The sequence below is a fragment of the Canis lupus genome, chromosome 18 (genome assembly GCF_003254725.2).
Source record: "Canis lupus dingo isolate Sandy chromosome 18, ASM325472v2, whole genome shotgun sequence".
Taxonomy (NCBI): Eukaryota; Metazoa; Chordata; class Mammalia; order Carnivora; family Canidae; genus Canis; species Canis lupus.
Window position 1 is genome coordinate 12,042,411 of NC_064260.1, and position 457,694 is coordinate 12,500,104.

The window sequence follows — 457,694 nt, forward strand, 5'->3', positions numbered from 1 at the left end:
GAATGTTTGTCATCACTTGCCATCAGGGAAATACAGATCAAAACCACAATGAGATGCCACCCCACACCTGTTAGGATGGTATATATGTATGTGTTTGTAGGTTGCAGAGAAACTGGAGCCCTCGTTCTCTATTGATAGGAGAGCAAAGTGGTGCAGCTGCTATGGAAAACCGCATGAGGGTTCCTCAAAAAATTAAAAATAAAACTACCAAAAATATATAGAACTACCACATTATCCAGGAATCCTACTTCTAGGTATATATCCAAAATAATCAAAAACATGATCTTAATATTGACATTCACATGTTCATTGCAGCACTAATTACCATAACTAGTATATGAGAATAATCTAAATCTCTATTGACAGATGAATGAAGAAAATGTGCTATATACATATAATAGAATACGATTTAGCCTTTAAAAAGAAGGAAATTCTAGGGCACCTGGGTGGCTCAGTGGTTGAGTATCTGCCTTTGGCTTGGGCCCTAACCCCAAGGATCCTGGGATCGAGTCTTGCATCAGGTTCCCACAGGGAGGCTGCTTCTCCCTCTGCCTGTGTCTCTGCCTCTCTCTCTCTCTCTCTCTGTCTCTCATGAAGAAATAAAATTTTTTAAAAAAGAAGGAAATTCTATAAAATGTGACAACATGGATGGACCTTGAGGAGATTATGTTAAGTGAAATAAGCCAAACACAGAAAAGAAGAACTGCATGATTCCACTTTCACGATGTATCTAAAATAGTCATATTCATAAAATCAAAGATGGGAATAGTGGTTACCAGGGGCTGGGGAAGGGAGGAAACCATAAGTATTCATCAATAGACAAAGTATCGGTTAAGCAAGATGAATATGCTCTAGAGATCTGCTTTATGACATTGTACCTACAGTCAACAATCAAGTATTATACCCTTAAAAATTGTTAAGAGGATAGAGCACAGTGTTCAGGGTTCTTATCACACTAAAGGAAAAGAATACTAAATAATCAAAGTTTGCGAGTATCTTCATTAACATTAGAGTTTAGAAATTAGGATGGAAAGTTAATCGTACAAGAACATCATTCTTCTTTTTTTAAAGATTTTATTTGTTCATTTGAGAGAGAGAACAAGCAGAGGAGCAGAAGGAGAGGGAGAAGCAGACTCCCCGCTAAGCAAGGAGCCAAACTCAGGACTCGATCCCAGGAGCCAAAGGCAAGCATTCAACTGACTGAGCCACCCAGGTGCCCCACAGAACATCATTCTCGTTCATTCCAGATGCTCTCTGGAGTGGAATGGAAAGGAGAGAGCCCCAGCCAATATGCTGGGAATTACATGTAACTCTGGCTAAAAGCTTAAGTGCATCACTGTAGCAAACACGGTCAGATTACATGCCGAGAGGGGAATGCCAAAACCAGTGAAAACTTGGGCTTATTATCAATTTCATCCCTGGAGAGATCTGCATTGTCTTAGCATCAGAAAACAAGGTACATGGCCTGCACTTGTCCTGCGGTTGCATTGCAAAATGTATATGTTGACATGACACCTTTTCAGAGTTTATTGCCAAAATACTTAGAGTCAAGTTTTTGGCCGTCTAAATATGCATTAGGGCCGTGTATGCATTTTGTATGTAATTCCACTCCTGGACCCTACACCCTCTTTCCCCATATCCACGTTCCTCCCCAATTACATTGTTCAGTCTGGTATGCGTTTATATAAGCCACCCTAAATTCTCTCTGAAAGGCAGGATAAAAACAAACACTAAGATTTGTTTGAAGGTTACGATTTTTATTGTTATTGTGCATAACCATATGTTTTTCACCTTGAGGTGAGTGTTTAACTTAAGATAACTGGAACTGAGTTTTCCTCCAAGGAATATCTTCCCTTTTATTCCTCCCAGGAAGCTGTGCCACATGGTTCTGTCAGTGTGAACTTACACGCATTATCTTCTCAAAGTTCTAAGAAAAGAAAGAACATACTCGATAAGATACATTACAAAGCTAATTTTAAAGCAGTTATGAGTTTCCATTTTGCATACAAATCCCCCGACATGTGGTAGGATTGCCAAGCTTAGGGGAGATGGTCTCTTTTCTTTACAGATAACACTGCCTGATTCAGCAAGTAAGCAATCAGCAAGGATTTATGGCTCAATAAGTTAATGAACAAATTCTTTTGACCGAGTTAAAAATATTAACTGTGAGTAACTGCAGCTTTCTACCCAATCCTTTCAAGGATTTGGAATTGCTAATCGAGCCAAAGGTGGGGAATAAAATTGGAAGGAACTGAGAAAGACAACAGGACTGAGTGTGCAGCTCATTATGAAACATGATGGAGAGACTAGAGTGGGAGGGCAGGAAGGATGATGGGAATTACTGGGGAGGGGGCTGCAGGGCCCAGGGGGACTCTGAGGACAGAGGTGCCCAACGAAGAGTTTTAGGAACTTCTTGGTGCTGTGTTATATTTTGTTTGAAAAAAATTCCTTTATCCAGTAGCTCTTCAAGAAACTTTAGGAAAACCCTACTTACGTTTAATAAGGATTTTGATGTTGGCATTGCATGCATTTTCTTTGAAATGTGTTGTAAAAAAGCCAAATTATGGCAAGAGCCCAAATATCCATCAACTGATGAATGGACAAAGAAGTAGTATATATACACAATGGAAAATACTCGACCATAAAAAAGAATGAAATCTTGCCATTTGCGATGACATGGATGGAACTAGAGAGCATTATGCTAAGCAAAATAAGTCAAAGAATGACAAATACCATATGACGTCACTCATTTGTGGAATTTAAGAAACAAAACAGGGACGGTGGCTCAGCAGTTGAATGACTGCCTTCAGCCCAGGGCATGATCCCGGTGTCCCGGAGTCCCACATCAGGCTCCCTGCATGGAGCCTGCTTCTCAACCTCTGCCTATGTTTCTGCTTCTCTCTCTCTTCATCTCTCATGAATAAAAAAAAAAAAAAAAAAAAAAAACAGATGAACATGGGGGGAAAAAAGAGAGAGAGAGGCAAACCACAAAACAGACTCAATCATAGAGAACAAACCAAGAGTTGCTGCTGGGGAGGTAAGCCAGAGGATGGGTTAGATGAGTGATGCGGATTAAGTGGGCACTTGTGATGAGCACTGGGTATTATACATAAGTGATGAATCCCTAAACTCTACTCCTGAAGCCATTATCACATGTATGTTAACTAACTGGAATTTAAATAAAAACCTGAAGAAAAAAATATTTATATATATACATATGCTCTCTACCCAATCCCTAAAAAAATAAACAAAAATAAGTGTTGTAAGACAAGCTTTATTTTGCATCGTTTTAGGAGAGGTTTTGGAGAACTTTATTGTGAAAGATCTTTGTGCTTTCCTGAGGAACAATTCTTCTTTATTTTATTTTTAAAATATTTTTATTGTGGTAAAATATCTATAACATAAAATTTACCACTTGAGCTATTTTCAAGGGCACAAATCAGTGGCCTTAGTTATGTTCACATTGTTTGCACCACCACAGTCTATTTCCAAACATTTTCATCACCCTAAAAGGAAACTATACTTATTAAGTTCTAGTCAACTTTGTGTCCCTTTGAAGGTACCTATCTAAGGTGTCTCTTAAAAGTGAAATCATACAACATTTGTCCTTTTCTGTCTGGCTTATTTCACTTAACATGAAGTTTTTGAGGTTCATCCATGTTGTAGCATACTATCAATAACTTCATTCCCTTTTACATCTAAATAATATTCCACTACAGGTGTATACCACTATTTGCTTATCCATCCTTCTGTTGATGGACATTTGGGTTGTTTCCACCCTTTGGCTATTGTGAATAATGCTGCTGTCGAAAATTGGTGTACAAGTGTTTGTATCCCTGTTTTCAATTTTCTTGGATATATACCTAAGAGGGGGAATTGCTGGGTCTGGTGTAATTCTATGTTTAACTTTTTGAGGAACTGCCATACTGTCATCTGCACCAGCTCCCCGATTTTATATTCCCACCATAATTCTATCCCATCGGTCTATCCTTATGCCACAACCACACTGTTTTGACTACTGTCACTTTGTAATAAGCTTTGAATTCAGGAAGCGGGAGTGCTCCAACTTTGTTGTTTTTCAAGATTGTCGAGCTCTTTCGAATCCTTCGAAATTTCATATGAATTTTAGGATGGTCTTCCCATCTCTGTAAAAAACACTGATGGAATTTTTTAGGTCTTGCAATGAATCTGTAGATCACTTTGGGTAGCATTATAATCTTCCCAATATTAAGTTTTCCAAGTCAGGAACACGGGGTGTCTTTCCACTTATTTATGTCTTCTTTAGTTCCTTTCAGCATTATTTCATATCTTTCAGTATAAAAATATTGCACTTGTACACTACTAAATTTATCCCTAAGGCTTTAATTACTTTTGATGCTGTGGTAAATTGAATTGCTTCTTTAATTTCCTTTTGGGATTTTTTCATTGTTAGTACACAGAAACATAATTTTTTTTCCTTTTTTTTTTTATGATAGTCACAGAGAGAGAGAGAGAGAGAGAGAGAGAGGCAGAGACACAGGCAGAGGGAGAAGCAGGCTCCATGCACCAGGAGCCTGACGTGGGACTCGATCCCAGGTCTCCAGGATCGCGCCCTGGGCCAAAGGCAGGCACCAAACCGCTGCGCCACCCAGGGATCCCCATTCTTTTTTTTTTTAACTGGAGTTCAATTTGCCAACATATAGCCCTCCCGAGCATTAAGTGGTCTATTGTAAGTGTCAGTCACAATCTTTGGCCTCAGACAGCTATGGGGCTTTTGATCATCATATACCGTTTTTAATCAACGTCTAACACTTTTCTTCCCTGAGTGGTTCCCAGGTTTGGTGAAACAGAGATGAGTGCCTTGTGTCATCCTTCAGGTAGCCTCCAGATAGAACAGAAAAACACAGTAATTTGTAAATATTATCTGCTCTCTTCTCTCTGGAGCCAGGAACATGGGTCACACACTGGAAACAGGCTGTGATCTTCAAGACTATCACCATGCTGGGGAAGTGGTAGGGTAAGTAAAAATGTCACAAAACTTTCATATCATTTTTAAGTTGCCTTTTTTGTTAATTCAGCACACACTTGGTTGATGTAAACTTTTGATCATTTTCCAGAGTTCTGACAGTTTCTGTTGTTTTTTCAAGGTTCCTTTGGAATGTTGGGAGCTTGGATCTGCCTATGTCACCATTTTGCTGACATTCACCATTACTCCAATGGAACCCTCTTGACTTCCCTGCTCTCAGGGTGAAACTTAACTCTCAAATTAGATGCCTCCTTCCTAACATGACCAGAACAGAACTCATAGTATTTCCTTCCAACCTACTTCTTCCTTCTGGGTTCCTTGTCTGGAAATCGTTGGGTCATTTCCTTAGTTACTCAAGCCAGGAAGCTTTATCTTTTCCCACTTATTTGGTAGAGTGGCAGTTAGTCCTGTGGATGTGAGGTAGCTTTCTAAGAATTCTCTCATCATTCCACTTCTCACTAACTCACCATTTCTGTATTAGTTAAGGTTCCTGTAATCTTTCATTTTTATTTCAATGTCTCCAGCCTGGAGAGTTTGCAACTCATTTTCCTTCTCCATCTCCTATATGCATCTGCTCAAAGCACTCTGTGCTTACCCCTAGGAACCTAAAACACATGTTAATTCTCTATCTCCTGCCTTTAGAGTTCTAGAGTTTTAGGACAAGAAACAGTCTTGCAAAAATGGTCAGCATATAGCAAGAGCTGAATAAATGATTCTTAAATGTCTGAAACAGACCAACAATACCTTAAAGTGATATGACAAAGTATAGTAGATATAGCATAGTAGTCTTAGTAGGAAACCAGCAATGTGGGCAACTCGGGTGGCTCAGTGGTTTAGCGCCCCCTTCGGCCCAGGGTGTGATACTGGAGACCCTGGATTGAGTCCCACGTCAGGCTTCCTGCATGGGGTCTGCTTCTCCCTGTGCCTGTGTCTCTGCCTCTCTTTCTCTCTCTCTCTCTCTCTCTCTCTCTCTCTCTCTGTCATGAATAAATAAATAAAATCTTTTAAGAAAAGGAAACCAGTAATGTGTCCTTATATATAAGCATCAAGCATATATGTATATGATCATTTAAAAACTTTTAAAAGGACTTCTCTTTCTTGCTTCCTTATCCCTGATTTTGAAAATCCTATTTTTCCAGATTGATTTCATTCCTTACCTTCTCCAGCTCCTAACCATCAAACATATACCTATCAGTTCAGCACTTTATACACTAATTTGAAATCCCCTAGATTATTCATAATGCTCCCCATCAAAGAAAGGAAGGATACACAGATGCTAGCATAGATCTACTCCATATTGCTAACTGGTGGTATAAACAGAATGTAGTTCCACTCACTTCCCTCCCCACTAGTCATGCATCACTGACATGATTAATAATGTACTGTCTCATAATGATTATAATTACATCTTGCCTCTTTAAGTTTTGTGTTCCTCTTTGATTTGCACTTTTCTGAAGGTAACAACCACCATTCGGCCATTTTTGTATTCATCAAGAACCTACAGTTCAAGCAGACACAAAATACGTACTTTCCCAACATAAATGTTTATTGGTTTTGCACTCATGCTTTGGTCTATAATTGAGTGAGACTTATGAAATGAGCTGCACTATGCCCAAATTTATCTTTATTTTATGCACCTAATATTTTGGCACAATGTTCTTATACCTGGAGAAATCATAGCCTAAGTGACAATATTAAGGGAACAAGGTACTCTTGTCTCCTCTGGGAACCTGGTTGGATGTAGAGTGGTTTCCCCATTTAATATTGCTTTCTCATTATTCTCTGGATACTGATTCTCAGTTTGGTTCATCCAGGTGGGGACAACACTCCACATGTGAAGAGGCTCTATTCCAGTCAGCCATATACCATACAGGTGCACATTTGTGAGCCTGATCTTTGAAAATAAGGAAGGAAAGTAGGTTTGATGGGAAAAGTCATCTAGCTTATGCTCTGTCTCCCACATTGCCCAGGACAGAAAAGTTTCCAAACTTTCTATCAACAGTTAAGTAAACTCAATCCATATACATATTATGTAGCTTCAAGGCTGCTATGGAACAGCACAGAGTGTCTGGCAGGAAATAAAGTTAGATTCACAGATATAGATATAGGGAAAGTTCTGGCCTTTCTGGGACAGTCTTGTCCTGGGCTCAGGCTTAGCCACAGTAATAAGCAAAGAAAAGAAAACAACAATTAAACAGGCACTATACTTTAGTTTCCCTCATGATTCTCAGGAATGAAGTCTTCAAACATTCTACTAATGGTCTCCATTGCTTCATAGATAGTAGATGATCCGTGGACAGCATTTTTCAAAGTACTTCTTCCAAAATGGGCTCGGATAGAGTCTGGGGACAGTAGTTTTGCCTCATCTGGGTCTATGGGACCCATCAATCGTCTCCAGTCCGAAACAGCATTCCACTTAGTCAGAACCATGACCAAAGATGGACCCCTGCAAATAATAATAATTTCAGAAGATTTGGGCTATTTACACCAATAGAGATTACATATCCAGCTAAAGACAGAATGCCATGCTTTGTTTTTATTCTTTGTCCTTATCAATGTGATTTTGTGCTTTCTTTTTGTTTTTCCACTTCTCCCCCTTCCAGCAGGTTGTTGTGCTAGAAGAGTGCTGTAGTTAATTCTAAAGACATATGCCAATCACTATTCCAAGTATTTTCAACTTATCAATTATGTTACCCTCACAACAAACCAAGAGATAGATACTATTATTATCTCCACTTTACAGATAAGGCTACTGAGGCACATATTAAATATGCTGACAGATATGCATATGCAGGGATCTAAAAGCAGAGATTTGAAACCAGATCATCTCTATATCAATGTGAAGACCTAAAGAAATGAAGGGAGGAAGAAAGGAAGGAAGGAGAGGAAGAGAGAAGAAGATAGGGAAGGAAGGAAATAGAAAAGAAATTAACCCCAAATATTAATTGGATGCCTTTCAATGAATGAAGTTAGATGGAATGTTTCAATTACATTTTGTTTTTTTCAGTTTCTATAGTGAATGTTTACTACTTTTATAATGTAGAGAACTATATATCAGAAACTTACTCAGACAACATTTGCAATACATCCTGATAAAAGTCTCTTCCTTTTATCTTTGAATAAATTTTTTCTGCTTCTTCTTCATTTAGGACTACTTCCTTCATCTGTGTTATTTCAAATCCAGTCTCTCTAATAAGTTTCAAGATCTCCTCTAGGGAAAACAGATATGGTAATCTTGTAGCAGGTCTTTACTCTTGTTTCAGATTCAAGTAGATTGAAATAACTAAGGAAAATAATCATTTTACTTGCGTACTGTGGCTCGAAAAGCTAGAACTGGGCAGCCCGGGTGGCTCAGCAGTTTAGTGCCCAGGGTGTGATCCTGGAAACCTGAGATCAAATCTCATGTCAGGCTCCCTGCATGGAGCCTGCTTCTCCCTCTGCCTGTGTCTCTGCCTCTCTTTCTCTGTCTCTCATGAATAAATAAATAAAATCTTAAAAAAAAAAAAAAAAAAAAAGCTAAAACTATGCTAAGTGAAATTGAAATGAAAAGCACCAGGGGATCCCTGGGTGGCGCAGCGGTTTAGCGCCTGCCTTTGGCCCGGGGCGCGATCCTGGAGACCCGGGATCGAATCCCACGTCAGGCTCCCGGTGCATGGAGCCTGCTTCTCCCTCTGCTTGTGTCTCTGCCTCTCTCTCTCTCTGTGTGTGACTATCATGAATAAAAAAAAAAAAAAAAAAAGCACCAGATTGACATTCAGAACAATGTTAATATGTGAATGCAGATGTTCAGTCTCTGAGACACAGCTTTCTAGACCCCACCGGAAACATCTCATAAACCATAAGGAAGCTTCTGGGCTGAAAGTGAAGGCATGTTTTCATCTCCATGCTGCAAATGTCAAGAAGTCCTTGCTAGATATGGATTGAAGGGGAGAGCCAATCTGGATGCTTCTCCCTTAAGTAGCAAGGCAATATTTGAGGGGATTAAATAAAGTACATCTTGTCAAAATCTCACCAACAGCCTACACTTTAAAGGCTATATTCAGTGAACCAAATGAGGGATTAGGAGCTTTCTGGTATAACAGTCTTTTCTTTGGTCCAGATCAATAGTGCTTAGAAGTGTTGTGCTGCCATCCTAGCCCCAAAAGGTAGAGCATAAGCATAACCCATAGAAAGCCTGAAGAAGGCTGGACTTCTCTTCCTATAAAGGGGGCAGCCCAGGATCTGTCCTACAAGAGGTGCTGTGAGAACAAATGTGCATGGAACATTAAATGCTTCTTCCAGATCTTGTCTGCTCAGGGGGCCTGGCCTAGAAACATAGCTTGAAAAGGTGGTCATTATTATAAAGAGCAATGTAAAAGGTTCCCAGAACCACAGGGAAGTAAACTATTAACTCTCTGGGAAGTTTAGAGATGACTTCCAGAAAAAGGCCAACCTCTGCGTTTGGTACAGAAAAAATAAGATATGATCACCAAGCAGAAAAGTAGAGAAAGACCGTTGTAGGCACAGTGCAAAATTTCTAAGAACAACAATAATAATATTAATGAAAACACTATGCATTAAAATCTATGGGGTAATCAGAAGAAATTAAAGCAGGAATTGAGCAAAATACACAACTTCAAAAATTTATATTGACAAAAATAAAAGAATGAAATAAATGAATTAAATGTCCAATTTAAAAAGCTAGAAGAACATTTTAAAAACCTACTAGAGGGGCACCTGGGTGGCTCAGTGGTTGAGCATCTGTCTTTGGCTCAGGTCGTGATCTCGGGGTACTGGGATCAAATCCCGCATCAGGCTCCCCATGGGGAGCCTGCTTCTCCCTCTGCCTATGTCTCTGCCTCTCTCTCTCTCTGTGTCTCTCATGAATAAATAAATAAAATCTTTTTTTAATTAAATAAATAAATAAATAAACTACTAGAGAATTGAAGGCAAAATTTTTAAAAATACAGAAAGTAATGAGTTTGAAAACAGAAAATAAAACATAAATCAAATATGTTTTTTTGAAAAACAACAAATGAAGAAATGTCAGGGTGGAAATAACCATTGAAAATGAGTAAATTAAACATGATAATAAGAGACCATGAACTCTATGTAGATGAAATGGATAATATCCTAAGAATACACAACTTAGCAAGATTAACTCTAATTTACTATAGTGGAGGTAAAAAGTTTAAATAGATCAATTTTCATAGAAGAAGCAGAGAAAGTAGTCAAAGAATTGTCCTACCAAAAAATAAAAATAAAAAAGCAACAGGCCCAGATGTTTTCATAGGAAGGCTCTACTAAATCTTCAAATACCAATCCCACTTCTGCTTAAACTCCTCCGAGCACCACAAATGAAGACATGTGCATTCTTTATGAAGTATTACATTGTTATCTAAACCTTGCACCAAAAATGAAAAGGACAGACCAATTTCATTATCTTAATTTTTTAAAATCCCAAATAAAATACAAGCAAATAGAATCCAAAAGCACATTTTAAAAAATACCTCATGACTAAGTGAAGTTTATACAAGAACGGGAGAATTGGTGAATATTAAACATATCATTAGTATGATCTTTCCTATTAATATATCTATGGAAATATTTCTTTTGATTTTTTGAATTTTTAGTGTCAAGAGTTTTATAAAATGTGAAGTGAGTCATTATTTTATTTATGTCTTTATTACTATGGACAAATGTTTCATTTATGTGAAAATCCAGAATGCAGTGGAAGAAATTTTGTAACACTGAGAACTTTCAGAGTCAATATTCATTTTTCATTTCCTGGTGTATTATATCCATTCAAATATATAACACAAACTTGTTTTAATCAACATTAGATCTTTATTTGTACAGCTGGATATCATTGAAATAAAGATATGAAATACTTTTGACTGAGTTCTTTTTTTAAAAAATAAATAAATAAATAATATATCTATGGAGAAAAACATTGTCACCTCCATCAACTCTGAAAAGAACTTCAACAAAACTCAATTTCATTTTGATTATAAGAGAGACAGAGAGAAGGAAGAAGGGAAGGAGGGTGAGAGAACAATAATGACAAAAGTTCATTGTTAAATCTATATTGAGCCATGTGGGCGTTCATTGCCTTATTCTTCTAACTTTTCCATAGTTTAAAATCTTTCACAAAACCTGAAGGAAATGTACACAACAATTTTTATTTCTAAATATTTACCTCTTTGTTCATGTGTTACGTGAGGCTTAATCAGTGCTAAAGTATCTTGAGAAGGAAAGAAATACTGTATTTCCTTTTCGGCTTCTTCTAATGAGTCACTTCCATACAACTGGTTGATAGGCAAATCTTCCATTGCAAATCGCACGCATAAACTTTGAAAAAGAAGTCAAGAGCTGTTAGAGCATAACATACTGTAGTATAAACTACTGCAACAGAACACTATATAAATTGTCCAAAAGTCATCAAGCAACTCATTCTTGATCGAGCCATTATGCAAAAGGTATTAACTATAGAGCAGCTTGGAGCACACTACTTCCTTACAAGGAGGGAATGGTCGTTAGGAAGAAAGAACCATGAAATAATCATGATGTGACCACTGACAGATAACTCTGAAAGAAGGAAAGGTGCCTTGGTGCAGGCAACAAGCAGCCTGTAGAACCCTGTTCACACTGCTTGCTAGCTATGTGTCACCGGGCAATTACTTCATTTCTCTATGCTTTTAATCGTCTCAAATATCAATAAGATAATGAAACTGCTCTGGAAGGAGATTTTGAGAATCAGATGATATATTTGAAATATATGGTGCATATTAAGCTCTCAATAAATATTCCTTTCCTGCCCTTCATCACTAAATGTCATTAAGCACTAGAGATGGTATTGGACTCTATGCCAAAGCCTCCAAATTACACTGAATCCAGGAGGCACTGCTATGGAATCCTCCAGCAGAGCAAATGCAGTGATAAAAGAGGAATATGCAGGATGGCTTCATGTAAAGAAGCAGGAATGAGGTTGATGGTACTAGACATGTTCAGTTAGGCAGGTTTCTTTTTAGAAATTTTATTTATTTGTTTGTTTGTTTATTTGTTTATTTATTTAGAGTGTGTGTGTGTGTGTGTGTGAGAGAGAGAGAGAGAGAGAGAGAGAGAAGGGGGAGGGACAGAGGGAAAGGGAGAGATAACCCCAAGCACACTCCATGTTGAGTGCAGAGCCCCACACAAGGCTCAAAACCAGGACCCTGAGATCATGATCTCCAAACACACAGGAGTTGGACACTCAACTGGCTGCACCACCCAGTGCCCCTGGGTCAGGCAGTTTATCCTGGTTCTGCTTCCTCTGCAATAGATGAATGCATATACCTAAATCAATTGCTGTTCCTTGATGTTTTTTTTTTTTCAGTTGCCCTTTTTCCTGTCTCGTTATCTACATATATTTCAGTAGAGGATTACTCTCTGCTCATTTCATTTTCTACCCTTTACACATAGTCCTGAACTGCCAACACACAAAATTCAGTCATAGTGAATAACATCCTTTCCTATTAATAAACTGACTTCACTTGGCTTCTGTCCTTACACCGTCTTCTTACCTCTTTGCTTTTGGCGATGCATTCAAATTTCCTTTTTTTGCTTTATCCAATTTGACCTTCCCACTTGACCTTTGGCAGTTCTCACATCCCTGATTTGAAGTCCCTTGGAGCCCAATACCCTTGGAGCCTGTGATTACCAGGAGTGGAGGATTTGCACAATGAATGATGAAAAGAGCCTATGGTATCACCAAGCAGCCCCTCTGTGGCGCTATTGGACATAATTATTGGGGAAAGTATGTATGTGAGGGGAAGGATGGGATAGAGGGAGTAGGTGATGAATGAGGGGTTGCTGTGCTTCTCCCTTCTGCAAAGTGACCATATTTCGGATTAAGCAACGCAGTGCAGAATCTGATACCCGAGTGCAGGGAAGGGGAGCTTCCCTCACAGCTCTGCTGAGTTATTTCAAAAGCAACCCTAAAGAACTGAGTAGAGCTAAGGAAACTAGAAAGGGAGGAACCAATAAAAAAAAATAACAGTCAAGACTAGCTGTGAACTTGTACTAACATAGGGATCATAAAGGCCCTGGTTGGAATCCTCACTGTAATAGTGAGGTAGAGAGGGGCAGTCACTGAGTGCCTTCACCTGGAGAAAATGTGTCTGTACTGCTATCTTCACATTTGAAACCATAATTCTAGAACAGTATGGCTATAAGCATAGGCCTTGTGTCAACAGGAATTCCCATCTCTCAGATGGCATGCCTTGCATTCTATGCTACACTTCATTAAGAGGTTCCATGGCATGCGGCTCATACTACTCACAGACTGTCCAACCTCTCTTATCCTTTATAATAATTGTAGGGCTAAGTAAAGGGTAAAATATGTCCATGCAGAACAAATCAGATTCCAGATTATTCTACCCCAAAGAAAACATTTCAGTGTTTCTATGTGATACTTCATTAGTACTGCTATTTATTATACCCACATGTATGTCAAGCTTGCTGTATCCAATAGAGCATCTCTGTTCTTGCCCATTTGAAGGGAGGGCTTTTCTTCTCCTGAATCAATTCCTACCAAGGCTAAGAGATGGCCTTGTGGCTGGGCACCCACCAGTAACTTCCCAGCCCCACACCAAGCATCCCACAACCTTCTTCTGCAAAGCCTTGGCCTTACTCAGCTGCCACTGGGCTGGACCTCTGGTCATAATTAGGAAAAGTAGTTTTCCTAAGAGCCTCCCTTAGACTAGAGCTGTGGTTCCTGTATCTGCATCCAAAAAGAAATTAAAATGTCAACTGTGAAAAAAGTTTGGGATCTGTGATATGAATCCTACCTCTCTGGCAGATGTTCCTTGGCTTTTTCAACACTACTTGGCCCAATTAAGTTTTTCCAGTGTTGTAAACCACAGTCTCTTAATAAAACAAGGGCTAGAGATGGACCACTGTTAGAACAACAAGAACAACAACAAAAAGTTATGACTCAGTAGCTAAATCCATATACATAATATAAGTAGATTTGTTAAATAGACTAAAAATATGTCAAGATCATCCTTTTATCAAGATGAGGGATGCCTGGGCAGCTCATCAGTTGAACATCTGCCTTCCGCCCAGGGTGTGATCCTGGAGACCCGGGATCAAGTCCCACATCGGGCTCCCTGCATGGAGCCCACTCCTCCCTCTGCCTCTGTCTCTGCCTCTTTCTCTCTGTGTCTCTCATGAATAAATAGATAAAATCTTAAAAAAAAAAAAAAAAAAAAGAGTCTAAGGTGAATTTCCACTGGTATTCTCTCAAGAGTACACCGAACATCTTACAAAAGGATGATTCCAGATTCCAGCTAACTTATATACCCTTGGTGTCACGGCTATTTCACTTATTCTTCTAGAAATAACTTCTGACAGAGTTCTAGTATCTCATTCTTTTCCTAGGACTAGTGATCTTCAGGATTACCAAAACCCCTGAGAGTCAGTATGTTCTCTGCTTGCATTTAATGCTATACACCTTCGATTTCTGGCATTAGACTTGATGGACTCCAGTAACTTCACCGGGGCCTTGCTATTGCTCCAGTAACATTCCAGGAGGATGAGAGAAGATGGGCAGTTGAGCAGAGAATTGAGATAGGAGTGAGATTGGCAAAGAAGTAGATTCAGCATATGTTTACAGAACTGAGAGGTGCAGCAACACGACCAGGGCAGGGTCAAAAGAAGATTTAAATGATTCAAGACTAAATCAGACTGTGTCTTCAAAGCCCGAAATCAACTTTACCTGGTCATTTGTTCTATAACATTTTCAAAATAATCCTCATTTTCATATTCTCTGCACAGTGTTTGTGCTTCTTCTTCTGATAATATAATTTGTCTTTGCATCAGTATTTTAAAGCCCTCATCTTCAATAATCTTCAAAACATGCTCTAAATAAAAAGTCACATAAAAAGTGTTAAATCAATAGGTTATTGGCTATACATACCATAGAGAATGTTTTATTATGAAGGCATATAATAGCACTTCATCCTCATTTGAAATTTAGACGTTTGCAAAAATAGCTTACTAGATTTTAAGGTGAGTAATATTATTAACATACAAATTATGATTTATAATTCTCTTTCCAATTTTCCATTACACAAGAATCATACACATGCAAGGTGTATAAAACTGGAAAACATTACAACTGAAATAAAATATTCACTGGATGGGCTGAATGTCAACAAGGAAATCACAGAATTCCGTTTTACAGCTAACACAATTGAAATGATCCAATTGAACTGCATACAGCCCAGGTGGCTCAGCGGTTTAGCGCTGCCTTCAGCCCAGGGCCTGATCCTGGAGACCCGGGATCGAGTCCCACGTCGGGCTCCCTGCATGGAGCCTGCTTCTCCCTCTGCCTGTGTCTCTGCCTCTGTGTGTGTGTGTGTGTCTCTCATGAATAAATAAATAAAATATTTAAAAATAAATAAATAAATAAACAATAAAATAAATAATAAAATAATAAAATAAATAAAAGTGGCCAAAGCCTTGGGAATCTGGGAAACTATGTCAAAATATCTAACACTTATATTTTTGGAATCCCAGACAGAGTGGAGAAAGAGTTGGCACAGGAGGAATAAAGAAATAATGGTGGGAAATTCCTCAAATCTGGTGAAGGATATTAATTTATGGATTCAAGAAGCTCAAGGAACCGCAAACTCAAAGATAAACTTAAAGCAAAGTATACTCAGGGATGCCTGGGTAGCAGAGTTGGTTGAGTGTCTGACTCTCGTTTTCCAGCTCAGGTGGTGATCTTCGTCCTGGGATAAAGCCCTGCATCAGGCTCCATGCACAAGGTAGAGTCTGCTTGAGATTCTCTCTCCCTCTGCCTCTGCCCCTCCCACTCATGCTTGCTCTCTCTCTCTCTCTCTCTCTCTCTCTCCAATAAATACAATAAATCTTAATAAAAAAAAAAAAGGATACTGGGGCACCTGGGTGGCTCAGTCAGATATGCATCTCCCTTTGGCTCAGACATGATCCCAGGGTCCTGGGATGGAGCCCCACACTGGGCTCCCTGCTCATCAAGGTGTCTGCTTCTCTCTCTCCCTCTGCCCCTCCCCCTGCTCGTGTTCTCTATCTCTCTCTCTCAAATAAAATCTTAAAAAAAAAAAAAGATACTCATAGAAACAAAATTGCACAAAACCAAAGGTAAGAAAAAAACCTTGAAAGCAACCCCCTCAAATAAATAAACAAATAGGAAGGTACATGACATACAAGGGGAAAAAGGCTTTAAATGACTCTGGATTTTTAATGAGATACTAATAAATCCAGAAGGCAGTGGCACAACATTTTTAGAGTATTAAAGGAAAAAGTGGCAAACCAGAATTCTCTATCAGTACAATATCCTTCACGAATGAAAATAAAGACATTATTTTTTTCTTAAAGATTTTATTTATTTATTCATGAGAGACACAGAGAGAGAGGCAGAGACACAGGCAGAGGGAGAAGCAGGCTCCCTGCGGGGAGCCTGATGTGGGACTCGATCCTGGGACCCCGGGATCATGCCCTGGGCTGAAGACAGGCGCTCAACCACTGAGCCACCCAGGAGGCCGTAAAGACATTATTTGATGAAAGGAAAATAACTGAGTTTGTTGCCAGCAGATCTGCTCTTTTAAAAAGTATAAAAGGGGACGCCTCTTAAGTTTTTAAAAAATTCATCACTGTTGAAAAGCAAAAAATTACAATATGGTTTGGTGGAGCACTTGATACATGTACCTGTATTAGACATGGTGACTACAATAGGTAGGGAAAAGGGGAAAGGATGTGTGGGGCTATAAGGTGAAGTGGTAAAATATTAACCTGAAAGAGTTTTAAGTTAGGCATATAGGGCAGCCCTGGTGGCTCAGCAGTTTAGTGCCACCTTCAGCCCAGGGCGAGATCCTGGAGTCCCCATCAGGCTCCCCTGCATGGAGCCTGCTTCTCCCTCTGTGTCTCCGCCTCTCTCTCTGTGTCTCTCATGAATAAATAAATAAAATCTTAAAAAAAAAAAAAGTTAGGCATATATATTTTAACCCATAGCACACCACTAAAAGAAATGGACAAAAAAAAAAAAAGAAATGGACAAAATACATATAATTAAGAAGTCAACAGAGGGGCACCTGGATGGCTTGGTGTTGAGTGTCTGCCTTCAGCCCAGGTGGTGATCCTGGGGTCCTGGGATCGAGTCCTACATCAGGCTCCCTGCAGGGAGCCTGCTTCTCCCTCTGCCTATGTCTCTGCCTCTCTCTGTGTCTCTCACAAATAAATAAATAAAACCTTAAAAAAATTCCTTAGAAGAAAACTTCAGGCCCAGGTAGTTTCACTGGTAAATTCTAATAAATATTTCAGAAAGATGTAATATGAATTTTACACTACCTCTTCAGGGAAATAAGAGTGACTACTTCTCATCTCATTTTATAAGGCCTGCATTGCCCTGACACCAAAACCAGAGAAAGACATTACAACGAAAAGAATACAACAAATATTTCTGATGATTATAGACACAAAAGGCAACAAAATATTAAAAAATCAAACCCAGCTATATGTAAATATACAACCAAATGTAGCTTATCTGAAGGATGGTCCAATACTCAAAAATCAAAGAAATTGCCATATTATCAAACTCAAGCCTATAAAATATAATCGTATCAGTAGATACAGAAAAAAAAAGATGAGAAAATACAATATCTATTCATGATTTTTAAAAAACTTAAAAAACACCTTCCCAAACTAGAAATAGGTGGACATTTTTAAAAGTAGGTAAGGGTTGGGACGCCTGGGTGGCTCAGCGGTTGAGAGTTTGTCTTTGGCTCAGGTCGTGATCCCAGGTCTGGGGATCGAGTCCCCTATTGGGCTCCCTGTAAGGAGCCTGCTTCTCCCTCTGCCTGTGTCTCTGCCTCTCTGTGTCTCTCATGAATAAATAAACAAAATCTTTTAAAAAATTAAAATTAAAAAAAATAAAAGTAGATAAAGGTCTATAGTGCTAATATTGTACTTACTGGTAAAAGACTGAATGCTTTTGCTGTGAGGTCAAGAACAAAGTAACCATGTCACCTCTCCTAATCAGCATCATACAGGAAGTTCTAACTAGTTCAGTAAGGCAAGCAGAAGAAATAAAATCCATACCAATTTGAAAGAAAGAGGTAAAACTGAATTAAGGTTCAATTAAGATGATATTATTGTCTTATCACCAGCTCTCATCCTGGCATTTCGTCCTGCAAGGGTGCATCAGACAACGTCTGGAGATATTTCTGGTCTCACACTGAGGGTGGGGAGGATGCTACTGGCATAGTGGGTAGAGGCCAAGAATGTTATGAACATTTTGCAATGTGCATAATACTGCCTCTTTTTTGAGGGGGAGGGGGCACAAGGGAAACGGAGAGAAAGAATTGTAAGCACACAGCCCATCACGGAGCTCGATCTCAAAACCCTGAGATCATGCTCTAAGTCGAAATCAAGAGTCAGTTGCTTAACTGACTGCGCCACCCAGGCACCCCAGATACAGCCTCTTTCAACACAGAATTACCTAGTCCCAAATGTAAGTAGGTCTGAAGTTGAGAAACTCCGGTCTGCATAAAAATCCCAAGGAAACTACACCAAACCTTTTAGAACGAAGTGTGTTCAGCATGTCAAAGAATATAAGGTCAAAAAAAAAAAAAAAAAAAAAAAAAACAAAGTATATAAGGTCAATATACAAATATCGATTGCATTTCCATATACTAACTATAAAAAAGAATCAATAATACAAATTTAAGGTCTGTATTCTTGTTCCGTCACTGTCTGCCATGTGAATATGGGCAAAGGTTAAGAATAACTAGCACCCTCTAGGTGCCAGGCACTTTATTTATGTTTTTTCTCATTTTTTTTTTTAAGTAAGCTCTATTTCCTAACATGGGGCTCAAACTCACGACCCCAAGATCAAGAGTCACACACTCCACCACTGACTGAGCCAGCCAGGCGCCCTTCATTTTAATCTTCTGAAATAGGTGTTTTTTTCCTCTAATGTTAAATTTTAAAATAACAACTTTTAATGTAATTATACTAGAGTTTATTTATATTTATTCCTTACCTCTCTTTTCTTGAAAGAGCCTCGGTCGAAGGAATGCCAGGGTCTTCTCTAATTTGAGGTTTTTCATATTTTTAAAATCAGGAAATAAGATATCAATGAAATGATTAGTATCAGTTAGATTCTCTTCAATATCACAAAACTGAGATACATGTTGTCTTTCCAGATATTCCTGTAAACTGTAGAAATCCAATATATAATTTAAGATTATCATACACTGGAACTTGATAACCATGTCCGAAAATTGAAAGTGGTAACAAGTTCACAAATATTTTGTGGTTCAATAAAACAAATAACAACTGAATGTCATGTAAAGATAAGTTGTATCTTTCTATCAAATCTAAGAGTTATGTTTTAATTCAACTTTTTGTTGAACCAATCCAAGGATCAACTACGTGAAAGCATGTGTGTTTGACTTCATGAGAGGATAATGAAGATCAACATAAAATACGGCTAAAAAATGTTTTCTTAATAAAATGTTTAATTAAAAAAATAAATAATAAAATGTTTAATTAATTAATTATTTTTTAAAAGTGTTTTTCTTGGGATGCCTGGGTGACTCAGTCGGCTAAGCGTCTGACTCTTGATTCCTGCTCAGGTCATGATCCCAGAGTTCGGAGATCGAGCCCCATGTCAGGCTCCTGGCTGGGTGTGGAGCCTACTTAAGATTCTCTCTCCTCCCTTTGTCCCTCCCTCTCTCTCTTTAAAAAAAAAACAAAAACAAAAAAAACAAAAAAAACTTCCTTTTTTTTTTTTATGTAAAGTTTTCCTGGTAGTTTCTACTTTTCCTTTTAAGGTTGTTTTTGAGTCAAGTGTTATGTAAGAGTATATGATATATTCTCAAATACATAAGATAGTTTGGTTACCTCTTTATTGCTTATTTCCAATTTTATTAGATCATAATCATCAAATGCACATGATGACATCTTAATTTTTAAAAATGCATTAAGGTTTTCTTTGCAAAATAATGTATTGTGGGATTTAAGGCTATGTATATCTATACTGTATATATAATTATACCAGGGCACTTTTAGACTACTGTACCTTCTTCATAAATGTTGCTTTTGACATCATATCCTCCTTTATTAAATTTAGCACTTTTAAAAGATTTATTTAGTCTGCCTTTGGCTCAGGGTCATGATCCCGGGGTCCTGGGATCGAGTCCCACATCGGGCTCCATGCAGGGAGCCTGCTTCTCCCTCTGCCTGTGTCTCTGCCTCTCTCCCTGTGTCTCTCATGAATAAATAAATAAAACCTTTTAAAAAAAAATTTAGGACAGTTTACACTGATATAAAACTATTGTCTCATAAATAGTTCATATTCAAATTTTACCAATCTTACAATACTGTCCCATTAATATTAAATTCTTAAATCCTGGAGCATACATTGCCTGTAACTGTCCTATCTCTCTGGTCTCCTTTAATCTCTAACAATGCCTCAGCCTTTTCATCTTTCATGATACTGACATTTTTAAAGAGTCCAAGTTAGCTGTTTTGTAGACTGTTCTTCATTTAGGATGTTTTTTTTTAAAGATTTTATTTATTTATTCATGATAGACCAGAGAGAGAGAGACAGAGAGACAGAGACAGAGACACAGGCAGAGGGAGAAGCAGGCTCCATGCAGGGAGCCCCATGCAGGACTCGATCCCAGGACCCCAGGATCACGCCCTGGGCCGAAGGCAAGCACTAAACCACTGAGCCACCCAGGGATTCCCCCATTTAAGATGGTTTCAAACTATTGGGTGGACCAGTAGTTTCCTATTACTTAATAGGATTTGGATCTTTGGCAGGAATATTATATAAGTGATGCTGTGTCCTTCATACACCACAATATGATGTACATGATGTAAGTTTTTCCCATTGTCGATGGTATTAATGTGGTTAACGTGGTATCTTCCTGGGGCACCCGGGTGGCTCAGTGGTTGAGTGTCTCTGCCTTTGGCTCAGGGCGTGATCCTGGGGTCCTGGAATGGAGTCCTGCATGGGTCTCCCCACAGGGAGCCTGCTTCTCCCTCTGCCTGTGTCTCTGCCTCTCTCTGTGGGTCTCTTATGAGTAAATAGATAAAATCTTTAAAAACTAAGAGTAAAAAAATAATAAAGTGGTATCTTCCTGTATTCTCCACTGAAGACTATTTCCATTGTGTAAATAATAATATATCTATGAGGACACTATTTATTTTTCCATGCAATGGTTGTAGTACCCATTGATAATTCTTGTCTGCATCGATTATTACTATAATGGTTTTTAATGTAGCTTTTTTTTTAACCTTAACCTTGTAATCTCTGTATTTAATGAGATAACCTTTTCATATTTAGTATAATAGCCATAAACTTAACTACCTTCCTTCCATCTTACTTTACATATACTATTTACTCTAAATTGTACTTTCTTGGGTGCCTGAGGGGCTCAGTCTGTTAAGTGTCTGCCTTCAGCTCAGGTCATGATCCCAGGGCCCTGGGATTGAGCCTCACATCTGGCTCCCTGCTCAGCGGGGAGCCTGCTTCTCCCTCTGTACCTCCCTCCTGCTCATGATTTCTCTCTCTCTTTCATGCTTTCTTTCTCTCAAATAAACAAATCTTTAAAAAATAATAAATTACAGTTTCTTCTTTTTTTTCTTTCCCTTATTTGGCTGGTCTGAGCAAGTTGCTATCCGTTCCGAGTTTTTCCCTTGTGAATATAGAGGTTCCCTTTTACTTATCCACTACACTGATGTTCACCCTTTTACCTTCTTCCGTAAGCAAACATATATGTTCCAAATTTTTCATACATTCTGACACACTATATTTCTCTAACATCCATCCCCACTTCTGTAAACTTGAAAAAGAACCCGAAAAATACTGTGTTCCTTCTTCATGTCAGCTTCCCTTTCTCCTCTCTGAGGAGAACATTTTCTCCCTTATATCAAAGTGCTCTTTCCATTTTTTGTTTAAGTCTTCCCTCAAACATTTTTCAAGTGATATATCCCCAAGAATGCCCTGAGCATCTCCCTTTGCTTCTCCAGGTAAAGGATATCCTGGTTTCATTAAGATGGGGTGGGGTGGGGTGCTGTTTCTCTCAGTGATCTGATGGCAAGTCCCATGTCGCTCAGAGATTTTTCCCTTTTAACAAACTTGGTCTCCAGTTGCTGCCAAATATGCAGTTGGTGGAAGGGGACCACCTAAAGTGCAAGTCACTGGGGGAAGCACTGTCTCTAACAAATTTTAAACCAATTTTAAGCTAAAAGCTGGGCTGTTTTTCTTAGCATCACCATGCACCAGCGATTCTAAACAATGTTCGTGGTAAATCACTCCTCCTTGAAAAAAAATCTTTTGTCTACATTCTAAATAATTCCTGTGGTGAGTGTTAAATTTTAACAATATACGTGTAGGCTTCAGGTTCGCTTATTTTTATTACTTATCTTTAATAAACAGTGTACTCTAGCTGGTACTCTGCATGTAAGAATCAATTCTAAAGGGGATCCCTGGGTGGTGTAGTGGTTTGGCGCCTGCCTTTGGCCCAGGGCGTGATCCTGGAGACCCGGGATCGAATCCCACATCGGGCTCCCAGTGCATGGAGCCTGCTTCTCCCTCTGCCTGTGTCTCTGCCTCTCTCTCTCTCTCTCTGTGTGACTATCATAAATAAAATAAAAAAAAAAAAAGAATCAATTCTAAAATAACAAAGATATTGGCGAGAACACAATATCTTCTGGAATTTTCTGTGAAACAGGAATTTTATGTATCTCCATTTAACATACAATAAAGATCCTTTTTTTTTTTTTTTCATGTTACAAAAACAACAAGCTTTAAGATTTATTTTTGTAATTTTTTTTTTTACAGAGAAAAACGACACACCCCTTGGGGGGAAGGTGAGGGATTAAGACAGGCCCTGGGTAAAAATGATCACAACAGGGCAGCCCCAGTGTTGCAGCGGTTTAGTGCCACCTGCAGCCTGGGGTGTGATCCTGGAGACCCGGGATCGAGTCCCACATTGGGCTCCCTGCATGGGGCCTGCTTCTCCCTCTGCCTGTGTCTCTGCCTCTCTCTTGCTCTCTCTGAATGAATAAATAAATAAATCTTTAAAAAAAAAATGATCATGACAGCACCTGGAGTTGCTAGGCCTGCCTAGGAGAGACACGGGCACTTCCACACCAGCACAGGGGACAGCAACCATCTGAGGCTCAGCAGACCAGTTCACACACCACGCAAAGATCCAAGTCATAAAAATCTTCCAGCTCATCATGAAATAGGTCCCCCTGGTCTTCAGAGTCTGTCCGGTTGTCGTCCCCACCTGTAGCCAAAAGCATAAGCAACATCTCACCCAGCTCAAAGGTGACAACCTCCTCTCCTTCATTGTCAGAGGGGTTGCTGTTCTCTCCTTCCTCAATGAGCTCCCAGAAGTGGTTCCTTCGTTGGGCCCAGTGCCTGCTTGATGTTCCCTTAGTCTCTGCGGCTCCTCTCTACAGCCATCAGGGTATGCATGCTTGTAAAAATAGTTGCCTCCAAATGGGCAGCTCCCATGATTTCAACAAAATACCTGCACTCCTTTATGCTCATTGCCTCCTTGTATCTCTGATTGAGTTTCTGCTTCTCTTCTTTCTCCTCCACCCAGTACTCACTTGGAATGACAGTTAAATGGGATCCGGCATTGGGGGCAGGACTTTATGATCTCGCTCTCCAATTGCTTAGCACTCCTCCACTTGCGAATACACTTGAGACAGTAAGTGGGGTTGCAGTTGGTGACAATCCCAAAGTGACACTCACTGGGGTTGGCTTTCTCATAGACCACCTCCATGCAGATCCCACACACCACGTCCTTGCTGTGCTGGACAGCAGATGAGAGCTCCACGTCCTTCCCGTGGGCCTCACTGCAAGATCTTCTATGTTGTGATCTCTGGGCAGCATCCATCAGATGGAGGACCCGCAGCCCACACCGGTCACATGAGTCTCCGTGGAGATACACACGGTTCTCCCTGTACGGGCACTCTCCCCCTGCAGCAGAGGGCCACAGCTGCTTCTTTGTTCCTGTTGCTGTCTGCTCTTTCTCTAATTCTTCCTTGGTTGCTGAGCCCTGTGGGGGTGCTCCTGTCCAGGAAGGGGCAGGACAGCCACAGTAAGGCTGCCAGGCACAAGCTCAATGGCATTCACCCAGTCTTCTGAGCCTGCGCCGACAGTTGCAGAGTTTGAATTTCTGGACTTGGCTTCGCCCATATTCATTTCAACAACTGGTCCAGCTGCCAATGAGAGACTTGAGGAAGGAGCAAGGGATGATTTTGCAGTTAGATCCGCAGCAGGCACTTCTTCCTGTTTCACTGGCTTGCCGTGTTCATCTCTGCAGCGGTCTCCGTAAATACAGCATCCTCGCTGAAAACGCCTGCACGCTACCCCATAAGGACAGTCAGAGGGGTCATGCGAATAGCGACAGTTATCTCCTTCCTACAAACCCCAGGCATGAAATACCTTAGCTCGTAGCTTTTCTTCTTGCTTTTGGTATGGGTTGAAGTGATGGACTCAGAGTGGATGGCCAAGAAAGAATTCTTGAGATGGCTTCGGTTCAAAAAAAGGTGGTTTTATCAGAACAAAGGGCCTGGGTTCCTGGGCTGAAAGGGCTGTCAGTAAAGACCAATTTTCAGGATGTCATTGAGAAATCTTCAAATCTTAAGGCTTACAAACAAAATTTGCTCTTTATTCCTGTGGTAGACTAATATATACATATTAGCATATAGTAATATATACTATACGAATATATACTAATACATGCTATATAAACATGTACTATTCATATATTTATGGAGTTTTTTCCTTTCTAAGAAAACACATTAATATAATTGAGCAGTATTAACCTGTTGCTTGTTTCTTTTTTGGTATTACAATACTCTATTTTTTTTTGCTTATATGTTCATATAGACACAAAATTTCCTAAAGGATAATTTTCACTATTTATGTTTTTTATTTATTTATTTTATGTTTTTTTTTCTGGCCATTATTATTTGTCTTGCTCAATAATTAGTACTAAACATAATATTATCATATAGAGGAGAGGGGTACTAAGAAAATTATCTACTTGGGTTTCTTTCTTTTTCTTTTTTTTTTTTTTTCTACTTGGGGTTTCAAACATACTGAGCACATCACTGTCTGTTCTTTCTTTTTTCAATGGCATATAGTGGTGTTGTTGTTGTTTTTCCCCCAGGATATTCTGTATCTGTATTTTTCTGCATTGGTCGAGGCTGGGCCACTAAGCCCTTTCAACTAGATGTATGTATTTCCTCATTTCAGGGAATCTTGTTCTCTATTCTTTGTTGAATTCTAGCTTGTTCATCTGAATGGATGTATGTAATTTCTTCTCTGTATGTAATTTCTCTTACTAGCACGATGGTTTCCTCAGTATATTCTCGACATCGCTTAAAGTCTTGCTTTCATAACATCTGTCTCATTTTATTTCTGTACTTTGAGCTATTTCTTTCATCTGATTTGCCAAGTTATTAATTCGAGTCTCAAATAACTATCACACTCTCCAATTCTTCTGAATTTACAGTTCAGATCACAATTTATTTTATAGTTCAAATTTGAAAATCTCTTTTTATGTAGCACTTGAATCTCAAGCATTATTATTACTACTACTACTACTATTTTATTTAAAGATTTTTCCAGCCCTAGCAGTTCTTTTTCACTAGATTTATGTTTTGACTTTTGTGTTGATCTTCCTTTCTTTGACCACTAGGCTCCCTTAGTTGTACAGTCATTTTTCTTGGTTGATCTACTGGGGCTCGCATCTGGGTTTTGGAACATTAGGTGTTAGAAACCCTAGAACTGGAAGGCAAAAATGGCCTCTAGGCTACAAGGAAGCAGGCTATCATTCCCCTGTGGGAACAAATGATAAGAGCCCTTATAGATCTGGTCCTCAAAGGCAGGCAATTTTGGTAATCCTGCTCAACTCCATGTTGGGCTTTTGTGGGGGTCAGGAAGGCCCAGTGAAGTCCAGTATGAACCTGGCCCTGGGGAGTCACAAGTCTATGTTTGTTCTTCCCAAGACCAACGGCTGTCCCCAGGTTCTTGTCTCCTGTGACTGAGCTCAGGCACTCCCCAAGGTGTCTGTGGAGAAAGCACCACACCACCTTCCCCTTGTCTCTAGTTCTGGACCACCAGAACTCTGGTCTCACCTATGTCCAGATGCTTATTAGCACAGGTTCCCTTTGATTCTAGAGAGGCAGAAAAGAGTAGACAGTAAAGGTATAGAATTCAGACTGCTCTGATCCCAGAAATCTTTTTAAGGATTATTTTAGGAATTGTACCTATTATCTACAATTTAAATGAGAGTTTTACAAAAGAAAAACTTACTCTCTATAGCTATGACATGTGTAGAGATAAAGAGATTACCAAGAATAGAAGAGACACTTTGTATGGACAGAGAAATACACGAGATTATAGGAGGTAGGAACTAACATCTTCACTTAGTCATAAAGATTTGGAACAGAAAAGGAGTTTAGAGGTCATTTCATTTCCTGCCATCTTTGTATTCCCAGGGCTTGGCACATAGTAGAACTTTAATAAATACTAGATAAATGGAAGGATACATAACAGAGTGAATGAATGAGTGAGTAATTAGTTACTGCCATTAACTAATTCTATGACTCTGGATAACGTAGCTAATAGAACCACACCTTCCTCTTCTATAGAATGACTGGAAAGCAAAGGTAAACGACTCTGACCTTTGAGTTCTTAACACACAGGCTGATAAAGGAGACAGACATGCAAACAGATAACATGGTATGGGCTGAGCAGGGAGCCTGTCTCTCCCTCTCCCTCTGCCCTTCCCCCCACTTGTGATCTCTATTTCTCTCTCAAATAAGTAAAATCATTTTTTAAATGTGTACTCTTAGATTTTGAGATATTTGGATATTACACTTCATTGCCTACTATACAACATATAATTGTAAGTTTCCTGGTTTCGAGCTACCTGTCGTGCTTCTTTTTTACTGGAGTCCTGACCTCCTCATGGTGATCCTCATCTGCTTCTTTAGCTTCCATCTCAGGATCGGGTTCAGTTTCCTTCAGGTCAGGCTGTTCTTCATCTCCTTGAGATATAACTAGAATATGGCTTACTCCACTTGTCATAAAAAGGACAAAATCTTGAAAGTCAGGCTACAAAATAAGATGATAAACTGCTTACTTCTGAAATGGATAGACGAAAAAGACAGCCACTCCCCAACTCAAGCAATGTCACTCCCTTCCCAATCACTAGGCAATGGAGTGTTATCTCTGTAAGCCCCCTCTTTTTTTTTAAGATTGTATTTGTTTATTCATGAGAGGCAAAGAGAGAGGCAGAGACGCCAGCAGAGGGAGAAGCAGGCCCCATGTAGGAAGCCCGATGTGAGATTCGATCCCGGGACCCCATGATCACACCCCGAGCCGAAGCAGACGCTCAACTGCTGAGCCCCCTAGGTGTCCCATGTAAGCCCCCTCTTAACAAACACATCTTTGAAGGATGGAAGTTCACAAATAACAGGGATTGATCTTAAAGATGGTCTAATTACCATTCTCAAGCTTCAGGATGCTTCCAAATCATCAGATGGGCTTGCTAAAACACGATTTGGAGGGCAGCCCGGGTGGCTCAGTGGTTTAGTGTCACCTTCAGCCCAGGGCATGATTCTGGAGGCCTGGTTTCGAGTCCCACATCGGGCTCCCTGCATGGAGCCTGCTTCTCCCTCTGCCTGTGTCTCTGCCTCTCTCTCTCTCTCTCTCTTTCTGTGTGTGTGCATGTGTCTCTCATGAATAAATAAATAAGATCTTAAAAAAAAAACACACACACACAATTTGGAAAGCCCAATCTGAGTTCATAACTCAGTCGGTTGAGGATGGTCTTTGAAATCGGATTGTCTCAAAAGTTCCCACGTGATGCTGAGGCAGCTGGTCCAACCTTTCCCTGGGGCCAGGAGAGGTGGTTTGGAGCATCACAGCCAGGTGACAAAGTGCTATCTACTAGAACTTTCTCTGATTACAAACACATTCTTCTGTGCTCTCCAATACGTGTAGCCACATGCAGCTACTGAGCACTTGAAATGTGGCCAGTGCAACCTGAGACTCTGAATTTCTTAATTGATTCGATTTTCATTAATTTAAATTCAAATGGCCACATGTGGCTGATGGCCACTAGGCTGAACAGCACATTTCCAGAAGCAATGTCCTCTAACCCCCAAGCCACTGCACTTTCCAATACACAGCACTGCCTTTCTTAAACTCCCCTGGGGCAAAAGAGAAAATAGCCTAAGACTTAGGCCTTTAGGTAGTGAAAGGATTAAGGCTTCCCTGTGAGGTTTATGACAAGGAGCCTTCAACCTGGGATAAAAATCTCTAGGAAAGGACTGGATGCTCATTTCAAACAGGTCTTCACTCCAACAAAGTATAATCGGACCATCTGCTGTTGCTCAGCTGCCACTGTTTCTACCAAAGACTTCTCCGTCATTGGCTTCCTTGGCCTTACCATAATATGGACACCAATGGGGACAATGGGATGTCATTTGGATGGTCAGACTTATTCAGTTGCTTTACTAAAATAAGAGGTCAAAACTTAGAGGAATCCACAGTATCTGAAAACACAGTGGCTTTTTTTGTTTGTTTGCTTTTGACTTTCTTACCTCCTCCGCTTTGCGACTATAGAACTCCCTTGCTTGTTGTTCTGTGAGCACTCTCTTGTCCTCAATTTCCAAGACGTACCCTGCCTCGATAATCTTCATGTAGAGAGTAAGGTCAGATCCAGATGCACCACAGGACAACATGTAAAACAAGTCAAGGACATTTGTTCCTTGCGTCTAAAAAACCACCTGGATTTGAACGCATTTCAGCTGAAGACCTCAAAAAAGGATCCATAGGGCAGTAGGTTTGAAGAGGCTCAAAAATACATAAACAGAGAAGGCCCTTTGCATGCCTCCTGGTATGTAAGTTTGCAAGGCTTGAACCAGAGACTCCACAGAATTTCTGTTATTTAAATGACTTACCCCAAAATGTGGGGCAAGTCATTTAAATAATAACTAATTAATAATTTAAACTAAATAATTACCTAAATTCCAAGGGAAGAATCATGTTTTCTTGAATCATTCGTAAAAACATAAATCTATAAGCACTTTTAACCATCTACTTCAAAATTGGTTTGACATTATTTTTTAAAAGGCTTTTCAATCAATTGAATTTAAATTAAAAATTAATTACATTTAAGTGTAAAAATTAAATTTAAAAAATAAAAAATAGGGACACCTGAGTGGCTCAGTGGTCAGGTGTCTGCCTTCGGCTCAGGGAGCGCTCCTGGGGTCCTGGGATTGAGTCCCACATCGTGCTCCCTGCATGGAGCCTGCTTCTCCCTCTGTCTGTGTCTTTGTGTCTCTCATGAATAAATAAATAAAATCTTTTTAAAAAAATAAAATGAAATAAAATAAAAAATAGAAGTCTTTCCTTTGTTAAGGCTATAACTCATAATCTAGTATATTTTACACTTTATAGGAAAATCAAAAACAAAACAAAACTATCCAAATTACGGGGAAATATCGAATTTGAGATTTTGCCAAGCTTTGTCTTAAAAAAAAACTTTAATGACAAATTCAGTTTGCATGTCACTCAAGTATAGTAAAATGTAAGAGTTTTGAAGCAAATATGACAAGTCTAATGAGGTATTAAACGAAATAGAAGTATAATCTGGGTTCAAAGCAACCCAGTAATTACATTGTTTGGTGGGAGTATCTAGCACCAGGTACCTTCTGCTTCTATTATGAAAGTAAATACCTTACTGGTTCCCTTGGTCTTTTGATATGGAAAAGCAGTACTTAAATCTCTCTGAACCCTCACCTAACCGATAGTCCAATTTGAATAATTTCTAAATACTCAGATCATGTCTTTGTTACCTTGCTTAGGGCCTGACAGCAGAAAGTAAAATCCAAGCAATATTTAAACTTGGTAACTTTTCCATTACTATAATTGAAAAATGTAGTGTGTCCTTTTTTTTTTCCATTCAAAACATTCTCTAGTTTTTTTGTCCTGTTTTTTTTTTTTATATGTAGCCCTTTACCATATTCCAGAGAGGTGAAGTATTTAGGAATATTCATAATTTACATCTCTGACATGTTATTTACTATATCAAAACAAAACCAAAAAAAAAAAAAAAATGGTGATGAACTCATAATTCAAAGTAATGCCACAACTAAAAGAACTAAAAAAACCATATAATTTTGAAAATCTTTAATGTCCTAGCCATTTAAACCTACTTGAATAAGGAAGAGTAAAACCATGTAAATATGTGATATTACTTTTTTAAACTTTATGAAGTATAAGTAATTTATGTATGGAGGATGGGGGTACAGTTTGATGCCGCCCCCCTTTCATACACATCAAAATCTGGAAGAAAAGTGCTATCTTTAGAGAGTAATATTATTAAATCAGTGAACAAATGAAAGAGACCATACAACCCAAGATCACGGATCTTTGACTTTCAGTGATAATGCTGCAGTAGCTAAAGAAAGAGGGCATAATGGGAAGTTCATCAAGAGAAGACCAACCCCTTGAGGTAGCTCCTCCTCAGTGACCTCCTCTATTCCCCAAACAAAATTCTTTCGAATTTCAATTTACTGTTGCTATGTTAACACAAAGTCATTGTTATGGAGTTAGCAAAGTACAGCCTGCAGTCAACATCAGGCCCACCACTTGTGTTTGAAAATAAAGCTTTACTGGGGCACGGCCACATCCATTGTTTACCTACTACCAATGGGTGCTTTCTCAAAGTAATGGCAGAGGTAAGCAGTGGTGTTAGAGATCATCTGCCCCACAAACATGAAAATAGTTACTCTCTGGCCCTTTATATGAAAAGTGCGCTGACCTATGAATTAGAACTCAGTTTTCCTCTTAAAAAAAACTTATTTGGGGGCAGTCTGGGTGGCTCTAGTGCCACCTTCAGCTCAGGGCATGATCCTGGAGACCTAGGATTGAGTCCCTCATCGGGTTCCCAGCATGGAGCTTCCTTCTCCCTCTGCCTCTCTCTGTGTGTCTCTCATGAATAAATTAATAGAATCTTAAAAAAAAAAAAAAAAAAAGTAAAAATAAAAAAACTTATTTTAGCTCTAAGGCAAAACAATAAATGCTTCCTTATTCTATTTTGCATCTAAGAAAGACCATACATTTATGACAACATCAAAAAAATAAAACAAGCCAATGTGAGCTTATAACAAGTCTATGTTGATAAAAACTAAACAGGAAGAACATTTGTTATCATCCAATATAAGAACTGTAATTTTTATCACTATTTATATTAGATGCTGGTAGAGCAAGATGTTTGAGGGATGCCTGAGTGGTTCAACGGTAAAGCATCTGCCTTTGGCCCAGAACGTGATCCTGGGGTCCTGGGATCAAATCCCGCATCAGGCTCCCTGCATGGAGCCTGCTTCTCCTCCCTCTTCCTGTGTCTCTGCCTCTCTGTGTCTCTCATGAATAAATGCATAATATCTTTAAAATAAAATAAAGATGCTTGAGGGATGCCTGAGTGCCTCAGTGGTTGAGCATCTGCCTTTGGCTTAGATGTGATCCCGGAGTCCCAAGATCAAGTCCCACATCGGGCTTCCTGCATGAGCCTGCTTCTCCCTCTACTTGTGTCTCTGCCTCTCTCTCCGTGTGTTTCTCATGAATAAATAAATAAAATCTTTAAAAAAAAAAAAAAAGATGCTTGAGTAGATCTAACCTTTGTTAAGACAAAACATTCAAAGCCTTCGGAGGTACCTAGCACCAGAAATTTGTTATGTTCTATTTCACTCTAAATGATAAGCTTGTCTCCAAATTGACAGTTTAGAAGTTGTTACATTGCAATTAGTTTAAAGTATTTTTGGGAAATATCACTTACTTTTTTTTTAATCTCTAGAGATTTTCTAGTCATCACAGCATCAGGTTTGATAATAACAATAATGTATAGTTGTTCTAGGAAAAAAATAGGAGAATTTCATTTTCCTGGTACAAAGTCTAGATAATGAAGGATTTGCCAATAATAAATGTAAATTATTAATATTTAGTGAATTTTTGTCCATTGAAAGCTTTGTTCTTATTATGACGTTCCAACTACCAAGGAGTTTCTACTTAGAATCAAAGTGCAGTTCCTATATGTGCATGCAGGAGAAATATTCACAAGAATTGGTGGTCCACAGGCAAAAATAAATAAATAAATAAAAATGAGAAAACCTGTTAGGTGGCACTAGTTATTTTAATATAATTCACATGCATTAAAATCACACCCTTGATCAGTATCACTGATCAGTGGAGTTTCGATACAAGCAAACATTACAGACTGATTAATTTTATCATCTAGAGATTTATCCACATTTATCCACACATTCTCATGATGAGCTTTTAGTGCACAATAGCTCACTGAGCACACTGTTGGTCTCTGCTCCCTCCAAAGCGTGAATGCACACTCACACACCTGTACAGACAATCCAGGAGGGAAATTGTTAACTGTAAAGTAAACTGGCCTGTGGGTCATGGAAGAAGAAATTACTTTCACAAGGTTCTGGAAGATGATGAAGGATAAAATAAGAGGAGGCTGCTGTCTAGGGAGTCATAGGGGATAGGAGCCTCTGGGCCCGAGAAACCTCTAAGGGTTGTGCCCACAGAGACCAAAGGAAAGGCAACGGGAGCAAAAAAGTTTTCTTGTTAACAGCTAAGTCTAATATTATCCTACTAGGCCCTTACCAGTAACGTTGAGGTCACCACTACCTTTTTGCTCTTACATGTAGTGCTATAATTAACATCCAAGTACACAAATTCCTTGCCATTACTCTGAAGGAAATTTACTCACCAGCACTTTCAGAGTGTGCTTCCCCAGCATCTTCCACATCTGAGTCTACAAACACAATTTCACGATACTGTGTAAGAGAAATGCAAATAGAAGTTATGTCTTAATATGACAGGAAAGGTTTTTAGAAATGTTTCTAATAAATACTTACAATCCAAAGGATAGAGGGTAAAGTGGGAATCTGCCTACATTTATCTAATACTCCTTTTTCCTGTCTTCCTACTGAAATAAAAAGAGAAATCTTTAGAATGATTGAGGTGGGAAGACTATCAGAAATAATACATATGGGAAATGGTTAAAAACCAAAAACCTTAAAACTTAAGAAGGGTACAAGGAATAAAATAAGAAAGAAGCAGAAATTAATAAGTAAGAAAGCAATAAATTAGGGACACCTCAGTGGCTCAGTGAGTTGAGCATCCAACTCTTGGTTTGGGCTCAGGTCATGATCTCAGGGTCAACAGCATAGAGACCTGCATCAGGCTCCATGCTCAGCAAGAGTCTGCTTGAGTCCCTCTCCTTTGCTCTTCCCCTGATTGCTCTCTTTCTCTCTCTCTCTCTCAAATAAATAGAAATAGAAAGAAAGAAAGAAAGAAAGAAAGAAAGAAAGAAAGAAAGAAAGAAAGAAAGAAGAAAGAAAGAAAGAAAGAAAAAGGGAGCAATAGATACATAATTATGTTAAAGATCAAAAGGACATTTGATGAGTTTCAAGATCTTAGAAAACTAAAAACAGAAAAATACCTTCTTAACTTCTAAAAAATCATCTTGCTCAAAACAATAACCAATTTTCTACTTTAGAGTAAAATATTAGGAAGGATGGGGATGAGGGTTCCTTAATTTTTTGAGAAGCCCTTAAAAAGCTTCTTTTTTAACTATCTGAAAGGTTTATATATTTGCATATATACATTTTCTTGGCAAGAGAATGCATAATTTCAGAGTCTCAAAGAAAAGATCCCAGAATGTATGGAAATGACTATCCAGGAAGCTCATTCTTATTATAATCAAGAATAAGATAATTATACCAGCTATAACTTTAAATTGAACTGACTTTATATTTGCTGGACATGTGCCAGCCAATAGGGCAGCAACTAACCACATAAGGCCATTTCCAGTTCTTGAAAATGAAGTTAGTCCAAATTAAGATGTGCTGTGATAGCTACATAGCACATTCTAAAGACTTAGTATGAAAAAATGATGCGGAATACCTTGTTTTTTATATTGAGTACATATTTAAATGAGAATCTTTTTAACATATAGGATTTAATTTTTTTCACTTTTTTCTAAAAAAGAGGAAAAGAAACCATAAAAGACTCTTAACAATAGAGAACAACTGACGGTTGATGGAGGGTGATGGGTGAGGGATGGGCTAGATGGGGTGTGGGCATTAAGGAGGGTACTTGTGATGAGCACTGGGTGTTGTATGTAAGTGATGAATCACTGAATTCTTCTCTTGAAACCAATATTACACTATATGTTAGCTAACTAGAATTTAAATAAAAATTTGAAAAGAGGGGATATCCCTGGGTGGCTCAGCAGTTTAGTGCCTGCCTTTGGCTCAGGGATTCTGGAGTCCCCAGATCGAGTCCCACATTAGGTTTCCTGCATGGAGCCTGCTTCTCCTTCTGCCTGTGTCTCTGCCTCTCTCAGTCTGTGTCTCTCATGAATAAATAAATAAAATCTTTTAAAAATTTTTTGAAAAGACAAAAATAATAATTTCACCTTTTTCCTCTTTGTTGTTTTTTGATGTGACTAGTAGAATATTTTAAATTATGTATGTGACTCACAACATAACCTTTTTTTTTTATCGTAATACAGGACTGTGCTAGACCAAATAGATAAGAAAGCTAAATAATAGAAGCATTCAACAAAATGGTAGACTATAAACATATTAACACATTTTGTGCTTTCACACTGTTATTAATTAAAACAGGATATCATTCTGTAAGAACAATCAGACCGACAACAATATAACCACAGAATAGAGCACACATAGAGAAAGGCACATAGAACATAGCAATTAAGACTATGTGTTAATGGGCAGCCCGGGTGGCTCAGTGGTCTAGCGCCGCCTTCGGCCCAGGGTATGATCCTGGAGACCCAGGATCAAGTCCTGCGTCGGGCTCCCTGTATGGAGCCTGCTTCTCCCTCTGCCTGTGTCTCTGCCCCTCTCTCTCTCTCTGTGTCTCTCATGAATGAATAAATAAATAAATAAAATCTTAAAAAAAAAAAAAAAGACTGTGTTTAGACGTCATTCTGTCTGACATCAAACAATTCTGGTTTCAACACCGGCTAGCTAGCTGCTTCTGCAGAAATGACTTCATGCTTTTAAGTGCTGTCTTAGCATTTGTAACTATCTCATAAGATTTCTTGAGGCTCCCATTCAAGATGGCAACATAAAAGGCTCCTGAACTTAACTTACCTCCTCCCATAAACACATCAAACGTACAGCTCTATACAAAAAAGTTTTCTCCGAAAGAAATCCAGAAAAAGGCTCAGCAACTACATGTCAGGCAAATGAGGAAAAAAAAAAAAAAAAAACACCTATATTGAAATGCATAGGAGAGTAGGAGGGTTTGAGACACAACTTGACCATAAACTTCACCCCCACCACCGGGACACACAATTGGGAGGGAACAGCCAGCATGTCCCTGAGGACACGTGCCAAAAAAACATATAATATGCCAAATTTTAAGACTTCCAATTGAGAGAAAGATCCCTCAAATACCTAGCTCTGAAAGCCAGAAGGTCCCCCAAATCCCTAGCTCTGAAGGCCAGCAGAGGCTAGAGGAAACCAACAGTTCCTACCAGGCTGGTAAGGACTGGCTGTGGCTATCCTATCAGTGCTCAGAGCACAGGCAGCTCACGGACATGCCCAGTTTTTCTCTGGAAGAAGCTTACTTGAAACTCTTAAAGTGGTAGCCTGTGAGTCAAGCTCCCAAATTAACACAGATCTAGGGGTTGACTGCAGTCCTCTCCAGAGACCAGGGAGGTTGGCAGGTGCCATCTCTGTACTTTCCTACTCCAGGTGGTAGATGTCCACGTGAAGATGGCTTGAGCACATCTCATGCCCCACCCTGGATTTTGTGGCTGCTCCCAAAGGACACATCCCTGGATGGCCTGACTATGGCGGCCAGCAGAGACAGCGTTGGTGGGTTCAGTGTACCCAGCTATGTTTGGATAAACCATCCAAACAGAAAATCAGTATGAAAACACAACTTAAACCATATGTTAGGCCAGATGGACTTAACATTTACAAAACATTCTATCTAAAAGCAGTAGAATACACATTCTTCCCAAGTGCATGTGGAACATGCTCCAGGAAAGATCATATGTTAGGCCATATCAAGCATCTTTTCCCACAACAATAGTATGAAACCAAGAAATCCATTACAAGAAGAAAACTGAAAAATTCACAAATCTGTGAAGATTAAACATGCTACCAAACAACCAGTGGTCAAAGAAGAAATCAAAAGAGAAATCTTAAAATACCTGAGACAAATGAAAATGGAAATACAACATACCAAAACTAAAAGGGAAGTTTATAATGATAAATGCCTACATTAAGGAAAAAAGGTCACAAATTATATCCTAACTTTTCACTTTAATAAGCTAGTAAAAGAGAACTGATGAAGCCAAAATTAGTAGATGAAGGCAATAACAGATCAGAGGAGAAATAAATAAAATAGATACTACCTAGACAATAGAAAAATCAATGAAACTGAAAGCTAGTTAAGCTAGTTTCATTAAAAAAATAAAATGACAATTATTTAGCTAGACTCTCAAGAAAAATGACAGAGGACTCAATAAAATTAGAAATGCAAGAGGGAACATTATTACAAATACTACATGAATACAAAGAATCTTAGGAGACTATTATGACCACCTATGAAATCACTATCTCAGAAAGTTACATGCAAGGGCACCTGGGTGCTCAGCTGGTTGAGCATCTGGCTCTTGATTTCAAATCAGCTCATGATCTCAGGGTCGCGGGATAGAGCCCCGTGTTGGGCTCTAGGCTGCAGAGCATGAAGACTGCCTGGGACTCTCTCTCTCTCTTTCTCTCTCTCTCCCCCTTCTCTCCCTCTCTCTCTCTCAAAAAAAAAAAAAAGTTATGTCCATGCCCATGTTAACTGCACTATTCACAATAGTCAAGACATGCAGACAACCTAAATGTCTATCAATGGAAGAAAGGATAAAGACAATGTGATACACACACACACACACACACACACACACACACACCATGGAATATTATTCATACCAAAAAAAAAAGAAATCCTACCATTTAGGACAACATAGATGGACCTTGAGGGCAATATAATTAAATGAAATCAGTCAGACAGAGAAAGACAAATACTATATGATCTCACTTATACATTGAATCTAAAGAAACTAAACTTATAAATACAGAGAACAGAATGGTGGTTACCAGAGGTGGAGGGTGGGAAGTGGGGAAATTGGATAAAGGTGCCCAAAAGGCACAAACTACCAGTTATAAGATAGATAAGTTCCAAGGGTACAATATACAGCATGGTGACTCTACGTGACACTATTGTATGGTATACTTGAAAGTTGCCAAGAGAGTAGACCTTGAAAGTCCTCATCACAACAAAAAAATTGTAACTACAGGAGGTGACAGATGTTAAACTTAATGAGGTGATCATTTCATGATATGTACAGATATCAAATCATTGTTATACACTTTCACTTCATACAATGTTAATTTGTCAGTTATATATCAATAAAACTAGGAAGGAAAAAGATTTTTATCAAAATTAAATGCAGATATCTGGTGGAAAGTCTTAACAAAGAGCAATTCCTCAATAATTCCTGGTTATTATAGTTTTCACCAACAAGTGGGGGTAGTGGTGTGAGAGACACAGATAGAAAGAAGGGAAAGGAGAAGATTCCCTGACAAATAAGAAAACTTGAAAAGTAAAGAAAAATGTCTTTAGATGAGAAAAATCACTATTATAAACGTAAATTCCCCATATCTGTCATTTGTCCATCTTCCATCAAAATGTTCATTTTTTTCTTAATGCTCATAAAGTACTTTGTGTGTGCTGTGGATATTAGCACATTGACACAGAGTATAAGCATTTTTCCCAGATTGCAGCTTTCCTTTTACGTTTTAGGATGCACTTCAAAGTTTTAAATAAATCTATCAATTTTTCCTTTTTTGATATCTCTGTTTTGTGTTATGTTTACAATGCCTTCCTCAACTTATGACAATACAGACATTTGCCAGTATTTTCTTCTAATACGTTTATGCTTTGTTTCTTTGTATTCGGCTCTTTAATTCACCTGAAATTTATATATAAAATATGAGAAGATGATACAAATTTCTTATACAAATAGTTAACCCAATATTCCTAGGCCTGTTTATCAAAGGTTTTATCCTTTCCTGATTTAAACTGATATTATATTTTTTTATTAGCAAATGCTCAATACAAGCTTGAACTTCCCTTTATTTATATTTTTCAATATTTCTCAGCTGGCCTCTACATATCATTTTAAAATTCATGCTTGTTGTTCTTGTTGGTTTAATGCGCATGGATGTATTGTGTGTCGATGTATTGTGTGTGCTCATGTGCACCTGTGCATATGCTCGTGTGGGAGGTCTTGCGTGTGCATTTCAATGAACACCGGTAGCTCTTCTTTATCATACCTCCACATGCTTTGTAGTTTATTTCTCAATTTTTAAGTAGTTCATCTATCATTACACAGATGATACATTTCACAGGCAGGATCTTATTCTAAGTACTCCACCAAAGAGTACTCTTGTTTCCTTTTGTCAGTCAATCTTGATCTCCTTTCCATATCAGTTAAGTACAGAGCTAGAACATACTAAATAATATCCTGCTGTATGGATTTGTATAATTTATGACCAAAATTACAGACATTTTATGGAACCTGTTTGGCATTGCTCGACATTTAAATGGATTCCAAATTTTTAATAACAGACAACCCTGCTATAAATGCCCTTTTCTGTATTTGTCTTATTATCTTTGTAGGGAAAATTATTGCAGTGTAATTGCTAAGTCACAGGATACATGCATTTTTTAAGGCTTTTGATTCTCCTTGCCAAAATACTTCCCAGAAAGTCTGTACCACTTATACACCAAGATGCTTGGGGAAATTCCTTAGGAAAGCAACAGAAAAGATGTAATGCATTTTTTTAAGAATAAAATAATAAAGTATTACCTGAGGACGAACCATTTCACCTGCTGCAATTTTCTTCTCCTCATTTATCAAGTTAGTAATTTTTTTATTAACAAGTGGTGCATTTGCACCATTGATCCTTGCGATAATTTTGCCATTCTATAAAGGAAAGGAAACCATGAAGGAAACTTCCATTTTCAGGATAAGTCCAAAATTCCACTTAACAAAGTCACCCCCACTCTGTCCCACCCTCTCCCAATCCTTTTTTAGCTATTGTAATTAGCCATTTTAAAATAAAGTATTAATGATGTGAAAGTATGCCTTGATTCGAAAAACCCAGCTCTTGGAGTTTTATCTCCACATTGTCTGTCCTACAACCAAAGGCAAGGCATTCCTGCATTACGTTCAGTGATTCTTTTACAGGCCTCCCAACACTACGTTCCCTAATTATTCTTCATACTATGCCTCCTTTCGCTCATCTTTCAACATAGATTTTCAAAAAACCTGTTTATTGGCACAGTACCAGGCATGATGGTACAGAACAACAGTCCCAGTATGTGGTCTAATTCAATTCTAAAAAAGGAGGGGAAAAAAAGCCCACAGGCAAACATATGTAATATAACAACCATGACAAGTACCACCAAGTACAAAGCACTGGGAGCATCTACAAGAATCTGTCCTGGTCAAAGAGATCAGCAAAATGCTCTGCATCACTTGCCATCAGGGAAATACAAATCAAAACCACAATGAGATACCACCTCACACCAGTGAGAATGGGGAAAATTAACAAGGCAGGAAACAACAAATGTTGGAGAGGATGCGGAGAAAAGGGAACCCTCTTACACTGTTGGTGGGAATGTGAACTGGTGCAGCCACTCTGGAAAACTGTGTGGAGGTTCCTCAAACAGTTAAAAATAGACCTGCCCTACGACCCAGCAATTGCACTGCTGGGGATTTACCCCAAAGATACAGATGCAATGAAACGCCGGGACACCTGCACCCCGATGTTTATAGCAGCAATGGCCACGATAGCCAAACTGTGGAAGGAGCCTCGGTGTCCAACGAAAGATGAATGGATAAAGAAGATGTGGTTTATGTATACAATGGAATATTACTCAGCTATTAGAAATGACAAATACCCACCATTTGCTTCAACGTGGATGGAACTGGAGGGTATTATGCTGAGTGAAGTAAGTCAGTCGGAGAAGGACAAACATTATATATTCTCATTCATTTGGGGAATATAAATAATAGTGAAAGGGAATATAAGGGAAGGGAGAAGAAATGTGTGGGAAATATCAGAAAGGGAGACAGAACGTAAAGACTGCTAACTCTGGGAAACGAACTAGGGGTGGTAGAAGGGGAGGAGGGCGGGGGGTGGGAGTGAATGGGTGACGGGCACTGGGGGTTATTCTGTATGTTAGTAAATTGAACACCAATAAAAAATAAATTAAAAAAAAAAGAGATCAGCAAAGTTGTTTATCAATATCATCAAGGGATTCTTGGGTTAAAATATGTATAATGGGGGACCCCTGGGTGGCTCAGCATTTGAGTGTCTGCCTTCGGCTCAGGGCGTGATCCCAGAGTCCCAGGATCGGGTCCCACATTGGGCTCTCTGCATGGAGCCTGTTTCTCCTCCCTCTTCCCATGTCTCTGCCTCTCTCTGTGTGTCTCTCATGAATAAATAAATGAAATCTTGAAAAAATACTTATGTATGATGGGTAAGAGATAACTAGGCAAAATGGAGAAGAAAGAGCATTCTAGGCAAAAGGAGTAGAGATGCAAAGGTCCTGAAGCCAGAAGGTGACGTGGCAAATAAGAAGACCAGCCAAGAAAGTGAGGGGATGCTTGGTATGAGATGAAGCCTAACAGTGAGGGGAGCCAGACATTGCAGAGCCTTGTGGGTCATGGAACAACACAGCCTTCCTTTAACCTAAGTGCAGTGGGAGGCCTTAGGCATGTTTAAGCAGAGTCAGTGACCACAATTTGAACTGTTATTTGTAAAGATCATTTCACCTACCATGTTTAGAAGGAGTTAGAAGGGAGCAAAAGATGTTTGTATACATATTAGGGGCTATTCTAGAGGTGATGATGAGAGAGATGGTTGCTCAATCAGGCACTGGTGATGGACATGGAAAGAATGGAAAGACATAGATGAGTGTGAGGAGACTTGAATGGTGAAATTGACAGGTCCAAGGAATGGATTGGGTGTGATGTCACTAAGCTGAGTTTTCTGTTTCTGTCAACAAAGTGGATAAATTAAGATGTCAATCACCCAATGAGGTGACACTTAGAAGACCACATTTCCTTGGGATTGGGAGTCTGCAATTCGAACAGTCCCTTGTGAGATGTCCTTCAGACAACATGGAGGGGAAGTCAAAGCACTGTTTGGATACACAACTATGGAGCTCAAAGTATAGAAAATGGCTGAACTTGAGTTCTTGATATATGAGTGGTAACAACTCAAACTGTATATGGAGGAAATTTTTCAAGGAGGGTATACAGCATGATAAGATCAATATTTAATGGCTGGATAAAGAAACGTAAACCTGCAAAGGAGACGGAGCGGAGTAATATCTACATAGGCAAAAGGAAACCCAAGTAACAAAGCCAAAAGAAGCCCATGTTTCAAAAAAGGAGGGCATGGCTACCCTACATTCAATACATTTGAGAGGTACAGCATAATGAGCCTAAAAGTGGCCAGATAGTTAACAATCGGATACACTAGCAACAGCAAATCTGCTTGAATAATCAGACAGAAGGCGGATTGAATGGGTTGAGGAATTAATGGAGTGTGAAAAAAAAATTGAGTAAAAATAAATATGCAAACTCTTCTGAGAAATTTAGTGGTAAGATAAAGAAGAGAGATGGGTGATAGCTGGAGAGGGGTGTAGCATCAAATAAAGTATTATTTTTTAATTGGAAAAAATTAATTATATTCAAAGGGCAATGAGAAGGATCCAGTTGAGAAAGGTTTAAATAAATACTGACACTCTGGTTCCCATTTGCTGCTAAAAGGGACCTTACAACCATTCTGGGGACTTTCAAGGGAATGTCTTTGAAAAAGCTCTTCCTGCTGGAATATTCCTGCTGGAATAAACTTGCTAGAATGAATTTATCAGGTAAGCGTGCTAAGCAATACAAAAAGCCCTTGTGGGAATATCTGTATAAACATGTGATGACTTGGTGAGGGTTTTGTGGGCACAGACTGAGATTCTTAGAGGAATGAGTATGGCTATGGAGGAATGAGTGATAACAAACTCTGAGGCATGACCGCACCAGCAACTGGCTGAGGTGCACTGGAGAAAAGGTCATTAGCAGCAGAGGTCAGGAATTGAGAGGCCAGGTTGTGGGTGGATGGCCAATGTGGATACCGAAGTCCCAAGAGGGATGGCAGGACAGGGGTTTGAAACAGGTTTGAGCTGCAGGCTCAAAGTTCTCAGTCATAGACAAGAACTGATTTGAAGATCAGTAAATGACAGGGGTGAGGTGGGGGGAGAGAAGGAGGTTTTAGCCAATTACCTAAGTTGGCATGGAAAAGACCTCTAATTAGCAAGGGAAAGAAAGTCATTGAAGTAAGAAGTAAAGGGAATATCAACTCTATTCCTGGGCTCAAGACAGGTAATCTGATAAAACAGTCACACTCTGGGCTGCAAAGAAGTGTGTCCTAAGTAAGGAGACAGATTTAAGGAAAGTCAAGGAAATAGAGTGGAGGTTCAGAGCCATAATGAAAAATCTTAGAAAGTATGCTGATTGCTTATCTCAATTCCAGATGTCACACAGTGAAAGTGTTTGCAAGATGTCAGGAAACTGGAGACCTGGGTTAGGAAAAGAATATTCTGAACATTACAGGGAACCTGGGTGGCTCAGTTGGTTAAGCATCCAACTCTTTTGACTTTGGCTCAGGTCAAGATCTCAGGATCCTGGGATGGAGCCCAGCATTGGGCTCCACACTTAGTGGGGAGTCCTCTTGTCCCTCTGCCCTTCTCCCAGTTCGTGCTCACTCTCTCTCAAATAAATAAATAAAATCTTATTTAAAAACACAAAGGAATATTGTGAGCATTGAAGGATGAACTATGCAGGGCTGGGAGGAAACTATCAAGAAAAAAAATTAAATATTGCATCCTTCTCCCAGTGCTCGCTTCGGCAGCACATATACTAAAATTGCATCCTTCTCCCATACATAAAAAGCTACTACTGACAAGTTGGTGAATGTGCTTCCTGTCTTCTTTCTACACATTTGTACATACAGAGATAAGAGAACATATTTATTACATAATAGTGGTCAGACAGATATGTCCTCATAGTAGTACACGTGAATCCTTGGAACCAATTCTTTGCTACTGGGTATCTAAGAAATTTCAATATTTCACTCCTGTAAACAACAATTCCTCAAACAATCTCTGGTTATTTCCTCAGGAAAGGTAAATGCCATCTTATTTGTCTTTCCCACCCCACCCCCATTAACTCAGCTTGTCTAACCTCCCCAACTCACTACATGCTCCTAGAGGTCAGGTTACAAAATATATTAATAGACAAGCAAAGATTAGGCAACTATAATCAGAAAATAGTTCCATGGTAATTTTACAATGCTACTTGCTATTTAACTGTAAATTGGAATCTGATCATATATTTGAGATGATAAATCTTATACTTACAACACTAAAGAGAAAAACAGGTTCGCATTTATCTCTAAATGGCTGTAAAGTCACAATGTTGTCAGCTTCTGCCTGAAAAAACATATAAACATTTCATATAATAATAAACGAAACCATATCCAAGTTATGAGATACACAATGCTAAAAAAAACACAGACATACAAAATTTTTATTATGTTTACTACAGCATTTTCTGAATGTTATAGTTGTCCTAAGGATCAAATTGCATCATTTGGCCGCAGTCTGACTTCTCATCACTCACCTTTGTGGTACCCAACCTGCAGCTAACCTTGCCTACATCCAGTTTGCACATCACTCCCTCCTTACCTGCTCTTGCTCTTCCTTTACAAGCCAGGTCAAGTATCCCTCCTCCAAGAATCTTGTCTTGCTCCCTCCTGCTGCAAATCCTCTCCCACTCCACACAAAACTTTACTGCCCTTCCCTCAGAGGCTCCATTGTCCCTTTCAGTATCGTACCACCATCCTATGGGCCTATCTCACTTCTTTTTTTTTCTTTTTTTTTTTTAAGTAGGTTCCACACCCAGCATGGAGCCCAACACGGGGCTTGAACTCACAACCCGGAAATCAAGACCTGATCTGAGATCAAGAGTCGGACATTTAACCGACTGAGACACCCAGGCACCCCCCATCTCACTTCTTTTGATCAGAATTATGATGTTTCATATAATCCTTTGCATGTCACTTTCCTTGGGCATCCATCATGGGGCCATACTTAAAAAGGAGCTTACTTTCTCCAAATTTTTATTTAAGAGAAAGTAAGCTCTTGGGCAGCCCGGGTGGCTCAGCAGTTTAGCGCCGCCTTCAGCCCAGGACCTGATCCTGGAGACCCGGGATCGAGTCCCACCCACATCAGGCTCCCTGCATAGACCCTGCTTCTCCACTCTGCCTGTGTCTCTGCCTCTGTGTGTGTGTGTGTGTCTCATTAATAAATAAGTAAAATCTTTAAAAAGAGAGAGAGAGAGAGAAAGTAAGCTCTTTAAGAAAAAATGGTGGTATTGCCTCTCCCAGAACATACACACAGAAGAGCCAGCAGACACTCTTTCTGTCCCCCACCCATCAGCATAGGTACAGAGACATCTGCTGAGGGCAGCTAACATGGACCCTGGCTCTTCTCTGGGCTTTGCCCCAAACCCTCAGCTCCTGCACCCTGGTGCACCTTTCCTTCAGTGTCAGACCTGTATCAATTCCAGTGTGGCAAGACCCTCACCCAGAGCAATTTCCCATCACAACAGGTCCCTAAGGTTTGGAGTTTTATTTTTTTGTTTAAGGTTTTATTTATTTATTCATGACAGACAGAGGGGGAGAGAGAGAGAGAGAGAGAGAGAGAGAGAGAGGAAGAAGCAGGCTCCATGCAGGGAGCCCGACGTGGGACTTGATCCCGGGACTCCAGGACCATGCCCTGGGCCAAAGGCAGATGGCTCAACCACTGAGCCACCCAGCGATCCCCAGGTTTGGAGTTTTAAAATTCAGCCAGCCTGGGTAGGATAGAGCCCAAAGTGCATTATGCTGGTCCAGGCAGGCAAACAACCGGACGGACCCAGACTGTGTAAGCAATGATCTGAAAAATACCTAGGATGCCTGAGGAGGGGAAATTATTCGCTCTTCTGGGAAGGGTCCCCTGACAACAGTGAGCATGAACTCCCCTCTGCAGGGATAAAAGAGCTGGTTGGCTCCCCTATCCTCAGCATAACCTGACATCGGTAAACAGCACAGTGCCAGCACTGGCTGCCTACATTACAGTAATCGATGGTAGCCACTTTAACACCCTGCTTACATCAATGGACAGATAATCTAAGCAGAAAATCAACAAGGAAACAATGGCTTTGAATGACACACTGGACCAGATGTACTTCACTGATGTAGTCAGAACATTTCATCCTAAAGCAGCAGAACATTTCATCCTAAAGCACATTCCTTTCAAGTGCACATGGGACATTCTCCAGAATAGATCACATACTAGGTCACAAATCAGCCCTCAACAAGTACAGAACGATAGAGATCATAGCATGCATATTTTCTGACCACCACGATGAAACTTGAAGTTACAAGAAAAAATTTGGAAAGACCACAAGTACATGGACGTTAAAGAAGGGGTTAACCAGGAAATTCAGGAGGAAATTTTAAAAAACACATGGAAGCAAATGAAAATGAAAACACAATGGTCCGAAACCTTTGGGATGCAGCAAAAGAGGTCATAAGAGGAAATGTATAGGACTATAGACTACCTCAACAAGCAAGAAAAATCTCAAATCACAGTCTAACCTTACACCTGAAGGAGCTAGAAAAAGAACAGCAAATGAAGCCTGAAGTCAGCAGACGAAGGGAAATAATAAAGATTAGAGCAGAAATAAACAATATAGAAACAAAAAACCAGTAGAACAGATCAACAAAACCAGGAGCTGGTTCTTTGAAAAAATTAATAAAGTTGATAATCCCCTAGCCAAATTCATCAAAAAGAAAAAAGGACTCAAATAAATAAAATCATGAATGAGAGAGGAGAAATCAGAACCAACACTATAGAAATATAAACAATCATAAAAGAATATGATGAAAAAGTATATGCCAACAAATTGGGCAATCTAGAAGAAATGGATAAATTCCTAGAAACATATAAACTAACAAAACTGAAATAGGAAGAAATAGAAAATTTGAACAGATCCATAACTAGCAAAGAAATTGAATCAATAATCAAAAATCTCCCAACAAACAAAAAAGTACAGTTGTCTTCACAGGGGAGTTCTACCAAACATTTAAAGAGTTTATACCAAAAAAAATACATAAATAAAGAGTTCATACCTATTCTTCTCAAACCATTCCAAAAAACAGAAATGAAAACTTCCAAACTCATTCTCTGAAGCCAGCATTACCCTGATTCCAAAACCAGACAAAGACCCCACTAAAAAAAGATTTTGGGACGTCTGCATGGCTCAGTGGTAGAGCGTCCCAGGGCGTGACCCCGGGGGTCCTGGGATGGAGTCCTGCATCTGGCTCCCCACAGGGAGCCTGCTTCTCCCTCTGCCTGTGGCTTTGCCTCTCTCTGTGTGTCTCTCATGAATAAATAAATAAAATATTTTAAAAGGCAAAGGGGATTAGAGGCCAATATCCCTGATGAACATGTATGCAAATATTCTCAACAAAATACTAGCAAACTGAATCTAACAGCACATTAAAAGAATCATTTACCAAAAAAAAAAAAAAAAAAAAAAAAAGAATCATTTACCACAATCAAGGGGTTGATTGAACCCTTGAATAAAGGGATTTAATCCTGGGTTGCATGCCTGGTTCAATATTCACAAATCAATCAATGTGATATATTAATATTAATAAAAGAAAGGATAAGAACCATATGATCCTCTCAACAGATGCAGAAAAAGCATTTGACAAAGTACAGCATCCATTCTTGATAAAAATGCTCAATAAAGCAGGGATAAAGACTTATCAAAATCATAAAAGCCATAAACAAAAAATTAAAATGTCTATATTACACACTACACTTTTAAGGCAATCTCTATCAAAATACCACCAGCATTTTTCATGGATCTAGAACAATTCTAAAAATTGTATGGAATCACAATAGAAGACCCCAAATAGCCAAAACAATCTTGAAAAAAGAAAAGCAAAGCTGAAGGCATTAAGACAGTGTGGTACTGGCACAAAACAGACACATAGGTCAATAGAACAGAATAGAGAACCCAGAAATGGATTCACAACTATATGGGCAACTAATCTTCAACAAAACAGGAAAGAATATCTGATGGAAAAAAGACAATCTCTTCAACAAATGGTGTTGGGAAAACTGGACAGCAACATGCAGAAGAATGAAACTGTACCACTTTCTTACACCACACACAAAAATAAATTCAGAATGGATGAAAGATTTAAATGTGAGACAGGAAACCATCAAAATCCTAGAGAAAAACACAGGCAGCAACTTCATTGTCATTGGCTGTAGCAACTTCCTATGAGATACATCTCCAGAGGCAAGAGAAATGAAAGCAAAAATGATTATGACTTCATCAAGATAAAAAGCTTCTGCATAGTGAAGGAAATAATCAACAACTAAAAGGCAACCTACGGAATGGGAGAAGATATTTGCAAATCACATATCTGATAAAGGGTTAGTATCCAAAATCTACAAAGAATTTATCAAATTCAACACCCAAAAAACATATAATCTTGTTAAGAAATGGACAGAAGACGTGAATAGACATTTTTCCAAAGAAGACATACAGATAAATGACACATGAAAAGATGTTCAACATCACTCATCATCAGGAAAATACACATTAAAACTACAATGAGATATCACCTCATACTTGTCAGAACAGCTAGGACTAGGAAACGACAGATGTTGACGAGGATGTTGAGAAAGGGGAACCCTCCGTACGGAGGTTCCTGAAAAGTTAAAACTAGAACTACCCTACAATCCAGCAATTTCACTACTAGGTATTTACCCAAAGGATACAAAAATACTGATCTGAAGGTATACATACACCCTGATGTTTACAGCAGTAGTATCAACAGTAGCTAAATTCTGGAAAGAATCAAATGTCCATCATCTGATAAATAGATAAAGAAGTTATCTCTGTGGGAGATGGGCAAGATGGGTGACAGGTAATGAGGAGGCCACTCAGGAAGAGCACTGCGTGTTGTATGTACATGATGACTCACTAAACCCTACACCTGAAACTAGTATTACACTGTATGTTAGCTAACTAGAATTTAAATGAAAACTTGGGAGGAAAAAACAAATTCAAGTTGTCCTACATTGATTATAAACAATTATATATTTAATAATAGTGTGTTCCTCTATATTAACATATCATCCCTTGGGCCGGCTGTCAGGAGACCATTTGGTAGGGTCTTCTCTCCAAGATGGGTTTTGCAACCTAAGGCGATTGTTTACAAACTGGGATTTCTGGAGGTTCTTCAATTACTGGGAAGAAGCCAAGAGAGGGTCCCTCAGCCCTGTTAGTCAGAGGAGCTGTGTTGTAATCTACATATGAAAACATGCAATGGAAAAAAAAAAAAGAAAACATGCAATGAGTTGAGGTTTCATGTTTGCTGCGGGGGACTATGCATTTTAGGTGTAAAGAGTAAAGATATGAAATCAGTTATGTGCTTCTGCACCTTAGGTCTAGGGTGGTTTGGACTTGTTTCTGTCCAGTAGAAATAGAATGTGGCCACACATATATTTTTAAATTCTCTAGTAACCACACTTAAAGACGAAAGAAAAACAAGGAAGAATAATGTAAAAATGTATTTTACTTAATCCAAATTATGATCACTTCAACATGTACTCAGTGCAGAAATATTAATATTTCATTTTCCTTTTTCCATACTAAGTCTCCAAAATCTTGTGTGTATTTTCCATATAGAGTACATCACAATTTGCATGCTAAATTTGAATCAGAAATCATTGATTGGTAATTCGATTTCATAAAATGTATAGTCAAAAAAAGTCAATGTGCATGCCGAAGTTGTCCCACACAACTTAAGAAGTTCTATAATTTCTGAATTGATTATCAGTTTTTTAATTTAAATTCAAATTAATTGACAGGCACTGAGGGGGGCACTTGACGGGATGAGCACTGGGTGTTATTCTGTATGTTGGCAAATTGAACACCAATACAATAAATTTATTATTATAAATAAATAAATAAATAAATAAATAAATTCAAATTAATTAAAATTAAACATTCAGTTCCTCAGTCACACTAGCCACATTTTCAAGTGCTCAAAAGCCACTTGTGTCGAGTGGCCATCATATTAGACAACAAAACTCTATGCAGCTGATAACCCGATGTGGGACAAATTGAATAATCAATACAGTAAGTTTAATTGTAATATTTTAATTCCTCGGCACATCTGGGTGATAAGTGAGGGGAAAATCACTACTGCTGGAAAATCAGTAACTGGGTTAAGTGCCCAGAGACCTTCCCAACACAAACCAGAGCAGCACCTGCAGCCCTTATTCTAAAAGACACACACTGAACACACAATCAGATGAAAAGAAACAGGTCAATAGACACACATCGTATGTATCCTTTCTGGTGTTCGCAACCATGGTAAACAACTTTAACACTACAGGAACTGGGATAAAAATCATCATTCTCAGATCCACTAGAACTAAATTATACAGTAAAACTGCCAAGTAAATATGGTCTTTTTCTGAAGAGTTGGCAGGCTGTTTAAGACCATCCTTAAAGGGGATCCCTGGGTGGCTCAGCGGTTTGGCCCCTGCCTTCAGCCCAACGTGTGGTCCTGGGGTCCCAGGATTGAGTCCCACGTTGGGCTCCCTGTCTGGAGCCTGCTTCTCCCTCTGCCTGTGTCTTTGCCTCTCTCTCTCTGTTTCTCATGAATGAATAAATTTTTTAAAATCTTAAAAAAAATAGAAGACCATCCTTAAAGACAATACTTAAACATTTGGAAGTATCAAAAAAAATAACTGTTTAATGGAAACGAAATCCTTACTACAACAAAATGCAGAAGTTCATCTTCGTTCAGCTCATTTTTCAGCTTTCTGAATAAAGGTTGCATTGCTTTGCAAGGTCCACACCAGGCTTGGTAAACATCGATCACTAGAAGATGATAATGTTTAGGAAAAAACACAGTCAAAAGAATCTAGAATAGCAGCTTATCCCGATACTAGGGCGGGGACACTGATGGAGCGGGTTTTTACACTGTTAGTGGGGGAGATGCGCTCTGTGTTGGGGTGTCCCGGGGTGCCCTGGGCCCAACTCCAAACTGCTGGACAACCAGGTGAGCCTCAGTACCTGTTAGGCCTTTGTTCTGCAACATCTCATCCCACAGGCTCTGACTATTCACGACTGCCTACAAGAAGGCCCGCACTGCACAGGGGTGTTTAAGGACCAACGCCCCCAAGTAAAGACTGTTGATAGGTCATGCTCACCTGTAGCTGGATCTCTCGCTTTTTGCCTGCCATTTAGCCACTAGGACATGAAAAAAGGAAGAAAAGCAGAAAACGTTTGCGAGAAAATGTAAATGATGTTAATCCCTAGGCATTCAAGCAGTGTCTTCAAGTCCTGTAGAAATTTTCCCTGGGGGCTCCATGCAGGGAGCCGGACGGGGGACTCGATTCCAGGACTCTGGGATCACGCCCTGAGTTGAAGGCAGGTACTAAACCGCTGAGCTACCAGGGCATCCCGAATTAATGCATTATTTTTATTTTTATTTATTTATTCACGCGAGACACAGAGAGAGAGAGAGGCAGACACACAGGCAGAGGGAGAGGCAGGCTCCACGCAGGGAGCCCGACGTGGGACTCGATCCCGGGTCTCCAGGGTCACGCCGTGGGCTGAAGGCGGCGCTAAACCGCTGAGCCGCCCGGGCCGCCCCGGGGTTCCTATTTTCTTTGTTCGGGACGTGCTAACCGCCTATGGCCGCGCTCACGGGCGCCCGAGGTCCCATTCTTACAAGACCCTAGTGCGTCCCTGGGCACAGCATGCAGCACGCGCAGCGCGAAATCAGCTGAACCCCAGACCGCCCGCCCCGCGGGGACAGGGGCGCTCGGCGTGGGTGCGCCCGCGCGTGACAGCGGACCCAGCGCAAGACCGAGGAGCGGTTCGCGACCCGGCAGCCACATGCAGCGGGGGTGCCGAGGCTCCAGCAAGCCCGGGGGCAGCAGGTCCTCCTCTAAGCTACCCGGGACCAGAAGGCACAGCCGCGAGCATCCAAACCAGCCCCCTGGACCAGGCCCGTGGCCTTGGTGCGCTCGCTGCAACCGCGGCGACTACCTGGGCGCCCAGCAGGTGCCTGCCCAGCGGTGGAGGCGGGACCACGACGCGGGACCCGCCGGAGCGGGAGGGGGCGGGGCCAACGTCTGCGGCCGTCCCTCCGGCGCCGCGGGGGCGGGGCCTCCAGGCTCCCCGGCCCCAGTGCGCAGGCCCAGAAGCTCGAGGAGCCTCGGGCCTGGGAATCCACAGCCCCGGCGCCTGCGCAGTCCCGGCCGGCGCCCGCGGGCTTGCTCGCGGCTCCCCGGCCCCAGTGCGCAGGCCCAGAAGCGCGAGGAGCCCCGGGCCTGGGAACCGACAGTCCCGGCGCCTGCGCAGTGCGGCCGGCGGGGCTTGCTCGCCGCTCCCCGGGGCTCCGCGCCCGCACCGCCCGCCCACCTACAGCCGCAGGTGGGTGCGCCTCGGGCTGGGGGGGCTCGCGGAAGCCCGGCGTAGCCTGCCCGCAGCCTCTGCCCCGACCCGCCTCCTCCTCCTCCTCCTCCTCCTCCTCTTTGCCTTCTTCTCCTCCTGTTATTTAGAAATAACAATTCTAAGAGCTCGCGCACGCCCTTCCCTGAGCTTCCGCCACGGTCGGCATCGTTCAGGACCACAGTCCAGGGATCCTCGGAGCCGGGACCCTAAGGTTACGGAACTACTCTGGAGGCCTCGTCCCAGCTTCCTTTTCCCCTGAACGTCCTTTTTCTGGCCGAGGACCCAACGCAGAGTCCCTGCCCTATTGCACTCAGCTGTCAGGTCTCGGTCTCCTCCAACCTGCGAGTTTCTTCACACCTTCTTTCCTGGTCTTTTATAACGTCGGCGTGCAAGTCTTTTTTATTTCATGATGTAGAATTTCATTTGTAGAATTTATATCAGGAATATTTTTTTAGGGCAGCCGCGGGTGGCTCAGCGGTTTAGCGCCTGCCTTCAGCTCAGGGCGTGACCCCGGGGTCTCGGGATCGAGTCCCGCGTCGGGCTCTTTGCATGGAGCCTGCTTCTCCCTCTGCCTGTCTCTCCCTCCCTCTCTCTCCCCACCCCCCCCCTCGGATAAATAAATCTTAAAAAAAAAAAAAAAAAAGGAATATTTTTTAGGGCAGCCTGGGTGGCTCAGCGGTTGAGCGTCTACTTTGGGCTCAGGTGGTAATACTGGGGTCCTGGGACTAGGTCCCGCATGGGGATCCACGGGATCCTCCTGCTTCTCCCTCTGCCTGTGTCTCTGCCTCTCTCTGTGTGACTCTCATGTATAAATAAAGAAAATCTTTAAATATATATATATATGTATATATATATACACATATAAAGTAACTTTTTCCTAAAAAAAAAAAAAAGATTTTTATTTGAGAGAGAGACCTGGGGGGTGGGCCAAGGAGAAAGAGGCTCTCCCCTGAGCAGGGAGCCCACCTCCGGCTCCACTCCAGGACCTGGGGATCATTACATCAGCCCAAGGCAGACAGACAGACTCGTGTTTATTTGTTTGTTTGTTTGTTTTTCTTAAATTTTTATTTATTCGTGAGAGACACAGAGAGAGGGGGAGGGCAGAGACACAGGCAGAGGGAGAAGCAGACTCCTCGCAGGGAGCCCGACGCGGGATTCGATCCCGGGACCCCAGGGGACCCCAGGGTCACGCCTGGGGGCCGAAGCAGACGCTAAACCGCTGAGCCAGCCAGAGATGTAACTCTTAACAGACTGAGCCACCCAGGCTCAGTAACTTTTTCTTAAAGCATATTCTTTTTTTTGGCATATGAATTCTGTCCTTTACACATAACATCTTTTTCAACTTGCTCTATTTTCTCTTAGTCTTAGGATACAATTTGCTGGGTCAGCTGGCTATCCTTGGTGATCTTTTTTCTTTTCCTATTGTCACTTTTGACTATGAGCTCATGTTTTGGAGGGATCAGTTTTCCTGTGAGCCCCTGTGCCAGGGCTGTAGAAGCATACCTGCTTCCCATATGCCTTTGCTTGGCCCCAACAGTATTTAGGGTACCAGATACGTTGAATATTCATTAATTTTTTAGCTTGTATTTCCTATCTTACTTAGCTGAAAATCTAAATCCACTACTAAGGATAGCACAATTCTGGAACCTGAATTTCTTATCAGTGATTTTTTTATTTAAATAGAACTCCTAAGGGTCGGTTTGCCCAGGTGGTTCAGTTGGTTAAGTGCCTGCCTTCTGCCCAGGTCAGGATCCTGGGATCCAGCCCCATATCAGTCTCCCTGCTCAGTGGGGGGATCTGCTTCTCTCTCTTCCTTTGCCCTTCCCTACCACTCACTCTCTCTCTCTATCATGTGCACTCTCTCTCTCTCTCAAATAAATACATAAAATCTTTTTTAAAAACTAAAATAATGAATTCCCATGGATGGCCAGCATCCTTGCTCCTGCCACTAAGCCCGTGGAGGGGGGAGGTGGATATAATCCCATTTCAGAAATGAGCCAGCCCATCTTTATTTCCAGCAGCATACAGGTAGTTGCAGCTAACTTTGAATATGGAAGTTGAAACCTGGACACTGAGGCCCTAGTGTGTGGACACCTATTAAGGCTTGTTCTACATTCTTTTTTTTTTTTTAAGATTTTATTTATTTATTCATGAGAGAGAGAGGCAAAGATATAGGCAGAGGGAAAAGCAGGCTCCGTGCAGGGAGCCTGATGTGGGACTGGATCCCAGGACCCCGGGATCACACCCTGAGCAAAGGCAGATACCCAACCACTGAGCCACCCAGACATCACTTGTTCTCCATTCTAACACTCCAAAATGAATCCTCGTTTCAAGTGTGCTCACCTCTACGAATTCAGATTTGCCTTTTGTCTTTTCTTTCCTGTATATTTCTTTCTCTTAGTTTTCAACTAAATTAAAAATTGTTGTATTTTTAATTGCATTATTTTATTCAGTATTTCTACGTGTTTAGCCCTACACCAGACAACTTTCTGCACTAGCTTGCTCAATCATGTTGGCTGGAAATTAATCTGCTGACTTTTCATCTCATGCCTCCCCTGTGAATTTATGATTTTTAACTTCACTTAAAAATACTTTGCCCAAGTTTTCTTACTTTCTGCAGTAAATAATTATCAGAGATGATGCTTGTGAGCCATCCTTAGCCACTGCCACTCCAGTGGCCTTACTTATTTTTCCCACTGCCCCCATAATGAGGTTCTCTCTTTTTTTTTTATATTTTATTTATTCATTTATTCATGAGAGACACAGAGGGCGGGGGGCAGAGACACAGGCAGAGGGAGAAGCAGGCTCCATGCAGGAAGCCTGATGCAGGACTCGAACCCAGGTCTCCAGGATCACACCCTGGGCTGAAGGCAGCACTAAACTGCTGAGCCACCCAAGCTGCCCACAGATTTCATTTTAAACGAACTATTTCTTTCTTTTTTTTTTTTTTTTGGTTCACATTGGCAGCTTCCTTTTTTTAATATATAAATTTATTTTTTATTGGTGTTCAATTTGTCAGCATATAGACTAACACCCAGTGCTCATCCCGTCAAGTGCCCCCCTCAGTGCCTAAACGGAACTATTTCTGTGCGGAAATAAAGCTGCTCTGTCTGGGATCAGCCTCTGAAAATCTGAGTGGTGCCTCGAGCTGGCACCCCCCCCGAGGGGGTTTCCAGCTCGGATTGGGAGCCCACTTCAAGGACATGGACCCCTCTTGAGTTGCTGTTCATCTTGCAATAAGCTTGTTTGGTCTTCTTGTTGAGGAGAATCAAGAAGGCACTTCTAGAATCAAAACCTCCTGACCCCATGAGGGCTAGAAGCCTGTGCTCAAGCCAGCGAGGAGGACTCAGTCAACCCCAACCTGGTTTTAGTCCTAACTACATTGTTGTTTTAGGTTTCGTGTTGAAAAACCAAATGGTGTTTTTTTTTTTTTTATCAGATTTCATTTTATTTATTTTTTAAAGATTTTATTTATTTATTCATGGGGGGGCAGAGAGATAGGCAGAGAGGCAGAGGGAGAAGCAGACTCCATGCAGGGAGCCCGACATGGGACTTGATCCTGCGTCACAGGATCACACCCTGTTCCCCAGTGGGAATCCCCCCAATGCGGTACTAGATCCCAGGACCCTTGGATCTCAACCCAAACCCAAGGCAGATGCTCAACCACTGAGCCACCCAGGTGTTCCACCCCCCACCCCCCCACCCCCATAATGAAGTTCCTTCTGTTAACCTTGGAGTGAGACTGGCTCTATTTTTATAGACAGGGTGAGTGGCTGGCTTAATCTGGGAAATTTTTTTGTGTTCACTTTTACTGGGGAAGAATTCTCTAATAACATACAAAACTCTTATTTTTTTTAATTCAAGCAATCTGGTCCAGGTAGACTATAAAGTAGTCTGTAATTAGGTAGACTGTAAAGAAAATAAATAGTTTAAGGACTTACTTTAATTCATCACTTTAGCTAGTGATAGAGTCAAACTAGTCTATCTAGGATAAATTTATGCAACTTTTAATTTATTTATCCTGTCTTTTTTTAGATAAAAAATTCCAGATTCTGAATTCCAATTTTAAATGTCATCTAGTAATAGTGAAGCATACATTCTCTTTTCCCATGACAAAATTAAGAATCTGAGAATAATGAAAACTCAGTATTAAAAACTCAGATTGAAAGAACCTATTATTACTATAACCGACTGGGAACTGCAAGATTGGTAGGTCTGGATTGGGAAACTCATTCTGTGCAGCCTTTAAATCCGAACTAATCTGCTTTCTTAAAATTAATCAGGATGAGTCTTTGAATATCCCTTCTTCCGCCTGGCTCAAAGACTCAGAGAGTCTCAATAAACCACAATGGTTACTATTCCTCTGCAGTTCAGGCACTGATTTTTTTTTTTTTTTTTTTTTTTTTTTTTATGATAGTCACAGAGAGAGAGAGAGAGAGGCAGAGACACAGGCAGAGGGAGAAGCAGGCTCCATGCACCGGGAGCCCGACGTGGGATTCGATCCCGGGTCTCCAGGATCGCGCCCTGGGCCAAAGGCAGGCGCCAAACCACTGGGCCACCCAGGGATCCCCAGGCACTGATTTTTAAGGCAATTGCAATTTTATTTTCCACACATCATATTTCTTGCTATAGTCACTTAAAGTTATGTTTCTTAAGTAAGACAAGGAAGGAAAGGCAGGTTAGGAGAGTGGAAGAACTAGCTAGTGGCATCTGAGTCATAATGAGTGGTGGTGTGCTGGTAAATGTTAACAAGCTCTCTTGGAAATGATCACAAATTATTATACATTTTACGCCATAAATAAAAATAATGTGTAGCAACAAGTAACAAATAATTACAAAGTATACAATACTCTATTGAAAATTCCACACAGCCAATAGATTTTTACAAAATGTTTTCACTGATTTTTGCCAGACTCACATTCATGGCCAATTTATAGTTGCAATTCATTCACAACTTGCCAGACACAAAATATGAGTGAATGCTTGGCCACTTTTGCCATTAAAATCATGTTAAATAGGGTTGCCTGGGTGGCTCAGCAGTTGAGCATCTGCCTTTGGTTCAGGGCATGATCCTGGGGTCCAGGATCGAGTCCGGGTTGGAGTCCCACATTGGGCTCCCTGCATGGAGCCTGCTTCTCCCTCTGCTTATGTCTCTGCCTCTCTCTGTGTCTCTCATGAATAAATATAATCTTTTTTTTTTTTTAAATCATGTTAAATAGAGAAGCATGTCAAAATACCAGGTTTTTTTTTTTTTAAGATTTTAATTTTTACTCATGAGAGATATATAGAGAGAGGCAGAGACATAGGCAAAGGGAGAAGCAGGCTCCATGCAGGGGCCTGATGCAGGACTCCATCCTGGATTCCGGGGTCACCTCCTGAACCGAAGGCAGATGCTCAACCACTGAGCCACCCAGGTGTCCCTAAATACCAGTTTTCATGCACTTTTATCTCTGTATCATAAAGTGTTTTGAGAAGTAGTAATCTTCCCACCGTTCTAAACTATCACACTATTCTTGAACAAATAATGTTGGTTATGTTTTAAAATATATCTGTTAGATAGCAAAATACTGATGAGCACGTGTTTTCAAATTTGAAACACTTTCCTTTTGCAAAATGAAAAAAAGCTTTCCTATGAGATAACCAGTGAAAGTCTATATGGAAAAAAATTTTTTCTTTTTTTTTTTAATTTTTATTTATTTATGATAGTCAGAGAGAGAGAGAGAGAGGCAGAGGGAGAAGCAGGCTCCATGCACCGGGAGCCCGACATGGGATTCGATCCCCGGTCTCCAGGATCACACCCTGGGCCAAAGGCAGGCGCTAAACCCCTGCACTACCCAGGGATCCCTTCATAGGTACCCTCTATGCTGCAAAAGGCACTGCAAAGATTGTACCCTTTTATGATCATCATTCTTTTGTTATTTTTCTTTTTTTTTTTTTTAAGGTTTTATTTATTCATAGAGATGCAGAGAGAGAGAGTAGCAGAGACACAGACAGAGAGAGAAGCAGGCTCCATGCAGAGAGCCCGACGTGGGACTTGATCCCAGGTCTCCAGGATCACACCCCCGGCTGCAGGTGGCGCTAAACCGCTCTGCCACCGGGGCTGCCCTCTTTTGTTATTTTTCAATGAAATTAACAGCTTGGGTAATAATGTGACAGGTATAAAATGGCCTAATCTCAGCTGGTCTGGATTGACAACACACTTGTGTCCCAAGCCACTTGGAGCACCATGGTAACTCTTGGCCAATACTATGGAATATATTAAGTAAAGATAAATGATACTATGGAATATATTCCATATGGAATACTATGGAATATATTAAGTAAAGATAAATTCTGCAACTATACGTCCATGAGTTGTTTTAAAGATTTTATTTATTTATTCATTAGAGACACAGAGAGAGGCAGAGACACAGGCAGAGGGAGAAGCAGGCTCCCCGCAGGGTGCCTGATGCAGGACTCAATCTCAAGACCCCAGGATCACGACCTGAGCCAGAGACAGACGCTCAAACCCTGAGCCACCCAGGCATCCCTGTGAGTTGTTTTAGAGTGGGCATATGAGCCTGCCACCATCATTCAGGAATAATAATCAGATTTAGGATTTGTTGAAGCTCAGGAGTGAAGGGTGAAAGGGGAATCAAGGGCCACACATAGCTGGAATGTGCCCATGTGTGACCATCTCTCTATAAGAAATACTCAGCAGAACTTGAGCTTCTCTATGCCTTTGCATCTATGTGGGTGGTTGGAACCTAGAGATAAAGCATGTACTTTGCAACACAGAAATGAGAAGACAAAGAAGCCACTGAGGACACTGCTGATAACGAATATACAAATATTAACAAAGCATTATATCTTTAGTTTTCAGATGAGAAAATAAATGCAATTAGCAATACCTAACTTTTTCTCCTGGAACTATATACATTTTTTTGCATACCTCAAGGAAGGTGTGCATAACACATTAGAGACTACTGGATAGAAAATCAAGATATCCACAAAATATCTGGGCAGGAGCTAGAGATGTGCAGACAACTGGCATATTGAGAATATTGGAAGGACGCCGGGGTGGCTTAGCAGTTGAGTGTCTGCCTTTGGCTCAGGACATGATCCTGGGGTCCTGGGATCAAGTCCCGCATCAGACTCCTTGCAGGGAGGCTAGGCTGCTTCTCCTTCTGCCTGTGTCTCTGCCTCTCTCTGTGTGTCTCTCGTAAATAAATAAATTAAATATTTTTAAAAAAAGAAAAAGGACATTGGAGTAGAATTAAAGGTCCAGGAAAGTATGGCATTTGAGAAAGTGAAGCCCCAAAGGGGTACACTAGGAACATTAACATATAGGAAAAGAAAAGGGAAGCTAAAGAAGGAAATTGAGAAAGCATAGCTAAAATGGTAGAAAAACCAAAGGCAGGTGCTATCATAGAAATCAAAGGATGAGACAAGGTAAAGCCAACATTTGTCTATATTGTGAAATTCTATAAAGTGGTCAAATAAAACAAAATGGTCAAATTAAATGCTGCTCACTATGACTGAACAACAAAGAAGTCAATGTGGATGACAGTGTTTTCAGTGGAGTGGTCTGGGGAAAATCACTTGAAGAGAGAATGTCAAGTCAGAAAGTGGAGGCCCAGAGAACCAACAGCTCTTTGCAGAAACTTAAGGATGAAGTGAAGGGACAGTCGCCAAAGGAATGTGGGTGGTGGAGGGCTGGTTTCTTTTCAATAAAATGGAAGTTTACTACACTGTATTTATTTATTTTTTTTTTTTTAATTTTTTTTATTTATTTATGATAGTCACAGAGAGAGAGAGAGAGGCAGAGACATAGGCAGAGGGAGAAGCAGGCTCCATGCACCAGGAGCCCGATGTGGGATTTGATCCCGGGTCTCCAGGATCGCGCCCTGGGCCAAAGGCAGGCGCCAAACCACTGCGCCACCCAGGGATCCCTACACTGTATTTAAATGGTGATTTTTAAACATCAGGACAGCAGGGGGCACCTGGGTGGCTCAGTCAGGTAAGCACCTGCCTTTGGCTCAGGTCACGATCCTGGGATCCAGGGATCCAGTCCCGCATCAGGCTCCCTATTCCGGAGGGAGTCTGCATCTCCCTCTCCCTCTGCCCCTACTGTGGCTCATGTGCGCACACTCTCTGTCAGATAAATAAAATCTTTGAAAATGAATTTTAAAAATAAGTAAAATTCAGAAGAGCAAAGGTTGAAGAAGTAGTAGCCCTTGAAGAGGTGGGAGGGCACAGAGAAAGGGAACAAGCCTCAGATGGGAGGAGCTGAAGAGCTGCATTCCTTCCAGCTTGGCCTAAAGAAATATTACAATGTTTCTATATCCTGTTCTCTAGTTTATAAATTTATTCAATATCTTATGTTTTCAGTGACTTTTCTGGTGTGTTTCTTTTTTTAAAAAAAATTTATTTACTTATTTGAGAGAGAGAGAAAAATAATGAGCAGAGGGAAGAGCAGAGGGAGAGGGAGAAGCAGGCTCCCCTCGGGTTAGGGAGCCCAAGGCGGGCCTCAATCCCAGGACTCTGGGATCATGACCTGAGCTGAAGGTGGACGCTTAAGCCACTGAGCCACCCAGGTACCCCCACAAATTATTTCTATTTCAAGTATCCTGAAGTTTCCCTGGTGTCTAAAACCATTACCATTCAAAAGTCTCTAACTGTAACCTATAGTTTTACCCAATCTGTCCCCTACCCCCAAGATGGACATTTCCTGCTCATCTGCTTGTACTCACTGACCTTTGTCACACATTGTTTGTTCCTTAAGATCTTCTTTCCAGCTTAGCTCTTAACTCAAGGCACAGGAAAAACAAAATCCCCTCGAGCAAAACCAACAGCTCTGACAAGACATCCAGCCCGTCCAGCCTGTCCACCCTTCCAGACCAGTCAGAGCTGAACTCCTGACTCAGGCCTGCATAGAAGGACGGGAGAGTGACCTCTGGAAAGCCCCACAACTACCTTTACCTCATTATAATGCTAAAATACATAACATGCGGGAGATCCCACAGCTCAGTAATGCTTGTGGCTTTATGGGAAAACTGTGAAACTTCCCCACATTGAAAATGGGAAGATTTACAACAGATGGATGACTTAAAAAGGTTTCAATTCTAAAACAAACAAACAAACAAAAAACTCAGAAAACCAGTGTGACAATTGGAGTAAATGTGATTAGGGAAGTGAAGCCAGAGATAAGGATGCAGTTTTAGAATATAGGTGAGGTTTGGTGGGGTGAGATCTGGAGCCAAGGACCAAGAAAGAATTGTTTGTTTTTTTAATTTTATTTATTCATGAGAGACAGAGAGGCAGAAACACAAGCAGGCTCCATGCAAGGAGCCCGACGTGGGACTCGATCCCGGGTCTCCAGGGTCACACCCTGGGATGAAGGCAGGCGCTGAACCGCTCAGCCACCCAGGGATCCCTCCAAGAAAGAATTCTTGAGGCATCTTTGGTGCAAAATAGTGGTTTGATTTTTTTTTTTTTATGAATCTCCAGTAGGGAATATAGATATTTGTAGCTTGAAAAAGGTTTCTAAATGGAAATATGGAACATAATCATTGCCGTACAGAGAGTAATTAAAATCTCTGGATAAAATATCATGACTAGAGGAAAACAAATAGAAGATGTGAACTAGGATTAATCCTGGGGCAGGCCAATACTTTCATTAAAAGCTTTTTTTTTTTTTTTTTTTTTTTTTTTAGGTGTCTGGTGGCTGCCTTCAGCTCAGGGTGTGATCCCGGAGTTCTGGGATCGAGTTCCACACTGGACTCCCCATGGGGAGCCTGCTTCTCCCTCCGCCTATGTCTCTGGCCCCCTCTCTCTGTGTGTCTCTCATGAATAATAAAATATTTTTTTAAAAACTTTTTTTAATTCATAAGTGATACATGTTTGTTGGGAAAATAAAGGTTCCACTATTCACTATTCTCGGGAGGCCCCGAGGTCAGGAAGAGCTGCTGCCCTGGGGATTGTGAGGAGTGACCGATTACATACTTGGGAGTTGGGGGAGAAGGAAGACGGAGGTTTTCAAAAGAACTTTCTTATGCTGAAGAGGACCTTTGAGATACTACAGGCCTTGTCATTGTCAAGTTAAGGGTGTTTTCCCCTTTAGCAAGGTATTTACTTTAACAGAGTTGGAAGGCACCTGGGTGGCTCAGTGGTTGAACGGCTGCCTTTGCTTCAGGGCGTGATCCCAGGGTCCTGAGGTCGAGTCCCACGTCTGGCTCCGCACAGGGATCCTGCTTCTCCCTCTGCCTATCTCTGCCTCTCTCCGTGTGTCTCTCATGAATAAATAAATAAAATATTTAAAAGAACTCATGGACGTATAATTGCAGAATATCATTTATCTTTACTTAATATATTCCATAGTGTTGGCCAAGAGTTACCATGGAGGGAGGAGCATTACATTCTGTCCACTTCAAGTATCTACCAATGGGCTGCAGGTTATAATTGTATCTACATTTCCTTTTGGAAGCTAAGTTACTGATAAAAATTGCTTTTTTTCTTTTAGATTACCAAGACATTTGTAAATTGAGGGAGACTTATGTCTTGCAGGACTGTGATTTCTATAAGTTAACTATTTGTTTTTCCTTTCCTTACCTTCAGGGCAGCCAGGAGTTAATGAGGAATGTCACACATATCCCACCTTGGGGGGGCGGGAGTTGTGGGGTGTCAACTTCTCCTTTTTCCTCAGCTAGCCTTCTGTTTCCTCATCAATAATAAGCTAGAAATCTATCGTAGCAATCCAGGAGCGCTAGGCTACGGGCCCAAATGAAGGCAGAGACCACAGGCAAGGGGCAAAAAAAGACTTGTGAGATATTTGAGGGGGAGTATCAATAGGACTTTGGGAAGTAGCCCTTTCCAGGGGTGAGCGAGGAGGAGGAGAAGCTGCTGAAAGCTCTAAAGTGTCAGATTTGGCTGAGTGAATGATGCCTTTTCACATGAGAAGTATCAGAACTGGAGGGAAGACCATGAGTTCAGGGATTTGAGGATGACAAAGTAGAAGGAGAAGACTAATCAGTGCCACCGAGGGCTAGCTGAGGACAAAGCACAAGCTGATAGCCCACAAATGACCCCCCCCCCCCCAGGATAGGATATGGGTGACATTCCTCAGGAAGTTTCCAACTGTCTTAATATCTTGCTAGAGGGACAAGCAATCTTTGACTTGACAATGGCAAGGCCTCCACTATCTCATTGGTAAGTCCTTTTAAAAGGACTTTAGCATATGAAAGTCCTTTTGAAACCTCCCTTTTCCTTGTCACCCCTGAGTCTGCAGGTATATAACCAGCCACCCCTCCCAATCCCTGGGACAGCAGCTCATCCTGCCCAGGGGTCGTGTTCTCAGGCCTTAATCAAACCACCATTTTGCACCATAGACATTTCAAGAATTCTATCTCGGTGGGCAGCTCCAAACCTCACCTATATTCCAAAACCTCATCAATATTGACCATTGAGTCAGGATTATTATGATCCACAGAATTAGTGAATCCCCAGGGAACAATCCACAGGGAAATGGGGAGGAGGCGGTGAGTCCTCTGGGTGCTTTCAAGGCCAGTTTACCTTTCCATCTGGCACCTGATTTTATTACTGTCAACATCTCTGCCTCTGCTCCCCCTTCATTATTCGTTTGAATCTGTTGATATTCGTGAAATCTTTTCTTTCATGAGAAGGGGAGGAGGACGTCTTGAAGTGGGCGAGCTAGACTCTTGTCTCATGGAGTCGAAGAATGAATCTCACAGACAAAGGTGAGTAAGTAAAGGGAGAGAAGTTTATTAAGTGGGGATACAGAGAAGGCTCTCGGGGTGAGAGGGTCCCGACAGGTTGCCACTGGGGGCTGGGAGTGGCAGTCTTCTACTGGGAGCTGACTGGGAAGCTCGTGGCCCTGAGATTCTGGTGTTGTCTTGGTTTGAGCAAGGACTTTTGATAACAGCCTTAATGACTGACTTCTTTGTGGTCTGGTTATTTTCCGTGGTTACATTGTAGCCACCAAAGAAAAATATTCTCTAACATCAGGAACCAGGTGGTCTGCTCTACTCCCTTATCTCTGGTTTCCTTACATCTCAGCATTTTGGGGATTTCTCTGAGCCAGACCACATAGCCCCCTGTCTATCTCTCCCTACCTAGACTTGCCTGTCCCTTACTCAGTTGGAGTCAGGGTAGCCCAAGAAAATGAGAAGGGAAGGTTACCCTCCCACTCTGCCCTAAAGAATGGATTCAAGTTAATCAGCTTCCTTTTTTTTAAAGATTATTTATTTATTTATTCATGAGAGACACAGAGAAAGACATAGGCAGAGGGAGAAGTAGGCTCCCCATGTGGCCCAACATGGGACTTGATCCCAGGACCCCGGGATCATGACCTGAGCTCAACCACTGAGCCACCCAGATGTCCCATCTTCCAGCTTCTTTGCAGGAAAGAGAGTGCAACTTAGATGGAGAAACTGAAGAGGCATTAATGAAAGGACACCCTCCAGAGCTGTGAGCAGATATGAGGAAGCCAACAAGGGATACTGATGTAAGTAGACACTAGTAGCACCAAGCCCAGCCCTGAAGGGACTAAGGAAAGAAAAGACCTTGGAACTCCCCATCGAAGGCAGGGAGAGCAGAGCCATGCAGCTGGAGCCTAGAAGGACTACAGGCCATGCTGGAACTGTGATGACCAAGTAGGGAAGGGGCAGAGAATAAATGCTTCATCCTCACACCTCCCTCTGGATGGATCTTCTGCTGGTAACTCCCAGTGGTCAAATCCAACCAGGAGCCCAATAAAAAGAAAACCCAAAGCATGGCACATCAGGGCCCATTTCCTGGTGCTCAGAGCAGGGCAAGGTAGAGAACAGCAAATGGAACAACATATAGGGTTAGACAAAAAAAAAATCAGAAACATATAGGGAAGTTTATCCAGAGACTTAAAAGATTCTAGACATGGAATGAAAGCCGGAGCTAACAGAAGTCTGAAAGACAGTTTTAGACACTCTGGGCCTAGTCAGAAATGCTTTGCAGGTCAGCCAAGGACGTGTGGCTGGATTTGGAGAGGGGACCATTCATTCTGTCCAGCCCTGGCCCTGGAGCCCAGCAGAGCTCTCGTGTTTCAATGGCTGTAAACCCTGGAAGATTCAGAGGATCTGGGGCATGGACACTGGAAGGCTTGTGCCACTTTGTGGGGAGACGACTTTGCCACAACCAGGAGCATGAGCAAGAGAGGAAGGACAGGGCGGATCCATGTGGTGGTGCAGCTGGTGGTCCTGTGTGTAGATTTGCAAGAGGAAGGCTTCCTGGCCCTCAGGTCTGTGGGCTGGAGCAATAATAATAAGTTGCTTAATAAAAATATGACATGACATTTTTCTATAACCAAACGCTGATGGTATCTGGGGTATCTTGCGTCACACATATATTAGTCAAGGTTCTCCATAGAAATGGAACCAATATGTATGGAGAGAGAGAGAGATACTGTACTTGCTGTGCACTGCTATTTGCAACTTCTGCAATACCAATTAATTTTATATAGGCTCTCTGAAGTAGGTTCTATTATTCCCATTTCACATATGAGGAAAGTGAATTTCAGAGAGATACAAGGCCAGTCTCATAAAAAAAAGGGTCCTCAGGTACATGTCTAGATAATCTCTGAATGATCCCCATCTGTGCTAATATATTAGCTAATATATTAACCATGAGCCACGTGTGGCTACTGAAATGTAGCCACTCAGAATTAGGATGTGCTACAAACAAATACCAGATTTTGAAAACCTCAATATGAATAAAAGAATGCAAAGAATCTCATTTTTTTTTTTTTTTAAGATTTTATTCATCTGTTTGACAGACACAGTGAACACAAGCAGGGAGAGCAGTAGGCAGAGGCAGGAGAAGCAGGCTTCCCACTGAGCAGGGAGCCCGACTCTGGGCCCTATCCCAGGACCCCAGAACCATGACCTGAGCCAAAGGCAGACGCTCAACTGACTGAGCCAGCTAGGCACCCCTCAATAATAATTTTTTCATTAATAATTTTTATATATTTCTTTAAACTATAATATTTTGGATACAATGGGTTACATAAAGCTTGTTATTAAATTCAATTTCACCTTTTTATTTTTTTAATATGACAACTAGAAAATTTTAAATGACATGTAGCTCATGTTTGTGACTTGTGTGTTATATTTCTATTAGGCAGCACTGATCTGCCCAAATTTCATTTGTGGTGAGTCACTAATTGTTCCAAGTTGCATAACAAGTTGCCCCCCCAAATCCAGTGGTTTAACACAATCATTTCACTATATCTCTCAATTGTATGGATCAAGAATTCAGGCAGGATTGGGTGGGCAATTTCTCTGCACCAGGTGACGTAGACTGGGATCACTTGGTGGTATCCACATGGCAACTGGATGGTCTGATGAACCCAAGCAGCTTCCTTCACATGCATGGTGCTAGGCTGGAAAGCTGGGCTTCTCTGGGCTCATCTTCCCCCTCATCTCCAGTTGTTCATTGCAGACATCTCCAGGTGTTCTCCCCAGCAAGGAAGTCAGACTTCTTCCATGACAGTACAGGCTCCAAGAGGAGGTGTTCCAAGGGACAGGAAATGGAGGTTTCCAGTCTCATAAGGCCCACTCCTGGACATTAGTAGTGTCATTTTTCCTGTGTTCTGTTGGTTGGAGCAGTTACAGATTCCACTCACAGTGAAGCGTAAGGGATATAGATGCCATCTCACGTCAAAGAATTTGTGTCCATTTTTAATCTATCAAGTTAATCTGGAGCAGTGATTCTTACACTTTAGCCCACATCAGTAGCACCTAGAAAGCTTGTTGAAACAAGGCTTATCATTAGGTTCCACATCCAGAATTTCTGAATCAATAGGTCTCAGGTGGAGTTCAAGAATTTGCATTTTAATAAGATCCCAGATGCTGCTCCTGCTGGTGGTGGTCTAGGAACCACACTCGGAGTACCAGTAATCCATACATCAATATGACTAACAAAGAGTAATTCTTTGGTTTTTTTGTTTGTTTGTTTTTGTTTTTGTTTTTGTTTTACAAAGAGTAATTCTTACCCACTCCCCACTTTGCAATCTTTTTTTGTTAAGATGTTTATTTATTTATTCATGAGAGACACAGAGAGAGGCAGAGACACAGGCAGGGGGAGAAGCAGACTCCCTACGGGAAGCCCAATGCCGGAATGGGAATCGATCCCAGGACACCAGGCTCACACCCTGAGCTGAAGGCAGACTCAACCACTGAGCTACCCAGTTGCCCCTCCCCTTTACGATCATCACTGTAAACCACCCCAGGGCATTTCCATGTAATATCAGGTATTCCTACTCCTTTTCTTCAGGGATAGAAGCAAAGCTTATACAATACCATACACAATTCTTATTGACTCGGAGAACTGGCAAGGATGTGCTTGTTACCATGAACAGCTGGCACAGGCAGGAACTAGCAAGTGGATTATAAATCTCAGACACAAGTGCCTTATGTGGCATCATTCCCCTGGTGTAAATAACCCCCTTACTGAGTTTGTCATCTCCTACTGCATAACACTCTGAAACTTAGTAGGTTAAGACAATAGACATTTATTATCTCATAGTTTCATATCAGATTAGCAGAACGATACTGGCTAATGGTCTCTCAGTGAAGCCCATTCAATGTTAGCCAGGGCTGCAATCACCTCAACACTCAAATAGGAGAGGATTGGCTTCTGAGCTTGCTCCATGTCTACTGGCAGGTCTCAGAAGTTCCGCTTCCAAGCTCACTCACATAGGCTTAGAAGGCCTTGTTTCTTTGCCACTTGTGCTGTTCCACGTCATGGCAAATGGTTTCCTCCAGAGTGAAGCAATCCAAGAGACAGCAAGAAAGAAAGAGCGCCCAACATGGAAGCCATAATCTTTTTATAACCTGACCCTGGAGGTGATATCTCATTGCTCTGCCCTATTTCATTTATAAGAAGTCAATAGTCAGTGAAAGAGGAGTTACACAGGGGCAAGAATATTAGCAGGGCTCATTGGAGGCCTTCTTAGCTCTGCTACCTGTGATATTCTTAGCTCTGCGGCCCATGGCCCCCAACAAAGTGGTAAGCTGATTACTGACTATATCCTAAAGTTACACAATCAATCACAATTTTTTTTAAATTTTATTTATTTATTCATGAGAGACACACAGAGAGAGGCAGAGACACAGGCAGAGAGAGAAACAGGCTCCATGCAGGGAGCCTGTTTTGGGACTCGATCCTGGGACTCCAGGATTATGCCCCAGGCCGAAGGCAGGTGCTAAACCGCTGAGCCACCCAGGGATCTCCCAATCAATCACAGTCTTAAAGTTATATAGGACATACCATATCCCCTTAAAAGATGATTACATTAAAAAAAAAAAAAGGTGATTACATGTAATTTAAGTGCACTGCTATTTATCCTGTTCAGTGACAGCAGGCTTATAAAATGGTTCTTCTATAGTATTTTAAAGTATTATGAATAATTATAGAATTATTATGACAAGTTCTTTTTTTAAGATTTTATTTATTTATTCATGAGAGACAGGGAGAGAGAGAGAGGCAGAGACACAGGCAGAGGGAGAAGCAGACTCCCTGCATGGAGCCCGATGTGGGACTCGATCCCAGGACCCCGGGATCACGCCTTGGGCCAAAGGCAGAAACTAAACCACTGAGCCACCCAGGGATCCCCTATGACAAGTTCTTATAAGCAAAAATAGAAATAAGCATCCATTTAGTTACTGACTTAATAATTACATAAAGCGTGAGATTAACATTGACCAATAGCATCTAAGCCTTTAAAATATATTTTTGGGATGCCTGGGTGGCTCAGCGGTCCAGCCTCTACCTTTGGCTCAGGTCATGATCCCGGGGTCCTGGGATCGAGTCCCACAGTGGGCTCCCTGCATGGAGCCTGCTTCCCCTTCTTCCTATGTCTCTGCCTTTCTCTATGTCTCTTATGAATGAATAAATAAAATCTTTTTTAAAAAAACCCACCTTATTTGTATATGAATCAACACTTTGAATCTATTTTAAAAGTCTTTGCAAAAAAGTGTCACTGGATTAGGAAAACAAGTAATGTTATCCTGAGGATCACATGCCGGACACTATGACCCTATCTGACACATGTTGCTGTCTTATTTCAGGTATACTAAAACCCTCTAACACAGGACACTGGGGCCCAGAGATTATAAATACTTATCCATGATTCTATAGTTACTAAAAGTTACTAAAAACCTTTGAATCCACATGTCTAGATGATTCCCAACCCTTTTTAGTATTAACTATGCTGCCTTGTTAACCAGTAAGGGTTTGGTTATTTGATTCATTGCATTTAATATTAAAGGTAGCATTATTGGGGGATCCCTGGGTGGCTCAGTGGTTTAGCGCCTGCCTTTGGCCCAGGGCGTGATCCTGGAGTCCCGGGGTCGAGTCCTGCGTCGGGATCCCGGCATGGAGCCTGCTTCTCCCTCCTCCTGTGTCTCTGCCTCTCTCTCTCTCTCTCTCTCTCTCTGTCTATCATAAATAAATAAATAAATATTTTAAAAAATAAATAAAGGTAGCATTATTATAAGCAAAGCATAAGGGCATGTCAATTCCTATGTCAGGCAAGCATCAGTTAACACAATAAAAATAACCAAGACAACTAACTTAGATTCTACTTATCTCAATCCAAGTTGGTTGCCTTGGTTATTTTATTTTATTTTATTGTTTTAGTCTAGCTGATACCAGAGTTGATTGTAATCATGTAACACTACTTGGTCATAGAGGGTGCCTTTTTTTTTTTTTTTTTTTGAGGGTGCCTTGAATAAGCTTAAGAACAGTCCCACACTCTGAAAAGTCTGGATTCTAATACAGCCTGCCAGCATGTTTCAAATGTTTCCAATTTCTTTTCCTGTGTAATGGATCCATGTCTCGAAACATCAGTCTATGAGGCATTCTCTATTTCCTCCATACCTACTATGTCTTAGAATCAAACCATATTAATGTTCCATTAATTGTGAAAGGGTTTCCTCCCAAGAGTTAAGTCTATTGACCTTCTAAGCTAGTTCTCTTCTCCAAATACCACAGCCAGCAGCCCTACCTTCACTGGCTCTCATTTCAAGAGACATGTATCTCAATTTGAGCATAAGTTGAATAAGTTAAGGCTTCTAGAGTCCATATCTTCAGATTCTCTGGACCTTGAAGAATAGATACTTTGGAGATAGAGGGAAGAACATTCTAAGATCAAAGCTTAGCAAGAACAAATGCAAAAAGAACAGCCTGGATTGTTGTATGAAAGATAGTAGCTGTGCTTAGCAGAATTAAGTATTGCATGAAAAAGAGGTAGGGGTTGAGTTTGGAAACGATTTTGGGATCAACTTGCATAGAGCTATGGAAATCAAACATATTCTATACTTAATGGAACAGATCATCCAAGAAGAGGGGAACAATAAGTCTTTATTACCTTTTCATGGAAAAATAATTCCAGGAACAATTAAGAGCAGAGACTTTGAACCATTTTGAAATCATGGTAGCGGCCATTCACTTAAAACTATTTGTCACAATGGTAAAGAACTGATTACAAAGTGAGTGACAAGGAGTATTTAATGGATAACCCCACCTATGAAACACACCATATCCAGGCAACAGACAGTAGTCAAAGCAACAAAAATTTCATTATAAAGAACTAACTCAGAATTGTCTATCTCTGAGTAATGTTGAATAAAGTGTACCCGGAATACATGGTGGGGTATAAAACAGACCACTATTACGAGGATGAAGAAGAAGCTCTTGATTTGAGCTCTGTATTCTTGATGAGCCCACATGTCAGGCCAGAGAGCTTTTATCAGTTGAATGATGACACCCATCTGTATTAGAAAGAGTATCACAACCGTTGAGATCATAATGACAATCATAGAGTAGTTCAAGATAATGAATTCCCCACGGCTGAGATCTTTGTAGAACTCAAAGCATCGTTGTTCTGAGTAACTTGGATGTATGCCATATTGTAAAAATAATATTGGCAAAAAAATGACGCCACCCACGGTCCAAATAACAATGCTTAAAACTATCACATGGTACTTTTGCAACTGTTGCATTTGCAGTTTCTGAAAATAGATGAGCAATCGGAGGATGACAATGGCCACATAGAAAACAAAGGTGAAGTACATATGACCATATATTATGCTGCTGACCAATCGGCAGAGGAAGGAACCGAACTCCCAGACCTCTAAGAAATAATAGCTGAGGCGGAATGGGAGGCTTACCAGGAGGATTGAGTGTAGGACTATGATATTGAGAACAATCATGGCAATCATTGATTGGCTTTTCCTTTTGAACATCATACATGACATCAATATGGTCCCAGTAGTGCCTCCAAGCAAAACCATGCTGTAGAGTGTTATCAGAATCATCCTGCAGTGCCCCTTGCAGTGGCCTTGTTCTGTGTTTGAGGCATTTGGCAGGGCAGTCGTATTGATGGGCTCCATGTTTCGCCACAAAATTCTTAGAAGACCATAAACTCCTAAATCAAAAGTTTTACAAAATTATGATGGATATATTGAAACTACCCAGCAACTATGCTTTAATAATAATTGACTTTTGCAATCCCAGCCAACTGTTTACAATCCTCAAGCTATATCCCCAATAAATATGGTCAGGTACTCCATGTAATTACCCCAACATATTGAAGAGACAGAGTGAAGCAAAATCACACAAAAAAAGTTTGTTTAAATATGGAATTCATAAATAAATAAATAAATAAGGAATTCATAACTGTGCACCCAGACCTTCTATTATCAGATATGTCTAAGCTCACATACCAGGGATGGAATTACCATGAGAGATGTTAGCCTATGGTATGAAATTTAAGGAAGATCTAAAAACTCAGTAATCAATATAAACAATATTTTAATGCAATTATTAAAAAAAATCAAAACTAATGCCAAAAATTCATGATGAAAAAAATAACAAAATTTTAAATAAAGGCACACACACACATATCAGATCTACAAAGGTCACTCCTCCTATTGTCAGAATGCAATTTGGGATAACAACAAGATCATATAAATTGTCTGCAATTATTGTGAGAAGATGCATCAGGCAACATTTTAACACATTTTCTATTAGGGGCACCTGGCTGGCTCAGTCGATAGAGCATATGACTGGACCTCAGCATTTTAGACCCATGTTGGGCATAGAGCCTACTTTAAATAAATAAATTAATTAATATAATATTTTTCTGAATAGCTTTTGAGCTCTCTTTTCCTCTTGCTAACACTGAATCTTTTCTAAGACTAGTGTGCTACATTTTGGTGAAAAGTTGGGGTTGATGGGCAAGTTCCTTTTAGTTTTTATTTTAGTTTTCCAGGTATGGATGTGTAAGGAGCAGTGCCGGCATAGCCATCTGCCATCCTGCAAATAAGCTCCAAATCTGTCGCTGAGTCGCTGTGGGAATGAGCATGAGTCACCTGGCTCCAAGGAGCTCTGGCTGTGACACGGGAAAGGTCGTACTGCCTATGTGAAGGGGTTATTGGAAAATTAAATGAGCTAGTGCACTTGATCGAGACTGCTTTATAACAACAGCAAAAGAGCCACATTAAAAAGTTATGATTCTTAACATGAAACAGAAACAAAAAGACATTTACCCCATTCTCTTTTCTCTATACCTTGGCAGATATACAGTTATGTCACATAAAATTGTTATGGCATCAGTAACTATTTAACGAATACCTAGCAATGAAAAATAAAACACTTTTCAAACCTTTGACTGGACAGTAAGGGACTCAGACATCAAAAGGTCAGAATTCCCCATCCAGAAGGATCTGTGTCCATTTTCCTCATGTATCTCCTGCCCACCTGGCCAGAAGCAAAGTTTGAGCATTTGCACCTGAGGGTAAAGTTATTCACAGTGAATGTCTAAAATATCTTCGAATTTTTCATCTGCTACTCCAGAATCTCAGTAGAGGGAATAACTAATTTTTTTTATTTGTGAAACATTACATTGGACGTGGCGTATTTAAAGCTGTTAAATAAGATTTTATTCTAACTCAAAAACGTAATTATAACTTGCATAACAATCTAAATTTTGTGTGCTGGAGTATGCATTTTAACAAAGTACGTATATTTAAAATATATAATGCTTATGTGATTTTTGTGTGAAACAGAGTAGCTTTATATAACTTATGAACAAATATGATACCAATTCAGTTTTAAAATTTTGGCAATCCTCAAGTCTTAAGAAGGCAAGATTCAAGTTTGAGGTTATTTTAAAGCAATGAAAATCCATATTATTGGGGATCCCTGAGTGGCTCAGAGGTTTAGCTCCTGCCTTCCACCCAGCTTGTGATCCTGGAGTCTTAGGATGGAGTCCCACATTGGGCTCCCTGCAGGGAGACTGCTTCTCCCTCTGCCTGTGTCTCTACTTCTCTGTGTGTGTGTGTCTCTCTCTCATGAATAAATAAATAAAATCTTAAAAAAAAAAGAAAATCCATATTATCTATCAGTTCCACAATTTAAATGGACATGCCTCTCAAGGCAGTCTGACATTTGGAAATAGGGTACCCTGCCACTTACTAGCTGCCTAATCATGGGACAAATGTTTAATTCTAAAGTTGTCTCTTCAGCTGTAAATATGGGAATGAGACCAATTTTGTAAGAAGGAAGTTAGACTGCGTCTATAAAAAACCTAAGAGAGTCCCTGACATAGGTCATGAAAGTGCCAATGCCACTTCTCCCTCCATAATGTGCACAAAGATGTTTCATAAACACAAGATCCCATTCTTCTGTAGTTATTTATTTCTCAGCATGGTCCTAAAAATATTTAAATTTAGGACCATGCGTGGGGACTATGTTCCACTTTTTTTCCCTTCAGGACTTAATGACACTACCCTCTCCCCCAAACATGATCCCTCAACAGCTGTAATTTCTAGATATTTCTTTGCTTGTTTTCTATGCAAAAAAAAAAAAAAAAAAATGACTAACCCATAACACTTACTTGTTCTTTCCCTCTTACAATTTGCTTCTGGTGGAAGACTCAGGGCACGCTGCTCATTTGTTGGTGATCTACATCAAGGCAGACAATAAGAACAGGTGGCTAGAATCGAGACTCCACTAACAACAAGTCAAGAGAAATCTTGGGATGGATTATAAATGATGAATGCACTTTAGACTGAAGGCTTCTGGAGCTGAGAGGTCAAGATGGAGGAACCAGATAGACCTCCTCACCACAAACGGATATCTGTCTCTATAGCTCATGGTTAAACAGATATAAAAGCATTCCTCTAAGTAAAGACTTTCATTTTTACTATCAGTGATTTATTTGTAGAAATGTTTCTTCTTAGCTCAAAAACCTTACAGAGTTTGCTTTTTTTTCAAAAGCTGCCTGTTATCATCCTTGCATGTTTTACCCCAAATCTTTGACATTCAAAGTGTAAGAATGACTGAGAGGGATACTTTCTCTGAGACTTCCATATTCTCAACAGTGTGCTCAAAATATAGCTCTGTATTTCAATTGTCAAAGACTCCCTTCCTTCATTAACTATATTTGGAGATAAGGGTCTTTTGAAGTCAAAACTCTGGTGCTATGACTTCCACAAGAGGGCTCATTTCAGTTTTCTCAAAAGTCTTTATTTTTCTTACATCAACTTCATTTTCCACCTTCATAGTCATCTTCAGCTGTGCTAAGACCTCAAAGCATATTTTGGAGGAAGCACTGGGTTTAGGGCTTATAAAGATGCAAGAGACCAACATGCCTTCCAGTGGCAGGCAAACCCAGCCCCAAATCCTATTACTGTTCAGTTATAGGAATTCAAGAGGATAACAACTCTATCACCTATATCGCAAGTTCGTGTCAGCCTACATTTAGGAAACTGATAAATTCTCATTTACTTTGGAAAAATGAGTATTGTCCTCACTTGCACTGTCTGCTACTCGATCATCAAACAGTGCTTATGGCCACAGATACAGGACAACAGAATCTAAAGGTAATGGAGCCATAGGCTTAATTATTTCCAACAAAACAAAACCCTCTCAGTAGAAGATGATATCTCTAACTCTCATTGTCAAAAGCAGTTTATACCAACTCAACTCAGCTGGGAAAATTTCACATGGAACCATTTCAATCGGTTTAAAATGTCTCTCTTTAATCAGATTAATTTGAAAATACAAATTCTAGTTTATAGGTTTGGATTGATCTGGCAAGCCTCATTTTTCAGATAAAACCTGTTCCTAGAATCCACAGGATAAAGCATGTTCCCATAGAAACCATGCTATTTTTAGGGGTTGCTTGTCTGCTGAAGGACTAACAGGGAAATGAGTTAGGCGTGACCAAGAGTTGCACACAAAAATAAATTCAGTTATAATTTGGGACTACGGCCAGCACACAAATTAATTGTTCTCACAGATTAAAAAAAAAAAATTCTTCTCACTGATGATGTAAGGATTTCGAGATACTAAAATGTGTATATATTGTATTTACAGCACAGTGCTGTAAATCCAATACATATTTTTTCCCACTATGCCTAGGATTCAGCTCTTTTTTCCTTGGACAGTGCCCAGATTTAAAACAAAACAAAACAAAACAAAAACCTTAACATGAGAGCTTAGAAATCACCAAGTCCAGAAGAAAACAAACAATTGTGTTCATTAACAGATGAAGCCACCACAATTCAGAGAGTTTAGAAAGTTATCACAGGCCGTAGGGCCGATTAAGGAGTAGAAAATGTTGACAGCCACAAACTCGTTTCAAGCCGTTATGTCCACTACACCACAACGTACAATGGTGAACTTGAGATAATTTCTGGGAGCCCCATTAACAAATTAGGGCTTCAATTTCCACCTTTTCTGTGATATCTGGAATTTTATTTTTGGAATGAACCTTACTGCTTAAATAAAAGTACATTTTAAAATCCTAGAAAGCTAACACTCTTCTTCAAATGTAGTTCTTTGCCTCCAAAGAAACTGTTAGAGGAAGACACTAACCTTGGTGATTACCCTAAGTTAGTTTTCAAAAGATGAAGTCAATCTGTCCTGTGCAAGAGCAGGTCTGAAGCAGATGCTGCTAGAGGTGCCACCATCTTACCCACTCTTGCCCCTTCGCAGAAGATGTCATCTGAGAAGGCCATTAGTAGGCAGTCCCTGCCCCTGGATGACGTGGTGGGGATCGCTTACCATTCTGCAGTGGTTACATGGCCACTAGGGAACATCCTTGAGAGAGTGGGAACAAAATCTGCAACTGCTGGGACACCTGGGTGGCTCAGTGGTTGAGCATCTGCCTTTGGCTCAGGGGGTGATCCTGGAGTCCAGGATCAACTCCCACATTGGGCTTCTTTTGGGGAGCCTGCGTCTCCCTCGGCTTGTGTCTTGCCTGTGTCTCTGTGTGTCTCTCATGAATAAATAAATAAAATTTTACCAAAAAACATTCTGCAACTGCTAATTCCCAAACCTATGTCTTCTCATAAGTCATTAGCCAAGCCCTTGATGTGCCAGCCATGATGCCCTGTTTGACCCAAGGCACCCAGAAGCTAAGCCCACCCAGACACTGGATGCAGCACCTGGGACGGGAACCCCTCCCAACTCTGAGTATCTGTGTTCTTGGTCCCTCTCTTCATCCTCCTCTGTGTGTTCCTGTGGGTAGCTCAGTCTGCCTCGCTCTCTCCCAGGCGCACCATAACTTTCCTCCATGGAGACAGGGGATTTGAAACCAGAAGGGTCCAGACAGACCATTCCCCATCCCTCCCCTGCATTTCACAGACAGGAGTGGAGGCCCAGGGAGGCCACTCTGTCCCTCTCACTTTTCCCCCTGAGGAAAGTGACTCAGGGCAGCATTTCTTTTTTTTTTTTTTTTAAGATTTTATTTATTTATCATGAGAGAGAGAGAGAGAGAGAGAGGCAGCGACACAGACAGAGGGAGAAGCAGGCCCCATGCAGGGAATCCAATGTGGGACTCCAGGATCGTGCCCTGGGCTGAAGGCGGCGCTAAACCGCTGAGCCACCTGGGTTCAGAGCAGCATTTCTGAGCATCTTTAGGTGCCAAGCAAACTGAAGAGCAACAAATAAGCATGTTGCAAGAAACTCATTTTCTTTTCCAAATGTTATAAAATTTGGAAATTCCAGTCTTGGGCCACAAAGGACTGGCCATAGAGATTTATTGGTTTTAGATTTATGGTTTTAGATTTTCAAGTCAAAATGGGTCCCGTGGTGACCTGGTTCACACTTTGTTCAAAGAACTCAAATAAATATCATCAGCCATCGAAGATTTCAGTCTCCACGTCTGAGGAGCACATCTGACGCCTTCATATAAACCTGACATTTCCTTCCGGCTAAGTAAAAATATACTGATTCTGTCTCTTTTGCCAGTGACTACAGAACACCTCGCTCTTCACTCTTTTGCGGGCTCTCATTAGAATGAAGAGCAATTTCACTAATCACTTTTTACTCAGAATTTCAGCAGACCCCTTAACAATAAATTCTCTTCAAGGAGAGGCCCCAAGCCCTAAGGGATTTTCCTGATCAAAATCGGACACCTTGTTCGGAGTGTGAAAAGCAGTTTTAATTAGGTGCATGAGCCAGACAGTTTTTCAAGGAAGGAAACCTTCGTGATATTACAGTGATTGCCCTGTTATTAGTAAATTTTCAAAAGAATACAAAAGCTTATAGAAGTTGGTGATGGGGGATCCCTGGGTGGCGCAGCGGTTTGGCGCCTGCCTTTGGCCCAGGGCGCGATCCTGGAGACCCGGGATCGAGTCCCATGTCGGGCTCCCGGTGCATGGAGCCTGCTTCTCCCTCTGCCTGTGTCTCTGCCTCTCTCTCTCTCTGTGACTATCATAAATAAATAAAAATTAAAAAAAAAAAAAAAAAAAAAAAAAAAAAAAAAAAAAAGAAGTTGGTGATGGGCACAGCTGATTACATTTTGCCAATGCTTCGGCAGAAAAGCCCACTCAAGAAGACTGGATTGTTATCACACCAGAGCGCAGATGAGGTTTAATTTCCCTGCGGCGGTGTAACACTTCCTATATTGCCTTCTGGATGGTTCCAAATTGCTAACAGACTGTTGTGTCACTGCATTATGTGGAGGCAAAGGGGATCTGGCACAGTGCTTGAATTGGGCACCTGGGACAAGCTAGACAACTGGAGTTTAGACGCAGATTGGCATCATGTGATTTGGGGCAAGCAATAGAATTTTTTAATCCCTTTATTTTTCAAATAGGCATCATATAATCTTTTCCCTATCCTAGGAGGGGTTTTTCTGCTTTTTTGTTTTGTTTTGTTTTTTAAAGAGGAACACAATGCAAAAGTGACACCTCCATCAAAAGCACCTTGCTTTCTCAAAATATTTGTGAATGCTCCAAGCATTCTCTAAGTCTGTGGTTAGAATTTTTCTTTTAAGGAATTAAGAAATGTCAGAGTTTCTTATGATTAACTAATGGCTTTAAGTCATGTGGATACTGGCTCAATGGGGACTTGGGGACATCATAATTAATTTTGGCTTAATTATGGGCACTGGGGAGAAAGATTGAGTCAGGAAAGATGAAGCTGAGGGAATGGACTCCACCCAAGGGGAGTCCCAAGGAGAGTCCCAAGGGGAGCAAATGGGGGTAGCTGGGCAGTCCAATGGCAAATGGGGGTGGCTGGGCAGTCCAATGGCATGCTCCATTCTGGCAGGTTCAACCTGCTGTGAAGGATAGAGAGGTAAGAGGGATTCCAGATGGTGGATGTGACCCAAGTCCAGGCAGGTAGAGTCAATGAACCCAGTATTATGTTCATTCATGAATGGGCCCAGTGAGAAGGAACCAGAGAGTAAGCCAGAGCTTTCAGCTTCAACCCACATCGGGGTCGGTGGGGCAGCTTATTAACAGGGCACTTCCTGATACTGTGTGCATGGGACCAAGCATCCACACTTTCAGCAAGCTCCTGGGTTATCTTGATGCAATCCTTCGGCGGACCACCCCTAAGGATGGTGAAAACAGGCCTATCTTTTCAGGCGTTAGTAGCACAAAAAAGGGCTAGAGAATACCTCAGGGTCGTATCCCTAGAAAGGAAGCTGATATTCTAAAGAAACTATAGTAGGATCAAATTCTTATGGAGCGACAGCAGACTAGCAGGCAGGAAATGTCCAACCCAGGGGGTAGTCAAGTGTGTTCACTGCATACACGTAGATGAAACATCCTGCTCTACTTCCTGCCCTGATTATGGTCTGAGAGATATGATCTTAAGGCAGGGCTTATAGGCATATCCAAGTCCAGGATGTGGGGATACGTCATATCTAGCCTAGCTTCACTATGTGTTTATAGCCCTGGCCCCCATGTCCAGGTGCTGGGTACAAATGTCTGATTACAGCGCTGGGTCATTTGCCTGAGCCCTGGCCACCAGCATGCTGGAGGGAGAGGTTCTGGCAATTTCTCTATTATAGTGGGAGACTGGTCCAGCTTCCCATCAAAGGTCTATTACCAGGACATTCCATTCCATCTGAGTAATTTAAGTTAAATACAATTCATAGAACACAAAGTTAAACAACCATGATGTAGGAATTAATTGCTTCTCCTTCAGAAGCAGCATGGTGTTGTAGGAAGAACACGAACTTAGGCGTCAGGCGTCAGACACACACACACACACACACACGCACGCACACACGCATGCATACACTCTCTGGTGAACCAGAGTTGTTCAGCTACAACTGGTCCTCCCTGATCGGATGAAATCTCAAAAGTCAGTTAGAGGTAGAGAAAAGAAATTTAAAAAATCAATAAGATTTTCAAGATCTGAAATAAAGTAGAAGTCGCAGTGTTTTTCAAGATACTGAAATGGTATTTTCCTCGTTTCTCTGTCAAGGAATTTCTCTGGCCCCTAAAATCTGTCCTCGCCAGGAAATAATTAGCTATGTAGTTTCCCTTTCTTATCCTCAATTTCTACCCCAAAGTGGAACTGTGGCAAGCTCAAAAGTTTTATACACAAAATCGGATCCCCGTGCTTCTCTGGTTCCCATTCCCACCCTTCCCAGGTCCAGACACAGATGGGGGCTGAGACTTACCTCCAACACAGAGGTGAGGCTCAGCATCCTCAGGCTCTCCTTGCTTATGAATAAAAGAAGCCGTACTAAATCTGCATTGCCTGGCCTAAATCACACTGCAGACTGGTAAGATGCCAACATTCTCTGTAGCCCTACTGTACCCTGGGCTTCAGAAGAAGGGTGGATGTTAACAACCAGCTCCGGGAGATAGAGCAGATGTGGGTGGGGGCCTTACTGCTAGCTGATGAGTACATATGGCCTGTTCAGGAAATGACATAAAACAAGACTCTCTTTAGGCAGAGTGACCTATTTTAATCCCCAGAGAGATTGAAAAGTAGCTACTACACCTTCCTTAATTCTCCCCAAGAGGGGAAAGAACCTTTGTCTTCAATTGTTGGGATGGCACCATGGCTGCCTCTCTCCCTGGTGGTCTGCCTCAAGCCATTGTCTTCCCATTTATCCCACACTGCCTCACAAAGCCTTTCTCTCTTGGATTTCTCCTTCTATTTCTCTTGCTCATTGTCCTCTGCCATCAGACATGGGAGGTCTATCTGATTCTCCGCGCGATGGAACTGGGCTGGGAGAAAGCAGGCCTCACTTCTCAATTCAGGGTCAAGAATCTCCAAGGCAATCAGACCATTTCACATCTAAGAGCAAACACCTCTTAGCACAGCCTCTGTCTCTGCTCTGCACCTGGATGTGTGTCTCTACAGCCCTACTTCTCTCATCCTGGCTCCAGATCCTCCAAATCCTATCTGCCCTGCCCTATTCTTTCCATGTACCCACAATGCAAGGGAGAGGAAAACCTGGAGAGGCCCAGGTAGGAGGGGACCAGGCAAGGAGACAGCTCAAGGCAATAAAACTGTGCCTTGTCACATGTCCCAATGCTCAGGGGAAAAGCAGACTAGAGCAGCAGGTTGGCATCAGTGGCATGGGGTCCACCCAGGCTAAAATTGGCTTAAAACTATATAAGAAGTAATTTCTTAATTACGGTTGATAAAGTACTGTAGATTACAAGGACTTGCTTTTTTTTTTTTTTTTAATGTATAACCAATACATCCCATTTCACAACTGAGGAATAAAAGCCATCATCATATTGTTTTCAGTGTTCAAACTCTGATGACAAAGCCCCCGATACTTGCATTTTTGGAAATAGAGATTTTATTCTGAAGTCCCACCCCAGGTCATTTAAAGAATCTCGAGAGTAGCTTATACTCCTGTATTAAGTCAGTCTTCCTTGGTGCTTACCTGCTGCTGCCACCTGTCCAGAGAGCACAGAACCAGCTGTCCCCATCACTGCTAATCTCTACATCCACTGATTTCTGGATGCATGTACAGGTGCCACGCTCTGTAGGTATGCTGTGCTGGCTGAGATCCAGCCTGTGATAGACCTCCAGGATCCAACAGCTCCAAGGCAGGCCTCTGAATCACCATGGTAACTGAGAATCAACCTTCCTTGGAACCTGGGAGCTCCAGCGGTCCTAACCTGCTTGGTGTGCTGTTGACAGCAGCTGATCCTGCAATGTTTCCCTTCATTCTAGAATATATGCCCCATCAGGGTGTCACACAGCAATAATCACTGGAGACAAACACAATTGCTTCAGGCTTTTAGACACCAGCTCTTTGAGTTTGTACGCATGTGTCATCTTCCCATTGAAAGAAATACTAAAAGAAATAGTAAAAGAAATGGGATCTGCATTAGGAGGGGGTGCAGTACCAGCCTTAAGTCATGCCTTGATTCAGTCCTCCTCAGAGACTATCTAGGCTCTGGTATGACAGCAAGATCACCCATTTAATCCTTCCTGGACCATGAGATTTCTCTTCCAGGTCCGCATTGGCCCTTTTGGATAGCTGGTTTCATTTGCGACCACTCAAACCATCAAATGTGTTTTATTTAACTGCTTTAAACCTCAAGGAGATATTTGTGTTCTACTTACCTTCCTCCCCGTAAGGCCTTTGGCTGCTACAAAAAATTCTGCAGATCTGAATACATATACCAGCAATGCCTTTTATTTATCTTCACAGATCAGGATTTCTAAATTCTAGGACTTTGCTGAACCACAGAATTGTGACACATTTCTTCTTTCGAAACAGTAAGTACTTGACCTACATCACTGAGAGGGGTCATGGAGGACACAAGTGTCTATATCAGTAGGAGCAGACAACTACAGTCCTCCATTTCACAAAAATAAAAAATCTGGTGCTCCCAAGCCCTAGGAGGAATGCCACTTTGGAAATTTGAGGGTTTTGGCATGTGTTTAGGTTCTACCTAGCATGACGCCCTTTCTGTGCATTCCTGCATGCTCTCTCTCTTTTTTTTTAAATTTATTTTTTAAAGACTCTATTTATTCATGAGAGACACAGAGAGAGAGAGAGAGGCAGAGACATAGGCAGAGGGAGAAGCAGGCTCCATGCAGGGAGCCCGATGTGGGACTCGATCCCAGGGCCACATCAGGACCTGAGCCAAAGGCAGAACAGGAGAGAAAGTGTAGATTTCTAACTAGAGCAGAGGAAATGTCTCCCAACCTCCAGCCTCCCTGAGCTTTACCAACACATATCCCTGGCTCTCAGCTATCTAAGACTTTTGTATGCCAACTTTGGTTTCATTATATGAGACTATAGCCATACTAGAAAATAAATGCCAGAGAATATTTAATTATATATATACATACATATATGTATATACACACACACACAGACACACACGTGAGTTTCTGGCAACATGCTTGTTTGATGCTCTTCAGTTTGCTTGGCACCTAAAGATGCTCAGAAGTGCTGCCCTGAGTCACTTTCCTCAGGGGGAAAAGTGAGAGGGACAGAGTGGCCTCCCTGGGCCTCCACTCCTGTCTGTGAAATGCAGGGGAGGGATGGGGAATGGTCTGTCTGGACCCTTCTGGTTTCAAATCCCCTGTCTCCATGGAGGAAAGTTATGGTGCGCCTGGGAGAGAGCGAGGCAGACTGAGCTACCCACAGGAACACACAGAGGAGGATGAAGAGAGGGACCAAGAACACAGATACTCAGAGTTGGGAGGGGTTCCTGTCCCAGGTGCTGCATCCAGTGTCTGGGTGGGCTTAGCTTCTGGGTGCCTTGGGTCAAACAGGGCATCATGGCTGGCACATCAAGGGCTTGGCTAATGACTTATGAGAAGACATAGGTTTGGGAATTAGCAGTTGCAGAATGTTTTTTGGTAAAATTTTATTTATTTATTCATGAGAGACACACAGAGACACACAGAGACACAGGCAAGACACAAGCCGAGGGAGACGCAGGCTCCCCAAAAGAAGCCCAATGTGGGAGTTGATCCTGGACTCCAGGATCACCCCCTGAGCCAAAGGCAGATGCTCAACCACTGAGCCACCCAGGTGTCCCAGCAGTTGCAGATTTTGTTCCCACTCTCTCAAGGATGTTCCCTAGTGGCCATGTAACCACTGCAGAATGGTAAGCGATCCCCACCACGTCATCCAGGGGCAGGGACTGCCTACTAATGGCCTTCTCAGATGACATCTTCTGGGAAGGGGCAAGAGTGGGTAAGATGGTGGCACCTCTAGCAGCATCTGCTTCAGACCTGCTCTTGTACAGGACAGATTGACTTCATCTTTTGAAAACTAACTTAGGGTAATCACCAAGGTTAATGTCTTCCTCTAACAGTTTCTTTGGAGGCAAAGAACTACATTTGAAGAAGAGTGTTAGCTTTCTAGGATTTTAAAATGTACTTTTATTTAAGCAGTAAGGTTCATTCCAAAAGTAAAATTCCAGATATCACAGAAAAGATGGAAGTTGAAGCCCTAATTTGTTAATGGGCCTCCCCAAAATTATCTCAATATTTAAAGAATTGTAATTCTCTAGGATTTTATTTTTTTATTTCTATTTTTTAAAAGATTTTATTTATATATTCATGAGAGAGAGAGAGAGAGAGAAAGGCAGAGAAAGCAGGCTCCATGTAGGGAGCCTGATGTGGGAATTGCGGGACTCGATCCCGGGACCCCAGGTCACGCCTTGGGCCAAAGGCAGGTGCTCAACTGAGCCACCCAGGCATCCCAATAGTTATATTTTTAATTTGGGGAGAACCTCCATACAGTTTTCCATAGTAACTGTACCTATTTACATTCCCACCAACCATTCACAAATGTTCCCTTTTCTCCAAACCCTCTCTAACACGTCATTTCTTGTCTTTTTGATAATAGTCATTCTAACAGATATGAAGTCATATCTTAAAAACCATCATAATTTTGATTCAAATTTCCCTGATGATTAGTGATGTTGAGTACTTTTTCATGTGTCTGCCATCTATATACTTTCTTTGGAAAAAAATGTCTGTTAAAGTCCTGTCTGATTTTCTAATCAGATTTTGTGGCATTTTGCTGTTGAATTATATGAGTTGTTTATATATTTTGCATATTAATCTCTCATCAGATATATGATTTGCAAATATTTTCTCCCATTCCATACGTTGCTTTCTTGTTTTGTTGATGATTTCCTTTACTGTGCAGAAGCTTTTTAGTTTGATCTAGTCTCACTCATTTAGTTTTGTTTTTGTGCTTTTGTTTTTAGTGTCAAGTCCAAAAATTCATCACCAAGACCCCACATCAAGGAGCTTACTGTTTGTGTTTTCTTCCAGGAGTTTAACAGTTTCAAATTTTATGTTCATATCTTAATTCATTCTGTTAATTTTTGTGTATGTTTTTTTAAAAGATTTTATTTATTTATTCATGAGAGACGCAGAGAGAGAGAGGCAGAGACACAGGCAGAGGGAGAAGCAGGCTCCATGCAGGGAGCCCGATGCGGGACTCGATCCCAGGACTCCAGGATCATGCCCTGGGTTGAAGGCAGGCACTAAACCGCTGAGCCACCCAGGGATTCCCCAATTTTTGTGTATGTTGTAACACAGTGGTCCAGTTTCATTTTTTTTGCATGTGACTGCCTGGTTTTCTTAACACTGTTTATTGGAGATTCTTCTTTCTGCCTTGAATATTCTTAACTCCTTTCTCATAAATGAGTTCATTTCTGGGCTCTCTATTTTATTCTATTGATGTATGTGTCTGTTTTTATGCCAATAGCATGCTGTTTTGATTACTATAGTTTTATAATATAGTTTGAAATCAAGGAGAATGATGCCTCCAGCTTTGCAAGATTACTTTGGCTATCTGGTTCTTTAATAGTTCTATACAAATTTTAGGATTTTTTTCATTTGTGTGCAAAATGATATTGTAATTTTGATAACAACGGCATTGAATCTATGAACATTTTTTTGAACTGAATCTATGAACATTTTAACATTAATTCTTCCAATTCCATGAGCACAGAATATCTTTCCATTTATTTGTATCTTCTTCAAATTATTGCATCAATGACTTATAGTTTTTGGTATACAAGTCTTTCACTTCCTTGATTAAATTTATTCCTCGGAGGGGGATTTGATGCAATTGTAAACGGGATTGTTTTCTTAATTTCTTTTCCTGATAGCTTGTTATTGATGTATAGAAATGCCACACATTTTTGTATGTTATTTTGTATCCTCTAAATTTACTAAAATTGTTTATTAGTTCATACTTGAAAAATCATAAAAGACATATATATATATATATATATTTGAAGATTATATATAACAACCACAGGAAGCCCACTCTGAAACAATTTATCAGTTTATGCATCACAATACTGTCAGCTGAAAGACATGTGTGCAGGCAACCAAGCTTTATACCTAGTTGTACAATGGACTGTTTTGCAATTAGTGGGTATTAAATTTATACAGAATCCGAACCCCCAAACCTTTGTTTTTAACTCAGATATTAGAACTATACCAAGGAATTCTAAAGTCTAATTGGATGGCCTTTGAGAAATGATTCCATCTTTACCATATTTATTTGTCAGTAATGAATGCTATTTATTTATTATGCTTAAAAAGATATGTTAAGATACCTATACAAAAATCACAGGCTTACTAAATCATTCTAGTCAAAGTATCTTGAGTTCTCTAAATTTAAGGTGTATTATATGGAATATATACATCTCAATTTTCTCCTGAGCATAAAGCAAAGCCAAGAAATTTTGGTACACATTAAAAAAGGTCTATGAATGTAATAATCTATATGATATGATGCTTGTAGTCTTTTTTATTGTTATTATTTGGAGGAGCAGCTTTTTCAAACACAGAAAATATTATAAAATGTGCCTTTAAAAAAATAAAATGTGCCTTTTAAAAAAGATTTATTTATTTATTTGAGAGAGAGAAAGCAAAAGAGAGCACAAGCAGTGAGGAGAGGGAGAAGCAGGCTCCCCACTGAGCAAAGAACCCAACTTGTGGCTCCATCCCAGATCTTGAGGATAATGACTTGACCGGAAGGCTGACACTTAGCCAACTAAGCCACCCAGGTGCCCCAAAATGTGGCTTTTCAATTTTTAAAATTATTGTTTAAGAAGTTCAAAAATATTTGAAATAGAATTTCTCAACGAAGTTGGAGTCAGGTTTTACTTATCTTTATTTCTCCTTGTATTTATTTGGCAAATCATCATGAAGTTAAAATTACTTATGTAATGCCTAAAGAGAAAGAAGAGGAAAATAACACCAATATCCTTATGTGGTTTCCATCAAGTAACTAGTGTTATAGAACATTGTTGGGATAACATGCTCGCCCCCCATCCTGTCTCTTTCCATATTACATTTCATATTTGGGGGATTATTTTACTTCAGTTTAAGAATATTTTTTCCTGGGACACCTGGGTGGCTCAGCAGTTGAGTGTCTGCCTTCAGCTCGGGTGTGATCCTGGAGTCCCAGAATCGAGTACTGCATCGGGCTCCTTGCATCGAGCCTGCTTCTCCCTCTGCCTGCCTGTGTGTGTGTGTGTGTGTCTCTCGTGAATAGATAAATAAAATCTTTTTTTTAAAAAAAGAATATTTTTTCGTACAGTATAATTAACTTAAAATCATTAATTTGAATCATGGTGGTTGGCACATTAGCTAGCAAGGTACCTCCTTCTCCCATGCTGCCAAATTCCCTGCCTGTACATGTTTGGCTGAAAAAATAAGGAAGCTTTTGCCTTTGGGCTTCTTTGCTGAGATAAGATACTCTCTTGAGGGATACCTGGGTGGCTCAGCGGTTGAGCACCTGCCTTAGGCCCAGGGTGTGATCCTGGAGTCCCAGGAGATGGAGTCCCGCGTCTGGCTCCCTGCATGTCTCTCCCTGTTTCTCCCTCTGCCTATGTCTCTCTGCCTCTCTCTCTTTCTCTCTGTGTCTCTCATGAATAAATAAATTAAAAAAAAAAAAAAAGGATGCTTTCTTGACTCACACATTGTGATTCCCTTGAATTGTTTCACTTCCTGACCCTTGGGGATTTGGAAGATGCATCATAGTTTCTGAATATTTCAATTGCACGCAGGCTTGCTTCACCTACTCTGAAGACCGTGACTCATCAAGAAGAAGATTTTCAGGGACGCCTGGGTGGCTCAGCGGTTGGGCAGCTGCCTTCCGCTCAGGTTGTGATCCTGGGATCCTGGATCAAGTACTGCATTGATACTCCTGTGAAGAGCTTGCTTCTCCCTCTGTGTTTCTGCCTCTCTCTCTGTGTCTCTCATGAATAAATAAATATATCTTAAAAAAAAAAAGTAGATTTTCATTGATTATTTAATCTGAATTTACAGTTTTATCTCCCTTCCCATCACCTATACCTCTGGCTTTCCCCTAATTCTCTGAAATAACAAAATTCCTCACTGAATTTGAGTTTCAAGATAGACAACAAATAATTTTTTTGATATAAGTAGGTCCCATGCAGTATTTATTTCGCTAACCTTGGCAGCCCTATTCCTGATCCCTTTTTTGGAATCAGTCATCACTTTGTCAGTTCTTTTGTTATATATTTCTTCTTCCTTATTTAATGGCAAATTCAGAAATCTACCTCTTGTATAATTTCACAAACACTTTGAAGGCAAGAATTGCGCCTAGCTGCCTTTTTGGCAAATAATCAGTATTCATAAATGTCATTCTTTAAACAAATACTTTTTAGAGAGAGAGGGCAAGTGAGGGCAGGGGCAGAGGGAGAGAGAGAGAGAAAAGATTCTTAAGAAAAAATCTTAAGGAGGGTCCACTCTCAAGGTGGAACTCGAAACAAGGCTCTCAGGACCCTGAGATCATGCCATGAGCTGAAATCAAGAGTTGGATGCCTTTAAGGAGGGCACACAATGAGATGAGCACTGGGTGTTATACTATGTTGGCAAATTGAAAATTTTTTAAATATTTTATTTATTCATGAGACAGAGAGAAAGAGGCAGAGACATAGGCAGAGGGAGAAGCAGGCTCCCCAAGGGGAGCCTGATGCAGGACTGGATCCTGGGACTCCAGGATCACAACCTGAGCCAAAGGCAGGCGCTAAACCACTGAGCTACCCAGGTGTCCTGGCAAATTGCATTTAAATTAAAAAAAAAAAAAAGAGAGAGAGAGTTGGACGCGAGGCCAAAACTCAGCCACCCATGTGCCCCTCCTAAATGTCATTTTTATTGAATGGAATTAGGCAATTTACAACATTTATTCAGGCAGCCTCTTCAGATAATATCTCTAGAATCCTATGAACTTCTTTTCAGCCCTATTACTTTGGTATTGATATGCTAGTAATACTATCAACAAAATTTACTGAGTGTATTTCCCATGTGCATAGTTCTGAATTGCTCAGTTCACAAGGGCTGGAACCACATCTCTTTTATTGACCAACATATATTCAAAAACTACCACAATGATCAGATCATAAAAAGTATACAATAAGTATTTTTTTAATATTAGGCATTTCACATGTAGTATGTCATTTATTCATCAAAACCTTATAAGATCAGTATTATTGTACCTACTTTTTATTTGGGATGAGAAAAGTAAGGTGTAAAAAGGTCATAAGAGGGGCACCTGGGTGGCTCTGTGGGTGAAGTGTCTGACTTCAACTCAGGTCATGATCTTTGGGTCCTGGGATCAAGCCCTGCATTGGGCTCCTTGTCTGCAGGGAGTCTGCTTGTCTTCCTGCTTGTGCTCTCATCTCTCTCTCAAATAAATAAAGAAAATCTTTAAAAAAAAATAAAGAGGTCATGAAATATAAGTAGTAACTCTAAAGTCCAACTTTTAAGGATTTTATGATACAATACAAGCAAGTATTCATGCCTTTTAAAAATTGACATTCTGGGGATCCCTGGGTGGCTCAGTGGTTTAGCGCCTGCCTTTGGCCCAGGGCTCATCCTGGAGTCCTGGGATCAAGTCCCACATCAGGCTCTCTGCACGGAGCCTGCTGCTCCCTCTACCTGTGTCTCTGCCTCTCTTTCTCTTTGTGTCGCTCATGAATAAATAAATAAAATCTTTTTTTAAAAAATAAAAATTGACATTCTATCTTAAACTGGACTCAAGCACTTGTGAAAGGTCCTTGTAGATAGAAGAATGTATTTTTCATATGTTGAAACTGATACTTAAAGGTAGGTAATTTGAGGTACCTGGGTGTCTCAGTCGGTTGAGTGTCCAGCTCTTGGTTTCAGCTCAGGTCATGATCTCCAGGTCACAAGATCGAGCTCAGTGTGGAGTCTACTTAAGGGTCTCTCTCTCTCCTTGCTCCTCCCTCACCCCCTCAAAAATAAATAAATATATATATTTTTTTAAATTAGCTGATTTGCTCAGGTAAGTGGCAAAGTTAGAACTGGAATAAGAAAGAAAGGAAAAAAAAAAAAAAAAAGAACTAGAATAAGCTAGAGCTACCTGACGTCAGAGTCCTTGCTTGCCACAAGCACCGCACTTCCTAGACAGTGTTAGTCCCTGACCGACCTCTAAACTCTCCAAGACTATAAAAAATATTGAGGGAAAAGAGCTACTTGCTCTCTTGCATCTGGGTTCAGACTCATTCATCTTTCCAACCAGTGTTCCTTTGCTTGCTGGGTGGCCTCACCTGTTTTTACTTCTCTTCCCTTCATTCCTCTGCTTCTGGGGACACTTCTCCAAGATAAATTCTGTGGTTCTGTGGGAGCTGCTGCTGTCTTGAAAGATCCTACACCCTATGGCATTGTTGAGGAGTTTAAGGGAGGCTGACCATGCTGTCCAAAGTACCTCAACCCCTGGCCACAGGTCATAATGCCTTTAGATGCCTGCACCGAGATCCTAAGAACCTCTACTGATCAGAAAAGGGAGGCTTGCACAGGTCATTTACCCAAAGTTTCACAACCAGTCAATGGTAAGGCTAGCACTCCAATCCTGTATTAACTCTGAAGTTGCACAACACAAATACTGATACTTGGCTACAAAAAAAACTGGCAGTAAAACCCATTATCCTATAATTAAGTATTAAGACAAGGAATAATCTACAAAAATATTAGGTAAATGGTAAAACATAACTTATGCTCAAAAGCAAGTTAAAAAGTGCAATTATGGGGACATGTGGATAGCTCAGTCTGTTAAGTATCCAACTCTTTTTTTTTTAAGATTTTAAAAAATATTTTATTTATTTATTCATGAAAGACACGGGGAGGGGGGGGAGACATAGGCAGAAGGAGAAGGAGGCTCCATGCAGGGAGCCCTACGTGGGACTCGATCCCAGGACTCCAGGATCACGCCCTGGGCTGAAGGCAGGTGTCAAACCACTGAGCCCCCAGGGATCCCCAAGTAATCAACTCTTGATTTTGGCTCAGGTCATGATCTCAGAACGTGAGATCAAGCCCCACATCAGGCTCTGTGCTCACTAGGGAATCTGCTTAAGAATCTCTATCTTTCCCTTTGCTCCTTCCACTCATCTCTCTCTCTCTCTAAAACAAATATGTACATCTTTTAAAAAATGTAATTATGTGTGTCCTTAAGATTTTAATTTTGTGTTATTACTTTCATGCTAAAATCTGGGATACAACTTGTTTCTGAGTAATAACATTTTTTCTTCACTCAGAAAATTACAGCTGATTTAGTTACTCTGGGGATGTCCCTGCAGGAAGTTGGATAAACCACAAGCTCATGCTTACTAAAGAAGTCTGGACTGCACATATAGATAGGCAAACTCTTTAAGGCAGTTTGCAGTGGCAGGGTGAAGAAACAATTGTTTTATTAATAGATTAAACAGGAAAAACAACACAACATAACAGGCTCCTCATCTTCTTCACATCTTGCCTTCTCACGATGCCAAAAGAACTCTACCTCAAACTTCAACTTGACCAGGGGCACCTGGGTGGCTCAGCCAGTTGAGCATGCATCTTGATTTTGGCTCAAGTGGTGATCTCAAGGTCATGAGATTGAGCCTGGGAGTCTGCTTGAGATTCTCTCCCGCTCTCTCACCCCCTACCGACCCCCTCAAAACATACACACACACACACACACACACACACACACACACACGCACACTTAAATTTGACCATATTACTCTTTTGCCTAAAATCTGACAGTGATTCTGACTACCTAGAAGATCAAAGCCAAGCTCAGTCACAGCCTTCACCTAATGCATCTAATTTCCAGCACGAGCAACAGGGAACAAATGATAGCTCCTTTCATAAATCCCGGCAAGCACTCAATGACTGTGTTGATTCTTATTTCATCACCTTTGACCACGATGTCTATTCTCTCTGTAAACTGTCCCCTTGTCTCTGCACCTTTATCATGTCCACTACTATTGTCTGCCTTGCTAACAACTTCATCTTTTTTTTTTAAGGATTTTATTTATTTATTCATGAGAGGCACACAGAGAGAGGCAGAGACACAGGCAGAGGGAGAAGCAAACCCCCTGCAGGGAGCCCGATGTGGGACTTGATTCCGGATCCTACGATCACACCTTGAGCGGAAGGCAGATGCTCAACCGCTGAGCCACCCAGATATCCCAACAACTTCATCTTTTAAGACTCAGCTCAGAAGTCTTCTCCCTAGTACACCTGGGTGGCTCAGTGGTTGAGCATTTGCCTTCAGCTCAGGGTGTGATCCCGGAATCCGGGGATCAAGTCCTGCATGGGGTTCCCTGCGAGGAGCCTGCTTCTCCCTCTGCCTATGTCTCTGCCTCTCTCTCTGTGTGTCTTGTGAATAAATAAATAAAATCTTAAAAAGAAAAAAAATAAGTCTTCTCCCCAAGTGAGCCTTTCCTAACCCCACAGGCTGGGTTGTGTATCTCTGCTCTGAGCTATTATAATACTTGGTGCATATCTCTATTAGAGTTTTTCACATTAGTAGTGTAATTACCTAGACTTACTCCATTAATTCTTCAACTTTTTACCAAATAGTTTGGCACCAGGCATAGTAACCACTCAGCAAATAATTGTTGAAGCAGTGAACCTAATTCATTCGAGATGCACACATCAAATATTAGAGTACCCACTAAATGCCAGGACTAGATACTAAGGATCAAAACAGATAAAGTCCTTGCTTTTGTGTCTTCAAACTATATAAAGGTAGTTCTATTGATTTCTTTTTGCTGCTGAAGCAAAATACCAAACATTTAGTGACTTAAAACAACTCAAATTTATTATGTCACCAGTTATAGGTCAGAAGTCTAGGTGGGGTTGGCTGTTGCCTCTGCTACAGGTCTCATATGGGGAAAACCAGGATGTCAGCTTGTATCTGGTGGCTCTGGGGGAGAACATGCTTTTAAAGCTTTTACAAGGTGCCTGGGTGGCTCGGTCGATTGAGCTATTAAATGTCTGACTCTTGGTTTCCACTCAGGTCATGGTCTTGGGGGCCTGGGATAACCCCCATGGGGCTCTTTCCTCAGCAGGGAGTCTGCTTATCCCTCTCCCTTCCCCTCTACTCCTCCCCTCACTCACACTTGCTTTCTGGTTCTCAAATAAATAAATAAATAAACATACATACAGATAATCAATCTTAAAAAAAAAAAAGTAATTTAGCTTGTGGCCAAATTCAGTTCCTTGCAGCTACAGTGCTGAGGTCCCCGTTTCCTTGTCGACTGCCAGCCAGGAACATCTCTTAGCTCTTTAAGGCCTTTTGTGTTCCTTGTTAAATTGTTTCACACTTAGTTCATCCTGTCACTCTACCACCCATGAAACTCTGTGATTTTTTTTCCTGCCAAATCTTTACTGCTTCCATTCTGAGAAAGTTCTCCACTTTTAGGGCACATGCGATTAGACTGGGCCCACCTGGGCAATCCAGGATAATTTCCCTTTCTTAAAATCTGTATCCTAATTACCTCTGTGTAGTCCTTTTTGCCACACAACATAATATATTCACAGGTTGAAGGGCATGAGCATTTTTTAAGAGGCCATTATTCTGCCTACCAAAGTAACTATTCTTCTAGAATTATTTCCTGGCATATTCCTCACCGAGGTGATTTCAAGAAATACCTCACAGTAATATGTCTAAATTTATTTTGGCTACAGCACTAAGTTTGTTTGAACAATAAAGAGACTAGACGTTCTTTGAACAGGTATTATGTGCTAGACCTTATTAGTTAATAGAAAATAGGGTTGACTATGGATTTACAGAAGGGAAAAACATAAGATAGGCAATTAGCAAATCTTGTAAATGGAATGAAAACAGGCTGTAATAACACAGGAGCCATGTGGATGTCTATTTGATCTTGCAGCACAAGAAACGGGTTGAACAATTTCTGTATTTCATGTTATTCCAAGCACGAAGTTTTCCCGAAGGCTATGAAATATTATTAGTCTCCTATTAAAAACACAAGATGAGGGATGCCTGGGTGGCTCAGTGGTTGGGCATCAGCCTTCGGCTCAGGGCATGATCTCGGAATCGAGTCCCACAGCCTGCTTCTCCGTCTGCCTATGTCTCTGCCTCCCTCTCTCTCTCTGTGCCTCTCTGAATAAATAAATAAAATCTTTAAAAAACAAAAAACAAAACACAAGATGGGGCACCTGGGTGTCTCAGTTGGTTAGGTGTCTGCCTTTGGCTTAAGTCATGACCCTAGGGTCTTGGGATAGAGCCCCTCATCAGGCTCCCTGTTTGATAAAATACAGAATTTTGAGGGGTCTACTATATGCTAGGTATCTATGGTAGATCCAGATGATACAGGTAGAAATATGTTTGTTCTACTTCCTGTCTACCGGAAACTCATAGGTGTGGAAGAGAGTGAATTACAATAGCATGCAGACAGGCTACAAGAGAAGCAAGCACAAATGGAAGGAATCATTTACTCTATGACGTGGTAAGATAAGCCTTTTCCGGTTTTTCTTCAAAAAATTTTAAAGATAATTCTTTTTAGAGAAGTTTTAGCTTCACAGATAAATTGAGAGGAGGGTACCGAGATTTCCCATATACCCTCTGCCCCTATATATGCATGGCCTTCCTCACTATCAACATCCTCCAGAGTGGTACATATAGGTTACAAACAATGAACCTACATTGACACATTGTAATAACCCCAAGTCATAGTTTAAGGTTCACTGTTGGTGTTGGACGTTCCACAGGTTTGGACAAATGTGTAATAGCATGTAGTCATCATCTTAGCATCATATGGAGAATGTTCACAACTCTAAAAACCCTCTGGGCTCTATCTGTTCATCCTTCCATCCCTCCAGTCCTAATCCTTAGGTCTTTTTCATTGTCTCCCTGGTTTTGCCTTTTCCAGAATGTCATATGCTTGGAATCATATAGTATACAGCCTTTTCACATGGGCTTCTTTCACTTAGTAATAAGCATTTAAGATTCTTCAACATCTTTCCATGGTTTGAAGATCACTTCTTTTCATCGCTAATACTCCATTGTTTGGGTGTATCACAGTTTGTTCATTTACCTACTGAAGGACATCTTCGCTGTTTCTAAGTTTTGACAATTGTGGATAAAACTCTATAAACCTTTGTGTAGGTTTTTGTGTGGACATAAATTTTTAATTCCTCTGGATAAATACCAAGGAGCGGGATTGCTGGATTTTATGGTAATAGTATGTTTAGGTTTTGCAGTCTTTTCTGGGTTTGAAGGAGACATAAACAAAGGCACTGAAATACAAAAAGGCACAAGGTATTTGGGGGAACTATATTATTTTTGGGGTACATAAAATATTCATGGGTTGAATGGGATGAGCATTTTTTAAGAGGTCATTATTTTGTCTACCACAGTAACTATTCTAGAATTATTTCCTGGCATATCCCTCGCTGAGGTGATTTGGAGAAGTATAGCACAGCAGTAAGTCTAAATTTATTTTGGCTACAGCATTTTGTCTGAATAATAAAGAGAAGAGACTAGACATTCTTTGGACAGGTATTATGAGCCAGACCTTACTAATTAATAGAAAAAAGGGTAAAGAAGCAAGGGCCCTGTGGTGAAAATAAGGCTGGAAGGTTGGCAGGGTCAGAGCCTACCATGCTATGTGTTTTATTCTATGGAGATGAAATGCCAACAAAAACTTTTTAATCAGGGAAAACACAGGTTTTGGCTGGCACTTAAGAAAGATTACTTTGGCTGCACAGAAGAGAGTAACTCTGGGATGGAGGTCAGTTACAACCTGGAAAACCAGTTTAGGTAAGATTGTGTCTCAAAGATGAAAGCCTAAATTAATGCAGTGGAAATGACAATGCAGAGCTGTGGAAAGATTAGAGAGATTTGGGCAGCAGAAGTCATCAGACTTCATGACTTTAGTTAAAGATATGGGGGTAGATATGGAAGGCCAAAGAAGGAAACTTGAGAATTATTTGAAAATCTAGGGGAGGAAAATCTAGGTATTTGATGAAGTGTCACTGAATTAAGGAATAAAGAAAAACAAGGAGAGAATAGATGGTGACAAAGACTTTCTGTTTGACTAAACTTTTGGTATTTGAGAGTCTCCCTCTTAGGGCCCTGTCTTTGGCCTGCCCAGTCCAGTTTTACTAAGAATCCTATCAACTCAGTTTGGAGAGAATCTCCCACCCTTTATGTCTGATCACCCTTGACATCTGATTAAATTCCTCATTCCTCACCTTTGACATATGACCTTACTGGCCTGTCTTCAGCAGGAATTCTGTGAAATGGGCTTAGCAAGAATCGCTCCTACCTTTGATGTCTCCTCTTAGTAATTTTTCTTTTTTTAAAGATTTTATTTATTTATTTATTTTTTAATTTTTATTTATTTATGATAGTCACACACAGAGAGAGCGAGAGAGGCAGAGACACAGGCAGAGGGAGAAGCAGGCTCCATACACCGGGAGCCCGACGTGGGATTCGATCCCAGGTCTCCAGGATCGCACCCCGGGCCAAAGGCAGGCGCTAAACCGCTGCGCCACCCAGGGATCCCTAAAGATTTTATTTATTTACTCATGAGAGACACAGAGAGAGGGGCAGAGACATAGACAGAGGGATAAGCAGGCTCCCCGGCAGGGAGCCTGATGCGGGACTTGATCCTAGGACCCCAGGATCATGATGTGAGCCAAAGGTAGATCCTCAACCACTGAGCCACCCAGGGCCTCCCCACCCTTCTTAGCAGTTTTCTCTCTACTGATCCATCTCACTCTGCTCATCGGCGGTACCTCCAGCTATCTTTGTTGTACTCGTAGATGATCCCAATCTCTCTCCTCTACTGTAAGAGTCTTGACACCTAGAGCAATAGCCCTCAATAAGGTCTTCCTTACAGTTTTAATAAGTGTAAGAATAATTTGTTTTAACAATGAGGAGAAGCATTGCTCCAGAACTAAAGTTACTTCCAAATACCTCTAAAGTTTAATTTGCTGCATGATGAAGTTTTGGAATATAGGTGAGGTCTGGAGCTGACGACCAAGAAAGATTTTTTTTTTAAGAGTTATTTATTTATGAGAGACACAGACTGAGAGAGAGAGGCAGAGACACAGGCAGAGGGAGAAGCAGGCTCCATGCAGGGAGCCCGATGTGGGACTCGATCCCGGATCCTGGGATCATGCCTTGAGCCAAAGGCAGGCGCCCAACCTCCGAGCCACCCAGGTGTCCTGAATTCTTGAGATGTCTTTGGTGCAAAATGGTGGTTTCACTAAAGCACAGGGACAAGACCCATAGGCAGGAAGAGTTGCTATCCCGGGGCCTATGAGGCAAAGCTGATTATATACCCAGGAGTTGGCGGAAGTAAGAGAAAGGGAGATTTCAAAAGGATGTTCATATGCTAAGGAGGACCTACAAGATACTGGAGGCCTTGCTCTTGTCAAGTTAAAGACTGCTTGTCCCTCTAGCAAGGCATTAACATTAAGACAATTGGAAACTTTCTGAGGAATGTCACACATATCCCACCCTGGGTGGGGGCTGTTGATGGGATATGACCTTGAGCTTTGTCCTCAGCTCGCCCTGTTGCCTCATCGCATACATCTTGTACAACTAAGTAACAAGTCTGGATTATGTGCTTCAGGCATTGTGATGTACCCAATCCAGCCATCTGTGCCCCAAGAGCCTAACAAGATAATAAGACGGCTTCCCTTCCATAATTAAAAATTAAAAAATTTATATATATGCATATTTACATATATAAATACCTATATACATATACATATATAAATATATATATATATATATAAGTATCAGTCTAATACCCTCTATGACAGCTCATGCAATTCCTTCCTTAATGATTTTACAATAATCTTACATGGTGAGCTTTAAGGGAAAACAGTAGAGGTCTTGATAACATTGTGAGGTTGGTCTAGTACAGGCTACTTTTCTATGTTTCCTAACTTCAATTTAATTCCAAGGTCAGTTCAAAGGAACCAAGGAGGGGACCTAGGTTAGCCCAGTGGTTGAGCATCTGCCTTCAGCTCAGGTCCTGATCCCAGGGTTCTGGGATCCAGACCACATCAGGCTCCCTGTGGGAAATCCTGCTTCTCCCTCTACATCTCTGCCTCTTTCCTTGTCGCTCATAAAAAAAAAAAAAAAAAAAAAAGTATTAAAAAAAAAGGGATAGATTCAAGGAAGCTGTTCTAACTACCCACATGCATGAAAGCTGCTTGACATAAAGGGGCATGGCTGTGTTCTAAAACACTTAAAAAAATCATGAAAAAAATTTATGGACGCTGAAATTTGAATTTCATGTTTTTGCTGTTTTTCCAAGGCATATTTTTATTTATTTATTTTTAACCCCTGAAACATGTAAAAGGAATTCTTAGCTCACAGATGTACGCATCTGCCCTAAGGCTGTAGGTTGCTCGTCTCAGACGCACTCAGTGTCAGAATTCGGAGAATGTCAGGTGTGCAGCGTGGGACCCCTCGTGGGACTGAGGCGGTGTCGCGGGCTGACCTCCCCGGATGATGCGCTCCCCGTCGGTGTGGCGCTGCCCGCGGATGGCGACAGCAGGGGGGTCGGAGCCCCGGACCGTGGCCCACCCGCCCCCCGCCCCCGCGCTGTAACGCAGTCCCCAGCGCGGCCGACCGGACCGCACGTTCACAGCCCCCGGCCCGGGGACCTGGCGGTGCAGCCCCGCCCCCTGCCCGCGCACTCAGCGCGCACGCGCACGCACGTCTCCGGCCCTCGCACGCGCATGCTCTGTGGCGCCCGTCTCGGCCAGGAGGCGATGACTGACAGGGAGGCCCAGCCCCGGGGCGGGGCGGGGCGGGGCGGGTAGACGCGGCCCGCGCGTGCGTCACTTCCGCCGGGGCGGGGCGGGCCCGAGCGGAGGGGGTGGCGCCGCGGCCGCCGCTCTCCTGTTTGTGTCGGCGGCTCAGCTGATGCGGCCGGGCCGGGCGGATGTCGGGGTCGCGGGGGGGCGCGTCGCCGCTGCCGCCGCAGTAGCCGCAGCCTGCATCCCGGTGAGTGGCGGCGGGGGGCGGGGGGGCGGGGGGCCGCGAGGTCCCGGGGCCCGTGCGGCCTCGTCCCGGCGGTCGGGGGCGCGCGGCTCGGAGGAGGCCCGGCCTCGTTGCCCCGAGCGTGTGCGGCCGCCGCGGGGCTGGGGTAGGCGCGTCCTGCGGTCCCGGGGCGCGCTCACGCGGCGGCACCGTGGGCATCTCGCGGTCGCCCGGTTCGGGAGCCTGTTGGCCCGACCGCGGAGGGAGCCCGCCTGGCCCCCGGGTGTGCTCCCGGCCCGGGCGGTTATTCCGATGAGACGCGCGGTTGACTCGTGCCTCCGTTAGAAACGTTGCTCTGCTGTCGTGGTGCCTGCGGATCGAACTTTTTCTCAACGTGGATCTTGCTTTTCTAGTTCTGTATGAAGATCCCGGGAGAGGGGCTCCCCCGGGGGCGCAGCGGCGAGGCGCCCGCCTTCGGCCCAGGGCGTGACCCCGGGTCCCGGGACCGAGCCCCGCGTCGGGCTCCCTGCGCGGAGCCTGCCGCTCCTTCTGCCCCTCTCTCTCTCTCTCCCCCTCTCTCTCCCTCTCCCCCTCTCTCTCCCTGTCTCCCCCCCCCCCCCGGTGTGTGTCTCTCATGAATAAATATATATATTTTTAAAATGCATTAATTTGGGATGCCCGGGTGGCTTAGCGGTTTAGCACCTGCCTTCGCCCCAGGTCGTGACCCGGGTCTCGGGATCGAGTCCCACGTCGGGCTCCGTGCGTGGACTCCTTCTGCCTGTGTCTCTGCCTCTCTCTCTCTCTCTCTCTCTCGAATAAATAAATACAATCTTTAAGTAAATAAATCTCGGAGAACATGTTTATAGTGAAGTCGAGGGAAAAAGCTCAGTTGACTGGTTTCTGTATTTATTTGCATCCCTTACAAAGTCGATGAAAGTACAGCCTGTACCGAGCTGTTCTTTTGCTCAGTAATGACAAAGGCATTGTGCTGAAGGGTACATATTGCCTCACTCGTCGAACACATATTTGTGAAAAGGTCACTTAGAGCTCAGCCCCGGACACCTTCCTGCCATTCCGTGTCTTGGTTCTCATCTTTCTTTCCCTTATTACAGGTTTTACTTTGTTTGTTATCCACTTCTTCTTAGAACTTGCTGTTGTGTTGGTTTTCGTTACCTTGATTTTTACCCTTTAACCTGTGCTTTTTTTGTTTCCTGGGAAGACTTCCTCTTCCTAATCCTGGACATCAGTCAAGGTTCTATCCTTGTTCTTCTTTCTAAAGAAACCAGTTTTAAAATTTCTAATCCAAAGAATATTTTATTAGGTTTTAAGTATTCTGAAAGTTGATGGAAAATACCGTGTATATATGCAAATAACCATTTTTCAAGGAAGAGGAGCTGTGATATCCCCAAATTTCAAGAATTATTACTATAAAGGATTCTTTTTTTTTTTTTTTAAGATTTTATTTATTCATGAGAGAGAGACAGAGAGAGGCAGAGACAGGCAGAGGCACAGGCAGAGGCAGAAGCAGGCTCCATGCAGGGAGCTTGACGTGTGACTCAACGTGGGTCTCCAGGATCAGGCCCTGGACTGAAGATGGCGCTAAACCACTGAGCCCCCCGGGGTGCCCCAAAGGTTTTGTTTTTGTTTTGTTTTGTTTTGTTTTGTTTGTAAATCCAGTCTTAGGTTTTTAGCTGCCACTGTGCTGGTAACTCCAGACAAAAACCACAGGCTGTGGTCCTTCAGTACATCTCCACTTGAATGTCCCATGTTACTTCATCCAAGAGATTTTATTATTTATTCTCCCTGTTGTCTTTACTTCTCCTTATCTCATTCTTTCCTGTTACCAACTCCTGTGTTTTATTGTTTCCCCACTTTGAAAGTGTGGCTCAAAGTAACCCTTTCTTCAGTACAGTACAGTACAGTACCATTACCTTAATTCAAACCCTTGTCCCCTTATGGCTGCATTTTTGCAGTAACCAAGGGAAGTCCCCTGTAGATTCATTCTGTCCTTAGCTGAGCCTCCAGCCAGCAATTCCTTTATTTCCTCCAGTTAAAGCACAGTTGCATTCCCTAGAGGTTGATCTAAGCCTTGATTGTATTTATTCTTCCCACTGTATTTATACTACCCTGTAAATAGGTACTCGAGTCTTCCCAGCTCTTTTCCCAGTAGGTGATGGCACCTCCCAGCTGGCATTTTTCTCTTACTTTTTTTCAGTCTAACTTTTGTTCCAGCTGAATTTACTGTCAAAACTTTTATCTGCATTTACTAGTGTTGTGATTTGGGAGCAGTTAAATTAAGCTTGTTGATTTTACTGACAGTTCTGTTTATTAATTTTTGCTTGATAATTGTAATTTCTAAGAGAGGTGTATTAAAACATCATGAAATTGTCTAGTCTTCTTGTAATTGTTCCTTTTTTTCTTTATATACTGTATTTCAGTGCCTTGGTGTTAGGTATATTCATAATTGGTCATGTGAGTTATGTCATTGGAAAGAAGCAATGCAGACCCCTTATAATCTAGGCTTGTATAGCTGTCTTCTGCTTGACTCTGGACCCATTTTTCCACCATTTCTCCTGTTTGTTACTTACTGTCAACCAAACCTGGTTGTCCTTATTAGTCTTGAGGAGACAGAGCTCACTGGTGTCTCCAAAGCCTTGGATGCTTTTTCCTTTGCCTTGAATGCTTTTTTCCCCAGATTTTAATAATTTGCTTTACTCAGTTCAGGTCTTTAGTAAAATGTCAACTCCATTCTTCTCTTGATCATGTCAAGTAAAATAGCCCATTTGCCCTGAGTTTTGGAAATGTTCTACTGCGGTAGTTTTGTTTAAAGATTTATTTGAGATATTTGAGAGAGAGAGAGTGCATGAGAGCGAGGGGGGTGGGTAGAGAGAGGGGGATGGAGAACCTCAAGCCAACTCCCAGCTCAGTTTGGAGGAGGGGAGGGGGCTCAGTCCCAGGACCCCTGAGATCACCACCTGAGCTGAAACCAAGAGTCAGAAGCTCAATGGACTGAGCTACGTAGGCACCTCCTTTCATGGTACTTTTAGTTCGTTCTGCTGAGGCCCCTTGGGGTTCACCAGCCCTGACTAGTTTTCATTTGCTTAGGGTCTTTGCACCCTTCACTGCATTGTGACTGAAGAAAATCCAGACTTGCGATTTTTCAATTATGGATTTACCACTGTTGAGATTTGTTTCATTGTAATAAAAACATGTATTATGAAATTTGCCATTTTAACTCTGTTTAAGTATGTGGTTCAGTGGCACTCTCAGTGTTGTAGAACCAATCTCCGGTACTTTTTCATCTGGCAAACTGAAACTCTGTCCTTTTGCCCCATTCTCCCCATCTCTAGTAACCCCCACTCTGCTTTCTATAGCTGCGACTTTGAATCTTCTAGATACTTGGTGTTAGTGGAATCATATAGTAGTTGTCCTTTTGTGACTGGCTTATTTTACTTAAAATAATGTCCTTACAGTTCATCCCTGTTGTAACATGTGACAGGATTGCCATCCTTATAAAGGCTGAATAATATTCTATTGTATGTAAATACCAAATTTTATCTCTTTATCTCTCCATGGGCATTGGAGCTGTTCCCACCTCTGCTGTTATGAACACAGATGTGCAAGTACCTCTTTGAGATGCTGCTTTCAGTTCCTTTGGATGTATACCCAGAAGTAGGGTTGCTGGATCATCTGGTACTTCTATTTTTAATATTTTGAGGAATCACAGTACTATTTTCCTTAGCAGCTGCTACATTTTATAGCCCCACCAACAGTGCTCAAGGGTTCTAACTTCTCCACATTTCTGCCAACCCCTGTTCTTTTCTGTTTGTAATCATAGCCATGCTAATGAGTCTGAAGTGATCTCTCATTTGATTTTGATTTGCATTTCTCTCACGAATCAGTGATGCTGAGCATCTTTTCATATGCTTGCTGGCCATTTGTATATCCTCTTAAGAGAAATATCTATTCTGGTTCTTTGGGCATTTTTTTAATTGGGTTATTTGATTTTTTTGTTGAGTTGTAGGAGTCCATTATTGGTTTTGAGCATGGCTTTTGACTCATAGGTACTTTATAATTGTATTTTGTCAAGTATTTCTGTGTTGTTGATTGTGAGACTTTTATGTTAATTCAGCTTATTCTTTGATTGTAAGTCCTGAGGAATTCAGAAGAGCCAGGAAAGCAGAGAGGTAGGTTTCTTTCCTGTCTGCCTCTGTAAAATTGGGTATTTTGAAATAAGACGTTGACATGTGATTGGAAAGATTTTCGTTCAGACTGTAATCTGAACAGTCAGAGGGTAGGTTCTGGGTTTCTATCTTTCTCAGCCTTGTCTGTTCCATTCTGTCAGAGATCTGCTAGAATCCTCTTCCTCGTGTCATTCCTTTACTTAAATACTTTACGGACAGTTTGATCTTTAATATCCTTGGCAAGATTTGTAAGAGCCTTCATAATCTGGTCCAAAATCGTCTTTGCCATATCGTCTTCTACCTCTCCGTCATTATTCTCATTACTCTCTCTAGGTGAAACTTCTTGCCATTTTTGCTCATATGGCGTATGCTTTCTTATATGCTTTTTTGTCTTTTTAACTTTTTCACATTCTCTAAAATTCTCTCCTTTTCCCAACTTTCCACTTGATGAATTCCTTTTTAACTTTGTCCAGTTTTTAGTCTTTTTTGGGGGGTGGGAGGGACTTACCTGGATATCTACTTTGACCATTTACATGGCACCTTCTGTTAAAGTGTTCTAAACTGCTTTTTCTTCTCTTCTGCTGTTTTCTTTTTTTTTTTTAATTTTTTAAAAAATTTTATTTATTTATGATAGTCACACAGAGAGAGAGAGAGAGAGGCAGAGACATAGGCAGAGGGAGAAGCAGGCTCCATGCACTGGGAGCCCGACGTGGGATTCGATCCCGGGTCTCCAGGATTGCACCCTGGGCCAAAGGCAGGCACCAAACCGCTGCGCCACCCAGGGATCCCTCTTCTGCTTTTTTCTAATTACAAAAGTAATACCTGCTCATTGTAAAAAAAAATAGACTGTAGTACAAAAGGAAAATGGAAAAGCCTCTCTCCTTGTTCTCTTTTGATTCCACTCCTGGGTTCATGAGAATAAAAAAGACTACTGCTTATCCTTTCAGAATCTGTGTGGGTGCACGCATGCACATTTAAATTGCACGTGTTGGTTTGCTTTTTTTCATTGTAACATCTTATTTACCTCTTTGTATCTCCACATGGTATAGTGCAGGAAGTCTTTTTCTTTGTAGTGTACATGAAGGATATGTAGATCATCTGGTTTCCTTTAACTGCTACATAATGTTATATGGTAACCCATTCTGTTGGGTTATTATTAATAATTTATTGAGCCATCCCTTGCTAGAAGACTTAAAATTGTTTTTCATTGTTTTATTATTTATTTCAAGCAGTGCATTAGGGAATGTGTATATATACTTTTGCACTCTTATACAAGTATTTCTCTAGGATCCTTAATAGAGTGTTAGTGAAATTACTGATCAAGAAATAGATGATAGAGGGACCCCTGGATGGCTCAGTGGTTGAGCATCTGCCTTTGGCTCAGGGCATGATCCCGGAGTCCCCAGATGAAGTCCCACATCGGACTTCCTGCATGGAGCCTGCTTCTCTCTCTGCCTATGTTTCTGCCTCTCTCTCTGTCTCTCTGTCTCTCATGAATAAATAAAATCTTTAAAAATATATATATATATTTGATAGTATTTAAGATTTCATTAGATACTGTCAAATAACTCTGTGTGTCCCATTTCTCCAGCCCGTTATCAATACTGGATATTATCAGTCATTTATATTTTTACCTATTGAAAGAACAAAATATCTTTTAATTGGTATTTTTCTTTGTGGTGAAGGATGTTTTTATAATTTTACTGTTTGTATTTATTCTAATGTGACTGGCCTGTTTTTGTCCTTTGCCTATTTTTCTTTTAGATTAATCTTTACTTTTTTTTTTTTAAAGATTTTATTTATTTATTCATGAGAGACACACACACAGAAAGAGAGACAAAGAGAGAGAAAGAGAGAGGCAGAGACACAGGCAGAGGGAGAAGTAGGCTCCACGCAAGGGGCCCAACACGGGACTTGATCCCGGGACCCCAGGATCATGCACCCTGGGCCGAAGGCAGGCACTAAACCACTGAGTCACCCAGGGATCCCAATCTTTTCTTTCTTATTTGCATTCTTTTTATATTGTGATTATGACCCCTTGTCTGGTAGATGTGGCACATAGCTTCTTAGTGTGTAGTCAGACTTCTTTGATTTAATAAACACAACTAGGTAGTGAAACGTTTTTTACATGGCTATCTGTAGCTCAAGACTGAAAGTTCCTTCATCTCCTGTTTGTGGTGTCAGCATCTAGCGCCAAGTCGGCCATAGACAAAATATTCTATAAATGGTTTACAGTGAACAAGGTAGTTTGAAACTTGACTCTTTCAGAAAACTCCAAGTCCAGCGTCACATAAACTATCCAGACTTTAACAATAAGGAAGAAAAATAGCTTAGTATCTAAATTATATATTCAATTATGTGTTGTATGAAAATTTATCTGTTGGGTAGCTTCTGTAAATTAGTTCTCATAAAACATCCTACTAATTATTCACTGAATTCTGTACTAAAAAATGAATGGTTTTCTGTGAGCTTAAAAGCCAAATGCATTATCCCTAATGGAAACACATTATTCTGTCTCCTTTTGAGACAAGATGCTGAGTTTAGTTCAAGTAGAAATGTATTTTATCTTATACCCAGCTTCAGTTTTACTTTAAATCCTAATTATTTTTTTCTTGCCGTTTCAGGTAAGACCATGAATTATGGCATTTCTTAAATGAAGCATTCAGGAATGAAGTGAAAATCATAACATATAGAAAATAAATGATTTTTAAGTTATGTCTATTAATTTGACTATAGATATATATTATATTTACCTCCTTAGTAATGCAAGAAGTCTTTGTGGGAAGCAGAGAAGCAAGCAGCTGCATTTCTTGTGCTCACCTAAACATTACTGGAGGATAAGCCACCTCAGTCTACAAAGAGGTTTTCATGGAAGCAAAACAAGATGTAAATTGACTAAAAGTGAAGCCCATTCTTGCAGCAATCACTGTCACTCTCCAAGCACCCATGGTTTACATATTGGAATTTTGAAACTTAGCACTTCTACTCCCAAGGGACTTACAAAAGTGAGCATTCGTATGTCCCGTATTAAAAGTACTTTGAACTCTGTTTCAAAGGCTGTTTTTGGTACGCAGAATGAAATGATCTCACGTTTAGCTCAATTTAAGCCAAGTTCTCGAATATTAAGAAAAGTATCAGATAGTGGCTGGTTAAAACAAAAGAGTATTAAACAAGCCATCAAATCTCTGAAAAAATACAGTGACAAATCAGTGGAAAATAATTCTTTTTCAGGGAAGCAAAGTTATATTCTAGGTAAAGATGAAGATATAGGTAAACAAAGCCTTTTTCGTTACACAAGTAGTATAACCACAAGATTCGGAGAGTCATTCTATTTTTTATCAAATCATATTAACTCATACTTCAAACGTGAGGCAAGAATGTCTAAAAAAAAGGAAAATAAACATTTCCAGGAAAAATCAGAACTTGAAGATAAAAAGGTTGAAGAAGAGAAAGCAAGCTCTCCAGATCCTGGCATCCTGATTGATAAGCTAGATTCAGAATCTTCTGTATATTCTGTGGACAAGCCTGCAAGTACCAGTGGGACACCAGAGGCTCTTCCAGTTTCTACTAAACAAAGTATTGCTAACTTTCTTTCTCGTCCTACTGAAGGTGTCCAAGCTTTAGTAGGTGGTTATATTGGTGGACTTGTCCCCAAATTAAAGTATGATTCAAAGAGTCAGCCAGAAGAACAGGAAGAGGTTATTAAAGCTGAGCAACCTGTCAGCAAAGACAAGAATGTGGAGGAGAAAAAGCGGTTATCTCTTCAGCGAGAAAAGGCAAGTTTTTCATCACTGTGACTTGAAGTTTTACATTTTTGTCAAATGCATAAGCTTCATTTCTGTATGGGAACCTAAGAAACTTTAATCATTTGTTGGTATTACTAGAGCAGTTTTGTATTCTAATCATGTATGTTTTAATATGTCTTTGTAGATTATTGCAAGAGTGAGTATTGATAATAGAACCCGGGCGTTAGTTCAAGCATTGAGAAGAACAACTGACCCAAAGCTCTGCATTAACAGGGTTGAAGAACTGACTTTTCATCTTCTAGAATTTCCAGAAGGAAAAGGAGTGGCTGTCAAGGTAATTCTAATTTATTTAATCTGGTTTCATCTTGGAATAAAAATACCAATATACTTTCTAAAATGGAGAAGGCAATACCTTTTGTTTTTTTTAATTAAAATATTTTTGTGGTTTTTATCATACACATGATGTTTATAGATTCAGTAATTGACACATTCTGTGATATATATTATCCTAAATACTCGTATTCTATGATGATAAATTTATGCTTTTGGTGCTACTATCTGTACTTAGAGATTAAACATTTTAGAATAAAAGATAAATCTCTGTGGGCTCATTGAATTGGCTGATAGTTGCCAAATTTTTCTTAAATGTGTTTATACCATGTAACTACTCCTTTAAGACAAGAGATGTAATTTATAAGTAAAACCATTGCTAATTTTTATTTCATGATCTTTTTGTATTTGCAAGTCCCATTTTATTTATTTATTTATTTATTTATTTATTTATTTATTTATTTATTTATTAAAGATTTTATTTATTCATTTATGAGAGACACAGAGAGAGTCAGAGGCAGAGGGAGAAGCAGGCTCCATGTAGGGAGCCCGATGTGGGACTCAACCCGACTCATCCCAGGATTGCGGGATCACGCCCTGAGCCAAGGGCAGACGCCCAACCACTGAGCCACCCAGGGGCCCCCATGCGAGTCACATTTTAATGATCTTAGGGATAATTAGATTGGTAATTATATTAATAAAACAGTTTTTCTTGGTCTCAGATTTTTCAAACATAAAATACTGAAGGTAATTTAAATCCATTTAAACAGACTTTTCAGAGAACTACTATAAAGTATGAATGATGTGGGTGAGTCTCTTCTGCACTGCTAGTTAGTAAGATTATTTGTAATATTTAATGAACAATTTATAAATATGTAATGAACAGATAATGTTAACATTTGATTAGAGATCTTTTAATGCTTATTTTTAACTTGCCATTCAGAAAATTTTAAGTTAGGGACGCTTAGGTGGCTTAGTGGTTGAGCGATTGCCTTAGGCTCCTGGGCATGATCCCAGAGTCCCATGAGTCCCTGGATGGAGTCCCGCATTGAGCTCACCACATGGAGCCTACTTCTCCCTTCAAAAAAAAAAAAAAGAAAATTTTAAGTCAACTTAGTTCCATATTCCATTTTTTGACAACCATCTTGCTGAAGAGTTCTCTAAGTCTTTAAATAAGGTAGCTTTCTGTAGTTTCATATTATATAATTTATACATTATAAAGCTAAACTTTAGAATTTCATGTTCATTAAGTTGGGGATTATCTTTCATGGATACTTAATTTCTTACCTACCAGACAATTTTCCAAAGGTAGATATGCTTTTAAGTCCATTTAACATTGCAGGCATATACTGAAAGCAGAGATCTAAAATATGCATACTCTAAAGACCTTTTTAAAAAGTGGTTTTTTGAAGTATAATACATATGCAGTTATTGGAATCAAGTTTGCTGAATTTTTCACAAATAAAACGTGGTCGTTTAACTGGCGCCCAGATGAAAACAGAATTTACCAGCACTTTCAGAAGATTCCCTTGTGCTCCCTTCAGTTACTATCTCCCAGAATTAGTTTAGATTAGATTATAATTTCACTTGTTTTTGTACATTTCATAAATTACTGTGATTGGGTTTTTTAAATTCATGTCAGTGGTAATCATTCTCATTGTTGTGGGTAGTTTAGAACATTTTTTTTTTGTTGCTTTCATATTCCATAGTGTGAATGTATCCGTTTATTTATTTATTGTATTACTGATGAATTGCTGGGTATTTTTCAGTTTTAGTCTGTTATGAATAGTCATGCTAATAGAAACTTTGAGGGCTCTTGCATTACTGATCCTACATCTAAGGACCCTTCAAATACCAAGGAGTCATGTGTTTTGGAATGTATTATATTCAGATCAACTATGAATGAAAGTCTGGATAGTCTGTAAAAAGTTCTTATTTCCCTAAATAAGAAGCATCTCAAAAACAATGAATCTTATAAATTAAGACATATTAACATGTACACTCTCAAGGTGAATTTTCCCAGTGAACTTTTTCATTATTAGAAAAAAATTGCAAAAAAAAAAAAAAAGAACTTTTTCATTATTAGAAAAAAATTGCAAAAAAAAAAAGCTCAAAAAAATTGAGCTTTTGAAAATTGCTAGAATTGTTTGTTCTAAAACATATTAATATTTTCACTTTTGTGTATTATATTTATGATGGCCAAATTGAGGGAATTGTCTTCGATAAACTAATCTCTTGTGTATATGTATTTGGTGTGCTGCAGTTTTGGCAGCCACATCTAGGAAACTGTCTTTGATGATTTTTTCATGTTGGTGAAGGTAGTCTCCTTTCACAATTTTATTTATTTATTTATTTTTAAAAGATTCTATTTATTTATTCATGAGAGACACAGAGAGAGAGAGAGAGAGAGTCAGAGACACAGGCAGAGGGAGAAGCAGGCTCCACACAGGGAGCCCAACGTGGGACTCGATCCTGGGACTCCAGGATTAAGCCCTGGGCCAAAGGCAGGCGCCAAACCACTGAGCCACCCAGGGATCCCCTCCTTTCACAATTTTAATAAAAAAAAGTAGCCTTTTATTTATTTTTTTTTTTCAAAAAAGTACCATAAGCTTTGTAAAAAAAAAATTAGAAAAAAGGAAACAAGAATAAAATACGAATAACATTTCTGCTACGAGAGATTACCATTGTGTAAATGTATTAGTGTCTATTTGTATTGGTTAGATTAAGCCAACTTAAACTCTAATATATCAAAACCTAGGTGGCTTAACAGAAGCTTATTAGTCCCTTGTACAAAGTCACCCGGGAGTTTAGGTGACTCTCCAGGACAATGAACCTCTGTGTGGTGGCTACTTTGATCTTGTTCTCTTATGTTTCCATACGAGGCCTCTGTGATTACTGTAGCAGGAAAAGAGTATTTCAGCAGAAAGTGCCACGGGTTTTTTCTGCTCATAACTTACTATCTTGCCCAATTGCATGGGCCTGAGATGACTGCCTTCATATGCCTGGAAGGAGGAGCATACTGGATATTGGTGAACATTAGTTATGTCTACTACAATATTTCTCTAGAAAGTTTTCTACACATATATATATGATATGCCAAAATAAAGTCATTCTGTATGTACTGCTATTTTGTCATCTGTTTTTTGGTTTTGCAGTTTGTAATGTATACCTCTCGTGTATCAATAAATTTTCATTTCATCAGTAAATTTTCAGTATATAAAATGTTGTTTATATAATTGATTGGATCCAAATGAGGGTGTAGTCTAGACCATACATGTTATCTGGTTTTTCCCCCTAAGTCACTTACAGTCCTGTTCTTTCTTACCCACGTCTTCAAAACTAAGAGACCAGGATGGTTATCTTACAGAATGGCTCACTTTCTGAGTTTACCTGGCTTCTTTCTCATTGGTATTATTTAATGTAGTCCTCATTCTCTTTTATTGCTGAACACTGGAATATAAACATAAAGACTTGGTTGAGTTAAACGTGTGTTAGAGAATATTGTATATGATGTCATGTGCTTCATCTTGCATCATATCAGAACTCGAATAATTGGTTGAAAAATGATTAGTAATGCTAATGTTGACCACAGGATTAGGGAGAGGACAGTGTGATCCTCTCATTGGATGTTTAGGATAGGACCATAATCCCATCACCCATTAACCTGATTGTTCCCAGAACTAGTTCCCAGAACTAGTCATTTCATTAGGGTTGTAGAATGATAAATTTCTAATTCTGTCATTTAAGCATTGTAATTGACATTCTTCAGTAAAAGTAGAGCTTTTCTTTATCAGCTAAAACTATTTTGTAGTTCTCCAAGACCAATTTTACAGGATAAGCAAGAGAAATGATTAATTTCCTTTACTTAGTCACCAATTTTCACAGGAAAGAGATGCCTTAAAAGCTGCTTCATTGGTGTCATGAATTTTTTTGGCCTTTTTTTTAACTATGAGTATGAACTCCTAGTTTTTCATAAATTGTGTTTCAGTAAATTTTTTTCTCCCCCTTCTTTTATTGAATGCTAAATTCGTCTCAACTTTGAGTGGTAGAGGCTCCAAGCTCATTCATGTGATTTTTTTTTTTTTAACTCTTTATAAAAGTATCATGGGCAGAAAAGGATATGCTAGCATACAGCTCTATGAATTTTCAAAATTGAAAATAACTACATAACCTCCACCCAGTATAAGAAACAGAATGATAGTAGCTGCACACCCAAAAAGCCCCTTTTATGTCCCTTCGAATCACTATCTCCAAAAAGATTGACCAATTTTCCTGATTTTTAGCAGGATAGATTGTTCCTTTTTCTGAATATTGTACAAATGGAGAGTGCCTCAGTCGGTTAAGTGTCTGTCTGCCTTGGGCTCCAGTCATGATCTCAGAGTCCTGGGATTGAGCCCTCGATTGGGCTCCCTGCTCAGTGGGGAGTCTGCTTCTCCCTCTCTCTCTGCCTTCCCCCCTGCTTTTGCTCTTTGTCAAATCTCTTAAAAAAGAAACAAATGGAATGATACAGCTTGTGCTCTTTTATGTATGTTTTTTTTCACTTGGCGTTGTGAGAACCTTTGTTGGGTATGGTTATGAAACATACTCATTGTGTATTCTGTGGTATGAATATAGGGCAATGTATTCATCCATTTTACTACTGATGGGACATTTGGATAGTTGCCAGTTTGGGAATATTTAGGAATAGTGCTTCTGGGATATCTTTCAGAAAACACAGATCTTCATTCCTTAGTGAGTGTATAACCAAGAGTAGTATTCCTGGTCATGAAGTATACCTGTTTTCATCTTTAGTAAGATACTGCCAAATGGTTTTACAAAGTGTTTATTACCAATTTATACTTCTGGTTGTTCTTCCTTTCTAACACTTTCTTTTTTACTTTAGCCATTTTGTTGAATGTTTAGTGATACTAAATTGTGGCTTTAGTTTGCATTTCTCTGGTAACAGTAAAGGTTAGCACCTTTTCCAGTGTTTATTGGCCATTTGTGTATTTCCTTTGTGAAGTGCCTATTCCAGCTCTTAAACATTTTTTAATTGGGTTCAGCAGCCTTTTCTACTGATTTGGAGAATTTCTTTATATATTATAGGTAGAAGTTTTTTTTAATAATATGCTGTTATTATATACAATAATCTACATATGACATATACTCTATATAATAGTAATATATAGTATATGTTTTTTGTAAATGTATTTTCTCTTTGAGTTACCCTTTTTTTTTTCTTTTTAAAGATTTATTTATAAAGAGAGAACACAATTGGGAAGAGGGCAGAGAGAGAGAGAATCTTCAAGCAGACTCCCTGCTAAGCACAGAGCCCAGTGCAGGGCTGGATCCCAGGACCCTGAGCTCACCACTTGAGCCAAAACCAGGAGAGAACATTTAACTGACAGAGCTTCCCAGGCACCCATTTGAGTTACCTTTTAACTCATCTGGTTTCTCTGTCCTCCATTTCTGGGTGCTGTTTGAACCATCACAGTTTTCAGTGTTTTGTTTCTTCCTCAAATCAGCAAATGGAAAAGTTTTGCGAGCTCACTTTTTAACACTTACCTGCATTTCACGTTTTAGCCCCTCCTGTCTTCTTTGCTTCAGCAGCCTTCTGATGCTGCTAAACAGATGGCACTTTTTTGGTCTTCTATTAAACTTTCCTAGTTGTTCGTGGAAAGAGACTGTTCAGTCCTAACCAGAAATGGAAATTTACATTCCCATGCTCTACCATTGTTCAGGTTCTCCTCGTGGGGCCCCAGAGCTCAACATTAGCCAGGACCAAAAAACGACTGAAAAAGAATTTAGAACAATAGTATTTCCGATTTGATTTATCATAAAAAAGAAAAAAAATGAATGATACATTGGGAATTCTTTTTTTTTTATTTACTAAAGGTTACATAGCACATGTGTAGCTGCTACTCAGCTGTATTCCCTTAACCTTGGGTACTGACTGGGTAAGATACTTCTGAGTACAGAACCTAGAGAATCTCTGGTAAACTCCGTATAGAACCCTAGGATTTAAGCACTTGCTTCTGATCAACGATATGAAGTTGAACACTTAGAATCTCAAAGTCCTAGTTTTGTTTAAATGAGTTATTGTAATGAACTTGAATTATTTATTGAAATGATCAGCTCTTGCTTTCTACCTTAGTTTTATTTATTGACATTGGTTTATATTACAGTAAGAGCTACCCTTCTATCCCATGTACACAGGATGGTTTATGTTTTTCCTTTGATGACAAGTTTAATTCCCAGTACTACTATGAAGCAGTTTCATGTTTAGGATTTAGAGAAAATATTTTATAAAGTTGTAAAAGCCTTTTGTTATAATGTTTGTTAATATTTACAAATTTGTGTAAGCAAATTATATTTTTTCTGATTATTATACAGTAAATCTTTTTTTAAAAGATTTATTTATCTTGAAGAGTGAGAGAGAGCACCAGCACAGAGGGGAGAGGCAAAGGGAGAGAGAGAATCTCAGACAGACTCTTCTGGCATGGAGCCCTCCTGTTGGGCTTGACCCCAAAACTCTGAGACCATGACCGCAACTGAAATCAAGAGTCAGACCCCAACTGATTGAGCCACTTAGACAACCCAAGCATTGTGTCTTTAAGAAAATATTTGGACTGAGGTTAATTTTTAACCTAGATAGTAGAAGAAATATTTGAAATGTTAATTGACATTAATATTTAGAAAGTAATCTATCATTTTAAGATTACTGAGAAAGTAATAAACACTGGCCCTGTGATTATATGTGAAGATCTATAGGTGTTGGTTAAAATAAACATTTTCACTCTTGGGATGCCTGGATGGCTCAGCAGTTGAGCGTCTGCCTTTGGCACAGGACGTGATCCTGGATCCTGGAGTCTCACGTTGGGCTCCCAGCAGGGAACCTGCTTCTTCCTCTGCCTATGTCTGCCTCTCTGTGTCTCTCATGAACCATTTCACTCTTGATTTGACAAAAGCAATAAAATGTCTTTTCTTTCAACACAGGAAAAGATTATCCCATATTTACTAAGATTGAGACAAAATAAGGATGAAACTCTTCAGGCTGCAGTTAGAGAAGCTTTGGCTTTAATTGGTTATGTTGATCCAGTGAAAGGAAGAGGAATCCGAATTCTTACAATTGATGGTGGAGGAACGAGGTAAGGCTAGAAAAATGATTTTTTTTTTTAAAACCATAGATCCAGTTCAGTCTTAGGATTTTCTTTTTAACTGATTCCATATAATCATAGTTACTATATCATTATAAAACCAAATTTTAAAAATAGTTTTTCCTAATTTCTTTATCAATCTAAGAGCTTCTTTAATAAGTATACTTCAATTTGCTCTTTTTTTTTTTTTAAGATTCTATTTATTTATTCATGAGAATACATAGAGAGAGAGAGAGAGAGAGAGTGCGAGAGAGAGGCAGAGGGAGAAGCAGGCTCCTTGCAGGGAGCCCAACGTGGGACTCAATCCTGGGTCTCCAGGATCACTCCCTGGGCTGAAGGCTGCGCTAAACCACTGAGCCACCCAGGCTGCCCTCAATTTGCTTTTATTTTAATTTGACCCAGTATTTATTTGTTTGGTCTTTTCAGACCTTCTTGGTAGTTTAGGGCGATATATCAACCATGACTCTCTTCAAATCTTAGCAATGTTTTATAATAATAGCTTTCTTCTATATTTATCATAACCCATGTTTACCAGTCAGCTAGTCAGCTAATAAGTGATGGTTATAAAAGGAGTCTATATCAGTAACTTTCTGACTCCCCACGTCGTCACTTGCACATGCCAATTCTCATGCTACCGAAGAGATATTTAATGCATTCTTAGCTCAGAAGGAGGTAATTTCACCATCAACTTTTCTTCGTACTGGCAGTTCATCCATGCTTCTATTCTTAGTCTGTCTAGTTTCTTACTACTAGTTGGTTAGATTCCTTGGTATTAGCCTTTGCCCCCAAAGTGTCTAGCTTGGGTTCTAGTTTCCTGCCATCTCTACTCTTACTTCTTGAATTGATAGTACATGGCCTGCCTGTTCTTAGCCTACTTTACCTCTCTGATTTTGTTCTCTGATATGCCTGCCTTGTCCGTGACTATTTTGTGTGTCCAAGTACTATCCTTATCTTGTTAAATTCAAAAGTCCTGTATGTCAGCCAGATCTCGTGACACCAATGTGAATAGCGGTGTGAGTGATAAGGAAAGAAGGCTATTTAATAACCTGGGTGAAGGACAATAAAATAACTTCAGATGGTGGCAGGGGGAAGAAGGAGGAAGGGAAAATATGCAAGAAGGCTTTGGAAAGGGGGATTGGATATAGTAGAAGGAGGTCAAGAGCAGTCCTAAATGCAGACCCTATGGATGATGGGACAGTTGCAGGGAAATGGCAGGAGGCTATTGGTATTGAGAAGGACAGTTCTGATGTGAACATGTTGAATATAAGACTTCACACAGCAGTGTAGAGGTGCATATTTGGCAAATGAAGAGGGAGATGCTCAAGAAGAGAAAAGTCTTAAAAGATGTTTTGGATGTTTCTTACAGAAGTGAACTAGTTCAAGAAGGTGAACGTCTTCATATGATAGGTGAAGTGGTCATGAATTGGAGAGAGTCATTCTGGTTCATAGAATTGGTTCCAAGTAATGAGAAGTAAGGAGGGTGGCGATTAAATGAGTAAGGAATTTCACTAAGGAGCAGGAATAAGCCAGTTCTCTCTGCCATAAGGTTTAGGGCAGTGGGAAAGGATGTCATTGAGTCAGCTAACAGGTAATGAGTGCATACCACGTTCCAGACACTGATTGGGATCCTGGAATCATTCAGCAAGGAAAACAGACAAAATCAAAGTCTTCATGATCCTTGCATTTCAGAGGAGGAAAGAAAATAAATAACCAAAAATGTATTATTGAGTGGTAATGGGTGCTATGAAGAAAATTAAAGCAAAGTGGTAAAGAGTAACAGTGCTATTTTAGAGAATGATCAAGACTATAACTTTTTTTTTCAATTTTAAAAACTATTGAGATCTTGACTTATATTAGTTCCACGTGTACAGCACAATGATTTTTTTTTTAAGACTTTGTTTATTCATGAGAGACACAGAGAGAGAGGCAGAGACATAGGCAGAGGGAGAAGCAGGCTCCAGGCAGGGAGCCTGATGTGGGACTCGATCCTGGCACTCCAGGATCATGCCCTGAGCCAAAGGCAGATGCTCAACACCTGAACCACCCAGGTATCACTGCAACACAATGATTTTATACCTGCGTATTTTGCAAAATGATCACATAAGTCTAGCTAACACCCATCATCTCACAGTTAAAAATTCTTTATTCTTGTGATGAGAACATTTAAGATTAACTTTCTCAGCAACTTCCAAATATGCAATACAGTATTTTAACTGTGTTACCATGTTGTACCATACATCCTTATTTATTATATTATTTACTGGGTAACTGGATGTTTGTAACTTCTGATCTCTTCACCCACTTTGTCAACCCCACTCACACACCACCTTCGGCAAGCATCAATGTGACTATGACTTCTTTTTAAAGAAGTAACATTTGAGTAGAGATTTGAAGGAACAGTCAAGACCGTTCAACTTTAATTTGAAGTGAGCGAGGTATGTTGAAAAGAGATTTGACACCAATGAGTACTTGATTTTATAGGATAGGAGTTTTGTTAGTCATTCAGGGAGGAAATCAGAGTGAAGACATTTGGGAAAATCTAGAAACGAGTTAGGAGGAAGGTAGGTTTAGATAAGCAATTCTCCACTGGAGGTTATTTTGTCTCCTAGAGGACATTTGTCGGGAGGCATTCTTCGTTGTTGCAGCTGGGGGACTGCCCCTTGCATTTGGTGAGAAGAGGGCTGTTGGTGCTTACACCTTACAATGCACAGAATAGCCCTACAGCAAAGAGTTGTTCAGCCCGAAATGTCACTCGCGCTGCTGTTGAAAAGCCTTGTTTTAGGGGAACATGAGAAAGCAACCAGAATGGGAAGTTTGTGTTGAAAGAGTAAGGGGAGGGCTTGGGAGAAAAAGAACCCATATCTTTTATTTCTTTGTATATGAGAGCCTGGTACAATGTTAGGCTGAATCAACCTGGCAAGTGTGTTTATTTTTAATTTGACCTGAATTAATTTATAAATATAGCATTTTAAAATAGTTTTCTTCTTGATTATACAAGTAAAACTTGGAGGGGAAAAAAGAAAAGTATTAAAAAAAGCAAACAAAAAATATAGTACAGATTCTTTTTAATGTTTTGATTTATGTCTTCAAATATTTTTTCTTGTGTGAGTATACATGTGCATGTTTTCTTTCTTTTGTTAAGTATATTTATCCAGCATTATCTCAAATTCTTCATGTCTCACTTTGAATTTACTTAAAATTTCAAAAACAAATCAGCCTTTGGTTTTCTACTTTAATCCTATTTTCTAGTGATTTCCTATTAGTATCAAAGCAGTTTGGCACTGTAAATTGTATTTTAGTGGTGCTTGACTACCACAAGGACCTCTTTGCCCCATATCTTGTATTTGGTTTAGACCATTTCAGTGTTTCCATATATTCTCCCAATGTTCAGAATTGTTCACATGATACATACATCCTAAATTGGCCTACATCTCCTAGCCTCTTTCATTATCCACATTCATCATCAAGCTTTTTTTTTCTTTAAAAGATTTTTATTTATTTCAGAGAGAGCATGTGCACAAGCTTGAGCAGGGGGGAGAGGCAGAGGGAGAAGCAGACTCTGCTGAGCAGGGCCCAACACAGGGCTTGATCCTAGGACCCTGGGATCATGACCTGAGCCAAAGGCACCTGCTTAACCTACTGAGTCATCCAAGCACACCCATTATCAAGCTCTTTGTTTCCTTTGGCAAGGATCCACAAATTAGCAAAATCAGCAGCATAAATTAATACATTCCTCATATGGGGCATTGTCCTGAAGTTGTTGAAAGATGTAAAAAAAGAATAAATAGAAGAAAGCTTGAAAGTATGAGTAGTGAAATACAGAAGACAAACTGTATAGAAGCATTGGTAGCCAACTTAACGCTGTAGAGAGAAGAAACTAATACATGTCTTTCCAGAACTGGTGAGTGCAGGCTTTAAGTATTTTCCACAGTTGGGGTGTTTAAAAAAAATAGTATGTTGGCATATCTTTGTATTATTATTCAAAGAGACACTAATATAAATTTAAAAACCTGCTTTTATAACAGGTTTTATATCATTATTTAAATTTTGGAGTTTTGTAAGTGATCTTAAAAACAGGCAACTTTTTTCTGATAATTTATATGATCAGTTTCCATGTTAGCATATAAGTATAGAAAAGCAACTTGCAGGCTAATTTCCTTAAAACAGGAATTTCCATTTTTCCTTTTTTTTGTAGGGGTGTGGTTGCTCTTCAGACACTGCGAAAATTGGTTGAACTTACTCAGAAGCCAGTTCATCAGCTTTTTGATTACATCTGTGGTGTGAGCACAGGTAATTATTTTATGAGAGCCATGCATCCCAGCAGTATGCGCTTAATTAAAATCAGTCATTCTCTGACGTGGTGGGTGTTGGTTTTATGTTTTAATGATCAGTAGTCCTTTGATTGGCTTAATGGATTTTATAAAATGTTTATTGGGAATAAGTGGTTTTTTTGTTTGTTTGTTTTTTTGAGAGAGAGAGAAAGAGAGTGTGTGTCCACGTGCAAGGGCCGGGTGGGGAGTAGATGGGGAGCAAAGGGAGAGAATCTCTAGCAGACTCCCTGCTGAGCATGGAGCCTGACGCAGGGCTTGATCTCAAGACCCTAAGATCATGACCTGAGCTGAAATCAAGACTGAGCCACCCATGTGCCCCTAAGAAGTGGTTTTTAATATGTTATTTTAATACGTTTTTAATAAGCCACGGTGACGAGCACAAATTACAAATTACTGCTTTATAGTATAGTCACCTCAAGGAAAGTGGAGAACTGGAAGAAGGTAGGTCCTTAAATTATACTTGAACCAACAGAATGTTGGAGATGGATGAGATTTTACTTTTTTGTGAGACGTGTCCCTCAGTGAAGAAATTGCCTTTTTTTTTTTTTAAGATTTTATTTATTTATTCAGGAGAGACACAGAAAGAGAGGGACAGGCTCCATTCAGGGAGCCCAATGTGGGACTTGATCCTGGGACTCCAGGATTAGGCCCTGGGCTGAAGGCAGGTGCTAAACCGCTGAGCCACCCAGGGATCCCCAAGAAATTGCTTCTTATACCATTTTTTATCTGAGTAGTTGAAGCCAGAATTTAAATTGATAAATGTGAGAATCCATGTGTTTTAAAGCCTACTTCTTAATACTGCTGGGTACATTTAAAATTGCAGTTCCATGTTTGCATAGAAGAAATTGGCAACTTAGAATACAGTTGTTACTGAAAAATTTCTTAGTTTTCATTGGGACACCATCAGAGAAGTATTTGTTTTTTTATTTCTGTAGGTCAGCTCTGTCACCCACCCATCTGCCCACACCCACCCCAAGTATGCATTAAGCCCTTCAGGATACCCATTGCTGTTGCTACCACCTCGGTCACATTCTAGGACTACTAGGATTGTGGATCCTTGCTGGATATTTTACTGTTTGACCTGATAATTTCTCACTTCATCTTAGTTTATCTTCACAGCCTTTCATTTCTATTTTTTTCTCATTCTTTTGAATTAAAATCGTAATTCTAAAGACCACTAGCAACAAAATCAAATGATTTATCTACAGTATTTGTGTGAAGTATGACAGTTACGTCCAAAGGGCATGTTAATTGATGTTCAGTTGTGGAAATTTAACAAGAGCAATTAAAGGAATGATGCAAAAGCCTAAGGAATCTGATTCTTATGAAGTTCTACGGAACACTAATTCCTCAAGGTCTTAGGTTACAGGAAGTTGTTGGATTAAAGGAAGTTATGCAGGTTTCTTTACAGAGGTACTTCTGAGAATTTTTATTTAAGATTTTATTTATTTTTTTGAAAAAGAAAGTCCAAGCAGGGGGAGGGACAGAGGGAGAGAATCTCAAGCAGACCCCACACTGAGCATGGAGCCCCACGCAGGGCTTCATCTTATGACCCCAAGGTTACAACCTGAGACCAAAACCAAGTCATATGCTCAACTGACTGAGCCACCAGGCACCCCTGAGATATTTTAATATGTTTTTTTTTTTTAATTTTATTTATTTATGATAGTCATCACAGAGAGAGAGAGAGAGAGAGAGAGGCAGAGACACAGGCAGAGGGAGAAGCAGGCTCCATGCACCGGGAGCCCGATGTGGGATTCGATCCCGAGTCTCCAGGATCGCGCCGTGGGCCAAAGGCAGGCGCCAAACCGCTGCGCCACCCAGGGATCCCTTTTAATATGTTAAAAATGCAAATGCATTGTGACTCAAAATAATATTTATTTCCCAATTTGATCTAATTAGAGAAACCTTTCTTAAAGAGACTTTTCCTAGGGCTAATGAATTTTGGTAGTTTTTTTTTTGAAGTTTTTACCCTGACCATTCCTGTTAAATTTAGTATTGGTTCTTAGCAATTCAAACAGTTAAACAAGCTAACTTCTTGATTGGTGGATGCTCAGTAAAGAGAATTTTAAATCCGATTCATCCATGTAGTAGAATATCAGTTTATGTAAAACATACTTTCTATGTTTATCACATATTTTTTCCATGTATCTTTTGGCTTATGTTAACCTTAACTTCTGATACAGTGCCTGTAATTTTCCTTTCTTTTTTCCATTTGTAGAATGGAAAATATATTGTTTTTTTTTTTTTTTTTTTTTAGATTTTATTAATTTATTCATGAGAGACACAGAGAGAGAGAGAGAGAGAAGCAGAGAGACATCTAGGCAGAGACGCAGGCAGAGGGAGAAGCAGGCTCCATGTAGGGAGCCCAATGTGGGACTCGATCCCTAGATCCCAAGATCACGCCCTGGGCTGAAGGCATGCACCAAACTGCTGAGCCACCCAGGCATCCCAGGAAAATGTATTCTAATGTAGAAATTTTGTTTGCACTTAGAATTTTTGTAAAGTTAATATATTTAAGGATAAGTAATATCCTTAACCAGTTCAATAAAATTTAGTTTTAAAATATCTGCTCATCTTTATAGTAGCTCTACTTGAAAGGCGCTTAATTTTTTGGCAAGTTATTTCTTGTGTTAGAGATTTTCTGCAAATTGAAAACAGTAAATTCTATCATATAGTTATGCCATTCTTTTTTTTTTTTTTTTTTTTTTCGTTTTTTAAAGATTTATTTATTCATGAAAGACCCAGAGAGAGAAGCAGAGACGTAGGCAGAGGGAGAAGCAGGCTCCCCCCTCGGGGAGCCCGATTTGGGACTTGATCCTGAATTCTAGGATCATGCCCTGGGCTGAAGGCAGACGTTCAACTGCTGAGCCACCCTGGCTGAGCCACCCTGGCGTCCCTAGTTTTGCCATTCAATTTCTTTTCTTTTCTTTTTTTTTTTTTTTTGCCATTCAATTTCTTTTAGAACATAAGCTATTTTATCTTTTACTAGACTAAGACCAAGAATAATAAAATACATAAGATATTTAAAATATATTATGATAATGAGTTCCTGGTTTTCCTTTGTTCCCAATCCAGAGTAAGCTCTGATGCTGTGTAGGTCATCCCCCCAAAACTTTCTCCCCTACTTTTCTCCTTAGTTCAGGGTTAGGCCAGTTAGATACACTAGGTGGCAGTGTGTCCTACCAAGTGCAGCTAGGATGTGAACTCAGCTGTTTAAAAAGGATATTCCAGAGCCCTAATTTCTTTCATTATTTTAGTTCCCCAGACCAACTTAAAGGAGTAATTATTTTACTGAATTGTTAAGTTGTCAATATACTGTATTCTGTGACTAAAACTTAAGGAATTCATTAAGGTTAGAAAGAATGTCATTGACCATGATATCTTAATTATGTATAATTTGGTGTAAATCATGTATTTTAAAATTAATCCTCATCATCATTGGTTAACATTTATTTAGTCCTGATTGAGGCCAGGTAAAGCCCTTTATGTGTGTTATCCTTGTAAAAGAACATTATAAATTTTAGTTATTATCTTTGTGTTATAGTTGTATAAATTGAGGCTCTGAGAGGTTAAGTAGTTGGTTTTAGGTGGCACAGAAAGTATCAGAGCTACAATTTTAACCAGGTCTGTGACTCGAGAAGTCTTATAAGTACTGTAATGTCGATGCTGATAAAAACTAAGCATTCTTCATTTCAGGTGCCATATTAGCATTCATGTTGGGATTGTTTCATATGCCCTTGGATGAATGTGAGGAACTTTATCGAAAATTAGGATCTGATGTGTTTTCACAAAATGTCATTGTTGGAACAGTCAAAATGAGTTGGAGCCATGCATTTTATGACAGTCAAACGTGGGAAAATATTCTTAAGTAAGTTAGTTATTTTTTTAAATGTTTGATTCCATAAATAATATGTGCATATTATTTGAAAATTGAAAAAAAATTTAAAAGAATATTAAATTACTGATCCCAGTAATTTGAGATCATCACTGTTAATACTTTGGTGTATAACTCCAGTCACTATTTTATTTTAGTTCATGTGTGAGATTTGTGTGTAGAAGTTGCAATTGCCTTTTCAAAAAGTGAGACCGTGAGACCGTATCATAGAAAGACGTGTCTGGTTTTCAGATTACTCTGTAGCTAGTCTGCATACCTCAGTTTATCTCAACACATCTCCTTTATCCTCTGGAGGACCCTGAAAACAAAGTTTCTTCTGCTTCAGGGCCTTTACCCCTTAGATGCCCTGGGTTTTATTTTTTTTAATTTTTTATTTATTTATTTTTTTTCCCTGGGTTTTAATATGTTACTTCACCACCTTTTGGTGTCCTTCTCAAACTCCGCCTCAACCATACATTGTTGTTTTTTTTTTAAGATTTTATTTATCTATTCATGAGAGACACAGAGAGAGGGGGAGAGAGAGAGGGGCAGGCTTCATGTAGGGAACCCGACGCTGGACTCGATCCCGGGTCTCCAGGATCATGCCCTGAGCTGAAGGTGGTGCTAAACCACTGAGTCACCTGGGCTGGCCCCATACATTGTTTTAAGTGCATTAGTTGTACTATAAGGCACCTAGAGGAGGTATTTATATCTCTTTTTTGTTGTGCGTAGTACTTTGAACAACGCCCTGAGCAAATGGATGGTATTTGCATATCATGTGTTCCCTAATGTTAGGAGGTACAATCACTTTGATATAATTTAATTTTCCTCCTTCAATAAAGGGACAGAATGGGATCCTCGCTAATGATTGAAACAGCAAGAAACCCTTCATGTCCTAAGGTAAGTTTGGAGTCTTAAGTATAATACCAACTTGTAATTGAAGGGCAGGTAAAAGCACATATTCTGAAGGCCCTTTATTAAGAGAAACATTTCTTAACAATTTCTTTTAATAGATTATATTGATTTACTTACATCTAGGGTAATTTATGAAGATACAGGATATGATCATTAGACCTCTTTGTATATCCAGTAAAGTTAGTATAACCAAAGTTAAAGCGTATATACCAGTAGGACTAAAAATAATGAAGAATTATTTAATCATAAGGTTAATCAGATCCAGTGATTTAAAGAAAACTGTAAACAAACAAACAAAAAAAAACAAAGAAAACTAGCATTTCCTCCACTAGACTTTTTAAAAGAAATTTTTTGTGCCTGTGGAAATACGTTAGATTAACATACAAATGGAATTCCAATTTTAAAAATGTTAATGCCACTAGGATATGTCTCATGTGGCTTCTCTATTTATTTTGTTTGAAACCCAATAATCTGAGTATTGCTTGAGTTCTATGTTCTTTAATAATACTTGTTATTTGATTAAGGAATAGGATTTATGTATTTCAGAATCCCTTGCAGCTTATATTTATTCTTGGATAATAAGCTGTAACTATGAAAAATCAAATACAGCTCCCTTTATTTTTCTTTCACCCTTGCTTGTTCAAATTTCATTCATTCTTTAGCTATTAATCTTGAGCCTAATGTGTTAGCACTGTGCCAGGCACTCTGGAGGCCTTAGCAAGTAAATGCAGAAAACATGGGGTTTATAGTCCAGTAGGGCAAAGTAGACGTTAATCAGGTAATCACACAAAACAGATATAGCTTCCCTGAAACAAATGCTGTGGAGCTCAGAAACAGTTCTCTGAAAAGCATATAGTTACAGGGACAGGAGGAAAGGCTATTCTAAGGAAATGAGGTTTGAGATCCTAGTGTGCAGGCCAATGAGTAGGAGTAGGAGTAGGAGCAGTGCTGGCAAAGGGCAGGGCGTGTGCGGGAGGAGGCATGGAAAAGTGCAGAAACCGAGAGTTCCTGGAGACGAAGTCTAGATTCAAGGGCGTCGGGCAAAAGGGGCCTGCAGTGGCAGGTGAATCAGATACGTGGGGCCTTGGTGAGGGGGGGTGTCGATGAGATGCACACAGCTCTTTTGGAGAAGATCCTAGGGTATACTCTATGCCTCTTGTTTGCTCCCCTGGATCTTCAGAGCTGTTTGCTTGTTTTTAAAGTCGTGGGAGTTGCCAACTTTAAATAAAAGCATAGAGTAGGTGTAAGGGAACTTTAGCCACTTCAAAACGTAATTCACTCGTGATAAATGTATCTATCGTGTTTCCTATGTGATTCTTAAGTCAGCCCGTCTATAGACCGATCAAATAGAAAGACCTCCTGGATTTTGGTGTATGACCAACTCTTACCCACAGTGGCTTAGGGACCCTCAGATCACTCACAGGATCTGGGAATATTTCCTTTGGTTTATAAAATAGTGAAGCAGATAGGCCCCTGGCAGGACTTGACTCAGAACCCTAATAACTCTGGTGTCCTCAGTACCTTTCAGCTTCTTCAGTTCATACTGCAGGTCATTAACAAATACAACACATTTTACATTAATGCAACTGACATCGATAAAAATCTGAGACCCAAGGTAGTCAATGTTAGTTATTTTAATACAAAATTACCCACCTTCCAGTTATTAACAATGCTAAGAAAGCCTCAAGAGTTTGTATAGTATTAGTTTCAGTTACTAATGCTTCCAAAGAGAACAGAGGCAAAGACTAATTTGTTAAATGATACTATGAAAATAGTGTATTTTTTTTCTTTGAGTAGTTTATATTCATTGCTATTACTGCTGCATTGATTATTATATATAAATTTTCAAATTTATGTCTTTCTGATGGCTTTATTTTTTCCGGATGGTTTTTAAAAATGGCTAATCAAATCATGTAGTCAACAATATAATTATTGTTTTCTTATAATACATTTCTCAAAATTGTATCAGTCCTGTATCTACTTTCCCATGAAGTAACACCTAATTAGACCTGGTTCCCTTTCCTTAACATCATACTTATGTTATACACTTATCTTGATAGGTAGAGTTGTAGATTGTTTATTCACAGTACTAAATAACATTTACTTTTTTACAGATCCCAAATACTCCTGTTTACAATAGGTATCATTCACTTTTTAATTTACTAGGTAGCTGCAGTAAGTACCATCGTAAACAGAGGGATAACGCCAAAAGCTTTTGTGTTCAGAAACTATGGTCATTTTCCTGGAATCAACTCACACTATTTAGGAGGCTGTCAGTATAAAATGTGGCAGGCTATTAGAGCCTCATCTGCTGCTCCCGGCTACTTTGCAGAGTATGCATTGGGAAATGATCTTCACCAGGTAAGTTGACTATGGCCTACCTTTTAAAAATTTATGTGATTAAAGAAACAGCACTCATTAAATGTCATAGAGGGATCAACCAAGACTTTCCTTTTAATGTTTACATGTGGCAAAAGAGGTGCCATACAAAATGTTTTTATTTGTTGTTTGTTTTTCTTAAATTAACAAGCCTTCTGGCTTGAGCACATTTTAGGAAAGATTTTTTTTTGTATTCTATATAATATGATTCATAATTATTCAAAATTATTGATTTTATTTATGGAAAAATATATGTAAGAGTGGCTTTCCAAATGTAATAAAAATTAAAAATAAGACACGATCCCTGAAAACACAGAACCCAATCTGTTTGAGAGTTTTGGTGGACATATTTTGAAGGAGATGTTATAATAAAATAATAACAGTAAACACTCAGTAAGTTAGCTATGTACTGGGTACTTATATAGTCCTTTGCATTCATTGTCCATTTAATCTTCACTGCTTATGAAGTGGATAGTTATTCTGACTCCTGCAATGAGATATTGGAGTCTTGAGAAATGTTAAGTAACTAGAGTAGGATCACAGCTATCAAGTGACCGGATTGGGATGCTATCTATAATTATACTGTTTCTAAGTTTATGGCTAAATGATGATAAAGTTGAATATTATTTCTGGCAATTTATTCCTTTTCTGATACATAGACTTATTTATCATAAATTTTACCTCTGTCTAGTTTTTCCCATTATGAAATGTTAACTCATAGCTCAACATTAAATGATGAAAAAGTCACTAAAGCATTTGAGCTGATACTTCCAAAATATGTCATATAGAAGCTTAAGTTTTATAATGATATCCCACTTAAAATCAATCTCATTCGATAGAGCTATTAACCTTACCTTTCCTCTCTAGTCAGTAAAGTATTTGTGCTCTGTTTCTTTGGTATTTAAACATGTGTTGAGAAGAAAACTATTTTGACATAGATTTTCAGATGTCATTCAAGAACTCATACATAGGTCTTCAATGTGAAGTACATATCAACTGTATAATTTTAATTTATAACGTGTCAGTATTATAACTAAAACACTTATCAGTTTTATTTTCTCCTATGCTTTTATAGTATGTTAGACATAATTAAAAATATTATGGGCAGCTATCCCATTTTTTTCTATACTTCTAGAAGTAATGTCATAATCTTTGTAGTTAACAAGATTAACATAGGACTCCCTTTGTCTTTGGAGTCAGTTCAGACCATTTCTTACTTTGTAAAATCAGTCATTGTTGAATTATGCAAGGCACTTCCCTTCTCGCCTTTCTCTTCTTTCTTCCACCTACTCAAGACAGAAAGTGCTAGCTGTAGAGTTTTTCTGACATTGACTTCTAGACTTACTGGTCAAATTAAAATATTTATTTTAAAATGCACCTTCCTGTTTTTTACAATTTCTGCATATTCTTCCTCTTACCAGGTTGTAAGTAGAGAAATAATTTAGACAGTGTGTTCAAGATAGTAAAGATTTCTAACATATCTTTAACATGGTAGTCATGCTACAAAATTGCAGTGATGTCACATGCTAATAAAAGTCTCAAAAGATAAGTTACTACATTTCAGGGCCATATGTTCCCAGACTTCAAAAAAGTTATCTCATTTGCTTTTTATTCTTAATCTGAGTGGTAATAGTTCTAAAGTTTAATTCAGTACATAATAACAAACCAAAGTAATTCAGTGGTTCTTTATCCATATCATTTAGACTAGTGATGTTTCTTTTTATGCTTAGCCATTTTTATGTTGATCAACATAATCTTTGGATTTAGGTTGAGCTACAGATTAAAATAACTTATCATAAAATTTATATAAAGCATATAACTGTATGTCAGAGAATATACTTTTATGTAAATCAGTGACTTGACTCTAGGAAGATTTGCACATCTAATTAATAGTCACATGAAATCTGAATTCTAAGCAAACCCTATTTTTGAGAATATCTTTCTTACTGCATATTCTCTGCCAGACTTGAGAAAGCAGGGATCCCTGGGTGGCTCAGCGGTTTAGTGCCTGCCTTTGGCCCAGGATATGATCCTGGAGTCCCAGGATCGATTCCCACATGGGGCTCCCTGCATGGAGCCTGCTTTTCCCTCTGTGCCCGTGTCTCTGCTTCTCTCTCTCTCTCTCTCTCTCTCTCATGAATAAATAAATAAAATCTTAAAAAACTTTTTTTTTTAAACTTGAGAAAAAGATGGGGTATTTTTTTACTTAAAAGATGCCATGAAAGATTGATTAGGATATTCTAACATGTGAAGGATCTTGATTGCTTAAACAAAAAAACATTCAAGTGAAGTTCCTTCCCAGCCTTTCAGAAATTGTTAAGAAGTTTAAAGCTAAAATATGGTCCTTACTATTACAATCCTCTTACTCTAAGCTCTTTGAATAATTATATTGAGTTATTTCCAGACTCAGTTTTCAAATCTCTTTTCACTGTCATGTCTGACATACGTTTTACTGTGAGTTACTTCTATCCTTTTGGAACCATGTGGAGTATAAATTATGGACTAATACTCTGAACAGTTATTGAAAGTAGTGCCATAATTAAGAGGTGTGAGTAGGTAGATGGGTAGATTTCATTTGCCTTTGCCTATAAAGAGAACAATGTTATTACAGTATTTACTGGGATTATTAAATATCCTAGAAAATTATAAAGTGAGAATTCTTTTTGAGTAGCTTTCCAATATTACTTCTCTTCCCCTGCCCAAGTAGCATCATATTTATCTTGAAATAGTGTCCATTTTACGCAAAATTAACCCTTGTGTCTCTAAGTTTTATTGATGTATAATTGATACGCAAAAAGCTGAACACATTTGATGTATACAGTTTGATGAGTTTGAACATATGCTTAACCCGTTCTCTCTGATCTTTTTCCATCTCCACTTCCAAAATTAAATCATTCATTCTCTGCCTTTGGAGAAAGAGCCTGATAAATTCATTTACACTAAAGGTTTTGATGACAGATTGTCATGTATTATTTCTCTTAGGCCTAATATACATTTTGAAAGGTTGTGTCCAGAACTCAGAACACCTTAACCTGAAAGGAATTCCTATATTTCATATAAATATTCCAGGTAAATAGTGTTTTCAGTAGAAAGAACCTGCTTAGCACCTGGCAGATTATAAGCCTTTGCTAGGCTACCACTAATTTTCAGTATAACTGATCAAAAATATAGCGACTGCTTGCTCAGTGCCAGGCACTGTATTAACCATGAGAAACATAAAGGTGATAAGTGCCAGCTTACTGTTTTTGTTTCCTGGGTCCTACCTTCAAATAGGTCAAACTAAAAGACTATAAACACAGTTATATAAGATGATAAATTCAGTAATATGGAGGTTCCTCAAAAAGTTAAAAACAGAGCTATCGTATGACCCAGCAATTGCATTACTAGGTATTTATCCAAAGGATACATACCTTTATCCAAAGGATACATACATTTATCCTTTATTTATGATACATGTATCATACATACATTTATCCAAAGGATGATTCGAAGGGATACATGTACTCCAGTGTTTTTGTTTTTAAATATTTTATTTATTTATTCATGAGAGACAGAGAGGAAGAAGCAGGCTCCATGCAGGGAGCCCAATGTGGGACTCGATCCCGGAACTCTGGGATCATGCCCTGAGCCAAAAGCAGACACTTAACTGCTGAGCCACCCAGGCGTCCCGCACTCCAGTGTTTATATCAGCACTATCAGTAATACCCAACTTATGGGAAGAACCCAAATGTCCATCAACTGAAGAGTGGATAAAAAGATGTGGTGTATATATACTCTGGAATATTACTCAGCCATCAAAAAGAATGAAATCTTGCCATTTGCAATAACATGGATGGAGCAAGAGTGTATTATGCTCAGCAAAATAAGTCAGTCAGAGAAAGACAAATGCCATATGATTTCACTCATATGTGAAATTTAAGAAACAAAACAGATGAACATAGGGGAAGGGAAGGAAAAATAAGATAAAGACAGGGGCAAACCGTAAGAGACTCATAGTTATAGGAAACAAATTGAGGGTTGCCAGAGGAGGGAGGTGGGCATTAAGGAGGGCGCTTGTTGTGATGAGCACTGGGTGTTATATGCAAATTGTACCCCTGAAACTAATACTATATACTATATGTGAATTAACATGAATTTAAATAAAATCTAGAAAAAATAAATTCAATAATGAAAATACACCCAGGGTTAGGAAGTAGTTCAGAAAATATGGCTTATTCTTGAGGATTGCCTTTACAAAGACATTTCCACTCCAGCTGAGATCTAAAGGATGAATAGTTGGGTAGGATAGAAATGGGTTTGGGGGAAAAAAAAAGAAATGGGTTTGGGAGGGGAAAACAGGGAAAGATTGCTTAATGGTTTTAGTGATAAAAACATTGGAAATTGACAGTGGTGATGGTTGTAAAATACTCTGAATGTAATTAATGCCGCTGAATTGTAACCTTGAAAATGTTTAAAAGAACCAATTTATGTTTTGTATATTTTACCATAATAAAAAAACATTTTTTAAAATTCTAGAAAAATAAACTGAGATGAGATGATTAAGAGAAGTTCACATTGCACAGTGGTTATTTTCTGGTCGGTACTCTATGATTTGAAATGATTAAATGCACATTAAAAGTCATCAAAAGGGCAGCCCAGGTGGCTCAGCAGTTTAGCGCCACCTTCAGCCTAGGGGGTGACCCTGGAGTGCCAGATCGAAATCGGGCTCCCTGCGTGGAGCTTGCTTCTTCCTCTGCCTGTGTCTCTGCCCCGCCGCCCCCCCTGTGTGTGTGTCTCTCGTGAAGAAATAAAATCTTAAAAAAATATATCTAAATTTTAGGCTATTAAATACATATATGACATGCTGCTGTTAAAACACAATCCTGTGTATACCTCTGAGAGACAAAGAACAAATTATTCAGTCAATTTTTTAAGTCTATTTTGCCACAGTATCTAGCAGTGGACCTGGCAAAACCAAATATACAATGAATCGATAACTGTGAATATAAATACCTAAGTGAAGGAAATGCCATGGTCGTACCATTAGCCTGATGACTTCCTGATAGGAGAGGCCTGGACAGGCATGGGCTAAGTTATAAGGGAACTCAGGATGCTGTGCCTCTCCTTAGACAGGAGTGAACACCAAAAATCTTAACTTACTTGATGGAAAGCCGGTAAAGTTTAAGGAACAGGAATTTACTTTAAAGCATGGCTATTAAAACCATTGGCAACCTGGCAACTTTTTAATTTGGGAGTAATTTTACTATTATCAATTCTTGCTAAACTTTGTTTGTCCTTTCTTTTCTTCCCTTTTTGTCTCTTCTGTTCCTTTTTGATAGGTTTTTATATAAAATCGTGAAGAAGTGTTCTATCTAAAATACTGAGTTGGTTAGAAGCTATACAGAGTATAACTATAGAATTTAAGATAAAAGTAGTTTTGGGCACCTGGCTGGCTCAGTTGGTGGAGCATCTTAGGGTTCTGAGTTCAAGCCTCATGTTGGGTGTGGAGATTAATTAAAAGTAAAATCTTAAAAAAAAATTTAAGATAAAAGTAGTTTTAAAACAGGTAACTTTCTTGCAGAATTAGAAATGAAATGTGATGGGTATTGTTCTAATGTCCTATTAATTGATGATAAAGGTTAAAGTTGAAAGGATTAAATTAAAATTAAAATCAGAAGCCTTTAGAAAATAATTATTACTACCTGCGTCAAAGGAATCCACGGTTTTACTAAGTTAAACAGTACAAATAGCCAATGTAAGACCATCAACAGATATATAAAGACAGCTAAATTTATAACTAGTTCCTTTCAGATGGTGAATGATAAACAGTGATAGATCCGAGTAATTAAGTATTAGACAGCAATAAAAAGGAATGAATTATTGGCGTGTACTGACATAGATGGATTTCAGACGTATTAGTCTAGGTGAAAGAAACCTAGGCTCAAAAGACTACATACTGTGTGATTCCGTGTATCTTGATAACAAGAGCTAATGTGTGACCTTGGAGAGTAGAGGGAAGAGTTTTTGAAAACAAGAGGGTTGGGGAACTGAGAGTCTAGGGTGTTATAAAGATGAGAAGTCGAGAGGGGTATGATAAAGAATTTCTACCCTTTCTACGTGGGATAGTAAGGAAGCCATGAGCCCATAATTTGTTGAATGAGTAATTGATAGATGACAGCAGTGATGGCGGCCTGGGTGAATAATGGAGCCTTTTGTTTGTTTGTTTAATTTATTTTAGAGAAAGAGCACAAGCGAGAGAGAAAGAATCTCATGCAGACTCTGCACTGAGCATGGAATGGAGCCTGACTCGGGGCTCAACCTCAGCACCCTAAGATTAGAACCCAAGCCAAACCAAGAGTTACTCTTTTTTTTTTTTTTTTAAATATTTTATTTATTCATGAGAGACACAGGCAGAGGGAGAAGTAGGCTCCACACAGGAGGCCTGATGTGGGACTCTATCCCGGGATTCCAGGAGCACGCGCTGAGTCTAAGGCAGATGCTCAACCCCAGAGCCACCCAGGTTCCCCAAGAGTCAGACTCTTAACCAGCTGTGCCACCCAGGTGCCCCCATAGCAGAACCTGAAAAGCACATGTGGATTGGGGCTAATAATGGTCTAGAAGGAACCACTAAGGTATTGGAGAAATGAGAGAATCAACAACTTCCTGGAAAACGGTGTTAGGGAAGAGCCACATTTCTGTTATAGCACTCAGAAGAAGGTGACGTTACCTTGTAAGTTTGAACTGTGGAACAGTTTCCATATGGCCCAGTGGAAGGGCTTACGATGTCAGGGAGGAGTGTAAGACTGTCCTTAGCAAGGAGGCTCAGAGAACTGAATGGAGCAGGGGCACAGCGGGGTTTAGAGTGACATGTGAAGTTAGCCCCGACTGGTTCTCTGAGGAAAGTGAGCCTACTGCCTCTAAAAAGCTAAAAACTCTCCCACCCCATGTAGTGATCCTTTCCAGCAGATCACTGGATCTGCTTCATCTGCTTCAGGCTCAGCACACACAAGGATAGCAGTCCCCAAAACTAGTCACCGCACACCTTTTGGCCTGGCACAGAGTAGGTGGACATCTTAGGTTTTAATGAACTGAAGCAGTCTACTTGGTGTCAGAGAAGGTTTACTTCTTTCGGTCTTAACTTGCACTTTGATGTGTTAAGGATTCTGATCTTTTGTGTGTATCTCTGCTATGCTACTTGGAATTTAGGAATGATTTAACTATATTACTATGGTATTTAGCTGTTTTACCAAGATGTACACTGAAAATTGAGTCTCTTGAATCTGTAATAAAGGAAGTGTAATGCTGGCACATGGGCTGCTGTGTCCTCATTCTGCTTCTGATACCCATTTCCCTTTTCCTGAGCCTAGACCAAGCTTTACTTTCCTTAGGACACCTACTGCCACTCAGGTGGCAGATGACAGGAACCCAGCCACCACCCCACCCCCGCCCCAGACCCGTTTTCTGTACCCCTAGCCCTGGGGCCAGTCACAGGCCAGCTTTCTGCAGTCTTTATGTCTCAGAGCATCCTGACTTAGGCCTGTCTCAGCTACAATGGGACTTTATGAAAAGAACAAAAGACCTGAAATACGGTGGGCTGTTGAATAAATGGGCCCCTGTTGACAAGGGTTGTCTTCTGAAAGAATAGCCTTTTCTCATGAAAGTCACAAACATGGAAACATGAACCACATTCTTTTGAAGAGATGTAGTTGGAGAGCTATGGAGATCACACCTTAGGGGGAGGTAGAGATTAGATTGTAAATGGCAGCAGACAACCCACCCCCAAATGGAGAATAGAGCAAGCAATGAAAACGCACGATGAAACACTTTTTTCCCCCCTGAGAATCCACACAGCTGTGTGTGTCCCTGTTATCCCAGAGGCATCATAAAGCTACACGTTGGGCATGAATGCTGTATGCCATAATAAAGGACCGTTAGCCTCAGGTTGGCGATTCCATAATGAAAGGTTGACTTTGTCTGAGACTCATGGTTAGTATTTAGAGCATTTCTTTGCTGCTGCCTTCTAGTGTATTCTCACTGGTCCAGCCAGAGTGGGTTATTTGAGATACATGGTTTTTTAAAAGTTCTTTCGGGAATGAATAAAATGAAGAGTTGCCGTTATCTGTGATTTACAAATAAATGCCACCCCCATCCCCTAGGCTAACTGAACATAAATTCACAAAAAGATAAGGGATGTTTGTTTCTTCTTCGTGTTCCACAAGAAATTTTAGTAACATCCATATACTTCATTACTAGGGCAAAATCCTGCATATTTCTAATAGGGCCTTGAAGCCAGAGAACACGAATATTGGCAGTGGTGGAAAAGTAGGGTAGATAATTTTCCACAAGGAAAGAAACCACTTAGGAGAAGTCTCTGATCCTTTGATTCACTAATTTTGTGAAAAGACAGTCCTATTAGCAACTCACTGGAGATTGGGTTGCTGCATGTCATTTTTACTTTTTATCAGAAACTTGCAAATTAATAGGAAAAAAGCTGGCAACACTTTTTATTTCTTTTAAAGATTTTATTTATGTATTCATGAGAGACACAGAGAGAGAGGCAGAGGGAGAAGCAGGCTCCATGCAGGAACCCCAATGTGGGGCTTGATCCTGGGGTTCCAGGATCATGCCCTGAGCTGAAGACACACCAACCGCTGAGCCACCCAGGCATCCCTATCACACTTTTTAAAACTTAGCGCCAGTACTAAAATAAGTTGACATTGAGCCCATTTAAAATCATGTATAATCTACACTCAATGCGATACCTAATCATAACATTATGGAATTGGAAGGAACTTTAGAAATCAAGTCAGACCTTGTTTTTAAATGTCATGATGCCTCTAGCAAAGAGCTAGGAAGTAGAACAGCTGAGATTAGAATTACAAGTATCAATATTCCTGATCTGTGTTTTCCCCCACAGTTCTGAATCCCCGAGAAAAAATGGAAACACCATTCTTATAATCCTTTTTGAAAAGTATATGACTTCTTGCAAAAGAGTTTTATTAAATACACACACATATACACACACTCTGCTCTAAGGAAAACTCAGTGATGCAAAATGGCTCACTTGCTATAGATCCTGGTTGGCCATAATTTTACTGTAGTACATTTAAAAAGAATTTTGAAAATACAAGTTTTCCACAAGAAAAGAATGTGGTTCATTATATATATTTACTCCAAAATATTTGTATTTTTTTTTTTAAGATTTATTTATGAGAGAGAGAGAGAGAGAGGCAGAGACACAGGAGGTGGGAGAAGCAGGCTCCATGCCGGGAGCCCGACGTGGGACTCAATCCTGGGACTCCAGGATCGCACCCTGGGCCAAAGGCAGGCACTAAACTGCTGAGCCACCCAGGGAGCCCCCAAAATATTTGTATTATTACAGTAATGATGCTCTATTTAAAATGCACTGCATTGATACACACCAATTTAAAGTTGCAATTTCTCTTCCTATTCTTATGGAAGACATTTTTTCAAAATTCTTTTTCAGTGTGCTACTACAGAATTCAGCAGTGTCTTTATCCTCCAGTAGAAATAGACTTCTACTAAACATGTTACAATTGGAGTGCCTGGGTGGCTCAGTAGTTGAGCATCTGCCTTTGGCTCGGGTTGTGATCCCAGGGTCTGGGATCGAGTCCCACATCAGACTCCCCACATGGAGCCTGCTTCTCCCTCTGCCTATATCTCTGCCTCTCTCTGTGTCTCTCATGAATGAATATAAAATCTTAAAAAAAAAATTAGGATTATTTCACTTAGGTTCTTGCTAGATAAGTTACTCTTATTTTGAAGAATAAATGGCAAGTAGTTGAGCAAAGAAGAGGACTGGGAAAGAGTGTTTTGAGTGAGATAGCATGTTCAAAGGCACAAAAGTGCCTTTGAGGGGATGGGGCTTATCAGAAAACTGCAAGTAATTTTTGAATAGGCTATACTGTAGGCTTAGAAGATGACCAAATCTGTGTAGCTTTGGAATGTACTACCTGGAATTAATGGGTGAAAGTTGGAAGGAGGGGAATTTAGGCTTTTTAGAAGGAGTAACTTTCCAGCAGTTCGAAGCTTTTTAGAATTGAATGGCTACACCAATACCAAGTTTATCCCAGCTATGCAAGGCTTTTGATACCTTTTTTTTTCTGCTACAGTTTACCATACTCCGTGCACTTTTACCCTTCTTTCCTTCTGAATCCTTCTAAATAATAGTTATTATTTATGATAAATAGAAATACAAAGTTTACCTACTTTTTTTAAACCTATTTTGTTTAGATTATATCTGTATTATAATGAATGTGATACTTTAAAAAATTGTATTGCTGCTAAAGCTGCAGTTAAATTAGTTGAGTCAATTTGGTTATATTTGACTTTTGAATGAAGAACTACTACTGTTTGGTAGAGGGGTGCCTGGGTGGCTCAGTGGTTAAGTGTCTGCCTTCCATGCAGGTCGTGATCCCTGGGCCCCGGGATTGAATCCCGTATCAGTCTCCCCACAGGGAGCCTGCATCTCCCTCTGCCCATGTCTCTGCCTTCCTCTGTGTCTGTCACGAATAAATAAATAAAATCTTTAAAATTAAAAAAAATAACTGGTAGAACCACAGTTGTTTTGTGGGAAAAATATGCAAAGCAATCAAATAAGTTAAAATAACTCGTAATAGGAAAGGAAAGCTTAATGAGGCCAGTGAGTTTCCACATTCCCCTTTTTTGAAGCTGTAGTATATTAAATGAAATCACTTCAAAGGAACGTCCTGTTCTTTTTTTTTTTTACATTCTGTTTTCAAATCATTTCTTGTTCAGTGTATTACATGGTTAAGCTCTCCTTGTGAGTACATGTCAAACTGTTTAAAATGCAATTTTCGTTTTCACGTTTGTAAAATAGAATTTCACTTTTAAGAGTATTTTCTTGACTTATATTTTGCAGGATGGAGGTTTGCTTCTGAATAACCCTTCAGCGCTAGCAATGCACGAGTGCAAATGTCTTTGGCCTGACGTCCCATTAGAGTGCATTGTGTCCCTGGGCACCGGGCGTTATGAGAGTGATGTGAGAAACTCTGTGACATCTACAAGCTTGAAAACCAAACTGTCTAATGTCATTAACAGTGCTACAGATACAGAAGGTGAGTCTGTCTGCCGCCTTCAAGCACATGAATCTCAGTTTTTGGTAGCATATGCTGACGCTTATCTAGGCGTGAGTGTGTTATGTCTGTATGGGAGGTTCGAGAAGCAGAGGGGAACAAATCTTTTGTTTCCATTTCTCCTTGCTCATTTCTTTTAAGCGACTCTAGAACAGAGACTATTCTTCATCTATACACTGGAACTACCCTTGCCTCTGTCCAGTTGGAGAAGTAGTTATAGCAGGATTAGCACAAAGTTTCAGTTGGAGACTTTTGTTTTTTAAAGATTTTATTTATTTATTTGAGAGGGCACAAGCCTGGGGAGAGGCAGAGGGAGAAGCAGACTCCCCGCTGAGCAGGGATCCCCATGCAGGACTCGATGCAGGACTCGATCCCAGGATCCTGGGATCACAACCTGAGCCAAAGACAGAAGCTTAACCAACTGAGCCACCCAGACCCCCTCAGTTGAAGACTCTTAAAATGTAAATTGAATCATCTTTATCCCAGCTCGGAGCCCTCTGGGCTTCCTGTCACACTTAAGGACAAAACACACTTACGAACAGAATCCAAAAGCGTCATTCAGTGAAATTTACCAGGTCCTTTAAGACCTAGCCTTTGAATACATCTCCTCCCCCAAACCTCACAGGTCACCCTTCTGTCAAGTTGTCCAACTACATATTAGTGCTTGCTGTCCTCTGGCTCAGAAGTCTCTTGCCTCGAGACCTCTGCGGTTGCTGTGCCCTCTCCATGTGAGGTCTTCTCCCCCCCCCCCCCCCCCCCCCCGCTTGATTCACTTCTCTGATTCTTTAAATATTTGCTCAGATGTCACTTCCTCTGAGAGACCGTTCCCGACTACTTTCTGGCCCCTGCCCATGTCCTTCCACCCTCTTACCCTGCTTTTTTCTTTCTCTCTTTTTTTTTCAACTTAGAGCATTTGTCTCATCATATGGATGTGTATTACATATTTGCTTGTCGCTTATTATCTTTCTGTCACACAAGAATGTTAGGTGGAGGGCTGTCCTCTTGATTGTGATGCCCGACACATAGTAGACAGTGAGTATTTGTTGAAATTTTAGTTTTGGCCCTATGGCGTAGATCTCATTATTTTATTCTATTTTTAAGTCTTCTGTGAAGTCTGTTTTTTTTTTTTTAAGATTTTATTTATGTATTCATGAGAGGCACAGAGAGAGGCAGAAAGACATAGGCAGAGGGAGAAGCAGACTCCATACAAGGAGCCCGATGTGGGACTCGATCCCAGGACCCTGCCACCATGCCTTGAGCTGGAGGCAGGCACTCAACCGCTGAGCCACCCAGGTGTCCCATGAAATCTGTTATTCAGTTCTTAAAAAGAATGGTTAATGCGTACCAGCTCCTTGCTTCTGACTCTCATTCTTTGCATATCATCATATTTACTGGCTGAGTCATTAGCCCATATGAGGATCTTAAACTCCCCACTAAGGACTTTTATCCTGTAAATGATAATCTAAAAGAAGCTTATATACTGGATTTTACACTATCTGAAATTTTGTTGTCAAATCAATAAAATACTCTTTTCTTTTTTTCAATCATATTTTTATTAGATCACAGCACAAATGCATTTGATTTACATGCGGAATACTAAACTTCTGAATGTCAACAGTAAAATAAATGTCCGTGGCATCATAAAACAATTTTCTTAAAGATAACGTGACATTATTTCTATGATACATATGACATATTTGTATGTGCATGTAGGTGAACAGTTAAAATTGAATAATGCTTGATCTATGACTTAAAAATAGTAAAAGAAGGGTACCTGGGTGGTTCAGTTAAGTGTCTGACTCTTGATTTTGGCTCAGGTCATGGTCTCAGGGTCATCAGATCAAGTCCTGTATCTGAACATGGAGCCTGCTCAAGATTCTGTCTCCCTTTCCCTGACTCGTGCATGTACTCTTTCTCTTTCTCTATCACCATCATTATCAAGAAGCATGTAACTAGGTCTGTGCAATATTCTTATCGTAACCAATCTGCTGAGACAAAGAAAGCTTTAATCAGCCAGTCTCAAAATACTTTTATGTATATCTGATGCACACCATGTGATGGGCTAATTTGAAATTTTCAGAAAACAAGTAGTGCTATTTCTGCATACTTAACACCCTTATTAATAAAGAACTTGAGTGAATATACATAATTGCTGTCACTAGATGGTTATTGACCTATATAAAAACTGCAGTTTCATTTAACTCAGTGTAATGCATTATCAATGACCAAATGTAAATAGTTGTAGATGATTAATAAGACTATGGATGAAAAGGAGAAATAAGAAAACGAAACTACAAAAAATTAAATAAAAAATAATAAGAAAATAAAAGATAATGAAACGAAACTAGATTAGTATAGACTGTTTACAAGAAGCAAATTAGACTTGATACAGGTCTTACAGGATAATAGGGTTTAGAGATTTTAAAAGAGGGTTAAGACTGCCACATCTGGCCAGAAGTGATCAAATAAAACAGGCCATATATTTCATTTTCTCCCCCCTTAAGCCATTAGCAAACTGAACTGAACAGTGGTTTTCAGATGTTAGATGACAAGTGGTATGGGTCAGTGATCTCTGAGAGAAGGGAAATAAGTGAAGTAAGTCCTGCAATTGCCTAACTTGCTACATGAAGAGAGTTTCTAGGTCATAGAACAAGAGAGCAGTACAGGATACAGAGGTAGAGTGTATGGAGGCCCAGGAAACTATAGTTTGTGGGCAAAGTACAACAGGGTAGGCGACTTCACAGAGAGAGTGCTCTAGAGACATGCAAGGGAGTGCCCTTGTATACTGATCTGTGTGTGCAAGTGAGGAAACTACCAAGGCAGGGCAAAGCACCACCAGGAAGGATTAGCCAGAGCTAGCTGTCTTGGGGCTCACATAGGAGTAGCTCAGATTTTGGTTAAGTAGATTAGAAGGACCTTGTAATACATGAGATACACAGTGAAATTTTCAAAACAAATACTGTCTCAGCAGCGGCATCAGATTAGTTCTAGACTGAGGGCTGTTCTGGATCCACCCTAACACTTAACAGCCCTCAGAAAAGTTCAAATTGAATCCAATTAACAGCATCCATTATTAGAATAAAGTCAAGCAATGTTAAAGGAATACAACAAATTCCAACACACAAAAATATAAAAATTCACAGTGTTTGGTGTCTGATAAAAAATTGCCAGACATACAAATATGCAAGAAAACACACCCTTCACCAAGAGAAAACCCAATCAATAAGAACAGACCTCTCTATGAAACAACTGATACATAGGTAATTAGCAAAGACATTACAGTAGCTATGAAGAACATACGTCATGTTCAGTGAGCTGGAGGAAGACTTGAGTATGATGAGAAGACAAATATTAAATGGGCCCAAATCAAACTTCTGGAGGTAAAAGATACTCTATCTGAAATGAAAAATACAGCTGATAGATTAATAGCAATGCTACATGAACACTTGCAGAAAATAGAAGGATAAATACTTCCCAGATCATTCTATAAGGCCAGCATTACCCTGAAACCAAAACCAGAGGAAAAAATTATAAAATACATAAAAATACCAATTATCTATTAGTTTCCCATGCTGAAATCCTTACAATGTACTAACAAATTAAATTCAGCAATGTATAAAAAGGAGAATACAGTATAACCAAGTAGGATTCATCCCAAGAATACAGGATTGGTTTAACATCCCAAGAATACAGGATTGGTTTAACATAACATAAAATTTAATGAAATTTACTCTGTTAATTTAAGACTAAGAAATGAAAAAAAAAATCGTGGTAGCTTCAGTAGATGCAGAAAAGGCATCTGACAGAATTTGACAACCATTCCTGATAAACAGTCACAGTAAGTTAAGGAACAGAAAGGATCTTCTTCAGCCTGACAAAAGGCATCTATAAAAAATCAACAACAACGAAACAAAAAAACCTAGAACTGGCATCATATTTAATGATAAAAGACTGAATACTTTCTATTTTAAGATCAGAAACAGAGTAAGATGTCTTATCACTTCCAGTCAGCACTCTACTGGAGGTCTTTTCCAGTACAGCAAGGCAATGAAAGGAAATAAAAGGCAGACAGATTAAAAATGAAGTAAATATTTATAGATAACACCATTGTTTATATTGACAATCCTAAGGAGTCTATTCAGAAGCTTCTAGAACTAGCGAGTTTAGCAAAGTTGGAGAATACAAAGTAAAACTGAGTTGTAGTTTGGCATACTAGTAACTGGAAATTGAAATTAAATATATACAAAGATAGACATCATTTATAGTAGCATGAGACCATTAAACACTGAAGGAATTATTTAACAAATTAGGTGCAAAATCTGAACAGTAAAAACTACAAAACTTTACTGGAAGAAATTAAAGAAGTTCTGAATAAATCAGTAGATACACCACGCTCATGAATTGGAAATCTCAGTGTGGTTTTAATGGCACACCACAAACTGATCTGTAGACCCCATGCAATTGCTCTAAGAATCCAGACAGCCTTTTTCTGGGGTAGAGATTTAACACAATGACTATAAAATTTGCATGGATAGGGCAGCCCCGGTGGCGCAGCGGTTTGGCCCCGCCTGCAGCCCAGGGCGTGATCCTGGAGACCCTGGATGAGTCCCACATCAGGCGCTCTGCGTGGAGCCTGCTTCTCCCTCTGCCTGTATCTCTTGCCTCTCTCTCTGTGTGTCTCTATGAATAAATAAATAAAATCTTAGAAAAAAAAATTTACATGGATATACAAAGGACCTAGAAGAGCCAAAACAGTTTTGAAAAAGAACAATGTTAGAGGACTTACCCCCTCTCATCTCAAGACTGTAAAACTCCAGTAAGCAAGGTACTGTGGTATTTGCATATAGACAGTATAGATCAGTAGTACATAATAGAGTACAGAAATTGATCCACACATGTAAGCTCAAAATATTTTTGACAGGGTAACTCAATGGGGAAGGGATGGTCTTTCCAAACAATAGTACAGGGATAATTAGATAACTATATTTTAAAAAGTGAACCTTGACCCTTCATACCATATACAAAAATTAACCTGAAATGGATCATTGACCTAAATAAAAGAATTAAAACTGTACGACTGCTAGAAGAATACCCTGGAGAAAATCTTAATGACTTTGGGTTAGTTAGGTAACGATTTTTTAGATAGGATACAAAAACCATGAACCAAAAAAGAAAAAAAAAAACAGATAAATTAGACTTTATCAAAGTACATATTTTGCTCTTCAGAAGACACTTTTAGTAAAATGAAAAACTATCTGTAGACTGAAATAAAATACTAGCCAAACATGTATCTGGTCCATTATGAGAACCAAATATATTAACAGATCCAAACTATGTAGAGAATTCTCACATACATTTATATAAAAGGCATTAAAAAGCAAATTAACTAAAAAGAATGGGCAAAATAAGTGAACAGACACTTCATTGAAGAAGATATGCAGATGACTAAAAAGCACATAAAAGATTTCACACCATAGTCGAATAAAAAGTAAAACCACAAGGTACCACTACACATCCTCTAGAATGGCTAAAATGAAGGCTAACAATACCAAGTTTTGACAAAGATGTGGAACAGTGGGAACTCTGATATATTAATGATTGGAATGTAAAATGGGGTGGCCATCTGGAAAATGGTGTTGCAGTTCTTAAAAAGATAAACATGTACCACTGTGTCAACTATACTTCAAATTAAAAAAGAAGGTAAACATGCTTTTACCATATGACCCAGCAATTTCATCCCAGAGTATCCCTCAAGAGAAATGGAATCATATTCATAAAAAGACTTAATGTGTAAATTCTTACAGCAGGATTATTTCTGATAGTTAAAAACTGGAGAGAACCAGAACTCAGAAGAACTAATTGTGGTTTATCTGTGCAATGAAATTCTACACACCAATAAAAAGGAAGGAGCTGTTAATACATTACTGTTACAGGGGTGAATTTCAAAAGCATGTTGTTAAGTAAAAGAAGCTAGGCACAAAAGAGCTAGCTATATATTTCTGCTTCTGTTTTTATGAAATTCTGGAAAAGACAAAGAGTAAGGAGAGGAGGAACTATTAAAAGGCATGAAGAAGGGGCGACTGGGTGGCTCAGTTAGTTGTCTGCCTTCAGCTCAGGTCATAGTCCCAGATCGAGCCTTGCATCAGGCTCCCTGCTCATTGGGAAGCTTGCTTCTCCCACTCTCTCTATCTGCTGCTCCCCCTTCTTGTGCTTTCTCTGTGTCAAATAAATAAAGAAAATCTTAAAAAAAAAAAAAAAAAAAAAAGAAGGCATGAAGGAACTTTTTGGAGTGACAGAAACATTCCACATCATGACTGGTGTGATTACACAAAGATCTACATTTGTCGAAACTTCTCAAATTATAATTGGTGAATTTTGTGTATATATTATATCTTGATAAAGATGCTACCAAAAATTATAAAACAAAAGAAGGAAAGTTGGAAAAGCATTTCAGCAGTGGCTAAGAGTATAACCAAACACAGAACAGAGAGGAGAGAAGCAAGGCTTCTAATTAGAATTATATGAATTATCTTGGGAGATGAATTTCATTTCATAGTTATAGTCATTAGTATGGATTCCTTAGACCTACTGTTAATTGACTGGAGTGATGAAATAAGGCTTTGTAATTTGCCCTAAAAGAAGATAATTTTAAATAAGGATAAAATTAGATCATTGCAGAGTAAGTCAATTTTCTTATCTACTCTGTTCTCTCTTTGTTTAACAGAAGTCCACGTAATGCTTGATGGTCTTTTACCTCCTGACACCTATTTTAGATTTAATCCTGTAATGTGTGAAAACATACCTCTGGATGAAAGCCGAAATGAAAAGCTCAATCAGCTGCAGCTGGAGGGGTTAAAGTACATAGAAAGAAATGAAGAAAAAATGAAAAAACTTGCAAAAATATTAAGTCAAGAGAAAACAACTCTGCAGAAAATTAATGATTGGATAAAACTCAAAACTGACATGTATGAAGGCCTTCCATTCTTTTCAAAATTATGATAAGGGTATGTGTATATTTTCATAAGTGAGGGCCTGATCGGAAGATGCAGGGGATTCAGTAAGGAATTCTGGGGTTCAGCATGAGTTTCACTTCGAAATACTGGAGAATCCTGGAGAAGTATATGCTTGGACCAGCTTGCACAACAGAGAGGGTATGCTTGGTTACAGAACTTATATGGGGATTAGGTTTTTATGATGTGAATAATTAACAGTGCTTTAGGAGTCTTCTTATTGTACTAGTTGGTTTTAGTAGATGTTGCTGTTACATTGTTTGATATTTGAAAATGTATTAATATATGTGCCAAACAAGAACTATTATCATCCTATACTTGGTATTTTTGCTTTAGTCACCATAATCATGTTGAATGTATTTGATGCTGATTTTCTGTCATGGGGAAAAGCGAATATCTTCTTAAATTTCCATCATTCATGTTCTCACTTGCTGTGTTCTAGGATCCAAATTGCCCCTTACTGGAATATCCCCTAAAGAGGTGCAGAAAAATGGAATTCTTTGTCAGGGGGCTTTTACTTTCAAATATAAAAGAACCAGATACAGTTGTATTCCAAATTTGTTTCTTTCAATCAACATCGTTTGGCCCAAAAAGATAGGTGAAGTTGCAGTCAACCACTTTTCCCCCTGAAATTTCAAGATAATGCTGGATGTTAATTTTTGTAGCTCTGGCTTATCATTCACTGTTCTAAAATTAATTATTTGAATTTACTGAGAAGATAATCTCTATCATTAACGAAATAAACTACTGAAATAATGTATTGTTAAAAGGCCAATGTCATTTTTAAGTTTTTTTATTGTTCATAATGTGGCTTCCCCTCATGAGAGCATTTGATTATGCCTGCCAACAAACAGTGTACTTAAAAAAATAAGTTTTGTTTTACCTGATTAACCCCTTTAACCAGCTGGGTTTCAGAGTGGTTGTATATATAGTATATATACCAACCTGAATCATTGTTTATGCCAACCAAATTCCTCTTTGCTTTGTCATCTCTCTGCCATGTAAATCCTTACATCATGTGTAGATTTGTCTAGGAAAATGAAAAAAGGTAAATGCCTTTTGCTTTGTACATATCAACTAAAGCTAAACCCCACTGCCTAGATTGTTCTATTACTTCTTTGTAACGTGAATTCATAGAGGCAGTGAGACAAGGTTTAGAGCCCTGAGGAGAGCTGAGGGTCTGGATGCTGATCCGGCCTCTGATGCAAAGTCCTGACTGTGACCTGGACGAGGGGGGACAGCCTTTCTGGGTTTGGGATATTTCGTTGATGAAAAGGAAAAGCTAGGTTGAAAATTTTACTTTACTTTTTTATGGCAACCCAAGTTCTGCCAATGTACAAGCAAAAGACAGGAAGAGATGGAAAAATGAGTTTTCAGTCTTAGCACTAGTAAGTATCTGCTCTTTTCAAAGAAGCAAAGAAGAAAAACCGTCTATTTTAAATATAAAATGTCAATTCTCCAACTTACCAGTTATATAAAAAAATAGAATAAAAATTGTTTTGATGCTCATGCCCTTTTGAGTGTTTCCAAATTCTTATTTCTGTAGTAAAGGGTATGCCGGTTATGTTTCAGTTCCATTCTTGACAAGGGTATTGTTCTTTATTAAAAATAGTACCTCGGATAGAGTTGTCCCTAGAGGCATAAGGGCTGCCTGGGATCTCCCCCAGAGGGCAGAGAGAGCCCGGCCTGGGTTAAAATTACACCGTGAGCCTTTTCTCCTCCTCACCACATGTTATCCGGGAGACAGTAGATGTCAAAGGGATCTTCTCAGAGGCGATGAAGTCCCAACAAGAACCTGGCAGTCTGAGGGGATGGAGGGGAGACTTTCAGCTTTGTTTCGGTAATATAATAGCTGGGCTCCCTTTGACCGAAGGAGCTAGGACCCCGAAAGTTCCAAAGTTCACTGGAAGCTCAAAATTTTATGTAACCTGCTGTGCTCTAGATATAATTCTAGTCACAGTGATGAATATTTCACAAGTACCAGTGCTAGTAAGGTGACTAAAAATACAGGTCCGCAAGACCCAGATGACAGGGTTTTTAGATACAGTGTAAATAACTATGAAAATACCGATGGTTTCTAAAGGTACTGTAAAACAGTCTTTTCAGACCACAAATACTGCATATTTTTATGCTACTAGAACCACTTGTAAGAGAAATACAAATAATTGGCAGTCACAATGAATACACAGAAATAATTTTGCTTGTAATAAAACATTTCAAGCACAATAAAGTAATATTTCCTGTGCAGTTTACATAATTTGCTCCTTATCATAAGATCACTCTTACCCTAACGTGATGCGGCTCATCTGTTTTACAGCTGAAGCTAACCCTCTGTCCTTGTGTTTGCTTGGCTGATCATTTCCCTCTTGAACAGTACAAAATATACAAGCGTACTCTGGCTACAGCTTCTTTCTTAAACTACATGGCATGGCACCTAAGTATGTCCCCATGTCCCCGTCCTTGTTTCTTTAGCTCTTTTCATTATCCAACAAAAGGTGAACCCAGAACACCCAGGTATGTGCTGTACCAATTTTCCATCATTCTTGTCCTCATTTGTACTTGAACCTGGTTATCTGAAGACCTGTGTTATTCACCTGAGATAACCCTCATTTTATAATGAAACCAGTGCTTTCCACTCTCCAAAAGCAAAGTGGATTTCTTTTCAGGAAAGAACAGAAGTAAAGAACACTCTTCTGAAAAATGAGCGCTTGCTACCAAGTAGGTTATGGATTCTTCATTGCACTGTTTTGAAAGTAGGATAAGTTCTTTATGAGAGAAATCCTTAAAAGTAGATAAATGGGCAATTAGGTTCCTTCAAACCCTACAATTTTGTGACTATAAAAATAAACAGAAGTCAGATAGGTTGCAAGAAACAAGAAGTTAGGATATTATATTTTTTCTTATTTGTTCATTGTATAAGATTTAACTGATACTTTTAGCAGTTCATGCTTCTTGATAAACTTAATGTATTTAAATCAACTAATTTTCATTCATACCAATGGATATATCTCATTTTGTTAACCACTGTTGTATTTTTAAAATATCTCAATGTGTGCCTTGAAAATGGATTTATTTTTAAAAATCCGATTGAAAAAAACACAATTTATCCAGTATCAATAATTTTATTACAACTGACTTTGACAATGTTGATTTAATTGTTCTGTTTTTACATTTAGGGAAATTTCATAGTTGTGGAATTAGAAAAACATATATATGTTTTGTTCAGTATGTTCACATATATAGAGGAAACCTGAGTATTTTTTTATTGCTAATAGGTAATACTTAGCACTTCTATCCCGAGCATCATACTGAAAGCTCTCCGTCCATCATCTCATTAGGCTTCATTCTATCCCTAGGAATCCTTGTACTATCCTTGTACTATTATTATTCCCACTTTCCAGCTAAGTAAACCAAGGCGGTTAGAAAGTTAAATAATAATGAAATAAAAAAAATTTATAAATATTTTTAAGTTTTTCTTTTTTTCTCTCCCAATTAGCCAGGGTTAAAAGTTCATTATTCATTGTACAAACATATATTGACTGCCATCTTTATTTCAGGATGGACTTCACCCTTTACATTTGATCTAATTTCACTTGAAGTGTCTTTTTTTTTCCCTTTATTTTTGACAGTGTATTGAAGTCTAATTTTCATACCAAAAAGTCATCCATTGTAACTGTACAACTCAATAATTTTTAGGAGATTATTATAATTATGTAACCATCACCATAATCCAACTTTAGTGCAATTCCATCATCCCCCGAAAGTTCCCTCATGCTTGTTTGTAATCATTCCTGCTCCCATCCCCAGCCCCAGCCAACCACTGATCTTTCTGTCAGTATAGATTTACCATTTCTGGATATTACATATACATGGAAGCATGCAGTATGTCATCTTTTGTATCTGGCTTCTTTCACGTAGCATGTTTTTGATATTCATCCAGGTTGTGGCATGTATCAGTAGTTGGCTCGTTTTCATTGTTGAGTAGTTAGTGCATTGTATGGATAGACCGCATTCGTTAGTCCATTCACAAGTTGATGATCATTGAAATTGTTGGTCACTCTTTACCTGTGATGAGTAATGCTGCTCTGAAGGTCACGTGCAAGCCTCCTTGAGGACATGTGTTGTCATTTTCCTTGAATAGATATCTGGAGGTGGAATTGCTCCAGCTATGTGGTAAGTGTATGTTTAACTTTTCAGGAAACAGCCAAGCAGTTTTCCAAGGTGTCTGGACCATTTTACATCTCCCATCAGCAGTGAGCAAGCATTCCAGTTTCTCCACATCTTTACCAGACGTAGGTATTGTTTGTATTTTTTTTATTAGAGCCATCCCAGGGGATATGTAGTGGTATTCCACTGTGGTTTTATTAATTAATTAATTAATTTATTTATTTATTCCACTGTGGTTGGTTTGTTTGATTGATTGATTGATTTACGACCCAAGCCGAAGGCAGATGCTCAACCACTGAGCCACCCACTGTGGTTTTAATTTGCAGTCTTCTAGTATATGTGCTGCCGAAGCGAGCACTAATTTGTAATCTTCTAATAACTGTTGATGTTGAGCATCCTTTTAGGTGTCAGCTATTTGTGCATCCTCTCTGGTTAAAATGTTCAAACGTTTTGCCCATTTTTCCTTTGATGTTATTTTATGGAGTCGTAAGAGTTCTTTATATTCTGGGTACAAGTCTTTTGCCAGATACACAATTTGCAACTCTCTTCTTTTTCTCAACGGTGTCTTTTAAAGCCAGGATACAAGTTTTTTATTTTGGTGAGCATCAGTTTATCACTTGGTCCTTTTGAGTTAATTCTGTTTATGGTGTGAATAGTGTTCATTTAAAACATTAAAAAAATTTTTTTTGTATAGCGATATCCAGTTGTCCCAGAATCATTTGTTGAAAAAAAAATATCCTCCCACCACTGAATTGCATCTGTATTTTTGTCAAAAAAATCATGAGTCTCTATCTGGACTCTACTCCGTTCCATCTATCTATATGCTGTACCTGTACCAGTACCTCACTGTTATGGTTACTACAGACATATAATAAGTTTTGAAAGAAGATTATAATTCTAACAATTTGTTCTTTTTGAAAATTATGTTAGCATTTTTGATTTCTTTGCATTTCCATATAAATTTCAGAATCAGGGACGCCTGGGTGGCTCAGTGGTTGAGCATCTGCCTTTGGCTCAGGGTGTGACCCCTGGGTTCTGGGATCAAGTCCCGCATCGGGCTCCCTGCATGGAGCCTGCTTCTCCCTCTGCCTGTGTCTCTGCCTCTCTCTGTGTCTCTCATGAGTAAACAAAATCTTGAAAAAAAGTTTTGGAATCAGCTTGTTGATAGACACACACCTGCTAGAATGAGATAGGAATTACATTGAATATATAGGTTAAAGTTGGGAGAACTGACATTTTGATATTGAGGTTTTCCGCAGTATCTCTCCTTTGGGGTTTCGTTTTGTTTAAATTCAATTTAACAACATAGAGTATAACACCCAGTATTCATCACCTCACGTGCCCTCCTTAATGCCCATCACCCAGTTATGCTGTAGTTTCTGTCCCTTGAAGCATACAATGAACACGGACTATCTGTCCATTTTTAAAACATTTCTCAGCAATGTTTTGTAGTTTTCAGTACCAATCTTGTACTCCTTTTGTAAAAATTTATTTCTAAGTATTTTATTCATTTTGATGCAATTGTGAGTGGAATTTTTAAAATTTTTTATAAAGATTTATTTATTTATTTATTATGAGAGACAGAGAGAGAGAGAGAGGGAGACACAGAGAGGCAGACACAGGCAGAGGGAGAAGCAGGCTCTTTGCAGGAGCCCGATGTGGGACTCAATCCCGGATCCTGGGATCACGACCTGAGCCGAAGGCAGCTGCCCAACTGCCGAACCACCCAGGTGTAACTGGAATTTTTTTTAAATTTCACTTTCTAATTAGTGCTAGTATGTAGAAATACATACATATAATGATTGCTGCTCTGGTGATAGCGTGGTTTTCTGTTTTGTGAATTATCAAACTAGTAATGTCACAGTGACCTGGCCCATGAAATACAGACAGGGCACTACCGATTGTGAAAAATAATTGCAGTAATCATAATGGCCTTCCTGGTAGCTTGTGACTGTGATAGTTCTGGGTTACTGTTATCTTTGGGCAGTGAACATCTATTTTAAAGTGCCCAATACTAATTATGCAATAACGTGTATGTATTAAATATCACATTTACATTACTGTACTATTTTGGCATAAAGGTATTTGAATCTCTAGAGTTTTATTCATTTAGAAAAAGTCAGGTCCTAGATTCTGGATCAGGTGATTTTCTATTATTGCAAGCACTGAGTACATATTACCAGTGTCATTTTAGTATTTTATGTTATTCTTACCTAAAATTTATATAAATATGAATTTATATCTGATTAAATGTGTTAATTAGATTGAAGTTCTGTCTCAATCAGTGAAAACATGAATTACAGGCTATCTTAGAGAAGAGCATTTTAGGTACTCAATATATTTATTTGTTAGATTAAGAATTTAGGAATAAGAGTGCACAGCTTCCTTGTCTTCATATGTATTCATAAGTGGATTCCTGCACTAAATTAATAATTAATGAAACAAAACATTTTGATATAGGCTGAGCAGTTGTGAATCATCAAGTGTAGAGTTGCTGAATTGTGCAAATTTATTTATTTATTTTTAAGATTTTATTTATTCATTCATGAGAGACAGAGAGACAGAGGCACAGGCAGAGGGAGAAGCAGGCTCCATACAGGGAGCCGGATGCCGGACTCGATCCCAGGACCCCGGGATCACACCCTGAGCCAAAGGCAGATGCTCAACCGCTGAGCCCCCCAGGCATCCCCGAATTGTACAAATTTAAACAGGAGTCTATGATGAATTTAAAATATGGCACAAAATGGGGTTACCTGGGTGGCTCAGTCAGTTAAGCATCCAACTCTTGATTTCAGCTCAGGTCATGATCTCAGGGTGGTGAGATGGAGTCCTGTGTTGGGCTCTGCACTGGGTGTGGAGCCTGCTTAAGATTCTTTCTCTACCCCTCCCTCTGCCTCTCCCCCCTCCCTGTCTAAGAAAATAAATAAAATATGGCACAAAATAATAAACATGAAAGCTTATCTCATGCCTTACGAATTTATGAAAATACACTTTAATTTTTTCTTTACCAGTTAACAGGACAGCAAATAAGACATGTTTCTCTTGGTAGAGAATTACCATTTGCCTTATTTTTGTAGTTTTTTCTGAGGTTGCCCTAATTTACCTTGGTTTCTTCTGGTGGACATTATTCTGACAAATTCTTGGTCCTTGTGAATGACCTCCATTAAATGCATAAACTCCCGCCTTGCTAGCTTTATGCCTCACAGCCCGTAACATCTGAGTGCTTGCTGTGTACCAAGAACTGAGCTGAGTTAGTGACCCGTGTTACCACACTTAATCCTCCCAGGATTAAGCAAGCCTGGGAGGCAAAGATCATCATTATCCCTTCCTTAGTAAGAAGTTGTGCAACACGTCACACTTAGGAAGTGGAAGAGCTAAGATGAATCCATTCTCTTAACCACAACTCTGCATCCCTCTTTCCTAGAATGTCCTTTCCTGAAATGTTGCCAAGTGACTTCGTGCCCCCATCTACTAAACCAAATCTAATCTCTTGGGTTTAGTCAGTGAAGACGTGTCATCCCAATATGAAATTGTGTGCCTAGTTCTTATGTCCTTGTCTACCACAGTGGTTCCCTGCTAGGCGTGGGGTTAACGCCTCCCGAAATGTAAGGGAGTAAGGAGAGATTTGGGATTGGCATTTGGTACTCTTGGAGCCAGAGGCAGTGACTTATGCTATGGAGCAGACACACAGGAAAGTCCTCATAATGAAGAACTCTTACCCAAAATACCCACATTGCTCCCTGTTGGAAACTATGAGCTGCTTCTCCTCAAAATGCAGATCACGAATTTCTTCCACAAGAAATCAAGGATCTGCTGAGACTGGAGTTAGGGTGCGTACACCATTTGCAAAATTCCATTTTCAGTTCATCCCAAAAAGATTTCTTGTTGCATTCATTGCTCCCTGTTTTGTTTTGTTTTGTTTTGTTTTGCCTAGTTTAATTATGACTGAATTGTTCACTTACTCTCACTTTTTTGGACCAGATCTGTGGCTCTTTTCATTACTAGGAAATAGGAAGGAAGGAGGTGACATTAAAAAAGTTGGTTCTGTTTCTGGCAGGAGCTATCTACCATCCAAAGAGATTCATGGAGTACAGATGTCCCTGGACTAAATGGTTTGCATGCGCTGGTCCAAGGGTTTGGTAAATGTGTCCCTCTCAGAAATCACACTGATTGCCTTGTTCATTAACAACCTTTACTCAATGATGTAAGTGGGTTGGAATTCATCACACCCCATAGATAGTAGGTATTATTACTTTGGGTAACTTCTTTGTTGAAAATAAGGTATTGACTGGAATGTTGACTTATCTTCACGATAAAAATCTTAATACAAATTCATTCCTTGCCTCTAGACAACATATAGTTGAGCTATGTTTGAAAGATTTCAGTCTGATTGATATGAACAGGTTACATAGTCCAAAATGGTTGAGAGTTCCAGTAATAACTGTAGCTGACATTTACAGCCATTCAACCGTCACCATGAGCCTGAGAGGTCAGTGCTATCATTATCCCTGTTTTACACTAGCATGAGATGACGATAATGGTGAGAAAAGTCTTCTATTTCTTGATTGCCACTGAGTTCAGATTGTGTATCCCTTCCCAGAGAAAGCAAGTAACCTTCTCACTACCAATGAGAAATTAAAGATTATAGTGTGAACATGGGTGATACCAGTCTTTCCAAATTATAGATCTAAAATAAATACTGTAATATCCTTTTGCATATTTTACTCTAAGGTACATCACATTTAAATGCCTGATATATATATATAAGATTTTACTTATTTATTCATGAGAGACACAGAGAGAGGCAGAGAGAGAAGCAGGCTCCATGCAGGGAGCCTGATGTGGGACTCGATCCTGAGAATCCAGGATCACACCCCAGGCAGAAGGCAGATGCTCAACCACTGAGCTACCCAGTGTCCCCTGATTTATATTATTAGGCAATATTCAAGGATCAAACCGAGACAGATACGCTATCTTTTTTTTTTTTTTTTTTATGATAGTCACACACAGAGAGAGAGAGAGAGGCAGAGACATAGGCAGAGGGAGAAGCAGGCTCCATGCACCGGGAGCCCGACGTGGGATTCGATCCCGGGTCTCCAGGTTCGCACCCTGGGCCAAAGGCAGGCACTAAACCGCTGCGCCACCCAGGGATCCCCAGATACGCTATCTTAAACAAGAATAAAATCGTGTAACAATTACTACATGGTAGCACTCTTTTTTTTTTTTTAAAGAATCCTTTTTTTCTTTTTAATTTTTTATTTATTTTATGATAGTCACACACAGAGAGAGAGAGAGAGGCAGAGACACAGGCAGAGGGAGAAGCAGGCTCCATACACTAGGAGCCCGACATGGGATTCGATCCCGGGTCTCCAGGATCGCGCCCTGGGCCAAAGGCAGGCGCCAAACCATTGCGCTACCCAGAGATCCCAGTAGCACTCTATCTTGTATCATATACTACTACTGACTGTTTGTAAAAGACAAAGTGATTAACAGTGATCCCAAAGTCCATCCAATTATCTGAGAAGAAAGGAAAGCTATGTCATCTTATTTTATGTTAATTACATTACATTGTATTCCCAACGTACCTTGCTCCAAAACCATATTTAATGTAGCATTTTAATTAAATTACTTAGGAAAATAATTTAGAATTGTGAATGCAATTAAAAATAACCCATACGTTGACCAAATAGAACAGAACAAAACAAAAATCACCAAATGTGCAATGCTAAGATACACAATCCTTGGAATTCATATAGGAATCTTGCAAAAGTAAGTGTCTTATCACTCACTCCTATGTTTTGTACAGTTGGACCACATTTTTTAAAACTTAAAATATTCTAGGGTAGCAAACATAGTCATGGTGCTTTTGTGTTTGTGGTAACATGCATGAACAATCTAAGGAATTCTTAAAAGACTCCAATTGAAAACGTTCAGTAAAACAAGTGTAACTCCATACCTCTCCCTGGCTTTCAATTTGTTCGTAAAAACACATTTTAAAAATAATACTGGAATTAAGAACCATTTAAAAATCACAGGGTTTTTTTTTTTTTTTTCCTGTGCCTCAATCATTAAAGCCACGTTCTTGTAAATCACAGGTGCTTTTTGCTCATTTCAAATGCACCTTTGGTATCAGGATACAAATAATCCACACATATCCAAACATGCCCTTCGGCATCCATTTCCTATGTTGAATTATGTGAAACACGCCCAGTGCTGAGCCTCAAAAACTGTAGAAGATTGGACTTTAGACCATGTTTACTTAGTATATAATGTAAATATTTGTTGACATATGCATACCGAGGAAGAAAATACATGTCTCAAAGGTTTTCATGAAGTTAAACTGGATAGGATTTCGTGATATGGACTTAACCAGTCTTAGTTTGTGAGCCTGGGCAAGTGGCTGTGTCTTGATCGTCAGACACAAAGTCCTGAACGTTGGCAGTAGTGTGTGGAAAAATCCCGCCCCATCCAGCTCGTCACAAACATGATCATCAGCTCAACTCCAGCTCTCTTTAGAATAATTTTCACAGCCAGAGTTATTTTTTAAAAATCAAGTATCTTGTATGCCCTGCAATCATCTGAGAAGGTCTGCAGAAATCATGATTACAGTCTTAAAACATGTAAATAAAACTTTGACATGTGCTTCTGTGTCAAGCGTGAAAGGAAAAGGAAGGAAAATGCTCACGGGGTTACAATTGAAATACTGTGGCTTTCTTTCTTTTTAATTATATTACGTATTCTCAACTCAACTCATCAGGTGCTTCTCTTTACAAATACCTCACAGCTTCCGGCACCCTGCTCGGTCCCTTATAGGTCCTGAATATTTTTCTTATGTTCAGCTTCACTGATCTGCCTTAAACCATTGCGGGGAGTTGGGAAAAATGAAAATGCTTCTAAAAGTACTTTTCTGAGATGGTTTACTTTTAAGATCAGAAAATGGGGCTTTTCCCTGTGCCGGTGGATCGATTCATGGCTGGCGTCATGCTCCTCAAGGTGAGTGGGACCCTTTCCGGACAGTAGAAATTGCACAGGTTACAAAGCTTGTCATTTCCTCTCACCTACACCGAATATTGCTTGTGAGTCTGTGAGTCTCTTATCTTGATGGGGACTCAAATACAACCCTTCTGGGCACAGAAGAAAGGGGTTTTTGTTTGTTTGTTTGAAATGTGAGCTTTTATCTACTCCTTTCTGATGTGTGTCTGCTCATTCTAAAACCCCACTTCTCTGTTCCTCCTCGCTGCCTCCTAACTTGGGGTCTTTGTCACTTTCTCCACTGAGTCTTTTCAGTGGGCTGCCTATATCCTTAAAGACACCTCTTACTTTAGTCTATTTACGGATGAGGAGCTCTGTGCCTTCAATGAATGATGATACAGTAATACATTGGTACACATTTATTTATAGTTGCATCAGCATTTATACCCTTTCCCAAACACCTTTAAATATACTTCATTTTATCCTAACAACTGCCTTGGTTGGGGGTTTGGCAAGGCCTCCATTGTTACCCCACAAGGAATGAAAAGCATACCACCAACAAATCAAAAGCTTGCATGACCTCACCCTGTTAAATATGATGGTTTAAGCCAGTGGATTCCCAGCCCAAGACTCTTTCCACTGCTTTGCAAATAATAGCTGAGGGTGGGGAGATTGGATGCAATTAATAGGTTTTGGTTGTGGTGGTGGCTTGTATCCTTTCCCAGTAGCACACAAGAGTTGTATTTCTCTGAGATTTGCTTTTATTTTTCTAAAATCGGAATGAATACTTCATCACCTACATGACATTCGTTAAGGGCCCTTTTGCATCATTAGCTTTTTAAATTTTAAAGATTTATTTATTTATTTTAGAGAAAATGAGAGCACAGGGGTGGGAGGTGGGGGCAGAAGGAGAGAGAATCCTCAAGCAAACTCCCTGCTGAGAGAGGGGAGCTGGATGCAGGGCTCGATCTCACAACACTGAGATCATGACCTGAGCTGAAATCCAGAGTTGGATGCTTAACTGACTGAGCCATCCAGGTGCCCCTTTAACTCTTGATGAGATTTCAGTATATTAAGGAATTTGTCCTAGAAGATTCTAGGAAGATCTGGATGCCAGAAAAATAATATAGTGAGTGATATCCTACACACTTTGGAAGTATACCAATGGAACAAGATTGGTACAACGTCAAAATTTCCATCTAGTTTCTCCAAAGTCCCTGGTCTTAGCCCATGGGAGGTAATAGATTTTGTGTTAAGATGAAGGTATTGTATTTATGTGTGTATATATGTTTGTATGAGGATTCACATACAATATGGGGCTGAACTCACGACGCTGAGATCAAGTCTGAGCCAGGATCAAGAATTCGAAGCTTAACCAACTGAGCCACCCGGGGTCCCAAGATGAAGGTCTTTATTGAAACTTGAATAGGTTCCAAGTGAGTCCTTAGCCAAGCTCCTTAACCTCCCTGACAGGTTCTTCACCTAAAAAATGCAGAATGTTGTGCACTAAGAGTAATCTAAGTCAAAGTGGCTGCAATATAGCAGATGCCTAATTGGTAATTGCTATTATATTTGTGTTCTGGGAAATTAAGGTACTGAGTGAAAGTTCATTAAATTGATTTTTTTTCTTGAAATATATACCACTAACATCAAAGTGTGTGTTTCTCAAACAATGTCTTATCTAAGTTGTGCAACACTCTTCTCCTCCAAGGCTTGGAATAATGGTGGAATCACTTGATAGGACCTCTTTTTATTATTCTGTTAAGTTGTAGCATATGTTGCATGCCTAAACACATTAATGCTGTTATACTTGGTATCATACTTGGGAGATAAAAATCAAGGACATAAATGCTCTTACTGCTCATGAATTATTACATTCCCTATTATTTGCTTCCAAATGATTTTAAACATTTTCCTGAAATTGATTTTATTTTTTTATTTTTTAAAAAAGATTTTATTTATTTATTCATAGACACAGAGAGAGGGGGGCAGAGGCACAGGCAAAGGGAGAAGCAGGCTCCATGCAGGGAGCCCGATGTGGGACTCGATCCTGGGTCTCCAGGATCACACCCTGGGCTGCAGGCGGCGCCAAACCGCTGTGCCACTGGGGCTGCCCCTGAAATTGATTTTTTTTTAATTTTTATTTATTTATGATAGTCACACAGAGAGAGAGAGAGAGAGGCAGAGACATAGGCAGAGGGAGAAGCAGGCGCCATGCACCGGGAGCCCGACGTGGGATTCGATCCTGGGTCTCCAGGATCACACCCTGGGCCAAAGGCAGGCGCTAAACCGCTGGGCCACCCAGGGATCCCTGAAATTGATTTTAAAATAAAACCACAACAGGGACACCTGGGTGGCACGGTTGGGTCAACATCCAGTTCTGGGTTTCAGCTCAAGTTATGATCTTAACGGTCGTGAGATCAAGCCCTGCATTGGGCTCCATGCCCAGCGTGGAGTCTGCTTGAGATTCTCTCTCCTCCTTCTGCCCCTCCCACTCATGCACACTCTCTCAAATAAATAAATAAATCTTTAAAAAAATAAAATAACAAGCATGAAAACTGTGGATACTACATGTTTTATTTATGCCTAAAAATATACTTTAAGATACTTAGCAAATTATATTTCATAGTTACTGTGAAATGAACTTGGGGAGCTGTGAAGAAATGCAGCATTTCCCATTGGGACCTCTCTTTTGGAACTGGATTCCTGAGCTAGTATATGCTTGTGTGTGTGTGTGTATAATTTCTGTTTTTATATAGGTAATGCATACATTCTGTTATGCATTTTATCTGTCTATAAAATGTGTAATTTCTATTATATGGAAAATAGTTAATTTCTGATACATATGTATATGTTTAATTTTATATAATTAATTTCTTTATTAATACTGTGGTAGAAATAACTGAGACTTTGGCGCAATGTAAGCAAGTTCAAATACATGATCCTTCAGGAAGTTATTAACTCTTCCAAGACTCAGTGTCGTCACCTGTTAAGATGAGAATAACAATAGAAAATCGGCTGGTTATTGAGGATTTGTTTATTTAATTCATCCAAAATGGCATCCGTGACATTGAACGCTTGTCTTACTTGACAAAAAACTATCTGGAGATTTAAAACAAGCCTCAATCATACTGCTTTTTAATCAGAAATACCTTCTGTATCACATAGAATTTTTACCAGTTTACACAGAAGCATGCAATGATGAGCAAAAGTATATCAAAGTATGCAGCATTTGTGGGGTTTTTTTGTTTCTGCCTTTAGGTTTTTGAATTTCAAAACACCGTGCATTTCCAAAGATAATCACTAAAGGGCTGAATGTCCAGGAGTTCTTTAGGCAAGCACATAGTCTGTCCCGTTGATGTATGCCTCCCGGGGTGTAGGGTCAGATGGCTCTGGTGCATTCTATTTCTGGAGCATCTTTCAAAGTTTGCCAGAATGCAGAGGCACCTCTAACCTCCGCACACATTCATGGGTCACGCTATCCCTGGGCTTTGGAGTAAGAACATTAGCTGCCTTAGCTCCAAGATTCAGTGCCAAGGCCAAGTCAGGCCCAAGGGCCCACCGGGTACCATTGCCTGATCTAGGGCATGACAGTAGAGAAGGAAGGAGAAGAAAAATGAGAAAAGAGTCCAAGGTTGTTTTTCTTTTTTTCATTGACTCACATTTTTAAAAAATTTAATTCCAGAGTAGTTAACATATAGTGTTATGTTAGTTTCACATGTGCAATATAATGATTCAGTTCCACATATTACTCAGTGCTCCGCAAGGTAAGTTTAATTAATAAGTTTAATTAATCCCCTTCCCTATTTCACCCATCACCCCACCCAACTCCCCCTCTGGTAACCATGTGTTTTATTCTCTATAGTTAAGAGCTGGTTGTTTGGTTTGTCTTTCTCTATTTTTCCCCTTTGCTCATTTGTTTAGTTTCTTAAATTCCACATATGAGTGAAATCATATGGCATTTGTCTTTCTCTGACTTATTTTGCTTTGTATTATACTCTAGCTCCAACCATGTTGTTGCAAATGGTAAGATTTCATTCTTTTTCGTGGATGAGTAATATTCCATTGTCACATCCATATACCACATTCCACATACCACGCCTTCTTTATCAGTTCCTCAGCTGATAGGCCCTGGGTCTGCTTCCATATCTTGGCTATTGTACATACTGCAGCTGTAAACATAGGGGTACATGTATCCCTTTGAATTCGTGTTTTTCTATTCTTTGGGTAAATACCCAGTAATGGGATTACTGGATAGTTCGATTTTTAGCTTCTTGAGGAACCTCTCCCACTGCTTTCCACAGTGGTTGCACCAGTTTGCCTTCCCAACTGTGCAAGAGCATTCCCCTTTCTCCCCACCCTTTTGAACACCTGTTGTTTCTTGTGTTTTCATTTTAGCCATCCTGACAGGTGTGAGGTCATACCTCATTGTAGTTTTGATTTGCATTTCCCTGATGGTTAAGTGATATGTCTGTTGGCCATCTGTATGTCTTCTTTGGAGAAATGTCTGCTCATGGTAAATGAAAACAGCTCAAATAAAACAACAAGAATAAAACAACAACGAGAAGAAACCAACAGTCCTGGACAATGAACCAACTGAATAATCAAAGCATTGAAAGGCAAAAACACATTTATGTGTAGGTTTTGCATGAAAACCCAGTATGTTTTTCAAGCTCGGGAAGAACAGTAGGAAGGATCTTTTTGTACCCATGTCAAATTAGTCAATTCGAGAAAATTTTATTGTACCAACAATCCCCCCTCTCTTCTTTCCCCAACCAAGAAAAAAAATTATGATTAGATCCTTTTATTTATTTTTAAAGATTTTATTTATTCATGAGAGATAGAGAGGCAGAGACACAGGCAGAGGGAGAAGCAGGCTCCATGCAAGGAGCCTGATGTGGGACTCGATCCCGGGAGACCGGGATCACACCCTGGGCTGCAGGTGGCTGAGCCACCTGGGCTGCCCTGATTAGATCCTTTTAAGTATGAACTATTACTAAACCAAAATCACTTAAATCCAGAAGTAACCTTATTACTCTAACAATATGTTTTAACACATCAGTGAATCCATTACAGCAGCAATCAGTTCTTTTAGGATCTTCCCTAATAAATGGGAGAGGGGTGTTTAGGGAAAGAATACAGTTGCAGATCCACATAACACATGTGTAAATATTTAAGTTTTAAGGTATGTTTATCTTCCTGTCTTGACAAAGATACCTTCACAGAGATCTTGCTTGACATCCACATCTGAACTTAGAGTTCTCGTAGTTCTGTGTCAGGATGTGGTGGTGAGAACAGCCCCAGGCCCCAGGCCATGGTCCATCCCTCGCTTAGTCATAGAGGGCCTCAAGCCGACCTAGCTGAACACCCCAATCCGCGTGATCCTGTTCTATTCACATCACTGCATCAGCCACTTATCAGACTTCCAGTTCTTTTGTTTCTGTTACTGTTTTCCAGCTTTATGAAGATATATGGGCATATAACATTGAGTCTGTTTACGGTGTACAATGAGATGTTTTGCTACATGTTCCCTATTGTGAAATCATTGCCACAATAAGGTTAACACATCCGTCCCTTCACATGTTAGTTTTTTCCATTGAGACATAATTGACATATACTAGTTTCAGGTGTACAATATAATGACTCAATATCTGTATATATTGTGAAATGGTCACCACACGAGGCCTAGTGAACATCTGTCACCACACATAGTTACAGTTTTTTTTTTTTTTCCTTGTGATGAGAGCTTTTAAGATGCACGCTCTTCAGGCCTGCAGTTTTGCTCACCAGGGGGGCAGTCCTCTGTTAGGAGCATGAGGAGGAGACCCTTGCAGGTCCTGATGAGACTGAGGGATCCCGGGCACCCAGATATGGTCAGGGAGTAGGAGGGGGTGACTTAGGCTCTGGTGGCCGGAGCAGGGCCTTCCAAAGCACGAGGACCAGGGCAGGGTGGTACTGAACAAGCTTGTGTCCTATGGATACCCAGCATTTAAAGAGATTGGAAGACCGTAAGGTAAAATTTAAATCAAGGCTTAAAAGACAATATAAATGGACACACGACGTGTCTATTCACCCAACACCTTTATTCCTTCTTGAAAGAGATTCAATGAAACACCAAATAGTAATACCTTTGGCTCAACCATTTATTTAGACCCCAGAGGATCGTTTCTGAAGACATTTCCTTTCCTTTCTCTGCAGTGAATTCATCTCGACGGTCCCTGTCATCTGTCCCCTCTTAAGCCAGCAATGAAGGGCACATACCAAGAGTGTTTCTCAGCATCTCCATTTTCCAGAGCAACAAGTGCTGTCCCCAGTGACCCCATCTGCAATGGCTGGTCGCACAGTGACCTTGGCTAGTCTGACATCCACTCAGACTCCGAACCTATGTACATTCTTATAGATAGAAATGGTGTGAACAGATGGAGAAGTTGGCTCCGAGGAACACACTTATTATCACTGAAAATGTTCCTCCTCTTTCCAAGTTGGTTCTCCAACCATGGGGGCGGGTTGAGCCAAGCAGAAGGTCCTAGTGACTCACAAGCTTCCAGAGAAGGAATCCACATATGGCAACCAGTAAGGTCACATTTTCCTCCAATTGCTAGAGCCCTACATTCTTTAGATAGGTATAGGGGACTGTGTTGCTAAGTACCGGGCAACGACTGGGTGGCAAGTCTCTGGTTTCTGTTCGGCACGTGCCCAAGTGGCACCAGGCAGGCACACAGAATTCTGTGGTTGCGTGGCAGATGGTGAGGGATGGCGTGAGAGCCATTGGTGCTTTGCATCAGTGGAGACTTTCTCCAGCTTACTGGGTGGGCGATGCGTGAAACTGCACATCCTGTTATTAGTTATGTATCATATAATTATTGCGCGTCCTATTACTGTCCATGGGGGGTAATAATCACCCCTTATGGGGCTGCAGCTGGGGCTGGGGCTGGCCTCCAAGAAGAGGAAGGGGCAGCTCCAGGTGGGCACGGTGGAGGCCCCCCCCAGCTTGGTGGTAGGAGCTAAGTGAGGCTCTGGGGTGCAGGACCATGGGGGTTAACCCTGAACAAGTCTCACGGTCATCTCGTGTTTTCTACACTGGCTTCTTTGCCCAGACCACACGGGCATCCTACGCCAACTAACATCTGATCCACTTGCTCCTCTGCATCCAGAAAATAGACATGATTTGTGCAGGCGGATGCAACTTGAGTCCTGAAATGCACTTAAACCAGCTTATCAGTGATGGGGGCGCCTGGGGGCTCAGCGATTGAGTCTCTCTAGGGCCCAGGGCGTGACCCCAGGGTTCCGGGATCGGTCCCGCGTGGGGACCCCGCAGGGGGCCTGCCTCTCCCTCTGCCTGTGGCTCTCCTCTCTGCCTCTCATGGATCAATACGTCTTCCTTCTTAAAGATTGTGTGTGTGTGTGTTTTTAATTTACTCATGAGGGACGTAGAGGGAGGCAGAGCCACGGCAGAGGGGCGGCCGACCCGGCGCCGGGAGCCTTCAGTGTGGTCCCCGAGGGCCGCCGACCGCGGGGTGCGACGGGGCCCGGGGACCAGAGCGCGCGGCTGCGCCCCAGCCCGCCACCGGCCCTGCGGCCGCCCTCGGCTCAGGAGGGGACGGGAGGGCCGCGGGGGGCCTGGGATCCACGAGCTGATGCTCGGACGCTGCTTTGGGTAGGGTCGGGCAGCGGGAGGGGCGGGGGGAGGCCGGGGGAGGGCCAGGGGAGCCGGGGGAGGTCGGGGGGAGTCGAGGATGCTGGGGAGGCGGGGGGGGGGCGCTGGGGGTGCCAGAGGGGGTTGCGGGTGTGCCGGGAGGGGGTGCCCAGGAGGCCGGGGGCGGGGGCCGGGGAGGTCAGGGGGAGGCCGCGGGGGGCGGTGGGAGGAGGCCGGGGGAGTAGGGGTACCAGGGGCTGGGGGGGCCGGGGGTGCACCGTGCACGCCCCGGAACGCGGCGCCCGGGCAGCTGGGGAGGCGCGTCCCGAGGCCTCGCGCACAGCAGCCTCCTGCCCTCCCGCCCTCCCGCCGCCCGCCGCCCGCCCCTCGCCTCCGGAGCCCGGTGCCGGCGCTGGAAGGCCGCAGAGCCGCGAATCCGCTGCCCCCAAAAAACTGTGCACTGATCAGGGGGCCTGGGTGGCTCTGCTCAGTGGGTCACGCGGCCGACTCTAGATTTCGGCTCCGGTCAGGGTGTCAGGGTGCTGAGATCGAGCCCCGGGTCAGGCTCTGCATGAGCGTGGAGCCTGCTTGAGATCCCCCCTCTCCCTGCGCCCCCCCACACATGCTCGCTCGCTCTCGCTCTCAAAAAGAATAAAACAAACCCTCAACTATACAGTAATTTTGCATATCTAATTTTTGCTGTTGTGTCCCTGTTCCCATTTCCCCCAGGCCTGTTCTCCTCTTCGTTGTTCTTTTTATTACTAGGATGTGCTTCTTTGCAGACGTCTGATCCAACCGCTGCTTTTCAGGCTACGATCTGCTGCGGTGCTTTAAACCGACCCTTATAGTCACTGTGTCTTTGGTGCTGCTCCTCCACCTGTAGAGAGAAGGGACAGCACAGCCGGAGAGGTCATCACTTGCTGGAGACTCCTCCTTGTCGCATTCCTTCAAGAACCCCTGAGCACCTCCGCCTTCCAGGCCGTTCCAGGCCATTCCAGGCCGTGTGGAAGGCCCCAGGGCCCACCGGCCCCTCAAGGGCACTGCCCTGTGCCTGTCTCAGCCTGCTGTCGTGCACAGGGCCTCCGCAGAAGGAAAGGAATGACTCCACGGTTGTTGCTTCCCGATGTAACACCGGGGGACACGGACAGTCCCGTTTCAGTGGCCACGGGACAAACGGCTACCCAAAACCAGGGCAAGAACCGGAGAGGGCAGGGCACCATTCCCCCACCTGATGTCACCTTGGAAAGGAATGTGAGCAGGAAGGCGGTCCCAGAGTGGCCCTGGTGAAGGGGCACCCTTGGGGCATGAGGGCACATGGCAGGGGGACATGCAGGAAACCCCAGGGCTCTCAGTGTAAAATTACTGAGGTCGGAGGGGGCTTGAGGGGCGTGGAAGTCCTGTGCACGGGTGGGAATGAGGAGGCAGTGAGAGTTGGCTTACGATGATTCCCTGTGGCTCCATTTGTGTTGGTAGGAATCAGGGTCACACAATGATAAATGGCAAATTGTCTTCAAGTGAAATTTCGTGCAGTCACACTTGCAAACAGAACAACGTGACAGGTACTATTATGGGAAAACAGGACAAACTTCAGAGGAAGTAACAGCTGAGCAAAGGCCCAGAGGGATGAACAAGAGTTTTCCAGTTGAAGATAGAATAATATTCTAGATAGGAGGAATCTCATGTGCAGAGGCTAAGCGTTTTGGCAATTTTCTCTCTCTCTCTCAAAAGATTTTATTTATTCATGAGAGACACCGAGAGGCAAAGACGTAGGCAGAGAGGGAGCCTGATGTGGGACTCGATCTTGGGACTCCAGGATCACGGCTTGAGCGGAAGGCAGATGCTCAACCTGAGCCACCCAGATGTCCCTTGACAATTCTCATTGCAGGATGGAGATGTAAGGGAGGGGCAGGTGGTGAAGGAGCTTGCCAGGAGATCTTGAATTCATGTTATAGGCAACAGAGAATCAGGCCAAACTTTTTAAGTGAGAGTATCATAAAGTCACATTTTTTTTTTTTTAAAAAAGGTCATTCCTAAGGAAATTTGGACAATTCACTGGTAAGTGAGAAGTACCCAGGTGGTGGGATTAGGACCAGGGTCAGACGAGGGATGGGACTGAGCAAAGACCCAGTGGCCAGAGGTGAGAATACCGTTGCAGGAACTGTGGTCGCAGGAACAGGAGGTTCTGGGTGGCGAGCACACCTGGTGACCGGAGGAGCAGAGGGTGGCAGCAGGAGAAAGAAAAGAAGGCTGCTCACCTGGGGGGTCGAAGTGGCAAGTTCAAACTGAAGTTTGAGCCCCGCGGAGGAGTGGGCAGGGCCTGGAAGGCCGCCCCCGTGCCTCTCGCCGGGCCTGGAGCCCGGGGGTGCGGGAGGGGGCGGGGCTCCTGGGGGTGGGGGAGGAGCGGACGGGCGGGCTCCGCGACTGCTCTCCTGAACGACACGCGGAGCCGAGGCCGAGTGGGGGCCCGCGGGGAGGGGTCCGCGGCGGGCGGCTGGGAGGGAGCAGCTCTGGGAGGGAGGCGCGGTCCCGCGGGGGGGGGGGATGGCGCGTGCGCTGAGATGCTCCGCGCGTGCCAAGCCCAACTCCCTGTCCACCTTGCGAGTACTTCTCCGGGATGCCCCCAGCCCTGAAAGGCAGCAAATTCGAACTGGTCCTGTTCTCTGGGACCGGAGCCCCCAGCCCCCCCCCCGCCCCGCGGAGAGTCCGCACCCGCCTGAGTGTCGGGGGGCTGCTGGGAAGCACAGGCTGCACAATTAATAAATCCAGAGGGAGAAAAGTAAGAACACCCGCGCAGCCCCCAGCACTCCACTAGTCTCACCCATCCAACCGCGAGTTGCGAAGAAATTAGATGCTTTAAAAGAAAAAGAAAAAAACAACAGAAAGGCCAGAGACCTCGGCCAGAAACCTAACCCCACGAGAGCCGCCCCAATAGCCTCCCGTGCGCTGGCGCATCTTTTGCAGCCCGGCCCGGCCCCCGCCCCCGCCCCGGCCCCGACCCCGACCCCGGCCTGCGCGCACCTCCCGGCCCGCGGGGGCGGCGGCTTCCAGGGTCCGGGCCACCCGGGGTCCAGGCGCCCGCGGCCCGAGCCCGTTCGCCGCCGCCGCCGCCGCCGCCGCCGCAGGGCCGGGAGGGGCCGGGCCAGCCCGGGAAGGGCGGGGGACGCCGGGCGGAGAGCGGGGCGGGGGGAGGCCGGCGAGGCGGGCGGCGCGGAGCGAGAGCGGGGCGCGGGGCGGGCGCGGGGCGGGCGCGGGCGGGCGCGGGGGCGGGAGCGGCGGGGGCGCGCGCCGCAGCCCGAGCCTCAGACGCAGGGGAGCCCGGGCCGGCGGGAGGCGCGGCTCGCTCGGGGACGGACGCGGCGGCGGAGGACGTGAGTAGCCCGGGGCGCGCCGGCGGGGGCGCGGGGGGCGCGGGGGGCGCGGGGTGCGCGGGGGGCTCCGGGGACTCGGGGGGCGCGGGGGGCTGTCGCTCCCCGCCCCCCCCCCCCCCCGGGCTGGCAGCGCCGCGCCGCCGTCCCTGCCGCAGGGCGAGCCCCGGCGCCCGCTGCCTTCCTCCGCCCAGGCCTGACGCGCTCGCGGAGCTGCGGCGGCCCCGGTGTCGGGCGGCCTGCGGCCAACTTCTGCCCCGCGCTGCCCGGGAGGAGCCGTGCGGGGTCCCGGGGCTCCCCGGCGCGCGCAGGGCCGCGGGGTCGCGCCCGGTGCCGGGCGGCGGGGAGCGCAGGTGCGGGGCCGGCGCGGCGGGTCCCCGCGGGCGCGGCTGGGCGTGGGCTTTGTTCGGCGGCGCTCACACCTGCGGCGGCCGCGGATGCTGGGGCCGGGCGACCTGCGCTGCCGCCGCCCGGGGGAGGACTCGGGGAGCCGGGGGCGGCGGAGGGGCCGCGAGGGCAGCCAGGTGGGCGCTTCCCGGGGCCGTGCGGGCCCCACAGGTGCGGGTCCCCGGGGTTGCTGGGGCCGGGCACCGGGGTCCGGGCGGACGCGGAGCAGCGCCCTCGGCGCCCGGGCCCCCGGGAGGATGCGGGAGGGAGCCGCTGCCGGCTCCGGAGCATCCGTCTCGCCCCGAGCGCCGCCGGCCGCCTCCAGGCCGTCCCCGGGCGCTCGCGACCCCCCCGCGGGGACCCGGGGACCCGGGCCCGGCCGCGCCCTCCGCGTGGCCCCCGCCCCCCGCACGCCCGGGCCGCCCCGCGCAGGAGCCCCGCGGAGCCCCTCCCGCCTGCGGCCCGGCCGGGGCTGGGCGGCCGCGGGTCCCGCAGGGGTAGCGCGCGGGGCTGGGCGCCTCCTCTCGGGGCCGCGGTCCGCCGGGGGCGCCGCTGGGCTGCGGGGCGCCGGAGCTGCGGGTGCCCCCCCCCCCCCGAGGCCGGGGCGCCCGGTGGAAATGCGGCTGCAGTCGCCCAGGAGCGGGGAGACCTTGGGGAGGCGCGAGAGGGACTCAGGAGGCCGCCACCGCGACCCCAAGGGCCGTGGCCCTCCGCCCCGCGCGCACCTGCCCTCCTATGTGATGTGCAGGACGCGTGGCCCTGGGCTTAACCTCAGGAGACGGAGACTTCAGAGTCCGGCAACTTTCCCAAGGCCGCAGGGCCAGGGCGGGGCGGAGCGAGGGTTAGATTTTGCGCCCCCCGCCCCCCGCCCCAGCTTTACCGTCCAGGACCCTGGAAATGGGGCCTTTTGGTGGCTTATCACATTAGTTTAGGGGAAGCCTAAAACCACCAAGCGATGAGGGGCCTTATAAGCCCATTCGATTCTGACCCCTGCAGACCTCCCGCGGCAGGCAGTGCCGTAAATCAGTGGATTGTACCGTGGAAGGGCCTTTTATTGCCCAGTTTGCCTCTCCAGTCCCTTTACGCGTCCTTTTATTCCTGCTGGCTTGTGCGTGGCCCCGCCGTGAGCCCAGCCACTCGCAGGCACCGGACTGTTTTTAGTGACCGGTCTCCCCTGTGATTACAGAGACTGAGAGGTTCCTGGCACATCACAATTTTTGAGAAGACTTTTTTTTTTCTTTTTAAAGAAAAGGCCAACGTTTCCATTTGGCAGGCGTTTCTAGTAGGCTCCCCAGTCCTGAATCTCCTTTGTAGACTATTTTGACTGCAGAAGATTTACTCCTCAAATTGGATACTGAATTTGAACGGGATCCTAGTATAAAATAATAGGAAAGCATTCCATATCCTGCATATATGACTGCGTGGTGCGTTTACAGAGATTCTCCTTATTAACTAGTAGAAACAAGAGTTTGACCTAAAGTGCAATCAGCAGTTCCTGGAATAGCTTTTAGAATGATGGTAATTGGCCAACTGCAAAAGTGAATTCATTGTGCGCTCTTAATCCTCCTGACTCATGGTCACTTCTTTCAACCTGCTTTGTACTTTATTACAGGAAAGTTGCAAAACATTTCACATCATCCAGGAATTTTAGAGCCGCAAGGGAGCACTGTATCCAAATGCTTCAGGTTCAAAATGAGTACCGTGGGGCTCAGCGAGGTCACCCAGCTGCCAAATGCAGGGCAGTGATGCAGGCCAGTACCCCAACATGACATCATTTTGTTACTGCAGCAGTGACGGTAAATGAGAAGCAAGTCGTCTTTGGAAATGGCACGTCCTGTGAGGCTGATGTGACCATGACAGGGATAGCCGGGGGTATAAGCGCTTCAGAAGCGTGAGGGTACTGAGAATGTGTACGCCTGGGCTGCAGAAAACTTCCTTAAGAATCATTTCAGGGGCTCCCCAGGCATCTGCGTGGCTCAGTCAGTTGAGCATCAGACTCTTGGTGTCTGCTCAGGTCATGATCTCAGGGTTGTGAGATCGAGCCCTGCATCAGGCTCTGCTGCTGCTCAGGGGGAAGTCTGCTTGAGATTCTCTCTCTACCTCTGCCCCGCCACCTGCTTGCTCTCTCTCTTTCCAAAAAAAAACAGTAACAAAAACAAAACAAATAATGTTCTCATGTACATATAATTTTCCTTGTGTAATCGGCTTAATATAAATAGAATACGCAGACATTATATTGTGTATCTACAAAGGAGCTTTTAGTGGAACCCCATGGGAAGCTTTTCTGGTAGAGAGATAGATTCATAAATATTTACTGAATGTATAACCTACTGTTCTAGGCAGTGGAGATGGAGGGTGAGCAAATGGAGTTCCTGCCTTCAGGAAGATTAATTCTAACTTGATCATCTGTGCCGTGTACTTGTGAACACAGACTCTTTTTTTCACGTCATTAATGTACAGCTTGATGAACTTGCTCACACCCAATGCGCTGATCTAAGTAGTGCCCGAATCAGGGAACAGAACATTCCGAACATCTGTGAAAGCCCTCTTGTGGCTCCTACCAGTCATTACTCCCTCCCTTAAGGGTAAGCGCTGAGACACCCCGGCTGTTTTCCTGAGATTCTCACCAGGAGATCACAAGGATTTTGTTTTAGTCAGCTTGGGCTGCCATAAGAAAATGCCATAGACTGGGTGGCTTTACTTTCTTTAAGTTCTGGAGTCTGGAATTCTGAGATCAGGGTGTCAGCGGGGTTAGACCCTAGCAAGGGTGGTCTTCCTGGCTTGCAGATGGCCACCTTGTCACCGTGTGCTCATACATGCTTTTCCTGGCAGGTGTGAACAGAGATCTCTCGCTTCCTCTTCTTAGAAGGCCACTGATCCTGTTGGATAAGGACCCCATCCTTATTACCTCGTTGAACCTTAATTACCACCTCCCCCAAAGCCTTATCTCCAAATAGAGTCACATTGGGGGTTAGGTCCATGATGTATGAATTTTGGGGTTCGCAGTTCAATCCATACCAGCCCTGATTTGCTGCCTTTATCAGCAGCCTTCAGAGTCGCACCCCCATTTCCAAAGAACGGTTTCCATCTGAGAAGTGACAGAAAACAAATTTGCTAGACTATAGAGCTCTGATAGTATTCTTCTCTAGAAAGTTTTGTGTGTTTACCTCCAAAGACTGCATTAGGTCAGACTTCAAGTGCTGGGGTGATTGGTGAAGAGGAAGTGATTTGAAAATGATTAAAAGCTGCTGGATACATCTAGATGTATTTTCCCTTTTATGTTTCATGCTTCTCCACCTGAAGGAACCCTGAACCTTTTGGCCAGGTCAGGACAGAGGACATCTAAGGATGCTAGGGCCCAGAATCTAGTGGCTTATTTTACTCACCCCTTCATCCACCAGGCAAATGAGAAGCCCCGTTAGTTTTAAAATCTTTCTTGTCATCAAGTCTGAAGTTTCTAAGTATAGGAAAATGTGCCAGAATGAAATGGTGAATGTTTATTTTTCCTCTCAAAATGTGAGGGACAGGGCTCTATGAGGAAAATATTGGAATGGCCCTGCCTCTGATTGTAGCAACCATCAATTTTTCAATATTTTCCAAGTTTTCTTTAAATGGGGGAGCAAATGCCATATTTATAGAAAATATGATCTTTTCGGGGGCACCTGGGTGGTTCAGTTGGTTAAGCATCTGCCTTCGGCTCAGGTCATGATCTCAGGTCCCAGGATTGAGCCCTGTGTCAGGCTACCTGCTCTGTGGGGCGTCTGCTTCTCCCTTCCCCCCTACTGCTCCCCCTGCTTGTGCTCTCTCTCCAAACAAATAAATAAAATCCTTAAAAAAAAAAAAAAAAGAAAATGTGCTGTTTTGGTTAAGCTACTTTTTTATTGTGATAACGTATATAACATAAAATTTATTCTTCTGGCCATTTTTAACTATACGGTGGCATTAAATACTTCAAAATGTTATGCAACCATCACCACTGCCCATCTCCAGAACTTTTCTCATCTTCCCAAACTGAAACTCTATACCCATTAAACAATAACTCCCCATTCCTTCTCCTCCCAACCCCTGGCAAGGATCATTCTCTTTTCTCCTTTGTGAATTTGACCACCCTCAGGAGCTCCTATGAGTGGAATCATCACACGGTAGCTGTCCTTTTTTTGTGACTGGGTTATTTCACTTAGCATAATGTTTTCAAGGCTTATCCATGTGTCAGAACTTCCTTTTTAAAGCTGAATAATATTGCATCGCATGTAATACAACATTTAAAAAAAATTCATCTGTTGAGCAGTTTCCAGTTTTTGGCTACTGTACATAATGCTGCTATGAACATGGGTATACAAGCATCTTTTCGAGTTATTGCTCCCAACCCTCTTGGGTACATACCCAGAAGTGGGATTTCTGGACCGTAAGGTAATGGTTGTAATTTTCTGAGGCAGCACCATTCTTTTTTCCATAGCAGGTGTGCCAGTTACATTCCCAAGAGTGTCTAGGGCTCCAGTCTCTCCACATCTTCACCAGCACTTATTTTATGCTCCCTTGACACTAGCCGTCCCAATGGGTATAAAGACTGACAGCTGTCACTCTTTAAAGTCACAAATTCACATACTCTCTATTATGAACAAGTAATCACAAAAATTTCTAACTTATTGGTTTAATTTTTATTAACAAGGAGATGTGTGGTTTTTAATAAGGACTCATTGATCTCAGAGTTTGTGCAAAGCATGATATGGATGCTACGGAGCATGCGTGCCATAGGCCAGGATGAGCCAGCACTGGTGACAGACATTCATGTTGGTTTTCTTTTCTTGAAATAGAGCATATATGTCTACAGTGCAGTTGTGTGAAGTGATTTTGCTCTGAAGATAGATTAAATATTAGTATGATTTTATTTTACTGAAAAAGATAACCTGAGCGTCTTAACCCAGCTCAGGAGCAGATTTACCTCCTATCTGGAGACAGACAGGGATATCCTATTTAGGAAGGCGCTGGGGTTGTAGAGTGCAGGTCTGCATCAAGCGTTTCTCCCTACCATTGAAGCTTCAGAGATGACAGTATAAACCCCCACTACCCAATTATAATTGCTTAGCTGAGCTAATAAAAAAGATGTGGTGTCAACTTAATTGACCTATTTTACTGGCCTACAGGATTAGAATTTCAAATTAGAAAAAGGTAGTTTTTAGGAGTCTGATAGAGAGTTTCCCTCAAGTGACTAAAAAACTTGTGACCATGAGAAATGACAGTGGTAGAGGGAACAAATCTACAAATACCAATGCTCAACCGCTGCGCATACTGTCCAAGTGGCTTATGTGGTTTTAAAAACAGGAATGACGAATAAATCTAGTCTTGTGTGGTCTCTGATTTGCTTTGCGGTGTATTCAAGCATTGTGTAGCTCACACCAGAATGAAAATGGTAGTTGCTATCAGAATGAAAGGCTCCTTTCTAAAATTCTTTTTTTAGTTGACCTATAATTGACGTACAACATTTTATTAGTTTTTCGTATTAGAAACTAACATGATATTATTAGTTTCATGTGACATTTGTAGATATCTGAAGTCCTTTGAAATGGTGCTAGGGCTGGAAAGAATAATGTCTCTCTCTCTATATATATACACACAATGATAAATATATATATGATATATATATATTCGTAGGTATATGTAAATTTTCATGATGTGCATGTGTGTTGGTTCCAAACCCACTGTAACCAGAAAAGCATATTCCCAAGGCAATGCAAGGGAATCCTGTAGGAGGTCTTCCACTGTGTAATATGCAATGAATTCAATTTATCTTTCTCAAGTGGGCTGAGAGCATTCAAAAAATTCAGTATATGTGTTCAGTGTGTAGTGATCTTTTTTCTCCAAATTTCAACTTTAAAGCAATTTCATGCCACTCTCCGGTGACCTTGACATTTAAGTGGCGGAGATGTGCGGCACACAGATTTGGCCCACACCACAGGCTCCGGCTCCACGCAGTTGGCCCGTCCTCTGCAAGGGAAGGTGCACGGAGAAAACCCCCCTCTCTGTCCCTTAGGTCCCTTAAGCCGGAAGGTGAAAGTGGACGACGGTGCAAAGAGTTTCGTCCCAGAGTTTTTGTGGTCTCCGAGCAAGGATGGCTTGCAGGCGAGCGCGGCTGCCTTCCAAAGCCTGTGCGGCCTTTCACTCCCTCACCTCAATAGAGAGCTAAGAGGACAAAAGTGAACAAAGGAGGCCTGTTTTGCCTGCCCCACTTGCTGGGCCGTTGTCTTGGCCCTTTTCAGGGGAGGAGGGTGGGGAGAAGCTGGGTCAGAGTTGAAGAGCAGTGAAAAGGAATTCAAGCTTCATGGCAAAATTTGAATTATAGCTTCAGCTCGAGTGCCGAGTAGCGGAGTTGGAATTGAGATTTTTGAGTCTGGGGAGGCTGCTGCGACAGATGGTGCTGCAGCAGCGCAGGGCTGGGGGGCGCATCCGCAGAGCCCGGCCCACGCGGGCCAAAGTTTGCAAACCAGAGGCCGTGCGGCCCCACGAAGATGCAGGCCTGTGTGAATCCAGGCCCCCCGCCCTGGGTCTGGAGTAGTAGGCTCACGGGCAGCTGGGGCCCCCCTTCTGGCTGCTTCCCCCCGCGCTCCCCCCCCCCCCCCCGGTCCAGGATCTCCTGGGATAAGGCAGGAGTGCCCAGCCTGCTTCCCGCGTAGAACCTCATCGCGGGTGCGGGTGTTGACCATGGGGTGTTGGGGTCTGCGACAGCATCAGGCCACCCGAGGCACGGACTCATCAGTGGTGCCCCCCCATTGGAGTGGATCTGCGAAGCTGAGGGCAACTTCCTGGGCAGGGGGCCCCTAGGTTTGCCACTGGAGTTTTTCGTGGGGTGCGTGTTTTCCCCATTCGGTTGGGGAGGCAGCGGCCGATGTACAATGTTCCAGAAAGAGGAGTTGGCTGTGCGTACGACCGGAGTGATAGAACAGCTATGGGGTGGCCCTACCAGAGAGGGCAGTGAAATAGAAAATAATTTGGGGTACTTTCAAATGCCTCCCGGTGTTCCCCGAAAGCATAACTGGAAAAATCGTGCTTCGGTGGGTTTGACCATTTGAATGACTCGATGCCATGGTTTTTTGCTCTCATGTTGGTAGCATGATGGCCCAAAGCCATGTTTTAGACGCATTTAATACATTCACATATTTCTACTCGGAGAGAAATGACATTGACCTGGCAACAGTATAAACAATAGGAGATATTTAGAGGTAATTAACACTGTGATATAAGCAAAAGCAAATTTGCTTCAGAATTGATTATAATAACTTATTTTGTATTACATTTTGTGTTTCATGTAAATCGTGATAATGCTTCATATCTCTCACAAATTTTAAGGTAACTTGCCTTTTAATAGCCGGAAGAGGGTTTAAAAAACTCCATGGCTGTATGTTTCTAGTAATAGTTATCTTGATGCCCAATTAGAGTGGAAGGTAAAATATATCAAGGGTTGATTGCTGTCCCAGGAGCAGGAGGGGACCCATTAGGCAGCAGGGAGTCAGTGAGGTCAGGGTCAGATTTGTTTGCTGGGACTGGGGCTGAAAGAGCAGAGATCAGGGAGGGTGAGGGATTCAGATGGTGGCAAGGCTCAGGTGGGTAATGAGGACTGTGACATCCAGGAGAAGTGTCCTATGGCCCAAGGAGCCAGGGAGACTTTAAATGATGAGGTGACAGCAAAGACCACCACTGTAAAGGTAATAACTTCAAATCTGCAAGAAAGAGAAAGGGACGAGGATAAATATGTTGACGATGACTTCTTGGCCAATGGAGAATAGTCTCCATGTCGTAGCATCCAATATGAAATACTTTATTTTTTTTAAAGATTGTATTTATTTATCTGAGTGGGGAGGGGCAGAAGGAGAGGGAGAAAGCAGACGCCCCGCTGAGCAGGGAGCCTGACAGTGGACAACGCGAGGCTGGAGCCCAGGACCCTGAGATCATGACCTGAGCTGAAGGCAGGCGCTTAACCGACTGAGCCACCCAGGTGCCCCCAATATGAAGTACTTTAAAGAGACTTTCTTGTGGTACTTCAGGTCCTTGAAGTCACTTGACATCATGAAATAGAAATGACTTACAAATCACTCTGCAAAAATGAAATATGATCATACATATACACTGAAAAGAATTGACCAAGAGTCAAAGCTAGTATTCTTTGAGCATCCCAGTAAAATTCTTAGATCGTCTCATGGCTCCGGCAACTTTGTTCCCTTATATACAGATGGCCCCAGCTTGAGAAGCCTAGGTCTATGAAAATGTGAAGTTGCCCAACACATTTGGGATGATTATGTGTGTTAAACAGGATCCTTCCCTTGGCACAAGGTTTATATGATGAATGTAACGTAGCAAAGTTCAGGCACAGCTCGGGGCTATCAGAGTAGGCGGGTTGTTCTGTCCACCGGCAGAGCATAGCGTCATTGACACCAAGTGAAACCCCATCAAATAAGGCTAAATAAAAATCTGCAAAGAGGTGGACAGGTGGTAGATGAAGAGAAGAACCTCAATTGTACGAAAGTACTTGATAGTCGCTGCAGATAGCATTGAGAGGCCAAGTCTCTCACGAGAAAACAAAACAGAGAACAGAATAGTCATCCAGGTGAGAAAGGCAGTTTTGGCCTTGCTCTCGGTAGAATCTGGCAGCTTTGCCCAGCTTCCCAGCGTGGAAATCCATGCCCGTTGTGTTCCACGAGGAGCCCGCGCTGCATCTCTGGGTGTGCGTGGTGGTACACACGCGAGTGGGCCCGGGTACGACAGTGACTGGATGCGGAACGACCGACCGGGGACGTGGATACTGCAGAATGTCAAGTGGATCTCCCGTGGGAGAACATCGGGAGTTTTGTCCGTGCCGTGGGTTGAAGATACAGACCAAGTCTAGACCGTGGGAAATGAAACCTTCATAATTCCGTGCCTGGGTCCCGTATGATTGTCATCGGCTTCCTGGTTCTAAATCGGGCCTTCGAGCGGGCAGGTGCAATCATTCAATCCAGAAGGGTACCATTTTTTTAAATTGCTGCTGTAAAGCCCGAAATGACATCCCCGTGACCCTGAGGAGTTGCTCTGTAATTTTCTACCTTTGCTCTCGCTGCAGAGGATTTCAGATTTGCACGGGCCCTCTCCTTTCTTCTTCTTCTTCTTTTTTTTTTTTTTTTTTTTTAAGATTTTTATTTATTGGGATCCCTGGGTGGCGCAGCGGTTTGGCGCCTGCCTTTGGCCCAGGGCGTGATCCCGGAGACCCGGGATCGAATCCCACATCGGGCTCCCGGTGCATGGAGCCTGCTTCTCCCTCTGCCTGTGTCTCTGCCTCTCTCTCTCTCTCTCTCTCTGTAACTATCATAAATAAATAAAAAAAAATTAAAAAAAAAGATTTTTATTTATTCATTCAGAGAGAGAGAGAGAGGGAGAGAGGGAGAGAGGCAGAGACACAGGCAGAGGAGAGGCAGGCTCCATGCAGGGACCCTGATGTGGGACTTGATCCTGGGTCTCCAGGATTATGCCCTGGGCTGAAGGCAGGCACCAAACCGCTGAGCCACTCAGGGATCCCTCTCCTTTCCCTTCTGGTCTGAAGCCGGCGCTTTGTCACCTCCCTCCGGAGGCCTTTGGGCGGCTGCGCTGATTGACTTAGTCATTTCCCAAGGTTGCTGCCCAGGGCCCGGATTTGAAGAAATCAAAAGTGAGGTGCATGGGCCCGGGAAGGCTGGTGGGCGGAGTGGATCCGGAGCACTAGGCGGCAGCTGCGTAGACGGCAGCCGCCCTCTCCTCGCTGCCCGCCCGGCGGCGGCCTCCCTCCTAACTCCGGGCCGCGGGTGCGAGGAAGCGGGCCCTGCCACGGGCCGGTGGGCTCTGCGGAGGTGGGGTCAGGGCGGCCGAGCGGGATGCAGAGAACGGCAAAGGAACATTCCATGTGACATGCATCACTCATTACAAATGGAGAAGTAGCTGCTGCTCTGCCCGCACCGAGGAGCCTCAGCCTGGGAAAATTTGTTTGCGCACTTTTCTCCCTTTAGGAAATGCAGCCCAAACCACGAACTTTTTCACCACCCAGCGCTACCTCACAAGAGGTGAAAGATCCAGATAAATATGAACGTCCTGGGGCATCTGGGTGGCCCAGTCAGTTCAGCATCTGCCTTTGGCTCAGGTCATGATCCAGGGTCCTGGGATCGAGTCCCGCCTCGGGCTCCCAGCTCAGCGGGGCGGGGGGGGGGGGCCTGCTTCTCCCTCTGCCTCTGCTGCTCCTCCTGCTTGTGCTCCCTCCCTGTCGCTGTCTGTCAAATAAATACATAGAAGCTTTTAAAAAAATGAAAGTACTGAGAGAAGGATGGCATCGGTGTCCGTTCTTTAGGGAGAATGCAGCTGCTGTGATATTCCATGACATTCTCTCAGATTTGCTTCAAAAAGCGGGACGTATCAGGCATCCTTATCAATAACTGCATCTGCTTGATTCTGAAGAGATCAAAGTCTCACTGTGCAATCTGAGAGATTAATACCCTTTTCAATGCTGCACGGTGGGACCGTGTTCCAGAAACACAAACCTCGTTCCTAACCTTCAACAACGGGTGTATATGCAAAAGTCAGATTAAGCCAATGTGATAAAAAAAAAAAAAAAAGAAAAAGGATGTAAATCTGGTAACTCTTTTTTCCAGTTGTATTTCAGTGTTATTAATAGTCTTTTGAAATCTAATTGTGGGGATCCCTGGGTGGCGCAGCGGTTTGGCGCCTGCCTTTGGCCCAGGGCGCGATCCTGGAGACCCGGGATCGAGTCCCACATCAGGCTCCCGGTGCATGGAGCCTGCTTCTCCCTCTGCCTGTGTCTCTGCCTCTCTCTCTCTCTCTGTGACTATCATAAATAAATAAAAAAAAAAAAAAAAAAAAAAAAAAAAAAAAAAAAAAAAAAAAAAAAAAGAAATCTAATTGTGTTTTATTTGAAGCCATAGCCTATTCATAATTTTCAAGAGGACAGTCAGTAATCTTCTGTGTCAGCCATGACTAACTAGCAGCCCCACAAACCAATAAAGCATGAAACCATTTTAATATATTAAACTCATCCAGCTCACACAGGGCATATGCTCAGAGGATGGATACAGAGAAACACGTGCCACGAAGCTTGTGAGCAGGTCTGTGTGTGGATCACTGTTTTAATTCTGTTCCTTCGTGCATCAGAGGAGAGGTAGGTACTTCAAGATAGCAGCTACGCAGCCCTGTGGAACACAGTATGCAAGTTGCTGAAAACATTAGAAATAGAATGGCCCTATGAGCCAGCAGCCCCCTCTTTTTGGTCACAATGATGTCACTTAATGCTCTGCGGCTGCAGTTTTACAAAAGGTACTTTTTTTGGATTGGATGATTTTACCTGCCCGCTCAAGTGCCTAATTTAAAACCAGGAAGCAGATGATAACCGTACAGAATCCAGGCATGAAATTATGAAAACAGCATCTCGAAGATATATCTGCACTCCCGTGTTCACTGCAGCATTAGTCACAGTAGCCATGGTATGGAAGCTGCCTAAGTGGATGAGTGGATAAGGAAGATGGGGGGGGGGGGGGCGGCCCAGGTGGCTCAGTGGTTTAGCACGGGGCCTGGTCCTGGAGACCCAGGATCGAGTCCCACGTTGGGCTCCCTGCATGGAGCCTGCTTCTCCCTCTGCCTGTGTCTCTGACTCTCTCTCTCTCTCTCTGTGTGTGTCTCTCATTAATAAATAAAATAAAAAAAGAATGCAATAGTAAGGTCTACATTGTAAGATTTTATTTATTTATTCATGAGAGAGAAAGGCGGAGACACAGGCAGAGGGAGAAGCAGGCTCCCTGTGGGGAGCCCGACATGGGACTCGATTCCAGGACCCTGGGATCACGCCCTGGGCCGAAGGCAGACACTCAACCACCTGGGTGTCCCAACTCTTTAGATGTTTTATTTTTTAAAAAATATTTTATTTATTTGTTAATGAGAGACACAGAGAAAGAGGCAGAGGGAGAGGGAGAAGCAGGCTCCTTGCAGGGAGCCCGATGCAGGACTCGATCTCGGGACTCCAGGATCACGCCCTGGGCCGAAGGGAGGCACTCAACCGCTGAGCCACCCAGGCATCCCTCTTCAGATGTTTTAAATATTTGCCTTAAAAGACAGCTTTGTGAAGGTTGTTTGAAAGGTTTGAGGGACCCACTGTAGCAGGAGGCGTTGAGCAGAGTCGATTTGCAGACGTGCTGGTCAGTGAGCTCGCAGCGCCAGGCCCAGGAGAAAGGACCGGCTTTAGATGCGTTTCATTAATTTGCACACTGAGCCTCGATCAGTAGAGGCGACTCACGCTGAACAGTTTCCGGCTCCGGACAAGCAGAATCTGTCCGGGGAAGGCAGTGACCGTGGCAGACAACGGAAAGGGGCTCTGCTCGGGTCCCCGTCCCACCCGCCCGTCCTCCCGTGTCCCCCACGCGGTTAGGAGCGGGGCCGGTGATGAATCTGCACGTGTCACACACCTGTGACCAAGAGATCGTGCATCAAGGACGGGCGGGGGGAGGATCAGTTACTTGAGATGGATGAGTCGTGGCAGCTGCTGCCTGTGGCCCGCAGGCCCCCTGCCCCGCTCTGACAGCTGCACAGCACGGCCTGTCCCTGCACCGCCTCAGCCACCCCCGGCCCCGCAAGGGGCCGAGCCCCCTGACCCCGAGCCCCCACTTCCTGGGCAGGCTCGTGCTGAGGTGGTAACATAGGAAGAGGCCTCCCGGAATTTTGGGAAATGAGATCACGATGAGCTTACAGCTTTCCTAATAGTGAGTAATTCACAGCATTTACTGGTTGGTTGACTGCATGGAGCACCTTCTGTGAATTATCTCATTTGATCTTCACAGCCACCCTTTATGTCAGAGGCTAGCACTTTTTCTTTTTTTAGGGGGGGGGGTAAAGGACCGGGGAATAAATATTTGAAACTTTGTGCTTGTAAACATTGTTGCTTGTATTTGTGGGTCACTTCATCCCTCCTCAGACAGTCATAGGCAATATAAATGAATGGACATTTCCATGTCTTCATAAAACTTTCTTTACAAAATAGATAGTGCCCAGATTTGGCCTGTGGGTCATATTTGCCAAACCCCTACTTTATGTTATTATGCCCATTTTGTAGGCAAGGAAACCGAGGCTTATGGAGTTTAAGGAATGGGTCAAAATAGCGCCGCTTTTGGGTTGCACGACTGGGATTCTAACCCAAGGTCTGGCCCCTGCCCCTTAGTCTTGACCCCCACGAGCTGCTATGTTATCCTTCTGCGAGAAATGACAAGAAATGGAACTTTAGTTTCCATACGCTGTGAGTGTTAGATTATGACCCAGACTTCTAAGAGAGATTTTTGTTTCTCTTAGAAATGATACATAGGCAAGAGCATTGGTCCACTCTTGAAGATGCTATTTAGTTTAAGGTAGATAGATCTATAGCACATTCCAGCATCCTGAATAATTGAATGAAGTTTTGAAGATTCTCCAAGTGACCCGACACTGTGGCCATTTTCATCAATAGGATTCCCAAAGAAAAAGTACTCTAATTAAAAAATATATATGTAAATTATTACTTTTAAAAATTTGCTTACACATGTGATGTATAGAATGATAACTGGCATATTCCCAAGAAAGATTTTTATTTTCACAAAAACAGATTATGAGTTTCTTCCACTCTTTTTTTTTTTTTTAAAGATTTCTTTATTTATTTGAGAGGGGGCATGCACGTGTGTACGCATGTGCAAGTGAGGGAGAGGGCCAAAGGAAGAGAATCTGCAAGCAGACTTCCTGCTGACTGTTGAGCCCACATGGGGTTTGATCTCATGACCCAGGAAATCATGACCTGAGCCGAAATCAAGAGTTGGACGCTTAACCGACTGAGCCACCCGGGCGCCCCTAGTTTCTTCCACATTTGATATAAAACTTTTGAAGGAGAATTCTAAGCAGTTTTTATTTTCCAGTATGGACAGCTCCTTTTGTGTTTTATTTCCATGGTAACAGTTAAGTTTCTACTTGAGAACAACAAACCTGCAAGATAACCGTCCAGTTGACATGGTTGGGCATCCCCTTAGGGAGTTTGCAATGCATCATGGTGGCAAGATAGCACCCGAAGTAGAATTACACAGGCTTGCTGTGTTTTTTACACAGCAAGGCTTTATGTAAAGGCAAAAGGTTCTCGGAATAGACCAAAGTTAGGAGACATTTAGTTTCAGGCAGCAGTTCACACACAAAATTCCATGAGTGGCCAGACTTCAAAGTTGTTCCCAGGACACCATAAAGAGCTCCAGAACTCACAGTTCCTGGCCTTTGGGTGAATGAAATTTTAGGAAGTATGCAGCTGGCAAAATGGAAGCTTCATGTGACTAAACATTGTTGCTTGTATTTTTTTTTGAGGGAAACTGAAAATGGAGCCACTCCCTGGTGGAGAAATCAGAGTGTGGAAACTCTTGTGGGGAGGTAACCCTACTCTCTCTTTGGAAAATCCGAAGTCTTTGAATTTAAGTGAGCCTCTATTCATTGCTAACAAAGCTGACAGAGGAATAAAACCCAACTAGGGAAAAGTTGACTGTGTGTTTGTGCGAAGTGGTTGCTGTGAGTTAATTGGTGTAACATTACAAAGAGCCTGGTCAATACATTGGGAAAAATTTTTCTGTTGAATCATTTCCTAGAAAAGAGAGGCTTAGGTCACTTAATCTAAAAAAAAATGTAGCCCAAATGAAAAATAGAATTGTGGTACTATGTTCAACTTTTTGTTTTCTGTGACATTTTATTTTTATATCTGTATTGAGGTGGAACACACATCGTAAAGTCTACCTGTGGAAAGTATATAATTCAGTGATTTTTTTAAAGATTTTATTTTTTATTTATTTATGGAAGACAGAGAGAGGCAGAGACACAGACAGAGGGAGAAGCAGGCTCCTCGCAGGGAGCCCGATGTGGGACTCGATCCCAGAACCCCAGGATCATGCCCTAAGCCAAAGGTAGATGCTCAACTGCTGAGCCACCCATGGCCTCCCTAATTCAGTGATTTTTTAAAAAATAAATTTGTAAATTGCACAGTTGTGAAAAGCAGATCTCTAAGATTGCCTCTAAGATTCTTTCTCCTGGATACATATCCTGTGTAATACCCTCCCTTAAATGTGAGTGGGACCTGTGACTATGATGGAATGGTACCCCCGTCATCAGGTATATCATATGGTGAAGGTGAAGGTCCCAAACCAGTCGATTCTGAGTTTCTGGAGGGGGAGATCATGCTGGCTGGCCTGACCTAATCAGGCATAAGCCATTCAAAAGCGACAGTTAGGAGATGCTCCCCGGTTGTCCTTGAGGAAACTTCCTTCCATGTTGTGAATGACTTACGGAAAAGGGTAGCAGGAGTCCTTCAAGCACAAGGACCTGGGTTCTGCCAAAACCTGAAGGCGCCTGGAAAGGACCCCAGGCTCCAGATGAGAAAGCAGGCTGACCCGTGCTTTGATAAACTCAGTCCAGCCATACTCGACTGCTGATCTGGGAGAAACTGTGAGATCATCAGCAAGTGTGTAGCAAGCCTCTGGGTTCATGGTAACTTGTTGCATAGCATAGGAAGCTCATACGGCAACTGTTACCACAGTCTCGTTTTGAACATTTTCATCTTTCCCTCAAAATGTCCTTTGAGGCCTTCTGTAAGTGAGACCATTCTTCTGCTCCAAGCCAACCAGTGATCTGCCTTCTTTCTCCATGAATTTGCCTTTCCCGGACATTACATAATTTTTAAAAAAGATTTTACTTATTTATTCATGAGAGACACACAGAGAGGGGCACAGACACAGGCCAAGGGAGAAGCAGGATCCCTGCAGGGAGCCCGATGCGGGACTCGATCCCAGGACCCTGAGATCACGCCCTGGGCCAAAGGCAGACACTCAACCACTGAGCCACCCAGGTGCCCCTGGACATTTCACATTAATGGAATCATACAATATGGGACCTTTTGTGTGTGGCTTATTTTATTTAGTATAATGTTTTTGAGGTTAGTCCTTGTGGTAGCATGTTTGGTGGTATTCCGTTGGATGGAGATAGCACATTGTGTTTATGGCTTCAGCAGTGATGGACATTTGGATCATTTCTAATTTAGGATGATTACAAATGATGCTACTGTGGGCATTAGCATGTAGTCTTAATATGTATGTTTTCATCTCTTTTGAGTACATACTTAGGAGTGAAATTGCTGGGTTGTAAGGTATATTTATGTTTAGCTTGTTAAGATACTGCTGAATTCTTTTCCAGAATGGCTATATCATTTTACTTTCTCATTAGCGATGTATGAGAGTTCCAGTTTCTTGATGTCCTTGCCTGTCTTTTTTGTTATGGCCATTCTGGAGGGTGTGTAGAGGTATTTCACTGTCTTTTTACTTGCATTTCCCTAATAATTAATAATATTGAACATCCCCTCATATGCTTATTAGCTATTGATACGTCTTTAGTGAAATGTATAAGTGTCTTACTATTTTTTTCAGTTGAGTCATTTATCTTCTTATTGATTTGTTGAAGAGTTTTTAAAGAAATATTTATTTATTTATTGAAGGGAAGCGGCAGAGAGTGAGGGAGAGAGAATCTCAAGCAGACTCTGTGCTGAATGCAGAGCCCATCTTGGGGCTTGATTTCACAACCTTGAGATATGACCTGAGCTGAAGTCAAGAGTCAGATCCTTAACTGACTGAGCCACTAGGCACCCCTAAAGAGGTTTTTTTTTTTTTTTTTAATATGTGCTGTTTACAAGTTCTTTATCAGATTTCTGATTTGTAAATATTTTATTTTGTGCACTTTCACTTTGTTGATACCATCCTTGGAAGCACAAAAGATTTTAATTTCGATGAAGTTGGATGCATTGGCTTTTTCATTTGTTGCTTATGCTCATGGTGTTGTATCTAAGGATTCACCTCATAACCGAAGGTCACAAGACTTATTACTGTATTTTCTTCTAAAAGTTTTACTGTTATAGCTTTTACATTTAGCTTTATGGTCCATTGTGAGTTAGTTTTTAAAGAAAGATTTATTTATTTATTTATTCATGAGAGATGCAGAGAGAGAGGCAGAGACACAGGCAGAGGGAGAAACAGGCTCCCCATGGTGAGCCCAATGCGGGACTTGATCCCAGAACCCTGGGTTCATGCCCTGAGCTGAAGGCAGATGCTCAACCACTGAGCATCTCCCAGGTGTCCCATTGTGAGTTAATTTTTGTACATCGTATAACATATGGGTCTGAGATCTTTATTTTGTTTTGTTTTGCATATGGCTATCCAGTTGTTCTAGCATCATTTGTTGATTGTGTACATTAGTGTTTCATCAAAGTTGGGAAGTTTTTGGCTATTATTTCTTCAGATTTTTTTTTCTGCTTTTTCTTCCTTCTGTCTCCTTTTGGGACATTGGGTGTACATAAGTCGGTGTGCTTGATGTTATCCTGCAAGCCTCTGAGACTCTGCTTATTTTTCTTCATCCTTCTTTCTGTTCTTCAGATTGAATCCTTTATATCGAGCTGGTTTAAAGTTCACTCCTTTTCTTCTGCCTCTATGAGTGCCTCTAGGGAAATTGTCAGTTCAGATCTTGAACTTTTCAAATGCCCAATTTCCCATTCGATTCTTTTTTATAATTCCAGTCATTTGATTAAGGTTCTCTGTTCATTGATTGTCATCATGGTTTCCTTTAATTTTTATTTTGTTTTTTATGTTTTAAAGATTTTATTTATTTATTCATGAGAGACATAGAGAGAGAGGCAGAGACACAGGCAGAGGGAGAAGCAGGGTCCCCTTGAGGAGCCTGATGTAGGACTCGATCCCAAGACCCCAGGATCATGACCTGAGCTGAAGGCTGATGCTCGACCACAGAGCCACCCAGGTGCCCCTTCCTTTAATTTTTAAAATATGGTTTTCTTTAGTTTTTGAACCAATCTATAATATGCTTTGAAGTCTTTGTCTGCTAACTCCAACTTACAGACCATGTAGTGACATTATCTGTCGATAGTTCACCCCGCCCCATGTATGGGTCATACTTTCTTTTTCTTTTTTTGTCTCATGTGTTTTTGTTGAATACGGACATTTCAGATACGTGGTAGCAACCGTAGGTTCTACCTTTTTCCTGATGTGGGATCTGTAGTTGTTGTTTACTTGTTCAGTAACTTATTTGTCCTGAATCTGTGGAATGTATCCCCTGCAGCGTGCCATTGCTCATGTTTCTGCTCAGGTTTGTTTCATTTATTTTTATTTATTTACTTATTTTTAAAGATTTATTTAGTTATTCATGAGAGAACAGAGAGAGAGAGAGAGAGAGAGGCAGAGATGCAGGCAGAGGGAGAAGCAGGCTCCATGCAGGGTGCCCTACGTGGGACTTGATCCCAGGTCTCCAGGATCATGCCTTGGGCCTAAGGCAGGCACTTTAACTGCTGAGCCACCCAGGTGTCCCTATTTTTTAAAATTTATTCATTTGAGAGAGATAGAAGTGCACACGCATGAGCAGCGGGGAGGGGCAGAGGGAGAAGGAGAAGCAGACTCCCTGCTGAGCAGGGAGCCCCATGTGGGGCTTGATCCCAGGACCCCAGGATCATGACCTGAACCAAAGGCAGTTGCTTAACTGACTGAGCCACCCAGGAGCCTGGAGTTTTATTTTATTTTTAAATTTAGCCTGGTTTCTTGGGGTTTGCTCACATGTCTGCATAGCTTAGTAGTCAGCCCACGATTGATCCGAAGTTATGCTTATTAACACCTGCAGTTAATACGGAGCTGCTGCTGCTGGATTTCCGGGTGCCTGGGGAATCCATTGAAACTTCATACCATTTTCAAGTCTTCCCCCAGCTTTTACATTCTGCTGGACTCTCGTATGTCTACTGTGTGGGTGTGCAACCTGCACTGGCCATGGTTGTGTGGGTGGCTTGGGCCCCTCTGGCCTCTGCTATGCATTGGCGCAGCTCTCATCAACCTGATAAATGTGATGACCTTTCTCTAGCTCCCCTGGGTCTGGTTAACTCCCTGTTAAATCCCTGATTAGTCCACCAGGTCTTTAACCTAGATGGAGCTTCAACTTGAGCTGTCCGTACTGCTAGTGTGCCTGTCTGGGCTCTAGCAAGAACTTGCCCTTTCCTTGTGATGCTCCCGCCAAGGAGCCCCTCTGGCAGGTGCATGGAAACTGCTGATTTTCTGCCCTGCTCGAACGCATACCACAGTGACAGAGCCAGGGTGGGGAGGGGCCCTGTGGGATGGCCCAGATCTAACCACAGACTCACTGTTCTGACACCAACTTTAGTAAGCTTTCAGGAATAAGTGCTCAGAGTATTGTGTGCCTTTGGTCAATCTCCAGCACACTAAGTGGTGGTGGTTTTTGGAAAGTTCCATCCAGTTTGATAGTTGCTTTTTGGGGAGAGAATCCGTCAACCTCCTCACTGTCCTCATCATAATTGCTTGTTTATTTGTTTGTTTGGAGAAGGCTCATTCATCAGAATGTATGGATCCAAGACTACATTTGAGTCACTTACACAGTCTCGTTATTTAACAGATTTGTTTCTAAAATGCACTTTTATAGGCACAGTATATGTAGGATGGAGATAAAAGGACTTTCAGTGTAGATAGACATGGGTTCAAGCCCATCTCTACTGCCTGCTACAACTTTATATCACCCCAGACTAGTTGTTTAACCTCTACAAGCCTCAGTTGCTCCATCAGGAAAATAGAGATTATAATACCTACTCGATCATGAGGTTGTGCTGGTTAATTGAGATAATTAAAAATACTTAGGACAGGGCTTAGTACACAGGTAAAAGCCTAATATATACTAGTTCCCCTTGCATAGGGTTGACAAGTGATTGACTTTTATAGAACAGTTTTTTTTTTTCTTTTAGAGACTGATACTCGGGCACCAATTTTTTAACCATTGGAAAATTAGACTACTAAAGAAAGGTTAAAGGAATTGGAACCGAGTCAGCAGAAGAACAGGAAGCAGAGAGAGACTTACTATTGAAGGGCATTGAATTAAGAATTGTAGGAATGTACAGAGAAGAAAGACCAACAGGCCATTAGGTCCCCCTAGCCTGGAGGGACTCTGCTAACGAGGACTGTCTCACATCCTTGTGTCCTCAGAACTCCTTGTCCGCTGCTGCGCTCATGGCAGGTGCTCTGACGTGACCACCCCAGGAGGCAGCTCCTGCCCTGTGCCTGCCTTCCTCATGCCTCAGGCACTTTCCCCCATCCAGAATGGATCTGTGGGTGTCGGCTCTCAATAAAGTTCTCCCCCATGTTGACTTCCGTGTGAGCCCCCAAGGATCAAGAGTGACGCTCTTATGTGCGTGTTGGCCATGTCTGTCTTCCTCTGTGAGATCTCTCTTCATGTCTTTTGCCCATTTCATGATTGGATTGTTTGTTTCTTTGGTGTTGAGTTTAATAAGTTCTTTATAGATCTTGGAAACTAGCCCTTTATCTGATATGTCATTTGCAAATATCTTCTCCCATTCTGTAGGTTGTCTTTGAGTTTTGTTGACTGTATCCTTTGCTGTGCAAAAGCTTCTTATCTTGATGAAGTCCCAGTAGTTCATTTTTGCTTTTGTTTCTTTTGCCTTCGTGGATGTATCTTGCAAGAAGTTACTGTGGCCGAGTTCAAAAAGGGTGTTGCCTGTGTTCTCCTCTAGGATTTTGATGGAACCTTGTCTCACATTTAGATCTTTCATCCATTTCGAGTTTATCTTTGTGTATGGTGAAAGAGAGTGGTCTAGTTTCATTCTTCTGCATGTGGATGTCCAATTTTCCCAGCACCATTTATTGAAGAGACTGTCTTTCTTCCAATGGATAGTCTTTCCTCCTTTATCGAATATTAGTTGCCCATAAAGTTCAGGGTCCACTTCTGGGTTCTCTATTCTGTTCCACTGATCTATGTGTCTGTTTTTGTGCCAGTACCACACTGTCTTGATGACCACAGCTTTGTAGTACAACCTGAAATCTGGCATTGTGATACCCCCAGATATGGTTTTCTTTTTTAAAATTCCCCTGGCTATTCGGGGTCTTTTCTGATTCCACACAAATCTTAAAATAATTTGTTCTAACTCTCTGAAGAAAGTCCATGGGATTTTGATAGGGATTGCATTAAACGTGTATATTGCCCTGGGTAACATTGACATTTTCACAATATTAATTCTGCCAATCCATGAGCATGGAATATTTTTCCATCTCTTTGTGTCTTCCTCAATTTCTTTCAGAAGTGTTCTATAGTTTTTAGGGTATAGATCCTTTACCTCTTTGGTGAGGTTTATTCCTAGGTATCTTATGCTTTTGGGTGCAATTGTAAATGGGAATGACTCCTTAATTTCTCTTTCTTCAGTCTCATTGTTAGTGTATAGAAATGCCATTGAGAAAATGCTCTGCATCACTTGCCATCAGGGAAATACAAATCAAAACCACAATGAGATCCCACCTCACACCAGTGAGAATGGGGAAAATTAACAAGGCAGGAAACCACAAATGTTGGAGAGGATGCGGAGAAAAGGGAACCCTCTTACACTGTTGGTGGGAATGTGAACTGGTGCAGCCACTCTGGAAAACTGTGTGGAGGTTCCTCAAAGAGTTAAAAATAGACCTGCCCTATGACCCAGCAATTGCACTGCTGGGGATTTACCCCAAAGATTCAGATGCAATGAAACGCCGGGACACCTGCACCCCGATGTTTATAGCAGCAATGTCCACAATAGCCAAACTGTGGAAGGAGCCTTGGTGTCCATTGAAAGATGAGTGGATAAAGAAGATGTGGTTTATGTATACAATGGAATGTTCCTCAGCCATTAGAAATGACAAATACCCACCATTTGCTTCAACGTGGATGGAACTGGAAGGTATTATGCTGAGTGAAATAAGTCTATCGGAGAAGGACAAACATTGTATGTTCTCATTCATTTGGGGAATATAAATAATAGTGAAAGGGAATAGAAGGGAAGGGAGAAGAAATGTGTAGGAAATATCAGAAAGGGAGACAGAACATAAAGACTCCTAACTCTGGGAAACAAACTAGGGGTGGTAGAAGGGGAGGAGGGCGGGGGGTGGGAGTGAATGGGTGATGGGCACTGAGGGGGGCACTTGACGGGATGAGCACTGGGTGTTATTCTGTATGTTGGTAAATTGAACACCAATAAAAAATAAATTTATTAAAAAAAAGAGTGACGCTCTTTTCTGAAGCCAGTCCTGTCACATTCTTAGCTTCTTTCCCCACAGAGGAAAGAGTCATTGGCCAACTCTGGCTTTACTGGGGAAATGCTGATGCTGAGACACAGGAAAGATGTCCAGCGAACCACCTCGCTTTAGGGGTTAGAACTAAGTCCCAGAGAGGTATCACTCATGTTCACAGAGCCATTAAGTGGCAGAGGCAGTCACCTGCCTTCGGATCAGCCTAACTGCTGGGGCAGTATTCTCACAGTATTATCAGCAGGTCCAAACACGGATGCTGGGTACATAGAATGACGACTTCAAGGCTCTGGATGATCTTTCCTCTCCAGCAAAGAGTGCATTCAGGGCAGGATGCATGTTTTTTTTTTTTTTTTTCAGGAAAGTCGACGAATGGATTTTAGAAGGATTTTTAACAAGGATTGGGACTGTCTAGTTCCCTGGATCATCTAATTTAGAAAAGAATTATGGTCGTCTCTGACACACTGACTAGACAGTCAATAAACGCTACTGAGTGAGGTTGCTCAGATGCTAATGCAATAAAACCTCCCAGCAATTGAATGCGGATTAGAACAGCAGGTCAGGGATCAAGTGCCAGCATGTAACGACACATCTGTCCTCCCCCTAGTTCTAAATAACCTTGAATTTCGCAGTTATCCCTTTTCCTGAGCAGTCTATTGTATTTCTAGAGCCTAAGAACTGGCACGTATGGACTACCAGTGTATATCCTAAGAAAATCCTGCCTGGGCATTAGGGCTCTTAGGCTCAGGCCGCCACCACTCCTGTCCTGGGCTTGTGGTTAGTGAGCTCTACTCTGCTTCTAGGGTGGGTCTGGCTGTTGTGCAAGGGATGGGGGATCCGCAGGCCGAGTGGATATGCACTTTGCTTCTCAGACTTTCCCCTGAATCACTTGGGGAATCTTAAGAAAATCCTTCTGATTTCAGTAGGCCTAGTGTGGGATCTAAGATTCTTCATTTCTAATAAGTTCCCAGAGGCCAATAAGGCTGCTGACGCCCAGGCCACACTTTGGGAAGCAAGGTTTGAGACCTGGCTCTTAGCTCCAGAGACTCCAGAATTCCCTGTCTAAAGAGCTCTAGCCTATATCCAAGACCTGTCTGTGTCTCCAAGGCTGGCCTGCTGCAGGCATGCACACCCCCATAGGCCCAAGGGGTAGCTGGGAGATAGCGGTGTGTGGGCATATGAGCGTGGCAAGGTGAGGTGGGTTTGGAAGACAAAGCTTGGATATTCAGGCTGGAATTCTATATGTAGAGGCATAAAGCCCTTCATGGTGCAAGACTCAGATGGGGTGGGCAAGAAAGGGAACCTCCATTTGTTCTCTTGCTCTGGCTCAGGAATGGGTCTGCCTGTGGGGACCTCAGGAAAGATTTGGTTAAAATTCCTTGGTCAGTCATTTTATTTTTATTATTTTATCTCTGGACCTAAACACAAAATGAGCAGATTCCAGTTTTTCTCTTTTTTTTTTTCTTATGCTCTATTGAAGTCTGAGAGAACACTCATTTCCTCTTCGCTGTGTGCACTGCATACTTGAAGTATGCCAACGAATTTGCAACAGGTTTGTTCATTGTATTTTGATAACTTCGAGAATCTTCTGTTTTTCTAAGTAGCTGGTGTGAAGGTATGACACCTGCTCACTGTTGGGTGGAAGTTGATAGTCTTGGTATTTCAGTTCTTTGAACAAGAAGAAGCACATCATTGCACATTACTTAAAGGATGCTAATGTTGTCTCTGAAGATTTGGTGGAAACAGCCAGTAATTGTATTTAGTTGCACTTTTAAATAGCCCATATCAAGAGGATCAATACCATTGATCTTTCCTTCATTCTGCTTTTTTTTTTTTTTTTGATTTTTTTTTTACAGTATTAGATTTACAACAAAACTGAGAGGAAAGTACAGAGATTTTCCAGATACCCCCACCTCACACGTGCATAAACTCCCCCACAATCAACATCACTTAGAGTGGTACATTTGTTACCGAGGGTGAACCTACTTGGACGCATCCATAGTTTGATCACCTTAGGGTTCACTATGGGTGTTGTACATTATGTGGGTTTGGATAAATGTGTAATGACATATCTACCTATCCTTATAATGTCATACAGAGTATTTTCACTGCCCTAAAAATCCCCTGTGCTCTGCCTATGCATCCCAGGCCCTGGCAATCACAGATCTTTTTACTGTCTCCATAGTTTTATCTTTTCCAGAATGTCATATAATTGGAATCATGTAGTTTATAGCTTTTTCAGATTGGTTTCTGTCACTTCGTATCATGTGCTTTAGTCTCCCACATGTCTTCTGATGGTTGAAGCGCTTTCTTTTTAGGGCTAAGTAATATTCCATTGTCTGGATGGACCACAGTTTATTTATCCACTCACCTACTGAAGGACATCTTGGTTGCTTTCCAAGATTTGCAAATTATGAATAAAACTGCCATAAGCATGCATGTATAGGTTTTTGTGTGGACTTAAAGTTTTCAGTTCCTTTGAATAAATACCAAGGAGTGAGATTGCCGGATTGTATGTTAAGAGTATGTTTCCAAAGCTCGTGGAAAAGCTGCCAGTAGACACGGGATGAAGACTAGTGGTTGCGATGGTGAACATCCTATAAAGACAAAACATGCAAAACAATGTTCCAAACGAATCTGGCAGCTGAGGCCAGCGGCTTACCCTAGAATTCCGAATATCTTTTTGAGCAGGACCTCCTCTTGCCTGTCTCCTACTCCTTGCTAATCATCTGGCCATACTTGCAGCCGGCAGCTAACTCCCAAATTCCCAGTTTGGCCAAAGAGATGCCAGGTACATAGGCAGCTCGACTCACTAAAGCTAATTTTCCTTTACCTCAACCTTGATTTGGCTAGTATGGCCCTGAATAGCTCTCTTAATCTTAAAACTAACATACTGCATATAAAATTGCCCAGATTTTGTTTATGCATCTTTTTAAAAAAAGATTTTGTGTATTTATTCATGAGAGAGAGGCAGAGACACAGGCAGAGGGAGAAGCAGGCTCCCTGTAGGGAGCCTGATTCAGGACTCGATCCCAAGACCCTGGGATCATGCCCTGGCCCAAAGGCAGACGCTCAACCACTGAGCCACCCAGGTGGCCCTGGTTATGCATCTTTGAAAAATCCTGTGAATTTGATGCTTCTCTTGTTATACTGTTCTTCTGACAGGGATTATGAGTCATGGTCAAAACTAAAGACAGTAGGCAATTGTTGAGGAGTGGCTGCCGCCTTTGGCCCTAGTGCCAGGCAGGGTCTGAATTTGCCCAACACAATGTGTACGCAACAAAGGGGGTGCTTATGTTGGCAGCCCGATTGGACCCTGTGGCAGTGGAAGTAGCCCAAGCTGGTGGAAAGAGCACTGGGCGAAGAGTCAGGAGGCTTTGGCTCGAGTTCAGTCTTCCATGAATAACATGACCTTGGGCGAGTCAAGCATTTTCTCCATTGACAGAAACAAGGCTACCCTCTCTTCTCAGGAATTATTACTGAGATAAAATGAGATAATAAGTCAAAGTGACCTGAAAAAGTGAAAAACGCTGGCAAATATTCACACTGCTTGTCTATTCATTTAGCAAACACGTGCGTGCTGGGCACATGTTATCCCCAGTAGTACATACACTGGGAGACACCTACGTGACCAGTGAGCTGGATCTGGTGGGCTCTCAGGGTGGGGGAGAGATGGGCCAACAAGCACATCCTTAGGGTGCAACATGGTTGGGTGTTAGAGCTTCAGCGGCTCTGAAATGCTGTTGGAGAATAGAGGTGGCCCTGGCTAACTCTGCCTAGGGGAGTTGTTGAATTCATTACAGAGAGTGGGTTTTGATCTGGCTCGTGCCAGAAGTTTGTGCGACTGGAAGGGGTTGAGGGCATTCTAGGCATAAGGACCATCATGTTTAAAGAGGGTAGGAGTGTGTGTAACATTATCATCAAATGAAAATGGACTCAACAGATATTCCCTGAGTACCCTACTCACCTCTAGGCACTGCCAAGAACTGGGGAAACAGTAATGGATAAAATGACCTCAGTCCCTACACACTTTGGGATTTATTTGTTCATTATATTAGTTTCTTATGGCTGCTCTAACACATTATTACAGCTTGGTGGCTTAAAACAACACAAATGTATTATCTTATAATACGTATAATATCTTAATATACGTACATATAATACGTGGAGGTCATAAATCCTAAAATCAAGGCATCAGCAGGGCTGCCTCCTTCTGGAGGCTTTAGAAGAGAATCATTTTCCTTGCCTTTTCCAACATCTAGAGGCTGCCTGCATTCCTTGGCTCATGGCCCTTCATCTTCAAAGCCACCAGTGTAGCATCTTCAAATTGATTCTCCTGCCTTGTGATGACATTGGGTCCACCTGGGTGATCCAGGTTAATCTCTCCAGCTCGGGATCTTTAACTTAATCATATCTGTGAAACTCTTTTTGGCGCACGAGGCAACATAGTCGTACATTCCAGGGATTGGGCCATGGATGTAGTTTGGGGGCTGTTACTCAGCCCACCACATTCCTTTAGAAAATAATGTTTTAGTTCCTTCCCTTCCCTTCCCTTCCCTTCCCTTCCCTTCCCTTCCCTTCCCTTCCCTTCCCTTCCCTTTCCTTTCCGATTTTATTTATTTATTTGTGAGAGACACACAGAGAGAGGCAGAGACACAGGCAGAGGGAGAAGCAGGCTCCCTGCAGGGAGCCCGATGCGGGACTCAATCCCAGGACCCTGCAGTCACACCCTGAGCTGAAGGCAGGTGCTCCACCACTGAGCTACCCAGGTGCCCTAATGTTTTAGTTTCTATTTGGCTCTAGAAAATTGATGAGCTTCTTGCTCTCATGGACCTCCATACAAGTATTGTAGATAATCAAACAGTTGTGCTCATTTGTGTCCTAGGCACCAAATAGATTTCAGAAGCCGTTTCCTACCCAGCACATCCCACACTGGTCTCCTGCTCTCCTCCCCACCCCAGACTTGCTTTCTCTCAGTCAGTCCTTCATGGCTTAAACCAAATCCTTGAAGTGATGCTTGAGCTCTTGCTTTCTTCCATACCCCACGCCGCCTAATCTGTTGGGAAATCCTGTTCTACCTTCTAAATAGATCCAGAATCCACCCACTTCTCAGCACCACCACCGGCCCTACCCGGGACTGAGCCACCGGCTGCCTTTCCACAGGAGCCTCTTCCTGTTCTCTTTCCATCTTGCCTGTAACACTTCACTTTCCACACAGCAAACATGAGCATCTTCCTAAAAATAAAAGCCGGATGGGGTGCCTGGGTGGCCTAGCCAGCTAAACGCCCGACTCTTGGTTTCAGCTCAGGTCATGATCTCAGGGTTGTGAGGTGGAGCCCATGATGGGCTCTGCACGCAGCAGGGAGCCTGCTTGGGATTCTCTCTCTCTCTGTGTCTCTATCTCTCCCTCTGTCTCTGCCCCTCTCCCCACTTCCCTCCCTCTTTCAAATAAATAAATAAATATTTTAAAAAATATAATAAAATAATAGTCAGATCTTGTCCCCTCTAACAGCAGCCCATTCCCCTCAGAGTCCAGGCAGGATGCTCCAGGCCTTGCCCTTGCCCCGTGTTTTGCATTGCTTGGTCTTCAGCCTGAATCTCCCTTCCCCGGGCTCACACGTCCACTCCTCACCCTTGTCCTGTCTTTGTGCAAATGTCCCCTTTTCATGAGGCTAACCTGGCCAGCTTATTTAAATTGCAACTGCCCCCCCAAAAAAATAAAATAATAAAATAAATAAAATAAAAAAAATTGCAACTCCCCACCCCTTGCTTCTGGTTCCCCTTAAATTGCTGTAGGTCTTTTATTTCCCATAGTACTTACTACCCCTTAAATACTACGTCATATGCATGTGGAATGTCCCTCTGCCCCAAAGGAAATTTAAGTTTCCCGACACTAGAGATTCTTCACCCCAAGTGCTTAGTATCTGGTCCATATGAGGTTCCTTGGAAATGTCTGTTGAATGAGTAGATGAAAAAAGTCACTGTGTATGCCATTGGGGGAGTCACCCATGGGAGGAAATGTGGTGGCGCCTCCGAAACAATCTGCACCATCCTGGATTGCTTGCTGTTTACGTGGTGTACCATCTCTAGGTGGGAGAGTCGTGAAAGGTCTGCAATGAGGGGAAGTAAAAATGTATATTTGAAACATAAACATCGGGTTAAAGAGGAGCCTCCTTGGGGCACCAGAGTGGCTCAGCCAGTTGAGCATCTGCCTTCAGCTCAGGTCGTGATCCCAGGATCCTGGCATCGAGCCCCGAGTCTCGATTCTCTCTCCCCCTCCGCCTGCCGCTCCCCCTGCTTGTGCTCTCTCTCTCTTTTTCTGTCAAATAAATAAATATGTTTTAAAAAAGAAGAACCTTCTTCACATTGACAACCTGGTCTTGTTTTGCAATTCTAAATTAAAAAAAAATGAAATGTCATTAATTGGGCACCTGTAACCTAATGCAGACGTCACTAGGCCCTCTCAACAACAACAAAAGCTTGCACGAAGCCACCAAGTTTCCCCTTCTATGGCCTGAGCTGCTTGATAGTCCTCACACCCGCTTTCAAAAGCAGAAGAAAAGAAAATTTTAGGTCAGAATGGCACGTCGAAATTCCTATTTTCCTTCTTACTCTGGGTCTTTGCCAAGACTTTTTAGAAGAGAGAGAAAAACAAACAGTGGCAGGTATCCCGCCAGCCTATGCAGAAATGTCTGTCCTCTTCTGCCAAGCCAGAGAGGCGCTGGAAAGGAGGCGTAGACGGAGTGAGGTGGGTGAGAGGGAGCAGGAGATGCTTCAAAGTCTGAGAGGAGAGCAGCGCTCCTCTCTTTTCGACATGCTTATTGAAGACCACGTAAGGTTATTTCCATTGGTATCGAGGAAGGTTTCTGTAGACGCTGTTTGTCGTCGGTGTGTTGCCCATTTGGCCCCAGAGGAGTGAGCCCTGTCTGAGCCTGTCATACTGTGTCACCATCATGCTGCGTGCTTCTGTGTCTGTTCCCCTCTCTTTTGCCCTCTCCTCCTCTGCCTCCCTCCTGCCCAAGGATCTCAGCATCTTTTGATGGGCGGCCTTTGTGAGTTTGTTGGCAAGAATACGTAGGGCCTTTTGCAAGCCAGAATGTCACGTGTGCACCCCTGAGGACAGCAGGTCAGTCCACATGCTTTCCCTCCTCGTTAGGACAGTAAACTGTGTCATGGGGAAAACTAAGAGTGCAAAAGTGCCCACATTTGTATACTTAAAAATTTTTTTTTAAATTATTTTTTTTAAAGATTTTATTTATTTATTCATGAGACACACACACACACACACACACACACACACACGCAGAAACACAGGCAGAGGGAGAAGCAGGCTCCATGCATGGAGCTGGACATGGGACTCGATCCCGGGCCTCCAGGATCACACTCCGGGTTGCAGGCGGTGCTAAACTGCTGTGCCACTGGGGCTGCCCTAAAAAAATATTTTTATTTATTTATTCATGAGAGACACACACAGAGAGAGAGAGGCAGAAACACAGGCAGAGGGAGAAGCAGGCTCCATGAAGGGAGCCCGATGCGGGACTCGATCCCGGGACCCTGGGATCATGCCCTGGGCCGAAGGCAGGCATCAAACCACTGAGCCACCCAGGGATCCCCTGTATATCCCCTTTTATTAATATATTCAGGCAGAGCTTATGCACGCTCTTTAACCAACTCATTGTTACAGTTCTTGGAATTTTTACAGTTTAGCAAAAACATATTTAAAGGCCACTTTTCCTTTTCTCCACTGTGTGTAGAAAGGCTGTGAATGTTTTTCGACATGTGCCATAGATGGAGCTGTCGCTAATGTCAGCAAGATACCTATAGCTTTTCTACTCTTTCTTTCCATTTCTATGAAATTTGAGAATGTTTTTCTTCACATCCTTCCTCTGGTTATAGCCATTCATCACGACCCCCGTTTGTCACTAATGACCCATGACCCGTTTTTATTGCATATATACTTACGGAGTCATGGATTTTAATTCAGTGGTAAAGGAGACATATTATTATCCTAATTTGCAGGTTGTGAGACCACAGGGGAGCCTTAAAATTTTACCAATGATTAATCACTCCAATAAAATGAGATGCGGTAGTAAAATAGCTAAGAACAGTAAATCTAGAGTTAAGATCAGATTATGCTTGGTAGGGTTTCTCAGGCTTCTTGCTAATTTTTAAAATAATAACTGTCATTGTCAGCTACTGATTTCTATCTGGATAAAGAACTGGTAGGCTTTTTGTATTAGTGGCATCTCTTGCCGTTGGGTAAAGGATTCTAAGGTTCTGATCTCTTTTTTTGGAGAGAAGAGGGTAGAGTTCAGATATTTGGAGTGAACTGAGCACAGTAATTATAAATTTCTCTTTTTCTCTCTAAAACTAAAATTGGTGGTATGCATAAGGAGCAATTCTCATAAAAAATTTCCCCTTGGCTGCTGAGATCGCACCGAGTCAGTCCCTACCTCAAGGAACTTGATTGAGAATCGAAATGTCAGACCAAACAGTAGTTACATGCAACACGTTTTTGCCAAATGCCTGTTACGTCCTGGGTGCATTTGTAACGTAACTTACTTTACAGCTTGGCTCTCCCAGTTATCTGCTCCTCATTATTCTCCACTGATCATATTTGATCCTCGTGACAGGTTCAAGCAGTGGGCTGACCAGCATTACCCCAGCCTGACAGATGGGAGAGGAAACTAAAACCACCGACTTGCCAAGGCCAGATAGTGGCTAGGAACTGAAGCAGCCAGGAAGCCAGTTCTGGCTTGGGGTCCTGTGCTGGGAAGCCCAGTATTTAATTCCTCCTCCTGCCAAGGAGCGAGCGAAGCAGAGCAGCCCTTCTCAAAGTGTGGTCACAGGACTAGAGCCATCAGCACCATCTGGGGACTTGTTAGACATGCACATTCTGGGGTCCCACTTCAAATTTAGGGACTCAGAACCTGGTGTGTGTGTATGGGGGTGAGGGGGGCAGCCATCCGTGCTCAACAAACTCCCCAGGTGATTGATGTACACTCAAGTTTGAGAACCGCTGACCTCAACGATGCATTTCTTTGCCAGTGAAAACATGGGCGAGGCACTTTATCTGTTATTTATTCATTAGGCTGCCCTGTGGGAGGCACAGGGAGTGTTTGCATTCTAGGAACTCATGTAGTTGGGGACAGGGGGGGCAGCTCTCCTGAAACAATTAGCCGTGCCTGTGCTGCTCATTAATTAAGTGCCGGCCATCGGGTAGCGCTATCCAGGCTGTCGTCTTCAGGGACGGGGGTAATCCCTGGGGGGTGGCAATGATCAGAGAATCCTTCTTGGAAGAAAAAGAAATGGAGATGGGCCCTAAGTTGCCGTAGGATTTGGAGTGAGGGGGCCAGAGGGCAGGCGTTCTAGAAGAAAGAAATGTTCACAATGTTGTGAACATTGGCTTGAGTTGAGCTGTTTTGCAACCAGGAATAGAGAGAAGTAGATAGGATGAGGATAGTGGGCCACATTGTGATAAACTTCTTTAGTCAAAAGGTGGTAAACTGGACAGTGGGGAGCAGTAATAGATTTTGACAAAATAACTGAGACAATAAAGACTGTTGAAGGAATAGTAAGCTGCCATAGGTAAGCAGGATCCGTGTGGACTGTGAACCATCCCCCAGTATTTTGCTTGTTGTCTGTCCGTCCCCACCATAAATATTTGTGGGTTCTGAATGCAGTCTGGTTTTATAGATATTTTTAAAATGACAAATCATACAAAAGTATTTATTTGAGGTATGGCGATAATCATGTATTTTGATTCTTAAGCTTGTGCACCTTTTGTTCCCATGAAATGACAGGTGGTTGTTCTCTGCTGATGAGGAAAAAAAGTCAGGGCCTCCTCTGATCTGTACAGCTGCTACTGTGCTTGCTTCATGGACCTTCTTGCTTTGTAGGTAGAGTGCCTTCGGTCCTACCCCTGAATGAAGCTTCTGCTCAAAGAAAGGAACATGGTGCCGACTTCACCCCATTAGAGTATAATGGTCTTCCCGTATGGGCATCATGCAGGCGAAAGCTTTATCAACTAGAAAAGCATTTGGTTAAAAAAAAAATTTTATGCAATTAAAATAAAGAAGAAAAAGTATCAAGTGCTCACTGTTTAAGTCTTGTGTCTTGTGCCTCGAGCGTAGCAATGACTAAGCTATTGTTCACGAGTGGCATCTACAGTCTTGAGGGAGGCAAGTGTACAGATCTTCACAAGAGAACATAAAATGGGAAATAGCTACGTGGCTTCAGCTCCTAAGTGAACATAAAATTGGAAATGTAATCACATTCTGCTTAATATCTTGTTCTGATGACAGAAATGTACCTATCTTGGTGAGCATGGGTAGCTCGGTTTGGTTAAGCGTCCAACTCTTGATTTTGGCTCAGGTCATGATCTTGGAGTCATGAGATTGAGCCCCATATTGGGCTCTGTGCTGGGCTGGGTGTGGAGCCTGCTTAAGATTTTCCCTTTTGGGGACGCCTGGGTGGCCCAGTGGTTGAGCGCCCGCCTTCGGCCCAGGGTGTGATCCTGGAGTCCCGGGATCGAGTCCCACGTCAGGTTCCCTTCAGCGAGCCTGCTTCTCCCTCTGCCTATGTCTCTGCCTCTCTCTCTGTGTCTCTCATGAATAAATAAATAAATAAATAAAAATCTTTAAAAGAGATTTTCCCTTTCGAAATACAAATCAAAACCACGAGATCCCACCTCACACCAGTGAGAATGGTGAAAATTAACAAGACAGGAAACAGCAAACGTTGGAGAGGATGCGGAGAAAAGGGAACCCTCCTGCACTGTTGGTGGGAATGTGAACTGGTGCAGCCACTCTGGAAAACTGTGTGGAGGTTCCTCAAAGAGTCAAAAATAGACCTGCCCTATGACCCAGCAATTGCACTGCTGGGGTTTTCCCCCAAAGATACAGATGCAGTGAAAGACCGAGACACCTGCACCCCAATGTTCATTGCAGCAATATCCACAGTAGTCAAACTGTGGAAGGAGCCTCAGTGTCCATCCACAGATGAATGGATGAGGAAGATGTGGTCTCTGTATACAGGAATATTCCTCAGCCATTAGAAACGATGAATACCCGCCATTTGCTTCAATGTGGATGGAACTGGAGGGTATTATGCTGAGTGAAGGAAGTCAATCGGAGAAGGACAAACATCATATGGTCTCACTCATACGGGGAATACAAAAAATAGTGAAAGGGATTATAAGGGAAGGAGGGGAACTGAGTGGGAAATATCAGAGAGGGAAGGAGACAAAACTTGAGAGACTCCTAACTCTGGGAAACAAACAAGGGGTAGTGGAAAGGGAGGAGGGCAGGGGGATGGGATGACTGGGTGATGGGCACTGAGGGGGGCACTTGACGGGATGAGCACTGGGTGTTATGCTATATGTCGGCAAATCGAACTCCAATAAAAAAATATACAAAAAAAAAAAAAGATTTTCCCTTTCCCTCTGCCCCCCCCACTGCTTGCACTCTCACTCTCTCTTAAAAAAAAAAAAGTACCTATATTTTATGATTAGCTAGACAGACATAATCAGCCTTGCTTCAGAGGCACCTGGAGTCACCCACCATATCCTCTTGAAGATTTGAATTCACCTTTTAAAATAATTACTGCATTAGTGCCCTCCTTGTGTGGTAGACAACTTAAAACATACATCATAAGGAAGACAATTTAGGCCACCGGATCTGGATCCGAAAGAAAACTAGAGCATTAGTGATGCTGCCAGAATGTGGGGCCTGGCTTTCCTCAGTCCTGAGGGGATGTTGAGGCTTTGGGTAGTAATCGCATTGCTTCCTGAAGTCTGGTCCACTCTCCACACATTTCTGGGCACAGTTGTTTCACCTGCCGTGGTGATGAGAACGGCCCAGGATTTGCTAATATGGGTCAGCGGAGCCAGACAGGCTGATGTGACAATTCTGTGCATCTGGGTGACTACGAGTTTCTGTTTTATTTTATAACCTCAAATTGTGATCTCGTTATTAGGGGCGGGTACGTGCTTTAAATACCTCTAAGAACTATAAAATCTGGGGCAAGCAAGTACGTGAGGCAGTGGAATTGCTGCCATATGTTTCATGTCTTGACAGGCTCACTTAATAGATTGTGGGTACAATCAGTACACCATAAATTTAAACCCCAAAAGCTTCCTGAACCACCACCAGTAGAACCTGCTGGTTTAAAGCATTGTATGTGTGTCACCTCTTCCAGGGTTAGAGTCCCACCTCGCAGAGCCATAGGAGAGTAATTTCGGGGTTTGGAGTTATGCAGGAGTCTCAGTCCCCACGTCTAGAGAGAGAAGCTAATGAGATATGGATTTGGAAAGATATATAACATAAACATTGGGAAAATAAAACTTTATCTTTTAATGTTTTATTTCTCTGAGTTATTTTCTATCATAAACATCATATTTCCTTGTAATCTTTACTACCACTCTAGTATAGTGGTTTTTCACCTTTTGGGTCATGATCATTTTTGGGATCTAGTGAAAGCTATGACCCTTCATCCCAGAGAATTGCTCATGTGCACATCCTTACAAAAAATTTCCATGACATTTGCCGGTGGTTCATGGGCTTCATCAAACCCTAATGTCTTAAGGCATTCATGGGATATAATGTACTAGCTATGTACCATCCTTGAGAGAATTGAGAAAATAATCTTGTAAGTCATTTTCTATACAGCGTGATTCTCTCAGAATTAAATTAGGTGGAACCCTGATTCAGAAAGGCTGTGGGTGAAACCAGACAACATCCTAATACACTGTCTGTGCTAAATTTGTGGTCATCCTGTTGCTCAAATATAACGCACAAGTTTGAGGCTTAATAACTATACATTTCATATATGCAACTGATTAAACACCAAGTTCTACTGCAAGATTAATGATACACTATATGCCAACTAACTTGAATTTAGATAAAACAAAAAAAAATCCTACATTTCAGAGAAGGTTCAATTTCCCATATGTCCGTTTTCCCCCCTGATATGTTAGATTAAATTATGTTCAGTTTCACTCTAATGACTATTTGCTTTGCACTTGTTGAGAACCTGCCCTACATTCGATTTTAGAATCTGGAATAATGGCCTAAACCCTACTGACAAAAGGTAAGAAGGTTGAAAATGATGTGTTTCAAGTACTACGTGAAGGATCCCTTTCTGCTTCCCCATCTCCTTATTTTCTTGCCCAACACACTACACACCCCTTTATTCCAACTGAGTGGTAGACACGGTGTAATTGTTACTTTGAGATGCCAACCATTTGACCGACCTTATTCTCTCCAGAGCTTCTAGGAATCCACAGCACAGGTAGTTTTCCCAACACTTCATTTTCCTCGGTGGACAGAATGGCTATCATTTCAGGGATTTCGTGGGGAGGCCCCTGTGGGGCCGAAGTGGTGATTTCCAGGTCATTCCCTTCTCACTGGTTGAAGCAAACCCCATATGCCTTTACCCCAGTCACCCAACACTGGGCTAAGCTGGGGTCCTAAGATTTGTAGCTGGGAAGGGGGTGAGGCTTCTTTTCTTTCCCACGAGTGCATGAATCTCGGAGGGTGGGGGGCTTACTGGATTACACTGGATTTCTGATCACAGCAACTGCGGGGGGGGCACCTTTGAGGTTTGTGGAGTGGCTGCTTCTCTAGGAGAGGAGGGACAGGCATGCAGAGAAGTGGTGACAGTGGCAGATCAGGTGTGAGACGTGTCGCTGTTTAACAGAGGACAATTTGAAGGTCACCTGCCAGGAAGGGGGTTTCTACACCCCTGTGTCGACATGCATCGATTATTTGGCTTCACCGCAGCCAGTGTGTGCATCCTCGGGGGTTGGCCGCCCTTGCCCACTTAGAGGAGGGGACTCGAGGGCCTCTGCGCGTACCCCCTGTGTTCCTGGTGGTGGCCGTGATGATGACCATAGAGGAAGACGGAAGGCTGGCTTCTATTGAAGAAGGCTGCAGAGTATGGTGTGTTTTAGCAGAGATCTCCACCAAAAATAAGGTTCACAGCTTAAAGTGATGACTCTGGTACCAGAAACACTGACTCTTCCCCAGTGGCTGAGGTGCCACTCGATTTTGTGTGGAGCCTCATCTATCAACGTGTTCAGTTTTGCACTTTGGAGGTTCCCTTTTGCAGCGAGCCTGAAGCATAGAATCCCATTTGAAGTTTTCGTTTTTACCCCATGTTAATTAATTAATTAATTATTTTACTTTTAAGTCCATGTTAATTTATTTTTATTTTCAGCCCATCATTTGCTCATAACTTCCTCACCTTTATGTCTTTACATCTTTCTTTCCTCTCTGACCTTGGTGAGATTTTTTTGTTTCTCCTACTTTTGCCTGTAGTCCTGCCTCAGCCTCCTTCTCTACCCTCTCCACTGTGATTTTTTATTCTCATTTTCCCTCCCTTATTACCACTTTATCTTTCTCTCTCTTTTCTTTTTTTTAAAGAATTTATCTGTTTATGAGAGACACAGAGAGAGAGAGGCAGAGACACAGGCAGAGGGAGAAGCAAGCTCCATGCAGGGAGCCCGATGCGGGACTCGATCCCAGGACCCTGGGATCACACCCTGAGCCAAAGGCAGATGCTCAACCACTGAGCCCCCCAAGCACCCCCATTTTTATCTTTCTTATGCTGTCTTGCTACCCTCTCTGACCCACTATAAATGCCTTTCTCCCCTTAGTTACGTATTACGTCTATATGTCATTAGATCCTACGCAGAACATATAAGGAATGATACAAGGAGCATCACTGTCCTCTTTGCCCAGCTGTGAAACAACATCACCAATTTAATCGAACTCCTGTCCCCAACTAGATTCCCCCATTTCTAGCCAGAGGTAACTACTGCCTTGTCTCCTGTTTCATATGCAATTGTGATTCCTGGGCAGGAGGAAGGATGCCGCCCCCATGTCCCCATCACTCAGCCTCTCCACTGGCAGCTTCTCTTGGCTGCGGGAGGCTAAGCCCAGGGGGTGGGGCACGAGGGGGCTGGGATGACCCCCACCGAAGCCAGGGAAGCGGGTGAGGCGGGGCAGATGGAAACCGTAGCTGTTTCACTGCAGAATGTGGCTGAGGTCCTCTCCCTTTGAGATTCATGTTTATACTCAGGCGATCTGTCCTGATCTCACTGCATGTTTGAATAAGAAAATGCTAGATGTTCAATGAACTTTTTGATAAGCACCTTCTCAATGATCGGCCCTTTGCATAATAGGACTTTATTTATGGGGCTGTGGATTCGCTTCTCTTCTCCCCTCCCCTTTGCTCTTTTCTTTTGGATAGAGAAACTCCATTCTAGCTCAAAATGTAATTTTATGTCAAGGACTCTCTGTAACTTTCAATTTGTGTGTGTTTGTGTTAAAGCTGGGTAATGTGTATTATGCACCCTGCATCTCAGTAGGCTTGAAATATTTCACAAACACAAAAGAGCTTGGGCCAGAGGCATGTATGTGTGGCCTAGAACCTAGGCTCAGCCACTTCCTGGTCAGATGATCTGAAGTGAATGACTTAGTTTCCCTCAACCTTGGTTTTTTAATATGTAAACCTGTGTGTAATGATAATATCACTTCTCAAAGCTGTTTATAAAATGAAATAATGCATGAGAAGTGCTTCCTGCAGAGCCTGGCCTGTAGCACTGAATCAGTGTTAGCCACAGTACCGTAGGGTTTTGAGCTTAGAACATTAAGTTGAGATATAGTCTATTTGAAGCACTTATTTTAGGATCGAGCATAGAGTTTGAAGGCTGTGTGGTTGCTATGGCAGCTCAGAAAAGAGGGGCTTAGGAGAAAGGAGAGACATTCTCTGAACCTGCAGGCATAGAAACAACATTTTTCTGACCTAAGAACTCGTGAAGTGTGTCCCCCTGGAGAAGGCTTTATCTATGAAATGTCATGTTGCTGCCGAGGAGGTTGGAATCCCCACTTCCCATACACCTGTTCTTTTTTTTTTTTTAATTGTATTTATTTATTCACGAGAGACAGAGAGAGGTAGAGACATAGGCAGAGGGAGAAGCAGGCTCCCTGTGGGGAGCCCGATGCAGGATTTGATCCCAGGACCCCAGGATCACGCCCTGAGCCAAAGGGAGACATTTAACCACTGAGCCACCCAGGTGCCCCTCCTGTCCTTATTGCTGGTCCACTCTGTGTGGCATGCCACACACAGACCTCGTTTTCTATGGAGGTTGGCTGCCATCTGACAGATCTTCCTCCTCCTGTTAGGAAGAATGTGATTGATTATGTGTGTCATTAATCTCCACGGGGCAGGTCAGAAGGCTTTGAAAACTCTTGAGATCCCAGCAGTAGCTAACACCATGGAGTTCTCAAAATAAGCTGTGCAGGTTGATCAGAAAGCAAGCTGACTGAAGAGCAAAATGATTTATTCTATCAGTGGTTCCTGCCCCATTGATTTTCCTCGAGTTGGGGACTGAATAGCTTCAGTCCCCAATCTGGAATGAAGAGGGAATGAAACCTAACCCTTATTTAAAAATACACCCTAGGGCCCCCTGGGCGGCTCAGTGGTTGAGCGTCTGCCTTTGGCTCAGGGAGTGATCCCGGGGTCCTGGGATCAAATCCCACATGGGGCTCCCCACAGGGAGCCTGCTTCTCCCTCAGCCTGTGTCTCTCATGAATAAATAAATAAAATCTTTAAAAAAAATTCTAAAAAACCCACAACACAACAGAATTGGGTTAGGGTATATTGACTTTGTGTTCTGCGTTTTTTCAAGCAACTGTATACCTGAAATGATAATGATGATTCTAACGCCTTCATGATAATGATTTTCCATTTACAAACTGCGTTCGTAATCTTTCTCAGTTCATCTTCAGAAATCTGGTGTTTATAGGCTTTAATTACATTTTTCATTGAGAGAGATTTAGTTTTGAGCCCTGGGTGTTATACGCAACTGGTGAATCACAAAACTCTACCTATGAAACTAAGAATACACTCTACGTTAATTCAATTGAATTGAAATTAAGAAGATTTAGTTTTTCTAGGAAATTGCATAAGTGTGTACTTCCTTTCTAGAGTCATTATGCAGAATCATGAAGGATAATGGTGGATAATGGTGAAATTGTTGTTTTTACGTATTTCCTTGCTTTTCAGTGCTGTTACCATGATGCAAACAACTCACCAGAAAGTATTAACATGTTTTGCTCTTGATGGATAAATACTTGCTCACATTTGGAAACTCGATTAAACGTTTAATATATTTATTTTCGAACCCTTTAAAAGTTACCATTTGTGTATTATAAATACAGTGGTGTAATATGGAATACATTCAAATATTTGAATATATGATCCTGAGACACATGAACATTAATAAATGGCATAAGACCTTAGTTTGACATGTCAAGGATGGGTTTGTTACTTGAACCAGAGCTAGATATTAGCTCACACTAATTTCTCTCATAATGTTGCAGTCACTCTACTCCATCTAACACAAGATTATGATTCTTTTATGTTGTTTAATACACACACACACACACACACACACACACACAGTCTTGTTTTCCTAGCACCTACCATGACGTTGAATTCATAGCACTATTGTCATGAATAGCTTTTAAAAAATATTTTATTTACTTGAGAATGAGCATGCATGAGTGGAGGGGAGAGGCAGAGGGAGAGAGAGAAGCAGGTTCCCCGCTGAGCAGGGAGCCCGATGGTTGTGAGACGGTTGTGAGATGCAATCCCAGAACTGAGATCATGACCTGACCGGAAGGCAGTTGCTTAACCAACTGAGCCACCCAGGTGCCCCTATTGTAATGAATCCTTCTTCACTGTCTGTGTAGGGATGCTTTCCTGTATGTGCTATTTTAGCGAGTGTTGGGGGAATGGAGTTAGAGCTTCCCTTTCAAACAGTTGTGGTTTGCATTAACCCTTTATTAACAGGTGCTCTTAGTAAATTAAGGAGGTATTTACCATGAATAGTTTATTCCCATTCTGTTCTCCTCAAATGCTGCCCCCTACCCCGTTTCTTAGAGAGCTATATGGCAGTGTCATGTAGTGGAAAGGATATAAGGCCAAGGGTATGGAGACTTGCAGGTTATCCAGGAGACTAAAGAAAAGAGGTCAGTGGACTCGTTGGGGAGAGGGACCCCGGATACCTTAAAAAGTCAAATCACAATATAAATTCACACAGAATAAGTGCCAAACAAGTAGTTGGATGTGGGTACTATTGGAGGTAGGAAGCATTTTGTGAATTGGAGAATTGTTCTCATCTATCTATCTATCTATCTATCTAAGAAACTCCTCCAATGTTAGACTTCAGGATTTCCTTCAAATATGTGGCCCCAAGAAAGGTGGATTTATTTGTATATTTTTATACTTTAAAAAGAGATAAGCCAGGGCACCTGGGTGGCTCAGTGGTTGAGCGTCTGCCTTTGGCTCAGGTCGTGATCCCGGGGTCTCAGGATCGAGTCCCACATTGGGCTCCCCACAGGGAGCCTGCTTCTCCCTCTACCTATGTATCTGCCTCTCTGTCTGTGTCTCTCATGGATAAAGAAAATCTTTTTTAAAAAAGAGAAAGACAAGCCATGTATTTCTGAGAGGTTTGAATTCATTTGAAATGCACAGATTATTTCTTCTTTTAGCAAAGGCTTGCTCGCTATGGGGGAATATAGAAATGCATAAGGAAGTGAGAATGTGTACAGGAGAGGCTCACCAGTCATGAAGTGTCTGCAAAGATTTATTTTGTGTGTGTTCAGGAAGCACAATCTCTGCAGCAGTATCTACTGAAAGAGGTATTTTCAATGATTGATGGTGAGAGTAAATATTGACTAAAGCCAAAGAAAGATAAGATCAATACATATCAGGCCACTCTGTTCCCCCCACCCCGCCCCTGATTCCTCAGTCTTGCACAGATGTTATAAAAGGACATACCTTTGTAGATGCAAGTGCCTGCAAATTTAAATATATATAATATATATGAAATGGCAGCATGGTATAAATACGTCAATACCTCATTTGTTACTGAATAACTGGAAAATGATCCGTGATACATAAAAATGGAAAATGAAGTGAAGTTCGTTCACAGGCCCCAACTTCCCTTTCTTTCGCTCTTCTCTCTTCCTCTGTGGGGCCACTGGGGGGACTTGATACCACTGGACACCCCCCCCAGGATCACAACCCATTCTCAAGAAAGGATCCAACAACAATCCACTAGCACAAAGCTAAACCATTATCTGCCTGCCCTGGCTTTTTGTTGTTGTTTTTTTGTTTTGTTTTGTTTTTACCTGCCCTGTTTTAAATTGTATCTCTAGTTTGGACATAAAAATTTTTTGTGTTATCCTGGGACATTTTCGGTGTTGACACAGCAGTGGGTACATGTAACTTTCTTGGGAGGAGGAGGTGTCTTTGAAGTGGGAGCACCTGGTGAGCTCTCACTTCTCTGTCCTTGGCATGTCTTATTTTTTATCTTATTATTTTTTAAAGATTTTATTTATTTATTCATGAGAGACAGAGCAAGAGAGAGAGGCAGAGACACAGGCAGAGGGAGAAGCAGGCGCTCCATGCAGGGAGCCCAACGTGGGACTTGATCCCGGAACCCCAGGATCACAACTTGAGCCAAAGGTAGACGCCAACCGCTGAGCCACCCAGGCGTCCCAAGGATCATATTTAATATAGATCTCAGGAATATCCTTTCAAATTCGTAAAAAGAAGGATTGAATGCAGCGTGAGCTTAGCTGGGAAAAGCAGCATTTGATAGACCTGATGTTTTATTTTATCTGATTTGGATCTTGGGCATTAAAATCTAGTATCTCTTGACGTAGATGAGCGAGCAAATAGGTGAGGCAGAGTTATAAACAGTGTAAATCACATGTCTTCCTTGAAGTATGTTAAGAGGAGGAAGATGTACAGGAGAAAAGTGTGAATGTGGGCTGAGCAGGATTATAGAGAAAAGAAGCTAATTGGAGATTATCTGAAAATAAAACATCCCAGCACTCCCTGGGGAAATTAACTGCCAGATGAGAAGCATATTGTGAGAACACAATGACTAACGTTATCTTGTAAGAACAGTTATGGGATGACAGCAGTTCTTTTACTTAAAAAAAAAAAAATGAACCAATGAATCAGAGAGAAGGATAAAAGAAAAATCCATATGATAAGCACTAACCAGGATAGACACACTGCAGTTTTTTTTTGGTGGAACTAATTAAGCATCCATCTATCCTATTAGTGCCTCTCATTATCAGAAGGGCCGGGAGATATTTTTAGAGGTTATGGGTGGGGAAAGATCACTTCTGCAAAACTCTCAAAGTGATTTTCAAAATTCAGAGCAGGATTTTTAAGTTGTTTGTTTGCTACCGAGTTGCTGGAAAGGATCTGTGTCACCATCCCAGGCCGCTCTACGGATGGCCAAATAAATGTTCATACCGGAAAATAAGAAAAAAACCCTACATGGTTATATACAAAGGTTATGATTATATTAAATGTTTTCAATCAATCAAATTAAATAAATATTGGCCTTGATCGTAGCTTGAAAATGAGGCTGGTAGTGTACGAAGTGCGTAGGTGTTTAGTGAGTGTTTGCACACACACCAGGTATGTGCGAGATACAGATCTGCCCTCCTAGCCGGGGTGTTCAGGCAACCCAGCGTTCCTGGCTCAGGCTGTGGGGCTACCGCTTCAGGACTGGGCACCACCGCTCGCCCCATACATTCCCATATTCTTCAGCGTAACCCTCATCCTAAAATCGCACCAGCCTTTGGTGTCCCGGGAGAAGCTCATCTACAGGTGTTCTGTGAGTTCGCTTATCTCTCTTCTCGAAATATGCTTTGGGAGTGTGTGCTTCACGGAAACCCAGAAATCTTTTGTATGGTGAGAAAATCTCTAGCTCAGAAACATAAGCCAGCAAGTCCTCTTTCACTGGCCTTGAACTTTGGGGAAGACCAAAGAAGTGCAGTGCAGATCTGTGGGCGCCGCCACGGCTGCCAAGGAGGTGAGGGCCCACCTCTCCAATCACTTGGAGGTTGTTTCTTGTTGTGTGTCCCTGGCGTAGCTTCTGTGGATGTGGCTTCCAGAGGGCCATGCTTTTGTTTCTCTGCTGATATCAGTGTGAAGCCCACTGGCCCTGTGTGAATGAGAGTAGCTTTGGGCCCTGGCATGGTTGCAGTCCGGTGCGAGATACTGAGAACTGCCGCTCACTTTGTGTACACATGGTAGGAAAGTGGGTCTGGCTCCAGGGCTGCCATAATACCAGAAAGATGAACAATGAGTAGCTGTCACCAGGTGTTTAATCAGGTGCATACTGAAGTGTTACCTCTGCAAGCTGTAAAGGAAGTAAAGAAAACAACAACAACAACAAAAATAGACAAGAAAAGGAGGTGCCCACAGATCTTGAGGTTGAGGTCTGTGTGTCTGAGTAAAAAGGAAAAAAAAAAGTTCTGTAAGCGATTGTGACGTGAACTCCCAATTAATTGCATTGCTAGAATGTTTACTGCACTTGCCAGAAAATTCTTTTCTCCAGAGCAATTATAATAGGCTACTGTTGGCTGTTATGTTAAAGGATCCCTAGAAGCACCAGTGTTGTTTGATCAAATTGTGAGAAGCACGTTGTGTGGCAAAGAAATTGGGAGGCATTCAGTCAGTTCCTCTTTTGTTTTGTTTTGTTTTGTTTTAGAGAAAGAGAGAGCGCACAAGTTGAGGGGCAGGGGGATGCAAAGGGAGAAGGAAAGAGGGAATCTTAAGCAGGCTCCGCCATCAGCCTGGAGCCCAGTGCGGGGCTCCATCTCATGACCCTGAGATCATGACCTGAGCTGAACCAAGAGTCAGACGCGTATGCAACTGAGCCACCCAGGCACCCCTCGGTCAGTCACTCTTAAGGGAAGATGGGAAACTGAAATAAATGGCCAGTAGAAACCATAGCAACGCCTGAAATTGGTTGTCCCCTAACTAGGAGACTTCCTTGGAGGATGTAGTGTTGTTACTCGATTGAGCAGAGGGGTGAACAGCGTGGAGCTGAAATGGGAGGCGACTGTCCGAAAGCACCACCTTTCCCAAGAGCTCATAAAAGCAGGTGCTGTTGGACAGTGAGACGCATGGGGACCTCCCTTAGTCACGAGTGGCGGTGTCTGGAGTGCTGTGCGGTGCCTGCCGGGGCATGCAAGTTCCCTTCCCCTTTTCCTGGTTCCATGACTGTTGTGTTGGAGGAGGTCCCAGGCCTTCAATCCACTACGTGGACGTGAAATTCAAATTTTGAAAAGCATGTTACAAAAGCCCAAGGTTTTCCTCGGGGTGTTACTGTCTCTGGTTAAGAAAAGCTTTATTATTATTATTATTTGTTTCTTTCCCAGAGACATAGACAGTTGGGTATAAAACGAAAGGAAAAAGATCCCTCCGTGTTTGCCTTGTGGCCAGAACGTGGGACCTGCAGCCATAGAAACATCTCTCTGATCAGAGAAATGATGACAAAGCAGGCCTCTTCGCCACCTGCCCAAGGGTTAACCTTTCCCGTTGTCCCCCAGAGGCAGTTCCATCTAGTGTTGTCAACCGTGTCACTTTTGCCAGAGTGTCTCCAAACATCTGTAGGGTACGATTCAAACAGACACTGCTACTCTCACAGGAACGTGTTGTCTTTTCGGTGTCTCTTACTTCTAGGATGGCATTGGCCGTTTTATTTAGAGCAAATATTGTCATTTACCTCTCCGGTGGTGACCCTTGCTGGATCCAGAGAGCAGTGTCTTGGGGGCGCTGGTGTGGCCAGGATGGGCTCCCATGAGCTGCCGGGGGCACGTTTCCGAAGGGCTTGTGGGGTCTCCCAGAGGAAGAAGAGACTGCAGGGCAGAAGCATAGCCAGAGAAGGGCGCTGTAGGATCCCCAGCGGCCAACAAGAACCCATGGGAAAAACCACAGGGAAGCCATGGAGCCCACTCATTTCCTTTCGGGGGGCAGAGGGTAGGATGTGGGGCCACCACATCGTTAAGAAGCGTTCAGTGTCTCTCTTATCACATCTCCCATTGCATCCTGCTCCAAAGGCTTAAGTCATCTGGGGGGCCGTTAAATAAATAATAGTGCCGTTCCCTGCCCCCCCAGTTTGCACCAGTTGTTCCCTGCCCCCCCCAGTTTGCACCAGTTGTTCCCTGCCTCCCCCAGTTTGCACCAGTTGCACCAGTTGTTCCCTGCCCCCCAGTTTGCATCAGTTGCACCAGTTCCCCGCCCCCCCAGTTTGTACCAGTTGCACCAGTTCCCTACCCCCCCAGTTTGCACCAGTTGCACCAGTTGTCCCCCCCCCCCCACCACCAGTTTGCACCAGTGGAGAAACACAGCACAGAACCAGGTGCAGAAGGAAGCGCTGGCTGGTTAGGGCTGAGCTGGTGTGGGAGGCGCCGTGGATGGGCAGCAGCCCCGGGCCGGGCTCCCCCGCCTCTGGACTCGCCCTCCCTCCCTCCCTCCCCGCAGCCGTTCCAGTGCGGGCACCCTCTCCGCCAGCTGGGAGAGCCGCAGGAGAGGCGGCGAGACTCAGTTTACCTCGCCGATGACTCAGGCGTGAGGTGGGGAGCGGGGAGGCCACGCTCGGACTTCCCTCAGCTGCCGGACAGGATGCACGCTTCGCCGCTTCCAGGGGACCAGGCCGACCGGGAGGCGTCCCTCACCCCCGAACCGGGGCTTGTCCTGCTGCTGTCCCAGTCCTCGCCGTCCTGGCCGCGGCGCCCCGCGCATCGCCTGCATCGCCCCCTTCCTACGATGGGAGTATTAAAAAGTCAGAATATAATAATGTAACTCATTGTGCAAGGAGAGATTTTTAATAAGTAGATTAATACTGAAAACACAGCATTTTGATTTTATTGCGCAGATTAACACATTTTATGTGGGCAAGGTGAGAGGTTTAGGAAAACTGTTTTGTTGCAAGTAGGACATTGCACATGAGACCTTTTTCTTTTCTTATTCTGACTTACATACTGACCCTAGATGGAACGAGTATGTAGAAGTTTTGGGGCGCCTGGGTGGCTCAGCAGTTGAGTGTCTGCCTTCGGCTCAGGGTGTGACCTCAGGGTCCCGGGATCGAGTCCCACGTCGGACTCTGCAGGGAGCCTGCTCCTCCCTCTGCCTGTGTCTCTCATGAATAAATAAATCAATACCCCTTGTGGTTATTGTCTGCCCTCTGCAGAGAGTCCAGTGAAGGAGTCCTCATCTTCTAAACCACTGCGAGATTTGTCCCTTGATTCCATTCACTCCGGTTTTTCCCAACCCACATCGTGTCTTTTTCCCTGTTTACGACGACAGGTGTCGGTGCCTCGCGTCCCCGCCTGGGTCGTAAGGGTGCTGGGGACAGAATTGGTTCCTTCTGTCTCTTGTACCCCCTTCCTGGGGCTGATGGCAAGGAGAGGGCAGTGTGTCTGTAGGTGGCAGATGTGTTGTCTTGGCTGGAGCTCTCTAGCAAACAGACTCGGAGGCAGAGCTGGCCTGGGCAGGTTTTATGAGGAGCTGCCATTCCAGAAGAGCAGGGCGCGGGAGAAGGGGAAGCAGGATGGATCCACAGTCGTGAGCCACCACACTGCTCAGAGCTGCTCATGCAAACACAGCTAGGCCAGCTGTGTGACACACGTGTCTTGCAGATGGGTCATTGGAACCCGTGCCCCTCCCCATAGTCTGTCACAGGGAGGAAAGGCAAGGAATTGGTCTTTTTTTTTTTTTTTTAAGATTTTATTTGTTTATTCATGAGAGAGGCAGAGACACAGGCAGAGGGAGAACCAGGCTCCATGCAGGGAGCCCGATGTGGGACTCGATCCCAGGACCCCAGGATCACGTCCTGGGCTGAAGGCAGATGTTCAACCACTGAACCCCCCAACCAGGAGTCCCAGAATTGGTCTTTTGGCTCCTTCTTGTCTCTCCTGTGTCTCGTTGGCCAAGGTTACCCCATTGGGCTTTAAGTCCCTGCTTCTAGGTTGCGGTACCCAGCCCCTGTGGTCAGCCCGGGGTGGGGGGCCGGCAGCCCGATCCTCTGCCCCACAGCGCGGTGCTCTGTGGGAGTCCCGAAGTGGTGGGGGAGCCAGGGTGTCCACGGTACCAGTGAAGGTGGACCAGATGCCCAAGCGCTGCAGCTCTCGCCGCGCTCATCATGACAGAGACTGAGCCAGGGCCATCACCCCCAGGGAGACTGAGACATCAGGCTGTGTTAGCAGACAAGAGGGCAGAGCAAGCAGCCAGAGAACAGTGTGGGGACAGGCAGACAAATGTGGCAAAGCACATAAAGTGGGTCTAATATGCACCCAATAAATAGATATTAGCTCAATAACTAAATATCATAAATGTTTAAAAATCTTTCTTCATTTCTCTTGGCCTCGCATGTTTCTACCTTACTCGTGTTATTGATGGGCAAAGGGGGATTTAAAAGTTAACATAAACTAAATAAGTGTTGAGGGATCAGAGTAGAGGAGGGGTAAAAAAATTGTGACATCAAGGGAATCAAAGAAGGCTTTGAGCAGGAGGCGAGCTTTGAGTTGCCTTTTAAGGGCTGCAATTTTGAGGAATCATAAAGAGGAGAGAGTTAGCTGTAAAGGTCAGAATCTTAGAATCTAAGCAGAATGATAGGTTTCAGGGTAGATTGTAGACATCTGCTATGATAGTGTAGCTTCATCATTTTTTAAATAAATGCAATAACAATCCAGAAAATTGCTATTTATACTTTGGCTCATAAACCAAATTCTGGCAAAACCTAAAGGCGCCTTTTGCCTTTGAGAGTAAAAAAATTAAAGTTGATGGTATCTAGTGTTGGCAAAGAAGTGGAGAAACAATTTTCTTATACATTCTTGTAAGTGTTTAAATAATCACAGCCCTCTTGGAAGTCAGTTTGATATTTTTATTAAAATTTGAAATGCAAATTATTGACCTAGAAATTCCATTTGGGGGGAATTTATATATACATAAATGTATTTGTAAGTTTTTCATTGCAATTTTGCTTCTAGTAGTTAAAGCGAGTTGAAATGAAGTAACTGTCAGCGGTAGAATGGGTAACGGGTGTGTCGGGCAGATGATTTTCTATGTCTGTTAAAAGAAATGGACCTGTACTTTCTGGTACGGAAGGATCTCAAGACATATTAAAAATGCAAGTTGTAAAAGAGCATACATAGTATTAGCCCAGTGATATAAGAAACAATACAGAGCAAGACAAAAAAATAAGATAAAATAAAAATCCCAACCTAAGGATTGGGACATTTATTCTATTTGCTTCTGCATGTATTCCATTGCCTAATTTTGGGGGCAAAAACCCTGCAAAAGGCATCATCCTTTAAATAAGAACTGAAGTTCATCTCCCAGAAAGGGTCAGAGGAAATGTTTATGTCAATGCTTAAGAATAAGGAAGAAGAAAACAGTAGGATAATTGGGAAGGAAGCCATAGGGAGTTCTGCACCAATGACATTTCACAGAACATTTAGGATGAGGAATTCTTTTTTTATGAACTGAAGAAAGACAAATACCAACTGATTTTAAAAGGCCTTTATAGGTGGAAGCGGTAGAAAGACATGAGTATTAAAAAGTCAGAATATTATAATGTAACTCATTGTACAAGGAGAGATTTTTTGAAAGTAGATTAATACTGAAAACACAATAACATTTTGATTTTATTGCACAAAACATTAACAAGTTTTATGTGGGCAAGATGAAAGGTTTTAGGAAAACTGTTTTGTTGCAAGTAGGACATTGCACATGAGACCTTTTTCTTTTCTTGTTCTAACTTACATACTGACCCTAGGTGGAATGAGTATGTGGAAGAAGTTTCGGGGCGCCTGGGTGGCTCAGCGGTTGAGCATCTGCCTTCGGCTCAGGGCGTGACCCCAGGGTCCCGGGATCGAGTCCCACGTTGGGCTCTCTGCCTGTGTCTCTGCCCCCCTCTCTCTCTCTGTGTCTCTCATGAATAAATAAATACAATCTTTAAAAAGTCTTAAAAAGAAAGAAAAAATCAGTTTCAAAGACGTGAGGACTCCTTCCTGCCCTGTCCCCCATAGGGGCTCAAACATGTAGCCCCTCCTTCCACACTTGCTGTGACAGGACTCACCTCCCCCAACCCCTGGGGTGACTTGTTCTTTCCCTGGGCAGCTCTGCTTATTACAGAGTTCTTAGTACTCAATTGAAGTACACTCCACCTTGGGGTGGAGCGGGGGAGGTTTACCTCTAATACACATTAGAATGAGCTTTAAAAATTGATCAAGGCCCAGTCCCCACCCTGGGCACAGGGCCCAAGCATCAGCTCGTCTCTGCAAGTACCCCAGGGAGTTGCCTGTGCAGGGCGGCTGCCAACCACTGTACTCCTGGAAACCCACATCAGATTTTTAAAGAGCATACTCTCATGTTTCACCTTCATCTCTTCTCCAAGAAAATTATCTGCCAGCCTTCATGTGAATTGGCTTGTAATGTTTTAAAGCTCTGCCTGGGGCAGCCCCCGTGGCCCAGCAGTTTAGGGCCCCTTTGGCCCAGGGCGTGATCCTGGAGACCCGGGATTGAGTCCCACGTCGGGCTCCCTGCTTGGAGCCTGCTTCTCCCTCTGCCTGTTTCTCTCTCTCTATGTCTCTAATAAATAAATAAAAAATCTTAAAAAGAAAATAAAGGTCCGTCTGATGAGAATCAGCTTAGGTTGAAGTCACTCTAAGAGGGCTTTTCTTCCTAAGAAAAGTTGGGGGCATAGGGTTGTAGTGACATGATCATATTACAAGAACACACACCAAGATTTGATCGTGGACTGTTTAGTGTGTACCCATGGGCTTGCATTTTTGTATCTATACTTTAAGTTTGTTAACTTGAAATGTAGGGTCTACTTGGCTGTAGCAGGTGGACTAGAATGTAGGCTAGGACTACAGATTTGGGAGTTTTCCTGAGTTAGAAATCTATGTGATGAACAGGTTCTTGTGAGTCTGCCTATATTTTTTAATGTTTGTTGTTGTTGTTGTTGTTGTTTTAAAGCATTCTGCTTTTTGTAATGATTTAAGAACCAACCCAGGGCAGTGGCAGAAATAAGCCAAAGGTGGGACACATACCTGGCTTGGTTTAGTGGGAACTCAGTCAACCAAATATATATATATATTTTAAAAGAATGATGTAATGGGATATAACTTTTTTTTTTGGTTGTGAGTTTGGTGGCTAGAACTAGGAATTATGATATGGATAGCGTAGAATCTTGAAATCTACGCATATTATTTTATCTGGCAAGTATCCACAGTTTCTGGGATTGGTGAGGATTGGTTTTGCTTGGGGAAACTGTTAAAGTTGAAGTTCTCACCATCACAGGCATCTCATAAGGGAGCACCTAGAACAATGTGTGTATGTCTTGGGGACTACGGGCTAAGGCACTGTGCCCCCTCCAGAAAACACTGTGTTCCTGGACCCCTGGCTGGGCACTGGGATGAAGATGGGGTGATCTGGTCCTCAGGCACGATGCCTGGAGACTGGGGTGACCAGACAGATGGTGTCAGGGATGAAACGGAATTGAAAAGTGACCCAGGCATTGGATTCTGAAGAGGCCAACAGGGGGTATCAGACAGATGGGGGAAATTTGGGAGGGAAGTGTTGAGGGGAGCCCCAGGTTATTTGGGGGGGAAGCCCCAGTTTTAGTATGAGTGTGTAGGTATCACAGCTGTTAGTAGGAGGGAACTATGAGAGGCTGATTATTGAGAGTGAGTTGCAAGTTGATCTTACTTTTTTCCTGCCAGGGATGTAACATTTCACCCGGGTCTACGGAGGACAGAACATTTTTAATATTGCTTCATTTTAGCTGAAGTGGTGATAGTGGTCAGCGGCCTGGAAATCCCAACTGTGCTCTTGAATTCCTGCCTGGTGTTCACTCCCGCTTCTCGGATGAGAGGGGTCAGGTCCCTCCAGGGCGGTCTGAGGCTCTTCTGCATTTTCACCTGGCCAGGTGCTCCCATCCGGCCTCACCACGAGCTGCTCTCCGGCATCCCCTGAGCCAGAGGCTTCGGTGACCTCATTTCATTTTGTGCTGCAATTAAGGAGGCCGGAGGTGACAAGCACCTGAGGAGGGCCATGCCCCTGATCGCCACAGCTCTGTCCCCTTCTGCCACCCACCGTCATCCCAGTTAACTCCCGGAGACCATTTCTTCCTGGACGATTCCATTTCTTTTTCTTCTAATCCCTTTGAGTGTTCAGCCTCGGAGGGGGTGAGACTCCGCTCCGTGGCTCCTTTCCAGCTGGGCGCAGTTCTTAACTGCACTCAAAGCCAATACTAATTATGTTCAAAGTTTCTTATTAATAACAGAGTAAAGACATATGTGAGTGAATATTGAATATTAATTTTCCCTAATGAAAGGGCTTGGCTGTTTTGTTCTGGACGTGAAGCTGTCTTGGTATCTATGGGCCGCGCACTGGCATCGAGCCTCAGATGTCGGGAGGGGATGATGGTGCCCTCTGGCAGGAAGCTTCCAGTTTCCTGGGACAGCTTTTCCCACATTCTTGCTAAAAGCCTGCGGGTAGCTCAATGGCTTGGCAAATAGAGCAAAACCTCCTGGATTTGAACCTCTCTCGTGGAGAATCCGTGGTTGCGCTACGGGGCCACAGCAGGTTCATTTTCCCACTCCCTGTGTTTAGCTTTCCTTAGATAAATAAATGTTTAAACTACTTTGTGAATTCAATTTAGTTTAAATGCACTTAAGAGGGTGTTGGGCTCATAAAACGTTACCAGTTTCACGCGTACACAGGATTGATGCTCTGCCTAGAATAGTACCTGGCACACAATAGGCTCTTTAAGGTTTGGTTAAGGAATTCTTGAAAATTGTTAAAGCAAGTCTCTGAGTTTCTTTGCCAGGTAGCACTCTTCTAAAAAGCAAGTTTGTTATTGTTTGCACTTGAACATGACAAAATCACTTCAAGAAAGGTCCTTACCAATTTCATATGAATTGGATCAATTTATCAATTCTTGTGCAGTTTTAAAGTATCAATTGAATCTTTTTTTCCCCCTTTTTATTGAAGTATATGACCTGCAGTGTTCCATTAGTTTCAGGTGTACAATATAACGATTCAACAATTCTATACAGTACTCCGTGCTCATCAGGCTAAGTGCACTCACTCTTCATCCCCAATATATGTTAAATCAACGGTTCTCGACTTCACATTAGGAGACTCACTTAAGACCAATTAACTCTGAACCTCAGGTGTGGGTTTGGGGCACTTGGGAGGAGGTCTTAACTTTTTTTAAACAATTTTATTGATGTGTAATTAACATACAACAAACTGCACATGTTTAAAATGGACAGTCTGAGGAGTTTTGACTTACGTATTCCCCTGCCCAGCCGTCACCATAATCAAGGCAATGGCCACACTGTCTGTGGATTTCTGAGTGCCAGCAGGGCTGGAGCACAGTAGAGGCTCAAAATCATGAACTGCTTAAAGCACATCCCTTGTACTGTCTTCTCATCTTTTATTTATTTATTTATTATTTATTTATTTATTTATTATTTATTTATTTATTTATGTATTTATTTATGATAGTCACACAGAGAGAGAGAGAACGAGAGAGAGAGAGAGAGAGAGAGAGAGAGGAGCAGAGACACAGGCAGAAGGAGAAGCAGGCTCTATGCACCGGGAGCCCGACGTGGGACTCGATCCCGGGTCTCCAGGATCGTGCCCTGGGCCAAAGGCAGGTGCCAAACCTCTGCACCACCCAGGGATCCCTCATCTAATATTTAATAACCACAACAGTAATGAAAATAGTTACAATTTTCCAGTCTGGCCCATTGTCTCTTTTGAGACATAATATGACCCATTAAGACAATGAGAAACATTATTGCCTTTTATGTCAGGCTACCAGTGTTTCCCTCAGACTCTCTTTCTGCCCCAGGAAGGACTGTGTCCGCACATTAACTGGGGTTGGGGACCATTTATCCATGGGTTCTGCTCTGATATGTTCATTGGAAAATTCAAGCTTTTCACAGGAATCTGAGCTAATGTGGTGGAGGAGGCTACTCATTGCCAAGCTACAGAGGTACAGCAAGGGGTGGGGGCAGGGCTGTGAAGGACCCGCTGGGAACCTGGTGGCAAACGTGTGCTGGAGCTGCTCTGCACAGCCAACCAGCCTGAAGGCAACAAGGAAGGAGTGGAACTTTGTAATTAAATAATGTTGCATGTATCCGCTGTGTGAGAACTTTACTGGTTGTGGGGGCCTGGGTGGCTCTGTCTGTTCAGGATCTGGCTCTTGATTTCTGCTCAGGTCATATCTGAGGGTCATGACATCGAGCCCTGCATCAGGCTCTGCTGTCATCTTGGAGTCTGCTTGGGATTCTCTTCCTCTCCGTCTGCCTCTCACTAACTCATGCGTGCATGCTCTCTCTCTTTTTCTCCCTAAAATAAATAAGTAAATACAATCTTACAACAAAAACAAAAACAAAAACAAAAACCTTTACTGGTTGTTTTTCAGCCAGTGCTAGTAAAATAGCATATCTTCAGAAAATGTTGTAAAAAAGCCAAATGGAATAGCACTAATGGCCAATAGTAGGAAATTGGTTAAATGAATATGATTTATTTATATGCTAGAGTATTACCCAGACACCAAAATTGATTTTATAGGATATTTAACGACTTGGGGAAATGTTCATTTTGTGTTGTTAGATGAACAGAGCAGGTTACTAAATCAGTGCATAATTTATCACACCACTTCTGTTTTGAAAAATGTGCGTACACCGTCAACGCACATACAGAAAGAAAGAAAACACTCAGAACACGTAAGGGCCCCGACGTTGACAATTTTTATTTCCGGTGGTGGAAGAGAACACTGTCTTAATTTTTTTTTTCTTTTACTTTTCCTGTACTTCTCCTATTTTGAAAAATGAAAACACTTTTTTTTTTTTTAATCAGAAAAAACCAATGCCACTAAACATCCCCTGCAGAAGTTTCCCCAGGTAAATCGAAGCCTGTCTAAAACCATCCAGTCAGAAGGAAGGACAAAGATAAAGGTCGTTAGCATTGCAGCTCCCAGCTCGTGGGTTACTGGTGGGCGCTCACGAAGTGCTTCTTGACCGAGTGAGTAACGGTGCAGCTCTGCACAATACGTAAAGCCCCGCAAGTCGGAAGGGTCTCCGTTGCTGTTTGGGGTCGTCGAAGCACGTTTGTTTTGTGTATTCTATTACAGGCGAGTTGGAGGCGGCAAGGCACTCGTGCTGGCTGGTGAAGGGTGCTGGCATTTCATTTCATTTTGCCAGACTCCAGCTGTGCTTTAGGGAGAGGCCAGCGTGGGCCGCAAATCTGCAGGTTTCTGCGTCGGGGCTGTTGCGTGGTTCTTGGAAGCTCATTTCTGGGGACTGTCCCATCCGAGGTGGGGCAAGGCCTCAGTGGGACCAGCAGCCCCGCCCGTTAAGGTGAAGCGGCTGAGATACTGCGGGGGGGGGCCCCCTGAGTCGGCCTCTGTGTCCCCGCCCCAGCCCTGTGCCCCCCACCTGCCACCTGCCACCTGCAGCTCCGCCCCCCTCGCCCCTTGTGCACCGCCCTGCTTGGCCTCTCCTGGTTCCTAGGTCTTCATATCCTAGGACTGTGCTCTGTGCTCACTTGCCCCGGCCTAAACACCCCCCCATCTCTGCTGCCCCCCCAGCGTTACAGCTCAGCTTCGCCCCTTCCTTTCACTGCCAGCGACTCCGGAGGGAAGCGGGGGACAACATCTACCACCGATCCCCCCCCCAGGTGCCTTCTCCCCGCCTCGGGGCCCCGCTGCACTTTATTGGCACTTCACAGCCTTCGTGTCAGGCACCTGCTTCTGGCTGCTAGGCCGGACTCTTCCTGCCTTTGACACATTTCTCCCTCTCCCTCTGCATTCCCAGCAGGCCCAAGAGGGAGGTTTCTAAGACTTCAGGGCATCTCTCAATTCAAGACTATGGAAAGGTTTGTAGCGTGCTTGGCTTTTCCCATGGGACTGTTTCCACTAAGTTTCCTGTGGTTTGCTTTCTTTCTTTCTTTCTTTTTTTTTAAGATTTTATTAATTTATTCATGAAAGACACAGAGAGAGAGAGGCAGAGACACAGGCAGAGGGAGAAGCAGGCTCGCTGTAGGGAGCCCGATGTGGGACTCAATCCCAGGACCCCAGGATCATGACTTGAGCCAAAGGCAGATGCTCAACCACTGAGCCACCCAGGTGTCCCTCTTTCTCTTTTTCTGTTTCTTTTTTTTTTTTTTAAGATTTTATTTATTTATTCATGAGAAACGGGGTGGGGGGGGGAGAGAGAGATTGGCAGAGATACAGGCCGAGGGAGAAGCAGGCTCCATGCAGAGAGCCCGACGTGGGACTCGATCCCAGGTCTCCAGGATCACACCCCAAGCTGAAGGCAGCGCTAAACCACTTAGCCACTGTGGCTTCCCTCTTTTTCTTTTCTTTTCTTTCTTCTTTCTTTTTTCAAACACGAGTGTTACATCCTGATGAACAACGTATTGTAAGTTGAAAGTATCCTAAGTCTAAAATGCATTTAATACACCTAATCTACCAAACATCGCGGTTTAGCCTCTGGCCTAGTTTGCCTGTGCTCAGAACACTTACATCAGCTGGCAGTTGGGCACAATCATCGAACCCGCAGCCGACCTAGTAATCAAGTGTTGAGTAGCTCATGTAATTTATTGAATATTATACTGAAAGTGGCAGAGTGGTCACGTGGGTGCAGAATGGCTACAAGTATATGGCTTGTTGACCTTGGGGCCCACATGGTTGACAGAGCTGCGGCTCGCTGCCCAAGCATCAGGGGAGGATTGTCCCAGACATAGCATCCGGGAAAAGATCCAAATTCGAAATTTGAAGTTCAGTTTCTATTGGGTGCATATTGCTTTCATACCATCGTAAAGTCAAAAAGTCGTAAGTTGAACCATCATTGTAAGTCAGAGACTATACACACGTCAGGTCTAAGTTCAACTGGCTTTCCAACATTAACTGAAGTTACAGGGTCTTCCCAGGCTCTTGTGAGAAGGGTCTCAGGGTCTTCCCCCTCCTCTCAGAGCTTTTGTTTGTTTGCTTGCCCAGTGACATCAACAGAAATGTAAGAGATGCCATAGCACCGAGTCAGGGAGACCCCATTCAAATCCCATCTCTGACATGGACAAGCTCTCTGACTTTGGGATGCATATTGTGCCTCAATATGACCGTGCAGAAAATCAGTATAATAATGTCTGCTTTGTGGAATTATTGTAGGATTAACAGAAGCTTTGTGTAGGAATCTCTTAGCCCCTCCTCTGGGCCGAGGGAGTCACTCACTGAATGCTGGAGCACACCTCCTCTCTTCCTGGCTCCCTCCTTTCAGACCTGAAATCAGCTTCAGAACAAGGAAACTGCATTCAGGTGTGAGCGCCCAGCAGCCAGCGAGGTTGCGTGTTTCCAGTTGGATGTCCTGGCACACTGCTGTGTCACGCTTTGTGAGCCTCCCGGGCAGTCACTGTGAAATCACCAACCACAAGCGTGAGGCCATGAATGCCAAGGGTCTCTTCTCTCTGCTTTGCTTACCAGCTTGATCCGTGCAAAGAATTTGAAATATTAGAAAATATACATTGCAAGCTTTAAAGCAGCAGATGGTATTCATGTGTTGGCAGCTCTGTGCCATCAAGTGACTCACACGCCCATAGCCATGGTGGAGGGAGAGGCAAGCGCCACGTTGCCTTCTTTTCTTGGAACTGCCATGTTTTTTTCTAGTCCCCGATGCCAGTGTCTTCTCACAGGATTTGCAAGAGAAGAAAAGTCTCACTGTTCTGGAAATGCTAGAAAACGTTCCCAAACTTTCTTAGCGTCCTTCCTAGCAACAGATCCAGTGATTTCCACCACAGTTCTTCCGGGTGGCACTGCTCTCATGGTGTTTGTCACTCTTGGCCACCTACTAGCCATGCAGCACTGGGCCATTACTTTTCTTTCTGTGCCTTGTTCTCGTTTTTCTCTCCTATAGGATGGGATGATAAAATCTCCCACCTCGTACAGTTGTTATCAAATATAAGGATCGGATAAATGCCAAAAGTATCCAGTGTGCTTTCAATATATGTTGTTCTGTGGTCACCCTATCTGCATGAACAACGTGTGCATTGTTTGGTGGGGAATCACAAAGCTCACCTTTGGAGTCCTGCCTTTGCCGGTTACTAGCTGCAATGAATTACTGATAACTTACCTAACCTTACTGGAGCTTGGTTTTGATCCATAAGATGGCAAGAAAAGCACTTATTTTTCAGTGTCAAGTTAGATTACTTCTGTGCAAAATAAATCACAAAGCTCCGTACAACACAAGACGGTATTATTAGCTCTCATCTCTGTCTTTGAGCAGAATCTGCTGAGATTTAGTTGTCTCTGTGTTTCTTGGGGCTTCCAGGGCCGAGTTACTCTTGACCTCAGTGGATCAAAGAGTAACTGTTGAATGAACAGTGTAATGGCTCGACACAGCTGAGAAAAAAAGAAGTAAGCCAAGAAGGCCTCTGCGTGTTCAACAGAGAGGGCGGGAAATCTACACGCACACTCATGTGCTTTTTTTTTTTTTTTTTTTGTAGATGGGCCCATTGGGCCCTCTGTCTCAAGATTTCCAGTCAGTCCTGGGAGGACCAGAGGTATCCAGTTGGAGCAGTGGGGATGGGTTGGGTTGCTCCGGGCAGGCACCCTGGCCACCACTAGAAACTGCAGCTTGATAGTCTGACAGCAGTGGTGCAGACCAAAAAACCAAGAAGAGCAGACACAAGAACTTAAAAAGCTCTTCAGTGTGGGGCTCTTTACTCTAAAGAGAGATCCCGTGAGGCTTACCGAAAGCTAAATTAGACAAAGCAGTTGAGATCTTTGGGGAACAATTTCACTTTGGCATGGGCAAACCAGATGACCTAAAATGACAGATTCTGCTCATTTCCATGATTGCCTCCGGGAAGGATGACGCTAACTCGGCTCTGTTTTTGCAATATGTTTCTCCAACATAACTTCTTGGTCTGCTGCACAGGTAATTATTCCAACTACAAAGTTCACATTGCCAATTATCTCAACGATGACCTAATTTTCTCTAATGATGCTGAAATCTAATTCTGGGTTTTGCCGTTTCTACCAAGTAAATGTTACAACCTTTATCCTGCAGATGAATTGCTGGGTCATGTCAGTTTATGCAGCTATTTATATCTTCAGGCGGGTTCGCCGTCAAGTTGGAGAATTGGTAATTATTAATTTTTAAGTAATGACCTTGCCACGAAAATAAATTCAGTTTTATTCATCAGCAGTTTGGTTTTTTGCTATTTTGATTACCACTCTTTGCTCTGTGAAATAGTGCCTTATTTAAAAGTCTTTTTTTTTTTTTTTGGTCATGGCATGAACATCATTCTAGGTGGCATGCTTGTCTAATTTGTCGATGGCACGAAGGTGAAAGGCATAACAGCTATTTTGAAAGGGCAGAGTGAAAAGTCGAGAACTTTTGGCAAGTTGGAATCATGAACTCCATTTAAAAAAGGTGAAATATTAATGGGGTGAAAATAAAGCCTTTACTTGGCCCTAACAGCAATATCTATAGAAAGATAAGGGAAATCTTTTTTTTTTTAATTTTTATTTATTTATGATAGTCACATCAGAGAGAGAGAGAGGCAGAGACACAGGCAGAGGGAGAAGCAGGCAGGCTCCATGCACCGGGAGCCCGACGTGGGATTCGATCCCGGGTCTCCAGGATCGCGCCCTGGGCCAAAGGCAGGCGCTAAACCGCTGCGCCACCCAGGGATCCCCAGATAAGGGAAATCTTCACTGTCAATCTGACACAAAGCTCTAAGAACGGCTGGTAAATGAGGGGCTATAATCTGAGTCCATATGGGCTGCGCATTTGAAGCTGTAGAGAACAGAGGTGCAGGGCACCCTAAGGATGAGGGACTTCCATGCAGCTTCCTTGTCAGAGTCTGGGAAGTGGGACATTATCAGGGTCGGGCCAGGAAACGTCAGGGATGCGTCTTCTCTCTCATCATCTCTCTTTCAGCCTATCTGCTTACCTCTGCGTACTCAGGAGGTTCTCCTCTGACCCCCGATGTCCTCTCCAAATCCCGGAGATGGCTGGTTTGACTTGGCTGATTATCATCTCTCTTCTTGGGCAGGACCCTGGCACAAAGCTATCTCATGGATCATCCACCAGCTTCTGTGGGACACCCCAGCATCAGATACTCACCCCTGGTCCTGTCACTGGCCACTCTGTTCCAAGCACAGCTTACTCCTGCTTTTCAGAACAGCAGGCTGTGGCTGGGAAGTTTACATTAGAATGTGAGTCTGGATAAGTCTCCAGAGGCCAGATTTGGGACCAATGAGTGGAAGCTGCAGGAAGAGAGGTTCAACCTCATGCAGAGTCCTTTGAAATGGAAAAAGCCATAGGCAGATAGGTGGTTGGATACCATGACCTTCGAGGCGCCCTCTAGTTCCCCAAATTGTGTGTTTTTATCTTTATTACCACTCTTTTATTTCTTCCCAGAAGGGTCTAATGAAAGCCATCTCTTTGCATTATTACTGGTACGAGCCATGAAGATAATCCTGCCGCTGTATAATTAGGATTTGCCTCAGGTGTCAAAAGCAGTAGTGTTTTGCCTTAGCCTCTTAAGGAAAATATATTTCATGTGTGGAATATTTGTAAATTGGATTCGATTAGAGTTAATAACAATGCCATTTAAAGAAAGGAGATAATTTACATAATTTAAATGTAAAGAGCAGCAAACTACGGCAGGGTTACTTCTCAGAGATGACTGAAGAAGAGTGTAGGGACGTTCAGTAATTTTTTTCCCAATGAGTGCTGAGTGGTGTACCAGATACCTCAGCTACGGTTTTAAACTCATATTCTTGGTGGCCTGAGTCAGTTAGGGCAGGTTCCAGTGGTGACTCTTCAGATAGCTGCCCAAGCAGAAGTCTCTAAAGTCTCACCATTCACACTCTATTAATTTGCAAGTGTGTGTGTGTTTGTGTGTGTGCGTGTGTGTGCATGTGCATGTATGGTAAAGTGTATGTTGTGTATATATGCGGTATGTGTGTTTGTATGTGTGTGGTGTGTGTGTTATGTGTGGAAGTGCATGTGTATGTGTGTGGTGTGACTGTGTATGTGTGGTGTATATGTAGTGTAGGTGTGTATGTGTGTGCTGCGGCATGTATATATGTAGTATGTCTGTGGGGTATTTGTGTATGTGTGATGTATGTGTGTGGAATGGATGGTGTGGTACTCTGTGTGGCATGGTGGTTGTGTGATTGTGTGTGGTGTGTGTATATGTATGGCATGTATGTAGTATAGGTGTGTATGTGTATGGTGTGGTGTGTGTGGTGTATTTGTGTGTATGTGTGTGGTGTATGTTTGTGGTGTGTGTGGCATGGTGGCTGTGCTTGTGTGTCTATGATGTGGTAGTACGTGTGGCCTGCTAGGTGTGGTTGTGCGTGTGTGTATGTGGTGTGTATATGGTGTGGTTGTGTGTGTGTGTGTGTGTGTTGTGAAGGGAGAAAAAAATCATTCCATAAAATGTTAATCCTCTCGCAAAGAACAGAAATTAGTATTTAATCAGAAAATCTGAAAGCAGCAGGAGGACTCTAGGATGCCTCTGGTTCCACTTTCCAATGTGACAGTGCGCGGTGACAAAAAAAAAAAAAGAAAAAGAAAGATGAAGCAGACACAGAGCGGAGTAGCCTTGCCTCCAGCTTTCTGTTAACTATATTCCCGCTGGGAAATACATGGGTAGGAGAGAAATGAGCTCTGTTAAAATTCTGGTTCCCCCTTTCTGGAGACAAGACTAGTAAGCTCACTTGGCTTCAATTTCCTCATTTATAAATTATAAGCAAACTATTATAATACTAGTAGTCAGGTCTGAGAATTTTGTGAGGATGGAAGCGCTTCTTAGCACAAAGTCTAGCTCACATGAAGTGCTGTAACTTAGCTACTAGGATTCTTCTTTATCCTTATTCTGTAAAGGGTGGGAGCCCAGAGAGCCGATGGCACCTGTCCCTAGTCAAGGGCGTGGCTCCTGTCTGCCTGTCTGGCCCAGCCTGAGAAAAACTTGTGTCCAGCCCCCGCTCAGGACCCGACTTCATCTCCTCCCCGAGACTTGATTCCATCCCAGGGGTGTTCTTTTGCTTGGACTTTGCCTGTGTGCCCGTACTTCTCAGAGCCTCGGGCTCCTCTTCTTGAAAATTGGGGCACTATTCAATAGGGCTTTAAACTTTGGATACTATTAATTAAATTAAATTTATTTATTCATGGACACACAGAGAAGCAGAGACATAGGCAGAGGGAGAAGCAGGCTCCATGTGGGGAGCCCCATGTGGGACTCGATCCCAGGACCCGGGGTCACGACCTGAACCAAAGGCAAGTGCTCAACTGCTGAGCCACTCAGGTGCCCCCTGAATAGTCTTTGCTGTGATTTTTTACCCTTTTTCTTAAAAGTGAGATATTAAACACACATAATACTCGGCACTGCGGATGGTTGGTTTCCACCTAATGAAGGCTCCATTCTGTGTAGTTGTACCTTCACCCCGTGCTTGTTTCCTTACAGTGGTGTGCTTAGCAACCCCCTTCATTCCCAGATGCCTTCTTTTCTCACCGCGTTCAAAGCCACCTGAAAATGTAATTGCATTGCTGAGTTCCTCTCTGACGTTGTCAACCTTGATCAAGTACTTTGTTCTTCACTGTTTGTTCTTTTCGGGGGGTGTGAGATCTTCCCGGCCGCAGCCTGCGTGCCCCTGTGAGTGTAAAGTGCACCGTATTCCCATGAAGTATTAGAGGAGCGCAGGATCAAGTGCCTTTTCTCTCTCTTTAATTTGTGCACACACTTGTTACCTGCTATTTAGGGGTCATTCCGACTTCTATCCTACGCTAAAATGTGATTGGAGTCATGTTACCTGTTTTCATTACCTGTGGCCATTAAATTGCTTAAAGTCTTAAGACACTGCTGTTCTTAGGTACAGAGAGGTGTGGTTAAAATGAACCCTGGAATTTAATATGTATTAAGTTCCCCTTGTCCAATTTAGTCGGATGAGTAAAATGAAATAGCTTAATAGAATTAACCGACCCAAAACAATTTACACTGTTCTGTGTTTTTTTGTTTGTTTGTTTTCCTATTTAGGAATCCTTGTGATATTTTTCCTCAGTACCCGCTACCCCTGTGTGTTGAAGACTTTGGCCAAAGCTGCTCTCAACTGTTGGCCTCATCCTAAGAAAAGGACGGCTTGCAACAATCAGCGAAACTTTCGAGAGACTCTTGGCCCTGGGGGATCTTCTAAAGGTGAGAGCGAACCAGTTGTCTTTTGGTTGTTAGAAATCTAAATTAGCTGTTCTGTCTTCCCAGATCTACTTCTTGGAAAAGAGTGAATAAGGGAATACATTATTGAAAATTCTCTACAAAGAATTGAGAGTTTTTCTTTTTCAGGATGATTTTATAGTAGTTATGGAGGAAATCAAGTGGCTATTTTGACATAACAGGACCTTATTTGAAGTTGTAGCTCGGATCTAAGGAGACTTATTTGAACACGTGCGTGTGCGCACACACACACACCTTGAAAAGTCAATGACATTTCTCTTTTCAGAAGAATTTCTTATGTATTTAGGGTTTCCTAGAGCCTTCATATTTGCCTTACCCTGCCTTTTAGAGTTGTTTTAAGGATAAACCAAAACAATATATATGAAAGCACTTTGTAAACCATGAGATACTATCTGCACAAGTAAGAAAAACAATTACCATTTCCGAATATCCATAATCCTCCAAAATATTCTTATACCCTCCAATCTGTTTCTCTTTATAGTTGGATTCATTTTTATTTTGATTCTGTAAAGTTTGCTAGGATCTCAAGAAGCAAAGGTGGGTGGTAAGTCCTTACCTTTAAGGAGTACCTGTCGAGTGCAAGAGACAGACACATAAATAGGTATGACCAACTCCAATATGATAAAAGTGTATTGAGAGTACATCAAGGAATGAAAGAGATGTTGAATGCAGCCTGGGGCTACAGATTGTGTGTGTAAAAGTAGGCTTCTTGGAGGAGGTGACCACTGATGTGGCCCTTGAAGGATGACTAGGAATTGGCCTAGTGGAGTGGAGAGAGTATTGCTGGCAGGAGCAACGGGATAGGGGTGTGAAACCTGCATGCAGGAGTAGTAAGTTGTTCAGGGTTGTTGAACCATAGTATGAAGGATGTGTGTGTGTATGTGTAAGCACTGAGGGGGTTTAAGATGGCAGTCATTGATATTTTAGGTACGTTACCTCGGAGAGAGTGTAGAGAAACGGCTGAAGGTGAGTCTGGTTAAAGGAAGATTTGTTTTGCACTGATCTGGTGAAGAGATGAGAGGGATGACAGTAGAGAAGCTGTGAGGGATAGAGGAAGAGAGCTTTGAAAGAGCTAGAATGTGCTGGATTTGATGATGATTTGGACATTGGAAGTGCAAAAATGTTAGGACCTGTGATTCTCAGGTTTCTGACTCTGGTGACATAAAGGGACTTTTGAGAGGAAGTAGACCTGGTCATGGTGAGGAAAGGACTTATTTTTTTAAGATTTTTTATTGTATTTATTTATTCATGAGAGACACACAGAGAAAGGCAAAGACACAGGCAGAGGGAGAAGCAGGCTCCATGCAGGGAGCCGGACGTGGGACTCGACCCCGGGACCAAGATCATGCCCCCAGCCAAAGGCAGATGCCCAACCGCTGAGCCACCCAGGCGTCCTGGGAGGAAAAGACTTTTAAACATACACGGGACATCTAAGTAGAAATGTCTGCTGGGCAGCTGGGAGTGTAAATATGGAGGTTAGGGGAGGATTGGATTCCAGGCTAGACATACTGATTTGGGAGTTTTAGACAATAATTAAAAATCTTTTTTGAAATATAAGTTTGATTTTGTACTTAAGCTTTCAAAATGAGCTAGACAGAAACAGCAAGATGATTTCACTTTTACATGGAATCTAAAACAGAACAAATGAATAAATAAGCACACACACAAAAACCCAGAAAGAGACTCATAGATACAGAGAACAAATTGGTGGTTGCCAGATGGGGGGATGTGGGGAGATGGTGAAATAGGGGAAGGGGATTAAGCGGTACAGACCTCCAATTATAAAGTAAATAGGAGTGTCTGGGTGGCTCAGTTGGTTGAGCATCCAACTCTTGGTTTTGACTCAGGTCATGATTTTGGGGTCCAGGGATCAAACCCTGCATTGGGCTCTATGCTCAGCAGGTAGTCTTGCTTGAGGATTCTCTCTCTCTCTCTCTCTCTCTTTCTCTCAGTAAATGAATAAGTAAGGATCTTTTCCTAGGGACAAATGTGGGAACTCTCGGTATGATGAAAGGAAATTTAAGCCAGTACTTAAAAAATAGTGAAAATCCTAAAATTCAGGAGTTCCAGGCCAGTGCCATTCTTCATTTTAACTCACGGTATTTACAGAAATTATGTGAGGAACATACTTTGTCTTTCAAAGGATGATTGTTTTTCTCTTTTGCTCCTAGTTTCCTGTCTATTCCTCACTTTCATTGCTCTGCTCAAGATTTGAGCATTGCCTCTGGGAGACTGAGCAGGATCTTTCCTGCATTCTCCAGGGTCCATCAGGGTTCCTTCCTTTGGGTTTTCCCAGCATCCTCCAGCACGTCATGAAAGCAGCCTGTTATAACAGAGGCTGCACTGTTTCAGAGCAGTCTACCCCAGTGAGACATTACTCAGAGCCTTCTTTGAGGGAATGTCATGGGTAAAAATTTTAAATTCAAATATTATGGACAATCGTACTATTTTGAGTGCATTTTATTTGATTACTATGGCCTTAATTAGCTTACTGACTTTTTTCCTTAAGACCTGTTGGAAAAAATCACAAAATGCTCCCTTTCTATGATTTCTAGTCAGTCCATTTCTCTACCATCTTTCCAGAAACTTTACAGATTGGCTAATCTATCACTTTAGCTTCTATACAAAAGAAAATTAATTTGAAGTGAAATTAAGTAACTGACCTAATGCCAACAGCCAAAGTCAGAGCCCCAGTCTGCCGAAGCTCAGGCTGCCCTTTCCACCTATTCATTTTCTTATATGCCACATCTTTAGTGCCCTGTAAGCTTACCTAGATGTCTGAAAATAATAAGAAATTGAATTGAGTAAATCCGTTCCCACTGGTGACATTTGCCTTGGCCAGTCACTCTTCTGCTTTCTTATTTTAGGCCCTGATGAACGTTTTATTTTTAATTTTGGTTAATCTAAAACTTTTGTTCTCACATGGCTTTTGTTTTGGTTTTCTCTAAGCTGGTTCCACTACTGAAATGGAGGCTCAGTAGAGAATCAACACCACCCATGTTGGAAGTCTGGTTAAAAAAGGATAATCATCTCAACATCCCATATCCAGCCAATTTTTCCCTGCTAAATATGTTCAGTAACAGCACGTTAGGCACATTCTCACACAGTGTAAGTACTTGCTGCACAGCCCAGTTTCTAGTTGTTTTTTTTAAGGGTTTTATTTATTTATTTGAGAGAGAGAGAGAGAGATTGAGAGAGAGAGTGCACACAAGCTGAGGGGAGCAGCAGAGGGAGAGGGAGAAGCAGGCTTCCTGCTGAGCAGGGAGCCCAGTGGAGGGCTCCATCCCAGGACCCTGGGATCATGACCCAAGCCGAAGGCAGCCACTTAACCAACTGAAGCCACCCAGGTGCCCCCCACTGTTTCCAGTTTTATTTTTCCTTTTTAAATAAAATACAACTCTCATACAGGAAAAAAAAAAAAGGGACACCCATGAATTATTTTAAAACCAACTCTTTTAAGCTCCAGGTATTTCTGATTTGGTCCAACCTATCATAACAGCTGATGGATTTTATGTATAGAAAATGAATTTATGGAAATGCCGAGTTGGTGTAGCCTAGCCTGATGGCACATGCACGTGAGGTGTAGGTGGTCTCAGACAGTGAATTGTTCTCTGAGAGTCACAGAACGGGCAGTCATTGCTGTGAAAGCAGTGGGCCGTAAGGCGTCAGAGAGCATGTACAGAACATGATTCATTCATCCTGAAAGCTGCCCAGTAACAAAAGGAGTTTACTCTCGTTTTATGGGCAGGGCCTGAGAAACAGGTCTTCCTGTTTGGCCTCTCTCTTTGTCTGCCTCTTTCGATCTATTGCTGTCTCTGCGTCTCTTTCTCTGCCTCACTCATCTGTGTGCGAAAGACACAAATGAGCATGATGTTTTCCAAAACATGCAGCCCTGGGCAGTTTGTGTCTATGGAGCTGGCAGTGGAAAGGGCATATTGTGGGTATGGCAAGCAGGTGAAACACCCTTCGTTTGGTAAGTGGGGCCGGTACAGGGAGATGTCGGTAGGGTTGCCCTCCGCAGAGCGTGGGCATGCTGGCGGAATGACAGCCTGGATGAGGATGGACAGACATGGGAGCCACTGAAGACAGAGGACAAGATGGTGTGATGGCCAGGAAAGGGCACGTCAGCTTCTGACCACAGCTGTCTGGCTTGGTAGTAGGATCTTCTTGGGAGGAGTTCTTTCAAAGAGACGGCCACCAGTGCGGCGATTTTGCAAGCCCCGCAGCGTCCTCCCAGCCCTCGTGATAGCTCATGAAGCAGTGGAATATAACCTTCATGTGCAGGTGGAGCATCACGTTGCAGGACAGCCTGTTCCTGCTGAAGTGGTCGGCAGCCAAGGGGGACCACCCCTGCTCCAGCCTGCTCCTGATGGAGGGGCCAGCAGCCAGGTGGGGCTGCACCTGCTCCAGCCTGCTCCACACGTGTCTGTTGGCCTGACAGAGGAAGGGGAGCTGGTGGGAGAAGATCGTGTGGAGAGCATTAATCCAGGAGCTTCAGAGGAGCGTAGGCAGCGATCTCGTGTTAACCACCCTGTCCGAGTGTCTTCACTAGATTCAGTGAACAGCTTCATCAGTGGGCTGCACAGACTTCCTGGCATGCTGGAATTCCTGAGACCTCCATCAGACCACAACGTGGGACCAGTGAGATCCAGGAGGATGAGAGGATCTGCTTCACACAGGTCAAGAACTATAGGGTCGCAGAGGACAGACAGTACCAGGTCCAGAGCACCATTGGCTGCCTGCTTTCAAGTGAGCCCAGCCTCATTTGCCAACCACCTCCCGTGATTCAGAGACCAGAAGTCCTGTCTCTGAAGACTTGCAGGTCTCAAGTAGTTCCAATTCTGACAGCGATAGCTCCACAGAGTTTGAAGAAGTTGTTGCCCAGGCAGAGGAAACTAGAGCTGCTGTTCTAGAAGAGCAAGTAGGAGGTACCTCAGCACAGCAAGAGGTTACATGTATCAGTGGAGGAGAGACCCTCCCCAAACAGTCTCCCCAGAAGGATCTTCGTGTGAACTAGCTTACTGTGGGCAGGGTACAGAGTGCAACCGTATTGGGTGGCCGCTTTCTGCTCAGGTTCCAGAGTGAATATTGCAAGTACTCTCCTGCAAACAAAGCACTGGATCGAGTGTATGGTAGCTTTGGAGTTGCCACTTGAAAGCATTTAGAGTTTGGGGGCATCTGGGTGGCTCAGTCAGTTAAGCGTCCAACTCTTGATTTGGGCTCAGGTCATGATCTCGGGGTCATGAGATCGAGCCCTGCCTGCATGGAGCTCCGTGCTGGGCCTCGAGCCTGCTTAAGATGCTCTTTCTCCCTCTCCCTCTTCCCCTTGCTGTGCACCCCCGCCCCCCACCTCATGCGCACACATTCTCTCATAAATGAATGAATGAATGAATGAATGAATGAATAAATAAATAAATAAATAAAATGTGTTTAGAGTTTGAATTAGTATTCAATTTTTTTTTTTAAGTATTCAAATATTGAAACCCTCCTTCTACTCTGTGGTTAGAGCACAGAGTTCTGCTGGACGAGGATTGTTGGGAACAATTCCTGTCCAAAAGTGGAAGCTGTAGGTGAGTTGCCAGGGTGACACTTTTGAACGGGTCATCTTCCTACAGGCTCACATCAAATGTAACGGTAAAATGTGTTACCCTCCACCCTTCTGTAGTGTGGGATTTTTAAAAAGAAAGGGGAGAGGAAATGCTGAACCACCAACTTTTGCTACAAACTCAATCCCGCTAGAGAGGTCAGAGACCACATCAGCAGTTTGCGGGGCCGTTTTGGTGAAGGACAATGACAACGGGTTTCTAATCAGATAATGTTGCTGCATTTGAATTTTCACTCTTCACTGCCTTTTGTTGCTGGCGTACTTTCGAAATTATTCTCGATTCAGGTTTATTATTAACTTTTTGAACTCTGGCTTCTGCACTGCTATCTTGCCGTTCGTGTTACAATTGAGCACGGTGACTGGAGAATTTATTTTTGCAGTCGTTAATAGAATAGCAAGGCAGCATAATATGAATTAATGACTCTTCACATTTTCTCATAATATAAGCTGGATTCGTTATCCCCTGGGGATCTATTTCAGACTCATGTCCTGATAAATGAACGATTCTTGCTCGTTGTTGGCTTTCTAGCTTTTTAAAAGCTTCTGCACAATGGATACATAGATAATAGTAAGTGATAAATAATTTTGGTTTTAAACTTTAAAAACATTTCTGATCTCATTATAAAGTGGGAAATGAAACAGAACCTCCACGATCAATAGCTGAAGTATTTGGGCTGTTTTTTTTTTTTTCTTTTTTTTTTTAAGCAAGAACCATCCTGAGGCAATTATGTCTTTTTAACACCATTTAGAAAATAAAACCTGGGGGTGCCAGGGTGGTTGAGGGTCTGCCTTTGGCCCAGGGCATGATCCCGGGGTCCTGGGATCAAGGCCCACATCAGGCTTCCCGCATGGAGCCTGCTTCTCCCTCTGCCTGTGTCTCTGCCTCTCTCTCTATGTGTGTCTCTCATGAATAAATAAATCAGATCTAAAAAAAAAAAAAAAAAAAAAAGAAAGGAAAGAACAGAAAATCTGTGAGGGAAGATGGAGGATAAAAAAAATTATTGAGGGTGCAGAACTATGAACAGAGTTTTTTCCATCCCTTATATCATCTTTCATTTGGAGGACATGTATATTATCATCGACCAAGACTGTTCAAAGATGCCATCCACTTGGGTAATAATTATGTTACCAGTATTTTCAAATTATTGCCTGTCCTTTCTGTTTCCCCTCTTTGCTATCAGAGTTTTCATGGTTTGTTTAGCCTCACCATTTTAGTGTGTGCATATGACATGGAGAAGGTGTCACAGCAAAAGGACAAGAGTCACAGAAATAGAGATAGACTCTCCATTCAATACACATGAGCTAAAGCAGTATTTGTGGTTCTTTATCCCCCCCCCCATCTTATTTATTTCTTCGGCATTAAAGCTATGTGTTTTCTATTACTTATAAACCTATAAATAGGTACATAGGCCTGTATCCTAAGTTGGGGATCCGAAAATACGGTTGTTGATCTGTGATGAGCCACCCAGGTGCCCTGCCCCCTTGGGGCTGAGACACTCCTTCCCCAGCTGAAGCTCAAGGCTACAGAGAGAGAGTTGCCTCCTTCAAGGCAGCCCAGGGCAGCAGTGTACATTCAATGACTGGTCAGCTGGGAGACACAGAGGCCCTTGCCCCCAATTCAGGATGACTCTGTAGGACAGGCAGGGTCGGCTGGGGCTTTGGTTGTGACTGTCCCACAGCCCAGCTTCTCCCACTGCCTTGTGCTGCTTTGTTCAGTCTCCCCTACATGTTGACCCCCGGAGCTCTCCCTGATAAAATCCCTGCGTGGCAGTCCCCATCTCAGAGTCCAGCTCTAGGGAAGCCTGGCCTACAGCAGCCATCCGTGGTCCGTGCCTTGCCTGTGTATGTGGGAGTCTGGGGTTGTGTATCCTTATGGCACTGTGAGGAGGTCGTAGCTCTGGAATCAGAATCAAGACAATCTGACAATCTGGCCTAGTCCTTTCCTATGAGAAATGGGGATGACAACACCTACCTCTTAAGAGTCATTGCCAGGATTTGGCAGCAGAGAATTCAGTGCCTAGATACAGGAAACGTTCATTAAATTATACCTTCCTCGTAATTGCCAGCAATTTCTGACCAATTGGTTATAATACAGAAGGCATTTTTATGGCACTTTTATTACAACATTTGCTTTGGTAGAACATGGAGCTTAATAAAAGCTGCATCACCTGCAAATTGAAATAATGTTTCACGTTGTTAGTCTCCTTTTATAAAGCATGTGGAGAAATTGGGCCGGGTTCCAAAGGGAACCTGAAATGATTAAAGTAATGGAAGGGAAAGTCTGTGAGTAAAAGTGAAAGATCTGGAATCATTTCAGATTGGGGGATTCAGGCGTGTGTAACTCCCTTCTATCTTCAAGTAAGTGGAGATCTTTCAAGGGAGATATTGATTATGTTTTGTTCATGTTCACAGAGGACAGAACAAGAGCAAGTTAACATAAATTGAGGAAGATTGGTTTTTTTTTTAATTTTATTTATTTATTCATGAGAGACACAGAGAGAGAGAGGCAGAGACAGGCAGAGGGAGAAGCAGACTCCATGCAGGGAGCCCAATGTGGGACTCGATCCCGGGACTGCAGGGTCACGCCCTGAGCCGAAGGCAGACTCTCACCAGCTGAGCCACCCAGGGGTCCCGATAGTTGGGTTTTTGTATCAAGGGAATTCTCCTGCTCTTGGACAATAAGACACGGGAAGGAGCTTCTAGAATATATACTTCAAAAAATCTTCAAAGAAAGGAAAAACAGAATTCAGTCTCGAATTGCTGAGCTGCTTCCCAGAGCATTTATGGAGAACTCTGAACTCTGGTTCTGGGATTTCAGCTTTCAGAAATGATGCTTTCCAGAAACTCGAACACATATGCTCTGTTCTGCAAATGGAAGAAGATCACGACTTTTCATCCACCTTTGTTTTTCTTTTTAACTAAAATCTCTTATAGTATCTCTGAAAATGTCCATATATATCTCATATGTAGCTTTGTGAAAAATCTTTTTCATCAAATGGGAGTCTTTCCATACATTTAAAGTCTTATAGATATTATCATCATTGTCAATCTTATTGTATGCCATCTCTTTATGTTCTCTATAAAATTAAAATAAAGCCTTCCATCCTGAGCTATTTGTTTGTACCCAGTGTAAGTTCTTTTGAGACTCAGATCTCGGGGAGGACTTTGTTAAAATACTCCTGAGTGTTAAGTCTCCGTGAAGGGCTTTAGAGCAACAGCAGGAAGTCTGGAGCTTTGGAAAACAACTTTTCCATCAATTTCAAAAAGTTGGAGAACAACTTTTTCAATCAATTAATTGCCCAGAGACAAGATTAAAGAGTGGATATGGGACTAGGTTTTTAAACTAAATGCTCTTTTAAGACCTCAGTGTCAGAAGATAAGGGGAAGCCGCTAAGAAGTTTCTAAATTACTACTAAGTATATTGGATTTTGTATTTTCTCCTTGGCAAATCTTGTCAATACGAACCGGCCGAGACGGGATAATGGAAATGGAAGAGCACTTTGGACTGGCGGCCAGAAGGTCTGGTCTGGTTCTGCGCCGCCACCAGATGAGCTGTTCTCCTCTCATGGGGCTCTGTCTACCTAGGTCTCCTTTGGGTTTCTAGTTCCAGCATCCTATCCCAGGTGCTTATCACACTACAGTACCTTCTTTGGAGAAGACAATCAGGCCAGAGACCTTGCCCCCAGGGCCCCATCACCTTCTGACCTAAAGCAGCTCTGCTTTAATTTTTTAAAAAAAGATTTTCTTTATTCATTCATGAGAGACACAGGCAGAGGGAGAGGCAGGTTCCCTGCAGGGAGCCCGATGCAGGACTCGATCCCAGGACCCCGGGATCATGACCTGAGCCAAAGGCAGATGCTCAACCACTGAGCCACTCAAGTGCTCCTCATTTTTTAATTTTTAAAAAACATGTATAGATAGAAATTTTATTTCAGTTTTCACTTGCTTAAATAGATCCACTGCTAGAAAACTAAGTTTTAAATGTGTTCTTACTGATGCCCATGTCTTCAATCTTCTCCAGGATAGAGCTCGTTAAAATACCTAATTTCATGCCTTCTCTTACTGCCAAGCCAAAACTCTTCAGATGTCTCTTGAGGAGAATGTGCACAGCCTTCCCCCTGGTCTCCCAGGCCCCCCTCCCTCCCACGTCCGTTGAGGGGGCCCCAGTGTTCCAACGTAGGGGAGTCTGTACAGCGCCCGGTGCCGCCTGCCTGCATGACTGCTCCGTGAGTTCCCTCTCTGACCCGGTTCGGCATCGACCCTGCCCTGCCCCTCAGCTCCCCTGAGCCATTCTCATCCTTTTAAGCCTACCTCAAGACACATGCCCCTTCTCCACAAAGCCTTTCTTGATTGTTCTGCCCCCATCAATCAGGCCCATCCCTGGACTTCTCTCATGCATTTGGACACTTATACTGGTCTGCGTTACGTTTTCCCCGGTTGACCCTGGTGTCCTGCAGGCTGCAAGCGCATCATGCCCGGGCCTCGGGCAGTACCACCGTGCTCACAGTGACCAGCACCCACCTGGGGAAATAGGCATGTCTGAATCCTTCTAAACTGTTTGCACTTTGGGTCCTTGGGTCATTTATCCTTCATGATCTTCTTTTCCCTGATTGCCACACCGCTGCCAGTCTTCGTTCTTTGCAATTTTCAAAGCACATTTTTATGTTCTTAATTCTAGCCTCACGATGACCCATGAGGTAACTAGGGCAAGCCAGTGTCTGTCAAACAAGAAGACTGTGCTTGGGGGCACCTGGGTGGCTCAGTCGGTCAAGCATCTGACTCTTGATTCTGGCTCAGGTCATTATCTCAGGGTCCTGGGATTGAGCCCTACATCGTCGAGCTCCCTGCTGGGTGGGGGGTCTCCTTAAGGATTCTCTCTCCCTCTGCCCCTCCCCCTGCTCACACACACACACACACACACACTCTCTCTCTCTCTCTCTGTCTCTCAAATAAATAAATCTTAAAAAGGAAGAAAAGAGAACTGCGCTTGAGGATCTGCCTCCAAATCCTTAACATGAAACCGACAGCAGGCGCTAAAACTCAGATTTTCTGGCTTCTATTTTAGCGTTGTACACACATGTTCCTAAAAGCATGGGCTGCAGACCCGCGCCAAGGGCATCACCTGGGAGCTTGTTAAAAATGCAGAAGTTCAGGCCCCATCCCAGACCTGCTCAATCAGAATCTGCATTTTAACAAGATGCCTGGGGATTCATATGTACTTTAAAGTCGAAGTATTGTAATTTAAGGACAGTTTAAGCCCCCGAGGTAATAACATGAAAGGGTTTTATTTCTATTCCTATTGTTGCTGTCAAATCTCCTCTGTCAAATCTCCCTTCCCTTTGAAGAGGTCTCTAGCAGATCTGATAGATTTTTAGTGGCTTTTGGGTTTTTAAAGGTTTCGTACACGCCAGTCTGCTTTTGAAACTTCAGACTCATCTGGAAACGAAAGCTTTCTTTTCCCCCGGCCCAGCTGTGCCTTTCAGCAAATTTTTTTTCCTGTTCATCAACCTGCTCATAGGCCAAGTGTACGCACCGCGTCGAAGCTCTGACTCTTCCTGGCCTATCAGAGGATGAGAACTTCGATTGCCCCACGTAGTTGTCACTGAAACTGGGAAGTGAAAAGCAAGCGCACGTACTCAACATAAAATAACTAGGACATCCCAGCCCTTACTCATCATCATCATCCTATTTCACCAGGTCCCTGACTCCAAGAAGGATGTACAGTTGTCTTGGGCAAAAATGGGAGTTGATGAAGTAGACTGTATGGACTTCATTAAAAAGGAGCATTTTTCAACCTCTTGTTCTTAATTTTTATTGAAATTTCCCAACCTTCTTTAGCTAGAAAGCCAAGAGTTAGATCTATTCACCATGAGCCAAATGACTGCCCTTGCTGGAGATGGAATGCCATCCCCGTCCCCCAATCGTGTTCATTAGAATTCTTGGGGTGGTGCCTCCCCCGGTCCCGGCTCTGTGTTCTCCCAGACTTCCACTCCTTGCTTCGTCCCTGCAGTCACAGTTTCATTTGGACTCTCCTGTTGCCTCCTCCAGGTCTTGTTTGTTTTTACTTTAACGTGACAAGAAAAGGCAGCTTTTGTCTTTATTTCTGGTTAGCAGACTTCATAAATATTCATCAGCAGCTTCTCTTTCCAGTGACTATTTTGTAATTTGTTATTTTTAAATGAGATCCAAAGTGAAAAATAACTCCCGGTTCTCATTTTAATACATTTGGGTTTTTAATCTTGATTTGGGAGGTTGTGAGCCAGACAGGAGTGACCTTTGAAGGCTGTTTTTCTGGGCTACATCGTTCTGAGAAGACACTATGCGTGTGTGGTGTGTGCGTGGTGTAGAGTGGTGCTGTGTGGGGGGTGTGGTAGGTATGTGTGGTATGTGTGTACCTGTGTACCTGTGTGTGGTGTGTATGGTGTGTGCATGGTGTAGGGTGGTGCTGTGTGTGGGGGTGTGGTATAGTGTGGGATGTGGTGTGTGTTGGGGGGATGTGGTGTATGGTGTGGTGTATATGTGGGTTGTGTTATAGTGTGGTGTGTCTTATGTGGTGTGATGCAGAGTGCAGGTGTGGTGTGGTTCGGGGAGGAGTTAATGGGACGAAAGTAGAAGGAATATTTCCAGAGCATCTGCAGGTGTTATCACATCCATTTCCCAAGCCAGGAACAAGCTTTGGAAAAGTTAGGGATCCGCTGCAGCTCACAAAGCCGCTCAGTGAGGTTGCCGTCCTGAGAGATGCTGTTGACAAGTGGATGTTCCCCATGCTCTTCCGGTTGGTTGTTCAGGAGACATGATGCTGGGTAGGTTTGGAGCAATTACCTTTAGAAAAGCCGATGCAGTTTTTATGTTGGTCTATTAAGTCGTAAAAAGCAGTTAGGAACCTGACTGTGCGTGTGAGGCCTGGCGTCTGCAGGAACCTGAGGCCCGGTGCTAGCACCTCACATGCCAGGGCGGGTGACTCAGTCCTCCTTCCCTGGTGGACACTACCAGACTCGACAGCTCTCTGTCTGTAAAGAGTTTTCTCGCACCTTCGGGAAAGTGGGAGCCACAGAGGCTTCATGAACAGTGCTGGGAATAGAAGGCAGGGCACAGGGAACGCAGGCCATGACGCTGTGATAGGGATGTAGCAGGACGGGCCAGTATAAGCGTGGTATGCTCGGCTCAGGTCTAGATCCCAGTCCCCCAGCAGGCTCCCCGCAGGGAGCCTGCTTCTGGGTCTCTGCCTCTCTCTGTGTCTCTCATGAATAAATAGATAAAATCTTAAAAAAAAAAAAAAAAAGCACACTACAGATTCAAAAGACAAAAACTGCTTTGCAGAAATGCATTCTTCCCCCCTCCCTCCTCTGGAAAATAAAACAGATGCAGCCCCTAAAGCGACCCCATGGGTTCCACACCGCACAATTAGCAGCTTCCACACCCCAGCCCCCTCCTGCCTCCCTTGCTTTCCTGAATGTCAGCGGGAAACTGGCTCTGCTGTTGCAGGACTGTTTTTCTCAACTCGCTAGCCGGGCAGCTAATCTCTTTGTATTGTGAGTCTGTTTCTTGATTGTGGCATAAAATTCCCTGTGTCTCTCCTTATTCGGCTTGGTGGCCCTGCACAGAGGACCTCCCCCCCCCCCCCCCCCCCCCGCCCGCACCCCCACCTCCTCGGGAACTGCTGGGATTGCCCTGAAGCCACGTAAATTGGCTGAATTTGGTCAAGACCAGCCGCAAGCAACTCCGCACCAGCCCCTTGAAATTTTTGCTGAGATTTGAAACACTCTTTGCCTTTGGATCCAAAGTGAAGGCCTGTTTTTGGAACCCGTAATACTCACGGTTTTCTGCTATCTGCCAGGCAAGATGTAATTAGGCTTACTATGCAATTTACCATGTGATTTAGGATATGTGTTTTTAAAAAAAGCCAAGGGCAGGAGTCGTTTTATTCTTTTTAAAAAATTTTTTAATTTTTATTTTTTTTTGCAGGAGTCCTTTTAAACCATGTTGATTTTTTTCCCCATTTAGGAAAAAGGATAAGTAATCATTGCAGATAATTTTAAAAACATGAAGAAAAAATTTACAGAGGTACAATGATTAGTAACTTTTGGTATGTGCTTCTTGTTACACACGTATACACACAAGATATTAGGTTTTTGCTCAATTTTTAATGGCATTAGGTTTTGGAGCATTAATGCCAACTTTTTCTCCTTTACAATTCTTTTTTCTTTTTAATTTTTTTAAAGATTATATTTATTCATGAGAGACACACAGACAGAGGCAGAGACACAGGAAGAGGGAGAAGCAGGCTCCCTGGGGGGAGCCTGATGCAGGACTCAATTCCAGGACCCCGGGATCACGCCCTGAGCCAAAGGCAGATGCTCAGCCACTGAGACACCCAGGTGCCCCTCTTTTTTATTTTTAGAGTGGAATATTACATAGATACAAAAAAGAGAGAGAATATGGAAACAGGTGGCCTAGATTCTGCTTTTGGCTCCACCATTTGCTAGCCTGGAACCTTAGGAAAGTTAATCCTTCTATGCCTCAGTTTCCCCATATGTACAATGGGGATAAAACAGTATTTCTGTCATTCACAGAATTATTCTTAGAATTAAGTAGTAAATTGCTAGCTAATATTATTTTAAAAAATGAATATAACATATATGTAAGGTGAAAAGAGTAAAAATGAACACAACCAACATAGGAAGTCCAACATTATTATTTGCTTGTGTTGTAGTCCCTGATGGCCCCTCCCCTCCCTGCCAAGAAGTAAACATGACCTGAAATCATTGCTTAGTTTTGCATTTTTTGACTCGCATATAATTAATATCATACTAATTTTTAATATTATGTTGGTAAGATTTCTTCAAGGTAATTTTTTCCAGTGCCAGTAGTATAGGTCACAATTGTTTATCCCTTTGGGCTGTTTTTAAGTTTTTGTGTGATTACAAGCAATGCTGCTCTGAACCTTCTTGTGTGTGTCTCTTGATACACACCTACGGTGTTTGTTGCTGTTGTTTTCCTTGGCTGTTTGGTTTTTTTTTGAGGAGTCTAATTGCTGGGTAGCAGTGAGTCTTCAATTGCATCTTCGATGTTACCAAATAATGAAGGATTATTTTCCAAAACGGTTGTACTGGTGGATGTATACTTAAGCCAGGAAGAGTAAGAGATAAAGAGTTTACAGGCAATTTAACTTTTGCTCTGGGCAGATGAGATGGCTTTTCTCTTTGATTGTTTTTGAGGTATTCTCTTGTCATTGGAAATCCATGGTTTTATTATAATATGTCTAGGTGTGTTTTTTTTTTTTTTTGTCATTCATCCCTCTTGGCATATGCTGTGGTTCCTATGGCAATGAATTGGTATCTTCCATCAAATCTGGAAAAAGCCCAGCCATTACTTCTTTGAACAGGGCCTCACTTCCATTCTTCCTCTTTGAAGCTCTGTGTTTACTTAGACATTTGATTTTCTATGATTTAACCTCTCATATCTATCTATCTATCTATCTATCTATCTATCTATCTATCTATCTATCATCTATCTATCATCTATCTATCTACCTATCTATCTATCATCTCTCTCTCTCTCTCTCTTTCTCTTCTGTTTGTGCTATAATATGGATGGATCATTTGTTTAGCTCTATTGTCTTTTTTTTGGCTCTATTTTCTTTAGCTGTGGCTGATGATAATGTTTATCATATAATGAGTGTTTTAAACATTTTCTAGTGATTTTATTTTTCACTTTATAAAGATTCATTTGCTACTTTGTGCATCTACCCGGTCACTTTTAGAATCTGCTTTTTCATGATTAAAAATGGGTTTTAATTGTAGTAAAATACAGATAATAAAAATGTACCATTTCACCCATCTTTGAGTGTCTAGTTAAGTACATTCACATTATGGGATGGCCAATTTCCAGAATGCCTTTCATCTTGCAAATCAGAAACTCTATCCCCATTAAACAGCTCCATATCCCCCCACCCCCACCCCCGGCCTCTGGCAACCACCATCCTATTTTCTGTCTCCATGAACTTGACTGCTCCAGGGACCTCAGATAAGTGCAATCAAACAGTATGTGTGACTGGCTTGTTCCACTCAGCGTAACGTCCTCCAGGCTCCTCTGTGTTGTAGCAGGTGTCAACATTCCCTTCCTTTTTAAGGCGGACTACTGTTCCATTATATGTTCCTCTGTGCTTTTTATTGCCATACTTTTAAAATACCATTTCAGATATAATAATTGTCATTAGTATCTGATAATGATAGCATTTGAAGTCCTTGAGCCTCTAGACCTGTTCTGATTTTCCTTTGTGGTAGCCTGTTCCCCTAAGTGCTTGGTGGTACTATTTTTGAGGCTAGAATGAACTTCATATCTGGGAATCCTGAGACCCATCTCAAGAAGGATTTTAATTTGTTTCCGTCAGGTGTCCAGGTCCTACTGATCTGAAACCTTTCTGGCTTGTTGTCAGAATTTCAGGAGAGTGTTTTCTGGAAAGCCTGCCTTTCATGCTTGTCAATCAGCACCATTCTGGTTTCAGCCACGCCTCCCCCACCCCATTTCTTCCCCTCTCCTCTGTTCTTTATCTGTTTCTCCTTCCTTCTGTTTTCTATTTCCTCTTCCTCTTTCCCCACTCCTTTTCCATTTTGCCTTCTTGTTATTCATTGTACAGATTTGTCTGGATCCCCTTGAGATTTTCTACTTCCCTTTGGAATTCTGAAGTTTTACTGTATTGTAGGTCCAGGAGTCTTTTTTTTTTTTTTTTTTCTGATTTTCAGTTTTTTGTTTTTGTTTTTGTTTTTGTTTTTTAAATCCTGCTTGTGTAATTTATTCTGCTTCCTGAATCTAGGAATTTGAATATTACATCCATTATGAAAACTCATAGGCATTATTTCTTCACATCTTGTTTCTCCCTCATCCTCACTATTATCTCTGTCTGGAATTCTTATTATATATGTTATTCTGTTATTTTTCTCCTTCATTGTCTTTTAACCTTTTTTTAAAAACTATTTTTCCTTTTTTTTAAATTTATTTTTGATCTCTGTTGCAGTCTGGTTACTTCCCCAGCTTTGGGTTTCAGTTCTCTAATTCCTTTTTTTACCTGTGTCTTATTAACTAGTTGACTCATCCAATAAATTTTTCCACTTTAAACCATTATATATTTTTAAAAAGATTTTATTTATTTATTTATTTATTTATTTATTTATTTATTTGAGAGAGAGAGACCAAGTGAGCAGTGGGGAGGAGCAAAAGGGAGAGGGACAAGTGGACTCCATGCTGAGCCCAACAGGAGGCTTCATCCCAGGGCCCTGAGATCATGACAGGAGCCCAAATCAAGAGCCAGATGCTCAAGCAGCTGAGCCACTCAGGCACCCCAAATCATAATTATATTTTTTATTTCAGGAAGTCTACATGGTTCTTTTCAAATCAGCTTCAGTTTTTCATAGTCTTCTATTCTTTGTTTATGTATTCAATTCCTTCTTTGATTCTAATAGCAGATGGTTTGTTTTTTGATTCCAATAATTCCAACATATGGGGTCTTAGCAAGCTGTGCAGTGTATTCTTGTATTATTCTTCCTGACTCTCCCTCATGGTGTCTTGCTTTTTTATGCAATCTAATTTTTTAAATTACAAAACCATATTTGTTAAGATTTTAAAGGAATTCTATAAGGTCTGGTTTGAGGGTGCATTCCTCTGTAGAGGACTTAGGCTTGTTCCAGAGAGAAGCAGGACTGGTTTAAATTAATCTGTTGCCTTTGGATTTGGGTGATCATACAGAGTGTATGAATCAGGACCTAAAATCCAGAAATTGGGAGTGTGTATGGTGGCTTCTGATTATAGGTTGTCAAGGAGACTTACCATTCACTCAGTATCAAAGTCAAGGAGAAGAGTTTCTTGGGCATCTCTCTGGGATGCCCAAGAAACTTGTAGGGCAAGTTTTGTAGGGTGAACTTTTTTTTTTCTTTTTTTATTTTACCGAGGACATAGCCCATAGGCATCCAGGCTTCATGCAGTTGCCTCTATTCAGACCTCTCCTGATGCAGGCCCACGAGCTTTACCCTTGACACTTTATTCCCCACCTCCCCTCCCAGAAATTGGCGATGGAAAAATCCCCTTACAGTAATTACTGATTGCAGTTCTGGCTTAGCCTTTTACGATTACTGTTTTCACTTAGTAAAGTTATCCTCTGATATTTCCCTTTTTATTGCTTATAACTCAGCTCCTCTTTCACAAACATGTCTCTTATACTTTATTCAGAATATTTTGGTGTTTACTTGAGTTCCAGAATATGTAGTCTGCTATACCACTGGCAATGGAAATTCTGAGCATTAAAAATGCTACCAATTCTCAACAATATTGGGAACAGTATCGCCCTGCTGTTGGTAAGTAAGGTCAGAAAGGATGGCACTCTTGCTCTGGGGTGGCTGGAAGGGTGGCAATTTTCTCATTCATCTGAAAGCCTTTCCGACTTATTTCATGTCTAGAAACAGTGGTGAGCCATAGTTCTCTCATGAGACTCCTGGGATTGCTTTAGTTTCTGCAGTATTTTCTTCATTTTGATCTTTCCCATTCTTAACTGATACTATCCACTCTCAGTTTAATAATTTACTGAAGGAAATTCAACATTCCCATTCAGGATATTTATAACCAGGTTTGTTGACACTTGTCTCCACTGTCTTTTAATTATTCTTTTCATTTGTCTTTCTCTTCATATGTCTTTACACAGGACTGTAAACTAGGTTCCCAAGTGTGAAAGTGCTACAGCTGCTCTTCAATTTGTTTTGTTTACTAAGTAGCTTTTTTTTTTTTTTGGTCCTAACTAGAAGCTTCCTGATGCTCAGAGTTTCTGTTTTGAGATTATGATATGCAGATATGTTTACAGTCTGTATGGCCCATTCACTTTCCAATCATGTTGTTGTATTAGCTGTCTGCTTCTAGTGCCCTGAGAGTGCTAGTGAGATAGTCTGCAAACTCTCGCTTGTGAGATTCCTTAGTCATGATATTTTGGAAATAAATGCTCAACAGTAGCTTTTATGTCACTATCGATTTTTGCTAGGATTTGAGACAGATCTTAGGAAGAAATTAGGACTGTTCTCTCGCTGGCTTTCCCATGTGAATTTTGCTTACTATTCCTCTTTAACTAGACGTTATGTGGGAGAGAGATAGACAAAGAAAGTAGGCGGGGCGAATGGGGCAGGAGTCCCCAGCACGGCTGGCATATACCCCTTGGTGGACTTAGGCTCCCAGAAGAGTTTAAAATAACAAGAACATGGACACCTGGGTGGCTTAGCGGTTTAGTGCCTGCCTTCAGCGCAGGGCTTGATCCTGGAGTCCTGGGATCGAGTCCTGCATCGGGCTCCCTGCATGGAGCCTGCTTCTCCCTCTGCCTGTGTCTCTGCCTCTCTCTCTCTCTCTTTCTCTCTGTGTCTCTCATGAATAAATAGAATCTTAAAAAAAATAAAGTAACAGGAACAAGTATTCTGGGGCTCCTGGGTAGTTCAGTTGGTTAAACATCTGCCTTCAGCTCAGGTCATGATCCTGGGGTCCTGGGATCGAGCCTTGCATCAGGTTCCCTGCTCATCAGGAAGCCTGCTTCTCCCTCTGCCCAGCCTTCCCCCAACTCGGTGTGCATTCTTTCCCCCTCTCCGTCCCCTGCTCCTCAAGCAAGTAAATAAAATCTTTAAAAAAAGAGAGACAACAAATCTCCCGCCTCTCCAGCAGTAGCACCTTGCATGCACCCTCTTTCAGGAGGGCATAAGTAGCAGCCCACACTAATCTTACACATAGCAAAACCCAGCCTGGACTAACCCAAAGGAAAGGCAGTTTATTGCAGGGCCACTCGGACAGCACAGAATTCACTGGATGGCTCACGGAGCAGACTTGCAGGTGGGCAGGAATCAGGTCACCTCCAGAGAGCAAGAAGCAGGACCCATAGATACTACCTTATGGTGGGAACAACGTGGTCAGGATGATAGCGGCCACACAGAGGAACCTGTCCTTTCGTCTCATAGGCACTCTGAACAGGTTTGAATTCTGGGCTCATAGATACCTGGTTGATGGAGCTGTGGTTACATAGCTGCCCCCCCCACCCCAGGGCCAGGCAGCAGCTGGGGGTCGGGAAACTGCATCCAGAGCCCGTCCAGATTATATCCAGAGTTGAAGTCACTCCCGGAAAGAAATTTGTGGTGCCCTTAGAAACAAAGCACGGGCACTGGGCAACCAAACACCAACAGATGTCCATCTCAGGTTAACTGCGAGTCACTAGAATGTTTGGTGCAATGGCAGTTTAGGATCAAAATCAGACTAGCCACGCATAGCACGTCTGAGTAATGTCAGTTCTGACTGTTCCTGGGGTTTATTAGTAATTTCTCAGATGCTCTCAGGTATCTTTTCTCCTCTTCCTCCCCCTCCCCCGCCTTTGGCCACTTCAGTTCACATTATTCCTCTGCAAGAGATTGGACACATGACATTTTTAAAATTTCACAAGTTTGTGCCTATCAAATGAGATAGAAAATTTTTTTGAAGTCCAGTGGAATGGAGGATCTATTCAGTGTAATGATATTTACGGAGCTAACTAATTTTGATATTCAGATCAACATAGGACTCAGGGTAGGCCACAGTTTAATTATGGAGTTTGAAAAGTCTCCAGAGAGACAGCTGTCCCTTTATTTATCTCCTGTTTCTTTTTTTTCCCCCATAGGAATTGCAGATCTTAGGATAGAGAAAAGTGGTGTCTTAATGAGTGTCTGCAGGACTATGATTCTTTTATTTCCAAGTTCATTCTGAGTAGTTTTAAACCCGTAGAGATCAGATAATGAGGAAATGTTCTAGTAATCTTTCAGCTAGATGCATCAAGAAGTTGTGCCACATTCTCTCCCGGAAAGATTTTAAAAATGGTATTAATTATTTTGCGGGGATGGAGAATGATGCTTTGGGTAGAGAGGGATTCATATTGAGCACCTCCTCTATGTCATGTAGTGTGTCACTGGTCCACCAGGAGGAAGTAGGTACGTAAGCAATTCTATGTACTGTCATTGGGGCCTCTGTAGTAAAAAAAAAAAAAAAAAAATTATTTTGAAAAGAGGCCTTGTTTTATCATTACTGAAAATGAGCTACACCTACCAACACAGGGAACCTGGGCTGTGTGGCCACGTTCCTTGTCTTCTTGCTTTCTGGTATTTGGGGCTACAGAGAATATATTTCATTCCTGACATCCACACCAGCCCATGCACTGACTGTTGATAAATATTTAATCTTTAAAGCTGCATAATTGTCATTCCTGGTAATTAGTAAGGAACAAAACAAGAAGATACCTCTTGCCTAAAAGTGCTACTCAGCAGAAAACTCCTTATTTGTGCTCTCTTTGAAGCTCACACACACCTCCTCTAACCTCTCCCTACTCATTGACCATGAGCTTAGACACACTGTGCTGTGACTTTAGCTTCTATTATGGCATCTATCCCATCTCATGATACCTTTTGCTTAGGGCTGCCCTTGCATTTGGAGCAAGGGCACTTATGTCATCTGTGGGACCCCAGAGTTTGGGTAAAAACAGCATACACGTAATGCAAGAAATGTTTGTTGGCCTGAAATCACACTTGATAGTTTGGACACATCATTTCTATATATCCGCTTAAGATTTGCTCTAATTTGAGCAGACCCAGATAGACACAACTCATTAAGGAGGGCGTACCATCATATATTCAGATGTCCTGCTGCTGTTCACTTTGGGAACAGGGCATTGATTACAATATTCAGGTGCTGTCTTCCTTCTGCTCCAGGGATCTGTACGTTAAACACCGAGGTTCTTTGCTTGGAGTGTCGGGAGACGATGATTTGGTAATGGAGTGATACACTCTGCCTGAAGATTTGTGACACCCCCTGAGTATACATGTTAGATTTTGATCAGTCATCAGTTCCTTATGAAGCTCTGTAATAACCTTTAGGGATTATAACTGAAGTCCTGTTCAGACCAGATTCTCCTCCTGGTCCTACATGCTCCACATTGACTGGTCTACTGGGATGCTTACTTCTAATGATTCTGGGTCCTCGTTACTAATCGTTGAGTAATCAAGAGTCATAGGTTGCTCTTAATCTGTGCACTTTCCAAGCCTATCATGTACATGTAAGTATTGAATTATGTCAACAGGAGGCTTTCCTTTTCCCTCACATGTATGCCAAAATACTGGCTTCCTGCTTTTGAAAATGGCCCTGTGAAGCAATTCTCTAACTCTCTGCTCTGGATGTACTGCTTCTTAATTGTTTGGTGGCAGTGTACTCTGCTGGCCTCACTGACCTTTTGCAGCCTTTACTAATGGGAAGGACATTGTGAAACATGCTTGGCAAAAAGAATTGCCGTCTTAAAGTCTGGGCTTCAGTGTGTTCCCTGTTTGGAATAGAGGTGGTTGCCATGACATTTCCCATATAATGTCATTAACCATCCCCCATCCTGAGGTAACTTAGGAAGTTTCCATTCAGTTACCTCAAGTCAAGTCTATGTGGCCTCCCCACTTATATCCCAGTAGTGACCATTGACTCTGTGGTTCGCAGTCTTGTCCTCACGGCATTATCTGGAACAACTTGCCATGCTCAAGGATAGGGCGGTTGCATGCTTGTTGGCTCGTTGCCTGTCTATTGCAGGATTTGCTGGGTCAGCATCAGTGTACTGGCAACCACAAATGCTTTGTCATTCTCTACCATACTGGCCCCACGCTTTCACATCAACCTGTTGTGGGAGGAACAGCCACTTCCTGTGGGAGATTCTGGTTCGCAATTCAAAGTAAGGCAGCAGCAGCTCCTGTGTCCCTTGGACAGGTCTGGGGCCTAGCACAGGTTCTTTTCACAACAGCGTCCTTATGCCTCTTTTTGAAGAGGCTGTTTCACATTTTACCAGAAGATTCATTAACAAGTTCTTTTAAAGAGTGAGACTACTTGGTGCATTTAAGCTGTGATTTTAAATTTTATTTACTTATTTGAGAGAGAGAGAGCACGAGCAAAGGGAGAGGGAGAAGTAGGCTCTCCATTGAGCAGGGAGCCTGATGGGGGGGATCATGACCTGAGCCTAAGGCAGATGCCTCCCTGACTGAGCCACCCAGGTGCCCCTAAACTGTGATTTTGTTTATGTGGTTGTTTCTTTGGCCCTAAAAGCTTTTGCTTTTGTCCTAAATATGTACTTGTATTAATGGAGCTCCTGATCCAGCTGGATAAGCTTCTGGAACGAGGGGTGGTGGTGTCTTACTCATCTGTATATCCCTAGTGTCGTTCTAGTGCCTTACACCTAAGGGTGTTCAATAAGCAGTTATCAATAATTTACAAAAATCTGCTTACTTATCCAGACTTTTAAGAATGCTTTTATAGCATCAAGTTCCCTTTAAACCTACAAAGGAAACATATCATTTCCTCCCGGGGAGCCCTGGAGACACTTCTGTGCATTAGCTGATCAAGAACTAAAAGGACAATATTCCTCTTCCCACTTTCTCAAGAAACGTCCAAGGAAATAAATTTTAGCTCAATTTTCCCTTTCTTCATTGCTTTCTTACTCTATTTCACAAAGGCATTTTTATGACTAATAGGTCTAGCAGCTAACATCTACTAGGAACAATTAATTATCATCATCTTATAACTTATGGTTGCTTAAGGCCTCAGAGTCTCTGCAGAAAGAAGTAAATCTGAATTATCCTTGGTTTTACTTTTGTTCTTAATCTGAAAAAACACATTTTTTTTTTTTTGGTCTTTATAGGAGGCAGTAAGGCATTTGTATAATTCTATCTCATGTAAGTCTGTAGTCTGTGACAGATTTCTTAGTTTTTCAAGGAGGAAATCCAATTCTGGTAGATACTATCAGTGCATGAAAACCAAGCAAATCTTGGGAGGCTGATGTAAGCCAAAGCAGTTTGGAGAAGTATCATTAGTATGGTTGCAAGCATATATGAATTCTGCAAGGTACGAAGTAGTTATGAAAGATGTTGTATTTTAAGCCTGGAAACGTGGGTGTGCTGCCATCTTGACTCGGTTTAAAATTAACTACAGTCTTGAAGCTCTGACTTGTATGTATAATGTGGGAGATGTGTTACAGAAATAGATACAGCAAATGCTGGCCTTCTACCCATTCTAATGCTTTTGCTGCTACTTTGGAGTACAAAGAAAGAGCTCTTTATGAAAGAAAGGCGGAGCCAATAGATGAAATATTTGGCTCTCTGAAATATGTTATGATTTTGTGAATATTTGTGCCAGTGGCATGATGATTGCTAATTTATTGTTCTAGAAAGTTCTGACAATATGTTCTTCTTGTTTACTTCATCACTCTTGTCTGAATAATTTTTGTCATCCATGGCTATTATCTTTGGAAATGATACTTTTACAGTAGGACTGGAAAGAAACAGGAGTCTTTAAGCCATGCAGGAAAACATTCTCTGCTGCCTGACTCTCTGATGTTATTTCCAAGGTCTGAGACCTTTGATATAGCAAGTGAGATGAAAAGCACGCCCTCCAAGTATACAGTAATATACTCCCAGCTCAGATTGTCCAGAATGGCTTTAACTTGGAACTTTGGAAAACATTGGCTCAAGGTTGGCTTTTCCTAAGATTATACTACTACATTGAATTCCTGGTCAGTAATTATTTGCCTCAATTCCATCCTATCTTTGGGCACTTTCAGATAATTCTATGTTAGAAAAATAATACTACTATTATTTTTTTTGTCTTTATAAGAGGCAGTAAGGCATTTCTATAATTCTGTCTCCTGTAAGTCTGTAGTCTGTGACAGATTTCTTAGTTTTTCAAGGAGGAAATCCAATTCTGGTGGATACTATCAGTGCATGAAAACCAAGCAAATCTTGGGAGGCTGATGTAAGCCAAAGCAGTTTGGAGAAGTATCATTAGTATGGTTGCAAGCATATATGAATTCTGCAAGGTACGAAGTAGTTATGAAAGATGTTGGTGGAGAGAAATATGATCAAATCTCTCACCAAGTCTAAAGGATAAGTCAGTAGTACCACCAGAGTGAATGATTCCATTTCTAAATATTTTCAGGTAGCTGGAATAAATTTTTAAATCTTCACAGTCTGTTAAGAAATCTTAAGGAAAAACACGCTTAGTTTTCATTACTATAAAGTTATCAAGTGAGAGACCTGGGATCGAGTCCCACATCGGGCTCCCTGCGTGGAGCCTGCTTCTCCCTCTGCCTGTGTCTGTGCCTCTCTCTCTGTGTCTCTCATGAATAAATAAAATCTTTAAAAAAAAAAAAGTTGTCAAGTGAGACTGATTATTTTATCAGATAGCGTTTTCTCCAGTCAAGTTCAACACTTGGAAAATTATCTACTCTCTGCTCAAATTTTGGCTTCCTTTGAATTCAGAGGGGAGATTTAGTATATGTTAAAGCTAATCAGCACACATATATTTTATTATAAGAAAACAAGTCTGTACATGATGTAGTAGAATCCAAAGATGGATAATTCATATTATTGTATTATTATTATTATTTTGGATAATTCATTTTAACACACATTTTAGATAAAGCACAATAATGTTTTGCTCTCAGGTCTTCTTAGTCTACTTGGAAAGGAAGATTTGCCCGTAAGTAAAACTGCCTGCAATTCAGGAGAGGAAATGAATGCTATAAACATGGTATGAACTAAGTAACTATTTGGTAGCAAAAAATAATTGAAGAGGAGAAAAATACTGAGCTAGTAGCCTCTATTGATTTCTCCTTCGGAATAGAATTTAATCGAATCAGTTTAAAATATTGTTAATTAAAAAAAATTTTATTACTACTTTTTAAAAATTTTTGTCAAACTTTTTTGGAAGAAAACACTTTTCAAAGACTTTTAAGTACACTATATATACTTCATAAAATACTGTAAAATTTTTCAAGATAATATTATTGATAATTCATTCTATATGATACTTTGATGAATTCATAAACTTACTACTATAATCAATTGCAAATTGGTGTCATAAAATGTGTTTGTGGGCAGATAAATTTAGTAATTATAGTCCTATGAATATAAAGTCATGTAGATAATAAAGAATTAATTGGAATAGGTTTATAGCCTTCAAAAATCTCAGTACTTTTCACTGAGATTAATCTTGGTACTTTTCATAATGGTAATGAAAACTAAGCATGTTTTTCCTTAAGATTTCTTAACAGATTGTTAATATTTAAAAATTCATTCCAACTACCTGAAAATATTTAGAAATGGAATCATTCACTCTGGTGGTACTGCTGACTTATTCTTTTAGACTTGGTGAATTATATTATAAATATGTGATCAGTTAAACAATTAAAGCTAAAATTATATTGTCTGTATCACAATGTCCTGTTTTATTATAGTGTCTTTAATTTAGCTTGGGTGAAAACATATGGGATAAATTTAGTAGTTTTAAAATATGGTTTGTTATCTTTTTGGTACTTTAAACATACAGCCCAGATCAGGACCCAGTTGTCTGTTCAATGCTCCTTCTTTAATTTACCACAGGATGATTTAATATTTGGAACTGTAGCATTTCTTAAACCGGTTGTACTTACTGTACTGCTGAGAAGTTTATATCATAGGTTGCCTGTGTGAGAGTGTCTCCCTAAGTAAAGTTCCACCAGTTTTATCAACACTGGTGTGCCTTTTGAAGAGTGAATCTTTCAAATTATGTGATTTCTCATGGTATTTGCTCTACTTCACACTTTTTTTTTTCCTGGTTTGAGGAATCTGTTCAGTGGCATGTTTGTTAGATCAGCTGCCCCTCGGCGCTGCAGTGAATACAAAGTCATGCAAACAGATGGAGAAATTTAATTTTCAGTTAGGAAAGGGTTCCATAGCAACATCTGAGGAAAATATATGTCTGGTCACATTTACTGGGCTACTGTTGTTACAAACCAAACATACGTATAAGTGTGATCTGAAAAGGGAAATTTAAAATATATGCTGCTCATCTATTCCTGTAAAATCTTCTCTTTTTCAGGGAGAATATTTTTTACTTTAATTTCAGAGATACTGTGTGTGTATGTGTTTACTTGCACACATGCACACACATGCGTGTGTGTGTATACTTAGCAAGTCAGATGGCTTTTGACAAGATTTAATAAACTTCATTTGAGAAGTCAAGTCATGTTAAAAAAATGTTTTCCCCATATTTCCATGTGCAAAAATTAATCTCTCAGAAACCATGTTTCAGGGTTTAGATTATGCATCCAGCAAGAGGGAGGGGGTGTGAAAGTGTGCATCCATGGGTGAGGCTGCTGCAGCAAGGTTGCTAAATATACCACAGTAGGCTCTAGGCAGGACATCAAAAACCTGGTGAGGATCATGATACAAATAACAATCCTGTTAAGCCCCCTCTATCTGGAAGAGAGTCAACCTCAAAACTCCAATAAAAAGCGTGTTTTCACAAAACTGTACATACTGATGAATAAAAAGCGCAATAGTGGTATTGAGGCAGGTGAAGATCTCAGACTACTAACCTAAGCATGAAAACAAAATATATGAAAGTTCACGGTATGTGAGTGCTTGGACCTTTTTTATATCATTGCTTGACATCGATAGATACGCAATATGTGGTTCATGTAGTAACTTTCGGAGGCAAAAATATCTGATTTAATTGGATTTCCTCACTTCCCAACCATTTTGGATAAATGGATATTTATGGAACACCTTACATTTTTATAAGAACTTGGTTTTTATCCCTCAAAAATTCTCACTTATAAAGTATGATCTTACTTTTGTGTGGTTCATTGTTAAGAATCTTCTTGGGCAGCCCGGGTGGCTCAGTGGTTGAGTGTCTGCCTTCAGCTCGGGTCGTGATCCCACAGTCACAGGATCGAGTCCCATATCGGGCTCCTTGCATGGAGCCTGCTTCTCCTCTGCCTGTGTCTCTGCCTCTCTCTGTGTGTGTCTCTCATAAATAAATAAATAAAATCTTTAAAAAAAAAAAAGAAACTTCTTTAGAGATGCCTGGGTGGTTCAGTGGTTGAGTGTCTGCCTTTGGCTCAGGCTGTGATCCTGGGGTCCTGGGATCAGATCAAGTCCTGCATCAGGCTCCCCTTGCAGAGCCTGCTTCTCCATCTGCCTATGTCTCTGTCTCTCTCTCTCTGTGTCTCTCATGAATAAATACGTAAAATCTTTTTTTTTAAAGAATCTTCTTTAGATATATAAGAAAAGAAAATTGAGTTTAGAGATGAGATCACATTTTGAAAAAATATTAAATGTGAAAAAGCCCCCAAATCTAACCAAACTCCACTTATGAAATTTCTGTCTAAAATTCCCCTGAGGTTCCAGTAGAGATAATTCTATTACTGAGCAAATGATGGATTTATTATCTTTTCTAATCTTAATGGGTGCAGTAAGAACCTCACAGGTAGGGATCCCTGGGTGGCGCAGCGGTTTGGCGCCTGCCTTTGGCCCAGGGCGCATCCTGGAGACCTGGGATCGAGTCCCACGTCGGGCTCCCGGTGCATGGAGCCTGCTTCTCCCTCTGCCTGTGCCTCTGCCTCTCTCTCTCTCTCTATCATGAATAAATAAATAAAATCTTAAAAAAAATAAACTAAAAAAAATAAGAACCTCACAGGTAGAACCTTAGTATTATTTTTGGAATTAATCAGTCTCAAATACTCAGATGTTTTGTAAGATGCCACATAATAAACCAAATTCAAGCTTAAATCAGGTACCAATTCAAGCTGAAAGTGCTATGTATATAATTCCTACCTAATGTGATTATTTCATTTTATGTGTTAAAAGTATGAACCTCAAGTTTTAGTGGGAAACTATTTCAAGGCAATTGCTTTTGGGTATAATAAATTATTTGATTGGAGCTGAGCAGGCACTTTTCCATGCTTACTGGTGGGTTGAGAAAGCTACCTTCACCTTTTTTTTTTTTTTAAAGACCTATTTATTTATTCATGATAGACATAGAGAGAGAGCGAGAGAGGCAGAGACACAGGCAGAGGAAGAAGCAGGCTTCATGCCGGGGAACCTGATGCGGGACTCAATCCCAGGTCTCCAGGATCGCACCCTGGGCCAAAGGCAGGCACTAAACCGCTGAGCCACCCAGGGATCCCCCATACCTTCACCTTCTTATTTCCCATCCTTGTTAAAGACCGCAAAAAAAAAAAAAAAAAAAAAAAAAAAAGAAGCTGACCGCCACAGAACTGACATAGTGTTATATGAATATTTGTGATCAGGTGTGTGACATCTCTCCCGACAATCACTTCAACAGTCCTTCTCACTCATGCTTGGGTACAGCTGCTCCAGGGTGCAAAAATAATTTGGAAGATAATGCATTTGGATCTAGGATTGTAAAATCTTGAACCTTTTGCATCATGTTACTTTAACGATTTCTTGGGCTTCATTCTGGGACAATACAGGGTGGTAATGGTATATAGAGTGTGATTTAATCTGTGAGCTAGAGCCACACAGATCTGGTTCAATTCCAGCTGTGTAACTGTTCAGTTAAATCCAACTATTTAGTTTTAGGAAACTTGAATTTGGGGAGATTAAGTAACTTGAACAAAAATGCAGAGGTAAGATTTAGATTCAAGCTATCTGACTGTGGAGCTGGCCTCTGCATTACATTGGCATACATTCATGTGTGAATTTTAAAAACAAGCAGATATTTGGAATATGTAATCTCACAGGATTACATATTTTATCTTAGTGACTCAATGGCAGCTTATAAAACTTATGTGTAATTGTGTCCATATAACTTATATGTAATTGTAATTCAAATGACCAAAGAAAGTGTGCTTTCACAAAAGAAAATTAAATCACCTCTGAGTTGGCAATATTTTTTATAAAATAAGATATTCAATTTGAAGCAGTTCTGAATGTTCATAGGACTTTTATTCACAGTGTCTGTATTCAGACTTTTTGTATCTGTGACCAAGAGGGTATGCTGTTTCTATGATATAGCTATATGATTTCATTCTGAGTATGTATTTATCTGAATACCAAAAGGAAGAAGAAATTGATAATTCATATGCTACAAATCATGTTTATGTTATCTCATTTGATCCTGAAGACAATTCCATGAGGAAGTAAGTCACTGATGAGAAACCTAATATTTGAGAGGTTGAGAGACAGTGAAAGGCAGTGGTTCAGAGCTGATCTTGGAATGATTCAGCCTAGTTTTAAATCCAGCTCTGCTTCAGTTTCTTAAAAATGCAATCTTTAAATCTTTCAAATGCAGATAATAACACCCACCTGTTGGCTTGACTATGAGGATTAAATGAAATAATATATGGGCAGTGTGTTGGTGTCTTCATAGATTTCCCATCTCTAGCACCACAGGCTCTGAGGTACATATTCCTGCTTTTTTAGCTCCAGGTTAGTGAGAGACTGGCTAGCATTAGTAATATATATTTTTAATTACAGCTTTATTGAAGTAAAATTCACAAACACCCTTTGAAAGCACACAGTTCACTGGTGCAGCCATCATCATTATCTAATTTCAAAATATTTTAATCATCCCCCAGAGAAACTCCATACCCATTACACTCACTTCCCATTCACCATGCCCCCCAGCGCCTGGCCACCACTGATCTACCTTCTGTTTCTATGGCTTTGCCTATTTGTGGACATTTTTTTTTAAAGATCTTATTTATTTGAGAGAGAGAGAGAGAGAGAGGATGTGTGAGAGAGGGAGCAAGAGCAGGGAGAGGGGCAGAGGGAGAGGGAGAAGCAGACTCTGCAGAGTCTGATGCAGGGCTCCGTCCTAGAACCCTGAGATCATGACCTGAGCCAAAGGTAGGCAATTAACTGACTGAGCCACCTGAGCACCCCTATTTGTAGACATTCCATATGAATGGAGTGGCCTTTTTGACTACCTTCTTTCATTTAGCCTAATGTTTTCAAAGTTCGTCCATGTTGTGATATGTATTAGCTGCATGACCACGTAATATGCCATTGTATGGACCCCCACATTTTATTTATTCATTCATCAGTTGATGGGTATTTAGGTTGTTTTCATATATTAGCTATGATGAATCATGTTCCTAGGAACATTTGTGGAAAGGTTTCTGTATGGACATCCATCTCTTGGGTCTGTACCCAGGAGTGGAATTGCTGGGTCATATGGTTATTCTATTTAACATTTTGAGGAACCACAGAACTTTTTCATAGTGGCCTATCATTTTACAGTCCCACCAGCAATGTAGGAGGGTTCAGATTTCTCCACATTCTCAGCAACACTTGTTATTTTCTTCTTCTTTATTATAGCTGTCCTAAGTAGACGTGAAGTGTGGTTTTGATTTGTATTTCCTTAATGACTGATGATGCTGAGCATCTTTTCATGTGCTTATTGACATTGGTGTAATTTTGTTGAAAACTTTCCTATTCAAATCCTTTGCCCATTAAAAAAAACACTTTATTTTACTTTTTTAAAGATTTTATTTATTTGAGAGAGAGAGAGAGAGAGAGAGAGAAAGAGAGAGAGAGAGAGAGACAAGGCTCAATCCCAGGACCCTGAGATCATGACCAGAGCTAAATTCAGACACTTAATCAACTGAGCCACTCAGACACTGCAATAAATTTTTTTTTTTTGGAACAGTTTTAGATTAACAGAAAATTTCCAAAGTAGTACAGAGAATTCCCTTAAACACCCCACCTGGTTCCCTTGTTGTTAACATCTCACAGTTGTATGGTGCATCTGTTATAATTAACAAACCAATCTTGATATGCTGTTATTAACTCTATACTCATTTTGATTTCCCTGGATTTTAATGTTGCTTTTCTGTTCAAGGATCTGTTTGGGGTACCACACTGCCTTTGATTGTCATGGCTTCCTAGGCTTCTCTTGGTTGTAATGTTTTTTTAGACTTTCCTTGTTTATGAGACCTCTGCCAGTTTTGAGGAGTACTGGTCAGATATTTTATAAAATGTCCTTCTATTGAGATTTGTGGGATGTTCTTCCATGATGAGACTGGGGTTGTGGGTTTTGGGGAGGAGGACCATGTGATAGAGCACTATTTTCACACATATCAAGGGTATAAACCATCAATACAACATCACCGTTGCTGTTGACCAAGGTCAACAGAGTGTTTGTTAGGTTTCTCTGCTGTTAAAATTTGTCAGGATTCTATTTTTCTCCTCCTCTCCATATTGTATCTTTTGAAAGGAAGTCACTATGAGCAGCTCTTATTTAAGAAGTAGGGAATTAGACTTTTACCTTGAGGGTGGAATATTCACATAAAATATTTGGAATTCTTCAACATAAGAGATCTGTCCCTTTCTACTCATTTTCTCATTTATTCAAGTATTTCTTTATATTGATGTGTACTCATGGATATTTATTTCACACTTTAGGTTATAAGCCAATGCTACTTTATCTTATTTCTCCAGTTGTTCCAGTTTTGCCCTATGAGGAACTCTTTCAGTTGGTTCCTCTGTCCCTTTCATAAAGCTCCGCCATGATGGATGGTTTGAAATAGGGACTTCCTTACTGTCTGGCACCACTAAGTCCTCCAGGCTCATCTTTTCTATTTCCTGCCCCAATCCTGGAATTAGCCATTTCCTCAGGAGTTCTGGTTCCTTTAATAAGAAAATGGTCTTAGGAACAAGATCTGAAAAAAAAAAAGGAACAAGATCTGGTCACTAGGTGTGCTCATTGCCACTAGGGGTGGCACTGCTGCTAGGTCTCAGCTGACAGAGCAAGAAAACATATAGGTGCCTAATAACCCATGTTGTATATGCACCTGTAAATATTCCTGCATGGAACCGTCTGTATCGATAGTAAGCTAAACCTGAGTTCATACTAATGTCCTTTACCCTAATCCAGTACCACATGGCCTGTTCTCGTCTCTTCCTCTGCTCATCTGTAAACTTAGACCAACAGTGAGAAATCTGGCTTCTTTATCCACCATCCATTTAATTAATTGTCCAATTTCAATATGCATACATATATCAGAATTGCTAACCCCAGTCCCATGGGATACATCTATGGACCATTAGTACTTACATTCACTTTCCTTTGCTTTTAGGTTTACAAACTCTACTCACTTCAAAGTGTCCTCTGGTCAGCACCTTTTCCTCCTGCTTGTTTGACACATTTGTAATACAGTTGGATTGTCCTACCATATTTTTCCTTTCATCAAAGGATTCCCCTGGCCGCCTAAAGGATTTTTTAAAAAATTTGTACAGAGGCACCTGAATAGGTCAGTGGTTGAGCATCTGCCTTTGGTTCAGGTCGTGATCCCAGGGTCCTGGGATCGAGTCCTGCATCAGGCTTCCCAGAGGGAGACCGCTTCTCCCTCTGTCTATGTCTCTGCCTCTTTCTCTGTGTCTGTCATAAGTAAATAAAATCTTAAAAAAAAATTTTTTTTGTACATTAGGATTCACTCTTTGTAAAGTTCAGTGGGTTTTGATAAATGCCTAATATCCTGTATCCCATCCCCAGTATCACACAGATAAGATAAAATTTCCTGTACTTTACTTATTTAACACTTTTTCTCTTCTTCCCAAACTGCCTGTCATTCACTGATTTTTTTTTTTTGTCATTTCTCTAGTTTTGCCTTTATAGAGAATGTCATGTAATTAGAATTTGATACATAGCTTCTTTAGACTGGCTTCTTTTGTTTGGTAATATGCATTTAATATTCATCTGTATCTTTTTGTGGCTTCCTTGTTTCGTTTTATCATTGAATAATATTCCCTTACATGGAATTTGCTTATCTATTCATACTGGTTGTTTCCAGTTTTTAGTGATTATGAGTAAAGCTGCTATAAACCTTTGTATGCAGATTTTTCTGTTGACATAAGTTTTCAACTCAATTGGGTAAATACCTAGGAGCACCATTTCTGAATTGCAGGGTAAGATTGTGTTTAACTTTGTAAAAATCTGTCAAACTATCTCTTAGAGTGGCTTTACAGTGTTGCATTCCCACTGGCAATGAATGAAAGTGTGTTGTTTTGCATCACTTTTTGAATTTTAGCCCTTTTAATAGGTGTACATGGCATCTCATTGTAGTTTTAATTTGCATTTCTCTAATAACAAGTGGTGTTGAGCATCTTTTCACATGTCTACTTCCTGTCTGTATATTTTCTTTGGTGTGGTGTCTGGTCGGATCTTTTGCTCATTTTAAAATTGGGCTGTTTGTCTCTTTATTGTTGAGTTTGAAGAGTTATTTATATATTCTGGATATAAGACCCATATCAGATATATGATGAACAAATAATTTCTCCTACTCTGTGAGTTGTCTTTTCAGTTTCTTGACTGTATCCCTTGAAATGCAAATGTTTTTACTTGAATTCCAGTTAAAATTTTTTTGTATCGTGTGTGGTTTTGGTGTTGTGTCTAAAAAACTACTTCCTAACCCAAATCTTCGTCTAACAGTTTTATAGTTTTAGCTCTTACATTTAGGTCTATCATCCATTTTGAGTTAATTTTTGAATATGGTTTGAAAAAAGGATTCAGATTCATCCTTTTGCAATATATATATATCCACTTATCCCAGCACCATTTGTTTGAATTCCCCCATTGAATTGTTCTGGCATGACTATCAAAAATCAATTAACCATAAGGGTAAGGGGTTATTTCCTAACTCTCAATTCTGTTTCATTGATCTATGTATCCATCTTCATGCCAGTATCACACTGTCTTGATTATTGTAGTTTGGTAGTAAGTTTTGAGATCAGAGAGTGTGAGTCCTTCAACTTTGTTCTGCTTTTTTGGGTTTTTTGTTTGTTTGTTTTTGGCTGGGTCCCTTGTATTTCCATGTGAATTTTAGCCTTAGAAATATTTTAATCTTTATAACTTATCATTTATTTCTTTTCTTCCTTTTTATCCTCCTATGTATTGTTATTTGTATTTACTCCTATCCCTCCTACCAGTCACCTACCTGGGCCCATTTCTTATTACCAGTGAGCTGTTATTTAATCCTGTTGGAAATATCAGTTAATTGAACTCAGACCTTGCAGAGAGTTCAGCTGGGGAGGATATGTTTAGGTGATCTTTGGCTTTTTCCCTTCCTACCTCTCCTCCGGTTAATTGACAAGTTCTTAGCGCTCTACCTATACCAATACCATTTGAATCCAATCCCTTTGTATATTTCTACAGATCCCACTTATCTGAAATATGCTGCTGAAAGTATTTCCCCATCTTTGGAAACTCCCATACATTAGGGACAGGTTAATTTTCCCGAACATAGTTATCATAATATTTTTCCTGCCTCAAAACATTTTGGAACATGGATGAATCTCAGAAAGATTATATCAAGTGAAAGAAGCCAGACATAAACAGATACCTATCATGTGGCTGTATTTTCTAAAGTCCAAGAACACACCCTATTCTATAGGAATAAAATTCAGAACATTGTTCGCCACAGCATATTTGCCACTGGATTCCCACTTGAATGAGACAAGAGGAAATTTTCTAGGGTAATGGAAGCGCTCTCTATCTTGATTGGATCATTTGTTAACATGGATGCAGATTTTTGTCACAGCTCATTAAGCTGGATATTGAAGATCTGAGCATTTCCTCTATAGCATTATACTTCATTTTTTATAAGAAAAAAATAACTTTTAGTGACTCCCCATTGCCTTCACCTCAAGCTCCTTAACTTGTCATTTGGAGACTGAAAATCTGACATCTATATAACTTACCGAGTTTCTCTTGTTATTTCCCTTCCACGCCCTGTGATCCTGCAAAAATAGAATTCCCTCTCTTCTATTTGCTTCATTGTTTATCATGCCAGGACCTAGATAAGCATTTATTACATGGATGGATGTATAGATAGATGTATTAGACGGACAGATGGATGGATGGATGGATAGAATAACTGGAGGGTATGGGACAGTGGAGAATATTGGGGAGGGGTAACCATCTCAGCATCTTTACAAATCCCTAACATACCCCACATCCTACTTGTAAGGTATAATGAATGAGGCAGAATGTGACAGGAGATAAAATTTTGGTGGCTGTCAGCCAAGTCCTGAGCTTATAAACGTATCTGTACAGATCTGAAAAACATGACAGCCCCTGGAATGATTTTTAAAGGGTTTTGTGCAGTCTATTAAGTAATTTCTTCCATTATAATCCCCCAGCTCCTGGGGGTTTTATGATGTCCTCATCCTGGCAATGCCTTCAGAGTTTGTCCTCAGGCAGTAATTCTCAACCAAGGCGTCTGGCACATTGATGTGCCCAGAGGCAGTACTCAGTTGGTTTTGCTAATAGGGTAGACAAACTCCCCTTCACAGGAGGGAGTGACTTACAATATTCAGGGACTATACCGAAGCTGAATCAGACAGAGATCTGGCGGTTATGCAGTCATTGGACATGAAAGCCTGGCTCAAGCTCAAGAGATGCAAGCTTTCAGGAGATGTTGGTGCATCATGGGTCATGAGAATCTACATGAATGCTAATTTGATGTCACCTGACATTGGCAAAGCCACCATATGAAACTTACCAACTAAGCCAACATCTCCCTCCATACTCTTGTTTTTAAAAACTAGAATAGAAGAATATAGGGAAGGCTTTTAAACCCTTAAAAAGAAAGTATAGCCAAAAAAACATTTGGTGAGGGGGAAAAGGAATATTTGTGATTTTCATCACTGGCTTATTAAGATTCCATTCATAAAGTTCTTTCCTGAGATTTTATTCACTGTCTATCAGGATAAGCCACTTCTTATGGATGAGAGGGCTTCCCCAGTCTTCTTTGCCATACATACTTTTTTGAAGGGATAGAGACCTTAATAACCAAAAGAATACTCTTTTAGCTTCATTCATACACACACACACACACACACACATACACACACATATTCATATACCATATTCACATAGACCTATGAACTTCTAAGTCCAAAGAGGAGATAAAAGGGCTTGATTTTGCTAAAATGAGGACTCCATTTAATGAAAGAAAACTTTAAAATTCTATTCTGTTGTGAAAGGGCCTAAGAACAGAGAAAATCTTGGAAGGGCTTTTAAAAAAAGGCAAAAAACTCAAAGCCCAGTAAGTATTCTTATTGTGCTTATAATGTTGTTTGTAAAGTGAAGCTTCCAACTGAGACTTTTTTACCCCATTTTTTTCTGCCATCCTTGCCTGGCTAGAGTGATGACTCAGTAAAGTAGTAATGCCTTTATTACAGCTCTGAGTGCTGCTGGAGCTCCACACAGACTTTGTGCTTTCCTCACTGGGAACCAGGTCAGCCTCCATGGACCTTGTGGTGGTGTGCATGTGATTTATAAATTAAATGAGTCAAGCCCTCTGGCTTCTCTTTGGTCTGTATCATTATATTTTAGCAGGCTGTAAGATTCATTTTTAAAAAAATAATTAATCTTTTTGCAGTTGCTGGTGAAGCAAATTTTCGGACCACAGCCACATAACATTTTGCTGCTGGGCCATTTGCAAAAAGGGAGTATATATGCATCATTTTTCCTCTCCACGTTTGGGCTTCTAGCTGATTACTTTATAAATCACACATGCATTTTTCATCACCCTTTATTTTATGTATTACTCAGGCAATGTGTAAATGTGTTACGTTATTTTAAAAAATTTAATCCATAATTATACAGAAGAGATATGAAAGTTCTTCACCTCCATTGCCCTCACCCTCTTTAAACTTCTCTTCCCCGGTGCTAACGACTGTTATCAATCTTATATCTGTTCTTCTGGATCTTGTTTTTGCCTTCCCATCGTATTTGTACATTTAGAAATGCGTTGTTCCTTTGCTCTTCAAATTTGCATTTTAGAATCAGCTTCTCAGATTTCATGGATAAGTTACATGGGATATTATTTGGCATTTTGCTGAATTTATAGGTTTGGAAGTCATTGATATCTTTATGCCAATGAAGCTTTCTTTTACTGAGCAGAGCTCTTTAAATTTCTTAAATGAGTTTTTATGATTTTCTACCCAACAACTTTGCACATCTTTTATTATATTTATTCCTAGGTATCTTGGATATGGTGTTATATTATTTTAATTTACGCTTTTTAACTATTGGTTGCCAGCATATGGAAATGAAATTGCTTTTTAAAAATGTGCTGATACCCACCAAAATTGCTGAAACTTTTATGAACTTTGTTATGTTTGTAGATTCTCATGAGATTTCTTTGCTAACAAATCATACTATCTGTAAGTTGCTGGTTTTGTACCTTAAATTCCATCATTTCTACCTATAATTCTTTTCCCTTCCTTGACTGCTGTGACTAGGGTTCTCGTACACTGTTGAGTAGAAGTGGTGGGAGTGGCCATCCCTGTCCTATTCTTGATTTTTAAAGGCAGTGCTTCTAACTTCTCACTGTGAACTATGTGGTCTTTACTATAAGTTTTTGATAAATTTCTCTTATCAGGATAAAGAAATTTCCTTCCGTTTCTAGTTTCTAAGAGCTTTATCTTGAGTGGGTCTCAATTTTATTGAAACTTTTTTTTTTGCAGTTAATGAAATGAGCATATGGTTTTTTCCTTTAATCTTTTGATATAATGAATTTTTAAATATATTTTCTAATGTCAAACCATTTATATATTCCTGGGAAAACCTATTATATATAGATATGCATGTATTTAAAAAAATTATATTTAAATTAAATTTAGTTAACACATAGTGTATTAGTTCCAGGCGTTGAATTCAGTGATTCATTAGTTGCATGTAACACCTAGTGCTCATCACATCAAGTGCCCTTGTTAATGCCCATCACCCAGTTACCCCATCCCCCCACCCACCTCCCCTCCAGCAACCCTCAGTTTGTTTTCTACAGTTAAGGGTTGCTTATGGTTTGTCTCCCTCTCTGTTTTCATCTTATTTTTTTACTTTCCTTCCTCTGTGGTCATCTGTTTTATTTCTTAATTTCTGCATATGAGTGCAATCATATAGTATTTGTCTTTCTCTGATTCATTTATTTCACTTAGCAGAATACCCTCTACTTCCATCCATGTCATTTCAAATGGCTAGATTTCATTCTTTTTTGATGGCTGAGTAATAATATTCCATTGTATACATATACACCACATCTTCTATATCCATTTATCTGTCAATGGACACATGAACTTTTTCTATAGTTTGGCTATTGTGGACTATATTCATATGTTTTAAGCATTATACTTTCTTTTTTAAAGATTTTACTTATTTATTCATGAGACACACTCTCAAGAGAGAGACAGAGACACAGGCAGAAGGAGAAGCCAACTCCCTGTAGGAGCCCAATGTGGGACTCGACCCTGGAACCCTGGGATCACATCCTGAGCCAAAGGCAGATGTTCAACCATTAAGCCAGCCAGGCGTCCCCAGCATTATACATTTTTATGCATTTTACAGCTTATGCATATATTACATTTTTATGCATTATTGAATATTTCATTTAGCAATATCTAGTGGAATTGGGAGTAGACTTTGAAAGCTGTCCCAAGTAACTTGTGACTTCATGATTCTGTGATTTATTTTCAAGGAGTCTCTGATTTTTTTTTTAATTTTTATTTATTTATGATAGTCACGAGAGAGAGAGAGGCAGAGACACAGGCAGAGGGAGAAGCAGGCTCCACGCACCGGGAGCCTGATGTGGGATTCGATCCCGGGTCTCCAGGATCGCGCCCTGGGCCAAAGGCAGGCGCCAAACCCCTGCGCCACCCAGGGATCCCGGAGTCTCTGATTTATATAAAATTTTGGGAGGACATGTACATAATATTTTTCCCTCAGGAAACTGAAACCTAAAAACACTAAATGAGCAATCTAACATGACCATTGGTAATGGTGTTATGTGAAGTATTTGCACTAACTGGATTTTTACAGCTCTGCCACTTACTAGTTTATGAACCCTGTGTTCCTCTGTACAATAGAGATCATAACAGCCCCTATCTTATGTAGTTGTTCATGATTAAAAGCAACTGTGGATGTAAAATGCTTTGCACAGCTTAGCATATGGTAAAGAACTCGCTCATTCATTCATTCAGCAAATAATTGTTGCACACCTGCCATGTGTCCCAGGAGCTGAGGGCATAGTGGAAAATAAGACAGAAGAGGTGCTTGCTTTCAAGAAGTTTGTATTCTAATAGTGAGGGGACAGATAATAAATCATACAAAAGAAAATGGAAAATCAGTGAAGGATTTCCAGAATGGGAGTGGCATAATGTGATTTACATTTTAAAGAGATTACTCTTGTGGAGAATAGACTGTAGGAGGATCAACTGGAGGCTGTTACAGTCCTCAAGGCATAAGTGTAAAATGCATAAAAATGGATAATTCTTAAGATGTATGAATATAGGGACACCTGGGTGGCTCAGTGGTTGAGCATCTGCCTTGGGCTCAGGGCCTGATCCCAGGTCTGGAATCAAGTCCCACATCAGGCTTCCCTCAGGGAGCCTGCTTCTCCCTCTGCCTGTGTCTCTGCCAGTCTCTCTCTGTGTCTCTCATGAATAAATAAATAAAATCTTTTTAAAAATGTATAAATATAATTCTCAAGTCCTGACTGTTACAGTCAGTCTTCTAGGCACAGTCAAGGACTGAGGTGGTAAGAGCAGACTGCGGAGAAGTGGGTGAGTCTGAGATATATTTTAGAAGCATAATGGGGTTTGCTGATGGATTAGATGTAGGGTGAATGTTAGTTTTTTTTTTTGTTTTTTCTTTTTAAGCTTACATTGTGTACCTGTTTTCAGCTACTAGAGAGAAATAGGTGTGGAAAAAGAGAACAATCCAAGATGACTCCTAGTCTTTTTACTTGAACAACTGGGTCTTTACTGAAATCCAAATGTTTAGGGGAGGAACAGATTTTTTGCCCTAAGGGGGAACATGAGTTGATTGTCAATAAAAATCAACCACCATTATTCTTTATTTTTGGAATGCATTCCGAGCCTTACTGTTTTCTTCTCTTTTGATGAGTCAAAATATTTATAAATTTGCATGAAGAGAACAAAAATAACATTTTTGTTAAAAATAAGTATAAAATGTAATTGGAACTATATGGCTGACATATCAATTTTCTTTTTATTTTAATTACACTTTATTATTATAAAAAATGGAATATTTTAAAATACGGGGGCCATTGCAAAGTGTGCAAAGTACAGTGTTTACTAAAAGAAAGGGTATGTGTGTAAACACTTATTAATTACCACTGTCCTGAGCATTGTTCCTAAATTTATTTTTCATACCTGTCAAATAAAATATCCTCAATAAAAATTTTACAAAATACAAAAAAAAAAAAAAAAAAAAAAAAAAAAAAAATTTTACAAAATAATATAGAATTATTTATAAATGTGGCTTTTTTTTTATACCAAGTCCCAAATATCACATGAAAGATCTGTTTTCCTCCATAGGACCATATATATGGAAACATATAGCACAGCCAGGGAAGCCTCTCTAATAGGCAGACACAGCTGACAGTTTACATTTATACTTTCTTCAGTGTTTCTGATGTTGGCCGGCCAAGTGTCACCTTTGAAGGAAAATTCTCTTTGACTTTAACACAGAGCACTGTTCAGTAGCTCTTTGATTGGATTATGCATAAAATTTATATGTGTGCCACTCACTGGAGATTAAGTAATTAAGATGCTCTTAATATTGCAGGGGAAACATTACAATTCTCATTATTTTAATGGACTGGCGGGCCCCAGGGATTTGATAATAGGATGCAACATCTTGCATTCCAAGTTAGCAAAATTCACAGTTTTGACTCTTTGACAACCTAACTTTGAAATCTTTTGAGGACTTGGGTAGAAAATAAGTAGTCTCAAATCAATTCTTAGAAGACAAACCATTCTCACAAATAATAACAATTATTATTAATAATAATAATCCATGTAATGGTGGCCTTATTATTAGTGCCACTCAAGCACTAACGGCTCCAAGCCAAAGGGAGTGGTCTTTTAATCTCTGTTCTGAGAGGGGTCCCTGAGGCCCCGAGGCACTCTCAGGATGATGGCACAGCTGTCTCTGCTTTATGTGACATTGTCTTTTAGGGGCCTCACTATGGATGACTAATGAGTTTCTACAATTCACATAATTGCACTGCAGTGTTTGGACTGGAAATACAAAAAGACAAATGTTTTCTTTTGTTAAAGTTATATTCCATCTCGTTCCAAAAAGAGCCTTAACTAGCATATTGAAAACAAAGCGTGGCCTGCTTTACAATCTTGAGGTACAGTTTGTTGCGTCTCTGCAAATCTTTAATTGATTGTTTAAGCCTGTCATATTAGCAGTAAGTCCAGTATTCCAGTCTTCTGCCTTCACAGATTCATCTCTCCTTTTGAGTTGTCACAAACTTCAATTTGTTTGCAAAGTAAACATGAGGTCTTAGGTACTTCAATCCTAAAGTCTGTTCAAAATTCTGTGCTTGGTAGAGAGAAAGCTCCAGTTAATCCAATAGTGCTGCTGCTCCTCGAATCTCCCAGTGTTGCCTTTGGGTCCCTCTCTGTCCAATGATGGAGCTAGTCTATTCTAGAAGAGACCTCGGTGTCTCATCTCCCTGAGTCGTCAGTTGTGGCTCTTGAAGAGAAGTGATGCTTGCCCTCCCAACACCGTGTAATACAGCATCTGCTCTGAGTTAGACACTGTTCAGTATTCCAGAAATGTAGTAGAGAATAAAAAACAAAACAGACAAGCTTCTACAGGTAGCATCTATTCGATTGGGGGATCGCAGTCAACAAGTAAGTGTCGAGGAATCAATTTTATGTGACACCAGCTAAACTATTACAAACCATCTACTGAAAGGTGGTTCTACTTTGAAAGATTTTAAATTGTAAAAGAGAGAGAGAGAGAGAGGAGAGGAAAAGAAAAAGAAATGAAAGAAGGTAAGCTGGGTTAGCCCAAGGGAGACTCTGAGATGAGCATTTGGGTGCAAGTAGTTTATTTGGGAGGTGGTCCCAGGAAGCATGCTCAGGGGAATAGCTGTATGAGAGAGGGAAGGAAGCAAGCCAGTCAGGGTGTAATAATGAAAAAGTAACTTCTGTGGGCAACTGGGACTCATTCCCACCATGACTTTGGGAGATTGTTTAGAAGATATCTCAGTGTTGTCCCACCCAAGTGGTAAGGAGGCTGGGACGTTTATCTATCAACTCCTCTTGTTGGCTGAGGCGTCAACTCCCAATGTGTCCACTGGCCGTTCTTCAGGCCAGCACCTCATGTGGCAGCACACGGTGGCCAAGCACTCCAGGGCAAGGCTTCAGGGGGAGGGTGGATGATCCTCACAGCAGGAAGCCATCAGTGTGCCTGGAAGGGTGAGTGCCACGGGGATAGCCGAGGAACGCCAGCGGTGGCTGTTACAAGGAGCATCTCAGGATTGTTGAACAAGAATTCTAGATTATAATACATATCATGAAGAAAGTGAAGTGGAGGAGAGGTGTGGAGATGGGGGAGGAATGGGATGTTAGAGAGGTGGGCATTTGAAAAACTGACATTTGAGCAGAAACCTGAATATTGAAGATTGAAGCATAGGTAGACCTGAGGGAAGGGTCTCCAATGGAGGAGCCAGCTGGTGGAAGGGCCTTGAGATGGGCACAGAGCTTGTTAAGTCCAGGGAATTAAAGGAGCCATTATGGGTGAAGCGCGGTCAACAACAGGGACAAAGGTAGGGCGTGCCTTTGGTCAGGTAGACAGAGGTCCAATCATGTACAACCTTGTAGCCATGACAAAAAATTTGGATTTTATTTTGAAATAATGAAAAGCTCTTAGAGGGTTTTGAGCAGGTTATATGATCTGGTTTTGTTTTAAATGATCACTGTGACCTCTGTCTGGGAATAAGAATAGAAGTAGGCCTGGGTTAGGAGGCTGTTGTAACAATCCAGGTGAGAGACTATTTTGACTTCGAGCAGAGAAATAGATATATTTTTATAAGAAATGTTCTTAAGATATGGGCAAGTACTTACTGTTCAGGCAAAAGTGCTGTCTAACCGTTCATAATTAAAGGATGAAATACATAGCAAACAGGATCCAAAAATAGCTTGGGTCATTGACTAGGAACAAGATTTAAGAGTTAATAACTACGTACACACTTACAGAGCAGTAAAAAGGATAGTGACTTAAATATGCAAAAATCGAAAGAGCTGGGACTCAAAGCAGTAATAAAAATAAAATGCAACCAATCTGAAACCTGGTGGACCAGTGCTCTCCTTGGCCAGTCTCTAGACCATGGATAACACTGAATTATTATTCGTCAGCCCAATTGCGAAGACATTTGTGAGAAATAATGTTCTTGGGTTTTTGTGCACAGGGATTTTTGCCCATTGCATAGCAAAATTTTCCCAAATGCTCTTTTGCCAGTACATACGTCACGTGAGATAGCTCACTCACGTCTTGACTGCCCCTTCCCAATGCTAAACTTCAATAAACTCTGCCCAAAAAACCAAGCCCAAAATGCTTTTCCCCCTCACTTACTAATTATCCTGGTAGCTTCTTAATTGCTGGCTTTCCCTTTGATCCTCTCTCCCACAGCACACTGTTCCCTAAAATACTCCTTTTATCCTATCGGTCCCCTAAATAAAATATTTCAGAGGCTCTTATTGCTTGCCTAAGGATAACAGTCTCCTTAGTTGGTAGTAAGGCTTACGTCCTTCTCCCCTTACCCCCACGTCACAACCCTCAACCTCAGCTTGTCATGCTATACCACCCCTCTGCTGACTCTTTGTTCTTTCTCTTCCTCTCCCCTGGAATTTCCCATTGTATCTCCTACATACACACACACACCCCTCTGCTTACCTCCCCCAATTATACCTTCCATCTTATTTTTTTTAAGATTTTATTTATTTATTAATGAGAGAGAGAGATCGAGGGAGAGAGAGGGGCAGAGACATAGGCAGAGGGAGAAGCAGGCTCCCTGCAGGAAGCCCGATGTGGGACTTGATCCTGGGACTCCGGGATCATGCCATGAACCAAAGGCAAATGCTCAACTGCTGAGCCACCCAGGGATCCCACACCTTTAATCTTTTTCTTAAAGCCTAGCCTATACCTGGTGCAGCCCAGCAGAGGAGATATAGCAGATTGTAAGGTACCACAATTACAAGTTAGGTAGGCATTTATTCATTTATCGAATGCCTACTTCATACCAAGTTATGTACCTAGTGTATGAAGATGGATATGGAATGTTGTTGGGGGCCTCAAGGAGCTCCGTCTGGTGAGGGAGATGAATGCATAAATAAACATCCCTCACAGAACATGGTGAGTGCAAGGACTGAGATATGAACAGGGTATGGAGTTGGGCGTGTTCAGTCAGAGCAAATAGACAGGGCCAAGGTAGAGGAGTTCAGCTTGTAGGCACAGAGCCAAGATTGAAATCAACAGAAGAAGGAAAGAAAGAAAGAAAGAAAGAAAGAAAGAAAGAAAGAAAGAAAGAAGAAAGGAAGGAAGGAAGGAAGGAAGGAAGGAAGGAAGGAAGGAAGGAAGGAAGGAAGGAAAGAAAGAAAGAAAAAGAAAGAAAGAAAGAAAGAAAGAAAGAAAGAAAGAAAGAAAGAAAGAAAGAAAGAAAGAAAGAAAGAAAGAAAGGAAGGAAGAAAGAAAAGCAGAGGTCTCAGTACCAAGGAGAGCTCCTCATGCATTGAGCCTTTAAGGCATTCTTCACATATTTGGAAGCAGCTCAAAATTTTCTATGAGGCTGTATCCTTAGGAGCAGGAGTTTCTGGCTTAAAAGAACCCTGAGTAGACATATCCTGGATCGCTTTGTGTTAGAAAAGTAATACTTCAACGTATGAACTTGCGGAGCTTGAAGATTGAAGGTTAGTTGAGCAATTTCTATCCTTAGAGGATCCTCTTGGATCAAATCCTCAGGGGATGGTTTTCATTCTAGATTTGAGAAGAACCAAAGATTTTATTGGGATTTTTTTCCTTGGCTTTCGTGGGGTTGGAGACTGACTCCTGACCAGTCTGGATAGAACTCATCTCCCCAGCCTCTTCTACTGTGCCCCTGGCAGCTGTGATGTTATTTATGAATGCCTTGCTGCCTCAACCTATCTTGCAAATGTCTAGAGTAGCACAGCCCAGTAGAGAAATATAATATGAGCCACATGGTTAACTTTCAATTTTCTAGCAGCCACATTAAAAAAGTGAAAGGAAACAGGTAAAATTAATGTAATGTATTTAACTTAGTAAATCTAAAATGTTATTTCAACAGGTCTTGAATATTAAATTGTCAGCGAGCTATCTCACATTCTGTTTTTTCCTACTAAATATTCAAAAGGACTAGCCACCTTTCGAGTTGCCATGTGTGGCTAGTGGCTGCTGGATTGGGTGGCACAGGTCTGGATGTTAACCAGCCTGTTTGTACTCCCTCCCCAGCCTTTCTGGCCCTTGAGCTTTCCAGATATCATGTAATCTGGCCAGAAAGACTATAAGAGGGGGTACGGAGCCAAGTAGTTTGTGTACTCTACTTACAAATGAGTAGGTGGTAGGTTGAAAGAATGTTCAAGTCTCAAAATAAATTTGCGTATCATTTTTTTACATTTCATTTTTTTTTTAATATTCGAAGAAATAGATTGTCGCCCAAAGACACATTTCTTAAAAGATTCTTACACAATTGAGAAATCAGATTTTGTATTAAGGGGTTGAACCAATTAGTTTTTAACAGTGAATTTCAATTATGGATGGTAGTGTTGACTTTCTCTTATGAAAGATTGAACAACAACCACTTCCTTTTTGTTAGTTACACTACAGTTCTGTAAACTGTGTATTTTTTTTTAATCGACCTAATGGAATTAACCAGCCAGTTGCCCATGTAATATGTAGAAAAATGGATTAATGAAGGATGACAAAATACTTAGTCTGTGCAGGTATGTTTTATAATGAGGAAAACGAATCCCTCCTTTCCCTGGAAAACATTTTAAAGTATGAAAAAGTCTCCTGTGTTCAGGGGGAAGGGAGTGCTGGAGATCAGGAGACTTAAATTTTAGTTGTCATTCTGCTACTACTTAAATTGTGATTCTTTTTATTAAGATTTTATTTATTTATTCATGAAATACAGAGAGAGAAAGGCAGAGACATAGGCAGAGGGAGAAGCAGGCTCCCTGCAGGGAGCCGGATGTGAGACTCGATCCCAGGACCCCAGGACCACACCCTGAGCTGAAGGCAGATGCTCAACCGCTGAGCCACCCAGGCATCCCTTAAATTTTGATTCTTAAACAAGTAACTCCATCTGTCTACTCCTCATCCATTAAGTAAAGGGTTTGTATATCTCTGCATTCCTTCTACTCTTCCTAAATCACGTTGACTCTGCCTCTCAAATAAATTCCACAGCTGTTGCCTCCTCTCCACCTCACTGCGGAGTTCCTTACCTGAACCACCACAGCTTGTCGTCTTGCAATTTCTCAAGTCTTTTCTGTGCTCCATGTTGCTTTCGAAGGAACCTTTCCTTTTTAAGATTTTATTTATTTATTCATGGAAGACACAGAAAGAGAGAGAGGCAGAGACACAGGCAGAAGGAGAAGCAAGCTCCATGCAGGGAGCCCGATGTGGGACTTGATCCCGGGTCTCCAGGATCACGCCGTGGGGTGAAGGCAGTGCTAAACCGCTGAGCCACCCAGGCTGCCCTGAAGGAACCTTTCTAATAAAAACCTCATTGTCTCATGCCTGATGTCCATTGGCCTGGCCTGCCCTTTTATCGGCTCCCTGGTTTCGGCTCCTGGGCTTCCCCCAACACACACCCGCTGTTTTAGCTTTACTGGGCTGCTGCAGCTGCTAGGGTATGACACAGCTGTGGGGACTGTACCTACCAGCTCCAGCTGCTTTAACAAAACACCACGGACTGGATGGCTCAAACCAGAGAAGTTTATTTCTCAAGTTTATTTCTCAAGTCCAAATCAAGGTGCTCACCAGTTTGGTGTCCAGTGAGAATCTCTTCCTGGTTCAGAGAGCTGCTTTCTTGCTGCGTCCTCTCCCACACAGCCAGGAGACAGATGATCTCTTTTGTATCTCTTCTTAGAAGGGCAGTAATCCTCTATGTAAAGCCTCCACCCTCATGACCTAATCTGCTGCCTAAGGCACCACCTGCAAATGCCATCACATTGAGGATTCCAGTTACAACATCAAATTTGGGGGGGGTGGGCAGGAATCAGTATTCAGTCCTGAATAGGGAGCTCGTGGATAGGCATTCGAGGAGATTTGGGGAATAATTAGTTACTATTATAAATATGTTTAATATTATAAATTAATATTTTATCATTTATAACATATAACATATTATAACATAACATAATCATTATAAATTAATAATTTTTATAATACAGAATTGTAAAAATTTATAAAGAATAAACTCAAATATGTAATCCCCTATTTTATAATGATGTGCGTGTCATTTTTAAGCAGCTTTAATAAGACAGGTTTTCCTTATTTGGGGACAAAAGTCTTTCCATGGAATTCTGGGAGTTCTGTACTAGATTTAATCTTTGTAAGTCAAACACCTTTGACCAAGTCAAACACCTCACTGAATCCTTGAGGAAATCACAACCCAGAAGGTAGAGTAGCTTGCTAGCAACGCAAAGCTCACTAGGTTCATCAATGAACCAGGAATCCAGACATTTTCATATTCTCATTTCAGTTCGCTTTTATATCCATTTTTCTTTCTTTCTTTCTTTCTTTCTTTCTTTCTTTCTTTCTTTCTTTCTTTCTTTCTTTCTTTCTTTCTTTTTCTTTCTTCTTTCTTTTCTTTATTTTTTCTTTCTTTTTCTTCGTTTTCTTTCTTTTGCTTTCTTCCTTTTGCTTCCTTCCTTCTTTCCTTCCTTCCTTCCTTCTTCCTTTCTTTCAAAGATTTTATTTATTTATTCATGAGAGACACACAGAGAGAGGCAGAGACACAGGCAGAGGGAGAAGCAGGCTCCCTGCCTGGAGCCTGATGCGGTACTCGATCCCAGGTCCCTGGGGTCATGATCCGAGCTGAAGGCAGATGCTCAACCCCTGAGCCACCCAGGTGTCCCTAGCTTCGGTTTCTTATATAAAATCCTTGAGAACATTTTTGAGCTTCTAGAGAACTTTAGAAGGATCTGGAAAACTGTGTGATTGGATAGCACAATGTTGAATGTAGGGAAGACAGATCAGGAAAATGTTGTAACGTTCCGTATATTTGCAATCAGTCCCTAGGATTTTTAAAAAAATCAACATATATCATTTGAAAGACAAAGAGTTTTAGCTGTGAATTCCTGCAGATGATTTCAAATCAGCTCATTTCCTAGTTCCTACCTTCTTATACCTTCTAAGCTTTTTGTTATTATACTTTTGTAAACATTGCATCCTTTCTTCCGAGGATGTACAGATGGATACAAACATACCACATGACAGACGCCGTACTGCAAAAAAAGCTTCAAATTGGATTAGACAGCTGGGAAGGGGAACTTGGACGGTTGGAAGAGGCTTAAGGTCCCGTCATGGATTGCCTGCCTCAGTTATGTAAATGAGTTGGGTGGTATCAGACAACCTTTTAAATATGAGTAATTAACTCTGGAAAATGAGGTCAGCAAACCCTTGAATGAGAAGAGCGATCATTTCGATCATTTTGGTGAAGCAGGGGTCATGGACTGCAAGCATCGTGTGGACCACAACAGAATCAGTTCTGAGTTGCATCTGTGTGCGAGGTCACTTCAAATCAGCTCGATGGAAGAAAGGCAGTGCAGAATTAGTGCTTTGATTTCAAGATAGGTAATTGAAAATATGCTTTTGTTCCTGATACTAATCCCCATCCATGGTAGCTCCTTCTGCTGCCTGTGAAAAACGGGAAGAGGACGGGCGCTAACAAGAGAGGGCCAGACCACTAAGACAGGTGTTGAGTCGTGCATCACCCTGTGTGTGAGCTGTGATCTTTCCTGGGTATGTAATTGGAGGTGGAGGGGGACACTGTGCAGTCATTTTCATAGCAATACTAAGATTTCTGTGTTCTAGCTGAAGGAAAAAATAAATTTGGAAACCACTGAAGAACATTTTTTCCCACCACCACTGGGGAAATAGCTCTAAGAGGACAAAACCTTGCCCATGTCCATGGAGACTTCCTTGTGAGCTAAGCAGCGGAGCACTCTCCACATCAGAAGGATGGAGGAGAAATCAAAACAGTTAAATCTGAGATCTCCTGGGCATTCTCGAACTTACTTCCCCTTGTTTGGTGGCCGACCAGCCCCCTGTCTTGGCAGGGAAAACAAAACGAATCAAAACAAAAAAGGCTAGTGGAACAGATTCAAGGCACGTGAGCCAGCCAGGTGAGGTCTCGAAAGGGGAAGTTGCGATTCTCTTGTCTTCGGGTTTCTTTATGTTATGAGGGGAGAAAAAAATAGAGAATCCTCTCTGTCCTGTGAAGGGAAATAGGGCAGTGATGGAAGAAGCATTTATTGCTTTATAGAGCCAGTGGTGAGTTTGAATGGTGTGGTCAGTGTGAGGTTGAACTCAGATTCTGATGGGATGATCCTCGTGGGCTGAAGGGCTCACGCTACCCACTAGCACAAGGGTTTGCACAACAGGGTCCAGCTCCACAGTTTCCTTGCCATGTGACCTTAGGCGAGTTACTAACCTCTTTGCTCTCTGCATCCTCTTCTGTGTAGTGGCAGAAATAATAGGAAATACATCATTGTGCAGTCGTGAGGATTAAATTAGTAGACGCACATGTGCCTAAGATGGTGGTAGAAGGATTTGATAAATGCCACCTCTGATTACGTCATCATGTCCTAATGTATAAATAGCAAAATTTGAGATTTCCCCATTTCCTAGTTGGTTTCATTTCTCCTACCTCATCTTATATAAAGTATTAAATATATCAGGGGTATCCCCTTTTATGATCCCTTGCTTACTAGATACTGCTTTATTTTTATTTTAAAATAATGGACAGAGATCCAGTGGGGAGGGTGCCGTTTGGTAGCAAGCCTCTTTTCGGGTGTGTGTGAGCCACTCACAGGCACAGCTGTCCAGTGGGTCATGCCTCCGGGTCAGCTTTCTCATCTCAGCAGGACTGTGATCCAGTCATGCCTGTCACCTTCCACACTGATCACGGATGACAGAGCCCAGTACCAGTAAGCTCTCTTCCCTGCTCAGGCCAGGTTCTATCCCTCCCTCACCTCTGCTTATCCTGGCCTTTTCATCAGGGAGGACCTCCCGTAGTCTTTCCCAGCCATGGGCAAATGTCTCATGGGTTTACCATTTCCTCTATGGATATTTTACGACTCAAAAAAGGTTGGCTTTGTACGGTCATCGGCTTTAGAAATGCCAACGAGGATGGACACTATATTTGAGGATATGGTTGTGAATAAAAGGAGTCAAGGCACACCTTTTTTTTAAATTATTATTTTTTGTTTTAAAGATTTATTTCTTTCTTTTAGAAGAGAGAAAAAGTGTGAGCAGCGACAGAGGGAGAGAGAAACAGACTCCCCACCGAGTGGTGAGCCTGATGCAGGGCATGATCCCAGGACCCTGAGATCATGACCTGAGCTGAGATCAAGAGTCAGTCACTTAACTGAGTGAGCCACCCAGGCACCCCATTCACAACCATATGTAGAGATATAGATACATTTATGGGCACACATACATATAAAATAGAAGATATGCAATGAACTTGGAAAGAATAAAGCTAATAGAGAGCCTTGGATAAAGGAGCTACAGGTTAACAAAATTGCTTCCAGTTTTTCCTATTTTAATTATTTCATTGCACTTTTTTTTTACTAATTAAACTTTTTCTATTTTCTTTTTTGATTATTAAATAACGAAGAAAGGAAAGACACAGTGGAGAGGATTTGTATGGTAAATAGTAGTAGGACAATAAGAGTGAGAGAAGTGACAAAATTTTAAGATGAAGAATTTATAAAATGGGCAGGTGAGGCAGAAAGTGATCATTAAAAGTTAACATTGTGAAGCATTTGCCAGTAAATAAGAGAATGCTTGGCGTGTGTCACCATATTTTTCCCTGGGGACCCTCTGGGGTAGATGGCAAATGGAGAAGATGTAACTTGAAGAAGACAAAAAGATGAAAGGTCACAAACCAGTGAGGGGACAGGGATAGAGTTTGAGCCCAGGACGGGCTGGCCCCAGAGTCTTCACCACAGGACCCCTTTGTAAAGAGACAGAGTAAATGAGCTGAAGAGGATGTATGACAGAATAATTGAGGAAGAGGAAGGATCTAGAGAAAAAGAAACCTAGTGGCAGATGCCTTGGTGGAGGTGCTGGGATGACTGCAGGAGCACCACAGGGAGGACAGGAGGTGAGGAGGGACGGGGGGCGCCGGCAGGGGAAGCAGGGCATGGAGCCAAGAACTAATTATTCGCACTAATCAGTATGTGGGGAGGCAAAGACACTTCCATTGGAATTTAATGAATATTTTTCTCCACTTGTATATGAGCTCACAGACAGAAGCAATACGCAGGAAATCAGCTACATTCAGACATTCACTGCCTGGTCTAAATAACCGTTAATAGGTGCCTGCTCTGTGCAAAGCTCGGTGTTTGGTGTTAGAGTTCACAAAAATGGCTTATGATTCCAGTAGGGAAGAAGAGAAAACGACCTTTCTCAAAAGCTACGGTTAAGGTAGTAAAAGTAAGAGAAATGCTAGACGATAAGGTCTAAGTGCAGAGAGGCAGTCCTCTGATGCCTGTGCCCCTTTAGTGCAGTCGTTGTGGGGGCAAGTGGGCTTGATCTTGGCTTTGATGGAAGAGGGAGAGTTCAACAAATGGCTAGAAGTGAGGGGTACATTCCAAGAGTGGTGTCTGGAAACAGAGTCAACAGAGGTGCAAACCTGGACGGGCCTGGTGCAGTGGGGGCTGGGATCGTAGGCCTGTTTAGCCAGAAGGGCCTGTGGGTATTTAGGACTAATGGAGTCACAGGGAGGGGCTGGACTGTCCAGGATGTTGACTTTCAGACTAAGGGTTTTACTCTACAGGTAGTGGAAGTCTCTTAGCATTGGGTAATACATTAGTGTTTTGGAAGATGAACATGTCTATGTCTATGGAAACCAGCCAAAATATCCTAAGAGAATTTCCAGTAGCAACATGTAAAGGTGGCCCCATACACCTCTGGTTGAGCTGAACATAACAGTGTTGCCATTAAAAAAAATAACCTGGGGGCACCTGGGTTGCTCAGTAGGTTAAGCATCTGCCTTTAGCTCAGGTCATGATCCCAGGGTCCTGGGATCAAGCCCTGTGTTGGGCTCCCTGCTCAGTGGGGGAGTCTGCTTCTCCCTGTCCCTGCCACTCCCCCTGTTTGTACTCTGTCTGTCAAATAAATAAAATCTTTACAAAATAAAATAAGGAAAAAATAATGTGGGGTGGCACATCCATGAAGATGTTTCCACTTCTGTTTCCTTTCTGAAAAATTTTTCAGAGACCCTTGGCATCTGATGATAACAATAACGGCGTAGCATTGCAGTGGAATGTTTTGTGTTCATTGAAATTATAACTCTGAATACTGTTAGCAATATGAAAGATATTCGTGACATAATGTCAACTTCAAAAATCGAAAGTTTCAGGATTGCAACTTGGTTGAAATTACACAGTTCAGACAAGAACTCTAAGGAAACCCTGATATATTGGAGATGGGGAATTGTGGAGGAATTTTATTGTTTCCTATACTGTTTAAGAAAAGACAGACGAGTGATGAAAAGGATGAGTTGTGGCAATTAAAAGAGTTTCATTGATCTTTAGGGACTTTGGGGCTCTTGAGCTTCCTATTGCATGAATAGTAGTTATTTAGGGGTTTCTGAATTTTTGGGTTAGGATTCCATAGCTTTCAACAGATTCATAAACTCCTTCATTACTCATCCAACGCTTGGACTACTAAAATAAATCTAAAGGAATCTGAATGTGAATGCGCCCACCAACATTATTGTAACAGCAGTAATTGGAGTATTTAAGAATTTTTCTAAGAGGTAGTAGGTTTTACAGTTCAGAAAAGATTTGAAAATAATGTGATTAAAAATATCTCTTTGAGCTAGAGTCATTTGGGTAAATTTTTTTAGAGCAGAATTATCAAACCTTTTTCTTTTTTTTTCTTTTTTTTTAAGATTTAGTTTATTTATTCATGAGATTTAGTTTATTTATTCACACACAGAGAGAGGCAGAGACACAGGCAGAGGGAAAAGCAGGCTCCCCCGCAGGGAGCCTGATGCAGGACTCAATCCTAGGACCCCGGGAGCACGGCCTGAGCCAAAGGCAGCTGCTCAACCGCTGAGCCACCCAGGTGCCCCTCTATCTTATTTTTATGAATATATTACTTCTGCATTATTCAAATGAGGTTTTAGATGTCAGAAGGAACGCCATTTTGAAAAATGACCTCACATATGGTATATTCTTATATAAAAATATATTCAGGTTGTCTGTGTGTGTCTAAATATGTAATTAAGAAGACGTAGGAAAAATTGCTTTGACACTCTAAAGCCCTTCAGCAATGTGTGGCTATTTGCGAGGGAGGAAGTCATTGCTTATAGCTACTGAAACATCCAGAAAATGGTGATGAGTCTTGTTTTACAACCGGTCATATAAATGGAAATCATTTACACTGGGAACCCTGACTATATTTCTGTTAAATAATTTGAGTATTACTGGAGCTGGGAAGTCCCGGGAAGTGGTTAGGGTCCATCATGTGAAATTACTGATATTTGGCCTAATGACACAGAGAGGCCATTTTATATAGTTTGAACCTAGTATGTTTCCTATTCCTTACAACCCTCTTTTTTTCCCCTTCTCATTTCTATCCCCATTGATATATTCTTCTAAATTTCAGTTCCGTTGCTATTCTTTGAATTGTCCGATAAATTTCTACGTATGTAAACGCAATTCTAAGAAGACTTTAAATGCAACGCAATTAGACATATGTTTGAAATGAAATGCATATCTTGACACGCATATGAGTAGCCATAGAAGAACTCTGTATGAGAAATTCTGGCTATTTTGGTACTCCTGTTAAAGTATGAGAGTTTGGACCACTTTCGTTGGCAAAAACTCTTTTCTTACAGAATCATTCTTAATTGTAACAATACCAGAGTTCCTTTTCAAAAACAGTGGCTTATAAAATCTGTCTATACATAAAACAAGGTGGGGCAGGAGAGGGGGCGGGGGAGATGGGGACTCAGAGAAAGAGAGAGAATGAGCTGAGAATTAGTGCATGTTTTGTTGGTTTAGATGGTGCACGGATTCAAAAAGAGAACCATCTCTGCTGTTCTCTTGAAATATTGAAAACTATACCAATTCGCTTCAAAAACATTTTCTCTCGATCTCCTTCCTTAATTCAGCATCACGAAGCCTTTCTAGAAGCTTGGCATTTTGCCTATCAGTAAATTATCAAAAAGCAATAGGATGCCAGTCTGCTGTGCCATCAAATTATCTGTTGGGTTCCTGGGTCTCTGTACTGTATTTACAGAAACAGATGGCTCCTGTGACACTTTCACCAAATGACATGGCACTAAACTTGTCTCCGCTATTGCAGATCCACATCTCTGAGAAACATGCCCAGGGATGCCTGTGACCATGTGGGTATAGCACGGCATTTCAGGGTGGAGGAGAGAATCACTCAGTTAATTCATTTTTTCCCACTCAGTTTATAGACTACCTCAGTAAAATTCTTTATCTCACATTCAACTGGTTAATTGACATCCTTTTTTAATTCCAGTAAAGGAGTTTTCAGAGGAAAACATCCATCCTTTCTGCTCTGGAAGAGAACTTTCAGAATATTGCAGAAAACTGGCAATGAATGTGAACTTGGTCAAATATAAAAACCTGCTAAATAATGTCAAAAATAAAGATCATGAAGGTAAACTATACTTCAGGGTAGAAGTCTTGTATTCTGGAAGAATGCCTGAAAGAGTCATACATTTTCTCATTTATAGATAATATCTGATTAAATGTTGTTTAATATAAACACTTGCATGCATCAACTATGTACCAGGCATTGTTCTAAGTAACTTAAAAGTAGTAGCTCATCGGGGTGCCAGGGTGGCTCAGTGGTTGAGCATCTGCCTTTGGCTCAGGTGTGATCCTGGGGTCCTGGGATCGAGTCCCGCATTGGGCTCCCCATGGGGAGCCTGCTTTTCCCTCTGCCTGTGTCTCTCTGCCTCTCTCTCTCTCTCTCTCTGCCTGTCTCTCATGAGTAAATAAATAAAATCTTTAAAAATCTCTTAAAAATCTTTATGAAGAAGGTGCTATGTTATCTTCATGTTACAGATGAGGAATCTGAAGCACAGGGGTTGACTATGCGTCATGCATATTCATAATGTGTATACACATGCACGATGATATGTAGAAGTATAAAATTTGGATAGAAAGACTGAACATTTCTGATTGCATCTGTCCTAATCAAAATTTCGATACATAATTTAGGTTTAAATGAAGACGTGTGTCTGTAAAAAAGCACATCTAAACATTCGTAGGTACTTAAAATGGGTGTCAAGGTGTAGCATGTAGAAAATCAGGTCCATGCCAGCAATGGATACATCTGGACAACATGGGAGATTGAATTAGAGGAACAGAAAGCAAAACTGTGCCACTCTGACGCCATGAGTTGCCTCACCTGGTCCCCCAAATGCAACTGTGTCTTTGAGAATCATGAGTCAGGCAGGACGCTAGGAGTTAATAACCTGGTGAGTTTAAAAACGAGATGTCCAAAATTTGATTTTTGAAGACAGAGCCGGTCTTGCAGAAGGAGTAATAGCTGTCGACTTCAACTTTTCCCAACAAAAACATATCACCAGGTGAAAGAACGACCTCGAAAGGCCCCCTTCTGCATGGCAGTCTGGGGGATGCTGTTTTCAAGTGGGACAAGATCCATTCTTGCCATAGAATGACAGGTTTGCTGATGGGCTTGGAGGAGCCTGCTAGGCCCGGTGCCTCCGTTTACCGCAAAATGTTTTGAGTAGCCCACTGAGGAACCAGTGTTGAAAAGTAAGAGGTCACAGTGGGAGTCGGAGCGAGGAGTGGGAAGGCAGAAGCATTTAGCATCTAATGGGGCTGCGGCTGTAGGGAAGCAGTGTGCTGAAATAATTCTGATTAGGCTCGGTCAGTCGAGCTGCATAATCAGACTCGGCGCTCTTCCATTCAGCCCTCGCTGCGAGGAACACAATCACGGTTTAAAGCACCATTTTAAGTGGTCCTCACACTGTTCTTTAAAATACAACCTTCTTTCAGGTTGCTGCATGAACCTTCTTTTTTTTTTTTTTTTTTTTACACCTGTGGGAATAGCGAACTGGGGAAAGAAAAGGTTATGTTAACATATTAATAGGAAAACATAGGCACGTTTTACTTTCCAATGGGGAAGCTTACATTTTTAAAATTCACTCCAGAGACATGGCTGGAAAATACCAAAAGGTGTAACAGGTATAAATCACACCCTGCAGCCTGCTTTCTGCTGCCGGCAGCAGGTGCGGTGGAGGTGGCTCGAGCAGCCGATTAGCTGGGACCGCTAATGACACACACTGAGCCGCAGATAGGTAGTTGGGAGCACGTCATTCTAAAGGCTTCCCTCCTCTGCATGTTTTAGGTTTTAAAAGAGGAAAAAATAAATAAATCAGAAAATTATTTTATGCTTTGCAAGTTTCAATTATGTTAAGCAGAAACAGATGTGCAGAGGTAGGACCCAGGCAGGATTCTCTGGTGTCTCTACTTGGTTGGGTTTTAAAGGTCATGTGGCTGTGGTCATTGTTGATCTCCTGACAATATGCTTTGAAGGAGATTGTGTTACATGTTGGTTGTGCTTTTGTGAGGAAAAGCGTTACTCCGACCAGGTCTCAAGAAGTGCTGAAAAGAGCTCCAAAGAAATATGTTCCCCTCATTGTTTGTGCCAGTCATTGTAATAAGCAGGGAACGGATTTTTAGGTTTGGTCTTAGGAAGTGAGTAACTTTAATTGAAAATTTTCTAAATGGGCACTTTCTGAACTTGTATCACAGCCAGTGAAGGACTTAGAAGCCTACTCCTCTGGAAGTTTTCCCGGAGAGCCTTAATGCTTGAAAAATAATCATTAGAAATTCAAGCAAAAACAGATTGGCTTAAAGATTCGTGGCAACCCCCACCACGAGGTCCTACCAGACGTCCTACATTTTAGAACACCTTCCACGACTTTCTTTGGGTCTTCTGAACATGCTATGTGACTCTGATGTATTTACCCCTGTCATGAAAACACCTGCTTATTATTGGTTATTCTCATGTATCCGTAGTATCTGGTTTATAAAAATCATCACAGACAACGTTTACAAGTTTTTAAAGTTTGAAGAAGTAAAATACTATTTTGCCAAAGAGTTGTGAGCCACTAAACAGATTTTTCTTGCTGCTGAGTGGATCCGAGGCAATGTTTAACCTCCATTGTATTGCCACAAAGCCAGGCTGATCGCCCTGGGAGGCCCTGAGGTCTGAGCCGCTTCGGATTGGCTGTGCAGAGGACTCTAACTTTTTACTGCACATGGTCCAGCCGCACCAATGTTCAATCTGCAGAAACGTGCCAGGAAACGTAAGGTTTTCCTTTTGCTACTGGGAGGAGCCGGGAAGCAGGAAGAGAGCTCGGTTTGTGAGGTAGCGTCTGTGTCTGCTTCTGGGCAAGGGGACGTGATGTGGGCTTACTGGGACCGGTTGATTTCTGTTCTGCCTCTCGGGTATCATTTTGACGATTTGTTGAAAAACAGAAGCCAGGATTAGAATTGTAGTCCAGCCATAAAGGAGCTCTACGTTCCCTGTTCATTGATTTGGTTTTATGTAGTGGCCTCATCTGGTTAGTGGAGTTCGTATCCGAAGTCAGGACCTTTCACGTGGCTTGCTGTGAAACACTTAGAAGAGGGACTTGGGTGGCCCGATGCCCATCAGATTTAGTTCAAGTATTTTTAGGCCAAATGTGGACACATTTACTAGAAGAAATGCTAGTAGGTTTATGTTTGCTGGAAGGGTACAGCAGGCAGGAGGGTGTGTTGCCTTGTAATCTCAATATGATTCATCATCCCTTGTATAGATATCCTGTTCCATTTTCATATTACCTGACAACAGCTTTCCAGACAGGGCTTCTTCACCCTTATCTGCTGCATTCCTGTTGTTGTTGTTGTTTTTTATATTGTAATGCAATACTGCCTATGCACGAAGTGTGGCGTAAGCTTCACCAATTTGCCTTTTGGATTAAAAAGAAGATTCTGTTGTCATTCTTCCTGTGCTAGCTTGAGAATTTTCCCCAAGTTTTCTGTGTTAATTCTGTATTCCAGACAGTTGAGTGGTCAAGAGGATGAGAAAGGGTGGATTAAGGGCACCTTTTTTTTTTAAACGCCAAAATGCCATAATTGGATTTGTTATCTTTAGCTCATGAAATATCTTCAAAAACCACCTGTGAGATTATATTTAGCGTCAGCCCGTTTTTTTGAACCTCATGAAATTAAACACAGTGTGATTATACTCACGCAACAGAACTTGCATCCTTGAAAATACCCCTCTAAATCCCCGGTATCTGACTTTTATTGCAGCTGGACCCAGAGCAAATGTACTGAAAGACATTCCTCTGTTTTCCTAGGCCAGCTTTCTCTTTTCTGTTCATATTTTCCATCGACGGTTGTAAAAGAGCATGAAAGTCACCATAAAAATAATTTGTGTGTTTTTATACAGTGCTTTTCAGTTTTGCATGATCTAGTTTGATCCTCTTAACCATCTTCTGTAGAAAGGACAAATCTTATTATCTGTTTTAAGGATGAGAAAAGTGAGATTCAGCAGCGTGCCCCAGGCTATGGAGCTAGGACTGTGCAGAGCTGGGGTCTGACACTGGCATTCGGACCACTGCTCTTTCCAAAACCCTGTGTCGGCTCCGTGTGCTTGGTGTTTGCTTTAATGATCAGACTGTTTGAACTAAGCCTTTAATAGGAAGGCTCTGGCAACAGCTGGTGTTAGGTAGATTAAAATCAAAGTCCTAGGTTGGAAAGTGGAGTAATCAAGAGAGGGTGAGAAAAGAGAGAAAAGATCCCAAATAATGGAATGATCTTAAAAGAATTGTGGGTTTGGGAACATGATTCATGGGGCTCATGCTTCCTTCCTTTTTCTCCATCAAAACAAGCCTCCATCCCTTTTTTGCTTCTTTCCCTTGTCCCTGGTTCCTTTTGAGAAATTTGCTATGCTTCGTCACCACAGGCCACTGGTCATTACCATAGGACTGTAGGGCACCTTTCCCAAACTTGATATTTACATCTCATTTCCAGAAAATGAACTATCAAATCTGTAAATCTTCCCTTTATTTCATAAGTGACCTCGTACTCATGCTTACCTGAGTTAGAGGGAGAATAACATGGATTTCTGCTGCTAACAAGTCACGTTCACTGGCCATGACTGCCTTCTTTCTGTTCTGGATTTTCTTACTCTATAAATAACTGTGCTCTTGTAGTTTAATTCTGCTACTTTGTCAACCTACTTCTCTCTGACGTTTCTGACTCTACTCTGGTCTTCATGGTTTCTTTCATTTTTCTCGGGAACTCTCATTAGGGAGACTGTAATGTATAACAATAGTTTGGCCCTGAAATTCAAAGGAAAACTGAAATGCTTTTCAAACCTTGGACCCAACTGGAATCCTTGCTACCATACCTTTGGTGTAAATAAAGTTGTAAGGGTATATTCTTCTCTGCTTCCTCCTTTAGCCCTCAGAGTGTCCTGCTTGCTTGCTGGAAACTCTTTGTTAGCTACAGGTGTCTTTGGTACCCCACATACCACTCAAGCCAGATCTGTTCATCCTGTTGGATAGGAGACCTTTGAGCACTCAAAAAGTAGAAGTTATTAGTTGTATTATCTTTTTGTGTTAATTTTGCAAGTTTCATCCAACACATCACGTATGTTTGTGTAGCTTTTTGCACCTGTATGTGCTTACCTGTTTTTAAATGGACATTTATTAGTTGTGGGGGGGGGTTACTATTAAAAATTATAAAAAGCATTTATTATGGCTCATAATTCACATTGCCCAGACATCTCTGGGTGATAATAAATAAAAGACTCTAATGATGATCTAAAGATATGAGTAGCACACACAGCTATCAAATCGCATGGAAATTTCTCCCCCTCAAGGTTAATGCTGTTACCAGTCTTATGTATACTTCCAGAAATACTTTCCATGCATGTGCTAGCCAAAATTGATCTTTGAATATAACGTCTCAAGTTAATATTATTATGTGATCGCTATGGAATTCATTCATTTAATAGATATTTAGTGATGTCCTCTGTGTGTTAGGCATTGTTCTAGGCACAGTGTGTCTAGCATGAACAAAGCAGACAAGACTTCTGTCCTCATGAAGCCTAGGTTCTAGTACATGAGACAACACATAAAGTAAATTAATAAAATATGTAATATGTTGAATGATGATTAGTGCTACAGGGGAAAATAAAACTGGGAAAGGAGATGGGAGTTGGTGTATGTTGCCATTTAGACAGGGCAGCCACCAGCCACAGAAGGTGGCCCCAGCTATCAAGAAGATGACATGTGAATAAAGCCCTGAAGGAGATGAGACAGTGAGCAGTGCAAGTATTCAGAGGAATTGGAGCCCCATGGTAGGACCTCAAGCTCAGAAAAAAAATTTTTTTGAATGTCAAGATGTATTTTTTTCCTGTCGCCCAAAATGAAGAAGAGAGAGATAATTTATTTAAAGTAATAATCCATGAATAAAAGTCACGTATCACTTCATTTATAGAATAAACGAATTTATTCTTATTTGTTCTGCAAACAGTGGGAGCCAGATAAAGAAGTGAGAGTACTCCCATGCACCTAGAGAAGATGCCATGGTCCCAGAATGCCATAATCCAAGATCTGTCTGGTTGCACATGCCTCCTTTACCTCTGGTCCTGAGGTTGCCAGAAACTTTCCTAGGGTGGATGAAAAACCTAATATAATTTCCTCCTTTTCCCACGAGGGCCATTTCCAGAACATCCTCTTTGAGTCGTGGTGGGTACCACCACCTTTCTAGAGACATGGACTTGGGCTTGAATGCAGCCACCTCCTTTCTGTTTGGTGAAGTCAAGTCTGTTTTTATTTGTTGTCAATCAGCACTCACGGGTTAGGCTTGCCTAGTATGTGGTATATGATTACAGTAGCCCAGTTAAAGGTAAAAAATAAAATACTAAACTTTATATACACACAGGAGTTAAAAAAAACAATGAGCATTGCTTTGGTGCATGTGGACTTATGAAAACAGGATAATAATTTACTTCAAAGATGTTGTGTGCAGCCCTAGAGGCACTTCATTAACTCAAAATGCAAGCAGGTTTGTAGAGGTTACTGAAAACCAAAGATGTTGGCCTCATCCCAGACTTCTGTACCTAACCCAACCCATCCTCCCCCCAGCCCCATTCAGAGGGAGGCTTTCACTCCACAGTCATCTGGACTGTAATGTAATGCCTTGAAGAGTGGCAGGTGTCTTTACTGAGAACTTCAATAGAACCCATCAAGTCATTGTACTTTGGGAGAGTAGTGTTAAAACAAAGACACCAGATCCGAAATGGAGTCACTTATGCTATGTCTCTTTTTGCCATACCAGGGCTTCATGACAGTTTTGACTCTCACAAATGGAATCTTAAGCCAGTCAATCAGGAATCACCTGATCAGCACAAGTGAGGAAATCTGCCTGTTAGACCCCTGCCATCTCCTAAAGGAAAGGGACCTTGCAATAACCAAACTGCAGTTGGCCTAGTATAACTTCTTTGTTTCATCCTTTCATTTTATATGGCTCCTTGGAGCTCCATTCGGTCTGCTAGATTGGATGCTGCCTGATTCAAATAGATTTTTCTTCAAATAAATTCTTTAAAAACTTTTAAATATGCCTCAGTTTATCTTGCAACAGTAGTATACTTACTGATCTAACCTCAACCAAATGCGGTGTGTTTGACCTTTTCTGAAGATGGTCTGATGGGAGGGAATGTATTAGTATTGACAGGAGAAGGATAGAAGGGAAGACTTATAAGTAAAAAGATACTTTCTTAGAGTGGGAAGTAGCTCAGATAGGGGACTACAGCTAGATGAAGAAGAAGGACGTGATTAATAATTGAGAGCGACGAAACTCTACCCAGGTACCACCTTTGGATCAAGCCACTAATGTCTGCTCTGAACCAGTGCAGTAGCCTCTTACGTGGCCTTCCTGTCTCAACTTTGCTCCTCTTCAGCCTGTTCTCAAACAGCCAGATCCAGCCTTTGAAATGGGACTCATATCATGTTACTCCTCTGCTCAGAATCTGTCAGGGTGGAAGTCCAAGGCCTTGACCCCATGCACCAGCCCTAGGTCATCTGGTCCCCCATTCCAACTCTGCCATTCCTCCTCTGAAGCTCTTCTCCTCCTGCTTACTCCCTTCAGCCACCCTGATGCCTCCTTGCTGTTCTCAAGCATGAAATTTTCTACCCCAGGGCCTTTGCATTTGCCTAGAACCCTCACTTTGCCCGTAGAGCCCTTCCCCAATGGCTCCCACATTCACATCCTGAAATCACACCATCTCAAGGAGGTTTTTCTCTGACCATCATATTTAAAATTGCAGCCCTCCCCATTTCTGTAGTTCCATACTCTTACCACACTTCATCTTTTCATTCTAACATATTATATTTATTTCCTTATTTATTTTGCTTACTATTTGTCTTCATCCCTAGGATATAAGCTACATGGGAGCCAGGATTTCTGCCTTTTTAAATTCACTGCTACCTCTGCCACCTAGGACAGTGCCTGGTATCTACATACTAGTGCCTAGGCCAGTGCCTGGTAATCAGTGACTATTTGTCGAATAAATGAATGAATTGGGGAAGTTAAACTGGGGAGAGAGAACTTGCTTCCTTTAAACATAAGGAATGGCTGGGGATCTATCACCCAATAATAAAAACAAACAAAGTGAAGAAAGTTTGTTGTCTACACAGCCCGTGCCTCCTGACAGGCATGTTTCCTGGGTACGCCAGAGAGTTGATTGAGAAAGAAAGGCCTTGGATGCCTCCAATGTCATGCTTTAATGCAAATGGTGCTGGGAATAGCAATGAGAATAATGAAAACAAAAAAGAGGTGGAAATTGAAAATGGTTGTTTTGCTTACAAAGTAATGATTTTCAAAGCAAAGGAACTGAATAGGAAATAAATTAACAAAAACTCTGTGTCTCTGAAAATGCAAACTTCATTTCCATTTTGATTTGTGCGATTTTTCAAGCTCAGTGATCCAAGGTCAGAGGGCACTTGTATTAGCATAGACCTTGCTTTGTTAATTCACCTCCGACTCAACCTCTCAATTCCTTTTTATGATGGTGGCGTTCCGATGACAATAAAGCCAAGCTCTCATAACACCAGAAACATTTATACAGCACTTAGACAATTCCTAAATGAATCGTCCCCCCGAGACCTTAAGAGATAGGTCAGGATTATTAACCCCATTTTGTACACAGACAGGAAGTAATTTGCCTAATGTCACCTGGTAAGCTATTGAATTCATAACTTGATTGCTTTATTTAGAAATAATGGTTCATTTAATACAGGTCATGTTGCATTAAAGATGACCTCTTTTTAAATGGACATCTTCGTATTTGAACTTCCCTTTAGTTAGTGACCTGGAACTAATAATATTCCAGATTTCCATAAGACCACTGTCTCCAATTCTCAAGTTGGGAGACTGATCTGGACAACTGAAAGATCTGAGACTCCCAAACCCATTTTGGGATTGACCAGGACTGGACCACTCTGCTCAGATACCACTATGGAGAAATCTATCATGGAAGGCTTATCATTTAAATCCTATTTGACTTATTTGCTTTTTTCCCTTCCCTTCCCTTCCCTTCCCTTCCCTTCCCTTCCCTTCCCTTCCCTTCCCTTCCCTTCCCTTCCCTTCCCTTCCCTTCCCTTTTCTTTTTTTATGTTCATAAAATTCCTTTTGGTTCAAAAGACCAGTACAAGCGAAATTGAAAATCAGTGCTTGCATAGATAACTAAGAAATGGTGAAGACAGAACGTTCTTAGGATGCCCTGGGTGCCAGTCAATAAATATTATGGGAACCACAGGATGAACATCACCAAAGCTAGAACAGAGTTGTATTCAGAACCCATTTTATTTTGATTCAGTTGTGGTTCATTCCTTTTGCCTTCCAGAACACTATTATGAAAAGGCGTCCAATTGAGTTCAATGAGCATGGCAGCTATTCAAGAAGCTGCGAGGAGAAATAAAAGTGTGGGGGCTCCTTGTGCGTTCATGTCTGTATCAAGAAGAGACTGAAAAACTGGAGTATCTAAAGAGAATTTTGAAAGAATAACTTACCAACTTTGAAAGATAATAGTAAAAAAAAAAAAGAAGGAATGCCTAGTCTTTATCCAAATGTTTGAAAGTTTTTCAGACTTCTCATATCATCTTTGTAGTAAGATTTATTTAGTGCCAACAATAAAAATGCAAATTATTACTTCTAATTTTTTTAAAAAAGATTTTCCCCTCCTTTTTATGGTAAATGTATTCATTCTTTTTTTACTGTTGCTAAATCTGACTTACTGCATTTTTATCCCTTTCTCTACAATCCGACATATTATTTGTGGCACCTGTGAGGAAGATGAACTATAGTTTTGATAATAAGGGAAGTTTCATTGGGCATTTATAACACTGCTTTAAATATCAGAAGAATTTGGCAGATGAAATTTATGAACGCTTTTGTACCTAAATCTCTTCAGGCCAAAGTGTATATCGATAGAGCAATAACTATTCGGTTTTGAACCAAGTTAGATTAAACATTAGAATGAAGATCTTTGTAAGGCTAAATCTCAAAAAGCAAAGGTGGTAGAGACCTCTGCAAATCAGCCTGGATTCCCAGGACCTATAAAACCCAAGGGGCTTTGGTAGTTTGTAATAAAATATAGCTAAAGCAGGCTTGAGGGCCTTCTTCTGGCTCTCTACATTGCATTCTTAAGGTAATTTAAGCAGAACAACAAATTGAGAGAGGTGAATTGTATAAATGACAATCTGGTGAAAAGGTGAATTGTGCAAATTATATGGATCAAGTCCATACAACTTCTCTGAACTTTGAGAGAGAGTCTGGAATGTGCTGTGTTGTTCAGAGGTCAATTTAACTCACTACACAAAAGCTTGATCTGTTTTACTCCTATTTTTATCCAGAATTTAAAATCCAGAAATGCCTGTCACCTACTTATTGAATATTAAATCTGCATAAATTAAAATAGTGAGCCCTTTGGCAAACTTGATATACAAAAGGTGTTCCTGTTATTACTTTATGGATCCTCTATATATCTGCTTTTGGCACATGGCATTGTGCACATCTGAATTTTTTTCCTCGTTCAACAGTATATATGATCATCAATAACCATATTTTAAAGGAAGTAGTGGTATGTATTTGATTCTTTGTTCAAGTTCTTAAATATTAATCAAATTAGTGCACCATTTAGTTACATGTCCGACTGTCACCTTTTTGTTAATGAAAGATGCCTAAATAATCATATTTTGTGAAGTCTAATATACTTCTTCCTTTGATAAATAATTCAGCTGTTTTTCCTCCAAAGTATCTGCTTTAAATAGTATTGATAAAGTGTAGACAATTTAATTTGCTAGCCTTGCAATCTGGTGACACTCTTTTAATCATATTCAGCTTCATTAGTAGATTTTCATAATAGAACCTTAAGAGACTATGTTTTGATTAACACTAAAAAATTAAAATTTGGCAAGCTCTTTATAATTTCTTATCTGATCACGATAATTCTTTGATATGTTAAATACTGCCTTTCATCTGAGAGCTTCAAAGACTTTCACCAATTTTTAAAAATTTTTTCAAAAAAGATTTTATTTATTTGAGATAGAGAGAGGGAGTATGTGCAAGGGAGAGGGTCAGAAGAAGAGGGAACAGCAGACTCCTCACTGAGCAAGGAGCCTGACTAGGGGCTCAATCCCAGGACCCCAGGATCATGATGACCTCACAAAGTGGTATATTTCATGGTTTAACCATCATTATCCTAGAGACATTCTTTTATTTTTTTTTTAAGATTTTATTCATTTATTTGAGAGAGAGAGCAAGTGAGAGCACAGGCGGTGTGGGAGCAAGGGGCAGAGGGAAAAGCTGACTCCCCACTGAGCAGGGAGCCCAAAGTTGGGCTTGATCCCAGGACCCCAAGATCATGACCTAAGCCAAGGGCAGATGCTCGACTAACTGAGCCACCCAGGTGCCCCCCTAGAGACCTTCTTCACCAAGTTGCTGATACTGTGGTCCAAGCCCACTTGCACCAGAACCTTCAGGGATGCTTTGTTTAAAAAGTGGATTTCTAGGCCCCGCCTACACTTACTGAATCAGATTCTCTCAGAAACTATTTTCAACCTTCCCCATGTTCTAGGTACAGTGTTATTTTATATGCTATCAAATAAATCCTCTATATTGGTTTGGTTTGTATTTAGTCAACTTTTTTTAACCATCTTCCTTTATTCATTGACAGTTTTACTAGTCTCCTTTAAGCTTTTTCTTCCCTGAGCAAAATAAACACTATTTTAATTGTGTCTAATAGGACTTATTTAATAGCCTCTGAATACATTAATAATTTATTTTTTTTAAGTAGGCTCCATGCCTAGCATGCCTAGTATGCCTGCATGGAGCCTAATGCGGGACTTGAACTCTTGACCCTGAGATCAAGACCTGAGCTGAGATCAAGAGTTAGACATCAACCAACTGAGCCAACCAGGCACCCCTGAATACACTGATATTTTAAAACTAAATCTCTTCTTCTTAGATTGTAGATACAGAAAAAGAATGGATGAAGAAGAGATTTAATATAAGGTTTCTTTTATATTCACGACATGCTGACTCTATTAGATAGGACAGAACTAGCTGTTGTAACAAACCCCCAAATTGTAGAAACTTCACTGAGTTAGAATTCCTTTCCAATTCAGGTATCAGTCCACTGCTGGCCATGTAGACCATTTGTATGAATGGAAGGATCTCTATTTGTCACCTTTCAGGGACCTGTGTTGATAAGGCCAGGCCGTATTACTTTCAGAGTCACACTGGGCATCGGCATTCAGCCAGCAGTAGAGGGATGAGGAGTGGGAAACACACATGCTTCTTAAACATCTGGGCAAGGAAGCTCCCTTACATCCCTGGTCTCACCTAAGTAGAAGGGGAGCTGGACAGTAGAGTCTGGGCAGGGACCTCTTCCCCCTGGCCACTCTGCACAAAAGACGGGGCATGGCTTTTTGGTAGACAGCTATCCATTACTGCACTCTGGAATTCTAAATTCTATTTATAGTTAGCGTATTGTTCCTAGTAGACCACGAAATATACCATGTATGTACTATAAACTGTTACAACAGTGCATATGTCAGCTTGATTGCCACTGCCCTGACGCATAGTAAGATGACATATGTCCAGCATGCTGTAGATGAGTGTAGTTTGCTCACTATTAGGTGTTCATACCAGTCTGCAAGGTAGCAAATGATGATGTGACTTGAAACAGTCTTGAGCTCCTGTGGGTGGTCAGTCTTCAATCTGTTTAATTTGATTTATCAAGGGATCAGTGGTTTCACTTCTCTGAAAGTCAAGCATGACACATTGGTTTACCTGCAAGTTTCCGATCAGAGTGGATCCCTGCCCTGCTCCCACCCTGACATGACCAACTCATGGAATTGGTCCCAAGCCCCAGCAAGATTCCTAGTCTTGCAAGAGTAAGCTGCACTTGGTGCTAAACTTGGGGCTGGAAGTTAGGACCCAGTGTCCCTGGAACCCCAGCCAGCCAGGCTGTGGGAGACGTGGCTTTCTGGGTGCCATCCCACTGAGGTACTAGATGAACCTGCTCTATCCCAGACCATACTCTTTGCTTTTTGGAGTGCATTTTGTTTCATAGGCTGCTGAAATGAGGAGAACTGGGTTTCAAGATGATTTTGGCTTTTTGCCCTGCCAAACTGAATTAAGATTGCTGGATGACAAGCATGCCCAGAGAAACCAAAGATAAATGCCAATTTTAATAGGCTTGTTTGTTTATCCTTTTCTCCCCAGTTAATAAGTATGAATGGACCCCAAATTCAGTCCAAGGATCATGTCAAAGGCAGGAAGTTAAGAAAAAAAGAAGAGTTTGGGGGTTGGTCTATGATTTTGATACTACTGAAGTCTTGTTAAGACCAAAGATTAAAAATAAGTTTGTAAACTGTCATTATTCTGTAACAATAAAAGCACACTTTTGCATGCTACCTAAACACATCAGAGTGCAGCTGTGTAAATCTATTGTTACATGTAAGATTTTCAAAATTGATGTTCTAAAAACTATTTCTCAGCTGTATTGATTTTTTTTTTAAGGAGAGCAAACAGGAAATAAAATTGTCACAGTTGAAAACGGAATTGGCTGGAGGGGTCAAATGCTTGATATTTTAATGTGATCTGCCCTTTGCCAGATCACCAATAAAGCCAGTTTTTAGAAATCTACCTCACAGAAACCAAAGAGTAATATTGACATTTGTAATGTCCACACGGTTGTGCAGGACAGTATAAGCCAAATGAGATTTGGAGTGTTTTTGTGTGCTATTCCTTTTTACCTGGTAGTATTTGCAATAAGAGATTTCCAATTGCATTGAATGCTATAGGTTCTCATTTTAAACCAAACCAGACCAAACCAAAACCAAAAAATTCTGCAAAAAATTCATGCCAGTCAATAGTTGGATTTCCTTTGGATCGATTAGGAAATTCATTGTTTTATTTTTCCATGAGTGGCTAAGACAAGTATTCACTTTCTTGGATTATTGAATTTTTTTAGTGTTAGACTTAAGCACCACTGAATCACTTTTATTGTAATTGGTTTATCGTCTGTACCTTGGCCTTTGGGTTTCTTCTATTTTTTTTTTTTTTAACCTGGATGTTATTTATCTTTTCTGAAGGCTACTTTTAAATTACATCAGATCTCATCTTGACCTTTTGACTTAGGCCTGGTTTTGTTTAATAGGATAAGTTGATTGTATTTTGGTTAAAAAGAAATTGAATTGTTACTTTGTTATTGGATAAATAATCCTTAGCAATGATGTATTACCCCATTCTGTCAACCTAAACGTGTTTCAGGGTGATGAAAACCCATTGACACAGTTGTCAAAGCAAGAGTAATGAATGTAACAAAAATTCATTCCCTAGAAATGTTTGGCGTAATTGCTGACATGGCAATACAGTGAATATGGAGGCTTTTGGTGGTCTTTGCAAAGGCTTGGGGGTTTGAGTCATCACAAGGAAATTAAAAAGGGGGCTGTGCACTATCGGTGATACACACAGCAGAGATGAAATGGTTTTCCCACATAATGTCTACCAGAAACCACACCTATGCAAAATTACACGTGTGTTCTTGGCATTTTGTCCAGAATTGAACTATATACTAGAAATGATTCAAGCTTATCAAAAGAACCACATTCCTTTGACATCTCTTTAAAATTTATGTTCAAAAACACCTTCTTCCATACCGTACCCAGTTGTTTTTTCAGACCTGCCTCTTCCTTTATTGATAAAGGGTCTGCTTGGCAGAAGGGTTTGGGGGTGACAATGCAGGGGGTGTCGCTGACCATTGGAAACTGTGGTCTGTGGAGGGGGGTGGCACCAGCTGGGGCTGTCGGGGGCTTCACCCTGAGAACTGAGAAGTGCCCCCTCCATTTATGTGCATCCCTTCTGCAGGTTTCAACCCTGTGGTCCACGCTCCTGCCTCCCGGACCCTACTACTCTTGGCTTCCTCCATGCTTCCCATCCATTGGACCTGGACCACTCTTTCCAACAGCTTCCTGCCCCACTGCCCTCCCCGTAAATCTCAGTAGCCACCGCCCCCCCCCCCTCCGCCCCCAGGTTCATCCTGGCCTTTCTCAGAAGCCATGGGAGGAGGTAGGAAAGGCGCAAATTTTGGATTCAGACAGAAGCAGAATTGTATCACAGATACAATACTTGGGAGTCCTGTGAGTGGGGTCCTTTACTAAACTTCTCCATGCTTCAGTTTCTGTCTCTGTCAAAGTGATCACGATACTTAGAAGTTGGTATGTCCCCTGCAATCGGTATATCACCAGGTCTGGGACCTGGTAGTAGCGCATAACATGTGAGTTCCCTTTCTCTTGCGGGTAAAAATTATGGCAAAATTAATTCTTTTGGACTGTGTCTTTAATTGATTCTCTTCCCAATATTTAGCTGTTGCCTCCAGTTCCCGTGATAGAGATTTTCAGCGTAGCCAATAGCCAATGTGGCATAGATGCCGCAAACATGAGGAGGGGTACCAAAATAATTGGGGGTGAAGGTTCCCTTAGGGCTTGGCTCAGGGAACTGAACCACTTTCTGAATGTCTGTGGATTTTGCCATGTGCAAAAATTTGCTTTAGAAGACACTTTAAGAAGGAAGGAGCAGGCTACCCTTTTGAGTTGCAAATTTGCTTTCCCTTGATTATTTGAAGGTGAAGCATGGTGGTTGTTTTGGCCAGCAACCCAGGAATGCTACAGTCCCCTCTGCCTTTGAGGTTCCCAACGGGGATACTTGTAGGGACACTGACAAAGCAAGACGAAGTTACAATTTATTATTAGCTGAGGCTTTGGTCTTGAGTCCCAGTGCAGAGCTCCATCACTCTGGGCTAGAAGAGGGGACAGTCTTCTTTCCCCGAGTGAAGTTGGTTTGAATGACCTGGAAGCAAAGTACTCCACGAGACAGGATCTGAGTCCTTAGGGCCCAAACCAATGTCAGACATTAACCCTGTTTTGGGAAAGAGAAAGACTGAGCCAAGGTCCACATCCAGTAACAGAAAAGGGGAAGGGTTTCTCTCTTGCCACCTATGGCACAGGGCTAGGCCATCTGCCTCAGGTGCTGGGCGGAGCCAGAAGCAGAGCCAAGCCTCCCTGGGGGAGAGAGATGGTGGAAAGATGGAGAGATGAGTAGGTGGAGGGGGGAAAGGAGACAGCATCCACATGCTGACCTACTCAATATTCACCTGGAAAGGTACACTCATGTATTATTCCTTCGTCCTCATTTATATTTATTCAGTGTATTGACAGATATATAGTAAGTGTTCAATGTTTGTTGGATTATTATTGTAGACATGACTTAAGAGTCTTGCAAACTCTTTCTTACACACCTCTAAAGAGGTTTTCAAATGTGGAAACTAAATAACAAAGGAAAGAAAAACCTTGATTACTCTAAAATTGGTTTTAATTCCAAGGAGGAATCATTAACCTCAACAACATTTTTTTTTGTCCTGATGAAATAGCATTGCATCAGATCCAATGAAAATCTATTGAGTGGTTTTACATGTCATTAAGATAAAGCTTTTGCAACACAGAAAATATTTTATAACGCGTGCATAAACAAGAACATCTGAGATGATTACACATCTTTTTATCTTATTAATGGAATCACTTTGCAATTCATAGTTGTCTTAATATTTCAGTGCAGTCGGGGGTTCCTGAATTGACACTTGTTTCTCTTCTCTGAAAGGTTTCTCAGAGGTCTGATAGTATGACTTCTGTTTCTAAAAATCCAAAGTCCAAAAAGCCACAAATCCTCCCTTAGAAAACCCTGGGTGTCATTGAATTAGTTGTCTAAAAGAAGTGAAACCTAATGTGCTCAGCTGCAATTGTCCTATGCCGTCTCCATGCTGTCCTTTTCTGGCTGGTTCTCAGCTGGAATATTTGCAAAGGAAACATTCAGGCTGAGGATTGAGGAGCTGGAGCTGGTTAGGCTCCGGAGCTGTCCATAGCTGAGCCTTTGTCACCATCCAGGTGGGGCTCCTCCCCTCTTGGCTGCTCCGCCATCGCTCTATGACCCTCATTGAGAACTTGGGGCCTTTCTACCAAATGAAAAATTTTAAGAATAACAACAATAATAATGAGGCCACAGCAAGGAAGTATTTTAGCCATGTCATATACATGCATTGCAAAAAACCTTCCATTCCCTAAACTGGAAAGAGGGAACAGACAAGTCTCTTCTGGCTGGGTTGCATGAAGGGAACGGCCACCAGAGTTTCAGCCAACTCTCTGCTGTCACCTTTGATTGAAACCAGCAGAGATGTGTTTTGGCAAATCTATTCATAATTTGTCTTTCCTTACAGGGCTCCCCAACTTGGCAAATTGAGTTTCCCATCAGGGAGTCTGTTGGAGTTAAAGTATTGACAATCCGCTGTGATTGACGATGAATGTCTCATTAACATTTCCCCCACTCTTTGACCCCCAGGGCAATGCTAAGAAGACACCTGGTTTAAAGAATTAAAAGGACAACTTCTTCAGACAGGAAGAGCTTCTCCAAAGGTAAGGGTTTGCCTTCTGAAAAGGTTTAAATTAGTAAAGAAGGGAATCATACCGTAAAATATGATTATGTAATATTATTGCCATCATTAATACTTTTCAATCCAAAAAGTATGATGAAAGACGGGGAGCAGGAATTAGAGATGCAAAAACATTAATCATACTGCTTGTCAAAGGGGACGGATCGAATACATAGGAAAGATAAGCCAGCCCTTCGCGTCCTTCCATAGTAATGAGATTTCTGTCTCACTAAGTCATGAATCATAAAGTTCAGAAAATAGCAGAGTGAAGGCATTGCTAGTAAACAATATGTTTCTGAAGGAGTTGAAGATTTAAAATGATAAGGAATCATTTACGAGAAAAGAGTTTTCTTTTTGATTCAATCGGGTATCAGAACATCTCCCGAGAATATACTTATCTGTACATAATGTTTGTTGTCTCACAATGAAGCCAAATAATATAAAAGTCTGTTTGGAAAGTTTAAATACTACTTTGATATGTGCTTTCTGCTTTGTAAATCAATTGCCCCCAACCCCCACTGCCTACCCCTTTCCCGCTTATGTCACTTAGAATTATCAGCTCTAGAACAGACTTTGCCAGGCCTGTGATGCCTTCTGAAAAGCCAGCTATTATAGTATTGAACTTGATGAAGAATATCTTACTTGGAGATCTGGAACATAGTTCAGAGACCTCTATCTCATAAGGAATTTATGAGAGCGTGATTGTTCAGACATTTAGTCCTCTACTCTCATAGGTTTTATTTAACAAATAAACTCTCATGGGCTTTAATTATGAAAAGAAGATTGTCTGCAAGATTTGGAGGTAGGAAAATCTTGCAAGCATGTTGTCTCTTGCCCTTGAGAAATGCTAACATTAATCCATTCAGATGTTGTTTTCTGCTTAAGAGGAAGTGATTCATGCCTCAGTTGAATTTGCTCCTGTTGTGTTGTATAAAAACTGATTTCATGTAACTAATTCTTCTGGTGCTTCAAAATACCCCCAGAAGCCCCCAAGTCAGTAGCCTGAAAACCAAGAACATTGCTTTGTAAATCAAGTCACACACATTTTGTTCTGCTTTGAGGAGTTCTTGAAAAGTGAAAATTAGTAAAGACTAGCAAAATTGCTGTCAAATAGTTGCAACCAATACCAAAGAGCCTTCATTTTGTATAAATGGCTCTTCCACTAGAAACTCCCTTAGTTAATGTAAAATAACTTACTTTTAATGTTTTGAGATATATATATATATATATATATATATATATATATATATACCTCTACAAGCCTCCTCCAACTGGTGTCCTTAATTCATAAAACAACATCTGCAAGGTCAAGCTAAGCAAGAGTAAGACCCAACACCTGCAAGGTCAAGCTAAGCAAGAGTAAGACCCATCTGTTCTGATGGGGACACGGAAGTCTGGATCTACCAAATCACAGTTGTTGGAAATTAGGAATTAGTAGTAATGATGTTAAATAAAGGTGGCCTACGGTAAATCACTAGTATCTCAGCGGTATATCATGGCAAGTCCTTCTGGAGATTATATATCATGTGACACCGAGAAGAGGTAGGAAGACAGCAAGGCCAGGAGCTTATTTGTAAGTGGTGGTTTCTAGTGAAAGGCGGAAGATACATGAAGACCAGGCAAGTGGAGGAGTGTGTGGTATCCTTGGAAGGTGGCAGGGGTGGAGCTCAGTAAGGACTCCAGCACTTTCCAGGGCACTCTCAGGTGGTTGCTACGGAAGTTTGCCTGGCTAGTGGTGCTGTTGCTCTTTCCTGCATTGTGTGAGAGTTACTTGACTTAACATCTCTGTCTTCTAGAAGCACAGGTGAACAGTTTCAATCCTACCCTTCACGGTACATTCTTCTCCTTGATCTTTTTGGTTATTAGTCTTTTGTTAAATGATGAAAGTGAGCTTTTAGTTGACGGGCTCTGTTAGAGCCACCGAAATACCTCATTTTGTCTTAGTGAATGATTTAATCTGGTCGAAAACGAAGTACCGAGTGTCTTCCCCCATTTCTTTCCCTTGCCTCCGAGAAACAAAGACGCCCTGAAACTTCCCCAAATTGTGAAGCACTCTTGTATTCAGGATGTCCCCAGGCTATTCAAGAATTCAGCCTCCAACATTAGAAAAAGAAAGTCTAAAAAAAAAAAAAAAAAAAAAAGAAAAAGAAAGTCTGTTTGTAGCTAGAGTTTTCAGTGTCTTTCCCATGTTCACTAGTGTGCTACGGTATCCTCAAGACATAACTGACCATAACTGTGGTGTCTGAATCCCCACTCCCACACCCACTTCCTTCCCTCCAGAAGGTGTTACCCCAACTGATTGATAATCCAGCCATGCATAAAAATCATGTTCCCCTTCATCATTAACACTAATGTGTAAATTCTCTAGAAGGAAAAGAATTCTCCGCATTTCTGCTACTTGGCTTGAAAACCTTGGGGTAACTTGCAGGATGGCTAATGATGGAATTTCTAGAAGCCACCAGACTGGGAGGTCAGGTAGGGAGGAGCGCCCCCCCAAATCACTTTATAACTGGTTTCCTGCTCTGGCTGCATTTGTATAAGTTTGGTCCTGATGGTAACCATAAGAAGTCTAGAAGAATCATGCCCTGCTATACCTTAGGGTGTGTCCCCATTTGGCAAGCAATATAAAAAAGGAAAACCTGACAAGGTATTGGAGCTATTTGATGACAGTTTTTGGTTGGTGATTCAAAAGCCATTCTTTCCCTTGGACTCACAGCACTATGTTTTATTTTTTACAAAGATTTTATTTATTTATTTAAGAGAGACACACAGAGGCAGAGACACAGGCAGAGGGAGAAGCAGGCTCCCTGCACAGAGCCCGATGTGGGACTTGATCCCAGGACCCCAGGATCATGACCTGAGCCAAAGGCAAATGCTCAACCACTGAGCCACCCAGGTGCCCCTCACAGCACTACCTTTTAAAAAATTATGTATACATAAGAGGAGAATGTTATTGATATTTTGAGTAGATAATAATAGAACTGATAACAGGAAAAAGATTTTTATCTTATAGTTAAGTTCATTTGTCATTTAGTTATAATTTATAATATAGTTAAGTGATTTGTCATGTGACTCAGTATTTAATTACAAAGCACAAGGTTGACAACTGTTTTTAATACTGTTTAACAATAAGGAGATCTATCAGAATTTGTCCTATGGGATCATTGTAAAGCTGAGAAGTTTTTTTTTTTAATATTTTATTTAAATTCAATTTGCCATCATATAATACCCAGCACTCATCTCATCATGTGCCCTCCTTAGTGCCTGTCAGTCACCCAGTCACCCCCCTTTCCCCGACCCACCTACCCTTCTGCAACTCTTTGTTTCCTGGAGTTAGGAGTCTCTCATGGTTTATCTCCCTCTCTAATTTTTCCCCACTCAGTTTCCCTCCTTCCCCTTAGAGTCCCTTTCACTATTTCTTATATTCCACATATGAGTGAAGCCATATGATGATTGTCTTTCTCTGACTTACTTATTTCACTAAGCATAATACCCTCCAGTTCCATCCACGTGGAAGCAAACGGTAGGTACTCATCCTTTCTGATGGCTGGGTAATATTCCATTGTGTATGTAGACCACATCTTTAAAGCTGAGAAGTTGTATCTCATATTATTGGACACCAGACAAATCTAGGAGACACATCATCCACAAGAGGAATATGCACCTCATGAAATGAGGGGTGAAAAGCACATGAATGACAGTTTTGGAGACTGACAAAAGCCAAGACAGGGATCTCAACCTAAGCAGAGGATATTCGCCTCTTCTTTGTTTTCTACCCGTTTGTTGGGATTGATTGCATAGTCATCTAGAGAACCAGGCACTATTTTCTTGGAATTATTGCCTTCCTCCCTCTTCACCCTGAAGTATGATGTAGGCAAGCTCTAGATTTCAGCTCCTTGCCCACAGCTCTTGAGCTGTTGGCCCACTTGGGAGCACCCTCCGTCATGATGGTGACCTACTTCCATCATGATGGTGCCATGGAATCAGGGCTCTGCCCGGAAGCTGAAGGAGAGAGAACCTTCTGTTCTTCCATCACAGCTTTCCATTAACTCTGTGGAGCCTGAGTCACACCCTGTGACCTGTGATCATGTATTAAATCTCACAGTGCGAGTTGGGATGTTTATCTCTGAGTTATTCTGGCCTCTGTGACTGAGAGGCCTTTATTGATTAAGTCTGTCTGCCCCTTGCATCCTGTCCTCATAACTCTTATGAGGCACAACCATTTTTCTCTGGAAACTCACCCTGTCCCCCTCCCACTACCCTGGCTTTTCAGCCTGAGAGCTTCTCTGAAGGCCCTGAAAGATGCCTGAGGAAGGGCACCGGCTTTCTGTGCTGGGAGGCAGCAGGAGGATGGAGATCGGGCAAGGGTGGCAGAGGGCTGAGAAGGGTCACAGCGTGTTTCCGTGGCAGTGACAGTGCTGGTAGTCAGTAGAAGGAACCCTGCAGGGGTTGTGCGTTCCTCTCCTATCCTCCCTCTGTGGTCTGATGGGGAGAAGGATCTACTTCAGAACCGGAAGGAGGAAATTGCCTAAGTCAGTCTTGTCACAAGGAAACATGTAGCGACTTAGCCTTTAGATGTCAGAGGGTTGGTGCAGTGACCTTTGCAAAGACGTACTGGATCAGATTTGTTCTCCTCCAAGCTCTTTGTGCTTATTCTTGCAGGTTTAAAACACTGTTTTAAATGTTTAGAGCTGGAGCTGGTGGTGAGAGGAGGCTGAATCAGTGGGCCACAGACTGTAGCTTGGAAGCTCACTGAAATGACTAGAACTTTACCACTCTGGAGGGGGGCACTAGGGGAGTGCCACTCACTCCCAGCCAGTGCAACCTCTTTTGAGATAACTCCACCCCTAAGAGGAAACATCTTCAAAAGGATCCTTAGAAACGGCATCCCTTACTCATTAGGACTTAGCACCTTTACGCTCAGCAATCTCATGACCAAAATTCATATGCGTTGAAGATTTTTTTTTAAAGATTTTATTTTTTTAATTTTTATTTATGTATAATAGTCACACAGAGAGAGAGAGAGAGAGAGAGAGGCAGAGACACAGGCAGAGGGAGAAGCAGGCTCCATGCACCTGGAGCCCGACGTGGGATTCGATCCCGGGTCTTCAGGATCACACCCTGGGCCAAAGGCAGGCGCCAAACTGCTGCGCCACCCAGAGATCCCTGCGTTGAAGATTATAGGCCACAGCCTACTGGGTCAGATTACACTGGACAGCCTGAAGTATTTAGGTCTACAGACCCTGCACAGACAGATGTAGGGATGGGTGTCTAGGTGCTGTGGGTGCTGTGAGCAGACTCCTTCCTTCCAGCATCTGGACATTTCATCCCTGGCTGCTTTTGGAGGGAGTCAAATCCTAACAGGAGGGTTATCTAGGGAACTACCCGGGAGGAAAATGAAGCCCCGTATGGAGCAGGAGGCCAGGCCCAGGCCCCTGCTGGTGACGCAGTATGTTGCTGTCACATCTGAATGCATACACAAATAGATGCTTGGACTTCTTCTTCTTCTTCTTTTTTTTTTTTTTTTTTTTGCTTTGTTTTGTTTTGTTTTATTTTGCCTTTCACGACAGCATCTGTTTTGCGAGGCAAAGAAAAAAAAATCTCTTGGAAGGCTTCACGTTTTCCTATCTGCAGAAGGCAGTTCTACAGCTTTTGTCAAACTTAGCTGGTCTGTAAAGCGTCTTTGTTTCTGGTTGACTGTTGCAGAAAGCAAGTCCATAAACTAGCACGAATACAGGAGAGAATGATTTCTATTGAAAGAGTCGAGTAGGATATGGTGCATGGGGCCATTGGTGAAAAGGGTTTTGTTTCTTGCAGGGCGGTGGAAATCCACATTCATATTGGCGCTTTTGCATTCGTTAGCATGCACGGTTAAACAATGGGCATGCCAGCCGACGTGGCGGTGTTGATTAATGCATTCCCTGAACGTGTTGATTAATGTGTTCCTGCAGTGCCTCCACAGCCCAGACTGCACCTGAGATGAGTCTGCACCTGAGATGCGCAGGATGGGCCTCGAGGCCGGCTGCCGCAGTACTCACGGGAACCCACTTGGGCATGGGCCTTCCCTGTGTATGTGTAACACCAGGGCCATTATGCACAAACCCACAGATCCCACAGACTTTTTACAGAAATCCGGACAGGATTTCTTGCAAAAGCGTCTGCACCATGATCTAGCCAGAGACTCTAGATTATATAAACTATGAAGTGCATACAAGAAGCGCTCTTTCTAGCTGAACAGATGTTTGGTGCCCTCCATCCCATGGGTGATTCCACACCGATTTTCATTTTTGTCGTTCTCAAAGGTTTTGTAAAGAAAAAGAGCAGAAAATACTTCCAGCATACAGTTTTTCACTTGAATAGCCTGGGAAGGGATATGCCAGTGGACTGTCCATTAGACACTTGGCGAACGTGGCATCTCGGTTGGAAACCCAGTCTTCCCAGAGACAGGGATTCCCATCGGCCCAGCAAAGGTGTTCCCTTCCCAGGTGGCTTCTTTCAAGGTTGAGACTTCTTTTGCTGTATTATGGATTCCCATCCAACCACTTTTTTTTTTTTTTCCTGTAGAAATTGTTTCTGGAAAGGCTCATCTGGATGTGGTTCTTCTCCCTGGCTAATTGTTTGAATAAGATGAGCTTGCATAATTTTGTATTTGTTTAGTATCTTACTGGTTATTTGTGACGTAAGAATTCTACTGCTACTTTTAGAATTTTCTGACCCTACAGTTCTCAGCAAGATGACAACAATGATGAGAAAGCCATGTTCTCAAACGACGAGAGAATGTCTGAATGTAGAAGAAATGGTTCAGTGGTGTTGCCCACTGTGCCTGGAGGCCTCCAGCTGTGAGGCATTTTCATAAAGGAAACCATCAATGTTTTTAAGGAAAACTATTTTCGGCTTTGGAAAAAGCAAAGTGAACAAGTTCATCTCAAGCAAGTGGGAAATTTTATGTGTTAGAGAATTACTGTAAGAAATTATTATGCACAGAGGTGGCGAAGTCACTAGTACTTATCCCATTTAATTATTGGCATGAATTTAATGGCAAAGGATGGTATTCTGATATATTCAGGGCTTGAGAGAAGATTCTTTATTCCATTTAGATTTAGCCTAAGTGACAAGACTACAGGAAAGGTCTACTTTGGCAATTCATGGAATACATAACTTCTATTACTTGCTTAACGCCATCTAACCCCAAATTACTGTTTTAAAAATACTTAGTTATATGTCTGTCTCATGGGAATTATTTGTTGAAAATAAACAAGTAAAACATGGAACCACTTCCTTGGCATTGGTATACATAAAGTTCTCTTCTGGAACTCAGGGTACACAGAATATGTGTTTAAATCCTTACCAGTGATGTGGAAGATATATTTGGGAAAACTAATCTACTTGATTTTTTCAGACAACCTGTAATTATATAATATGTTTAAATGAGAAATGCACCAAAATAACCGACAGGGACTTCACATTTGTGATTAGACATGCATTTTCATAGTGAGCTTGAAATCCACAAGAACTGAAGGGGTAAACAAAGAGACGCAGTGAACATGATTAATCCGTTTTTCTGCAAAGCTTTTGATACTGTACTGAATAAAAGCTTTGCTGACAGAAGCTGTTAGCCTGGTGAAGGAGAGGCCATAGGAACAGGTTATGAAAGGAGAGAATGGAAAGCAGAGAACAATCCACATGGAAAAGGAGGGCAGGGGAAATGGTTTCTGCAAGTTTGTATTTATTTTGTTGTCAGCAAGCACAGAGAGCCTGTAGTTAATGTAGTTTAAATGACTTTGTTCCTGGGGGGAAAATACCTACAAAAGAATTTGACGAATATAACTAGACAAAACTACTATATTTAAATTATTCAAATGACCTGGAAAATACATCTAAGTTCCAAGTGTCCTGTAAAATATTTCTCTGTTATGTAACAGTTCCCTGTTTTAGAGAATCCAACCACAGATAAGCTTTAATATCAAAAAAAAAAAAAAAGGTCTTCAAATTGATTTGTTGTACAAAACAATAAATTATTTGACTGGTATATATATTTGAAGGGTCTTAAAAACTTTCTTGCCGTAGAGGGGTAGGAATAAAAGAAATACATTTTAGACAGCCTCTTGCACCATCTTGGGCCCTTAGTTCATGCTCTGTAAATATTTGCTGAATGAAAATGAATATTTGTCATGCACCAAACCCAGAAATCATCCCTAGGGAAAACTTTCTCCTTAATTTTCTCTCTGCATCTTCAAAGGTGTTGCTGATGGTTATTGGTTACACAGAGCAGCTTTATGTTAACTTGATAGGCATTTTCATTTTCCTGAAAACACAGCTTTGAACACCAGGATTTTTCTTCTGTAGAACAGTCCACAAGTTCAGTGAGAAAGTAGATGTCAAACATCTACATTATAGTGGACTTGCTGATTCTGTCCAAATTATTTTTATTACTGAAATGTAGCCATCTTGATCTAGTAAGTGCTCTAGTGGACATGGGAGGTCATGGAAAAATCTTTGTTATGAAGAGTGAACAATTGAAGGCCTTTCTTTTATAAAACACATTCCCCTCAGCTGAGAGTCCAACATAGTTCTTCGCACTTAGAATGTTCAATAACCACTGAATGACCTATGGGGCCATGGCCAATACCTGAACCCAGAATCTCACCACTTTATTGATAATAAATCAGACTTTATTCTGGAGTTATTTGGATTTCATTAGTACAAATACTACTACCGATAGTACTGACTGTCTTCATTAACAAACATTATTGATTGCTTTTTATATATAGGGAACCATGAGAGGCTCTGCTAAAGCAGCTTGCATTATAAAATATGCCTTTTGCCCTTCAGTAAACTCATACTCTTTAGTTACATACAAATCAATCAACTGTTCACAAGCACATGTATGTAGTAGGTGTGAAAATAAAGGGAAAGCACAGAGTAGCATTATTGACTTAAATGTGCTCTGGGAGTTCAGAGGAACAGTGACCCTAGATAGAGATTGACAAAGATTAATGGCTGGTTTGAACTTGAACTCATGATTGAAGGGGGAATGGTTTTGAAACTAGTTCAGGAAGATTTTAAATAAAAAAGCGCAGAAATTCCAGAGATGGAGGGAAGGGCGCGTGGGTGGCCCATTCCATTGAGCATCGGACTCTTGGTTTCGGCTCAGGTCATGATTCAGGGTTGGCTCAGGTTGTGACTCAGGGTCCTGAGACTGAGCCCCATGTCAGGCTCCACGCTCAGTGGAGTCTCAAGCTCCCAATGAGTGTGGAGTCTGCTTGAGATTCTCTCTCTTTCTCCCTGCCTGCCCCTGCTTAAATAAATAAATAAATCTAAAAAAGAAAAAGAAATTCCAGAGGGGAACAGCCAAGTCTTGAACAGGGGAGGAAGAGAAGTGCTGTATTTGCATGGCAAAAGGAAAAAAAAACATGAAGAAATTTAGAGCAGAAAGTAGACCTAAGTAAGAAGTGGTTGAAAGTGACCTTTGGAGAGGTGTTTGTTCTTTCTTTAGTGGATGAATAAACATTTGTTCATTCATTTATGAGCTACTCTGTTTCAGACATTATCAAAGGGTAGCAAGCAAGCTATACATGAAATGTGTAGAGCACAGTAATAGCAGTATGGTGCCATCAGCCCCCCCCATACTAAAAGTATTGACAAGGTATATATTTATGTGTGTGTATATAATGGTGATACAGAGGCAAATGTGACAGCTCTGCATGGGGGCAGCAGGAAAATCCTGGGGAAGTATCACTGAGGATGAATAGGCATCTTGCAGGCAGACATGGAGAAGGATGTCCCAGCTGTGGGCAGAGTAACAGTGGATGCCACTGGAAGCCTTAGGATTGATGCACTGTGAGTGCCCTGGTATGATCGAAGGTGAAGAAGTTAGAGGTGCTGTGAAGGCACGTTGGAGAGTATCATCTGGGCCAAGAGTTTGGTTTAGGGTGCCGGATTCCACGTAAGGATTTTGAGTAAAGGAGTCACATGATCAGATCTAGTCTGATCATTAGAACAAATACCCTGATAGTTTAGCACACATGGGTGAAAATTGGAAGCTGGACACCTGTAGGAGGCGAAAGCTCCTGAGCTGGAGAGTCTGACACAGAGAGGACAGCATATTGAATGGCCCCAAATGCCAGTTTGGAATGAGAAATGAGGAAAAGCAAGGCCTGACCTCTGGCTTGAGACAAGGGTGTTTGGTGGTGCTACTGAGCAGAATAGAAAAGGCAGAAGGGCTGCTTTTGAGAAGATGGAGTTCTGTCGTGAATATGCCCAGTCTGAAATACACCTGATTATGACCATGCTGTACAGAGTTTGAATTATGTTCAGGTATGAACCTATTATGACCTTGAGTGAGAAGGGACGTCTGCCCAATCGGTGTTTTGAGAAAGTTCATTTGGCATCAGTATTTTAGGGAAGTTTCATGAAAGCCCATTAAAGATGAAGAAAACAGGTAGGATACTAGTGCCATGGTGAGTGCATAGGGACCGAGAACCCAAAATTGGGAGAGAGGCCTTGAGAATGGCAAGCAGACATGCCAAGGAGTCAACCACGCTGTAGCTGGAGAACAGCTGGAGAACTTGCCTTTCTGTTGTCTGGTTTAAGTCCGACAGATCTTTTGTCACCTTCTTCTCTGAACGCGATCTCAATGGAGACGCTCTGCTTTAGTTGAGTTTCATCTCTGGAGCTCAGAGAACTGGGTTGGCGACAGTGACAGCCGGCCATCCTAGGCTGTCCTTAGAAGGTGGGGGTGGTTTCCCATGGACCACATGCGAGAAGAATTAATGCCATCAATCATGTCCAGGAGAAGAACTGGCTCTAGAAACCAAAAGGTCAAAAACTCTTATTAACCGAAAGACCTAGAATGTACACAATTCAGACCAAAATGACTTTCTCAGAGAGCAAGCTGAACAAAGAAAATTTTGCCAAGGGCAAAACTGAAGGAAAACAGTACATAGCATTCCCAAGGGTCACTGGAAACATTTTTTTGAAGCAATAACATGGGACAGTGTGTCATTATTACTAAGCAGACGCATTTGAGTCCAGCGTAAGGAGGAAAGAGCTCCATTGTTTCTGTCCTTGTTATGTTCGTGGCGGTGGATTTGTTTGTCCCATGGTCACTGTTTGGAAAGGGAGATCACTTAGCCACATGCCAGATGACTGAGGTGGTATTTCCACGAACCATTTCCATTTTAATCATTCTTTCATATTTGTAGATGAAAAACGGCTTCACCCTAGGGCATGTGCTAAGATGAATCACAAGGCTCAGAAATTTTGTCCTGAAGTGATGAGTTGGCTGCAGAGGGAATTCATGTGTACTTATGGACAAATTCTGGCATCGTTAAAGCCTCAAATCATAATTTTAAATGCCCAAATCATAATTGATATTCATAAATTTTTTATCTTGGGCTCCTGGGTAATCAAAACTCACACCACTGGCCATTCGTCTTCTCTTCAATCAATCACATGGAGAAGAACTGTAGTTTTTAAAAAATAGATTACCTAATTTTCCTTTTTATTTCTCAGGTACCTAGGATAAGCAGAGAAAGCCCCCAAGGGTGACGTGGCACTCCTTTCATTTAATCCAGAATCGTGGCATGAGAGAGTAAGCAGTTCTGTGGTTCATGCGGGGGTGGAGAGGCGGCGGGGGGCGGGGGGGCGGGGGGCGGCGTGCTTCCTGCTGTAGCTCTACCTGTCAAATCTTGTTGCCGGTGACCCTCAGGTGCCTGGTACCAAATCCTCATTAGTTCCTCTTCTGGAAGTCAGATTGGTGATCCACGTGGGCCTTGGAACCTATAATCTGGAAAACTGATACTTTTCAATGCTTCTGTAAATTTTATGGAAAAACCCTTCCAATTTGTTTCCCACATTTTACTTGCATTATTTTCAATCTGCCTGGGTCTGGAACACACTGTGGCATCTGTAATGAAATTACATTTATCATCCATCAGTAATTCGCTTCCTGATAAAAGGAATGGGAAATGTTTGTTAGGATATACAATAGCACTGCTTTTAAATCGTTCGCATTATATAGAATTCTTTGCAAGTGATGTTAGAGAGTTCATTATAGTTTAAATTCATTTTTTAAATTGAAATTATGCTTTCTCTTCTCGGCATGATATAGCTGTGCCCGTATACTTCTCCATTGTAATTAATGTTTTACCTCTGTAGAATATAGACAATCTTCTACAGTTTCCTTTTTTTGTTGTTGTAAAGAATTCTTTTTAATGAGATTAAGTGAGTCACTGAAATCTAGTTCCATAGAAATATATATTCAATAGAAGTGAAATTTGTTCCCTTGGTAAAATGTGAAGTAAAATTGATTTTTTTTTTTTTTTTTAAAAAGGGTTTCTATTACTGAGTTGACAGTATTCTATTTTGGCCAAAAGTATTTGGATATAAAGATACTCTTTTTCACGATTGAGTTTCTGTTGATTGTGCCCAAAAATCAGCACCATAGTTTCAATTTTACAATAAATGAAAAAAGAAAATGAAAAAAACTCTTAAGTTGTAAAGCCATATCTGGTGCAAATTTTATTCCCTCTTGGCCTATGTGCCTCAACCAGGGTAGACCTTTGCCATTCTTCTCTGAAACTACTTATTTGACCTGTTCTTGTTTCAGTGTTGCCCTGAGGTGAGCGCAACATGAAGCAAGTTATTTTCTTGAAAGGTCTCAGCTTACCCAGGGACGCATTTGTCTGATGCTTCTCCGTTACATATGATGTGATGGCCTTTTATAGAAAATGGATATTTATTATAAAAATAGCATCTGGGATCCTCTAAGGCCATAGTCCATAAAGACAAATTAGTTTAATTTCACATATTTTAATGTCTTCCCAATAGTGATGGCCCTTCTTCAATATTTAATAGGGTAAAATTAACATGATGTTATAACAGCAGTTGAGAATAATCAAAATATGTCCAAAGCAATATATATATTTTTTAATATATCAGGTTTGGCTTTTTTTTTTTTTCGAGCCTGTGCCTGTATAAAATGTCAACAGTATTTTATGGAAGTATTAAATTTGTATGCAGACAGTAATCCCTGCATAGTGGAACTGCTATTCCCAGTAAGATTTATTCTGAAAACAGGCACCATTTATGTGGCTTATGAAGTGCCAGACATGTTCTAAGCCCTTGACGTGTTTTATCCCGTGTCATCCTCTTGGCAACTGTCCTCATCTTATAGATGAAGCAACTGAGGTCCCCGTCGCCCACGCACACACGGCTGATGAATGGTAGAGCACGGATTCAAACCCAGTTAGTCTAATAATCCCAGAGCTGTGTGCTTCACCACCACACCTCTGCCTGAGCGGGAGACGTGCTCACCACAATACTTAACCAGCTCATAAGGGAAGCCCTTGGCCTTGGGAGCTCTGGTCAATGTGCTGTGGGTACGTGACAAATAAGGTCTCCTATGGAAGTCAAAGCTGTTACCCTGCTGCCCATTGTCATCAAATAATAAATCTAAAGGCTGTCAAGGCTGTTAACACTGCACCTGTGGTTCTAAATATCCATTCCATGTTCAGGCACCTTGTGTAGAATAAATGACTGTGACAGAAAGAGAAGAAGAATCCTCTAGGCCCAATGATGCGGTATGGTTGGAAATGCCTCCCTGCAGCAAGATGGTTTAATTGTAGTGCTGGGCACCCTTCTTCCTAGTGTAACTCATCATATCTGGAAAGAAAACCTAAGGTTTTGGAATTTTGGCATCAGTGCGGTTTGCTCACAGGTAGGGCGAGTATGACATTTGTCCACATTAATAGAACTTGCTTTGTACGTTGTCATCCCCCGACCTCCAGCCGTCCTCTCCTTTCCTAGAGCTCTTCCACAGGAAGCTCTGTGTGTGCTCTTCACACAGGATTTCAAGCAGCTCACTGTCCACTGCTTTGCAAGAGAAATTACCTGATCCCTGCTCTAGATGTGACTTCCTACTCTTTTCCTGGCCCTTTCCCATCCTGACCCAGAGTTTGTGTTTTGATAGAAGAGTTTAGGAAAGAAATGGCCCTGAAGACCTAAATCCTCTCCTTCGATCCAAGTGGTATAATGCCACACTGAGCTTTTATCTATTTGGGACAGGGGGAGCCCTGACCCACAAATCTCTTAAATCACCACACAGTAAAACTGTCTACTCATAAATCTCCCATCTACTTAGATGATAATAATTTCAGTGATGCCTTTTAAACAATGATCATGATAAACATATAGTTTTTTCTTGAAATACGATCATCAGTAGTACTAAAGTATGGCTTTGCAACATGCGTTCTATTTAAATTTGTATTTCATTTTATTGACTGTCTCTTTATTTCCATGTGTTTCATTCTGGATATTACTTACCTTTCTCTGTATCCTAATGAAGTTTGTGTAAAGCTGAAGCCCTTACCCTGGCCTCACTCTTACTCCTCTCCCCCTGATTCTGTTCTTGGTACATTGACTCTTCAATGGCCCATGAACAAGCTTGGCACACTCCTGCCTCAGGACCTTTGCACTGTGGTTCCCTCTGTCTGGGACACTCTTCCTGCATATGTCCCCATAGCTTGCTGCCTCTTCTTCAGGTCTTTGCTCAAATACCACTTTCTGGTGAGCTGATTTCTGATCCTGTGGTGAGCAAGTGTACCTATGCGTGTGCTCACATGTACACACAGACATACAAACTTTGAAACCCCCATCTCCCTCTCTAGTTTTATTTTTTTTCTTTGTAGGACTTACCACCTAGCAAACTATTTAATTTACGGTTTTTGTTACTACATATCTCCCTCCACTGGACCATGAAGTCCATGAGGGCAGGAACTTTTGCCTGCTGTGTCCATTAATGCATCCCAGTACCAGGAATACTGCTTGGCTTGTGATGGATGCATAATTTGCTCAATGAATGAATGAATGAATGAATGAAGACTTATGGAAATTCAAAGTGTCGGCCCTTTGTCAGATAATGTCCCTAGCTGAACAAACCCTGCCTCACTTTTGTGTAACAGCAACTTCTCAGGGTTCAGAAATGTCATACTGTAGACCTCAGCTTACTCACAGATTCTTCTAGCTGGAGGAAAGGGTAGTGTGGCTTTCCATTGTTGACTGTGGAGGTGGAGTTGGAAAACAATCAAAAGAAATGCTCCTCTGATTTTTGGAGCAAATGAACAAATCTAGCATTTGTTTTGGGGAGAACAAATGCTCTCCGCAAAGAAGAGAAACTGTTCCCAAAATCTTTGAAGTATGTCACTGATCCTTTAACCAGTAGCTAGAGAAGCAAGTATCCTAGTGACAAACACGGGCTTTGTTGGGATGAAAGCTAATCATAAGTTTACAAAAACTGATTGGGCATTTGGCTTGTGACTAATTCTTGGCAGTGACACAGAGGAGGCTCTTCACGGGCCCAGACACACATATTTTGAGTAAAGACCGTTGTCCTCAAAGACATTCAATTTTTTTGCCTAGTGCTCTCTTTTAGATTAAAATAATGCATTGCTCAAGATATAAATAACATTAAGGGTTCTGCCAAAGACATAGTAGTTTCTATAGTGGTAGAGGGAATAGATTACTTGGGGAGAGGGAGTATCATTTTTTGCTTTTGAGAGTTTTTTTTTTTTTTTCTATAATTCACTGAATTTGCTAGTTGTAAAAGCACAGGACACCATATGAATTGGAACAGTATTTCTAACAGTGTCCCAGTGCAGGGTCTGTGTTTTGTGGTGTGAACAGTGAAGCCAGCACGTGTCCTTTCAATACAGTAAAAATCTTTGTCAGCCCCCAAGGCCTGCCCTGGTGCTGCATCCGTGTAGTGATTCCAGGATGCTCGGAGGTCCTCTGTAACCTCCCTGTCTCTTAAAAACACCCCACAGCCTACTGGCTAGTACCTAAACTTCTGCCAGAGCATGTTTCCCTGATTCCGATCTGTATCTATTGTGTGGCTACTGCTTCAAGCACACATCAGACATGGGGGCAGGGGGAGCAATCGGAGTTACCTATATAATCTCCCATGTGCACACATCTGTAGGCTTTGATCCCTCTGGAAATGAGGCCTCTGAGGTCTCATCTGTTGGTAATGCCTTAGAGGCTCCCTATTTCGTCTCCTTCCAGGGAGAGCCTTCAGGATCCCCAGGACCTAAGGGGAGAGAGAGACGCCAGCACCTTGTAAGAAAAATGCACATCTGGAAAGTGCAATAGAGGAATATACCCCATTTCATAATTTTGTGGAAATCCAGTCTTGTCCACTAGTTGTTAGGGATAGAAGGATGCCAGGTGCTTGAAAACTTCTGGTTCTCTAATTGCCTGGGTTTTGGTCCTCCTGGAGACTTGGAAATGTATGTGAAAGTGCATCAATCAGAAGTGCAGATTCCCGTCAGGGTCAGCCTTTGCTTCTGGGGGACTTCCTCTGGGAGGTGTGCAAGCTCTGGGCACTTCCTCACCAGGGGTGGGGGAGCCCTTCTCAGAGAAAGTCACCTTATAAACCAGAGAGGAGCTAGGGTGTTCCAGAGCCCCTTTTCTTTTTCTCCCCCCCTTTTTAAAAAAAGATTTTATTTATTTATTCATGAGAGACACAGAGAGAGAGAGAGGCAGAGATACAGGCAGAGGGAGAAGCAGGCTCCACGCAGGGAGCCCGATGCGGGACTCGATCCCAGGACCCCGGGATCACAATCTGAGCCAAAGGCAGATGCTCAACCACTGAGCCTCCCGGGTGCCCCTGGAGCCCCTTTTCTTAATCTGTCCTCAGCACCCTGAGGAGGTTCCCTCCATGATGCTATCCCCAGATCCAGGACACCGACCACAGTGGGAAACACTGACCAGAGGTGCCGTGGTGGTTGCCACAGATGCCGTTCTCCGTCTATGGAAACAAGGGCGTTTTAGCTTGTTTTCAAGTGCACAGACTCGAGAGTCAGACAACCTAAGCAGTCAGCATGAGGCCTGGTTTTGCCAGTAGCAAGAACGAGTAAGCTCATCACTGTAGGCCTCACTTTCCTCGTCTGTACAATGGGAAGACATCGATGGCTTGGGAGAGGTGGAAGAGGCCTAACCTAGGAAAGGGACCCAGGAGAGAGCAAGCCCTCAGTAAGGAGGAGTTGTGTTAAACATAAATAACACTCAATCCCACGTGATGGAGAATTCTCCGATTTTAGAGGAGAATAAAGGAAAGCCAGGAGATCTAATGAGGGCTGAGAAATTCGGACGGCCTCACAGTCATCTAATCACTTTTTCTCCTACTCTTAACCCTGTTGCAATGAATAGTTCTGTCCCAAATTATAGATGTGTCGTAATCGTGGCCCTTTTTGCCACGGACAAAAAGTTTCTTATGCATGGTGATGCAAATGTGGGCGAAGGGATGCTAATGGTATAATGAGCCAGAAGTTAATGAACAGGAAACCGAACAAGAATAGGGCAGACAACTTGGCACCAGCGCTGGCTGCGGGGCAGGAAGTATAAACCCGGCGTGTCCAGAAAAGGGGAAGTGATTCGGAAGACGGGGGGCGGGCTGGCCGAGGGGCTGCTTCTGGACTGCTGAGCACAGCCGTGCCTGCCGGGGGAGAGCACGTGTGCAGGCCCCACGCCGTGCACCGAGCAAGCAGAGTTTGTGATGAAGTCCTCGGCCATCGCACACGGAGCCACCGTCTACCCCATGGGCCCTTGAATCTATGTCCCCCTGTTTACTCTTGGTTCGCATGTGTGAGTCCCATTACCTGGAGAGATTGCAAATGTTGTCAGGGGAGGGACAGTGTCCTCTGCTTTCTATCCTGCTCCCAGAGGGTTGGCCCAGAGCAAGTGTATGCATAGAAGACAAGGGACAGAGACGAATGGAATCCACTCTAGGTATTTTAAGCAAGGTAATGGTTTGGAAAGGCTGGAGCTGCAAAAATGAGAGGGAGGGATGTTGGAATTGGAAAAGCAACGGAGGGGTGATGGCTAGACTAGAAGCAGCCGACATACCTGGGCTGGAGCTCGTGAACTCGCTCCTGGTTTTTGTGTGTGGGTTGCATGCACGTGCATCTGATTCTGCATCTACTCAAGAAGTGCTCTCCCCACTAGGGTCCTAACGGATAAGGAGGTGCCATTGCTTTGTGAGCTGCTAGAGTCCAGGATCATGCCTGCCCCATTTCCACCACAGAAACTTCCACCCACCGCCTCATCCTGAGTCCAAGCCAGGGCTCTCCTGTCTGCATCACGCTTTCGTGTGTGTTGCTCCCCTGTACCTCCAGTTAGCAGAGCCCATGGGGAAGAGGATTGAGAAAGGCATATGGAAACTTAGTCTGCAGACTCCAGGCCTCAGTAGTACAAAGCAGAGCATGGGGCTGAAAGACAACAGGTAGCTACCTGGCCCACGTGCTATCCGGGGAAAAGCACCCGATCTGAAATCATGAGGCCAGAAACCATGCCTTGCCTAACGCTCGGTAGTCATGTGATCTTGTACACATCACTTGACCTCCTGAGCCTCAGCTGTCTTCCTCGTAAGATGAGACTAACTGGTATGACGTGGCAGAGGTGTCAGGAGGGCTGAATGAGACAATGCATGTGAAAACCATGTAGAAGCGATGAGGAGCTGTGTAAATATTAATTACTTTGCATGAACTCATTGGCAATCATTGAATTCACTGCTTATGAGACAGTCGTAAGGGTTTTTTTATTTTTAATAAACTAGAAAAGACTTCTGCTAGTCTCTCAATTTACTGCACGCACTTAGACTTCCTTTATGATATAGGAAAACCTCACTAACTTGGGGGAGATGTGAGATCAGTGGTACTTGTCAATTTAGCAGATTAAAAAAAATTTTTAACAATTCTCTTTTGATGGGTCATATCCAAAGATAAGCAGCTGAGCCCTCTTAGCAGCAGGAAGGAAGGGCAGCTAGCCTTGGGTTACACAAATGAACTTATTAAGGGGATTTATAAAGCCATCTAGTTAATCAGAAAGGAGGAGAGTGAAAAGAGCCTTTCTTAGCCAAGCCGTGATCACCCGCTGGACAATTAGAAGCACAGTTTTCATTATACTGTTGTAGTCCTCACTTGGGGTCAGGCATATGAGCTAGGATACAGCTGGTGGGTGGATGCAGTAAGGCTGTTAATTAATCACAAGGGGGTGGAAACGGAGGATGAGCCATTCACACCCTTTGATTCCGAATGGCCCCTGTTCCACTGCATTGACCCGCGTTTCCTAAGTTGACCTCTGTTAGATTTCTATGAACTGTGGCATGTTAGGTCCTCATTTACAAGTTGCCAGTGGAGTGGTAGAGGCAAACCATTGACTGTGGTCTTGATTGGATAAAGATTGGGCTTAATTTCTTTTAGATATTTAATTTATTTATTTTTAAAGATTTTATATATTCATTCATGAGAGATACACAGAGAGAGGCAGAGACTTGGGAAAGAGAGAAGCAGGCTCCCCATGGGGAGCCTGATGGGGGACTTGATCCCAGGACCCCAAGATCATGCCCTGAGCCAAAGACAGATGCTCAACCACTGAGCCACCCAGGCATCCATTTTTTTCATGTTTTAGTTTAAGAGTATAGCCAGGTTTCAGCTCCTCTTGTGGGGGTAATACAGTTGTGTCTCTTCATCTCTTCATCCCTTCTTTCCCTCTCCACTCCAAGAATTGTGGCAATGTATTAGTTTTAGGCAAAGTCAAAAGAAACATTGATCACTCTCCTCATTGACATGCAATAAAAGTAGATGTAACAAGTATAGTTAACAACTGGCTGTACATCAAAGAATATATGTATATGGCAAGCATATGAGAAGATGCTCCATGTGATATGTCATCAGGGAAATGTAAATTAAAACAATAGTGATTCTGTGGAACCGCAAAAGACCCCAAATAGCCAAAGCAATTTTGAGAAAGAAGAGCAAAGTTCACACTTGAAAAGCAAAGCATCACACTCCCTGATTTCAAATCATATTAGTAAGCTATGGGTGTCAAGAATGATATGGTATTAGCATAAAAAACAGACATAGAGATCCATGGAACAGAATCAAGAGCCCAGAAATAAACCCACACATATATGGTCAATTCATTTATGACAAAGGAGGCAAGAATATACAATGGGGGAGAAACAGTGTGTCTGCAATAAATGGTGCTGGAAACACTGGACAGCTATGCATCTGCAAAAGAAACTGGACCCTAGTACTGCACTATACAAAAAAATCAACTGAGAATGGATTAAAGACATCAATATAAGACCTGAAACCATAAAACTCCTAGAAAAAAGCAGGTGGTAATCTCCTTGATAGCAATCTTGGTGATGATTTTTTGAATTTGACACCAAAAGTAAAACCGACCGAAGCAAAATCAACAACTTGGGACTATACAACTAAAAAGCTTTTGCATAGCAAAGGAAACCATCGACAAAGTGAAAAGATAACCTACTGCATGGGAGAAAGTATGTGCAAATCATATGTATGATAAGGGATTAATATATAAAATACATAAAGAACTTCTACCAGTCAGGAAAAAAATCTGATTAAAAAATGGGCAGAGAACCTGAATAAGCATTTTTTTCCAAAGAAGACATGCACATGAGCAACAGGTACATGAAGAGATGTTCAATATCATGATCGTCAGGAAAATGCAAATTGGAACCACAATGAGATATCACCTCACACCTGTTAGAATAAAAGAGACAAGTAATAACAAATATTGGTGAGAATGTGGAGAAAAAGGAACTCTTGTGCACTGTGTACACCTTGTGCTGAGATTGTAAATTGGTGCAGCCACTAAGAAAAATAGTATGGAAGTTCCTCCAGAAATGAAAAATAGAACTATCATACAATGAAGCAGTTTCACTTCTGGGTATTTAATCTGAAGAAAATGAAAACACTAACTCAAAAAGACAGATGTACCCCTATGTTCACTGCAGCAGTATTGATAATAGTCAAGACATGGAGACAACCTGAGTGTCCATTCATCGATGAATAGGTAAAGAAAATGTGAGATACGCACATCCCCCTACCCCACCACCCCACCCCGCCACTCCACCCCCACTGGAATATTATTCAGCCATAAAAGAGAATGAAATTTTACCATTTGTAACAATCGTGAGGGCATTATGATAAATGAAATAGCCCCGAGAAAGAAAGACAAGTACCTTGTATTCTCACTTATATGTAGAATTTAAAACACAACAAAACAAAAAGCAAAAACAAAACAAAAACGTCTAAGCTCATAGACACAAAGAACAGGTTGGTAGTTGTCATAAGCAGGGGAGAGGGTGAGCAAAATGGGGGAAGGGAGTCAAAAGGTACATACTTCCAGTTCTAAAATAAATAAATCGTGAAGACATAATGTACAGCATGGCAACTGTAGTTAGTAAATACTGTATTGCTTATCTTAAAGTCACTAAGAGAGTAGATCCTACAAGTTCTCATTACAAGAAAAAATTCTGTAAATGTATGGTCTCAGGTGTTAACTAGATTCATTGTAGTGGTCATTTCATAATATATACAAAGATTGAATCAATACGTTCTACATCTGAAAGTTGTACGTCTTATAATGCTGTATGTCACCTTATAATGCTATATGCTCAGTTAAAAAAAGAAGAAACCAAAAAGAAAAACCACTCACCAATGAGATGCCGCTCCACGCCTGTCAGAATGGCCAAACTCCAGAACATCGACAACGTCAAATGCAGATGAGCGTGTAAGGATGCTCATACGTTGCTGGTGGGAATGCAAAATGGTACAGCCACACTGAAAGACACTTTGGAGGTTTTTATAAAACTAAATGTACTGTTCACATATGATCCAGCAGTTGTGCTCTGTGGTGTTTGCTCAAATAAATTGAAAACTTATGTCCACACTAAAACCTTTACACGGATGTTTATGGCAGCTTTGTTCATAATTGCCAAAACTTGGAAGCAACGGAGATGTCCTTCAGTAGGTGAAAGGATAAAGAAACTCTGGCCCATCCTGCAATGGAGTATTATTCAGGACCAAAAAGAAATGAGCTACCAAGTCATGAAAAGACATGAAGAAACCTTAAAGGCATATTATTAAGTGAAAGAAGCCAATGTGAAAAGGCTACATAGTGTATGATTCCAAGCATTCTGGAAAAGGCAAAACTAAAGATCTGTGGTTGCCAGATGACAGTATTGGGGCCGGAGGGGAGCGGGGGAGTGTGATAAACAGAGCACAGAGATTTTTAGGGCAGTGAAAATACTCTATATCATAATAACAGGTATACCTTATTATACATGTGTCCAGACCTCTAGATTGTACAACACCAAGAGTGAATCCTAAGATGAACTATGGACTTTGCATGATTGTGATGTGTCATTGTAGGTTCATCAGTGATAACAAATGAACTCTTAAAACAAAACAAAAATGAACTCTTCGAATGGGGCATGTTGATAATGGGGGAGTCTATACATATGTGGGGCAGGGAGTACATGGAAAATCTCGGTGCCTTCCTCTGAATTTTGTTTTGAACCTGAGCCACCCAGGTGCCCCTGAATGCTGTATTTTTTTTAGATTAGTTTTTTATATTAGTTTTGAACCTAAAACTAATCTAAAAAAATACAGCATTCAGGGGCACCTGGGTGGCTCAATCAGTTAAGCATCTGCCTTCAGCTCAGGTCATGATCTCAGGGTCCTGGGGTTGTGCCCCCCATGAGGCTTCCTGCTTAGCCAGAAACCTGCTTCTCCCTCTCAGTCTGCTCCTAGCCCTGCTCGTGCTCCTCCTATGCGTGTGCGCTCTCTCTCAAATAAATAAAATGTTTCAAAAATCTTTATAAAAACAGCATTCAAAATTCAAAAAAAAAAATCAAAACACTGGTGATACTGTCATTAGCTAGTCCTTATAACCTATGTTTAACTGTCAAGGAAGACACATTTGAGAAAGAACAAACTCTTTGGAATCTACTGGTCTTTCTCTAGGTTGTTATGCCCATCATTAGATTGTATTAATTTCTGGTTTTCTAATTATATATCATCAGGCTTCTGACCTCTAAGCATTTGCTTGGTATCTGGCTGTTTTTAATTCAAAAATAAATTGCATAATGAAACTAATTCTATTTTCCATTGAGATAATGCATTTTTAATTACTCAGAAGGGAGTGAAATTAAGTAGTATTTATCCAAAGTAAATGCAGGCGATAATAAAATATTTCCATGGGCATGTTTAATTCCAAACATTCATGTATACAAATTAACTTGGTGTTGGATTAAAGGTATTTGGAGGAAGGGGTTTGCCCAGAAACACGGCTCTTTTCTTTTGATCTTGTATATTTCATCGGCCAATAGCAAAGTGACTAGACTCTGGATTTGCCAGTTTTCTCTGTGGAACCATTGGAAATGTGACTAATCCTGGGCAGTTTTGTTCATGCTCATGTACAGATTGCTCTCTGAAAGTGCCCAGATGTGAGCACTGTTCACTCCAGCTTTGTAATGCCGTTTATCTGGCAACAGAAGCCCCATTTGCAGTAGTTAACTATCTTTTCTACATTTGCCATGGTCCAGCGGTGTTGCAGAGCTTTGTGGCTTCCGTAGCTAGTTGATGACAATCAGCAGATTTTAAAGCCTTTTCAGAACCCGGAAAGAATAGATAATGATAGCGCACAATGCTGAAATGACGAAAGGAATAATGGATATTCAGATGTTGATGCCATTTAGCTTCCAAAGAAACGATTACAGTTCATTTTCTTTGATTAGCTTTTTCAAGTTTGGAGTTTCATTCTTTATTGTTTAACTTCTGTAAGATGACATTCAGAAAAACATTACCACATGAAATCTGTCAGAAATGTTTAGACAGTTGTAATCACAAAGAGTAGAAATGCCTGCTTTGTTCTGTACCATTGACCCTGCTCTGTCCTGCGCTGATTGTTGCTGATTCAACTTTTTAAGGATATAAATGATTGCTTTCTAAATGTTTGAGGGAAATGGGTTTTAGCTTTTGTCTCAGATAAGGAATGATGTTCAGCTGGTAGAAACTTGGAAAAGAGTGAATTAAATGAAGTAATATGATTTTTTACTCAGGACAAAGAAGTCTGACGGTTCGCACTCCATAGATCATGTCCAAGATACAACATCCTTCCTGCTTTCTGCTCTTCCCTTCTTAGATTGTTCCCCTAATCCTTACTCTTTCAGGGCAGTCTGGGTGGTTTAGTGTTTTAGTGCCGCCGTCAGCCCAGGGCATGATCCTGGAGACCCGGGATCGAGTCCCACATTGGGCTCCCTGCATGGAGTCTGCTTCTCCCTCTGCCTGTGTCTCTGCCTCTCTCTCTCTGTCTCTCATGAATAAATAAATAAGATCTTAAAAAAAATCCTTACTCTTTCAGATTGACTGCTGGTGATGCCCATGTTTTATGCAGCAAGATGGGGAAGAGCAAAAAGGATACATGCCTCCTAGTAGTAGTGTTTTTCCATCTGACCAATCTATTGGGTTTAGCACTGAATGTTGACCTTTGAGACTCTGAGACAAAATAGAGCCTTTAAAATTTGGTGAGATTAATGGAAAAGCATACCGATTATCTAAACTCTTCCACGTGTATGGTTAGGGAGAGGCAGAGGGAGAAGCAGGCTCCCTGGCGGGGAGCCTGTTGTAGGACTCGATCCCAGGACCCCCAGTATCCCAACCTGAGCTAAAGACAGATGTTCAGCCACTGAGCCACCCAGGAGTCCCAGATTATTCTGCATTTTTATTTGCAACAGGGAATAATGTCCTGTAACCATCCTGAGTTCTAGATAACTTCTGTTTGGAGGAAGTCCCAGCCCAACTCACCATACATGGTTTCCCAAGCAGGCTGATCTTCACCATTGCAGACCCATCATGCCCCACAAAAAAAAAAAAAAAAAAAAACAGAATTGGAGACAAGCCATTGCAAGCAACAAGAGAGACCCAAGATCTGAATCATGACCTCTGGTTGAAGAAATAACTCCTGTCTTCTCCCACAGAAGGAAAATGACACCCACATCAAAGATAAAAATAAGCAAACTCAGTAGTGATGGCCCTTATGAGTAGTTATGTGGCATCCTTTGGGTGAGGGAAACACTTTCCCTACTGCTACTGGCAAGACTGATGGAGAACTCTCTCTGGCTCCCGCTGATTGCTAAGTTATCCTGAGAAGCATTTAGAGGATGAGGTAGGGGTAGGGGACAGGTTCTAGTGTAATTCCAGCTGCCTATCAACCTGAGAAAGAATTCACATCTCTGATAAAATATGCTCTTGGGCAGAGATAGGAGAATACACGAAATGTGTGAATCTGTGTCAAGTGAGCTAAAAGCACAAGTTTCTTACTGAATCTAAACTAATTGGCATATAGAGACTTATTTACATTAGCTTACTTACATCTCAATTACTATGCTGATGTATATTTTCCATGGGTCATTGAGCTCCCACTGCTAATAAATGAATTTCAATATCAGAAAACATATTTAGGGGATCCCTGGGTGGCTCAGCGGTTTGGCGCCTGCCTTCAGCCCAGGGTGCAATCCTGGAGTCCCAGGATCGAGTCCCACATTGGGCTCCCTGCATGGAGCCTGCTTCTCCTTCTGCCCGTCTCTCTCTCTCTCTCTCTCTCTCTCTATCATGAATAAATAAAATCTTTAAAAAAAAAAAAAGAAAAGAAAACATATTTAGCAAAGATTTTGAATAAACCAGCCTTTTTTCCTGTGGCTACAAAGATTTCCTATTTAGGATTTCTTATGACTTAAAAAACTCAGTGTCCTGAAACTTCACTGTATAAGACGTGCATAAACGTAATAAAAATGACATATCTGGGGGCACCTGCGTGGCTCAGCGATTGAGCATTTACCTTCAGCTCAGGGTGTGATCCTGCAGGGAGCCTGCTTCTCCCTCTGCCTGTGTCTCTGCCTCTCTCTCTGTATCTCTCATGAATAAAAAAAATAAATTCTTTTTTTTTTAAATGACATATTTGATTCTTTAGACATCCCAGCAAATGGAGGTGTGGGCCATGGAGTAACATAGACCTGGCTTCGAAGCATCATGGCATCCTGCCATTTAATAGCTTGTAAAATGGGAGGAATAATGCCCACTTCATAGGCTTCAGAAGGATTAAGTAAAAGAAGGGATATAGAAGGTAAAGGTTTGATACATACTAATCACTCAATACTTTCTCTCCTACCTCCGATGTTTCTTCTTTTCCTCTTCCATCTCCTCCTCCTCCTCCTCTTCCATCTTCCTTCTGTCCTTTTTCCTCCTCTTTCCTCCTCTGTTTCTCCCCACTATCCCCACTCTTCTTCTTTCTTCCGCCTGCATTTCCTTATTTGTCTCAGTGACTATTGTCCTACTCAGAGGAATCATCTCCTGGACCTCTGTCATCATTTTCACCAGTTCACCATTTGCACTTGATTTCTGAAATGGTCAGTGTCCTTCACGACCAACACTATGCCTGTGGGTAAGGCTGGCGAGCGCTGCTCTGAAGCAGTGGTCTGTAAACTGTTACCGCGAATCTAGTCCTGTTTGTATGACCTGTGAGTCAAAATGGTTTTTACATTTTTATTACTATTATTTTTTAAGATTTTATTTATTTATTGGCGAGAGGGAGAGGGAGAGAAAAAAGCAGACTCCGCCCGAGTAGAGATCCTTGCATGAGGCTCGATCCCAGGACCCTGGGATCATGACTTGAGCTGAAGGCAGACACTTCACCGACTGAACCACCCAGGCGGCCCTGGTTTTTACATCTTTAAGTGGTTGAAAACAATCAAAAGAAGAAGAGTTATTTTGTGACACGTGAAAATTACATGAAACTCAAATTTTAGTGCCCATAAATAAAGGTTTATTGGAACCCAGCCATGTTTGTTTGTTTAGCACTGTTTACGGCTGCTTTTACACAATAATGCCAGAATTGTGTTGTTGCGATAGAGAAGGTATGGCTGCAAAGCCTAAAATATTAATTACCTGGCTCTTTACAGAAAAGCTTTGCTGGGAATGCCTGGTGGCTTAATGGTTGAGCGTCTGCCTTCAGCTTGGGTCATGATTCTGGGGTCCTGGGATTGAGTCCCCCATGGGGGTCCCCACAGGGAGCCTGCTTCTCCCTCTGCCTGTATCTCTCTCTCTCTCTCTCTCTCTTGAATAAATAAATAAATAAAATCTTGAAAAAAAGAAAAGGTTTGCTGACCTCTGTTCTAAAGGAATGGAACATACATGAATTTTAATGGCTGTGAAGCTGGCTGTGAAGGGAGAGCCCTGCTGGGGGGCAGCCTCCCCATGATTGGGGTGAGTGTTGAGCTTCCCTTAGGTGATTGTGTGGTAGGGAGCATTTGAGGATACAGATGATGAAGTTTCTGAAGATTTTCTGCACCAGCAGGACAGAGCCATCTCTCTGCTCTTCTCATCATGCCATTCACTCCCGACAAAATTTGGCAAATGATAACTATATACAAAAGGAGTTTTGTTCCTGGCACCCGATGCCTTCAGACAGGTTTATCTATGAGGCAGTCGAGACACTGGCCTGGGAGAGATCAGTACAGTCAGGCTTCACTGAAACAGCCCCCATGAACAGTTTGGAGCTGCATTTCAGAAGATATCTAATAACAATGCAAATTCCTTCCCTTCTCCCAACTAGTCTGTTATCCTTGGGAACTCCATTGTCTTCTCTGAGCAAGTTGGGAATTTTATTGTATCTCTTTAGGTGAAGAACTGACCAGATCAAGTATCCAGCTTGAAACCCATTGTAAAGTTTTTTTTGGTTTTGGTTTTGGTTTTTTTTTTTTTTGTTTTTTTTTTTTTTAGAATCAGATTGAAAATGATCACACATTCGTTGATAAGTACCCCTTCATGGAGCCAGTACTGGCATTTGGGAACAAATGCACATTGTTTTTTTCAATTAAATGCAAACAGCTATTCCTAGGAGGATTCATGGTATAGGGTTTTCCTCTAAAGGAATGGAACTGGGTGAATAGCAAAGGGGTGGGAGGTCAGGGTTTCTCTGCAGCCATGTGGGAGACACGATGTGATCAGATATCCGATGATGGAGACTCAGAGAAAGGACAAGACTGAAGCCATTGGGTGGACCTAAGCTCAGAGGGTCCAGCTAGACAAACCAGTTCATTTAATAAGTTAATGAAACCATCATCTAGTGTATCAGTGCTCCTGACTCTAAAGAGAAGCAACTGTTCTGTCTCTGAGTGTCCCCCAGCCCACTGCTCTCATGGCTGCTTCAGCCACTCAACACGTAGATTGAGTAAGCCCTTCCGCCACCCAACTCTGATTAGTCAGCCACTCATCCAGTTGAGTGTTAATTATGTGCCAGGCACTACGCTAACTGCCAGAGACACAAAGCAGAACAGGGAAGTGTTCCCTGCCCTCCCCAGTGAGGCTCTTCCAGGCTCCCAGCAGAGACAGACTTGTAAACAAGAGCAGTGATGTATGGAGGGCTCCCAGTAGATGACTGCCTGTGCAAGTCAAAAATCTCATCCTGGGGGTGGACAAGTAAACCAGCAGTTGCTGTTCAGTGTGAACCATGAGTGGAGCACCAAGGAAGCACGTCTGGACCCAGCGGGGAGTCTCCAGAGGCCTCCAGGGAAGAATGGCAAGGGTAGAGAGTGAGCCAGACCAGAGAAACAATGAGTGGGTAGGTCGTTAGGAAGACTTGAAACAGCAGGTGGCTGCAATGGCAAGTGACCAGAGTGTGTGTGGGAGGGGAGCACTTGGGGAGTGAGCCAGTGTCAAACCAGAAGGGACCAGGTGTGCTCAGTAGAGAGTATGGATGTTAACCTGCGACCCAGCCGGGGACCTGAACAGGAGAGGCACATGAGCAGGATATTGCAGCAAAGCACTGGAAACCACATGGAAAACAGAGAGGAAGATACTTATGGTGGAGGCAGGTAGGCTAGGTGGAGCCATCAGGGTGTCCAGGTGTGTAGGACCACCTGGAGAAGGTGAACATTCGGGGGAGGGTGGGGAGAAGGAGAAAGGACAGAGAGTGGCATGGGGATTACAGCTTGGAGTCCAAGCACATGAAAGTAGTTCCAAACCGCACCGTTGTCCCGTGAGAAAGGACAGGGTAGAGTGGCTCTCTGGGACAAGAGATGTTTAAGAATGTGATTGAAGTTTGGGAATGAGAGACATGCAGGATGAATGGAAGAAGAGAAGCCTAAGGGTGCTGCAAGGGACATCTGAGAGCGGGACAGTGAAGGACATTGTCGGTCCTGAGGGAGGACAGGGCGGTGAGTGGGCAGCAGGGCCACACGATGTAGAAAGGTCGACTAAGACGCGACAGAAACTGTCATTCCACATCCTGAACCACAGCAGCTCCAAACTCCTTTTCCAGCTGCATCACCCGGTACTGCTTTCTGCTCCGGCCACACTGAACTGTTCTGTTTGCTGTGTGCCTCCCTCAGTTTCTGTCTCCTGCTCCTTTTCCTTTCCTACAATGAATGGTTCAAAGACCACATCGATGCCATGACCTTCAGCTTGGACTGAACTGGCTTCAGGTTGTCCCTTCTCCCAGCAGTCACGGCACTGGATCTGTACATCTCTGTGTCACGCGTCACCTTTTACCTACTGCTGGAATTGCTCATGTAGTTGTCCTCTCTTGCTCAGTTGCAGAACATGCAAATCAGAGTTGCAGAACACCTTGGGATGCACGTACTAGGTCCTACTACAGATATGTAACCATCTTTCACGCATGGCTTAGAGTCCTAAAATCCTGACTTCCCCCACCACAATTTAGCTCTTACCAGAAATTTAATCGTTTGTGCTATAAACTCAGTAAAGCTGACTTTCTTACAGTGTTCTTGTGTTGCTTGTTCACCCTCATGGACAATTTTACATTTGACTACAAAAGCCAACATACTTAGAGACTAGGGTGCAGAGAAGCGTTTTTAAAACACTGGTTCTCAATCTTGGCTGCACACTGGAATCACCGGGGGAGTTCTTAAACCACTGATGCTGAAGCGTGGTTTCCACCCCCAGAGCTTCTGACACAACGGGTGTGAGCAGTGTGTTCTGGGGGAAGTGCAGGGGTAGGAGGTGTTTTCAAACCATCTTGGTGGCTCTAGTGAGCAGTAGAGTTTGAGAACCAGTTTTTCTTTTTTTTTTTTTTTAATTTTATTTTATTTATTTATGATAGGCACACAGTGAGAGAGAGAGAGAGAGAGAGGCAGAGACATAGGCAGAGGGAGAAGCAGGCTCCATGCACCGGGAGCCCGACGTGGGATTCGATCCCGGGTCTCCAGGATCGCGCCCTGGGCCAAAGGCAGGCGCTAAACTGCTGCGCCACCCAGGGATCCCCGAGAACCAGTTTTTCAAACCAATTTTCCTTTGAAGAGCACAGCGTTTGCTGGTGATACCTGAAATTGTTCCCACTGTTGAGTCACATGTAGTTACAGAGCAGAAATTTGTTTTTAACTGTAAAATACTGTCTCCCTCATCCTCTTTTCTCCTCCCTTCTGCCTCCAACCCATAAGAGAAGAGTCTCCTCAAAGCATGATTGATGGAGCTCCTATCTCTGCCAGGAGCAAGAATACCAATCTCTTCTACAGGATGTGTTGCCTTGGCCAGTTGACAACAAACAGCAAAACCTTGGGTGTATAAAAATGTCCATGTCTAACTTGATAGAAAATATGGTTGGTTTTATATGGAAATTTTGAGGTGCATTAAATGTCTTTGGTAGTACTACCAAGGCCCCATATTAGCTATATTCTTAACAAGTTCCAGCTACACAGAAATTCCTAATAAAACAGGTAGGTGAACGCCACCATCCAAGTGCTATATATTTCTGTATATGACATATAATCGTGCCTCCAGGGGAAAAAATGTATGAAAATATTCCTTTCTTTAAAGACAAATGAAAGAACACAGGAGAGAAGCGCTCAGGTATTGATCAGTTCACCTCAGGCATTAGCAAAGTATTCCAGCTTCTTTTTCATGGTAGAAATGATTTCCTGCTAATTTTCTCTGTTAACAAATCTCAATTTTGGTCATTTCATTAGGAACGGTACAGTAGGGCACCTGGGTGGTTCAATGGTTGAGCATCTGCCTTTGGCTCAGGTGGTGATCCCGGAATCTGGGATCAAGTCCCTTGTCAGCCTCCCTGCAGGGAGCCTGCCTCTCCCTCTGCCTATGTTTCTGCCTCTCTCTGTCTCTCATGAATAAATAAATAAACTCTAAAAAAAAAAAAAAAAAGAAAAAGGAATGGCATAGTAACATCTTCTGTTCCTTGTGCTATACCTTTTTGTAGTGTTAAGTTTGATTATATATCTCTACTCTATGAAGAGCTAGGTGTATTTAGAAGTACTATGTAAGTCATCATGCACGGCCGCTTATTGATTAAGGTATTTCCATAGTTACATGACAGTTATGTCGAAGACGCATGATTACAGCGATGTGACAACTTTGATTTTTCCTGTGGTTGCTCCTGTGCTCCTGCCTCTGTGGGGCCTGTTCTCCTCCTGCAAGAACTCTCCAGATTTACCCACACACTTGTGTTTCATCAGAAGTCTTCCAGACAGGGGGATCCCTTGGTGGCTCAGCAGTTTAGCGCCTGCCTTCATGTCCAGGACGTGATCCTGGAGACACGGGATGGAGTCCCATGTCAGGCTCCCTGCAGGGAGCCTGCTTCTCCCTCTGCCTGTGTCTCTGCCTGTCTCTCTCTCTGTGTCTCTCATGAATAAATAAATAAAATCTTTAAAAAAAAAAAAAAAAAGAAGAAGAAGAGGTCTTCCAGATGCTTGAATCCCTGAAACACTCTCAGTTCTGTCATTATTATGTTCAGTTTAGTTTATTTGTCAAAACTGCCAACTTTAGTGAAAGAGCCAAAGCTCTGCCCCTTACCCAAGCTCCAGGCTGCTAGTGGGGGCAGAGTGGCCCCTGGGATGGGCAGCCTCGTCATGCTGAACACCCCTGAGTGCCCTGGACATGCCCCTCCGTCCTCCCAGCTGCCACTGGGCTCTATTACCTGCATTTTCTGGTGGGAGGATTATTTACCCCATTCCTCACTGCCACCCCCACCACTGCCAAGGGCAGCCAGCAGACACCTCCAGCATCCTTTCAAATCCTTGCCAATGTCCAATTCAGATACTTCCTACCCCATGAAAACTTTTAATTCCTAATCCCCCAATACTGCCTTTGTCAGAACTCCCCTGGCAGGTCATGCCGTTCCTGGACCACATACACTCTCTTCATTGTGTTACGTTTGTGCCTTGTGGTACAGCCTCTTGTCTTGGCTCCCCTGCTAGACTCAGAGCTTCTCAAGAACACCCACCATTCATTTTTTTTATTGCCCACCATGTACAGGATGGAAAAATAAAATCTTAAATATTTTTTTGGTTTGTTTTAAATCTTAAAATTTTAAAAACACATTTATGAAATGTGAGGACAGGTCATTGTCATATATAGAGTTAGTGCTCCGTCTGTAAGCAAGGGTATAAGCAAAGACAGGAGGAAATTGTTAATGGGTTCCTTCCATATTGTTCCTTCCATTGGGTTAAGGGGAAAAAGGATATTTCTGTTTTTTCTAGTTTTTCACATATTTGAAAGTGGAAACATATGCAACCATTTAAGCAATTTATCTAAAAGAATTGAAGTTGGATCATGAAGTAATTATCATATTTATTGTGTTACAACCAAAGAGGCAGCAAATCACTTCTTTTCGTTAACAAGAAACCCATTACTAAGACTTTTGGGATTTTAGAAGGACAGGTTTTTCATCATTTAATTTTTAAGTATATTTAATGCCTCATTTTTAAGAGCTTTTAGCATAATAGGTCCATTGCTTTCCTGTCTCCTGTCCCTGTCTTGCTGCAGAAGATAATTTATTATTTCGTTATCTTTTTTTGACCTGGTGTTAGCACACAGACCAGACTGAAATGCAGCTTATTAAATATTTAAGAAATCATATTAAGGTGGCATTTGTGTCTTCTTTATAACAGCTGCTAGCTGGATCGCCAGACCCTTTATTTCATTATGTAAAATATGGCATTGTTCTTCCCATCAATCTAGTTATGAATGGACAGGGGTCCAACTATTTCCAGTAGCACCAAAGGGACTAAATGTAGGAGTTCCAGATCAACCTCCTCATGATTTTTGAGACAGTTCCATGAAAAATAGTGAGATACAGAGCTGTGTGCATTCTTTATTGTTCTGTGGGAAGGCTCCATTTCAACTCTTAATCTTCTGTGTTTTCAATACTTCTTTTTAAAAGAAGGTTGTAGCACAGCTAAATAAGATGGGCTGACAGCATGCTGGATATGCCACTGGCTCTGGGCAGCCCACTACTTCTCCATGGCAAAAAAAATAAAATAAAATAAAAAAAGGAGGCTTTTACACTTCTTACTAAATATCTCATTTACTTCTCATCTGTGAAGCTGTGGCCTCCTCCTGCCTTTTGCAGATTGCCCTTCATCCTGGTGAAAGGAGCCAGGCTTGCTGGAGCTTCAAGGCTTATTAGCCAAGTGGGAGGAATAATTGTATTTTGAGCCACCAAAGGAGAATCTTTGGAATTGAATCTACTGGAATTGAGAGAAGGCCAGCCCTTCGACCAGAAGGTTCCATGGGTGTGCTTTCATTCTGGTCTTTTTATTATATTATGATATTTACTGTGAAGTTGTTTGAATATCAGAGTTACCTGGACAGACCTAAGACTTTTGTTTTTGAGAGTAAATGTTGGTGTTATTGCTGCTGAGGCTAACTGGATGTGTGGCTAAAGATGCAAGACACCAGCCTTCCATCCTACATTAGTGCTCAGAAAGCCTCTTTTAAAATGCTCTCTGCCCAGCTATCCTGCTGCTAAATTACAAATAAAACTCCTCTCCTTTAGGAGGCGGTGTATATGGCTCCCTGTGAGGGAGGACAGAAGTCTCTCCCACCCCTAAATTCCCAGGCAGAGAAAGTGGAAATGTTTTTATACATTTACATATAAATACATCTATGTTAAAATGTAAAAATAGGTGTAAAATGTAAACATAGATGTATTTATAAGCATATGAAACAAAACACACTGCAGTGATTGTGAAATAGAAGTCAGGGCTCTGATTTGTGAGTGCGGAAAATTTATATATTTTTTCATGAAGATTGGACAGGAAAACAATGAAAATAAAATTGATAATAAAAAAAAAACTATGATTGAACTCAAGGAAAATCCCAGCACTATCACACTCAAGTAACCTGTGCCTGTCCAGCTTTTTAGTCATGCTACGTTATACCAGGAAGCCCACCCAGATTAACACCAAATATCTAATCTCTTACCTTCCATTCCTTAGTGAAATGGTAATTTCCCTGTTGTCTGGGGTAATGACAGGCATACAGGCAATACAAGCAGAGAGCCCTCTTGCTTGTATTAAGCCAAGGCAAGACACTGCCATTTTTTGAACCTCAGTTTCTTCATCTGTAAAATGGGAATGCAAGTCCTTGATTCATTTCTTGGAATCTTGGGGCCAGATGAGTTTTAGAAATCTGGGCTCTTTTACAATTTTTATTTTAGAACAATAACACAATGCACATGCCCATGTTATCAAACATATTCGGAATTCTGTAGTAAAATGTGCATAGTGAGATCAAGCATATAAACTTGCATTTTTCAGGACTTTTAGTAATGAAATAAAATGAAATGAACCCATGGTTAACCCCTCCTGTGAAGATGTACTTAACAAATAGCAACGGCTCCCCCCATGGTAGATGTTATTTATTTGAATTCATGGCAGATAATGTGGGTCTCATATCTCACACAAAATGGTGTGAATAAAGGAGTTATACTCCGAATACCCCTCTGATCCCCATTGAATTTTGTAAAAGGCCATTACAGTATTTTTAAAAAATGGTGGTGAACTTCACTCCAGAAAATGTTTGTAGGATGGTGTGAAAGCCTTCTGGGATAAATTTAGGTTCAGATATGATACTCTGCTCAGAGGTTGATTGATAAGATCAGAATTATAGATATAGAACAGGAAATGAGATTTCTATTATATACAGTTAAAATTAGCACCAGGACATTTTTAGCTTTTTCTCTCTTTTTTTTGGTCATAACTCTTACTTGAGGGGATATAATCAATCACTTCACCAGTTCGGCTCATGTCTGCACACTCGAAAGTGATTTATGTTTATCTGTGCTAAATTTTGCTTGCCAACCTATCTGTTCCTGATGTGACTTGAGCCCAGCAGTTTTTAGCTTACGGGTGTGCTGGAATCAGTGTGTGAGGTGACTCACAAAAAGTTTTACCAATAATAAGGTGCCACAGTTTGTAAGTCATTTAATTAAAAAATATTGTGATTATTTCAGATTGCCTTATGATAATCTCCATCTCATTTTCTTAGGTTCTGATATACTTTCTGAAATGGGAGATGAGCAGAGGACACTGTGCAAAGAGTGTGTCTTGGATGAATGTATCCATCACGTCCTGGCAGGAGAATTTTATTTTTCTTTTGAGAACCTCTTTTCAAGTGTATCTGCCTATTAATGAAAGCATATAGATTTTCATCTTTTGAATTTTTAAATCTTATTTATTTTTATTATTTTTCTTTTTGAGAGAGAGTGTGAGCAAGAGCACAGGCAGGGCCAGAGGGAGAGGGAGAATGTTAAGTGGAGCCCAATGTGGGGCTCGATCCCATGACCCTGAGATTATGATCTGAGCCACCACCAAGAGTCGAAAGCTCAACTGACTGAATGAACCACCCAGGTGACCCTCGATCTTCATCTTATTTAAGTGTGTGTTTTATGTTACATGTGGAAAGAGTAATTTTTCAAAATTCTTACTGGGAACTGCTTGCTTTTTTTTTATTGTGATAAAGCATACATAACAAAATTTGTCATTTTCACCATTTTTGGGTGTATAGTTCTGGGGCATTCAGTGCATTCACAGTGTGGTGCAGCCATCACAGCTACCCATCACCAGAATGTTTACATCTTCCCCAACTGAAACTGCGTACCCTTTTTTGAAAAGATTTTATGTATTGAGAGAGAGAGAGAGAGAGCAACTGAGTAAGCAGAGGGAGAGGGAGAGGGACAAGCAGACTCACACTGAGCGTGGAGCCCAATGCCGGGCTTCATCTCACAACCCAGAGATCATGACCCGGGTCGAGATCAAGAGTTGGTTGCTCCACTGACTGAGACACCCGGGTACCCCGAAACTGCATACCCCTTAAATGCTAACTCCCTATTCCTCCCCCAACCCCACCACCATTCGACTTTGTGTGTCTAAGAATTTGACTACTCTAGGTGCTACTTTGTCCTTTAGCAACCAGTTTATTCACTAAGCCTAATTAATGTCTTCAAGATGCATCCACGCTGTAGCATCTGTCAGGATGTCCTTCCATTCAAGAATGAATAATGTTCCACTGTATGTAAATATCCCCATTTTGTTTATCTATTCATTCATTAACGGACACGTGCATTTCTTCCACTCTTCGGCTGCTGTGCACAGCGCTGCTAATGAGTGTAGATAATGGCATGATCTTGAATTAGTATAGTTCATACTTGTGTGTTTGGAGATGCTCATACTATCTTAAAAATAAATCTGTTAATATGCTAACTTGTCTGTTTAGAATCTTGATAGCAGAAATTCAGCATAAATAGCAGTTTTAAGATTTAATGGTGAAACCCTGATATTTAACCTGTTGTCTATCTGTGAATTATTAAGATGCCAACCTTTAGGTGAAAAAGACCCTTGCAAAGGGGGTGCTTGGTGTTTCTTAACTAAAGGACTGTGCAAGAGCATCACCACATAGTTTTCTTACGGCAGGCCCTGGAGGCCACTTCTAACCTCAGAATCCTGGACCTACTGGGAGGAAAGTTGTTGATTTTTCTTCTGCATTACTTTTGAGTCTCAAACTATTGCTCTTTTTATCTTGCTGTCTTTTTCCCTGTGACAGTCCTACAAGTAACTAACCAAACAGTCTCCTTGTAAAATCGGAATAATAAAGATTTACAAAATGGGGAAAACTGTTTTTTTCCAAGCTCATGATAGGTTGCAGAGATAAGAGAAACTGAAACATTTTCAACTCTAACAAACGCAGAGTAAAGAACCAATGCCTTGTTCAGATGTAAAATCAGGTAACACAGTAAGTAAGTAGACTGTGGTTCCTATGTCTGGAAACCTTGCTAAGATTTCCAGCATGCTCAGAACACTTTATATGCCTACAAATGTTTATTATTCCTTCCTGCTCCTGCAAGGGGGATACTGATCCTGTAGGATCCTATATATATATACAGGATCCTAAAGGCTGCTGTAGGATCAAATAGCATCTGGTTAATATTTTCAATTTGAGGAAAAGTGATCATTTGCTTTTCATCCACTTTATTTTATTTGCAGCTCAATTTTTAAAAATGATTTGGGCACATAGACCTTTGCTTGTTACCTAATTAATGGAATGTATTATTAGTCATTCCAGTATTGTCTAGCTTTGTATTCGTTATGTTTTAATGGGTTCTTCCTGTCAGATAACGTGATTGTGTCATGTTTGAGTGTGTGAACTGTAGGAGGCAGGTTCCTTCCTTCATGTGACATCCAGACAGCCTCCCCATCACACACTTAAAAAAAAGAAGATTTTATTTATTTATTTATTTGAGGGAGAAAGAGAGAGAGAGAGATCACAAGCAGGGGGGAAGAAGGGCAGAGGGAGAAGCAGGCTCCCCGCTGAGCAGGGAGCCCAACATGGGACTTGACCCCAGGACCCTAGGATCATGGCCTGAGCCAAAGGCAGACGCCCAACCAACAGAGCCGCCCAGGAGCCCCCCCCCCATGGCACACTCGTACTACCCGCTGCCCCCTGTGAGACCCTTCTTTCAGCCTGTCTGGGATAAAACAGTGACCCAAGACAGATGGGCCCCTGGTCTCACATTTAGAAGTTTACCATCTTCTAAAGAGCAGAGGGACAAATAAACACACTACATTTGTGCAATTTACAAGTTGAAATAAGAGCCCTGAAGACGAAGGAAGTGTTGCAAAAGGAGGTTGTAGACCATAGAGTGTCAACAGACCCTAAAGCAAAGCCATGCCGTGCCATGTTGGAGGCCGAGGCAAAGGAGAAAATCTGTCTTGATTTAGACTTCTGATATTTGTTTTGCCTTAGTTTGTTTTCTCAAATCCTGCATGAAGGTGTTGTGTATCTGGATGACTGAGTGTTGGTGCCCCTTCAACTTTGCCCTATAGCTGCTGCCTCGCTCTAGTCCCTGCCCTGCTACCTGAGCTCAAGCCCCGGTTTTCCCACTCACGAGTTGTGTGACTTTGGGCAAGTTGCTTACATGGTGTGTCTCGGTTTCTTCATCTGAAAAGTGGGGAGAATAGCAGTACTCTGTAAGGTTGTTACAAGGAGTAAAATAAATTCATATTTGTGAAACAGGAGAGCAGTGCCTGGTACAAAGTGCTGTATGTACTTAAGATGTAATAAAGGAAGATGTCTCCAGACTCCTTCAGGGACTGAATGAGTCCTTATGATCTGGGTCCCAGATGGCTTCAGCAGGCTGTCATCAGCGAGCTTTCCCCTCTACCATTTTGGCTAAATTTACACATGCACTCACAGAACAGTCCTATAGCTAATGTGGTTATAGACTTTAAAGAACCGGGGAATGGTGGCCGGTTCAACCTCAGGCAAGTCCACCCTTTAGTCACTGTCAGGAACGTGGAACACCCCACGGGGTTGTGTTTCTCTCCCATCAAGGCCATGGCAGCCATCTTTGCATGGTTGCTGCTGAAGCAAGCACGACCTTCAGATTCTCACCCTCACTTACCCACAAATTTCTGTCTGGCTTCTCGGAGCCCTGCACACGAATAAACAGGACAGTCCATTGCCAGGATCCCTGCTTGTAAAATCCACTGCTTCTGTTTCTGTCTCTGGGGAAATGCATAGCTTTCTGCCAGCATTTATTCTAGTGTCATTTTAAATGCTGCTCAAATCTAATCTGCTTCTTTTTAATTGATGTAAAATCACTTTTTGAAAAATGATTTTATTTATTTACTTGAGAGAGAAACTGCAGAGGGAGAGGGAGAAGCAGGCTCCCTGCCGAGCAAGGGGCCTGGTGTGGGGCTCAATCCCAGGACCCCAAGGTATGACCTGAGCTGAAGGCAGATGCTTAACCTACTGAGCCACCCAGGTGTCCCTAAAAGCACTTTTTTAAAGAAAATATTGTACCCTTATTTCTTATGGCAAGGGTGTTGTGTTTACACTTTAAGAGTAGGAGTAAACAGAAAAATAATTCCTAATTTAAAAAATGAAGAAATGCAGTGTGGGTGAATTTTACTTATTCAAGATATTAAAGTGAAAATGGCTAAATACAAGATTTAATTAAAAAAAAAAACTCTGATGTGCACTAATTTATTCCATAAGACTGGGGGCAACTGTGTGTGATAAGCAGGAATTTAATTATCTGTACAGATTTCTGGTTAAACAGGTAATATTTTTTCTCAAGTAGATTCTATGTGTGAATATAATAACTGCCCTAGGGAAAATAATGTTATACCATGGAAGAGACGAGCTTTATCTCAGAGTGAGTAAATGGGTTCTTTCTTATTTTACCCTCAAGCTTTGAATTAACAATTTATAGAAAGAGGGCCACTGGATTGGAATTAGTATTCTCCTTTGATGAGCTTTTTTCTATATTCTTTCTGACAGTTTATGTAAATGTAAGTATCTTTCTGTCTCCTGTAAAAAACTCAAATAAGCTAAACTTTAAGTACAGTGTGCCAATTCAAATAATAAAGCATTATGAAATGAAAATGTTTCCCCTTAAGGATGTATGTTTTGTGGTCACACTTACTAAAATTTGGTTAAATTTAGAGCATTTGTAGTGAAACCCTGTATTACTTTTTAAAGTAGAATACTTTTATATGGACAAATGTAACCAATAGTCATAATTTACATTTAGCATTCTCTTTGGAAGCCATGGGATTCTCAGGGCCCAAAGCCAAGGACCTTGACCGAAAGCATGCAGTTCAATATTGCATGGCCACACAATGGGCCTTTCTGTCACATGAACCAGCAGCAAATTTAAGGGATTGCTGGGAGAAAATTCGGCATCAGTCCCTTGTACATCTTGCAGGCAGAGGCTCTAGTTATCTTTTGTTCTACTCTCTTTTTGATGATTTTTGTACAGTGAACTGCCCCAGAAGGCAGAGAAAGTGCTTGCCTCTAGAGCAAAGAGCAATCATGCTTACTGCCCGTTAGAAAAGATTTGGGTTGCTAAGCTCAGAATTCCTCTCAGATAGTGCAATCCGCTGTGTGCACAAGTGTCACCTGGCCTTCTTCATATCACCTTGTAGGAACTGGGATCTTGGGAACCAGGGTAAGAAAATGCTGATACTCTGGCTCTTGCCATTGCCGTATGTAATAAAGTCTTTGTCTTTGACCCAGGAGTTTCATGTCCTCTGCTGGCATCTGTAAAACCGTAGCAAGCTAACTTGTTAGCTTGTGAATGAGGTAAAATCTCAGAACCTTCATGCTTATTGACAGAAATGTCTATTAAAGGACAGATAAAAATGATAGTAGCCTTTTTCTTTTTCTGTATATGATCCCAAGTGGATGGTGGTAGGTTTAGGGGTACATTGGTCTAATGTGTAATGTGTGGATAGTGCACTGTATGGAATGGCAGGACAGCCAATTCTAAATATATAAGGTGGTGTGAGTCACACAGAATTACTGGTATTGGGGCACCTGGGTGGCTCAGTGGTTGAGTGTCTGCCTTTGGCTCAGGTCATGATCCTGGGGTCCTGGGATCGAGTCCTCCCCATGGAGAGCCTGCTTCTCCCTTCCTGTGTTTCTGCCTCTCCCTGTGTATCTCTCATGAATAAATAAATAAAATCTTAAAAAAAAACAACAACCTGGTATTTCTCGAAGAGTGTAGGAGATTGTCTTTTTGTGAAGACTTGGTGCACCTGGGAATGAAAAGGATACTGGATCTGATTTGGACTTTATGTCTTTTGGCTCAGATTCTCAAGAGAAACATTATTTGTGTTTACCTAGAGAACATGCCATGTGCAGTGACTCTTGAAGACAGCAGATAACCGTAAGCCTCATCTTGTAATGATCGCTCATTCTAGCCCATCCACCTCCCCCCACCCCACCATGCCAGGATGCCAAACTCAACACTGCTATAAGTAATAAGGTGGCAGTCTTTCTTCATATCCATCTTCCTAGGGTGGACATGCTTTTAAGAAGTGGTCCCCCTGGACTAGACCGAAATGTCTTGTTCTTTACCCAAAATGGTTAAGTGGAGGCCACGCTGTATGCATAGAGGAGTTCCATGTAGCCTTTACATGTAGCCTGGTGTTGTCTCCCAGAAGGATTTTTACGTGCCATTCAGGTAAAGGCCCAAATTGTCCATTTCTATGTGTTTTGCCCTAACAAATCCTGGTAGAGATAAAAGGACTTCACCCAGGAGAGATACTAATAGAGAACATACCAGAGTCTTCATGATTGTGTTCTTTGCAAGCAGCCAGAGAGGCTTCCCCTTGTTACACATTGAGTCTGGCCAGCCTTTGACATTGGTGCTGCCACTGCCCAGCACACACCGCTGGTGGCCACAGTTGATCCATCCTGGTCTGCAGCCTCGGGCTCCTGTGCCCTGCCCTCCACAAAGCCGCTGCCAAGTGATTCATGATGACCTGGAAGTTGAAACCTATGTGCTCCCTCTCTGTACATGCTTCTGAAGATTCATTAGGTTTGAGACTCCCACAGCCCTTTCGGAACAATGATGTGGGGACACCCTACAGAGAACACCGTGGAATGGTACTTCTCGTCCACAAGAGAAAATATTTGAAAACACACACATGGTGCTAAGAATTAAAAAATGGAAGGGTGCCTGGGTGGCTCAGTTGGTTAAGCATCTGCTATTGGCTGAGGTCATGATCCCAGGGTCCTGGGATCGAGCTCCATGTCAGGTGTGGTTGTGGGACCGAGGGTGGGGGGGTGGGCAGGTATGTGTGGGGAGGTCCCTGCTCAGCAGGGAGTCTGCTTCTCCCACTCCCTTTGCTGCTACCCCTGCTTGTGCTCGCTCTTTGTCAAATAAATAAAATATTTTAAGAAAAATGAGTTAAAAATGGAAAATTTGAAGAAAATCAATAAAGACTGGATGAGATGTATGAGGAAGGGATATTTCAAATGATTTAAACATTTGAAATGCTGAGTATTATTCTAGCCCTTTTACGACCACTGTTTTTCTCACTCACCAATTTCCTTCTCTAGTAGATGTGCTCTCGTTGGCTCAGCAAATCGTGTAGTATCATGTCAGAGACCCTGCAAATAAGAAAGGCATGGCTCAAAGAGAACTGCTCTGATGTGGGTACGAATGTGCCAGCTAATTCTTGAAAAACCTTGTAGTTTTCTGGTTATCCTTGCTAAACCCCTGTGGAATCGTATATTTATGAGCTTTTGTCTGTTAGTGATAATACCTAACTTGGGTAAGTGCTGTGAAGATTAAACAGGTAGTATATACGAATTTCTTTGTACAGATGGAGCCTGGCACAAAGTAAATGCTCAGCAAGTGTTGACCATTATTATAGGGAAAGAGCAGTGTGAAACATGAACATTTTGGACATGGGGAGTTTCCAGAAAGAAGCTTAATTTTGCTGTATAATTTGGAAAGTATAAAGCAGAGATTTGGTGTGAACCAGTTTTTTAGGAGGTGTTAGGGAGAATTAGAGGGACACCCCATTTGCTAAACTGGGTCAAATTGGGATAGGTCTCAAAAAAGCTGTACTGTGAAATCATCTATGTCCCACAGAAGGTCATTGGGATCCTTCTACAAGGTGACCTGCCATCAACTCTGAATCAAGGGTGGGGGCACTGGAAAGACCTCCCGCCAGGGGTAGGGACATTCCATTAGCCTATATCCCCAAACTCCGGGGTTTATTGCAGGATCCAGGAGAGCTTTGCAAAGGAACAGTGATCTATAGCTGACAGAGAAAGAGACAGTCAGGAGTGTGCCATGGGTACTGTCTTCACACAGTCGGTTTAGTTTCTAGATGCAGCTATGTCCCCTTTGTGAGCCTTGGCTAATCTATGTTTAGCTCTGAACTTCTTTCAGAAGGTGGGCCTCGAGTGAATCATCAGCTGTGGGAGGTTACACAGGTGCCACCATTGCTCCCAGGACTACCTGATGGATCTTCAGGCCCAGGTGTCTTGGCTCCTCTTGAGCAAATGTAAGGTCAACATTCATTACGTATCTGGTGGGAGACCCTTGCCATTTGTCTTCTGTTGGAAGGAAGAGGAGATGCTGAGATCATTGCTTTTTTATTATACCATGCCTGGTGAGTGAGAATAACTTTTCTTCCCCTGAAAACCCATAGAATTAGGAACCTAGAAACTGAATATGGGGTTGGTCCAATTAGTTAGACTGAGAACAGACTCTGATTTCTGATTAAGAGAAGACAACCCAGGGAAAGAGAGAGTTGTATGTGTTTGTTACGGGAATAGAGATATAGCCTCTGTTCTTAGTCCTAACTCTGGAGAAGACAATAAGCAGCAATGGGTTGCCATCAGGATGCTAAAAGGTAGCCACTGTATAAGCCATTTATGCCAGTTATGGTTAAATGTTGTATCATTCAATATGAAGCATAAATATGTCTCTGAAATATCAACTTATTACAGCCTTTGGGCCATTTTTAGAGTGGTCATCTCCAATAAAGGTAGAGGAGTAATCCTGATTCTGTGATACTTAAAGACCTTAAGATCTTGGGGCATCTGGGTGGCTCAGTCATTTGGTCGGCCAACTCTTGATTTCAGCTCAGGTCATAATCTCGGGTTCCTGGGATCGAGCCCAGCATCAGGCTCCAGGCTCAACGGGGAGTCTGCTTGAGAATTCACTCTCCCTCTTCTTCTGCCCCTCCCCCACTCATGTGTGCTCTCTCTGTCTCTCTCTCCCTCAAATAAATAAGTCTTTAAAAGAAAAAAAAAGACCTTAAGGTCCTGGTGATTTTCCCAAGAGTCCCAGTTGTGTGTTATCTTTCTAAATTAAACAAACAAACAAACAAAAAAAAAACCCATGTAAGTCAGTTTGTACAGAATATAGGCATAATTAGAAATGAAATAATGCAGCATTAAATATGTCTTCCTAGATAAATAAAAAGAGAGCTTTACACAGGCAGTAGAAAAGATGCTAAGCCATATTATGTTTTCACATACATAGCATTCAATGTAGTAGTAATATTATGATATGTTTGAGGAACAACAGGCAATGCAATGTGGAAAGACCACATAAGGCCACGTGTCTTATAAGGTAAATAAAGTTCAGGAACTCTTCAAACTGCTAGGCTGATATGAGGTCTGGCCCAGGTCACTTTCAGCTGTCTAACATGTGTTCCTCCCTGATGGCACCCACCCAACATGAAAATGAGCTTTTCTGATTAAGTCATCCCATAAGCCAGCAAACCGGGTTCTGTGGAGTGGGTCATTCATGGAGATGAATGACTTCTAGCTTCCTAAGAGATTTCTGTGCGACAGTTGTGCTCGTGGCAGGGGTAAGGACTTCAGAGAAACACCCCATGATTTGAGGCAATTACACAGCCTGGTTCATGGCTGGGAAACGCTGGCACCTGCCAGATGGTGCTGGCAGGAAGTGGGCAGCGGGCAGGCCCCGTTTCAGTGCTGCCTGAGGAGGAGGCTCAGAGTCAGGGCAATGAACTGCAGTTGGCTCCTCTGCCACTTTGCACCTGTCAGTGAAGAGGCCAGACTCTTGTGTCACTCATGCACAGAGGATTTCTCTTTTTCTAACCTTTGGAGCTAGTGTTATTGTCTTGTCTCCCCACTTGGGGAGAAAGAACATCAGTTCTCATTTCCACCAGAATATTAAAAGAAAAAGGCAAAGAAAATACTGAAAACCTCTTCTGTGAAGAAGTTTAGTGAACAGATAAAATAATATGATTTGGTTATTCTTCCTGGAGTCTGGAGTCTGAGAAGAAATTTGGGGGTTGCTGCCACAGGGCATCTAGGTGGTTCCTGAGGGGACCCCGAGAGAAGAGGTGCTTGCTCTAACTTAGCATCTCAGAAGATGAGAGCTCTTTCTGTGGTTCCATGGGCCGTGTCATGTCCACCTTCCTTCCAGCACACCCTCAAGTCATCTGGTAGCCAAGCTTGAGGGCAAGTGGAAGTTGGCTGAGAAATGGCCTCTCTAAGCTGTGATTCATGCACCAGGGGAGTCTCCATAGTTGTGGTTCCAATGAGACAAAGGAGAGTAAGAAGCTAAGACAGGAGGCTTCACGGTAAAAGAATGTGACCCAAAGAAAGAAGAAAAGGAGAAAAAATTCTAGACAGTGGAGCAGAAAGACTTTTTTATACTTCAAGGATCAACAGATAGAACTGATGAGGCATCTCGTGCTCCCTGATGTGGTGGAAAGCCAAACATAGCATCCCGAGAAGAAGTGAGGCAGAGACAGAGTGAAACTGCACATCTAGATCCATACACATCTTGTCTTCTCGATTTTCAGGGAGTAACTGTGGAAGGCAAAGGTGTTCAAGGCTAGTAGTAATAAGAACTTGGTCCTCTTAGCATGCTATAAAAAGATGATGGGCTTTGAACCCACTGGACTAGGTTCAAATCCTAATTTGAGATCTCACTGTGAAATCTTGGATGAGTCATCTCGTCTCTCTGAGCCTGTTCCCTCCTTTTAGAAAGAGGATAAATAAGAAAACCCAAACAAAGCTGGGGACACAGGGGCCAGGGAATAGCTATGTCTGGTCCCCCTGTTGGCTTTGGGAAGAAGACACAAATCACTGGACTTGAGGAGTCCTGGTATAAGGATGATGGGTGCACCAAGGGGCCAGTCATGGGCATTGTGCTCCTGGAGCATGAATCCAGCATGTGAGACTTTGCAAATCCAATCTAAGGCAGCCACCCAGTTGTCCTAATGTAGTGTCCCCCATAAGCCAAGCCAGAGACCAAAACTTGTGCAGAGGTAGTTTGTTCAGAAACGTCATCTCGGGGAGCAGAAAGGCTGGATGAAGGAGTGACATGGAGAAAGAGGAATAGTCAACACAAGAATGCACGATCGCCTTGTCTCTTTAAACTCCCTGGAACCTTTGAGGAAGTTTATGAAAGGCATCTCGGAACTGTCTGCCCCGGATGAAATGGGAATCCATTGATTCACTGGCTCCAGATTCCCATTGGTCAAGAGTGACCCCATAGCACTAACTCCCCAACCCTGCTGGGTTGTGCAAGTCTGGGTGCAAAGTGGATTCCTGGGATGATTGAGCCAGAGGTTCGAGATGGCCCAGGGCAGGAAGCAAGGGATCCCTTTAGAAGGACAAGCTGAGGCCTATCTTGGTGCATCTGTGCAGAGTTGCTCACAGTCTCCAGGGGTACAGGACCCTAACAGCTGTGGCTGAAATCTGAGAAGCAGCTGAGAGGGCTTTGGAGTGGGGCAGAAGAGGGGGGAATATACCAGCTCTCACAGGAATGCCCTTTTGTGTCCTTCCGCCTAGAAAGAAGGCGTTGCAATAATGTGTTGGACTGTCTTTGACCTTTCAAGTCCATGATTCTTGAAGAGGAAACAAAAACTTGCTGAAAATGTCTTGATTAATAAAATTTGCTGTGAATGGACACAGCAAATCACAATAATAGTATTTGTTCTCCAAAAGACCTTCGCCAGCTGTGGACAAGGTATAGAGCGAAACAGAGCTATTCCCTGTGTCTACTTCGAGCAAAACAGACCTAACGTAGGCGGTTGCGCTATGCACCGCAGACAAGGGAAATTGATGCTTGGGCTCTGAGGAAAGTCTGGTGAGAAGTCAAGTTTATTGATTCTTAGTGCCAAGACCATTGTCTGGGCCTTTAGTAGTTGTTACAATGATTTGGGAGATCTTATTAAAGATGAAACTTTGGAAGGGATGCCAGGGTTGCTCTATTAGCTTGAGATTCAGAACAAAGGAGAAGATGTGAGGAATCTTCCAAAGGAGACTTGGCTTCAGACAGAATTATGAAGTGGATCAGCTTTTCTCTGCCCACAGTCCCTGCTAACACCCCCACACTCACTTCCCTTGCATCCTGTTCATCCTTGGGGGACCCAGTACCCCACTGGACTGCTCACGTGCCTCTAGGCTGTCAACCAGCCAGTTTTTATTGATGCTTACCATGTTCCTAGATCCCAGGCAGGAATCAAGTGTGGGAGCACCCCACATTGTAAGTCTTGCCCTCCTGCCATCCTCTGGTCTAAGTCCCACCCATGATGGCTGGATGACTTGTGCCAGACACCTATTATGCTCCTCTTCAGAGCCTGTCACCTTCCCGGTATCTTGGTCTAGGTCCCAATGGGCTCTGACCAGCTTTACACAGCACCTCTCGTCTCCCACCCAGGCTCCTGTGTTGACACCACGGCAGGACCCACAAGGTGCCCATGCTTTGGAATGCACAAATTAGAGATGCACGGGGTGAGCCTTTGACCCAGGGGAGCCTGGGATAAATTCTTCCTCCTCTTCCCACTCTGTCCTATGGCTGGTTCTAAGCTGGTTTGCTTCTTGGAGGCATGGCCTGTCGATTGAATGGTCATGCTCAGAAGCAAAATATTCTTGTCCATATTGGCTCTCCTTCTCAGCCTCATTCTCCCGGTACCTCATCCCTTCCTGTGATTGCAGTTCATGATAAAATAATGGTTCACTCATTCTTTCAACAAATATTTGTCAGGTAAATACTGTGTGCCAGGACCTGCCAGGGGCACTGCACACACTGAGGTATTTTATATTCAGTGGCTTAGCTGGCATCCGATACTTTTCCAGAAGCCCTGTGGTTTAAGACCCAGTCTTGGAGGCCAAGAAATCCTGGCCCACGTGGTCTAGACCTGGGCTTGCCTGAACGGGTGAGGGACCCAGAGGGGCTAGAAACAAACGCAGTCCCACAAAAGAGCACAGCGAGAGGCAGGGGAGGGAAGCCAGAGACGGAGCCCCACGAGCAGGAGATGCAGCCAATCTGGGACGATGGCACATCTAGAAGAGGAAACAATGAATCAGGAAGGTTGGCAGCTGAATTCGCGAGGATTAGAGTGGACTGAGAAATGGAACAGGAGGCAAAACAAGCCCAAACCACTCAGGACCAACTCCTGAAAGCAAATATCAGGAGTTTCCCTCCTTATGGGCCTGGGGCCCCCAGAAAATTAAAAGATATTTTTTAAAAGCTTTGTAATCACTCAGTAATCCATTTAGCATACCATTACGGATGGGGGAGGTACTTGAGAAAACTCACAGCTCGTAGAGAAAAACAAAGTCTCAACAACCAAAACGTGGTGTGATGAGTGCTTTTACACGTGGGTTAACAAAGATGTTTTCCCCCTAGAGCTGCTGCGTCCAACCGAACTTCCTGTGGTTATGCAAACAGTCTGCTCTGCGCCACCCAACCAGCGGCCACGGCCAGCCTCAGTGCCTAGTGGCCACTTGACATGTGGTTAGCGTGACTGAGGAACTGGACTTCTCATTGTAGTTCATTCCACTTAATTCCAATCTAGAGAGCTGCATGGGGTTAGTGGTGACTGTTTCAGACCACACAGTCCTAGAGGAGGCCACGTGAGCCCAGTCTCCAGAAACCAGGAGGCATCATCCAGGCCATGGGGATGGTGGGGAAGGAGTCCAGAGTGAACGGCAGGAGGGCATGGAGATCAGTGTGTCTGTTCGTGAGGCTCGTGCTAGAGCAAGGGACACAAAAGGAGGCTAGAAAGGTATGTAGAGGCCTTATGACGTGTACTTGTCACCATCTAGTAAGGGTGCACTAAGCCCCTAGCATGTTGCTGTGCACATCACCCACTTATCTCACTGATCCTCTCTACGGTCCTGGAGCCAGGTAAATTAGCCCCCTTTTACAGGTGAGGTGACTAAGGCACAGAGTTTATTTAACCTAACCAATACAACACAGCTTCTAAGTGGCAAAGGCAGGATTTGAACTAGGGGCTGACTCCACCTTCCATCTTTCTACTTTTGCACTTTACCCCACTTATGTGAGCCACATGGGGAATCTGGGCTTTATGTCACTGTAGGCAAGACTGTGCTGCATCGGGGTTGCTCCTAGGAAAAAGGAGTTAGGAGGACAGACCAGAAAAATGAAGGGAAGCCGGCCCATGGGACCTAGGCCGGAAAGAGAGAAGTAAAGATAAGAGAATTCTTGGAGAGTGGGAGAAGTAGAGTAGGAATAATTAAGATAGTGAGGGGGGCACCTGGGTGGCTCAGTGGTTGAGCATCTGCCTTCAGTTCAGGTCGTGACCCCAGGGTCCTGGGATCGAGTCCTGCTCCCTGCATGGAGCCTGCTTCTCCCTCTGCCTGTCTCTCTCTCTCTCTCTCTCTCTCTGTGTGTGTGTGTGTGTGTGTGTCATGATTAAATAAATAAATCCTAGAAAAAAGAAATTAAGATGGAGAGCTGCAAGCGTGGAGGTCATGGTGATCAGAAGGGATTAGGGCTATTTTAGCCGGCTGTGGGCCAGAGGACCACCACAAGCATTTTCAGCCCTGGAGCTGAGGGTGTTAATTGGTGGAGAGAACCTCTTGGAGGAGTTCCCATCCAGCACACAGACAACCTCCTGCTTCTCCCGCAGCCAGAGGCCCCGGCTCCTCCTTTGTGTGAGAAACCGGATTTCTCGGAGACTTGAGTCTGCATTTGAAAAGTTTTATATTTTTAACTTCTGCTTTGGGTGCCTTATTTTTGCCCAGTGAGATAGACATAAAAGCCACTGGGATTTATAAGTGTTGGTAAGGCTCAGCACGCTGAGCCACAAGGAAACTGGGAGGAGGGGAGGAGGCTTGGCGGCCTGCAAAGCAGGGGGTTCACGCCCTCACCCGAGACTCCTGATGGGACATCATTTCTGCCTCCCTCAAGATGGAAGTGTGGGGGAGGCCAAAGTAATTCTGATTTGAAATCAAAGTTATGTACAAGTGAGTCTTATATCTTAAGCACCATTCTAAGAAATGCTGAAAGTTGTCCCAACTGCTTGTTAAGGAAACTGATTTTCAGATGGTGATAGGAATACTATTTTCATGAAAATAACCAGTGTAAAAAAAAAAAAAAAAAGGAAATAACCAGTGTAGCTGCTTTTCTCTGGCCTTGTCTACTTTGCTCAGAATAGTCCCCTCTACATTTCTCTCTACATTTCTTCACTTGCCATCACCCCTTTAGTAATCCAGTTAGCCTCATAAACTAATATATTGTTTGCCATTTCTCTCAGTCTTGTTTAGTTTTGTTTATTTGATAGTAGATGTATTTAACTCGGACTAGGACTAGCGGGAGTATTATCCTTGAGAGCTCACACCAGGGGAGAAGAGACCTCTGGAAAAGTCTTTATTTGGAAAACACAGGTGTTCAAGTTATTTTTCTTTTTTTATAGCTTTATGGAGATACCACAATATTTGCTCATTTTACATACCACAAAATTTACTCCTTTTAAGTGTAGTTTGATGAGTTGTAGTAAGTTGATAGAGTTGTGCATACTGCATTTCAATCTAGTTTAGAACACTACCATCACCTCCTGAAATACTCCTTCCTACCCAATCTCACCTCTGACCCCACAGCCTCAGGCAGTCACTGATCGATTCTATAGTTTTCTCTTTCTAGAAAGTTTATAGAAATGGAATCATATATAGACTTTTTGGGGGGTCTGGCTTCTTTCACTTAGCATAATTTTCAGGTTTTGCCCATGTTGATGCATCTATCAGCTGTTCATTTTTTGTTATTATTGAATTTTCTGCTACGTAAATATACCTCATTGTGTTTATCTTTTCACCAGTTGGTGGACATTTGGGTTGTTTCCAGTTATTGATTATTATAGGAAAGACTGCTGTGCATATAAATCTTTTTATAGGCTTATGTTTCATAGGTCTAAAGTAAATACCTTGGAGTGGAATTCCTGGGTTGGATATTAAATGTTCATTCAACTTTTAAGGAATTGCCAAACTTTTTCCCCAAGTGGCAGTACCTTTTTACATTCCCATAGCAATGTACAAAAATTCCAATTATTCCCGCCTTCACTGATATTTCATATAATGTCTTTTTAATTTTTTTAAAGATTTTATTTACTTATTCATGAGAGACACAGAAAGAGGCAGAGACACAGGCAGAGGCAGAAGCAGGCTCCATGCAGGAAGCCTGACATGGGACTCGATCCCCAGACCTGAGATCATGCCCTGAGCCAAAGGCAGACGCTCAACCACTGAGCCACCCAGGTGTCCCATAATCAGTCTTTTTAAATATAGCTTTTCAGGTGGGTGTGTAGTGGTATTTCATTTGGTTGAAATTTGCATTTCCGTAGTGATACATGTATCAACTATTTCTTCATATGTTTATCAGCCATGTGTGTATCTTTGCAAAGGTGTCTATCCATATATTATGCCCATTTTAAAAAATTGAATTGTTTCTCTTCTTATTTTTGAGTTATAAGAGTTTTCTATATGTCGTGGATAGAAGTCCTTTATTAGATGTGTGATTGTAAATATTTTTCTCCTAGTCCGTGGTCTGTCTTTGCATTTTCTCATTGCTGTCTTTGAGGAACAAATGTTTTTAACTGAGGATGTTCAATTTATTATTTTTTTCTCTTCTGGATCAAACTTTGAGTATTATATTTAAGAAATCTACTTAATTAAGGTCAAAAAACTATTCACCTACATCTTACATCAAGGATAGAAAACTATTGACTTTTATTTCTTTGCAAATGACCAAGAATCATCTGGATGCTGCAAGTAGGGCTTTGGCAGTCCGTTAGTTTTCTGGTTTAGTGGTTATGGTAATGATAGGGGTCAGGAGGCCAGGTGTATTATTGTGCATAATTATGACTTGGCTTCCGACACCTTATATCATCCATTCTGCTGAGCACTGTGCTCAAAATAGCCCTCCTGCTGTTTGCCACCTATCCTCTCTGACCACCCCCAGGCAGCCATTGATCTGTACATAATTGATTCTCAGATTATTGAGTTAAATTTAATTGAATCCTCTAAAATTCCCTGCACATTTTTTACTCTTTGCATGAGAAGATGGCAGTTTTTAAAAATTGAGGTATAATTGACAGACAACATTATATTAGTTTCAGGTGTACAGCATCATGATTTGGTATTTGTATATATTGTGAAATGATGACCACAATAAGTCTAAATAACATGCGTCACCATCCATTGTTATGTTTCTGGTGATGACAACTTTAAAAATTTACTTTCTTAGAAACTTCAAATAGGCAATACAGTATTAGTTATTATAGTCATCATGTTGGACATTATATCTTGGGACTTGCTTATTTTATAACTGGAAGTATGTACCTTTTAACTCCCTCCACCCATTTTGCCCCGCCCACCCCCCACCCCCCGCCTCTGACAACCACCAGTCTACTCTCTGTACTAATGAACTTGTTTTTTTTGTTTTGTTTTGCTTTGTTTAGATTCCACATATAATGAGATCACATGGTATTTGTCTCTGTGTGACTTATTTCACTTAGCATAATGCTCTGAGGTTCCATCTATGTTTTCACAAATGGCAAGGTTTCGTTTTTGAGTGGCTGAATTGTATTCCATTGTGTGTGTACGTCTGTGTGTGTATGTAAAATACCACATCTTGGCTGCACGTATTTCTATATGTGTGTATTTAAGTATGTATTTTTTAAAGTAATCCCTACTCCCACCGTGGGGCTTGAACTCGTGAGCCTGAGATCAAGAGTAGCATGCTTACTGACTGAGCCAGCCAGGTGCCTCCCCCACTTTTTTTAAGTAAATGGTTGCACCAATTTACATTCCCACCAACAGTGTATAAGGGTTCCCTTTCTCCACTTCCTCACCAACACTTACTTCTTGTCTTTTTGATAATATCCATTTTAACAGGTGTGAGTTGATGTCTTATTATGGTTTGTTTATATTTCCCTGATGATTAGTGACATTGAGCATCTCCTCATGTATTTGTTGGCCATCTGTAGGTCTTCTGTAGAAAAATGTTTATTCAGATCCTCTGTCCATTTTTAAAAATCAGATTCTTTATTTGCTCTTAAGTTGTATGAGCTCTTTATATACTTTGGATATTAATCCCTTTTAAAATGTATGATATACAAATGTTTTATCCCTTTCAGTGGGTTGCCTTTTTATTTTGTTGATGGTTTCCTTTGCTGGGAAAGAGCTTTTTATTTTTTAATTTTTTAAAAGATTTTATTATTTATTTATTTGACAGAGAAAGAGTGCACAAGCAGGGGGAGAGGCAGACAGGGGGAGAGGAGAAGCAGGCTTCCTACTGAGCAGGGAGCCAGATGTGAGGCTCCATGTGGGGCTCCATGCAAGGCTTGCTCCCAGGACCCTGGATCATGACCTCAGCCAAAGGCAGACCCTTTACCCACCCAGGTGCCCCAGTGTGCAAAAGTTTAGTTTGACATAGATCCACTCGTTTATTTTGGCTTTGGTTGCCTTTACTTTAGGTGTAAAATCCCCAGTGTTTACTGAGGACTTTTAATGGTTCCTTCACACCCATGACTGAGAAATTCCTGCACTCACACCAAATACCCTATAGAATCCATATGCAGTTGTTTTTTTCAGCTCTAGGAATGTGTTTGGGTTCTGTCTCACATACATCCCTCGATCTCAAACATTATTCTTAGTGGTTTGTCTTGGAATCCTTCTGCTGCCTCTTACTTTTCTGCTGGCATTGTTCTTCACCCAGCCCTTTCACTCCTAGATTCTGTTGGCTGCTCTTCCAGGCTTTTTGAATCCCCTTCTTTCATATTCCCCAACTGGTGTTGGCTGGACACAGACATGCAGTTAGTGGTGCCTGGACCCAGAAACCATGGCTCGGCCTCAGCTGAGAGCCCCACGCCCCCTCCTGTCTGAGAAGGGACTGGGCACAGTCTTGCCTCTCCTGCCTACATTATTCTGCCCATTGTTGACATAGTAACGTGTGCCTGATACTCACGTCTCCATCTCTACCCTGCCGAGCTTCATCAGATTTAATAAGCAGTGGCCTCACAGAATCTGATGCTTAGCTTTCTTTTTTCCAATTTCTGGTCTTGATTTTATTTTTCTGCCGTGACAGCTCAATGACTGTCCTCTTGGTGGCTGCTTTCTTTGGCTCCATTTACATTAAAGCAGGTGCAGCACTCATACTCCAAAGCACCGAGCTGGAGGAGACCTTACAGATGTAAGCATGAGCCCTTCTGGAAGTTCTCCTGGAAATCTTGTGACTCCTTTCATAGGCTTAAAAAAGTTATTTTTCACAGGTATTTTTCTGCCCAGTTTCTTGGTGAATTGCCATAATTTCAAAACAAAAAAAAGTGATAATCATAATGTAACTCAGAAATTTCTAACATCTACGGCATTTCTTCTTTCATTGCTGTGCCTGTTTCCTCCTGTCTCGCCTTTTCTTCTTGCTTTCCAAGTCTCTTTCCAGAAAGACACAGGTGTTTCTTTTTAGGAAATAAATGCTCAATTTACCTGCAAAATTTTTTCCATGAAAATGCAACTGAAGAGACCCAAAGAGGCAGTAATTCTAGGTGTAATGATCTTACCAACTGACTTGGATAAAAACCAGAGGCTTTTCTGTCCTGATTCTTCCAGGAAGCAGGAGGACACTTGGACCAAAAATCCTTTCTTTTTTTAAAGATTTTATTTATTTATTCATGAGAAACAGAGAGAGAGAGAGAGAGGCAGAGACACAGGCAGAGGGAGAACCAGGCTCCCTGCAGGGAGCCCCATGAGGTACTTGATCCCAGTGTCTTGAGCCAAAGGCAGGTGCTCAACCACTGAGCCACCCCGGGGGTTCCCCAAAATCCTTTCTTCTTGCTGGCATTTCTAATCAGCATTTTGAGGTCCATTTCTCTCACCCCATCCCAGCAGAATATATTCTTTCTGGAGAGCCCATTTAAATAGTAAACAAATAAATAATAGTAGAAATAGAATGTGATCTTCTCACAGCAGATGTGGTTCCGGAGGAGTCAGTGTCTTTTAGCACACACAGCAGGGTATTCTAATGCTTCAACCGATGGGTTGATTAAATCTCATGGCACAGAGAAAGTTGTCTCTGACATTCATGCTTTTGGGTACTTCACTTTTATACAGAATATGGACTCCTGAGAAGCTAATATTTAACTTCCTGGAAACTGTATTATATTCTAAATGTAAAGGAGGAGGATGCTCTTTGGAGTAAATCTGACAAAGTCGTTTGGAAGCAAATGATCACTTATTGATTTATTATTCTTTTTATAAATGCAGATTTCTACATGGCCTGTTTGCAGAAAATTAGATGCCCCAGCAGTTAAATATTTCATGAATAACTCCCCTGTTTTGCTGGTAAATCCTTTGTAGTGCAGAATGCATATCAGCAAGTAACTGAGATTTGTTCTTTACATGAAATCGCCTCCAGCTGGAATGAAGGATTTCCAGCTATTTAGTTTATGATAATATACCTTTCCCAGCACTGATAACAAGGGGAGAACACAATTCTTCATGTCATGTCGGTCTTCATTTCTCATTTTCATGGTCCTGTTGTGATTACACAGAGCCCAAAAACCTTAGCAAAATATATTTTGAAATGTTACTGTGAAGATTATTGTAATCTGTGACATGGCAGGAATGACATCCCTTGGATTTGATAAATCTGGGCCTTTTCCCTCTTCACCCTCTCTGTATCCAGGCTCCTGTCTAGGGGAAGCTCAAGTTATAGGAAGGAGTGACTCAGAAATGCAGCTAGGAGGAAGGCAGAGGTGGTGGCTGCAGGTTGCAGCGCCCATAAGGCCCTGCTCATCACTGTTGTTCTGCACCCTGGGCTCATCCCCAAGATGAAACAGTAAGATGGCCTTCCCATAGAATGTTGCTTTTGAAAGGCTTCCCAGAAAAAAACGCTTTCAGATCTGCTGTGACTCAAGCACGCTGTGTGTGGCAAGGCTAGTAGTGCCCACGAGACTTCCTAGGAGTCATTAACTACTTTTGGTTAATGGGTTGTGAGCATCTAAATTCCTCTGAATGGAAGCAATTTCCAGCAGGAGAATACAGGGGCTCTGGAAGTCACATGTTGAGATGGTGACATCACAAAACGCCAGAGAGCAGAACCCCGTGCCTGCCCACTCTGGGTATTAGCATGATGAAGTATAAGCTGTGTTGTGCTAAGTCCTGAGACCTCTGGGGTAATTCTCCCTGCAGTCATAGGCTAATTCTCTCTCTCAGTCTTCTCCCCAAACCTGCCTCCAGGCTGATGAGGAGAGAGCACACACTGAGATTTTGAACCATGATTGCGTCTCTGCTCTAAGTGGTTCATACCATTTAGCAAGAATATCGGTTTGTAAATCCTGGCTTCTTGTCTTTGAAATGTGACTTTTTTTTTTTTCCCTGAGTGACCAGCCTGCCAAGCATCCAAAATGCTATTATCTAGTATTAAATGGCTGCCATTTTGCCATGTGTTGTTTACTTGACAAATGGATAAGACGCAGCCCATTTAGAATACTAATATCCTGTAAGGCCTTTTATGCTGAAGGTTTTAATAAACTGTTTCTGATCCTGACATCTTTTCAGTGATACTTGTAGAAATCTCAGTTTACAAGAAGATAAATAGAGCCAGAGCTTGTTTCAGCAGCTCAATCAATGTTGCCAAATATATTACTACCAAGACCTGTATTCAGAGTTAAATATTAAGCTCTTTCTGGTTACAAGAAACAGGCTGTCTCAATTTGTCTATCTTATTGATTGTTCCAGGTATCTGTGCTATGTAACAAATTGCCCCTGAATTTGGTGGCTTGAAATAACAGTTTATTGGTTTCCTTAATTCTGAGGGCTTGTTCGCCTCAGATGGTCAACATCTGGTTTTCTGTTCTCAGATGGTTCTTCTGCTACATGTGGTTTAACAAGTTACTTGCTCTGTGGCTTTTCTCTGGGAGCTCAGTTGGACCCAGAAAGGCCAAGATGGTTTTCAATCTCCCTAGGGTCTCTTTCCACTGGTTTCTCCTCATTTAGGAGTGTAGCTCGGACTTCCCAGAGAGAAATTGCAAGAGGCTAAGCCCCAGTGAGCAAATGCTCACCACACCTCTGCTTCTGTCATTCTTGCTAGAATCCCATGTGCCTGACGACCTCATGTAGCCAAACCCAGAGCCATTGTGAGAGGGGGACTACATGGTATAGATGCTATGAGGAGTGCTTGCCCATGGGTCACCCATGTAACAGTCTACCTAGCACACACACGAAGACTTGTTTCAGTTCACAAGATGGGAGAAAGATAGGAAGACCTTTCACCCACACCCACTCTTCTGGTAAACTTCATAGCAAATTGGAGCATTGTCTGGAAACCAAGAGTTTGAGAGGCCTGGTGATCACAGTACAATAGTGTTCTGTGATGCTGCAGTCACTTGGCAACAATCTGTTCTACTCATCCTCTTGCTACCCCCTGCTTCCTTCTGCTCTTGACACCCCATAACCTCTGCTTACTCATGGTTGCTCATGCTGCCTTGGTTCTGTGTGCCCTCTGGCCTTTGTTCCCACTCCAAACTATCGACTCACTCTCCCTCATTGCCTCATATTTACCCTCCCCCTGAGGAAGGAATTTGTTGCCACTTTGTTGGTCATTTAAAACAGCCTAGTCATCTCAACAGGCTCAACATGGCTGCTATCTGGGTCCCACTCCCGGCCCCTGACTCTGCCAGCCTTGGTCAGGGTGGTGGGGTCAATGCAGAAGGACATGCTGATCATAGCAAGCATTCAGAGTGGAATAGTCTTCCCTTCATTCATGGTCAACTGTGATTGGATTTGGAGATGGGAGGAGTAAGGCTTCCTTTGAGAAGCACTGTTCCCTTTCTCTCTTACTACCTCTGTCCTTTCTTCTGCAGTCAGCTCTGACGCCCCTGAGGCTGATCCGGCCGGCTGTTGTCAGATAACCGCTGCACAAGTGTAGAACAGGTGTCTTCCTTGGTCAGGGTCACTAGTAGTCTCACCCGTATGGACTTTGCATTAAACATGCTTTACCCTTTGTCTTAGATCTTTCAATTATGTCATTGTCTACTACTTTTTTCCTGTAATTGACCATGCTAAACAAAGGAAGTGTGGGAAAAGCCAGTATCCAAATAATTACATGAGATGCAGAAAGCTAGATCTTGCTGAAAGGCATTGGTATTTTCAATGAGCTAACTTCAATGACAAAAAGGCTGATAAAATTTTTTCTAATTTCAAGAGATCCTTAAAATCTTGGTTTATATATGTTTACACTTCTTATGCATGGAATGTGTCTAGAACAGTTTGCAAAACTCCGAGAGAAATGGGGTTGCTAGGGTTGCTTCCTTTGAATTTATGTTCCTCTGTACCTTATGGATGTTATGCCATGGGCATATAGTATCTACTTTTAAAAATGACTTTTTAAAGCATGTCTTGTCTGCATTGTCCTAACTAGCAACTCCTTTAAAAGGCCAGGGTCTGCATGTGGTACAATTCCAGCTGAACTATTCATATGGAATGCCTCATGAAAAGACCCCAAAGTCATGCTATGAACAACACTGAGAAGATATTCTGTGGATATTCAGAAACCATTGGTACTTTTTTTTTCCAACATCAGTGACCAAACTTGGTAATCCTATTTGTTTGTTAGCGAAATGCCAAGTAAGAAGCTATGAGAGGGAGGGGAAATGCTAGAGGCTCCTCAGGGTGAGGCAATGTGAGAGGGCTGGAAGCTTCAGAACTGGAACTCTGGGTCTGGCACTTCACACACTGGTGTATGCCCTTCAGCAGGTGACTTTGCCATTCTGCATCTTGGATTCTGTATCAGTCAATTGGGAAGTGTAATAGAGCTTACCTTTTGGGGTTATTGGCCAGATAAGGTGAGTGAATGCATGTCAGTGTCATTCCGGGCACATGGAAGGTGTTCAGTGAATAATAGCCATTGTGACTGGCCTTTTTTTTTTCCTTCTCATCTATTAAATGGGTACAGTACCTGCTTTCCTATATTCTGAGTTTTTTTACAAATATCAAATAAGATAACCATTTATAGTGCCCTGAAGAATGAAAATTTATCAAGATGTGTTCTATCATCTATTATTTGGGTAAAAACATCTGTTAATTGTCCACCTATCCTTGCATACTATTCTAGGTTCTAGCTACCAGATTCCTTGTTGAAACTCTACTGTGGGATCCTTTTGGGCTAGGAGGAAATTAGAAACATGTTCCTTGGTGCTTCTCAAAGTTTACCTTGTTATTTGAAGAGACCATTACAATCTCTGTCCTCATCTAATCCCAGACTGCTTTTCCTAGTGTGTTTTCATGGTAATGTAGTTGTGGTAGATTTAAGTATGACTTTGTTGATGTGTTAATGATGTAGTCATTGTCCATTTATCATTGACCTTCCTTCCCTAGTCTCAGACTCAGCATCTGTGATGGAAGACTACAAGCATGGGCTAGAATGGACATTAATGTGCTCATTCTAATGGTAAATATTTAAAAAAATATAAAAAGTAACAATCCCCAAGTTGACTGCAGAAAAACACCCTTCCTAGTCAAGATAGTGTCACATCCAGTGAGAGAGACCAGACACTGATGGTCACACATAATCAGTGTGCCCAAGGGCATCCAGTCACATAAGAATATTTGTTTATTGGCTTAGAGAATAGATAATGTTATGTTGTACAAACAATGACCCACCCATGTTGGGATGCAGAAAATGAAATGGTGAGTAGTGCATGGTCTTCCGGCTCTGGTAAAGAGCTGATATATTTTCTTCATTAAAATAATCTCATCTTTCACTTGAGAGAAAAAAACAAGGATTTTATTTTCTTTCAAATGACAAGACTTCTTAAGTGAGCAACAGGAGAGCTATGTTTCTTGGGCTTCATATGAATCCTTTGTCAAAACTTAAGGATTTTCTTTTTAAATATATGGTAAATAATGCAGGGGAACATTTGCTCTGTGATTAATATACATTTTGGGCAAAAAGAAATAAGGGAACCTTGACTTGTGTTTCTTTTCTGATGATGAAAAATTTACTGAGGAAGGGAGAGGTTTCTCTCCCTTCTGTTTCAGAAGTTCTGTGGGTAATATGTGAAGAGTTGCTTTGAATTAGCTAAATGAAGGGAATTATTAAAAGGCTTTTCTGTTTATCAATACTCTGGGGTGATTTTAACAATATATGTGGTTTTAAGTATCAAGGTGAATTATATTCTGAACTTGGATCTACTAGTTGTCTGACCCTTGGTTTCAGCTCAGGTCACAATCTCAGGATCCTGGGATTAAGCCCTGGGTTAGGCTCTCTGCTTAGGCTGGAGTCTGCTTGAGATTCTCTCTCTCTCCCTCTGCCCCTCTCATATATGCTGTCTGCCCCCTCTCTTTCTCAAATAAATAGATAAAAATCTTTAAAAATTAAAAAAAAGTGCATTTTTTTTTTTAAATTTCAACCTGTGTTGTACTAACCTACTCTTTGGCCCTGACTAAATATGATGCTATTTCAAACTGGGGTTTCATTCATTTAATGTAATTGCATAAACAGTTTAGTTTTAACTCACGGTTCTCAGGTAAGAGAGAATGACCAACAATTTGCAAGGTAAACCAGAAGACAGATGGGTTCCTAGCAGGGCCGGGCGTTGACATCAATATTGGGAGTGTGGAAGTGGTGGTTTTTCTTTGTAAGACATGCAGAGCACATCACTCTTACAGAAAGAAAGCTCAATTTTCTGTAGCTATATTTGATTTTCACTTTGACTGAGAGCTGGGGACCTAATGCTGTCCTTAGGCACTGAGTTTTTCACCTATGATGGCATACGTAGGAGGAGTGGGTGATTTTCCATGGGCAGGAGTCAGAGGATGGGCAGGGCAGTTGCTCTGTCCTCCCCAAAGAGAACCTACCCTGGAGACAATTTTGTGGCTATTGGTGCCATTAGCTTACTACTTCTGCAGAAAGACCACATCTAGCTCATGACCTTCTCTCATTGCAAGGATTTATTCATGTCTCTTTAAGTAAGTACTTTCTCAATTTTTCTTAAAATTTGAATTTTTTCTTTATGCGACACTGTGATTTAACGGCAATACCTTATTCCCTATAGAGTCTGAAAAGGTAAAGCAGATTGAATGATGCTTCCTTTTACAAGAAACTGCCTAGCAGTTTTCTCTATTTGGGAGGATGAATGATTAAGGCAGGCAGGCAAAGGAAATAATAAATTAAGAACTTAGAAATTGTATGTAGCTGCTTAAGATCTTATGGGCATTGCAATTGATCGGTACATCTTTTTTTTTAATATTTTTATTTATTTATTCATGATCGACAGAGAGGGAGGGAGGGAGAGAGAGAGGCAGAGACACAGGCAGAGGGAGAAGCAGGCTCCATGCACCGGAGCCCGACGTGGGATTCGATCCCGGGTCTCCAGGATCGCGCCTGGGCCAAAGGCAGGCGCTAAACCGCTGCACCACCCAGGGATCCCCTCGGTACATCTTTTAGAAAGTGCTTTAGTTCTCCTGTACCTCTTCAGAGAGCTAGGCATGTAAATGGGATACAGCCGATTAGCCTGACACAGAAATCAGGCAGGTGTGCTGTTTCTTCTCTCAGCTTTTGATTCTGGAGTTATCTCTCCATATGTGTGCTATGTAACATTAAGTTGTTTTGGTGCCATTTATTTGTATTTTCCGTAAAGCTCGTGTATAAATTCAAAATTTTGATTTCAACAGAAAAATCACAAGAGACCTAAATAAATCTGATTAAATGATGGAGATATGTTTTGCACACAAAAAAAGGCTGATGTATGTTTTGGCTAGAGATAGTTAGATGAGCTTCTGTATCAGCCTCTTGAAGTTTAATGGGCATGATTGTTTATATATTGTAATATGGAGAGATAAATTTCTTGGATTGTAAACGAAACCACAGAATATGAGTGTTTCATTCAGAAAACAATATTTATGTACATATAGTGTCTACATTTAGCATAGCAAGTCCCCCTTTTTTTTTGTTTTTACCAAGAAATGTCCCAACTGCAATTGTCATCAGGTTCAAATCAGAATTCAGTTGCTAGCAAAACACATTATCAGCCTTGTTTCATGTCCCTTTTATACATGTAAGCTCTCTTCCACACACAGACATGATATAACTAATTTGACCAAATAGACGAAGGTTTGGATTTCAAAGCCAGTAGTATAAATATAAACACAGCTTTAGGTAGACTGCATTCAGACTGCGTATCTGAATAGAAACCTCATCTTCAATGATCTTAAATCTCTATTTCTTTACCCTTTCCCCCCTTCCTTTTTTTTTCCTATAAATATTTATATACACCCCATGATGTGCCAGGCACTGTGTTGGGCTCTGGGGACATAATAGGAAACAGTAAAGATGTAGTCTCTAACCCTTAAGAGGCTTTCAGTTTAAGTGGAAAAGATGGATGTTATCAAAATACACCATTAGCCAAATAATAAAAATCACACAAATCACTCAGTAATTAAGCTTTGGGAGCTGCCCTCATCTGTAATAATAACACCCCTCTCTCTTCTGAGAGAGCCATTGGTCACTCCCACCTGTCCTCATTAATGAGAAGACATGATTAAACGCTTCATGCTCTTCTGTGTAGGACACTTTGTTGTGCCAGGCACACTATGGGGGGTTGACAGGAGAGGGATACAAAAGTGGAAGAGACACCACCTTTGCCTGAAGGAGTAGGGTAGAGAGCCTGCATACCAAAAAATAGATCTGTTTATTTCTGTATCTGTATGATATACATCATGAGTGAAACTAGGAATTTTAGGAATTCTTAGGGGAGGGGTGCAGTGACTTCTAGTTTGGTTGATCAACTAATATTTCCATTTCAACTGATCTATAAAGAAATGAATTGGACTTTGATAAGGAAATACGGTGGAGAGAGCATTGCAGGTAAAAAGAACAGACAAAGGCAAGAGGGTGGGAAAATTCAGAGCATTTTGAAGGAGTGACCCGAGAAAGAGAAACAGAAATAGACCATCAAAAAAAGAAAAAAAAAAAAAAGCATTTTACAAACAGGAGGGGATAAGTTTGGTAGGATACATTGAGGCCAGATCACTGAGGTTTTTTTATTATCTGTTTAAGGAGATACTGAACTTTATTTGGTGGATCCCACGGTTTAGGAGGGTGACTGCTGAGGAAAGCTTGAAACTGGGAACCCGGGGCACATCTACTGCCCTGGACTAAGTGAGAGATGGGGATGCCCTAACCCTCGGTGGTTCAGCTAGTAAATAAATCAGTATTTGGGATTTGAAACGAAATTGCAGCAGAGCCCTGGACTTTCCCAAATATAATCTCTAGAACAGAGAAGCCATTAAGCATTCCCTCTAAATTCACTTTCTAGTCCATTTATATGTCCAGGGGTTTTTTTTGTTTTTGTTTTTGTTTTTTTTTAGGAATGCCATGATAGCCTCTGATATAAATACAGATATTTAAAATGGGAAAACCATAAGGATGGCAGCGTGGACAGATTTTGCTTGACATCACTACAAATATTTCTGACCTGATTTTAGCTGATTTATGAATAAATGATTATGCCCGTCCTGAGAGTTAAATATTTAAAAGTTAGCTCCGTTTCAGAGTTCATGTATAATACAGAACTGATTTTCTGGGCTGCGGACTTCGTCTCATTTCCTTCTTTATAACACGCCATAATTCTCATTCTCTCCTTTTTCAGTTCCCTGCATGAAAATTATTTAAACGTCGCACGCGAATCTTTTGTGAAAGAAGAAAAGGAGATTCAGTTTGCGGGTCTCAGCAGGAGTTAAGCTAATGCAGCTTAAAATAATGCCGAAAAAGAAGCGCTTATCTGCAGGCGGAGCGCCCCTGATTCTCTTCCTGTGCCAGATGATTAGTGCACTGGAAGTACCTCTTGATCGTAAGTATTAATGTTTTAAAGCTGTTACACCCGGGAGTCAAAGCCTCCCCACCATTTCCCATCCCTGTGAGCTGTGTGAATGCAGAAGGTGTCTGTGTGATACTGAAAAGCTAATCAAAATTAATTTGGCTTTTACCTACAGCACCTGGTGTTCATAAAGAGTCTCACCACAGAAATGGCCATTGAACCGGTCAGACCATTGTCCCCTCCTGGTCATTATCTTTCTTCCTCCTCAGATGTCTTTTGTGTACCATGGGGGGTAGGGGGATGGAGAAGGAGCGAATGGTGGGCTGCCCTGATCCTCCCAATGGGCGACTCTTGATAGGAGCAGTCCTGCAAGGAAACTCTGTGAATCACTTTGAAATGGCCATGGAGACTTCCCCCACTTGTCTCCTCCCCACTACTCCACCCCACCCTGCCCCACCCCGCCCCCTCATGTGCTCACAGTGCTCTAGGAAGACTGGGGATGGTTTCTCAGCCAACCACACACCCCTCGGCACCCCCGAGACTACCCATAATTCATTTCTTTCCATCCCAACCGGTCAAAATTCACAGTACAGATCAGTACAGTACAGTCTAGATCCAGGAGTCTGGATCTAGGACGTGGATCTTACCTAAAGCCTAGAGAAAGATCTTTGGTTTTAAAAATGTGACCAGAGACCACAATTTAAATTTCGTGGAGAAAACAAGTCATGTGCAGAAACACTATTTGAAATGGACCAGCAGCAGCTACTGTGTGAGCCCACCCCGTTTCCTAACAGGAAAGTCACGTGCTGTGCTCTCCCTACTTTGGGTGGCCTGGTTGTGGAAAATAAAGATAACACTGGGTTCCAACTGGTCACGGCTCTTGCAGCAGAAACCAGAATTTCAAATTTGAGCAGTGACTGTACTTCAGATTTGGCCTTTATTCTTGATCTGCCTGACTTCTTTAAATCCATTAGCTTCCTGAATAGAACATCTGTTTGGCAAGCTTTCCAAGGCGCAAGGATGATAGCACTTTTCCTGGGGGCTCTTCAATTGTCAGGATGTCATTTTTTTGCCAAAGAAGGTTGCAAGTCCCAGTGGGAAGACATTAAGAAGAGATGTGGTTCGCCCCACACTTCGTTGACTTCCTTTGCTGTGCATCTAGAGTCTAAAGGGCAATAAAATGCAACATTTTACTTCCTTTCAAAAAAATTTTCATTCATGGACCTTAATTTCAATTTAAAAAAATGTATGATTGTTTAAGCCCGTTGGAGTTGGATTGCCCAGGTAAGCATTTGCCCTAGCAGGTACACACGGGACAGACAAAAGCACTTGAGAGAAATGGGCCTTTGTTCTCTCTTGTGTTAAATATATTCTCCCTTAATCTGACTGCTCAATCTAACAATTGGGGGGGAAACAGTCACCTACGGCTAACTCAATTATCGCTGCTAATGGAGAAGAGGCATAACCATGATGAAAAGAAAGTCACGGACAACCCAGGCGCTCCTGCATTAACCTTTGCAAGCAGCAATGACAGGCAGCACTGCAGAATCATTTAAATTGCATGCTAATGTTAATTTCTTCCCCACCCCTGCTCCTGACACCCCAACTATCTGAGCTGCTCCTTGGTGCCGGTACTAGCAACCCCTGGGTGAGGAAGGATTCTGAAGCAGAAATATGCTAACACCGCTGAAAAGTTCAATTACGGACTTGAAGATGAACCATAGAAATAGAAAAACCTAAAGCCAGTGTTGTATTTGGCTCGGATGGAGCACCATCATTGTAGCGACGTCCCATTGTTAGGTATGATTACCATGTGCATAGTGATGTCTGGGATAATAGGATCAGACACGACACAGTATGTGACAACTCAGATTAATTGTAGATTTCAGCTATTTTTCAAATTGAACATAATTGCTTGTCCAGCACAACATGCATGGAATGGAATTAGCCATTCCTATTCCTAGAAGAATCCTCTTTTTTTTTTTTTTTTTTTTTGCTTACAGCATTCCTTTTGTTCTTCCCTATGTTTATGCGGGATGGCTGCTGCAGGAGTAAACAAAACCATCAATGGGAGTGTCTTTCTTTGACCACTTCACGGCTTCCACCATCACCCATCACCGTACTGGTTTTTTAGGTCAAACCACATAGACAAGATGCCCCTTATATCTCCAGGGTCCTAACGTTCTTATTACTAACATCTGGTTTTCTTTAATCCTGTGTGCCCACTCACCTGCTGATATTGATGGGGAAAAAGCAAAACTTCTTGAAGACTGTAAGTGTCTTTCTGTAATTTCTAGGCAGTGTGAAAATTTGGCCATGTCTTTGTTTTCGAATTAACACTGTGAATTGAACGCACACGTTTATGATTTGTGACTAACGTCTTTTTAAGCATGTGCATTTCTTATGGCTAAACATTGATTTAAACAACCAAGGAGCGAGTTTAACATATTCCCTGCATGAATTCTGAAGACTCAGGTATCACTCTTTCCTTTACCAACACTCTGCTCTACTAACTTCCAAGCTTTATTCACATCTGATGTAACCTCAATGAGAAAATTCATGAAACTTAAAGAAAATGCCTGTCCAGTTCTAAATGCCATTAAATGCTTGCTGGCATAAAGGCATGTCTTTTGGTATCTTTCAGAAGGTGAATGCACGCGGATGCTTCACCAGGTCAGCAGGGCCATCCGTGCCTTGTCCTGCTTCTTCAGGACTGTGTAGTGTTCTGGCAGCATAATGGCTCAGCGACTTTGACTATTGTTCTGAAGCGTGCAGAAGACAAATAAGCAGCCCCCACTTAACATCGTTTCTGAGTGGCTTGCTCTAAGCAAAGACCTCTGCTGTCTCTGGCAGTTGGGCAGCACCTAGTATCTACCTAAAACTTAGTTTTCGGGCATTTGAAAAATAATTCCTTTGAGATTGGATTAACCAGAAAAATCATGTAAAATCATCTTTCCGCTTATAACCTCTGAGCATTTGTTAGTTGCTAGGTGACCTAAGTGCTTTTCAAACAGGTGCCCGTAGACAGTAAACTCCTGGCAGCTAGAGGAGTGGCATCTGCAGCAGACCTGTGAACGGAAGTTCTGGGTTTGAAACCACCAGGCTCGCATCTCTGTTACTTGCAGAAAAATAGAAGGAATTGGACTGAGGTACTTCTGACAGTCCCCACCACCACTCCCCTGAGCCACCACCTGGGTGGTGTGGTTTCCACCATTAGAGTGTGAAATTCTGGGCTTCTTTCCATCATCCCAAACTCTAGACTCCAAGAACCTAAAGCATCACTCAAAGATGAAGCTGGTCCAAATGAAAATGATTATGACAATAATTCACATGGAGCTAACGCTGAACTATTATGGTATTGGCACGTACCAAGAATCTTACACAGGTTCTTTTATTGACTCCTCCCAGTGACCCTAGGAGGTAGATACCACTTTTAAACCCAATTTTCTGTCTAAGGAAAGTGAGGCTTACAGAAGGTAAGAAACTTGCTTGAAGTCACAGCTGGTAAGAAACAGGGTGGTTTCTTAACCCCCAGACCGGAGTGCTGACCAGAGTGGGAACTGACAGGGCTTCAACAGTGAGTGTTCCTTGTAGGGTAGTGGAACCTGGGAAGAGCAGCGGGCCAAGTGAAAGCATGAGATGAGGGTGGCTTTTGCTAACCGGAGGGGAAAGTTTACTAGGAGCATAATAAATGGAGAGGAATGAGCTCTGCTTTTCATCAGGGCTTTCGGTATCATTTGGATAGTCAGAGCCAGCATTTTACTGTCCGTTGTGGTGGACAGCAGCAACAGGACAGGAGACCAGACAGGTGAATAGAACCACGTTTGCAGCTCATCAGGCAGGGAAATGATAAATTTAGCCTTGGCAGTAATTAACCACAGTAGAGAAAGACAAGAGCAGAGGGCAACTAGTAAGCTTTGGAAACACTTGGTTGGCAGGTGGGAGAGGTTTCAGGAAGCACAGAGCATGGGCAGAGAGGAAAGGGAAGAGCCCGGATATGAAAAGCTTAAAGGATCTAGATAAGTCTTTGTTGGGGGAGGGGGGACAGACCGTGTGGAGGGCTGTCCTGTAAGATGTTTAGCAGCATCTCTGGCCTCTCCCCGACAGATGTCACTACCACCTCCAGCCCCCATGGTGACAACCAAAATTGCCTCCAGAAATGGCCACATGTCCCCCAAGGGGACCCTGGGTTAAGAACCACTGGTCTGTGTAAATGGCTCTTCCTGGGGTTGTACAGGCAGTGGCTTCCACCAGGAGAGTTTGGTCCTCTTCTCTGCTTTGTGCCTTCCTAGTCAAGCCATTTTCCTGCCCTAAAAGACAAACGAAGTCGAAAGAGATTGTTTTCTCCAATTCCTGTTCTAACATTCTGTGATTCTGATTTCACAACAAGGACATGAGGATCTTAAGCGTGGCTTGAGCCCTGGACATCCAGATACCAGCTTCCTTCAGATTCAGTTGTTCTGGGTCAGAACAATTTCCCCATCCAATTTGAAAATAAATGAGCAGATAACACTTTGAAGAGCAAAATGGAAATGTCTCTTATAACCAAGCACTTCCCAGTTCCACTGATCTCCTAAACGAGACTGTTCTCTCTTTGCTGCTAGTAGCCACCTACCTCCTGGCTCTCATAAGACATGCCAAGCCCCCAATTTACTCATCTTTTTAATGTTAACTTCTCAAATTGATTTGTTCCCAACAAATATTAATTCACATTAGTATACTAATGAACTATAGGCCAGTTACTCTTTCCTAAGAAACTCTCATTTACCTCATAACTTCATAAATTTTATTGAAAAGCATCATTTGAACAAAAAAAAAAAATCACAAGAATTTCTCATTGTTACATCAGAAAAGAAATAGTCTTAATATTAAGCTTGTTTTGGTGATTATTTTCCCAAACTTTTAGGGGGGGTAAATGGGCTCTGTGAATCCCTTTATCTGTGAATCCCTATAAAGTTACCAAAAGGAAGCTGTGCCTTGACTTCAAAGTTTTAGGAGACTTTTAGTTAAAAATCTAGCGAAGTATGTGCTGCCATAGGAATTGCTAAAAATATTCGGAACATATTTAGTCCAGGGTAAGTGATTTTGATATAGAAAGAGTGATTTTTGTTTATGATCTTAAATGATTTCTTTACATTGTTCTTCTTTCTACGATTAAGTGGTACAACCTCCAACCATTACTCAACAGTCTCCAAAAGATTACATTATCGACCCTCGAGAGAACATCGTAATCCAGTGTGAGGCCAAAGGGAAACCTCCTCCAAGGTGGGTGGCTTTCTGCTCTGTTACAGATCTGAAAACAAACTTTGGTGTTAATGTTGAAGGTAATTTCAGGTCCTGCGTATCTCTGAAGTACCACATGTAGGTTCATTCGTTTTGTCTTTCTGATGAATTAAAGTCAGATTTGTTCTTTCTTTTTTTAAAAGATTATATTTATTTATTCATGAGACACAACGGAGAGAGGCAGAGACATAGGCAGAGGGAGAAGCAGGCTCCATGCAGGGAGCCCAATCGGAACTGGATCCCAGGATGCAGGGATCATGACTTTAGTGAAAGACAGACGCTCAACCACTGAGCCACCCAGGTGCCCCGGCTTTCTACTTTTCCAACTCAGGTGTCCTCAGATTTGTTCTTCTTGAACACACAGATCATTGGGTTTCTGTACTCACAACCTTCTGCAGAGGGCTCACAAATTGTAGGGAGATGCAGAGGAAAGCCTTCTAAAAGCTCTGCTGCCCTTATGGGCAAACCTGTTTTCTTCTCTGGTCCTCAGTTGCTTCCTCTGTAAAATAAATAAGTTGAATTGGATGGCTTCAAAGATCCGCCTTTGCTCTGCAGAGGTCTCTAAAACAGTCTTAAGTGGGGTTTTCAGACGTGGCAGGGCTCAGTCCTCAGGATTCTCCAGTGGATCTTGGCATGAGCACTGCACAGTGTTTTAGAGGTGAGAGAGACATGATAGGTTATCTGGCCCCACCAATAAATTTTATAGACGAGAAACTGATGTCTGGCCATCCTCTTCAATGTAGCCAGCATCCCGAGGCTAATCAGCCGATGCTCTGACAGTCTCGCAGTAATCACGGGGGCTTTGGAGAGTTGGATTATTATTATTAAAATGTAATATGGGTTTTTAAATATCAAAGAGGTGACAGTTTCTAGATCTTTCATTTCTGAGTCTGTTGCCAGCCTTACTAGCTATCGCAGATGGGCACCTGAGAAAAAAAATTCACTGGTGCTAAACACTTCAGTATATCAAAAACATTCACAGGGGTTTGCTTCAAAACAGTATGTTCTTGCCATATTATTAGAAACTTCTAGCACCCAAGTCCAAAGGTGATGTCATTTTGTGGAGTCTTCTTCAGTTTCACACTGACTTAAGACTTCCTGCTGCTCTCTGTAAGGCGGGATTGTTCCACTCTGCACTACTATTTTTGGGCCAGATAGTTTTTTTGTTGTGAGAACAGGGGGCTGTCATGCACATTGTCAGGTTTTTAGCAGCATCCTTGTTCTTCACCTCCTCTCTGCCAGTAGCACCCACCTCCTGCCACCTCCCACCCCGAGATGTTGGGATAACCACTGCAGTAGGGTAAGCAGTGGGAAAGGAAATCCCAGTGGCCCGGGGAAAACATAGTGAGGTTTAGAGATTCATGCCTTTGTATGAGCGTGGCCTCTCTGGATTTATGACTAGTTATAAAGCATTTAATTACCTGAGTGCCATGCCTTCTATCTAAGGCAATCTTTTACATAAATGAAACTGAAAAAGAAGAATTTCATTTCAGTTGACAATTTCATATACAAAAGGAATTTGTATAAATCAATTTACAAGGAATTTACAAAATCAATCTCTAGAACTGAAAATTCTCAAAATGTATTTTATGTAGAATTACCGCTTTAAATAACCAACATTTAAGATACCACTGAATCCCTCCTCCCTTTGCATTTTGGTACCTTGAAACTGGCCTGATCACTTTTAACCACACACATGTACTAGTACCCGCGAAGGCCTTTCTTGTCACATTTCAGCCCAGAGCAAAATTTTATAGACAGGTTATCAACTCCGTGAACAATGGAGTTTACAATAAAAATGCTAATAAAGCTCTAAGAGAGAGTGCCTTGGAGACCTACTTTCTGTATTTTCTTTGAAAAATGACAGGCAATTTATGTGCATGATTTCCTCGGGACAGATTTCGGCTAGTTCCAATGAAGACATGTACCTTACAATGTATGGCCAGCACTTTTTTATAAGTCAGGACCCAATGAAACCTTTTAGGTAGGGAGCCTATTGCTCTTTGGCCGAATATGAAAATGTAATCATTATTGCTAGAAACCTACAAATCGGCTAGGAATTTGTGAAAGAGGAAGTAATCCTATTTTTCTGGAATGTTAACAAGCTTAATCCTTGATGTGTTGGGCAGCTTCTCCTGGACCCGAAATGGGACTCATTTTGACATAGATAAGGACCCTCTTGTCACCATGAAGCCTGGCTCAGGAACCCTCACAATCAACATCATGAGTGAAGGGAAAGCCGAGACTTACGAAGGGGTCTATCAGTGCACAGCCAGGAACGAACGTGGAGCAGCAATTTCTAATAACATTGTTGTCCGTCCATCCAGTAAGTGGGATTTGTCCACCAAACAGGACCCTATTTCAAGGCTGGCTCTGAGACTCAGCATCTGTTACCTCCAGATACCATCCAGATACTCTTACAAGAAAGCAATGCTGTTGATTCAACTACTCTCGCTTTGTTTTGCCTGAAAATTATTCCTTTCCACTGCCCCCTGAGTTCCTCCGTCCAATGCTTTGCCAACCCAGTGTCTTTTATGCAAACCGAGAATAAAACACCAGTAGGAAGAAAAGTGTTTCTTCCCCCGAATTGATCAAATTATTAATTTCTCACATATCTTATGTATGAAGTGAACTTCCAAACGACTGTCAGAAATAAATTCAGTGTAGGAAATGGACCATGGATAATTAACATTTTTGTTTCAGAGTTTTACTGGAAGCAGAGTGGCCTCATTACCTTGATATTATTATGGCTCCTTCGGCAGTAGTTGCTACTCATGACCTCTCAACAAACTTGTGTTTAAAGAACACGTATTTAAAGAACAGTAACCATTTGCAGTTCTGGTCGTTTTGAAACTTGTTATTACCTGTGTTCATTATTAGGGAAAAAAATTACAAACAACAAAAACGCAACTGAAAAATTTACTCATGAACCTTTCCACTCAAGCAAGTAACCGCCGTTCTTTCTGTGTTTTCTAGGCAGGTAATGCATGGATGTGTTCCAGCCAAGCTCATTCTGAAGTACTATTTTATAACCTTTTCTGACTTATCTACATATCATGTATATTCTCATATCAATCTTATACTTACTTAATAGCTAATAGCATAGAGGTGCACAGTTATTTGTTTAAACAAATCTTTTGACACTCAGTGTTTTCCATTCTTCTGTGAAAAACATACTTGTAGTGAAATTATGTATCTTCTTTTTTAAAAAATATTTTTAAATTTATTTATGAGAGACACAGAGAGAGAGGCAGACACATAGGCAGAGGGAGAAGCAGGCTCCCTGTGAGGAGCCTGATGTGGGACTCAATCCCAGAACCCTGGGATCACAACCTGGAGTCGAAGGCAGAGGCTCAACCACTGAGCCAACCAGGTGCCCCGAAATTATGTATCTTTTTAATGATTTATCTAATAATACAGATTTTTAGACCTGGCATTGCCAAGTCAGCATTCATATACTATTGATGGCAGTGAATGAAAATTACAATTTTTTTACTTTGGATTTAAGAATTATTTTCTCCCACGATAAAAAAAAAAAATTATTTTCTTGTTATCTTAATGTACATGAATTCTGAGTTACTGTTACCCCAAAAGTTTATTTGGTCCTTTTAGTGCTCTTTCTACTTTTCAATGCAGAAATAACTTAGAAGTTCTTATTTTATATCATAGGGTCACCATTGTGGACCAAAGAGAAACTTGAGCCAATAACACTTCGAAATGGCCAGTCTCTGATCCTTCCCTGTAGACCCCCACTCGGATTACCACCACCTATAATATTCTGGATGGATAATTGTAAGTTTTAAAAATACAAACTTTCTTTCTTCAAGATTCTTAGGATGATTTGCTGTCACAATGAACTGTTAACTCTTGTGATTCCTAAAATGCTTATAAAATGTTTCAGAGATGCTCAAAGAAAATAAAAGCTCGTTGAAATAAATGACATGTCAGGAAATAAGCAACATGATTTTCCTGAGCACCTACTGTGTACCAGGCACCGCTCAAAATAAGCCAGATTTCCTATTTCCACCAAGCTCATATTCTATGCAGTGGGAATAGTTAGAGGTGGAGATGGAAGCAGAAATAAATGCACTTATAATGTAGGTGTCAGTTGGCAATATATGCCATGAAGAAAAATAAGCAGTTTTGAGCAGAGACTTAAAGGAATGAGAGAGCAAGACAGGCCCCTAAATGTCCAGGTGGACGGAAACAGGCAGGCCCCAGGCAGGAGCATCCTGGTGCCTGTAAAAGCCCCAGAGGGCACTGTGGCCAGACCAAGGTAGCCCAGAGGGAGGGAGACAGACACGGTTAGAGAAGTCCAAGGCTCAGTACAAAGTGCTTTGGCTTTTGCTCTGAATTAAGTAGGGAGACACCGAAGGAGTGACTGCACCTGAACCTAACGGCATAGCAGTAGCATCCCTTCATTTCCTGTGTGGCTTCCAGAGGGGACAACAGCAGGGTAGGGATGTCTGCCAGGAGGCCACAGCTGAAATCCAGGCAGGAGCTAACGGAGACATGGACTCGGGTCAGGGCCATCAAGTGGAGAACAAATGGTCCGCTTCTGGATATGTTTTGGATGTAGAGCCTCCAGGATATATTAGGATCAGGCTGGGGGCACGAGAGGAAACGACCAAAGATGAAGATAGAGTTGAACACTGAGCAGCTGGCGACATGGAATCACCATCTCCTTGAACAGCAGAAGCCCATGGATGGGGGTGGGGCAGGGAATCAAGCTATTTGGGATGTGTTATATTTTTTCATTTAGGTTATTTTTTTTTAATCTCCAACAACAGCTAATATTTATTGGGTGTTTATTAAGTGTCAGTTCCTTTGCTGAGAACTTTACATGGGTTATTGCATCAATATTTTTATGACAACTCTATGGGGCATGTCTGATTATTCATCTCCTTTTTATTTTTTTACATTATTTTTTATTAAAGTATAATAATGTCCTGTTAGTTGCAGGTATATATCATAGTGATTTCATATTTTTGCACGTTACGAAATGATCCGTGCAATAAGTCTCATTACTATCTGTCACTATACAGAGTTATTACAATATGACTTCTTCCCTACGCTGTACATTATGTCCCATGACTTACTCATTTTATTACTGGAAGTTGGTGTTCGTTAATCACATTCGCTTATTTCTTTTTTTTTTTACATTCGCCTATTTGCCCACCCCCCAGCCCCTCCTCAGTTCTGGTAACCAAGAGTTTCTTTCCCACATCTGTGAGTGTCTTTTGTTTTGTTTTTTTAGATACTACATATAAGTGAAATCATATGGTATTTGTCTTTCACTGTCTAACTTATTTCGCTCAGTGTAATACTCTCTAGGTCCATCCATATAATCACAAGTGGCAAAATTTCATTCTTTTTAATGTTGAATGGTATTCCATTGTATATATGCCACTTCTTTATCCATTCATCTGTGGATGGACACTTGGGTTGCTTCCATATTTAGCTATCGTGAATAGTGCTGCAATAATGTGTCTCTTCAAATTGGTATTTTCATTTTCTTTGGATAAGTACACAGAAGGTGGAATTGCTGGATTGTAGGGTAGCTCTATTGTTAACTTTCTGAGGAACTGCTGTACTGGCCACACTAGCTAGCCTTCCCGCCAGCCGTGCACAAGCATCCCTTTGCTCCACATCCTCACCAACACTTGTTATTAGGTTTTTTATGATAATAGTTATTCTGACAGATATGAGGTAATTCTGCTTTTTAGATGAGGAAACTGAGGCACAAATGAAGTCATCCATTAGGTTATTTCACATCCGTTTACCGCAGTCTTATTCTTAAGGGTCCTCTTGATTGCTGCCTCACCTCCCCGCCCAAACCTCCTGTGCTAATAGCCTAGCATGTTACCTTAGAGGTAGCACAGGGTTCTGCTTGGAGACCAAGAAAGCAGGGTTTTGGAGGTGCGAGGTCCATTGGACAGCCATGAGGAGGTGCCTAGCAGGAGTTGGAAGGCAGATACAGGGTTCTGGTAAGCAATGCTGGAAAAGTAGTGCAGAGGGGCTCCTAGAGCCAGGGGCTGGGTGAGAGAACTGGAGGAGAAGGGGTACGGAGACCAGGAGCCCCTCAGGGGAACTTAAGGAGAAACCAGCAAAGCAGATGAGAAGGAGCAATCACAGAAGAAGAAAAGAACAGAGAGAGCAGTGTCCTTGGGATAAGGTGAAGCAAAGTGTCAAGAAGACAGAACAATCAACAGTTTCAAAAGATCAGATAACTTGTTATCTGACTGAAAAACAACTATTCAACGTGGCAACATGGAGATCACTGTTGACCTTGAGAAGAGTCCTTTAGGTGGAACGGTGGGAATGAATGCAAAATATTTGTAGGGAATACAGTCTATTTTCAGGGCCATGATTTCCTCTGAATTCACACTGTTCACATTTCTAAAGAGAAAATAAGCTAAATTCTAAATTTAGAATATTTGATTTCCAATCGTGACTCTTCCATAAAAATACTCAGGGAAAGTATCCCAAAGAAGTGAAAAATAAATACATAAGTGAAGAAATGAGCAAACGTATTTTCCTGTTACTGCATCACAGCTTTGGAACAGATTTTGAAAGAATACATAACAAATCAGATTCAAACAAGAGGTGTATGGGGTCGAGAATAACAGTATCCAAATGTCACCACTCAAATGAGGCCCAGTGTTCGGTCCTTGGTTCTAATTCAGAAACGATAGCCTTTTTTCACTTAATAAATAAAAGAATACATGTAAAGATTTAGGTTCATCTAAATATGTAGCTTTGTTTTCCATGTGGTACTCCTTAGCTGTGTCATTTACCTACATTTTAGGCTGTTGGCAAAGGATCTGGACCTTTCCAAGGAAATTGCATCTGGAATACGAGAAAGAATTCAGATTTGTGTAGCATTCTGTCTTGCAAGATGACATTACCAAGTTTTTCCTATCTGCCTCCTTTTTTTTTCTAAGTGTAAGGCAAAGGAACTTTGGGAAAGTCATAGGAAAGTCCTACCATCCTCTTGAAGTCCCATTCCCTTTCACTTGACCTACCAACACCCATCAAAAATAAAATACCAAGAATCAGAAGAGAATAAATGTACGCTTATCTTTAACTCTTTGTGTTCATTAAATAAGTGTACATTATTTTCCTGAGTTGGTTTTTCTTTTTCTTTTTCTTTTCCTTTTTTTTTTTTTTTTTTTTTTTGAGGGAAAGCACAAGCAGGGGTGTGGAGGGGCAAAGGAAGAGGGAGCAAGAATCCTAAGCAGGTTCCACACCCAGCATGGAGCCCCACACGGGGCTTGGTCTCACAACCCCAAAATCATGACCTGAGCTGAAATTGAAAGCCAGACACTTAACTGCTTAGCTACCCTGGTGCCCCTCCTGAGTTATTTTTAAAACAACTCTTTCCCTAGGCATTCATGGCTTATAATCATGAATTTACAACCACCAGCTAAATCTCCAACTTGACTGAGAACTTGGCTAACAGGGCCTACCTGCATTCTTTCAAGCTCCGAATGCACATTTTCCCGCCCCCAAGGAGCTGCGGTCTTTCTCTCCCAATTTTGCATGTCATGTAATGTTAGATAGGGCACCTTTTGTAGGAGGAGCATACTGCATGGCTCAGACCAGAGAATCCTCCAGAAGACAGAACACCTAGCCCCAAGGCTACTGGAAGGTGCAGGTTTCCTGGTTCTCTCACTTCAGAGGCACAGAACTCTCAGTTAGGGCTCCGGGAGCTGAGCCAGAAGCTTCAACACACACATTAGCCCTCCAAGTGTAAGTTCATGTGTAGATCAGCGGCCCTACCTCCCCGCGTCCTTCATCCTTCAGTACCTGAGGCTGGACAGTTCCCTAAATGGACCTGAGGGGAGGTAGCTGTGAAGCTGGAAGGTCAGAGTGCCGACTTGATTTCATTGAATCACGGAGCCCCTTGCAGGGGCCTGGTGCCATTAAGGGCTACAGCAGACCATCTCTGTCCTCCCAGAACCAAAATTCTAGTGCATAAAGACAGGCAACAAAGCACACGTGGGACAAGTAAAAATATGTCATAGGTTAGAAGGAAAGAAAAAAGTCATGGAGGGGAGGAGGCTAGGCTGGGCGGGCCTCTGAAGGGCTCATCTGCAGCATTACATCATTGCCACACGCTCTTGTGGATTGTCCTGTGTGCTATCCGATGCCTCCAAGGGCTTGCGGGGGAGGGAGCCTGGGGAGCCTGGGGTGCCTCGCATGGGCCTTAGCTCGCATTTAGGTGCTCTCACAGTTTTTGGTGTCTGACCAAGCATGTGGAGGCTACCCAAGTTAACTTTCTTACAAGCTTTTTATTTTTTTTATGTTTTTTAAAGATTTTATTTATTTATTCATGAGAAACTCAGAGAGAGAGAGAGAGAGAGAGAGGCAGAGACACAGGCAGAGGGAGAAGCAGGCTCCATGCAGGGTCTCCAGGATCACGCCCTGGGCTGAAGGCAGCACTAAACTGCTGAGCCACCTGGGCTACCCTCTTACAAGCTTTTTAAATGCGTTTTCTAAGATACGTGTGTCTATGGGTTTGACAGCTCTATACATAACTGTTAAATACTGGGAAAAGTCACGCACACTGTTTCATAAAGCATTTTTTTTGGTTCACACTTGCTTAATACAGCACTTGACTGTGCAACTCTAATCTCATCTCTGCCCCCACTCCAGAGAAATGAGGGTCTGGCAGGCACAGTTGGAGTTTGCATGTGTCATGCTGTTGTTTCAACAGTTACTTGCGTTTACTGGAAGAGCTTTGGGGGACTAGGGGGGAGATTCCAGTGAAGTTCACAAAACTATTAGTAGATACATTTATCTTAGTCATTGGGAAAGTGGCCACTTTGTGATGGAATCATCTGGATGTCTCTCTGCCTTTCTCCAGCCTTTCAGAGACTTCCACAAAGTGAGAGGGTTTCTCAGGGTCTGAACGGAGACCTTTACTTCTCCAACGTTCTTCCGGAGGACACCCGTGAAGACTATATCTGTTACGCCAGATTTAATCACACTCAGACCATACAGCAGAAGCAACCTATCTCTGTGAAGGTGATTTCAGGTAAGATCTCAGCCTCCTGACTCTCGCCCTTTCAGTGATGTTTACAAGCTTGCATAAAATATATTAACTAGTAAACACTATGACTTTGAGGCAAACAGGTTCATTGATCAGGAAACTACGTGTGAGTAGTTATTGGCATGTTGGCAGGTAAAGAGCACACATAACCTGAATGCTGTATTTGACATTCTTTGCTGATGTGATATTACCATTGCTGTTTAAATGATAACTTTCTGAGTCTCCTTGGTATCCAGAGCATTTACATATGCTTTACGCCCCGCCATGCCTGTAACTGCAGGCCTGAAGCTTCAGCTGTTTCTATATTGCCAGCTGGGGTCGCTGAGTGAAGTAATCAGTCACGTACAAAGTTAAAGTCTGTGTTTCTTGGTAGGGGTGGCACTTGGTCAGCATAGCTGTATATATGTTTGCTTTTGTTGCCCGATACTTTTTTTGTAGTACCTTCTCCCCTGCTTTTTTGCATTCTTCATAATATTCTGTTTATTTCAGTGGATGAATTGAATGACACTATAGCTGCTAATTTGAGTGACACTGAGTTTTATAGTGGTGAGTTTCGGTGACTGCAACCGCTACTTCTCTCCTTCATCATAGAATTTAGTTCACTAACTTCACCTCCATAGCTATTAAACCTAATTTTTTCATGAAAGTCCTGGTTCCATGTTTAATACCACTAGAACAACTGCGTGTTTCCTACGAAATTTAGCTCTAAGCTTACATCATGTCACTAAAACATTTTCCACGTTGTATGTATAATAATGAAAATTATTATCACTGTTTTCATGTAAAGCACCATTTCACGTGATTTGGGGAAAAAACTCTTTCGTGTATGTTCAGAATTATATTTTTCTTTCTTTTTTCGTCTTGTTCACAAACTTTTCCCATTAACCAAATAAGGGTGCATTAGCCTGCTGGAATACTAACTTGTCAGTCTGTTAGTAACCTTTAGCAACTAACAATAAGTGGCTTTTGATAGTAGATCATCACATTTCCCATCTGTTCTCACATGACATCGTCAATGTCATATAACCAGCAATAGTATTTCTCTTAGTTTTGTTTAAAACTAAGCCACTATCTTCAGTGGAAATAATCTTTTTTTTATAATAGAGCATTTAAAAATGCTTTATTCTTAAAAAAAAAAAAAGAATTTGATTTCCTTAAGGGAAGTGTGACTCTCAAGTATAGAGTCTATCGATGAACATTGTAGTTTCTGGATATGGGGTTCCTCTTAATGATCTCTAAGGCAGAATTTCTGCTATATTCATTTTTTACCTTTGAGATATAAAGCAAAAAACATTAAACTGCTATCAATGACCAGAGTAGGCATGCCACAACTCCTGCCTTACTATTTTATTTTATTTTATTTTATTTTATTTTATTTTGTTTTGTTTTGTTTTGTTTTGTTTTGTTTTGTTTTAATATACTCCTGAAAAAGATGGGCCTCAAAACCATTCCCAAAGTGATTTCAGAGAGATAAGATTTCTTCCACAATTTCTAAAGTCTTAGGAAAATTCTCATTTCTCTCAAGTAATACCTTCCCTGGTATACAGTTTTCTCTTCTGAGAAATGAGAATAATTCATATATTACCTCTTCACTCAGTTTCCATGAACATCAAATAGGTAATGCATTTAAGTGTTGAAACTGTAAAGAGCTATGGAACCTTAAGGTGGTATAATTCCTATGTTACGTTTTTTTCTGAGAGGCCATCAGAAGATAAGGCCACATTTAAGCAAGGTTTCCATAAAATGGAAGATGGCCAATGTAGGGGCTCCCTGAGATCTCTGACTTGAGGCCTTTTTTATTTTTTCATTGAGGAAACCAACTTAAATTTATTTAACATTCATTATTCTTATTCATATTCATTATCTAACATTCATAATTCTTATTCAAATTCTTAAATTTATGGCACATAATTTGCCAGACCTCTGTCAGTAACTTTCTGGTTTGGTTTTCCATAAATCTTGCACTTTGAGGATCTTGATATTTAGACATCCACCACAGATTTACCTTCATGATTAATCAGTGGAAGTGACCATAATGTTGTCCCTCATGTAAACCAAACTACCTCTCCCATAGTCACAGCTTTTAGAAAAACCTAACATCTTCCACAATATAGTTAATTTTCTCTTTGACCCCAGCACTAATTTTAAGGGCTGGAGGGTCTGATAACATGACTTTCGATGTCCACATTTGGAAAATTTGCCAACCCGCCAAAAATTCATAAAAATGTAACCCAAATTAAAGGAATGCAGAAGAATAAAATGGTCCTTTGTATTAGTGCTTACAGAACCCACATCGTTTCTGTTCCCAGCTGAGTGAGCAATGTTTGTAAGGCAGAGAGTGTGGATGTGTAATTTAACAAATTTCACAGCGTTAAGTGGTTTGGAAAAGGGATTAGATTTTTAGGCAGTGAACTGTGTTTCTAGAAATACATATTCATAACTTTTAATCCATTTGATTTTATTATTTGCAGCTAAATCAAATAGAGAGAGGCCACCAACCTTTTTAACTCCAGAAGGCAATGCCAGTCACAAGGAAGAATTGAGAGGGAATGTCCTTTCGCTAGAATGCATTGCAGAGGGGCTGTGAGTTCATGCTTTCTTTTCTCTTTTTTTAAGATTGTATTTATTTATTTGAGCAAGAGCAAGAGGGAGCATAAGCATGGTCGGGGTGGGGGTGGGCCAAGGGGGAAGGGGCAAAGGGAAATGCAGACTCCTCACTGAGCAGGGAGCCTGACTCAGAGCTCCATCCCAGGAACCTGGGATTTATGACCTGAGCCAAAGGCAGACTCTTAACCCACTGAGCCACCCACGTGCCCCTGTGCTTTCTATCTTGATGTACATTTCTTACAAAAACCTAGTGGATTGGTAGAGAGGCCTTGATATCAAAGCAAGAATCACTGTCTTAATACTAATTCCCTCAAGCATCAAGAAAAATTTGATACTTGTTTTCAGAATAAGCCGCATGAATCTCCTATTATTGAAATATTCTCTTAATGTAATAGCGTTCCTTTTGAAATAAGTATCAGTAATCACCGCATGGTTGCTCTGATTGTAATTAGGGTGTATTATTTCGCTACTATCAGGTAGCAGCCTCAAAACTTAGCAGCTTAAAAACAATAGCTATTCATCATTAATCATTTGTCCACAAATCTCGGGGCAATTGCCACCGTGGGCTACCTCAGGATGTTTCAGGTTGAGCCTGCTCGTGCACCTGCTAGGCAGCTCAGCTCTGGACTCACAATTCTGGGGGTCTGCTGGCTGCAAGCAGGGCAGCTCTTGGCCTTAAGTTTCTCCTGTCCCTCTAGCAGTCTAGCCCTGGCTTATTCTAACAACAGAAGCACACACGCCCTCCTCGGGCCTAGCCTCAGAACGGTACAATGTCCCTCCTACTACTTCCTGTTGGCAAGTCATAAGCCTGGCTTCTCTGCAGATCCCTCATCTGTGCACACCTCAAAGCTGACGCTGCCCTCAGAAGTTATGTGCCCTTGACCAGGGCTACAGGAAGGCCTCAGCTCCGATACAAGAACAACTGTTATGTTAGGTGTGCATCAGAGGCAAGTTTCTGCATAGCTCCCTCTTAAGCCTGGCACAGAGCAAGTACTGTTGATATGGGCACATTTGCTGGACACACTGAATGGAATCTCAGAAATATTGTGATCCCATGTTCCGATCTGTGCTGTCCTTGACTTGGTAACACAGCGGGATGGCTTCACTGCAGGAGACGACACATGGAGACCTCTGCTGGTCATGTCAGGAAATCACAGTACACGCCACTCAGTTCTTCAAGTAACTGAAAACTAGCAGCAACCCCCCCCCCTCCTTAAAGATATATTAGATTATATATCTTTCCCACCAGAATTTAAAAACAAAACAAAATACCCCAAACCCTTGCAATTTTCATCATGATGGTATTAGAAAGTGGTCTAATCTACCAACCTCCAACCTTTTGGGAGTAGAGATACCCATTCTCACGATTTTGTGATTCTTCTTCCCACGGAGGGTCTATTATAATAGTAAAAACGAAAATATGGTAGATATTTGGAAATTGCATAAAACTTCCAAAAGAATTTTTAAAATCTTAGGATGTTATAAAATAAGATTGGGGCTCTGTCATTTATAAACCAATAGCTGTAGGACTCACAGAATCAAAATATTTCTAATTCTTAACAACTGCTTAGGGGAGTAGTAAGCAGGCCTTGAGAATAATCCATGACTTAGTTTGACCTCATGCTTCTATCCCTGTTATACATTCACCTTCAGATCACGTGAGATGCAGATTATCAATTAATTAATCCCACTTGCATTTCTAAGGACAAATATCGTGATCTTCCTGAGGGCCTAGACCATTTTTTTTTTTTTTTGTCTTTATCTTCCCAACACACAACTCAGTGCGTGGTCTGTAGTTTGGTGCTTAGTTAAATGTTTGCATCCAATGGATTTTTATTTTACCCACGTGAAAATCTGCTAAAGTCCCTAGATCAAATTTCTTATATTTAATAGGGAAGTGTGTATAAAAGGTCATGGGCACAAATAATGTGTATAAGCTCTTTCTCTGCATTTTTAACTCTAGCTGATAAAAAAAACCCCTCAGTATCATTAATATCCTAGTAATCCTTTAAAAAAATTTTTTTTAAGATTTTATTTATTTCAGAGAGAGAGCGCATGCACAAGCATGGGTGAGGGGAGGAAGAGAGGAAGAAGTAGGTTTCCCTGCTGAGCAGGAAGCCTGATGTAAGGCTTGATCCCAGGACCTTGGGATCAGGACCTGAGCTAAAGGTAGATGCTTAACTGACTGAGCCACCCAGGCATCCCTGTAGTAATCCTTTTGATTGATATACTCCTTCATGTAACATTTTCCAAGAGTGTCTCACCCAGAAACTTTGAAGAACATAATGAGGTCCCTTCAGTAAAGTCACTTATGCCAGCATGCTCATTGCCTCAGCGAAGTCAAAGTTCATGGTGTGCCGTGTATTAGCATGGTGCCACTTATGTGACAGTGTTAGCTTACAGACTTAAATATGGGGTTTTGAGCATTATTTATAAAAGTGCGATGCTAGTTACAATGTCTTTATATTTCTCTTGATCTTTATACAAAGAATCTGTTACCAACTTGCATGGAAATTCGCCCTCAAAAGCAGTTAGGTGAGCTTCTTTTTTACACTATCAATTATTTATCTTATCAGGCCTACCCCAATTATTTACTGGATAAAAGAAGATGGAACACTGCCCATCAACCGGACATTTTATAGGAACTTCAAGAAAACTCTGCAGATCATTCAGGTTTCAGAAGCAGACTCTGGAAATTACCAGTGTATAGCTAAAAACGCCTTGGGAGCTATCCATCATACCATTACTGTCACAGTTAAAGGTATACAGCTGTTTCAAATATATGGCTCTTGCCTTCATGAGAAGTCGTGAATCTTCAATTAAATATGCCTTTGATTATATTCTTCAAAAATAAGTGTAAATTTATATCAACATTCTTGATGCTTGATCCCTTCTCATTACTATTTAGAGTGCATCTAAATCAGGTTAAAATTCAATTCCTCAAATCTTTCTCATAGAAGAATTCCAATTAATAGCTGTAGAAAGAATGAGGGAAATCGAAAATCACTATTAAAATCCTGCAGTTATACCTGCTGCAGGCGAAAGCCAGTGATGAAAGATGGATGAAACTTTAAGGAAAAACAGGGTATCCCCTTAGCCTCAAAATATTTCTTCTCACACACACACTCCAAAAATTAATTATGGAAGCAGGTTTAACATAAGGCCCACAAATTCTTTACCATTCCTCTGGGAGGGAGATGGTGCTGAATTTCCCTACCCTTGAGTATGGCCAGGACTTAGTGACTCATTTCTAATGAACAGATTATGGAAAGCAGGTAAATAGCAACTTTGCAGAGGAGAAACCTGACAGATGTTACCCTAACCAAGTGTTCAAGGTTAGCGTAAGCAGTAATAAGTCATGTTGGTATCATGTACTCCCTGAAATGATGCAGTAAGAAGGATCCATCACTCAAAACCTCAGTGTAATCATGAGATAAAATCAGACAAACCCAAGTTGAAAGATGTTCTACAGAATGACCAATGGGCACTCTTTAAAAGCGTCAAGGTCATGAAAGGCAAGGAAAGATCACGAAATTGCCCAATTAGAAGAAATCAGAAAGGAGATGGGATAAGTAAACAGGAGGTGGTATCCAGGACAGGGTCCTGGGACAGAAAGAAGGCATTGGATAAAGAGCTGGGGAAATCCTATTAGGATGTAGCTTAGCAAATGGTATTGAACCATTTCTAATAATTTCTTGTTTTGATAACTGTACCATCGCTATATAAGGTGACATTAGAGACAGAAGGACTCATGGGAATTCTCTATACTAATTTTGCAACTTCTCAAACATGCAAACTTTTTTAACTTGTTTCCTAGTTTTATAATTATGTGTATCCTGCAGGGCTCAGAATTTAAATTTGTGTTTCTTAGCCCTATCTGTTCCTATAAATTGCTCTACAACCTTAGTGAAATCTGTTACCTTTTAAACATCTGATTAATTTAATGCAAAACAAGATGGTATTTGTATCAAAGGGGCCTAGAAATAATACATAGTGGTATTAATATTATTATTTAAACATTCTTTTAAAAATCTGAAATGTTCTTTGAGGCATCACTTATAAATGTATTCACTCCTAAAAAATGAAGCCAACAGATGTTTTGCAAAATACTTACCTTTATTATTAAAATAGTTCAATATCTTGAATTTTCTAAAACACTTGTATGATTCAAATGTTTGTGGTTTTTTTCCTTTCTTTAATAAAGCGGCTCCATACTGGATCATGGCACCTCAAAATCTTGTGCTGTCCCCAGGAGAAGATGGGACATTGATCTGCAGAGCTAATGGCAATCCCAAACCCAGAATTAGCTGGTTATCGAATGGAGTCCCAATAGAAAGTAAGTTTCCTTGATGGGGCTCCGTCTATATTTTCAGAGCATAGCTACATTTTAGCAGGGGACAAATGGGTATGAAATAACTGGTAATGAGTGAGGAAGCCGTGTGTAAGTTAAAAATAGGCACCAGATTGCCTTTGGATGTTTATTTTATTACCTCTAGGTATTCCTTAGGACTGAATAGTTGGTGTTCTGAACATGATGGTATGTGTTATTTGGATTTGGCCATGTTTCCCATTTTTTACATGGGTTCCAGAAAGGATGACAGGGTCAGAAATAAACATTACTGGAGAGTTCAGATTATCTTCTCTGTTCAAAACATCAACAAGTGTGTTGTGGAAACCTCACAGGAGTTGGAGGAGACGCGTGTTGGGGAGGCTAAGGGTAGAGCTCGTGGCTTGTAATTTAAAGAGGTTTCATCCCTTTCTCTTTTTTTTTTTTTTAAAGATTTTATTTATTTATTTGACAGAGAGAGAGCACAGGCAGGGGGAGGAGCAGAGGGAGAGGGAGAAGCAGGCTCTCCTCTGAGCAGGGAGCCTGACGTGGGTCAGGCTCTCCTCTGAGCCCAGGACCCTGGGATCATGACCTGAGTGAAGGCAGATGCTTCAGCGACAGAGCCACTCAGGCTCCCCAAGAGGTTCCAACCCTAAGCACAGCAGAGCGATTCCCAAGTTCTCAGGTCTTCAGGGGTCACCGCCCCATTTAATGCCCAGAGAAGAACGCATCCTCTGATCATGCTGGTATGCAGGACCCTCAGTCCTTGATTAGTTATCCCTCCCCAGGTATGCTGAGATCACCTTGAGCCACCTCTTCCGCCACCATCCCCAGACCACTGTCCCTCTCAGCCAGTTTCTCTAGCCTGCCCCACACTGCCCAGAACAGTCCCCCAAAGTGTGGCCACAGGCCTGTCCATTTATCTTCTAAATCACAGCAAAGACCAGTTTTACAAAACCTAGCTAAAGGCTTGAGGGTAGTAGTAGAACGTTTGAGGATTAGGACAAAACAAAACAAGACAAAACATATAGCCCGTCCCTGCTTCCAGACCAGATGCCAAAGGGACAGTACCCCGCTAGCTCTGCTTTTGTCTTGGCCTCACCCACCGCCAGCTGCTGTTGGCAGGAGCATCTCTGCACATGTTCCCCTCCTTGGGATTTATACCTTCTCTTAGAGAGAAAGAGAGAGAAAATCAGCTTTTGTTTAAAACCCAGACTCAGGACCACCTCTAGCCAATAACCTAATAATTGGCCGAGATAGTGTCAACTCACAATAAAGACAACCGTCAGGCTTCTGAAGTAGAGCGGCTTCACTCCTTGTGGCCTCCAAGCCGGAATCAAAAAGGGGCTCTAATTTTCCATAACCGAAAGGTCCGTTAGGCTGACTTTGCTGAAATAGTCTCCACCTTAGGACGGGATCGGAGAACTGCTGGCAGGATTTAAGTGGCTCGGTCCATGGGTCTCACCCCCCACCCCCACCCCCGGGGTCTAGACCAAGTTAGGGCTCCCAGCTCTGTGATTTTTATCAGAAATTTGTTTGTGTTGTGCTACACAATAGTTGTCAGATACTCTAGAACAGGCAGTCTGTGTTTACTGTAACAGGAAATATGTTTCTGGGAGAATACAGATCCTAAAGAGGCCCACAATTGGGGCTTGGGTACTTCCACTCCCAGTTTTGACCATGATGGGGACCAGGAAGAAGCACAGAGAGGACTTTGTGGTTGTGCATTGGGAAGCTGTTGCTGTGAGAGGAAACTGAGAAAAGAGGAGTATGGCCCAGACCGTAAAGAAGTTTTATGGTGCAATACCTGATTTTCCCAGGAACGCATACAGGATGGCAGTAAAGGGCAGAGAATGCTCAGCACTGCAGCAGCACGTTTCACAGCTTGGAGGTTCTGTGCCCTTGATTGACTGATTGATTGATTGATTGATTGATTTATGAGAGACACAGAGAGAGAGAGAGGGAGAAGCAGGCTCCATGCAGGGAGCCTGACGTGGGACTCGACCCAGGGTCTCCAGGATCACGCCCTGGGCTGAAGGTGACGCTAAACGGCTGAGCTACCCAGGCCGCCATGTTCTGTGCCCTTTAGAGAAGGTTAATGCACACCTGAGATCTGGCCTCAGGGGGAGAGATGGTGGGAGGGGCTGCCCATCTCGCCCCCCCATCTCCCAGCCCCCACCTCTACCCCTCTACGCCGACTCTGCTCCAGAATGCAGTCAGAAACAGGGGAAATTGAGATAGAGGGTCTGCGACACAAGAACATGCACAGGTTAGATAATGAAGCTGATCTTCCATCGTGACCCACTAGGCTCATGGTCCATCCAAACCCGGCATGGGCAGTGCCTGTCAGGGAGCCTTGTCGCTCTGGTAGTATTAAGGGCCTTGACATGGAGTCATAAACACTCCCCTTTAAATGAAATATCTGCAGGGAGGATCGACTGAGAAGGGCCTGCCTGCAGAGAGGGGAGGTGCAGGCCAGCGGTCCTGGATACAAGTTAGGGCCTCTCTCCTCTATTCCCAAATCATCTGATTAGGTCCCAAGCAGAAAGCATGATGATACTCTCCCAAACCAGGTTCCAAATTAGTTCGTTTCTTCCAGCCTAAAAGTATGCATCAAGGGTCCCCTGGAGGGACAGCAAGAAGCTGAGCAAAGGGGGGCTCAGAATGCTAGAGTGCCCACGCACCCCGGGGCCCTGGACCTCTGGCATGCCCCTGAGCAAGGAGAGGAATGCCACGCAGCACGGCAGCAAAGCCAGGACCCAGGCCTGCCAGCCTGCCACGTGGTGTCGGGAGCAGGCGCCGCACGTTTATGCCGAGGTGACATGAAATGTCATGAATGGTGGCTTCCTCCACATCTGGTGGCCAGGCTGAAAGGTCATGGGTCACTGCGTGGGATCTCATTACTAACAGATGATGAACTTGAGGCACCTGGTGAGGACCCTCGTAGCTCTCTGCGCGGTGATACCGCAGGGCCACCCCGCTCTGCACCCCCGTGACCCTCAGCAGCTGATCCACCTACAGACTCTGCTGAGCCTTGACTAGCTAAGTTCAGAGGGAACCCTACCTGCCTCCACCTCGTTGACCTCCCCTGATCCAACAGAAGAAGTAAATGAGGAAGACATCTGTCAAAAAGTTGCTAGAAGTTAGAAGAGTTTTGTGCCTCTCCTCCTTTCCATCCTGTTTGATAATTAGCCTGTGAATCTGGAGACCCCTAAACAGAATTATGGTTGAGTTTTGGGGGGCACTCTAGACACGGGGGATGGGCTCGTTTCTCATCTGCAGCTTGCCGAGCTGTGCACCCCGCAGATGCGTCCAGCATCGATGGAGCAGTGGGGACGGCGGAGAAGCAGGGTGGCCAGGGGACGGCAAGGAGAGGGAGGGATTAAGCCAGCACTTTGGTAACAGAGTCCAGCATGACTCATTTGTGACAGCATCTCAGACCTGGAATCAACTGTCCTACAAAACTGGAAGAGTTAGCTCAAGTGTCTGGGGTCCAACCGCAGATTCTTCCAAAGCTCTGTTCCGCGGTGCCCCCCACCCCCGCCCCAAGACGTAGCCAGGTGACTAAATTTTCCTTGAAGCAAAACACAGTGATTAAATATGGAACTTGCCTAAAATTACCAAAAACATTTTTAAAATAACCTCTGGGAGTCGGGAAAAAGAACACAGCTGCAGAGACCTTTGACTTTACTCTGAGACCCGCAGTGTCTGGGAGGGTGTGGAAGTAGAACCCAGGACCAGGAAGAAAATGTGCAAGGCCAAGGCCATGGACACCGAATCCTGTCCCTATGCTAAGAGGTGACAGAGAGCCTAAAATTCTTAGATCTTTAATTAAGGTCCCCTATTGGAGTGTTGGTAGATGTCAGATTCTTCTACCTGGAGCTGGTGTAAGATCGCACCATGGTTAGGTTGAAAGATACCTTTTTCCCTAAGGGATGAGGAGGGAAGGAACAAAGGAGCCGAGGATAGACAGATCTCCTGCTGCCACAATTACATATTTGGCTGACATCAGAGAGAGAGCTTGAAAGCCAGGAACACGTGATAAGCAGCCAGGAGGTTGGAGGCATTGTCTGGGATATCCCCAAGACTCACCAGGGCCTCTCCCCTCTGCCCTTTCTCCAAAGTAAAGAGCTCCATTGGCATCCCTTTATGGGGGATGGAATAAGTGGTGAAGGAAAATTCGTCTCTGCACCCAGAGATGTGTTCTACATCGTGGCCAAATGTTCAGATTTCTATTTTTTTTTTTTTTTAGATTTTATTTATTTATTCATGAGAGACACAGAAAGAGAGAGAGGCAGAGACACAGGCAGAGGGAGATGCAGGCTCTATGCAGGGAGCCTGATGTGGGACTCAATCCTGGGACCCCAGGATCACGCCCTGAGCCAAAGGCAGGCGCTCCACCACTGAGCCACCCAGGCGTCCATCAGATTTCAAGGAGGTGTTTATAAAGTAGCCTGCCTCGGAAAATCAGAGCATTCATCTCATGTTAAACCGCTGGGTGCTGCAGTCTCTACCTTTCCTTTACAGCACACACACTTCCCAGTTAACCCATTGCACAAAGTTCTTTCTGGAATAAAAGTATTATACCATAGATATAAACATGTTTTTTAAATTGATAGCCCTCTAGACATACAAGGTGGCACTAATTATTCTTATTATCTGAATGTTGGAAGCATTTCTCAGTTTGGCCAGCTGTGTCCGGACAGTTAGAATAGAAGAATGTATTGTTAGAAGGCTATCACCCCAGTTCTGAACCTTACCTTTGGAGCTTTAAATCGTTGGTGAGGACTCCATGCTCAGATTTCTTTCCCCGTTGTTCATTTATAGCAAACAGAGTTGCTTATTCCCAGCGGCAATCATTATTCCTTTGAATAACTGGGGTTTGGTGGCTGGACAGTTTACTCCTACCAGCACACAGAATCCAAGCGCTTCCAATAGCTCTACACCAGTGAATTTTTTTTTCTTTGTCCGATCCCAACTGAGCCTCCATATGTCACTGTGACAGTTCCTGGGTTTGTTTGTTTCTTTAGTTAAAGCGCGTAAGGAAAATGTAGCCCAGGCCCCCATGGAGAGAAATTAGCTTATTCACCACACTTACCTGAAGGGTTTATTTTATTCCTAAACACCCTGCCAAAAGATAAATATTTGAAGACTGCTCCATTAAGCAGCAATAAGACAGATTCAATCCAATGCCTTTCAGGTAAAGAATAACATCAAAAGGAATTGGTAGCAAGAAAAAAAATGCAAGGGTGGGATATTTAAAAGCTTCTTAAAATGGTTTGTATTGTGATTCATGAGTCTCCACTGAGGGAAGATTGTTCTACTGGCTTCATTAGTGGAGCTGGTCATCCAAGTGGTGGATTTTTATTTTAGTTCAAAAATAAGGAATGCATAACATAAAATTTACCATCTCGCTCATTTTTAAGTGTACAGTTCAGCAGGGTTACATATATTCATATCAATGTTGAATAGATCTCTGGAACTTTCTCATCTTGCAAACCTGGAGCTCTATACCCATTAGACCTCATGTGGTGGTATAACTCTTAAGAGCTCCGTATACTCAAGGAACATGAGGAGCCGTCCTCACACAGCTACAGAGATTCAGCCCGGCGTCCTCCCAGAGCACTGCACTCCCCGCCTCCACCGCCTGGCATGTCTGCAGAGGTACCATCAGAATGCTGGGTGCCAAGAGTCCCCCAAAGTGGCCCAACACCGACCTGGGTTCAAAGCTACTGATAATAATTTGACAGAGAAGGAGATGCTAGAAACCCTGCTCTGTTCCATCAGCCTTGCTTGGATGGGCATCACTGAGAGTGAGTGAGTCAGAAAGGCCCCAGGGATACTAGACTTGGGGTCTGGGACAAGGAACGTGGGTGGCCCCGGGGTACACTGCAGTCTCAGGGTAATTGGCGGTTGGTCACACCTATCCTCTGCTTCGCAGGCCAGTATGGCATTTCTGTCCTCTGCTGTCATGTATTTTTTAAAATATTTTATTTATTTATTCATGAGAGATACAGAGAGAAAGGCAGAGACATAGGCAGAGGGAGATGCAGGAACCCGATGCAGGACTCGATCCCAGGACCCCGGGGTCACACCCTGAGCCATCCAGGTGCACCCCCCTTCCCCACTCCCCCCACCTGCTGTCATGAATTGAAGAAATCTGTATCCTATTAAAGGAATCAGAACTTGTATTTATCTTCCAGTTAGAAGAACGTTGTCTTAAAGCATTTTGTAATGTTTAGAGTCGTAAACAAACAGCAGATAGGAGCTAAGAAGCCAACTCAAAGGATCCTATCACTGGACGAACTGACTGGAGTATCTAAGGTGATGTTATAAGGCAGCTATTATTGATTGCGATCGGAGTGTCGAGCCACCACACACAGAACTCTCGGTCGGCAGATGTAGGTGGTTTTAAGCCACTAATTCTGTAACTTGTTACAACAGCCGCAGGAAAGGAATACAGCGCGGGTGAGCGGCAGCTCTGGATCCGTGCACCGAAACAAGGCTGAATGACTAGAGTTTGGCGTACTCGTATGAAAGTGAGCTAATACACTGCAGATGAACCAAATATTTGAGACTTGCAGGGGATCAAGGCATCTACATGCCGTGATAAATTCGCCTTCGATGTACAATCCTTTTCCTGTCATCAAAGACAAAAGTACCACATTTGGAATGGAAGCAAAGCCTTCTTAAGTGGGTCAAGTTGCAAGAGGAGATTTGGGAGAAAGGGTGCTGTTAAGCAGTGTTGATTTTGATCGGCGTGCTGAGGCAGATACCTCAGCCCTTCAAGTGCTCTTAAAGCACCGTAGGGTTACAGCCTGGGGTGTAGCACTCACAGATGGGAATGTATCTCCAGGAGCACAGCGCTTCCATGCACTGGTAGGCATGACCTGGACTCTTCTCGAATAGTATGTTACTCCCCCTGTTCCATTCCATTCCACTTCGGTGAGGAACAGTCCTGGCCCTGCCCTTTTTTTTTTTTTTAAATAAATACTTGAGAGATTTCGCTGAAAAATACATAATTTCACATGATTTGTTTCTGTCTCCGCCTCAGGAATTTCTGACATGGGAAAATAAATGTTTTCACATTCAATGATGGGCCCCATATATTTCTTTATGTTATTGATTTATCTATTTCATTCAACAAGAGGCTTGTTAACGGCACAGGTTTGGTTGCACTAGAGGGTTTCTAGATTTTTGGCGTTTGCTGTCTCCTCTCGATAGTGAACTTTCCTCCTTGTGAAGAACCAGTTTCTTTGTGAGCAAGGCAGTGCTTTCCCAAATCTGTATTCCTGTTTCACCTAACCTGTGCTTTTACCCCACCACCCCGGATCTCACAAAATAACATTCATTTTTACAGAAGCAATCCACGTAGGACTGAATGAGCATCGAGCATAAGGTGCTGATAAGTGATAACTGAAGTCAGAGGAGGGAAAACTATGCTTTCTGCCTGGGTTCTCGGTTTCCTTCTAACTGCCTGCACCTCAATTAGCGTGTACTTTCGTTCTACTTACTACAGTGTAGACCTCACACTTTACCTCTTTTAAGCAAAGAGAAATAAATATATGTTTTGTATTTTTACACCCAAACAGTTGCTCCTGATGACCCCAGCAGAAAAATAGATGGCGATACCATTATTTTTTCAAATGTTCAAGAAAGATCAAGTGCAGTATATCAGTGCAATGCCTCTAACGAATATGGATATTTACTGGCAAACGCATTTGTAAACGTGCTAGGTAAGCTCTCCCCTTATTAAATAAAGATGTGGCAAGTTCAATTAATGACCGCCATTCTCAGCAAAAATACAGCGAGCATCTGCTATGTGCGATGCACAGAGGACTTGGAGCTGCGTGCATATATGAAGATGGGTGAGATACAAACCTCGCCCTAAAGGGTATGGTACTCTGGCCGTCGTGTTCTTGCATAATGTAGTTTTTATGGTGGCAAATTGTTCGTTGTAGAAGTAATCAGAGTCAGACTCCACCCACAGATGGTTAAGGGTAAGTGTCAAACCCTCAAAGGGAAAGAGCATTAATCTGCTATTAGGAACTGGATGTTACTGCCATTCCATCCCTAGAAACCTCGAAGGTCAACAACAATTCCAGGACTTTGATTATTAAAAAAGAAATCATCAGTCATGATATATGGCCTTTATCCTCATCACAGATGTAGAGTTATTTATTCTTAATAATTTGCTTAGAAAACTGTGGTACTCTCAACATCTTCTGAAATTGTTGGTGTTTTGGTTTTTGAATATAGTTGACACACGATGTTACACTAGTTTCAGGTGTACAAATTAGTGATCTGACAAGTGTGTACATTATGCCGTGCTCACAAGTGAAGCTGCCATCTGTCCTAGTGTAATGGGGATACAGCACAATTGCAGTATCATTGACGGCATTCCTTATGCTCTGCTTTCTACTCCCAGGACTTAGCCATTCCATAACTGGAGGCCTGTCTTTCCCGCTCCCTTTCAGCCATTTTGCTCAACTCCTTATCCTCCTCACCTCTGGCAGCCATCATTATTTATAGCCCTGATCCTGCTTTTGGCTTGTTTATTTGTTTGTTTGTTTGTTTATTTATTTATTTATTTAGATTCCACTTAAACTCCTAACTCTGGGAAACGAACTAGAGGTGGTGGAAGGGGAGGAGGGCGAGGGGTAGGGGTGAATGGGTGACGAGCACTGAGGGGGGCACTTGACGGGATGAGCACTGGGTGTTATTCTGTATGTTGGTAAATTGAACACCAATAAAAAATAAATTTATTATTAAAAAAATAGATTCCACTTAAGGGCTAGGAATGGGATCATATGGTTTTTGTCTTTCTCAGTCTAATCTGACTTATCATAACACTATCTAGGTTCATCCATGTTGTCTGAAATGGCACAGTCTCATCCTTTTTATGGCTGTGTAATATCCCATGCACACACTCGTGCACATCCACACACACATCATATTTTCCTTATTCATTTGTCTATTGACGACCTCTTAGGTTGCTTCCATCTCTTGGCTATTGTAAACAATGCTGCAGCAAACACAGGAGTGTATGTATCTCTTTGAGTTAGTGTTTTTGCTTTCCTTGGGTCAATTCCCAATAGTGGAGTTATGGGATCATACAATATTTCTATTTTTAATGTTTTGAGTCACCTCCAGATGGTTTTCCACAGTGGCTGCACTAGTTTACATTCCCACCAACAGTGCACAAGGGTTCCTTTTTCTCTACATCCCTGCCAACACCTATTGTTTCTTATCTTCCTGATTTTAGCCATTCCAACAGGCATGAAGTAATATCTCATTGTGGTCTTGATTTACATTTCCCTGATGATGAGTGATATTGAGCATCTTTTCATGTGTCTGTTGGCCGTCTGTACGTCTTCTTTGGAAAAATCTTTATTCAGGTCCTCTGCATGAGATGGGTGATTTATGTGAACATTCTGTGCCTCATACTGGACCAAACCACCAGAACATCAGATTTATTAAAATTTTATGTGAGAACTGTTTTCGTGGTGCCAGAGAATTGCATTTCAACTCTTTAAGTGTAGTAGGCTCCCTCTCAAATGAAATTAAAGTCAGGAAGCCAACCAGTACTTGGTATTTTTTCCCTCATATTTGAAATAGAGGTCAGTAAATCACATGCAGAGCTGAGCACACTTACAGTGTTGCTGGATGTTTAGGAGGCGGTTTTGATTTCTTGTTCTGTGTTTCGGTCATCCACACTCTGCTCCTTTCTGCCAGTTTGTGTGCTTGCCACCCACTCCTACCCACCCACCCCTATCATAACCCCAGGGTTAGGATGGACCAATCACTTAACAAAGAGGTACTCGGCCATTATTTTCATGCCAGATACTGACCTAGTTTCTGGGAAGAAAACAATAAAAGCCCCATTCCCTGCCTGCAAGGGACTCACAGTATATAGTAGGACATATAGATAAATAAGTCACTAAAATACTGGGCCTGAGAAAGATGTGGGATATGAAGCAGAAGGAGAAAACTTGTTGAGGACTGATGGTGTCCTACCTGCTAGAGAATGTAAGGAGAGGGACATATTGGTTATGCTTTACTATGAACTTAAATGGCCTTCAAATACAGAAAAATACATGCTGAGCCTAAATGTTGATTTTATTTTAATATGTACTTTACCTTTCTAAACTTCTTAGCTGAGCCACCACGAATCCTTACATCTGCAAATACACTCTACCAAGTCATTGCAGACAGGCCGGCTTTGCTAGATTGTGCCTTCTTTGGGTCTCCTCTGCCTACCATCGAGTGGTGAGTAATGGCTCTATTCATTTTTAATATTTACATTTGCTAAAGCCTTCACATTTCTCTGTGTGTTGAGTTTTTATTTAGTCAGAGAGCCAACCGTATAGACTCCACCATACTATTATTACTAATTTCCTTCATAAATGTGTAGTAACCGCTTGCTCTGTGCTAAATACTCCTCCATGTGCAGTCCGTTCAGCAGCACCCTTTGTCCAGCACAGAGGTGTATGGACGTATATTTTTTTAGAAATTTAAGGTTGCCGTATATTACAATGCTGTGGGCATCAGCTGGGACTTCACAAAGAATGGTGGCTGGGACATTCCTCGATCATAAAGTATCCTTCAGGGTCTAGGAGAGGTTCTAGAAGCTCAAAACGAGAATTTTTCCCCCCACGTTCATTGTTGGTAACTCTCCCACCTGAGCTTTCCAGCTTGGATCCAGCCAAGCTCGCTCATGTCCTTTCACTCTTCACATTAAACCATCCCTGGTTGAGTGCCACTCCTGGTAGAGGTACTGGTTATCCCCTTTGCTTGCTTTCTTTAACGTGAGCTAGGGGGCGCAAGGCGAGGATAGGCAGCAGCTCAGAGTGAAAGAAAACTAGAACATTCTGTTACTGATGGTCAGCCAGTCAGTCAGGGACCAAGCAGACACTGAGCTGGGCTCCCCCAACCAGCGTGAGAACGAAGCCAGGTGTAGGATTAAGCACGGTCTCTACCTTAGCCAGAGAGAGGAGAAACACTGTGCCTGGGCAGATGGCATCCTAATCGAAGTCTCCAAGTTAATATTTAGCCTAGGTTGACTTTGAGTCGCTGGTTTTATCCGTCCCCACTTCTATCTGACAGCAAGCGGGAAGCTGTATGGACACGTAGTTTACATACATGCTTTATCATTCTTCTTCCCTGGATATTTTCCTATGCATACGAATCAAAAAACTCTTTAGAATTCAAATCAAATATCTTCTCATCAAGATGGCTTTAGGACCAAAGCCTGCAGATGGACTTACAGATATGTCCCAGGAGGAAGAAAAGGTCAAAAAAGCTCCGTCTTCATTTCTCCTGTTTTGTCACCTATGGGGAGATAGACTGGGTAATAACCAGTTATTGAGCTTCTAGAACCTCTGTAATAACCAGTGTGTATTAAATATGAATCTGATACAGAACGTTACTGTTCAAGTATTTCATATTGTCACCCTAATGCTTCAAGCACCATTTCTCATTAAATTTTCCAGTTTTAAACATCCTGCCTTACACTGACCCCACTGACTTACACGCACGTAATTCCAAATGTCTTGTGCAGATTCCAAATGTCTCCATCTATACTATGACGTAGATCATCATGTGTTGACCTCACATGTGGCATTTTATGCCTGATTTCAAATTATGATTTTTTTTATTCCCACGGTGATCATTTCTGCAATGAAGGTTCAAAGGAGCCAAAGGCAGTGCTCTTCATGAAGATATTTATGTTTTACATGAAAATGGGACTTTGGAAATTCCCGTGGCCCAAAAGGACAGTACAGGAACTTACACGTGTGTTGCAAGGAATAAATTAGGCGTGGCAAAGAATGAAGTTCACTTGGAAGTCAAAGGTAAGCCAGAGGTGATGATGTTTTTTTCCAAGTATGACGTGACTTTGAACAAATTCTTCAGCTTTGGCAATGGGTAACGATAGCTGATTTTTAGATGCCACGAGGATCATTAAACAGCCTGAGTATGCAGTGGTGCAAAGAGGGAGCACGGTGTCCTTTGAATGCAAAGTGAAACACGATCACACTTTGATCCCCACCATCACGTGGCTGAAGGACAACGGTGAGCTGCCCAATGACGGAAGGTATTTGAAGACCATTTCTTGCCTTTCTCTTCCCTGCCTCTGTGAGCTGCTGTGAACTAAAGGTTTACTGTGGAGTGACTTAGCGGGGATGTTTTCAAAGTTTCTGAGATCCGCTCTCTCCAAAAAAAAAGTGCATTTTCTCCTTGCTGCAAAATGTGCAGACCTAAAAAAAGGTATCGAGTTGTTGAAATCAGACCCTGAGAATGTCTGTCTATCTTTGTGTGTTGGTCTCCTGTGTAATTCAGGATGGGAGAAACCTTTCAGGGCGTGGATGCCTTCCATTGTTCGCTACCTTGTACAGTGAAGTCTCGACAGATGTTTTCATTACCATTCTGCAAATGAGCAGAAATGCGATCACTTTAATCAGTAGAGTGCGCGTAAATCCTTGTCGGTATTTTAAAGGACACCAGCTTTTATTTGGATGGGGTATTTTCTTTTGATTTCTCTTAAAGCCAGTAGAAAGAGAAGGGAGAAGAAAAAAACAGGTAAAGTATTTAAAAGAGCCTAAATGTGTTGTGGTCCTTGAGCTTGGAATGAAAGAAAAGTCATACCAATTTTCCATGTGAAGCCTCAATTTGAAGGAATTGATATGGAGCTGACCCACATGAATCTTAGCTGTCACGGAGGCCCCTGGTGGAAGAAATGCCGTGTGCCGGTGGAGATGCTCTGTGTGGCTTGCTTCCAAGTGTGTCTAAGCAGCGCCTGTTGCTGGACGGCTCCTTTAAAAAAAAAAAAAAAAAGTGGCTTTCTCTTCTGTACCCTGGGTTTCCATCTAATTCTATAACTCCAGCTGGCCAGGTTTTTTTTTATAAAAGATTTTATTTATTTATTTGAGAGAAAGTGAGTGAGAGAGCACAAGCAGGGGGAGGGGTAGCAGGAGAGGGAGAAGCAGGCTCTGGGCTGAGCAGGGAGCCCGATGTGGGGCTCCATCCCCGGACCCCGGGATCATGAGCTGAAAGCAGATGTTTAACCGACTGAGCCACCCAGGTGCCCCCCAGCTGGCTGGTTTTATTTGTGGAATCTGAGTTGGTAAAAATGAGAGAAGGAAATAGGAAGAAATGCCGGTTAAGGTGGCTAAAGCTTGAGCTTGGAAATTCCCTGAAAAGACAGTGAATGATTTATGCATCCTTGTTAAAATCATGCATGAATCCAATTTACATGGATTTTTGACCTACTGAGTAATTTCTCATGCCAGCCAGTAACCTCTAGAGAATTCTTGGTGGTGCTTGTTGATCGAAGTCATCTTGTCTCTTCTGATAAAGTCAATACTATTCTTTGCACTTACTTACCCCATGAGAGTTTATGCATGCGCCAAAAGTGGCACAAAATTTTCACAGTCAATAATAAATATTTTAGGGGCACCTGGTGGCTCAGTGGTTGAGCGTCTGCCTTCGGCTCAGGGTTTGATTGCGGGGTCCTGGGATAAAGTCCTGCATTGGGCTCCCCGCAGGGAGCCTGCTTCTCCCACTGCCTATGTCTCAAATAAATAAATAAATAGATAGATAGAGAGATAAATAAATAAATAAATAAATAAATAAATAAATAAATAAATATTTAAAAAATAATAATAAGTTATTTAAAAATATACACTAGGTTAGAAATGGAGCTGGCTGAGTGGCGTCCAAATGTTTCTTAGCAGCAGAAGCCACAGGAGAGCCTGCTAGTGAGGGTGATGCAGCTGCCCCCACCTCACCTCTGCATGCCCCTGGTCTTCAGGGAAGCTCCGAAAACTCCAGAAGCATGCTCAAAAGCCACTGGGCCAGGTGCCTTGACATCCATCCCTTCTAACCCAAGGTTCCAATCCATTCTAATCGTTTTTCAGCTTCAATCATGATCAAAGTGATACATATTTTTTGGATTTTAGCTCTAAAGAGCTGCAAATGTTTGCCATCTCCCTCTTGTTTTCAAATTCACAGAGTTTCTTTCATGTCAGCAAAGCAGCCATCCATCATGTGTGGTTGGATGTCCATTTCACCTGCTCTGAACCTGTTTTCTTCACAGATTCACTGTTGACAAGGACCATTTGGTGGTGGCTGATGTAAGGGACAACGACGGTGGCACCTACACATGTGTGGCCAACACAACTCTGGACAATGTTTCGGCCAGTGCTGTGCTGAGCGTCGTTGGTAAGATCTAGAACTCACACTGCACAGTGTTGCTAGGCCACCCTTGCTAGGTCGGAAGGAAAAGTGTCCATAGTATATGTCTGCTTGTTAGAGCTTTACAATTTTGTAGGTGAGTTAAATACCTACATTTGTCTTCTTTGAAAGATGCCTTTGAGGCAGTAATTTCAGTATAAATATACTGCGGTAGCAGCACTGGAATACAATGATGCTTGTGCATGTTAGTGATATTTTTATAAGGAAATCAGGAGGAATCACGTACTTTTATTTAAAATTGAAGGATCTCCCCCTCTACCCACCTGCTAAATTGTTACTGCATGTTTCTCAGTGCCATCTCCCACAGCTAAGCTTAGTTTTAGAATCTTAATCACGGTCAGTCTATGTCTTCTTGTGCTATCTTAGATCTTTCCATTACTAATTTTGATTAAAATCCTTTGTATTAATGTCCTTTCTAGCTCCTACTCCAACTCCAGCTCCTATTTACGGTAAACTAATATGAGTCTTCTTTCTCTGTTTTCTGTTGAACGAGTTCACATTTGCAAAAATAATAATAATTGCTCTTTTTTTTTTTTTGCTCTCTTTTTTCTACCACATCATTGTGATTTTTAAGGACGAGAGTTCTATCCAATGTTCTGTTCTGTTGCCCATTTACTACTATATGTCATTTCTTCATTATAGCTCTAGAATGTTTCACTGGGTCTGTTACCACTGTGCCTAAATATTTCATGTGTTATTATAAAGTCATTTAATTTAATAAAGGTCCCTCTTTGGTATAATTTCCCCATAAAATAGCCTAGTGCTTTATCAAGCGCTGTCCCCCACAGTTTGTAGAACAAAAAAGGATGATCTCAAATATCATCCCACAAATTAGGTTTTTATTTCAGTCTATTAAATGTCGTTCTGGAAGCATACACGTTTGGAGATTCCATTTTCAAGAAATTCATGTGGGAAACAATAGATGTTTAAAACATTTGACCTTGGTCTTAGAGAAAAACAACTCATCATGTTAAAAAACATAAGTCACTAAAGAAGGATCAAAAGGAGGCATTTCCAGGTTGAGTGATTTTTCTAGGTCTGGGAAATAAATCAGAAATTATTTCCAGAACTCTCATGTTTATATGAGCCTATAAGTATGAAAATAATTTTATGGCATAAACTCACCTGGATTTTACATAGTATCATTAGTTATGCTATAGAACAACTGCCCTTGGTAGACATTTACTATTTCTTTACTGATAGGAGAGAAGTGCCCGTATTTTTATATGGCCCCTGGTTCCCCCAGAGCCACAATCACTCCCAAGAGCAAGGTCAGAAAAAAGCCCAGAGGGAAACGTTAACTCTCTGGATTTCAGAGGTACCATTAAAAGAGGCAGACATCCTTCTGGGACACTTTCGTCCCAACAGGTGTCTGTATCCTAGTGTCCTCCGAGGGTAAACACACCATGTCCCCATGTGTCCCCCTGACTATGGTACTGGGCATCTGCATTAGGTATGCATGCTGAGGGCCTTCTTATAGAGCATCAATCCTAGAATTCCCCTAAAAATGGAAATATCCTCTAGGAGTTCCAAAATCTGTAATTTCACACATTTCAGAAAGAACATTGATGTCTTCGTAAGCAGCACATTATATTTGCCTGTATTGATCATTTAGCATTTGCCATTCTCTGTTTCCCATTCATTAAAAATTAAGCTTCAATATTATTTTTTCTGTCTGTGCTCCTTCCTGTCTATGAGAAGACACATTGAGAGTGCTGGTGAACCACGTGTGCCCACCTCACTGGTTTTGGTCACAGACGATTTGGTTTCATTTGAAAAAGGAACAAGCAGAACTCATTGATGGGCTGTCATGGGTGTGCTTGTGTGTTCCCAGCAACCTCAGTGGCTCCCATTTCATTTCAGATGCATGCTCATTGACCATTAAGTGTGCTGTGTCTTTAAGATGCACCCCCTGTGAAAAGTATCACGAGTGAAGGAGAACCCCAGAAGAATGGATGGTTAACGGTGGTGTGTGTGTGTTTGGCCTACAGATGTCCCAAATCCTCCGTTTGATTTAGAATTGACGGATCAACTCGACAAAAGCGTTCAGTTGTCGTGGACTCCAGGCGATGACAACAACAGCCCTATTATAAGTATGTGGTAGCCTTGTCTTTGTCACTGATAAATTTCACGACCATTTCCGGAGCACTTTATCACATGCAGCGGAAATGCCTACAGAGATATTTGCTGGCATTCTCTGCTTCATTACTAATAGAGCAAAACCGTTGACCTATATGTAGCTCTCCTCTCTTCAGAGCCTGAGGTATTCCTGGTAACAGCCTCTGGGATGGGGTGCCACTTAGTTGAAGAGCTTAACGAAATTAGACTCTAGGGATGCTTAGAAGTTTTAAAACTGAAAAGGTACTTGAGAGAGTATCACAAACCTGGAATATATTATGACCTTCAGGCATATGCTGCAGGAAAGCTAAATTCCTTTCTGATGCATACCTTGGATTACTCTGAAGGGACATGCATGTTGATTTATTGCACCCGCTGGTAAAGCAGAGTATTTCCAATTAAATTCAACAGAAGCCTCCTCTCCATCTTGTGATATTTAGTGGTGTTCCTTTCTCAACTGAGTTTTCAGTCCTTGATCAGAACCCTCATTCATTTGTGCTGAGTCTTCCAGTTAATTCAACACAATAGCCAGATTTGGCTGGTTTGGATGCATGGAGACTCTTTGTACCTATATTAAAAGGATACCATTAGATTCCAGAGCATTTCTACTCTTTCATTTATTCAGTCATTCATTCATTTATTGAGTGCCTATTACATACCAGGCATTGTTCTGAAATAAAACAGTCAAAAATCTCTGCTCCTATGGAGCTTATATTTTAGCTGAGGAAACAAATAAAATAAAATGAATAATAATATATTATGCTGTTGTATATAATATGTATATGTGTATAATATGTAAAATGCAATACACATTGTATTTGTGCATATATGTATAGAACACACACACACACACACACACACACACACAGAACTCAGATCTCCCTCAGAAGAGAACCCACCAAAAGGAGTGTTGATGGCAGGCTCCTTCAGCTGCACTTCCCCCAAGGATCTGCTGCAGTGTGCCCATGAGGCCACGCTCTCCCTGTAGCAACTAAAGGGTGGAATATGAACTGGGCAGGTCTTGTAGGCCATAGTAAGGGTTGGAAAGTCATTTGAGGGATTTAGGTAGAGGAGTGACTAAAAGATCATTCTGGCTATTCTATTGAAAATGGCCTAGTGGTACAGTCGGTTGAGCATCGGACTCTTGGTTTCAGCTCAGATCATGATCTCAGGGTAATGAGATCAAGCCCCACATTGGGCTCCACACTCAGTGCAGAGTCTGCTTGAGATTATCTCTCCATTTCCCTCTGTCCCTCCCACTCATGTGCTAGCTCTCTCTCTCAAATATATAAGTAAATCTTTTTTTTAAAAAAGGTGAAAATGGTCTACAGAAGAACAAGAGGGGAAGCAGGGAGACCAGGTAGGACCACAGCTCTATGAAATACTCCCAGAGAACCTCAGCAAACTCACAAGGATGCCTTGAGATATGCTTTAAGTTTTTGATTTTTAAATTTTGATGTTAAAAAATGCAGCCACATCATCTGTCTGACACCACATGAAATATGAGCTTCAGGTTTCTAGTTCCCACGTGATATATCAGTACCATATTGTGATGATGCCCTGTCCCCAAAGCCTTTGCTGTGGCAAAAAGCAAGCACCCCATGAAAATGAGTGAGTAACAGGGAATGAGGAAGGTGATATCTAATCTCTTCACAAGGCTTGAAGAGCTATACAATGCCGAGTAGGTTTTAAGTCATGAAGATGTGAATATTTATTGAGTTGTATGGACCTAACTACTTACATGGAAATGTTAGATATTTCTTTTGGCTGAAGGAAACCATGAAGAAAATAACTGAGACACTACATGTACCACGAGCTGAGGAAATCTGGGGTATTCGTGCATTGGGGAGGTCATGTAGTGATTCACATGAGAGAGAATGGTGTTTTGGAATAGAGCTGAGAGGGACGGAGGTGTGGAGAGTGGTCAGATTTTGCATGTTTTCAAGGTACAGCCAACAAAACATTGGAGAGTATGAAAGAAGTTGGGGATACAAGATGAGTTTCAAGGTTTTGAGCTGGGGAGGAAGATCGGGATCACTCTTGGCCATAACTGGTCTGCCATGCTGTGCTAGAGAAGCAGGGGGAGATGTCGAGTCAGTGAAGTTCGAGTTCAAGTGTGCAGTTCAAGGGAGAGGCAGGGGCTGCTGATATAAATGTGCAAGTCACCAGTTTATGAGACTGGAGGTCACCAGTCTGTGAAAGGCAAACTTGAGGAGGGCGCATGGGAGGCTCAGTCAGTTAAGTGTCTGTTTTTGGCTTGGGTCGTGATTTCAGGGTCCTGGGATCGAGCCCTGTGTCGGGCTCCCTGTTCAGTGGAGAGCCTGCTTCACCCTCTCCCTCTGTGCATTCTCTCTCTCTCAATCTCTCTCGCTCTAGCTCTCTCTCAAGTAAATTAATAAAATCTTTTTTAAAAAAGGCAGACTCGAGCTACTTAGCTTCAGAGCTCTGCAACACAGAGTATTTCTACTTCATCTTTGTATCTGTGACTCATATGATGGTACATGGCACATTAGTAGGCAATTCATATATAGCTAAATACCCATTTTTTTTTTCGGCAGGGTAAAACATGTACATGCCACAAAGTTTTAGTAGATGCAAAAGGATATGCACTGAAAAGCAGGTCTTCCTCCCACCTCTAATTCCCACTTCCCCCATGACAACCAGTGTTATTAGTGTGTATACTCTGGGAGGTAGTCTGTGTATATTCAAGCATTGATGTGCGTGTGTATGTTACAGTACATCTTCGTGCTCTTACCCAAGTGTTCCGCACTGTTCTATACCCTATTTGATTGTACTTAACAATGTATTTCAGAAATTATTCCATTTCAGTGGCATATGGAGAAGCCCTCCTCAGTTTTTACAGCTGTAGAATATTCTACCGTGTGGCTATACCGTAATTTAGCTGATCAGTGTCCTGGTGATGAACGGGTTAGGTTGTTTACAATTCGCTTGGTTCGGCTGCAAACAATGCAGACTTTTTTTCATGTGCCCTTGAGCATATGCATGAGCACATTTATTCAAAATAAAATTGTTTAAACAAAAAACAATGTCTTTATTAAAATCCCATTTTATCCACTTTATGGAAAAATATATATTATATATCCTTATTTAAGAGACATTATTGTGTATCCATCAAAGGGTATCTGAGCTGAATATTGTGAGATGTTCTAAATTGTCCTCTATAGAAGTTGTGCCGATTTATACTTCCCTGAAAGTAGAAGAATGCTTGTTTCCCTGAGTAAAAGTCAACAAAGTACGTTACACTTTTTGATTGCTGTCCATCTGTTGGGTGGAGAGTGGTATCTCACATTTATTTTAATTTTTCCTAAGGCTATAGAAACCCCTTCTACACAGTTTTAAGTAACTAAACTCAGCATGCTAGAGAAAGAATACCAAATATTATTGGGCATGCTTAAGTATTGAGGATAATGATAGAAGTCTTAAATCAAGATATTCCTATGGAATTTTTCTTGAAAGTGAAATAATTCATGTTGGGCTACTCTTGTTAGAGTGTGCTGTTCATTATCCCAGCAGCCTACCCTCAGGTGGCTGACGTCACTGTCTTGGGTTCTGTGTGTGTGTATGTCACGGCCAGAATTCATCATCGAATATGAAGATGCAATGCACGAAGCAGGGCTATGGCACCACCAAACCGAGGTTTCTGGAATGCAGACCACAGCCCAGCTGAAGCTGTCGCCTTATGTGAACTACTCCTTCAGAGTGATGGCCATCAACAATCTTGGGAGGAGCTTGCCCAGCGAGGCTTCTGAACAGTATTTGACTAAAGCTGCAGGTAAAACGGGGCTTCTGTGACATGAAATAAAACAGAAAGGTTTTCCACTGGTTAAAAAAAGACCAAAGCTTACACACATGTGGCTGCTTAACTTCCAGAACCTGATACCAATCCCACGGCTGTGGAAGGACTAGGATCAGAGCCTGATAATTTGGTGATTACCTGGAAGGTGAGCTCAGCATGAAGCCTTCAACTTTCCTCAGTGTATCTCAGAGGGGGAAAAAAAAAAAAAAAGATGTTTTTAAAATATGTCGGTGTTGGGGGTGCCTCAGTGGCTCGGTCGGTGAAGTGTCTGATTCTTGATTTCGGCTCAGGCCGTGGTTTCCAGATTGTGAATTCGAGCCCCGCCTCGAGGGCTGTTTGAGATTCTACCCCTTCCCTCTGCTTGCACACACACTCTCCACACACTCTCTTTTTAAACAAACAAGAAACAATGTCTTTATTAAAATCCCATTTTATCCACTTTGTGGAAAAATATATATTATATATCCTTATTTAGGAGACATTATTATGTAGCAGTTAAAAGCTTGATTTTTGGAGCCAGAATGAATGGGTGCAGATCCCAGTTTTGCCACTTACTGTGTGACTTTAAACCAGTTGCTTAACATCACCATTATGTATCTATGTGATGGGAACTAGTAATAGAACTAACCTCACACGATGAAAGGAGTTAATAAATCTAAGGCCCCTAGGACAGTGCCTAACACATCCATGTGCTCAATGAATGCTAGCTGGTATTATCATCATCTTAGAGAACCATCTAGAAGATATGTACCAAGTTGTTCCAAGTAGTCAACTTCTTCTGTTTCTGGTTTTCTAACTCTCTCTCTCTCTCTCTCTCTCTGGTTTATCTGTATTTTCTGTACTTGGAAAATTACCGTATATTCATTTGTGTGATTTTAAAACTTATTTTAATAGATCTGTGCATGCACACTCATATGCATACCTACTTATACGTACTTATATACATACAGACGTGTAAAGCAGGATAGACTGACAAGCCAACTTTTTTTTTTTTAAGATTTTATTTTTAAGTAATCTCTATACCCACCATGGGGCTCGAACCCACAACCCTGAGATCAAGAGTTACATGCTCCCTTGCTTGTCTGACTGAGCCAGCCAGGCATCCTGACAAGCCAACTGTCTTTTTTAATAAGGAAATAAGCTGTTTATAAGTTTCTGGCTCTAAGTAAACTAGACAATGATGTAACTGAAATGCTTTAAGTCACCCACCCTTGACCATGGAGGCAGAGCTGGAGAGCCTTATGTGGTAATTACTACTTCAAGATAGAAATTAGTAACCTTTGAAATGTTGATCCCAAACAAACTTTGAATATCATCACAAATGAAAAAAAAAAAAAAGATAAAAGGTCCCTGGAGGACATTGTTAATAGTTCACATTTTAGTATTTCAGTACTCACTTTCTGTAAGTCTGGGAATTGAATTTGGTGTTCCGGGAAAAGGGTGCTCAGCCTATGTGCTTTAGAAGCTCTGATTATTTGGCTTTTCTTACAGCCCTTGAATGGTTTTGAATCTAATGGGCCAGGCCTTCAGTACAAAGTGAGCTGGCGCCAGAAAGATGGTGATGACGAATGGACGTCTGTGGTGGTGGCGAATGTATCCAAATATATTGTCTCGGGCACACCCACCTTTGTCCCATACCTGATAAAAGTGCAGGCCTTGAATGACGTGGGGTTTGCTCCAGAGCCAGCGGTGGTCATGGGTCATTCTGGAGAAGACCGTAAGTGTTTGATGCTGTCTCATTGATACTTTTGTTTATACCAGCAAAAACGACTTACCAAGCCAAGGCCATTTCCAGAAGCTGCTTAGCTTGGGAGGGACAGAGGTGGCAATTATTTTGCTCAACATTGCTGAATGTAAACAGCCTGCAATGTAAAAAATAGATTCAGAATGCTAAGGGCTGTTGCTTTTTAAAAAGAGACATTATTACTCTCACCAAGTCAAGTGAACAAATACCAAAAAATCCACTCTCAATCCTTGATAATCCATAGAATAAAGGCTGGGTCCTACTTCCAGCCAAAATTGTTAGTGGCATTTTTGCATGAAATTCAAAATAACATTGATACTTCTGCCCCCTTTCCTGTTTTTCCCCAGTCCCGATGGTGGCTCCCGGAAATGTGCGTGTGAACGTGGTGAACAGTACCTTAGCTGAGGTACACTGGGACCCCGTACCTCTGAAAAGTATCCGAGGACACCTACAAGGCTACCGGGCAAGTGAAAGGAGAAAAAAATATTTATTTATTTATTTATTTATTTATTTATTTATTTATTTATTTATTTATTTTTGCACTCTTTCCTTAGGAGCAGATGCACTTCTCTTGGTCAGAGGCCTGGAGAGTTCATCTGGTTTCTCACTTCAGACAGGCCATAGCTAAAGATTCCCAGCTAGGACAGAAGCAAAACCTCACTGCATCCAAAGTGGAAAAAACAAAACAAAACAAAACAAAATAAAGGGCATCCCGGGTGGCTTAGCGGTTTAGCACCACCTTCAGCCCAGGGTGTGATCCTGGAGACCTGGGATCAAGTCCCACATCAGGCTCCCTGCATGGAGCCTGCTTCTCTCTCTCTCTCTCTCTCTGTCTCTAATAAATAAATAAAACCTTAAAAAAAAAATCTTAAAAAAAAAACAAAACAAAATAAAACAAACCTGTTTTCTCCATTTTTCCCTCAGGTGATCTAAAATTCTTCCAACTAAACAATGAACAGGCACAAAATGCAGAAAACTAGTGTTTAAGGAGCTAAAATACAACCGAATGCACCTAGCTTTAGAGCAATGCTGACCATGTCTGTTAAGCACACAGATTGTCCTGAAAATAATGTAGGTACTTTTTAAAATGATTTTATCTTTTTACTCATGAGAGAAACAGAGGCAGAGGCAGAGGCAGAGGGAGAAGCAGGCTCCCTCCCCTGCAGGGAGCCCGATGTGGGACTCGATCCTGGGACCCTGGAATCACGACCTGAGTCAAAGGCAGACACTCAACTGCTGAGCCACCCAGGTGCCCTTGTAGGCACTTTCTAAAACATCATTCAGATTATACTTCAGAATCATTTAGTACCAAAAGGGTCATTATTCTGACCATTGTTTATCTGTGTTCTTGGGGAGCACAGAAAGCCTGAGGCATAGAGACTTGTGATTGGATAGACCAAGCACTGGTTTTGCACCCATGAAGAAAGTCACAGCTGTGAGTCATTAGCACTGACCCCTAGAAGTCAGGTTTTGCACTGCATAATATTCCGTTTTGGGTTTTTTTCTCTAACGTTTCCAGATGCTGTGTATATATTGACTACTCTTGAAAATGCCTTTAAAGTTCTAAGAATTTTTTTTTTAAGTTCTAAGAATTTAAGAGGACTTAAGAAACAGCAATTCTGGGTTTCTAGCCAAAGTTAATCAACCCTTCACTTCTCCCTCTTTCCAAAACCTGTGCCTGCCGTTTAATATGAAAAAAAAAAAAGATATTTTTAATAAAGCAATGCAGTTTGGTTTAGTGAGAAAGTCCTAGACTTGGGGTGGAGGTTGCATTGTGGCCTTTGATGGCCTAGTGGCTGGGGTCAAGCCAATCCACGGTCTGGGGTTCATCTGTGCTAGAGGAATAATAATAAAAGCTTTACCATGACTTGTAGGATTGAATTAAATGATCTATTGCACATGATGTTGTATTAGCTCTGGAAAAGTATGTAAATACTGGGCAGTAATTTTTATTTTTAGGATGTTCTATACAAGTAAGACACTTCAATCGTCCTGTCATCTTCCATTCCCTTATGTTCTAGAGAGATCTATATGGGAGTCATGCTGTTCCATTTATTTCGCTCACGCTCCCCAACCCAATAGTATTCTATAGCCCAGCTGCATCACCTATTCCCAATTCAATTTCTCTCCTTGTGTCTGGGCTTCTACTGTCTTGCCTCATGATCAATATTTCTCAGTTTTGCCAGGAATCTTCTTCTAAAACGCACCAAGAAAATGTTCTAGGACACAAGTATCAAACTTGAATTTTGTGAGCAAGAGGAATCTTGTTTGCTCCCTGTTGTAGGTCCTGACTTTTGTTCTTTGTCTTTCAGATTTACTACTGGAAGGCACAGGGTTCATCGAAGAGAAACAGACGCCACATTGAGAAAAAGATCCTCACTTTCCAGGGCAGCAAGACTCATGGCATGTTGCCTGGGCTGGAGCCCTACAGCCACTACACACTGAACGTCCGAGTGGTCAACGGGAAAGGGGAGGGCCCAGCCAGCCCCGACAGAGTCTTTAACACTCCAGAAGGAGGTATGGGGGTGACGTGTCTCTGAGATCCTAGAACATATGGTGCATCCTGAGACGCTTTGCATGACAGAAGGGCCCCCAACAGAGCTGGCATAGTGTCAGCTCATATGTGGCCCTGAGGGAGGGCACGTGGGAAGCTTTACTTCAAAATGCTGCTCCCCCCAACTCCCTCTCCTGACTTAAATTTTTCTCCCCACTGACTCACACCGTCAGAAACCTTGCTAATTTGATGCTTACTTGGGTCATTGACTTTCTGACCTGAAGTGACTTCTGTTAACTTCTTGAAGTCTCCCTTACTTCATCTGTGGATTCCCTAAGTCTTTTTGATAAAAATAGTTCACAGACAAGCCCAGTCTTGGCTCCTTTAGAGGGCTCCTGATGGGAGATGCCCACCCAGCATCCTCAGAAGGTCATCCTGTGTCCCCTGCTCCCATCCTATTTCAATTGCTTGTCCTCAATCCATTGCTCCTTCAGAGGTTCAAGGCTCCTTCCTCTTGGGGCCTTCACCAGTGAGACCTCACACTGCTCCTTGAGACAGGTCAGGGAGGGTGTCATAGTAGAGATGAACCTGGGAATTAAAGGGTGAAGAAGAGCGGAAGTAATATGTCAACAGACATGAGGGTGTGAGACAGCATGGCTCCCTCAAGGAACTGCAAGTTGTGTAGCCAGGAATGGTAAGAAAAGAGGAAGGTCAGCAAGCATCCCTACTGTGGATGGTCCTATATGCTACAGATGTTAACCTAAGAGCCAGAGGCTCTTAACCTGAAGGCTAATCTGTTAGGGGGTCAATGAATGGGTTTAAGGCGTTCCATGAATCCCCCCATCTTGAGAGGCCGTGGAGCATCTTAAACCATCAACAGAATCTGAACGGAGTGGCTTGTGGAAGCTAGAAGTAAGCCCAAGCCTAGGCCACCGAGAGCCTAAAGGGGGGCAGCCATAGAGAGGAGACTAGGGCATGGATATGGTTGAGATGTATGAGGTAGACCTGACAGGAGGTAGTAGCCAAAGAGATGGAGGAAACAAGACAGGGGGAAAAAGTTCAGGTTGACCCCTTGGTGTCTGGCAAGAGTGATGGGAGAGACCATGGTGCCATTAATGGGCCTCAGTAATATGGTGGGTGTGCAGAGGGCCTCGCGCCAGAGGGGGTGAGCTGCTGCCAGCCATCATCCTCCTGAGGAAGTGAATAAAAGAAGACCGGGCATGTTTCCTCTGGTAATTTGCCAGCCTCTGCCACAGAGAACCTGCCACCCTACGGGCCTTCCCCGGACTGGAGGCGGGTCTGCAGCACCGGGGCTTTTGTCCATGGCCCCAGGGTCCTGGGCAGCTGTCAGCTCTCCGGATAAGAACCTCTCTGCACCTGGGCAGGCTGGCTCATGCCCAGAGCCCAGCAGGCAGGGTGTGCTGGCTGTTTGGACACCCCTGGGTTGTAGGAGAAAACAGTTCTTAATGGTCCAGAACACAGCTGCATCTGCTCAAAGGTTTGGTAAGAGTAGTTCCACTTAGTCACCAGTCTGCTTTTGTTGAGCCACCATTTACGAAATGAGGACTGTCTCCTTTAGCAATATCGGTCTGGATCCGTAGAAAGGCAAAGTCTCAGTGTATTTTGGAGGATGGCTTTTTAATGAATCTAGATGGAAATGATGAGAAAGAAGAGAAGGAAAATAGCCGAACAAGTTCCTGTCACAGGTTTCTGCTAGTGTGTTTATGGCTGAATCGGGAGCCAGAGTGAGACTACAGAAGACCTTGGGGGATGGTGTGAACATGGTGCAGTATGTCACTTGAATACATTTGGAAACATCCCGAACCCTTTTGTTGACTCTGTGTTCTCATTATAAGTTCCCAGTGCTCCTTCCTCTTTGAAGATTGTTAACCCGACACTAGACTCGCTCACTTTGGAATGGGACCCACCGAGCCGCCCGAACGGCATTTTGACTGAGTACACCTTAAAATATCAGCCAAGTGAGTTCTTGGGAAAAGGGAAGGGGGAAGTATGGTTAAGGAAAGAGAAAAAAGTTAGCCGTGTTCTTAAAATACAAACTGGTTATTTCTTTAGAGCTGTAGGTTAGAAACATATACCTTCAAGTGGTATTCCAGAAGGAACTTCACATCCCATTTTCTAAAGACATATATGCTGTTGAAAATTAAGCAGTCAGTTATAATATGCATAAAAATATCCAACCATTTGCCTAAAAGGAATTTATTCTGATTTTTAAAATCATTGAATTAAAATTGAAGTGGTTGCATTAGAATTTTTAATTTGTGTGAGATTTTAAAAATTGTTGGAGGAATAAATTAACCCTGAAAATTACCTTTTCTTTTTCTTTTCTTTCTTTCCTTTTTTTTTTGAAAATTGCCTTTTTGAAAGCTCTTTCATGTTTTAGAAAATTCTGATTTTAAGCCTTTAAGTACTTGGACACATGATGAGAACATTTTGTTTGAGCAAAGTTGTCTCAAGGAAAATGGCTGAGATAAAATAGCAGCACCGAAATGGGAGGATACAAAGGGAAGACTACATTGTCCTGTCCTCATTTCTCTGTATTTGCAGCTTTTAAATAAAATATATTTTATTGAAAAAAAAAAAAGAAAATTAAGCAATCGGTAGAATCACATAGACCTTTGAGTGTGGGGTGGATGCTATTGTTGGATTAGGCAGGTGTTATCTATAACTAGAAATGATAAAAACAAAAAACATGGAAAGAAAAAGGGGGGTTCCTTTGGCACAAGGCCTCTGAGGATGAGGTTTGGGGTTATCAATATGTGACACCACCTGCAAAAACACAGAGAAAAGAAATGCGATTGGAATTCAGCTGTGAAATTCCCCTAGTTTATAAGCCGATGGGGAATATATTTCCCCCTGCTTTGCCATAGGATAGGAGCTGTCAACGGCTACCAACAGTCATGTCAGGCAAGGAGTGAACAGGATTACAAAGTGAATGTAATCCAAGTTTGGCATTTTTGGATGACACATTTATTTATAATGGTTAAATTGCCTATGGCAATTAATGGGGAATGCACTTCTCTGTTATTTCTTATTGCCAGTTAACAGCACGCATGAATTAGGCCCACTGGTGGATCTGAAAATTCCTGCCAACAAGACGCGCTGGACTTTAAAAAATTTAAATTTCAGCACGCGGTATAAGTTTTATTTCTATGCACAAACAGCGGCCGGATCAGGAAGTCAAATAACAGAGGAGGCAGTGACAACTGTGGATGAAGGTAAGATGGGTATGTATAAAATTCCCATAACTCTAAGTGTTGTAGGCAAAAGTCTGTAACCTGAGAACCTGAGTGTGTGCCTTCTCTTTGCTTCTTCCCACGGAGTAGCCGTCTTACCCAACTAATGCAAACACTTTGTTGTAATTTCTCATCCTGACATCTACAGAATCAATTATTTAATTCATGTTAGAATAACTATTGGATATTTGTTTTCGAGTCTGTGTGAAATTTTCGAGCTTACGTTAAAATGCTGAAGTGAGAGTGGGAAATCACAGCATTTTGCCACGCATGAACTCAAAGTTCACGGCAACGTTTTCTCCTATCTACAACTTTGCGTACATACGTGCACACACGCACATACACATCATGCACATAAGTGTGCACACCGCCACACACATCTATGTAACAAATAAATAAATGTAATCCTAGTTCTGGCCTTGAGTCACTCGCCAGGAGTGACACGTCCTGGTTGAGGTTTTCTAGCAAGGAATGTGAAATGGTTATTAAATAGCTCATTTATTTTGTGTTTGAGCATGGGGCGTTGTATCTTGGAATGCCATCTGGTAGAGAGGAAGCAAAATAGTCCCACTGGAGTGTCAAGAAAAGGAATTAATACTTCCTTTCCTACTTTAAAAAAATTATTTTGAAAAAATTTAAATTCATTGAAGATGTCCAAAAAGTTTATGAAAGATTTTCTGATTTTGCATGTCTCTAAATTGTAAAATTACTTCAGGGTTATGATTATCTTCCCTAGCATAAAGAATTGACATTTCTACCCAAAAACTGGTTTGAAATACCCTAAGCCTTGTTACGTAATAGGAAAATGGAGTAATGTGTGGGTTTGATTGCTGGGTAAGCCTGGGGACACCGACATATCTTTGTCCCCCGTACCTGATGTGGGACACGTCATTCTTCTTGCATGCTTTGGCATTTTAATAAGTGTTTTTATATCGCTTTACATGCTCATGGGTGTGTTGCATCTAACTATATAGTGTCCTATTTCTGTTTCCCTTCATTAAAGCCGGTAATCTTCCACGTGATGTAGGTGCAGGCAAAGGTAAAATAATTCATCTGCATGACTTTATACATGTGTGAAATTTGCAATGTTCAACATGGCGAAGTGCAGCATGGGTTAAAAAAAAAAAGATATAAAATGAGCTTTGAAACACCAAAAGGAAGAGAAAGATCTTGGAAGATCTTGGCTTTAAAATTAATGTCTAGTCTTTTCTACAAGTAGAAACAGCCACACACTGAATTCTACTCACACTTTTTCCACAAGGCCCGTCCCTGGTCCAAACCCTCATCTTAGCCTTTATGGGATGAGGATTGTGGCTGGCTCAGACAGGACCCAAACTGCGGATTGTCGCAAATCCTCTCTGTGGCCACACCACGGATTCAGGGTTCAGAAATATTCGTCCTGTGATGAAAATACCCTGTAAGAGCTCAGATCGGCTGAGCTTTTTCCATCCTGATCTGATTTAGCCAGACTCCTGGTAGACACAGTATATACTTTGCTGACATCATCCATTCGGGGTCTCAGCTTAGAGATGCCTTCTAGCTGGCCTGGGACCCACAGTCTGCCCACCAGGATCCCTCCTAGCAAGTCTTCCCATCAGCCTGCATGCTCTACTCGATTGTGTTATTCCATCCTGTCTTCACCAAACTGCACACGTCTCTTCCCCCTGGGGTATAGTGGGGTACATCTGTGCTCCTTTGTTTCTCTCAGCTCTCTGGGTGAGAAAGGTGTGTTGGGAGGGCAGTGCTCGAACACACTGTGATAGGTCTAACCCTTGAGGCAGCCCCAGAGAACTCAGCCATTGGCCCTTGGCTATGGGTTGATCTCTTAGCTTTTTAAAAGAGCTGGGAGTCTTCCCAAAATTACTCAGATCTGGTGAGTGTAGGCCTGATTCAGATCTTGTATTTTTTTTTTAAAGAAATCTGCTTCTATTTATAGCCTTGGTAAATGATAAAATGTAGACCAGATAGATTTTGAAGGGACTGAATAGGAACTATAGCCACGTTCAGTAATCTTAATAATGTTATCAGTGTGATTTTAGACTTGCAAGAACGAGGTCGTAAAAATTCAAAATTTCCTCTGTAGTGTAGAAAGATATAAACCTCCCTTTTACGTGTCCACGCCTTGCCGGGCTTAATTAGATATCAATTAAAGTCCTTGGTTGTGTTACAATAATTCCCTGCTCTGTTCCCCTGGAAACCTTTCACTGAAGCATTCCAGAAAAAGCCTGGCCTCTTTCCTGACGCAGTGGACGCGTCCCTGTGGCTCTGCCTGGAGTCTGTAGCCACGTTAATTGTGCTGCAGCAGGGCTGTCTGTGAGCGAGCCGGAGGCTCCCACTGATTTGCCATGTTAGGGGAGGGCAGGCATTCACTGGAATAAAATTACCCACCGATGTTCATGAATTAAAACCAATTAAGAGAAATCTTCATTAAAATAGTTTAGAGTCTACCATTGAATGTTACTAAACTGAGTGGTGAGTTACTTATGATGATAGAGACAAGCCAAAATGGACTGTCAGAAGGTTTATGAAACCCCTAATGTTGAAATTGGATGGATCTCAGATTAAGAGGAGAAATAGGGTGTTTTTTGTTTGGTTTTTTAAAAGATTTTCTTTATTTATTCACAAAAGACACAGATAAAAGCAGAGAGAGATGCAGGCTCCCTGCAGGGGGCCCCATACGGGACTCGATCCCAGGACCCAGGGATCACGACCTGAGCCGAAGGCAGACGCTCAACCACTGAGCCACCCAGGTGCCCCAAAGAGAAATAGTGTTTAAATGTTTTTTAAAAACCTAAGCCGTATTTTGTACCTTGCTTCTATTAACAGTGCACTGGTCATTAAACATAACTTGGCATAAAGTGATGGCATCTGCCTTAAGACTTAGCTGCTCAGGAAATAATTCATTCTCCTGGGTTTTCTTTCCTTAAAAATCTCTGTTTTTTTATTTAACCATGAATTCTATTCTCTTTATTTTTCTTCTCCATTCAGTTTAGATGCTCTCTGAGAGAGGAGAAAAAGGGAAGTTCTCTATGATCCTCTAAATTTTATTATGTTTGTGGTTTAGCTTTTACTTTCAAAAAAGATAAAAGGATAAGAGATGCTGAGAGAAAACCTGTGTGTGATGTCCCCTGCTCTGGATGTATCGGCCTCTAGAGGCTTCATGTCACCTCTGATCAGAGGAGAAAAGAGACGCATCCGAGCTTACATTTTTAAATTTTTTCTTACAGATATTAAGAGATGTTAATGAAACCCAATCTTACAAATATGTAATTGCAAAAGGAGCATTTAAACCTCAAAGTAGGGGCACCTGGCTGGCTCAGTCAGTTAAGCGTCTGCCTTCAGCTCAAGTTGTGATCTTAGGGTCCTGGGATCAAGACCCGCATCGGATTCCCTGCTCAGCAGGGAACCTGCTTTTCCCTCTCCCCACGCCCCACCCCCCCCCACTGTGCTCTCTCTTGCTATTTCTCTCTCAAATAAATAAAATCTTTAAAATAAATAAACCACTAAGTAGAATCCAGGACAATCCGGTCAGCTGTCCTGCGCCATACCCGCCCCTTCCCTTACCACTCCTCAGTTTGAACGTGGACACCCTCCTAAGATCTTTAGGAGTCACTTATGTGGATCCATGTCCTCATTTGCGTAAGCCTTCACTGTCTGTGTACTAGTCGTAGTTGTTTAGCTGCATCTGTTCAATTTCTGTGTCCCTTTCAATAGTTTCAGGGTCTGGAATTCTAGGAAATAAACCTGTGAAGGCGTCTGTAGAAATGATCTGAAAACATGTAGCTAACAAATCTGAGTTCTGGGCCAGTGTTGCTGATGGATGGACACTGCTTTACCTGTAGCCTTTCATTTTCTTATCTTTGGGACCTGTCATCAGAACACAGTTGTGAGGTGATGAGTTGGGGTACAGGAATAGGGAGAGACTAGCAGGTCAGGGAGCTGAATGTGATTCTTGACATAACTAGCAGTGGACTCTGGTCAGCCAGTTAGGACAGAGCAGAGTCAGGCACCAAGGAGCCGATGACAAATGTTCTCTGTGGTCAGACTCTCACCAGAATTGGTCCCACCATTACCAGGGAGGACAAGAAACAAAGAAAAGCTAAAGAATATATATGTAAACAAAAATCAAGTTTAAAGTTTGGCCTGGGGCACCTGGGTGGCTCAGTGGTTGAAAACTGGCTTAGGCTCAGATCTTGATCCCAGAGTCCTCGGATCGAGTCCTGCATTGGGCTTCCCCACAAAGAGCCTGCTTCTCCCTCTGCCTGTGTCTCTGCCTCTCTCCTTCTCTCTCTCTCTCTCTCTCGGTCTCTCATGAATAAATAAAAATCTTTTAAAAAAAGATTTTTAATTATTTATTCATGAGAAACACAGAAAGAGGCAGAGACAGAGGCAGAGGGAGAAGCAGGCACCATGCAGGGAGCCTGATGTGGGACTCGATCCCGGGGCTCCAGGATCACACCCTGGGCTGAAGGCGGCGCTAAACTGCTGAGCCACCTGGGCTGCCCAATAAAATCTTTAAAAAAAAAAAAAAAAAGCCCAATGTGGGACTCGATCCTGGGACTCCGGGATCATGCCTGAGCCAAAGGCAGATGCCCAACCGCTGAGCCACCCAGGTGTCCCTGTACTAGCCTTTTTTAAGGCACCGTGTATCAGGATAGTAAGACAGACCTTGCCTTTGATATGCTAAAAATCTGGCAGGTGAGACTGACACATTAAAAAGAGAGAAAAAATAGGGGCTCACGGGTGGCTCAGCTGATTGAGTGACTGAGTTTTGGCTTCAGCTCAGCTTGTGATCTCATGGGTCATGGGATCAAGCTCCAAGTCAGGCCCCATTTCAGGCTCTGCTCTTGGCAGGGAGTCACTTGGAGATTGTCCCCTCACTCACACTGTCTTGCTCTCTCTCAAATAAATGGATAAATCTTAAAAAAAAAAAAAAAAGAAAAGAAAAAAGGAGTAAAAATGGATGCTAAACTAGTAATTTGAACAATATTTTATCTGAGCATAGAGGAGTGAACGATTTGTTTTGCCCAAAGGATCAAGAAGACTTTCATGATAATAGTAATATTGAATCAGGCCTTGAAAGACAAATAGAATTTGGACACATAAATCAGGGGCGTGGGGTGCATAAATTCTTGGTAGGAGGCATAAGCAAAGGCCTGAGCTTTGAAAATCCACAGAATATTTCAGTTGTGCCCAGAGACGGGACTGAAAAGGTAGATGAGGTCAGATGTGAATGATCCTTAATGACCACAAATGTCTCGCGAAGGAAAGAGTGTTTACCGGTGGACAGAAATGAGCCATCGACATTTTAAACAGGGAGTGACAGGATCACATATGCAGTTCAGGAAGCTAACATGTAGGTAGCTACGCTGGTGGGATCTACAAAGAAAGACTTAGGGTAGGGAGAGAGACTAGAGGCAGGCTTTGCAGAAAGCCCCAGTGAGAAATGACACTCACAGTCCTTTGGCTGGCACGTCAAGAAAGTGGGTGAGTGGAGGGTAAAAGCAAGGAACATTGGAATCCTCTGTGATAAAAGTATGATATCTTCTCTGGATAAGAATAAGCTAAATTTTTTTTTTTTTGGTTGGTTGGTTTTTGGTTTTTTGGGTTTTTGGGTTTTTGGGTTTTTTTGGCTAAATGCCCTTCTGTTGGAAGTATTTCACTGTGTCTTGACATCTCTCATAAATACACCAAGTCTAAATTCCTCAGTGATTCCAAAATTTCATAAAGAAAATTAATGTTTTGCCTGAGACCTTTACCACTGATGTTTTACATACATGTTCATATTTACTGTCTCTGTTGATTGATCATAGTCCTATCATTATGTACTCCTTTAAGAGGAAAATCTTAGACAATGAAATTAATTAGGTCTGTAGAAGGACCCCACATAATTCCATAATCAGTTTTGCTCTCTGCTATTTCCCAGCCTTAGCACAGAGGGGGACTGTGCTAAGGATTATATCTCAGAGGTCAAGTGCATTATTTAATCTCTTTAACATGGATAACTTACTCAATTTATGGTGGGATTACATCCCCATAAACCCATCATAAATCAAAAATATTGTAAGTCATAAATGCATTCAGTACATCCAACTTACCAAAAATAACTTGGCCTAGCCTATCTGACATGGGCTCAGAACGCTTACATTAGCCTACCGTTGGGCAAAATCATCTAACAAAAAGCATATTTGATAGTAAAGTGTTGATTATCTCATGTAATTTATTGACTACTGTACAGAAAGTGTGAGCAGATGGTCGTGTGGGTACAGAATGGTGGTAAGTGCATTGGTTGTTCACTCTCATGATTGCATGGCTGAGGGGGAGCTGTGGTTGGCTGCCGTGCCCGGCCTCATGAGTGTATCATTCCACAAACCACTTGCCCCAGAAAAGATCAGAATTCAGAGTACAGTTTCTGCTGAACATGTACTACTTCTGCACCATTGTCAAGTCAAAAAATGTGAAGCCAAGCCATCATTAAGTCAGGGACTGTCTCTACCTCTCTTTCTGATCCTAAGAAATGCTATTCCATTAAGTTAATTTCAGTAGAGACCTTTAGCTTCCAAATTCTATAACTTGGAATTTGATTTTAGAGACTAAGTCAACCCTTTGACAGTTTCTGATTTACTATCCTAGGGCATTTTCTCTGGGATAATACATTGATCTTATTTTTGTAACTACTCAAATTAGGATATCTGTAAATACGTCATTTTTAGTTTAGGCCGCTGTGAGAAGGCCCAGAGAATGGTCAGCCTCATATAGCCAAATCATATCTTTTAATGGCTGCAGATGTCACCTTTACTCAGTAGTAGGCATATAGTGTCACATCATGTCCATAATTAGGTGTTTTAAGAAGCCATTTAGATTGTACCACAATTTTCCAGAACGTGACATGTAATGAACACTTGGGTAAGATTGTCTTACTTTCTAGGGTATGTCAAGTAAAACACTTATTACTTTGATTCCTTCTTTTCAAATTTCTGATAAAGTATATTTGACAACTCTTTTTTTTAAAGATTTTTATTTTATTTATTTGAGAGAGAGCAAGCACAAGCAGGGGGGAAGGGCAAAAGACAGGGAGAAGCAGGCTCTCTGCTGACCAGGGATCCGAGTGCAGGGCCCAATCCCAGGACCCCGAGACCACAATCTGAGCCAAAGGCAGATGCCTGACTGACTGAGACACCCAAGTGGCCCATATTTGACAGTTCTCTTGGCAGCTTCTCTTCCAGTGTGCTCTAACCATCCAACAGTCTCTAAAGCTGGTATTTCTTACCTGAGGTCTCAGAACTCCCCACCGGCAGATTCTTAGAGAAGATTGTGACTCAAAACAGGTCAGAAACCCCAGGTCTAAGAAGCATACTTCCTCAGCACAACACAAAGTCTTTAAGACTTGCACTAAGGGGCTTCTGGGTGGCTCAGAGGGTTAAGTGTCTGCCTTTGGCTCATGATCCTGGAGTCCCAGGATAGATCCTGCATCGGGCTCCCCATTCAGCGGGAAGTCTGCTTCTCCCTCCACCCCTCCCCTTTTCATTCGCGCTCTCTCCCTCCCTCCCTCTCTCTCTCTCTCTCTCTCTCTCTCTCTCTCTCTCGTAAATAAATAAAATCTTAAAAAAAAAAACACAGTGAGATGATAAGTAGAACTGAGAAGCAGCCACCTAATATTGGGGTTGACCTTGCAGTAAGATTCTTCTTCCTTTACCCCCAGCATTGCTCAGCTAACCCCCCTGCCCCCACATGTGTCAGTAGATGAGGGCTGATTTTAACTAAGACTGTATCTAATGGACAACAGTTCACATCATTCAGGACCCATGTAACAGAACTCATCAATTTAGATATTGTACATCATTAGTCCTGATTACTAATTTATGCCCTATTGCTGTTGAGTAAGCCCTAAATTTCAGCGATAAATCTAATTCTATTCGCACAATTTCAGGGGATTTCATCTTATTTTTTTATTTGTGTCTCTGATGCTGCAGATCGATTCCTTGTTTGTTTTATTCTTCTATTGTATATTTATCTTAAGCAGTAAATCCCAGGATCAGCACACTTACTGCCACAGCTGCTGAAACCAGTGCCAGTATCAGTTGAGAGTCTGAGGGGCCAGAGCCGGTGAACTTTTATGTTGAATACTATGTTGCTGGCAGTAAGAAGCAATTTTATTACCTGGTTATTTTTAATTTAGGGGATGCCTTTTAAGAGGACAAAAACCATTTTAAGAATTACCTATGGATCATTCTGAAAAATAACTCGATCCAATTAACTGAATCGTATTTATCTAAAAAACTTCTAGTGAACTGAACCATCAAACTATATATTTTACACATAGCCAGGAGTCTCTTTCGTTCATGTTATTAAAATAAAAACGACATAATATGTTCCATTGCATATGTTCTCTTCATACCTAGTCTATGCCCACAACATGTAAACAAGAGTAAGATAGTGAAACTTATATTTGTAAGTACAAGTACGAAAGAAGAAAAGTTCATTCACATTGGACCTTGAAGTAGCAAAAATCAGACTGACTAGTCATATTGCTCATACTACCCAATGGAATTTTATCAGAAATTGCAGCAAACTAACACCTTGAAGGGAGCATCCATTAGGTTTCAATGCTCAATGCATTCCCAAATTAGGCACCAATGTATGCCCCATGCACATCCACAAGGAGGCAGGGCAATTTTAATTTTTAGCCATTGATGAAAACCCATGCCCACCCCTCAGGACAGCGTGCTCTGCACATGATAAACTGGGTGGCCAAAGAATGTTAGTGATAACAGCTTGGATGTTGTCCAACTTTCTGGTCAGGTCTTTATAAATAAATATTTTTAGAAATAAATAAATATTAATTTTATTTTTAGAAATAACTATTCCTTTAGGAAAATGATTACTCAGGAAAAGTTTAATATATAACTTGGACAAATTTGAAAGCATTTAAGTTGACCAAAGATTCATCCTGTGAGCCTCAATAAACAATTCTTTCCATAGTTCACTTAAACTATTTAATATACAATTCTTTTCATAAACATCGCTAGAGAAACTCAATAATTTCATAAGGCAAGATGCAGATAAAGAAGTTTCCTTTGCATTAAAAAGAAGATTTAATACAATGGGAATGTATGCAATTAATATGCGACCTGGATATCCAGTCCATTTTTCTTTGAGAACATTTTCTTGTAGTTTTTCATTTCAGTTGATTTATCTGGTATGACTAGATTTATAATCACCTAAAACCTACGCAGCCTAGATTTTGTTTTTGGCTTGTAGAGAATTTTCCTGAACCATTAATTCACTTCCAGTTCCTTAAAATATTCAAGATTGTTGTTTTCACAAAATTCCCGTAGACAAAGAAGAATGGAGGAAAGAAATTGTAAATGGTTCTTGGAGCTTCTTTAAGTTAAGGTGTGTGATGCCAGGAACATATAAAGTTTGAGTTGGTGCTGAAGGGATTCTGGTTTTGTGAGTTCAGAGGATGTGTTTAGAGACAGGCCAGGTGAGGTGCACACAAGTTCTGGCTCATACTCAGAGGTGAAACCACTGAGCGTTCCAGCTGGAGACAAGGACTTAGTGGAGTTGTGTTATGGGGAGAGTCATGAGTGTCTTTCTGTGGGGCCCAGTTGGGTTGGGACTTTGGGTTTTTAATTGTCATTGGCTCTTCATAGCAAATGAATTACAGAATTACATCTTCTAATCACGGCGCAGACAAAAACCATTACAAAAGCAGAGATAAAAATGATTCCTAACTTACATTATTTAGGTAATCCAATGTCTCCCATCCTTTACACGTGTCAGCTTTCTCTTGGAGTTAGGATGGAATTTTTGAAATGCTTTTGAAGCTAAAATAACACATTGACAAAGTCACAATGTTTTGTGGCAGAAGGACTGTAATCCAGCAGAACCCTGCAGTCTGGTTAGACAACTGATGTCAAGATTATCATACTTGAATGAGAAATTGTTCTAGTCGTGTATCTCATTGGGACCACACCAGATTGGACCGCGTGCATCATTTTCGTTATTTGAACGGTATCGTGATAGACGAGAAGTGATTGAAGTTTCTAAAATAAAGAAATTGCTCATGGAAGATGCAAGAACATTCACACTAACTCACAAGATGGAGAATAATTCCCTGCTTACTTAAAGACGGTCTGTGTGGCACAGTCTCACTTTGTGATTCATCCGTCCGTGTTACTTCTGTTCTGGCGCCTCATGAATTCTTGAGCAGATGCTGCCTTTGCTGTAGAACCTGTGGGCAAAATGCATTTTGTGTGTGTCTTTCATTACACAAGCTTGATGATTTTCAAAGTCATTTAAAGTCATGTATCATTTATAAGATCTACAATCAGGAGGGATTTAAGAAATCAAAGGTAATACTCAGTTACTTATTAAACCACATTTTAAACTATTCATGAGCGAAAATCATAATGTTTAAAGGGAAAATCACTTTTCTGTAATTTTGTTCCTTGCGCTTTCACGACCGCCTGTGTGCAGAGCCCTAGGAAAGCATTGCATTAGACTTCAAAGAGGGGTATCAACTCACAGTTGTTATTACAGGGTGTGTTTTGTTAGCGGTGGCTTTTCATTTCAAAATACTGAAAGCTCAGGGAGACATTTCATCCATTGATAGCTGGAATGCTAACAATAGTCACGGTGCCAGCATTTACTCAGCTCGAATCTCTACTGGGCGACTGGTCTTCATGGTTTCATTCATTCATTCCGTCCAGCTATCCTATGGCATGGGCGGTGTTAGTTCTCACTTACATGTCAGGTCAGTGGCATGTCACCTGGCTGGAAGGTGAGAGAGCCAGAGTTTGAGGCCCAGCCTTCCAACGCTGGAGGAGAGGCTCTCACGACGCCCCCCAGCTCTGGGGTCCCAAAGCCCATGCCCCAAGGGAAACAGGTTGGAATGACCACTTGGTTTGGCACTTGGTGAGTCTGTTCAGCTATGCTGGACCCCTGAAAGCTCCAGTCTACCTGGCTTGCAGCTCTAGCTCGAATTGGATTCTATCAATGACATCAACTGTGGCATTTTTTTGGTCCTTTTATAGGACAGAAGGCAAACCCTTTAGAAAAAAAATTTTTCTCCAGTGTTGCTATACCTATAATTCCAGCTACAAGTGGAAGCTATTTCAAGGTGAGCAGTTGTAATGGGTGGGCCATTCTTATGTGCCAGCAACGGAGAGATAGGACAAGGCCACAGCCAGTTATGGTCACCTTTTACATGCAGCTGTAACTCTGAAAAAGAGTTAAGTCTTGCTTTAACCCTAGTGACCTTGGATAACATATTACCTCCGGGAGCAAATACCATGAATTTGGTCTGAACCAGATGGTTTGAACTGCCTCCAAACTTTGGCCAAGGAAATGTTTTGCTCTTTCTATACATTTCTAACTATTTTAGTTCAACAGGACATTTTTATGCTTAACGGATTCTTCATATATAGCCATGTATTCACCCTGTATCCTCCACGTGATTTCGTTACTCTAAGCATCCAAAAGCATTTCCTCAGAGACCTGCTGCCACAGAGCACAGGTCAGACAGCAAGCAGTGTGCCAGCAGAACACTTGTTAAAACTGACTTCTAGGAAACAAAGCATATTACATTCTTCTGGCTTTTTTCTTCTTTTTTCATATTCTTTATATTGTCTATTTGTTTAATTTATTGCTTTATGGATTACTCAAGAAATACAGGATCAGAATTTTATTGTAAAGGTTTAAATAAAGTGAAAATCCTCTTTAACTCTCCTACTCAATCCTACGAGTACCTGCCCACTGATACCTCCGTTTGAGAAGAAAAGCCCCACAGGTGTATGTGTGTGTGTGTGTGTGTGTGTGTGTGATGAACAATGGTGGCCATGACTTGGGTTTTGTGTGTGCATCTGCGGTTAAGATGATTTTAGAGCATCCTAGAGAGTTGAAGCCTCTCATAGTCATTCTGGGCTTTAGATCCCTTCTTCTATGGATGAGAAGTTGATAGAAGTTATTTTTCACTTCCATAATTTTTGTTTTATACCAATTTCTAGTGCACTAGTGTGTGCACAAACAAGCACCTCTTAACATACTAAGTTGCCTCATCTTTAGTGGGTTGGGGAAATATTTTATGCTCTTTTTCTTTAGACTGGAGGTAGAAATTCAAAATCAGTTTGGACGCTCCTTTATCGACTGTCAAAGAAACATTTCCACTTCTTGCATAGTTGCACATAGCAAGCTGCCAGCAGGCAGTTCAGCTTTGGCAATCACCATCTTTATAAGTCAGTGTGTGTGCTAGCACTTGAGTATCTTAGTGCGTTTTGCCTTTATTGGTTGCTTTTAGTTGGGTGGAAAATGTAAATGCAGAAACTTTTACAACAAGGCTATCAATGATTAAGCATACTAAAAGTAAGGACTGCTTAACTTCAATCAAATGCTCAATAGACTTACACCAGTTGGTTTGGGGCTCAGTTTTGGTGAAAAAGCACACAATCAAAGATCATGTGCAAATTTGAAAAAAAAAATGTATTGCCAAGGAGTATGGAATGCTGGACTTTTAAAATCTTGTTGCCCGTCTCGGAATGTAGAAGTACTTATAGCTTTTTATTTTTCATAAAGACTTCCGCAGATTTGATGTCTGGACATGTTTTCTGGAATACATTAGCACAGTAGAGCATTATGGCTAGTATCTCTGGAGTTGGACAGACTCCATCAAACTCCAGCTGTTGGGCAAGTTCTTTCAGTTCCCCAGACACAGGTTCGTTCCTCCTGCCCACCCCAAAGCATTGTTGTGAAGATTAAATCAGAAGTTGCCCTCAGCACCGTAGCTGGCACATAGTAGGAGTTTCAGGATGTTAGCTCTCATTACCCCTGTCTTCATCACCATCGTCATCATGGTTATGGTATATGTATGCAGGAGAGCACTCTCTACACTCCTGCCTCGGTTGTATCTAGATTCTGATACAACTCGAAACCCCTTGAACCAATGAGGCACCAGTGACAATTGAGAAAGGCTACTGGCATGTGGTTTATATTCCAGATGATGTATTTCTACTTCTCATTTTATTTCTTAAGCACACATACACATGTTCTTCCTATCCTTCTTCCTACTTGATCTTAAGCATTTCATTTTTCTCCCTCTGCTTTGTGTGGAGAAAATAAGGCAACGAGATGCTCTTTTGGCAGCGTAGAGCAGAACCTGGGATCTATGTAGCCATGTTTGGTTCTGCATCCAGAGATCACATATACCCAACCCAACCATGTTAAATGCATTCAGAAGAAAATCAAATTAAAAGCATGATCTAGGCATGCTTATGAATTAAAGTAAGAAAACTTTTTACTTTGATTACGGTCGAAAGAAAAAAAATAAAGGCTTTTTTTAAAAAAAAGTTTCATACTAATCTATTTAAACAAATCCTCATGGGCATGTCTGAATAGCCATTGATGCTGCACTTTGTCCCGTTTGATTGACACTTTTGAATAATACCAGAAATGCTAATTATTCTGTGTTTTTCTTAGGAGATTTGCATACTGTGACTAGTTGAATAGGGGCTTCACGTTTATTGACTCAAACAGAATAGATAAAGACAAAGAATATGTATACATATGAATGAGTATTTTCTCTTTAAGCTGGCCATTTATTCCAATAATGATTCCACTGATCAAGATAGCTTTTGAAGTTTCTTAAATGGATCCAAAGCAATATTGAATATTGAATATTGATCCTTTGAGGGTAAATTGGATTTTTCAGAAATTTCCAAAAAATTTTTAGAACTAACTCTTATAAATGAGATGAACAACATATATAAGTAATGTTTTAGGTGCAAATTGAGATGTTATATAAACTAACAAGGCTGGCTATCTTCTGTGGACAGGTTTCTTGTCTGGAAAGTCTTTTTTAAAAGAAGATTTCCAAAACTTTTTGAAAAATGGCAACATCATTGCAATAACATGTTAGCCTCCAAAAGTGGTTGCTTTGAAGGAAAAATACTCCGTTAGATGTATACATTCTGTTCTGTTTAAAATTTGGTCTTACCTTCTTATCATAGTACTTAATGTACAGTTTATCTGTGGACAGTATTTTTAAAAACTGGGGACTATGTTTCTACTGAGAATATATAGTTAAAATAACTGTGAACAGTGCTTAGCAGGATTTGTTAGCATTTGATAGGCATTAGCATTCAGATTTCGTTATTTGAATTTTTTTAATTAATGATTTTTCAAAATTTTTATATAACTCCTGATTGATAGCTGACAGATTGCAATTTGGGGCCACATGTAAAACGTTTAAAAACTCATATACTATGGTAGTTTTTTACTATAAGAGACTACAAAAGTACTCATCTCCCCCTTAACCTGTGCCCCCTTGACACCACTGATTTGTTTTCCAGCAATGGCAAGCCGGCAGGTGGATATTGCGACTCAGGGCTGGTTCATTGGTCTCATGTGTGCTGTCGCTCTCCTTATCCTAATTTTGCTGATTGTTTGCTTCATCAGAAGAAACAAGGGTGGTAAATACCCAGGTAAGAAAGAAAGATTAAAATTGCCCTATAATGCTGCATAATTATCCTCAACTATACAGAAATAATGAGGGGCACCTGGGTGGCTCAGTCAATTAAGCATCTGCCTTCAGCTCAGGTCATGATCTGGGATCCTGGGATCAAGCCCCAAATGAGGAACCTGCTTCTCCCTCTCCCTCTGCCCCCCACTCATGCTTGCTCTGTCTCTAGTGCTCTCGCTCTCTCTCAAATAAATAAATAAAATACTAAAAAAAAAATAAAAGAAGAAAGAATGAGAATAATCATATAGATTGCAATAAGTGTATTTTCCCAGAGCCATAAATTTGGACTTTCTGTCTAAAAGATTTTTGATCCTTTTTTTTTTTTTTTTTTTTTACATAATGGGAGCCTAAACATTGTGAAGGATAGGAAGGTATTTCGGGGAGTAAATTAATCTGTTCTCTGAAGACATTAGTGACTGTGCTTCCTTAAGCTCTACATAAGTCATGGGTGCTACAGTGGCATCTAAAACCAACAGGCAGAGGAGGACGGTTCAGGACATCTTCTGGAGGAGCTATTGTGTGAACTGAATCTTGATATAATGATGTATAACATCGCTTTTCCTCTATGGTTAATGTTTTGTTCGGGTTAGTGGACCTGGTGAATTTCTATTTTTTTTCCCCTTCATTTCCCCTTCAGTGACAAGAAAAACAATCCGAGAAAGAAGAGATTTGCTAAAACCATTTGTAACCTTGAATAGAGTTAAATAAATAGACGGGTCAAAGAGGAGCGCGATCTTAGAAATTTAAAACTTGCTCCTTCAGGAGCATCTTGGTGGCTCAGTGGTTGAGCATCTCCTTTGGCTCAGGTCGTGACCCCGGGGTCCTGGGATTGAGTCCTGCATTGGGCTCCCTGCAGGGAGCCTGCTTCTCCCTCTGCCTAGGTTTCTGCCTCTCCCTGGGTATCTCTCATGAATAAATACATAAAATATTTTTTAAAAATCAACTTACTCTTTCACCAGTCAAATGCCCATAGGAAGTCAACTTTATATGTTAACAAATGTTCATTGTCTTAGGTTGTCTCAAAGAGACTAAAACAGCGAAGCATATAAATGGGCACGTAATCCATCTGTTGTTGTATAGAATCATTTTCCACTGCTGTACATCTCAGAGTGCGCTCTTTACAACTTTGAATAAGGAAACATAGAATCATTAGGTAATATTATCACCTTGAAATTTTTTAGTCAAAGAAAAGGAAGATGCTCATGCTGATCCTGAAATCCAGCCTATGAAAGAAGACGATGGCACTTTTGGAGAATACAGGTGAGCCTCTGCTTCTCATCCTCTCCTCACCTTCCTCACCCTACACACACACATTGCACTCATACAGACTCCCGCCCGCAGGACGAGGCTGGGAACAAACTCTGTGGCATTTCATATTTTCCTCAAATATTAGTTTAGGGACACTTCCATGTCTAAATGGTTACACATCCCCCACAATGAAAATATTCTCATTTTTCATTATAAAATTAATTTCCATTCCAGTCATAGGCTTGGAGACAAAGTGTCTTCCACTCTACCATAGTTTTCCAGGGGCATTGCTGTATCGCTCAACCTAGGAAAAGCTAATATGTTATAATAAACTTAGAACGACAATAGTGACCCTGCAAAACCTGTATTATAAAGGAAACTACACCTGTTATTTCCTAAGAAGTGTGTTTATAAAACTGATATTATTCTTTTTAATCCTGTATTTGATGCTTGTTTTTCCAAAGTAAATACCTATAGCCTGTCCATTAGTCATGAAAGGATGACGAGATTCTTTTAGAAGCTATAAATTATTAAGAATATCATAGCCTTCCAGGCAGTGTATCAACTCACAGAAGTTTGGATTGACTCCCTCATTAAGGATAAAGTTTAACATAACCTACATGCTAAGTAATGAAAAGAGAGAGGGGGAGATAGAGTGAGACAGACTTTTTAAATAAAGATATTCTTGCCTAGGATTTATATATCTTTTTAAATAGAGATAGGTGATTATTTTGGATATGTTTGAAATCAGAAACAAGCTCTATATTTATTCCTTTAAAAAGTTGGGATTTGGGTGTTCCAGAGGATTATTTCTATCTATAAAATGCCTTTATACCTTGTTTTTTTCTTTCTATAAGCCTCTTGATTATAAAAATATGGTCTTTTAAATATGTCCTGAGCCCAGATTGAGCCTTTTTTGGCAGAAGAAAGACTTTTAGGTGAAATAAAATAGTTCCCTATTAGGATTACCAGATGACATTTATAGATATTTATGCTGATTTTTACCCATCTCTAGAGCTCATTTTGGTATTTCCATGTCAATATCATGAGCTAAAGAAGACCAAGGATAAGAAATATGATAGCCGATTGAGCAAAAACCATGTATTTTGGATACATTTGGTTCCACTACCAGTTTCTCTGCAGATACAAGTGTTTGTATCTTCCTGTGAGTGCTTCATGCCCCAGCACCTCTGCCTTCACATACTCTGATCTTCTCTGCAACAAAGATGATCAGATGATCAAGGATTTGTAAAACTTCTCAGAATTTCTGTACCTCATGATACAGAAAGAAGTCTAGTGAGGGTTGTCTTGACGTCACATGTTGACTCTGAGACTCAAAGTCTGTGGAAGCTTCCTGGGCCACCCCCATGCTCTCCACAGTTACATGGTAGGTCAGCCTGCAGATGGCTGTAGCCTAGGGAAGCCACATCTGACACTTGGGTGAGTTGCAGTCTTCTACATATTTTTCTTGTAAAGCAGGTGAGGTGATACTTTGTAAGTAACCTCTTCTTAGAGTTCTTGTGGCTAGAATGCTACAGGAGATAGGCACACTACTCCCTTCTTTATTGTGATGAAGCTACATCTTCTACGTAGCCTGAAACACCTCTGTATTTGCATGTGTTGGATATAAAGCATGGCACCTCCTGCGTTCCACACGTGGCCATGGGTTCCTGTTGTACATTATCATGCTGAAGTGAATCTGGCAATGTACTGCTCGCCTCGTGGGTCTCAACTGTCAGCTTGCTTCTACAGTGCTGTGAATCCAGGGTCTGATGTAATGTGACTTTCTCGGGGCAACCATGCTGCCCCACTCCATTGAAGTGGGATTGAAATCAAGGTTGAATGGGAACTAGCTCAGAATCAAGAAACTCTTCATTTTACTGTCAACCCAGCCATACGTACCCTTGATTCCTTTTAGATATGGCAATTTGTCTGGGTCTCAATATTTTTCATTTGTAAAACGATACCATTGTTCAAATATCAGATGATCACTGAAGGTTTCTTGTTTGTATGATTTCTAACCTCCTCCATGAGATGTCTACTAACAACCTTTAATATGATTTTGGGTTCCAGAGCAGTACATGGCAAGTATTTGGTGACTGGCCTCATTATCACTGTGTTGACCTTTATTTGGCCATATTTGTTTGTCCTGGTGTTCGTTCATATGTGACATGTTTGTGAAGCATTTTCACATGGCTGTCTTTAACTCATGCCTTGAGTTTCTCAGAAGAGAAAGACTTTTCTTTGGGCCTAACGAGTACAGATCCATTAGTTCATGTGTGAAGACAAAAGTATTTGTCACACATGCAATCACATTTATGTGGGAGGTGCCGAGGGAAGGTTCTGATGGGTGTCTAAAACTTAAAACACAACCCAGTAATTTTTTTTTACCAAAACTAAAAGTCCATAAAGACAATCAATCCCACAAATGAAATCATTTTCCCAAATATCCAACCACCCTTTGCTACAAATATGGCTTTGTCCTGTGACTCACTGACACTACCTCAGATTTTTTTCTGAGGTAGTGGATCTACCAATCTGTGGATTGTTTTGTACTTAAAAAGAAAAAAAAAAAAGACTTTTAGTTTCTTACATGTTCCAATGAATGAGAACAGTTCCTACTGTTGGCTCCAACAGATTTTTTTTTTTTCAGATATTACATCTAAATGTCATTCTCCTTCCTAAATCACCAGGGTCCCTTCTCTGCTTTGCACCTTTTGGAAGTTTTGAGCTCTGTATTATTTATTGATGCTTACTCTTTTTCATTCTGAAAATAAATCAATATCCGGACCACATACCATAGACAAAATTAGGGCTGTCGCTAAGTGTGAATTAATTCTGTTTATGATTTTGCTCATTCTCCAGCTTGAGGATGAAACAGTTTCTACGTGGTTGGCCCTGAGCCAGAGGATATTCATAGTGCAAAGAGGGATGGAACTTCAGTGGCCAAATTTGATTTTTTTTTTCCATAAGCTGTAACCTTGTGCCCTCACTCCAACCCCCACCCCCAAGCAGTTACCCTCTGGTGGAAGCCTGCAGCTTTGTTTGTTTGTTTCTTTAATTATACAGACAGTAGGATCTGCATCCTTACTAGCATATAGAAAAATCAGAGAAACAATGCAACCAACCGTGTAAGTATTTTTTTTTTATTATTTAGATCCATTCCTTAAAAAACCAGAATGAACCGAGGTCCTAAAGCCTGTGACCATGATACTTGAACTTATAGTATACAGGGAGGCTATCGGCACGGGAATCTTGTCATTCAAGTGAGCATGGTCCTGTTGCAGGCATGCTCATAAGGCTTGAAGGATGTGAAGATGTGTCATATTTGCTATCTACCTTAGATTTATTCTGCTCACAAACATAAACTATTTTTATGTGAACAGTGTGTGTGAACAGTATAATGATGGACATTTAGAGAGAGTGTTGGGGTCATGAAGGTCAAACAAACTGCAGCATGGTTTGGCAGTGGTAGGATGGTGATCACAATAGTGTTAGGCCAAAGGATCATAGATGTATCTGTTGTTGCTGAATTTTAGTCAGTCGACATTCAATGGGTCCCCCCAGAATGAAGTGCTACTGAAAAAAACGGTGAACTCCTTAAAATTTATTCTGAGGGTAAGAGAAGGGGCGGGGGGGGGGGGCGGAAAACATGCTCCAATGCCTTGTGTGACATCATGAAATTCATTCAGAATGAAAATGTTCTGAAGTTAGAATTCTGAAAAATTTCTAAAAAGGCCCACCATCTCTTCCATTGTTATTTTACAATGAATTCATTCATTCAACCAGTATTTATTGAGTGCCTACTGTATGCCAGACTGTGAGCATATTATAAACGATAGAATGTTTTCTCACGAGTTTATAGTCTAGTGAGGGACACAGGGAAGTAAAAGAACAATCAGCATGGTGTGAAAAGTGCTATGAAAGAGATATAACTGAGATGCCAAGGGAGCAGGGGCAGGAAGCCAAAGCCAACTGGGTGTTCTGGAAGAAGGGTGATGTCGGAAGTCTTCCCAGAAGGCGCGGTGCAGGCACTGAGTTTTGGGACTGTGATGTGAACATTTCTTTACACTGCAAAACCATCTTCACTCATGGGTATGAGTAACAAAGACGTATTTTGGAGCTACATGTACTATTTTATGACTTATTTTGAAATTCGTTTAACCTTTGTCCTTAACAGTTCTCATAAAATGCAGCTGGATATGTTTAAGCTTTGAATACTATGTAGCAAAATAAGCATATGACTTTTAAGTCATCCTCTGTATCTTCTAAATTCTTCTCATTTGGGAAACTACTCTTTCACACTTAAACTTGACAAAGCAACTTCCCTTGGCACAATGTCAAGATGGTTTACTATTTCATGATAAAATTCATTTTTGAGTTGAAAAAAGGCAAGTGCATTAAAGAGGACTTCAACACAGACTCGGAACCAGCCATCACCTCAGGAAATGTCTAAGTATGTATGTTACATGGGGTATTTCTGAGAAAAAGTATCTCTCTGAGGTGGGGGCTTGGAGTGGAGAGAAGAGGTGTGATGGTAGATAGATAAGAGCTTCTATATGTTGGGCACAAATCATGTGCCAGACACTGTGCCAGTGCCTTGTATGATTTTTTTCCCCCATTTGACCAGATACTAACTGGAGTATGACATCACATTGCATCCTTTTTTAAAAAAAAAAAATCAGTCTTAGAAAGATCTTGAGCAAAAAAAAAAAAAAAAAAAAAAAAAAAAAAAAAAAAAAAAAAAAAAAAAAAAAAAAAGAAAGATCTTGAGCTACATTTGAACAGATTTTCCTGGAATGACTCTAGGTGTGGATAGAACACCCCTCTTCCTTCCCTCTCTTCTTTCAAGCACAGCCTACATTGCCATAGATTCTCTCTCATCCACTCTGACCATTAAGCTGGAATGGATGTTGGGTGCATGGGTGCCTCAATAGGTTAAGCATCCAACTCTTGGTTGCTTAGGTCTCAGCTTACGTCTTGATCTCAGAGTGGTGAGTTAAGGCCCCACACTGGGCTTCATGCTAGGCATGGAGACTACTTAAAAAAAAAAAAAAGCTGAAATAGATGCTTCTAGGAAGCCCCTTGTTGGCTGGTCATCATTCATAACTGAGCGGATTGTGTGTGTAAAAATCTAAATGAATCAGGAAAATATTAGAATTCATAAAAATTTAGTGATGTTGCTTGACACAAAATTAACACAAAGTCAATGATATGTACCAACAAGGAGTTGGAAAATAGGACTTTAAGAATAATCCCAGCTGTGATGGCATAAAAAAATTGATGTAGGAATAAGATCTACCAAATATTTCAGAGCCCTTCATTTGATTTGTCTACTTTTGCACCAAAACTACACTATCTTAATACTGTGGCTTTTAATAAGTCTTGATATCTGATAAGTCAAATTCACCAATTTTGTTATTCTTCTTCAAGAATCTTTTAGATATTCCTAGTCCTTTCTAGGATTATGTGGCTGAGAATCAGTTTGCCAAGATCCATGTCAAAACCTGCTGGGTTTTTATTGGAAATAAATTGAATCTAAAGACCAATATGAAGAAGATTAACATACTTATGATATTTGAGTCTGCCCATCCACAGTTATGGTGTGTTTCTCCATTTATTTAGCTCTTCTTTAATAACCAAATAGAACTTTCATTTTCTTCATAGAGAACTTAAAATATTTTTATGGTTTTTTGTTCTTATATACTTCAAATTTATATGATATAATTGGAATCATTTTTTAAGTTTCATTTTCCAATTATTTGCAAGTACAGGAATAAAATGGACTTTTGTGTTAATATAGTATTAAGCAACATTACCCAACTCTCTTCTTATTCTAATGTTTGCCTATTGATTCTTTTGGATACTTTATAAATGTGTAACCATATCAGTTATGAATAAAGACATCTGCTTTCTATTTCTTTTTGCACATGGCTTAGTATGTTCAATGCAGTTTTGGTTTAAAGTGATGATAGTAGGCATCCCTACTGTGATTTCTGATGTGAAACAGAAATCTGTCAACATTCACCATCAGAGATGATGTTTACGGGAAGTTTCTTATGAATACCCTTAACCAGGTCAGTCAAGATGTTTCATATCCCTAGAATATTAAAGATTTTGTTATAAATGGTTGTTGAATTTTACCATATATCTTTTTCTAAATCAACTAAAATAATCATAACATTTTTTCTTCTGCTAAAGTGAAAAATATGAACTAATGTTTGAATGCTGAAACAAACTTGCATTCCCTGGAATAAACTCAGTGGTCATGATATGGTATGGTATCCTTTTTGTCAGTTGCTAAATTCCCTTTGCTTGTGATGTCCTTGGGATTTTTGCATCTAGGTTCATGAATGAGGTTCTCCTGTAATCACACTTTCTCAAAGGATCCCTGTTGGTTTTAGGTATCAGTGTTATACTAGATTCGTAAAAGGGTTAAAGGAGGGGTTCCTCTGACATACCAAATTTAGCATGTCCAAATCTGGACTGCTGATCTTCTACCTCAAACACGCTGCCCTCCACAGTAAGGGTAATTCTATCCTTTCTGTTGCTCAAACCAAAAGCTTGGGGTTGTCGTCTTCTCTATTATTCCGTGGCCAATCCATCAGAAAAGTCTTCTAGGGCTACTTTCAAAATGTTCATAATGTAACCACTTCGTGTCACCCCAACATTTCACACTTGTCCAGGGGTCAGAGTTATCTGAGTCCTGTGTTTCTGCACTAGACCCACTGACTCCCTTCCCTCCCCCAGAACAAGGGTCAGCAAACTTTGTCTATAAAGACTCTACTAGTAACTATTTTAGACTTTGCAGGCCATACAATCTCCACTGCAATTATGCTGTCCTGCTGTTGTAGTGCAGTAGCAGCCACAGACACTGCATAGGGAATGAGCATGGCCCAGTTTTGCTGTAGGTTACCAACTCCTGCCCTCTAGGCTAGACTGTTCTCAACCATGATGACAATAATCCTTTCAAAATGTAAGTCTGTTCCTGTCAGGCATCTGTTGAAAACCTTCCACTGGCTTTCTACCTCACACAGGGCTAAAGACAGAAGCCCTACAGTGTCTCCTGTGGGGCCCTGATCTAGCCCTGCCACCTTCTACTTTAACTCTTCTCTCTCTCCTTCAGTTCCAGCCACACAAGCTCCTCCTCATTTCTAGAACCCACCAGGCTTGCCACCACCACGGGGCATTTGCACTGCTTTGCTTCGCCAGCAGAATGGCTCTCCCTCCAGCTATCCACTTGGCTAAGTCAACTCTTTTAGGTCTTTGCTCAGATGTCCTTTCAAATTAGGCCTTCCCTGGATACCCTGTATCAGCGTCAACCTCTACACCCTCCCCTGACACCTTCCACCCTCTTTACCAAGTTCCATGTTTTCCATGTTTTCCTGGGCATTTATCACCTTCTGACACACTGTGTAACTATTGTTTTAATATGTTGGTTGGTTGTTTTCTGTATTTTCCCCCTATTAGAAGTAAGCTTAATGAATTTGGGGTTTCGGTCTGTTTTGCTTGTTGCTATATCCACAACGACTAGAATGTTATCAGTGTAGGCACTCAATAAACATTTATTAGGTATATGAATGGTTGAATGGATGGATGGATGGATGGATGGATGGATGGATGGATGGATGGTGGGATCAAAGAATTGCCACAGACTAGACTTTCCTGGAGTGTATTCCTTGGAACGCTAGTCCTATAAAATAAAATTAGTAAGTGGAATCCAGGTGATGAAAATGTGCTCATTATTGAACACTTCAGTGGAATTAAGGGCCCCACCAAGTCATGAGCAATGTTTCACAGGAAGTATTCAAGCAAAGCCTAGAGGTTAATGATTAAAGATGTGCTCTTTATCCTCCCAGCAGGTTGGAGATTAGATGCCCCATCCCCTGAAGGGCCCCAAACATAGGTGGCTCCAGGGTCCTGTGATCCCTCCCCAGTTGTTGATTAGCAGTGCTGATCATATTGTGTATTCGGCCTGTGACCGAGAACTTGGGTCTTGTTGCAGCTGGTAATTTCCAAAAGCAGATACCCGTGTCCTGTCAAGCAAGTATTATTTTGCAGTCTGGAGATTTTCTTCCTGGAGAAAAATTGAAAACCCTAGTAGGAATTATTGGCCAAAGAGCCAGGCTATTTGTGAATCTTGACACGTTTGTACCTTGTCTCGAAAAAAATCACTGTCAGAGACAGAGGGAGCAGGAGAAGCCCGGCACAAACTGCCAGGAGAAATATGGCAGCTGATACAAGCTTTTTTTTGACATTAAGCCTTTCCACTTTTCACTAACACTGCTTATAGTCCTGTTCTGCCTTGCATTTTTGTCCTTTGAAAGGAAATAGAATGCCTTTTTTTCTTTATTTTTTTAAACCAAATATTACCTTTGAAAGAGTCGGTCAACCGTGCATCCTAGTGACACAACCACAGTGTAGGCAGATGTTCTAACACATACTCTCCTACGCCCTGATGGCGTGCTTCAGGATTTCATGGAGAAATAAGGGGGGAAAAGCTGAGTTCTATAATGTTTTGAAAATTACGCTCCCCAGATTCCCATCTGACACACAGAGAGGCTACATCCCACACTGGGAGAAGAGAGCACAGAGATAAAATTTGTTCTGACATTTTTTGAATCACTCACGCTCTTTAGAATATATAGACATGCCACTCATAGTACAAATGCAGTGCTTTGAAGTTCAGTTGTGTCTCTTTCCAAATTAATCAGTCCTTACCCATTAACTAAAATTTTGACAGAAAAAAAACCAACATACTGTTTACTATCAGTATAAGGATTTTGCTTTTCTTCTTAGGCTGTTTTCATATGTTTCTTCTGCATCCTTTTAATGGAATTTCTAGGTCTCTTGAAAGGTAAGGTTAAAGTTTACAAGTCTGGCCTGCACTCCGTAACAAAATTATTTGAAAAGCAGGATTTTTGCTTCCTCTTGCTCAGAAAAGAAAACCTCTCATATTTCACACTTAACCAAAATCATTCTCCATTCATATCCAGGGAATCCAAGATCTCACACAGTTTAACATACTAATTTCTCTACTTGCCATAAGCTTTTCCCCTCTTTTGAATTCAAAGTAGAGATGATTTCCCACTTTCCGCAGTTCTTCCTTTTTTAGTGCCTGTGACTATTTTTGAATTGCTTCCAAATTGGAAGTGAGAATCTGTCATTGATACTGACATGTGCAGTGAGAAGCCATCCACCTCCTGAAGACTTCATGATCAAACCATTCCTGCACCTGACTTTCATCCCAACCACATCCTAGTCTTTGGAGTCCACCTGACGATTAGATTTGGCTAGCAAGGCTCCCCACATGCTTTATCGTAACCTGCATGCATGATCGTTAAGAACAAAAAACATTTCCCCTAAATGCCGATCACGACCAAAACGTTTTCTCTCTCTTCCAGTGATGCAGAAGACCACAAGCCTTTGAAAAAAGGCAGTCGAACACCTTCAGACAGGACAGTGAAGAAGGAAGATAGTGATGACAGCCTAGTTGACTATGGAGAGGGGGTGAATGGCCAGTTCAATGAAGACGGCTCCTTTATTGGACAATACAGTGGTAAGAAAGAGAAAGAACCAGCTGAAGGAAACGAAAGCTCGGAGGCACCTTCTCCTGTCAATGCCATGAATTCCTTTGTTTGATCTGTAAGCTCTTGGCCGATATCCCATCTCTCTAGAACTTTCATCTTCAGCACTTGTTTGTCTGCCTTCTCATACTAGGCACACAGAGACAGAAAGTATGGGTTCTGCTGTATGTTAATATTATGAGAGCAGTTTCAAACAAGGACGTGACTCGGTCCAATGATTTGTTAATGTGAACTGCAGTGCAAAGTACATCCTTTTTCATCCAAAATAGGTATTCTTGTTCAGAACTGATAAAAAAAAATTACAGCATCATCAACTGATCACCTTATTTGCTCTTCAGGATACAGTTCAATGTGATGCATGAAAAATGCTACACACGTAAAGGAATACCTGTGTACCTTATTAAAAACCTGGTTTGATAACTTTGTTTATACTGTCCTCAGCTGAACCCCTGAAATGCAAATTCCGTTTCCATTGTCAAGAGTGTTACCGTAGTATTCTCTAGAACTCCAATGTCTTTGTGGACATTGTTGTGAAATTGGTGACTATGTCTAGCTGTCATTAGTCTTTTTGGGAGACTGTTAGCAACAGTATGTACAGGATATCCTTGCTATATGAGTTCACGATGACCGTCGCATTTGCTGATGCTTACTGAGACTCTGTGACCGGCCTCTGCCCCTGTTACTCCGTAGCCTTCTTAATCCTCCGGGTATTACCGCAGTACAGTGTTCTACTTCTTACATCATCTCTATGTTCAGTTGTTTTTAGGCATAAACAGTGTGTGTTGCAATGCATTTGGGCACGTATGCCAGACCGAAAGAATCGAAAACCAATCACTCCACTTCAGTTTCAGATATTATTCCAGAAAGCACAGGGCAAGACACATGCAGTGCCTTCAGACAATAAGCATTCCATAACACGCTGCCTTCCGTATCCGTCGGCACGGTCGACTCGGAATCCTAGCTTACTGTCATTGTCCAAAAGTAACTCTTAAAAAGCAGAGATCACAGAAATGGCCAATGCTGAAAGAAAGAAAGCATGAAAATAAAATTAATCAGACAGTTTATTGTAAGGAGCATTGCCCCTATAAAAAGAAAAAGCCTTAGCGCCACCTGGAGCGCATGCTGGATTTGTGGTCTTTTGTGGTTTCCATTAAAACAAGCCAATCAGGTCAGAAGGCTGTTGATTTGGTAGGGAATTTTTGGAAAAAAAAAAACTAAAAAGCAGTAGTTCCCAAACCGGAAGCATACAACAGCATGCTGACAGGAATGCTTTTCTCCAGGCCTTTTTGCTAGGTGGCAGCTTTTGAAACTCTCTGCTGCGTTACACAGTGTGTATGCAAATAGCTAGGGACACATTTCCGAAAATCAGAAATCTGACGAGTGCTAACAAGGCCAACAGTCAAAGGGATCACACCTGCAGTTTCAAAAATAAAAATACATATCTTCCGTATTCAGCAACGATCTCTATAAATGGCTTACCTCCAAATATGAAATCCTCTAACAACCTATGGTTGAAGGAATGCTCAGTTTCATTTGCCAATAAATTGGTTTCTCATAACTTGCATCAAGTTTAATTTTAAGTAAAGCTTTTTATATGTAGATATTTTGTTGAATTTGTAAATACACTGAAAGTGTAGATGCTATATGCTTAGAGGTGGTCGATACCAATAAACATGCAACCAATGTTGACATGTGCTGTATAAGGAGTCAGCTGAAGTCGTACAGTGCATGGGATTGGAAAGCATTTACTTAAATACCTTTTGGGTTTTTATTTTCCCTTTTTTTTGCTGTGAAACTGAAATAGTGAGCTCTTCTACATATCGACAGCAGGTTTCTAGATGAAATCTTCAGAGCTTTGCCCATGGGGCTCAGTAGGCATCTTGGCTACATGTCGGTAAAGCACAGTGTGAAGTCCTCCCAGGTAAAGATTGGCCTCGCCATTTCCACCGCTCCATATTCCCTTCTCACAGACCAACCGTTCTAATGGAAATACAGAAAGACAAAACAGGTTTGCCTTGACAGCACAAAGATAAAAGTGACTCTAAGTTTGCCGATGTTTGGGGGAGGGGGGTTTGGGGAAACAATAGTTTTTGTTCTTCCATAACGGTAGACGCTAAAGTTATCTGTGCATGAAGGGGTCACTTCTGTAATAGTGCAACAGATTTTGTATTAAAAATTAAATGTGGTTTTAAAAGTCCCTCTCTCTTTTGTAAGAAGTCATGTTCCCAGTGGAGTGTGAATGTTTAAGTAACGGTGTATTGTAAGAGTACAGGCAGAGATGACTGGATTTCCATCCAAAAAAAAAAAAATTGCTATTAAACAGTCTCGATCTCTTTGTGATCTTGAACTTTCTCAAGCATCTATTTCCTAACGTTTTCAAATAGTGCAAACTTTTGGGGGTTTTTTGCCTTTGGAAGGCTGTTACGTGCAGAAAAAACTCCACACAAAACCGAACATGGAAGACTACAGAGCTATTCAAATAGGAGCAGGCCAAGAAACTTCTAGTGCAGAGCAGGTGGCGATATAGCCAGCCTTCAGAGAAACAGTCGGAGAAACTGGGTGCTGCTTCCTCTGCTGAAGGCCGACCTCTCCGCGGGCTTGAATCCCCCGTGCCTGCTGTCAGCCTGTTGTCGTCTTGCCTGGACCCTCCACCCTCCTCGGCCTGTCATCCTCTTGCCTGTGCCCTCCACCCTCCTCGGCCACAGGCAACTTGGGTTCCATCACCTCTCCCACCTGGAGAAGTGGTTTGGGCGTTTGCAAGTAGTGTGGGTGTGTCACACACTCCCTCCTCTCCAGCCCTGTTCTCACTGTCTCACACCTGTCCATCTCCGCAAATAGCCAAGGCCTGGTTTGTTCCTCTGTTTTACCACCTGCTCTCATTCACCTGTCCCCCAGGGCCCAGCTTTCTACACAGGAGACCTGCTGGCACAGAGCTGTGCCTCCCTGTAGTCCTTTGGACAACAGCATGTTGCACAAGTCAACTGTAAAATGCTGTAGAGATCTTAGCATTTCCATCCCAGAGAGCGCTCGCTCTGAACACCAAGTCAGGACCTCCACTCCACACTGCGTACCAGATTCACAGCCCTTACCCGCAGGCCACACCACTAGTCACAGCTGTGTAGCAAGGAGGGGCTGGCACCCTGGAGCCTGACCACAAAAGGCATTGGTCCACTGGGGCCTTCCTGTCTGGACAGGTTATTATAATGGCCCTGATCGCCTCTGAGTGTCTGATTTTGGGAATGGCTTGGGGAGGCAAGGGAGAGAAATACAAAGAATTCTCCCGCAGGCTAAGCAAATCTCTCCCTCTCATGGGATTTTTCGACAAGCTACCACCAGAGGGCCCCCGTGCCTTATTCCGTACAAAAGGAATTGCTGGAAAATGAAGGCCCTGGAGAAATAGCGCAACCCCCTTTTAATAATAGCAAACCCCCTTTAATAATCAGACCGTGGTCTGGTGGTGCAGAAAATGATTGCCTGCTGTGGCCCGAGAAAATGGGATTCGCAACTTTCTGTGACCAGTTCCCACCTCCCCGGGAGTTAGTATGTGTCACTGGCCTGGTTCATCTTCCTCTTACTGATGACAGCGATGGCTGGTGGTGGGTCAGCTGGGGGAGGAGGAGGAGCGTGCCCCCGCCCCGGCTCCCACAGGGGACCCCATCACGGCCACAGGCTGCTGAGGGGAGGATGGGGGTGTGTCCTGAAAATGGTTTTCCCCTCTCCCTCCAGAGTGTGTCATTTTGTCTGCCTCCAGTGGTTCGATATTTTTGAGTGGATAGCACCAAAAAGAGCACAGTTTAAGGACAGCTTTGATTTTTCATTAAAAAAAAACAAAAACAAAAACAGTAGAGGGAGAGAATACAACCAGAGTATTGATGGTAAACAAAGAGTTTTCAGGTTGAGCTAGAAAGAGACCAGGACTGACAGTCCAACTCTGCCATCAACTGTGAGTGTGTATAAGTGAAACCACCCCCCAACCAATCTCCCACCTCTCCAGATCTCTGTTTCTCCGATTTTAAAATGACAGAAAGCAGATGATTCCTAGTATCCTTTTCTGTTTAAATCCTATGGTTCCCAATTAACCCCCACCCCCCCAAAAAAGAATTTTCTAGCACTCACTACAGCCAGGTATTTTGCTAAGTGGGAAGGGTACAAGATGAGCAAAACCAGATGTGGTTCCTGCTCTCATGGCACTTGGAGCCTGATGTGAGAAGACACATTTAACCAAATACCACCCAAATGAGTGTAATTCCAAGCCAAGAGGAGCGCCATGAAAAGAAGGCCCGTGTTGCAGGACGGCGAGCGGTGGGGAGGGCTGACGGGTGCAGAGTGGTCAGGAAGTCCTCCTAAGGAGGTGGGAGCTGGGTGCTGGGCACAGGAGGGTTGGAAGAGAAGCAGCCAGGACATATGGCTGCACAGCAAAGACCAGCATACCTGGAGCAGATGCGGGCCCAGGCCAAGCTGCATCCCAAGGACCACAGAACAGGTTTTCATATTTATTCCAAGAGAGGTGTAAAGTGTGAGCCAATTGACGAGGTTGAGGTAAAGGGTTGTATGATTAGATTTGTATTGGGGTTGGAGGCAGAATGGGATGGGCTGGAGGAGGAGAGCCCGAGAGACTGACAAGCCACTGAGAAGCTTCGTGGTAGTTGAGACAACAGGTGATGGGGGTTGGATCTGGATTATCCCCGCTGGAGATGGGGAGAAGTGGGTGGGTCCCAAAGCTATTTAGGAAGAAAATAGATGGGATGTGGGAGGTTGAGGAAGAGGGAGGTGTCACAGAGGGCTCTTCGGGGTCTGACTTGTCTCACCAGACGTGAAGTTCATTGAGGTGGGAACATCAGGAACGAACCAGATTTGGAGGTCAGGCATGAGTTCAAGTTAATAAATGAGTTTGAGGAACTTCTGGGACATCCAGGTGGAAATGACTAGTAGAAATTGGATATGTGGGCTTAGTGCTCAAAAGAAATTTCTAAGATGAGGAGTAGTGACCACAGCCATGAGGCAGGGATGAGATTGCGTCGGGAGATACGATGAGGCTAAGGATTTCACCCTATTCAGAAACCCCCATGTACAACGGGCAGGAAGAGGCAGGTGGACCTCTGAAGCAGACTGGGAAGCAGGAGCCAGAGAAGTGGGGAAGGATAAGGAGAGTGCGCTGTCTTGGAACCTGGTGGGAGAGACCATTTCAAGAACACGGTCACATAATTCAGAAAAATCAGACAAAATGAAGATTGGGAAACACTTCTTGGAGGGCATGGGACATCTGAGGCATTAGTAAAAGGTGTCGTGTGGATGCATCAGATTGAGGTGAGTGAGTAGGAAGGAGGGAGATACACACGTGGACAGCCACTCATCCCTGGGCTCAGTTCCTTGGCATCTCCGCCTGCATATCATATAACCTAAGCATCCCACAACCTCCCCCGCAGCCCAGGGTCCCTCTACTTTCTCTCAATCCTTCCGCTTATTCTTTTTCCATCTCTTTCCAGCTTGGATTTTAAGGCCCATTCTTTTCGAAACACCCCTGCTTTACCCCAAAGCCCTTTACCCCTTCTGTCTTTTCTAAATACCAGTGGAACTATCTACCATGTTACTCAGGATGCAGTCCTCCATCTGCTCTCTCCTGCCTGTCCCCAGGGGCTGAGAAATAGAGGTCAGTGTCCCTGTAGAAACAGAAGGACCTTCGGTGGCTCCATTCTCCACCCTGCCCAGTGGACCTGCTTATTTTGCTCAGGTGAACATAGACTTTCACACTCAACGAGGACTGTTTCAAACCCTCTCCCCACTCCTCTCCCCAGCCTCACACATCACTCTCTAGGGAATGACCTTACATCACATTGACTAAGAAAAAGAAAAAAACAGAGATGGGAATTCCCTCATCTTCCTGCTAGCAAACCAAATGCCCAAATGCCTGCCTCAGTGTGCTGCTCTCCCTCCTGTTAAAACAGAGGAGCCTTCCCCCTACCTCCGTCTGGGAACCTCCCTCCTCCCTACTGGATTCTCATCCAGCAGCTCTCCCTTCTCATACACAGACGTTTGAACCCTTGGGTTCACCACCCATATGCTACCTTCAATTACCCTTTACTCTCCTCCATGGTCAAAAAGGCTGAAAAAGTTGAAATAACACCAGGAGGATGATCACAGCAGCTACCATTCGCCACAGAGTGCATTCTTTGTTCTTCTAGAGCCGTAAAACGTCCTCAATCACTTTGCCCTATGTCACTCTGCCCTATGGACAGTCTTACTTCAGCTATAGCTTTTCCACTGTTAGTGAATGTCTCAATATTTTTTTAAAATTAATTAATTACTTTAAGAGAGAATGAGAGAGACTGGGGAGGGGATTTCAAGCAGACTCCCCGCTGAGCACAAGGCCTAAAGCCGGGCTCAATCCAGCGACCCTGAGATCATGATCTGAGCTGAAACCAAGAATTTGACACTTAACCAACTGCGCCACCCAAATGCTCTTTTTCTTTTTTTTTCCTCTTTTCTTTTCTTTCTTCTCTTTTCTTTTTTCTTTTCTCTTTTCTTTTTTCTTTCCTTTCCTTCTTTTCTTTTCTTTCCTTTTCTTCTTTTTAATCTGAGGGGCTCAGCCTGCACTTTGAAATCACCAGGGAGATTTACAGTCCCACTGCCCGCTCACCCACCCACTCTGCTCTACTGTTGTTCTTGTCTGAGATGTAGCCTGGCAGCTGTATTTTTTTTTTAAGGCTCCACAGATGATTCTAATGTGCAGCCAAGGCTGAAACCAGTGTAGAGAAACATGTCGCCATCCTCTTGTGTGTGCAAAGTATTTAATAAACAGTATTTTGAATGCATTTCTTCACAAAAGTTCATCTCACTCTCTTTTAGTGCTCTCATTAAAAAATAAAAAAAATAAAACCAAAAAAAAAAAAAAAAAGAGGCACCTGGGTGGCTCAGTTGGCTAAGCGTCTGCCTTCAGCTCAGGTCATGATCTCGTGGTCATGGGATCTTGCCCAGAGTTGGGCTTACACTCAGCAGGGAGCCTAGCCTGCTTCTCCCTTTCCCTCTGCAGCTCCCCTGCTCGTGCTCAAGCCCCCTCTCTCTGCCTCTTTCTCTGTCAAATGCATAAATAAAATCTTTAGGAAATAATTATAATGAAATAAAATAAAAATTTAAGAAAACATATCTAAGGAAAATGGACCCATTTCCTATTGCTAGTGGGAATATAAAATGGTACAGCCACTTTGGAAAACAGTTTGGCAGTTTCTTAAAATGTTAAATGTAAATTTACCATATGACCCAGAAATCCCACTCATAAGTATATACTCCGAAGAAATGAAAAAATATGTCCCCATGGAGACTTGCACACGAATGTTCATAGAAGGATTAATCATAATGGCCAATAAGTAACCCGAATGTGTATGAACTGATGAATAAACAAAATGTGGTCTATCCATATAATTAAACAGTATATCCATATAATTAAATAGAATACTATTTGGTAATTTTTTAAAGTACTAATAATACATGCCACAAAGTAGAGAACCCTCAATAATGTTATGCTAAATTAAAGAAGTCAGACACAAAGTTGCACATTGCACAATTCCATTTACTGGAAATGTCCAGAAAAGCAAACCTATCAAGACAGAGAACAGATTAGTGCCTGTCTGGTGCTGGAATGGGAGCAACGATTAATTGTAGATTGGAAGGAAGGATCTTACTGGAGTGATGGAAATGTTCTCAAACTGGATTGTGTTGATGATTGTCCAACTTGGTAAATTTACTAAAACGCATCAAATTGTATACTTAAGTGAATTTGTGGTATGTAAGTTATACCCTCATAAAGCTGTGAAGAGAAACCATCGTAGGCTTATACATACCTGAAAAGTGATCAGGACTGTGTATAAATAAGGCTTTGATAAAATACAGCACCACATGACAGGCCACTTCCTGTTCGTCAAGCCCAGTGGTTCTCCAAGGGTGTTTCCTGGAGCAGCAGCAGTAGCAGCACATCTTATTAGAAATGCATATTGGGGGCACCTGGGTGGCTCAGTGGTTGAGTGTCTTCCTTTGGCTCAGGTCATGACTCTGGGGTCCTGAGATCGAGTCCCGCATCGGGCTCCCTGCATGGAGCCTGCTTCTCCCTCTGCCTGTGTCTCTGCCTCTCTCTTGTGTCTCTCATGAATAAATAAAATCTTTTAAAAAATGCAAATTCTTGGCCCACCCTAGATCCACTGAATCAGAAACTCTGGGGGTAGAGACCAGCCGCTGTGCCTCATTTAGCAAGTGCTCTTAACTTAGATCATTTAATAAGATTCTTATGAACTAATGTGTGAGAAATGCTGCACTCAACACCGGCCTCTCTCCTCTCCCACCTGTAGGCAAGGAAGTGATTATCAGTTGAGATGAAGAGAAAAAAATAAGGCTCTTTTCATAATAGCAAAAAAAAACCTTGAAATAACCCAAATATCTGTCCATCAACAGGTAAACGAACAAACTTTGGCGTATATACTAATATTCTAGTGAAATATTAATCCATAATAAAAAGGAATAAACTACCGATATAGGTATCTCCCTCCACTGAGTGAAAGAAGCCAAACAAACACTGGAACAGGCAAAACTAATCTATAAGGATGGAAAGAAGCCCTATCGGCAATTGCCTGGGCTGGGGCCAGGGTGGGGATTTACTACAAAGGGGCTGAGGGAAATTTTAGGGGTGAAGGAAATGGTCTAGATTTTGGTTGTGGTGCTTACCACAGGGGTGTGTTATTTGTGGACTCAAAACTATATACTTAAGATGGATATGTTTTATTGTTATATCTCAATAAAATTGGTTTTAAACAAAAAAAAATATACAAAAGGCACTCAAGTGAGTCCTTTTGTGGCTCGCTCTCTCTCTGGACATCTTGCCCAAAGGAGAGTTGGGCATGCAGGGGGCATTTGGCTCTGCACCTGTCTGCATGTGACAAATGCAGGAAGTCAGCACCTCTCTCCCTACCCCCCCCACTCCCCAGCTGCTTTCTGGAGAAGGTCTGCTGGACCCTATCTGTCTCCCACCCCACCGGCTGTGGGTTAAAGGCTGCCTGTCAGGCCTCTGAGTATGTATTTGGCTCTAGAACATGCCCAGACCTCCCTGCGAGTGGGGTTCCCCAAGATCTGGGAGACAGCCCTCCTACCTTCCATCTCTGGGTGATAAGGCCAGCTTTGGGGTTTTTCAGAAACCTTGGCTTGTTGGCATCACCAGCTTGGCACTTGCTACCATCCCTTTTCTAATTTTTCTCTCTGGGGCTTTTCATCTTCCTTATTCTCTCCTGGTTTCTCTCTTTCCTCTCCTGGGCTTAAGCAGCATCCTGTCTTCTAACTTCTCCATTCAAATGAGGCCTAATTGACATCTGAGGATTGACCTGTGAATTGAAATCCAGCGCTGTTTTCTGTCCTCTAACTTTCCCTCCCCCAGTGTTCCCAGTCTGGTCAAGGCTACCATGCTAGCTCCAGGAAGACCTCCTAGGAGCCATTGTTTTTCCTCCCAACCCCCACAAAACCAACGGCCAGTTCTCTGAGTTTTGTTCCAAATATATTGTAAATGCATCCACATCTACTTATCTGCAGTTTCCCAACCATATGGCCTGTCCCCTGTTAGAAAATGATCAAAGAAGATAAATTAGGCTACAGAAACTTTAACACCTCGTGAAGTGGATGGTCTCCTTTTGGAGGACCGCCAAATGGGGTGGCAGGCAGAAGCTTCTGTAGGATAAAGAACAACGAAGAGACAAAGAGAAAGTGTCTGATGGGCTCGGGTCACGTCGTCAACTTGCTGGGGGTGAGTAGGCCCAGAATGGGACGGGCTGGCCGGATATACTGTTCCCTGGTCAAGCACAACATTTACGGGGACACGGAATTTGTGTAGGTTCTGGTTTGCTGACGTGGTGGAGGAGTGCCACCTTGGGTGTAGAAGTTTATTTCAACACCCTCTTGCCCTCCTGCAAGCTGAACTCCACGTCGTACAGCAGGGTTGGCAAACTTTCTTTACAGGACCAGAGATCAAATCATTGGGGCTTTGCAGGCCATGTGGTCTCTCTCACTAGTCAGCTCTGCGGCTGTAAAGGAAAGCAGCCACCACCCTAGGCTCTAAGCTGCGTAAGGTACTTAAACAGGTGTGGCTGGTGTTCCAATAAAACTTTATTTACAAAACACACAAAACGGGTGTGTTTTGTGCCGATCTCAGCATTACCCGTGCTGATGCTCTCAGCTAGAAATGCCTGAGGCAAGAGATCAACCCATCCTGGGCATTGAAATGAATCACCTGAAAATAACTTAAGGAGTGTCTCCTCAAGAAGAAAGTAATTGCCTGAAAGTCATTTAAGGAGCTAAAGGGGGGGGGAGGGTGCAGCTGCCAGGGGTCTGTAACCCAGATGGAAATTCCAAAGACTATGATGTCGGAGGGCCCACTACTGTTGAGTCTCCGAGAGGCAAAATGGTGCCTTGGCCAAAGCCAATAATGCCTGGTGATCCAAGGGAACAAGAGGTGACTTAGCAGGGAAAGCGATAACCTGTTTTGAAAAGGAAGTGCAGGTCGGGGTGGCCAAGAGGAGGCCCGTGTAAGGATGGGTGGGATGTGCATCTGGAAGCCCAGCAGTGCGCCAATGGAATCAATCTGCCCATAGGTTGCGGCCGTCTCCCTGGGGGAGAAGCCTGTCCCCATCCAGATCGCCTTCGCTGTTGGGGAGCAGAAGGAAATCTGTGAACATGTGACGCTGTGAAAGAGCCCCTTTGATGGCCTCTTGAGGGCTGGCGAGGAGCTACAAGGTCCACCGGATGGGCTGAGCTGGGAGTGCCCCCTGCCCTGGAGAGGAGCCCAAGGCCCTCCACCCAGCTGCCAGTGTACGATGGTGGTGCCATTGGTGAAGAACCCCGACTCCCGCTCCCACCTCAGACAGCTGGTCCCAAGGGGCTCCCCAAGTAGCCAGAGGAGGAGGTAGCTGGGGGTGCTGCTATCACTTCCTCAACCTCTTGTGCGAGGGGCTGAGTGTGGGGGAAGCCACATCTTCCTGTGATGTGGAAAGGCCTTTGACATCAGAGTTAGCCCCTTCCTAAAGGTACCATTTCCATTCCACCAAGGAGGTGTCTCTAACCCTAGGCGTTATAGGAACGTGGGTACAGAGTAGTGCCCGGGTGGGTCCCGCTTAGAGCCCAGTAAGGTGTTGCTTGAGGAGAATGTCTTAGGCACTTGGTCCAAAACCCCACAGGAAGCCAGGTAGACTCCTGTTTGCTCGGGAGACTCTAGGAGGCATAGTCCAATGTGGCCAAGGACCCCAGTCAGAATGTGGGGCAGTGGGGACTAAGGTGAGGTTGTGGGACCACTCGCTGGGCAGCTACCAAAGTGCCCTATTGGACTTCACCCCAGTGGAAAGCAGCAGACTTGGGTGGGCTTACAGATATAGGGCAAAGAATTAGCGAGACACGGAGGATGTGTTGCCTCCAGAACACGAGAAGACCTAGTAAGGGTTGTGCCTGTCTGAGGTAGTGAGTAGTGTAACGGTAAGTGATAGATGTTTGAGTGTTGGGGGCACTTCTCAGCCCTCAGGACCAGATGATGGGCAGAGGCTTGGTCGATGAGGCTGGACCTTGGACTCCGTGAGTGGTGGTTGTCCAGCCATGCCGGTGTAGGTGGTCTGTGAAGGTGTGCAAGTCTGCTCGGACCACTTCTTCAGAGGGACCCCTCAGCGTCATGTCCTCCGTGTGATGCCAAAAGCCACACTTTCTGATCTTAAGGTATTTAAATCCTGGTGGCAGAGGTTGTGTGCAATCAGAGGGCTCTCTGAATATCCCATGGGGAGGTGCGCAAAGGTACAGTGAGCCCCTTCCCAAGTGGGCCTGGGATCCCTCCCAGGAAGAGCAGAGTGGAACATGTGAGCTAGGTCATCATCAAAGGAGTCTCCTTGGCTCTGTCGTACGTCCTCAATCAATTCTGCAATATTAGGGATCGGAGCCTTTATCAGGGGAGCCTGAGCCTCGAAGTCTCAATAGTCAATAGTGAGGCTCCACCTTTAGTGGCTAAAGTACTGGCCAAATGGGGCGTTGCAAAGAGAGGTGGTGGGTTTAATGACTCCTGTCTCAAGCACTATCATCGATGACAGGGTACAGGTGTTCGTTGGAGTGTTGGAGTGAGTTGGGGACGGCTTACCATCCTGACCTGCAGAGGAAGAGTCAGTGGCGTCCACCTGGTGAGTCCACTGGGAAGGCCAAGAACCTGGCGTCATGTCCATGCATCCATGCCTAGGGCAGGGACCGTCACCAGGCAGAGCTGCTTGAGGTGAATGGTCTTGGTGGCTACATCCAAATGGGTTACGCACCTTTGATTGATTTACTGGTGACGCCTTTTGGGAATTTTGAGAGATTGCCCTGGTGTCTAAAAAGGCCCAAAAGAATGGAGTGTTTTCATGGTCCTGATGGGGCACCAGAGTGGTATAGGGGGGATTGTCCTGGGAGATGAGACAAGCCTGAGGGGCTGCCACCTTCCTGGGAGAGGGCTTAGGTAGGAGGCTGGGGGCTGAGACAGCTAGGGGGTGGAGTCCAGAGCACTAGAGGGTGGCTGCGGAACAAGAAGATGGAAGGGGGCCGTGGCTGGGAGAAGCCTAGTTTTAGGACCTGGGGTTTAGAGACTGGCTGTGCCGAGATGAAGGGGCCGGGATCCTTGGGTTGTCATACTCCAGTAGGGGCTCACTTGTGCATTCGCATAAGGGGCAAAACTAGGTTGGGAAGAAGCAGGGAACCCTCTCCACTGAGGGAAGTTTGTTTGAGGAAGACCCTCCCTCCCCCCCAGGGCAGTGGAAGTCTGAAGTGTCCGGGCATGGATGGGAACCTCTTGTGTATCTAGCAACCATGTCAACACCCTCGGATGCCTTTTGGATGGTTTCAGCAGTCCCAATAAAATGTAGTAGCCCTGCCCTATAACTGGGCTGCGGGGGAGGGGGGGGAAGGTTATAGACACCATTCTCTGGACTCAGGACTCAGGGTCGAATGGGGCCTCCTTGGGGTTGAAAATAGAGAGGAGGTCATTTGATTTGGGTCACTATGGTCATGGAAGCCATAGACCCATCAGACCACGCCAATTCTGCACAACGGGAGGCGGACCTCATCTCATGCATTCCACGCACTGTGAGTGGATCCCTCGGTGATCATCGAGATGGTAGGATGGGCACAGCTCCAGGTCACAAATAAATACCCAAATAAGGAGAGGGAGCACCCTGGTGTGAATGTCAGAGTCTTCAGCAGCCTATGCCTTCCCTTCAGCCTCCTTCTCACTCGGATCCTCCGTAACCCTGTCCACTTTTCTCTTGGCGGCAGGGACCTCCTCCTGAGGTGGGTTCCTGGGTTCTGCCCCAATCAGGGGAAAGGCAAGGGGGCCAGGATCTGTGGTATCTTGGAGGTTTTACTGGGGTCGAGGTGGGGGAGCTCAGGGTTCCCAGGGTTCACTCTTTATTGGTAAATTTGAAACCCAAGAATAGGAATTAAAACCCAAGAAAGGGAAAACAAGCGGTCAAATGTCAGTTATGGAAATAAGCGGGAGCTCTCTAAAAAAGGGGGACCTCATGGGTACAGGGGCCTGGCTCTTTGGCACTGGGTTTACTTGAGGTGAGTGTCTTTGGAGTGGATACCTCAGCAGTCAAAAACTTAATGTCAGTCATTTACATTATAATCAAAAAAGCCAATTGTCAGGTGCTCACACTACAAAGCGACTGGCCAGATGTGGCCCCCTGGCTACAGTTTGTTCATCTCTGTGGCCCATTTAGAGGACAATCCAAATTTCCCGCCACAGACCCTCTGTCCTTCCCTTCCACTGTGCTCCAGCCACACTGGCCCCCTTGGCTTTCCCTCCACCTACCTTTTCTCTGGGCCTTCCTGCCCCAGGGCCTTTGTATTTGCTGTTTCCTTTGCCTGGAAGCGCTGCCTCCAGGTCTCGGGCTGGTGTGCTGGCTCATTCTCCAGGCTGCCGCAGAAATCAAGCCTTCTGTCCGCTCTACAAGGAGCCCTGTCCCTCTGTTCTCTGTCTATGCACAAACCACCATTTGTTTTCTTTACAGTCCCCCCCCCCCCCCCCCTTCACAGTCACTTGTGTATTGATTTAGTGACTCGCTGAGTGTCTGCATTCCCCAGCTGGAGTCCTAGGAGGGCCGGGGCGGGGCTCTCACCCTCAGGCCCCGGATAAAATGCCAAAGACTGGCCTGTTCTCGTACTCATTCCCAAATACTTATGCAGGGCCCAGGATGTGCCAGATGCTGCTCCAGGCTCAAAGTGGACACTCATCACCTGTTGCTTGAGTGCACTAAGGAAAGAATGAGCCAAAGTTACCATTTCCAGATTTTCTCCAGGCCTCGCTGGGTAAGCATGCAACCACCTATCCACACACTTCAGCATTTTTAGAGCAGCTCCTTTACACACACACACACACACACACACACACACACACACACCCTGTGATGGGCTGTGAGTTCTCTGCTCATGTTAGAACATATGCCTGCCTCGGACTACCCGAGCCCCTTTGCAAAGATGCGAATCCACCTTGCAGGGTAGGACCTCCCCACGTCTCCACTTGGGCTCTAGAAGCCTCAGGAAGCCGTGAGCACGGGCTTAACTCTGGCCGCATGAGGATCAGAAAGTCTCTGGCTGCGGGAAGACAGGTCCTCGGGAAACCCGGGATGGTCTCTCTTTCAGGATTACTGTTTTCCTTTCTTCCTCCGCCAGACAGTAGAGCTACAGCCTCAGAGACTGCTTTGCACTCAACGGTGTCACTGATGAAGGTGACACACCTGCTTCCCCAGATCACCCCAATGGGCAAACCTGGATGTACCCCCCCTCCCCCGCCCAGTGGCCTCACCCACTGTTCACCATTCCTGTTTGTGGCTTTCCCTTCAGCCCTATTCTTCTCTGTGTTCTCTGGCTAAAAGAGAAAAAAAAAAAAAAGATTATAATCCCCTAAAAAGGAAAGATACAATTTTATGTAATACTGCTGGATGCTGTGTGCGGAAACGGGCATGGAGCCACTTTTCTCAGGAACACAGTGATCGAGCGTATTTTCAGGACAAAGCACTGCAGCCCCGAGTGAAGATACAGAGTGATCAAAATAATTGGTGCACATCAAAGCTGCAGCAACTGGCATCTTGGTGCTTTCAGGGGACACCTGCCCAGGGAGGAGGAATGGGGGGGTGGGGAGGGGGCAGGCGTGAAATGCGCAGAGAGGGGCCGGGATGCGGGTTCGAGGCCCGTTGTGTCTCTCCCTGCTCCCTCCTCTGCACGTGTCTCCAAGTGCTCGAGGGCTGAACCCTGTCACGGAGGGGACCTGAGAAGCCCCACTTCATTTGCAGTGAGCCACGGGGCTCACGGGGCAGGTGCATCCAGGGACCCGTGAGAGGACCCCAGGCATCTCCAGAGCTGTGGGGAAATGCCAAGGCATGAGCCGGCCGGCCGCGGCCTCCGCTTTCCTTTCTGGCCACGTCCAGAAACAGAGACGTGAGGGAGGAAGCAGTTTTTCAAATTTCACAATTTGAAATGCCCGGTGCCAAATCTGAAGCAAAAGGAAATGCCAAGCGCAAGCCTGCCTGTGCGCTCTCTTATGGGCTCAGGTGTCTGCAAATTCTTAGGCCACAGCCCAGCCCCAGTGTAATTGTATTTGGGGACAGACCTTTAAGGAGGTAGTTAAGGTTAAATGACATCATGAGGGTGGAGCCCTGATCCGCCAGGACTAGTGTCCTAACTAGGAGAGATGGGAGAGCTTGCTGGTAGCTCAGGGAGGACACGGGGACAAGGTGGCCAGGAAGCAGGGTCTCACCAGGAACCAACGCATCTGGCACCTGGCTCTGGAACCCCTCCCCCCCGCCCCCCAAGCGGGGAGAAACTAGCCGCCTGCAATCAAGCCACCCAGCCTGCAGCATTGGCTCCGGCAGCTGAAGCCAAGAGCTGATCCTTTGCAAATTATTTTATATTCTTTCACATTGTCACCAAACGCAAACGATCTCGGTGGGGTTTTTCCTACTTTATAGGTGTTTTCAGCATTTAATCCTCTTGAGTTAGAAAGAACTTGTTGTATTAAAATGAAGATGGAGAAGACAAGAACCCTCCTCCCCCCCTCGGGGCCTGTTACACGCTGGGGACTCTACAAAGCACTGCACGTGCCTCATTCCCACGTACTGTCCTCATCAGTCCTGTGAGTGGCACCGCTCTTCTTTCCAGAGATCTCTCAGCTGTAAGAGAGACATAGCGCGTGAACTCAAGTATATGGCCAGCTCCAAGACACAAGCTCCCCCTTCCTTTCAATTATTTTTCCTTGGACCTAAACTACATAAGATAAAACTCCAGGGTTCAAAATGAGAGGAGAGTAGGGTTGGAGATAGGAGGTGCATGCAGTTGTGAAGGACCATTTCAACAACAAAAGAAATCCTGTTTCCAAAGGTCAATCCAAAGGCTAAGGGAGGGAGAGCCCTGGCTGCCTTGGGTACCTGGGTCTGGGGCTGTCCCCCCAGGCTCAGACCCGTATCCCAGTCCTTTCAGATCTGCTGCGCATAGTGTGCATGGTCTTCAGGATGGCAGGTTCTGGAGAAGCATCCAGCTCTCTTGGTTGTGAGGCTGCTGGATGCTCTGGAAGGCAGAACTGCAGCTTCCTTGACTTTGCTCACACTTACAAGCGCTTCATAAAGTCCCTTAAACATTGTTGGGACTCGCTTGAGGCTGTCTGTGGTGTCTCATGATTATTACTTGCCATGGAGTTTGGAAGGGCACAGTATGAAATGAATAGGAGTGTCATGCCTAACCGCTTCCCAGCTCCACTCTGGGGACCAAGTTCACGGGCAGACAATGGCTTTGGGATCTCAGGCCTCTACTTTGCTCAGCCAAGCTCAATCTTACTTCTATCTTAAGTGAACAAAGGGAGAAAGATGGGAGGGCACATTGGAAGGTCTGGGTTTGCTGCTCTGCATCTGGTTACTCCACCTAAGAATGGATCTTGCCTTCAACCAATTTTTACAGTTTTGAGAGCATGACCAATGTCCAGTATTTCAGGAGAGCCAGAGGAGTGTAAACAATAGCTTCTGTACTCAAGTCACTTTCAAAGAAATTAGAGAAAGAGGGGTGATCTCATGTTCAACAATTAGGGATCCAGGATGGGGCGCTGTGGTAGTGGATAGAGAGACAGAGATAGAAATAGATTTCGCTATGGGCTGAAGAGGAGGAGTCCCAGAAGAGGACCTGGGAAGATGAATGGAATTTGGAAAGGATGAGGATGGAAAGAGGCATGACAGTTGGAATACTGGCCTCCAGAGAGGCCCATGTCCTATTCCGTGAAACTATGTCCTGTTGCATGGTCACGATGACTTTGTAAATGTGATTAATTGAGGATCCGGAGCTGGGGAGATAATCTGGGATTATCCAGTGGGCCAAATATAATCACAACCTCCTTTTTTTTTTTTTTCACAACCTCCTTTTAAGAAGGAGGCAGGAAGGTCAGATGAGGAGTAGATGTGACAACAGAAGCAATAGACTTGAGAGAAGCAAACGGGGCCACGGAATGGGTGCAGCCTCTCGATGCTGAAAACACTGGGGTCGTAGATTCTCCCCTCAGAGCATCTGGAAGTAGCCAGGCCTGCTAACGCCCAGACATTAGCCTGACCACCCTGACTCTGCACTTCCAAACTCCTAACTGTACGGTGATCCATTCGTGCTGTTTTCAGCCACCAAATTTCTGGTCATTTGTTATGGCAGCAACAGGAGAATATAGGGGTCATTCAAATGGGGGTAAAAAGCAAGCTTGACAAACCCAGAAGGGAGTGACTTGTAAGTGATGATAAACCCCCAGTCCCAATACCGGGGTTACAGAGGAGGATGAAAGTACGATGCCAAGATGTGTTTGCCAGGGCACAGAGCACCACCAACTGAGCGGCTTAAACAAGAGAAATGTATTGTCTCACAGTTCTGGGAATCAGAAGTACAAGGTCAAGATGTTGGCAGGGCCATGCTTCTCGAAAAGAATGTGTTCCAGGCCTCTCTCCCAGCTTCTCATGGGCCCCTGGCTTGGAGCAAAATAACTCCAGCCTTCACATGGAGTTCCCTCTGGGTGCACCTCCCCTGTATGTCCCAGTCCCTCCTTTTTGTAAGGGCACTAGTCATATTGTGTCCACCACCACCCCCAACACACACACCCTAGTATGACCTTATCTTACCTGATGACATCTGTAGTGACCCCAATCCCAACTACGGTCACATTCTGAAGTATGGTGGGGCTAGGGCTTCAGGTGAATTCAGGGAGTGGGGAGGCCACACTTCAACCCATAATACGTGGAAAATGGGAACTTAGTCCTGCCAAGCCAACACCTCCTGTAAGTCGCACAATATGCTAGAGGTATGACAGTCACTAAAGGGATGAAAGAAAGTGTATGCCTTCAGGGACCTGACATTCGTGCCTTGGCTTGTAGGAGGTGGAAGTGGCATCAAACTCCACGTGGTCTCAGGCTGCAGACTAAAGAATCCCTGGGTCACCCAAGCAATGACAAGGTGACCAGGACAAGGTGAACAATTCAGGCCAGAAGATGGAGGAAGGGAATCCACAGATACAGGGAAGAATGGCTGCCAGTGTTGGGGGCGCTTGTGGCAGTGCAATGCTTGGCTCCCTAGAAGGGTCTAGACTTTTCTGCAGATTGTGTTCCTAACCATATCAACATTCCCTATGCTGTTTAATGACTTCGCTCCAAGCGAACTATTGAACATGACCCCTTGGCTCTTATCACCAATATGGCGCCTTCTGAAAGTGGAAATTCAGAACATTAGAAAGAACTGCCAGAAGGACACCAGAATATTGGCCGCCAGGGAGTGGTTAGCTCAAACACACTGAGTGGCACAGGGTGCCACAGGCGTGAGGGAGAAGTTTCTTGACATGCCAAGGACAACACAGAAAAAGCCCAAAGAATTAACAGAGATGGGAAGACTGGTAGGAGAGGCTTTGAAGCCCATGGACAAGCAGAGAAGCGGAAAATGAGAAAGGTGCTTCGAGCAGCTGTGCCACCTGCCTTGCCCTCCCCGACTTGGGATG

At 42.0% G+C, this 457,694-nt stretch overlaps 4 protein-coding genes, 1 long non-coding RNA gene and 1 pseudogene across 35 annotated transcripts; 3 read left to right on the top strand and 3 right to left on the bottom strand.

Moving 5' to 3' along the window:
* Nucleotides 1–1,736: 1,736 nt before the first annotated feature.
* Nucleotides 1,737–51,548, bottom strand: NME8 (NME/NM23 family member 8). 3 transcript variants are annotated; one of them, XM_025449416.3, is made up of 17 exons: nucleotides 51,433–51,547; nucleotides 50,589–50,628; nucleotides 50,452–50,509; nucleotides 50,150–50,256; nucleotides 43,656–43,727; nucleotides 39,040–39,156; nucleotides 32,842–32,908; nucleotides 31,894–31,967; nucleotides 28,655–28,747; nucleotides 26,977–27,161; nucleotides 19,047–19,222; nucleotides 14,742–14,886; nucleotides 13,813–13,920; nucleotides 11,184–11,335; nucleotides 8,072–8,216; nucleotides 7,213–7,451; nucleotides 1,737–1,927 (listed from the first exon to the last, which is right to left on the bottom strand). In XM_025449416.3, the coding sequence occupies exons 2-16, from the start codon at nucleotides 50,619–50,621 to the stop codon at nucleotides 7,214–7,216; spliced, it is 1,770 nt and encodes a 589-aa protein (XP_025305201.1). In that variant the 5' UTR covers nucleotides 50,622–50,628; nucleotides 51,433–51,547; the 3' UTR covers nucleotides 1,737–1,927; nucleotide 7,213. The 3 variants fall into 3 exon arrangements, with proteins under 3 accessions (XP_025305201.1, XP_025305203.1, XP_025305202.1); XM_025449418.3 differs by lacking the exon at nucleotides 28,655–28,747 and having other exon boundaries at nucleotides 51,433–51,548; XM_025449417.3 differs by lacking the exon at nucleotides 1,737–1,927 and having other exon boundaries at nucleotides 6,534–7,451; nucleotides 51,433–51,548.
* On the bottom strand, nucleotides 23,460–26,464 carry LOC112661350 (E3 ubiquitin-protein ligase makorin-1-like; annotated as a pseudogene).
* Nucleotides 51,549–51,668: 120 nt separating the features above from the next.
* On the top strand, nucleotides 51,669–65,180 carry LOC112661364 (uncharacterized). Of its 4 annotated transcripts, XR_007403545.1 has the most exons (6): nucleotides 51,669–51,819; nucleotides 58,228–58,371; nucleotides 61,536–63,027; nucleotides 63,501–63,575; nucleotides 64,230–64,342; nucleotides 64,828–65,180. It is a non-coding gene; the product is annotated as an uncharacterized LOC112661364 (long non-coding RNA). The 4 variants fall into 4 exon arrangements; XR_007403547.1 differs by lacking the exon at nucleotides 58,228–58,371 and having other exon boundaries at nucleotides 51,670–51,819; XR_007403546.1 differs by lacking the exon at nucleotides 61,536–63,027 and having other exon boundaries at nucleotides 51,678–51,819.
* A 5,033-nt stretch (nucleotides 65,181–70,213) lies between these two features.
* On the bottom strand, nucleotides 70,214–81,198 carry LOC125752925 (probable G-protein coupled receptor 141). Of its 4 annotated transcripts, none has more exons than XM_049096558.1 (4): nucleotides 81,032–81,198; nucleotides 73,772–73,839; nucleotides 72,539–72,664; nucleotides 70,214–71,299 (listed from the first exon to the last, which is right to left on the bottom strand). In XM_049096558.1, exon 4 carries the CDS (start codon nucleotides 71,262–71,264, stop codon nucleotides 70,380–70,382), a length of 885 nt encoding a protein of 294 aa, XP_048952515.1. In that variant the 5' UTR covers nucleotides 71,265–71,299; nucleotides 72,539–72,664; nucleotides 73,772–73,839; nucleotides 81,032–81,198; the 3' UTR covers nucleotides 70,214–70,379. The 4 variants fall into 4 exon arrangements, with proteins under 4 accessions (XP_048952515.1, XP_048952516.1, XP_048952517.1 ...); XM_049096559.1 differs by lacking the exon at nucleotides 81,032–81,198 and adding an exon at nucleotides 79,805–80,004; XM_049096560.1 differs by lacking the exon at nucleotides 72,539–72,664.
* Nucleotides 81,199–98,229: 17,031 nt separating this feature from the next.
* PNPLA8 (patatin like phospholipase domain containing 8) lies at nucleotides 98,230–144,893 on the top strand. 4 transcript variants are annotated; one of them, XM_025449218.3, is made up of 10 exons: nucleotides 98,230–98,404; nucleotides 105,326–106,340; nucleotides 106,495–106,644; nucleotides 113,616–113,767; nucleotides 117,972–118,066; nucleotides 121,807–121,978; nucleotides 122,827–122,884; nucleotides 125,066–125,260; nucleotides 136,161–136,356; nucleotides 143,099–144,893. In XM_025449218.3, the coding sequence occupies exons 2-10, from the start codon at nucleotides 105,582–105,584 to the stop codon at nucleotides 143,371–143,373; spliced, it is 2,052 nt and encodes a 683-aa protein (XP_025305003.3). In that variant the 5' UTR covers nucleotides 98,230–98,404; nucleotides 105,326–105,581; the 3' UTR covers nucleotides 143,374–144,893. The 4 variants fall into 4 exon arrangements, with proteins under 4 accessions (XP_025305003.3, XP_025305002.3, XP_048952177.1 ...); XM_025449217.3 differs by having other exon boundaries at nucleotides 98,241–98,404; nucleotides 105,189–106,340; XM_049096220.1 differs by lacking the exon at nucleotides 143,099–144,893 and adding an exon at nucleotides 137,283–142,654 and having other exon boundaries at nucleotides 98,260–98,404; nucleotides 105,189–106,340.
* Nucleotides 144,894–165,416: 20,523 nt separating this feature from the next.
* Nucleotides 165,417–441,005, top strand: NRCAM (neuronal cell adhesion molecule). Of its 20 annotated transcripts, XM_025449225.3 has the most exons (32): nucleotides 165,417–165,527; nucleotides 228,026–228,184; nucleotides 300,725–300,798; nucleotides 312,330–312,408; nucleotides 364,186–364,386; nucleotides 366,608–366,625; nucleotides 369,513–369,618; nucleotides 371,766–371,962; nucleotides 373,306–373,428; nucleotides 378,506–378,676; nucleotides 379,181–379,237; nucleotides 381,163–381,274; nucleotides 383,875–384,059; nucleotides 385,503–385,634; nucleotides 393,218–393,361; nucleotides 395,783–395,894; nucleotides 397,311–397,477; nucleotides 397,572–397,719; nucleotides 399,721–399,845; nucleotides 400,298–400,327; nucleotides 401,870–401,971; nucleotides 405,592–405,789; nucleotides 405,888–405,958; nucleotides 407,305–407,530; nucleotides 407,905–408,020; nucleotides 409,870–410,074; nucleotides 411,908–412,030; nucleotides 413,111–413,296; nucleotides 414,309–414,344; nucleotides 427,654–427,785; nucleotides 429,005–429,083; nucleotides 438,476–441,005. In XM_025449225.3, exons 5-32 carry the CDS (start codon nucleotides 364,281–364,283, stop codon nucleotides 438,711–438,713), a joined length of 3,645 nt encoding a protein of 1,214 aa, XP_025305010.1. In that variant the 5' UTR covers nucleotides 165,417–165,527; nucleotides 228,026–228,184; nucleotides 300,725–300,798; nucleotides 312,330–312,408; nucleotides 364,186–364,280; the 3' UTR covers nucleotides 438,714–441,005. The 20 variants fall into 20 exon arrangements, with proteins under 20 accessions (XP_025305010.1, XP_025305012.1, XP_048952291.1 ...); XM_025449227.3 differs by lacking the exon at nucleotides 165,417–165,527 and having other exon boundaries at nucleotides 413,111–413,287; XM_049096331.1 differs by lacking the exons at nucleotides 165,417–165,527; nucleotides 228,026–228,184 and adding an exon at nucleotides 286,116–286,136.
* Nucleotides 441,006–457,694: the final 16,689 nt, after the last annotated feature.

What these genes read in the sequence shown, in the direction of transcription:
- NRCAM (XM_025449225.3), top strand. Translation starts at nt 364,281, where the DNA reads ATGCAGCTTAAAATAATGCCGAAAAAGAAGCGCTTATCTGCAGGCGGA. An exon ending in TGACACTGAGTTTTATAGTG is followed by an intron (nt 379,238 to 381,162) that starts GTGAGTTTCGGT and finishes TATTATTTGCAG; the next exon opens with CTAAATCAAATAGAGAGAGG. An exon ending in CATTACTGTCACAGTTAAAG is followed by an intron (nt 384,060 to 385,502) that starts GTATACAGCTGT and finishes TCTTTAATAAAG; the next exon opens with CGGCTCCATACTGGATCATG.
- NME8 (XM_025449416.3), bottom strand. Translation starts at nt 50,621, where the DNA reads ATGGCAGGCAAAAAGCGAGAGATCCAGCTACAG. An exon ending in GTGAAATGGTTCGTCCTCAG is followed by an intron (nt 32,909 to 39,039) that starts GTAATACTTTAT and finishes TCTCTTACACAG; the next exon opens with TATCGTGAAATTGTGTTTGT. An exon ending in CGTAACACATGAACAAAGAG is followed by an intron (nt 8,217 to 11,183) that starts GTAAATATTTAG and finishes TGTTTTCCCTAG; the next exon opens with AGGAGATCTTGAAACTTATT.
- PNPLA8 (XM_025449217.3), top strand. Translation starts at nt 105,279, where the DNA reads ATGTCTATTAATTTGACTATAGATATATATTATATTTACCTCCTTAGT. An exon ending in TATCTCTTCAGCGAGAAAAG is followed by an intron (nt 106,341 to 106,494) that starts GCAAGTTTTTCA and finishes ATGTCTTTGTAG; the next exon opens with ATTATTGCAAGAGTGAGTAT. An exon ending in GAAACCCTTCATGTCCTAAG is followed by an intron (nt 122,885 to 125,065) that starts GTAAGTTTGGAG and finishes TTAATTTACTAG; the next exon opens with GTAGCTGCAGTAAGTACCAT.
- LOC125752925 (XM_049096560.1), bottom strand. Translation starts at nt 71,264, where the DNA reads ATGGAGCCCATCAATACGACTGCCCTGCCAAATGCCTCAAACACAGAA.